The following is a 559,749-nucleotide window of genomic DNA, read 5'->3' as shown; positions in this document are numbered from 1 at the left end:
CTTCCTTATTTTCTTCAGGACCCTGTTCAAATGCTGCTTCTGCAGAGAGGCCTTCTCTGGCCACACCATACACAATAACTACCTCTGTCACTCTCAGGTCCATTCCCATGCTTGTTCTTTCTTCAGAGAACTTGTGACTATCTGACATGATGAATGATATGGGTGTATAATAGACACTCAATAAATGATTCTTGGGGGAATGAATGAATGAATGAATGAAATCAGACCAGTAACATTGTAGCCCAGCACAATAGGGACACTTTAGAGAAACAGCCTTCCTTATATACATTTATTGCTAAAAATTGAAAATAAAAAGCTAAAAGAATTCTGACAAATCTAGCCTCATATCCAAGGGGAGTAGAGTTTTGAAACAGAGAAGAGAGATAGGAGGGCATGTTCAGGAGATGTAGTTCACAAGTGAAAAGGAATATTAACAAAATAAAGAATAAGAGGAACAGAAGCAAAAATCCAAGAAAATGATGGCAGACAACTTGTTTGAGCAAAGGATTGAAAACTGTAAGGATTCTCTAACACCAGGTGAATTAGTGAAATTATTAGTGAAATTATAATTATTAGTGAAATTATTTTTAAGATGTATTTATTTCTTTTAGAGAGAGAGAAACAGTGGACACAAACAGGAGGAAAGGCAGAGAGGGAGGGAGAGAGAGAGAGAGAGAGAGGCAGGGAAGCAAACTCCCCACTGAGCTTGGAGCTCGATGTGAGGCTCCGTCTCACGCCCCTGAGATCATGATCTGAGCCTAAACCAAGAGTTGGAAGCTTAACTGACTGAGCCCCCCAGGTGCCCTGAAAATGAGTCTTAAAAACTAGTATCATTTGAGGACTCGCTTGAGGGAGGGTGCTGATCACTGGGCTCAGTGCTTGCATGACATCATCCCATTAAATACCCACAGCCACAGGTGGGGTGGTATCACATTCATTTCACAGATGAGTGGATGGAGGCCTAGACAGGTGCGCAACCCAAGGTGACCCTGACAGCAGCGAGTCAGGAATCAAGCCTCCACACTCTGGCTGTCCTGTGTCCCTGCCTCTCAGAGAACCCGAAGTGCTTGGTACAGACTGTGGGTAGCACCCCACAAGCCCCCCCAGGCACTTCAAGAGTGCCTACAATGTTAACAACCAGTAAAATTTGCCCTCTTCCCTCAGAAAGCTCTGACTGCTTTGCATGAATGGACTTTGCAAAAGTGGGGACGTCTTTCACTGAGCCATCGTCCCTCCCCTCCCGTGCTCATTGCCATGCTTGATAGGCAAGGTCACAGGGTAGAGTTGGTGCTAGAGTGAAGCACAGTGCAGTGGCTAAGCTCTGCCTCTGTGGCCGGGCAGCCTGGGCTTAAATCTTGATTCTTCCACTCATGTGCTGTGTGACTTTTTGCAGGTTAAGTGACTCCTCTGTGCCTCTACTTCCTTATCAGAAAAATATTAATAGCCACCTCACAGGGTGTGTATGAGGATTAATTAAGTTGAGACACACAAAATTCTTAGCACACAGGTACACAGGAAACAGCGAGATTTCATTAGCTCTCAGGCCCTGATTGAGCTCTCGCCACGGTGTCTTGCACCCTCCTCGCCACCTCCCAGACCCCTGCCACAAGGCACTGCCAACAGGCAGATGCTGCTCCGTGGACGAGATTCTATCCCCCATTTAACTGGTTTGCAGCCAAGCCCACTGGCCATCCTCCATAGTGGACCACGGCAAACGCTATGCAGCCTGGTTCTCTCTCTTTGGGCCTTCTGCACCGTCTCTCCCCCTTCACACCATTTAGTCAATGCCATTAATCAAAATCCTATAGCAGAAAACGCATGCATAAGTCCGACACATTTATTGCTATGGCAACAATTCAGGCACTTGTCCCAGTGTCAAGCTATATCAGTGGAGATAAATTCTATTGTTTTCACAGTGACAGTTTTCTCTGTGTTGGACTTAATCCATGGAAAAATATAGCCTTTCTCCTTATTTAAGAGAGTGAGAGAGAGCTCGAAAGAAAGAGAAAGTGACCTCTGGGTTTCTTACCCCATGCATTCAGAACTGAAACTAAATTTTTTCCTTTCTTTTAAATGAAGGAAGACATTCTACGATTTGCAGCAAAGTCCTACTGATCAATCCATCAGTGGAATCCTGATAAACCAAGAGTATTCTCTTTAGGAACTGGACATCTGGAGGGGGGGCCAAAAGCATCCAGAAAATTTGCAAAAAGCCTTCTCTGCCAGTGCCTTCACTGTCTCAGCCAGCACCAGGGCCTGGCTCTTCGATGCACTGGGTGAACTCAGCCTGATGCCTCTGCAAATAGTGTTGGTAAACAGAAACGGGCTTGATCATAACGAACATTTCCCCCTGATGGGTAGCATCTCTCACCCAGAGAAGCGTCCTTTTCTGTGTCCTGGAGATGAGTTAAGAGTCCTCACTCCCATCTTCCCTAGCATCTGCATCTGGAGCCCCATGGCACAGCTGCATTAAAACCTGGCTTCTCTATTATGTGCATTTGGAGGTAGCCTGCACTTTGGGAGGAAGTCAGTTTGCCTGGTATAAATTCCTCTGGCTCCTCTTCCATGCTGTGTCACTTTCCCATCTCTCCTGCTAGCATTTATCAATCCTCAAAGGTCAAATTCAGTTTGAGTCTAGAGGCCTGTCTAAGTGTTGGTGTGTGCCCAGCGCTCTGCTAGGTGTCAAGTGAAATGTACAAGAAGAAACACTGCCTTCATATTGCTGATAGTTTAGCTGGAAACAGTAACCTCTCTTCCTTCCTTCCTTCTTTCCTTCCTTCCTTCCTTCCTTCCTTCCTTCCTTCCTTCCTTCCTTCCTCCCTCCTTCCCTTCCTTCCTCCCTCCTTTCTCTGCTATCAACTATTAAAGTGACCACTGTGTGCCAGGGGCTTTCCACACAATACCTGTATATTAGCTTCCTGTGGCTGCTGTAGCAAATTAGCACACACTACTGAACGTGAAGCCATGCAGGTTTATTTTCTTAGAGTTCTGGAGATCAGAAATCTGAAATGGATCTCACTGGGCTAAAAGCAAGGTATCAGCAAATGCTGCATTCCTTCTGGATGCTCTAGGGAACACTTTATCTCCTTGCCTTTTCCAGTTTCTGGTGGCCACCCTCATTCCTAGCTCATGACCTCTTCCTCCATCCCCAAAGCCAGTGATGCGGGGCTGAGCTCTTCTCGGAGCACCAACTCTGGTTCAATCCTGCTTCTCTGTTCCGTTATTAATGACCCTGGTGATTACAATGGGGCCACTCAGGTAACCCAGGATCATCTCCCTCTTTTAAGATCAACTGATCAACATCCTGAACTCCACCTGCAGCTTTGATTCCCCTTTGTGGCACAATATAAGATATTTACAGGTTCTGGGGATTAGGATGTGGACATCCTGGCAGGGATGCATCATTCTGCTTACCACAACCTGTAAATGTTGAGACTTCTTTGTAAGGTAGGTGTTATTATCCTCATTTTACATGGGAGAAAGCTCTGGGTCAAAGAATTGAGGAGACTTGCCTAGAGCCACACAACTAAAGTAATAGTGCAACTGGAGCTGGAACATGGGATTCTGAAGACTCCTCCATTCCTTCTGACCTGGACCACATTACTTCCCTGATTTGTTCATTCAATAAATAGCATTTGTTGACCACCTACTATGTGCATCTCTGTGAGACATCATTTTGGGGGCAGGGTTAAAAAACAAGGGAAGAAAAATAAGGCAATGCCCTAATGAAAAGACAAGGTGGTGAATAATTAGGTTAATTATTAGGTTAATTAATAATTGTACTGTCCCTGAGAAGGACAGACTCAGTAATCAGGAAGGCTTCCAGGAGGTAGTGGTGCCAAGGCTGCATCAAAAGGAAGTGCAGGAAACTTGCTCCATTCTTTCCAGATTGTTGTGTGTATAAGTACGTTGGGATGTGGTAAGTGCACCCAATTCTTGCCCTCACTGCCTTGCGAAGCCCATCCCAAGGCAGGAGGTATCAATTCTTTCCAAACCTGGCATTCAATGTTGCCATTTCAATTGTCATGGAGGCCTTAGCAGATTTTCACCAAGGTCATTATCCTTGAGTTTAAGAGTAGAATTTGAGGCTGTGTTTCCTTGATCCTGGGTGTTTACGGCCGTGGTGATAGAGGCAGGTCTGTTATTTAGCTGAAAACCTATATTTCACAAACAGAGGACAAAACAGAAGCCTCCTTTACTTTTCCCTTTCTTCCTTCCTCTCTTTCCATCTCCCCTTTCTCCCCCTTCCCTTCCCTTTTCTCTCCTGGCTTATTTTTCAAAAGGGAGACCAGAAGAGGGAGCACATGATAAGTATTCTATGTCCTCAGGACCCTCCCAGGAGCCTCCACCATGTGAATGAAGCCTGGGGTTCTCAGCTGGACATTCCCATTGTTGGTTTTTTTTTTAAGATTTTATTTATTCACGAGAGACAGAGAGAGACAGGCAGAGACATGGGCAGAAGGAGAAGCAGTCTCCCTGCGGGAAGCCTGATGCGGGACTTGATCCTAGGACCCGGGGATCACAACCTGAGCTGAAGGCAGATGCTCAACCACTGAACTACCCAGGGGCCCTGGGCATTCCCATTGTGATCACAACCTCAGGTCTGGTGGGGCCAATGGCATCTTCGTCCTGATAGCGTAGAGCAAGAGGCAAGACTGCATTGTCCTCTCTGTTGGTTCTGGCATGAGAGGAATCACTGGAGGGTAAAGACCCTACACTCCTGGGCCCTTGTCCTGGAAATGAACACCAAATCGCAAAGAGGATTTGGTTCAGTGTGTAGGTGCCAGGAGAAGAGGGTGATGGGCTATAGGAAGGGGACTGGGTATCTTTGCAATGGCATTTTCCAAACCTTGGGAAACCTTCTGTGAATTATGGAAGAGAGGGGACATTTATACTTTGAGTTTTCAGCATTGTGAGGAACGCCAAAGGAAGGCCTAGAGAACCCTTGAGAAGAAACCCAGGAGATAGAGGTCTAGAATGAGAGATGGAAGAAGAGAAAGAAATAAGAAATGGCAGGCAGTAAGAGTGGGCTAGGGCACCTGAGCCACTGAGAAAGGAGGGAAGAGTCTGCAGAAATGACAGACTTTCCAGATAGGAAAGGCCTAGAAGAAGCAAGCTGGCAGGAAGAAGGACTTGATGCTCTTCCAGAAGTACTTACAGAATAAATAGAATAAATTGCCATCAGTTACTGTCTCCAACAATGCAGAGCAGTAGAGATGATAGGGGCATCATGGCATCCCTTGGCTCCAACACTGGGTACCCTAGATTGGAGAGAAAGCCAAAAAGTGATCACTGAAGGTCCCGCAGTTTGAGTTGATAGACAGTAAGGCTAAGGCCATACCGCAACCAGACCAACTTCAGAGAAACCGCTGTATTTAATGGCTCATGGGATGAGACTCCTCATGTGTAGTTCAAGGGTCTATTTAAGTATAGCAAGGAAAAAAGAAGAATTTGAAGCTGGTAGATTTTTGCTGTCCCCTTAGTATCAAGCAACAGCCCTACAAGGGACACTTGGGGGGCACAGTTGGGCAAGCATCCAACTCTTGGTTTTGGCTCAGGTCATGATCTCATGGGTCATGGGATAGAGCCCCACATTAGGCTCAGCACCTAGTGGGAATCTGCTTGGAGATTCTCTCCCTCTACCCCTCCCCCCACTCACATGCTTTCTCTCTCTCTCTCTCTCAAATAAATAAATCTTTAAAAAATAAAATAAAATGGTGAATTAAAAAAAAAGTCTTTGCTGTAAGCTGGTTTCCCAGATTTCAGTTGATTGTGCACCACCTTCATGGTTTGGGCCAAATCCTTGCACTATGCACAATGGGCATATTTCTTCACTATCTTTATCACCTCCCTGTTTTGTTGGCTTATTTATTTTTAATTGACCCTTTAAAGCTCATTTTATTTAAAAGGGAAATGTATGTCACCAGTGTAACTGAAATTATGAGTAGAAAGAAGCTAAACAGAAAATAAATCCACTGGATACAAAAATAAGGTGATTCCATGATCCGTAATTATTATTTTTGCTTAACGTCCTGTGGCTGAGATCTAGTCTCTGTTGAGAGGGAACCTATGGTGTTGTGGAGAGTTATTTAAGACAAAGCCTCTCCAAATGGACATTTTCTCCAAGGGATAATTAAAAAGATGGAAAGCAAACTGATGCAAAAGCAACGTTCTCACCACAGGATTCAGTGTTGTGTATCTATGTGGGACACTTAAAGTAGCATCCCAAATGTGAGTAGTAAGTGTCCAGTACTGGGGAAGATGCTGTTGAAAGTGTTGTCTTAGCATAGTTCCTTATAGAACCACCCAAGGCAAAGCTCATGTGCTAGAGCTTTATTAGATTGTACAATACCGGGGCACCTGGGTGGCTCAATCTGTTAGGCATCCAATTCTTGGTTTCTGCTCAGGTCATGATCTCAGGGTGGTGAGACTGAGTTCTGCATCAGGCTCCATGCTCAACAAGAAGTCTGTGTGGGATCCTTTCCCTCTGCCCCTCCTCCCATTTTCAGTCTCTCTCTCTCGCTCTAATAAATAAATAAATAAATAAATAAATAAATAAATAAATCTTTAGAGTGTACAATACCAATGCATTAAGAGTGAAGGCAAAGAGATATGGAGCAGAGATGGAGGAAAAGCAAATACAAGTGAGCACATTGCTGAGTTGGCCACAGACTCACAAGAAACACATCCAATCTCTTGGTCATGTCTCCAAGACATCCCTGGGAAAACTGTGGAATCACTATAATCGGGAACTGACTTTTGGAAGAAGGAGAGGTGAAGAATTTATGTGCAGACTTCTGGCTTCCTTTTTCTCTCAGTGGATGGAGTTTTCCTCACGAAGTGTTCACTCATCAACACTTCTGATTTGGGTTGCACCTTTGGAATCTATGGGTCCAATCTGGTTAGACCCAGGCTTGGAGCACAATGGGGTCATGCTGAAATGCAGCCCTATTTCCGGGAGAGGCTGAGATAACCAACTGTGTTATGAGATAAGGTGATGGTGGTGGTGGCTGAGACAGCTCCATTTCCTCTCCTCTACGGTGACAGGCTGAGGTAAGCAATGCAGGAGACCCCAACTCATGTTGAAGTTCGTGGATCTGAGCAGATCCTTGACATCTATTTCCTCTTTCATAGAATAAGAAGCTATAACATGTGATGTTGGGGGTCTCAGCTCATGACAAGGTTCTGTGGATCAGATTGGCAGGAAGGGCCAGGCAAATCCAATGAGGTGCCTGTTCCTACACAAGTGTCCATGAAGGTCTCCGTGCTGTCATTCAGTTATATGAAAACTTATGGCAAAATGAAGTGAGTAGAAACATAATTAGGGTTATGGGGTACATTATGATTTGGGAGAGGACAGTACATTTGCATTCCATAATTTACTATACTGGAAGGGACTGGCAAAATCTTGTCCTCTAACCTCTTCATTTTATGGGGGAGAAAGGTAACGTTAGTAAAATGTCAGAATAAGAAAACCTTGACCTTCCTTCCCCCTTACAAATAGAAGTCAACAACAATTTGCAGATAAATTCCTTTTATCAGAAATCTATTGAGGGGCTCCTGAACTCTGGATGAACACCAAACTATCCCCATAATTCCTCCTCCAGCACTGTGCTATAGAATTGGGAGGAAATCCCCTAGCTCCCAGTTTCTCCCAGGGGGAGGAACAGAGTTGGAAAGAACCACCAATGACCAAACTTCTTTCCTTTTCATCACGGACTCCCTGATCAGCTGGCTTTAGTCTTACTTGTCCAGAAAGCTGGTGGAATCCAGTGTACTCCAGATGCCTAGGGGCAGCTAAGAACAAAGAAAGCAGATTAGGCCAGCACACAGGTTAGAGACGCCTCCACAATCTCTGGCCAGGTGATTGGTGCGGGTCTTCTGTATGAGGCCAGTCCATGAAGACTGGGTAAGGTGGTGGTTTTTTGTCTATTGCACAGATATCAACAGAGAGAATAAAGGAAAGCAAAGAAACAGGGAAATGTGTTCCCAAGCAAAAGAACAAGAAAAATCCTCAGAAATAAACCCTAAGGAAGTGAAGTTTATCTGATGGAGTATTCAAAATAGCCATCGTAATGATGCTTACCAAGGTCAGGAGACCACTTTGCGTAGGCAAAGCAAAAATTTCAGTTAAGAGGTAGAAAATATAGAAAGTACCAAAAAGAAATCAGAGAGCTGAAAAATATAATAACTAACCTGAAATAGTCACTAGAGGGATTCCACAATAAATGTGAAAATCTGTGCCAACGTCTCCTCCAACCCTAAATCCAGTGTACAAGGCACTGTAGCACACTGTCTCCACAGGATGAATGACCTTTTCTATCTCACCATGAAATGACATAGCATTAATCAGAATTACATCTCCAGCTTATTACTTTGCTTAATAGTGTATTTAATATGAATTTAATGCTAAAGACCCATGATATGGAAGCAAGAAATTAAGGTAGCAAACCTGTGTTTACTATGTTCCTAGCCTACATTCTAGCCAATATGCTGCATTGGTTTAAGTTATATTATATTATATTATATTATATTATATTATATTATATCATATCATATTATATCATACTGCATTATATCCACATACACACACACTTTTTAAATTGTCAAAATGCTCCTGGTCATAATCCAGTCACTTTCACTTACCTGGTGACATTGGAAAAAACACTCTTTAGGCAACCTGGCATTTTATTGATAAAAAAAAATCATTTGATTATTTTAGTAGAGGTAGAAAAAGTATTTGGCAGAATTTAACACCACTTCATGATAAATACTTTCAATAAATTAGGTGTAGAAAGAATGTACTTCAACAGAATAAAAGATATATAGGACAATCACACAGTTAACCTCATACTCAATGATGAAGAGCTGGTATCTTTCCTCTGAGATCAGGAGCAAGACGAGGATGCCTATTCTCAGCACTCCTGTTCAACTTAGTGCTGGAAGTCCTAGTCAGAGCAATTAGACAAGAAAAAGAAATAAAAGGCATACAAATCAGAATGGAAAAAGTAAAATTGTCTCTGCAGATGACATAATCCTATATATACAAAAACCCTAAAAATTCTACACAGAAACTGTTAAACAAATTCAGTAAAGTTGCAGGATATAAAATCAGCATACAAAAAACAAGTTGCATTTCTATATATTAACCATGAGCTATCCAAAAAAGAAATTAAGAAAACAATATCCCTTACAAAAGCACAAAAAAGAACAAAATATTTAGGAATAAATTTAACCAAGAAGGTAAAAGACCTATACACTGAAATCTATGACATTAATGAATGAACTGAAGAAGACACAAATAAATGGAAAGGTGTTTCATCTGTATGGATTGTAAGAATTTAATATTGTCAAAATGTCCATAATGCCAAAGTAATCTGCAGGTTCAATGCAATTTCTATCAAAATTCCAATGGCATTTTTCACAGAAATTGAAAAAATAATCTTAAAATTCATATAGAACCCTAAAGACTCCACAGGGGCATAGCAATCTTAAGAAAGATGAACAAAGCTAGAGGCATCACACCTCCTGATTTCAGATTATATTATAAAGCTGTAGCAATCAAAACAGCATGGTACTGACATAAGATAGACATGAGACCAATGGAGAGAATAGAGAGCCAAGAAATACACCCATGCATTTACAGTCAACTAATCTTTGACAAGGGCACCAAGAATACAAAATGAGGAAAAGATAGTCTATTTAATAGTGTTGGGAACACTGTCTATCAACATGTAAAAGATTGAACTTGGACCCATACACTATACACAAAAATCAATTCAAAATGGATTAAAGCCTTAAATGGAAGACCTGAAACTATAAAACTCCTAGTAGAAAGCTTTGTGGGGAAAGCTCCCTTCTTTTTTAAGATTTTATTTATTCATAAGAGACACACAGAGAGAGGCAGAGACATAGGCAGAGGAAGAAGCAGGCTCCCTGCAGGGACCCCCACGTGGGACTGGATCTCAGGACCTCGGGATCATGCCCCCAGCCAAAGGTAGATGCTCAACTCCTGAGCCACCCAGGCGTCCTGGGGGGAAAGCTCCTTAATATTGGTCTGGGCAATGGTTCTTTTGGATATGACATCAAAAGCACAGGCAACAAAAGCAAAAATAAACAAGTGAGGTTGTTGTATCAAACTAAAAACAGTTCTTCACAGCAAAGAAAAAGCAACAAAATGAAAAGACAACCTATAGAAAGGGAGAAAATATTTGCAAACCATATATCTGATAAGGGGTTAATAACCAGAATGTATAAGGAATTCACACAACTTGACAGCAAAAAATAACAAATAGGATTTAAAAATGGGCAGAGGACTTGCACATTTCTCCAAATGATCAACAGATCAATCAAAAAGTGTCCCATGTCACTACTTATCAGGAAAATGAAAATTAAAACCACAACGAGGTATCATCTCACACCTATTAGAATGGGTACTACTGAAAAAAAAAAAAAAAGAAAGTGTTGGTGAGGAAATGAAGAAAGTGGGTACAAAAACTGTGGTGGGTACAAAAACTGGCACAGCCATTTTGGAAAACAGTATGAAAATTCTGTTTAAAAAGTTTAAAAATGGACCTACCATTTGACCCAGCAATCCCACTCCTGGGATTGAAACCAAGTTCTGAAAGAGATACCTGCACTCCCCTGTTCCCTGAAACATTATTCACAATAACCAAGAGTTGGAAAGAATCTAAATGTCTATCACAACAGATGAACGAATAAAAGAATTATGGTATTTACACACAATGAAATGTTATTCAGCCTTATAAAGAAAATCCTGTCATTTGTGACACTATGCATGGGACTGGAGGACATTATGCTAAGTGAAATACGCCAGATATAAGACGAGAAATACTGTATAATCTGACATATATGGGGAATCTAAGAACAGTTGAACCAAGAACAGAGAGTAGAGTGGTCATTGCCATGGCTGGAGAAGGACAAAACAGAGAGGTGATGGGCAAAGGACACGAGGTTTCAGATATACAAGATAAGTCTGGAGATTTAACACACAGCATAGTGCCTACAGTTCGGAATACTGTGCTGTATATCGGAAGTTGCTAAGAGAGTAGATCGTAGGTTGTGTTCTTACCAATATAATAATAATAATAGTAATAATAATAATAATAATAATAATAATAATAATAAAAGATGGGAGGAAACTTTGGGAGGTGATAGATTTGTTTATGATGTTGATGGTAGGGATATTTTCATGGGTATATACATGTGCCCAAACTCACTCAATTGCATACATTACATATGTACAGCTCTTTAAATGTCAATCATACATCAAAAAAGTAACTTAAAATGGAAAAAAAACAATTAGGAACAACAAAAGCAAACTATTATGTAAGGGAGAAATAAATGTTTATTTTGCTAAGCCAATAAATATAATTAGGGATATTATCTATGGTAACAGCTGGCATTACCTAAATTAATATCACTTCTGAGCAGCTTGATGATTTCTTTTTGGGAAATTGCTTCTCCTGTTGTGTGCCACCTGGATGGCATGGCAAGTCAGGTGCCCATTTCCCAGTGTGGAAGCAGAAGCATCTACCTTTCCTCCCTCCTCCTCAGTATGGCCAGGGAGCAAAGACATGACTTTAGCTCAGCTAATCAGATGCTTCTTCCTGGGAAAGAGTGAAGTAAAGGGAAGGTATTTTCATGGTTGGAGGTGGTGGCAGTGTTCTGGCCACACTTGTCCACAAGAAACTTCCTGTAAGTCTGATTTTCCTGCCCTCCAGAGTTACTCTGGTTCCTGCCCCTGTTTATTCAAACTCAAGGCTCTCAACAATTCTGGGAGCTCCTGGTACCATTCCAATACATTTCCTCTTCTTGAGCTAGTTGGAATCAGTTTCTGTTGCCTACAGTCAAGGAACACTAACTGATATCATCCCCCCCAAAAGAACGAACATTGAAAATAAAATTTAAAAGAGCCTCAACAGAGACTTCGAAGATGGGTTTGGGTGAGCAATACCAAAAACAAACATAGATCCCCTAAAATATAAATATGCTTTACCTAGATGTCTCTGAATTTTGAAGGTGTGTATGGGGTGGGGGGAGGAAAGAATGAACAGCATGGTTTTCCATAAACTGCAATAAATATATAAAAACACGATAGTCAAGATGGAGGGACTGTGATTGATTTATTACATTATGACTCCTTAAAAGTGTTCCATTGCCTTCTTAAAAACCATCCAGTCATTTAAAAAATCTTTGTGGATACAATTTCCAACATTGTTATAAGGGATTCTTACAGGTCTTCATTTTTAATGACACTTCTAAACAGGACCCACAATGCGATTCTGTTTGGGAGGATGGTTGGAGGCCAGTGACTAAAAGAGCCCAGACTTCCATGGTGGCCCTGTGCAAAGACCGAGGCTGAAGCTAATTTGTAGAGAGTAATTGAGGAATTTTGGTTTTGCAGTGTATTGCTCACAATCCTTCTAAAGGGGGGCTAGAATACCAAATAGGGCTCTAAAATGTGTTTTCCCTTTTAAAAATGAAAGACAAGGAAAAACAACTGAAGTGTCAGATTGTCCTTAAACATCCAACAGGAAGAAATTGTACTTATATGCAATTCAAATTGGAAGGGAAAGATTGTGCCTCAGGCCAACTGAAGGGAAAATGCTGGTTTTCTAATTTGTAGCAAATGGAGATGAGCTCTCAGCTGGGTTGGCCAGGGTCCCCAAGAGACCTGGTGGCAGGGAAAAGATATGGGGGTGTGATAGGACTGCATTTTGGCCAGTGCTGCTCCTTTCTGCCCACCACCCACCGTAGGGATGACTGTAAGAAATTCAAGCTCCCTCCCCTACCAGGGTGGGAGAAATACCCATCGTGTTCTAGAAATAAGTATATAATGGAAGTGCTTACTCCTCAATTCAATTCCACATTTACTGAGTGCTTCATTGGTCCCTGGTACCATGCCAGACATTGTTGAGACATAGAGGTGAATAAGGCATAATATTTCCTAATGAGTCAGGACCACAGGGAAATAGGGACAAGCAGGTAATAGAAGTACTAGAAGGAGGGGCGTAGATATCTACTGTTTGTGCCTGCCCAGCATCCCCTGTTCTTGGGACAAGTACCTTAGTTTTCTTTAGGCAAATGTCCCTTCCGTTCAGATGAGCCTGACCTCTGCCCTACTCCACTCATGTCTGGCCTCCAGGGAAGGGCACATGGCCTCCAGGGAAGGGCACATGAGCTTTCTACTCCCCTGGCCCCAGAGGTCAATGCAGCCATGGACACTTGACCCAAGCCAGGCCGACGAAACTCAACTCTGGGATTTTGGTGGCTGGAAGTTTTGAGAAAAAGGTGCTGAGTTTTTACTGGGGCTCTGAGCCAACAGATGCAAGCCTAGCGCTGCTGGGAAGCATGTTGCTACTCCATGAAAAGTGACCATGTGAGAACAAAGACAGGGGGTGCAGAGTTCAGAGTTGGGCAGAGACAGTGACCTAATGACATAGGCGAACAAGACATTTAAAAAGAACCGCCTGAAACTGAAAAGGCTCCTGGTTGTTCCTAGTTCAAGTAGCATCCTGTGGAAAGGAGTAAATCGGACCTCCAGGGACAGGCATGGCTACAGAGCAGGTGGTATATGAACTGGTTGAAGGGTCATCTATCAAATGCCATGTGCCTTTCAGGTCCTTGATTCTCTTCTGGGCCAAGTGGCCACAGGGGTTCCTGAGAAGTGCTTTGCCTTGGTTTGTGTCGCATGACCCTATGTGCTGGTCACTTGCCCCATTTGCTCTTAGATCACTTAGCCGCCCTGCCCTGCCCTTTACATCTCTCATAATTTGATGCCTCCAAATTGCGGAATCCAAGCTTCCTTTACAACAGGCTTCTGGCGAGAGTCTAATGGGAAGAAGCCCCAATGGGAGACTGACCGGAGTGAGAGAAGGGAGAAAGCTAAAGCCTTTATGCTTTATAGAAAGTCTTTATACTCCTCTCTCTCTTGGACTTTGCCTTCAACAGTAGCTAAAGCCCCAGCTCCCACCGATATTGCACCGTGGCTCTGCCCCTAGGAACACCTCATCCTCTCTTGGTCCCTCCAGCTCTATGAGAGGAAGCAACTTCCCGCCATTGCTAACTCTGGGTGGCTTCACCATCCCTTAAGTCTTGGGTATTAAAGACAAGCACCAAACACAGATAATCAAAAAGACTGAAAGGAAATTTCTTCCGGTGTTGGAAGTTGGTGGTGATGTTTGAAAGGAAGGGCTGTAACCTTGCAACACATGAAGTCACTTCTGCTGCTGCCTGAATATCAGTTTGTGGCTCTGGGGGAGTGGTTTGAGTCAGGACAGGGTTTCTTGCAGAGAACAGAAGCCCAATTAAACTAGCTGAAATTAAAAAGACTTTATTTTCAGAAAGCAGAGTCAATCTTGTTACCACCCCTCTCACCTGAAGTTTCTCTGCTCTGCCTGCAAGCAGCCATCCCAACTGCTCTGAACTCCTATCCTTCATATCCAAATGGTCTGTAGGTCCAATGTCACCTACTAAAGACCCAATAATTCAAACCTAAACTTGGGAAAAGAAAATCCTATTGGCCCAGCTTGCTGAAGCATCTAGCTCTGACTCAGCTAGCCATACAGCTCCAGTGGGATGTGACCCCTGTGGGTAGACACCCTGAAAATACTGAGCCCAAGCCTTGGAGGGACTCTCAAGTGGCCTGGAAGCCACTGTGGAAATTAGGAAATCAGCTCTGTCCAGAGTACTTTGTAAAGCTACTAGCAATATGGAGAGAGCCCGAGGCACTGTAGTTGCTGTGGGACTCAGAATTATGATGACTGAAGCTTCGGGTCCCTGCCTAAGGTTGCTTGTGTGCTCTAATCAGTTGTTGATGGAGTTAGGGTTTCACATCTGGTTGCTCACTTCTGGGTAAACATACCAAGAGGAATGCAAATGCTCTCTTTTGCAACTACTGAAAGCTTATTTTTAAATGCATTTTTTTGGTCTGTTTTATTTCTCTCTACATCAGGTTGTTCTTATATTCTCACTTTCTTAAATTCCCAGGAGCAAAAAGTAATAATGACTTACTTACACTGTGTCCTGTTTTGACTTGTCAGACTGTTCAGTGCCAGGCTCAGCCTGGGATGCTTGGGGGGAGGTAATTAGAGTGATTTTAGCTAACCTTCCCGCTCCCTGTTATTAATGATAGCAAAGATGTTTAAACAGCTAAAATGACAACCCCTTCCTCCTAACCCCTAAATTCCTGTTTATGTTTGCCTAAAAGTCACACCACTTTGTCCTTTTCAAAGTGGTTGGCAACATATCATTATATCTTTATCTCTCCCCAGCGATTAGTTGGGAAATTGATCCCCAGCCTGCAACCATTCTAAAAACCTGGATCAGAGAGACCCCTAATGGGTTTCATTTTATATACCAACTCTGATCAGTGGTGGGGGCCACCCAGAGAGATGCATTGAGAAAGATTCTAAGGTCACAGCCGGGTTGAAGAAGAGTGCTAGGATCAATTGGTGATGTCTGCAATTGGCCCAGAAAGAGAACATGACATCACTTGTGCCCTTTTGCCCTCTCAGACCAAGGCATGTCAGCATAAGTCTAGATACAACTCCTTGGAATACATGAACCACATTGAATTTAAAAGATCCCATTAGGTCCTCACAACACCTCAATAAAGTTGGGAGGGGCTGAAATCATTATTACAACCCTTTGATTGACGGGAGGAGGCTGGGTCACTGAGGATCCCCTAAAAGAAAAGCCAAGTAAGTAGAATTCGTGTGCACTTCTCCTTCTCGTTTCTCCTGAGAAAGACATCCACAGGGGTAAGGGACAAGGCCCAGTGCTGAGCATCCCATAATAATTTGTCATTCTTCTCTGTTCTATGGTGATCTCCTGAATCGATTAGTCATTTAGATAATTGAGCCAGGAAACAATAGTTATGGAAGGCATGCCAGTTGCCCTGCCCCTCTTCCACACATGGTGGTCTCTGCCGCAGCCTGCCTCACACTTCTGCTTTCAATGTAGCTGGGAAATATTCTCTGAGCCACCTTCTCATATAAGTTGGAGGCATGGACAACAGCCTCATTCCTTTTATCTCCACAGTAACTTGCCTGGGGCTGTGCATGCAGTGGTGTTTAATAAGTGCCTACTTGAAAGTCAGCAGCATCACCTCTGGGGCTATTCCAAGGAAAATAGCAACATAGGACAATCCCTGGAGGCCCCATATTCATTCCTGGGATCTTCTTACCAATGGGGAGAGCATGGAATCAACTCCTCCTCATTTATCCCAGCATTATTTATTGTTCATTTGTTTCTGAACCTTCCCTCCCAGAGATGTTGATTATTTAAAATCATCACAGAGAGAGGAGGGCTTACACGCATTGGTTCTCACCCCAATTTGGGTCACACAAATCTGATAAAAACTGGATTCTCTCCTTTCAAGATGTGTTTCTGCTGTGGATGACAGGTATCCAGTAGAATTAACATACCCAAAAAAAGGCGATTTATTGACCCAAATATCCAAATTCAGAAGGGGCATGAGTGAAGAGACCCAAAGGATAACCAAATCATGGAGTGCTGTCGGTATGCTTTTGTGTTCTCTCTCTGCCTGTCACCTTCGCTTCTGCTTCTGACCGATAAGTCTTGTTCCTTCTTACTGCTGATGGGCTTTTGCCACGTGATGGACACCATGGCTGAATCTTCTTACCATCACCCAGAGAGGGAAGTGAGCTCTTTCTCTCCAGATCAGGTGGGAAACTCCCAGGGAAGGACTCTGATTGGCCCAGCCAGTGTCAGGTGCCCACCTCTTAAGTATGATCAGGATGGTGATGATTGCCCAAGCCTCTTTGCTGGCTCTGTCATTCAAGGGGGGGAAATGACTTTTCCAAGAATTTCTGCAAGCCAGGCAGCCACCCCAAATCTACCTAAAACAGATCCTCTCCTCCAAAAAGGCACATGCTCACATATATGCAATTTTTCACAAAAAATTTCAGGGAGTTGATAGACCCCCCCCCCAAGTTAATCCTCCAAGCCCCTATGTTAGACCTGTTTGCTTGCACGCATGCGCACACACACAAACACGCACACTTTGTATTGCTAGTGGAATAATTTTAAATGGCTGATAATTTGCTAAGGCAGAAGCCCCCCAAGGAGCCCTTCAAGTCCCATCTGGCTTCACTCCCCTAATCTGCTCCCTTTTCAGCCTACCCTGGATATTCGTGCCACTTCCTGTCTTCCCTTTCTCCTTCCTATCACCGTCTGCCCCAACCCCTGCTAGGACGATGGGAAGCCATTTCTCTTCTGGAAAGAACTAGATGGTACCCACCAACCTGGAGCATCACCAGGAAGTTAAAACAAAGGCACAGAATTGCAAATTATAGAGGTGGGAAGACGGAGTTTTGTCCTCAGAAAAGAGGGTGTGGATTCTTAAAAAAAAAAAAAAGTAGAGGAATGTTTTTCAACATTTCATAAATAGTCATTTGAAAACTGCCCTAGAGCAAATTGGAAGTCAGTACAATGCCCAGACGTTCACTTGTTAGACCAGGAAGAATGTGCACACACACTGTGTTCTTTACACACCCATATTTACACACACTCTACATAAAGAATGACCGTCTCCCTCTCCGCCCTTCCACTGCCTGCAATGGTAACATTTACTGGAGATTTTATTACAAAAGCCACAAAATGAAATTCTAATCAATAATAGTTTGCAGGATGGTGGGGGGAAAGAAAGGAATTGAATACATTCATAGGTAAAAGATGTTATTATCTCAGTTCAGTGACTATGAAAGAGAAATAGATGAAAAAATCTGGGTTTTATATTAAAAACCGGCACAGCTGTAGAGTTACATAATAAAGTATTGCCTGTATCCATGGAAATGGAGAGTAATTGATGTACCACAAGTTATTTTTATAAACCCAAACAAAAAAATTCAATCAGAAATGTCTTTCCCCGTTTTGGGGGCATTGTATATTTTGTATCTGTACATAATGCACACATTTAGAGTGTGAATGCACTCATTATTGATCAGCCGTGTTGAATAGGACATGCTGCTTTTCCTGAATATTCAAGATTAGAATCCTGTGGCCCAGCTCTCCTTCTTGAAAGACTTCCTCTGCATAAATTGTGCAGTGCTTTAAAATTCAGGCAGTTCCAGCTCAGATGAATAGAGGAGCCCCTCTCTGGGTTTTGGAGGTGTTGAAGGGGCCAAGTTTCCAAGATGGGAACTCTGCATAATGCATCCACTGGACTTGCCCCAAAATACCTACTGTCCCCTCTCCCACTCCCCCAATACACACACAGTGCTAAGCACAGAGCAGGTCCTCCACCTAAGGAAGTCAGGATGCACAACACAGGGCAATTTTCCCAATTTGCTTGCCAAAGCACCTGTTAAAATACAAATTCCAGGATTTCCCCCCCCCCCCCCCCCACAACCTCCTGTACTGGATTTTCTAGGGACAGAGATCTAGAAATCCACAAAAGCAATGTACTTCCCCAGGGTAATTCTGGTCATTAGGCAAATAGGAGAATCACAGAGGCAGGGCTAGCTTCATAAACATGTGAACCTGTGCAGCCCAACAGGTCCTTGCTCTCAGGAGCTTTTTACTCTTTGCTTAATGCTCTGCTCTCTTCCTCTGAAAATTCTTAATAAGTTTTTAATGAGAGGTGCCGGATTTCCAACTTGCACTGGGTGCTACAAATTAAGTGGCTGGTCCCACATAAATGTAGTGGTTCAAAGCATCAATTTAGCATATAGACTTGGGTAAAAATTCCAACTCTAGCACTTAACTGGTTAGGAGATCTGTAGCAAGTTATTTAAACTATGTGAGCTTCTGTATATTCATCTTTAAGATGGGAATGATATAAAAAAAAAAGATGGGAATGATAGGGACGCCTGGGTTGCTCAGCCATTGAGCTTCTGCCTTCGGCTCAGGTCGCGACCCTGGGGTCCTGGGATCAAGTCCCCTGCAGGGAGCCCGCTTCTCCCTCTACCTGTGTCTCTGACTCTCTCTCTCTCTCTCTGTGTCTCTCATGAATAAATAAAATAAAATAAAATAAAATAAAATAAAATAAATCTTAAAAAAAAGAAAGATGGGAATGAAAACGATACAGATCTGATGGGCTGTAAAATGACACAGTGTTTGTTTCGTTGCTCACTGCCAGAAGAGAAGCAAAGCCTCCACCAATGGATACCATTAACATTAGTTGAGCTTTGAATTGTTGAGTTGAGTTGAGTTGAGTGAAATAAGGACGTGAAAGAGAGAGGGAGCATTGTAGCTGGTTGCTGGAGCAGGTACTAATTAAGGTCTAGCCTTCTTGATGTTGAATCAGTGTCCAAACTGCCTTACATAAAGCAGCCCCACTGTGGATCAAGCTTAGATACTACCACAACAGGGCTGAACTCTAACTGTATCAGCTTCATATGAGGATATACTCAATGTCTGGCTGAGGAAAAATAGCCCCACCAGAATGAAACCTACTCCACCACCACTTCTAGATTCACTAACCACAGCTGGGGCTGGATATGATGTGACGGTGACAGGGAGTGGACTGCTGGAGTCCTGTGAGTGGTTTTCCATCATATGTCTCTGATCTGTCCACTTCTTTTCATCTCCACAGCCACCCCCTCTTCTATACCATGATCATCTCTCACCAGGACTGTTACATTAGACTGGCTTTCTGCTACCATTTTGTAAAATTTTAAAAGCAGTATTATGTATATGTGATTCACATACCGTGAAACTCACCAGTGGAAGTTTTAATTTAATAGTTTTTAGTATATTCATGATGTTGTGCAACCACCACCCTATCTATTCCAGAACATTTTCATCACCCCAAAAAGAAACACCATACCTATCAGCAATCCCCATTCCAACCTTCCTGTGGCCCCTGGCAACTATGAATCTACTTTCCGCCTGTATGGATTTGTCTATACTAGACATTTCATACAAAGGGAATCATACAATGTAGGGTTTTTTGTGTCTGGTTTCTTTCACTTGCATAGTACTTTCAAGGGTTATTCATACTGTAGAATGTATCTGTGCTTCATTCTTGTTTTATTGCAAATAATGTTTCACTGTATGAATATACCACCTTTTGTTTATCCATTCATCAGTTGATGAACATTTGGGTTGTTTCTACTTTGGGGATATTTTGCAGTTCTTTGTTTTTTAAAGATTTTATTTATTTATATTAGAGAGAGAGAGAGAGAGAATCTCAAGCAGAGTCCAAGCTGAGCATGGACCCAGATGTGGGACTTGATTTCACCACCCTGAGATTGTGACCTGAGCTGAAACCAAGAATCAGATGCTGAGCTGACTGAGCCACCCAGGCGCCCCATCTGCTTTGGATCTATTTTGAATAAGGCTGCTATGTGTACTTATGTTCAAACTTTTTGTATGGACATGTATTTTCATTTCTTTTGGTTAAATACTTAGGAATAGAATTACTGGGTCATATGATAACACTTTTTTTTTTTTAACTTTTTGAAGGCCTGCCAAACTGTTTTTGCATTGTAGCTGTACCATTTTATAATTCCTCCAGCAAGGGATGAAGGTTCTAATTTGTCTACATCCTTACCAATACTTGTTATTGTCTGACTTTTAAGGTTTAGCCATCCTAGTGTGTTTGGAGTGGTATCTCATGGTTTTGATTTACACTTCCCTAATGATGTTGAACATCTTTTCATGGACTCAGTGGTCATTTCTATATCTTCTTTCAGAAAATGTACATTCACAGCTTTTGCTCATTTTTTGAAATTGGACAAAGACTATTAGTGCTTGAAGAACTATGTACTAAAGACTTTTCTTTCCCTCATTGAATGATTTTGGCATCCTCATCAAAGATCAATTGGTCATAATATAAGGATTTATTTTGGGGTTCTAAGTTTCATTCTATTGATCTGTGTTCATCCATATGTTAATACTATCTTGATTACTGTAGCTTTAGAATAAGTTTCGAAATCAGTAAGTGTGAGTCCTCTGATTTTCTTCCCTTTCAAAATTGTTTTGGCTATCCTGGGTCTTTTATGTTTCCGTATAAATTTTAGGATCAGCATGTCAATTCCCCGCCCCCCCCCCAAAAAAAGTAGCTAGAATATTGATAGAGATTGCATTAAATCTGTAGATCTCTTTGGAGAGTGTTGTCATCTTAACCATATTAAGCCTTTCCCTCCATGAACATGGTATATCTTTCCATTTATTTAGATCTTTCAATAATGTTTTATGGCTTCCAATGTAAAGCTCGTATTTCCTTTGTTTAATTTATTCTTATGTATCTCATTCTTTTGGTGCTATAGCAAATTGAATTGTTTTCTTTATTTCATTTTTACATTCTTCTTTGCTAGTTCCTGATTTGTCTATCTCAATCCTGTGTTCTGAAACTTATCTGAACTTCTTATTAATTCTAATAGTTTTTTTTTTCTGGTTTCTTTAGAGTTTTTATATACAAGATCATGTCATCTGCAAATAAGGATAGCTTTACTCCTTTCTCTCTAGTGTGGATGCTTTTTATTCATTTTTCTTGCCTAATTGTCTGACTAGAGTCAGTATAATGCTGCATATAAGTGGTAAAACAGACATCTTTGTCCTGTTTCTGATCTTAGATCAAAAGCATTCAGTTTTACACCAAGTATGATGTTAGATGTGGGTTTTTAGTAGATGCCCTTATCAGACTGAGGAAATTCCTTCTATTTCTAGTTTGTTGAGTGTTTTTCTAATGAAAAGGCTACTGCCATTTCCCCCCCAAACTCTACCCATTCTCCCAAAGGCATTTGGAAGAATCTTTCAACTATAAGCCTTTCCATGTTACTTCTCTATTTGAAAATATTCAGAAACTCCCAAGAGTCATTAGGATAAAGTTTAAATTCCTACAAGATAATCCATGATTCAGGACCTCTATTGTTTTAACCTCTCTCTCTCTCCTTCCTTGTGCTCTGGCCACATTCACCTTCTCATTTCACTGCCTTTGTGCCCACTCTTCTCTCTGTCTGAGACTTCTACCCATTGCCCTTTATACCTGGTAAATTCCTACTCATCTCTTTATTTTCATTAGTTATTTGTGAAGACTTTCCAGGTCCTGAGACCCAGTCAGATATCACAGTGCTGTGTTCTCATATCTCCTTTGCTTTTATAGTCCTTACCGCATCGTGTGATTATTTGACTGATGCTAGTCTTTTCACAGAACATATACGGCTTCAGGGCCAAGACTGTGTCTGTCTTACTAACCACTTTATCCCCAGTCGCTGAAGTAATACCTGGCACAAGGAAAGAATACTTTCAGGAAATATTTAATGAACAAGCTCAACCAAACCAGCGCATCTAATCTATATGGAGGTAAAATAGGGGGTGATAATCTCCTGACACAACTCTTAGTTATAAAGACCCTTAATGCAAAAAAAAAAAAAAAAAAAAAAAAAAAAAGACCCTTAATGCTTCATTCTTTTTTTTCCCACCATGTCCTAGTCTAGAATGCTTCAGAAGAAAAGACCTATTTTATATGCTAAAGTTGCAGGGAAAAGTCTCTTTGGAGATGATTTTTAAGCTGAGTCGATGCTATAAATCCTTCTCATTCTCCATGAAGCCTCCCTGATTACTGCCAGTCATAGATAATCTCTTCCTTCTTTTCATAATATCTACAGTTTTTTATCTATATTCCTTTTAAGAGCATTCATGATTTTCATTGTTATCATTACACATATGTTAGTCCTGTTTCCCCTACCACTTGAAGTTAAAAAACTATAGATGATTTAATCTTGGTATCCTCCCATCTCCTTAGTCCTTAGCAATGTGTTCAGTGTACAAAAGAGTGACAATGACCAGGAAGTACATAATTTAAAGACTGAAGAAAAAAGTACAGTTTTTTTCAATCTAGTTTTATTCTCCAGTATATGTTTTTGGGTACTTTTAACATAAAAATTGTTACTGCATTTCAATTATTAATAAAAATCAAAATTTTGGTGAGCCTATTAGCCAAAACTTCTAACTATCTAAAGTGTGGCCATGGTAAATCTTTTACAGTAGTCAGATGGGTCTATATGCCATCCTCATCTGCCAACTTCACTTTAAACATTTCCTTATTGCTTGCTTAAGTATTTGCATCCACCCAGAGTGCCTGCCTGCCTCTCTACCTGTCCTTTGAGGACCACTTTAAATCCTATCTCGTCCTTGAAGACATTCATGATCATCCTTCCACTTCCTTAACACATGCTTCTTTTAACTTCATCATTAGCCCCTTTCCCTGCATGTTTCATGGCTCTTCAAGCCATCTACAAGCTCCTTGAGATCATGGGCTTTGCTGAAGTCTCTTTCCATGGTCTCAGCACATCCACGCCCATGGCTATTGGAAGTGGGAATATAACAATCTCTACAACCACAGTTTGATTCCAGGATTATGCCATTGCCCAGACTTCCCTCCTAGAATACATAGGTCCAGCTTCCTCTGATCCCCTCCAGACTTCCTCTTGCATTGGCTTTCCTTAGTGCATATTTTCCTTCACTCTTTACCTTGTCTCCTGTTCTTGTTCAAGCTCTATCTAGGTGGCTTACTCTGGACTGACTTAATCCCTTCCTATGGCTATCAGCCTAACACATCACAGTAACAAGACAGAATGCCCATGCCCAGATTCTCTCATATATTATCCTCTCCTCCTGTTGGAAGAGGAATAATAGACAGCATGAATTAGCTCTTGGTCATGTTAAGATACTTCTATCCCTGGCAAAATGCGTGGTGCCCCAAATTGGTATCAGAATATTAATTCTAATGTGCTAAGTGTCAGAGTCTTAATTTAAAGCAGGAAGGGGGGAACCCTGGGTGGCCGCAGCAGTTTAGTGCCTGCCTTTGGCCCAGGGCGTGATCCTGGAGACCCGGGATCAAATCCCACGTCGGGCTCCCAGTGCATGGAGCCTGCTTCTCCCTCTGCCTGTGTCTCTGCCTCTCTCTCTCTCCTCTCTCTCTGTGTGTGACTATCATAAATAAATAAAAATTAAAAAAAAAATAAAGCAGGAAGGGAGTGTGAAAAGAGTGCAATACCCAATAAAGTTGGAAATGTGTTCTCTTGTAGACATAGCCTATATGACAAGGGTCTATTTATGCTTGGAAAATTGGGGAAATGTTCTACTCTGGGATCTTCACGTATATTGTAAAATAATTCTATTAATGAGAGATGGAGTCCAGAGTGAGTTTTAGACAACAAAGGAAAAAATCCCAACTCAATTGGTCATAAAGCATTAGTTTAGGATGTGTTTTTGTTATTTCCCCAAAATAGAGGTTCCCAAATTCTAGATGAGGGAACATTTCCTGGATGCTGGATTATATGCATAAAATCAGCACTCACTCCAACAACAACAACAACAACAACAAGAAACAGCCCTGATTTGTTGTGTTTGTCTACTTCCATGGAGTAAATATTTCCGCCGTGGCCAATTTCAAGCTACCAGGGATATTACAACTGGCTTGCAAATTTCCTGCAGCTTGTCTAACTCTACAAGTTAGCTCCAGCACCCCATGAGGCAAGTCATTATACCTGCTACTGTGAGATACAAAGCCCCTCTCCTGACTTCAGTGAGCCTATAACCTAGTGGAGATACAAACATACCCACTTTGATCACTTGCTTTAGTTTTTTTTTTTTTTTCCAAAAGCAATCTGTATCAGCCATGATATTTATTGTTATTTGGAGCCCATCAAGGTAACTACAATGAGTTTCCCAAAGGTTTAATTATCAAAGATTTATAGGCTGCCAATTTCTAATAATGCAGCTATAATATCATCTGCTCTACAGTTCTACCTTATTACATTTTCAAGAGCCACCGTCTGAGTTCTTGAGTAATTTTTTTCAGCATTAAGGCATTTGTGACTAGACACAACTAGTCTTTCAAGATATTTAAAGATCATTAGCAGAAAAAAGTCTCCATTCCAACAGAAATTCTTTTTGATGGAACAAGATAAAATTCCTCCATTCGCTCTCAGATTTTGTATTATTTATGAATAAATCACAAATCACGGGGAGAGGGCAGCAAATGGAGATGAAAGCACATTGCAGGAACACATGTTGATGTCATGTACAGCACGTACTGAAAATACTTCCCTGCTCCTTAGTGGGACATGGGAAATGATCTCTGTGATAATACAGTTTGCTCAAAAGTGGAACTAGCAAAAAACCCGCAGAGATTTGCATCTCTGGTAATGGGTGAAGTCTTGAAAGTTTGGATTTTTTTTTTTTTTTTGCAAGCAGATTGTAAGAGAAAAGCAAGAGAAAAAGTAAGAATGGGTAGACACTTCCCTTAATAAGTTTCATTAAGAGGGGTCCCTTCTCTGATGACGCCCTGTATGGACTCAAGGGCCTAAACAAGTAAAGTGAGAGAATATCATGTTCTGCGCGATTCATTCTGAATTTGGCCACTTCAATTTTCTTTTCTTTTTTAGATTTTTTTTTTTTTTTACATTTTTCTACTTTCAAGTTGTGCTCATCTTTCCTACTGTGGCCACCATATTTGCTCTCTTTCTGTATCATTGTCAGCCTCCTTCCCACTGGGGCTGGATTCTCCAGGGAGTCTAGAAGCCTGGGACATTTGCTCTTAGGCAGCCTTCCTTTAGATGATGATCAGCAGACATTTATTGACTTTTGTTCCCTCGCACTTCCACGACTTCTGACTCCCTCTGAAAATTCCCCCAGCACTCTTTAGTATCTGCCTGGGAAAGTAGACAAGTCTATGGGACTTTGTTATTAGGTATATGTGCTTGGATTCAAGTCCTTTCTCCATTTCCTGCATCCCACTTACTAAGTAGCCTGGGACAATTTCTTCAGCCTTTCGTAGAAGTTTTCACATCTATAAAATGGGTACAGAGTTAGACTTAATAAATGTCGTTTTTAGTTATCCATTCAATGCGCTCAGGAAGATTTATGTAATCTCCCTAGCTAGAGAGAATCTATCTCTCTTCTTGTCTTCCCATGGACTCAGTTAGGTTATGTGCTTCCTTGTCCTTACTAAATCAGAGCCTACTTGAGGTTGCCTCCATCCATCATATTCATATTCATTCATCACTGTCACCTTTGAGTGCCTGAATGTGTCTGGCAGAGTGACTTGCAGGCTGGAACCTCCTTAAGGATGGAGAGCATGGCTGTCTTTGCTCAGTGCTTCTGTGCTTCAGCATAAGGCTAATAAAAGCTCCGCATGCAAGAGATATTTGTTAGAGGAAGAATGGGCACATAAGTAATAGCTTAATACATATGTTTTATGAGAGATGGTGCATAAATCAATGGTAGGTAGCTACAAGTTCTTGAAAGTTCATGTTCACTATTGTTGACTGGAGTTCACTATGAACATACCCAGTAAATGATTAGCGAATGAATTATCTGATGAGCCAATGGATCTGGTGACATTGAATCTCCTACTGCCCCATGCATGGAAAGCAACTTGCAGCCTAAAAATACAACTGGGTAGTTTGAGTAACATTTTGCTATTAGAATCAATGGAACAAATATCACAAAACCAAGTGAGTTTTCCCCAAATCCGTGATTCTCAACCAGGGCATTTTTGCCCTCCATGGGACATCTGGCAACATCTGGAGACATTTTTGGTTGTCATAACTCGGGGACTACCACTGGGATCTATAGTTTAGAGAGACTGCTAAATGGCCTATAGGATGCACAGAACAGTCCCCATGACAGAGAATTATCTTCCCTCAAATGTCAACAGAGCAGGTTTCACTCATATAGGGAATATAAGAAATAGTGAAAGGGATTATAAGGAAAAGGAGGGAAAATGAGTGGGAAAAATTAGAGAAGGAAACAAACCATGAGAGACTCCTAACTCTGGGAAATGAACAAAGAGTTGCGGAAGAGGAGGTGGGCGGGGGGATGTGGTACCTGGGTGACGGGCACTGAGGGGGGTACTTGATGGGATGAGCACTGGGTGTTATACTATATGTTGGCAAATTGAACTTCAATAAAACAAAAAAACAAACAAAAAAAGATTAAGAAACCTTGCTGTAAATGATCAGCTAGGGGGAGTTTTTTTTTCCATAGCAACACATTTTTTTTGAGATTTTATTTATTTATTCATGAGAGACACAGAGAGAGGCAGAGACATAGGCAGAGGGAGAAGCAGGCTCCCTGCAGGGAGCCCAATGTGGGACTCGATCCCAGGACCCTGGGATCATGCCCTGAGCCCAAGGCAGCTGCTCAACTACTGAGCCATGCAGATGCCACTCCATAGCAACATATTAAAATGTGGGTCAGAATTATTGAGATGCTCTACATAATGCCTGCCTCCTTCACAGATTCATAGAAAGTCAGGATCTAAAGGAACCCAGGAGATCATTAAGTTCAAACTCCTCACTTTATATCAGGGACCCTGCAAGTCCAGAAAGGGAAGTGAATGCTCAAGGTTGTGTAGTTGATAAGTGGGCCAAGCCAAGTGAAGAAGCCAAGCCCCAATGCCCAGGCTTTTCCTGCTCCCTTCTCAGTATGTCAGCAATTGAACTTCCTTTCAGCTCCTACCTGCAGATTCAGCTCCAGCCCAGACCCAGCTGCCCATCTTACTCCTGTTTTCCCCAACTTCCATCATCGACACCCTACCTAGAGGACTTTTGCCAGATCCATGAACCACCAGTACTATTATTTATGTAATAATTACACTTAAATGGACATTGACTTTCTCCTTAAATAAAAGTTTAATAAGGAAATCTTTCATCGGCACTATAAGTAAAGGCTGGTTGGATTTGCTGTAATGAAAAGGGACCTAAAACTTGGCACAATGCAAACAAAAATGTTCAGTGTTCACTTGATACTGTTGCATCTTTAAGTCTCCAAGCTTCAGCCTCTTTGTTAAAAAGGGAGATTCGCAAGTGTAGGAGGTGTTAAGGACATATTGGCACCAAACTGAGACTTTCTCCTTAATGTAATAAGAGGCATTAAAAAAGAATTGAAAAGGGAATGCATTTCTCACTGTGTGCTTCAATATTATTTATTACCATGCCCATGTGCCACGGAAAATCATCTTGTATTCTCCCAGTGGTATATTTATTTTTGGAAAGACTGGATTAAGAGGAATAAAAGAGACCCCGATCACTTCCACCTTCTTTGATATGAGTTCCTTCTTTAGCCTCCCAGACTGAAGGAATGCAGGCATCCTGGATTCTTGTGTGTTCCCATGCCAAACACAATTAAGTAGGGAAAGAAAGAGAAATTGAATGAGGAAGTGTTCATGCTTTGCAAGCTCGGACAGGATACATTTAGGTGGTCAGAGGGTATAATAGAATTCTAAGATGATCCCCAGTGACCTGCACCTTTGTATCATCCCCTCCCCTTTGAGTGTGGGTTGAACCTATGAATATGATTATACCACACCTGGGATTGTTACATTGCATTTCAATAGGGAGATTACCCTGGGTGGGCCTGACTTAATCATGTGAGTGCATTAAAAACCAGTTTTCTTCAGCTGATATCAGAGAGATGGACCCCAGCTGGCTTGAAAGAAAGCAAACATCCAAGTCGTGAAGTGCCAGTGGGAGCCACCTGGCAAGAAACTACGGGCAGGCTTGAAGCTGAGAGCAGTTCCCAATTGACAGCTAACAGGAAAACGGGAGCTTAGTTCTATTATCTGCAAGGAAATGGATTCAGCCAACAACCAACTGGCATACTAGCGGACCCTGATCCCAGACTTCTAGACCTAGAAACTGTGAGATAATCACTTTCTGTTGTTTTGAGTTCCTAAGTTTGTAAGACGTTGTTACATAGCAACAGAAAGCCACTATAAAGGGAGACAGAGACGAGTATGTTAGATTGGCTGGCACCAGGGAACTTATATTCTAGTCCTGAAGATACACATGGAGGCAACTTAAAAATTAATCAGGGTATTTAAGCTTGTGTCTGAGAAAGGCACAAACAATGTAAAGAAAAAGAAATGTGGTTAAGAAAAATCAGAGAAGGCTTCATGGGGGAGGTGACATTTGCACTGGCCTTAAAGTTCAAAGAGAATTTTGGCCAACAGAGGTGGACCCAGGGCAAGCACCTACTGGATTGACCAGGTTCCTGCTCAGCCTTGAGCACACCGGAGCCATGTAGAGTATCAGCCCTGGGTTTAGTTATGTAGTTTCAGTCCTGGCTCTACCACTTACCTACTTTGAGCAAGAGAATTAATCTCTCTGCTCCTCAATGTCCTCATTGAAGAAGGGGTAATGATTACAGTGTCTACCTATAGTTGACAAAAATCCCATAGCCAGAAAATGGCAGAGCCTTCGCTGCTTGCGTGTGCTACCTCCACAGCTGGACCCACCTACGTGGACGCGAAGCTTCTGACATTGAACTCCTTCCCGGAGACTGCCTCCAACATTTATAGGGCCCAGGGCAGGACTACAAATAGAAGCCCACGTACCATATGTCTGGATATTTACAAGTTACAAAATTGAGTGCAAGGCTGTTAAATAAAATAAATTCTATCAATTCTATCCTCATACTTCGGCAAATACACTTTCATAATGACAAAATAGAAGAAAACCCAAAGGTCTTAAAAAGGTTGGCTCAGGCTACCTTGTCTCCACTTGGGACACCTCTAACGGCCATCCCAGTGTCAGAGTTCTGACTGTATAAAGGACCAGCTTCTCCCTTTGCCCAATCCTACCTTCCCACTTCCTAACCGAGATGTCTCCTGAGAACATTCTCCCAGGAGCCTTCTGCAGAAAGGTCCATTTCTGCAGGGGACCCAGTCTAGGACAGCTGATCTCTCATACTCCATCATTTGGGGATGTAGGATCTTTCACTTGTAGGAGAGAAAATCTTTTTTCTTTTTTTTTTTAGGATTTATTTATTTATTTTAAAAATAGAGTACATGAGTGGGGTGAGGAGTATAGGGGGAGGGAGAGAGAATCTTGAGCAGACCCCCCACTGAGCAAGGAGCCCAACGTAGGGCTCGATCCCACTACCCATGAGATCATGACCTGAGCTGAAATCAAGAGTGGATGCTTTAGCCAATTGAGCCATCCAGGTGCCATCTTCAGAGAAATTCTAATCTGTACCTTTAACTCCTCCATCAACTTCCCTAGTGCATATTTGTCCACACCTGATGGTTCAAAGCCAGGAGCCGTGGTTATGGAAGGAAATGTTGTTGCTGTTACCTCTTTATTAAAGTGAAGCGGTGCGTCCTCCTTTGGCAGTGTGCCCCGTGAACGCTCCCCCTTGGGAGGACCAGCTCTGTGTGCCGATCACATTCGGCATTTGAAAAAACATTTAATTATGTGCAAAGAGAGAGTCCATGTGTCATTCATGGGCCAGGTTTGTTTGGGACTTTATTATCATACATATCACTGTAGCCTATTATTCCTGGACAGATTGGACAAGTTTCAAGGTTAATAAAAATGTTCTGGCAAATTGTTATTTTGAAAGTGATTGAAGGAAATGTCCCACTTGGAGCATATGTTTGACCTTTTGGGGGAGAAAAAGGAAGAAAATGCTCATGGAAGCCTAATGCAGCTTGATTCTTTTGACAGCTCTAAATTGTTTGGCGCGTGTTGAGGTGCTCTAAGCACCCCAGAGACTGGCATTTCCTTCCCAAGTCTCTTCCATCCACTTGGACGCGTCACTTTAGGTAATAATGATAATAATCATAAAGTAATAAGTTGCATTTTTCCGTCAGGCCCAGCACTACATGCTCCATGGGTAGTATCCCGTTCAGTGTTCACAACCCTGGCAAGTCAAGACTCTTTCCACCTCTTGTGTGCCAAAGAGGGAGATGAAATAATTTACCCAAGGTCATGATGGAAGTGGTGATACCTGGCTAGAAACCCAGGTCTGTCCATCTCCAAACAACCCAAATACTGCTTGTCTTTCAGCCACAGCTCAAAGATGCCACTGGCACTGGCTGAACCCGGCCTGCCCACTACTCTTTCCTGGCCACCTGCCAGGCCCTGCATCTCTGTGCCTGAGGGCTGGCTCTCCCGTTTTATTGAGGTATCACTGACAAATAAAAATTATATGTACTCGAGGTATACAATGTGATGATTTGATACTCATATTTGTTGTGAAGTGATTACCACAATTGAGCTAGTTAACACATCATCATCTCACATAGTGGACTATGTATGTGCTTGCATGTGTGTGCTGAGAACACTTAGGATCTATCCCCTTAGCAACTTTCAAGTATTCAATACAGTATTCTTAACTATAGCCATCCTGCCATACATTAGATCCTCAGAACTTATTCATCTTATAACTGAAAGTTTGTACCCTTTGGCCAACATCTTCCCATTTCCTTCTTCCCTGAGATCCTGGTAACCACCATTCTACTTATCTGCTTCTGTGAGTTTGACAGCTTTAGATTCAACCTATAAGTAAGATCATTCCGTATTTGTCTCTCTGGGTCTGGAGTATTTCAATTAGCATCAGGTCCTCCAGGTCCAACCAGATCTGCAGAAGGCTGCATTCCCTTTGCAGAGCAGGCTAGAAGTGCTAGGGAATTAGGACCCCAGGAGGAGCTGTCAACTGACAATTCTTGAGTATTGGTGTATAAATGTCCTGGCTCCCTCACCCCTTGCAAGGAGGGGATAATTCTGAGGCCATGTGTTCCTTCTGGGGCTGAGCTCCAGCCACCCACTGTGGGAGATAACCTAACAAAGCACCTTTTATTGGCTGTGTTCCTTTTCCTGTATCATGTCTCTACTACCCCATTGATGTCCTTGGCACCTCCCAAATAAATTACTTGCATTTAAATCTTTGACTTTTTAAAAAAGATTTACTTATTTATTTGAAAGAGAGAAAAAGAGAGAGAGAGAGAAGGAGAGTGTGCAAGAAAGGGGAGGGGCAGAGGGAGAGAATGTCCAGTAGACTCCCTGATGAGCACAGAAGCCGACACAGGGCTCAATCTCATGAACCTGAGATCATGACCTGAGCCAAAACCAAGACTTGGACGTTCAACTGACTGAGCCACCCAGATGCCTCTCTTTGGGCTCTTTTGGAGTCACATTGGAAAAATATGAACAGAGACAGGGATTCTATAAAAGTATCCCTGGTTTTGGAAATCTGTGTCCTGTACAGATTGAGGAAGGACAGGTATTGGGCTGACCCGTGCTGCTCCCCTGATGATAACATTGACTTTTGAAAATTCTACCCCCAGTTACTTTGGTCCTAACACGAGTGACTGAGGTTAACATTCAACCACCCTCATGTTGGCAGGAAAATGCTATTCCAGGTAAACTCTTCCCCAAGGAAATTTATAACTAGAAGTTATAAGTTTAAGACTTCCAGAGATGCTCAAGGACACAAGCAGACAGCTCAAGTTAGTGTGCTGGACAGTCCATGGCACTCATATCCACAGATTCTGCCCTTGTGCTCCCTAGGTTTACATCCTAGCTCCACTACTTAAAGGCAATGTGACCTTGGGCAAACATCTTAATCTTCCTGGGACTTAATAGACTCAGTAGTCAAAGCATAATAATGTACTATCTACCTCATGAAGTTGTTGTGAAAATAATTTAATTCATATGAAGAGTTTAGATAGTGCTTAGAACATAGTAAGTGCTAGATAAGTATTACCTATTATTATTATTATTATTATTATTAGCACATCACAAGAGAGATGTGAGATTAGCATCCAACAAATGTGAGGTGTTGTTTTTCAAAGTTTCCCTAACTCTCCTCTTATAGGACCCACAGTTCCATGTGTAAAACCACAAGGCAAATCAGCAATCTCAAGTCATCAAGATGTATGATGATAGGTCTGTGCCCCTCCCTGCCATGCACTTGTGCACATTTGTCCATGCAGTACATTATAGCGATATTCCAGATCTGCCCCCAAAATAAGCTAAAGGAGTCAGTCACGTTTCTAAAATAACTTTTATTTTTCAGGTGAAGACCCTATATTGTCTCACAAGCCAGGCCCACCATGATAGGGGCTTCCCCTCCTCTACCCAAACTTAATCCCACCCACTTTCCACTTATAGGATGCTATGCACCCCAGTACCTCAATAACAGAGCCCTCTGTCCAGCCCTACCTCGGTGCAGTTGCTTTTACCATTTCTCATTTGAAGGCCTACATTTTCTGTAAACTCTACTCAAGGGTCCTTTAGAATTTCCCTTTCTGCAAAAGCTCATTTATTCTACTTGACCCACCTCCTCCATGATTACTTAGCTCCTCATTATCCTCTTCCTTCCTAGCTCCTCTATACACATTGGGCAATTCATTATATTTTGTCTTGTGAAAAGGAGCATGTTCTGGGTGTGTGGTCAAAAGGCCTAGGTATAAATCTCTTGTACCTTAACCAAGATACATAACCTCTCTGAGTCTTGGTTTCTGTACGCATTATCATCATTCCTTCGTCATTCAGTCAACAGACGTTTTTGACCAGCTGCTATGGGCCAGCCATTGTGCCAGGCCCTGGAGATGTGACATAAGTGAGACCACATGGTTTCCACCTTCATGGAGCATGGAGTGAAGCAGGGGAGACAGGCCCTAAACAAATAATCACACAATTCAATAGCTAATTAATCAACTATAATTGTGGTAAGTGCCAGAGCAGGCGCTATGGATAGACAGCATACCGACATCCCCTTTGCACCTGCAGATCATCTGCAACTTTGAATGACAGCTGACAGCTCTTCCCCTGGCACTGATGTCTCTATGCCTGAGAGCTTCCTCTGGGGCAGAGGACACACCCGGGAGCAATTTGCAATGAGAAAAGGGAGTCAGTGAATAGTACTCCATCTTCCTTGCCCCTTGAGAAGACAATTCTGAGACATGTTCTAGAGCGGGGTCAGCAAGCTTTTCCTCAAAGAGCTAGATAGTAAACATTTTAGGCTTTGTGGGCCATGTGGTCTCTGTCACAACTACTCTACTGCAGATAGTACATAACAAAGGAGCATGGCCATATTCCAATACAACTTTACAAAAATAGGCAAGTGGTCCTCAAGCCGTAGTTTGCCTACAACCAATCTAGACTCTCAAAGAGTCCCCAGGGGAATTGGGTCCAGTTACCCGTAGCTGTATTTACCCACTAATACACTAATGGTCTCATTTCCCTTCCCAGCCTCCCAATGCCCCTCCCTTACCACATGCACTGAGGTCACCTCCCAAATCCCAGTCCTGGTTCTGCTTTGGAAGAAACCCACATTGAAAGCAAGGGTTATGAAGGAGAAGTGTAAGAAGTTATGAGACCATGTAACAGGAAACTCATCCGGCCTCATTGTGTCAGAGAGAATATTCCAGGCAGAGGGAACAGCATGTGCAAAGCCCTGAACAAGAAGGAATCACGGCTGCTTGGAAGCCCTTGAACAATACTAGTTGTTGATGGAGTACGTAGGAGGAGGTTGGAATAACAGAATCAGGGGGAACAATGGCCAGAAAGAGAGAGAGAGAGACGAAGCTGTATCCTACAGGACCACCTAGGCTCTGCTGAGGCCTCAGGCTTAGATCCCTGGGCTGTGGGAGCTGCTGAAGGGGACTAGGAGCGCAGCAGCATGGTGAGCTATGCATGTACAGGCCGGGCTCAAAGGGGCCATGAACAGCTCCACTCCCTGTCACCCTGGCCCATGTTAGTGACCTTCCCCCGCTGCTCCACTCACCCCCATTCACTTAGAATTCTAGGCAGAAAATCACAAATATCACCCTTGAACAGGACTCATAAACAGTTAAGTACCCTCTATCAACAGGGAATAGAGGGGAAAATACCCAATAAAAATACATAATAAAACAACTACAGAGCAAACAGAGCTTCTGCGCTCAGGCCCTGCCAGGTTATTACTGAGACTAGAAGGATTTTGCAGTAATATTATTTGATTTTACTGGCTCCCTGCCAATTATTTCAAAATGCCCTTTATTCCTTCCTACTTTGTATCTTCGTCTCGAAGAACGGATGCTCTAAATCTTCAGTGGGGAATCCTGGAAAAATAGACCTCTTCCTCCTTCAACCCGTCACAGGGGCAAGAAAGAAGGAAATGTCACCGAGTTTTCTGTGTGTTTGTACTTCTTCCAGAAACCCCTTTCTTCCAGGGGCATAGGCACTTCTGAACCTAGCAGCCCCTTTAAGAGGTAACTCTGTATTGCTCGTGGGCAGAGAAAACTGTCTATCCTCCTCTATAAGATTCCATGCCGATATTTGCAACTTGAGGGTGGGTAAGTACACAGAGATCTAAGGAAGTTTCTAGAAGCCTCTTGGCACACTGGCTAGGTTAGGGGACTATTTTCCAGGAGAGTTTCAAGTGGCAGCCACTTGGTCCCCATGGATAGACAATCTGTAATAGCACCCAGGCCTTCCAGCATAGATTTCAGAATGTTTCTGCACTTCTCCAAGACTGAATTCACTCCGCCCCAAGCCATAGCCATGCTTTACATGCATGTGCGAGGCATCCCCCCAGTCTCTCAGCCTCTCCTTACATGTCACCCCAGCATGCAAACAGATGTCTGTTTGTGCACATGTGAATTGGGCTCCTCTTGGGTTCTGAGGAATTTGTACTGCTCTTAGAAATAACATCAGCACTGACATATTTGTAGATCCAAAGAGAAAGTCAGTTCAAATATCTCCACCAGAGGTAGTGCTTGGATGTTGGACAGATCTTTCATTTTTTTTCTTTTATTTCTTCCACTAGAATTCTTTTGACAATGGTGAACTTTGTTAGGGAACCATAAATCCCCAAAGGGTAGGAGCACCTTTTTGGCTGATGTTTTCAATTTCTCTTGGTTTCACCTGACAAAAAATCGAGCTAAGACTTTCTTAAGCAAAATGGAAATGAGAGGGATTTCTGGGTGGCTCAGTGGTTGAACGTCTGCCTTGGACTCAGGTCGTGATCCTGGAGTCCTGGGATTGAGTCCCACATTGGGCTCCCCGCAGGGAGCCTGCTTCTCCTGTGCCTGTGCCTCTCTCTGTGTATCTCTCATGAATAAATAAATAATATCTTTTAAATAAGCATTTTTTAAAATTTATTTATTCAAAGAGAGAGAGAGAGACTGAGAGGCAGAGACACAGGCAGAGGGAGAAGCGGGCTCCATGCAGGGAGACTGACGCAGGACTCGATCCTGGGTCTCCAGGATCAGACCCCGGGCTGCAGGCGGTGCTAAACCGCTGCGCCACGGGGGGTGCCCAAATAATATCTTTTAAAAAGCAAAAACAACTGAAATGAGGTGAGCCCAACAGAAAAGACCAGGGCTACAGGTGCCACATGGTTCCGTCTTTTCTTCTCCTTTTTTAAAAATAAAAAATACATTGTTTATTTTCTCTCTTGTTAATTATCAGGTGTAATCAATATTAGTCATTACACATTATTTTTAAATCATTAGAGGATTTAAGGAAACAATTGTTCTATATACAGGAAGAAGTTACTAAAATGTATCACCAACTAGCTGTGACTTTAAAATACTTTTTGACACCTGGGTGGCTCAGCGGTTGAGTGTCTGCCTTCAGCCCAGGGCATGATCCTGGAGTCCCAGGATCGAATCCCACATCAGGATCCCCACGGGGAGCCTGCTTCTCCCTCTGCCTGTGTCTCTGCCTCTCTCTCTGTGTCTCTCATAAATAAATAAAATATTTTTTAAAAATTTGAAATAAAAAAAACTTTTTGATTCCTAATAGTAAATGCATTTCATTGCAACCCAGTTATTCTTGCCTATTCCCCCCCCCCTCTCTGTAATGCTCTGACTCATTGAATTTATTTTTACAACTCACTAGTGGGTTATGACTCAAGATTTGGAAAACATCATATTAGGATATTCTGCTCAATTTTCTACTGAACTGCCTGAGTAGCTAGAAGGGACCTGAGGAGTGGGGACCCAGTTTCTCTCTCTTTCAACTGAGTCTTGGCTATGTTGGCTTCATCCTCTGGTTCCACAAAAGACCAAAATGGCAACAGTTGCTCTAGACTATATGTCCTTTCTGCTTTAATGCTAGAAACCCATGGCTCTCCTAGCGTTCCCAGTAAAAATCTCATTGTGTTTCTTGGCTTTGATTAAAAGAAGTACCATTCCTCAACCAATTACTGTGGCCAGAAGAATCCTATTTGTGGACTGACCTGATGATATGCTGCATCCATAACCAACTATGGAGCTCTATCCAAGCACAAGAGCTGAAAGTTGGGGAGAATCAGGATATTCTTATAGAGGAAGGATAATGGGGAATAGATCTGCAAAAATAATAGATGTCCTCTACAGGGCTAGTCCTAACCACCTAAGGTGAAGCTAGCAATTAACCTGTGATTGGCAAGTGGGGGTCACTGTCCCAAGTGTGATCCCTCCTGACTTAACTTTAATAAAGGCCTGAAGATTTCCTTTCACAATAGAAGATAAAGCTTAAGGTACAAATTCCTCTAGGAAAGATTGAGTCAATTCAGACTAAAGTGTAAAGGACTGATGCAAAACAGCTTTTGACTGGGGTAGAAAGGAAAAGCTGCCATAGGAGGATTCAGGCAATGGAGTGAAAGAGAGGCATAGATAAGAGAGGTACAAAGAAGAAAAAAAATATCTAACTCCATCATAATTTAGCCTAAGGTTATCCCTACTCTAGTGTAAACCATCATATCTGAAGCCCAAAAGGAGCTTCCATATTGTGCAAATAAAGCTCTTCTTGCTACTAGAAGTAGAAGGAGGAAATTAAAAATATATTCTCAGAAGAATTACAATTTTCATGGGAAATAGAATATATGATACAAAATCAGGACCACCATTTATGATGGTGAGGTTGCACTGTGAATGGCATCCCCTGGAACTGTGCCTGGGACAGCCAGTAAAATCTATACTCTGGTCCGGTAAGATGGGTGAAAGCAAGTCATCAGCAAATCTAAATAAACTCAGGGAAGTGTTCTCCAATTTGTGTTCCATGGAATACTAACTCTTCAGAATTTTAATAGATATTGTTTAGCAAAAAGTTAATGGTTAAGGAGTTTGAGAAAGGCTAGGTTCAAAAGCCGGGACCTCTCAGAGCTGTTAGTACACTAACATGGGTAGTAAATCTCTAAGATGGACATATAGAATATGAGACTACCCAAATATATTTGATGATAGCTATGTGCACAATCTTGTGCAGTGCAAAAATGAGTAGGAAGCATCTTCACTCTTTCAAGGATTAGTTACATTCATTCAAAAAATCATTATTGAACACCTACTCTATGACAGGAGTTATATCAAGTGCTAGAGATACACCCGTTAAGAAAGACATTGTAAAATTTCATGCCTCATTGTAAAATTTCATGTAAAATTTCATTGTAAAATTTCATGCCTTTCAAATGAAAGGAAAGACATTAAACAGATAATCACACAATTAAAAAAATATGTGATGTCCCTATAAACCAATTTAAATATGCATTAACTTGAATTGACATATATATGTATTAACACATATGTATAATATACATATACTATATTCATATATATGCATATAAACCATATATATACATATATATGCACTATATATGTATATATCTATATATAGATAAATAGATTGATTTGAGCATTGATTTGAGCTCATGCATTTGTATGTATTACTATATATGTATATAACTATATACACATATATTACTATATATATACTACGTGTGTGTCTATATATTTATGTATACAGATATATATATATATACATAGACACAGCTATTTTTTAAAGAAACTAAATCCAATACATCTGATTCATTAGAACATTCTAAAACTGGCACTGACTACAAAGATGATCTGGTCTAACTAACCTCTTCATTTTTGACTCATTCATTTATCTAAAAATATTTATTGAGTACCTATTATGTGCTAGGATACAGTCCCTGCCCTTGGGAGCTTATAGTCTAGTTGGAGAGACAAACACTGACCAAATAATCATACAAATTAATATGCATGAAGTTCGTCTTTTCAACAAAAACTTATTGAGGTAAAGACCAAGGTTCTTAAGCATATAAACCAAAAAGATTGTAGTTCAGCTTTCCAAATGCTTAGGGCAGAGAAAATTGTCCAGTTAACAATTTACATATAAAAATAATGAGAACTGAAATGGATATTCATGCAAAGTAAAATGGGAGCAAATAGAAAAAGGATTCACCTGGGTGGCTATTAAGGGAAGGCTTTGTAGAGGAGGAAGTATATGAACTGTGCCTTAAGAGATGACAAAACAAAGCCCCAAAGATTTGAAATAACTATGAAGCCACGTGACTTAATCGTGGCAGATGCAGAAGAAAAACACCAGGACTCCAGAGCTTACAAAAGCTATGGGAGGGCCAGCAGCTAGAGCTGACTTTTCTGGGGTTCTTGAGGAGAGTTTTGGACCTAAATAGAGTGAAAAGCATTAAGAGAGTGAGTGTGAGCCAGTTCCCCCTCCCGTGGCAGCCGTCTAAATCTGTGTGCATCTGGTAAGCCCCGCACAGAGCTGAGCAGCTCTAAAGCTCATTGGTCTTAGCCAAAGAACAATCTGGCTTCTGAGGTGTGTTTGCTAGCAATTCAGATTACACCTTCCACTTGAAGAGAGAAGCTGGGACAGATGCCAAACCCACTGCAAGCCACTCTGGTCCTTAAAATGGCACTTACAGAGGCTGTAGAAAATGTAAACTGGATCAATCACTCAAGATACAAGAGCAATCCATAACCGTAAAATTCTCATTCGCTCAATTCTATCAACAGTAACAAAGGGACAGATCTTTGCCAGCTCTGTCACTGACCAATTAAAAGTATTAAGTGTAATAAAGATATAGATAGAAGTAGATATAAAGATATAGATATACAGACATGATATATATACATATTTACCCAAATCATGAATATACAGCTCAATAAATTATCACAAACTAAATGCCCCTGTGTAACCAGCACCCACATTAAGGGGTGTCTGGGTGCCTTAGTTGATTAAGCATCTGACTCTTGGTTCTGGCTCAGGTCATGGTCTCAGAGTCATGGAATCGAGCCCCACCAGGGCTTTGCACTCAGTGTGGAGCCTGTTTGAGATTCTTACCCCTCCCCCCGCTCTGCTCTTCCCCCTGCTTATTCTCTCTCTCTCTCTCTCTCTCTCTCTTTCTCTCACTCTCTCTCTCTCAAATAAATAAGCCTTAAAAAAAATCCAAACCAACACTATGTTAAAAAAAAATAGACCTTTATCAACATCACAGAAGCCCTTATGCTTCTTTCTAGTTACTCCCCCAAGGGTAACCACTGTACTACAATGGCATAGATTAGTTTTGCTTGCTTTGTATTTTTGGAAACAGATCATGCAGTTTTCACTTTTGTGTGATGCCCTTTTTAACCATCATGCATGTGAGCTTTATTTATACTGTTGCATATGGCTATATAGTATTCAAGTATTCATACTCAATATACAGTATTCCATTGAGTGGCCATACCACCGTTTATATACCTAAGCTGCCACTGATGGGCATTCGAGTAGTTTCCAATTTATGACTATTACAAATTATGCTTCTGTACCTATCTTTGCTGATTACGTGTATGAGTTTCTCTTGAATCCACACCCAGGTGGATATAAGCGAGTTTTACCTTAGTGGATATTGCTAAAGGCTTTTACAAAGTCTATACCCTCACTCACAGTGTTTCAGTTTCTCCATGTCTTTACAAGTTCTTGGTGTTTTTTTGTCTTTTCCATTTTCACTATTCTCGCTGGCATGTAAGTGGCATTGTATAGTAGTTTTAATCCACATATACTAGATGCTCTAGTGAAATGTACTACTTTCTCATAAGCTTTTTGGTAATTTGACACCCTCCTTTGTGAATTATCTGTTCAAGTGTTTTGCTCATTTTTCTATTAGATTATTTCTTTCTCTTCCATATTGATTTGTAGGAGCTTTAGGTCTATTTTTGAATATACAAAATGTTTTGCCTTTTCACATTATTGAGTGTTTTGGGGGATGGAAGTTCTCAGTCTTAATGTACTCCAGTTTATCAATTGCTTTTCCTTTATGAATAGCAATTTTTGTATCTTGTTTAAAAAAATCTTTGTCTACTCCAAGGTCGTAGATATTTTTATTGTGTTGATTCGCAGACCTTAGTCCACCATGTATGTAGAATTAATTATTTTGTATGGTGTGAGGTAAAGGTCAAAATACATTTTTTCCCACATAGATATTCAATTGCACCTGACAGTGTTAAGACTGAGGTAAGACCAGCAGATTTTTTTTTTTAAGAAGCCAGCATGGGATGTAAAGAGAAAACCTGGTTAATTTGAAATATACCATTAGGGCAGCAAATATATGTCTTTAGTAATGTCTATAGTAACATCACCCTTTTTGAATAGGAGAGGAAACCAAGAGGGGCAGGGGAGAAATAGCACAAGCAAAGGTGATGGAGAAAAAAAGGAAAGAGTAGCTAGCACTCATCATAAATTGCTATAAAACAGGATAAAATATATAAGACAACTATTTTCAAATATTAGGCAAAATGTAGCATAGGAATGTGAGAAAGAAGAAATATATATGATGTGAGCCCCTTGTTTACTATACTCTCTGTATGGGGACAGTTTCCTGACCATGACACAGGAAGGTGAAGCCCAAACAGAACAGGATGTTCCTACTAAGCTGAGGAGGTAGAGTCTAGACTTTAAGACCAATGAAGCAGCTGGAACTTGCAGGATGGGCTGCTGGGGAGGAAGCTGCTTCACAGAGAAAACATCTCCAGAAGTTTGTATGAAGACACTCCGTGTGTGCTTGTTAAAACCTGAACAGGGTAATACTCGACAAGATAGAGCAGGAAAGGGATCCCTGGGTGGCGCAGCGGTTTGGTGCCTGCCTTTGGCTCAGGGCGCGATCCTGGAGACCCGGGATCGAATCCCACATCTGGCTCCTGGTGCATGGAGCCTGCTTCTCCCTCTATGTCTCTGCCTCTCTCTCTCTCTCTCTGTGTGACTATCGTAAATAAATTTTAAAAAAATTAAAAAAAAAAAAGATAGAGCAGGAAACAATTACCATGTCACTGAGACATACTCAGGTGGAATAGACATACTCAAGGTCACACCAAACTTGCCAGGAAAAAAACTCAACATTCTTTAAAGGAAGATATCATAACTCAGATTCCTTGAAATATACTACCCACCATGTACAGGATACCATAAAAGTTTATTAGACATATGAAGAAACAGGAAAATGTGACCCATGATCAAAATGAAATCCATCAATAGAAACAGGCACTGAGATGACCCAGATGTTGGAATAATAGTCAAGGACTTTAAAGCAGTTATAAATAAATTCAAAGACTTAAATGAAAGATGGTCTTACTTAGTAAAGAGTAAACTTCAAGGGAAAACAGAAGGTATGAAAAGAACTAAATGGAAATTCTATGACTGAAAAGTACAATATTTGAAATGGATCCAGAGAAATTAAAAGCCGGAATGATCATTCAAAAAAATACTTGAAATAGAAAACTCACTGGATGAGCTGGACAATAGAAAAGGAAGAAAAATGGTTGCTGACCTTTAAAACAAGGCAATCACAATTATCCCATAAGAATGTTACATATTTTTAAAGTTGAAAAAATTGGAGAGCCTCAGTGACCTGAGTGATAGTAATGAGGCACATGTTGCAATACTAGAAAGACAAGAGAGACTGAGAAGATATTTATATATATACTATTCAGCCATATTACTATGGGATATTTTTCATCTATAAAAAGAATGAAATCTTGCCATTTGCAGCAACAAAGATGGAGCTAAGGAAAAGTTTTGTTCTATTTTGTTTTTTAAATAATGATGTTGATGAATGGTGTTGGGAAAACTGGACAGTCACATGCAAAAGAATGAAATCGGACCACTTTCTTACACCATATACAAAAATAAATCCAAAATGGATTTGAGACCTAAATGTGAATGACCTGAAACTAAAAAATCCTAGAAGATCATACAGGTAGTAACTTCTCAGCCATAGCAACATTTTTCTTGATGAGTCTCCTGAGGCAAGGGAAACAAAAGCAAAAATTAACTATTGAGACAACATCAACATAAAATGCTTCTGCACAGCAAAGGAAACAATCAACAAAAATGTAAATGAGAACCTAGGGAATGGGAGAAGATTTTTACAAATGACATATCCAATGACAGGTTAGTATCCAAAATATATAAAGAACTTATACACTCAACACTCCAAAACCAAATAATCCAATTAAAAATGGGCAGAAGACATGAACAGACATTTCTCCAAAGAAGACATCTAGATAGTCAACAGACACATAAAAAGATGCTCAAGATCACTTATTATCAGGGAAATACAAATCAAAACCATGATGAGATATTACCTTACTCCTTTCAGAATGGCTAAAATCAGCAACACAAGAAAAAACAGGTGTTGGTGAGGATGTGGAGAAAAAGGAGCACTCATTCACGACTACTAGGCATGTGAACCGGTGTAGCCACTGTGGAAAACAGTATGGAGGTTCATCAAAAAGTTAAAAATAGAACCACCCTATGATTCAATAATCATACTACTCAGCATTTATCAAGGAATACAAGAACACTATTTCGAAGGGATACACGTACCCCTATGTTTATTGCAGCATTATTTATAATAGCCAAGATATGGAAGCAGCCCAAGTGTCCACAGGTAGATGGATGGGTAAAGAAGATATGGTATGTATATATGTACAGAGGAATATTAACCTTAAAAAAGAATGAAATCTTGCTACTTGTAGCAACATGAATGGATCCAGAGAGTATAATGCTAAGTGAAATAAGCCAGAGAAAGACATACCACATAATTTCATTCATCTGTAGAATTTGGGAAATGAAACAAATGGACAAAGGGAAAAAAGAAAGAGAAAAAAAATCAAGAAACAGACTCTTAACTACAGAGAACAAACTGACAGTTACCAGAGGGGAGGTGGGAGAGGAAATGGGGCAAATAGGGGATTAAGGAGGGCACTTGTAGTGATGAGAGCCAGGTGATGTATAGAACTGTTGGATCACTACACTGTACACCTGAAACTAATATAACATTGTATGTTAACTAACTGGAATTCAAATAAAAACTAAAAAATATATAAAGGTGTAAATTTTTCCATATTTAATGAAAAACAGATCTAAGAAGTTCGACAAAACCTACAAAGGACAAATTCAGAGAAGTTGCAACTAGGCACATCATTCTTAAGCTCCTGAAAATGAAAAATGAAAATTCCAAACAGCTGGAGAAAACCAACACCTTACACGGAAAGAAATAAATAATGATACCAACATTAGCCAACTTCCTATAAAAAAAACACAAGTAAGAGATAATAAGATAACATCTTTTCAGTTGTGAAGAAAATGCTGTCAAATCAGAATTTCATATCCAGCAAAATACAGCTTTTAAAAATTGGGGGAAAATAAAAGCACTGTTGGATAAGCAAAAGTTGAGACAGTTTGTCAGCAACTGTCTGTGCTACAATACCTAAAGGAAATTCTTCAGGCTAGTGGACTTGATCCACATAGAAACTCAGATCTATTCATAGAAATGAAGAGCACCAAAAATGTTGAATATGAGGGTAAATATTAAAGATTACATTTCTCTTTCCTTCTCTTAATTTTCCTAGAAATTAAGAGAGGGAGGAGGGAAGAAACAGGAGAGTATGAAGTAAAACCGTATACAACCAGGGAACCTAGAATCAAATCTCAGCTCTGCCATTTACAAACCTTATGATTGTGGATCAGTCATTTAACATCGCCTTCCTACATTACTGGGTTAACTCTTCCCTCTGTATAGCTGTTAAGAAATTGGGGAGAATGTCCACAGAGTGCCTAGCACAGTAGCAAGAACATAGCTGTGAATGTTAGGTAGTACATAAGAAGACTCAAAACTTGAAGTTCAGTGTATTGATCAAGTCTCTTAATCTATGATAATCTACTCTGTTTTCTTAAAACCAAGACAACCGTGGTCTTATATTGTGAGGTTGTTGCAGGAATGGAGGTAACGAACATTAAGGCATTTAGCAAAATGATTGACATACAAAAATGATCAATAAATGTTATTTTAAAAATGGAAGTCAGACTGTCTTGCCCTAGCCAAGGATAGCTTAAGTTTTAAACTTTTCTCTTTTGTTTTTATTTCTCTTTCTTCCTAAAGTAAAAAAAAAAAAAAAAAAAAAAAAAATTGTAAATGCTCATTGTACTCATGTTGGTTTGGTCAACTTAGGTCTATATATTCAAAGATAATAAATATCAGAACCATCAATTATTGCAGAGCCCAGTGCTACATACATCATTTAAAAAAATCTCCAGAAAATGTGTGCCTCAGATACAAACGGATTTTAAAATACGTATGAACTTTTGTTAATGACTAAAGCAGCAAGCAGTGCATTCTACACTATTTCCCAAACTTGTCTTTTCCTTACTACCTTCATAAATACTGTCATTGTTTGCTCAATATCTTTAAATGACTCACTATTTTTCTACTTAAATTAATTTCAAAAGGCAATTTGGGCTGCTACTAAATATGGAACACTAGTATCTCTGACCATAAATAGAAAGTATATGTTGAAATAGAATTAAAACAAAACAATGTTGTTACAATCTAGTTAAAACTATTACTTTCCAGGGGCTCTGAGCCTGGGCTTTATCTTTATTGAAGGTGAGAAAGAGAAAGCTTGGGAGAGAAATTGATTAGCAAATGTTACAGAGGTGTTAAAAACATACAAACTCCCCAGACTTCTTTGTTGAAATCACAAGGAATGAGACAATTTAAAAGAGAATAACTTTCTCAGTGGGCAATTCAGTTTTATTAGTGATCTGTTCCTAGGCTTTTATGCTCTCGTGTATAAAAAAAAAAATGAGATAATAATAGCACCTACTTCACAGATTTACAATAAATGATAAGGAAACAATACATGGAAGCCTCTTAGCACAGTGCCAGACACACACGACACTCAAGAAATATCTGTGATAACTTAAAATAGTACATATACACTCATTACCCACATACTTCTCGTCCATGGGGAGAACACTGATGGGCTTCTTGTTAGTCATCTTTTCCATTTGCACGTTGAAATTGGAGCGGGGGGGGGGGGGCAGACTGTGGAAGGGGAAGTCACCGTGGTCTAGAATTTTAACTTGTTAATTGGCTTTTAATTTTTTTTTTTAAATTTCTGAACTAAATATAGAAAGAATATATGTTACTAAAAGACATTAAGACTAGCATTCCCTGCCACATGGGTTTCTGCATTCATTATTCTGTGCTATTTCTACTTTTTCAGCCTCTCTCTCTCTCTCTCTCTCACACACACACACACACACACAAACACACATGCAACCCATCATCATAATGAGCACTTAATCACTTAATTAATATCTGTATATTGTGGAACTCTTCTTGAAGACAAGCTCCAGACCTACTTCATTTTCAAGACTTTGTAAAAGGGAAAATATGACAATGTGACACTGGTTATTTCTCCAGTTTAATAATAAAACCTTTGATTCTGTTGAAAATTTCCAGTAGCAAATTAAAGAAAACTTTTTTAGCAAAATTTGAATCTAGGAAAACTTCGAATGATGGGACCATAAACTTCTAGAAATAATGATGCATTTTCTCCTGGTAGAAGAATCTAAAACCCTCTACATTTAAATACTACAGCTTTTTCTTCCACTGACATGAGCTGTTAATTAATTGCACTTTTTGCTATCAAAAACAATAAAGAACAAATAACATAAAAGGAGAATGTTGTCAAATCATCACCATACATCAGGCATAACTTTTTTTTTTTACTTTCATCAGATCTTTTCAATCCATCAGATATATTAATATTTATGGAGTCTTTATAGAAGAAATCTGTTAGAATTAATAAATAATAGAGCTAATGTCTTTTTAAAAAGTAAATCAAGGATCCCATCATAAAGTTGCTCATAATTTACCACAGCAATATAAAATCAGAAGAGCCATAAGCAGACAGGATTGTATTCCATTACTCAGAATATCTAACACCAAAATGCTTTTGTTGTTTTTTGAAAAATGAAATAAAATGTTTTGACAACTCCAACTTGTAAGACTTTTTTCTTCAACCTGTGTGGAGTCATAAGTGATTATACATACATAGCAGCAATTCATGCTAAGAGATTTTCTTTCCCCCTGATCTGAGCCCAAGACATTATATTATATTTGCTAATGCATTATTCAGGATTATAGTCTCTATATGCCAAACTGAGACTTATTTTCTTATTTTGTGCTAGTTTATCAGTTTTTAGCATTAAGATTATGCAAACTTCTTGATTATGCAAACTTCTATTTCTATAACTAACACATTGATAAAATATTCCCTGACTTTATCATAGTAATACAAATACTTGTATTCCTTAAAAATTCTTGGAAAAGGGAGGGGAAATACATGCCTTAAAAAATTCTTTTCAGGGGATCCCTGAGTGGCTCAGTGGTTCGACGCCTGCTTTCAGCCCAGGCCGTGATCCTAGAGTCCCGGGATCGAGTCCCCCGTCGGGCTCCCGGCGTGGAGCCTGCTTCTCCCTCTTCCTGTGTCTCCGCCTCTCTCTCTATCATGAATAAGTAAATAAAATCTTTTAAAAATTCTTTTCACCATCAAAAGATAAAGGAAGTAAAAACATTAAAAGTTGTTGATGCAAATATCTTTTCTATAGTAGAGCAGTGATTCAAAGTAAAAAAAAAATAATAATAATAATAAAAGCATTTCAGTACATACAAGTAGATCTGAGTCCTGGTTAACTTTTATTTTTCCTCTCATTAAATTCAAATATAACTTCTCTTTATCTAAATTATTGAAGTCTTGTTTGGTTGATAGTTTCCTGGGAATAAAAGTGTTAGCTTTCTGTTCAAAATGCAATATTTTCAATCTCTATCCTAATAACTGAGTTGGACCAATTGCAGAGCTGAATGGATTGAATCCACTGAAAAAGATTGCACTTTGATCCAAATATTCATTTAGTAAACACATGCTCCCCTATAAATTGCTAAGATAGGAATAGTAATTCCAAAACTAGCCAGTGCCTATGTTGCCTTTGTTTTCCTTTTTGTTTTGGATATTAGTTTATCGTAAGTAACTTGCCAAATTACTTCACAAATGTATTGGATAATTTTTACCAACTTGAGCAAAATATACACTTTGCAGAGTTTTATTGTTTCAAATTTTTACTAGTATGAAGTATTTGAAATGAATTTGTTGTAGACAGAATCTGTTGGATGGTGGTTTTTAATCTACTCTTCTAATCTCTGCTTTTTAATTGGTGTATTTAGATCATTTATATTTAAGGCAATTACTGATATGTTAGGATTTAAAGAAGCTTCAAAAATGTTCATGAATGTCATTTCAAGATATTAATGTGAGATGAAAGTTAGGAGAAATGGCCTTCTGATGAATCAGATAACAATTTCAGGTTGAATGATAAATTACATTGTACTTTTCACCAATAGAATAGTCTTCACCCAGCCTTTGGCTTATATTGTGAGATACTTTAAGAACATGCTGAACAAACACATTAGTTCCTTTATTATAGAGAAGTTTTTAAAGTGTATCTTCCACTATATTCAGTGTCCTTTCTAAAAATAGCAAATCAAAATTTTATTTTAGTCCTCACAAGAAAGTTTTATTTCTCCTGAAGAATAAGAATAGACTTTTCTATGGACACATTGATTTTAGAAATAGTAATATTTCACTTTTTGCTTTGGCTTCTAGGAAGCTCAACACCAATTTTTTCACCTTAAAATTATAGCCTTATAAGTGATTTGTCACCCCCAACCTTTTTGTTATTGTGGTTTTATATTTAACTTCATATGCTATAAACACCATGAGATAGGGTCATGTTGCTTTAAGCAATCAATAATCTTTTACACATATTCATGTATGTGTCTTTTCAAGAACCCTTTGTTCCCTCTGTACTTCTTTCCTTTCAACTGGGAATAGTTCCCTTAGCCGGAGGAACTTGTTTATCCCTTCACCTGCTGAACATTTCTAGGTTTTGCTGCTATGAAAATTTATGATCTCTACTGGGGCATATGTTTCTTCTCTCTTGGAGCTGAGAGTGGAATTGCTAGGTCTTTTGGTAAGTGTATATATTTAACTCTACACAAAAGTATCAAAGTGTTTTCTAGAGTCGCACTGTTTTACATCCCCAACAGCAATGTATGACAGGTGTATGAATGTGTCTGTTTCTATTGGCTATTTATTCTCTTGATTATGGGTTGCAGTTTCCTGCTCCTTCTCCTGTGTCACATTTTTATCTATGCTAGACAGTTACGTAAAAGAAATGAAAGACTGTAATTTGATATTAAGCTTCTAGTGTCAGAGAAAAATTAGTTGAAGGTCTTTTCACCTTGATTGAGTCAGGAATTTTGATGAGTGGTGGCTGGGTTGTAACTAAGCTACTTTTAGTCTACTTCTGATTTCAATTGTCTTGGGAGTAGGAGACTTCTGTGGTCATTGCTGTCTCCTTTCTTTAACAGAATTATTACTTCTAAGAACAGAGATGAGGTGATTTCACTTTCCTTTTCCAGTCCAATCTTTGGGTTCTCTTGCTGTGCCAATACTCAACAAAAGTCCTGCAGAGGAAAACTGATGGATAGAAAAACCAAATCCTTGACCCAGCTCACTTTTGATAACTGTATTATGATAATATGACTTACTCATTTTAATTTTCCCCAGTTTTTACACTCTAGTCTACCTATATTTCAAGGCCCTGATTTTTTTCTATTTTATTTTATTTTATTTCTTATATTCTTTTAAGTTGCTTTAAATGGCTGCCAACTGAGACAGATAGGGCCTAGCTATATAAATAATGTTAGTCTGAGTTTACTGCATGAATTGTATAATATCACCATATTTTTAAAAATGCTATTTAAGGGCTTCAATTTCCTCTAAAACAAACCACAATAGGTCTTTTTGATTTTTTAAATCATACTTGGTTTTTCAAGATCTTCCCTATAGTCTCAAGGGGGCTACAAGAACCAACATACAATTTATTAGTAGAACCTACAGTGGATGGGCAATTGTTGGCTACTGAATTGAATTCATTTTTCTAACCAGTCTCTTTAATGAGAAAAATGAAGGAAATAAAATGGGACATTTAAAAACTAATAGAAATCTTGAATATAATAAGTACTGACAAAGGCAATTAAGGAACACTTTTAAAATTTTTAATAGAAATAAATGAGAGTGTTCAAATGACAGGCACCCAAAGGAAAGAAGGAAATTTGTTAAATTTAACTGTTGCATTACTCCTAATTATTTTCCCTAAATCGAAGAGAATATTGTATAACTTTTTAAAAAGTACTATAAATAATGATCTCTGAGTTTATCAACAAATAAATATGAACTAACATTGCTTCCTGTGTGTTCCTAATTAAACATCCTTTTACCATCAGACAGTCCTATATTGCATTCAGAATCACATGACCATGTTTTATTACATGGAGAAATGGGGAAAAGTCAGATTTGAAAATTCTTTTTTAAAAATATTTATTTATTTACTTTAGAGAGAGAAAGAGAATGAGAGAGAGAGAGAGAGAGCAGGGGGAGGGGCAGAGGGAGAAAGAGTATTAAGCAGATTCCAAGCTGAGCATGGAGTCCAACACAGGGCTCAACTCGGGGCTTGTCACAGGGTTCGACACAGAGATCAATCTCACAACCCTTAGATCAGGATCCAAGCTGCTATCAAGAGTTGTATTCTTAACTGATCCCACCACTCAGACACCCCTGAAAGTTCTTTTCAACTGGTTAAGGAGGTTTTGTAAAGGGAGAAGGAAGCCTAATTGAAATTGCACAACCCACACCTCTTGGACACCTCTTTCCAACCACCATTTTATGCTTCTATACACCATATGGAAACGTAGTCTATGTAGAGACCTACACAGCCTAATACTTATAAAATTTTCAAAGATCACACACTAAGGGGGAAGAAAACTATTCTAAAATGCAGTCAGATTCATTTAAGGGCAAAGAGAGTTTGCCATGTATTTCCAGCTATATGCACGGGTTTTCTATACTGGCCTATTAAAAATCTCCCGGATTTCTATCTCAGGGTAGGGAAAAGGAGGGAGAATATATAGGGCAGTGATCCTCAAAAACATCTTCATGAGGGTCTTCATGTTCACTGATCTTTTGGCCTGCTTGAGGCTCAAATACAGTAACAGTAATCTCTTCCTTTTGACAATCATTGTTTCACCAGTCATCTGCCTATATTGGTAGGGAGTTCAGTACCTCTTCTAAAGGCTTCTGTTTAGTTGTCCATGAAGCCAGAGGTTTATATGGACAAGCATCAATATTCTTGCCACCTGGAAACAGTGTCATTCTGGAACACCAGTCCTGTGCAATCACATATGCCTCTTGCAGCCAGATTGTGCAGGATACACATGTGAGCAAAACACCAAGACCTAGGTGATCTTGCCTCATGGTGAGTCTGTGCTGGCTTAGGGATCTCATGTTGGATTACCCTAGCCTAGCAGGCAGGTTCTAGTAATGTTACAGATCAAAAAGAGTTGTGTCTATGAGGTTTTCTAGAGTATAACTCTTTTCCCAGGAAGCTCAGTGGCCCCTATGCCAAACCTGTCTCTTTCCCCGCTATGAGTTCTCTGGCACAGGCAGTTTCTGACAGGCCAAAAGAAATCCTGCAGTAGATGGTAGATAGTAGATAGGAGATAATCCTTACCTTATCCTTACATAAATGCAGCAAGCCTTCAAGAAGAGCTTTTCCATCCACCCCAGATAGGGTAATGACTGAAAGTTATAATTACAAAGAGAATCCCAACTGCTCATTCCTAATAGGGATGGCTGCTCTTAGAAAAAAATAAGAGAGAGAGAGAAAGTGAGAGAGAGAAGAAATTTGTCTTTGGTGTTCTCATTCCTCCCAGTGGATATATTGGGGATATATTGTATATCCATCCCAACAAGGCTTCATTTCTATCGGGTTCTATTTTGGTCCTCTTCCCTCCTCAGTCTACACAGTCCTGCTCAGTTCCCCATGGTCTCCTGCCATTCAGTACTGGTCAATGTGTGTGTCTGGATAACTCCGCATCCTGACTCTCTGGCCAAGATCACCATCCTCAGACTCAGAGGTGCACACCTAACCCTTCCAGATACTTCCATGGAGATATCTCACAGACATCTGAAACTCACCACAAATGAACACCGCCAATGCTCTTTATCAATCCATGCACCATGGTTCACCCACTGCTGGGTTGAATAGCAGTGGGTCATTGTTGATGCCTATCTGTTCCTCACTCCACATCAGTTCTAGTTCTTAAATATCTTTCAGGCCCCCTCCTCATGGTCGGTTCCCTGCCATACACTTCCTTGGGTCACCATCATTTCCTGTTTGGATTACTCCAACAGCCTTTTAGCCCATTTACCGAATTACCTGCTCTGCTCTCTGGAACTGGTTTTCCACCTTGTGGCCAACATAACTCTTCCCAGAGGACATCTGACCTCCCACCCTGCAGGAATCTCTATGATACCTACAGCTTGTTCTTAATTCCCCTCAGGATAATGTTAAAATGTTTTGACAAGTGTCCTGCAAACACACATTTTGATTTGGCCCCTGCCACAGTGCCCTACTCCTCTTTTCCTTCCTCTTCCTCTCTTCCTCTCCCCTCCCCACCTTCACCCTTCTCCTTCCACTGTAGGATCTTTCTAATCAACCTACAATCCTCTTGCTTTCACCTCCAAGCCTTTGCACATGTTGTGCCACCTGTCAAAGCGCTATTCCTCATTCTCCTGCCTAACAACCTCTTACACGTGATTCAAGGCTCATCTTCAATGTCCTGGCTGGTGAGGCTTTCTTTACCCTCTTAAATTAGGTGAGGTGCCCCTCTTAGAGGCAGGTTCTCTCCCCTGATCAAAATGCTTGCTATCTTTTATTAATTAGGTCAACAAGTATTTGTTAGGGACCTACTACAGACTGAGCACTAGAGAGATACAAAGCTCATTGTAGAGATTTTATTTATTTATTTGTTTGTTTGTTTTTCATTGTAGATATTTTGGAAACCATAACAAAACTAAAATTTTATTTTCTTTCCACCATCACCATGCACCAGCAATTCCAACTGTGTCAGTGATAAATACTGAAAATATTTTTTTTAAGTAACAGCTTTATTGAGATATAATTCACATACCATACAATTTACCTACTTAAGTGCACAATTCAATAGTTTTTAGTATATTCATGGATTTATGTGACTATTGCTACAATAAATTTTGGAACATTTTCATCATTCTCCAAAGAAACCCTGTACTCTTTAGCTATGGCCCTTCTAGTCCTCCCTACCCAAGGCAACTACTAATCTGTTTTCCTTCTGTATGGAGTTGCCAATTCTGGACATCTCACATAAGTGGAACCCAGAATATACAGCCTTTGTGTCTAGTTTCTTTTTCTTAGCAAAATGTTTCCAAAGTTCATCCATAGTATAGCATTAATGAGGACTATATTACTTTTTCAAATAAAAATTTTACATATTGAAGGTATACAAGGTGATGATTTGATATGAAGATTTGATACCTAGTGGGTTGATTACTATAGTCAAGCTAATGAACATATCATCTCACATAGTTACCACTTTCTTTTTTTTTTTTCCATATGAAGGTTGTGCTTTCTTCTTTTATTTTTTTTTTTTTTTGCTTTTTTTAAATTTATTTTTTATTGGTGTTCAATTTACCTACATACAGAATAACCCTCAGTGCCCGTCACCCATTCACTCCCACCCCCGCCCTCCTCCCTTTCTACCACCCCTAGTTCGTTTCCCAGAGTTAGCAGTCTTTACGTTCTGTCTCCCTTTCTGATATTTCCCACACATTTCTTTCCAAGATCTATAAAGAACTTATTAAACTCAACACCAAAGAAACAAACAATCCAACCATGAAATGGGCAAAAGACATGAAGAGAAATCTCACAGAGGAAGACCTAGACATGGCCAACATGCACATGAGAAAATGCTCTGCATCACTTGCCATCAGGGAAATACAAATCAAAACCACAATGAGATACCACCTCACCCCAGTGAGAATGGGGAAAATTAACAAGGCAGGAAACAACAAATGTTGGAGAGGATGTGGAGAAAGGGGAACCCTCTTGCACTGTTGGTGGGAATGTGAACTGGTGTAGCCACTCTGGAAAACTGTGTGGAGGTTCCTCAAAGAGTTAAAAATAGACCTGCCCTACGACCCAGCAGTTACCACTTTCTTGTCTGGTGAAAGTGCCTGAAATCTACTTCCTTAACAGATCTCCAGTATTTAGTACAGTATTATTAACTATAGTCATCAAGGGTACATTAGATTTATAGATTTATTTATCCTACATAACTTTGTGGTCTTTGACAAATATATTTCCCCACTTCCCTCCTTCCTACCTCACCAGCCCCTGGTAACCACCATGCTACTCTGTGCTTCTATGAGTTCAACATTTTTAGATCCCACATATAAATGAGATCATGTAGTTTTTGACTTTTTGTGCCTGGCTTATTTCACTTAGCATAATGTCCCCCAGATTCATCCATGTTGTCAGAAATGGCAGATTTCCCTTCTTTTTAAAGACGAATAATAATCCATTGTGTGTATATATCACCTTTTCTTTATCCATTCACCCACTAGTGGACATTTGTGTTGTTTCAACCTCTTGGTCATTGTGAATTATGCTACACTAGAACATGAAACTGAAGATAACTTCTTCAATATCCTGTTTTTATTTCCTTTGGACATATACTCAGAAGTGGGAATGTTGGATCATATGGTAGTTCTATTTTTAATTTTTTAGTGAACCTCTATACTGTTTTTCATAGCAGCCACATTAATTTACATTCCCACCTACACTGTACCTAGGTCCCTTTTCCACATTCTCACCAATACTTACTATCTTTTGTCTTTTTTATAATAGCCATTTTAACAGGTATGAAGTGATATCTCATTGTGGTTTGATTTGAATTTCCCTGATGATGAGTGATGTTGAGCACCTTTTCATATACCTGCTGGCCATTCATTGTGTCTTTTTTTGAGAAATGTCTGTTCAGGTCCTTTGCCTATTTTTAATCAGGTTCTTTGTTTTCTCACTGTTGAGTTGTTTGAGTCCCTTATATATTTTGGATGTGAACACCTTTTCAGACATATGATTTACAGCCATTTTCTCCCGTTTCATAGGTTGCCTCTTCACTCTGTTGATTGTTGCCTTGCTGTGCACAAGTTCTTTAGTTTGATATAATTCCATTTGCCCATTTTTGCTTTTGTTGCCTGTGCTTTGGGGGTCATATCCAAAAACTAATTGCCAAGACCTATGTCAAGAAGATTTTTCCCTTCTGTTTTCTTCTAGTAGTTTTATGGTTTCAGGTCTTATGTTTAAGTCTTTAATATTTTTTGAGATTATCTTTGTATAGAGAGTGATGAAAGGGTCCAGTTTTATTCTTCTGCATGTGGATTATCAGTTTTCCAAATGCCATTTATTGAAAACATTATCCTTTCTCCCTTGTGTGTCCTTTGCTAAATGTGTGGGTTTATTTCTGGGCTCTCTTTCTGTTCCATTGGTTTATAAGTCTATTTTCAGGCAGTACCATGCTCTTTTGATTACTATAGCTTTGAGGCATATTTCAAAAGCAAGTAGCATGATGCTTCTAGCTTTATTCTTTTTGTTCAACATTGCCTCAACTACTTGGGGTCTCGTAATTCCACATGAATTTTAAGACTATAAAAGACCTATGTCTGTGAAAAATGCCTTTGTATTTTTTTTCTTTTTCTTTTCTTTATTTTTTTCTTAGAAAGAGAGAGGGCTGGGGGCAGGAAGAGCAGAGGGCAGAAGGAGAGGGAAAGAAAGAATCCCAAGCAGGCTCCACATCCAGCACAAAGCCAAACACGGGGTCTCAATCCTATGACCCTGGCCACTAACCAAGCCAAAAATCAAGAGCCCAATACACAACTGACTAAGTTACATAGGCACCTCACCTTTGTATTCTTGATAGAGATTGCACTGAGTCTGTAGATAGCTCTGGGTAATATAGAATTTTAACAATATTAATTATTTCAATCCACGAACATGGGGTATCATTCTACTTATTTTCCTCATCTCCAGCTTTGTTCATCAATGTTTCATGGCAAAAAAAAAAAAAAAAATCTTTTCTTGGTCTAAATTCTAAATAATTGGGCACCCCCGGTGGCGCAGCGGTTTAGCGCCGCCTGCAGCCTGGGGTCTAATCCTGGAGACCCAGGATCAAGTCCCACGTTAGGCTCCCTGCATGGAGCCCGCTTCTCCCTCTGCCTGTGTCTCTGCCTCTCAGTCTCTCTCTCTCTCTCTCTGAATAAATAAATTTAAAAAAATACCTATTTAAAAAAATAAAAATAAATAAATTCTAAATAATTGTTGCACTATCATTGAGTTAACAATATATATATAAGCTTCAAATTAGCATATTTTTATTCCTTATTCCTTCATAAATATTATATTCTAAACACGAGGTAATTCAGACTACTCCTGCTTATTCAGGGGCCCCCCACTGCATCAGAACTCAGCTACAGGGTATGTCTCAAGAGAATAATTCTGTGAAGTTTCAGAATTGCTCAAGCTTGCTTCCGACATAGCATGTGTCTCTAACCCCTAGAGTATGACACATTCCTACATTTATAGGGTAGATTCATACTAAACAATGATATAATGAGGGATATAAAAATGAGGAATTTGAGTGACTCCAGTTCTGTTGTTCCTTGTGACAAATAGAAACTTTTATTTGTGAGTAACATAGTGAAACAGTACAAACAGCTAGGTATAATTTTTTTGTTTGGTGAAAGCAAAGTTTAATTCACATATGATATATTTACCAAAATTGGAATAATATCTCTGAAATTGAAATTTATTCTTTTAAACTTGCTTTTTCTTTGTTTTAAAGCTAAAGGACAAATAAAGCAATAATGATTGTAGCAATCTCATTAATTATTATGTAGTTATTATTGAAGATAATTTTGCTGTATAGAAAAGAGAGATATTTAAAAATGATCTCCTTTTTTTTTTTTTTAAAGATACTAGGTGTGCCACTAAATATGAGACCTATGCTTACCATAAATTAGAAACTATTGGCTACTTGCTATCTACCTGACACTGGGTACTTTGCATTCCTTTTTTTTTTAATATATTTATTTATTTATTAATTCATGAGAGACACAGAGAGAGGCAGAGACATAGGCAGAGGGAGAAGCAGGCTCGCTGCAAAGAGCCTGATGAGGTATTGCACCCAAGACCCTGGGATGACAACCTGATCCAAAGGCAGACATTCAACCTTGAACTATCCAGGCACCCCACTTTGCATTCCTTAAATGACATACTTCACATAATAACTTCACAAATGAAAAACTCTATTATTGCTATAATTGCCATTTTTAGGTAAAGTAACTGAGTCATGGAGGGCTCCTGGGTGGCTTAGTCGGTTAAGCGTCTGGCTTCAGCTTAGGTCATGATCTCGGGGTCCTGGGATCCAGCCCCATGCAAGACTCCCTTCTCAGCAGGGAGTCAGCCTCTCCCTTTCTCCCTGTCCCTCCTCCTCCACCCCTCGCTAGTGCTCTCACAAGCTCTCTCTCTATCAAATAAATCCATAAAATCTCAAAAAAAAAAAAAAAAGAAACTGAGTCATGAAGATGCTGTATAAGAGGTAAAGGTGGGATGAGAACCTAGGTGGTCTCACTCGAGAAGCATCCTATGAACCACAACACCGCACTGCCTCTCATTATTTCACCCATAAATAATCATCACAAGCCACCCTTTAGTGAGCTCCAGTGATGTGCCAAGGGCTTTACATACATTATCTCATTTAATCCTTTAATTTTTTTTTCCTTACAGAGACAGCATGAGCAGAGGGCAGATGGGCAAAGAGAGAGAGAGAGAGAGAATCCCAAGCCGGCTTCACGCCCAGCATGGAGCCTGACGCAGGGCTCAAGCTCACAGCCCTGACATTGTGACCTGAGCCAAATTCAAGAGTCAACCGCTTGACTGACTAGCCACCCAGGTGCCCCTAACCCATTAATCTTTATAACAACCTTATGGAGTAGTGATTATTTTCATATTAGAGACTTAGGAAACTGAGATTCAGAGAAGTGCAGTAACTTACCTAAGATCTAAGAGGTATGCCCGGGAGAAAGGGAATTCTGATTCTGCTCTGCCTGGCTCCAGAACCCCTCCTCTTTCCATTGTTCCTTCCATTTGTTGTAGTAAGAAAAGGACCACAGACCTCGACAATGCTAGAAAGGGCTTCCAGATCAACAGCTGCAATCTCTGTGGGAAGGGGCAGTGTTTGCCTATTAAGTATGAGTCTATTGTTCCTTCCTCCATAGCCATAAGAGAAGGAAAAAGAAGACACATCTTGTGTGTAGAAGTGCCCTACAGGATCAGGGCCTTGACACTCTCAGGAAACATACGAAAGGTCAGAGAAGCCCAGGAGTTAGTGCAGCAGGGGGAAACTGAGACACACACATTGAGCTTCAAAGTGTAACAGCTAGAGAGAAGAGTATTCAGGATTCATCAGAGAATAAGCCCTGTCCTAGCAAGGTAAGCAATGCCCAGCCACACTAACACAAAGGAACAGTGCCAAAGGAGCAGAAGAACTGCAGCTCTGTGGTTTAGGCATGGCTGAAGCAGGCCACCATGAACAGGTCTCCATATCTCTCCTTTCATCTCTTGGCTTTTGTCTTGGGCAGAGCCTCCTATAATGACTGCAAGAATGGTCTCCTGAAATTCCTGGCTGCCACCTGCATAACCCCAGCAGAAAGAAAACTTCTTTCCTGGTAATGACAGCAAAATTCCCAAGCCTACCATTTCCTGTCCAAGCTTTGGTCACATGCCCATCCTGAAAAAGAGAAAGGGACATGACAACTCTCAAAAGTCAAGTCTGAATTATGTACCTCCCCTTAGTACCACTGTGCAGTGTCAGCCCACCTGAACCACATGAATTAAGTGGGGAAAAAAATATTCTATTGTTTCCAGAAGAAAAGAAAATCAAAGTGTGCAGACAAAATATGAAACCAAAAACACATGCTCACCTGGACGGTCATTTTAACTGCCAAATGTAACGATTCTCTCTCAATCCTTTTCTGACTTGTTCTTCTGGTTACAGGTCACCCTGTTGAACATATTATACTAGATCTTTGGTCACAGCTTGATCTTGGGATCATACCATTAGAAATCAAGACAAGTGTGTGTCCAGTGGCTACTCTTGCATCAGTCACCCTTCTAGGCCACACTGATTTTACCACTCCAAAGGCCTCAGCTCCTCCTTCCATATCTCATGATGGAAGTCATTCATGTGGTGATAGAAATTTCCCATGAGCATTACAACTGAGTTAGCCATAGCTATAATGCCACTCCTTTTTTCTTACAAAAGTATACAGAAATGCAAGCCACAGAGAGCAACCTCATTAAAAGAATAGTACTAATTCTTTTCTTGCTTACTTTTTTAAGGCATTTAAAAATTTCATTTCAGACTTATTGGTCATTTTTGAAGGTATCTTCCAAAAACAATTACGACAAATAGGGATGTCCAGGGAACCAAGGCATATCCAGGTAACTTTAGTCATTTTGTTATCCCACCTACGGTCTTTATCTGTACCATTCACTTGATCATGGATTCATATTCTGTCTTGCATTTTTTATTTGTGTTTGTCTTATGTAACTAACCCAAGGGTTTTTTTTATTTATTTATGATAGTCACACACAGATAGAGAGAGAGAGAGGCAGATACATAGGCAGAGGGAGAAGCAGGCTCCATGCACCGGGAGCCCGACGTGGGATTAGATCCCGGGTCTCCAGGATCATGCCCTGGGCCAAAGGCAGGCGCTAAACCGCTGCGCCACCCAGGGATCCCCTAACCCAAGGGTTTTAAATACAAATTCCTACCTGAGCAGGGCAAGAACAGCTGGTGAGGGCTTTGATAAACTGGATACTATACTTCTCAATAAAAGGATGTAGCCACTACTCAGGATCAGCTGGTTGTTGCCATGAAGCAATATGGGACGTGTGTTTCTGAGTCACTGATATTTTTCAAGAGTCTGCCCTCTTAGCTTTCAAGTGAAACATTTCAATCTCTACATTCTGACAACAACATCAACATTTAGTTTTTAGGTTATACATTTACTTATTAGTGTAAGACAACATCTACCAAACCAATGACATCTACCATCTTGCAACTTTGGGTCTCTGTACCTTGCCCCTCACTACAAGGATACACTTCTGGAAAGGTAGAAGAACTAAGTCTTTTTCCTGCAAAGCTTCCAGCACTTTTCACAGGATGGAGCCCATGGCCAGCAGTCAATAAAAAAGAGAAATAAAGTAAGGCTTACTGACAAATGTTAGACACACACAAACGCTGTAACAGCAATTGTACAGAGCATTGCATCAATTTGGATTTGTCTTCAAGGATGTCAAACGACCTCACCAGGACTTTCCTTCAAATAAAGTTTGTGATTCTGGAGAAGTCGCCTCTCCAAGCCTGATGAGTTAATTTAAATCAGAGTCACTATAACAGTCCCTGCAAAGCAGGGTCCTGCGGTCTGCAGGATGTAGCAGGACTGTAGGCTCTGATTAAAAACACCACCCTCCAAAAGCTGCTCATGGCACCCACCACATTTTTCTTCCAGCCTTCTCTCATTTTCTATAGAGCTCCTAATCTGTACACAGTACATACCAATGAGATTTACATATGATTTTAGTAAATCTCTAAAGCTATTCTGCTACTGAGTTTTATGTGTCAAAAGCACGTTTAAGGAGATAAGAGTCCTCAGCCAAGCACAGATAAGGAAGCCCAGCATGGCCTTAGTTTCTGAGTCTATATCTGGAAAGGGCTGGTGATGATTTGTTTAGGTGGCAAAGGTTTTAAATGCCCATTGATCAAGCATTATTTGAGAATCGCTTAAACGGAAATGGTACATAAAATCAATATTTAATTGACTAATTTCCTTTACGTGTCAGTGACTGGCAGGCCCCTAGATGGATATAAACTGAAGCCTCACGCCAAACTTACGCCAGTTGGCTGCTCCGAATCCACCTCCAGCCCGTGGATTAAAGTCAGCACAACTCCTAAGAGTGTTGGAGGGTGGCTGGGAGAGTGACAATTAGATCCTTGGCTGAGGGAAAGTCATCTACTTCCTCCTCCCTGTTCCCATCCACTGCTCGTTGATCCTCTCAAGAAGAGGGTGAGTGGGGATGCCTCCGACTGGGCACCTTGCAGGTGATGCCAAGCTCTGCAGGCTCCACCCACTGGGGGAGGGGGCGGGGCTGAAGACAACCGTACCGGCGGGAAAATGTTACTAAGAAGTCCACGGATGAGGAAGGAGAAAAGAAAGTCAGATGTCCCAAGGAGAGGGTGAAGGGGTTCATTCTTAGGAAATGACGGGAACAGGGACATGATCTCTTCCCTGGACTTACTCTTTTTCTTTTCTTTTCTTTTCTTTTCTTTTCTTTTCTTTTCTTTTCTTTCTTTTCTTTTTTCTTTCTTTCTTTCTTTTTATATTCTTTTATTGGAGTTCCATTATATTCTCCTCTGCGCTGTATTTGCTGTATCATTTGATTATCGATCAGACATGAGAATGCCTGAATTTTTTTTTTTACCACTGAGAAGTTATTTCAGAGGTGATAAATGATGACGATGGACTTGCTGAGTTGGAAGGGTCTTTGGGTGTCATTATCTTATCCCAGTTTACACACCTGGAATCTGAAGCCCAGAGGGAATAAGTTAACTGCGGAAATCCAAGGGGGGAGCATTAGCAGAGGCCAGATTAGAACCCAGGCATTGCAAGCTTGCCTTATTTGCTGTGGTGCCAACATTACTCAGGACTGTGCTCTACAAGTTAGTCTTTCTATCATTTCAACAATAAAAGCTTAGAGGTAACAGGGACAGACAGTGGCCAAGGAAGGTTCATCAGGAGATCTTTAAGGTCTTACAAATCAAAACTAAATTATGAAAGAAAAGGCAATGTAAATCAACCCCACATCTTAAATATGAACTTTTAACAGCTCCCTGCTTGTTCAATTTCATCCCTCTAATGCTGACAAAATTTTGCTAAGTATGGGTACCCAACAGACCAAGATTAATGAATAGACCAGGATTACTTATAATTGACCTATTCATTGTTCCTATGCAGATGGTTCTACTAAGTATGTGAAAACAATTTGTTCTCTTAAATAGGTTATATATTCCCTACCCTCGATCTTGTTTACTCTATTAATTTGCTTAGCAAACCCTTTTTTCCATATCTAGTACAAAGGTAAACTTCAGCTCAGCCAGAGGGTCTGAATTATTCATACATTCTAAATTAGCAGGGTCCAGATTAATGAGGTTTTACTCTACTTTTTATCCTCAACTACCTTCCCTTGGGGCATAGAGTCATTGCTATCCTCTCTTTCCTTCCCTATTATCATAAGCTATATCCCCCAAGTGATACTCCTTTAAAGGGGCACCTGGTTACAGTCTCTCTAGAGCGGCTCCAAAGGCACAGCACGAGAAAGACAAGCACAAGCAGTCCTGTGCTGCAAATCTCCTATTGCCCCATCCTTGGTGCAAATTCTTTGTAGACAGTAGCTATCGAAAGCTAACAACTAGCTTAACTCCCCTTTCTCCCACATCTAATATTTTTCAAAGGACTTGGGTACCATGAGGCCATTAGCTGAGAGGATGGAAACAGAGAAAGCCTTGCGGGACTTTTCCAGTGGACCCCTCAGTGATCATGTACTTACTTGTGAGAATTAGAACTCCAGCTCCACCAGACAGGACAAGAGGGCTGGCTGGTTTATGATCATACCCTGCTCTTTGGGGTTAGATAGGTATGCACATTTTAAACATTATTTCCAGGATTATTTCCAGGCACAATTCCTGAACAACAAATAGCCTCCATCCCCCAAAAAAATTACTGCAGGAAAGGTCTCTCTCTCTCTCTCTCTCTCTCTCTCTCTCCCTCTCTCTTTCTCTCTCCCTCTCTCTCCTCCCCTCTGCCAATGTCATCTTTATGATGTGAAAATAACTATTTTGAGATTGGTGCAATCTGTGAAAACTAAAAGCAAAGAAATTATGTGTGTTTATCCAAGGTAAGTATGGAAGCACTAGGAACATAAGAACATGGACACTGTCGAGGATTAGCCGAAAGCCACTCGCAGTATGCACGCTCATTTCCTCTTTTACTGTTTAATTCCCCCATGATGCCATCTGATCAGTTCGCGAATGTCCCCTGTGTCTTTGCCTTAACAATCGAGCCTGGTAGGCCATTCCACACATTTGTGATTCTCCGCATGAAAAAAATGCTTCCTGACATCTGTTCTGAATTTGTTTCTCTTTAATTTCCATTTATGCTTCCCTTATCCTAACATCTGTGTCATTCTGAAAACAGTAACTCAGACTGACGTTATCTGTGCCATTTACAATTTTATATTCCCCAGCTAGAAGTTCCTCTTAACCATGTAGTGGATGTGGAATTCTGGTTGATGTTCAATCCAGTGAGTGGGGCTCAGCTGTGATTTCAGATGGCTCAGGAGATGTGTCAGCCCCCAATCCTTTCTCGATATCTGTTTTGAAAGAGAAGCCGGGGGGGTCAGACCTGGATAAACACAGTCTTTCAGCTGGAAACCTTTCCGCAAGGCCTCTCCCCTGGCCCTTTAATGCAGAAGTGGACTTTGCTCTTAGTATCCTAAGGCTTACCTGCCCTCTCTTCTAAGTCACTTTCCAGCATGATCCAGAGCCTAGGGCATTGTGTACACTCAAGAAATGTTTGTTGGATGAATGCATGAACCAAATAAGGTAGGTAGGAGGGAGGGATGAATGGACGGGAGGTTGGTTGTTTCTTAGAAAACAAGAGGACAAGATCTAAAGCTCAAAGCCAATTCTAAAATAATCATGTCCTTCTGAAATACATCTGCTTCTTAGAGCTGTTATTTGGATGGTCAAAATTTCCCCCCCTACCCTGCAGTCCCCACTGCTCAGGTAAATCTCTCTCCAGTGGGCTTGACAAGTCCATTCTGTGCCCAAGTCATTTACATAAATAATCAAGGCTGCAGACGGCTGTTTTCTGGACACTGCCACTGTATTCTGGCTCACAGAATTCCCACATAACCATTCCCCCATGTCATCTCTTTCTCTAAGCTTAAAGCATGCACCTGAAACATATCCTGAGACCTGAGTGCTCCCCGCAAAGAGTTAAATGTCCCTTAGTTTTAGAAAACAATGCAGTCATTCAAGAAATTTTTATCTGTTGCACAACTCCCATGTACCAGGCACTGTGCTACATGATCAGAATACAATGAGAAAAAGCAGACATGGTCTCCACCCTGATGGAACTTAAAGTTCAGTGGGAGAGGCAAAACAACTAAAAAAACAAAAACAAAACACAGATAAGCAAGCAAATCAAATTAGACTCCAACTGGACTTGCACCCAATGTTATGAAGAAGAAGGAGCCATGAGAGAGAATGAGGGAACAGCTGTTTTTAGATTAAATGATGGAGGAGCATCCCAAAGTATAATATCACAATACATATGGAACAAAAGTAGCCAAGTCATCATGAGCAATGAGTTGGCCAAATGCAGATGTTCATAGGAGCCCCGTGTCAGCGGAAGAGGGACAGAGGCCAAGAGAGGTTGGCATCCTCTAACATGGCAGGAGAGATGAAGACACCTGGAGTTGTGTTAATGGGAGTGGAGAAGTAAAGTCTTCAATTGTTCTCAAATTTGAAACAATTGGCAAAATACTGCCAAGGAAAGACGAGTTTGGTAAAAGCTGGAGATGTCAGGGAAGGCTTTGTGAAAGAGAAGCCAGGCCAAACCCTAAGAAGGTAAAAATCGCCCTGCCTCTCTTCTGGTCCAGGACACCACCATCTATCCCTTCAATGACAGCTCCAGCCTGCACTGTTTTCCCTGATGAAGCTAGAATGACGATCCTCAAGTGTCAATCTGACCCTGTCACCTCACGTTCAAACCCTTCCATGGTCCCCACTGTCTTCAAGATGAAAGCTGAACTTTTTGTGTGGGGTTCACAGGGACCCTCATCATCTGGCCCCTGTACACCTACCTGGTCGCATTGCTTAGAAGCTTCCACAACTCCCTCTACCCCCTCAATTTACATTCTAGTTGCACCAATTTCCTTCAATACCATGAGTATGTGATGTGCTATTTGTAGAAACTCTTTCTTCTCCCCGGATCTCTCCTTAGTCATCCCCTTGATGACCTGCTGCTCACCCTGCAGAGGCAAGTGATGAAATTGCCACTCTGGGAAGTTGTCTCTGAGCCTCTCCCACATCTGAGTGGTGGAGGTTGGCGGGAGTGAGGGTGTGTGGGGTGTGTTTACCTTATGCTCTCACAGCCACAGTCCATAGTGGGATATCATGACCCTGTCCCACTATATTATAACTGTTTGTTTAATTGCCTCCCCACCACATCATAAGTTCTGTGAAGGCAGAGCCCATATCAGTCTTGCTCTTCACCAATTCCCAAGAATCAACACAGTTCCTTCTGGAAACAACTAATGAGCGAGCTCTGATTAAATTGTTGAAACTGTATTGCTGTACTGAAAGGATCGTTGGCCAACAATGGATCTAGATCTTCCCCGGAAAGAAGATGATGTTGACATTCCATTGACCGATTCTAAGCCTCCTCATTGAAATCCTCTCCATTCAGAGATGAATCAGCCTCTGAAACATAAATCTGGCTCAAACTAGAGAGCCCCAATGCTAGGGAGCCCAGAGTTCTGTCTGTTAGCATCCAAGAAGAAATTACAGGAAGGCAGGGGAATAGAGGAAGAGGGAAGAGGTGTTTCAGCACTTCCCCAAATGACACCAGCCTTGACATCAGAAGGTCCAAGAAAAGCACAGCTGCCTTTCCCCTCCTCCCCCCAAGTTATGATGAACTCCTTGCGTCAGGATTCCATTTCCCCCTTTTGGAATTATTTATGTGTCACTGGGCTTAAATAAAGAATCCACTCTTTGGAGGAAAACATTTTATGTCCCCCCCTCCCCATTTTTTTTTAAACATTTGATATACTGATCCTGTTTTAAACTAAGCTCCAGTCTGTGAGTAATTGGTAAGTTTTCTTTCCTGGTTATATCATACTAAAGCTTATTCAGATGTGATAACGTTTTTGCTGCTGTATCTTGGCAACATGATTTATTCTGCAAATGCTCAGTGTTACCGTCTCACAAAGCTGTACCATCTGGGTTGAATTAATAGGCTACCCAGAGAAATAAATGAGAATGGTCTCCCATAATTAACATGTAGGTAAAGTATATTTAACAGATTATTATAATTAATATGTCAGTTACTGATTTCATGCTAAATAGAATTGTGAACACAAGATATTAAGATTAGTTACCCTCTCTGTGTGTGCCTCGCAAAAAAATGCGATGGGGAAAGAAACAAGGGCACGGAGTTCAGTATCAATAACCATTGACCTTAACATTAACAGCATCAGATACCAAAACTCTGAGCAAACAGTGACAATGTCAGGCATTATAAGCTGGAAGCAGCAAATTACTGGTTTCATAAATTCAGAGTTTATACCAGAGATGTCCAGAATATCCCAGATGTGACCTGCAAAAGCACAAGAATGTGCTTTATTTATACACAGCTGAAGGCGGCTATCTAGAAGAAGGGGGGTGTGGGGGGTCGGGGAGGGAAGACAAAGAAAGAAACCAGATTTGCTCCTAATGCCAGTCTGCATTCCCTGCTGCTCACTACTGTATGCAAAATGCCAGTTTGAGAGAGAAATCCCACAAAGGAGGCCTAGAGGCAGTCGGAACTCAGGGGATATAGGCATCTGTGCTGGATCCTCAAGGGGGAGCGGAGAAGGTTTGAGCAGACTGGCTTGGATGGCAATGGCAATGGACGGGTCCCTAGGAACAAGGCAGCGGGGGGCCGGGGGAGAAGCTTGAGGATGACTCATTGTCCCTTAACGCATCTTTCACGACAAATTCCTCTATGAAGATTATTAAGTTCCATTTCCTTCAAAGCTTCCGGAAAAAGGAGAGATTCATCTTGGCAGGGATTCTCAAGGGGATGCTGAACTGCTCACTCAGCCAGCCACCAAAGCTACTCTTCATGCAGGTTCAGCAGGTCTTCCCCCATGGCTGTGTATGCGCTTCACACCACAATGATGCAACAGTACATTGGTTGGGTGTGTGTTTGTGTATGCGCACGTGTAACTGAAGCAGGACTGTGAATTTATTTCCTTCAGCCTGGCTTGGCCTAGTCATTGAAAGGAGGGTTGTTGTTTTATTTTTTTCCCCAGACAGTCAGGCTGTCCCTCCCTCCTCACCGGGACCCAGGGATCCATAAGAAACTCATCGAGAATTTCCTTACTTTCTCATTGACCTTGAGATTCAAGGCTTGGATTAAAATTATAATTCTGATTTCAATTGGCATGTCCAAGTTGTGCCTTCATTGACCCCTAAGGAGAGAGCACATTTTTAGGGAAGTTTCTCATGGGAGGGGGGATGTGCCACTGCTCCCAACACCCCCCAGCAGGGAACAGTGCAGAGCATCCCACTCGCAGAGCGTCTGCTTCCAGGGCTCCCTAATTGATGAACAAATGGATTCATGAATCCTCCAAGCTGAGCCTTCCTTAGGGAGTCCCTGAGGATGGAGTTGAGCACGTTTCCAAAATAACCAGGCTATCAGAGCAATGACAGAGAGAGCTACACGAAATACACCTCCCAAGAATGTATGTCTTTAGGCTTTAGGAGCAGAATGAAAAGAAGTGTTTCTGTTGCCCTTTTTTTCTCAACAGTACAAAGGAAGGAGCAAGCATTATCGTAACTGGAGGGGTACAGGGAAGAAAAGGACAGAAAGAGGAACCACCAAGCTAGCTCCAGGGAAAACAGGTTCGGAAGATGCAAATCAAAACTACAGTGAGTTATCACCTCAGCCTGTTAGAATGGCCATTATAAGAAAGACAAGATAACAAATGCATGGATGTGGAGAAATGGGAGACCTGGTACACTGTTGGTGGGATTATAAACTGGCACAGTCACCCGGGCAAACAGGATGCAGGAGCCTCAGAAAGTTACAAATAGAACTAGCCTACGAGCCAGCAGTTCCACTTCTGAGAATATAGCCAAAGGAAATGAAAACACCAACTCAAAAAAGATATCTGCACCCCATGTTCACAGCAGTGTTATTTACGAGAGTCAAAACATGGAAATAACCTAAGTGTCCACTGACAGTGAATGGATAAAGAAGTTGTGCTATCTATAATGGAATATTATTCAGCCATTAAAAAAAAGAAACCTTACTGTTTGTGACAACATGGTCGGAGCTTGAAGGCATTATGCTAAGTGAAATCAGTCAAAGACAAAGACAAATACCATATGATCTCACTTACATGGGAAATCTTAAGCAAACAAACAAAAACCTCACAGAAAAAGAGATCAAACTTGTGGTTACCAGAGTCTGAGGGGTAACTGGAGGAAGGTGGTCACAAGGTATGAACCTCCATAAGATAAAATACTGGGGAATCAGTTCAACATGATGACTAGAGCTAACACTGCTGAATCGTATGTAGGAAGTTTCTGAAGCATAAATCCTAAGAGTACTCATCACAAGTAAAAACATTTTATTTATTCTTTTTTCTTTATTTTCTTTGTATTGTATCTATACGAGCAGACGGACCCCAGCTGAACCCATTATGATCATTTTGCAATAAATGTAGATCAAACCATGATGCTGGATGCCTTAAACTTACAGAGTGATGTATGACAATTATTTCTCAAGATAACCAGGGGAAAAACAGGGATCTATTTGAACTATCCAAGAAAGGTCCAGAGCATGCAAGAATAGGAAATGCTCATGACCTTCAGAGAAAATTCTAACCTAAAAGGAGAAACTCAACTCTAGGGAACAAACTGAGGGTTCCTGGAGGTGAGGAGTATGGGGGGGTAGGGTAACAGGGTGAAGGGCGTTAAGGAGGGCACTTGAAATAATGAGCACTGGGTGTTATATGCAACTGAGGAATCACTAAATACTGCCTCTGAAACTAATACTACAGTATATGTTAATTAAATTCAAATAAAAAATTTAAAAATACAAAGGACCTCTCCTCTCCAGCTCTCTCTGGGACTTTACTGTGCCTTTCTTTGCCTTTTTCTTTCTCTTTGCTTCCTTCTCTCTTTCTCCCCTCCTCTGTTCCATTTGCACATGGGCTGACACATGCTTCCACCTTTTAAATTCTTCCCAAATAAACCATCTTCCCCTACCCCCAAAGAAGGCTGATTTTAGTTCCAATGCTATAATTGCAACTCCCCAGGAGAGAATCTGATCAGCTGAGCTTGAGTCAGGGTTCAATCCTTGTCCATCAGTGGTGCTGGTACCCTCAGTAAAGTGGCTCAAGTGGTCTTCTCAGCAGGGTGGAGGAAACAACCCTAGGTGAGGGAGGGAGCAGGGATGAAGGCAAAGTGATTAACACCGCTCAAGATAATTTTTTATCTTATCAATACCCTGTTGACCTACCAGTGTGGAAAATTTTTTTTTCAAGGGGAGTTTGTCTTCCCTCCACCTTGGGTTGATTTGTTCACTTTTTTGAGAAACACTTTCTCAAACTCACTTTTCATTCATGATACTTCTGAGACAGAAATCCAAAATTGCAAGCAGAGAGTATACCTCTCTACTGTTCGAGTTACCATGACTAGGGGGCCATCTGCATTTTTGGTGATTTATTGTATCCCTGACTCCTGTCACTGTGCTTGGCTCACAGCAGACACTAAAAAAATATTTGTTAACAAAATGAACCAGGTAATGAGATTTTGTCAAAGGCTGTAAACCTCCAGCAACAGTGTGTAGAGTAGCCATTCTTGGGGATCTTTTTCTCACTCTTAGCGAACAGTGGCGCCACAATGTTTCAGATTTTGGCCATGGGCATCACTGAGGATACCAGCAGTCACTACCTCACTGGGCAGACACTTCCAGGCTCCAGCTGAGTCTGCAGGTGGGCAGCATGTGTTCAGAGGTATGGTGTGCACAGCTTGGGAAGCCAGCTCCAAATTTGCCACAATACACATAAGCCCTGGGCAGCTCAGGGGGGAGATAGGACTCAGATTAGCTCTTGAATGTAAAGGAGGCTCCAGGGGGAGCATGCCAACCAGAGCAACTAAGAGGGCACCCAGTCCCCATGCCCAAATGATCCTTAAGCACAGGCAAAAGAGCTAAACTTAGCCAGCTCTAGGATATTTCACTGGAATCTCTTTAATAATGCCAAAAATGGTCTCTCATGCATTTATGTTAAATTACAGAAGCAGGTTTTGACCCTGCTACTCTATTTCTAAGGATCTGTTTTATAGAACTATCCAGTCATGTGAGCAAAGCTATATTGACAAGGGTATTCACTGCAGCAGAGTTTAAGATAATAATTTTTTTTAAATGGGGGTGGTGGGTGGGCGAAACAGGTGAAGGGATTAAGGGGTATGCACTTCCAGTTATAAAATAAATAAGTCATGAAGAGTACAGCATAGGGAATAGAGTCAATATAAGGAAGGAAGGAAGGAAGGAAGGAAGGACGGAAGGAAGAAAGAAAGAAAGAAAAAAAGAAAGAAAGAAAGAAAGAAAGAAAGAAAGAAAGAAAGAAAGAAAGAAAGAAAGGAAAGAAGAAAGAAAAGAAAGAAAGAAAGAAAGAAAGAAAGAAAGAAAGAAAGAAAGAAAGAAAAGAAAGAAAGAAAAGGAAGCAACTGAAATGTCCATTAGTCAACGAGTGATGAAGTAATATATATGTCCATATCTGTGGATTAAATGTGGTGCATCCATGACACCATAGTTGATCTCTATGTACCTCTGACATAAAAAGGTGCCAGGATAAATGATTCTATTTTTGTTTAAAAAGAAACTCTACACATGTGTTGTGGGATGACTAAATCCACAGAAGAGAACTGAGAAAATACACACCCAGCTTTAAAACTGGTCACCTCTGGGATCACTCCAGGGGAATGTTCATGCTGTACCTACTCACTGCTGTCCATTTCTGTGCTGAGGTTCTTTTTTTTTTTAATTTTTAGTTATTTATCATGAGAGACAGAGAGAGAGAGGCAGAGACACAGGCAGAGGGAAAAGCAGGCTCCATGCAGGGAGCCTGACGCAGGACTCCATCCCGGGACTCCAGGATCACGCCCTGGGCCAAAGGCAGGTGATAAACCACTGAGCCACCCAGGGATCCCCTGTGCTGAGGCTCTTAAAGCATGTTTTGCTTTTGCGATTTTCCAAAATATTCTTAAATAAGCAAACTGGGGAAAAAGATACGCAAATGCACCAACTATATTCCCCCCTAGAGAGAACCAGTCTCCGACGTGAAGTAACTTACAAGTCATTTGTCGAAGGTGGGATTGGAATCGATGTTACTCCCCTATTACCTCCATGAAGCAATGGTTTTAAACTGTGTCGTGGTACATTTAAGTTAGATGTAAAGATTCAAACCATTATAGACTGGTATGCATTGTGACTCATTAGTAGAGTAATTTATTTTTTTTTATTTTTTTTTTTAGTAGAGTAATTTATAAAGTCAATGAGGTGATTTAGAATGTGGCCTCTAGACTGAGGTTTGGATTTTGCTCACTTAAAGCTTTGTGACCTTGAGCAAGCTACCTAACTTTTTCTTACATTTCTGATTACTCATTCATAAAATTAAGATAGCAATAGCACATACCCTATAGCTCACTGTAAAAATATAAATACTCTATGTTAAGTACAGTGTCCTCAAATATCTTAGCCAGTAAATACGTATCATTCATAAGAGATCTTATAAAATATAAAAGATAAGTCATCTGCCTAGGTTCCTGAGGTGTGATCCAGAATCCCCGGCGGGGTGGAGGTGGGGGTTGGGGTTGGGAAGGGCTATAACTGAGTTTCTGTGAATCTGTGAACCACCCAAAATTACACAGAAAACTTTGTGGGATAGAGGATCTCACCAGGGAGAAGGTGCCCAATCTTATCACATCCTTAAAGATATCCCTGAAGGCTAAGGGTCCCTGGCTAAAGGCTACTTCTTCCAAATAACGTCCCAGCAATATAACCCAGTCCCCAAGAGCAGTCCTCTGCACCAGCCTACACCTGCAGCTTCTCAGGACCACCCTTCACCCCTGCTGGGGGCCTTATGGCCACCCTCTTTCACTGAAGCTGAGTCTGCCCTGGGCTCCCAAACCAGCCAATCTCACTACATTAGAATAATCTAGTCTAATAACAGGTTGATAAATCCATAAATATATTTTACCACTGAATTGACCAGTTTGGCTTAATCAGCTGAACTACTAATTAATCAGAACTATTTCAGTTTCAAGTGACAGAAATCCAACTCACACTTGATGAGAAAGAATAGAACTTGTTCACACAGACAAGTCCAGGAGTGCATCTGATTTCAGACAAGAATGTATCCAGGTGCTCAAACAATATCATCAGGAATCCTTCTCCATCTCTTATCCCTGCTTTGTTCTGGATCGGCTCCAACCTCAGGTGATCAGATGGCAAAGATGAAATCCAGCAGCTCCGAGCCAGTAACCCCAGCCAAAAAGAGAGCTCCTCTTTCTCAGGAGCTCCAGCCAAGCTTCCAGGTCTACACCCACTGGCCCACCTGGTGAACCAATTGCCCAGGGCCAAGGAGACGTACAGCTCTGATTGGTTAGCCCAGGCCCTGCCTCTGGAGCTGGGAGATGGAATCATCCACACAGAATCACATGGATTAAGAGCAGGTGAAGGATGGTTTCCAGAGAAAATTGGTGTGTTGTTACCAAAAGAAAGAGAAATGGGTTTCAGATTGGACAACTGTTTGCTAACCTGTTATTAGCCATCTCTAAGACCCAGTCTGTGTGTTGGTGTATCCAGAGCACAGCAGCCAAGGCTTTTCTGAGGGAGCCAGCCTAGCCCGGTCCTGATGCAGCAGCACCCCACCATGGGTGCAGGCAAAAGATTTCCCAAACCAGGGATGGCTGCTGTCTTCTCCAACAGATAAGCCACGCAGACACAGCTTCTGCTACTTACCTCCACTCAGTATCTCTCCACTGAGGTTTTCAAAGCTCCTATTAGCCTGTCAGAAGGAAAGGATTAACATGTATTTTGATTTCTGTTGAAAACACGTTGTTTCAGAAATAAAGTTGGCATGGCAGGCATCTTGGTTGATTTAATCTCTGACACAGAAGCTTATTTATAGCATCACAGCCTTCTGAATGTTTAAAAACTCGAGCATTATAAGCCTGCTGTGCTTTTCCTGTGAAGTATGGAACAGCACTGAATGAATAATGCCACCTGAGCCAGCAGCCAGGCACGCTCCAGAATCAAACATAGCTTTCATCTGCTCCTGGTGTGTGTGAACTCCCTTCTGCTGACACTGGGTCCCTCCTGTGGGATGTGTCCCAGGCCACCAGCCCACGGCCTGGGAATGGAAGCCCTGAAGGGAACAGGCTGGTCCCTGACCCGTTTTTCCAGTCTGCTTCTCCCTCTCTTCTGAATCCTCTCTGGGATGGCTGGACACATCTCTGAATTGGATGAGCCTCTCTGGGCTGCATCTGCCCCCAAGAAAACCCTTCCTACTGGCAGTCCGATTCCACCAGATGTGTGTCAAGAATATTTTTTGAGAGAGACACCTGGGTGATTCACTGGTTGAGTCTGCACAGGGTGTGATTCCGGGGTCCTGGGACTGAGTTCCACATTGGGGGCCCTGTGAAGAACCTGCTTCTCCCTCTGCCTATGTCTCTGCCTCTCTCTGTGTGTTTCTCATGAAAAAATAAAATCTTTTTTAAAAAGACTTTTTTGAGAAATGGTATTTAAACAACTAACTCCACTGTCTTCATTTTCTAGGTCAAATGGAGTCTCACCAGAGCATCCCCCCCCCCCACCACCACCACAACTAAATCTCACTAAAAATAGATATTGATGGCAGACATGGGTTAATTTAGGCATTTACTCCTGTCTTCCTGTCACAGGAAAAGTTGATTATACTCAAGTTAAAAGGTAGGTTGTTTGGTGCATATTTAAAACAGCCAGGCAGTGGCATCCTTTTGGGCAGAGGATCCCCAATAGCTACGACAAGCATAAACATTTTATATTAGCTTACAGGCAAGCACTAACAGCCTCGATGCTATGATCTATAAAGGGTGTACTTTTACTGGTCAAGGATCAAAGAGGGTTTTTGTTTTTTGGGGTTGTTTTGTTTTTTTTGTTTTGTTTTGTTTTGTTTTTGTTTTTTTGGGATCTCATTGGTCAGAGGTTATAGTTGACATTTAGACAAATAAAAAACAAACAAACAAACAACAACAACAACAAAAAACCAGACTACATAGGTTCTAGTTCAAGCTAACCCCACCTCTTTCTGGAATCTGGATATAAAAATAAGTATTCCATACCAGGACCTTTATGTAAGACAGAGAATACAAAACAGCTAGAAAATCTCCATTCTTAATCACAAGCTGATTACAGAAAGTTCTCATCAGGGAAAAAAAGTTCTTACAGCCAGGCCAGGAACGTGCTGGGAGAGGCACATGACAACCCTGGTGAATTACTAACATTGAGGATTTACTACAGTGGCCACACTTCTGAGACCCAAATCATGGCAAGTGCACTGAAAAGCATAAAAGTTCTTATGAGGTAAATATGGAAAGGAAGACCATCACAGAAAATTCACCTCTATGCTGAGAGGACACAGAATATCATCTTGGCTTTGCGTTTAGATTATAAATGCATCAGTTCTGTGACCATGAGCTAGTTTTGACTCTTTCCCAGTCAACCTCCATTTCCACATCTGTAATGTGTAATCTGTAATGGCAGTAATCATATTACCTTCTTCCTAAGGTTGTCATGAGATACTGAATGGGAAATAAGGTTTCTCTGTGTCATGGAAACCCTTCAGATTTAAGACAACATGGGGTGCCTGGGTGGCTCAGTCAGTCAAGTGGCTGACTCTTGATTTTGGTTCAGGTCATGATCTCAGGATCCTGGGATTGAGTGCTGGTTGGGCTCCATGCTCAGTGGGGAGTCTGCTGGAGGATTCTCTCTCTCTTCCTCTGCCCCTCCCTCCACTTGCACTCAATCTCATTCTCACTCTCTTTCAAATAAATAAATCAATCCTAAAAAAAAAAAAAAAGATTTAAGACAATAAAATAAATGTCAAATCGCCCCTGTGGAACATGCTTAAAAAATTATAAAATGGATTTTTTTAACTCTTGGCTCAGGCTTGATAACCCTGAGGAAAGGCAAGAAGTATGATTGAAAAGGCCAGTACTGAGGTTCTAGAAAAATCTCTGGTGTACACTGTCAGTGTTTAGCATCAAAAGCCATGGTACCAGCAATTTACATGGGGAAGAACAACCAACAGAAAAACAAGCAAGGGGTAGCTTTGGAGGGTGTTGCCAGCGTAGCTGCCATTGGGGTCATCTGTGGAGATGGACAGTATGGTCCCAGTAAGACACAGCAAAGAAGGAAATGGCTAATACACGGGGCTGCCCAAGAGATCCAGTCCTTGGATCTCAGAGGATTCGTCCTAGATAGCTGTTTAGGAGGAATGTGATGGGGCTGGATATCCCACAAGGCAGATACAATTAGAGCTAAAGTGCTGTTGTTTGAAATATAACTTTTTACTCCATGCTAGCATGGCCTAAGGACTGCAGATGCCAATGGATGTGCAAATGCTTGATCTGTAGAAAACGCTCTATGATGAAAGGAAGCAGGTATTTCATTATTTTGGTTTGCCAGCTGGTTATTGAGGTAACCAGCTGGCAAAATCTATGAAGGCAGTGCTGGTAACCCACAACAGGACCCAAAGCCTGAAATGGGGAGAATGGAAATGGATCCCCTTGATGGAACCGATATCGCCTGGACACAGCAAGTCCCTCTCAGTGGTGATCTGAGGGCCAGAGATGAAACCTGGAGAAAAATGCAGCTATTAAGATGGGAAGTTGCCAGAGTTTTCCATGGGAGGAATGAAAAGAATGGAGAAGCCTATAAGACTTCAGCTAGAGTTTAGCTTTTTCACAGACCCTCTCAATGTAAATATAAGTGGAAAGAAATTTCTCCAGGGGAAGAAAAAGCTGCATCTAGGCTCCTCAAAAGCAAGAGAGAACTTGGGAGAAAAAAGCAAGTCAACCAAGAACTGAAGAAGGCAAGAGGGGTTGAGGACAATTGAGATCCTGATTCCTGAGGGAGGGGGAATATGATAATCACAAGGACTTGGGCTTTTCCATGGTAGCCTCCCTGCAAGAAGCCCACATAGACCTTCATGGCAACCGTGTTGCTGAGGAACTTAGATGGTGTCTCTCCCAGCCACTCAATATTGGAAGCTCTAGATCCAAAAGGAAGCAGACGATTCTGTTGCAGTTGCTAAGAGTCCAGCAGTTTGGGACTAGGGGAAAGAGGGAGGTGGGAAAAAAAAAAAAACCTAGCATGCATACAAGCCTACCAGGCAAACATGAGTGTTCAGTCAGAGTAGCATGTCCTTGTCTCCTGGGTGCTGGGCCATAGGTTTATAGGATGGCTCACTGGGACAATGAAGGCTGGTGAGCTCCTGATTAATTCATGGCATTGGGGGTGATTCGTAGTCACTGTTTCTTTCCTCAGAATGAGAGACAATGGAACATGCCATGCAGTGTGTGTGTGTGTGTGTGTGTGTGTGTGTGTGTGCGCGCGCGTGCACGTGCATGCACGTGCATGCATGAATGCTCCCACCCCTACCTGTGTGCAGGTAGGTAGGTGGGCACAGGAGCTCGTGAGGCTATGGTTTACAGGAGAGAGCCCACCATTGGTTATTTTAAAAACCCCTGGCTTTTGATGCTTGTTAAACAGAATATCAGGGCTGGAGAGGCCCTGACAAATTACCAGGCTGATATTACCTGGACTTCAGTGTTTGGGGCATATCTGTCTACATTTTCGTAGCTTTTATTAACCTTTCTAAAACTTAATTAAATGTTTTTTTTTATAGGGAAACTCATATCACTATCATAGATAGAAAGCTAGGTTCGTTTACCAAAAGAAGGCAACTAACAACAGGTGAATGGTTCTGTGCTGCCGTGTACCCTCAGAAACAGGCACATTAAGCCCTCCTGTCTACAGCGTTGGTGGCTTAGCAAATGAAGAGTCTCCAGCAGCATCTGGATGCTCAATAAATGTTAGTTGCCATCCAAGGATATTCATTCTATATTTAATTAATTTTATTGGGCTGCCTTGCCCTGTCAGGTGCAAACTCTGGTCTAGATGATTTAGTTTATACTCAAGTTCAGTGGATGGCGGTATGGTTGGTAATGTTTTGATCATATTTCGATAGCGCTCTTGGCATTTGCTTGGCAAATGGAAGGCAAGAAGATACAGTGCTGGGTAAGAAGATAATTCATAGAAAAGTTTTCCACAGTGTGATCCACTTAGCTTCCACATGACCCACACTCACAAGGGGCTCCACCTATGAATATATGGGAAAGGGGGATGGTGGGGGGGGGGCAGAGAAGAAACAAAGCTTCTCAGGCTCCCCAGACTTCTGTGACCAAGGTCACTGGGGGGTGACATGGGACTGACAGTAGTGGTGAAAGTTTTCTGAGCCTGAGCTTGAAGTCAGAGTGACCCAAAGTTTCAAATCTTGGCTGTGCCAGGTACTTGCTGTGTGACATTTTGGGTGATAAAGTATCTCTCAGAGCTTCAGCTTCTCCACACATAAGAATAGGGCCAGTGAAGGACCTTCCTTGTAGACTTGCCATGATAATTAAAGAAAGTGCTCATGAGAATCGTGTAGCACAGTGCCTGCAACATAAAGCACCAGTCGATTACTGTTCCTTATTATCGGGGCATGCCACGATCTTTACTCAAGCTCAGGTGGATGGAGGTAGTGTCAGCCCCTGAAGGTTGGTCTCAATTGCAGACACTTCAACTCCTCCCTCTCTTCCTGCCCCCCTCTCCACCATCCTCCTGAATTTACCCATGGACTCTGGCTTCCAGGTTTTCATGCGGAGATCACTCTGCTGGTTATTTTTAGACTTGGAACATTCCATAATCCCTGAAAGAGGACACGGGGTTTTGGTTGTTGAGCCAGTCCTGGACTGCAAGTCAAAGATTCTAACACCGTCTTGGCTCCTTTGTGTACTGAATGCCTGTGCTTAAGTAAATGCTTTTTTCTCTCTGACCTTCAGCTTTCCTCCTCTGTAAAATGGAGGTCATGGCCATCCCTTGGGAAGCAGTGATGTGTGCGGCAGTCCAGCAGAACAAAGGCTTTGGAGTCACACAGACCTCATTCCAGCCTTTGCTGGAAAACTCTCTGATGATCTCAGCAGAGGTACTTCCCTTCTCCACTCCATGGAGGTACTGGTAACTCTCTCCCAGGTTGTGGTGGAGACTGAGCTAGTGAACATTTCTTGAGCACATTTCATGTGCCACATGCTCTTCCAAGAGCTTGACAAGTTTAAAGGCCTTTACAGATGAGAAAACCGAGGCATAGAGAGGCTGAGTGACTTGCCCAAGATCACCCAGCGAGGTTTCAACCCCCCTCCCCCACCTGGATCCAGCGCACTTAAACTTCTGCTGCCTCTCGTGACACCAGCCAAATGCTCAGCACCATGCTCAGCACATAATAAGCGCTCCATAAACATTAGCTGTTATTACCACTTTACAAGATTTCTGTGAAGATAAATGGGAGATGTACCTTAAAATACTCAGGAAATTGTAGATAAAATACAAACAGAAGTCAGGAACAAAGCGGATGACCGAACAAAAATTGACTGGGTTTTCCTGCGTTTTGATTTACTACCCTGTTGATTTCACCAACTCCAATTCAAAACCAGAAACAAAAACGTGCATGGTATTTTCTTTCCTTGCTAATGCATCAGTGGAGACATTTTTAAAAGCACACATCTCAGAATTGGCCAAGGAACCTTTTCCTTGTGATTTCTGCTAATAAAAGTCTGCCTGTCGCTTATTCTAAAAAATGCAAATGGTATTATGATACCAAGGAAGCCTGAAATTACACTTCTCCAGCCCCCTCTCCTACATCAGGGGTCAGGTGACCAAATCCAGCTGTCATCTGTTTTTGTAAATAAAGTTTTACTGAAACACAGCCATGTGTATTCATTTACATACTGTCTATAGCAGAGGCAAACAGTTCTGACAGAGACTATATAGCCCTCAAGGCCTAAAACATACACTCTCTAACCTTTTACCAAAAAGGCTTGCTGGCCTCTGATCTAAATCATGCATTTTAAGTAGAGTTCTTCAACAGTCAGAAGATTTGTTCACTCTATAGTGAAAGACGTGAGGCTGTGGAAAAATTACAAATTTGTGAGTCAGGTGAAGCAACAGAAAAGACTCGTGACCTCTCTTAAGTGCTCACCTTATGCCTGGCAGTAGCTAAGTGTCTAAAGAGCATAACCTCAGTCAACCTTCATAGTAAGCCCGTACAGTTGGATCATTTCCATTTTACAGATTCAGAAACTGAGGCCCAAAGAGATCAAGTAACTGTATTAAGGCTGCACAACTGGAAAATGGGGGAGCCAGAACTTATGCTTAGATTCAAAGCTCTGGCTACTAACCCTTCCACCTGCTGCCCCCAGATCTCAGAGTCAGCTTTGTTCCTTCCCAGCCAAGCAGGGAGAGTAATTTGAGTCCTTGCTCTGGTTCAGGGTAATTTCAGGAGCAAATGAGTCCTAATGGATGTCATTGCCAACTCCAAAGCATCCCCTACTCTCATTTGCTCTTCCCTTTTCCCCACTTTTCTTTTCTTGCCAAAGAATCAGGGCAAGCCTGTCCCCCTCTTCCCCCTCCTCCCAACAGAGCCATTGGTGGTGTATGCTGAGCAGGGATGGATTAAAGCAATGGAACAGATAGGAAATCAATATGGAGAAGGGCAAAGTATCCCCCCCCCCAAGTTTGCACTTCAAAGTCACTTTGGCCAATTGTCAAAATGTCAAGTGTGGGTTTTCTCTCCTTTTTTCTCTCTATCCCCTTCTCAGCTTCCTTGCATTTCATGGTGTGTGCTGTTTTTGTTGGCCCCAGCTCCTAAGGAGGGAGAAATCCACCGGTTTCATTAGCTTTTTGAAAAACGAGGTGGGACCGAGTTGGCAAGGTGACAAGGTCACCAAGAGTCATTCATCATTTTCGATGAGGCATAATAAACTCCTTGAAGCTGGACTCGAATTTAATTGTCTTCTACTTAATTGAGGAGAAGGAAGCCAGTTCTAAGGTACTAACTGAAGGTAGTTTTTTTTTTATTGAAACGTAGACAGTTCTTATTTGTATCCTGTAGGCGACAGAGAAACCAGCTTCTGGTCAGGCTGTCTCTCTTGCACTCAACACAATCTCTATTTCGTGTCTAGAGAAGCCTGGATTTTCCTCCCCAAACTGATTCATCCCCTTTCAGTAAATGGCACTGCCATCCACACTCCACCAAAAATAAAGGAGTCAACCTTGATTCCCTCATCAGAGAGCCCATCAGCAAATAACATTGGCTTCACCAAAGCTGACTATTTCTCACCATCCCTGGTGAGAACCTCCCTGATTCATGCCACCAGCAATGCTCACCTGAGTATCTACCAAGCTTTCTCCATGTTTTCCCTGTTTCCACTGTTACCCTCCAACATTCTCAGTTCACCCAGCAGCCTGAGTGTGGAAAATCTAAATCAGATGATACCACTTGAATTAGTTATCTATTGCTGCGGCACAAATTACTCCGAAATTTAGCAGCTTAAGATAAAAAATAAACATTAATTATCTCACACAGTTTCAGAGGATCAGGAATTTAAGAAGAGCTTAGCTAAGCCATTCTGATTCAGAGTCTCTTGTGAGGGTGCAGTCAATATGGTGGGCTGGGCTGCTGTCATCCGAAGGCCAGACCGAAGCAGGAGGACCCACTTCCGAGGAGGCTCCCCCACAGGGCTGTTGGGGGGTCTCAGGTTCTCACTACCTGGACCTCTCCTAAAGCTGCTTGAATATCCTCATGGCTTGGCAGCTGGCTTCCTCCAGAGTGAGTGAAGTTAGACAGAGCAAGGCCATAGCCTGAATGTCTTTTACAGCCTCACCTCAGAAGTTACATCTGCTATTTTCACATAGCCTGTTATGCACCAGTCTGATTCAGTGTGAAAGGTATGAATAAATACCAGGGAGCAAGGATCACTGGGAGTCACCTTGGACACTGAATATCAGATGACTTCCTTCCTTAACACCCTCCAATAGGTTCCTACTGGAATTAGAATAAAATCCCAGCTTGTTATCTTGGTTTACCAAGCCCCACACAACCTGGTCTCCACTTACCTCCCCCTTACCCACTTGACCCCTGCTACTGTGGATGTCTTTTTTTACTTCAATCATATTCCTGCCTCAGGGCCTTTTCACTTGCAATTTCCTGTGCCTGGGATATTCTTCATCCAGATTTTCACATGACTGGTTCTCTGTCATTCAGATCTAAAGGCAAATGTCATCTCCTGAGAAGCCTGTCCCACCCTATCCAATCTAGAGTTGCCTTCCCTGTACCCATGCCCTTATTGAGGATTCAAGAAGAAAACCTACTTGTCAAATTTGGCTTAAAGATTCTCCTGGTCTGATCATTTCATTGGAATGTACTCTTCCAAGTGGAGCTCAGATGCTTGCATGTCTTCCTTCACCAGACTCTCCAATGAGTAGATAGTTCACCAAAGGTGAACAACCCCTGGGAGCCAAGTGGATAGCTATAAGCAGGTTCTTTCTCCCAATCCACATGAATCTAATCCTTTCAAACTCTTCGTGTGTGTATGTGCTTACACCTGTGCACTTACAGTGCACATTGGTACTGCAGGTGCCATGCAAAGCACTTCATGACTTCACAAACTGTATCTCACGTAATCCTCACAACACACATGTTAAAGTCTTATCTCTGCTTCACAAAGGAAGAAACTGAGCCTTGCCTGAGACTCTATATCAAATAAATGGCAGGAGCCAGAATCCAAATCCTGCTTTAACTACAAAGTCTATAGTCTTAACATTCCATTATATTACCAATCTCAATGTTTACAGAGGCACTGTATGCAGTAATAGTAATGTGCTGCATTTCTCTAAAGAATTTTACATGAATACCACCCCAACTCACAACAGTGTTGACCCAATGTTTGTTTGTTTTTTTTTTTTTTACTTTACATTTTTTCAAATTTATGTCAGTATGCAAGTGATATGCATTCAGTGGAAACTGTAGTTTGCATTTTGAATTTTGGTATTTGCCCAGCACCATCCTCTCCTGAGATGCTGGGCAGCTACAGTGAGAACCCACTCTCGATCACCCATGGGATCACAATGGTCAACAACTGATATAACTGCAACTATTTTGTACCCAAACAACCATTCTGTCTTTCACTTTGGGTATAGTAGTCAATAAATTACATGATATATTCAACACTTTATTACAAAATAGGCTTTGGGTGAAATGATTTTGCCCAACTGCAGGCTGATGTAAGTGTTCTGAGCATGTCTAAGGCAGGCCAGGCTGAGCTTATGATGTTCGGTTGGTTAGGTGTATTACATACATTTTTGATTTATGGTATTTTCAAACTCTGATGGGTTTATCAGGATGTAATCCCATCATTGTTGAGGAAAACCTGTATATGGGTTTGTTTTTTTTTTTTACCTTAACAAACACTATTTATCAAACATCTGCTATGCAGCCAGCACTCTGCTAGTTACTATGGGGATCCTGAAAAGCCTGACAACTCCAGCCCTCAACAGGCTTGCAGTTATTGGCTTGAGCCATTTATCTAATATTTAGAAGAGTAACAACATTACTGAGATGGGTAGAGCAGGGTGAGGGGGGTCATTTAAGATCAGAAGGAAAATAGAGCTTGAGTCAAGCCTTGAAGAACAAGCAGGATATAAACAGCAAAGGGAGAAGGGTAGGTACTGTAGGCAAAAGGATGTGCTCTTGTGAAATGAGGAGACAGAAAAAGTCAGAAAACAGTGAGATGAAAAAAAAAAAGAAAAGAAAAAAAAAGAAAACAGTGAGATGGCCAGTTTGAGAGACCCTGAGGCTGCTTGCATGAATGTAACTGGTGTAAAAACAAAATCTAACATAGAAAGAGAAGAGTATGTAAGGATAATTAAGTGACCAACTGGGCAGGTGTCAATAAGTATTTGTTGAGTAGAGGAATGAGACATGATAAGAACTAGTCCTTTCCCAAGAAAATGCCATTGGATAATTAGCCTTCCATCCTATGTGCCTGCTCTTAAGTAACCCAAATATATACTTGAGGAAACTGAATAGCCATGTGTTTTCTATCAATTATGTATTTTGGGTCAGATGGACAAGGTATCCATGTTCTTTCAAATTTTCCTGTTCTAGCACAGTCCAGGAGAACAGACTCCTGCATGCTCAAGATGATGAACAGAGTCCAACAGAGCTGGTTTCTAAACTGGGCTTAGCCACTTCCTGGTTGAATGATATGATCAAGGTAAATAGCTTTTCTTTTCTTTTCTTTTTCTTTCTTTTTTCCTTTCTCTCTCTCTTTTTTTTTTCTTTTTTGTAAATAGCTTTTCTAAGCTCACCTGTGAAATATGGGTAAGAGTACCATATTTACAGGGCTATTGTGGGGATTAGCTTAGATAACATCCATATTTTAGATATTAGCTTTCTCTCCCTAACCCTGACCTTTTATTCTATAAGGCAGGTAGTGGTGACCTTATAAACAGGCATTGTGGTGGATATCAATTATTTTGGCTGCCCAGAAACACAACACCCCTCCTTTCCTGGCTCTGCTCCATGCCCCTGTTCTAATCATGTGACAGATCTCAACTTCCTGTCCACAATTGTTATGGGAGGAACTTATCCTCAACCAAATTGGGGCCATGACAGGGTCCAACCTCTTGGTTACAACCATTATGCCAGAGACAAGTACCTGATACAAACCAGGCCAATGAGAACTCTTTCCTGGAATTTTTTAACCTGGGACCAGGAAGAATGGCTGTTTCAATTTCGGTCCTCTGATATCCCGTATCCTAAACAGGAGGTAGTTCTGCTGTAATAGAAAGTATGAATATCATATGAATATTCATATGTAGAGTAGAGATAAGATGGAGATAAGATGGATAAGATGGAGAGGTAAGATGGAACACTTTTGTTCCCAGGTCCTCCTGTGCCAGGCATCCAACCGCCCCTACCTTCCTAGACTCCCCTTTTGGCCTCGACAAATCTGAGTTGGGTTTCTGCCACTTGCAAGCCAAAGAACCCTATGCCGGGGCAAAGAAGGAAATGGAGTTTGTCATGTCTGAAGGGCAACAAAAAAAAGACAAATTGCACCAGAATAAGAGGCTTATTTTACAGGATGGTGGATCAGAACTGAATTAAGAGGAGTGTTAATGCCACACAAGGAGTCACCAAGGCTTTTGAGCATGGAAGCAGGTTGGCGAAAGCAATCACTGAGGTTGAATAAATGTGGAATGAGACATCCACGATGAATAACAACAGGTAGAGGCTGGAGGCAGGGAGACCGGATGGGAGGCTGCTGGAAACAGGGCAGCGTAGGTGCAGGACGGTCACCAGCTTCACCTTGTTGGCACACGAGCCCTGAAAGCTGCCTCCACCTTTGCAATTTTACTTGACAATGGCCTCATTAGGGAAAAGCTCTATCGACAGTCACATCAATAACTAGATGTGTAATTAACTTAGATTCCCACCCCTCCCCCAGGGGGTGGCAGTGGGGCGGGCTGAGAATATAAGAGCTCCCTATCATAGTCAGGGCTTTTATGGATGTGTCTTCCTCCAGCGGTGCCACACTGACAGCATGGCTAAATGTGGCTTAATTTGACAATCCCAACAGTCCATTGTTAACGACATGCCATTGTTGTAATTTGCATTTGGTAAATGCAATTTTTTGGCTGTTTGCTCTCCCCTAGCTTTCTCTTCTGGGTTCCCGGCCCACCGTGTTCCTTGGGGAGGGCAGCACTGCAAATACCATCTCTGCTATTGGGACACAACAGTTAAATAATGTGAAATTGCACTGATGCCAGTGAAATAAAAGTGAGTTTTACAAAACCGAGTTCCTTCCCTGAACATAATAACAGTAAATTTCTAGGGTCCTATAGTGTAATATCCATTAGATTTATTATGTTGCAATTCCCAGTCCCACTAGTTCTGCCTGAGGGTGAGTATATTACATTTCATCACAGTTTCATTTTCTCCTACAGATGAGAAATGGGAATGCGATTGCAGTTATGTAGCATGCATGTGTTAAATCTGATCTCTAATAAAATCAAACACATCACAACTCAAAGCACTTTAGCACAGTGTCGGCAAAATGAAACACCATCTGTCATCATGTAGAGATTGCCTTATTATAACACAAAATCAAACTACTCAGTGTGAACATTGTTACTTAATAAATGGGTAAATGAAAACTGATAATTATGATCTTATTTATTTTAAATGATTACTTAAAGCCACCAAAAGTGCAACATAATTTGTCAATTAGACGCTCTGGACCCCATAACGGCATGTAAAGCAAACACCCCTCCGTAAAAATGGTAAATAGACTTGAAGAGAAACAAAAGAGAAGGATTGAAAGGAACTTTCAAGAACTGCGAGAAGTGGAGACGAGGAAGGGAGCTCAAGGCGGGAGAAACCGTGGCCAGTCCTGATGGGGTGATTACAGTTGCCACGCCAGACTCGCCCAGGATTTTCCCTTGGAAAAAAAATATATGACACTTTCCAGGGTGCTGGAAGACATGGTGACAGACCGGTGGCCCTGCCTTGGTTCCCACAAGGCCCACGTAAAGTCATGATGTCGTTTCCAGCCCCTGGGGACAGTAGGTTTTCACTTGGTTTTCATCTTTCATTTGAACAGAGAGCACTTTTAGCCTATGGTTAATCATTTCTGAAAAACAGATATTAAAGTAGGTAGGAAATACACAATTTGGGAGAGAAGAGTGTAAAAGCTGAAGGAAATTAAGGGGACTGGCTATTGTGAATCTGCCATAGCATGAAGGAGGGTTTTGCTCTTCTCTGGAAAAGAGAAAATGGAAACATCTAAATGACTTGTGATTGTAGATACATGGTGATGTCTCTTCCTAATGCTTTTACCTATAATCCTGATTATCTGCCCTGATGAAATCGCAACCATTCCTGGGATCTTATGAGATGTGACAAGAGTCTGCAAGCCCAAGAAGATACAGAACCCCCTGCTATTCTTGTGGTGAGCAGTTTGATGTAAGTGTACTACACAGGGATTAACAATTCTGGACTCTTCCTTTGGCATGACAATCCAGTTTTTTCAAAGAATCTTGCAAATATTACAAATTTTCTTAGTGCCCGAAAAGTTGTTTGAAGAGTGTACAGATTGCCCTAGGTTTCCTAGACATTCCCCAACCCCCATTCCCCACCCTCCCCATCCCCCCACCCCCCACCCCCGCAAAACCTGGAAATGATATCTTACATGTCATGGAAATAAACTGAGGCTAAGAAAAATAGAGTCTACTGCTCTTTCACCGTGCTCCCCCACCCCCACCCACACCCACAGCATTTTAAAGGGTGGTTTTACGGACAGTCTGTCTTACTCTCCTTTGCAAAAGATCTAGTTTCCTAATTTCAAGAAAATTTTGTTACAAGGTGGTTTTATCTCTAATATTCAATTAGGTAAATATATTTGGAGCTCTTGCTGTATTTGAATCAACAGGTGATTTAAATAAATAAGCAGTTTGCATCCACATGTAATTTGCAACGCAGTTAGAGAAAACCTGTAACAATGATTAGAATTTGTGGTAAGTGAAGGTAAAGTTACATTCAAAGAAAAACAATGTTTGTAGCAGTCTAAAGGTAGGAAGTTGGCATCTGGGATGGACTTTGAAGGATTCAAGAGGTAAAGAGGGTGAGGCAGAAGGAGAAGTATGGTAGGTAGATGGTAGCCAGATGGCCTTGGGTTATAACAGAGTATTTGTCTGCTCTTTGTTTCAGGTTCCTGGCGTAGAGCTCCAGACTTGAGCTGACATAGTCACCGGAAAGACCACTCACATGAACAGAGGTTTAGAACTTTGAGCCAACCTAAAACTTTGGACATCCAAGGAGTAGAGGGAGCTGGAGATTGAGTTCAATGACATGGTCAGTGATTTAATCAAGTATGACTACAAAAAAAAAAAGCCAATAAAAACTCTGGCCACAGAAGTTCAATGGAGTTTCATGGTTGGTGAACACAGGGATGTGCTTGAAGGGTGACATACCCTTGATGACACAGGGTGAAGGCATGGAAGTTCATCCTTCATCCTGTGTGTCTTCTTCCTAATAAGGCTATAATTGGAAGTATTGCTTTTCTGAGTTCTGTGAGTCATCTTAGTGAATTACTCAACCTAAGGAGATTGTAGAAAACCCTGAGTCAGTCAGTCAAAAGGGTGGGTGGCCTGGGGCGTCACCTGTATCTAGCATCTGAAGTACAATCAGTTTTACAGAAGATTTTGCCCCTAATTTATGGAAAATATTCCTGGTGGTTTTGGCCTATTCAGGTGATCCCTTACAAGAAGCGAGGCTCTAAGTAGCAAAAGAGTTGGAAGCACCAGAGGGATTCAGCAGGAGGGATATTCTCCATTCCTGACTTTGAAGATGAAGCAGGTCATGTGGCAAGGAATATGGCAGCCTCTAGAACAGCACCAGCTGACAGTTAGCAAAGATATGGGGATCTCTGTCCTACGATTTCAAGAAACTAAATTCTCTCACAACCATGTGGAATTGGAAGAGGACCTAGAGCTCAAGATGAGAGCCTGGTGGACACCTTGATTGCAGGTTTGTCAAACTCTGAGCTGAGACCCAAAGTGTGCCACACTCAGACTCTAACTACAGATGCATGAACTAATAAGTAAGTTTTGCTTTACGTCACTGTTTATGGTACTGTGTCACACAGCAACAAAAACTAAAAGAGGTCCTTGTGATGAAAATGTCATGAACCTCATTGTTTTTCTGTATGACCCTGTTGTTTTATCTGCTCAGCTTCTCTGATTATCTGGGAGTGGCCCCATTACCACCTGCCACCCAGTCCTCATGGCTATCATGGAAGCAACCATTTTGGAAATGTGGCTTGCCTGTCGGACACAGCTGATTGGTCCAGGAGGGAGACCTACGTTGGCCAGTTAGACAACGCTTCTCTAGAAATTCAGACTTGAGACCCAATGGGAGAAACTCCTTCAGTGAGAGAAAAGAATGAAGTCAACACAGAAAGAAGCAAGGACAAGAAATGTTGTGGCCATATTTGAGTCTCTGATTCTAGTTGATTGTTAGGTCCAGATACAGCTCATCTTTAGGTTCTAAGAGACACTCAAGTGTCTTTTACAATAAATTCTTTCTTGTTTAAGCCAAATCAAGTTGGGTTTTTACTATTATAATGAAAACGGTCTTACCTAACACAATGGTATTAGTAAAAATTCACCATTTTCTGATTCCTACTAGGCCATGCCTAAATTCTGCTTGTTCTAAGATGTCTCTCCTCCCAGAGTGTTTTCATGAATACTCCACAGATAGGGTGCCGGGTTCCACAGATATGAATCTAAACAAGACCTTTATTTTTGTCTTTTGGATGTTGTTTCCACAGGATGCTAAAATCATTGATTTATTTGATCAATTCAGGAAACCTGTTGATTACATTTACATTTTTAAAATAAGGATCTAGCCGAAGTTGGTTCATTGAGCTGGCCTTGCAGATAAGCTTCAAACACATTGTTAAAACAAAGATTTGCCTGAGTTACCAAAAATGAAGGCACTTCAGAGTTTCTAAGGGCTGCACTTCCTCTATGTTTCCCTCATTAGCCCAAAACATCCAACTCAGTCACTTCTCCCAGACTCCCTTCAGTAAGTAGGGGTGGTAGCCAGCATTTCCCTTCTTTCATCTGTGATCATGTCTGTGATGAAAGCCCAGGAGAAGTTTGAGACAACCGTAGAGTCAGAGAAAACACTGGGTATTCGAGGAAACTTGGCATTTCAGACCTTCTTCCCATTTTCACATGAGAATCAAATAGAAGTGCAACAATCATGAAAGGATGAGCATAGTAGCACTTTCCCTGTTCCAACATATCAAAATACAAAACTCACATTATCTCTCTTTTTCTCCAACTGTTCAACAAAATCATACAACTCAAATACCAGTGGACAGCTTTGGGTCAGGTGTCCATCCCAAGTCATTGTACAGGAGGAGGGCTGAACTGAGGTGGGTGAGGTTCTTCCCTCTCCCAAATCAGAGCTGTTACTGAATGTAGGAATAACATCTAGGCTGCCAAAAACGACAGGTGTCCGGCACCAACGTAGTGCCTAGTCCCAGGCTCCATGGCACCTCTTCCCCACACATGCAGCCATTTGACCTCTATTTGCAAGCTCCACAGCCCACAGTCCTGCCTCTGAGCATAGGGGATTTAAGAAAGCATCACTCCATCAACATGAAATTCTGCTTCAAGTCATTCTTGCTGGTCTTCCAGCTCTTACCCCACTTCACATCCCAGGATCCTGCTCTTGTTACCTAGGTCTCCTTGTCTTGGCCACCTGCCTTGGAGACCTCTGTTCACTCAACACATGCAATGATCTTCTCTTGCTTTTGCTAATTTTTTCTGAGAGACTGGCTTGGAACCCCAGTCCTTTGTTGGGCCATGTGTGGACAGACTTCAAGATGTCAACATGGATGTCATCATATGACATATTCATAAACTCTCTACTGTCATGTTTCACTTGCCAATTCTTCCATCTCTTGTTATTTCCTGCTGAATCTTCAAAGTCTGTCCCTCTCCTCTATTGGCTAAGCTCTGGTTGCTGGGCATAATATCTTTCAATTATTCTGATTTTTTTTTAAAAGCCTATCTGTAGGGGGTATTTTTATATTTGCCACCAACAGCAAACTCCCTCTTCTACAATACCCAGTATTCCCCTTGGGAAACTATCCCGTGTCAATCCTTTGGCTTGTTTGCCCTCAGATCCACTCCTCACCTTTCCCTTGCTCTAGCCTGTATTTTAGGAAAGCTGCTCCCTACGAGCTGCATTTCCCAGGCCCCAGTGTCTACTGGTTTCCAGGTGGATTAAGCTAATGAGAGGCAGTGACTGGAGTGGGGGGGCAGGAAGGAGGAGGGCAGGAGAGTTCTCTCCCTTCCTTTCTGCCTTGGGTGATATCACCAGCAGTTGGGGTGAGGGAAGGGGCGGTGAATCTTCTCCACGGCTTCAGTTCCTGCCAGACAGGCTTCACTGTGGCTCCTGCTTCCACCAGGTGGACCTAACCCCAGAGTTCCGAGACACTGCTTCTTCCTCCTTCTGTCCCTCTAGCCAAATTGCAGCAGCAACATCCTGTTGTTAATCTCAGGAACGCTTCACCATGCCCACTTGGCTATGCCACTCTGCCATCACATGTGTAACCAATCTCCTGCATTAAATTACCTCTGCTTTAAATATTGAAAGTGGTTTGCAGCTTTACTAGTTGGGCCCTAGCTGATATTGCCCTCTCCCCCATTCTCCATCCACCAGCTTCCAGTTAGGCTGGCTCCACCCCCAGCTGCAAAGGTAGGCGTGTGACTTAGACCTGGCCAATCAGAATGTCTCATCCTCATGGCCATGGTGATTGGTTCAGATATTTGCATAAAACACAATCATAGCCGGTAATAAATACTGTCAGGAATTATCCTGGGACTATCCAGAAAGAGACATTCTCTTTTTTTCTTGTGGATTCCCATGCAGCCAGATGCCCTATCAGGAATCTTGCCACTTCATGGAGAGAGCCCTACCTGAGAAAAAAGTCAACATGGAGGACACCTGAGTGGCTCAGTGGGTTGAGTGTCTGCCTTTGGCTCAAGTCATGATCCCAGAGTTCTGGTATCCAGCCTTGCATTGGGTTCCCTGCTCGGTGGGGAATTTGCCTTTCTCTCCCTCCCTCTCTCTCTCTCTCTCTCTCTCTGCTCTCTTCCTCTCCCCATGCTTCTGCTCTTTTTCTGTCAAATAAATAAATACATAAATACATAAGTAAGTTCTTTAAAAAAAAAAGAGCCAACATGGATGATGCCAATATCAGTATTGAGACAGAGGTAGTAAAACTGTGTCTTGATAATACCTGGAGTCTGATATCTTGAGCCCCTGGAGTGTGAAGATAAAAGAAACTGTCAAATGGAGCAGGGGATAGAGGGAGCTATATCAATATCAGTTTATCCATATGTAGCTCTCTGCCTATTTGTATATGTGTGTGTATGTGTGTGTTTTAAGTAGCTAAAAAGACCAGTCAAGGCTAGATACAGGGGTTCAAATGATATTATCAGAACAAAGTCTTTTTCTTGGCTTCCCACCATCACCAATCGGTTTGGCTGAATTATGTGCCTAATTCTAACCCACTGTGACTAAAGGTATATAAAACTTCATTGCCCTGTCCTGGCCGTGGGTCTACCCCCAGGAGCATGGGAAAGAAAGGGGTCAACCCCACTCAAACCACATAGAAAGAATTTGGGGAAAAGTGGTCCCCTGAAAGTGTTTCCAGTGCCCTCACTTCCACAGGAGCAGGAGGCAATAGCAGTCTCTGACCCGAATCCAGGATTTTCCTTTTGTAGACAAGAAAACTGAAGACCAGACGAAATGATGTGCCCCAGGACATACAGCTCCAAACTGCTTTCCTAGGTCTAGTGCCATGACAACTGGAGACCTCCTTACCCTCCTTCCATGACAATTCCCCTGAAATACCCTCTATGATCTTCAGGCAACATCCAGAACATTCCCAAACTTCCCCAGTCCATGCTGTCCTTGGGATCTCCATAGTTTATCCCATTGCCTTGAGGCCTAAAGAAATACATAACAGTTCCATTTATTTAGTAGTTAGACTTAATCAACTAAATAATTATTTATATTCTATTGACTTAGTAACCACTTGAAAAAAATAGTACTACCAATAATTATTATTTCATTCTTTCACATCCAGAGCTAATTCTTAAAGGAAGCCAGATTCCCATTGGACACTGCACAATTTCGCAAACTTTGGAAGCAGATTAGACACCACTACCCTCATTTCTTCTTCCACACTAATGTTCACAAACTTCTTGCTTTTGATCTTAGTGACTGTCAAAAACACACATACACAAAAAGCTTCACAAAGATATCACGGAAAGAAATGTAGCACCATTTACTATGGACTACCTGGAGTAATTTATAGATGCCCACATTGGTTTCCTTCAAAAATGTTTAAGATCCCATAGTCCCACCATAAATTGGCTTCAGTGCTCTGATACACCTTGACAGTGTGGGAGCCACAGCCTTAAGATAGGGGTCCATGGCCTACCCCCAGCGTAGCACTCAGCAACCTTTGGCAGCAGAAGAGAGCCATGGAGAATTAGGGTCCTGCTAGCAATTGGCCAGATTTGGGGAAATCACATACCATCTGAGCAAAGACATGCTCCCTGAGACTCAAGCTGATCATAGAAAAATAGCAAAGCCGCCCCCAATTCTAAGGGATCAGGGTAACCACCTTTGGCTTCCTTTTAAAGACAGTGGGACCAGACATCACTGCCCTCAAATACCATGTGTGACACGATTTATTGCATCTCACATGTTTGCTTGTCCTTTATTTAGTTTTCCATTTCATTTTGCATCTCTTGCCTGTAATCTCATCATAAAGCACTTGCATTATAAATGTCTTCAGAAACTAAAGCAAATCTCCTTAAAAATTATCTTTTTCTCCCCATATGAAAGTGGATTCATTTATTTTCCTTTTACTATGGCCACTGACCTGGACGCATAGAGACCTGTGCTCTAAATGTGCCTCTGCCATCCCCTTGCTGTGTGATGCTGGCACAGAGGCACACCCAGATCTCATTTTTTTTTTCTTACTTGTTAAAAAATAAAGTGAGGAGTAGACTTTGACATTTTACTAACCAGCAAAATTTATAGTGTTTTGGAGATTGATTGACCCCATGGCCAAGGTTTAATTTTGCCAAAGGTAAACCAAGAGCAACTGCCATCTACCATTGCCATTATTTTATAACATGAAAGTCATTCACTACCAAAAAAAGGAAGAAAGAAAATATCCCCAAATAATCTCCGTGTTCAGATTGTTTCCTCTGTTTTGTTAGAAGAGCTCATTTTTGTCTTTTCCATTTTGCTTCAGACTAGTGAAAATGTTGTCACAGATCAGCCCAATTTACAAAGGAGCATTCACATCCCTGCAGGGTTTCTAGCTGCCCCCTGACTTTGCAGATATTCACTACAATGACTTACCTTTCTGAGCCTCACTATCCCCATCTGACAAATGGGCGCAGTGAGACCCGCTCTATTTACTTCTTAGTGTTGTGAGGAATGTGAAATGAAAAAGTCAATGCAATCGTGCTTTAAAAAGAAAAAAAAAAAAAATACATTGGAGACATCCTCTCCAGCACCATCTTTTGGAAACCTGTATGTTCCACCCAGAATTAAGGCTGAAATTAGAGACCTCCAACTTTCCCTCTAACTCTCCAGCCTTGGCTGGCTTAATTTAGACCCTAAACATTAGTTTAACAAAGTGCTTTCATGTTTATTATATTGGATTAGCAAATTATAAACTATCATATGAGGCTTTCAAGAACACCCAGACAAATGGCCTGCACCCAGGGAACAGTCATATAGTCACCATATGGGTTTCATTTATTAAAGCTTTGGACCTTGAGCTTGGGGAGAGCCAACCTCTTTACAGAGGGACTCCTGAGGATTGGTTGCTAGGAAGCTACAAAAGCTAGTGTTTTTAATGAGATTTAAAGTATCATAAATTATATATTATTTTCTGCACTTAGGACATTCATAGCTCTTTGGTTTATTTTGTATTTCATTTTGCATTGGTGACATATAATCCCTTTACATAGAAAATGCCTTGCATAAGAATTCCCTCAGAAATCAGAGCAAAATTACATTTCAAAATTATTTTTTTCTCCCTAAAATAAAAGTTCACATTTCTTTGTCTCCTTCTGCGTGTCCAAGGCAGGCAATTGCTAAGAATTTATTTTCTCCAGTTAGAAAAAAAAAAAATTAATCCCAGCCTTTACCAATAATAATTACTCAAGTGAATACTGTGAGTTGAGTCTGGAGCTGCTGTTAATAAGAATTCTCATAATTCCATTTTCTGATGAGAGTTAATGTGTGTTCTGCGGGTTTAATTCCACAGATAATTACGAAGGCAGTATTTAAAAAGCCTGTTTAGTCGGTACTCTTCCTCAACTGCTTCAGTTTTCAACATTAAATAAAGAGGCAGCCATTCCACAAAAGAAATTAAAAACTATTTGGTTTAACTGCCCATCTTTAAGGAGGCGAGGCATTATGCAAATAGGGCGGCCAGAATTGGCTCGCCAGGCCAATCTGCATAATAAAAGGCAGCCCCCGGCCGGTCGCCCAGAGCCAGGGGCTGTTTCTACTGACAGTGGCCACCGATAAGACAAATTAAGACAGAGGTTTTCGATTAAGAAATTGTTTTGATCAGGGATGCTTTGTGAAATGAGATTTTTAAGATCTTTGGAAAACAATGGTCCCTGGGAAGCTTCTGTTTTCCCTTTCACTCCCCCTTTGTAACTTTTCTTCTTCTCCATCATCAGCTTCTCTCACTGGAGGCTCCAAATAGTGATCTGGAGACTTTCTCCGGGCTGCTTTCAGGAACATCTCTGTGATTTAATTGAACAGGCTCCATTTTTCACTTGTAACAAAAATCAAGGGCTCTAACAAGGTGCAATTAATCAATTGCAGGCAAAGTTTTAGGACGTTTGTAGGTTGAGACCCGTGGGAAATCTGTGAAACACAAACAGTGTGGCCAGACAACTGCAACTGGACCCAGGACTACGGGAGCCCAGGCCTTCTCCAAGCGTTGAAGGTCATCTTTGTCGCTGCACACTAGCCGGCTTGCACACTGCTCCTGATAGCCTTCCCAGAGAGCAGGGCGTTTGACAGAGCGAGCTCTCTGGGCTTCAGGTTTCTGATCTCCCCTTTTGATTGCTTGATGTCTGGATTCAGTTTACCCCTCACTTGGCTTGCAGCTGACCAATCAGAGGCCTGGGCGTCGCCTAGCATCCAGGTCCCACTTTCCTTCTGCTCTGCTCTGTACCAGAATGCCTTTTCCAGCCAGTTGCCTGCTGCTTCAATGTGCTGCATTCAAGTGCGACTGTTCATAGACTTGTCGACTTAGATACTATGTCCTTTAACTGTAATTTCAAGAGAACCGTGAGAGAATGGAAGGATGACATGGAAGGCTGGAACAAGTGGATGGAAAAATGGGAAAAATTAGAACTTGTTGGTCAATTCAAAAGACCACTGGAAATAGAAAAAAAAAAAAAAGTCTGGAAAGATATACACACACCAGCATGATTATGGTGGCTGTGAGTGAGTTTTGATGGTTGATTTATATTTTTTCTTCCTTTTTTTTAAGTTGTTTCTTGCTTTTTCTATATTTTCTACAGTGATCATAACAATTACAAATATTTTGATGTTTTCTTTCTTTTTTTTTTAAAGCATATAACTCATTTCCATTGTGAATATGGCTGAGTGGGGCCATCCAGGTCTGCCAGGGTGTGTGACCTTAGACGAATGTCACTTTCCTGGATTTCAGTATCCTTCTACTTTGTCAATGAAGAAGTTGATTCTGAGGTCTCTTCCGGGGCTCATATGTTGAGTCATCTAATAAATATGTTTCATCCTAAGGATAAAATAAGAATAAGGAAGCATAAGGATAAGGAATCAAAATAAATCCTATTCCTACAACTCAGCAATACTAAACCTGGAGATCTTCCAAAATGTTCTTGTGTAAGAATTGTTTGGAAAGAAACATTCCACTAAGGGGGAAAATGGTTGGGAACCTGTGATCTATTTTAATGCCTTAGATAAGAAATCAGTGGCTCAAGGACAAGCTGGAAGGACGCAGAGCTAGGATTAGAACTTTGGTGCCTTAGATCTATCTAGAGCTCCTTCTTACCAAATGATGTGCTATCTTTAATTTGTGATGTTTCCCTATTTGACCCTTGAATAGGGTGACGGTTCATTGCAATTTGCCTGGAATCATCTGGGTTCATGGCTGTGGTCCCAGTATAATTATTAATAGTGTCTCTTTTGCTCTCAAAAATGTCTTAAATTATAACTTTTATGGTCATGTCGCAGCCTTTAGCCCGGCCTTTGCCCCTCGCTCAGCCTGATACTTCACCTGTGACACGGCTTGACCTGGGCTTCCTCTCTGCCATCTGTCTTCATCAGAGAGAGGGACTGACCCTAATAGCTCAGAGTCCATATTCATTCAGGGGTCAACTTATGGTCTGGATGACAAAAGCGGTCCCAGGAGACATAAGCTGGTGTTTGGCCTCCCACTTCGGGAAACAAACTCCAACAAATCATGAAACACTGTGCAAAGAAAGGCCAGTCCTGCTTAAAAGGAGCCCACCAGGCCTTCATGGGGGACAGCTTCTCTCTACCTGAAAGGAAGGATATAGTATACGAAATGGCACAGATCCCCATAGGCAGTCTTCCCCAACCGGCCTCTTTTATTCATTGATCTGACAATCATTATGTCAGCTTCCATGTTAGTTCTTGAGGAGGCATAGAGATTCCCAAGGCATGGTCTGTGTTCCCAAGAAGTTCACAGTCTAGCTGGAAGGTAGAGAGTGGGAAAGAAGGTTTTAGCTGTCACTGGCCTACTTTATCCTTTTTCATCTCCTCCAAACAATGTGCCGTCTAGTAGGCGTTCATAAAGATCTGTTGAATGCATGCACGAGTGAATTAATGAGTTAATTAATATCATCTTATTCTCTAGTTGCATCATGTGTCTATTTCTCGTCTCCTGAGAGAGAGAACCATATCATGAGAGCATGGTAGACCTGGAGAGACAGTTAACCTGTTGCAGGTGAGAGCAGAATTCCTGGGCTTGAATCTTGGCTCTGTCTCTTGTTAGTTGTACAGTTTGGGGCAATTTACTCTACCTCCCTCTGCCCCTGTTTCTTATTCTGAAAATAAGGATAATAATAGTAGCTGAGGGGATTGGATTATAGTGAGCTAATGCATGGTGATGGTGCCAAAGGACAGTGTTGCATTGGTGGATGGTTAACAGTTGGTCCTCCGTGAGTGAGGGGGAGTCCTGATTTGTACCATTTGCTGATGTCAGCGGTATGAATGCTCTCACCACCAGTATGACCTCACTGAATGCAGGGATGGGAAAGAAATGTGTCCCATTGGCTCTGAAAGCCAGCACTCCCTTGATTTGTGTCTAATGAGATAGCGTATGTGTAAACTTTATACACGTAAGTTTGCTCTACTAATCCTTTTTCTGTTTGGTCTCCATTGTGTTTAATGGTCAGTTTTGTTTTCTTTTTTTAAAAAAAAGACTTTATCAGGCAACCTGGGTGGCTTAGTGGTTTAGCACCTGCCTTCAGCCCAGGGGTGTGATCCTAGAGACCCGGTATCAAGTGCCACATCGGGCTCCCTGCATGGAGCCGCTTCTCTCTCTGCCTGTATCTCTGCTTCTCTCTCTCTCTGTGCGTCTCTCATGAATAAATAAATAAATTATTTTTTTAAAAAAAGACTTTATCTATTTATTTATGAGAGACGCACAGAGAGAGGCAGAGACACAGGCAGAGGGAGAAGCAGGCTCCCTGCAGGAAGCTCGATGTGGGACTCGATCCCAGGACCCCGGGATCACGCCCTGAGCGGAAGGCAGACGCTCAATCATTGAGTCACCCCCGTGCCCCAGCAATTAGCAAAGACATGGAAGCAACATTCTGAATAATTATACCCACAAGCCAATTACACTCCCCAAGTCTGACTGAGCACCAAGGAATGAGGAACGTCTCTTTCCCAGCATGGTCTGCTGGGAAGCTTCTTATGTAGACAAAGCTTCTTTAGAATGATGCCATGATAATAACAGACACCATTTTAAAGAACTCAGTAGGGATCCCTGGGTGGCGCAGCGGTTTGGCGCCTGCCTTTGGCCCAGGGCGCGATCCTGGAGACCCGGGATCGAATCTCACGTCGGGCTCCCGGTGCATGGAGCCTGCTTCTCCCTCTGCCTGTGTCTCTGCCTCTCTTCTCTCTCTCTGTGTGTAACTATCATAAATAGATAAATTAAAGAACTCACTATAATCCAAGAACTGTATCAGGTGGTTTAAATCCATCATCACTCCATTTTATCCTTCCAACTTTGTGAGATTGGAAGTGTAACTCCCAATTTACAGATAAGGAAACTGAGGATCAGAGAGATAAATAGCATGCTTTTCTTCCACCACTATGAAGTGACAATGCTAGGATTCCACCTGGGTCTGTGTGATGCCAAAGCTCACACCCTCCCCCACTACGCTCAACTGTCATGACTCCTTTGAAATTCTATTTCAATTTTTCTATTGGTGCAAGTAGGCAACACATGAGAGTGCAAAGGGAAGAGGCTCTAGAGCCAAACAGAGTTCAAATACTACTCTGCTCTTTGTTAGCTGTGTGACCACGGACAAGTTACCTAACTTCTCTGTGCCTCAGTTTCTTCTTCTATAAAATGGGGATGATTACAGCATCTACTTTAAAGGGCTGTTATGAGGTTAAATGAGCTACTATGTATGAAAGACCTTTAACAATGTCTGGCCCACAGTCAGTTCTAGGGATGTGTTTATTAAATGAAAAGAAATAAAGTTCTTTTAGATGAGATGAGAGATTCCTGGAATTTCAAGACAGAAAGAGTGTGATATCACCTCTTAGATATAGTAGCCAAGTTGCTTAGAGAAGATTTAGGCCAATGAGACCGAACAACATTGGGACCAAATATGGACAGACACCAGCTCTATCATTGTCCTTGAGCATGTGCCCTGTGCACACTGATTTTTCCGGTTAAACAGCCTGAATAGAAACCACAATCATGGGTGCCTGGGTGGCTAAGCGGCTGAGCATCTGCCTTTGGCTCAGGTCATGATCCTGGGGTCCTGGGATCAAGTCCTGCATCAGAGCAGGGAGCCTGCTTCTCTCTCTCTCTCTCTCTCTCTCTCTCTCTCTCTCATAAATAAATAAAATCTTTTAAGAAATAAAAAAAAAAGAAACCATAATCATCATAGGTAAAGCACAGCTTCCATTTTCTAAGCAGATTCTCCGAAGGTAGCTATTAGTGCCCCTCAGAGGACACATGATGGAAAGAAAACAGAGGTTTTTATATGGTGAGAAACTCAGGACTCCAGTAGCCTTCCCTCAACAATGAGGGCTTGAATCTAACACTCACCTAACTCCACACATGGCTTTCCTTCACGACCCTCCAAATAATAAACACTCTTGTTGAAAGACAGAAGTTTTTGAAACATCCAATAAGGATATAGACTCAGGTGAGAGTGCTTTATCTGCCAAATGAATAGCTCACCAAAGGTACCTGGAGGGTTTTCATGGGTTCTTCTTTCCTTTCCAAAAGCACTGAGTTAAAGGCAGTGGCAGCATTATCAGGCTGGGTGACCCAAACATGCCCCCATAAGACAATTAGTTTTGACAGCACCCTTCAAACCCTTACCCGCATGTATACCCGTTTAGCCCCTCACCCCCAGCGTTGTACTTCACACGTTCTCCAATAAACTATAATTTTAGGGATTATTTCTTCTCTATAGCAACTTATAATGGGATCTACCAATTTATAATATCAGGGTTTGGAAGAACATGAAAAGTGACACCACCCAGATACAATCAGCAAAACTGGGAAATTCTATAGAGTAAATGACCTGATTTCTAAAACGAATAAAGAAGGTGGTGGTGTGGGTCATTGTTACAGACTCAAAGAGACTTCAAAGCCATATCAACCAAATACAATGTGCGGCCTTGGTTTTGGATCCTACTTTGAGGAAACGAATTACAGAGACTCATGTTGATACCATTTGAACACTGATTAAATATTTGATAATGTTAAGGAATTCATGTTAACATTTTTAGGTATGTTAAAGATATATATGTCTTAAAACAGTTCTTATGTCTTAGAAATACATACTGGAGTCTTTATGGATGAAATAATGGGATATCTGGTATTTGCTCTGAAACACTCCAGGCAGGGCTGAGGAGCGAGGGTGGGACAATCAGTATTGATAAAACCAAACTGGCCCTATGTTTATAGTTTTTTGATGATGCATACATGACACTTTGTGATACTAGTCTCTCTACCTTGTATATGTCTGAAGATTTCCATAACAAAAAGTTTAAGTTTCTGAATTAGAAACATAGGAATCCTTTCTGATTCCTCTCCTGCATTCTCACCTCTTCCCTGCCCCAATCAGCCACAAGGCTGGGCTCTTCTACATACTACAAACTGTCCCCTCCTCTCCACCCAACAACTGCCTTTGTCAAACCTACACCTTTCCTGCATTAGTGCAACGAATTAGTGTAATTCCTCCTAACTGTCCCTAGTTTCAAAGCCCCTAAGCCATCATCCTCCCTCCTACCAGAGTCTTCTTGCTAAAATACAGACCTGATTAAAGTACTCCCGTCTGCAATCCTTCAATGGCTCACCTTCACCCACGAGGTAGTGTCCAACCATGATCCACAAGGCTACTCTTGATGTCCCGCCTGCTACCTCAGCCTCTACTTCTCATCTTGCCTGCAAATGTGGTAGGTTCCAGTGATACCAGGCTACTTGTTATTCGTTTGACAATAATTTACTGTGCCTCTATTATAAGATGAGCACTGTGCTAAGCATGGGAAAGACAGTGGCAATCACAACAGCATCCCTGCCGCGTGGAACTTCCATTCCAGTAGGGAAGCCGAACGATACATCAACAAACAGGAGACGGTGATAAACAGTAGATGCATTTACCTGTCATGCCCTGAATTTGCTGTGCTCTTAATCTTCTATGTCTTTGCATGTGCAGTTGCTTTGATTTGGAATGCCTTCCCACAACCAGCTCCCTTCCATCTGCTCAATGCCCACTCATCTATTCACACTTTACGATTCAGCCTAAGCATTGCTCCCTCTGGGAAACTTTCCCTACCTCCCCAGCTTGGCTTTCTAGGCCAGAGTTGGTGTTTACTAAACGCTTATGGAAAAAATAAATGAAAGAATGGATCAATAGTTGGATTTCCACCTTCCTTAAACTGGTTTTCTTGGGTTTTTGAGTCCTGGGTGTTAAGAGGTTATATCTGAGTATGATTCTACAGCCCAAAGCACTTGATATTTGGTTCACTTTGTTAACCAAAGTAATTGAAAATGGATTTACCTAAAGCAAAATTTCCCTACGTATTTCCAGTGAATCGTGTGATGTGCAAGAGAAGGTTCTACTATGAAATACATGGAATCCAACAAAAGTTAGACTGGGTTAGGTTTTTTTTTTTTTTTCTTTTTTTCTTAACTCCAGGATTTCTCAGGACCTTTAACATGCTAATTTGCATTGTGACCCTCCAGAATGAGACTTTATGCAATTTTCCAAAACAGAATTGATCAACAGACCCTTTTGTTGTAAGGGCATCTCAGCAGACTACTGTCCCAAAGAGCATCTTTCAGGAAACACTGATTTGCCTGACATCCAGCCCCCAAGTTAGCCTTTCCTTTGTTTGTTTTGTTTTGTTTTGTTTTGTTTTAATTTTAAAAACATTTTAAGTAATCTCTACCCCCAGTATGGGGCTGAAACTCACGGCCCTGAGATCCAGAGTCGCATGCCCTGCTGGCTGACGGTAGCAGCCAGGCATCCCACGACTTACTTATCTTAAGATATGGTGATAGCTGGGTTCTGACACTGTGGCTGTGCAACAGCAGGAAAGTGCTGACGCTCTCTGTTCCCTTGCCTCCTTGTCTGTTAAGCCACAGTGGTAACACATGTTGTGACTGACTCACCACAATGAAGGGTACCGTACACAGGTAGGACATAGAGATTTTATTGCTGTCGTGTGTTTCATCGCTATTGCCAGCTTTCCACCTTTCTGTCTTTGTTTCTCAATCTATACAGTAAAGGTAGCAATGCTTTAGTAATTGAGACAATGACATATCAATCAATGCTTGTTAAAACAGACATACAAAAAGGAAAACCTCTAAGGACAAAAATCAGTAGTTGCTAAGGCTGCTTCTGGATACGTGAGAAATGAAATAAGAGTAGACAATATGCCATTTGGGAGAAGAGAGTTTCTTTTAACACAGTGGTTTACATTGTTTTCAAAAACACAAAGAATGTAATAAAATACATGTGAATGTGTGAGTTTACACATATATACGAATCGCCATCTTCTGCTATTGTATGAGAAAATAAAATTGACAAGGGTTCTTTCCAGCCTAGTTTTGGTAGCTTCAATGATGACTAATCTTGGAGATTAAATCCGATCTCAGGATTATTGATATTAATTCTTTCTTTGGCTTGACAGCTGTAGGATGGAAATGTCATAGGAAACATACTGAAATTGACTGAGCCCAATTAAGCAGGCAGGACCTGAGCGGACACATAAAAAATACATCAATCACAGCTTACAATTTTATTTTTAAGTCAGAACATTTGTAACCAAGAGAGTAAATTTAGAATGCTATATTAATAACAGTATTATTTTACCTGATGATTTATGTGATGATTTCAGCTTTATTCCATTGTTTTAGACCTGATCTGTCAACAAAGAGTAAAAATTGTCTTAAGCTCTTTTAAAGCACAGTTTGACCAAGAAATGTTCAGGCGTGGAGGAGGCTTTACCATCTTCAGGATTTTAACCCTGCTTTTAGTTAAAGCTTTTAGTTAAACAAGGACAAATCTAATCTGGCAATTTGCAAATAGGCTCATTTCTACACCCGTTCATTAATGTGCTGATTAGAATCATAATGTAGAGTTGGGGGCATCTTAAAGTCAACTCATTTATGGAAATGCTCATAAATTTAGCACATCATTGTTCAAATAGAAACACTCCATGATTATAGAACGTAGAAAAGAGTCGATTTTAAGCAATCGAGGATGAAAGAGCATTGCAAAGTTATCTAGACAGAAGTGATGAAACCTAAAATCAGAACTGAAAGATATCCAGTATCAGTAAACGGTAGAATTGGCAGATTCCAGTAAGACCGATCCCTATCCGAGTGCAGAAAGCAGGGGCAAAGAATGAAATGCAAGGTTATGACAAGAAGAAGGAAGTCGTCAGGCAGAAATAAGGTTGGCCATGAGCTGATTATTGTTGAAACGAAGTGATCGACATAAGGGGTTTTGTACCTTTATATTTGTGTGAAACTTTTCATGATACCAATGTAAAAAATATATATTTGAATCCTAGCAAGAAATATACTGATTTTAAGTGCACAAAAAGAAAACCAAAGGCAAATCAAGAACTGTGAAAGGAATATATTGAATATAAAGAGGAAAGGAAGGCAGAGAACTTTCCAGAGAAAGTAATAAAGGTAGGATGAGGAGTATTTAGGAGAAAACCAAACTCACTACCACCACCGCTGCCACCACAACCACAACAAAATGGCAATTATGTGAGGTAAAGGATGTGTTAACTAACCTCATGGTGGGAAACATTTTGCCATCTTTACGTGCACCGAATCATCACATGGTACACCTTCGACTTAGTGTTATGTGTCAATTAAATCTCAGTAAAGCTGAGAGGGGGAAAAAAGAAAAGAAAATTGGGAGCAGAATGATTGCAGATGCGTTTTGATAGATAACACATTTTTCAATTTCAAAAAAAGAAAAACCCAATTACTATTAGAGAAGACTAGATATCTGAAAGAGTACTAAGAAAAATGCCCAGACAGAAGAGGACGTTGCTGGGACAAAAACTATACAAAGTGCTTAAATAAAAATTTTCACAAGAACAATTAAAATAAGAAAAAGAAATAAAAATGTTTACTAAATACTGAAATAAAAGAGAAGGAATATAAATTCCCATATGTGAAGGCTGGGGGTGCAGGGGACTTGTGGAGGCAAAAAGAAGGGATATTTCAGAAAGTTCCAAGAATTTCTTTCCTCTCTAGGGCAACATGCACACCACCCTTCGGCCAGCTGCCCTTGCCCCTTATGTGGCCCGTGTCTCTGATACATCCCTCAGTGTGTTTCTAAATGGTCCTAGGCTAGGGCAGGGGAAGGAAGACACGCACTTCCAGGTTCTACCTTACAAGGGAGAAGGTGACAGGTATGTAGTTGTGTTGTTGAGAGCCTTAGAGATCTTTGGCCATTGATCTTTTTTTCTGAGTTTTCAGCATATTCCTTGTACCTGGGCATCTAGGCATTATTTTCCAATAAATATTTGTTGGATGAATAAAGGAATGAATGGGTAGGGTAGATGTATGAGAATGAATGAATGAACCATAGTGCTTCCCCTGCATGACACCACCTCCATGAGACATCTGAGTCTCATGAGCTGTCAGCCAGCATCAGTTCTATTTTATCATGGAATGAATGCATCAGGGACCTGGTGGCTTCAGTGTCCCCCTCAATGCCTCCCTGTCCCATGACCTTCCTGTCTAATCAGTCCCCAGTGTCGATGCCACTTCCTAAATATCTCTCCCAAGTACTCCCTCTTCCATTGTCTAGTTGGATCCTGATCATCTCTCATCTAGTCTCTCAATGGTTTTCTACCTAGTCCTTTCTTCAACCTTTCCTTGCTCCAGTTTGTCCTCTATAGCTACAGGTCCATTATGCCTCTTCCATTTTTTAAAATGTCCATGCTCCCCATAACTGATAGGATAAAATCAAAGGTCTTCAGCATAGCAAAGGCTTTCCACAGACTGAGCCTGGTTTCATTTCCCTGGACTCCCTCCACTCACCCACCCGTTCTCTCTTCCCTTTGCTTCCATTTTATACAGCTGTATTTGTGAGGGATCATGCTGGTCCTATGCATACTTTCTTTTTTCTTTTTTTTTAAAGAAAATTCTACATCCAACATGAGGCTCGAGCTCACAACCCTGAGATCAAGTATCACATGCTCTACCAACTGGGCTAGCTTTTTTTTTTTAATTCCAGAAATGCTTTTCTCTCTTTTTCTCCAGCTAGAATACTATAGATACTTCTGAACCCTCTCCAATCATTCTTTTCTCTGTTCCTATTGCGTTTAGGTCATGGGCTCTTATATCACCTATCTGATTACCCTAGAAATATTGGTTGACTTATCTTTTTTACCCACTAAGCAATGAACTCCTAAATGATAAAAAATATCGATGCTCATACTGGTCACAATCTCCCATGCCCAGCAGACACCTGACATATAGCAAGTGTCCAATACATGTTTGTCATATTAACATAATTTACATTTGGGAATGAGGTTAAAGACTGAGAAGGGAGTGACCCGAGAGAGTCAAAAAAGCACTATGAAAAGTCTTTAAGTTTCTGGAAAAGAGCATAAGGGAAAGTACTGAGCACATAAAGTCCCTGAATTAGCAAATGTTGGGAATGTAGGCCCATTCAGGCCAATTATCACTCCACCATTGGGAAAAATGAGAGCTGTTATCTGAGTTCTCTCTCTTTGCAATGTCATTTTACCCCAAAATAATTTTTTTCCTTCATCTGGCCAAGAGGAAAAAGTGGATCCAGGAGGAAGATCACACCATGGATTTGCGACCTACATCAGATAGGGAAAAGGAAGGAAGAAAGGAAACGGAAAATGAACGAAGGAAGAAAGAAGACAAAAAAGATCTAAAAAGGTAAATGCGATAACTTAGTTGCATCATTAGTTTTATTTACCAAGTTTGGGGGACCCAGTATTTTTCATGGCCTGCTAATAATAAACATCAGCCTGGAGCATAGATACAAAATTGCAATGACGTGATCTGATTTCTTCCTGTTTCTTTCTTGGCTAAAATGTCTTTGATCCCCCTCCCCCATTAATTGCACATTGGTTCTTCTAACATGTAGAATATCTTCTAAATTACGCGTTGGTGTGAGCGATAACGTAGTGTGTGAGATGAATGAAACACTCAGCTCCTCAAAGCTCCCCAAATTCTTTCTTTCAAAACTGATCCACTATTTTCTTAGCTTGAATAGTCTTTTCATACCAACCTCAGTGACTACCAAAACAGTTTAATGTTATTAGAATATCATCAAGTTTCATTATGTTTAATAAGAGATGGTGACAAGAGATAATTTTAAATACATTTTCACCAAAATTAAAATCACAAGTTGTAAAATTAATCCTAGAAGTGTCAGTTATAATGTGATGTAATTTCAATCTCTTTAAACTTATTCTCGTTAACTGCTCTGGTATAGAGCTCTAGCAATAAAATTATAAATACGGTGAAGAAGCTAGTAGATCTCAAATCCCCATCTTCGTTCTCAATAATGAAAATTGTGGTTTGCTTCATCAATTTATTTGCCACTTTAAATGGATTACTTAAAGGAAATTGATTGGCATGATCAAATATCTCATTGTCTATTCATCACTCAGTGTATATTTACCAAGTATTTATATGTAGAACATTACTGATGGGCCCAGTGTGAACTAAGAAAGGCAAAAAAACACCACATGCTCACTTTCCCGCCATTCTCTGTGATTAACTCAGAGAATAGCCTAGAACGATATAAAATTAACTATGATTTATATTTATATATTTATATCATCTGTCATGTCAAAAAGAGTATTTGAGTTTTCTTTTAAAAAAATATACCTGAAACACAAGAGTATGAAACAAACAGAAGGATAAACTAGGATGAAAGGAAAATGAAGGAGAGCCAATGGTTAGATGAATATTCCATTGAAAGAGGTAGACTGTGAATGAGGCAGAGCACTCCCTGAGGACCACTGCAGAGAATACACACACACACACACACACACACACACACACTGATTGCTTAGAGAAAACTTGAGTTTTCCAGATTTAAATAAAACTCAAGTCGTGCTTTCATGGAGCATGCAAGGAGATGCTGTAATGTTTACTTAACATCATCATCTCTGTATCTGATGACACGTGACTTTCACATAACTTAGCTGATGGCAAAAGGGCAGCAAGAGACCAAAGCAGAAGGGCTAAACTTGGTGCCTTCTAATCCCCATCTCTTCCCATTATCCAGTTGGGGTTGCCAAGGAGTCCAGTCAGAATCATGGCCCACATGAGAAGACACCATGCTGTATGTACAATGTATCAAAAAACAAAGGAGACCCTTGAACAGAATTCTAAAGGAGGAGGAAGAGGGAGAATTGGCTTAGAGAGAGCAAACTACTGGGGCACGGATCAGATCTGATCCTCAGCTGTATTTTAATAGACTAAAGTTGCTAGTATTTAAAAATTCAGATTTCCCATTTCTCTGAAAAATATTGGAAGAGTATTGGCACAGAGCCCACAGTCCTGCATTATAAAAATTGACTGAAACTGAGCAGCAGTCTCCTCTTTAGACAAAATGAACACTCTCCAGTTTGTCCCAAACCCCACCCAGTCTCCTTCATTCATATAGTGTACCTTCCGTAACCCCATGGATATTCAGGGAATAAGTGAAGAAAAGGCATCTGGGCTAAAAAAAAAAAAAAAAAAAAGTAACCACATGTACAAAGGTATGAGACAGCATGGTACTCTGGGGAAACTGGGGTGAAAAGTATGTAGGATGGTGAGGAAGCCAGGGAGGCCAACAAGAGCCAGATTCCATTCAAGACAGTATTTATTAATTTGTCACACTTGTTCTTTTGTTCATGTGGTTCATTGACTCCACTTGCTGAGAGAAGCTCTTAGGGTCTAATATTACTCTAGTTATAGATTTTTTTTAAAGATTTTATTTATTTGTTAGAGAGAGAGAGAGCATATGAATAGGGGAAGGGACAGAGAAATAAGGAGAAGCATACTCCCTGCTGAGCAGGGAGCCCAATATGGGGCTCAATCCCAGGGCCCTGAGATCATGACCTGAGTTGAAGACAGACACTGAACTGACTGAGCCACCCAGGTGCCCCTGATCATAGATCTTTAATGGAGAGGCTTGGCCAGGTATTTAACATACTCTCCTATGAGAAGTTCCCTAGGAATATTAGCATTCAAAAATTTACTCTCGATCTCATCTCTGCAACAGAGTGAATTCCCCACTTTAATGTGTCAATCATAAATAATCCTCAGGAGTCAGTGTCCTTTGGACATTTCCTGGGTGTCTAGAAACCCATACTATGGCAAATCTTCCCCACTCTTCTCTGTAGACCTAATGCTCATTGCAAAGACTGCCTCCTACATGAAGCTACCTTTTATCTACCTGGAGGTGAGTCCTCACTCCTTTGAATTCCTTTGTGGCTCTGTGCTTGATATCTTTGTATTAGCAAGCTTTGGCCCAGAGATTAAATCTAGCCCACCATCCATTTTGTATGGCCATGAGCTAAGAATGACTTCTACATTTTTCAACTTAGTTGGGAAAAAATCAAAATCAAAATAATATTTCATGGCCTCTGAAAATGGGATAAAATTCAAATATCAACATCAACAAGCAAAGATTTATTGGAACAGAGCCACACCCATTCACTTACTTAGGCCTGTGGTTGCTTTTACCCTACAGCAATAGTTGAAGAGTTGCAACAAAGACCATATAGCCTACAAAGCCTAAGATATTTACTATCTCATCCTTCACAGAAAGTTTGCCAACTCTTGAATTAGGCTGTAAGCTTCCTAAGGTCCATTCATTTATTCAACAAATATTTCCTGAGGGCCTTCTGGGCCAGGCATTACTTTGGCTTCTGGGGAAACATGGTGGATGAAGTCGTACAATGGCAGATTCTGAATTCCAGTAAAGCTACAGTAAATCCTGGGTGAGAGGGAAGACAGTTTTCTTTTAGTTCAAGGATTTACAAAACTCTCATGACCCGTGGCTTCTCCCACTGAACAAAGGCATCTGGCCCCATTGTTATCAACCCAAAAAGAAGGGAGAAGCTGGATCCTGAAAAGTGACCAGCTTGTTATAGAAATGTAGCCAATCAGCAAAATCTAAAGGCTCTGAAATATGTTGAGTCAAACTTTTTTTCTTCAGAGAAAATACGAAAAAAGAAAATGAAGTCCTCAGAAACAGAATATTATTTAGCAAGCGATGGAAAGTGTTCTCACTGCACTAATGAGTCATTAAGTGAGGCGTTTGGGAACTGGGGAGGCGCTATAATTAGGTTATCTGTATTTTTAACACAAGAAAAATAATCCAAAGCGGCATTAACCAATGCAGCTGTATTGGAAGGGGGACAGCTCTCTGCAAGTCTCCAAACAGAGGGGAATCATTTTTAACAACTCAGAGCTCAGCTGAGCAGTTAATTTAACAAAATGCTTAAGAACAAACCCCCAGCCATTGGTAGCCATCCTTAACTGTCTCCTAGCTAGAAAGCAACACCCCATTCCAAAACACCAGGCCTGTACAGATATCAGTTTAGATGGAGTGGAAACAGCAAATCTGATCATAACAAAAGGGGAACAGAAATGACGTGAGTGACGGGTTAGGGATTTCACATAATTAAATTGTCAAAGGCCACAAAAGGAATGTGAAAATCAAGGGATATCACCACCATGGGGGAAGAGAGAGGGGATTTAGTTATAAATACATTTCTGAGGAAGATGAAGAAAAGATAGATGTCCAGATTGCTCATTTTTGGCCTAATGAATAAATCATCTTGCCCCCCCAACCCCCAATGCACCTGCTGCTTTGAAAAGTCCTTCCACACCAACCCAACAGTAAATGCCTCACAATGGCTCCAACGAGGCTGGAGTCCCGCCAATGAAAATTACCACTCTTCAACCAAGATAAACATCATATTACTTCATTACCCTTTTAAAACATATGCAAATTAAACCCATTATTCTTTTTTCACCCAGAAATGAAGTTCGTTTGGCTGGAATTCAGCGATTCCTTTTGTTGCAGTTGACCATGAATGGATGAACTTCATGTAGATGGTGCCCACTCCCCATCTTTGAATCAAACATTAATACCATTTGACAGTAATAAATAACACTTATCACAATAGGGATGGAATAATGATTTTCCCACTCAGCTGGCTCATCAGAGCCTATCAGCTGACAACTGCATAAATGAGATTAGCATAACAGCTGCCTATGACAAATGTATCTAAATCCTTCTAATGCCAGCTAGTGCTTTGATCTTCCTATCAAGTCGATGCCAAAACCCAAATCCATTTCTGCAAAATACATCTTGTTTATTATAGATACATATGTATGTCCCAGAACAGTCTGCAATCCCAAGACATCCTTAATTAAAAGAATTTGGAATATTGATTGAAAATTGTCACCTCTGGCTTTGTACTTCCTTCCATGACTTTGCTGAATATTTTAAGAAATGTATTTTCAAAATGGAGTTTATGCTTTGCCTTCCTATACTTCTTGAGTCACTCACCGGAATGTAATGAGGTACCATTCTGATGTTTTCAAATGAAAATAATTACCGTGGTTTCATTTTGATTATTGCCTTTCAGAGGTATCAGGTTCATAAAAATTTAAATCAACTCCAAGTAACATAAGCCACGGTCCTTTACTTCCTATTATACAATCACAGTGAAACACAGACTTGTTCTTTGTTAGGGAATGCAAATGGGGAATGAGATCAAACCTGAACCATAATGTCTTCATTTATCCTCCTCCACAATCCACACTGCTGATGAGGGTAATATGAGGAGCAGTAAATACACATTTTTTGTGTCCAGGTCCCTGCAAGACTCCATTTGTTTCTCTTTCTGAACTTGAAGTGGGAGTAAGACAGAAAATCCAGTGTCCAGGGAATAACACATTAGATATTAGGGAGATTAGAATGTAAGGAGTTAGAGATTTCCTTAAGAAAAACGAGTCAGTTTGGAAAGCCAGGCAAACACATGCATCAAAAGTGGGTCTTGTTATTCTGTCTTGGTGGTGCTAAAGGCAACAGTAGTGGTAGCTAGTTTACTTTCCCGCTCCTCTGTGTGGAGCACTGTAATCATACCCCATATCATAACCCTCCTCCAAACAATTATATTAGTTAGTTGGTCAATAGTAATTCATTCATTCATACCAGAAATATTTATCAGGGGCTTGCCATGTACTATTATAGGCATATCACAGAATTCAGGTAAACAAGGTCCTTGTACTCATAGGATTTACATTCTAGGGGACAGGTTAAAAAGCTATTGAAAAACCAAAAACCAAAAAAAAGTTATTGAAAAATAACTGTAGAGCAGTAAAGAGGGCCAGGACACTTTACAGATCACACATTAAAGAATACATGAATGGATTCCAACGTTTGCATAAATATGGACAGTCACAAAAAAAAAAAAAACAGACACCAGTGTTTTAAGCAAATACAACTGATAGAAACTACATTTTAATTCTGACTTCTGAGTAATTTTTGGAGTGAAGTTGAGATTTCTCTACAATTAACTGATCAGCAGAATATAGAGAACTTGATAGGAAAGAGCATGGGTCCTCATGAGTTTAGAAGACAAAAGTGTATTGACCAGCCACAATGTGCTAAAAATGCAAACATGTACAGGACCAAGTCTCTGCTCTCTGTGGCATACCATCTTGATGGCTGGAATTATGAGCCCAATCATGATGTGAGAAAAGCAGAAGCCTCTCAGGCTGGGAGGAAGCAAGCAAGGCCTCCATGAAGAAGTGGCCCTAAACTCAGATTAAAGGGTTTGGCTGGTATAATGTTCACAGGAGGATCAGTGTGATAAAAGTCAACATCAGATAATAACAACAAAAGTCAGGCACATCGGAGCAAGAGTTTCAGCAAGATCCAATCAAGAAGGCCTTGACCATTAACACCAGATACTGTCGAGCTGTCATAAAGTTATTTGTAGTTGGCTGGACACATGTTCTTTACATGACCTCTTAGTAAACCATCTTTGTTTCACTGTATAAAGTGGGTAAAACCATGAGTGAAGGACTTCTCCAAGAATTATGAGGGCATGACTTCATATCCTGCCCAGGGAAAGTAGATAACAAAAGTAAACCATTTAACTAGAAGGTGTTGAAATGAAATCTAGTTCTTTGTTCCGCTGCACAAAAGCTAGACATCTGAGAGATACTTATTAGTCAATTGGTATTTATATCAATGGTTCCATTGGAAAGAGCTCTGAAAATCTATATGTACTACTAGGAAAATCTATATGGATTATCTGTTGCTGGAATAAATATTATGTATCACACAACAAAATTCTGCTGTTTTTCAAATATATGTAGAAGGTGCTACGACTAATAAGATATAGGAGATTTTTAAAGCATTGCTGAATTAGTCATAGTTCTATTATTGTGTATTTTCTCCATCCCCAGACACAAAAGTACTACTTTCATAAAATTAACATTAAAAATAGGGGTTGTCGGGCAGCCCTGGTGGCTCCGCAGTTTGGCACCGCCTTCAGTCCAGGGTGTGATTCTGGAGACCCAGGATCGAGTCCCACATCGGGCTCCCTGCATGGAGCCTGCTTCTCCCTCAGCCTGTGTCTCTGCCTCTATCTCTCTTTCTGTGTCTCTCGTGAATAAATAAATAAAATCTTTTTTAAAAATAGGGGTTGTCATATTGTAAGAAATTACAAATTTTGGGTCTATATGATGAAAATGCCATATGGAAAAATGACCAGTTCCATGTTATTGGTCTTAACTAGCTAATGGTATGGAACAACCAAGCAACTTACTCACTTGACTTCAGTGAATTCCTTCATCAGTGTGACCCCAGAGACTTCTATTTGATTCATATCAACATTCCATATACCCAAAGTTGAAAATAAAATAGTAGTAGTAATACTATTTTAGAGTAGTGTTATTAAAAAGCTCATATGTTTCCATTTCAGCCTTGATTGAAAACTCCAACCATGTTTTTGGTTTGTTTATCTGCAGTCTAAGCACTTGCTATGTGCCTGGCACTTTGATGGTCCTATGGAAGATACAGTGACTTTTAAATCATGTTTCCTGACTTCAAGGAACTTGCAGTATAATTGAGGAGAAAAGATTTACACCTAAGTATGAGGCAGGAAGAGTGGAGTGCCACAAGAAATACGGGCCTGCAGAATGGGAAAATTGTCCCAAATATTGGTATCATGAAAGTCTGCTGGAGAACACAGTTGAGTCTGGGAGATTGGGCTGGCTACACAAGGCTTCTGGAATGCTACGTGTGCCAGATTGGCTAAAATTTCTGGAGAGTAAAGGGCAAATAGGGACCCAAATTTTAAGACCAGTTGATGAGGTCAGTGGGCTTTGGGAGCTTTGATCTACTTTTATTTTTAATAAAATGATAGTCCGGCTTTTTTAAAAAAAGTCCACATAGCAAGAAGTTTGGAGATGGGCAGTCAAGGACTGGTACAGCCACCCCACAATGCTGTCAATTTCTTCATTTTTAATCCTAACATCGTTTTAAAAAATTGTGTAAAAATACCAAACCATATAACATAAGCCATGTTAATATACAGTTCAAGAGTGTTAACTATACTTACAGACTGTTGTGCAACCCATTTCCAGAACTTTTCCATCTTGCAATACCAAAACTTGTATTATACCTAATGGAGAGTAGCTCCCTCCTTTCCTGATAACCACATTTCTACTCTCTGCTTCCAGGAATTTGACTATGTTAGACCCTCATATAAGTGAGACCATGCAATATTTGTCTTTTTGTGTCTGGTTTATTTCACTTAGCATCGTGTCTTCAAGGCTCATCCATGTTATAGCAGGTGTCAGGACTTCCTTCCTACTTAAGGTTGAAGAATATTCCATTGTCACCTACACCTACTTTCTTTACTGATGGACATTTGGGTGGCTTCCCTCCTTAGTTATTGTGAATAATGCTGCTATTAACATGGGTGTGCCATCATTCAGTTTTGAAGTAGGGAAAGTGATAATCACATAGGCACACAGCCATTAAGATTCGAGAATTTTTACTTTGCTCAAGCTTTCATTGCCTGTTAAATAATAATAAGTGAACAGAAGTCATTAAAATGTACAGCTGGCTCTTGCCCAGATGCATTTGACTGGAAATACTCCAGAGAAGAGCCTGTCTCACCAACCTTCCTCCTGCTTCTTTCCCAGAACTTTCCTGACTGTACCTACTGATCTCAAGGTCCAGGTTGGCTGGATTCACATGACTTCAACGCTCCCTTCTTCAAGGGTGAGACTCAGAGCTTACCTGTTTGTTCGTTTATTTGTTTTGTTTTCTCCAACCAGTACTGGCATTGTCCATTATTTAATTTGGAAATATGAGGAAACATGATTTATACCTGGTATCTCCAGTAACAGACCTTTGAGATATTTGGCAAATATAAATGTTGAATTAACAGGACCGTCCCTACTTTATAATGAACTTCAAAGGGAAAAAAAAAAAAAAACTTTTAAAATCATCAACCTTTGCTTTTGGGAGGTGGTTAAGAAAAATAAACTCAGAATTAAGCTTCCAATATTCACAATTTCCTCCATTGCTTTCTTCAGGATTTTGCTCAAATAGTACCTGCTTAGCAATGCATTCCTGACCAAACCCTTTAAAATTGCACCTCTCCGACTTCCTGGCACTCCTCTTTCCCTTCCCTGATTTATTTTGCTTTGTAGTCCTTATCACCTTCTAATCTCCCTAATTATACTTATTTATTTTCTTCTGTCTCGCCACTCTAGAATGTTCAACGAGGTCGAGCATTGTGTTTCCTTTTTCTCTCAGTCAATCTCTGTTCTATTCTGCATCTCCACTGCCTGGCACATGGTCAGTACTCGGTAGAGAGTTGTCAAATGAATGAAGGAAAGAATACATGGATGATAAGTGAAGATAACTGTGGTAATCATCTTTCCTACAACAGCCCCTTTCTTCATAGAACTATCCCTTCTCCACAGGTTTAAGCCTGGCTACCATGTCTGGAGGACTCGAATAGTCCCCCACGATATGGTAACCACTGTGTGGACGAGAAGACACGACCCTAACTATACTTATCAAATTGCCCCTCCCAGAATTTATAATTGGAACTGAAGGACACTGATCTGAGGCTGTACATGTGGCTGCAATTGAAGTGGCACAATGTGAGGCCACAGGGTAGACACCTGAAGAGAGAAGAAGCAAGGAGCACCCAGCCTCTGCAAGGGGGTGAGAGGGTAACAGAGAGCAAGGCAGAGATGCGAGACCACATGACCCCATAGGGAAGCCAAAAGAATTAGCCTCGAGTCTGGACAGTTCTCTCAATTCTAATCCCCACCCTCTGTGCATTCTGTCCCTACCCCTGAATACTTCTAGTAAATTCTCTTTCTTGCTTAAGCCAGCTGGGGGTGGGTTTCTACTCCTCACAGCTAAAACAGCCTTCACGGGGATAGTGACATAAAACATCTCTCAGTGCATATGATAAATGTGTTTGCATTCATCAAAGTGATATTTCAGTGGGTCTGTGGTCAAATAAGTGTTCTCACCCCTTTTGCACTTTGTCACTTCATTTGGAATCACTTGGAGCTGGGTTCACTCTGCAGTGTGAATTCGGGGCTTTTTGTGTGTGGCTTTTTCATATGATAATGTCGAGTATATTTTCAGCCCAGCCCTCAATCAAATGGGCATCATCTTAAGGAGATATAATTATAGCAGCTATTTTGCTGGCTCTTAACTAAAGACAAAGCAAACAGTGTGCTAAGAAATTACACTCGGGATGACACCCAGGACAACGCAGGCAAGAGGGTCAGCCAGTAGAGAAGCACTGTACAACCCATCTGTAGCATTTTATCCTCAGAGGGACACACACACACACACACACACACACACACACACACATTGAGAGCTCACAAGGACTGTTGTATAATATTTTTTTTCTTGTGTAGACAGATTGCAGTTGCTTTAATAGGTTGTGGTATTACCAATGCCGGCATATCCAACAAATCCAAATATAATAAGAAAAAAGAGCTTCAATTACCAGTGAATCATATTCAATAATAGCCATTTAAATCCACTGAAAACAAACTTAGGTAAAAACAATAGCTTGGGTTTTTTTTTTTATTTTGTTTGGGTTTTTTTGTTTGGTTTTTAATTCAATGTTAACCACTCAAATTCACACTGAAACTTAGATCTTCAGGCGAAGATTCAGTACTTTGGTAACTTTGACCCCCCCCCCTTTTATTAAATATGTAGTTTAAAATCGCACAAATGTACAACATGTTAAAACCATGATTAATCACGGTAACATATTCTCTCTTAAAGCCATGATCAGCAAGTGAAACAATTAGAGAATAGCGGTTTACAGTCCACTTATTTATCCGTCTCTGATTGATAAGAGAGCAATGGGACTTGGTCCATCCTACAACTGACCAAACTGCATTGCAGTTTGAATTTTACCGTTGTAAAATAATTATGTTTTGAACTACAATAGATGTGTTTGAAAAGCGGGGCTAAAGAGAAAATAATTTCAAGAAATACTTGAAATTTTGCTGATATAAAGCTTTCTAATTCTTCTCCTCCTCTTCCTGCTCCCCCTCATCTTCCTCCTTCTCTCCTCCTCCTTCTTTTCTCCTTCTTCTTCTTCTTCATTTCAAGCACAACCAAAGATTCACTCACACAATTGGGTTTGTGGGTAAACACAACCGACTGGTTCTCATGGAAAAGCCGCTTTTCCCACTCTTCAGCTAATAATATTTCCCTTTTGTTCCACCTCATTACTCTCAGCTTTTCTCCACTGTTCTAAGTAAGCTAAGTAATTTCTCGCCCTCTTCACTGTCTGCACCTTTACAAATATTTGCAAATGGTTATCATGCCCTATCCTGCTACTTATCACAAAGTAAAAATCTTCAGTGTCTTTGATAATAACTGGACCAGTGTCTTAACCATTTTTCTCCCCTGCAATTTCAACTGTCTCGCATGTAATGATAATTATCTCACGCAGTCCTCTGCAGCACAATGTTGAATGCAAAATTCAATTCATATTGCTTTTTCTTAGCAAATGTGGTCTTGGATGACACTGCTCTAAGAGGTTATCGGAGACAAAGAGCCACCACTGAGTCCTAAACAGTTGGAGTCATGAGATCTCTCTCACCAGGATCCCTGGGTGGCTCAGTGTTCAGCGTCTGCCTTTGGCTCAAGTCATGATCCTGAAGTCCGGGGACTGAGTCTCACATCGGGGTCCCTAGGGGAAACCAGCTTCTCCCTCTGCCTATGTCTCTGCCTCTGTCTCTGTGTCTCTTCTCTCATGAATAAATAAATAAAGTCTTTAAAAAAAAAAAAAGAAGAGATCTCTCTCACTGCTGTCTTATCTCTACCGCTATGTGATTTGGGCAAGTCACTGCTTTTATGGATCTCACTTTCTTTTCCTATACAGTAAAGGTTCAAATAGATTGTCAGGTGTCTTCTAAATCCTTCATTTGAAGGCTCACCTGCATTTCAAGGTATCCTTTTTCAAACCTAAATCTGATCAAGTCACTCCCTTAACAGCATTTGGTTGCTTCCTATCAGACTTAGAATGAATTCAGACTTCTTTACAAAGTGTGCAAAGCATGTCATGGTCTAGCACCTGCTACATCTCCAACCTCAACTTGTACCAGGTGTGCATTGATCTTTGGCTGGCTTCCCCCAAATGAGACCCTGAAATAAGGGTATGAGTCCAAATAGCTTATTTGGGAGTAGGTAGGTGAGGGAATGGGGAAGGAAGGCAGTCAAGGGAAGAAAGCCAATAAAAGGTATGTTATCAAGCAATGTATCATAATGGAAGGGGGGATGTCAATCCCCCTGAGGGCTCCTTACAGGGAGGGAGAGTACAAAATATGGCACCTGGTAATTCTTCCAAGGGGCAGGAGGCTTGAACTTCATCTACTGGGTCCCAGTTGCCAGAGGTTGAGAACAAGTCCTAGGACATCAACTCCCTGGTCCCTCTAACCCATTAATGTGTAGACCCAGCATGCCCAGAGAAGCCAGAAGGACTGGGGATATGGGTAGTATGCTAACAAATATGATGCTCTACTCTTTCCTAAAACCCAGACTTGCAGGCCTTATTCAAATTCCTTGGACTTGCCCTGTCTCCTCTTTTAGGGCCTCTACACAGACTACCCTCTCTGACTCAGACACTGCAAGTTTCCCTCCTTCTCTATGTGAGCAGAACTTTCTCAGGCAAGTCACCCCTGATCACCCTAATGAAGTTCCCCTCCCTTCTTTATTTTGTTAACACACCATATTTGTTTCTTCCATAGCATCCTTCATATTGTGGAATTATGTCATTATTTTAGCTTATTTTACAACTGTATGCTCCACTAGAATATGCGTTGTCCTCAGGTAGGGACTCTCTCTACTTTGTCACAGAGCCAACATCTAACTCAGTACTTGATAAATGGCTGGTACTAACTAAATTATAAATTTTTGAAAGCCCATAGTTGTTTGCAAAAACTATCCATTTATACTCAACAACCAAAAATGTTTTGGTGAGCTAGAGAGAACTGTTTTGATGCATCATTCTCTTGCACTTCACAAAGCGTGGATTTCAAGGACCTCCTGATGGAGACCATACCACAAAGTCCCACATGCACTTTGGCTTTAGTAACTTACATACACACAGCAGTAGATACGAACAGGGATTCCGCATACTAAAGCAGCCAGAAGACAAAATTCCAGTCTCAGCCTCCTAGGCTCCCATGCTCCAGGCAATAATTGTGACATCCTGAGCCTCTGGTGTATTTGCTCTCTGTTTTGGAGTTTTTCATTTTTTTAATTAAAAAAATAATAATGAGGAAATTGGATTATCCCTTAAGTCTCCCCTTAAGCCTCAATATTCTCTCTGTCTGTTAATGAGAAACATAAATATGGCCCTTGCATATTATAGATATTCAACAAATAGTTGGGTTTTTTTTTTTAATGCTTAGAATATGGATAGCTGAACCACAAGTACACTGATGTGAAATTCTCCTAACTGAATCTGTTTCCTTATTTGCAAAAAGCAGCAGTCTTATATAAGTGTTAGGAACGGCAAATACTTGCTGTATCATAGTTACCTAATGCTGTGCTCCTGATAGACATTACTAATCGATTGCCACACTCTTTACCAATGATCCAAAATGTGGCCCTGGAAACCTGACAAATATTATCTTAACCAAGAGATCAAAGTTAACATTGCGAGTGATAAGTCACGTTAAAAGCAGGATAGCATGATATGATGGGATGAGAAAGCACTCCACCTCTGTAGTGTTCTTCCCCGAAACCCATAACCCCAGCGGCAAAACCATTAAGACAAATCCAAATCTGGGGCACCTGGGTGGCTCAATTGGTAACATTTCTGCCTTCTGCTCAGGTCAGGATCTCAAGGTCCTGGGATTGAGCCCTGTATCAGGCTCGCTGCTCAGTGAGGAGCCTACTTCTCCCTCTCCTTCAACTAATCCCCCTGGTTGTGCTCTTTCTCTGTCAAATAAAGAAATGAAATCTTGGGATCCCTGGGTGGCGCAGCGGTTTGGCGCCTGCCTTTGGCCCAGGGCGTGATCCTGGAGACCCGGGATCGAATCCCACGTCGGGCTCCCGGTGCATGGAGCCTGCTTCTCCCTCTGCCTGTGTCTCTGGCTCTCTCTCTTTCTCTCTGTATGACTATCATAAATAAATAAAACATTTAAAAAAAAAAAAAAAGAAATGAAATCTTAAAAAAAAAGACAAATCCAAATCGAGAGACATTCTACAAAATACCTGGCCAGTACTCCTTCAAACTGTCAAGGTCATGATAAATAGGGAAATAGTGAGGAACTCTCACAGACCAAAGGAGACTAGGCGACATGACAACTAAGTGTAATGTGGGGTCTTGAAATTGATCCTAGATCAAAAAGGAGGGAGGCATTACTGAAAAAAACAAAAACAAATAAAATGTGAGTAAAGGCTGGAGTTCAATTAATAACAATGTGCCAATGTTAACTTCTTAACATTAACATTTTGTATTTTGACAAATACAAAAAGGGGATAGAAGATACAAAGAGTAGGTAAAAACAGTAGATTTATAGGAACTCTCTGTATTGTCTTGGTGACTTTTCTGTGAATCTAAAATTATTCCAAAGTAAAAAGCTTATTTTTGAAAACTCAGCAAGCCGGGTCCCCTCACTACCAATATATTTACCCTTCCGAGCTTCAATTTTCTCATCAGAATATCTTTAATCTTTTCGATATGTTAATGCAGATGCAGAAGATTGGAATTAAAAACTGAAATATTTGCAGTTAGAACACCTTCCTTGGGGTGTATAGTAGGACACAAATGATCCCACCAAGACCAGTGTTACTTTTCCCCCCATATTCAGACATGTTGAATTGCTATGCAGATGTAGACTTTCCTATAATGCATTTTTACATTTTTAATTAATATTTCAAAATATCTTTTACTTATACCTAAATTTAATTGCTAAGTCTGGGATCTGGGCACAGCAAGAATTTGTTGAACACTTTTTTTTTTTTTTTAAAGATTTTACTTATTTGAGAGAGAGTGAGAAAGCAAGTGAACACAGGCACACAAGTTCAGGATGGGGGTACAGGGAGAGGAAGAAGCAGATTCCCCCACTGAGTAGGGAGCCCGATGACACAGGGCTTGATCCCAGGACCCCAGGATCATGATCTGAGCCAAAGGCAGACACTTAACTGACTGAACCACCCAGGAACCCCTTATTGAATGCTTTTATGCTAAGGAACCACTGCCCCTAACACTAACAATCAATTAAATTGCTACAAACCTTCTCATAATACCCTCCAGATGACATCAGGACTTTAGCTAGTCTTTGTTCAATTCATACAGCTTTTCCCTTGAAGATACATACCAAGTGCAGGATTCATGATTTCTATGTACTTATGGATCCCATAATTCATTGTCTAGGGCTGCTTTTGAAAACTTGGAGACTATAGCCTTCACTTTTCAAATTGTGTAGCTAGCAGATTTCATTTACAGTATATTGCAACAAGTCCCTGGGAGTTTCCACCGAAAGCCATAAATCAGAATCAGTTAAGAAAAATGTTCAAGAGAATTTCCCATTTCTGCAGATAGACAAGGTTGAGAAATATCAGAGGTAGAGTTATATAGTGTGAAATGACACTTTCTAAAGGGCTCTTTTGAGCAATTTATTAAGAATTTGTCAAAGACATGCCAAGTGCTCATCAGTGAATTAGGCATGTATTATAATGCTTATTGTAGCATTTAAAGATCATGATACTTATCACTTAGATTGTACTTAACACGCTCAAAACATTTTCAGTTCTAATTAAATATTCTCCCACGTGTATCTGTGTAGAGAAATAACCATTTATAGGAGGAAGAAATACCCAGACTCACAAATAAAAAATCCATCAGAGAAGGCTTGGGAACTTGAGTACAGTATTAAATATGTAGGCAAATGTATAACATCTTGAGTTTCAGCCAGAAATCTAAGTTGGTTCCCCAAACAACCATTTGGAGTTCAGTCTTCTCATCAAAATGAGTCTTCATGCTTTCTTTTTTTTTTCTTTCCTGAAGTTTTAGCTGCCCTAGACAGAGCCTTTTGAGGTTTAGGCTAATTATATGGAGCCAAACAGGGAAACCAAGTGATTCCATTTTTCCCAAATGTAGGGTTTGTCTTTTCAGAAACCAAGCTCCATGAATATGGGTTAAACATATTCCAGCTTCATGACTCCCTTTTCTTCATTTTTTTTCAAGATTTATAAAGGACAATACTATTATTTCCTAATAGGTTCTAAATTTCAATAAGGGAACACTCAAAATGAAAGTCTTTACAGGTAATAATTTTGCTATTTTGAAAATACAGGGCAAGGATTTTTGCTAAGAGAAGTTTGAGACTCAAAATTCAAATTTGGCTACTCAATGAAAAGCTTTAAGTTAATGTTCAAATCATGAGCCCCAGCGGTAAGCAAAATGGCAGCATTTATCAAAAAACAAACAAACAAACAAACAAAAAACATTCTTTGGTCCAGGGATGGGATTTCTAGGAATCCACCCCAAGGTCATCCCGTATATGAAGTATATGTACAAATGTATTTATTGAAGTATTGTTCATAATAGGACAAAATAGGAACTCTCCAGAATGCCCCTTGATAGCAAAATGTATAGTTTATTCATCTGCTACAATACAACTCTGGAGAAGTGTAAGTTAGAACTAGTGTCACATCAACTGGCTATGTTCATATCCTTCTCTTCCATTGAGATCCAGCTACCCCAACTTTAACCAGAAGGGGAAAGAAACAAGAGTTAGAGTTTTTCAAAAGCTAAATTACTTAGGTTGCAGTAGAGTGTTTTTGTTGAACATAAGAGCAACAGAGACAGATGATCTGAGTTCTAATCCTAGCTCTTCCCTGTATGTAAACTTGGTCTATTTATAGATAACCATGACCTTTGGTTTCAATATCTATGAAATGTGAACAATATTAACAGTACCCTCCCTGTAGATGTCTTCTGAGAAGTAAATGATATAACACATGTACTGTAGCACAATGCCTGTCACACAGGAAATACTCACTAAATAACACCTACAATGATAATATTTTGCTAGAAGGGCTCTTGAGCCCCACTACCTAAAGTGTAGTTTGCTGAGCAGCAGCAGTACCTGGAAGCTTGTTGGAATGCAGAATCTCAGGCCCCTCTCCAGATATTCTCAACAAGAATCTGCATTTTTAGCATGACCCCAGATGATTCATATGCATCATACAGTCTGAGATTAGTAAGTAAGTCTGGAACAGGGCCTGAGATTCTACATTTCTAACAAGCTGTTTGAGGAGCGTGTTAAGTTTGAGAAGTACAGCTACCTCATTTTATAAGTGAAGGAACTGAGTTTGTTTGTTTTAGTTTATTTATTCATGATAGAGAGAGAGAGAGAGGCAGAGACACAGACAGAGGGGGAAGCAGGCTCCACGCAGGGAACCTGATGTGGGACGCGATCCCGGGACTCCAGGATCATGCCCTGGGCCAAAGGCAGGTGCTAAACCGCTGAGCCACCCAGGGATCCCCGAGGAACTAAGTTCTATTAACTGACTAGTTCAAGTCACATAGCAGTCAACAGTAAATCTGGGACTCAGGCCTAGCCTTCCTTACGCCAAACCTTACATTCTGAGCAAGGATTCTGAATTGCAAATGATCAAACCACTCCTGTTCTCTGGGAGTATTGTGGATGGTTTGAAATCGACCCACTATCCAATTTTGAGAACCTGTATGCATGTCAAGGTAAGTGAGACCTAAATGGTTGTTATAATGAATGCAACGTTATAATTCACGCAGAGTCACTGTTGTACCTAGCAAATTCATAATTAGAGGTAATTTTGCACCTGCTGTCACGAGAAGATGGCATTTCCTTTAATTTAGCTTGATGCCTTGATTATACTGTGGGAGCGGCAGGAGACAAGGCAATCTCTCACTCAACTCCTGGAGAAAACACACAGCCTTTGGTTTGTGGTTATGATTAATAAAGCCATTTAGCATCCTTGGAATCATCAGCTGCTGTTTCTTGTTGTACTGATGCAGAATCTTCCATAAGGCAGGAGTGCTTGTCACCATCCAAACTGTTGCAGAGACTGGGAGAGGATACCAGGTTCTTTGTAGGGTGAACCATCCCACGAATCCTAATCAAACTAACTTGGTCATGGAAACATGACCACTGAAGTGGCTATGAATTGCAGGCCACTGTGTCAGTGTTGTAAGAAACATAATCTTATCTTCCTATAACTGAATTTTTCTCGTTCAAGACCTTGTGTCAGGAGTTTGAGGAGTCCCTCTTTTTTCGTGGGCTGCTTTGGATTTGGGGCACTTATCTAGAGCCAAGTCGTTAAGGGTGCAATCGTTAATTGTAATGGTCAGCTTCACTGGGTTAAGGGATTCACAGCTAGCTGGTAAAAGATTATTTGGCGTGTGTCCATGAGGAAGTTTCTGGAAGAGATTAGCATTTGAATTGATGAACTGAATAAAGCAGATGGCCCATCGTCCAGTCGTTGAGGGCCCAGATAGAACAAAAAGGCTGAGCAAGGGCAGATTTGCTCTCTCTGTCTGCTTGAGTTAAGATATCCATCTACTCAAGCCCTTGGACATCAGTGCTCCTGATTCTCAGGCTTTCAGACTTAGATCAGGATTTACACCATCAGCTGCCACCTTCCCCATTCTCATGCCTTTGGACTCAGACTGAATTATACCACCAGCTTTCCTGGTCTCCAGCTTGCAGATGGCGGATTATAGGACTTCTCAGCCTCCATGACTGCATGAGCCAATTCCTATAAGCCTCCATGCATGTATATGTATATGAAGTATATGTATATGTATATCAATATCTATATCTATATTTATATATATCTGTTTCTATATAATTATTCTATTGTTTCTCTGAAAAACACTGGATAATCCAAGAGGAAAAAAGCAACATCTAGATGTGCTGACATCACTTGAGAGGTCTCTATCTGGTACTGATCATTATTAGTCTCCTGTGGTCACTGCTATGTCCAGTTGCAAGATTCACCCAGTCTCTTGGTGGCTCTTGGACATCCAGACTTCTTTCTGCCACTCTGTGCCAGCTGGAAGAGGAGAGGGTAGGTGAAGCTCCCCCTCTAGAGCCAACACAAAGCCACCACATCTGCTCCCTTGTCATGTTGGGAGAGTATGGAGAACTATGGAATCTTGCCAGCTCAAGATTCAAATCCAGCTGTAGCTAAGGCCAAGTCATGCCTTAACCACAATATTACTGAGCCCCTCATTTTTCCCTGTAGCATTGCTTACAGCAGGAGGAATACTGGGGTCCCAGCTGTCTATTCAATACATGAAGCCCATTGGGCATTCTAGGGAAGAAGGAGGACAGTTAGGTTTGGCAGCCAAGAAAAGATACCAGTATTATCTGGGACAAGTCCGTTAACCTGTCTGACTGCCCCTCTTCTGTCCTGACATTCTTCTCAGGGACTGAGAGATAGTCCACCATGGGTAGGCACCATCTTCATTGTTCTAATTCCTTGATGATGAAAAATTAGGTCATTGGCACTTGTTTTCTATTTTACATAAAGTTGGAGTGGACATTCTTTATCAGATCTCTGCTCAGTCTTTGGTTTGATCACCAGGGTTTGGGACTGAGTATGAAGTGTCACAACTAAAACCAGTTAGAATCATTTGGAGATGGACATCATTCCACATTCATACAACCCATTCCCTCTCAACTGTCTTTTTTGAAGGAGTATCCCATAGTGGTAAACTTCAGAGCTGGAAGACTCAGGTCCACATCACAATTCTTCTACTTTCTTGACCTCTCATAGTCTCAATGTCCTCAGTGCCCACAAATTTAATTTACAAAAGTAAAATAATGCCTTCTTCACTGGGTATTGCAAAGCCTAAATGAAATATGGTAAGTAAAATACATATGAAGTGTATAACACTGTGCTTCTCTACTGGCAAACACTCAAAAAATGGTTTATTATAATTATTATTTTGACTTGGATGGAGGAAAAAAGGAGATGAGCAGGAAACCATTTAGGAAGAATTGATCCTGCATGAACACACTCATCAGTGGGTGCTGTGTACCTGCTCAAAAGTAGCCACCGAGTAAGATCTATGGCCCGTGTAGAAGAGTGGATGAAATCTCACCTCCCTAGTGCAATCCTCAATTCATGCCAACATCTCCTCACCTCCAGGAAAAAGTGAGTCCATCTGGGATGACTCCGGAAGACTCTGCAATGCCCCCAAAGACAAATTACTACTCAGGTGTGTTAAATTCATGATAACCTGCTACTGTAGGCACATAAATTCAATGTGAATTCTCAGTGAAATGCAATGAGCTATACGGTATTTGAATAGATGGAAGATTTTACTATACATGGAAAAATTTGTGATGACTTGAAGCTAAACTACCTTTCAAAAGAGTATATATTGTTTTGAGTTTGGGGTTTGCTTTTTAAGCTCAAATAGTAATGAAGGATGCAAAATTATGGGAAACATAATTATAGGGTGGAATTATTTGGGGTAGGTTTTTGTTAGTTTCGTGGGTTTTTTTTTTTTCTTAAGATTTTCTTACTTTTATTCTATTTGCCTCTCATGAGATTCAAACTACAATTGAGACTGGTATTAAAAGACAATCATTACCCCAAGCCCAGAGGATGGAAGACTCAGCATGTTGCATATGAGCCACTTGATTTCAAGTGGTGTTAAGAGGGTTTTTAATTACTCAGCTTTGGACTCAGGTATCACCTTCTCTGACAAAACAGCAAGAGAGAAACCGCTTTCTCAGTGGATTAGATAACTTTCCCCTCCACCAGCCCCATGACCAGGAGCCATTGTGCCACACAGGAGTAGCTATTTTAAACCAGCTCGTTAGAGAGGGCAGGAAGAGGTGCTATTTAGAGTTTCTTAAGGCCTGTGGGGAGAAAGAAGGGGAAAGTAGACAACTCTCAACATTTCTCCCACCAAAATCTGCCGCTTTCAAGGATGCTACTCAAACTCTGTAGAACAAAAGGAACAATACCTCAGAGCAGGAGCTTTGCAGTTGATTAAAAAGACCTGAATGCCAATCCCAGCATGGGCACCTACAAGTTTAGACAAGTTACTCAGAGATTTTCGACTCATTTTCCTCACCTGTGAATATTATAATTATTAATAACATCTGTCCCATAGCATTGTTGTGAGAATTACAATTTTTTTTAAGTATGTAAGATCTTGGCACAGGGCCTGGTTTCCAGTAGATGTTCATAGGTAGTGACTAAGTGTTACGACAATGGTCCTCTTGTCCTCGAGCTACCAAACCAATGTCATATAACAACTTCATTCTTGTCGTATTTTAAATCATCCTTTAATGGAACATGCCTTCCTCCTATTCAATGTCACCATTGACATCTCTGAGAAAGACCCCACAGTCATGCAATCCCTGATCACTCTGCTTTTCAGCTCTACCACGTCTTCCCTACCTCAAACCCCAGTGCAGACGTCCCTCCTCACTCTTGTCCGTCTTTCAAGTACCTATAACTGGAACACAAAAGGTGGCAGCAAGTTTGAAGGGTGAAAAGTCAAAGAAGTGATATATCCCAGAAATCTTGAAAGAGGCAAGTTCAAGGTAGGTCCAAGGGTTTAGGCTCTATTTCATAGGACAGAAAAGGGTAATAATGACCAAAGTGAGAGGGTCAACTTCATGGGCATGCTACCTCTACCGTCACACAGAATCCCACACTTAGAAGGATCCCAAGCTTGGTTTAATGTTGTGTTGTCGCCATCTTGAAGTTCTTAATTTTTTTTAACAAAAGACCCCATGTTTTTATTTTGCACTGGATCCGGCAAATTATATAGCTGGTTCTGCAAAGAGGAAAGAGAATGCAGAGATGAAGGCTGAACTAGTACTGGTTCCATTACATTCTAGAAATATGACCTTGCATGAACTCATCTTTTGTTCTATACATATTTTATTGATTGCCTCCTATCTCAGTGTTCTTTGTTTATAAAATGGGCATGATGATTATATCTATGTCAGGAGTTGTTTTAAGAATGAAAAATGTGCCTTCGGGCACTTAGCATTATGTTGGCACATAGTAAGACCCAAATAAGTACCAATTATTATATTAACGAGAAAATAAGTCTGGAGACTGGGGTAGAAAAACAGAGCATTCAGGAGACTCTGAGAATGAAAGTGTCTCCATTTTAAATCAGCGTATATACTTTGAAGCACTTGATGGTTACAAAACAAAATAAAGAAGGATATGATAGACACAAATAAAAGGAATGAATGAAAGCTTTCTTCCTGAGGATCACAGGTGCTTTGGGTGAGAGCCAGAGGAATCACTCACATCATGATCCTACAAGTTAGAAAGTAGTAAAATTGTGAGCAAGGTACCAGAAGGTTTAAGGATGATTGGACAAGGAGGAGCAGCTAAGAACTCTTGAGGTTTGAGCAGGAAAGAATTGCTTGGACTTTGAAAGTAGAAAAGGTACAGAGGGCAGCTCTGTGGTGGAAACAGTTTGTACTAAGCCCCAGAAATGGCAGGATGAAAATGGCACTAAGGAAATGGGAAGTGGGCTACATACATCTCCCACAAGATGTTAGCATGCTAGAGAAATGGTGTTTTCTTTCTTTCCTTTTTTTTTTTTAAGATTTATTTGTTTGTTTTAGAGGGAGAGAAAGTGAGAATGGCAAAGGGCAGGAGCAGAGGGAGAGAGAGAAACTCAAGCAGACTGTCGAGCACAGTGCCAGAAGTGGGGCTTAATCTCATGACCCTGAGATCACAACCTGAGTCGAAACCAAGGGACCCTTAACTGACTGCACCACCCAGCCACCCCTTTCTTTATTTTCCTTGCATCAACTTAAATGTGACTCCAAGACCCCAACCCAGCAGGCCAGTAGGAAAGTCAATCTCAGTCATTTTGGGGGCTCTTCTTTCAGTCACCCCAGAGTGTTCCAAAGCCTGAGAGGTTTATACAGAATTTCTGGCTGTGGTCTCTGATCTACACTGGTTTCTGCTGATTACCCCACTCCATCACGCTCACCAAGATGCCTGTTTTGGGGTGAGGTCCACAAGATGCGTGACTCACAGTGCGGGGAGAAGCCCATGACTCCAAGAAAAGCTAAGTTCATCTTTTCATGCTTCAAGTGGCCACTGATGTTCGGTCAATCCTGATTTCAACTTAAGGTAGATATTGAGGAGGTTTCATGGTATTCCTGAAGCTAACTAGCTGCCTGGGAGGCCATTCTGTTCCAGTTTCACTACTTACCAGATATGTTCCTTTGATAAGTTACTTTGTATCTCTGAGCCTCAGGTTTTTCATATGAAAAATGGGAATATTAATTATATGAGCTTCTTAGGGTTGCTGTTAAGATTACATGAGATAATACTTGCAAAGAACAAATTGCCTGGTTTATATGGTTATTGCCTGGTGTATGTAAGTGGAAACATCTATCATTATGACCATCTGTACCCTGCACTCAGGATAAATACACACTGTATAATAAAATTCTCTTAAAAGAGAGGACATCCTCTTAACTATGATAAAACTTTCTGAACTTAAATGACCTAGATTCAAATCTCAGTTCATCCACCAGCTAGCTCTGTGATCTTGGGCAACCTACCCATTTATCCTCCCTGGACCTTGTTTTCCTTATCTGTAAATTGAGGTTCATATCAGTACCTACCTAAAAGTTTTGGTCACCAATTCCAATGTGTAGAGGGAGTTTCCCTGCCACCACTACCACCAAGTAATTCTCTGACACCAGCTGGGTGGCCTATAATTAATCTCTACTCTCACACTATCTACCTGGAGATGGCATCAGATTCTGCAGGTCAAGGGCTCAGTCCTCCAACACCACACTCCACTCCGGACACCAACCCCAAGGCCAGATTGGCTTCCCACAAAATGACTATAAAGCAGATCCCCTCCTTGGGTTCAATTAATTTGCTAGAGCCACTAACAGAACTCAGGAAACTCACCTACTCCCTGGATTACTGATTTATCACAAAGGATATTAAAGGACATGGATCAATAGGCAGATGAAGAGATACATAGGGCAAGGTCCCAAATGAAGAAGCTTCTTTGATTCTGGAGCTTGGGGCACAGGTCCCTGGCACAAGGAAGCATTTTGTTTCTTAAACCTGGAAGTTCTCTGAACCTTGTCTTTGGGGTTTTTATGGAGGCTTCATTGTATAGACATGATTGATTAAATCATTAGCTACTGATGATGGAACTTAATGTTCAGCCCCTCTACCCTCTCTCGACTGGGGGTGGAGTGAGGTGCTGAAAGTTCCAACACTCTGATCATATGATTGGCCCTACAAGCTATCATCCTTCATTCTTAGGTGTGATCCAAAAGTCACCTTATTAACATAACAAAAGACACATTCACCCCTGTCACTCAGGAAATTCCAAGGGTTTTAGGAGTTCTGTACCAGAAACAGAACGAAGACCATATATATATTTATAATATATATATTACATATATATTATATATAATATATATTTATATAAATATATAAATATTTATAAATATAAATATATATAAATATATATTTACAATATATATTATAAATCACAATAGTGCACTATCTCATAGGACTGTCAAAAGAACCAAATAAATTCTTTCATGCAAAGCACTTAGAATAGCATTCAATAAAGGCTGGCTATTTTTGCTTTGTTTAATTGTTCCAAATATGTGTACATTCATTAAATTCTCAGAACCACTCCTGTGAGGAGAGTAAAACATGATTTACTGGTGATGTTTAGAAAACTGTCCTTCCTATCAGAGCTTATCTTTCTTCTTCCAAACTTGCATCAAGTCAAAAGTCAAAGTCCCCCTCAGTGGTCACCCACCCAGAGGAAGTAACTATAAACAGTTAATGTGTATCCTTCTAGATGTTGAATAAATGTAAATACATATAAGTGGAATCTTCTTTTCTAAATTTAACAACAGATTGTATTGGTTGTATCAATACTATTGGATCTATCTTGTCCTTTTCACTGGCTCATTATATTCAATGGCACCTATGTACCATACCCTGTTGAACTAGTTCTCTACCCATGGAAACATAGATAGTTCCCAAATATCTGGGATCCTGCATTTCTCATCATTTAAAATATATTCACACTAATCTATCTGATTATTTGGAATAAATTCTTAAATATGGAATAACTAGATCAAAGAATATGAATATTTAAAGTTTGGGTACCTATTGCTTGAATGCCCACCCCCAAAAAGTGATTTTTATTGTATTTTATCTATTTTATTTCCCTTTCTGCTAGCTCTGACCACATTTTACCTTGGGTTATATCTCGCTTCCATCTATATTAGTTTGCTAGGATAAAAGTAACAAAGTACTAAAGACTGAGTTCCTCAAATAACAGAAATTTATTTTCTCATGGTTTTGAAGGCTAGAAGTTTAAGACCAAGGTATCAGTAGGTTAGTCCCTTCTGTGAACTGTCTTCTTGGCTTAGAGATGTCTGTTTTCCATCTGTATCTTCATCTGGTCTTCCTTCTATGTCTATCTATGTCCTCTTTCCTCTTCTTATAAGAATTCAAGTCATACTGGATTAGGACTCACCCTAATTTCCCCATTTTAGCTTAATTACCTCTTCAAAGATACTTTCTTCCAAAAGAGCCACATTGTAAGATACTGGGGGTTAGGACTTCAACGTATAAATTGGGGGAGTTGGCGGGACACAACTCAGACCATAACATTTTCTGTAATCTAATGCTTGCTTTTTAAATTTCTTGAATATCTTAGTAAAAAAGAAGAGTAAGAAGATGGGAAAGAGGAAGAAGAATATGAAAGGAAAGAGGAAGAGGATCAAGAGAAGGAGAAGAGGAGGAAGCTGAGGAGGAAAAAGAAAGGGAGGGAGAGGAGAAGTATTTAGTAATTTCCTGTTAATCAAATGGTGTGTTTGCCCAAGACCATAGTTGTCACCCATGGTCCACAGTTCTGTCCACAGAACAAGGTAGGCATTAGTCCAAAGTCCTCAGGTGGAATACCAACTTTTCTAGTCAATAGCTCTGTGACATCAAGCCAGTTACCCAACCTCTCTGAGCCTGTTTTATCATCTAGAGTAATAACAACATTCACTCACCCCACAGAATTGCTAAAGAGTTCAAATGAAAGATCCATGTGAATGTGCTTTGTAGAGAGCAAAGCATAGGGTAAACACTAGTGGCAGTTGGCACTCTGCCACGTCACCTCTGCTTCTCTCACTACCACTCTCATGCATCTCCACCTGCCTTTGCCTCTTCAGAGTTTACTTTCCCCAAGAAGAGGCTTGCTTCCTGTGCAAACAGTCTCCAAAGGCAATTAGGGCTCACCCTCCCTCCCCAGGGTTTGTGAAACTTTATGTGTTCCAGGCTTCTAGGAACATTAACCATGAGTTGGTGACAGTGTCCCAAAGGGGACCAATTGGCTTTGGGATAGCAGAGGATGACTTCATTGGGAAGGCCATTAATCATAATTATGAAAGAATAAAATGGCTGTCAATTTGCCCATGCCTAATAACACCTAGTTAATAAGAGGGTCTTTTTCTTTCTCACAGTGGAAATGGATGGCAGAGGATACTGTTTCTGGGAGAACATTACACGTCTTGGATGGCTGAAATGCCGTGGCCAGTGGAAGTCACTCGACTTTTGGCTAGATGCCTCAGCAGCACTCTCTGAGCCATGCAATAACCTCTCTGAAATGCACTGCTGCTCCTGTCTTATTGCTTAATTAATCCACTTCTAATTGATGTGGCTATGCATTACCGTGGCTGCTTCCCTACTGTGAAAGCCCATAAAAACAGATTTGGCTTTTTTAAACAGGACTCTCAAAACAATGTCAAGAACATGAACTTCTCAATGACATCATACTTGCTCAAGAAATCTAAGTCTTGTGACTTTGGCCAAATAGGATCCTGACATCTAATAAAAATGTCCAGGTCCACTGAAGGCAGTATTATATTTCAAAGGATTTATATTACAGGGAGGTGGGGGAGAGGGAAAATGGAGGGGGACAAGAACTAATTGGAGAATAGGGGTCTGATGCTGCCCCTCCCAGTGGATGCCTCTCTTATTCCTTCCCCCAATCCTATCATGATAACACCAAAGCTTCTATCAGGGATCTAAGTAGTAGGCTATGTGAACCGTTGTCCTGAAATATAGATCATCTGTATCAGTCAATTCTAGATATTTCTGAGAAGTTCCAAAAATACACTAAGAGTTCAAATCCCAGCTCCATCCCTCTCTGGCTGGATGTCCTTGGACAAGTTACCTAACATCCCTGACCCAATTCTTTGGGACATTAAAAAAAAATCACATATAAACCATGTTAGACTGGGGTTGGGAACAAAGTCTTTCCAAATTACATGTATTTAAAATCACCTTTAGAAAATCCTTTAAACCACTGCTATCTCCATAAATCTCTACACAGCAATCCTCAGGCACATTCAACTTTGAGAGCTCCAAAAAGAAAGCCTAGATTATGGGCTGGCAAATTATGGCCCTGGGCCAAACCCAGCCCATCATCTGTTCTTATAAAGTTTTATTGGAGGGGCGCGTGGGTGGTTCAGTCGGTTGAGCATCCAACTGTTGGTCTCAGCTCAGGTCATAAGCTCAAGGTCATGGGATTGAGCCCCACATCAGGCTCATGCTCAGTGGGGAATATGCTTGAAATTCTCTCTCTCTCTTTGACCCCCCCCCTTGTGTGTGTGTGTGTGTGTGTGTGCGCGCATTAGTGCTCTCTCTCAAAAATAAATAAGTAAATCTTTAAAAAAAAAGTTTTATTGGAACACAGACACATTCATTCATTCATATATTGTCTGTGACTGCTTTCACACTGAACCAGCAGAACTGACTGGTTGACATACAGGTCAGATGGGCCCCAAAGCATAAAATACTTATTATCCAGCCTTTCACAGAAGTTTGCTGAGTCTTGGTCTAGGTATAGATGTGTGTCCATTCCACGCCCTCTGCCTTCAAAATAACTGACCAAATCCCTCTCAGTCCATAGAGAGAGGTGGAGAAATCCAAAGCACACCACTTGCTTTTAGGGTAGTCTCCATTTTTCGGTGATAGTAAATCTCTACAGTTCTCAATTTGGGTTAATGGAATTGTTCAAAGGAGTCTTGGTGTAGGAGTTAGGTTCTAAACATCACCTGTAACAGCACTTGGAATTTGAGTTCTCTGAACATAGCACCTCTCCTTTCCTGAAAGAAAGTAAAAGTGCGGGTGAGGGATGTCAGCATAGAAGCAAGGCCTTTGGGGAGAGTTTGGTGGGGGGCGGGTAGGCTGTGTTTCTGGGAGCTGTCTGGGTGAGAGACTGAAGAATTCTCTGTGAATCAAGACTTCTCATCTACTGGCTTCACAGGAGCCTCTGACAAGCTGGCTCTGTTCTCAGTAGAACAGGGTGGTTCCCAATTTCATCCCACCGCTTTGCCTGTCTTCTAGACAGAGAGCCTCCTCAGAGCCCAAGCAATCCTAGAGACTTCACAGGCGATATTAATCATGCTGATTAGGCATGACCTCCCCTTTTGTAAACTCGTGTTGATGGCCTCAAACCAATCAGTACCTGTCGCAATGTTTATGGTCGCTAAATGAGGGTGGAAGACAGCATGAGGAGAGAGTGCTTTATGTGGGAATTAGGCCCTCTAGGCCAAGCCTGCTGGGGGTAGCTAATGCTACTCACAGAAAGTGGTTTCCAGAAATTTCCTCATTGCTGTAGCTTCTTTTTGGCTTCCCTCCCCCAACCCACAAGCTTTATTGAGGTATGACTAACAGATAAAAACTATATATATTTAAGTTGAACAACATGATTTTTTTTTAAGTAGGCTGCATGCCCAGTGTGGAGCCCAACGTGGGGTTTGAATTCACAGCCCTGAAATCAAGACCTGAGCTGAGACCAAGATTCAGACGCTTAACTGACTGAACCACCCAGGGACTCCAACATGATTTTTTTTTTTAATGCAGACAATGTGATTTCATATACATATACATTGTGAAATGATTAACACAATCAGTTTATTAACACATCCATCCCCTCATAGTTATCTTTTTAGCTGTGTGTTATAAGAACACTTAAGATCTAATCTCTTAGCAAACTTCCAGTATACAATATTAACTATCGTCACCATGCTGTATATTAGATTCCCAGAAATTATTCACCTTGCTCTCTTTGTGGCCTTCATTCATAAGGTTGGCCCTGTTGGTGAAAGGAAAATCACACTTTATTTATGTAGCTGCTTTTTCTGCAGGCATTGTCTCCCCAGAAAGGTGCTAGAGACTAGAGGCAAGAAACCTGCCATCTTGATTCAAACTGCCAGGAAATGAATCCCGTGTACCTCTTGATAGCCAGTGACCTTGTAGGAGTGGGAACTGCTTTATCCCTTAGTTAAATCATCTGCAAATGGGAAACAGTAGTCAAGGCCAACTTCATAGACCTGTGACAGCTGCAGTTGCACAGACCCCACACTCAGCAGGGGCTTGCACTTGGTTCAGGACTCTATTATCCCCATCTTGAAATTCTTAGTAATTTTTGAACAAAGATCCTCACATTTTCATTTTGCACCCAGCCCTACAGATGTAGTTGTCCCAAAGAGGGTGCTGCCCTCGTAAGGATAACTGTGACAGATGAATGCATGGAAAGTTCTTGGTTCAGTATCTGGCATGCAGTAGGCACTCCTTAAATAAACTATTCTCAGTGGTGTTTACTTGATCACACAACAGCCTTATGAGGCAAACCGAACTCATAGTATCATTTAGCCAACTGTGTAAGTGTACTTTACAAATGAAAGCATTAAGGCTCAGAGAGCAGAGATATCTTCTCAAGATCATCTGACTCAGCATAAGTCAATAAATTTTTATTCATTCATTCACTCATTCATTCATCAGAAAATGTTTGCTAGGATCCAGCTATGTGCCCATGGGCTTGGGGAGGCTGGTGAACAAGACAAGCCAGTATCTGCCCTCATGCAGCACTATCTAGTTCTTCAAAACCACGAGCTAGTCCCAGAGAGAATCAAGTTCTGAAAAATCCAGGGCCACTACCCTCAGCTCAGTAAACTTTCCAGTCATAGCTAAGGTCAAAACATCCTATAAATAGCTTTAGTCACATCCCAAGGCCTTTGGGGAATTTCTCAGTCCTGCTCTTAGAAACATGTCCACTGCCTCATGTTTGGCCCTCATGTTAGCCTCCAGTATCATCCGTCATTCTTAGGCTTTTCTTCTGGAAGGACATCCCAGGTGATGGTCTGTTGCTTAATTTTAGGTTCTTTGCCCCTGGGGAGGAAGCCTATCCACAAACCCTGCTCTACCCACCCCAGTGCTCTGGGCCCTCACTCACCGGAAAGGGGGATGAAACAAGGGTCACCTTGTCAGCTGCTTGTCACTCTTGGCAAAGCCATAGCAAGAACTGGGGTCTCATCCACAAACCCACCTGGCCCCATGATAAATTGGTCCCTTTCATACACCCCCTCCAGTCATTCCCAGCACCCATCATCGCTCAGTGATTCAATTTGTCCATGCCAAAAACTCACAACCCTACTTCTGCCTCACATGCCCCCATTACAGGGCCTTTGTATCTATGGATGTAAGATGGGGGTTACACAGTGTTTCCCCAAACGCCAAATCATTCAGGCTACTTTCCATGCCCATGTACACCTATTTACAACGAACGTACTTAATTGTTTTCTTTAAGTTGCCTTCCTAAAAGTTCAGTAAGTTTATCTAACATGAATGTTGTATTTTTACCACTAGTCAATAGGCCCTCTTGCCTTAAACGGAAAGTGACTGCACAAATAAAAATATAAAATAAAAAAGGACACTGGATTAGACTGTGTGGATACCACCCACAATCAACTTTGGCACCACCAGGACCCACACAGGAAAATTTGGGGTTAAACTTATTCCCAGCACTGCATTAACAGCTGACAATACCTGAGTGTCCTACCTATTTGTAGATATTTGTATATTTATAGGGGAACTCTTGGAAACATCATGCTTAACCCATAGAAATAACATGGGGGTTCTAGGCTACTAGTAACAGAAGGAGGATATTTTTGCATAGTGTAGGGCTTTCTGATAAGGCTGAAATCTTCATGCATAGGCATGAAGTCACCTTACTCATCTATGAGGAATGCAGGCTCTGGACACTGAAGAGTGGGGTCTGGATTCCCTAGAGAGTGGAGGAAGAAAGGTGACCTGTTTTCAAACAAGCTCCCTTTGCTTCCCAAGTGAAACCAGATAAGGAGCTCTGCCAGGTTCTCTGGTGTTTAGAAATACCTGATGGAAGTGTGAGTTAGGAACAAATAATCCAACAGGTATCTACTGAATAGGTACTCAAGCGTTTATCTGCTCATTGTCAGGGCTGGCTGGCAGCAAAATGGAGTAGACTGTCCTGTATGTTAGCCAAGTCTTTCTTTTCTATCTTGGATTCACCCTGAGGGCTCATGATTCACCTCCACTTCCACTCTCTCACAATGCACCAGTTGAATTTGACCACCTTGATCCATTTCCCATGGGACCTGCCCAGGTAACCCAGCTAGAACATTAATGCCCACAATGAGCACTGTAACTCTACAACCTTCATTACTGCCTTGGCATACAAAGCTTTCTCACTTTTTGCCTGAGATTAATCACTTCCCTGGATAATTGACAGTGGGAACATCCATTTCCTTCAGAGAAGAACATTCTTTCCACCCACTGGGTGTCATCTTGTCACCCAGGTCTCAAAGACCGCCACAAAAGAGCCAGCCATTAGTTCACTTCACAAGGTCTGGGCTGTCCGGTCTTATTCATGACTAATTTGTTATGCTATGTAGACCCTTCCAGAGACTATATAGATGACTGTTGTTAAAATGAGATGAGCTTGAGGATAGAAGATATGAGAATGATCTCTGGACAAAGATAGAAGCTGGGGGGAAAAGTAGAAGGACCTGGTATGAACCAAATTACTTTTCTTTTAGTATTCAAACTACAGTGAACCCAAACCCCCATATGCTCAGGGTATCTAAAGTCCAACCTTTCCCTGGGTTTTTTTCCCAGTAAATATTATGAGAGATCCTCAAGTCTGCTTATCTAATCAGAGAATCAGCTCCCTTGATGTCACCCATTGCCACCTTCCTACAGAGAGTGACTTTCGAGTGTAACCCTGAAAGCATGACAACCTCATCTGCTCTTGGTTGCCCAGGAGCACTTCTCCCTACCATGGCCAAAGTAGCCCTACAGCTAGAACCCAAACAGCTCAAGAAATCCAAGGAATTCCCTGGAACTTGCCTATAATCTCCAGTGCCCTGCTTGTACCCCAACCATGGATTGGGAACAGGATCTGCTGACTGGATCAGGCTTCTATAGTTGGTCAAGTATGAGAAAGGGTGGTCACACTCAAAGAAGTCCTTTGGGAAAATTGCCCCAAACTGCAGCTTTGTGTGAAATAAGAGATGAGCTACCTGTTAGACAAAGGCTAGGACATTTTTACAATATTCCCAGACATTTTGCAAATGAAGGCTGTTCCTCCTTCCCCCACCAAAACAAAACAAAACAACACAACAGTGTGAGTAAGCAGTGGCTTGTGCCTTTTACTGGGTCAAAGCAAGCTCAGGCTTTAGACCTTTTCTTCTGCTAATGCAACATCACCTGAGGACTGGACCCGCTGGGATTAAGCAGCTTGATTTGGACCACCTGGTCTACCAAAATGTGTGCCTCCCATTACTACAGTGGCTATAGGGTTGATATACTGGAATTTGTAAACCGACATAGCCTCTGTCTTCCCTGAGGTCTTATTTCATGGAGACGGAAGTCACTTCAAATAGAGCAGCCAGGGAACAAAAGCTCCCCAGCCCCCAACATCTAGCCCAGACAAATGAGACGTAGATAAAACAAGACTCTTAAAGAGTAATTCTGAATGCCTTGAATTCTTTAAAAAAAAAAAAAAAAGAAAGAAAGAAAGAAAGAAAGAAAGAAAGAAAGAAAGAAAGAAAGAAAGAAAAAGAAAGAAAAGAAAAACAACAACAACAAAAAATAACCCTCCAAATAAGATTCTCCTAGGAAAGGATAGAAAAATACAACTGAAATGAAGCCTCTTGGAAATGAAAATGAAATGGCACATTTGACAAGGGTCAGCTGGCCAGGCTCCTGTGATGACAGCGTTCTGGGAGTATTAATATGTACCAAGAACTGTAAATGGTTGCAAAAATGTACATGGATTCCTTGACATAATGTACTAGCTCACACCATCTGCCACTTTCAGCCGTCATGGGCTGCATGCTTGAAATCCTTTTTAATCACTTTCACTTAACAAGAAGTTGAGCTCAAAGCTAATTGTTGAAAATCTGCCACTAGAGCGGTTCCTTGGGGTTGTTGCTCTGGTGACATTTAAGGAGATCTAAGATGGGCAGAAGTCTACCAAAGAATGCTAAGAATTTTGCAACTTCATATGCTAGTCCACACCAGGTTCTAAATTGAGCTTCTTTTATACTAATGTCGGGCATACACTGCAGGCAACCCAGTGGAATCTCTACATACAACATGCAGTTTCCACAAAGTCAGCTGAATGTGCTCAGGGAGAAAAAAAAATTTTTATTAGAATATGGTCCCTACGCATAAGCCAACTATTCTTTCTTTCTTAAGAAACTCAAGATCTATTCAACTCAAGAAACCATGAGTCCAACACTTCAAGAAGAATATGGCAATTCTGGACTTATTAGGGTCTGATACTGTATGCCCCAAATCAGATTTGCTATATGTCCGAGTGAGTTTAAAATATTTTTTAATGATGGGGTGCCTGAGTGGCTCAGTTGGTTAAGTATCTGCCTTCAGCTCAGGTCATGATCCCGAGGTCCTTGGATCAAGTCTTGCATCAGGCTTCCCGCTCAATGGGGAATTGTCTATCTCTATCTCTCTATCTCTCTCAAATAAACAAATAAAATCTTAAAAAAAAAAAAAAAAACAACTACTTGAGGCACGTGGGTGGCTCAGTGGTTTTGTGTCTGCCTTCAGCTCAGGGTCCTGGGATCAAGTCCCACATTGAGTTTCCTGCAGGGACCCTGCTTCTCCCTCTGCCTATATCTCTGCCTCTGTCTCTCTCTCTCTCTCTCTCTCTCTCTCATGAATAAATAAAATCTTTTAAAAAATTAAAACTATTTAAAATATATTTCTCTATGAAATTTTTTATTATACACACTTTTTGCCTTCTACCTTTAGAACCCAGCCTGAGTCTTAAGAGATAAGCTTTCTTTTGACATTTTCCTCAAGTCCACAGAAAGCCAGCCTCTCTGTGGAGACTAGTGGGATTGTGTGTAAGGAAAGTCAGAATAATCACAGCTAGTGGGTGTAGTGATCTGTAAGGTACTCTCCAATTTACAGTGAGTTTGTTTTGCTTTCCCAGGGAATCATCCTCTTGGCAACATTTTGCCAAAAAGTCAGCTTTAAGACCCAAATAACCAGGCTTTCTAAGAGGGAGATAAAGACCTTCTCCCATCCTTAAAAAAGAGCACAAGAGACCAAATCCAAGATCAGAGCTATATAAACCCTGTGAACCCTGGAAAGACACAAGCTGGAAACACACACAGGCACCTGAATAAGGGGAGTTATGTAGTGAGGCTTGTACATATAAGCCACAGGCATTTGTCCCTTCTGCGCTGAAATGGTCCTTGAAGTCTCGTTGGCCAAATGGACTGATCTGAAAATACCAGATCCCATTATCTATTATCTCCTATATTTGTTGCCCATAGAATGAGGTTGTTTCCCACCATTCCTCAAATACATCTCATGACAATCTGATGTCTCAACTCACTTGGACCATAGGATGCCCAGATATTTGGTGAAACATTATTTTGAGTGTGTCTATAAGAATGTTTTAGGGTGAGGTTAGCATTTGAATTGGTAGACGGGATAAAGCAGATTGCCTTCCCTCATGCAGATGGGCCTCACCCCATCAGTTGAAGGCCTGAAGAGAGCAAAAGACTTGGAAAAGGGGGACTTTCTCCTGTCTGAGAGCTTGAGCTGGGACATGTCTTTTCCTGTCCTTAGACTCGAACTGAAATATTGGCTCTTCTTGGGTCTCAAGCCTGCTGGCTTTTAGATCAGAATTTACACCATCGGAATTCCTGATTCTTGGGCTTTTAGACTCAAACTGGAACTCTTTCTCTGGACCTCCTGGGTCTCCAGCTTGCTGGCTGTAGATTTTTGGGACTTCTAAGCCTCCATAATCAAGTGAGCCAATTTCTCTGGAAAACCCCAACTAAGACACACTTCTGGAGCTAAAACAATCTTTGCAGTTTGTGCATCGAACTAGGTCTCAAACTGACTACATACATCAGAATAGGCTGGAATATGCTCTAGTAGCAAGCAGTTCCAAAAGCTCTAGGACTTAGAGCCACAGTGGTCAATACATACAATACATACCCAACCTAGATCAGTAGAGGAGCTCATGTCATTTGTCACTGTAGTCATTCAGGGATGTAGGCAGATGGAACAGCCACTCCTACTTCCTCCACATCTTGCTGGCCACTGTGCCAGGGCAAAAGGAAGCTCTGAACAGTCTTGCACCAGGAATGAGACATTCCACCCTAGAAAAGACAAACATTATTTTCACTTACACCTCATTGACCTGGGCTGGTACACAGCTCCATCCAACCATTAGAGGAACAGGAAGTATAATCTTATCATGTGCCTGCAAGACAGGGAGTTGGAAATATTTAGTAAGGACTGCTCTATCCATCTAAGACATGGCTCTCACTTCTGCTATCTTCTCTAAGTGTCTTAAAAATCACAAAGCAATCTATTTGACCAGGTCCTGTGAATTCATTGCTAGAAGAGCAAACAAACAAACAAACAAACAAAAAACACCTCGGATAGAGTTTTTATCAAAATAATCAGGTCAACAAACAAATAAGCAAGCAAATGTAAAACCCTGGGGGTCATGGCCTGGAATATTTCTTGGATGCTTTAGTCTTACTGTGTGGTCATAGAAAAGCATTAGTGCCCAAAATAAAGCGTTGTTCCTTCCAGTTATCTTTTTGTCCTCCATCCCACTTTGTGGGCAATCACCTTTCCAGAATTCTTGCCTTACAGTCTCTACTCTTGATTTGAATTCTTTTCCATTTCCCCAAACTTCTCTATCTTCCTTCTATTCCAGGAATTGATTTTTTTAATTCAGGTGGGACATAACATTTAACTCAAGAGCATTATTACATAGATCATAGAGCAAGGAAATGGGGAATTTAGCCTTAAAAATTAGTGAGAATAATTCCTTTAAGATACGACACCATTTCAAGGAGCATTTGAGTGCAGCTGGGTCACACAAGAAAACCATTCCTTCAGAAGTTGCAAGGAAAAAACAGGGTTTCCTACAGCATCAAATACACGTTTGCTATTGACTCTTCCCCTATGGATAGTATTTTCCCATAAAGTCATATTCTTATTTATTCATAAAGACGAGGGCAGAAATCAAAAGATAAATAGTATCTTTGGCCTTAACCACCCACCTCTTGATAAGAACAAATTGCATTTGAATTTCTCTTTCAGCTCTTTGATATTTGACATATATTTAAAGTAAATATCGGCCATATAGGATATCTGCATAATATTGGAGAGGGTTATAGTCATGCAAATAATACTGCTAGATTAGGGACCGGGAGATAAAAGCAGTGTTAACTCTAAGTCTTAATTTGAAAGGCTAAATCTGTCACCTGTCACTCTAATTACACTAGTCCTCTGTCCTCCACAGGTTTCCTGATTACACATACATGTGTTGTGGCTTTCAATGGAAGGGACAAAGCATTTTAGAGAAGCAACAAAAGTGTTCTTGTCAATTATAGCGGCTATTAATCCTAATTGTGCTTTAGAATTCTCACAACAACAGCGTTACAGACCCCAATTAATATACTACAGTTCATAGAGACACGATGGGACCTGAGGTGTTACTGACACTAGCCTAATAACTAGTCTGGTTGTGGTGTGAACTGGCTCGGAGTTAGAATTTTAAGTACCACACAGAAAAGAAATTAGCATTCTTCAATCTCCTGTTGTAATGAGGGTGTAAGGAGCTGGCCGACACTGCAGAACTGTGGTTGGAGGTACATAAAGCCCCTGAAAGGGGAGTCTTGCTTTCCAAACCTTTTGAAAAATGGAAGGATCTTACCAGTGTTGTCAATCTGGATGAACTTGTGCAGTTGGGTTGAAGAGTGCGGGGCGCTTCAACTGGGAATGTTCACCTCTGTGATCAAACACTAAACAGACAGTTACAAGGAATTCCAAAGGCCAGCTTCTACTCATCTAGAAGATAAGACTTCTAGAGGACAGACTTCTAGAAAAGAGGAAGAGAAGTATCTCTCCTTTTGTTTATAGTATTAAGAGCTTGCCTTGCGGTGTGGGTGGGAGTTGTACCTGTAAATAGGTGCTTATTCATATTTGTGAAAGACACACACACACACCTGTTCTCAACCACTCTCTACAGAGTAATGGCCTAACTTTAAAGGATTTTTGTCTCCATTCCATTGGTAGAGTTCCTCTTTTCACACATCTCAGAGGGCCAAGACACTGTTCCAGATGGTAAAATAAATTCCCTTCATTTAACTTGAATAGGTATCAAGATTTTTGTGCAATAGATTTGGACACAGAGGTGACTGAGTTAGGGGATTTTGTTTATCTGCATATCTTATTTCCAGATCCCTGCTCTTATTTGGCTTAAGTCCTCTATACATATCTCCCTGAACAGACATTACAATTAGGGACTTGTCATAGACATCCATGAATGCACGGATCACACTCTCAACAGGTAAGGTATCACTAATTTCTTCTCTTGGGCAGTGATAAAGCAGAGTCAGGAGGTGGAGCTTAACACAGTTACTGCTCTCAGTGGCATGGACCACTCATTTTACCGCTCTATGCCCCTGCTTCTTCACCTGCCAAAAGTGGGTACTAATTAAAGCCCCCAGGTCTTCCTAGGGATGTGATAGAGAAGAAAGGATATGAAGGCCTTTAGAAGGGGGCAAAAGTCTTATACAAAAATTGAATGCTATTAATCACCTAGAGAAGTGGTTTAAAACAAACAGTGATGGGGCACCTTGGGTGGCTCAGTTGGTTGAGTGTCCTACACTTAGTTTTGGTCATGATCTCAGGGTCATGAGATCAAACCCCTGCCTCAGGCTCCATGCTCAGTGGGGAGTCTGTTTGAGATCCTCTCTCTCCATCTACCCCTCCGTGCCTCTGCTTGCTCTCTCTCTCTTTCTCTATCTCCCTAAAGTAAATAAATAACTATTTTTAAAAAACAATGGAGGAAGGAAGAGGAGAGAGACAGGGAAAGAAAATATAAGCATATTCATCAATAGAATCACCCTCAAGGGAGCTCTTGGAAAAGGTTGCCTATTCTATGGGATGTTGGTGGGTTGTTAGTGTCTTAAAAACATTCCAGCAATCCTATCTTCAGGTCTTAAGGTACAGAGGCCTACTCTGGCCCTCCCCAACCTGTGCTCCTCTGGACAAGGAGTCCACAGGTCCAAGGGGACATATCTACACAGAACCCACATTGCTCCTTCTAGCCCACACCTGCATACCCAGATAGCTTCCAAGCTCCTAGGGGAAGAAACTTGGCTGTGGATGCACAACTGGAGTGTTCACACATGTATCAAGGACTTCTTGTAGCCTGGTAAACAACCATGGGCAGGTTTGGAAGACAGAAGAGACTATGAGCTGGAAGCCAAGTTCTTCCAATACAGAAGTTCAAGGTGGCCAAGAATTCTGAATCCAAACCTGGATTTACAGGTAATTAGTAAGGTATATTTGTCAAGACAGAAGGATATAGTATATATCACATAACATTTTGTTAGCTTAATTTATAACTTTCAATGTTTAGATGTTGGTATATAGGCTTCCATTTACACTCTTTCAAGGCCCTGAAAATATTAGGATTGGGCCCAGATTCCAGGGTCAGTTAAGTTTGTGAAACACTGGGATAAATAGTTAAACAGACTCTTTTTTTTTTAAGTGCAGGGTATCTCAGAGCCTTAAATATGCATCATGCATTATTCATATCCTGGAAGGGATTATACCATATTTCCTTCATTCCAAAATGCACTTTTTTTCCCACATTTTAACATTTCTGAAATCAAAATGCATCTTACAGTTGTAGTCAGCCAGAAAACAGCTGTGCCCGAACATATGCATTAAAATTTGCAGAATGGCTGTCAGTGGCTTGGAAGAAAATCCCAGAAACAATAGTAGAGCATGTTTTTAAGAAATGTTGCAGCATCCAAACTCTTGTGACAGAGAAGAAGATACTTTGGGGAAAAAAATGCACAAACTTCAATGACTTGGAGTCAAACAAATGATTAGAAGGGTCCAGTTCAACATGAAGGAAGCCTAAGTAACTTAATTTGTTTCAATGTTCTTCTTTAATACCCAAGAGTGATTATGATAAAATACATATATCTACATAAATATTATAGAACTCTTTCAATAAGTAGAAAATAAAAATTCTAAGTTCTATGAAAAAGTTATTTCATGGTTTAGTTGGTGGCAGTTTTTCTTTCTTGGTTGAGCATAAAGTAATGATATGTCTTTATTTAATGGCATTTTAGATTCTATGGAATACAACAGTATGTAAAGTTTCCCAGATGCCTCTGAATGGGGAGGCCCTTTTTCCCTAAATCATCACATGAGATTCACGTTTTCTGAAGTGTGCTTTGAAACAGTTGCCTTAACTCAGGGAATACTGAACAGTAGGGGTTGGCAGGGGCTTCAGAAGACCCAAATCTCTCATTTTCAAGACATAAAAAGCTAGGTACTGAAGGAAAAGTGACTTGCCCAAGATTACACAGCAGATAATCATATTATTATTATATTATAATAGTTATAATATTATAAGAGTTATAATAATATATGATATATTATATATATATAATATAATGTCTATACCTGCCAATATTAACCGGCAGGTATAGACAAGAGCCAGCTATCCTGACTCCTGATATACAATTTTGATCCCTAGATGAATTGATTCCTCCTGGTTTTTAAAAATCAAACTAGTTGTTTCAACCACAATTAGTAAGTCAATATTCTGTCTTTTTTCTGTCTTGGCAAATTCAAAATTGGTTTCTCATTTGCCTGTCAATAATCAACAACAACAACAACAACAAAAACTAAAAAGATTGACAAAGAAAGAAAATTCATGTAGAGGTCCATAAGCCGGCAGACTCAAGAAGCTCAATGATCCAGAAGCAGAATGCACTTAAAGAGAACTGCACCGAAATCGTATCATGGAATTGCTGAAAACCAATGATTAAAAAAAAAAAATCCCAAAAGCAGCCAGAGAAAAGAAATATAGGTAGGTTAAAAATAAAAGAATAGGAAAAATACATCATACAAATGCTAATTAAGTGGAAGCTGAAGTGACTTTACTAATATTAGACAAAGTAGACTTCAGAGCAAGGATGTTACCCAGAATCTTTTAATGACATTACTGACATTACAGTATTATAGTATCTAATGCCTAAATATGAAAGGTAACTCATCAAGAAGATCTAACAATCCTAAACAGATATGCCTAATAACAGAGCTTCAAAATATTTGAAGCAAAACCCAACAGACTAAAAAGAATAACAGACAAACCCGCAGTTATGGTTGAAGATGTCAACAATCCCCTCTCAGTAATCAGTGGAGGAAGTAGGGAGAAAATCTGTGAGAGTACATCCAAATGCACAGCAATGCATGTAAATAACTCTTTGGAGAAGCACAGTTTGAATCTGGGCTTTGCCAATGGAAAGTAATGGCATGAACTCATGAGGTGCTGCTCAGTCTAGAGTCCTGTCAAGGGAAATCGGTGTCACATGCTTCTATGATGATGAGATTTAAACAATTCATGAGTCTTTGATCATGAGCTCTCTACCTCTGCCCAAAGCATTAAGAAGCTAAGAGGAACCTGTATGGGGGGCTTGTCCTTCAATGACTGAAATATATATGGCCTCTTTTGGGGGGACAACAACCCTAATAGGACACAGAGGGCATAAACATTCATACTCACTTTTCTGTCATTTATCTCTAGAGAATGCTATATACATGCTAGATAAATCCCCATGTGGTAGATGGATACATTCATGGTTCCATGAATCATGCCTCCTTCTATCTATGCCCATATGTAGGTCATCCCAGTTGGACTGTTGTCTTGGTCATGTGACTTTCTTTGGCCAATAGGATGGTCAGCAAACATGTCCTGGGCAGAGGCTCAAAACATACTTGTGGATTAGAGTTCTCTCTCTCTCTTTCTCTTTCTCTCTCTCTCTCTCTCTGCTTTTAGAATCAGCCACCATATAAAGAAGCCTAGGCTAGCATTGTGAAGACATGTGATCCCATAGACAGCCAAGCACCAATACCCAGAAATGTGAGTTAGGCCATCATAGATACCCAGCTCCAGACAAGCAACCAGAAGTGACCCCAGATGAAACGGGCTAAACAACAAAGCCCAAATTTCTGACCCACAGAATTGTGTGTAATAAAAGTGGTGGTTTTAAGTTTTGGGGTGGTTTATTAGGCAGCAATCAATAACTTGTTATACCCAAAGCACTGGTCAGCTCTGCATCAAGAAAGGCAGGAGTAGTAACCACTCCTCTGGTTACTCAAAGGAGAAACAGAAAATGTCTCATTATATTGCCTGGGACTTTGGGCTTAACCTCTCCTGACGCAGTCCCTCTCTCAGCCCAACAAATCAATGCGAATAAAACACATGTGCTGGAAATCCCCTGATGCCCTTCTAGGCAGAACTTTTTGGTTAGGAAAAGAAAAAGAAACTTAATTTGAAGCTTTAATAACCTCCCAATTAGGTTGTTTCTGCTAGCATTAATATTTAATCATGACATTACTGTGACTATTTTAGAATTGAACTGAAATTAAGTATAAATGTTTGATCATAAATAATTTCATTATTAAAGATAATCTCTGTTATATATGTTTCTGTGCCTATCTTTTATTAAGTTTACTTTTCATGTTGACATTTTTAAGGGCGTAATTGTATGTTTTCGTTCTTAGTAATATTGTTACCATATATTAATTATGGCATCATGCCAGGAACACTAGTAATGAAATAAGTTGTTTTTTCTACTTCAAGAGCCAGCAATAGGCTCTCTCTCCTACACAACTAACAAATAGATGGTCAGCTTTGAGCTCTACACTGGTTCCCTGAATTATTCTTTCTCTCTATTTGTGCATAAGCACCATTGCTCTTGATTTATGGAAAAACTCAATGCAAATGAGAGCAGGAGGGATGGTTATCTTTGTCCTTTTTGTCAGGGGTTTCTTGGAAGCCACAGATACCACCAAAGGAGGGTGTGTGTGGCAGGATGAATAACAGACTCCCAAAGATGTCCACATCCTAATCTCTAGAACCCTTGACTATGTCATTGTACCTGGCAAAAGAGACTTTGTGGATGTGATTAAGGACCTAGAGATGGAGAGATAATCCTGGATGATCTAGGTGGGCTCTATGTAATTGCAAATGTCCTTAAAAGTGGAAGAGAGGCACAGGAGAAAGTCAGGAAAGTAGATATGACAATAGAAGCATCTGTTGAAAAAATCTGTGAGAAGGACTCAACCCCCTACTGTGGATCTTGGAGGTGGAAGAAGGGGACACACATCAACAAATGGGGGCAGCTTCTAGAAGTTGGAAAATGGAAGGAAATGGATTCTTCCCTAGAACCTCCGAAAATGAATGCAGCCCTGATTTTGGCCTAGTGAGACCCAGATCGGGCTTTAGAACTATACGATAACAGATGTGGGTTTGGTTAAGTTTTGTATTTTTGTTTTTGTTTTGCTTTATTTATTTATGTATGTATGCAGCACTAATGTTTATTAAGCTGTGCCTTAGCACAGGTGCTGGGGCTTGCCCATGGAGCTCTTGATGTATAAGCTCAGCCGTTCTGCCAATTCTTGAGCTATGACCCCAGGAAATTAACAGCTAAGTGGATGTTGTACACGAGCTCATCATCTGTCATCTTTACGTGGCCAATGGCCAAGGCCAGAAACAGCACCTTCTTCATCCGGCATTTGATCATGGACTTCACTTCATCCACTTTGGCCACCATGCTCTCATTGTGGGTCAGCAAGGGAGGGAACTTGTCAGCTTTAATCAGGCTTGGGCTCAGAATTCATAGGATTTGCTAGATCAGAGATTCTGAAGCCAAAAAGACATCATTCTTCTTGGCCAGCTTCTTGACTAATTTTTTTATTCTTGTTGAGTTTCTTCAGTGCCTCAACATCCATAGCGGGGATAGCCACAGCCTTGGCCTCATCACAGAGCTGCTGGTCCTCCAAAACACATATGCAGAACTTGGGGCAGGGAGTGGTCTTAAGCCTGACGGTGCCTGGGAAGCATTTATCCTTCTGAGAATCCGAATTCTCCAAGCCAATCTGCAGCTTCACTGTCTCCAAAAACTGTGGCCACTTACTCTGGTGCCCTTGCAGGACTTCCTGCACCACCTCATACAGAGTGTCACGGGAGATTTTGCTGTTCATGGTGCTGCATGTCACAATAACTGGAAAAGAGCTAGATGCGTGTGGTTTTAAGCCACCAAGTTTGTGGCAATCTGTTACAGCAGCCACAGGAAACAGGTATAGGTTGCATTCCTTGGGAATGCATCAGTTGGATCTAGGCAGTCTCACGTATGGGCTGTAGCAGGAGACAAGTTGTAAGCTGGCATTTTCTAGTCAATAAAGTAAGGGCAAGAGTGGTTACTTCATAAAGTTATTGGGATAATTAAATAAGGCAATTTGCATAAACCGTTTAGCAGAGTGTCTAGCTCATTTTAAACACTTGGTAAAGGTCAATTATTGTTGCCGTTATTAAAACCTGCTGTGGCCAACTATTACTGTTCACACTTAGTGGTACCCTACCCTGGTAGAGGATCCCACTACCTACCCATTGACAAGTGACCTGCAGAGCCTTCCTGGAGGTGCTGCGTGTTCCCTGCCTCATTGTTAGGCTTGGCCCTGGGACTTTTTTTTGGCCAATGGACTACAAGCAGACTCCAGCCAAGCCACTTCCAAGGGGAAGCTTTTGGAGCAGGTGCGTAGTTTGGCTCAGCCTCTTGTTCTTTTCTCTTTGTGCCAAGAAAGACACTTCCCAGGTAAGGCCTGCTCCTTCCACCTGAGTCCTGGCTGAGTAGACACATGGCACAGAGTGACAGCACATATAAAGTGAGATATAAACGTTTATTGTCATAAGTCATTGAGATTTGGGGGTTGTTTGTTTTCATAGTAAAGTTGACAAACACACCTCTCATAGATACTGTTTAGAGAGTCTGTCAGCCTACACACACAGGCACACACCTGCCTCCAGACTACCTACACTTGGCCTACAATCACTCTGACACTCATTTAGTATTCTATCATACTAATGCTAGGAACCAAAGGGGTCTTAACCATAGTTAATCCAACCACAAATGGACACTTGGCCCCATGTGGGCAATTATAGGCTTTTGCCAAGAAATTTGGAATTGTGACCTGGAGGCAGCTAGAGAGCTTTGTCTAGGTCTATAGATAACAGGGAAGATTTGGAAAGAGGGGAAAATCCTAGAAACTGTGTCCTGATCCTCCTGGACCTTGCAGTTGGAGAAGCAGAGAAGGCATATTTGCAGGGACAGAAGAGTAGAGATGAAAGAGTAGAAGACATGGCAGCCTGAGTCCCTAGCGGTTTTTAACTCCCTGAACATGTCTACCCTGAGGCCCATGGGTTCCATGGGATAAGCCAGTATCCTTTCAATAAGTCCCCCCTCCTACTTAAGTAATCTCAAGTTGGTTTCTTTAACCTTGAACCAAAGGTACCTTGGCCAAGTTGAAGTTCTAGGTAGAGGTCTTACTATTAGGAGGTATCAAGGAAAAACTTCTATCCAGGAGAATCCCAAAAGCCCTGAGGAATCAGTCTGCATGTAACAGAGGACACTCCTCTTCTCTGTCTGACTGAGCTCCATCTGTGCAGAGCTCATAACTCCCCACTTGCTGTAAAACTGAACTCTTCTGGGCACATTAGTCAGAGAAGTAGAAGAATATGATTTCAGTATAATTAGTTCACTGTGAACCATATATGTTAGAGTCCTATTCTGCTCTAGACACCATGATAGCAGAAAAACAAACAAACAAAAAAAGATAGCCCCATCCTGCCATTTGTGAGCATATAGCTTTGCAGAGGATGAGAGGGTAGGAAAGAAGCTCAAAGGAAAGGTTCCAGGTGGGAGGTTGGGCCCCATTTCTTCCACTAGCTATCTGTGTGGCTTCAGGAACCATCCACCACTCTGGCCTTCAACCGCCCATCGACAAGATGAGGGGCTAGATTAAGTGATTTTTACAGGTTTTTTCCATGACACCTGGCCTATTGCCACCATAGCTAAGTTCTGATAAGCAAAAAGTAGCCATTGCCTTTGGACTAGCAATAATTTCCACATACATATAGTGTGAGGCTGGCTTCATCGGAACCATGTGGGTAACTGCCAGAAAATGCAGATTTCTGGAGCCTCAACTCCAGAGTTCTGATTTGGTGGAGCTGGGCATCACCTTGGCTAGTGCTGATTTTAACAAATGGCCCAATCTAGGAACCACTACCCCAGGCTATTGCAGATTCTACAGAAATGTCTTGGCCTTCCCACCTGTGCCCTTATAGGCAATCAGCAGCATGATAAATTGATAAACTGTACATTAGTTGGTAATACTTACATAGAAATTCTTTCCCAGCCTGGCACCGTATTATATCCTTTATATCTAGTATTAATTCCTAACAACCCTGGGAGGTATTTCACTCTCTCCAGAAAGATTTGATTCTCTCCTCCACACAGCTACAGACTTTGATCTGGCCTTCCCTGTAGGAAAGTGATTCGAATAAATAAATAATTAAAATCAAATAAAACACATGAGGAAGAGAAATCCTCATCATTTAAAACTAGCTGCTCTGTGAGCCACTCTTATCCCCATACTCCTAAGGACCTTATGTCATTATCTACCATGCCTCCAGTAAACAGTGAGGAAAAAATGACAAAGAAATGGCTAGTACTTCCAAGAGTAAGGTGGATCTAATGCAATGGAGATTTAGTCGGGAGCTTCTTCTGTCACTGATCCAGGTGTCAGGAGAAATCTGTGCATCAGATAAGGTAAAAGAAGTGACCCAGTTGGATGACCTTGAAATTTTATGATCAGATGTGATATCAGATATTTACACTCTGGTGTAATAGGTAATAATCTATGAATACAAAGGAAGTGAGAGAAGGTGTGAGGCCATAAGCCACTGAGGATTTTACTGGATCTGGGGAGGGTTCTATTTCAAGGAGAAATGATAGCAAGTGACAATAGTTTTAAAAAGGCATTCAATTATCTCTATATTTAAGTTTGAAGCTAGGTGTTCCTGCGTTGGTTCAGCATTGCATCCAGGATCCATATTGTTTTCTATCTTCCATTCTTTTATTCCATCATCATCTACATGTAGATACTCAGCCTCCAGCTTATTACCTCATGATTACAAGATAGCTGCCTTAACCCTGGATATTATATCATAACACCATAGCATCCAAAGCAAGAAGAGAGAGAGAACAAGCCCCTTCTTTATACATCTCTCTCTGTCATCATGCAGGAAAACCCCTCCCAGAAATAGTCCCCTTAAGCCTCTTTGGTTAGAAATGGGGTCACTTAGCCATTTATAAGGGTCAAATTGTGCTTCCCCAAAATTTATGTGTTGAAGCCGTAACTCCCAGTACCTCAGAGTGTGACCTTATTTGAAGACATAGTGTTTACAGAGGTAAGCAAGTTAAAGTGAAGTCTTTAAGGGGGTCTTAGCCACCTGTGTCCTTATAAGCCACCTGTGTCCTTGGACACAGAGGGAAGATGATGTGAAGACACAGGGAGAAGGAAGACGGCCATCTGTAAGTTGAGAGAAGTCTGGAACAAATCCTTCCCTCACAGCCCTCAGAAGGAATCAATCCTGCTGACACATTGATCTTGGATTTCCAGCCTCCAAACTGAGATAATAAATTCCCGTGGTTTAGGCCACCCAGGTTTTTGTACTTTGTTACAGCAGCCGTAGCTAACGAATACAGCCACCTGTACCTAACTTCAAGAGATGCCACAAAAGTGAGCGGATAATCAGCCTCTGTTGTGTGAGGCAGACCTATGAGCATACACTATGGAGAGGAGAATGTCTGTTGGCTAGGCAGCCAGTGATGGCAAGGCCATCTTTAAAAAAAAAAAAAAAAGATTTTATTCATTCATGGGAGACAGACAGAGACGGAGACACAGGTAGAAGGAGAAGCAGGCTCCCTGTAGGGAGACCGATATGGGATTCGATCCCAGGACCGTGGATCACCCCCTGAGCCAAAGGCAGACGCTCAACCACTGCGCTACCCAAGCGTCCCACAAGGCCATTTTCGTTTGCAAGTCACAGAAATAGATTCTGACTTTGTCAGAAGGGAAGCCTTAGAATATGAAGAAGGGGTTAGGATTGGGGAATTGGTGAGAAGGATAGAGAACCAAGCTCAGGAAAATACAAAAAGCAGGGCAGACTGAGGATCTGGATAGCAGGAATGACATAATCTTCTCGTAGCTTCCCCATTCCAACGAATGCGCTTCTAATACATTTTCTGCCATTGAAATCCCAACAATTCTGAGCCCCAGGAGAGCAGGGACCTAGCTTTTGTCCTAGGAAGAAGAGAGAGGGCTAACCTGATTTAGGTGTAACAAAGCAAGCTCATACTTGGCTGGAGACAGATAATTCCCCAAAAGGAAATTATGGAATTACTTCTTAAAGAAAATTAGGAATAAAAGATGGGAGGGGAAAGAAATCAATTTCCACTATACCAGTGGAAGAAGTCCACTGTACCAGTGGGTACAGAAATTGGAGACAAACAGGGCTTCTTTACTATCATGGCCAGTTGTCCCATACCCTGGGGAGGGGTCCTCAGGACCAAGCTCTATGTTATTATGCTTAAGCTGCCCACACTTTCCATTAAAAAACCCTCAAACCCTAAGCCTGGTCATTAATTACCTAGTATCCATTCTGGATTCTTTCTCCAGTCTCTTCTTCTAGGTCCTCCCTATCCATTTGTAAGCCCTCAAAGGACCACGTTAGGAAGCAAACACAAAGGAAAATGGTTTAAATTTGCTAGGATCACCTATTTTCTTCCAATGCAGTACCTTTGTCCATGCAAATAACAAAGACAAGAAAAAAATCACTGAGTCTGTATCAAGGAAGCACCTAAACATTTAGCAGATTAGATCAAGTTGGCAAACAGCCTGTCACTCTGGTCGAGGGAGGAGAGAATCTGCCGAATTAGATGTTTGAGTGAATTGACAAGCTGTCTCGGTCAAAATAAGTCTTTTTTATTAAATGTTGAGAGATCATAGTATATCAAAAAGAAAATCTACGAAAGCCACTTTTCATCTATGTACACAGTAAAATCAAGGTGGCATATTGGAAATCTCTAAATAACACTTTGTCTACATAAAAGGGTGTAATTCTTTGGGTCAGAATAAATTAGGACAGAAAGCCTCCTATTTGACTGGAGAAGGACTGAGAGGCTAAGTTGCCTGGAGACCCTGTGTCATCTCTATCAATATGATTTCTTACCACCTCTACCATTTCTCAATGTGTGCATAGTGCCAGCCCCATATACTGAGTGATCAACATGCTGTTTTCTCTTTATTATCTTATTTAATCCGACCAACAATTCTATAAGGTGAAGACTACTATCTTCGTTGCAGGAAGAGGAAAACTGTGGTTTATGTTGTGTAAGTAGTTTCACTAACTTTACACAGATATTACATTTCAGAGAGGAAACTCAAACTTCCGTCTGACTTCAAAGCTGTTGGTTCAAACCAGGTGGCTGCCTTCTAAGAGTATTCAGTAATTTCTTCCTAGTCACACTGCTGGCATCTTTCTCTCTTGGGTTAACTCAAGAATTCTAGAACATTCTTTTTCAATTCTTCATGGTCAAAGAGTACCTCTTTTCACCAGAATAAATGCAAATAAATGCCCCCTATAATCCTATAAATGCAAAAATGCCCCCTCAATGGCCTTGGCTGCAAAATTCCTTAGTCCAACGTGCCCTTGCCTTTCATTGAGGCTCAAGGCAATGGAGTCCCATTGGGTGAACCCTGCCCTTTTCAGCACTCTGTTTTCCATATGCAATGTGGGTTTACCCCTTCTGCTGTACAGTCTGATCTTGGAGAACTCTCACAATTGTATGTACACAATAGTTATATACTGACTTCTTTTATTTAACTCAGGCCCCAGGGGGCTACTTCTTCGAGCACAATGGTAAGATTTTCATTGCATTGTCATTGACTTTTGCCTTATATTTATGACCACGTCTTCAATTTCTCCTTTAATTTAGAGAGCAAGAGCTGCTTAAAAGTCACCAAGGCTGGCTACTCAGCAGACTGTCTCCTGCCACTTCTTGCTGGCTTCTTCTCTTTTGTTCATCCCAATTTCAATTTCTCTTTTGTGCTATGTGACCAAAGCCCATAGGGAATCACAGAACATGAAGAAATGGTTTCTAGTTGACCCTTTTCTTCAAGGACAATAGCTCAAGGAGTGTGTAGAACCCTTTACAGCATGTGAACTTCTTTAAATTCTTTGCCTTTAAGGGGTCCAACGGAAATTAGTAAGAAGAGCAACCTTCCCATGATCCATTTTAGTAAGGCACGAAATTTTTTTGAACAACTGTTTCAACAGCCTAAATCAATTCTTTTAAATTCTAGCGTCCTATTTTCCCTCACTTATCTCTTAGATAAGCATTATATATAATTGAGCTGAGCTCCAAGATCAGACCCAGAAGTAAAATAAAGTCATAGGAGAAATGGAAACTTGAGTTCCTTCTTAAAAAAAAAAAAAAAAAAAAAAGGAAGAAATCTTCATAAGAGTGTCCAAACTTCTAGTCTTTGATCTCACTCATCTCTACTCTTAGAACTTAAAAGAATATTTTGTATTTTCTATAATTCTTTTTTCCCCAAAATTTATATTCACTTTCCAGGACAAAGGACTGTGGTGATATAAAACATACCCAAGGAATCATCTGTGCTGAAAGCTATCCCATGTGGCCCAACTGCAGCATTACTCTTAGGTTCGTATCAAGTTAGCAAAGGTTGAGAGTTTAACCTCTAGAAAGAGATCCATTAAATCAAATTTCTTGATTCTAAACAGCATTTCTTCTCCCTCTCTCCCAAAAAGCTTTTTATTAAATAGATGATACATGTTAGAATCCATGGCAATTTAAAAATTAAACAAATAATCCTCCTGACTCTCAGTCCAGGAAACTTCTATTAATCTATTATGTAATATTTAATATATTTTACAGGTACTATTTTGGATGTAAATCATGAGGTATATAATAAAATGAAAACTTGTGAGCTCATTATCCAGTGTATGCCAACCACTCTTGTCGTGTCTCCTTGTGGCCTTCTTCCCTATCCAAGCTCACTGCCATTTCTAAAGGCAAGATTTTTCATAGTTGTTTTTTTTTTTCCTGTTTGGTTTTTACGTGTGTGTCTTCCTAAACATATTGCTTAATTTTGCTAGTCTTTGAACTTTATAAAAATACTATATGATGTCTCCAATGACCTGCCTTTTCAATAAATTTTATAAGATTCATAGTTGATCTACATACCTGTGACTCATTTATTGTCTTTGCTGTATAATATTCCATTTTGAAACAACACCCTAATTGATTTACCCATTCTCATGTGATGAATATTTGGACTGTTTCCAATTTAGATTGCTCTCAAACATTCTTTTACACATCTCCTGGTAAAAACGTCCAAGGATATTTCTCAGACACATACCAAGGAGTGAAATGCTAAATCATAGAACATGCAAATGTTCAATTCTATAAAACAGTCCCAAATTATTTTCCAAAGTGGTCATAACAGTTTATACTCCCACCATTCCTTACTGCCACTTTTGTTTCAATCTTATATAAAAAAACAAGAACAGGACCAAGAGGATGAAATAGAAGATGAAACAGTATTTGATATAAGCTGAGTACAAAAGTAGATTGCACACGGTGTGCCACCCACACCAGGCTAGCCAGACTAGAATCTTCTTCCTGGATGAGTCTAATCATTCTGACCCAGCCCAGCCCACAGCCACAGGTGACCCATAAAAATCCATCATGACTGCCTGTTCCTCAGAACCTTTCCTTGTTTTGCCTCACACCTGCTTTCTTGGCAGAGCCTAGCAGTATCTGTCCTAGGTCTTGTTCCTCAATATAATAAGTCTACAAGGATTTCTTGAACACCTATCAGATGCCAGACTTTGGAGGTGTAGAAGGGATATGGCAGATAAGGTGGTGGCGTTTATATTCCTCTGGAGAAAAACAGACAAGTAAACAAAAGATGACTCAAGATTGTGACCATTGTCATTTGTCCTATTTGTTCCTTTAATAGCAAATGAAGAACTTGGGAATAGCATTCCAGTCAGAGAGCAAGTGGAAAAGCACTCAAGGAGGAAACGAAGGCTGTACCCAAGGGTCAGAAAAGAAGCCATGTAGCCAAAACCTTCCCAAAAGGCAGAATGGTAAAGAGGAGACTGCAGAAGTTGTCAAAGCCAGACCATGCAGGGGGTTTTGCAGGCCAAGATGGTGATAAGTAGCATGGGGTCTGCTGGAGAAAAGCATATAGATCCAAGATAGATCCACTCATAAGACAGAGAGAGAGAGAAAGAGAGAGAGATGGAGGGAGGTGGTATAGGGGAAAAACGGAGAGTGACATCTTGTTTTTTGGCTTCATCAACTCATATATTTCTTTCCTATTATCACCCTTTGGATAATTAGCTAATGTTTATGGTCCACGTGGTTTAGATTTTGCATTTTCCTGGGACACTGCTTCCAGGGTGGCTAATGAGGAACAAAAAAACAACAAAAACATGGTTTCTTCATCTTTCTACCTCCCCACCTCCAAGTCTGGATCATCTCTCAGCTGTTTCCAAATGAAGCCATAGCATCAAGGGGAAAGCCCCAACATGGGGATTGTGGCCCCAAATTTGCCACTTCTTAACAATGTGACCTATGGACAAGTTGCTTAACCTGAGCCTTCATTTTTCTAGATGTAAAATGGGGTGGAAGAAGGGAGAGACTTTGAGTACCCAATGCACATCAGGCACTGTACATACTTCATCTCTTTCCATCCCGAGAGTAATGACACTTTATGGATGACGAAGCAGAGGCTGAGAGATGTTCAAAGTACCCTTCCCAGGCTATGATGCTAGTATTCTAAACAAGGTTATCTAAGACTCTACAGAACACTATCTCAGTGGCATCATGAGCATGAAGTAAGAGAATATATGTGAAAATGTTGGGCAGCCCGCGTGGCTCAGCAGTTTAGTGCCACCTTCAGCCCAGGGTGTGATCCTGGAGACCCAGGATCGAGTCCCACGTTGGGCTCCCTGCATGGAGCCTGATTCTCCCTCTGTCTTTGTCTGTGCCTCTCTCTGTGTGTGTCCCTCATGAATAAATAAGTAAAATCTTAAAAAAAAAATGAAGGGTCATTAACTCTATTAAAAAAAAGAAAATGTTCATTAAGCTACAGTGTTCAATGCAAATGTAATTTATAATTACTATTTTTAAAAAACTCATTTCAAATTGCTCTCCTGCATACTTTCTGCCCAGTGATGTAGTTGCCCCTTTCCAGAAGCTTCATGCACTTTAACTAAGGCCTTTGCTCATATAATTCCTTTGGCCTAAATACTCTTCCCTATCTTACGTATTACCTATCAGCCAATCTTTTATTTCATTTTCAAAAAGACTTGCTCAGTAATTACTTCCTCTCAAACTTTTTCTTACCCTTATCTTGCAAACAAAATTTATTACCACTTCTTTTAGATTCTAACGGCGAGCAACACATACAAAATACATACACACTGTTAGCTATTGGCACAACAATATATTTAATGTCCAACCTAAAACTCTGCAACTTCAAACAGCAATTATTTTTCTTGCTCACAAATTAGGTAGTTGGCTGGGAGCTGACCTGGGAGGGGTTTAGCAGCACACTGCATGTTGAATCCAGATCTGCTCCATGTAAGCACTGCCTGGAGTGGTTCCACAGAAGTAAGCTCTCTAGTGGAAAGAGCTGTAGAGTCAATGGCAAAGAATGTAGACTCGGGGATAGGGGAAGATTTGAGGTCAATGACTCAATCTGTCACGCATACCTATTAAAATGTGCATAGAGCCATTGACTTGGTCATTTCTTACTGAGCACTTACAATGTCCACCAGGCACTCCTCTAAGCTCTGCAGATATAGTAGGAAGCAAAATCAGAGAAGATCCCTATCTGTACAGAGCTAAAATTTTGATGGAAGAACAGAGACAAATAGACAAGAAAGACCATTTCAAATTGTGCTCAGGACTCTAAAGAGAATAAAACCTAGACATAAGATAGGGTAATGTCAGCAACAGTGACAACAAGGGGAGTGGTCACCTTTGGTGGAGTGGTTGGGAATGGCCTTTCTGAAGAAATAACTTTTGAACTGAGATGAATAATGAAGCAGAGCTGGTCCTACAAATTACATGAAGATCAGGCTAAGAGTGTTTCAGCTGAAAGGATGTTAATTGTGTCTGAGGAAGAGCCAAATGCCAGTCTCATGTCAAAATCACCTAGAAGACTTGTTAAAACAGATTTCTGGGTCTCACCCTCAGAGTTTCTTGTTTGATTGATCTGCCATGAGCCCAAGAATTGCATCTCTAATATGCCCTCAATGATCCTAATAGTGCAAGGACTACACTTTTGAAACTAGTGTACCTGTGTGATCAAGGAAGCATGGCATAGGATGAGGCCTTTTAGGTCATGATAAAGAGTTTGAATGTTATGATATGTGCAGTGGGAAGTCAGTGGAGGACATTAGCAGTGGAGTTCAGTGACCTGATTCAAGTTTAAAAGAGCACTCTGGCTTCTATATGGAGAGAGGGTCACAAGGGAACGAGAGTAGAAGAAGGAAGTTGAGATACTTGATACAGTCAACCATCGGCTCCCCAAGCAAGGTTCCTATTTGAGATGATGGGACATATGGTGCTGCCACCAACAGAATGACCAATCATAGTGGAGAGAAGGTTTGGAAGGGAGGGAGGCTAATTTTGAAATCAGTTTGAGGCCCCTTTGGGACATCCAAGACCTCCATGTTGCACAACTTCAGGGGTGCCATGCACACTGGGTATGGATCACAGGCCTGTAGCACAGAAGCATAACATGGCAATTGGAACAACACCTGCTGAAACTGTGTGACATGTCAGTCCTGGAGTATTCTCCCTCCTCTGAGCTCACATTCTAGTGACAGGAGGCAGACAATAAGCAAGCAAGATAATTTCAAATGGCGTTCCATGAAATAAAGAAAGTAAACTCCCAACTCTATTGATCAAGACCACTCATGTTGCCATTGACTCCTCCCCAACTACATGGCTGAGGCATCCTGGTGCTGGATTCCTAGAAGTTGCTTGGTTAAAGAACACATAGAATGGTAATTTGCAATAATAGTAGCTAAGGTGCCAAGCACAATAAGCTCTTTTCAGGTATTAGTTCAAGCAATAATCTTATTGGATGTGTATAATGATTATCCTCATTTTACAAGTGGGAGAATTAAGGCACAGAGTGGTTTAGTAACTTGCCACAGGATACACAGCTTGGAAGAGACAAAGCTGGGATTCAAGACTACAGAGGCTCTCTTACCTGGAGAGCGGGCTCTCTTACCTACTTGGTTATACTGGTTCTCAGTTAGTTGCTGACAGACTCTGTCTGGAGGGGTCTACATCACCATTATCCCTGGGCCAGGTTCCAATATTACCAAAGAGAAAAATCCAGCCTTGCCAAGGCCTATCTCCTTTGCCAATAAGTAGCTAGAACTGTCAGTGTCTGCAACATTAAGAAAACTCCACGCCTGAATCTATGTGCCAGACCTTTTACACAGAGAAAATATGGACATTTTCTTTTAATAATGCTACAGAGAAATAATGAAATGGTACCATTACAAAAACATAATTAGGTCTTCAAAAAAAAGATCTCCACTGGAGTCCTATAAAAAGACCACAGGTGTTCGTCATTACTTTTTATTTAGCAGACAGTTTTAGCCATTGTTTGTTTTCCCCCCCATTTATTAAGTTCTGGTATTTTAAGATGATTTGTGTATAATAATAACAATAATTTCCTGTTTGCCTGTCAGTTGTGAGCCGCTTTAATTACAGATATTCATTTTCACAAGTTAACTTGGTAAACATGCTCATTTGTTATGTTGCCTGTTCATTAAATCAGTTAGCACAGCTAGTAACTATGTTAAGTATCTTGCTGTCGGTTTCAGCAATGGATCTTCATCAGTTTCCAATACTATTTCTCATAGAGACAGACACAGACTTCCTGAGAGTCCCTTCCCCTTTGTTTGTATATGTTAAGTCTTCCATCTCTACAAGGCCAAGTGCGTTAGGCCCAATGGAGGCATACAGTCTAGATTTTGTGTATCACAGTTAAATTGTTAGAGTGCAGTACTGGGTAACCAGAGGCAAGATATGGGATAAAGGAAGAGGGATTTCCTGATGAGGGAGGATTTGAGTACACATGTTTGGAGCATACCTGACCCAATCCTCCCTTTAGATGCCCTCATCACCCCCACCAACTAGTCCTATAGACAAGGAGGGTCTATGGGACCACAGTTGTATCAAATGACCCTGAGATCACCAGTTGTTTCATTCAAGTATTTGAAGGAGAGATGTCAAGTTGGAGATATAAAATTCAGATAGAATCAGGGCTGAGTCTCTAAGGCCATAACAGCTCCAAACCATACACAAGCTTGCTGTTAGGAAAGGTATAAAGAGAACAATGAAGCAGACACTCCTCAACAATGAGAGAGCATGCAACCAGAAAGGAAAAAGCAGACAGAGAGAAGGTTACCTGAAGACCTAGTAGTTCCCAAGAACCACAATTACTTGTTTCTTTAAGACTTCTGTGCTTCTTTACAATAAAGCCGTTACTTGGCCAATTTACCGGGTGTCTGTTACTTACAACCAAATACCCTCTGATCGATACATTCTTCATCATAATGACTGGAATGATGGTGATTCCACAGAGGTCTCATATCTGGTAAATTCCAATTTTTCTAGGAAAGAGCTATGGACCCAGTACCTAGGTCATTGGCCACCTGTTGATTGGATGTTTCATTCAAAATTTTCCTTTAAGCAAGTGGGAACTACTAATATGCTGACAAGCCAAAGCAAGATGAAGGGGAAATAAAAGGTCATAAGCTACTCCCAGTAACTGAATCACGTAGCTCAAGAGGAAGTAGTTCATCTGGGGCATGAGTTAGGATGGAAGAACTATTGTCAAGGTGCTCAAGAGTAAATATTCAAAACAGAATAAAAGGTCCATGAGTTGCTCATGGTCAACTCTTTTTAATTACTCTCCTTTGTTCCTTTTGTGGCCTTGCTGAGCTTTCCAAAGAAAGAAAGGTCCATTGGTTGTAGTTGGATGAGCAATGATGAGAAATTGAATGAGAAAAAGGTTTGATGTAAGTATGAGGCAACTAGGGAAGATGATATTTAGTCATGCTGAATTTAAAGTGGGTCATCTATGTGGAAGCATCAGACCCTGAGGGGCAACATTAATCACCATAGGGCATAAGCCACCACATCTAATAAACCCAAACCAATCTGGTAAGGATTCTTCAAAAGTTCCCCAAATTAGTCCCATACTAATTTTTTCCATGATATATGACATCGCTCTACATTTCTTTCCCTGGTCGGTAATTTCAATGCCCCCTTGCTTGGCTTTCCTATTGACCATCTCATGCTCATCTTTTGGTTTTTCTCACAGGTCTCAGTTATCCCTGGATTATTATTATTATTATTATTATTATTCTTTTTTTTTTTTTGGATTCTTCTTTTTTTGAGAGAGAAATCCCTGGATCAATGCTAGAAATACACACTAGAATTGAGGAGAGATCTAAGAGTCTCATGCTCTACTCCAGAGGCAAAAACCAACCACCACCCAAACCACAGAGTCATGGAGATGTAGGGTAGATAAAGAAAGAATTTTTGCCACAAGACTTCCAGAGGAGGTGGATGATGGTAAGACCTCAAGTGTATATGAAGAGTTATAGTCTTAGAGGAGAAAGGCACTTGAAAGGGAGGAGAAATTTTCAACAAAAGCAGAGGAGTCATAAAGGATTTCCCTTTAGAGATCTTCATTCTCCCTGTAAAGTAGAAGTATGCTGGGAGTACAGGGCTCAGAGATAAAATTACAGGTATGAATTGAGTGGTAAATATTTGGAGAAGGCAATGCCTGTGTACTTATGAGACTTGCTTTCATGAGCAAATAGTCATTTGTGTCCTAGAGCTCTGTGGGTTTTTCCTAACATGCATCCTTTCTCCCTCATCTGATAATAGTATCTGGTTTTGATTTGGAACCCTCAATGGATAACAGTCTTATTGGGACTGTCAATCAAAGTGACTCACCTTCCCCCCCCCCCCCCACATTAAGGCATGGGCAGATGACCTAAGCTAGACCAATCAGAGGTCCTCTCTAGACTCTGAATCATGAGTTCAGTAATGCAACACCTGAACACTCTTGGGGATGACTCATTCTGATAGTAGCTTCCAGAAGGGACTTCCTATTCATTTCTGCTCTCTAAAGGCAAGAAGCAACTGTAAGGCCAGCCTTTCCAGAAGTCTGGCTCTTCAAATCTTCCTTTATTTTTGTGAATCACCCCACATCCTTCCAAGATATTCCTTTTTTGCTTAGATTTGGTCAGAACCAAGTTCTGTTGCTTATAACCTAAAAACCCCAGCCAAGGCAGAAGTAGGATTGCCAGTGTTGAATAAAAAGTAAGACACAGCAGAAAAAAAATGAGAATTCCAAAACCAGGTTTCTATTCCCAGCATTGCCACTGCCACTAAGACACTGGGCAAGTTGGAACAAGTCCCCTGAGCTTACCCAGCTTCATGTATCACATCTGCAGCAGAGGTTGAACCAGAGCCTATGTAGAAATAGTTTTTCCTGCATCTCAAGTAAACAGGCCTTAGTCCTTATTCCCTGTCATCCACTAGTACTGGTTTCAGCCATTGGGCTGAAAAGACTTTGAGCAAATGAAAGAACAGAAACATCTCATTTCATCCCAATAGCCTTCATCAAAAGAATTCCAAATCCCATATGATAAGCCAATTTCGTTAAGCAATATAAATTGAATCTGATTGTATTATTTTTTTCATTCTTTCATTTAGCACCTGCTAAGTACTTCTTGCACAGATTTTATATTCTTCAAGGGCTAAAAAGGAAGTCAAAACATGGTCTTTCAAGAAGCTTGAAATTTGATTGAGAAGGTAATTCTAAAATCCCTAGAGAATATGTCTAAGAGGGCTATAATCACATACCTAGCACCGAGCAGGTGTCACCTATAAAGTAAGGGCTTAATAAATATTTGTTGATTGAATAAGGGATAACACACATGTCCATACTGTTATATAGACTAAAGCCTTAAAAATTCAAAATGATAAAAAGGAGATGAATATTTATTTTGCAACTATTATGAATTTCTAATATGTAGAAGATTAACATAGGTTTCAATTCTGCAGATGTTGCTCCAATGAATCAATCACTGGATGATTGAGTTTCGAACAAGAATATTCCTAACTTAAGAAAAAAGACAGAATCATATGTGTTTAAAAATAATTCTTTTCTTTGTAATAAAGAAGATCATGTCAACGCTAACTGAGGATAAACCTGAACTTGACACATTAGAACGTAACTCCACCTGAAAACTTCGCTCTGCCCCTTAGATGCCAGTGTGATAGAAGTTGACATGCAGCAGCATTAAGCAAATGAAATTGTTAAAGCCTCAAGCCCCTCCCCAGGCCTGTCAACACTTAGAGGTCTGAGTAACACAGGGGACTCTTGTTTCAAGAGGCCAAGTTCACCCTGAAGATTACAATCCATTAGGGAGTAACGAGAGCCTTCTGGCACGGCCAAGTGGAAGAGACTTGGGAAAATCTGAGCAGTGAATGCAGTAAAATTAAAATGCGATGGGGGTGACCTGCCGTGGCAGAAAGCATAACCTTCTTGGTGTCTTTAGCAGCGTTAATGGATCTACTTATGGCCCAGATGGTGGTTTTCAGAAAAGTCATTTTTTCTCTAACAAATTCATGACTAAACTAAAAAGACCACTATCAACTTCATTATGCTTTCCAATTGACTTGCTTTAAGGGTTATTCTTTTATTATAGCTCTTAAGCTCCCATTTCTTTTTTAAAGTACTTCTTTTAATACCAATTTTCACAGCACTAAGAAATTTAACACTCTTCAGTGGTTATATTATTGGCAAGTAACTGTTGCAGGCTAGAGAAAAGCATGAAAGATAGTGCTGTTGGACTGGTCATTTGTTATCTCCTCTACCACTAGTTAGGTACCCACATCCTAGGGGGTGATGACCAGATTGCCACTGAGGGGAGCAGTAAGGAGAGAAAGCGGGTGCCATACCTCCCCGGGAAAAACAGTCTTCCTCTCTACAACATGAAGGTTATGGCACACAATGTATTCCACGTTCCACTTTTCAAACATGATTCTACTACAAACCTTTCTAATCAAAATGTACCTATGCAGCTTTTTAAAGTGACCGGCAGATCTAATTTGGAGTTGATGGTGGAGTTGTATACCATGGGATCAGCCAAAGTTCTGTGTGATGAGCCAAGCAAACAACTTTATGATTTTTTTTCCAAAGTGAGATGGGTTTGGAGGGAGACCAGCTTTCACAGGAATGAAGGTGTTTATCGTAATATTATTTGCAAGAGTAAAAATTGGAAGGAATTTCCCAGCAATGGGGAAATAATTAAATATATTTGCTCACTCTTAAGAGGGGGATGGGGAAGGAAATACACAAATACAAATAAGGAAAATCATTACAATGCTAAGAGAAATCCGAGATATAAAATAAGCTAGACACAAGAGCATGCAACTATATAAAATATCTGAAATATAGGAAAAGCACCTGTAGAAATACATTACAATGCCACCAGTAGTTGTTCTCTGGTGGTGAAATTGCTTAGGTGTGCTCACATACTTTCTTTTTTCTATTTTCCAGTCTTATTTACAAATGCATCTATTTAAATTCATAAAATGAGGAAATTTTAATCTTGTACCTCATTGAAGCCTCCCTTCCTTATGGATATTGTGCTTTGTATAACATTATGTTGAAAAATCATATTTAGCATCAACACTGGCCAAAGTAAGGGTCACGTGCTCCAACCCTTCCACTTCACAGGTAGACAAACAGATCCTGAAGTTCTTTACCTGAGACCAAGAAAGACACTTCTTCCTTGGGCTCCCTCACCTCTCAACCAGATTATTCCTTTCAAGGCAAATCCTCACTTGTGAAAGAAATCTGCAAAACTCTCAAAGGAAGAAAATTAAAATCTAGACTTTGCTTCATCAGACATAATCAATTTTTTCACTATATCTTGCCATTTGTTTCCCAGAGAATCTCAAACTCAGTGGCTAGATTAGCCTTAAGGAGATGAAGTTTCCTAATTCTTCATTTATAAGAGAACTAACATGGCCTCCAAAGCCCTTTTATTTTGAGGCCCACTCCTGAGTATAGGAGCTGTGTGATGGTGTGTGAGCACTTGTATCCCAGTCTGGCTGAGAAAACTCTGGAATCTGCCTTTGCCACATCTCATTGTGACGTGGCCTGTGTGTGGTATAGATGTTGCAGGCATATGTTAAAACACAGAATGGCCTGTCGTATCTGGAAAACAGGGCCTCCAGTAAAACACTCTAAATTCTGTGCTTGCTGCAACTCATCCTATCCTGTGGGGGGAATAACATATTGGGATAGCTGAGGAAAATTGAAATGCTGTTCCATGAAAGGTTGAATTTTTTTGAGAAAGTTTTCTTCCTTTTTCCTCAGAGACATTTCCCCTTTGGAAATAGAGAGCAATTATTTTTTATTCAACTTGTCTTTAATTTTTATCTCATATGAAGAAAGAACAGTGATCACTCACAAAGAGGTTTTAATGACAGTAAAATGGTTTCATGATTGATCATTTCGTGTCGTACATTCCCCCTGGAGCGCCTGCAGATCGCCAGCATGGGAGAGCCTCTTCAGTGCAAGCCAGGGGCAGGCCTCAAGGGCTTGGCATATGGGGGGTATTCCTTGAACAAAAAACACAGGGGGAAAAAGGACCACAATTAGAGAGGCACCTTTAGAAATGGGGAGAAATACTCAGAATGTGAAATATTTGAGCACTTTTGAATGTGCTTTAAACTTTTAAGCTCTCCTATCATTTCTCATATCCTGATTTTTAATGAGGAACACTGCAGATAGAAAGATACAAAAGAGAAAAAAAACCTGAATGAACAATCAGGAGAGTCCTTAAAAATCAGAGACATCTGAAAGAAGTTACAGATATTTATAATTCAACCTTTTAGTTAACACAATGTTGAACTACAAGAAGAAAGCTGTTCTTTGTCTCAGCGTGCAAAGTTTCTCACTAAGTAGGATGAATGCAATATTTATTTCATTTCAATTTCAATTTCCCAGTACAGTTTTCCCTGCAGCGGCATCTGAGATAGAATGGAACATCATGTACACACTCTTGGAAGGTTTTACCTTTCTTCCATGGACTTCCAAGTTGCCATGGGGGTTGATCAAAATTCATACTCCAAACCTCCCAGTAGAATGCCCATCAAGGTACACAAAAGGCCTAGAGTGTCCATAACATTGGAAACCAAAGATTGGGGGACAGGAAGACCAAAGACCCAAAGACAGAGGGAATTGACTTGTGCTGTATCATTTAGTGTTACTGATTCAGAAATACATACATACTTTCTGAGTCAAAAGAGATTGATTCTTTGGCTCCAAAGAAGCTATGAAAGATGATTTCTCCTTCACTACCTATAGCCCAACTGCATAAGTCCAAGGGTTGAACAGATAGAAAAGCAATCACCCATTTTTTCCACCCAACTCCTAAACTAGAGCTTAAAACTTGTCTTTGTCATCTTCCCTCTCCCCATCCATCCAGAGACATGGAAAACCAACATATAGCATGGCATGACAGATGTCTTCACCAGAATAGAATAGAAACAGGTATGAAGAACAAAAAGGGCTGGAAGCCATGGAAGGTGTTAGGGAGAGAGTAATTTTCGCTTCATACACTACTCAAAATATTGAAAATGATCTGTGGCTCTTGAAATTTTTTAATCAAACTGCAACACAATTTTTTTAAACAGACAAAAATAGTATGTAGGCCAATATATAAAAATTCATGTAACATACATGCAAGTGCACAATGCACACACATGCACACGCACACACACACCCCACACACACACCTGTCTTCCTACCAAATCTTTATCACAATAAAGGTAAGGGCAGAGTCTCGATATGGAAACACGGGATATGATATTGGATTCTGGGGAAATACAAAAGCTGAAAGAAACCACAAAAGCATCGATCAGAACTCACTGCTTAGAGATGATTTGAAACATTCATCTCATCTGAACTGATAAAAATTAAATCCTGGACAGTGTTGGGGGATTTCAGTGCTTCACATTAAATAATTGTTTAGTAACTCACTGGCTACCTCACCAAGTGTTTCCCAAAAGTGACAAACTGGTCTTAACAGTCAGCTTTCCATTTGGCTCCATTTCCTCATCTTAAGACAGGAATGTGATGATGGCATTTCTTGAAAGACTACAATAAAGAGAAGACATTAAAATAGCTCAGATGGTCTGCCTGGAACATTCTCTAAGGCTAAGGGGAAGTCATATGGATTTACTGTACAGCCGAAGTGGCTAATTTGAGAGGGGCTGGGGATGGGTTCTATTCAATGAATCCTTCCACTTGTACAGTATTAACATTTTTCTACATGACCCCAACAAACCCTCAGGCTTGGAAAAAGAAGTCCTTCCTCAGATATTATTTCACAGGTAAATATCTAAAAGAAGTCAAGCTAGTGTCTATTCCTAGATACTGCAGAGTTTCAAATGCCTGATATTTCTGACTTCGTGCTTTTCAAACCTAAGAGTATAGAAGTTCCTGGGAGGAGCATTGCCTTGATAGAAGAGTGCTGTTTAAGAAACTCAAGTCACTTTACTCTCTGGGAAACTTTTACATAAGAACTAACTTAATAAAACATATTCGAGAAGAGCCACTGTTACAAGTATTACACAGGAAGATATGTTTTTCAGGACTAAGCTGTTGCTAGAATTTCAAAGATAGAAAGTAGGTGTTTGACTGAGATCTTCTGTCTTCCCACTGTCCACGAATTTCCTTAAAGTCCTAATTCTGAAGGAAAGATTCATCAAAATACATTCAACCAAGATTTACCAAGCCCCTAACTAAGAATTCAAGAGAATGAATTTTACGGTTTCCGGGGACACATGTGGAATCCTGCTTCATAAGGTTCCAAAAGGCAGCTCAAATGAAAAGAATCTCAATGTGGTCTTGGAGAATCTAATAATCATAATAATAACCTTAAGTATTGAGTGCTGGAAGTAACATCAGGGAGTTGTGAGATCCAATGTTTGTTCTCTCTCTCTCTCTCTCTCTCCAAGCTTCTCTACCCTCAGAGGCATCTGACACAGTGAATCATACCCACTGTGGTGGAAAACTTTTCTGGGCTCTGAAGGCACCACCTCTGGTTAATTTGCCTCCAATCTTAATGGCTACTCTTTTCCATTCTTCCTCAAGGTCTCATGGGTGCCTTGTGGACTTTAAGCTCTGAGGCTTTCTGTTCTACACCCATAAACTCTCCATAGGTGATTCTCTACCTGCCCCCAGTCCCATGGCTTTAAATACTCTCTCCATGTAGAGGTCGTCTCACCTGAGCTACAGATGTGGGTCCATCTGCCCATTTGGTATTGTGGCAGGTGCTGCTCGCATCCCTGTCATGACCCTGTGCTAGCTGCCAGCACCTGCATCTCTTGACCTCAGGGCTCTCTCCAATGGCTGGGGGCCTCTCCATCTGCACACACAGTGGGGGAGGGGGGGGGCGGGGCGGAGGTGCCAGGAAACTCTCCATCAGGAACAGCCTTCAGCCAATGGGATTAAGAAACCCAGCTTCGTCACCACTTGGGTGGAATAACATTGAGGTACAAGGTTCTACACTGACCCCCAGAGTTCTCCAAGGGGACTTGCCACGCTGGTAACTTGCTTGATCATGTGTCCCCGATTGGCTGCCTTCTTCTCCTACCTCACTTCTCCTCCTCTTGCACTAGTGTTTCCTGGGATCACCTCCAGGATAATCCAATGGTGCCCCAATCCTTAGCTCAGAGCTGCTTCTGGGGAAACTCAAACTAGTATCACATCTCTACACATTTATATATGCAACTCTCCCAGTGTAACTCCTCTCTCCACATTTTGCTCATCTCAGAAAACGTCACCACCATTTACCCTGTTTCTCAAACAAAAAATCAGGCACTATCCTTGCTCCTCCCCTTTCTATTCCACTTTCACCTCCAGCCCTATCTTTCCATCTACCTCTGAAATACACTCCCTGTTCTTTCTGTTTCCTTCTCTAGTCTTACCACCCATCACCTATGGTAATACCTATGGTAACAGCCTTCTCTCTGGCCTCCCCGCTTCTACTCCTCACCCGTGTTCTATCCTCCACAAAGCATCCACAGTGGTCTTATAAAACCTTAGGTCAGATCCAGCCACTCCCTTGCTTAAGATGTTATGATGGTGTCTGATCTCAAGATGGTTTGAATAGTAAGATGGTTTTCCCATCATCCAGACCCTTCACATCCAGACCCTGCCATAATTCACTGCTTTCCACTCCCTTGCTCAGTACACACCCGGGCTCCTTGCCCTCTTCCAGAGATGCCAAGCTCATGTGTAACTGAGGATCTTGGGTCAGCATTCCTTCTGCCCACAGATATTTCCAGGACAGACCCTTTGTCATTCAGACCTCCATGCCAATGTCCTCTTTTCAGAGAGACATTCCTGGAGCATCAGTTTCAGAAGTCATACCCAGTAGTCTCCACTGCCTGAAATCCTTCTTTCTTTACTTGCTTTTGTCTGCCTTCCAACATTCAGAACATAAGCTTTGTCTGCCAGGGCACCAGTGACCTTGACCTCTGGAACAGTGCCAGGCACAAAGCAGATGCTCAAAAATACTTCCTGATTGAGCGCACACTACATGCAAAGCACCATGCTAGGTGCTTTGCAGCATTGCTTTCGACTTTTTCCACTCTGACCTTCAATTTTCCATCTATAAAGTAGTTTGCTGAAGATCACTCAGCTAATTAGTGGGGATAGCAGCTACTCAGGGATGCCGAAGAGCAAGGAATGAGGACTTGTGGCTAATTGTTTCAGTTGAAACTGCTAAAGTCATGAACAGCTGCCACATCCAGAAACTCAAATAATTAGGTCACACGTTTGGCCTAAATTTCCTATCTTCCTCTATTCACCTTCAAAGCTACAAAATTCGTGGATAGCAGGACCTTGGTTTATAAAAAGGTGTCTCACACAGAACTGTGAATGGAAGCATTCTCATTTAAATCCTGAAAATGCAAACATATTGTCCTTATGCTACAGAGACAGACTTAATCAGAGATTTTGAAAAATGAGATTTCATTGATATGGAAGATACCAAATTACAGTGGGGTGTTATAACAGTGGTTTTATCAGAAGTCACACTTCAGAACCTCTTTGTGGATGAGATTATTTTTAGCATCCTTTTGATAGGTTAGGCTTGCTGGATGTTCAAGGCCCAGTAGGAGGTATATATATATATATATATATATATATATATATTTATAAAATTCTATATTACTTTTAGCATGTTTTACTATGAAAAAGTGCACATTTATCAAACCCTCAAAGGACTTTCAGAATTGAGAATTCCAGGTACAGTCCACCTAAAGCCATCATATTGTTTCCTCTTTAATAAGGGAATTACTTGAACTCAAAAAATTGTTTGGATATCTAATCATAGTTTGGTTACAGAAGATTCAATTTTGATTATGGATGTACTTCTTGGCCAGATCAACGCTCTGTGGGAATGTTCGGGGATGAGAAAGATTATCTCAAAAGAAGCAACATCAAAACTCGGAGGGGGGGAAGAAGCCTTTTAACAAATTCGTAGCACTTTTAACAAATTTGTAGCACTAATTTGTGTGGATCTTACCCAGCACGTATTCTATTAATAAGAGTTAGAGGAGGAAAAAAATGAGAAAGGAGACTATGTCCCTATAACTATCAGGCATATTAGAGCTAAAAACTGGGACCAGAACCAGATATCTGAACACTGTGGGCATTCCCTAGGTAACTGTGTCTTTTGACCATTGTAATCCAACCCTTCAGTAGAATGATAGGAATCCATGGAAAAACACCACTCACCTCTCATCCTTTGTCTATTCTGGAAGATCCTGGTGGAAGCCAACCTCCGTTGGCCAAGCAGCAACCTCAATGACACATATGTTGACTTCCTTCCTTCTTTGTTGCCCTACCCCAACCTTCCTTGGAGAACATGTTCCCAGAGCTTTATCTCAGTCTTCCACACTAACCTAATTTAGGCATCATACACTGCGGTTTACCTACAAGACTTAAAATGATCACCTCTCCTATTTTATATAATACTTAGCTCCTTCCAATTTCCAAAGGAATACTACAAACTCATCTCATTTGGATCTCTCCAAAATTTTCAGGGTTGTTAATGAGAAGTTATTTTTCTCAGTTAGGAATTTGAGGAAGTTGAAATTCGGAGGCAGAAAGATTACAGGGGTTATAAAATGGTATGTTTGGACAGCATCACCAACTGGGGCTAACAGCAAGTTCTCAGCCCCACCCAGTGCACTTGGATTTTCCTCAGATTGACTGCAACACCATTCCCCTTCTTGTTCGCCCAGCACCCTCCTCCTATTTGTCCTGCAAGACAGCCTCATCAACTCCAGCCTCATCAGCTCCAGGAAGCCTGCCCTGGAGTTGCTTTTTTAGGGAAGATACCAAGTCTTACCACTTTTAGTATCCTGGTACTACCACAACCTCAGTGCCTTGTTCCTAATCACTATTATACATCTATTCCTTATTGAACATTCAATGAATCAAGGAATTAACGACTCACTCTGTCAGGGCATTTTCATCCTGCTCTGAGGAACTGCTTACCTGCCAGCCACCTGCCCCCCAAGGGTCTGTGAGCCCCTTGAGAAACCATGTTAGTCATTTCAAAGCTCCGTGCCTGGAACAGTGTCACTTACAAGTTGGTACTTGATAGCATTTTCTAAACGAATGAGTGAATGAATGAATGGATGGATGAATGGGCAGACTTCATTTTCCTTGGAATAATATGGCACTAGGCAGCGGATAACCTGGTTAGAGTCATCTCAAAGAAAATTCTAGAATGAGGTTACAGGTGAATCAAATCCACAGAAAAACAAAAATCCAGCCCAAGTTTTTACTGGGCAATTAGTGGTTATCTTACTCCAATAATTGGAATCTAACAAGTACACCAGAATTGCTGATAACAATGGTTGCCTACTAGTTGTTGCCACATGATGATGGGTTTTTCGCAGAAAGTATATAATCATAGACAGGCTTCATAGCATTTGTGTGCCTTGGGTCTCCCATCAATAATAAAAATAATATAACAATAGCTTCATCTATCACTCACTGACTTTGTGCCAGAGCTGCCACATTGCATTATAGTCTATGTGACCGGCACCCCCACCCCTGCCCAGAGAGTTGTAGGGTTCACAATCTGCATGGCTGTACTTGGCAGCCTGCGACACTGTGCTAAGCACTCCATGTGTATTATCTCATTTAACCCCCCACAAAGACTCAGAAAAATATAGAATTACTGATTCCATCTCTCAAAGAAACAGGTCTACAAGAGTTAAGTTATTTGCCCAATATCACACAGCCATGAGTTATGAAACCAGGATTTGCGCCTATGGAGTCTGGCTCTGAGACTCCCAGTATTAACTTCATGCAATACTTTGCACTATTATTGCAAAGTTATTTTTTTAAAACACTCATAGATAGGAAGAAATGCTTTTGCAAAGGGTAAAGCCAGGATATTTTCAAAATCATTTTTTATCCTTACTATTCCTTGATGGTCAACCCCTAATGGTCAAAACCTGAGAGGGTTTATAAATAACCTGGGAAATTTTCAAAGCTGTCTGTATAAATTCATATTTTATGATGTGAACACAAACTATATCTGAGGGAAAAATAGAATAAATCCCAGTCATTATTGATGTTCCTTATCAATAATGATAAATATAGAATGATTCAGAGCAAAGGGGAGAAAGAGCTAGAATCTGTTGAATGGTGAGTCATAGAATTTCCTTCCTTTAAAAAGGTCCCAGAGAATGTATTGGAAAAAATCCTTCAAAAACATCAACTCAGCAGCAGCAGCCTGACTGCTGAGAGTGATGTAGTCTCAGGGTCCCAAGCTGGAAACAACCAATTTCCCCCTAAGTTTAGCAATAGTGGTCCAAGATATTCTTTTTTTTCCTAGGAGAACACTGTTTTCAGCCATCAGCATGAATTGTGAGTACATAAAGTACATCTTATCATTCCACATAGATTGCTTTAAAAAGGACGGTTATGTAGATTTTAAATGTTCTCATAAGCCCCACAGAGACTCTGTTCAAAGATCCATGTAGAAAGTTGGTTTTGTTAGCTAGTCTCAAGTTTAAAGAGCAAAATATAAAAAAAATATAGCCGCATTATTTTAAAATTTTTGAAGATCCTTCATACATCTTCCATAGTGGCTGGACCAATTTATAATCCCAGCAACTGTGCAGAAGAGTTGCCTTTTCTCCACATCCCCACAAGTATTTGTCATCTCTTAGCTTTCTGATGACAACCATTCTAATGGGCATGTGGCTTTCATTTGCATTTCCCTAATGACTAGTGGTGTTGAGCATCTTTTCCTATACCCGGTGGCCTTTGGTGTATCTTCTTTGGAGAAATGTCTATTCGGTTCCTTTGACCATTTTTTAAAATTGGGTTATTTGTTTTACTGCTATTGAGTTGTAGGAGTTATTTGTAGATTTTGGATATTAGCCCACTATCAGGTTTGGAACTACCATATGATCCAGCAATTCTACCTTTGGGACTGTATCCAAGGAAAATGAAAACAATAACTCAAAAAGATATCTGCACTTCCATCCATGTTCATAGCAGAGCCAAGACATGGAAATAACCTAAGAGCCCATCGATGAATGAATTAATAAAAAGTTGTGATATATATAATATATGTATATATTATATATATATGTATCTTCCATATATATGATGGAATATTATTCAGCCATGATGAATGAAGATATCCTACCAATTGTGACCACATGAATGAAACTTACAGGCATTATGCTAAGTGAAATAAGTCAGAGAAGATAAATACTGTATGATCTCACTTCTATGTGAAATCTAAAATAAAACAAGCAAATAAAAAACTCAGGAAAAGAGGTCAGACTCATAGTAACCAGAGGCAGAAGGTGGGAAGAAGAGAGAGTGGAGGAAGGTGGTCACAAGTACAAATTTCCAGATATACAATAAATAAGTACTAATGATATAAGGTACAGCATGATGACCGTAGCTAACACCGATGTATGATACACAGGAAAGTTGTTAAGGGCGCTGATCCTAAGAGATCTCATTACAAAGAAAAAATCATTTTCCTTTTTTTTTTCCTTTTCTTTCCATTGTATCTATGTGAGAAGATGGATGTGAGCTGAACCTACTGTGTTCATCATTGCCCAGTGTGTGTACATCAAGCTATCATGCTGCATGCCTTCAGCCTATACAATGCTGTATGTCAATGATTTCTCAATAAAACTGGAGGTGGAGGGGGGAACTATGGTAGCACCTCAAGAGCCACAGATTTCGGAAAATGGAGAATAATATAAGAGTTTTTCAGATCACTGATACTTGCCACTTCAAGTACCAAAATTCCTTTTTTATTTTCATCTATTTGAGGTAGCTCTCTCAAATATGTTCTCTAATTCTCTGTCTTTGTAATCAAAATATACAGAACATGGTGTAATCATTCCTGGAGGATGTTGGGTCTTCACTGTGAACCTTGGTTATCACATCTGAAATCACATCATCAATCATGTTATTATGCTCACAGACTCCTTTCACCCACATGGAAGGGCCCTGGATGGATGTACTTTCTATAAGGTTCTGTCTGCCTTGAAGATATCGTTTTATCCTTGTTTCTGTTCAAAAGCTATTTCTTCCTGCTATCCTCCTTCTGTCCTGCTACTTGTAATCTGCTGCTATATTTTAGACTGGAGGGTGTGTGGGGCCAGGGGCGACTACAGCCCATGGGCCAAATCCTAAGCACTTGTTTTGTAAATAAAGTTTTGCTGGAAGACAGCCATGCTCATTCCTTTCTGCATGGTCTATGGCTGCTTTCAGTCTACAACAGGCCAAATTAAGTAGTTGTGATTTGAGACCACATAGCCTGTAAAGCCTAAAATATTTATGATCTGCTCTTTGGAAAAAAAGAAGAAAAAAAAAAAAAAGCTTGCCAGTCCTTGTTTTAGATTCATGGATAAATCAGTGTGTTCGGAAAAATCTCACCCTCTCCTTCTCGATAAAATGCCGTGCCTGCCAACAACTGTGTTCTTAGCAGCTGAAAGATCGTTTTCACTTACAACCATGTTTCCAGATGTGCCCTGGGTAGTTGAGGAGGCGAAATACCTGATCTTCAAATACAGTAGCAGTTCCTAGACTTTTAAAAGTTATAAAACTTTTATGTTTATGTATATATGCCATTATGTAGGATGGTTGTTTACAATGTCCTAAAAACAGCATTTGTATATAGTAGAGCTCTATCTATAGGCTTCGATCTGGGTATATAAACATCACTGCCATTCAGGGTTCTGATTCCTTCAGGGAACTAGACCTTCAAAGCATATCTGGGCTCATGGACTTAAATATCAATGGAGAAATGATGTGGGAAGAAAGAATCAGGAAGTCACCCAATTAAAAACATAAAATTATAAGGAACAACAACTAAATAAAACTTCTCCCAGAGATTTAGAAGACAAATCAACCAGAGACATTGTTTAAAAACCAACGTGGTATCATAACCCAGAGCAGCTTTCCAGCCAGAGGAACTCTAGCATATGGCATTTCACACACAAAAGGTAATTAAGAACTGCCTCGGAAAAGAGCATTTGTAGCCACCTCATCAGTGACCTAGCAGGCTGGTTTGTATCAGTTACTATTCATTACTGTCAGGAAGAACAAAACAGGGTATGATTAATGCAGTCCAGTGCAATGAATTGCAACAGAGGATGACACCTCAAAAAAAAAAAAAAAAATGAAGTTCGGGGGAAAAAAAATACCATCATTTCCTAAGGCTGGGGATTCTATTTGCATTTTGTACCAAGAGTATTATTATAATTAGTGTTATTACTAACAAAGTAATGAGCACTTAAACATTGCCTAATACTAGTCTACGTGTTATGTGTGCATTAGCTTGTTGCGCCCTCGAGAAATTCAATGAAATGAACATCAACATTATCCCTAATCTACAGGTAAAGAGATAGCCTTCAAGGGGTCAAGTAAATTGCTCAGTTAGAAGGTACTAGAGCCAGAATACACAGCCAAACCGAGCAACTCCTGAGGCCATACTCTGAATTCTGTCTGGTTCTATGCTTTCCCATCATCCATTTTGCTTAGGTTTCAAATTTTGCAGCTAGACATTCAGTCCACACCAACACAGTCTATATCAGTGCTCTCCAATAGAAATATAGTGCAAACCATATATTGTGACTTTGGTGGGGTTTTTTTTAAGATTTATTTATTTATTTGAGAGAGGGGGAAAGGTGAGGGGCAGAGGGAGAAGAAGAGAGAGAACGTCAAGCAGACTCCCTGCTGAAGCATGGAGCCCAACTCCGGGCTCCATCCCATGACCCATAAGATCATGACTTGAGCCAAAATCAAGAGCCAGATGCTTAACTGACTGAGCCACCCAGGTGCCCTGTGATTTTGCATTTTCTATGTAGCTCCATCCAGAAAAGAGAAGATAGGTGAAATTAATTTTAATAATATAGTTTTACTTAAGCCGCTATATCCATATTATGGGTTCGGCACATACCTAATATGAAAATATTACAGAGATACCTTATATTCTTTTGTCATGCCACATCTTCTAAATCAGATGAGTATTTTACTCTTAGAGCTCATCTCAATTCAGACAGTAAGATTTCATCAAAACATACATGATCTATATTTAGTATCATAAATTTTAAAGTTGGAAAAAGCAGTTTCATATACCCATGTTATTTCAAACATGCTTAAGAGAGTTCCAATACTTAAAATGAGTATTAAAATTTTTCTTAAATTAATTAAAATTAAATAAATTGTGATTTCATTTCCTTAGCTGCTGTAATCACATTTCGGTGTTGAATAGCCATGTGTGGCTAGTGACTACTGTGGATTGACAACACAAGTCTCTAGCCTACCTTTCACATCCTGGGTATTGGAGTAATTTGAGCAAGTGATAAATAGCACTGGCTATTTAGGCAAAAGGAAAAAAAGGAGACCATGCCCCAAGTCTGATTTTGAATGTTCAAAATTGTATAGTCTTGGGCAGGACATTTAACTTCTCTAGACCCCTGGTACTCCCTGGGTAAAAATCGCTCTTCTATTTCTCTCCTACAGTTTTTGCTAGAGTTAAGTAAGATGGTATCTTTGAAAGGAGTCAAGCCTTCAAATGCTGTGTCAGTGTAAGATCCTATGATCATGCTATCTACCTTTCATGATTAGCTCTGAGGGTGCATGAATGTCAGCCCAAGCCAGATCAGCATAAATGGTCGGTAGGGTTAGGAAAAAGCCAGAAGAGCAATCATCACAGTATTGCAAGTTGGATTCACATATGATGATCTCTGTATTTTTATCTCCATAAGGTTAGGAGTTAATCACAAAGTAGCGACTCAATAAACATTTGTTGAGCTCATGAATAAATAATGGAATGCATGAATAGATAGTTAAACCAATCTGCCTGGTTTAAATATCAGGTTTATCTTAATTTGGTTGCCTAGCAATCTAAATGTGTGTCTAAAATACTTACATTTTTCCTGCCAGATACATAATGTCTATTTCACAGATGGCTCCCCATGGATGGTCCTTTACAATATGGTAGTTCATAAACATCTCCAGAGGTACCATGATTGGAGGTGGCCCCAGTCTGATCACCTGAAACATGAGAGCGTTGCTTCCTTCCTAGAGCAGAAGCTGGCAAAGTATGTTCCTACTAGACTAACAGGTGTTAACCAAAAAACCATGGACAAGTAAGTGTTAGAAAAGCAAAGCTAGTCAAATTGCTTAACTTCAGAAATCGTGAGAGATTTTAATGTGCTAAAATGCATTGAGAATCACCAAGTGGAAGAAGATAGTCCACAGAATTTAGCAAATTCATTTGACCACAGAAACACTTTTTTCTTCAAAGCAATCTTATGGGACTATGAACCTGAGAAATGCACACTGGAAAATATTGTTATAGAGAAAGATGAATGCATCAAAATGGGAGGGAATGCTGTAATCTTATCAACACAAACCGGTTGTGCCAAAAAAGAGAAACTCAGGAGGTCTACTCTTGTCGGGAGTGGATCTCTGGTTTCAAGCACAGCTGAGTTCTGGAGCAGAAACACAGTGATTAAGATTCAGTTCCTTTCATGTCTGCACATCTCCAACCACCATGTGGGCACTCCCAAGCTTCACAGGGTGGCACTAGCTGCTCTAGAGCCACATCCTTCTTCCAGGTTCAAGACCAGGGAAATGAGTGCCTTCTCTCACTTCCATAAGCAAAAACCCCAAGATGTCTCTGGTTGAGCCCAATTAGCTTGGTTTATGTGTGCCCACTTCCCCACCCCCAACCCAATCATTGTGGCCGGAGGACCAAAATTCTCTGAGTGGCAAGGCCGAGTCAAGCATCCTACCATTGAGATTCAGCATAGAATGAATATTTCCCAAAGCACAGGGGGAATTTGGGAGTACTTTTACTAGAAGGGAAAAATGAATGTTGGGAGGCTGAACTGACAAGTCCCCAGTACAAGGATTAATTCTCTTAGATTTCTAAGATGTAAGTAGCTTTCTGACTGGTTGGGGTAATGTCCCCTCACATTAACAGTTTGATTAAAAAATCCTCATGTAACACAGAATCTGAGGAAGAGGCAAAGTCTTCAGAACTTGATACTTGCAATTTGTTGCTCTTTGTCATTTCTGTGACTAGAGTCTTATCAAAAAGGATAGCAGCGGGATCCCTGGGTGGCGCAGCGGTTTGGCGCCTGCCTTTGGCCCAGGGCATGATCCTGGAGACCCGGGATCGAATCCCACATCAGGCTCCCAGTGCATGGAGCCTGCTTCTCCCTCTGCCTGTGTCTCTGCCTCTCTCTCTCTCTCTGTGACTATCATAAATAAATTAAAAAAAAATTAAAAAAAAATTTAAAAAAAGGATAGCAGCATGCCATCGACCTCATATTTTTCTTCTAAATGTTAGGCCTTATTTCCCAAAACAAAAGAATAATCAGTCTCAGAAAGCCAAATATATACCCATTTCCTTCTTGACAAATCCCAAGCCTAAGGGTCCCAGTCCTGTAATCTACCATGAAGAGTGTCTGATTTCACCACAGTGATTTCCCGGTCATTTACTATTATACATTTTAGCACTGCGTTGTGAAAACTATTCAGAATAACAGGTAATCGTATTCTCTCTCTCTTTTTTTTTTTTAAGATTTATTTATTTAAGAGAGAGAGATAACAGGGGGAAGGGCAGAGGTAGAGGGAGAGAGAGAATCTCCATCAAAGTCCCCGACACAGGGCTCAATCTTACAAGTCTAAGACCATGATCTGAGCCAAAATAAAGAGCTGACTGCTCAACCAACTGAGCCACCAGGTGCCCCAGGTTATCCTGTTCTTAACCTGCATAAAAGATAAACCTCCATCTGCCATAATAGGAAGCCTCTGAATCAGTGCTTTCAGAGTGGCCACCAGCCACATGCAGCTGTGAAGTACTTGAAATGTGGCCAGGAGGATTGAGAAATGCTCTAGGTGTAAGACACACAAGAGATTTCAAAGACTGAGTACAGAGAACGTAAAAATGTCTCATTAATAATTTGGAAATTGATTACATGTTGAAATGATATTATTTGGGATACATTGGGTTAAACAAAAGATACTATTAAAATATGTCAAATATATCAATTTCACCTGTTTCTTTTTACTTTTTAAAAATATGGCTACTAGAAAAGTTAAATTACATACATAGGCTTCATTTTATTTCTATTGGCTAGCACTGATCTAGGTCACCTCTATGCATGGCAAATAAATAATAGTATGAGTACTTTACAGATATGGTGGCAAATACCAGAAGAAATGGTTGAAACAGTCACATATGAGTGCCTCTAGAAGCAAGGATGACAATTTTTTTGTTAAGCCTTTTCGGTACAATCTATATTATCTTTAACTATGTTCATTCATCACTAATTTTTTAAAATTTAGGAGACAGCAAAGTAATAATTAATCATTCGAGGGAGACTTCATTGAGATGTTTTAGAGATGGAGTTATTTCCAATTGCTGCGGCGGCTGCTGCTGCTGCTGCTGCTTCTTTTTTTTTTTTCAATTTAGTGTCTGTGCTTCTTATCCAGGAGGATGCTTCAGAACTACCTGTGGAGTTTAGTAAAAATGTTTAAGCCCCAGAACCAGCCTAGATGTGTTAAGCATGTTATTTTTTCCCCAAAGACTCATAGAGATTCTGTCTCTCACATCTAGCTAAGAATTTCAGGTCATAGGATTTCTGGTGTAGAACTCTGGGACCTCATGGCAAGTGTTATAAGAACCAAACGATTTATTGAGAAAAATCTTGGACCAACTATAGATATCCTATAGGTATCCAATAGGTAAGACATTCACTTTCCCTTGGAACAGGTGCCATCTTTTTTTTTTAAGATTTTATTTATTTATTCGTGAGAGACACAGAGAGAGAAGCAGAGACATAGGCACATAGGCAGAGGGAGAAGCAGGCTCCATGTAGGGAGCCCAATTCAGGACTCGATCCTGGGACGCCAGGGTCACAACCTGAGCCAAAGGCAGATGCTCAAGCACTGAGCCACCCAGGTGTCCCCAGGCACCATCTTAATATCAGGCATATCCATATTAACTACTGAGCTCTGCCCATGAGAACATGTGACTATCATACATTTTATGGCATAGTACTTGCTGTTTCCACAGAACAACTACAAAGCAAGTCTTTGTCAGGTTGTTACCTCAAATGTACCATCACTCAGCATGTATCTAAGTCCCAGTTCAGGGAAATATTTATGGAAGATTGCCTGAGGGATACAGAATCTGGCCCTTTCTCTAAACCAGTGCTTCTCAGAATATAGTCCAGAGGCCATCTGCATTGGAAGTAGCTGGGGTTCCCATACAAAATACAGATTCTCTCCTTCCAGGCCACAGGCAGGGATGCATTTTCCTGTCACCTTTAGAAATTTAACATGACCAGGTGACTTGCTTTGACAATGAAATGGGCTCTGGAAGTAACATGCCTGTCTCCATTTGCTTTAGAAGCAAATATGCAGTTTGTCCCAATATATTATCTGCCTTGGCAATCATGGAAGCACAAAGATGGAGTCTCCCTTAGCCTGGATCCCTGGTGCACAAGCCATAGAGCAGAGACACCCCTATCCCGAGGCCCCCACTAGCTGGCCCACAACAGTTATGCAGGATGAGCAAGAAATACATCCTTGTTGTTTTAAGCCCCCAAGATATTGGAGCTGTTTGTTTCTGCAACATAACCTGGCTTATCCTCATATATAATGGAAGCAGGAAGGCCTGACAACTTTGACTTTCAACAAACTGTTGGGTGAATCTTATGCATGGTGAAATTTAAGAACTACGGCATGGGTGTGCATGGGTGTGCTCGGCTTAGACGAGGGCAAGAGAGAACTGCCTATCTAGGATACATGTTTGGCTTCCTTAGAAATGCTTTTGCTGCTTGATGCTGTGCCATTGGCCTTCAGAAGGGTACAAGTATAAGGAAAACCCCAACTAATTGATTGCATTTCTTAAGGAAGTTATCAAAGACCTTTGTCCCTCAGTGATTGGATCCTCTTGCTGAGGATCCAGAGGAGAAATTCTCTCTGGTGTCATTACCAAGTACAGTTTGGCTTCTCCTGAGTCATTAATGTGTCGCTAATCTAATGGCTACTGGGAAGTATGGCATTAATCCTACAAGGAACCTCCAAGCCAAATGCGTGGCCCTTGCCAGCCCTCATAGCATTCACTTGTGGGTCAATCTCATGCCCTTGTTTATTCTTTGGAACTGATCTCCCCCTTCCCCTACCCCCTTCCCACCAATTTTTCTGACTCACTTTTATTTTATTTTGAATTATGTATTTTTGCAAGCTGCCTTAATTCTTTTCAGGAGAAAGGTAGCACGTGAATAGAAATATATGACATGCAAGTGTGTATGCATAAATAACAGGCCCTTGTTTCCAGAGCTACAATAATGAACCTCAACTTGCTTTTTAATGATGCAAGGAAAAGAGGAAAGGAAAAATAAGGAAGAGAATGAGAGGGGGTTGGGAGGGATATAATGCCATGAATACTCCACAGTATTCGAATTCTGGCTCCTAGTTAATAGGCAGCAGAGTAAGGCAACTTTATCTTCAAGATAAATGTTATAAATTGCGTGTAATGAAATAAGATCTTATTTTCCCACCTTTTGGTTTCTTATTTTTAAGATATACAGTCCTGTGTCAACCAAAATATCTAGACTTATAGCACACAATTCTATTCAGCTTGTAGAACAAATTCACTGGCACAGTCGATTTTTATTTTAATTATTTGTATAGAGTGGGAAAGAATGGCCTGATTTATTACTGAGTTGGACTCCAATGGCAATATTATTATAGTTGCAACAGATGAATAAACCAATATATTTCTTAAAGCCATAAAACAACCAGCTACATGTCAGAGAAAATTGTTCTCCAAAACAACTGCAAAAAAATAAAATAAAATAAAAAAATCAAGGGGAAAGTGGCCTTCTTAGCCTCCCAAAGCCATTCCAAAGAAAACAGGACTCCCACAGACCAAGGAAAACTCATTTCAACAAACTTACTTTCCATCTACCCACTGAAATTAAAAGTTCACTGATATAATTTATAATATTGTCTCTGGCACTGATGTGTTTATTCCATTCGAATGTGCTTTAAAAAAAAAAATCAGTAGCCACAGAAGATCATTGTTCTCCCATAACCCAAAGTTTGACATGCTGATACAGCCTTCGGCAGCAAGCTGCAGGATTAAGTTGATCAAAACTCTGTGCTATGATGGCATTTTAATGCCTGATCAGAACAGAACTGTTCTTTGCAATTTGCTTTGAAGGGGGAATGAGGAGGGAGGGGGCAGAAATGGGAAGAGGGTTTTTACATCCCATCTTCACTTATCTACAGCAAGCATGCCATCCTTGCATGGGCTGAGGACAATGAGAAGCAACTGCAGAGGGTGAGTTGAAGTCAAGTCCGGCTCCGGAATGCATCCCCTGCAAGCCTCTGCTGGATTAGGTGAACTCAGCCTGTGCTTATTGTCAGGCCATGGGGTAACCAGGATTCCTCGATTTTTTGTTGTCCACTGAGATGCTGATGTTAATTCTCTGGTGTGTTTTTCCACTTGTATCTATTTCAAGGAATGCCACACAACTCAAAAACATGTAGAACCATCCTGCATGTGTTTCCAGAAATGTGTAGTGGTTAAGATCTTAGATTCTAGAATCAGAAAAATTTGAATGGACAACTGGTTCCACTTGTATCTTGCAGTGTGTCCCTACACAGGTACCCTGAGTTCTTTGAGCCATGGCTTTCCTCATGTGCTAAGTAGGGACATTCAAACCTACCTCATACCATCACCATCGTTGAGGGGATCAAATACAATGTACTTTGCACAGTGCCTGGTTCACGCTGACACAGCAGAAGCTCCTGGGGGTTATTTCCTATAAATACAAAAGTTTTTAACTGTCACCTGCCATTGCTAATCCAATGGCCAGTTCCAAATGGTCTCATCAGGTCTGGATCTTGGTTATAAGAGAATTCTCTGCAGATACCCATAGTTTCTTAGAATCCTATTTGGAAGTATGTCTTTAAAAGTGAGCACAACCATGTATCTTAATTCAGAGACAATAGAACACTCTGAAAAGAAACATGGAATGTAAATGCTCTAGGCCTAGAAATACAAGTGTGCCCCAAGGACTCCCAGAGCTAGCAAAACATCAAGGCTTTTTCTCTTCTGGGCAGCCAATCTTAACATTTACTTTTTAAAACAACTACCACCATTAGTAACATTTATAAGGCACTTACTGTGTGCCAGGCACCGTACTAAAGCTTTTCTGTGAGGCAGCTCACCTAACCATCAGAACAATCCCATTCAGCCGTTACTAGGTGCGTCCCCTTTCTACAGATGAAGAAACTGGCTCAGAGAAGTCACACAACCTGCCTGAACTAGGAGGTGACAGCAAGAATTGAAAGCTAAGTCAGCCTAATTCCATGGCCCAAAGTTTTAAGCAGTCGTTAGGGAAAACCTAAGATGGGGGTCCCCACATTCTGTTCCTTGCCGCTCGTAACACTGGTGGGGAGTTAATGCAGCACCTCTCACTACTCAGGGTGGCATAATTCCACTTTTAAGGAGCCCATTCCAAAAGCACTATCATTATGAGAAGGAATGACTCCAAGGGTGGGGACTTCTGGCTTTGGAGAAACACATGGTCTTCTCTATCACCAAGAATTCAACACACATGGTTCAGGCACTGCAGTGACAGACCGTTATTAAAAAGCTGGTCTCTGCTCTCCAGGAGTTCCCATTTCAAAACAAACACACAAATGAAAAAGTCCCCCATTTACAAATGCCCCCTGACGTCGAGGGAAACGTAGCACCAGGATCCAAGTGAAGAAGACCCTTTTTTTTCCTGAATGCTAATCCTCCCTTGGCATGAGTAATTAATTTTCTACCTAGAAAACCTCTATTCTATCCAGATTGAAGACCCCATCTCTAGCTCAAACTAGACAAGAGCGAAAGGATAAACAAAAGATCAAAAAATATATGATTTAAACCTCTCTCCACTGTGAAAGAACATTCATGTTTATTTATTCCTTATTCAAAAAAAAAACAGGATTTCATTTCTAACTCTAAAAGAATTCATAGTTTCTGTAGGCCATTGTTCTGATTTGGAGCAATTCATCACAGAGCGATAACATGCTGATGATGTGTTACACTAATACATCCTTACATTGGTAATGCTCTAATAATCTGGCAGGCTCCTAAATCACCAGAGAGCTGTCACTCCCGTGATGTGTTACTCAGAGATACGGCTCTGATCGGAGAAAGGCATCCAGGAACTCAACAATGGAAGAGTTATATTTTTTGACTTCAGAATTTCTTGACTATAAATAATAACCTCTTTCATAAAGAATAGAAAACTCAGCCTGAAATCAAGAGAAGCAACAAAATTTCTTATATTTTTTAAATAAGCCAGAGATACAAAGATAAGCATACCTATTAGTGGCAGCCTTGGCTGTGTGGCAGAGGAGGTCACTGATAAGAAAATGATTCCTGAAGTATCAATGGGGTTGCTCAATTCGTTTCTGAAAGGTAATAAGTTAGGTGCTTACGGACCCATCTATCACGGAGGTGGATTTCATCAATGCCCTAAAATAAACAGCGTTAAAACCTGAGTCGAGAGAAAAATGACAGAGTGGGGAGAGAGGTACCCTTCTTCAACACCGTTGGTTGGAGAGTAAATTGATATAACCTTTCAGAGGGCAATTTGGCGATATTTATCAGAATTTAAAGCATGCATACTTTGGCCCCAGCAATTTCATTTCTAAAAAGTCTATCCTGCAGACATTCACACACCCACAGAAGAATATTTATGCATAAGAACATGTCCTGCAGCAACTGTTGAAATTGGGGGAAAAGAAAAAAACAAACAACCTAAATATGCATCAATAGCAGAGTGCTTACATGCATCAGTGTGTATTCGCTCTATGAAGTTTATGTGCCCATTAAAAAGTATGATGTGGATCAATGGCTTTGGAAGTGCTGCAAGGAACTGCAGAGCTGTGCTTGTCAATTTTCTGTGTGCTCCAGAATCGCTTGGGGAGCTAAGGAAATACACGGAGGCTCCAGGCTTACTAAGCTAGAATAGGGCCTGGACCTCTGTATTTTCATCAAGTCTTCTAGGTAAGACATCAAAGAATCAGGATCCCCACCCTAGCCTCATCTAGAGAAGCTTCACTCTGTGCCTGCATGTGTGCACACGTGTGTGTGTGTGTGTGTGTGTGTTTGTGTTTCTTTACTTAGGACTTTACAAAATACTTTTTTAATGGGGTTGCACTGCCTTAAACTACTTTGAGAACAATTGGCACTGAAAGGTAGCTAACATGATTGAGTTCTTATACTGTGCTTTATGGTCATTCTCATTTAGTTCTTGTAGCAATGCAATGAAGGGGGTCATTATTATTCTTAACTTGGAAAATTAATAAATAGCGCAAAGAAGGTAAGCAAATTCCTCAAGATCAACAGAATCTAGTGATTCTGGAGTTGTGATGTGAACCTAGGCAGCATGAATTTTGGGCCTGAACACTCTGCTTTCTGACTCCAATGTGTGTGTAAACCCATGTATCTGTTGACTTGGAAACAGGTCCACAATACATCAGGCTTTCAAAAGCAGGTTAATAAACAGCATGTGCAACTAAATACTATTTTATTATATATTCATAGAAAGGAACGGATGTCTTATACTCATGTATTAGGGGGAAAAACCGAAGCTATATCCAAAATGAGGAAAATGAGAAGGATGGATAAGCCGGCGAGAGAGTATGTCCTAAAGATTCTTAATTTGGTATAGTCTATTGTCCCAGGCATTATTACTCGAGGTATTACTACCTCAAGGTCTACATGGGAGGGTTGCCCTTTGGGAGCCTCTATGTGCCAAAGCCATTTGTGAATGACCAGCTTACATTTTCAAGACTGAGATGTGTTGAGTGCTAAGGTACCATTAAGGAGGGGATACCATGTAAGCTCCATGCAGTCAAGGATGCCACTGTCTGGCTTCTTCCGTGTCCTCAGAACCTACCCAATGGTGGGCACATAATACATGAACCATAGATAGCTATTGAAATGAATAAGTGAGCACTGTAAATATAGAATGGGTTTTTTGAAGAATATAGGGTGGGCTGTTTAGGTTTGGTTTGTTTTTGGTTTTTTTCATGCTAAGACTTTTTGGAGCAGTTTTAGATTCACAGCAAAATTTGGAATAAGGTACAGATACTTCCCATATGCCTTCCACCCCCACATAGGCAGAGCCTCCCCAATTCACAACATATCCACCAGGCCACTCTTCTTGTTGTGCATTCAAGGTTTGGACAAATGTATAATGACATGTAGCCACTATCATAGCATCATATAAGTAATTTCACTGCCCTAAAGAATCCTCTATATTCAGATTATTCATCCCTCCCTACTTCCTAGCCCCTGGCAACCACTGATCTTTCTCCTTTTTCCACAGTTTATACTATCTCCATATCTTTTCTAGGATGTCACATAGTTGGAATCATACAGTAGATGTCCTTTTCGGATTAGCTTCTTTCACTTAACATGCATTTAACTTTCCTCCGTATCTCTTCATGATTTGATAGCTTATTGCTTTTTAGCACTGAAAAATACTCCATTATCTGGATGTACCATACACAGTTCATCCATTCACCTACTGAAAGACATCTTGGTTGCTTCCAAGTTTTGGCAATTATGAATAATGCTGTTATAAACACCCGTGTGTAGGTTTTCATGTGAACTTAAGTTTTTAACTCCTTTGGGTACATACCAAGAAGCATCATTGCTAGACTGTATGTTAAGAGTATCTTAAATTTTGAAAAAGAACACCAAACTGTCTTCCAAAGTGACTGCACCATTTTGCATTCTCAGCAGCAATGAATGAGGGTTCCTGTTTCTCCACATGCCCAATAGCACTTGGTGTTGAGGATGTTCTGGATTTTGACCATTTTGATAGGTGCGTAGTGGTATCTCATTATTGTTTTAATTTGCATTTCCCTGATGACATACAATGTGAAGCATCTTTTCATTTACTCATTTGCCATCTGTCTATCTTCTTTGGTGAGGTGTCTTTCAGGGTCTTCTGCCCATTTTTTAGTTGAGTTCTTTGTTTTCTTCTTGTTGAGTTTTAAGAGTTCTCTGTGCATTTTGGATAACAGTCCTTTATCAGATGTGTCTTTTGCAAATATTTTTTCCCAGTCTGTGGCTTGTCTTTTTATTCATTTGACAGTATCTTTTGCACAGCAGTTGGCAAAATTTTTCAATCACAGCTTCAACATAGGCATGATTAAAGTGTCCTTGTCTTTGTTTAAATCATCTAATCTCGATAAATCAACCTAATGGTTATTTTTAGAATCTACAGGTAAAATGAAATAGAACTCACTCCAGAACCACGGGAGAGGTAACAGAAGAGGTGGCAAATGGTTCTCCTATCTTCATGGAGCTTACAGATTCTCACTGGAATGAAGAGACACACATTTAAAAAGAATCAGAAATCATACACAAGTTTGTAAATCCCATGTTAGCATACATGGTGTAGACTGAATTAAAGGAAGAGGAAAAAGTTCAGCAGAGTCTGAAGTGGCAAAACAAAACAAAACCCCAAACAAACGAACAAAAAAGCACAGGGTTTTAATTGCTCTTTAAAAATAATTTGCATTGGCTAAGAACATAAGCAGAATTTCCATCTAGAATATCTGGATCTGTGGCTCTCAACCACAGAGTTGTCACATACTATTGAACCATCAGCCTGGCACAGGGGCATGGCCAAATTTTGCTCAATGTGACATTTTCTTTGAATGGGTGCACAATTGAAAATACATCCCGTTGCAGCTGTATCTGCCTGATGGACAGTTTAGTTGAACAGACAGGAAGACATAAAACATGGTCCAACCTGCTGTGAACAGGATTAAAGTGTGAGGTCAAATGGGCAAGGGCTTTTGATTATTTAAGAGAGTGCAGTCAAGGCAGTAAACAATCTACTCTACTCAAGTAGCGGACTGGTGCGAAAGGGTGACCACTAACTGCTTTGTAAACACTGGGAGACATTGTTCCGCTGTGGTAACGATTGCATTGTAATTATTCCTAATTTGTTTAAATGTTGTTTCTAGTCTCCTAAACACTCTGAGAGGTCTGCCAAAATTCTGATATTCAAAAGTGTGCCATGAATCCACAAAGTCTGGGAACCACTGATTTCCATCCTCCCTCGCTACCATGTTTTGCCTCGTATGATAGTTTTGCCCTTAGGACACAGTATTTTAATAATACTAAGCAAAAGCACTTTGGAATTTTGTGGTTACCTGCAACTATTTAAGATGAGAAGATATTTTTTAAAAGTAACTTTTTATTTTGAAATAATTTAAAATTCCACATGAGGTCACAAAAATAGGAGAGTGTTCCCATGTACCCTTCACCCAGTTTCCCCCAATGATTATATTTTATAAATAACCATAGTATGCTGTCAGAACCAGAAAACTGGGGGCCCCTGGGTGGGTCAGTGGCTGAGTGTCTGCGTTCAGCTCAGATCATGATCCCGGGGTCCTGGGATCGAGTTCCATATCAGGCTCCCTGTTGGAGAGCCTGTGTCTCCCTCTGGCTGTGTTTCTGCCTCTCTCTGTGTGTCTCTCATGAATAAATAAATCTTTATTTTAAAAAAAAGAAGTCCCCAGGGGCATGTGGCTAGGCTTACTGACATGTGCTATAAGCACAAAATCTGCACCAAATTTCAAAGATTTATTACCAAAACATATATATATTATATATATATATAATAATCAGAAAGTATCTCAATAATTTTTATATTGTGTTCATGTTGAAATGAAAATATTTTGGACATGTTGAGTTCAATGAAACATATTTCTTTAATTAACTTAATTTCTCCTTTTCTTTTTAAATGTCTACTGGGAAATTTAAAATGATACACTGTGGCTCACATTATATTTATTGGACAGTGCTGTGCTAGGGGGTCAGGAATCACTTCCCAGGGAAAACATTCTTTAAACCAAAATGTGTGGGATAAGAATAAGTTATCGGCAAACAGAGGGAAGGACCGACATTTGGGAAGGCTCAGGGTGGAGAATGGAGAGGCAAACAAGAGCCCAAAATGCAGTGTCTTCCAGGTTAGGTTGAGAGGGTAGGTTTCAGTGAAACCTTTAATCTGAGGGCAAGATAACCATTGAAGGATTTTACCCAGGGGAGTGACATGATGGATTTTCAGCAAATAGGATCCCTTTGGTCAATCAGGAGCAAGAGTGGAGTAGGGAAGACAAGTTAGGGGTTGTTGAAGTATTTCTGGGCTGAATATTTTCCCTCCACCCTTCCTCAATTCCTCACTTCCACCCTGATGCAAACCGTTCAAGCAGGTTGGGCATCAAGGTGGGCTCAGAGCATACTTGTTAAGTTTATTTTTAAAAAAATCTTGTCTCTGTAGCTCAATTTCCAAGCTTAAGTAATTAGAGTTAAGGTCATTCCTGGATGTACTGGATGAAATTCAAAGCTAATTACAGATTCTGTTTTCCTTGGCCCTGTGTATATCAAAGTGAAGTAATCTCAGAAGGACAATTAAATCAATTTTTGTTGCAGTCCAATTTTTCAATCCTCCATTTACCTCAGAGATCAGAACAGAAGCATTGAGTGTACTTTCCAATCCTGTCCATCGGTTCCAGCCACTGGCCAGTTGAGTGATAAGTGAGGGATCTGCTGTCAGCCAATCAGATAGACCAGACGGGGACATGGAGGCGGGGAAAGAACCGGAGCAATACAACTCTGTCAATGTCCCAACATTGGCCATTGTTAGTGACATCTTTGGGGGCTGATTTTAACCACCAAGTCCTCAAGTATATTTTTCTCTAGGTTGACTTTGTTGCTGTTGTTTATTCTTATTGTTTTCTTATCCCTGTTGTTTGGACTCATGTTTTATTCCTCTCTTTTTCATTAGTTTCTGTCTTGAGATCATCTTGGGAACATTTTGTAGATGGAAACTGAGGTTTGGAATTAGGTATATTATTTGTCTACTGGGATCCTATGGAATGAAAAAGGAAAACAGCTTGTCTTTTAAAAAGTAATTAGGGCAGGCCGGGTGGCTCAGCGGTTTAGCCCCGCCTTCAGCCCAGGGCCTGATCCTGGAGACCTGGGATCGAGTCCCATGTCAGGAGCCTGCTTCTCCTTCTGCCTGTGTCTCTGCCTCTCTCTGTGTGTCTCTCATAAATAAATAAAATCTTTTTTAATAAAAAATAATAAAAAAGTAATTAGGGACGCCTGGATGGCTCAGTCCTTTAAGCAACCTACTCTTGATTTTGGCTCAGGCCATGATCTCAGGGTCGTGAAATTGAGCTGAGCTTGAGCTCCATGTTGGGGATGGAGCCTGCTTAAGATTCTCTCCCTCTGCCCCTCCCCTGGCACTCCACACACTGTGCTTACTCTTTAAAAAAAAAAAAAAGGCAATTCACCTAGAAAGATAATGCAAATAGTATATTCAATAGTATAGACAACACAACTAGCAAAGAAGAAGGTAAATCAAAGAGCACAAATCAGCAGTCACCCAGCCACATCAAGCTTGCAGATAGTTTGGTTTAACCCCAGTGACAACTATAAAATATTTTCATTAGCTGCCAGTATTTAAAAATTAGGAACTTGGGCACTTGGGTGGCTCAGTGGTTGAGCATCTGCCTTTGGCTCAGGTCGTGATGCAGGGGTCCTGGGATCGAGTCCCACATTGGGCTCCTCACTGCCTATGTCTCTCATGAATAAATAATTTTTAAAAAAAAATAGAATAAAAATTAGGAACTTTTACTTCAAAATCTACATTTCAAAATCTACATCTCTTGAAAATAAGAAGTGTTTGCCACACTGGACCTCATAGCAGGGGTGACTTGCTAACAGTTGTCCCTGTAGCTCCAGTTCCCCATAGTCTCCACCCTGCCCTGCTGCTTTACATCCAGCCTCCCTCACTCATTTGTGTTATCTGTAGGCCCCAGGAGATAGTTGAGTTAGCAACCTTACCATGAATGCAGAGAAAAAAGCACGAAGGATATGCCCCATACTTTAAGAGTGATTGCTCTATGAAGAGTCATAGATTTGGAAGACACTGTCTGCTTTCCCATTCACATCCATATTTTTGAGTTTTGAGGTTTTAGAACAAGAACATATTCATATTTTATTAACATAACATTATAAAATGATGTTTATTAAGAAATTGTAATTACAGGTGTGCCTGGGTGGCACAGTTGGTTAGGGATCTGACTCTTGGTTTTGGCTCAGGGCACGATCTCAGGTCTTAGGATCAAGCCCAGGATCAGGCTCCATGTTGGTTGTGGAGTCTGCTTGGGATTGTCTCTCTCCTTCTCCCTTTACTCCTCTCACTCATGCTCTCTCTCTCTCTTTTCAAAGATTTTATTTATTTATTCATGAGACACACAAAGAAAGGCAGAGACACAGGCAGAGGGAGAAGCAGACTCCCCATGGGGGAGGCCCCGATGCAGAACTCGATCCCAGGGCCCTGGGATCATGCCCTGAGCCAAAGGCAGATGCTCAACCATTGAACCACCCAGATGCCCCAATAAATAAAATATTTTTTAAAAAGAAATTATAATTTAAAAAATAAAATAAAATAGAGTATCCTAAAAAAAAAGAAATTATAATTACAAATACATTATGCTGCAATCTTAACTCTGTCCATTACTTGGCGTTTAGCATAACAGATGCTGCATGGGAATAGTCAACATATTTTCTGTGAATAGGTTCCCTGAAAAGTATAATGGCCAAGTGGCCAAATTAGAAGGTCAAACAAGACTAGAATATATGAAACCTTGGACAGAATAGATCATATTGAAAGAAAAAAAATCAGCCTTACACCAGTCAATTAAACAAAAGTCTAATTACTCTATTAGTCTATTAGCAAAAGTAGTTTTGCTTTTACTAATACAAAAAATAAGCTGGACTGGGATTCATATCTATTTAAGATGGGACCATGTGGGCTAGTTGTGCTCTTTCCCACCCCATAGAGAGGCATGAAAACATATGACTATCAACTGAGCAGACCCCAAAAAACCTCATTCTTCTCAATCCTCCCCATGCTGTAGTAGAAGAGTATGTTCAAAATTAATTAATACTATTTAAGCTGATCGACCAGCCACCACTGATGGTGCTTATTTGTTTGCTCTCCTTTGCTTATTCGCTACAAGATAACTTTGCCCCACATGTCATAAAAGAATTCTGTAATCAAATTTCATTTTTAATTGTCTGTAAAAACCTGAAATAAGAGACTCACTGGCATGTTTCAAAATTCTACAGAAAGCAGTGACAGTAAATGCAACAGTCATCTGAAATACAGAAAATAAAAAGAAATCATACTTCCTCTCACTCACTGATTTGTAAAAGAGGTAATGTATAAATTATAATTTTTGAATCAATGAGGAACTGCAATCATTTACCCATACTTTTAATTTGTGGCTATGTAGACAAGCCAGCTTTACTTAAAAGATTTTTAAAAGCATTCCCTTCATCTTAAAAGAAGTTTGGATGAGATGAATCTGTTAGTCCTCCCAGCTCCGGGATCCTATGTTTTATGACAGTAAATTCACTCAAACAGCTGTTGTTTTTTAAATAACTAATTAGCACTACCATAGCTGGCTACTAAAGTTAATTGGGGAAAAAAAACAGCAATGAATTATTTCAATGCATGTGATGATTTTTTATAATGTATTATCTATAAATTTTGATGCAGTTGTTTTATTATAAAAATAACGACAATATTCATTAAGTGTTAAGTGTTTTTATTTGCCAGACACTTGGGTGGTGGTCTCAATCTTGACATCAATCTTTATTTAGGTAGATGCTATAACTTCCCCCATTTTATATGCCAGAATACTAAGGCTCAAAGTGTTGAATGATGTTCCCAAGGTTACAAAGATAAGAAATGATGGAGCTGGGATTCGAATCCAGATTGATCTTATGCCAAAACTTTTGCTCTTATTCATTACACCATGTAGTCTCCAGACTCCAGGATAAGGTTTTTTATTGAGACGAACCAATTTGAATCTGTCCCTTTGATTGATCAGTTCACTGGCAGACCAACTGGTCTCTATAACAAGACTCCAATCGAGTAATAGGAGCCAATTTTTCCCATCATTGTGCGTTTTGAATATTTTAATATGTATTTCTATTTCCCTGTAGTTATAATATAATGCTCATGTAAAAGGAATCAAAGATCTATAATTATTTTCAAATCTCAAACACAATCCATACTTTTAAGAGGAGGCTTATAAATATGCGTCTGAGGCCTCCCACTCACTCCCCATACATTGCTTTATTACTCAACTGTTTGCATGGTTCCTTTGACAGAGTATGTCACTTTCATACCTAATAGCTAAATAGGATTGATATGATACCAAACAAATGCCTTTCTGTTCGGGAGAATTTATACTTGAGAAAACATGTTTCCCCTAGGAAGCTCCATTTATCCATCAGAATGAATCATGGGGATGGGTTACAAGGCAGCCCCCAAAGAGACAATTTGCTCTTCTGCTTTGATTGGTTGAACTTTTGGCTCTGAAAATATACCTACAAATGAAGCATGTAGATTATCTTCCCAAAGTCTTCTTCATTTTGTTCATTTCAGTGGCAGAAGAGTAAGGCAGTGTTTAGACCCAAAGTATTTTCCAAATGGAACATGCAAGTTGGATTTTAAACATTTACCAAGAAGGCATACTTTGAGTCCAGTCATATTATTTTAAACAGAAACACTGTTTGGCCAGAAATTACTTCGGGACAGAGCTGATTCCAACATTCACTGTGGCTACAAAAAGGATTCTATTTTGGCCAGCAAATACTTCCAAAAAAACATTTCTAGCCATCCATGGGAAAGGAGTGAGTGCCCCCTGGTGAAAATGTGGGAAACGTTTCCATATGTTATTTTTGGCTGGCAAGAAGGTGCAGATGTCTTCACAATAAAAATATACTTGCTATGAGTGCTCGTCTCCTTGAGAAGAGTTGGCACCATTTGGCGCGCTGGATCTACAGTGTGGCAAAGACGCGTAAAGGGGGGAGGAAAACCAAAACAATCACCAAGACACAGTTAAGAGGGCGAGCACTGATGTTATATAAGCAGGGATCATGGGTGACTCTTTGTTTTATTTTTTATACCTCTGTTGGATTGTCTCTTTCTGCGCCCTCCAAACCCATTCTCCACCCTTCTTCACCTTGCTTGATTGTAGGAGGTGGACTTTTAGGGACCATGTGAACACCTTTCCTTGCCCTCTGGCTTCTAATTGGATTCAATCAAGGGAAGGCACCAGCAGGGAATCTGAGGGTAGGAGGAGTAACATTGGAGTATTTATTTCCAGGACTTGCTCCTTTCCAGTACAGGTTGGAAGGTGATTATATCTCTCAATCTATAATCATAGATGTGTTGGACAGCTGTCTCCTCTACCTATAGCTCTCTAGGTCTAGTGAATTCTCCCATCCAAAGCCCCTTCAAAACTCCTTTCTGTTACCGGCCTAGGAGCTTCAACATTCTTTGTTGAGGTTCCTTAATCCTGCCCACACTTTTGTAAGAAGTTCATGCAGCAAACACACCCTCTGAGCCTCTGCAAGCGTGCCACCTCTCCCACATGTATTCTAACTCATGCAGTACTTTCAAAGATAAGCATCTATCCCTGTACAACTCTAAGTTGAGTAGTCCAAACTTCAATTCCACCAGCAGTGATCACTTGGACTGTAGTTCAAGCAGAGGAATGACAACATGGGACCCTGTGTTCAGGGTCTCACTTCACTGTCCTGTGCCCCTGGAAGGTAGTCAGCCCTCTGCCACCCTTGTAACTCAAGCCACTGGCTTCAATGGCACCTACATTCTGAACAGGAGAACGAAAGGCTCTGTTTCCATTCAGCCTTCACCTGTCTACTCAGAAGGGAAGGAGACCAAGTTGTTCCATCAGGAGGAAAGTAAAAGATTAAGAAAACAGCAGACTGGTTCTGTGGGTCTAGAGTTGGCAGGACTGGGCTCTCCGCAGACTGCAAGAACAGAAGGGCAGCCTGCTGGGTCAGCTTCCAGGGCATCCCGCCCAGAGGTCTGCTCTTGGCAAGACAGTGCTGAAGTAGTGAGACCTTGCCAGTTACACCTGTCCTCCAAACATCCGGACTCCCCTCATGAATCTTTTATGAAACTGTCACCCAAGATTTCGCCTACATACTTTTTGAGGCCATGAATGGCTATGATGAGGGAGCAGCATGGATTTAGTCAACTCAACTCCCAGATCTGCTCCGATCTTAACCACGAGGTGAGCAGCAAATTCTACTTAAGTCTTCCAGGACTGATCTTCCTCGACTGTCAAATGGACATGATGATACTTATAACTTGATATACTTATCAGGTGGTCTTAAGGGTAAATGACATCATGTACATGAGGGCCACAATCCCATACACAGAGTTGACACTCAATGACTGTGGTTTTATGTCTTTCCTTTAACTTTTGGAGGTATCGTAGGGTTCCACTGCTCCCCCGAAATTCAGTAATGAGATCAGCATGAAGAAAACTGCTGAGATCTCACACGGAGATTGAATTGTTCTGCATCAAGGAAGTTCCTCCTTGCTTCCTTTCACATCTGCTCAGGGTTGATACACTAGGGGTAATAAAATTAATGATAAGAGCTAATTATTGAAGACTCATTACACAACCAGCACTGTGCTAAGACTTCTTAAAATTTCATGTTTATCAAAGATATAAAGGCACACATTGGAAGAGCCAAGAGTTGTACAAGTTTATGCAAAACTCAACAACTCCCTATTTTTTGCCCCACTTGTCTTCCCCAGAGGCCACCATTTTCAACTCTCTGAAGACATTATCTAGGGATTTACCTTCACATCTCTAAACAACATACTCAGGATCACATCTTTATTTTTCAGTTTTTGACATTACCTATTTCCCTTCTCCTCTGGATGATGACAGCTGAGCCTTTATTCACTCCCCCCCATACCACACACTTCCCAGTACAACTTCCATTCCCCCAACTTCCCAATAGAACTATTTTGTAATTTTGCTAGATCAATATGCACTGTTGACATTACGACTATGCAAAGGCTGTTCACAGCTGAGTCATGAGCAAACTAATAATTATGTTTCTTTCCTGTACAAATTTTAGTTTCCCTACAGATAACTGTCTTGTTTCCTTATTTGTTTTTTTTTTCTGTGAACTTACCACTAATTCAACTCCAAACTCTCTGTCTTTTGTCTAAATCTCTTTTCAAAATATTTAGATGATTGATATTCTATCAATTTGCATTCTTGCAGGAATCTTTCGTGGCAGTCCTCTGATATGTTCCCACCAGAATTGGTTTCCCTCTAGGCCTGGTGCACAGCTATTATCCTGGGATCCCCCTTCCACATCCTCCTGTGCACTCCCTTTGCCTCTCTTGTGTGTTGGACTTCCACCTCTTTCCTGAATCCCATGTCTTCCTCCTTACTGGTTTATTCCCTCCTTTGCAGGGAGCACACCTTCCAGCAGCTTCCTGAGAAAGGAAATGTGGGAGATAAAATTGTTTAAACATTGCTTACCAAAAAACATCTGTATTCCACTCTCATACTTGGTTAGTAGATTGGCTATGTGTAAAATTCCAAGTAGGAACAAAGTTTCTTCAAATTCTAAAGGCATTTTTCCATTGTCTTCCAACATCCAGTATGACTGCTAAGAAGCTTGAAACCATTCTGATTCTTGATGTGTTCTCTCTCTCTCTCTCTCTTTCTCTGTCTCTCTCTCTCTCTTTCTCCCCTGGTGTTCTAAGACAGGCAGGTCTGGTGTAGGTCTATTTCCAAACCACTGTGCTGATAACTCAGTGGCTCTTATCTGAGAATTCACTCTTGACTTCTAAGAAATGTTCTTCAATTAAACAAACCCTCAATGTTCTCTTCCTGGAACCCCATTGTTCATATATATTTCCTGGACTGGTTCTGTAAATTTTTTTTACTCTCTATCATCTTTTCACTCTACCTTCCAGGAGATTTTCTTGGATTTTCCTCAGCATCATCTTCAAGCTCTCCTATTGATTTTCTCTTTCTGCTCTCATTTTTAATTATCAAGGGTTCCATTTTGTTTTCTAAATGCTCCTTTTTTAAAGCATCCTGTTCTTCATTTATGTATACAGTAATAAAAGGATGCTTTTCTTGGTTTCTTTTCCCTACATGGTTTCCATTTTTTTAACCAGATGGTTTTGTTAGTGTTGTTGCTCACTTTTATTGCTATCTTTCAATGTTTAAGTTTTCTCTTGTGTCTGGTAGTCCAGTTTTCTGCTGTATTAAAGAGTGAGGGGAGAAAAAACAGATTAGCTCTCAGCAAGACTAAGGTGATCTGGCTGGACTGCTTCCTTGCAAAACATCCACAAACCATGTCCATTTCCTTCAAAAGACTCCTTTCATCTCCTAGAAAGGAAAAAGGCCTGAATGTCATTTATGGAAGCTGAGGTAAGAGAGTATTGAGGGTCTTAGCAACCAGAATACATTCATTCACTTAAACCCTGTTTTTTTCAGTAGGGTAACCCCATCTTCAGGTATGACAGACCCACCAATCCAGAGACCTTCTGCTTTAACCTCTCCAAAAAATAAACTTCAGGTCTTTTATTGAAATGAAAGAGGGACAGTGTTCTGGCTGGATGCCACTGGGAAGGGGATTTGAGGCTTGAACAGTTCTTATACAGGCTTTCAATCAATCTTTCTGGATTCTGATCCTCTGCCTCACCCCATCTTATGTTCCTGATCTCAAGCCTTCGGGTCTATGGTTTGAATCAAGTTAATTTTTAGCTTTCCACATTACAAGGTTGTGATTCTGTTTTTTCAGGCATGCTAAGTCATGGTAAGTGACTTACCACATTCTATTTCTCCATTAATGGCTTCCAAACATTTCTTGCCACTGTCTCCCCTCACATTCATTCATTCAAAACAAAACACTTTTTATATTATTTTAGTGGTATTAAGAAGAAAATGAAAATAGGTAAGTAAAATGTATGAATTCCAAATACCATCTTTACTCAGATGTCCCATTAAGCACTTTGCATATATTATTCACTTACTCCTCACAACCCTGTTTTAAGTAAGACACAATCATCATCCCCACTTAAAAGATATGCAAACCAAAGCTCAGATTAATTTACCCAAAGACACGGAACTGATAGGAGACATAACTGGGACTTAAAATCAGGTCTGTGTGACTCCAGATGTGCAACACACAGAAATAATGTAGACTTGAGATGCCTGGGTGGCTCAGTCCATTAAGTGTCTGCCTTCAACTCAGGTCATGATCCTATGGTCCTGGAATTGATCCCTACATTGGGCTCCTTGCTCAGCTGGGAGTCTGCTTCTCCCTCTACCTCTACCTCTGCCCCTACATCCTGCTTGTGCTCTCTCTCTCTCCCTCAAATAAACGAATAAAATCTTTAAGGAGAAAAAAGAAAGGAGATAGAAAGAAAAAGAAGGAAAGAGAAAGAAAGAAAGAAAGAAAGAAAGAAAGAAAGAAAGAAAGAAAGAAAGAAAGAAAGAAAGAAAAAAGTAGACTTAAGGAAAAAAATATATGGTTGTGACTCTTGACCTGAAAATCTAGTTTCCTCTGGTCAGCACATTATATGAGGACTTGACTGGATTGATTTAAAATGCATTGTACAAGTATTTATAGTATGATGTCTTGGACTTAGTTAAACAACTATTTGAAAGTTTGGATTATAATTGGCATCTTATTAGATTGTAATATTATGGCTAACATTCTACATAAAATGCTACAGAGGAAAGAAGACTGAAATTTGAGCTCTTTCAGTGAGCATTTTGATCAAAGGCAATAATTTCATCAGAAGTACTTCAGCTAGTAAAATAAGGCAGATCTAATATTCAAACTTTTTATAATTTGGGTATGTAAAATTAAATTTTCTCTAACAGTCCCTGACATCTTTGTTTTTCCTCAAGTGTTTGAGAAACTGAGAGAAGATTCTCTTCCAAAAAAAAAAAAAAAAAAAGACTCTCTTTCTTCTAAGATGAAGGATCTACTTTGCGTAACAGCCTGGCCTCTCTCTGCCCCTCTGTCACCAGCCCCAGAGGACGGAAAGGTGGGAAAAGAAGAGGTAGTTAATCCCTAGTTCCCACTCTTCCTATCTCCTTTGTGTATGCTGGCCACCTACTGGAAACATCTTTCTTCATTGCTCTAGCGGCTAGGACTGCCTGTGACTAAAGTGTACATGTGTGAATCAGTCAGGGTTCCACCAGACAGATATTTATTGCAAGGAATTGGCTTATGCAGTTGTGGGAGCTAACTAGAAGAGTCCAGCATTCATAGGGCAGGCTGGTCACCCTGGGAACTCTCAGGCAGGAGCTGATGCTGCAGTCCACAGGCTTCATAGCTTCTTCTTCAGGGAAACTTCAGTTCTGTTCTTAAGTCCTTTCAATTGATCAGATCAGACCCACCCAGATTACCTAGGTTAAACTCCTTTTTATAAAGTCCACTGATTGTAAATGTTGATCACATCTGCAAAACACCTTCACAGCAACACCTAGATTAGTGTTTGACTGAATAACTGTGTACTACAGTCTACCTGGGCAGATACTAAAACTGACCATCACTGTGTTATAAACTCACTGTTCACACAGACGTAAGTCACGTTCTCAAATACCAGCTTTCCTTGGCATATAGTAGTCATTCAAGAAGTATTTATTTGAATAAATGGATGAGTGATGTTCTCCAACTGCTTATCCTTCTCAATGTGTTTGGAATTCAGGATGCAAGAAAAGACAGAGTCCATTGTAATTCCTCAAACTCAGCTTGGCTTTTCCCCACTTCCAAAGCTGAATCCAGTGAGTTCAAGGACTGATGGATGCCTAGAGAGGTGGTCAACAAGTAGAGAAGTATCCTATGTGACAAAGAAGCATCCCAAGTGGGGCTTCTTGCAGCACAAAGAAATGTGAGAATAAAAGAAGCTTCTACCCCATGAAGTCCTTGAACAAAGTCAGCAAGTTGCCCTTGGAGAAAGGAACCTGAGAGCAATCAAATGTTGTTCATGCTCCCAAATAGGTTGCAGAAATAGCTCATGAAGATAAAAGCGGGAAATGCTGGGCTTCTAGAAGTGAAAGGCAACACAGCAGCCTGGATCAATGACTCAGGCTAGATGGGACCATCTCAGCAGAAGCCAATACTTGAGCTTTGAGGGTCCACGACTCAATATCCTTCTCTACAAGAGCTGTAACATGAGTAGGGGCCCAACAAACCAGACAGCTCCACGAGAAATGTTTAGGGAGAGGCAGAACCAACCCTGGATTGATGGAAATTCTGTGCCATCAGCCCCCACCACCACCACCAACCTTCCTTCTCAGAATAGAAGTTCAAGAAGCAGAAAAGTTTGATTATGAAAAAAAAAAAAACAACCTTACATTTCCCATGCATCAGAGTTGAGGACTAATATTCATGCCTGGCTACACACAAAGACTGGTGGTATGAACCACAAGTACTTTAGTCTGAAAGCCCTTTTCCTTCCTGCCTGCCTGCTTTCCGATTGATTGATTGATTGATTGATTGATTGAAAGATAGAGACTTTGGAATGTTTCACAGATTACACCTAAGCTGAAAGAGTGGCCCAAGGTATCTAGAATCTTCCCAGGGACTGAAGAGACAAAAATGCTTATTATTAGAAGGGGAAAAAAATTGTGAGTGGTTGTGTCTTTTAACACTACAGAGTGTTACAGAGAAACATGTGGGTCCTTTGCTTTAACCAGAAGAGGATGGAAGGTTTCAGGGAGGTTTTTAAATTTTTAGCTGCATCCAAAATACATTTTGAAAATGAAGTTTAAATTTGCATATGAGAGTAGCCGACAATTTAGATGTTCTTTCACATTGACTCGATTAGAAAAGAAGCTTTATAAAATAAAATGTGCTCCTACAACACCAAGTATTGGCAAAGAGGTAAAGAAAACTCAACTCCCATGCAAGCTGGTGGGAATAGAAATTGGGCAACTTAAAAAAAGTTTTTGAAGACATCTACCAACCTATGACTCAGCAACAAGAGAAATGTATAACATAGTCACCAGATGTTGTGATCAATTTTGGAGCATGGCCACAATATTCAGCAGCTTCTCCTAAAGGTGGTGTCTATGTCCCAACCTCTTGAATTCGGAATGGCCATGCAGTAGACATGACGGTATGCCAGTTCCATAGCTCCAAACTCAAAACGTCATGCAGCTGTTCCTTTCACCCTCTTGGGACATCACTCTGAGATTGTCACTTGAAAAAGCTGGCCCAGCCTGCTCAAGGTGGAGAATCATATGAAGGAGATGCAAGATGCCTCAGCTGGTAGCCAACAACAGCTGCCACATGAGAGGGAAGCTGTCTTGAACCTTCTAGTGCAACTGAATACAGTAGCAGGGTGAGCCCAGAACGAACCTGCAGAGGAACTGCCAAGCCAACCCACAAAATCATATGAAATAACACATCATTGTTGGTTTGTTGTTGTGGCTTTGTACATAGCAACACATAGTAACTAGAATGGTAATAGCAGCCTGTTCTAGAATGTTTATATCATCCCTCTTCATAATAGTCCAAAACTGGAAAGTACTCAAATGGCCATCACCAATGAATAGGTAAATAATTTACAGTAGACTTACACAATAGAATATTATTCAGTAAAGACAATGAACAATCTACAAGGACACATAAGAATTTGGATGCATCTCCTAGAGTTGAATGAAAAAGGACAGAAACAAAGGGAACATACACTGATGCTTTTCTATAAAGTACAAAAATAGGTCCAAGTATTCAATGCTGTTAGAAACCAGAATAGTGGCTTCTTTTGGGTGACCAGAAGGAAACACAAATGGAAGTTTAGGGTGCAAGAAATGTTCAGTTTTTCAATGTGGGTAGCAGAGGCATGGGCATGTTCAATCTATAAAAGCTCAACAAACTGTATGGTCAAAGGGCATACACCTCCAGTTATAAGATGAATAAGGTTTGAGATCTAATACTCAGTATGATGACTATGGTTAATAATACTGTATTACATACTTGAAAGTTGCTTAGAAAATAAATCTTAAATGTGTTTTTTTTTTAAAGATTTTATTTATTTATTCATGGGAAACAGAAAGAGAGAGAGAGGCAGAGACACAGGGAGAGGGAGAAGCGGGCTCCATTCAGGGAGCCTGACATGGGACTTGATCTGGGGTCTCCAGGGTCACGCCCTGGGCTGAAGGCAGAGCTAAACTGCTGAGCCACCCGGGCTGCCCTGAAAATAAATCTTAAATGTTATTACAACAGAAAATAAATGTGTAATTATATGAGGTAAAAGACCTGTTAACTAACCTTATAATGGCAATCAATTTGTAATATCCATGTGTATCAAAGGATCACCCTCACCTTAGATTTACACATTATAAATAATAGTGAAAGGGAATATAAGGGAAGGGGGAAGAAATGTGTGGGAAATATCAGAAAGGGAGACAGAACGTAAAGACTGCTAACTCTGGGAAACGAACTAGGGGTGTTGGAAGGGGAGGAGGGCGGGGGGTGGGAGTGAATGGGTGACGGGCACTGGGGGTTATTCTGTATGTTAGTAAATTGAACACCAATAAAAAAAAATGTCAAAAAAAAAAATAAAATAAATGTAGCCTATTTGAAACAAAACACTAAAAAAAAAAGATTTACACATTATATATCTATTATATCTCAATAAAGCTGGAAAAATAAAATTAAATAAGTTCAACAGGTTATAGACATGTCTCAGGTACACTTCTCCATTCACATGTAATACTTTAATATAAGATTTAAAATGCATATTTTATGGAGTGTCTGTCTACAATATTGGAGTGGTTGAAAGTGGGACCCACCTTTTGTGTCAATGCATGGTTATACAGGAATTCAGATTCTTCAAAAATGAAATCACCAGGTGAAGCTTCAAATTGTTACATTGAGTTCTGCTATCTCTCAGTTCTATTTACTGTTGTCTTAAAATTCAGATAATATAGTTCCTAAGGAAATATAAAGTCAAACCAATAGTAAAAATTGGGGTCTCTCTAATCTTAAATGTCCTCCATGAAATCTTTGATAAAGAATCAAAATACTGTTCATGCAATAGCCATTCACTAGGTATCCAACTACATCTTGAGTTTTCTGCCAGTCCATGGGGGGATACAGTGGGGGAGACAACCAGACTTTGGCTACTCTCAGGGAAATTACATTCTTATGGCATCAACTTCAACCTAACCAGGAGCAGGGAAATCATTACTTCACAAGGAAGCCTAGTCTAGTCCCAGTAACTTTGTTAGAAATGGCTTCCTTTGGGCCCCTGGGTGGCTCAGTCCGTTAAGCGCTGGACTCTTGGTTTCAGCTCAGGTCATGATCTCAGAATCAAGGGATCAAGCCTGGCATGGGACTAGACTTGATCCACCTGAGGGTGGCCTCAGCAGGGAGTCTGCTTGAGATTCTTTCCCCTTCTATCTGCCCCTCCCCCTCTGCTCTTTCTCTGCTCGTGCTCTCTCTCTCAAATAAATAAATTCTTAAATAAACAAAATGGCCTCCTTACTTAAGCCGAAATCTCTCTCCCTGTGACTTTCAGTTCAATCTCTGAATTAGCAGAACAAACTCCTGTGTCTCCTGAATCTCCTTTTCTCTGGATGAAACAGTTTTTGTCTCTTTCCTGGTATCTTATTTGATACTATTTCCAGTACCCCCACTTCCTGGCCACCCTTGTGGGACAAGCTCCAAATGGGCCAGATCTTTATTTAAAATGTTAGACTCCGAATCAGACACAGTAGTCCAGGTAAGACTTGATCCAGAGCAGGCTTTCTTGACTGCAGCACTATTGACATGTCAGGTAGGATAATTCTTTGTTGTGGGTCTGTCCTGCACACAATAGAATGTATAGCAGCATCCCTGGCTTCTAGTTGTGAAAATTTACATCTCTAGACATTGCCAGATGTTCCCTAGGGTGAGCGAAATCTCCCCTATTTGAAAACCACTGACCTAGAACAGCATGATTCCCCTCCCAGGCTGGATATTCTATGCCTACCCTTCTGCCACCAAGTTGCCAATCTTGCCTGGACTTCCTAGGCATTAGCTACAAGTTGCTCTTGCTTGCTCTTAACTACATTGCCCCGAATAAATACATACGTAAAGTAAACTAAAATAAACTAAAATGGCAATTGCCCAAAGAAAAGCAAAGATTGCATTGCGCCCCTACCAAACAGAAACTCTCTCTCTCTCTCTCTCTCAGCTCTTATAAAGTTGATAGCTTTATCTTGCATCCATGTCTCTTTCAGAAGAGAAGTGTGAGAATAGAATTAGAGAGACAAACTTGAGTCTCTGTGACCGGATCAAAAAGAACCAGGGTCCAGAAACAAAGCAGGTGTAAGTTTAATTCCCCACCGGCCGCATCCCCCACGCCATTCTGGTGGGGCAGGAAGAAGAGAAAGTTTATAGGAAGGAGAGAGGCCTGGAAGAATACAAGTCAATATCAAAAATCTGGTCTTTGTCCTCTGCTTAATAAACAGATCTCATTCTTAACTGAATGAAGAACAAGCCGGTGTGTAAAAAGCAGACACTGAGAAGGAAGGCAGGCAGTGTCGTTTTACCAAAAAGTATCGTAATCAGGCTGAATTTAACTCGGAGGGTGGACTCTTGAAATGGGCAATAGACTGGATCTCAGTCATTTGGGAAGCTATAGAAATTTAATTTTGTTACTATTGTTAGCTTGACACTTCTCTCTTGGTACATACCAGAATTCTCTTTATATCACGAGCTCACTTCCGGAATAGGGTGTTGTCAGCACTTAGCACAAGAAGGTAAACCAAGTGATCTTTCCTTTGTCTTCCTGCCTCGAGTGAATGGACTCCCAGCTTTCCTACATATTTGGGGGGAAGTAGGAGACACATTATTTTGTTGTGGGTACGCATAACTAGAGGAATTCCTTAAAGCTTGGGGTGGGAAGTGGGCAGTGAAAGGCCGGTGGTTGCTTCTTTTGTTTGGTTTTTATTGTGCATGACTAAATGTATTAGACATGTTGGATCAGAGAATATGCATCTGTGAATCACAGCGCTGTGGAATTTGTATGTGTTTTGCCTACTAATATCACTTGCCCTTTCCAGCCACAAAAGGCCTCCCTACTAACATGATATCTGAATTACTTTAATAAAATTAGAGACAGGGCATGCTATAGGAGTCTTCTGTAAGAAACGAGAGATCCTTCCCAAAATGTTTCTGTGCAATGATTTTCTGTGATGTGTATTTTCTTCAAACGCAAAATAGGAAAAGATGGGGAAGTAGGAACCGTGGCACAGGAATGGGGGGGGGGGGGATGAGCATAATAGGTTTTAGAAACGACTCTGTATAGCCTACAACAAACTGCAAGTAAAAGTACATTTTTGAATTTAATCTTTTCAACAAAAATGCATTGAACCTCTACTATGTGAAAGGGGGTTGGCTTGGCTAGGTCATGCTCCATACGGTCTCTGGAAAGCTATTGATTCAAAGGACAGACCATTTTTTAAATACTATTTGGGTTGGTTTTTATTCTTCTGTGGATGGAACTGTAATAAAGTATTGCCCTGGGCTACTGCTAGACCCAAGGGGAGAAATCTGAACGTCGCATGGTCTTTCATCAGCTTTATTGTCATTCCTTGGGAGAAGAAAAATGAGATTCCCTTAATCGCAGAAGTATGGCAAATTTCTTTCTTCAAATCTCAAAATGTTTTCAGTGAAGATTTTCCATTGCGAGAGATTATTATTTAGGGGGAAATCCTTGAAAATGTCTTTGCTCCATGTTTGAAAAATCCCTCTCCAAGAGGATTACTTCTAGCTTTATGGCTGTGTCGCAGAGCCAGGTGATTTGTGTTTAAAACAAAGGTAAATGCGGGTACTGGAAGGAGCCCCAGAGAGGGAGGAGTCCACTTGTGTCCTGACCGTCCTTTTACCCTGTGACCCTGAGCAAGTCATTTTCTTTCTCTATGCCTTGGTTTGCCCATTTGCAAAAGAAGGGCTTTGGGCTAGATTATCTTTAAGGCCCCAACAGCTCAAAAAAAAAAAAAAAAAAAAAAGGCCCCAATAGCTCAAAGAAATCTTAAGATTAAATTTGTTCCTGCCTGCCAGCCAGATAGCATTCTGAGCAAACATATTTGCTCCATTGGATGGCTGTGTTTCCCCATACACATAATCGAAGAGATTTTATACCTGAAGTTACAATTTCATCACTTACCTACCCCATATCATTTAAGGTCTCCTCATTCTGCTTTGAAGTTCAAAGAAAGAGAAGACTCCGTATAATGAGAATGGCCCCTTTGAAATGCTTCCTTCGCAGCTGCAAGCTCTGTGGATCCTGCACTGTACGAAGGCTATTGTAATGCAGATGTGTTCCAAAGTGCGTCTGTAGCGAGAACATTTCCATGGGTCTTTACTATATTTCTTCTATTATTCATAGAACACAATGTAAATGAAGCCATAAATTTTACCCCCCACACTAGATGGAGAAAGAAGATAATGGAAATTGTGAATTATGAATGAATCACTGTTATTGTAATTCCTTAAGGATTCTGATGGAGATGATTAAATTCAGGCAAAGACACAGATTCTAAACTTTTATGCCTGAGTCCTCAGTAATGCCGTCTGGAAGTTCACAAGGAATGGAATAGAGATGGTCTTGGTTTCATATTTATCTGCCAAATTATCTCCCAGAGAATCTACCTAGGCCTGGACAGATCACCCTATGAAAGATGAAGAATTCATTTGGGGGTGAGGGTGCGGGGAACATTGCAAAATACATGTGTCTTCCAACCATTCAGACAATAGTGCTTAGGATCCTAAATACAAAGCGGTGGAAGCCTTCAACACCGAATTCTGGGAATTTATTCTTCCTTTTGGAAAACTGCAGGGAGGAAAGGCAAAGTAATTAGGAGCCTCTATCCTTCTGAAAAAGATGATCTGACTTCTAATAAAGTCAAGGACACAGATATCTTTTTTCTTCTTCTAGATTTGTTTTGATAACCAGAATTCTGGTCAACAATTCTTCTCTCAGCCACGGTATGCAGTTCTCCTGAACCATGACAGTGGTCCATGAGCTTCAGAAGCCATTCTGGCTTTGACAATGATGGGAAGTGATTAGAAGTACTTCACTGATGTGAGACAAAGCCTCTGGAAAATTTCAACATTAATCCACTTTAGTCTTGTGCCAGGCTTTTAGAAGGCTAGAGCCACCAAAATGAGATTTGAGATGATATTGAGCAGTTCAAGTGTCATTCCGGAAAGAGCTCTCTTTTGCAGAACCTTAAGGTGAACGGTTGACATTTTTATATTACCATATATGCACGAATAGGTACAAAAGTAGGTATGTGCGGACTTCTTTTCAGCAGCTGCTCTCTGCTCTCAAACACAAAATAATGTAAAATTTAAAATGTATGTGATTCTGTGGGGTGTAAAAAGTACCAGTGGAGATTCCCTGTTTAAGGTGCTAATATTCACCAAAATTATTAGATGCAGGATGAGCGAGAAGTTTTTGGACAGCCAAAATCCCTTCCCTGATCCTCAATATCCTTAGGTGCAGAATGAAGAATTTGGATAAGGTGGTCTCCGAGGTAATTTGCAGCTATACGTCGCTCGGTTCTTGAATAGAAAGCAAAATGAGATGCAAATGTTCTTACTTTGGGGGGCCTTGGTTATGAGATATTGTAGAAGCTAGGACCCCCTCCGCTGTCCCGGGACTCAAGGGGTGTCCTCTAGAATGGGAGTTATCTACCTAGAGCCATGTTTAAGGGTAAACAAGGGCACAGCAGCAACTAGCCAAGAAGAATCTTTGCTGGTTGCCAAAGGTAAGGATCACTATGGGCTAAGGATGCTAATTCCCACAGCAAGTGGGTGCTGTGATCCACCGTGCTGGCTTGAATAGGAGCTCACATAGAGACCAGGCAATGCGTAAGAGAAGCTCCTGTCCGATCCGTGTAGATGTTTCAAGTCTGCTGCCTGCAGCCCAGGCCCCATCCATATCTCTTCTTTGTGGACTCTCCTGACAACTTCCGGTACCAATCAGCTTTCAGTCAGGGAAACAGAATTTAGGCCGCACTGAGGTCACACAAGGTAGAGAACCATTTGCAAAGGTGTCAGAAAGGCTGACAGGGCCATCAGGAGACACTGAGGCAACCTGAAGAGTTGGGGAAACAAAGGGACAAAGGGAGGAGGTAGTGTTCACTGAGCCTAGATGATCCCCATATGCTGGAACTGGAGAGGGGATACAGGGGCTGTCAGAGATGCCACCGGAAGCAGAGACAAAAGAGGGAGAAACACCCTGACACCTCCCTCCTCTCACCACGGACACAAGGTCTGGGCCAGGCCTCCATAGAGGAACCTACCCAGGAGCCACATGTAGGAGGGAGCCTGGGAGTGGAGTCTATAGGGTGTCAATCCCGAGATGCAAAGCAGAGTAGTGGGAGGGTGAAAACGGGGTCTCAGAGCCAACGGGCAATGGCCCACACACCTTGGACTCTTGTTTTGCATTAGACACCAAAAGTTTTCCTCTAAGGCAATTCAAACCCTTCCTGTTCCTCTGAGGCCTCAGACTTTTGAAACTCAAATCCAAGAAGACACATTGTTCTTCTGAATTTCTGCTAAGTCCATGAAGATGGAGAATCTGTTTGGCTGAGTGGAGGTGCACCAAGAGCCAGAGAGACAAGCAAGAAACCACAAACACATGGCTAAAACTTTAAAAATGTTACACCATCCTGTGTGTTTTCTCCACGGCCACTGTCACTCTTCTAAGCCCCCGGCCTGACACCTGTCACAACAGCCTCCTGAGTGTCCCAGCACTGCCTCCCAGGATTAAAATGTATTTTTTTATTTTTTTAAATTAATTAATTTATTTATTTATGATAGTCACAGAGAGAGAGAGAGAGAGAGAGAGGCAGAGACACAGGCAGAGGGAGAAGCAGGCTCCATGCACTGGGAGCCGACGTGGGACTCGATCCCCGGTCTCCAGGATCGCTCCCTGGGCCAAAGGCAGGCGCTAAACTGCTGCGCCACCCAGGGATCCCTAAAATGTATTTTTTACATGTTGAAAAAGTCCCAACAACTTTACTCACACAATGGTCATATTTAATGAATGTCAAAGTGGACATATCAGTTATTTCTCATCCAACAGATTATATTCTCCACCTGATACTGTTGGCATCCCAGACACAGCCCACATTAATTCTTGACCTATTCCAATTCCTATTCCAATTCCTATTCCTATTCCAATTCCAGATAATATGAGGAAACAAATGTCCATGACTCATCCCTCAAACAACTCGGATAGAAGTTTTTGGTCGTCTTCATTTCTTACGGTGTTGGATCATGCATCCACTCTGCCCCCCACTTCTTTTATGACATGATTCACCCTTGTAATTACCCATTCAAAGTCTGTCTTTCCCTGCAATAATATACACTGTCACTTTGTAGGGACTGTGTTGGTGCGATTCACCAAGACATCCCTAGTCCCACAGTGTCTGGCACCTAGCAGGCATTTCATGAATAGCTGTGGAATGAAAGGTTGAATGAATGAATACAGCCAACTCCTAGGACCACCTTTAAGCATGCTAGAGAGATATTTTCCTCTTTGGAAAGACAGACCTTCTCATAGACAAAGAAGGAAGTGCGGAATTGCAAAAGATTCCACGGATCTGAAAATTACCTGCCTGCTGGCCTGATATGGTTACCAAAGTCTCTGGACATATTCATTTCTAAGGGTTCCCATACAGAGTCCCCAAGTAACTCTCATCAAGTAGTTCTTACCTAAGTGGCATATTTAGGCCATATCAGAGAAGCAAGTAGTTGACAAGGATGAACTGAACATTCTGAGGTTACAGGAGCAGAGGGGATTTGGGCTTGGGAATACCTACTTCAATTAAAATAATTCTTTTCAAGTACAATTTGCAAAATGTAATTTTTATGTCTGACTTGCCTCAAAAATCTTTCACCTTTTTATGACATTTCCATAATTACTTTTTGAGAGGAAAGTTTTCTTTTCCAAAAATGATGGCTAGATTTCTGAAAAATCAATGACTCCTACCACAGTGCCATAGTCATTAAACAAAGATAAAGTAATAAAAATAAAGTTCTGGCATGGACTATGACACGAGTAAAACTCTGAAACCAACACGCTAAGTGAAGTAAGCCAGACAAAAAGACACATATTGCAGGAGTTGGGTTCCATGAGGTACCCTACAATTGGCAAATTTATAGAGAGCCCAAAAGAAGTACATAAGTTATGAGGAGCTGAATGAAGACTTATGATCTAATAGATCCAGACTTTCTGTTTGGAATGATAAAAAAGTTCCAGAAACAGTTGCATCATGTTGTGAATATACCAAACGCCACTGCATTTTACCCTCAAATGTGGTTCACATGGTTAGAACATACACCCTCATGCGCACGCACAGCCACGACCCAACTGGATTAATCCCAGAAGTACAAGAATGGCTCCATATTAGAAAATCCATAAATGTAACTCACTTTAATAGACGAAGAAAGATAAAACATTTTTTAAGTCCTGCTACTGTCACTGAACTCAGAGTTATTTCCTATGCTAATGATTCCCAGTCAAGTCTGCTTGAAATTTTTAACCCAGCCATAAAGTGAAGTGTCAACAGGACACCATTATAAAAAACGGCACCAGATGAGGGTCATTTGTAGAGTCTTCTATTCTTCTATTTTACATTTTTCTTCCGTTTGTCCGGACAAATCAATTCAGTAAACATATGAACTGCCTTTTCAAATGTGATTTATGGGGCTATTTAAGTACTCATCACTAGAGGCTCTATTTCTTCCCCAGCACCTCCTCACTATTCCCCCAAGACTTCAAATTGCAAATGTTTCAGACATGTAAACTTTCTAACGTACAACTGATTTCAATTTTTTTCCCATTGTACATGGTGTGGAGTTCCCCCACTCACCTGTAAAGAGACTCCAATAGATCAGTTCTCTTCAGCTCTGAAAGAGAAGAAGTGGAAAAGCAATAAAATCACAACCTATAAGAGTCTGCAGAGGGATATTCACCAAATTCTGGAGGGCCAAGGTCAACGGAACTCTTGCTTTTAAGTGTCAAAGAGGTAGATAAAGAACGCACAGGAATAAAATAGCTCACTCAACATGCAGTGGTATAATGAATTTACAAACATTGTTCAGATTCTATGTGTAAATACTGCCAAGGCTTCAGGTAAATTCATAAATGACATCTTCATTCTGGATTCTTCTATAGATACTCAAAAATTATTACATATATATCATTTAAATTTAAGTGACTTAGAATGATTGGTATTTTGAGAGACGAGGCATTTGTGTGACATTCACCCCCTTCTAAAGAACTGCAAAATTTAAGGAAGGCTAGATTAATTCATGGATCACACAGCAATAATGGACACCAACAGAAAGAAGTCCGTGGGTCACTTCAATTATCAACTGGGAAAATCTACAAATCTGACCACGGTGCATCCAGATCTTGGTGGCCTTGCCAAAGAAAGAATCCTGTCCTGCCCTTATGTTCACTGTGCCCTACTCCCACTGGCCTCCTCTCTGATTCTGATAGGCCTGACTCCTTCCTACCTGGGGGCCTTTGCACATGCTATTCCTTCCACCCAGAATGATCTCCCTGGAGAAGACTCCATGTTGGTATGAGCTATCTTTTCTGTCTGCTTCAGTGGCTCTTCTTCTGGGTGATTTTATTGCCTGCAGACTACTAGGTCCCTCTGTTACATACCCTCTAAGCACACTTGTACCTGCTTTCAAGTAACCTCATCACATGTGGAATTAGTAGCTTCGGTAATTAGGTCACATCTGTCCCCACCACTAGACTCTAAGCTCCAGGAGGGCAGAAATGATTGTGTATTTATCAGGATAGGCTACATATTCCTCAGGGCCTGTGCAAAATGAAACTGTGGGACTTTTCATTTGAACGTTGTTAAGATTTCAAAACAGCAACAATAGAACCTTGAGTCAAGTATGGAGCCCTCCTAAACGTGTGGCCTTGGGGATTCCATGAGTCACATGGGATGATAAACCTCTGACCTTTATCATTCACACCTGTATCCCCAGCTCCTCGCACAGGGCTTGGTACACAGTAGGTGGCCCCATCAATACGTGTTTATTTATGAGTAGACATAGTGCAGGGGTTCTCTGGCATCCTTTTCTCCCTTTGCCCACCCATCTTCTATCACTTCAAGCCAAGAAACATGGCTCCTGCTATGGTCACACCTTGGCAACCAGCTTTGCACAGTTTCCTTTAAAGGTTAGAAACGTCTCCAGCAGCCTCATCCAGGGCCCCTACGATTGAGATTTCTCAGAAGTTACAGCTGAGAAATGTATTTTTATGTTTTCTTAAAGGAGACTCCAGTGCATCCTTCAGTGAACTGTTCTTGAAAAGAAGGGAAAAATCAATGCTTTCAGATAGCATTACCTTGCCCTGAATAATCCTGAAGCTGCCCATGACTTACTGTAGAGAGTATAATTGAAGTGAGGATAAACTGCACACCATTTCAAAGTCTACTAAATTGAAACCGTTCTTTTTGTTGACACATGCTTGGGAAGCTGTAGATAATGTGATTTAAAATAAATACACTGGCCCAGTATACTTATATAATTGAAATAAATATGGAATAACCCATAGAGTCCACAGGCAGTTGGGTAAATTAACCCCTTGCACACCAGGTGACAAGGCTTTGGCTCAAGGAGAACATAGCACAGAGTAAATTTGGGGGAGAAAAGGACACACACCCCAAAATGAAATGGACACTTCCAAATGTTGGGTTTTCAGAGACTCAGTCTGAGATGGATGGGAAAAAATTATGTCAGGTGATAAATCCTTTCTTGATTCTTCCACCATGCAATGCTGTTGAGTCAATATTAAGGGCTTCTGGTGCCCCAGGGTAATAGCTACAGTGAATTTTTTAGAAAGAGAGAGAGGTGGAGGGCAAAGGATCAGTTTTCCTTCCTCTGATGGTTCCCCAGGAACAATAAAGAGAACAACACCAAGGGGCACATTAAAATGTTTTCATCAGAGCCCTTCTGAGCAATCTTTGAATAGGCAACCTCTCAATCAGGAAGCATTAGAAGACCCAGAAGTGAGGGTGTCTATAATTTAGGTTTTCATCAGAGGAACAGAGCCACCATGAGTGACAGGCCAGGTCTGTTCTAGGGTTTAGGTCATTGGTGATCACAAGAACTGGTTAGCAATCTGTGAAGGTCTGTTGGCCTATGTCTGGTCCCGAAGTCAGCAGTCTCAGCAGTCTCTCATTGAGAGACTTGATATGAGGAGGACACAGCCAGAATGGAGCCAGAAGAACATTCTGCAACCTCGAGGAGGAACTAGAATGGGTATCCGGCTCTCATAGGAACTCGCACTGGCCTCTCGCTATCTCCATGCCTACCACACCATTGGTACACATGACCTGCTGGGGATCCACATGTGAGCCTGACCCAGATTCAGAGAAGCTGAGGGAAGGGCCAGTGGAGGAAAGAAGCCATGGGCCCTGCTGCCAGTGCACCCAACATCCAGCGTGAGTGCAATAGCACCTGACCTTACACCAACCTCCATCAAAATAAGGTGGTCTCTTCACTCCATCTTCCAAATCTCACACAGGCATCTCTCATGGCCAAGCTAAATCCAGGACCATGCAAGGAAAGCAATCCTGGAAAATGTAGCTGCAGCTTAGCCAAATGTGATACAAATCCCCAGGGAACAATAATGAGCAGAACACCGAAAGCATGTTTCATCAAAACTCTTTTGGCTAATCTTTGTGTAACTTTTTAGTTAGCATGTACCCTAATATCCAAGAGTGTGATTGGAATTAGGCAAGCCCTAGATTTGGGTAGAACTGAGGTGTGCACATAGCAATAGTCTTAACTGAGGACCATTCCGCCCCCCAAGGGGGTGGCATTTAACAATTCTGAAAACATTTTTGGATGTCATAAATAGAAGTGTGCTACAGGTATCTAGGAGGTAGAGTCCAGAGATGCCACTAAACATCCCACAATGCTCAGGACAGCCACTCACAACCAAGAAATATGCAGAACGAAATGTCAATAGTGATGAGCCTGAGAAGCCCAGACACAGAGGATTACTAATTAAAAGTAAGGTGATCTCATTGTGAAAAGAAATGAGGTAGATCAGTATGTATTAGTATGGTTATTGATAGCTGAGAAAAATTCAAAAGGCACACCAAATAGCACATCTGGTATAACCCCTTTTTGGTAATGGGCAATATTTACAATGCTATCTTACTTGAGTGTTCCAAAAACAAGCCCTGAAACAGGGATTCAAGTTCAAGTTGCTTACAGGAGATGATCTCAGGAAGCACAGGTAGCGGCTTGGGAAGTGACAGAGGTGAGTGAAGGCAGCCAATATAGGATGTATTATTATTGAGTGGGTTACCCCCCAGGGGGGGAAACAAAGCTCACTCCTGTTGGAGACTTGGAAAGGCAGAGTAGGACACACAGGTCAGAGTTATTCCACCTGAATGGTGAGAAAGCTGGGGTATTTATCCAACCAATTTCTAACAGCTATTGGTTGAGGACTGCTCCAGGGATGGGGAGGAGTGGGAGAGGGAGGCATAAATGCTCTAGTACTTCAGTGTGCCACATGGGCTTCAGTGACCAATGAAAGTCTAAACTCAGAGAGAGTCCTCAGGCAAAGAAATGTGAATGCTAACAGCTGGGAATCAGGTGGGCATGAACTGATGTGGAAAGACAAGGGGACAAAGCCAGCATCTGCTGTGATTATAAAACAAAAGTGTCTTAAGAACCAATGTCTTTATTATAGGGACACCTGGGTGGATTAGTTGGTTAAGTGTCCAACTCCTGATTTCAGCTCAGGTCATGATCTCAGGGCCGTGAGATCAAGCTCTGAATTGGGCTCTGTGCTGCTTGAGATTCTTTTTCCCCACCTCTCTGCTGCTCCTCCCCCTGCTCGCTCTCTCTCTCTCTCTCTCTCTCTCCCTAAAACAAACAAATAAATAAAATCTTTTTTTAAAAAACGTATTTTTTGTTAGTTGCAACTATTAACTTTTAGGATGTGTGACATGAAGTAATACCAATTCATCAAAATACTGATTCATTCATCTTCTGATTGCCTCATCAGAATGAGACCCCAGTCCTCATTGAGCTCCTCTTCTGGTTGTGTGCATGGGCATGGGGCCAAAGAGGGCAGCAGGGGAAAGACCATAATAAAGCCAATAGTGGTAAGTAAAAGAAATTAAACAGAGTTAAGTGGTAGAAAGTGAACACAGATGGAGGAGGTGCCTTGAGCTGGGACAGGAAAGATGGTCACATTTGAGCTGTGACCTGGATGATGAAAAGCCTGCTGTATTCTTTCGGGAGACAGAGTTCCCAGCAGAAGGAACAGTAAACTCAAAGACTCTGAGCCAGGAAACCAACTTGGCTCCTTGGCGGTGTGGCTGTACGTGAAATATGCAGTTGGAGGGGCACTTGAGGGGCTCGGTCTTTAAGCATCTGACTCTTGATTTCAGCTCAGGTCATGATCTCAGGGTCATTGGATGGAGCCCGGCATCAGATTCCATAGGGAGTCTGCTTAAGATTCTCTCTCGCCCTCTCCTTCTGCCCCTCCCCACCCTACTCTCTCTCTCTCTAATTAATTAATTAATTAATTAATTAATTTAAAAATATTTTTTTATAAAAGATGCAGCTGGAGAAGTAGGTGGGAGCCAAATGTCACAGAACCTCACTGCATGGTTCTTTATCCCATAAGGATCCCATTGAGTTTGCTCCCATTGTTACAGGCTAACATAGGGTTTTAAACAAGAGACTGATTCAAGTGAATGTACGTTTTTAGTTGTTTTCAATTGCTTTAAGACTTATTGATTTATTTATTTTAGTGGGGGGGAAGGGTAGAGAGAGAAGGGTAGCAGACTCCCCACTAAGGAAGTTGTCCAACATGGGTCCTTGTTTCCTACTGGGAGATCATGACTTGAGCCAAAACCAAGAGTTGGTGGCTCAACTGACTGAGCCACCCAGGCAGCCCTGAAATGAATGTGCGTTTTTTAAAAACCATTCCTAGTGACAATGTAGACAATAGGTGCACAATAGGGCACAAGAAGGGAAGCAAAGAGACTCTTACAGATGGAAAACTGATGACAAAGGAGAGGGAAAGAATTTGCTCAAAGTCCAGCAGCAAGAAAGCAGCAACTCTGAACCAGCCCGCTTCCCTCGTCTTGGAGAAGAGCCTCCTGCTCTAGCTGGAGAGAGGATACCACCAGGAGCCCTCATCCGTGGCAAATAACCAGCCCCTCCCCAGTGCCACATAGCCTCTAGGCTGCCAACAAACATTCATTGTTGGATTTTAAAATGTTTTGCTAAATGCGTCAAAAATAAAAGACTCATTTTATTCAAAGTAGCATTTACAGTCACTTTACAGCTGGTGGCTGCTAATTGTCATCTGTTAGGTTGGGCATCAGAATGTGGCATCAGAAAGTCTGTCCATCTGTCCTGGGCTCTACCAGCCTTCCTTATGCTTCCCATCCACAACCTGCCTTCTCACCATTCTCTCCAGAGCCAACCCCCATGTCTCTTGGCGCTTACACCAACCCTCTCTGAGAGGGGAAAACAAATTCTTATTCATGAGGCTCTATTGGCTGGAGAAGCGGAAACAGCCACATGAATTCAAAATAAGAGTCTCAAGATGTGGGCCCGAGTATCAGTCAGTTGCTCACTGGCTGTGACAGTCACACACCTCCAGTCTTCTTTGTGTAGAGGTTTTTAGAAAGAAATAATTACATGAATAAAGAAAGAGATAGATACACAAACTCCCTCCCTGAGCTTCATCTTCACTTTACTTTAGTCAAATTCTCATTTTAGTACAGTGTGAATACAAAATATGCACAGGGAAAGATCAAGACAGATATACATCAAGGTGTCAACAGTTTCTATCACTGAGTTATAAGATCTTTTTAAAATTCTCTTGGTTTATCTGTGTTTGGTAATGTTTCTATAGGAAACAAGTATCATTTTTGCAAGAAGAAATGAAAACAAAGCTTTATTTTGTAATGAAGATAGTAAGTGCCCTCTTGTCTACTCAAAGGGCTGGAGGAAGAAGAAAATGAATCACATCCATGAACACACTTCATGAACAGGAAAGCCCGGATGCATGTAAAAAATGATGGACGTCTTTGTTAATCAGCATGAACACGTGAGCTGACACGTGGAACTTCATCAAATACATTGTTCGTTTCTTCTCCCCTCTTCTTTTTCCTTTCTTTCTCCCTGTTCTTCCTCCCTTTCTCTGTGCCAATGACTTGGCCAAAGAAAACAGAGTTTCCAAAGGTCTTTCTTGGCCCACCTGGGATTCAGAGCTGAAGAACCTCCAGGCAAAGAGGGCTCCCAGTTAAAATCTCAAATCAGAAAGGATGACAAAACATGAGAGACTCCTAACTCTGGGAAACGAACAAGAGGTAGTGGAAGGGGAGATGGGCGGGGGATGTGGTGACTGGGTGATGGGCACTGAGGGGGGCACTTGACAGGATGACACACTATATGTTGGCAAATCGAACTCCAATTCAAGAATATTTTTTAAAAATATCTCAAACAGTAGTCAATGTCTTTGGAGTTTCTCTGCCTCCTCTGCTTTTGCCCTTCATCTCTGAGAATCCAGCATCAGGATATTCATGAACACACCTAGGATCTACTCCAGTTTCTTTTTTAAAGAAGATTTTTATTTATTTACTCATGAGACACACAGAGAGAAAGAGGCAGAGACACACAGAGAAAGAGAAGGCAGGTTGTGGATGGGAAGCATATAGGCAGAGGGAGAAGCGGGCTCCATGTAGGGAGCCCAATGTAGGACTCAATCCCAGGACCCTGAGATCATGCCCTGGGCCAAAGGCAGATGCTCAACCACTGAGCCACCCAGGTGTCCCTACTCTAGTTTCTTAAAACAAAGAAAGTTTCATCCTGCATATGTAATAACACTGCCTTCTCATATCCCTTTTTCATTCAAGGACTCATTTGGTATTTTTAAGGGTCTTCTCTATGCCAAACACTACTGTGGGAGCTAGGCATCCCAAAATGGCAGGGCAGGTGTGTTTCCTGTCCTCATGGGGCTGACATTCTGGTAGGACAGGACAATATTAATCAGTCACAGGATTACTTAAGCTCATTAAATGGTAGAAAAAAACAGGTGATGACAATGACAGAATTAAAAACAAAAAATATAACATAAAATAAGGTCAAGCTAAGACAACTGTCTCCCTAGCAGTATAAATGGGACAGTCATATCTCAGGTAAGCTTGAAGCTGAAAGATGCATGGATTCATTGTAAAATGAATTCCTAATTTGTTTAGCCAAAAACACAGAAAATTAACAGATTGGAGAATGGCCGTATAGACTGTGACTGGCTTCCTTTGGCCTCCAGAGACCCCAGAGGGGCTTCAGCTTTCAGTGCCGCCGCCCATAAGGCTAAGTCCAGCCAGAACCAAGAAGCTCAATTTCTTCTCCTCCACATGGGATCTCAAGGAAAAATGTGCATAAAGTATCAATGCACTTGATAGAAAATATTTACAGACATCTCAGGCCTCCCTCAAGGCTTCTTGAGCCAAACTCAGCCTTGGCAGAGCCACACTCCAATTCAGTAAAAAGAAATTTTTTAAAGCAAACCGGTGCCTGCCTACATGTCCATGAACAATATTCCCAGTCCAGTATCCCTGAAACCCCATCACCCTGCAAAGTTAACTTCACGTATCCTAGCAGATGCTATCAGTACCCTACTCGTAAACCCTTGGTGCTCATCATTCTCGTATCTGCCAGTGGTTTCTACTGCAACCACCTGTGACCGTGCCCAAGGGCTTCCTCTGGCTGCAGGAGAAAAGAGCAGGACAGGGAGCAACTCTGTCAGTGGGGAATGGGAGTGGAGGGGTCAGTACTCCAGGTGCTTCCTTGGGTAGATAATGCAGAGGTGGGTGCCACACCATCTTCCAGAGGTTCCCAGTGGAAGTGAGCAGTAACCTGCTCATTCCTGTCCCTATATAGGCTGTTTTCCCTCTTCTCATTTCCACATTTCTCTTCTGGTATCTCCTGGAATCACTTCCCAAAGAATCCCCACTCTAAGACGGCTATTTTTTTTTTCAAGACTCCCATATTGGATCTCAATGGAAAGTCCAACAATATGTGATGCATAAAACATATTTAAAGGAAAATTCCTCAAAAGGATTGGAAGTAAAAAATGAACGAGACATTCCAGGTAAGAACAAACAAAATCTGACCCTATGGGAGTGAAGCCACAAATAAAACTTCAACAAAGTCTCAACAGTGGAAACATCTCAGAGGGGAAGGTGGGAAGAGAGAGTTAGTATTTCATGGGGACCCAGTTGCCAGTGGGGAAGATGAAAACATTCCAGAGGTGGATGGTGGTGCTGGTTGCACAACAGTGTGAATGTGTGCAATGCCACAGAACTGTACACTTAAAATCGTTAAAATGGTAAGAGTAATGTTTTGTATATTTCACCACGGGGGGGGGGGGTATTGCGGGGGAACACCTCTGATAGCATATACTGTAACTACAAAGAAATAAAGCCAAATTAAGACAAATGCACTAAATAATAAATAGACTGCAGCTGAAAAAGTATTAAACCTCATCTTAAATAATTTCAGGATCAAAGAAGAAATCCAAATTAAAATTTTAGACTATCTGCAGTGACAAGACATCAGAACCTACAGAGTAAAACAAAAGCAATGTTCAGGGGGAGAAAAATGAAAGCTGAAAGTATGTATATTATTAAACAAAAGGAAATAAAAATAAGTTAGAAAGACTTCCAAAAGTTTTACTAAAAATAGTAAAATAAGCCTAAGGAAAACAAAGATAAAGAGCAAGTCCCTATAAAGCAGAAATTAGTGATTTAAAAACATAAAGTTATGACTAGCGAATAAAGCCAAGAGCTGGCTCTTCAGGGGATAAAAATAGTAAAATGTATATACCACTAACTAATCTAATAAAGAAACGAGAAAGCAGAATAGGCACAAAATATCAAGGGTTGAGGAGGAAAGAATAAAAGAGCTCATTCAAAGAATCATAAAGAAGACTTCAATCTCATGTGAAGTTGAAGACTGTGATAAATAGGTAATTTCCTAGGAAAATATCATCGCAGCTGACTCAGGAAGAGGTAATAGACCAAATACACTGATTTCGTATAGACTTACTCATTTATCATTATCCTTTTACATCACAAGTATAAACACATACAGCTACACTCACTCCTTTATTTCTTTTTTTTTTTAGATACAATAATGTTAGAAGTAATTTAGAAAGGAATCAAAGAACTAGCCACCCAAAATGTACAAGACCCACATGGTTTCACAAGGGGAAATTACCAAAACCTCACAGAACAGACAACTTCCAGGGCTACCTCAAAACTCTTCAGTCTTCAAAGATCGTTTCCAACCTTATTTTCCAATACCAGTGAAACTTTGATACCAAAATAGGACAAAGAGAGCATAATAAAAAAAAAAAAAACAGAGTAAATCTCCCTTATGAATAGTAATGCAAAAATCCTGAATAAAATATCAGCACTTAGGACCTGGCAGCCCACTAAAAGAATAATATACCAAGATTTAAAATGCAAAGGTAGTCCAACGTTAGGACTCACTAGTCACATGTCAACAAAGAAAAATGATACAATCATCTTCAAAGATACTGGTAAAGGTATTGGATAAAAACATTCAGTCTTGGTTGAAAACCTAAACCCCTTATTAAAATATAAGGAGATAGATATATTTTAACATGATATTTAAAATATATATATAAAGAAAAAGTCATCATCATGTATAATAGTGAATTACCAAATCATTCCCACTAAAGTCTGGAATGAAATAAGATACTCACTATTTAGTATTGTTCTGGATGCTTAGCAAGCCAGTTAAAATTGGCTAGGGGAAGGCAAAATAAGGATTATTTGTACATTATGGGATTTTATACACTACCTAGGAAACTCAAGAGGATGGACAAAAATCTATCAGGAAAAAAAAATAACTGAGACAAGTATTTAAATTTTATATACAGATAACAATAGCTCTCTATATATACAGATATCCCAATGAGAACCCATAATGGAAGGAAAAGTTTCATTTATAAATAGAAATTTTAAAAGATAAAATATCCAGGAATATACTTTTAAATGTGCAGTATCCAGGGCACCCCTGGGTAGCTCAGTGGTTGAGCATCTCCCCTTGGCTCGGGTCATGATCCCGGGGTCCTGGGATTGAGTCCCACATCAGGCTCCCTGCAGGGAGCCTGCTTCTCCCTCCGCCTGTGTCTCTGCGCCTCTCTCTGTGTCTCTCATGAATAAATAAAATCTTAAAAAATAAAATAAAATAAAATGTGCAGAATCCTTATAAGAAGAAAACTTGAAGGTGCTACTGAGGTATACGAAACAAAACTCAAATGAATGGAAAGACAACCCTGTTCTTGGAAGGAAGGCTGGATATTGTAAAGATGTCCCTTCACCCTAAATCAAACCATATGTTTTATATAATCTCAATACTATATCAATAGAGTATTTCTTGAATGAGTACTGCTCATTTTCTAGGGAACTAGAAAAGCTGCAGTAATTAAGATAATTCAGTGCAGGGCAGCCCCGGTGGCTCAGTGGTTTAGCGCCGCCTGCAGCCCGGGGTGTGATCCTGGAGACCTGGGATCGAGTCCCACATCGGGTTCCCTGCGTGGAGCCTGCTTCTCCCTCTGCCTGTGTCTCTGCCTCTCTCTCTCTCTCTCTCTCTGAATAAATAAATAAAATCTTTTAAAAAATAAAATAAAATAATTCAGTGCAGGTGTATAAAACCTGCAGAATAGAACAGTGAGTCTAGAAATAAATCTAACTACCTATGGAAATATATTTATTATGTGACAAAGGTGGCATTTTAATCAATAGAGAAAAAATAGAACCTTTTCAATAAAAGGTATAAGGTAGCAAAACTAGCAAAATAAAATAAAATAGTTAAAAACAAAATAAAATAAAAGGTATAAGGACAACTAGCTAGCCATCTGGGGGAAGAAAAAAAAGCCAGATTCCCTAATTTGCTTCTTACCTCAAAATAAATACTAAATAGATCAAATATTTAAACATGAAAAATAAAGTAAAAACAGTAGGAGAAACACAATATCACTTTTTTTGAATTTTGGAATAGAAAAGGCCATTTGAAATCATCATGATATAAAACCCAAAGCCACAAAGAAAAATTTTACTTTTTTTGTAAATTTGTAATTTGATTCCCTGAAAAAGTAATGTCTGCACAATAAAATAGTCACCCTAAACAAAGTAAACAAACAAACAAAACTGGGGAAAAAATTATTTGTGACACATATGGCAAAGAGCCAGTTTTGTCTAAGAAGTTTTTTTACAAGTTAATGAGAAAAGTTCAACAGCCCAATAAATAATGGGCATGAAATATGCAGTGTGGTTCACAAGATCAGAAAAAATACCTTTTAAAAATATACTGAATATGACTCATAATTATGGAAATGTAAATTAGACTTTTTAAAAATATGCCATTTTTTTTAACTTATTGGATTGGCAAAAACCAAAATCTCCTATAGATAGATATGGCAAAAAAAAAATACCATTCTTTAAAACTATCAGCAACATGTATTGATTAGTACAAACTCCATGCAATCTCCAAAAAATTCCCATGTAATATAATCTTGTCCTGGCAGTCGTCATTCTAGAAACATATTCAAGAATTTATTCTAACAGTGTATTCATATATGTGCTCAAAGATACATGTACAAAGATGTCCATTGAAGCATTCTTTCTAATAGCAAAAACTGCAATCTAAATATCTCTCACTATGGAAATGGTTAAAAAAAGTAAAGTAAAAAAAAAAAAAGTAAAGTGTAGGTAGCTTTTACAAAGAATAAGATATTTCCTGGTGTGCTAATATAAAACTATTGCCAACATATGCTGAGTTTAAAGGAAAAAAAGCAAAGTCCAGAAGAGTGTATATTGTACATTCCATCTGTTCATAAAATGGCTATATCAATGCAGCATATCTCCAGAAGGCATCACAAGCAACTAGCAAGGATGATGGATTCTGGGAAGGGGAGCTTAGACCTGACCAGGTCAAGTATGAAGGGAGACCTATTTTTCATTGCACATTTTCTTATGCTGTGTGAATATTTTACTGCATGCCCATATGACTTGGAAAAACTAAACACTTCAAGAAAATAAATAACAAAAAGTAAATCTCCTTGAACAATTCAAAAAAGAAATTAAGGAGATAGTTCCATTTCTGACTACACCAAAATCAAAACAAAACAACAACAAAAAAAAACCCTTAGAAATAAATTTAACCAAAGAGGTAAAAGATTTGTACACTGAAAACAACAAAACATTATTGAGCGAAATGAAAGAAGATACAAATAAATGGAAAGACCTCTGTACTTATGGATTTGAAAACTTAAGATGTTGGTACTACCCAATACAATCTACAGATTCAGTACAATCACTATCAAAATCCCAAACACATTTTCTGCAGAAAGAAAACTGCATCCTAAAATTCATATAGAATTTGGAGACCCCAAATAGCTAAAACAATCTTGAAAAAAGAAGAACAAAGTTGGAGGCCTCAAAGCTCCTGATTTCAAAACTTATTACAAAGCTACAGTAATCAAAACAATATCATATTGGCATAAATACTGACTTATGGACCAATGAGAAAGAATAGAAAACCCAGAAACAAACTCTCATATATATGGACAAATGACTTCTGATAAGGATGCCAAGACTATTAAATGGGAAAAGAGTCTTTTCAACAGATTGTGTTAAGAAAGCTGGATGTCCACATGCAAAAAATTGAAGCTGGACCCTTACCTTACACCTTATACAAAAATTCCCTAAAATGAACCAAAGACCTAAGTGTAAGAGCTGAAAATTGTAAAACTCTTAGAAGAAAACAGAGGAAAAGCTCACGATGTTCAATTTGGCAAGGCTTTCCTGGATATGACATCAAAACACAGGAAATAAAAGGAAAAATAGACAAATTGGACTAGAACAAAATTAAGATTCCTGTGGATCTAAGGACATACTCAACAGAGTGAGAAGGCAACCTACAGAATGTGGGAAAATATTTGCAAGTCATATATTTGATATGGGGCTAATATTTAGAATATATAGTGAACTCCTACAACTCAACAACAAAAAAAGCAAATAACTCAATCTTAAATGGACTGACTGGGTGGCTCAGTCAGTTGAATGTTGGCCTTAGACTCAAGTTATGATCTCAGGGTCCTGGGATCAAGCCCCACATCAGGCTGTCTCTGCTCAGCGAGAAGTCTGCCTCTCCCTCTCCTTCTGTGTTTTATCTCCTTCTTTTGATCTCTCTCAAATAAAAAAATAAAATCTTTTTAAAAAAGACTTACCCTAAAAAATAAATATTAAAAAAAATGAACAAAGGACTTGAATGGACATTTCTGCAAAGATGATGCACAAATGGCCAGCAAATATCTGGAAAGATCCTAAATATCACTAAATATTGGAAAGCAGTATGGTGGTTCCTCAAAAATAGAATTATTATATGACCCAGAATTTCTACTTCTGGGTATATATCCAGAAGAATTGAAAGTGGAAGCTCATATCTGCACATGCATGCTCATAGCAGCACCATTCACAATAACCAAGAGGTGAAAGCAAACCAACTGCACATCAACAAACGAAGAGACAAACAAAATATGGTGTATGCATATTCAATGGAATACTATTCTACCTTTTTTTTTACCTGGCCCCCACCCACTTCCACCCTGATAACCATCAGTTTGTTCTCTAGAGTTAGGAGTCTGCTTCTTGGTTTGTCTCCCTCTCTCTCTTTTTTCCCTTTTGCTCAGGTGTCTTGTTTCTTAAATTCCATATATGAGTGAAATCGTGTGATATTTGTCTTTCTCTGATTTCACTTAGTATTATACTCTCTAGTTCTATCCCTGTCATTGCCAATGGCAAGATTTCATTCTTTTTTATGGCTGAGTAATATTCCATTGCATATGTGGTATGTGGTATAAGATATATATATATATATATATATATATATATATATATATATACCACATCTTCTTTATCCATTTGTCAGTCAATGGACACTTGGGTTGTTTCCATAATTTGGCTATTAATGATGATGTTGCTATAAATCAATCTTTAAAAAGAAGGAAATTCTGACACATGTTATAACATGGGTAAGCCTTGAGGACATGATGCTAAGTGAAAGAAACCAGTCACAAAAGGATAAACACTTAAAGAAGGCACTTAGGCACAAATGTATAGGAACAGAATGGAGAACAGTGGTTGCCAGGAGCCGGGGAAAGGGGAAAATTAGAATTGTTTTATAAGTAGAGTTGCAGTTTGACAAGACAAAAAAGTTCTGGAGAGCCATCACACAGCATGTGAATATACTTAACACTAGCAAATGTACACTCAAAAGTGGTTAAGATGGTGAATTGTATGCATGCACTTTGTACCATAGTAAAAAAACGTTTTAAAAAGTTGATCTTGGGCAGGGGATGCCTAGGTGGTTCAGTTGGTTGAGCATCTGACTCTTGGTTTCAGTTCAGGTCATGCTCTTAGGGTCATAGGATCAAGCCTGGAGCCAGGCTCCCCAATCAGCGAGGAGTCTGCTTGAGATTCTCTCTCTCCCTCTTCCTCTGTCCTTTCCCTCAACTCACACGTGCTCTCTCTCGCTCTCTGTCTCTCTCTCTCTCTCTCAAATAAATAAATAAATCTTTTTTTTAAGTTGATCTTGGGGTACCTGGCTGGTTCAGTCAGTGGACTATGTGGCTGTTTATCTTGAGGCTGTCGGTTCAAGCCCCATCTTGGGTGCAGAGATTACTTAAAAATAAAATATTTTAAAAATAAAAAATAAGTTAGTCTCTAGACCCAAGGGTTTTCCAAGTAATTCTCTCTGTTTCTAGGTCCAGTGAGATATCGTCTTTGTCATCATCACCAGCATCATCATTTCTGCATACTAAGTATACATTGCCTTATTTAATCTGCAAAATTGCCCCATGAGGTTGTTGTTTGGATGTTATTTTACAGGAAACTGAAATTCAAGCGAGTTAAGTAACTTGTGCAAGATCAGTATGTTGCAGAGTTTAGACCTGAATCCTAGTCTGTCTTAATCCTAACCTTCATACATTCAACTAACTACGCCTCCTGTTTGACCACACCTCTTTGTCCTGCCTCCCAGGAACTGGGATGTGGAGGTGGACAGGGAGGCAGGAAAGCAGCCAGGAACTATCCAGTTGTTTTTGGGTTTGGGGGGCTTGCACTCTTGTGGCCCTATTGCACCTTAACCCTGCCCAGCCATGGGAGGTTTCAGGTGAATTAGATCAGACACATGTGGCAGCCCTAGAGAAGTAGACGAGGGTTTTATTGTATTAGTCATTTTTCCTGTCATCTTGAATTAGTGTCATATTAGCTTAATGCAATACTAACATGATACAGAAATGTTAGCATATTACAGACTACTCAGTGTGTCAAGTAAGAACTTTATCATATTACTCTGCCACTGATATTTCAAAGAAGGGGAGAAACGTGGCCATGAATTGGAGCTAGTTCACGCCAAATCCAAGTAAAACCCTCCAAGTGGGCCTTGAATAGGAGAAAGTAGTAAGAGAGTGTGTTAGGATGTCTGATTCCAGAACCTTCAATCCCATAGATATTAAAGAAGACTAATAATTAATGTAACAGGAATAAATCCCTGGTGAATTAGGCAACTTCAACTTCATATCCGTTTCCCCTGATTGACAAACACCAGACTTGAAGGGAAGTGATGTGTAAGGGACTCTCTACTTGGAACCAGAAGAGTCAGATCTTTGCTTCTCACAAGAGGTCAGACCACCCCACCCCACCCCCCACATGGCTAACACTTTGCTGCCAGGTGAATGGTCAAACTTCTGGTCTTAGGATAAATAAACCCTTAGGCGGTCCACCATTGATTCTCACGAAGTGATTAAATCTGAATTGTACCTCAAATTGTGTATGCAGCTGGATTTTTCTTTTCTTGGAAAAGGTCTGCAGATTCTTTCTTTATCATTATATTATTTTTTAAAGATATTATTTATTTGTTCATGAGAGACACAGAGAGAGAGAGGCAGAGACACAGGCAGAGGGAGAAGCAAGCTCCCCATGGGGAGACCGATACAGAACTCAATCCTGGAACCCGGGAATCATGCCCTGAGCCGAAGGCAGATGCTCAACCACTGAGCCACCCAGGTGTCCCAAGTCTGCAGATTCTTAAAAGTGAGCCTCAAGCCGGTAGGCACCTCTACACTAAAAGAAGATCAAGAAACATCAAGGTGGAGGGAGACAAGGAAGAGCTGGAAAACCCAGGATTCAACTCTGTCCTCGACTGGCTACATGACATGAAGTCACATCTGCCACAGTTACTTCCTCCAGGCAATGGGGATAATCATATCTGTGTTACGTACTCCACAAGGTTTGAGTGAGGATTATTAAGATGATGTATTTGAAGGAGTTTCAAAAAGGAGAAATTCCTTTTTTAAAAAAGTAAGCTATTCATACTTCCTTTAAAAATTATCATCAGCTTAGGGGTGCCTGGGTGGCTCAGCGGTTGAGCATCTGCCATTGGCTCAGGTCATGATCCCGGGGTCCTGGGATTGAGTCCCACCTCAGGCTCCTCAAAGGAAGCCTGCTTCTCCCTCTGCCTGTGTCTCTGCCTCTCTTTGTGTGTCTCTCATGAATAAATAAATAAATCTTTTTAAAAAATTAATAAAATCTTTTTTAAAAAACTATCATCGGCTTTCAATGGGAAGAAATTCACAGAGACTGGCACACATCACCATGATCACAACTCCTATATCTGCCCCTACTTGGTCCTGACAACAGCACCAACTATATTTCTATAAGCACTTTCTTACTTTTCTCACGGGAACAAGTCTTGGGGTTCCTCCACCTGTGGAGACTTAGAGACTTCATTGAATTAGCTCCTCATGGAATCATCTAAGATCCAAAAAGACAAAAACAAAAACAAAAAAACAGTAACTTTGGCCAAGAGAGATCAAGCCAGTTTCTTATAGTGAGTCCAAGGCTCCATGTCCAAACCAGGGGAAGGATGTTGAACACAAGGTAGTAAGGCTCTGCTATAAATGTTCCTCTTAATTAAAAATCTATTAGCAAATTTCCTGATAGGCCGATGGTATTTACAAATATAAACTAATAGCTATTTATTAGAATGTTTATTCTAAGGTCTTAAAATGAGTTTTTCCTTGTAGTGTGATAATTGTTCAGATGGCTTCCTGCTGATTTAATTACTTCAATTAACAAGGATTCTCTGAGACTCATTTCCCCTAGCTTTGGATTTTCTCTGTTGTTATCACCGGGGCCTCATTTTTTGTAGCTTAAGGGCCAAGCTCATATTTATGCCACCTACCGCCAAACACCAACGTCAAAGAAGTGCAGTGGCAAGAGGGAGGACGAATAACCAGGCCTGTGCCAGCGTGCCCAGGGCCCTCCTTCACACGCAAATAGGATGTTACTGCTCACACAGCAGGAAGCAGAGTCTTTTGGTTCAGAAACCAGGGCTAGTTGTGTCTGCCCACATTTTCACTTCTTGCCACCTTGCCACCAATGACATACTTTAAAGGGGTAGATATGAAGCCTGGTGGAGAGATAGATGGCCCAGTGAAAGAGCACCAGGCTCTGTGCCTGATGACTTGGATGTGGTGCCTTTAAAAAGATGTCCACTGATTCTTTAACACACCTCCCTCCAGAGCGTGGGCTGGGCTAAGTGACTCTTCCAACACGTAAAATATGGCAAAAGTGACCGTAGGTGATGAGATCATAGAAGACCTCAAGCTTTCCCTTTGCTCTCTCTTAGATCACTTGTTCTGGGTGGAGCTAGTTTCAATGTTATAGGCAACTCTATAGAGAGGTCCGCGTCACCAGGAACTGAGGTCCCTGGCCTCCTACCAGCAGACACGTGAGTGAGCCACCTTGAAGTGAATCCTCCAGCTTCAAACGAGCTCTCAGATGGCAGCCTGGCCAACAGCTCAACTGCCACCCTATGGGAAACCTATGCTACCTGTCCTTTGATTCATCAGCAAACATTTACCGAGCTCCAGCTAAGTGCCAGGCACTGTTCTAGGTTCTAGGTAGGCACCAGTGATGAGTCAGAGAGAGAAAGCACCTGCTTTCATGACAGCTGCATTCCCACGGAGTAAACCAGTGAAGGGATAAAACAACCAGGGTTGCTTCAGAGGGTGATAAGCTTTGCAAAAGAAATGAAACAGGGTAATAGGGTCAAAAATGCCTAGTAGGACTGGTTGGTGTACCTGGGGAGGCCAGCAGAAGCCTCTCTCAGGAGTAGCATCTGAAATGAGGTTTGAAGAAATAAAAGGCTCAGAAAAGAATGTTCTGGATAGAGGAAACAGCAAGGGCAAAATTGTTGAGCCTGGATGGCTCAGTCGGTTAAGCATCCCTCTGCTTTCAGTTCAGGTCATGGTCCTGAGGTCCGGGGATGGAGCCCCATGTGGGGCTCCCTGTTCAGCGGGGAGTCTGCTTCTCCCTCTCCCTCTGCCTGCAGCTCCCCCTTCTTGGGTGCTCTCCTCCGCACATGCTGTTTCTCTCTCTCTCTCTCTCTCTCTCTCTCTCTCATATAGATAAATAAAATCTTTTTTAAAAACTGCTGAAGGAGGAAAGAGTTTGGGAGCTTGGGAATCAGAATGTCAGTGCACTGTGGGGAACATGGAGAAGGGGTTCAGAGAGATACTGGGAGACACCGGAGTGTGTAGGGTCTTAGAACCCAGTGGAAGGAGTGGTTGTGCTTCCAAGGGAAGTGGGCAGCCAATGGAAGGTTGGAAGTTGGGGAGTGATAGTCGGATGTGCAGCTTTAGAAGATCCTCTGGCTGCTGTGTAGAAGGGCATCATGGAAGGGGCGAGACTGGAAGCCCTGAGACCTGTTAACCCCAAGAGGTCAAAGGCCACATCTGGCCTGGGGTGAAGGCAGAAAAGATGAAGAGAAGACACAGGTTCGAACAAAGTTTAAATGCTGAATGGATATGAATGCTGAGAGATGGGACTTTGGGGGTGACAGACAACAAGGAATCAAAGATGGCTCTGATTTGGGATTTGAGCAACCGAGAGGAGAGAGGAGCTGGTGACTGACATATTGACAGTTCAAGTGGAAACAGGTCTGAGTCCCACCTCTGTGACTTGGGCCTAGGCGGGTCACCCTCCATGGTCAGTGAGAACACGCTTTCGGGTGAAACCTTCCTGTGGACCCAGGAAGGGTCCCATAGTGCTTTATAAATCGTGAAAAGTGCTTTAACATACATTAGGTATTTGAAATCCACATCTCTATGAGGTAATCCAGATGACTGTTTGTATCTCCATTCTGTAGGATGAGGAAAATTGATGGCCAGAGAAGTTACCGTGGTTTGCAGAACACCACCAACAAGAAAGAAGCCATACAGGGCTTATTAAAGGGGGAGCAGGTGGCATCTTGGACAATTCTTTGTGCTGAACTGCTTCCTGTGTGTTCAGCATCCTTGGCTCCTGCCCACTAGATCCCAGAGGGGACCCCCCCTTGCCCACATCCACCCACCCAATCATTTTGACAACCAGATGCATTTCCAAACTCTCCTCAGGGGGGCAGCACCTCGCACACATCAGGTTAATTGATGATTATCGTTAACTGTTAATCCCCTCCCCTCTACACGCGTGTGACCACACACACCCCTTCCAAAAAACAAACAAAGACCCTTATCCAGCTCTACCCTCCCTGAATTAAGTTGTTCGTGGGGCTCTCCCTCTCTGCCACACACTTTGGGTACAGAAAATGCACAGATGGCTCAAATTTGTGCCTCACCTGGATGACTTCTCGGCCAGGTAAGAAGCTCATACCTCCTGCTGCAGCACCTAGAGAAAAAAAAAGAATTAGTAAGGTTTCCCAGGCCCGATCTCATGCAAAATCTCCAATATGAAAACATGAATTTCTTCCTGCTGGTGATAAACAAATATCAGGAGTCTGAATATACAAACACACTATACAGAAGAGGATTCTGGAACCTCGGGCAAAATATTATAATATTTTCATGGGCTGCCCAAATTCCAAGCATTAGATTTGATGAACAGCTTTATTGAATTTTGTGGATAAATATTTAAAGCCTTCGAGGGCTTGTGTAAATCACACCTAGGCAGACGCACTTGCTCACAGCGCCACCTGCTGGCAGCCGCTGGTGTGGCGCAGGGAAGGGGACGGGGAGCGAGGATTCCACCGAAAATTCAAGCGGGTCCGGGCACGCCGGCCACCCGCGCTGGCCCCGCGACCCAGCCCCTGTGCAGACCAACCCTGAGACACCGCTTCCCGAGCCTCAAGGCATCGAAGAGCAAAAATTATCAAAAGCCACATGAGATGAAGGAAGCCAAGGGAAAGAGGGTATGAAAGAAATGCAAGAATTTCCTGGGTTTAGAGGAATTTTGGAAACATAGTGCCCTCCAGAGGTCATACAACCCTTCCCCCTGCTCCAGGCACAAAAGTACCTGGAACCGGCAGGAGAGGCGGGGAGAGTTCACAGCCCCCACCCAGGGTACAGTCTCCCAGGGTCCTTTGTTCCCTTGGTTCCCTGACACTTCTCACATAAAGGATTATTGCACGGATCTTTACAAATCACGTCCTGGCAGCGTACGGAGGGGCGTGGGAAGTGTTCGTGCAGATTGTATGGGGGAAATTGGCAAAATAGAATGGATGTGTATTTATTTGCACGTGTGTGTGAGCGGAAAGGATATGCACCAAAACATTAGCAATGGTTATCTCTAATGGTGAGAATGGGGTGATTTTTTTTTTTTATTTTCTTCCCTGTGGTCTTCTGTATTTTCCAAATTTTCTCTCATGAACACGTATTTTTGTTGTTGTTGTTGTTGTTGTTGTTGTTGTTGTTAAGAGAAGAAATCTTAAGAAAAATAACATGACCCCAAGAATGAATTCCTCCTTTCCTCCCTCCAGCTGTCTTGCAAGTTCATTTCCTCTGGTTTTACCCTCACAGTAGGTAGATGAAGGTGATTATTAATGATGATGATAAGAATTCGCAGTTGAGCATTTACTACTTAAGGCAGTGCTTGGAAAGCACCTCGCTCAGCATCTGGCAAGTAGGAAAAGCTGAGTTAACGTGAGCTAGTATTATTATTATTAATATTAATATTGTCATTGTTAGCCTCCTAGGCAGGTTCTTTTGGTTGTAAGAAAGAAATTCATTCCATCTAGCTCAACTGAGGAATATTCTCAGAAGTATTTCATGGAATGCAAAGGTAAGAACCAAAGCACAGCTGGGCCCCATGGGAACTGAAAATGGGAAGCCAGGAAGAATCAAGACTCCTCTTCCTCTCTTTACTTCAGCCTCTCTCTATTCTATGCCCTACTCTCTTACCAACCCGTGTTTCTTTGCGCAGAGCTTGTAATATCCACTCCCAAACTATTCCTAGCCCCCCAACCTCCCGCCTCTGTGCGCAATTAGCTAACCTGCTCAGTTTCGATCTCATTTCAGATTCCTGAGTGGAGAATTGCATTGACCCAAATTCATCATGTTTCCACACTACACCACCCAAATCACTTACCACTGGCCAGCCAGTGGATGAATTACCCTTGGATCAGGTACCCGCCATTAGTAAAATTGGCACGGTAAGAGGAATTGGGTCACAAGGTACAAATATGCCACTGCCGGCATCTGTCTGGGGCTAGAGGTAAAAATATGCACAGAGAAAGCAGTGATTGACATTTCTAGAACAGCATCCACTTGTTTCCATTTGTTTTTGCAAGGTTTCCTTCCTGTCTGTCCTCATAGGCTGATTTCTGTGTTTGATGCTTGAATAGTAATGGAAAAGACTTGTCACAGGTTGGATTTCCCAAGTGGATTCTGAGATGGGGGTATGGTATGAGGGGCTCGTTAGGAAGTATTCTTGGGGTCAGGACCAGATAAAAGAAAGGAAGGAAACAAGTTTGGTACAGAGAGAGGTCAAACTGTGATGAGATCTCAAAAGAAGTTTTGGCAACCCTGTAGGGCGTCCTAAAGATGTGCATGCCCTACAAAACTCTCCTTACTTGGGGCAAGAGAGACTTTTCACCTCCAACTTTGAACAGTCACACTTCCAGACAAGTTGACTCATGAGAAATGCTGTTGATATGGCAGGCTCTTAGTTCTTCATAGATTTTTCTCTCACCCTCTACCCTGTCTTGTCAGGATAAGGCCTCTAACGTGCTAGCCACTTCTTGCAAATCTAGTCAGATTATCATGATTTTATCAATATAGTGGAGCAGTGTGATATTCTGTGCCATGTGCAGACAACCCAGATCAACTCAAAGTGCATTATGATAGAAGGGCGAGAGTTAACATAGTCCTGGGATAAAACTGTAAATGCATACTGTTGACCATTCCATATGAAGAGCAGGCTGTTTCTAATCTTCTGATAGGGAATGAAAAGGGCACATTTTGCCAGATCAATGACCATATACTATGCGCCTGTGTGTATTAGCCATATCTTTTCCGTATTCCGATGCTCTGACATCTGAGCCCCTGCTGAGCCTGGAGGAACTGTCCCCCCCAAGGCTAGTCAATTTCTAGAGGCAGTACATGGCCCGCCCACTAGCACACTTTTCAGATGCAAACCAACCAATCCAGTTAGCCATACCTTCAACCACCTCTTTTTCTGGGCCCTCACACTCTGGTCTTCTTTCATCCCAACCCAGTCACCCAGGCTAGGTATCAGACAGCTAAGGACAGCCCCTGTGCCCCAGAGCCCACTAAAATCACTCAAACCCTATCCTAAACCTACTTACCCTGCCTCACCCATTCCTTCATAAAGAAACCACAGTGAAGGCAGTTGCCCCCCTATTCCCTCTGTCTCCTGACTGACACTGGGACCCCCCATTCTGGGGTTTGACATGCCTGCTTCTCTTGGGAACTCTGACTAACAAAGTATCTTTCCAATGATAATCATCTCCTGATCTGTTGATCTTACTGAACCCAAATTTTCTATTCCTACCCTATAATTTAGAATATTGTGGCTTTGTTAATCTGCTCTAGAAAAGAGACTACATCTGACATAATGGCTGCTCAATAGGGAGGTACTACTTGGTGGAGGATAAAGGAGTCCACTATCCTATTCCAGAATCTACCTGATATTTGCAGAGGCCAGGCTAATGAATTGAATGGGGATATGATGAGGACCACTGCCTCTGAACTCTTTAGGTCTTTCGACCAGCATTACTCTGTCATCCCCTTTGGATGAGATCTTGTCTTTAATTGATTATCTTTGCCAAGGCTGAAGTGGGAGGCAGAGCCTTCTACTTGCCCTTCCTTACTATGATAACCCCTACTCTGTAGACCAAGTTCTGTGCAATTAAACCAACTATCAAGTATGTCTATCCCATTAATACCGTTCAAAACCTGGGACAGGACAACTGGCAGAGTCCACAGACCTTGTAGATTGTGAACTGGACTATAGTCAAGGACCTCAAATCTGTCTCTAATTAGACTCCTGCTCTAATAGAGGGTCATGACAATGCTTTGGCCTCTCGGGGTCAATGCCAGTTGGGATCCTGTGTCCAACAGTCCTTGAAATTTGGGGGCATTAGCCTCTTCCCAGTGTATAGTTACTCAAGCAAATGGCTATATGTGCATTTGGGGAAAGCCTGAAAGAATCATTAACATGTCTATTTACATCACAAGGCTCTTCCTTGCGGAGGACTGGCCTCTCACTGGGTTTGGTCTTCCAAAACTGGCCCAGATCTGGCAAAAATGAGCAATGTGTTGTGTCTTTTTATTAGAAGTGATTGCTTTCCTGATCATCCACCCTTGGTCTCTTTTGATTGTACACGTTTAGTAGCACTCTTATTGGCTGCTCACCTTTCGCCCTTGGAGATATCTTTTTCCTTTAAGCATCTTCCTAATGCTCTACAGGAAGGGTCTTCCTGGTTGCTTCTCTGACCTTTCAATTCATTACATAATTCCGTCCACCTGATGCTCAATGTCACCATCTGGCCTCCATTTCCCCAGAATGCTAGCTTCCCTGTCATGGTATACCCTAGAGTTAGCCTTGGGCTGCCAAGGAGCCCCATTAACCTTCCAAGGGCTACTGCTGTTCTGCTCACCACACATTCCAGTTCTGCTCACCACACATCCCTTATTTCCTTACTAAATGTATCTCCTCCAAGTCTTTCCCTGGCACACAAGCACCTGGTGGGTTTTCTGGCCTTATTCTGAGCCTTTCAATACATTTCCATCACCTTCCGTGAAAATTCTGGCATTTCCACCTCATTTATCACGGGCCAGTTCTTTATCCATGCCTCTAAAAACATCCTAGCAGCAGGTCCACATCATCTCCTGGGTCACCGCCTCATTCCCTGTTGGCTTCTCAACAATTCCATCATCTGTGTAACTACTTTCTGCATTAAATTCTCTCATTTGAAATACTTAGAGGTGTTTCTTTTTTTTCCTGGTGAGACCTAAATGATTCTCCATTCAACATCTCCAGATTAAAACTCCCTTAGGGAAGGAACCATCTGTTCTCCATCTTTGAGGCATCTAACTAAGCACCTGATATTTAATCAGTTCTCAGTAGAAGTTTGATTAATTTACTGGACAATATTTACATAGAGGATAATTTCTCCAGCTACAAATGTCTGCCATGTGTGTAGTGAAAGGTAAGCTTCTGAACATATTGTGAAGCTTCAGCCTTTGAAAAAAAATTAGAAATATTCCTGCCTTCCATTGAAAAGAAAGTTTTAAATTCTTTTTTTTTTTTAAGATTTCATTTATTTATTTGGGGGTGGGGAGCAGAGGAAGAGGAATGAGCATACTCCCAGCTGAGCATAGAGCCTGATCCCATGACCCTGAGATCATGACCTGAGCAGAAATCAAGAGTCAGACACTTAACCAACTGAGCCACCCAGGCACAAACCCTCCTTCTATTATAGCTGCATTTATATGTCATTTTTGGTCACTAGCATTTCTTCAGAAAGCAAAAACTCCTGAAAATCAATTTCCCAAATCACCCCACAATAACGGCACAGTTTCCCCTTCTCATAGGCCCTGATCACTCTTGCATGTTTCCCTTTCTGCCATGAAGTCTTGAGCTAACAGAAAACTTTAGCCATTCCCTAATCTAATCACTTTATTTTGCAACCTAAAAAGCAAAAAGAGCTGAGGAAGATCAATGGCAAGTAGTGGTAATAGTAGAGAAAAGCAGGAGAGGAGAAGAGGGAGGAAGAAGAGAAAGAAGAGGAATGGGAGGAAGGGAGGGGAGGAGGAGGAGAAGAAGAAGAAGAAGAAGAAGAAGAAGAAGAAGAAGAAGAAGAAGAAGAAGAAGAAGAAGAAGAAGAAGAAAGAAGAAGAAGAAGAAGAAGAAGAAGAAGAAGAAGAAGAAGAAGGAAGAAGAAGAAGAAGAAGAAAAGGAAGAAGAAGAAGAAGAAAAGGAAGAAGAAGAAGAAGAAGAAGAAGAAGAAGAAGAAGAAGAAGAAGAAGAAGAAGAAGAAGAAGAAAAGAATAAGGAGAAGAAGAAAAGATATGACCCCTACTCTAATGAAGCTTCTGGATTAGAGATTTTTTGATCTATTGAAGTATTTCAGAAAGTAAACCTTATAAAAAGTGACTCTGAAACATAGAAAAGAAGGGTCCATCTCATTCAAAAATTAGCAAACTATGGCCTATGGACCAAATCCAGCTTGCAGCCAGCTTTGCATAGCCCACAAGTTAAGAAGATTTCTACATTTTTAAAGAGTTGTAACAGAGGGGCACTGAGGTGGCTCGGTTGGTGGAGCATCGAACTCTTGATTTCAGCTCAGCTCATGATCTCAGGGTTGTGAGATTGACACCCACACTGGGCTCCATGCTGGGTATTGAACCTCCTTAAAATTATCTCTCTCGCTCTCCCCCTCCCCCTGCCTCTCAAATAGATTAAATAAATCTTAAAAAAAAAAAAAAAAAGAGGGTTGGAACAGAAAGAGAGAGGTGTGATACAGACCCAAAGTGGCCCAAAAAGGATAAAATATTTACTCTTTTGTCCTCTAAAGAAAAAGCTTGGGATCCCTGGGTGGCGCAGCGGTTTGGCGCCTGCCTTTGGCCCAGGGCGCGATCCTGGAGACCCGGGATCGAATCCCACGTCGGGCTCCCGGTGCATGGAGCCTGCTTCTCCCTCTGCCTGTGTGCACCTCTGCCTCTCTCTCTCTCTCTGTGTGACTATCATAAATAAATAAAAATTTAAAAAAAAAAAAAAAAAAAAAAAGAAAAAGCTTGCTGAACCTTAGCCTAACTTCAAAGAAGCAATGAGTATTTGTTGAATTTGCCTTCCCAGCATGCATTTCCCTCTCCCATTTTCAGATATGTCTTCTGGATGGGACTGGCCTTACCCCCATTTCCAGCATGGAGCCTGAATCCGTACTTGAAGAAATATCCCTTGTCTATGGTAATGGTTCAGGAATGGGTATGGGGCTCCATTCCAGCCAATAACAGGCTCCACAGACTCTTGGAATCTGTTGAGAGAAAGAAGCTACCTTGCTCTCCCTTCCTCGGGATTTGAAGCTGTCAGGATGTAAGCCTGAAGCCACTGGGGTTGGTGATATGGAGACAGCCAATCTGAAGAAGGAAAGCAAACTATTAGTCCTGCTAACTTTGTGTTGTTTTTGTTTGTTTGTTTGTTTGTTTTTGCTTATTAGGTTTATGTCACTTGGAACCTAAACAGTCTTCACAATGTGTGGAAGTAATCGTGATAAATAATATCTATTGCCTCCATCGATCAAATGATTTGTAATTCAGGAAACTGCTAAATGAGTCATAGACCAATGGAACTACAAGTTCCGGGGAGTCTTTTTTTTATATTTACCTTTATACACTGTCCCCAGCACAGCTCCAAAGCCTGCTGACTGCTCAGGAACTGCATCATTAGAGTCCTTTAGAACTCATCAACCAGGGGCACCTGGGTTGCTCAGAGTTGATTAAGCAGTTGAATCTTGATCTCAGCTCAGGTCATGATCTCACAGTCCTGGGATCAAAGCCCTTGTCCAGCCCCGGGCTCAGCAGGAAGTATGCTTGACACTCTCTCTCTCCCTCCGCCCCTTCCCACCACTCGCGCTCTCTAAATAAATAAATAAGCCTTAAATTAAAAAAAAAAAAAAAAAATTCATCAACCAAACCCTGGTTCCAAAGAACTTCACCTGGTTCCTTAGAGCTTAAGTAACATTTGCAAAGTGCTATGATCTGGGAACAATTGTGAAGATTTGATTCAATCCTCCAAGCACCCTTTTAGCCCTAATTCCTCAACTGGAAATTCATCCTGTTATTTGGGGTTTTTACTACCAGGAATCTTTCCTTATTCACCAGATTTTTGCCTTTCTTAGTTTCATGCAATTTCAGAAAGTTTAAGCCGGAAAAGATGTTTGCAGCCACTCACTCCTGGGTTTCCCAAAGTGTGGTACACATAACAGTAATGGGTGTCAAATTAATCTCAGAGGTTGCACTAAATGCCAGATAATGGCATTAAATATTTCTCAAACAAAAAAAAAATAAAAATAAAAATAAAAATAAATAAAAATAAAAAAAATAAAATAAATAAATAAATATTTCTCAAGCACATTGTATAAAGTTATATTTCCTCCTTAGTTTTCATTCCCTCTTCTGATCATAAAGAAAAGAAATGCTGTAGGCTGGTGCTACTACTATATCTTTAATGGCTTTTTTTGTTTTCTCTTCCTTAGTGACTTTCTAGATTTTTCTACAAAGACCCAACCTCAGACTCAGCCTTCAGCTGGCCACAGGTTCCAGCTGGAAATTCAGAGCATTGGTTTGTTTTCATGGAATTGCTTTTACATTTCCCTTGTATTTACCTGGAAAATATACTGTTTTTGCATTTATCGTCAGGATATAAGGCTTCCTGTTTAAATAAAATATTTGTTTTAAATGGAGTATTTGAAGAATTTATTAAGTACACTGCCTAGGTGTTCTACAAATAGGGCAAAGGTTGTCATATAAATAATCTGGGCTTTGGAATCACTGATGTAATGCAACCCTCCCTTTAAGTTAAATTACTCATGCTCCTTGGTATCACTCTTGTCATATAGACTCTCATCTTGTTAAATTTTATTTCTGGATATCTTGCCCTTTTTTTTCCAAAGATCTAACTTATTTATTTGAGAGGGAGTGCACACATGCACACATGCAAGGGAGTAAGGGAAAGAGCAGAAGGGGAATAGAGGGAGCATGAAAGAATCTTCAGCAGACTCCGTACTGAGCTTGGGGCTCAATGCAAGGCCAGTGCGGAGCTCAACCTGAGCTGAAACCACAGTCAGATGCTCAAGACTGAGGCACCCAGGCACCCCCTGGGTATCTTGCCTCTTAATGCAAACCCTTCTGTTCCCTTTCACCCGATGAAGACAAGCACTGTATGATGTTTTTAGTAAATGTGCTCAGATTTGTTTGTGGCTCTGAAAAATAAATGGCATGGTTTTGTATAGCAAATTTGTTTTGCTAGATTCAATTCTGGTTTTTACTTTTTTCACTCAGTGCTGTTTTTATGATTTTTTACTTTCATTTCCTCTAACTGCTGCATGATATTCAACAGTATGCATCTACCATGTTTTTTTAATCTAGACCCGTGTTGATGGACATCCATGGTGTTTCCACTTCCTTCCCACCTCTCAACAACACTATTATGAGCATCCTCATACGTGTCTCCTGGCACACTCATATACCAGTATTTCTAAGGCTTTTACCCAATTGTGGGATTGCTGGATTGTACAATGCTTAATTTTACTAAATACTGTGGTTTGTGCTTAAGAACAGCTGAATATGTTTAAATATTCACAAGTAGAACATATAATTTGCCAAATCTCCACAGCCTTGCCAATATTTGGTATTATCCAAATACATGCCTTAATGTTTACAAATTTAATGAGTGTAAAGTGATATCTCCTTCTTGTCTTAATCTGCGTTTCTCTGATTTCAAATGAAGTCGAGTATCAGTTCACACACTTTCCCATCTGGAAATTGCCTGTTCATAATCTTTTCCTTTTCTTCTTTTGTGTTCTCCATTATTTTCTTGTTCATTAAAAAGAGCTCCTTGTATATTCTAGATATCGACGTTGCAAATATGGTCTCTAAAACCTAAAACATAATAATGTGTAGCTTCCAAACTAATAGGAGATGAAATAATAAACTATCAATCCAAAAGGATATAAGAAAGGAGATAGAAATAAACGTAAAATGTGTAGAACAAATAGAAGTCATATAGTAAGACTATAGATTTAAACTCAAATATATCAGTAATATAGAGGGACCAATCATTCCAATTAAAAGACAAATTATTTCAGCCAGATATTTTTAAATTACAAGTTGTTTACAAGAAGATATCTAAAACATAAGGATAAAAAAATTATAAATAAAATGGCAGAAAAAAAATATCTGCATAAGCATTACATGTTTAAAAGCTGGTATAACTAGAGGCACCTGGATGGGTCAGTCAATTCATCATCTGTCTTCAGCTCAGGTCATGATCCCAAGGTCCTGGGATTGAGCCCCGCATAGGGCTCCCTGTGCAGCAAGGAGCCTGCTTCTCTCTCTCCCTCTACCTACTGCTTCCCCTGCTTGTACTCTGTCTCCATCAAATAAATAAATAAAATCTTTTAAAATAATAATAATAAATAAAAACTGGTATAACTGTGTTAATATCAGACAAAGCAGACTTTAAGCAAAAGCCTTATCCTAATGATGAAACTTTCAGTTTAGGGACTCCTGGGTGGCTCAGCTGTTGATCACCTGCCTTCGGCCCAGGGCTTAATCCTGGAGTCCCGGATCAAGTCCCACTTCGGGCTCCCTGCATGGAGCCTACTTCTCCCTCTGCCTAGTTCTCTGCCTCTCTCTGTGTGTCTCTAATGAATAAATAAATTTTAAAAAAAATTTTTAAAGAAACTTTCAGTTCATCCTGGAGATAGAGTAACAAGAGACATGTGTACCTAATAACATAGCCTCAAAATATATAGAACAAAAATTGACAATATACAAAAGAGACAAAAGCACAATCATAGTGGAAGATTTCAGTAATAGCTTACAGAACAAACAAAATCAGTAAAGATCTAGAATATTTGAATAATACAATTACAACATTGTTTTAATGGACAGCTATAGAATACCATAACTAGTGACTACAGAAAACACATATTCTTTCCAAGAACATATGTAATATTTAGAAATATTTCTGGTCCATAAAACAAGTCTCAAAAAATTTCTAATGATTTAAACCATCAGAGTATGTTTTCTGACCCTACAGTAATGCAAAAAATCAATTACAAAACAAAAGCTAAAAGAATTCATAAGTTTGAATATTTAAAATACACTTCTAAGTAATCCATAGATCAAAAAACTATGGCAATTCACATATATTTTAACCAAATGATAATAAAACTAATAGATAATAAACTATGTGTAGACATAAATACTTACCAGCAGTAGATAAACTCATATTTTAAGAAAAATTCATAGCTTCTTTAGAAAAATAAAGACAATCAAAGAGTTAAACATATATGTTAATAAGATTGAAAAAGAAATAAAAAAGGACGTATAAAGAAATATAGGAAGAGATCAAAAAACAAACATCAATAAATAAAACCAAGAAAGGCACAAGTTTGTTTTTGGAGAAACTACCAAAATTAATAAACCTACGATAAGACTCCAAGAAAAGTAGACAGGAGGCACAAATAATCAAAGTCAGAAATGAGGCATTGCCACAGATTCTTTAAACATTTAAAAAATCATAAGAAGTTTTTACAAACAACTTTATGCAGGTTGAAACAAATTTAGTTGAATGAACAAATTCAAAAAAATTAAGAAGATATGGAAATAGAAAAATTGAAATAATCCTAAAACATTCATTTACAAAAAATGGAGGCTTCAACTCAGATTATAGAGAAAAGGCAAACTGGTGGTCTCTGGGCCAGCTCATTACGGACATTTTTTACAGTCCTTATACTGTTTTAAATGTTTTTGTGAACTCTGAATGCCTTTATTTTTTTTTAAGATTTTATTTATTTATTCATGAGAGACACAGGCAGAGAGAGAGGCAGGCTCCATGCAGGGAGCCCAACGTGGGACACGTCTCCAGGACCACCCCTTGGGCTGAAGGCGGCGCTAAACCTCTGAGCCACCCGGGCTGCCCTGAATGCCTTTAGACTAGGCATATGATCTTCAGTTCACTACAGGTCTTACCTGGTGGTTCACTTAGGGGCCCCAGAAGGTATTTTTTGCAACCCTTGAAATCACTCAAACCCATTATGATCATTCTAGTTTCAAACAGGTGCATAAAAAGAGGTCTACCTAATGCTGATTTTCCTAAACTTATCAAATTTAGACTATTTTACAAGTTCCTCCAAGTGAATTTTCTTCTTTTGAAGCCAGATATCATTGCTATGTGTAATGGGACACATTTACACGTCCATAGACCCCTTTCAGTTGGTGACTTAACCATAGTTTATCCAAACTGCAATGGTAAGAGAAAATACACCTCAAGACTCATTTTACTTCTGACACCAGTTGCAAGTTTGAGGGATTACCAAAATGAGTCTTTCTGGCATGGCCAGCCCCCACCCTAAGACTATCAGGTGCAGCTAGACCCATGCTAAAACCCAGTGTGGTCAGACCCTGCCTTAAACAAAGACACTCCAATCATGTACCACAAAGATTACCTCCCAGAAGCTGAGGGCAAAACCAAATATCTCTTTGGGCAAGGCCAAATTCTTTACTACACAGGACTGATGATGTGGGAAACAAAGGCAGAAGAGAAATTATTAAATTTCCTTACTACCTACAGCCTACTAACAAGCCCTTGAAACAGGCAGAGGGACATTCCTCTAGGGACTCAGCTGCCTCTATGTTAATACTTTGCTAAGGGCAAAAGGCAATCCTAGCCTGACCATCCCCCACTACCACCCTCCCCTACCCCTCCCTGGGATCCTGTAAGTCTACTTTAACATATAAAAATTCCTTTAGAAATTCCCTTTACCTCTAAACCACCCCCACCCCCCACCCCCAAGATATGTGTTGGCAATCATCCCCCAAGCATAAGACCCATCGACATATATCTGAAGGGTCTCATGACTCAGGTTTTATTAGATGGTAATAAATGACCTTCTCCCAGCAATAGCTGGCCCCCTCAAGGTCCTGGAAACCCTGCTTCCTAAATTCCTTAGAGTATGTCCCTAACCCTCTCCCAACTTGAAAGTATATAATGAGCCATTCCCCATGACCTCGGTGCAGCTCTCTCTACCCACGAGTCCTGTCCCCGTGCTAGAGTAAGTCTACCCTTTTGCATCAAAGACATCTCAAGAATTTTTTCTTGGCTGTTGGCTTCCAACCCTTACGTCTTTCCTACGTCACTGACATATAAATGATAGTTCTTAATTCACACTCTCTGGAGTCCAACCTATCAACCCATTTACATAGGGACAGGAACAAATGCAAATGGACCCGTTTTGAGAAAGGGGCTATAAAAAACAGAGTAACCGAAATGCAAAGTAACATCTTACTATATTCTTTCCATAGGAGATATTGTCTCATACTTCTTAATGTTATATCCCTGAGTAACTCACTTGAGATCCCAGCTGGTTTTCTAAGGCAATTTCAGCAAAATAAAAAGGTTAAAGCCACTGAAAGCTCACCCTGCCTCTTCCTATTAGGTACAGTTTTTGTATCTCTTTTCTTTCTTGGCAATCTATGTGGAAAACTAAAGAGATCTTTACCCCAGAATAAGCAGCTCTGTACCTTTGTTTTGTGGCTGACACCTTTCAGAAGAAAAAAAATAATTTAACATGTCTCTTCTATTTGAGTTCCTTGACAACCGGACTACCCAACCACAAAGAGATCGTGGCTGTCATAGAAACAAGCCTTGGGATTTTTCATAATACTAGTCACATAATATCCCTCAATAAAGTGGTCACTCACCTTTTAAATATCTAACTTATAAAAATCTTCATTTGTCAGTGATTATATATTCTTCAGAAACATTATTATAAAATTCTTTGAACAGCAAGCTCTCCTTGTGCATTCAAAATCTGATTTACATATGAGTTTTCGGGAGCATAGCATAGTATATAGTGAGATCTACCTTGTTTATTTGCTTAGCATTATACCATTTTTTTCCATAAATGGTATAATGGTAACATTTAGCCCAGGCTGCACTGGAATTATTACAGATTGTGAATTAATGGCATCTCTGTTTGGCATAGTATCTCATGCACACTGAGTGCTAAATAAATATTTGTTGTATTGAATTGAATTTGTGCACGTTTTATTATACATCCATGTTAAAGCTCTCAGAACTTGAGATAAGAGCCTAATGGGGCTGTGAGTGTAAAATGAGTTCAATTGTTTAATATCTAAGAATCTACATGAAAGAATACCAAATCCTCTGCCATGTGGTTTCTTGAGCAAAAGCACATTTGATCAGCACTGATAAGACAATAGAACGAATCATAGAGCCTGTGTCACTTTTTTTCCGAATCCACAGTAACATATATATTCATCTTGTCAGCTTGCTATATAAATAGATGAGGTAAAACAACATGGCATTTGTTGTACTTCAATTACTTTCTTGTATAATGTCAAGAAGTAAAAGCTAACAAACCATAACTTTTCTTGACATTTCCTCCCTCAAGTGACCAATGATGGATTTGCCTTAAAAAAGCATTCATCATTTTAAAAAAGGGTAGAGACAGTAGATTTCTTTGTGGGTTTTTTTTTTTTTTTTCATTTTTTTAAGCTAGTGGGTAAATTGAAAAGCCCAGCTCTCCTGCAGATGGGAACCAAACCTGGTTGATAAGATTACATGTTTCTAATCCTGGGGGATGTTTGAAGTCATCCAAGGAGAGAAAGCATTTGCTGTCATAAATGGTCTGGAGATGGAGCTGAATTCCCAGACAGGCCAAGAGGCCACTCTCACCATTACACCCCCTCTTTCCCCCACCTCCAACCCACATTTCCATTAAACTGTATATACTTTGTCAAGCAAACCTTTTTATGGGGCTGAAGCTGACTGCCCAGCATGATTGTTAGGACCACTGGCATTTGAATTTGAGGGACATAGTTGCAAATACCATCTCTTCCATTTACCAGCTCTGTAAATTTGCTCAAATTATTTAATTTCCCTAGACCTACTATCTTGCCTGTAAAATAAAGCCAATAATATCTAATTTCACAGAGTTATGGCAAAGGATAAAATTAAATAACATGCTAAAAATGCTCACTGCAGGGACTGCTCAAAAAATATATATATATTACCAAACTCATCGTAAGCTCCATGACGACCAGAACCATGTCAGGCTTATTCACCATTTATATCCTCAGGAACTAGCACAAAATTTGACCCTTAGGTGTTAAATATTTGTTGAATAAATTAATATATGGATGCTATGATGATGATTTTTATCATTAGTATCCCCTTTGGATGCCAGGAATCAGTGTATCAAGAAAATAATTACAGATAGCAGGTGTTGAGCATTATTAAGTCTAGGCATCCTATGATTTCATATGTGTTAAATCACTTGGGCATCACATCAATCCTAGGAGATGGGCTCTACTATTATCATAATTTTATAAACAAAGAAATTGAGGCACAGAGAGGTTAAATAATTTGTCCAAGATTACACAGCCAGTAAGCAGTGGAACAGGGATTCAAGCCCAGCAGCAAATCATTAAATGACACTTTACCAGGAAGAAGGGTCATTCAAATAATAATGATAATAGCTACTATTTACTGAACATGTATGAGGTGATAGTCATCATTTTTATTTAGCATTCACAATGACCTTTGGAGTCATAAGTACTATCATTTTCCAGGTGAGGACTGGGACACAGATTGGGTAAACAAACTACCCAAGTGTACGTAGCAAGAAAGCAAAGCTAGGATTCAAACCCAGATCTGTCTGATTGCAAAACCATGTGTTATGATCCTCACGTTTAAGAACGTGATAGAATACTTTGAGGATGGACCTTGAAACCCCTTGTCAGATTTTCTATTATGCTAGATGTAGGAAAGATTAGCACCTGTTCACTGATGTGTTTTTTTCTTCTTTCTGGGCACACGACAAGATGTTATTTTCCAACCTTGCTGGTAATTGAGTGTTATCATAAGCCTGATTTCTAGCCAATGAACATGAGGGGAAATGATGTGTTTTACTTCCAGGCCTGCCCTGTAGAAACCTCCACATTTGCTTCTCCATGCTCCTACCCTTTCTCTGCTAGATACAGAAGAGAATGACCAGACTCTGGTACAGGGGTCAGCGAACTATGCTCTAGAGCCAAATCCAATTTACCACCTTTTTTTTTTTTCCTAAATAATGTTTTATTGGAACCAGTCACCCCATTAATTTATTTATTGTCTATGGCTGCTTTCATGGTACAATGGCAGCATTGAATAATTGTGACAGAGACTGTATAGAATACAGACCCTAAAATGTTTACTATCTGGTTCTTGGCAAAAACAAACAAACAAATGAATGAACAACAACAACAAAAAAAACCCTAACCCCTATTCTAAGGAATAGCACAGCCACAAGATGGAAGGAGCCTGTGTTCCTAAGTGAGTTGGTCATAGGAAGCCACCATGAACACCAATTCCAGCCAATTAATTACTGGGAAAGAAATAAGCTTCGGTAATGAGCCATTTCATTGCTGGACCTATTTGTTATAGCAGCTATCCCATCATAAGTTCTTCAGAGGACACTTTAGTTAGGGAAAATAATAACATCCTTCTACATCCAGAAAGAATAACCTCCCTACGCTTCTCAGAATCATCCACACATTCTCGCTGCTTCTCCGTATCATTTAAGCCTCTCATTCAGCCACCACACTTAGAAATGGAAGCAGCTTCCCCTTTGTGAGAATGTAGCAGACAAGCATCTCCATTACCCCCGGGGAGACCTGCCAATGTCAGGGTTCCACCTGGTGTCCCGGCTTATTGGCAATTTTTTTGTTTTTTGTTTTGTTTTGTTTTTTTAATTTGGGGTTTCAGCATTCCAAAGAGAAACAGAATCACAGCACTTATGCAATAATCCCCTCTATGTTGAGAAATAGGATTCTAGCAAGCATGGAAAAAATATATATTTTTATTAGGATGGCCAAAACTAGAATGTAATAAAACACAGACCTTTCAGAAGAGGAGGGGAGAAAACTTTCACTTAAGGGAAGGAAAGCCAAGAGCAGATTACTTACTGCTACAAAATCCAATATTGAAAAGTACTTGTTTCCCTTTTCCTGTGCCACATTTTTAATGTCTCCATGAGCTCAGTGAGCTATGACTATCAATCACACAAAACTACTGACATTATGAAACTGCTTTTAAGATATACAGAGTTTTCAAAGCCAAAGTTGTCTGAAGAATAAAAATTTTCAGAGCATGTATATTTTCAAAATTATCTATTTAATACACCAAGCTGAGTAATGGCCAGCTGTCCTCACTCTATAACTGCATAACAGAATGTATGAATATTGTTTTATGGAGAACATTAAATACAGGAAATACAAATTTTTCACGACGATTCCCAGTTCTGCTACGGTCAACCTTTCCCATCTGTGGGCAGAAGAGGTCACATCAATGCCTGAGTGCTGAGAATGGGCAGATCAGAATTATATTAATTTGGAAGTACACATAGTCCTCTAAATTCTACTTTTTTAACAAAAATTGTATATATTTAAGGTATACAATGTGATTTTGATATATGTATATGTTGTGAAATTATTACCACAATCAAGCTAACACATCTATCAGTCATCATTTTGTGTGTGTGTGTGTGTGTGCAGTCAGAACACTTAAGATTCAAATTCCAAGTATATAACATAGATCACTAACTATAATCACCATGCTTTACATTAGGTCTCCAGAATTTTGTCTCTCAGGAAATTCTGATATTTTTCAAACACATATGGATATGAGTCATGGAGCCTAGTCTATGAGTGTCGACTGGAACTGATGAAAATTTGCATCTTCTTCTAAATGGCCAAGAAAGACCACCTAGAGGAAATAGAATCTAATCAGTAAGCATTACTTTCAGCATCAGTCATTCTTTCATTCAACAAATTCTGAGTTACAGTTACATGCCAAACATCATCCTAGACACTGGAGACATGATAGCTAACTAAGAGTAAGTTCCTTTCCTTTCTTCATGGGGATCACATTCCAGAGGGGGATTATAAGGAATAAATAAGTGTATTATGGATATTGAAATAGAGTTATATAATACATAGCACAGTCTCTGATGACAATACAAAACAAGTAAAATTCAATAAAAGAAAGGAAACCATAGAAACTTTGCTTTGGAAATGTTTCTAAAAAATGAATTCATAGGTCCAAGTAAGAAATTACAGTGGAAATTAGAAAACATTTAAAATTTAGTAACAATAAGGAACATTATCAAACAGGACCTGTGGAGTGTGTTAAAAGCAAATACATATATATTGGGAAAGAAATCTAAAATTTAATGAACTAAGTATTCAGCACCCCCACAAAGTGAAATTATGGAAAAGGAGCCAGAAATATACATACAGCAATAACTAAATATTAACAGTATGTTATAGACATTAAACCAATGCACTTGAAAATTTAGGTGAAATGGACAAACTGCCAGAAACATATAGCTTGCCAAAAATAATTCAAGAAGAAAAAAAATAAATAAAGCTGCAAATGAGTAAGTTAAAATACCTACAAAAAAGAAAAATGTTAGATGATTTGCAGGTGAGTGTTACTCAAACTTTTGGAGCACATCATCCCTCTCATACAAACTTTTAGGGAGTAGAACAATAGTAGAACAATAGCAGTAATAGCTAAAACTAAAAGATTTCTTGCTATGTTATGGCCACTGCTCTAATGTTTTGTTTATTTTCACTGTTTTAACCCTCAAAATGTCCCTAAGATCTCAATATTTCTGTTTCTCATATTAGGAAACTGAAACAGAAAGATTAAATCTCATTGTCATAAGTCACTTGAATGGAAAAGGAAAGAAAGGAGTAAGCATTATCCTTTCATTACATTTCATGAGATTAATACAACTTTGATATGAAAATGAGACAAGAGCAGTGCAAGAAAATTATACATCAATTCACTCATAAAGATACAAAAATCTTAGAGATCAACAAACCAAATCCAAAAATGCATAAAATACTTAATATGATAACCAAGTAGGGTTTATTCCAGGAATGCAGGGTTGGTTTAACATTAGAAAATCTACTCCCATAATTCATCACATTTACAGACAAAAATATATGATAATCTCAAAAGAACTTTTTAACAAACTGAATAGAAAGAGAACTTCCTTAAGTTGTAAAAGGTATCTGTCAAAAACCTACAGTAAACATGGAATCTAAAGCTAAAGCATTATACACATATGGTCTCTTTAAAGGAAAAAAAGAGGGCTCTGGGTGGCTCAGTCAGTAAAGTGTCTGCTTTTAATCCAGGTCATGATCCTGGGGTCCTGGAATTGTGCCCCATGTCAGAGTCCCTGCTTCTCCCTTTCCTTCTGCCCCTCCCCCACTCATGCTCTCTCTGTCTCTGTCTCTCTCTCCCTTACTCTATCTCAAATAAATAAAATCTTTAAAAATATAAAAATAAAGAAAAAATCAAATGATGCCTGTTACTTCCTTATACTTAGTATTATACTGAAGGTCCTAACATGGATTAATATATCCCTTTCCATACATACTCAGATTATTCTTGGGGACAAAGAATCATTTTTATTTACTATAGCATGGCAACATCTGTTGAAAAAAGTTAGATTTTACTATTCTCATGAAGATCCAGTATGGAGATGGAGATGTAGGAAGGGGAAAATCTAAATACCACATGCAAATTATCTATATCTTTGTCTGAACTATATCTATATCTTTGTCTGAACTATCTATATCTATATCTTTGTCTGAACTTCATGGATGAGGAAACATAGGCTAAGGTCACATAACAACTTTTATTTTTTTCCTGCTTGGTGCATCTCTTTCAAGAAATGAAAATGTAGAGACACCTGGGTGGTTCAGTGGTTGAGTGTCTACCTTGGCTCAGTCATGATCCTGGGGTCCTGGGATTGAGTCCCACATTAGGCTCCCCATAAGGAGCCTGTTTCTCCCTCTGCTTATGTCTCTGCTTCTCTCTCTGTGTCTCTCATGAATAAATAAATAAAATCTTTTTTAAAAAGAGAAATACTATATATAATATGTATATTATATACAACTATATAATATGTATATTATATATTATATATTATATAATAATCTAATATTATATATATATATATATATATATATATATATATATATATACCTGTATGTAGAAAGAGAATGAGAAGACAAGCCACAGACTGGGAGAAAATACTTGTAAAGACATCTGATAAAGGATTTTATCCAAAATTTACAAAGAAGTCTTAAAACTCAACATTAAGAAAACAAACAACTTGATTAAAAATTGGGCAAAAGAGAGGATTAATAGTATACTTATTGTGATGAACACTGAGTAAAGTATAGAACTGTTGAGTCACTATATTGTACACTTGAAGCTAATATTACACTGTACATTAATTATACTAGAATTTTAAAAATGAATTAATTAGAAAAAATTGGGCAAAAGATAGGAGCAGAACCTCACCAAAGAGCATATATACATGGCAAATAAGCACATGAAAATATGTTTTACATTGAATGTTATTAAGTAACTGCAAATCAAAACTATGTGATATACCTACATACCTATGAGAATGGTCAAAATCTGGAACACTGACAGTTCTAAATGCTGTTGAAGATGAGGAGCAACAGGAATACAAAGTATTAGAGCCTCTTTGGAATATAATTTGGCAGCTTCTTAAAAACTAAATATACTCTTACTTAACTTATCCAGCAATGCCCTTTCTTGGTATTCATCCAAAGGAGTTGAAAACATGTCCACACAAAAGCCTGTAAATGAATATTTATAGCAGCTTTATTCATAATTGCCAAAACTTGGAAACAACCAAGATATCTTTCAGTATATTAGTGGATAACTGTGGTACATCTAGGCTATGGCTAAAAAGAAATTAGCTATTAAGTCATAAAAAATATGAAGGACCCTTAAATGCATATTGTTAAGAGAAAGAAGCCAATCTGAAAATGCCACACACTCTGATTCCAAATATGAGACATTCTAGAAAAGGTAAAACTATGAAAACAGTAAGAAAATCAGTGATTCCAGCGGTTAAGGAGTGGGAGGGATGAATAGTGGAGTATAGAGAATTTTTAGGGCAAGGAAGTCATTCTGTATGATACCATAATGATAAATACTTATCATTATACTTTTTTCAAAACTCATAAAACATGCAACCCCAGGAATCCTAACATAAACTATGGACTTTGGATGATGTGAATGCATGTTCATTTACTATAACAAATGTACCACGCTGGTAGGGCATGTTGATAGTGGAAGGAGTCATGTGGCAAGGAGTACGGAGTTATATGGGAACTCTGTACTTTCTGCTCAATTTTGCTATGAATCTAAAAGTGCTCTAGAAAATATAGCCCATTTATATAAATTCTTATTTAAATAAAATTAATCCATTCAAATAAAGTTATTTAGGTGTATGTATATATAACAAAAATTATATGAGTAACAAATATATATAATTAAGAGACAAGAAACTAATTATTCACAGGCAATACAACTATCTATGTAGAAAAACCAACAAAATACATAAATTATTAGAACTATTAAGAAAATCAGACAAGGATACAATATTCAATAATAAATAACACTCTTAATATACAACACAAAAAATTCATACAACCAGTAAGTGATTAGTGTCAAGTATATATATATTGATGCCTATAAATCAATAAGAAGACAACCGAAGAGAAAACAGCCAAAGTATATGAATGGGCAACTCAGTGAGAAAGAAACCTAAATGGCCAAATCTCCCTAGTAATTAGGCAAATAAAAGCTAAAACTAAAATGAGATACCATCTTCACACCCATCAGCTGTAATATCAAATATTGGAAAGGATATAGAAAACCAGAAAAACTCATGGGGATTGGAGGGGGAGGAGAAAAATTGATAGACTTTGGAAAGTAATACATGGTAAAGTCAAGGTCAGAAATTTGACTTCCAGAATTTATTCTCAAGAAGTTTGTACAGATGCCAGTTTCATACAAGGACATCCTTCATAGTATTGATCATAATTGCTGCCAGATTCATCCATCGTCTGTGCACCAGCATGTCAAATGGTCACCCAGGCAATCTTTGCCTTCCAAACAAGAATGTTTGCATTTCAATTACTCCAATTATCAGAAATTTTCTTTATATCTATAGAAGGATTAAATCTGCCTATAAGTGATGTCCAAATACTTTATGCTTTCTCCCTTCAGGCTTATTCTTTGAAGTTATGTAATGCAAGCAACCATTCAATGTCTGGATGTTAATAGATGTTAAATGAGTGAAGTGGTGCTCATTTGCATATTAATAGAGGCTGCTATCCTTGTCTCTGGGTTTCAACCACTGACCATACATTAGAATATACCTTGAGAGGTTATTTTTTCCAAAAAATAGCACTGATACTCAGATACACTACAGAGATTATGACCCAGTTGGTCAAGCTAGGATGCCCTGAGGCTGGAATATTTGTATTTTCAGAACCCTTTCAGGTGATTTTAATGCCTACCAGGGTTAAGAACCACTTCCCTGGATTGGAGGGCCATAGAAGCAGATGCAGTACAGCACAATAATTAGAAACAGAACCTAGGAGGACCTGGGCAAACACAAAGACATGAAATGTTATGTTTTTTTCCTGAGCAATAGGCAGACTTGGGATCTGGCTCAGCACAAAGTCTTCATAGCTACATGTTACCAAACATAAACTTAACACTTTTCAACGAACATGTTTAACAAGAAAATACTATGGAACAATATTCAACCTGCGACATAAAAAAAAATCCCCTGAAAGATTTCACAATCACCAGTTGCAGATATTAAAACAATGAAAGGTTATTGCCTCACAAAGATCAGTTTTGGTGCTTTCGATTCTACTGGATTTGGAAAAATCTGTAACCCTCAGGATGATTTGGATTAAGATCTGAGAAACTTAATTTATAAAAGACTTGAAATCTTACTTGGAAAAACCACAATTGTGCTTTTAGGAAGTTGTACTACTTGGGAAAAGCCCTTCTTCTTGTTCTAAAGGTATGTCAAGGTTTTTACATTAAAATGATGATGTGGATGTGTGTTTATTAAAGTAGAAAGACCTTTATGGTTCCTTAAGTGAAAAAGAAAATACAATAAAATTACATGTATACTATGATCTCATTTTTAACATTTTTTGATCCATATATTTGCTATTCATCAAAATTTCTACTCTACTTACCTCTCTGTGGTGAATATTGAGAGAAATTATTTTTGTTTTATTTTTTCCTGCAATAACCCAGCATGTATTATTTACATGTTAAAAGATAATTTTTGAAAACAAGTTAAATCATAACACTCATACAGATAAAAATGAACCAAGTAAAGAGTTTATTTTATTCACAATGGGGGAACCAGGCAGATGCAATAACTGGTCAAAGTAAAGTTAAAAAACAAAACAAAATAAACCCACAAACTTATATGGACTAAAGAAATGTCGAAAAAAAATGAGGATATGCTGACAGAATTGGTTTTTCTACAAAGGCAAAGGAAATCAATTAAACCTACTGGATAGGACAGTACTGGAATTTGTATGTCTATCATTACTTAAAACTTACAGGATTTTTAAAAAGCTCAAAGATAAGGAAAGGGTAAACAGAATGACAAAATGTTTGTATGTGTACAATGAGTTGTTTTAAAGGAAACTCATAAAAACAAGGGCTTCTGGACTGCCTTGAATCCAACTTTCCAATTTCACCACCTCTACTCAGCAAGTTACTTAATTTCTCTTTACTGTTGCCTCGGTTTCCTGATCTGTAAATTGGATAGTAATTCCTGTCACTCAGCCTTACTGTGAAGATTCAATATAAAGAGATTACTGACCTGGCACACTGTGAGCACTTAACACACTAGTTATATAATTCACTGACGTACACTCACACTTAATAGGTGCTCAATAAAAATTGACTGGATTAATGAAGGAATAAAAATATAGACTCCAATAATAAAATTTATTTCTGGCAAAATGGTAGGCTCATGGCAGGCAGAATTTGAGGATCTACCAACAGCTCCCTATTTCACCTACGTATTCTGACATTGAAGCCTTTAATTAAGAACTTCCATGTCCATTCTGCAGGTAAGGTCTTCATGTTCATTTTGGGGAATCATGAACAAAACAAAGTCCTATGTAGGTCACTATTTATCTCTGCTCCTGAAAACCCAAATATTCATTACACCCTAAATTCTTCTCAGATGGAGAAGATATGAATATATCATATTCATTAAAATCATCTATCTGAAAGGGGACAAATTCTAAAGTGACTTTCAAAGAGAAGTGTATCCCTCATCTAATTTCTCCTAGGTTTCATCCCCCCAAAAAGATACTAGTCAGATAAAATAGCTGAAAAATATATGCAAAACCAAAACAAAATATTTGCTAAACATGAAGGGAACATGGACATTAGCAATATGGCATACTAGGAATTTCCAAGCCTTTGTTCCTCCATGGAAACGCCAGATAAACAACTACAGATGGAGCAAAATCACTTTACATGAGCTCTAAAAATGAGTCAAAGATGTACAGCAACCCAGCAAGCACACAATCAAGAAAAAGCCCCACCCACCCAAAATGGTAGGAAATTTTATGGAATTTTACTTGTCCTTACTGTACTGCCTTCCAGCATGGTACAGTACAGTTGTAGGGAAGCAGCCAGTTTCTCATTCTCTTCCTTGGACAAGAAAAAGCAGAATGGAAGTCACTTGCAATGTTCTGGACTGTTTCTAGGCTGCCCAGGGTCAGGTATCTACCTCTTCTGACTCAGAGGCCATACAAGGATTGGCAGCATAGTTTGGACCTTGGCTGCAAGCTTTGAAGGTAGGCACTGCAGTGCCTGTATGAAGGAGACTACAGACTATAGACAGCTGGAGGGAAGAGATTATGGGAAGAGGAGTACATTAGAACATCCAAAGCCCTGAGCAAAAGCTAGAGTGAGACTCAGAGAAATTAAAGCACTTAAAAACAGCCAGGGGAGCTTAGGAAAGTATGATGGCAGAAAGGCACACACACGGCCCAAACAATGTCATGCTTAGAAAAGACCCGAGACTTTGAGCCTACAGCCTGGAATGATCTTAAGTATCAAAAACCCACTGATTAATAAATATTCTATGCCAATATGCCAATCCTGGGAGGGGTAAAATTTTTTTCAAGTGTCCAATTTTCAATAAAAGATCACAATGCATACAAAGAAGTAGGGAATGTGGCCTATTTAAAGGAACAAAATTAGTCACCAGAAACAGTCTCTGAAAAAAACACACACATGAAATTCGTTAAAGACCTTATTTTTTTTTAATATTTCATTTAATTATTTGAGAGAGAGAGAGAGAGAACACAAGCAGGGGGAGTGGCAGAGGGAGAAGGAGAGGTAGGCTTCCTGCTAAGCAGGGAGCCCAATGTGAAGTTTGATCCCAGGACCCCAGGATCATGACCTAAAGGCAGATGTTTAACCAACTAAGCCACCCAGGTGCCCCTAGATAAGGACTTTAAAATAATTATCTCAAGTATTGTCAAAAAGCTAAAGAAAAGCATGGATAAAGAACTACAGGAACTCAAGAAAACAATATACAAACAAATGAAAATACAAAGAGATAAAAATTATTTTTAAAAAACAGCCAAACAGAAATTCGGGAACTGAAAAACGCAATACCTGAATTGAAAAATTTACCAGAGGTGTTCAACAATAGACACAAACAGGAAGAAGAAAGAATCAGTGAACTTGAAGGCAGGTCATTTGAGGCTATAATAATTAAGAGGTAAAAATCTAAAAAATAAAAAATAAAAAAGGAAGTAGAGCCTAGTGGATTTATGGGACATCATTAACAGAATCAATATACCTTGTTATGAGATCCCAAAAAATAGAAGAGAGAGGAAAGGGGCAGAGAGATCATTTGAAGAATAATAATGACTGAAAATATCCCAAATTTGAATAGAACTTGGATATACAAATACAAGAAGCTCAACAACTTCCAAGGACATTAAAACCAAAGAAACACACATCAAGATATATTATAATCAGAGGATTGAAAAACATATTCTTGAAAGCAGCAAGGGAAAAGCAGCTCATCATACACAAAGGATGCCCGATAAGACCACCAGTGGATTTCTCAGGAGAAACTCTGCAGCCAGAAGGCAGTGGGATAATACATTTAAAGGACTGAAAGAAAAGGGGAAAAAAAAAAAAAACCTGTCAAGTGAAAAGTCTATATTCAGCAAAACTGTCCTTCAAAATTAAGGGATAATTTAAGACACTCTCAAGGAAGCAAGAGCTTAGAAAGTTCATTACCACTAGATCTTCCCTACAAGAAATACTAAAGGGTGTCTTTTACTTTGAAATGAAAGGATACTAAATAACTAAAAATTATATTAAAATACAAAGTTATGTAGTAAAGGTTAATACATGGACAAACATAAAAGATAGTATTATTGTAATCTTTGTTTGTAACTCCACTTTTTCTTTCCTACAGGATTTAAAAGACAAATACACAAAAACATCTATGAATCTACATTAACAGGTGGACTATATATAAACATATAATTTACAACATCAATAACATAAAAAGGGAGGAGCAGAGCAGTAAAGGAATAGTTTTTGTATGTGCTTGAAGTTAAATTGGTATTAATTTAAAACAGGTTATCATAATGTTAGAATGTTATATGCAACCCCCATGGTAATCACAAACAAAATATCTATAAAATATACACAAAAGGAAATAAGAAGAGAATCAAAATGTGTCACTATAAAAAAATTAACTAAACAGAAAGAAAGACAGTAATGGAGAGAAAGGGGCACAAAAAACTATAAGACAAATAACAAATAACAAAATGGCAAAAGCTAGTGCTTCCCCTTCAGTAATTTTTTTAAAGGTTTTATTTATTCATTCACAAGAGACAGAGAGAGAGAGGAAGAGACACAGGCAGAGGGAGAAGCAGGCTCCATGCAGGGAGCCTGAGGTGGGACTGGATCCCAGGTCTCCAGGATCACACCTGGGCTAAAGGCAGCGCTAAACCACTGAGCCCCCCGGGCCGTCCCCCTTCAGTAATTATTTTAAACCATATGGACTAGACTTCCCAATCAAAAGACATAGACTGGCAGAATGGAAAGAAAAGAACCAAATTTATCTACATGCTATCTATAAAAGACACATTTTATTTTTTTTTTTTAAAGATTTTATTTATTTATTCATGATAGTCACAGAGAGAGAGAGAGGCAGAGACACAGGCAGAGGGAGAAGCAGGCTCCATGCACCGGGAGCCCGATGTGGGATTCGATCCCGGGTCTCCAGGATCGCGCCCCGGGCCAAAGGCAGGCGCCAAACCGCTGCGCCACCCAGGGATCCCTAAAAGACACATTTTAGATCTAAGAACAGAGATAGGTTGAAAGACAAAGGATGTAGAAAGATATTCTATGCAAATATCAATCCAAAGAGAATGGGGGGGTGTACTTATATGAGACAAAATAGAGCATTGTTACAAGAGCAAAGAAGGGCATTCTACAATAATAAAAGAGCCAATCACCAAAAATATACAGCAATTATAAACATATGCAACAAACAATACAGCTCTAAAATATATGAAGAAAACATTGACAACATTGAAGGGAAAAAAAGAAAGCTCTAATATAAAAATAGAAGACTTCAATATCCCATTTCCAATAGTAAAGAGAACAACTAGATAGAAGATCAATAAGAAATATAGGACTTGAATAATACTGCTGATCAAGTGTCCTAATAGACCAATCACTCCAGCCCACAACAGCAGAACATACATTTTTCTCAAGTTTACATGGAATGCTCTTCAGGCTATATCATGTATTAGGTGACAAAATAAATCTCAATACATTTTTTTAAGTTTTTTTTTTTAATCTTAGTGAGAGAAAGAGTCTATGAGCAGAGGGAGGAGCAGAAGGAGAGAGAGAGATTCTCAAGCAGATTCCCCACTGAGCACGGAGCCCAATGCAAGGCTTGATCTCATGACCCTGAGATTATGACCTGAGCCAAAATGAAGAGTCAGACGCAACCAACTGAGCCACACAGGCATCCCTACTACATTTTAAAAGATTGAAAGTATACAAAGTATATTCTTTGGTCACAATGGAAAGAAATTAGAAATTAATAGCAGAAGAAAAACGAAAAATCACAAATATGTGCAATTAAACAACACACTCTTAAACAACCAGTAGGTCAGAGAATAAATAACTAGGGAAATTAGGAAATACTTACAGATGAATGAAAATAAAAACACAACATAGCAAAACTTACAAGATACAGCTGAAGCAGTAGTAAAAGGATAAGTTATAGCTGTAAACATATTAAAAAGAAATATCTCAGATCAACAACTTAATGTTATACCTTAAGGAAAGCAAGAAAAAAATCAAACACAAAGCTAGCAAAAGAAAAGAAATAACAAAGATTTGAGCAGAGAGAAACAAAATAGAGAATTAAAAAATAAAACAAACAGAAAAATCAGTGAAATCAAGAATTGGTTTTTTGAAAAGATAAGTGAAATTGACAAACCTTTAGCTACATTAACTAAAAAAAAGAGAGAAGACTCAACTAAAACCAGAAATGAAAGAGGGGCACTTGGGTGGCTCAGTGTTTGAGCATCTGTCTTTGGCTCAGGTCATGATCCTGGGGTCCAAGGATCAAGTCCCACATTAGGCTCCTCACAGGGAGCCTGCTTCTCCTCTGCCTATGTCTCTGCCTTTCTCTCTGTGTCTCTCATTACTAAATAAATAAAATCTTTAAAAAAAAAAAAAAGAAATGAAAGAGAAAATATACCACACATTTTAGAGAAATAAAAAGTATTATAAGAGAATATTATGAATAACTATATTGTTGATAATGGATACAGAATGGATAATTCATATGAAATGGGCAAATTTCTAGAAACATGATGTCTACCAAGACTGAATCATGAGGTAATAGAAAATCTGAATAGATCCCTAACTAATAGAGAAATTGAATCAGTAATCAAAAACCTTCCAAAAAATAAAATCCCAGTCTTCGTTAGTAAATTCTACCAAATATGTAAAGAATAATTAACAATAATCCTGCTCAAACTCTTCCAAAAGTTTAAGAGGAGAGAACACTTCCTAACTCATTCTTTGAGACCAGAATTACTCAGATACTAAAGCCAAAGACTCTACAAGAAAGCCACAAAACAATACTATGCATAATAAAAGTACTCACTAAAGACTACCAAATCAAATTCAACAGCATTTAAAAAGGATAATACACCATAACCAAATGAATATATTCCTGGAATGCAAGGATGTTTCAATATTCAAAAATCGATCATTATAATATATGACCTTAACAGAATGAAAGAGAAAAAAAAATCTGCTCAATTGATGCAGAAAAAGCATCTGACAAAATTCAACATATTTTCATGATAAAACATCTAACAAAGATTAGAAGGAAATTACCTCACATAATAAAGACCACATATAAAAACCCACAGCCAGCATCATTCTAAATAATAAGACTAAAAGCTTCATTTCTAAGATAGTAATAGGACAATTATACCTCCTCTACCACTTCCATTTAACATAGTACTAAAAGCCCCATCCAGAGCAACTAGGCAAGAAAAACAAATATAAGGCATCCAAGTTGGAACAGAGGACAATTGTTCTTAGACAACATGATCTTAATTGTGGAAAACTCTGAAGATTCCACACCAATAACAACAAAAATCTATTAGAACTAAAAAATAAATCAGCAGAGTTTCAGGCTATAAAATCAACACACAAAAACAAGATGCTATTCTATACACTAAAAATGAGCAATCATAAAATAAAATTGAGGTGCCTGGGTAACTTAGTCAGTTAAGCATATGCCTTTGGCTCAGGTCATGATCTCAGGGTCCTGGGATGGAGCCCTGTGTAGGGCTCCCTGCTCAGCAGGGAATCTATTCCCTCTCCATCTGACCTTCCCCCTGTTTGTTCTCTCTCTCTCTGTATCTCTCTCTCTCTCTCTCTCAAATAAATAAATAAATAAAATCTTTTTTAAAAAAAGAAAATTAATTTAAAAGTTTTCTTTTACAATAGCAACAAAAATAAAATAAAATACTTAGAAATTAATTTAACCAAAAAGGCAAATGGGTTGGACACCGAAAACAAAATTTTGCTGAAAGAAATTAAGGAAGACATGGAGAAATTTGAAGATATGAAGGTACCCCATGTTCATGGGTCAGAAGACTTAAATAATATCATTTAGATGTCAATACTATATAACACAATCTACAGACTCAATACAATCTCTATCAAAACCCAACAATATATTTTTGCAGAAAGAGAAAATGTCATCTTAAAATTCATATGGATTCTTAATAGCCCAAAGAGTCTTGGGAAAAAAATAAAGCAAAGTAGGAAGTCAATTCTTGATTTTAAAACTTACTATAAAACCCAGGTACTTGAAACAGTAAGGTACTGACATTATGACAGACTTATAGGGATACCTGGGTGGCTCAGCGATTGAGCATCTGCCTTTGGCTCAAGGCGTGATCCCGGAGTTGTGGAATTGAGTCCCATGTCGGGCTCCCTGCACAGAGCCTACTTCTCCCTCTGCCTGTGTCTCTACCTCTCTCTCCCTCTGTCTCACATAAATAAATAAATAAATAAATAAATAGATAATCTTTAAAAAAAAAAAAAAAAAGACTTATAGACCACTGAGAAAGAGAAAGCCAAAAATAACTCTCATATATACAGTCAAGTAACTTTTGCAAGGGTGCCCAGACTATTCAATGGGAAAGAATAGTCTTTTTAACAAATTTTGTTGGAAACAATGGGCATCCACATATTGGGAACAAAGGTGGACCCTTACCTTACACCACACAAAAAAATAACTCAAAATGTATGAACACCTAAATTTAGAAACTAAAATAATAAAACTCTTAGAAGAAAACAGGAGAAAAGCTTTGTAACATTGGCTTTGGCACAGATTTCTTGGATTTGACACCAAGAGCACAGGCAACAAAAGAAAGAACACATAAATGGGACTTCAGGGCACTCGAGTGGCTCAGTCACTTAAGCATCTGCCTTCAGCTCAGGTCATGATCCCAGGGTCCTGGAATTGAGCCCTGCATTGGGCTTCCTGCTCAGGGAGGGGCCTGCTTCTCCCTCTCCTGATCCCCCTGCTTGTACTCTCTCTCTCTCCCTCTCTCTCTCTCTCTGTCAGAGAAATAAAATCTTAAAAAAAAAAAAGGTAAGGTGGACTTCATCCATATTAAACACTTTTTATACACTATCAACAAAGGAAAAAAGAAAGCCACAGGATGGGAGAAAATATTCACAAATCATATATCTGATGAGAGATTGATATCCAGAACATACAAGAACTCCCACAGTTCAACAATAAAAATTCAATCTAAAAATTAATCTAGGGATGCCTGGGTGGCTCAGTGGTTGAGCTTCTGCCTTTGGCTCAGGTTGTGATCCTGGAGTCCTGGGATCAAGTCCCGCCTCAGGCTCCCTGCAAGGAGTCTGCTTCTCCCTCTGCCTATGTCTCTCTCTCTGTCTCTCAGGAATAAATAAATAAATTTTTTTAAAAAGTGAATCTGGAGTTGAATAGATATTTCTCCAAAGAGATATATGAATGGCCAATAAACATACGAAAAGATGCTCAATATCATTAGTCATTAGGGAAATGCAAGTCAAAACCATGGGATACCACCTCACACCCATTAGGAGACTGATATTAAACAATAACAAAATAAAAAATAAGAAAATGACAAGTGTTGGCAAGGATGTAGGAAATTGGAAACCTTGCACATTGTGGGTAGGAATGTAAAATGGTACAGCTGCTTTGGAAAACAATACAGTGATTGTTGTGTATTGCTTTTGGAAAGCAATACAGTGATTGCTCAAAAAATTAAGCATAGAAATTAATTACCACATGATCCAGTAATTCCGCTTCTGGATATACATCCAAAAGAAGTAAAAGCAGGGACTGGAGCAGACCTCTGGACACCCATGTTCATCGCAGCATCATTCACAAAAGCCAAAAGGTGGAAGCCACCCAAATGTCCATCGGTGAATGAGTAGATCAACACAATGTGGTATATATGTTCCATGGAAAGTTATTCGGCCTTTATTTAAAAGGAAGGAAATTCTGATCTACAGATACAACACGGATAAACCTGGAAGACATTGTAAGGTAAGTTAATCACAAAAGGACAAATATTTTCATTCCTCCTATATGATTTCCGTAAAGTAGTCAACTTCATAGGGACAGATACGGCATGGTGGCTGTCAGGGGCTGAGGGGAGAGGGGAAAGGGGAACGAGGAGTTAGTGTTTCATGGGGACAGAGTTCCATTTGGGGAAAATGAAAAAGTTCCGGAGATGGATCGTGATAATGGTATAATGGTTGCACAGCAATGTAAATGTACTTAGTGCCACAGACGTGTACACTTATGATGGTTAAAATTATAAATTTCATGGTATATACTTTACCACAATAAAAAGAATATTTAGAGAATAAATTCTGAAAACATTTCCAGCAGTTCACCCAGAAGATTACTTTCCTAATCACAGTGGCTATTCCCATCTTTTTCTCACTGCATATCCTATTGAGAGTTATACTATTATTTTCTGTTTCCTTTGCATTATACATGAGTATTTCTTAAACAGGGTGTATGGATCCCTGAAGAGGACTGTGGGTATATTCTCAGCCCTTAAATATCGCTACTATACTTCAAGTTATGTTGTTTGTAAGCATGTTACATCTCCATCACCAGGATAACCACGTTTGACCCCCTATTCCCACACTATTTGTGTGCCTACCTTGACATTTGGTCATTATGATAATAGTGATCTATCCAAGAGAGGGTAAAGGCAGACCTCATTCTTAAAAGATACTGTCAGCATGAGGGCAAATGGTGAAAAAAAAACACCTGCCCACAGCAGTGTGAGCCAATTTCATTCCATGTGTGATGATGTATTTTCTGTAAACTGTGTTCTCTACCACCTTCAATTCATGTGGCTAATTACATGTCTTTTAATTTGTCATTTTTTTTGATAGACCTGCAAACTTACTTTGATTTTTCAGTGAACAAAAGTCATTAACTGAAGGAGTTTATAAACATTTCCTATTTATACTTGTTTATACTTAGGCAGGTAACATAGTAAAACCACTTTCAGTGTGAAAATGTTTTAAATGAAGAGAAAGGACATACAATGGTTTTCTAACTTGCCTGGAAATCGGTAGGCAGTTAGCGATTCGAGTACAGTATTTATAATTGCATTATTAGATTTGAAACTCCTTTAAGTTTGAAGAGTCTGGATTTAACTGACAAGGAAACATGCGAGGAGGAATGGAAATGGATTGTAAATGTCAGCATCATGTTTGATCATAGCAAGGTGACCTTAAAATGCCATCTTATCCACTTTAATTTAACAAGGCTGATTTCCTAAAATATCAAATATTTGATATAACCAAGAATATATATTGAACTACTGGAACAAATAGCTAGAAGATATTTTAGTTGTCCCACTTGAAAAAGCAAGATGTAGGCAAACCCTTCTCCACGTGGATCGTGGCAGGGGAGGGGGCAGTCCTCCTGAAGTGGAAAGTTTTCTCTTTACTCTTCATTGCAAGCAGAGAGAGCCCACCTTGCCCAGACATGAAGAGTGTTCTCCTTTATAGGACTGAATGAAGGGCCCCTGTTCCCCCAAATGCCAACCATTGGCATGTCATGCCTTTATATAGATGTCACAGCTCCTTTTTAAAAGTGCTATTTCCCACGGAAGAACTGACACATTAAATCCCTAAAATCTTAATGAACAAGTATTAATCAAACTGAGGGTTGCTGGAGGGGAAAGGGGCAGTGGAATGAGGCCTCTAGGTGAGGGGCATTAAGGAGAGTACGTGATGTAATGAGCACTGGGCGTTAGATACAACTGATGAATCACCAAATTCTACACCTGAAACTAATACTACCCTGTATGCTACCTAAATTGAATTTAAATAATTTAAAAAAAAACTGCTTTCTTGCCTGAAATGATAGCTGGACATGCTAAAAATAAATAAAAATTTTAAATGATCATTATTTGACAGCAAATTCCTTACCAGATCACTAGGGGCTGTATGCACTCTTTAATTGTCTAAAGAAGGTTTCGTTTGCCCATTTTACAAATGAGGAAACTGAAGTAGAAAATTCAAGTCACTTGCCCAAGAGTCAGGATTTGAACCCACGGCCAGCTCCATTGTCTTTCCTCTACACCAGCTGTGGGTTCACACAACATTAAATCCAGTCAAATTGGCTACTAAGCACTGAGGATAAACGTCTCCTATCATCATCTTGCTGAGAACAAATCTCAGTTGGGACACCAATCCCAATCAGTTGACCCCATCCCCCAAATTTTGTCTGTAGTGGGGTTTGGTCATTGAGGAGAAATATCCCATCAGGATGGCTCCCCTGGAAACTTTTTGTATTTTGCAAAAAGCCTCGGACATCAACATCCCTGAGGACTGAGGAGACAGGGGGGAATCACACAGTAGGGCGAGCTCATCAAAGTCGGGGCCAAGGATGTGGGGAGGCCTGGGAAGCATATGGTCCCTCGGTGTTGTCCCTCAGTGGGCTGAAGTGCTTTATACACCTGCTCTGGCCTGTCGTTGGGTATGGGCTGCCCTGGGAAAGGCAAGGTGGCTCTCTGCAGCTGAAGGAGCTGACAGATGCCATCTGCTACCACCCCTCTGAGGAGCTGGGGAAGCAAGTCTTCTGAAAGGGGGTCCCTGGGCAGTAAATATCAGTATTCACCACATACCACACATGGCTCTGTTCCCTTCCACTCCTTCAGTTTTGTTCAAGAAACTGCTCCTCCAGGATTCCAATGGGCCTCCCTGGGGGAAGCACGGAGATGAAGGTTGATGGGATAAAATCCAGAACATCCCACTTCCCCCCACGCTGGCCTTGGCGGCACACTGATACTCATCTCTCCTTCCTCCACTATCCATTCTAGATTGTGCTCACCCTCGGCTAACACCTGCTAACACCCACCTGGTGGCAGGATGCAGACCATCAAGGCCGAGGGGTCTGCACTCCTGCTCACTATGCCTTCTTGGGCCAGGATTATTGCCCTTGACCTCTTAACATCACAGCTGAGCGAGACAGTAGCAAGAGGCATCCAAGTGGATCACCTGGGTGCCACACTTATTCCTTCCTGCCTAGTGTGAAAAAAAAGCAACCCTATCTCCTCCTGATATCGAAGTCAATTGCTCCCCCCACCCCAAATGGTGACTCCTTTCCTTGCTTCATACTCTCTAGAACACAAGGAGCCTTAAAGTGCTCGGGTAGCAGCTACAGCTTACAGTTCAGTGGGACTCCTGCTGTATTATTTTTTGCTGCCATCACTGATAGGGCCTGCCAGGTTGTATGGTCACATGGCTGACGGCACCACAGCCTGGACTTGGCTGCAGAGCATTCCCTGTTTTGGGCACCACTCAGAGCTGGCAGCCTTTTGTGACACCTGTTATATGGGCCACAGTAAGATTCCCAGGTGTGGAATAAGCTTCCTCCAGATTTAAAGGGGTCTGCTAGGCACTAGGCTTCCTCCTTTATGAGAGGATGCAAAAATTTGTCTTTGTACTTTGGTGGGACTTCCTGGCATTCTCCTTATTCGTGAATTCCTAGAAACTTTACTGATATGGCAGGCACTTAAGTCTTCATAGGTTTTATCTCTTATGCTCTGGAACACATCTTCTAGTAATCTAGCCCATTCTTGCTCATCCAGCCTGATTAGCATAATATCATCAATATAGTGGATCAATGTGATATTCTGTAGGATGTCCAAATGGTCAAGATCTTTTCAGACTATATTAAGACAGAGGACAGGAGAGTTTAAATAGCCCTGGAGCAAAACTAGATGTGTATGTTGTTGCCTGTTGGTTATGGATGCAAAGTGTTTCAGAAACAGAACACATTCATTCAATTAATGGCTGCAAACTATATATCTGAAACCGTAATATTTGGCTTTATCAAAGATACACCTCTGACATGGTGACTGCAACTGGGACTATTACTTAGTTATTTTCATGAAAGTCTACTGTTATCCCCTGGAATGCATCTTGTTTCTACAGGGGCCAGACTGGTGAATTGAATGGAATGATAGAATCACAAATCTTTAGATACCTTAGGGTGACACTTCCACTGTCCCCTTATCCTGAGATGTCGTATTGTTGTTTATTTGCCATCTTGACTAGGGATGGAAAGGGGAGCAGGTTTCACTTGGCCTTTCCCATGTACCCCACAGGTTGAGGACTCAACTACCATGGATGATAGTCCCAGTTATACATCCAAGAACAGAAAAATAATCACTGGATGTATCTGCAGATGCAGGGGATTTCATTTACCAGGTCCTCACATACCTCCACTCTAAAAGGAGGGCCAAGATAATGCTATAGATCTCTGAGTAACAGAGTCAACTGAGATCCTAGGTCCAACATTAATCAAAATGTTTGAGTGTTCCCTTTTCCCAATGTGCAGTCACCCTAACTAGTGGCTATAGTTCCTTTTGAAGTAAAACTCGGAGCATCATTACTATAAATATTTGCCATAGTGTTGAAGTGTCCTTCTTCTTGAAGACCTGACATAGTCTTCAGTCAGTGAATTCTGAGTTGAAAAACTGGCTCAGGGAGAACCTGGGTGGCTCAGTGGTTGAGCATCTGCCTTTGACTCGGGTCATGCATCCCGGGGTCCTGGGATCAAGTCTCGCATTGGGCTCCCTGCAGGGAGTCTGCTTCTCCCTCTGCCTATGTCTCTGCCTCCCTCTATGTGTCTCTCATGAATAAATAAAGCTTAAAAAAAAAACGGCTCAGATCTGGAAACAAGGCAAGAAATCTTTTTTTTTTTTTTTAATTGAAGTCATTACCTTCTTCTGGTCATCCATCTATGATTTCTTCTGATGGTACAAGCTGAATGGTACTTGTGTTGGTTGCATATCTATTCTGTCTCTAGGGATGCCATGTTTTATTAACCATCTCCCTAACTCCCATACTTCATTCTCTGCCAGCACTCCAAACCTGCTACTCACCCTGGCAATTGCATCCACTTGGCACATGGAAATAGTCATCTAACTCCATTGTTTTTATAGTTTTGATTTCCCCCATACTTTCCAAACACCTGATGCATGGCACTAGGTAGTACATTTCTTTGCTATCCTTCCTAATTCATCACTAGTAAAAGTTTTAACAGTAGGACCTACCACCTTGTGCCACAGGCTACCTGGGCTCCACTGACCAGTGACAAAGTCCTCACTGCCAGTCAGAAGGCAAGTGACCCAACTCCTAGACCCCATCTTACTGCCTACTTTCTCAGGCTTCTCCCAGGACCAACTGGCACAGGTTGGGTTCTCTGGAAGCAGACACAGAAATGGAGTTTGACATGCGGAGTGTTCATTAGAAAGGAACCATCTGGAAGGGAGGGGGAGGAAGCAAAGGGAGAGGTTGAATCATAATACAAGCTCACTGAAGCCCGGCCAATATACAGCACACATGACTAGTTAGAAATGTCCCATTGTGGGCCAAAGTGGCCAAACCTTTATATCCTGCCATGATCAGTCATCAAATGTTGGCCACCTCAAAAACGTCATGCCAATGGATGAAGAGGTTTTCTGCAGTGGAGGCAAATCCTGAAGAATCTGAGAACAGAAAGCTGTTCACAGACTGCATTCCTAGCAAAAAGTTCTTCCTTCAAGAGAGATCTGCCTGCGTACCTCCATATGCATCACAAATATTATGCAACAACAAAGGACCATAGCACAGTTAAACCTAATACTGAATGAAAGAAACTAGACCCAAATGAGTACATACTGTAGGACCCCATTTGTATAAAGTTCAGAACATAGTAAAAACTGGTTGATATGATAGAATCAGAAAAGCTTTTTCTTTTAGAGGAGCATATTGACTAGAGAGGGGTATGAGTAAGCCTTCTGGGGTGCTAGTCCTATTCTATTACTTGTCTGGTGCTGGTTATATGGGTGAATTTACTTGATAAAAATTCATCAAGCTCCATATACATGATTTGTACATTTTTAAATATCTATGTTACATTTAAATAAAGTGTGTTTATCAAGAAATAAAGTAAATGTTAAAAATTTCTTTCAGGGCACAAAAATATGTGGTAATATTGAAATCATGAAGGATTTCAATGCCAAAGAAGAAAAGTTTATTATTTTTTAATATTTTAGGGGAAAAAATGCATTAGTGGTATGTAGATATTGTTAAATTCTTTTTTTTTTGTAAAGATTTTATTTATTCATTCATAAAAGAAACAGAAAGAGAGGCAGAATCATTGGCAGAGGGAGAAGCAGACTCCCTGTGAGGAGCCAGATGCAGGACTTGATCCCAGGACCCCGGAAACACACCCTACACCAAAAGCAGAAGCTCAACCATTGAGCCACCCAGGCATCCCAGATGTTGAAAATTTTTTGATGGTGGTCCTTAAATATCTAAAGTTAGGCATACTCTAGGCCTAATATAATACTGCTTTTCTAGAATTTTACCCTTAATGGTGTAAATGGTTCCAAAATACAGCAATGCTCTATTCCTTTTGTAAAAGCATTCAGGTTAGCAGCTATGTGTCTGTGTAACTCCTAATTCTGTTTGTCACTTTACACTGGACATCATGCAATCTTAGATCCTCTCTTTTGTAGAGGAAATAGAAACCAAAATATCAGGACTGGCATATCAATCTATCCAATTTTTGCTTCCTTTTATCGTCCTGATTTTTGAAAAACCATGACAGCAAAGAAATCTCTTCCTTTATTCTTGTATCTTTTCATTTTTCTACCCACTTCTGAATGCCTTGATGGAGAAATGCAAAAGAGGAGGGGGAAAACACACTTTAAACATGCAGTGTTATTTTTACCACCACTGAGGAAAAGAGTATTCAGAGGACTCCAACAGCAAATATAGAGACCCATGGGAAGTACATTTTGGCTGAAATTCTTAAATAAGACACACAAACACCTATATTCCAACTTATTGATCAACTTTTTTCAGCTGAGGTAATTTCATCTCTTGTCTCTGCCCTATGAACCCAGCTCATGGCTCAGGGCCTGGACCTCAAGTAGCATCTTCCTTGTGAAGCTTCTCTTACCTGCTCTAATCCTGAATTTTTTTCTCCCATTCGCCACCATCTTCAGTTTCTCCACAGAATTTATAGTTTATGTAAGAATAGTTATATAATAATAATAATAACAATCTCTGTAATAGATATTTGCCATTTGGAGGCAGCTCAGTGTCCTTTCCCTCTTTTTCAAAGCTCTGCAATTTCCTTGGAGGGTAGATCTCTCTGCTGTTGGGTACAGTCTTCATGGGAGTGTAATTCTTGATGAGTGCTTAAGCAAAAAGTTCCAGCTCCTTCCTTCCTCATCCCAGGATGGTGCGGATGAGTGGGCAGGGCAGACACATGACCTAAGCTCAGCCCTGCCCATCATTCACACCTGGGAACTTGGAATCTTGAGAGCATCAGGAAGGATGGAAAAGGTAGAGAGAGGTCATTTGCCACTGTACCCAAGGTACCTTAATCATTCTGCTCCTGCTGTAAGCTTTGTATTAGTTTCCGAAGGCAGCAGATTAGTTTCCTAGGATAACAGATTACACAAACTAGATGGCTTAAAACCACAGAAGTTTATTCCCTCAGAGTTCTGGAGGCCAGAAACACTAAAATGAGTATTGCTGGGCCAAAATCAAGAGCTATGCTAGCCCCAGGGGCTGTAGGGGAGAATCTGTTTCTTGCTTCCTCCAATTCCTGGTGACAACTAGCACTCCTTGGCTTTTGGCCATCATCACCCTAGTCTTCAAGGCCAGCATCTTCAAATCTCTGTCTGCCACATTTTCACATCATCTTCTCCCCTGTGTGTATAAAATCTCACTCTACATCTCTCTCATGAGGACACTGTGCCTCGGAGCACCTGGATGGGGCAGTGGGTTAACCATCCGACTCTTGGTTTCATCTCAGGTCAAGACCTCAGGGTCCTGAGATCAAGCCCCATCTTGGGCTCTATGCTCAGCAGTGAAGCCTGCTTGAGATTCTCTCTGCCTTTCCCTCTGCCCCTCCCCCTCCTTCTCTCCCTCTAAAATAAATAAATAAATCATTAAAAAAAAGAACACTGTGCCTATATTAAGGGCCCACACAGATAATCCAGGATCATCTACCTATCTCAAAGTTCCCCAATTGAATTACATCTTCGAAGTCTTTGCCACATTAAGTAACATTTGCAGATTCCAGGTACCCAATAGCTTTGGGGGCCATTATCCAGCCTACAACAGCCTTTGACAAGAATTTCTGAGATGTCTGTGAATTGATCTGACACAGCCCTCAGTATTCAAGACAGAAGGATTTATTCATTCTTATTTCCTTTAAATCATCTATTAAGTAAGTAACAATGACAAGACAAAATGGTGAAAAGAAAGAAACTTGCATGTTATCACCTGGCAGCATTCATCAGACTGGAGGAGCCCAAAGCTTACCCACTCACAGTCTCTTTCCTTAAAGTAAATATTTCCCAAATTCTAGCATTCACACAGCACTTCTAAAAGTTGGCTTGGGGCGATGCCTGGGTGGCTCAGTCAGTTAAACATCTTACTCTTGGTTTCAGCTCAGGTCATGATCTCAAGGTCCTGGGATTGAGCCCAGCTCCATGCTCAGGGTGGAGTCTGCTTGGGATTCTCTCTTTCCCTCTCCCTCTTTCCCTCCCCCTGCTGATATGCTCACTCACTCTCCCTCTAAAATAAATAAATAAAAATATTTAGAAAAATATAAAATAAAATAACATTTGGCCACATGGAATATCACCCATATCCTGTGTGGCTCCTACGTTATTATTTATGTAATATTTTTCATTGAAAGCACTTTCTTTTTAGCTTTAAAGAAACACTGTTTAAAAGAAATGTTTGTTTTTCCATCAAAAAGAAAAAATAAATAAATAAATAAATAAATAAAATAAAAAGAAAAAATAAACCACCTATCCTAAAAACACAATACAAACTCAATTTCAGGTACTGTTGCCTGCAAAGACTCTGAGTCTGAGACTCACTGTCTCTGTTTTAGGAAGATTTTGTAGAAATTCTCTGTTAAAGATTAACATCAATTTGAAACTTTCTTTTTTTAGTGTAATCAGAAGGATTGAAAGAGTACTAAAAAGGAATGGCTCTCCCTCCAACCAGTTCAATGTTATAAAACTCCCTCTCTGTATGCTACCTAAAATTATAATTTACTCATCACGTAAAATAGTTATACAGGAGGTGCCTGGGTGGTTCAGTCAGTTGAGCATCCAACCCTTGGTTTTGACTCAGGTCATGATCTCAGGTCATCGTGAAATCAAACCCCACGTCAGGCTCCATGCTCAGTGGAGTCTGCTTGGGATTCTCTCTCCCTCTGCCCCTCCCCACCCTCTCTTAAATAAGTAAATCCTTAAAAAAAAAAAATAGTCACACAGACGACTAGGTTTCCCTGCCCCTAGCAAGAAGGAGTTTCCAAAAATCTACCCATCTCACCTCCCTTGATGGAGGAGATCTATCCTCTTTGACTGTAGACACAGATATTGCAGAGAAGGGTTATTCATTGCCTACTTAACCACTCTGAACCTCAGTTTCTTCATCTCCAAAGGACAGTAATAACAGTGCCTTCCACAGGTTTGTTGAGGTGATTAAATCAGTTAAAATCTTTAAAATGTATACATATTTAGATTAATAGCTGTACATAGCAGATATTATGTAAGAGTCTGCTATAATAAGAATAGCTGTTACTATTACTTTCCCATCGATTATGTATATAGTTCTTTATTGCCAGCATTGGTTTTTTGCCTTTTGCTAAGCTTTGTGGGGACTAGGAAAGGAATAAGCCATAGTCTTTGCCTTCAATGAACTTATACTTTCACCAGAGAGGTGGGTAAGAGCACACAGAACAGTAAGAATAAATATTTCTGTAGCAATTTTTTTCTGAGAACCTGCCCTAGTAACTAAAAATCACACTAAGGACAGATAAACCCTGGCTGGTTGCTCTTATTTCCGTTTGCCCCTGAGAATCCACTCTCTGCCCCTCTGTCCCTGCCCTGTGCCCCCAGGGAGCTGACACCTGGGGTTGGCCTCACCCCAATCCCTTGCTCTCTGGCTTCCAGTGAGACACAGCCAAGAGGAAACACCAATGTGAGGTCAGAGAGTGAGAGGAGAGAGAGGCCAGGGGACTTCTTCCCCACATGCCCTGCTCTACCTGCATTCCTGGCCAGAGTTCCCTCCCCACTATGGCTCCCATACCCCCTGCCTCTGGCCACCTGCTTACCCTTTCTTCTTCAGGCTCCCCACTGCTGCTGGTCCCTAGAGGTCTCAGTGTCCTCCATTGGTCCTTTAACTCTGCACACGCCTCTGTAAATAGTCCCTTCACTGAATTCTTTCCACTTAAATCCTTTGGAGGGAATTGTTTCCCGGCAGGGCCGTGACTGATCCAAGAGCCACAAGACAGCAGTGATCTAATTATATAATTCCTCTAACACCTCTAAAAGCTATGTTAAGGAACATTAAGAACTTGATGTAGAAAATAATAGGATGATCCAGACTTTCCTTATCCATCAAATTATCTTGTAGCAATCACAGGGATGGCTAACACGTTTTGAAGATTCACTATGTGACAGACATTTTGCTAAGCCCTCTTCCTGCTTTATCTTCTTTACCCTCCCCAAACCCAAGGAGTTTAGTAACCTTCATTTTAAAATAAATAAAACAAAGAGATGAGGAAGGTTTAAGTAACTGCCCCAGTGGGGGGAAGGGGGAGCCAGAACATAATCCCAGTTCTGCTTGTACAGGGCTATTCTCATCCCCTTAGACTCCCTTTCTCACCAGGCTACGCAGCCTGCCTTCTCCTAGAAGAGACGTGGTGCCACTGGGCAGGAGATGTCATGGATCTCCAACAACTAAGAGGAAGACACGCCTGCACTGCCCTTTCTGTGAAATACTTGTGTGCCTGAATTATTTTCTTTGTCTATTGTCCAAACAAATGACTTATCTTCTACAATTCCTCAGATTTGCTCTCTCTCTGAGCTATTTGAGAAGATTTGGGTTAAAACATAGGGGGAGGGGAAGAAAATGCACATATATTTCTCCAAGTTCAGGAAATCACTGAAAATCACATCATTTGACTCCATTTGCTGATCTGATTACCCAATTACTTGCTAGGTAGCTTTACACTCTGCACCCATGGATGTAGCCATCTTTCTAGGCAGGGCTCTCTCTCCCTCTCTGTCTCCCCCTCCACCTCCCACCCCAAGCTTTATTTCCATCTACCTACTTCTCTCCTAAACAGCAATCTTTCTACCTATTTTTTCAATTATTACAACAAAAGCTCTCAAGTTAAAGAAAACAATACTGCTTTCTTCCCAAAGCCAGCCTTTCCCTGACACAAAGTAACAGTGATACTAAACATTGCTAGCAATTGTTATGAAAATGCATTTCTCTGTATCCCGTTGTCATGGCAGCTAAAGATCAAGACATGCCCGCTACGTACAGCAATTTATACTGATTTGAAAGACTGTTTGGGGGGAAACATTAAAATGTATAATCGAATGCATTTGAAACCATAGCCCAACAAAGTACAATATCAGTTATTCAAATAACATTTCTAAAGCAAAGTACATCATTTATTCCAATCAATGTTGTGTTCATTATTTATGCTCGCGGAGTCACTTTAATTTCCAACACACTGGCAATTTTATTATTTTTCTCGGCGTTCAGAATCTTCACATTACCTTTGCTCAGGCACTGGCCAGCCTAACACCGACAGCAGATCCAAGTCCCATCATGAGACCCAGAACTACTACAGCATTTTTTTTCTATTACTTCTTTGTTTGCTGGGCGGGGGGCATCCCTTAGGTGAATTTCTCCCTTGGACTGCAACTGCTTGAAATGTCACAGTGTGACTAACTCTCTCCTTCATCCAGATTGTCATTTTACCGCAAGATACTGTACCATATATATCATGTGTTCACTTCTCTATGGGGGTGGGGAGAAAAGTCCACGAATAAGAAGGGTGGAGGGTGGGGGGGGTGCCAAAGAGAGAATATAAAGGATTTAGATGCAAATAATTGAGTACAAAATGCCACTTTTATTAACAATTTGGATGGTGGTTCTCATCCCTAATCCTTTTCATTGGTTATCCCTCAAAATCTCCCAGGGAGACCGCTGGCATCTGGCAGGAGGGAAGTGGAGGCATGCGGGGATTAAGAGACGGTGATGGCAAAACAGATCAGTAGCAGAGCTAGGATGAGAACCCAGAATTCTGACATTCCTGAGCCATTGTTCAGCCTGTGGCCTGCTGGACATGGGCCTAAGGAATTTTATTGAGATTACCTAAAGCTTAACTGACTGCCACTCTTCCAAGGATAATTAGTTACACTGCTTTTCCCACAGCTGACAATGCACACTAATATTTTGGCCTTGACTTTATGAAACTGATTTTTATCAGTTTCTCATCTATCAGCATGGTCCCTGATTTCATCCTTTTGATTCCTGCCCCTTGAAGACTGGTTTCTGCCTGCCAAAAGCAGCTAGTCGCCTCCCCTAAGGTCAAACTTTCCTTCCTAAATTATGCACCTGGGTCAAATGTATACATCTACACTTGTCATGGGAGAAGGGATTCATGTAAAGTCACCAGTTCATTGCATTTCCCCTCTCATCCTTACCCTAAATTGACAGATTCTGACAAACCTGGCCAGGTCATTGCAAAAAGGCGCAGAAAAAAGTTGTCATTTATAGTGCCTGACCATGCATCAGGCACTATTTGAAGGGTTTACACATAATAGCTTTACAATAACACACCGAACTAGGTTATTATTATTAGCCTTATATCTACAATGAGGAAACAAAAACACGCTCAGGTTAAGCAGTTTGCCCCAGGTAACACAGTTAGTAAGCAGAAGAGCCAAGAAGTGAATACGGTTGCTTGGGTCCGGATTGCTCTGCTACTATGCTAAACTGTCCATCCGACACAAAGTTGCTAAGAGTTTAAGGCTCTGGAATCCAACAAACCAAGGTTTCTATTCCAGCTACCTGCACAATCTTGGATAAATTACCCCACTAGGCTCCAGGTTGATATATTGTAATAGCCACTGCTGGATTTTGCTAAATGAAGTCATTAGCACTGTGCCCGGCACATAGAGAGCCCTCCAAAAACATGAGCTGCCCATTCTAAGGAAGGAACAAGCTCAGACCAAAGAGGCCAAGAGTTCTGGCCCATGGTAGGGTAGACCAAGGCACATGGGGAAAAGAATGCATTCCCTATACACAGCCCAGCCCCTTCTACTAAAGAATGAGCAAGACAGAGGGAGAGAAATGAGAGCAGAGGGATGCCATGACTTGGGAACAGGAGAAGCTTTTTCAAGTGAGAGGAGGCTGGCTGTGCTTTGGATGAATTAAGATAAAGAAGAGAGCCAACCCAAGACATGCTCTAGGGAAGAAAGATACTCTAACAAGGAACTAGTTTGAGGCAATGCCTTCCCAGGGTGATTAAATTAAACACTCCCTTCAGTCCAACAACTAGTGTAACTGATTTTTTCTGTTTACCAAGTCCTTAATTGGCTGAATTATGCAACTCCTTGGTGCAATATGATCACTTTACTTTTCTGTCTTTTTCTATTCAAAGCCAGAAGGTTTTAAATTTCTCTTCCAGGAAAGAAGCATTCTCTCATAGGAAGCCATAGAACCAGAATAAAATCTTTGCAGCCAATAACTGGGCAATCTCGTCAAAGGCTTGAAGACTAGAAGGCTAAGGCCTGCATCCGAGTCCAGGCTCTGGCACTTGCTGCGTGGCCTTGGGCACCTCATGTCTCTTCTTTCTATGTCTGGTTTCTTGTTTGTAAAATGAAAAGCCTTTTATCTGCTTTAAGATTCTATGATTTGAGGGAACTCATTTTTGAGAAAGATATTCTTTGATCAGTAGATACTATCCATAGCATGATTTATTATTGGGGGAGGGAGGATATTTTCATGGTTAGCAGTTTTATATGATAATCACCAGTCCCTAGGGACTTGGAATAATTTCACCATCAAAATTTTCCATTATAGTGGCATTATAGCTCTGTTTCAACAAGCTTGCTCAAGTAACTTTTCTATTGCAAATTCACATGATAATAGCATTATAAATGGCATCTCCAAAGACTTCAATTAAAATTGATTTGTCATTGTAATCTTAGCTAATAATGGTATGGTAATGGCATTATAATGAGGAGATCAAAGACTTACACTGAAATTATTTTGGCATTGTTATCCTATATTCTAAATGGCTTTGAATAGTCTGCTCTATACATAGATTTGAAACTGTTGTGTCATAAGGATATTGTAAGCTAAGAGCATAGACAATGGAATCATCCACTCCTTTCCCCCAAAGCCCAGCTTGGAATTTCTTCTTTCTTTTCATTTCCCATAAAGGTCAAGTTCAAACAGAGTTTCATTTGTAATTTCCCCTACCTAGTCTTACAAGGAAAAAGCAAGAGATTGAGAGGATGCTGGTGAGTGCCTAGAAATACTGCTCTCAGATGAGACTGGAGCCAGCCCAGCCACTCCCCTTTGGGAAACTCAGGGCCTGAGTGTTCCTCTGCATTCAGCTGAGGCTGGGACATGCTGACCTGAAAGATAGAAACCAGACCTGAGGGGTGCCTGGATGACTCAGTTGTTCAAGCATCCAAGTCATGATTTCAGCTCAGGTCATGATCTTGGAGTCCCGGGAATCAAGCCCCACACTGGGCTCTTCACTTGGTGCAGAGTCTGCTTGTCCCTCTCCCTTCACCCTTCTTGCTCTCTCTATACAATAAATAAGTAAATAAATAAAATTTTTAAAAGAAAGAAAGACAGCAAGCAAGCAGACCTAAGCCAGAGGGTCTAGTGGAGACGGAATTCTCACCCCTTCACAGGTGGTCATGCTATGAAATTGGAATTCTGCAGCTTCTGACATTTAGAGCCTCCTGTCTTTCATCCCTTGTGGCTTCACAGTTGTCACCCTTGTGGGCTTTGTGTGGACTTGAATCCTTGGCTCTCAGCTTTCCAGCTATAAGAACAGCTTTGTGTGGTTGTTTTGTGTTAATTCACTTTGACCAGGGACATAAATTAAATCTAATGAAATACAGACTCAATTCATATTGACTTCAAGGTTCTAATATTCTAGTTTAGAGACTATTATTATTACATTAGTTGACTTTCAAACTAACAATTATATAGTTATTACATGATAGAAACCATCTTAAACATGCTAAATATTTTTTTATTTTTCTTACTCATAGTAGTCACATTGCAAACAGTGAATCAGTGCATACAGAGCCACTGCTCCTAGGAGAAATAAGGGGTTAGGTTCCTATGAGCCTCTAGCCACATTTTTGTCAACTAATCAATACAAAAAAAAAAACCCGTTTTCTCTGTGTTTATGTTTAAAGACATCTTATTTCATATATATGGTTGACTCATTCACATGGAAATCATAGCCAATGACACTGCCATGCATGCCTGAATGAAGCTTATCTAAGCCATATATTTTCTCCATAAGGCCCATTGCAGCCCTTTTATGCTTAGGGATACAACACAGCACTTCAGCTCTATGCTTGATGGCCATTTTAAACAATGAAATCTCAGTGAAAAGAGCAAGCATGTTAAAAATGCGGCACTGAATTGGCAAGGATCCACTATGTCATAGTTTACTTAATCTCTACATCAACCCCATCAGTTAGGTACTATTATCATCTTCACATCATGGATTAGGAAACTGAGGCACAAGGTAAGAAGCAATTTGGTTAATGTTCAGCTTCAATTCAAATTACTTGTCTTGGTTTTCTTTTTTAAATGAAATAAATAGTATGCTTAGTATTTAGGTTTCTTTCTTTTTAGGAGATCAATTCTGAAAAGAAGTATGGTCCTAGTTTTTGGATGAAAAGAAGTATCTGTGGACCTCCAGTGTTTTGAGCCTTTCAGTCAGGCCATGTTCAGAGGCTAGCTTGTGAAAAATGAAGCAGGCACTATTGGTGCTAACCCAAATCCATTCCTGGCCCCCTTCATCCTGGCTGTCAGACTGCCAACCATCTGTGTAGCTCTGCATTGAAGACAGGACCCCCCTACTATGCCAGGAGATAAATCTCTATTGATATAAGCCAATCAGAACAATTCCATTTACTTGATCAAACTGCTTTAGGCAAGGGCATGTATTGTCATTCTAGCCAATGAGAAGTGAAGGAAATATGCTGCAAGCTCCAGGGAAAAGGCTCTTTTAAGAGATGTCTGAGAAGCAGTTCCTTCTCCTGCCTCTAGTTGTCAGAGTGTAAGAACGTGATAGTTGGAACCACTGCAGCCATCTTGTGACCCTGAGGAAACAAACTGGAATGGCAAAGTTGAAAGCTGCTGCTTAGGCACAAAATCAAACACTCCTAAAACCGTCCTCCCTCTTGCCCTTTTGCCACTTGAAATAATAAGTCCCTCGTTGTTTAAGCTGCTTTTAATAAGTAGAAATGGAAAGTATCCTAACAGATACAGGAGTTTTGCTTGGGAACCCATTATAATGGAGAACTAGAAGACATTAAGTGCAGAAATTATACAGACAGACACACATAGTGGTTGAACCCTATTTAAGAAGCAAAACGTATTGGTTGCTAAGGGATGCTGAGAAGACATAAATGACCAGGGAAATTTCCCCTTCTCAGAGACAGCTTATAATCTAGTTAGTTGAGAAAACCAAACACAGACAGCTCAAGAATTCTTGTGCAAAGAAACAGTAAATTCCATTTAATTCTGCCAGCATTAATTCTGAAATACAAGTAGTAGGGGTCTTTTGATGAATTAGACATACTCCCTGTCTTCTTCAATCCAGTAGAGAAAATTCGACTGATGGGTGATTATAATTCAAAGAATATTGTGGAAAGATGCTTCGGAAGAAAGGTAAATGAGAGATTAATTTCCTTTGGCAGTCCCAGGAAAGCCTGATGTCTCTCCTGCTTAAAATTCTTCAGTGGTTTCCAGTGGCACTTCATTTATTCAACAAATATTTATCAAGCAATTACTTTGGGCCAGTACTATTCTAGGTCCTGGGACCCAGCCGTGAGCAAAACAAGGTCCCTACTGTCTAATGACCTTACATTCTAATTAAAGGGAGAACAATACAATGTACAAGTGAGTAAATATATTCTGTGTCAGAGGTGCTGTTACCAAGAAAAATAGAGTACAGAGTGTAGGAGTGCTGGGGTTTTAAGGTGCTATTTTATATAGGATAGTGAGATGCTGGCATCTGAGTAGAAAGCTAAAGGAAGTTAGAGAGTGAGCTCTGTGTGGATATCTGGGAAAAGTATTAGAAGCGGAAAGAACAGCAGATGAAAAGGCCCTGAGGCAGAGAATGATGCCTGCTATACTTGAAGAACAAGAAGCAGGTTAATGTGCCTGAAACCGAATGAATGATGGAAAAACTGTGAAATGTGAGATCAGAGAGGTAGTCAAGGGCAGAGCCAGATTTACTATGCAGTTAATAAAGCTCCAACAACATGCTCAGAAAGTCATAGATTTTGGTATAATCTGGAAAAGTAAGATATTTTCAGCATAGTCGTTAGGGCTGCTGTCTCCTTCCACTCTGATTTCTCAGTCACATTTCCCACAGCCTGGGTCTTTAGAGAGGCTGCAGATATTTGAGGGAGCTGGCTAAGAGGAAATTATCTTAGGGATCCATCTAGTGTGGAGTCAGTGAGATGTATTTACGTGGATCACAGTGACTTCCATGACTAGCTGCCCCTGAATAAGAGTGGCTTCCAGGAATAATCCTCACCCAAAGATGCAGAGCCAGAGGTCCACTGGGAAAATGGATATGTCCCACAAAGCCTAGATCTGTAACTCTGTGAGTAGTGGGAAGCAACAAGGCATTAAATATACAGAATGGGAAGCTAGTCTTTAGAAAATCCTCACAATGTGTAAACTCGTAAGCTGAAGTTTCAGTCCTCACTGACACGTAATCACAGTGGAAGTGTTCTCCCTTAAGGAATATATTCAAGGGGTGCCTGGGTGGCTCAGTGGTTGAGCATCTGCCTTTGGGTCAGGTGTGATCCCGGGGTCCTGGGATCGAGTCCTGCATCAGGCTCTCTGCATGGAGCCTGCTTCTCCCTCTGCCTGTGTCTCTGCTTCTCTCTCTGTGTCTCTCATGAATAAATAAATAAAATCTTCTTTTAAAAAAGGAATATATTCAAGAATGTAGAAACTACAGTAATTAATGTACCTTTGTTGACAGAATCTCAAGAAACAAAGTTTAACAGACAAGGGCACAGATCCAAAGCAATACTATAACCAGCAAGCCTATCCCTGTGTAAAGTCACCCACCATCAATTATAAAAAGCAAATTTGAAACAATCATCCTAGAGGAAAAATTGAATTATCTTTCTATTCTTTCTAACAAACATGATATTATTGTATCTCTGTTGAATGGAGAGGCAAAATGTATGCAGACAAAGAATTTAGGGGAAAATATATGACAGAGGTGGTTCAATCAGTTCATTAATACAAATATTATTTTGCTACATTTTGTGATGTTTGGAGCATATGTCAGCTTTAAGATTTTATTTATTTAGAGAGAGACAGAGAATGAGCAGGGGGAGGGGTGCAGTGAGAGTGAGAATCTCAAGCTGACTCCCTGCTGAGTGGGAAGCTTGACACCCGACTCGGGGCTCTATCTCACCACCCTGAGATCACGACCTGAGCCAAAATCAAGAATTGGATGCTCAACCGACTCTTCCACGTAGGCACCCCTGTGTCAGCTTTTTGACTTGTAATTTGTGGTGAGTTTTTTTCTCATCCTAAAAATACATTCACTTTCGAAAGCTATTTTGTATTCCTTATCTTAAAGAGAGTCCCAAAATTGCATCAGAAAGACTGCTGAGACATGGTGCAGCAGACTCTCTGCTAACATTTACAGAGGTCATTCCAGAGAATTCAGTAGTAATTCCTAGATTTGGGGATTCATGGACCAGTAATATTTCTAAAACATTTTTGGGGACCAATATTTTAATTCCAATTTTAAAAATAAAAAGCCATATAAATAAGCATTTAAAACAGACATACAGGGACACCTGGGTGGCTCAGCAGTTGGGTGTCTGCCTTCAGCTCAGGGCATGATCCCAGGATCCTAGGATCAAGTCCCACATCGGGCTCCCTGCAGGAAGCCTGCTTCTCGAGACCTCTGCCTGTGTCTCTGCCTCTCTCTCTCTCTCTCCCTGTGTTTTTCATGAATACATAAATAAAATCTTAAAATAATAATAAAATAAATACAATAAAATAAAATAAAACAGTCATACATATTGTGGTTATTTAAAAAAAACTTCTTATACAGAAACCTATTTTAATTTTTATGGATAAAATTATATAACATGTGCACTTTGTTTTAAACTTATGCAACAGAGTATAGGGGAGTGAATGGCCTTAGGTAAAACAAGATTGGTCATTAGGCGTCGGTATTTGTTGAAGTTGGGTTCTGGGTACATGAAGGTTCATCAAACAAGTCTAAATTTGTAAATGCCAGTAATTTTCATAAAAAAGGCGTAAAAATTAAGCAGCTCTAACTTACAATTCCATAAAAGAAAGGATATATGAGCACTCCAGAAGTTGTGATCCCATAAAGTACCATCTTGTATATTTAATAAACTTAATCTTACAGGAGCACCTACCTGGGTGGCTCAGCCTGTTAGGTGTCAGACTCTTGATTTCAGCTCAGGTCATAATCTTGGGTTCATGAGATCAAGCCCCACATTGGACTCCACACTCAGTGTGGAGTCTGCTCGAGATTCTCTCCCTCTCTCTCTCTCTCTCTCTCTGCCCCTCCCCCTACTCTAAATAAACAAATAAATAAAATCTTTTTTTAAATAAATAAATTTAATCTTCTAAAAACTCATTATATTGTGTTTATTATTCTTATTGTTTTGCTGTCCATCAGTGAAATTTATTTCACTGGTTATATTCACGTGGCTATTAAGCATCTGTTCAGGTACCACCTATGTGGGAGTGAGGTCAGGTTGACAGCTTACTTGAAAATGATTTTTAAAAAGTTCTTTGAATTGTGTTTTCCAATTTTTTATAAGTTTATGGTGTGTCTGTGTGTGTATGTGTGTGTGTGTGTATAAGAGAACTGGAATTATATCTGGGGTTTTGCCCATAGCACATGTACATTGCTACATATGTCACATAGCCTGACTGAGCCTTCAGTTTCCCTACCTGAAATATGAGTACAATAATATGTACTTCAATGCATGTGATTACACCATTGATAGTAAAAACATGAATAGACACAACCTCTGTAGAGGACAGTTTTGCAGTATCTTCTCAAATTTTACATGCCCTTACCTTATGGCCCTTATGGCCTAGAAATCCTCCTTCTAGGAATTATCCTACAACAACATGAAATGACATGTGTAGAAGACAGTCGTTATGATATTGCTTTTAATTACAAACCCTGGAAACAATCCAAGGTTCATGAATAGGAGACGAATTAAAGTACCTCCATATAATGCAGCTGGGAGAAAGAACTAAGAAGTTATGTATGAGAAAACATTCAACATAAGTTGGTCAGTGAGACAATGAGAACCCACCTCACAGCTGTCAGAATGGCTAAAATTAACAACTCAAGAAAAACAGGTGTTGGTGAGGATGCAGAGAAAGGGGAACCTTCATACACTGTTGGTGGGAATTCAAGCTGGTGCAGCCACTCTGGAAAACAGTATGGAGGTTCCTCAAAAAGTTAAAAATAGAGCTGCCCTAAGCAATTACACTACTATGTATTTATCCAAAGAATACAAAAAAAGTGATTGAAAGGGGCATCTGCATCCCAATGTTTATAGCAGTAATATCCACAATAGCCAAACTATGGAAAGAGCCCCAATGCCCATGAATGGATAAAGAAGATGTGATATATATACATATGTATATTAAAATATTACTCAGCCATCAAAAGGAATGAAATCTTACCATTTGCAATGGCATGGATGGAACTAGCGGGTTTTATGTTAAGCAAACTAAGTCAGAGAAAGAAAAATATATGATTTCACTCATATGTCGAATTTAAGAAACAAAATAGATGAACATAGGGAAACGGAAGGAAAAATAAGAAGAAACAGAGAGGAAGACAAACCATGAGAGACTGTTTTTTTTTTTAAATAAAGATTCTTTTTTATTTATTCATGAGAGACAGAGAGAGAGACAGAGAGAGGCAGAGACACAGGCAGAGGGAGAAGCAGGCTCCATGCAGGGAGCCCGACATGGGACTCGATCCCGGGATTCCAGGATCGTGCCCTGGACTAAAGGCGGTGCTAAACCGCTGAGCCACCCAGGCTGCCCACCATGAGAGACTCTTAACTCTAGAAAACACACTGAAGGTTGCTGGAGGAGAGGTGGGGTAACTGGGTGATGAGCATTCAGGAGAGCACTTGATGGAATGAGCAGCGTGTGTTAAATGCTACTGATGAATCTTTCAATTCTATTTCTGAAACTAATACACTATATGCTAATTACATTGAATTTAAATTTAAAATTTTTTAAATTGTTCAGTGAGAAACACAAAATACAGGACATGTATATAATTTTCTACCTTTGAGTTAAAAGAAAGAAGGGAAAATAGGAATATATATTCATATTTGTTTAAAGAAAATCCTAAGGACTCACAATCAGGTGTTAAAATGTGTTATTTTGGGGGAGGATTTTTTTTGAAGTGGGAACTGGGAACATGGTGACCAAGGGCAAGATATTTTGCTTATAATTATATATGTTTTTATTTTACATTGTATGAATGTATTCAAAACATAAGCTTTGAAAAAGACAATGTGTGTAGTGAGAACATCCATGGCACACAGTACAAAAATAATGGAAGTGATTATGGTTCTTATTACTACTATCATCATGATTCTAGCATTATTCTCTAGATCTGCACTGTCCAATAGAGGAGTCACTGGACGCTCGTGGCTATTAAGCATCTGAAATATGGCTGATCCAAATGGAGATGTGCTGTCAGTGTGAAATACACACCAGATTTCAAAGACTTAATGAGAAGAAAAGACTGCAACATAATCACATTAAGAACTTTTATATTGATTACACACTGAAATAAAAATATTTTTGGTAGATTGTATTGAATAAGATATACTATTTTAATGAATTCCACCTATTTCTTTTTCTTCTTTTTTTTTTAATGTGCCTATTAGAAAATTTAAAATTGCCCATGTGGCTCACATTTATATCTTGCACTATTATTTCTATCAGATAATGCTGCTGCTCTATGGCATCAAGAACTGGGCTCACACAGTGAAGAGGCTTCATACATGTTTGTTAAGGGAATGAGTGAATAAATATCCTATGACAATCTCATAATATATGATAAGAACACGGAGGAGAGTTAGCCTGTTCAAATGGCCTCTTTAGGTTGAAAAGCATTAAAGCAGAACAAAACTCCCCTCCTCATCAGGGCCACTGACTGCTGTCATCGTGGGTACACATGTGTAACTTTAATTTAACAAATTAAAATGTTCTCTCAATTATAATCAGCAATTTCCTAGCACAAAAAGGATGTGTTAGCTTCTTGGACTGGATGGTTTGGAGTTTTTCAAGCACAGCTGCCTGTAGAAAATGCTCCCCTTCCTCTAGAGGTCTGTGAAAGCAGAAAGCACTTGCAAAGTCCTATCCAGAAAAATATTTTATTCTTTAGTTCAGGAAATGAATGCATCTCATAAGCCTCACAGATGCCACACACATCGCTACATCGGATGTGGAGCAAATAAAGGAGGAAAAACATTGGCTTTGGGGTTGGACAAAGCCGATTTCAGATTTGGGCTCTGTGTTAGTTCCCTAGGACTCTGCAGCAAAGTACTATAAATTGAGTGGCTTAACAGAAATTTACCGTCTCATAGTCGAGGCTGGAAGTCCAAAATCAAGGTGTCAGCACAGTTGGTCCTTCCAAGGGCTGTGAGGGAAGGAGGGAGGGATTTGTTCCAGGTCTCCCTCCTGGGCACAGAGATAGCCTCTCCCTTATCTCTTTACCTTGTCTTTCCTATGTGCACACACCTGCCCCCCAAATCCCCCTTTTATAAGGTTTGAATTAGGGACCATGCTAATGTTTCCATTTTAATCTGATTACCTCTGTAAAGGCCATATCTCCAAATAAGGTCACACTTTGAGGTACCTGTGGTTAGGACTTCACCATAGGAATTTGGGGGTGGGGAGTTACGATTCAACACACAACAGGCTCTACCCGTACTTGCTGGGTGACCTTCACTAAACTTCCTGGAAGCTTGGTTTCGTCACCTGTGGAATGGAGATAATAATAGGTACCTGGCACACTTGCACTGGAATGGAAGATTATACGCGTAAAATCAGTTAGCCAAGCTGGTAATCCTGGGACTGCTGGGAGTCATCTTTGCCACCAATTAGGAACATCCTGTTTGAAAATAAAGCCAACACCAAGAACACCAGGGATGGATAGAGAGAGAGAGAGAGAAAGAGAGAGAGCCTGAGGATATAAAGCATCTGAGTCCAGCCATGTCTGGCATCAGTAAGTCCACGGAGTTTTCGAATATGTGAACAAATACATTTCCTTTTTGGCTTGAAAAAAATTCAACAAATTTTAAGAAATAAAAGAAAAACATTTCACCAGCACCTATGATGTAATCAGTCAGCCTTTATAAAATGATGTGTATTTCTCATGTTCTACATAAGAGTAGGAACATCGTCGTTGAGCCCCACACAGAGTCACTTGTAATGATTAGATGTTGCCCCTAAACTTTTAGGCAAAAGTTCATCCTCTCTGGCAGCTCCACAAAAATACCAATGTTATTTATATGTTTCAGGCACCCTCATGAGGATCCAAAACATTTGCCTACAAAAGCAGATATTTGCCTCTATTCTGTGTCTTTTCTCTTTCTCGAACCATCCTTTCAGGCATTCAGGAACATGCCCCCTATCCTCTTATTCCTCATCAAAATATCTATATTCTTATCTCCCATGGATCCTAACGAACAAATTACTGTTAACAACCTAAAATTTTCACCCAGGTGTAACTGACCAATGGATCTTCCAGAAATATTTGCACTTTCACAGGGAACAATACCCTGACTCTCTGAGGGTGGAGCTCCACAAAGAATGGAGAAAGAACCTCTGGCACATCAAGGCCTTTCTGATTTCAAAAGAGGAAGGAAACAAAATTGAGCAGGATCATGCTCTGTTTGTGTGCTTCGCACCAGGCTCCTTCATAAACAATCCCCATTTCAACTTGTACACACACATTATAAATTAAGAACCTACAAAGCTGCTATCATGCCCATTTTACAGGTGCAGGCACAGCTCAGACCACATAGTAGAAGAGCCCGGATGTGCAGTGGGATTTTTCAACCTATGCAGAGCATCGCACCTCACTAACCACCCCTGCCCTGCCTCCCTCATAGAGCCCTTCAGTCCTGAGCATCCAGACCATTCTGAAAACCCTCTGGAAAATAAATATGAGGCTTTCTACAAATGCAAGACACCCACATTAGGCCACAGATCAATCTCTCAGATTGTGATATGGTACTCCTACTGGAATCGGTGACCTCTACAGTCACTCACAGGCCTGGAACTTTCTATAGCCATTTATCCTGGAGCTCCACCATGTTGCCAAGATCCAGTTTTTCCTTCTTTCAGTTCTGTCTTCCTCAGTTCAACTACTTCTTAAAACCGGCTTCCCTTGAGGGCCTCACAGGCTGCTAGCCCACTTCACAGCCAAAGAAAAGGAAGAGTCCTCCCCCTCCCCCCAGGATCCCCTGAAATGGTCCAGAGGTTCATTCTGGTTGGTCAGCCTTAAATGATGCTCACCACCGCTCAACCAATCACTGTGGCCAGAAGGATGAGGTGCAGCAATTGTCTCTGTAGATCATGTGCTATGCTCATGGAGCCTGAGAAGGAATCGTTGACCCCAAAACGAGAGTGATTCCCAAAACAAATTAAAAGCTACTGGAAAAGAGGAAGGAAAAAAAATGCTAGGAAAGTACTCAAAAGATGTCTACTGTGAAGCGTTTTTACCTTTTCTGATCCCACAATGCCTGATTTGGCAACTGGTTTGGAGCTTCCAGCACACCCTGATCCAGCCCCTCATTAGATGGATTGCACCAGATTTTCTCATCCACATCTCTGCTCGCTGAGCACATCAGTCCTCCACTTACTCACTTTATGATTCAAATTAGTAAGACCCTTTCAATAGCTTAAATCTCTCTGCAGAACAAGCTAGTCTGTTATCTGGAAATATATGGTCACATGAACTTATTCAAAACACAACATTTTCTCATTATAATGAGACATGATTATTAATGGCAGAGTGCCCATCAGAAATGAAACTAATCCTTCATTTTGTTCAAAATAAATGTGCTCTAAAAAGTACAGAGATGGTAAAATTAATTTGAGAGTAATCAATTCCTGCATTTTAAATGAACATAATTATGTAATCATTAAATTATTTAATGGGCTTCATTAGGCTTATTTCTGGCTTGGGTGTCACATTTTTGTAACCCAATTAGCTCAAGTGCTAAAATTAATTTTTTATTACTGGTAAGAGTACTAATCCAAGTCAGGATGAACATAACTGGGGTCTGGCCAGCTCTACCTGGGGGTTAAGTTGGGTCATCCTTCCCAGATTCGCTGTATCAGTACAAATACAGCCAATCAAGGTGGAAGAAGTAAGTAGCCCAGGCTGGTCTGTGGCAAATGTCTGATCTGCTTCCAACCAGATAGAACACTGTCAGATTCAACTGGGTGTTCCTTAGAAAGTCTTGCAGAAGAGATGTCTCCCAGAGGAATCTGACATGGTAGCCTCATGTCAATGCTGTACTATCACCAGGAGTGGGGCCAGGCATCAGCTAGAACAAGAGAAACTAGGGCAACTCACAGACCTAGAGTAGGTTACGTGACACAAAACAATTTATGAGACCTCTCTGAGCCTCACTTTCTTCATTGGTAAACAGGGATGATGAAGAAGTAATAGTTACTCAGAGTTGATTATGAGGATTAGTGATAATGTGTACAAAGTGTCTGCCATATAGTATTCACTCAATATGTGGTTCTCATTCCTGTTATCACAATCAGACATCCACTTGGGGTCCCTGGGTGGCTCAGTCAGTTAAGCCTGAGTCTTGATTTATGCTGAGGTCATGATCTCAGGGTGGTGAGATCAAGCCCCCATCAAGCTTTGAACTGGGCATGAGCCTGCTTAAGATTCTCCCCCTCCCTCTGCCCCTTCCCCCAGTTCACACGATCATAAAAAAAAAAAAAAAAAAAAAACAATCAGACATCCACAGATTTAGTCTTCAGGGATGCCAAGGTTAAGACACAGACTTAACTTTTTCAATCTGAATGCTAATGATGAACTATATTAATAACAAGGGATTCTTTTTTTTTTTAATTTATTTATTTATGATAGTCACAGAGAAAGAGAGAGGCAGAGACACAGGCAGAGGGAGAAGCAGGCTCCATGCACCGGGAGCCCGACGTGGGATTCGATTCCGGGTCTCCAGGATCGCGCCCTGGGCCAAAGGCAGGCGCCAAACCGCTGCGCCACCCAGGGATCCCAATAACAAGGGATTCTGAGTGGCAGCGTTGCAAAAGAAAAGATTCTCCACAAAAGAAAAAAATATGTATATATTCTTTTAAGAAGACATTAAAGAATGAAGGTGTGCATAATTCCTAGGAAAGAGAGAGGCAGTATGGCTGGGGATTAAGAGGCGGGTCTGGAGGCAGACTGGCTGGGTTCAAGTGAAACAACTTTTTCTTTTACTTCCTAGCTATGGGACTTTAGTCAAAACACTTAACCTTTTGAAATCGGGTTCCTCATCTCAAATCGAGGGTAATAAGAGAATTATGTTGTTGTGAGGGTTAACTTATACAATGTGTAGAAAGGCATTGTGTGTTATCTATTACCAGTGTTATTCATTAGTAATAGTAGTTGTATAGAAATACAGGACACCGTCAAATATGTTTTCCAGACTTTGGGAAAACAAATATTCTAAAATCAGATTAAAAAGACAGATTTGCTCCATTAAGCTCGAAAAACAAATTTTATCCATTCATTGAACAAACATTTATTGGTACTCACTCTATGTCAGACGCTGAATTTAATTGCATAACAGGAGAGATACTGTGAAATTTTTCAAGCTTTATTACTCTTAATCTGGCCCTTTCATACCTCCCAAGTCAGAACATTTTCCCTAACATCTTCTCAGGAGGAGGTGATAGGAAAAGGTCGTGGGTAAACCATTCGGAAAGCTACCTTCCCTGTTCATACATCAGACTAGCCCTGAGGTCACAGTTAGAAATGCAAATGAGGAGCTCAGTGTCACAGCCAGCATGGCCTTTCAGTAACTTGACATAGCCACACCAGGGACCGAGTGCCTCTGTGTTCCAGAACAGGTTCTCTTTGTTTGTCTTACCATATTACATCCATTATGGATGTCTAACATTGAAGGGATCCATCAAAATTTAAATTACACACAAAAGCCTAAAAAGCTGTAGTCAACCTTTTTTTTATGTCTCTCCCTCCCCTCTCACTTGCTCTCCCTCCCTCACTCTCTCTCTCTCTTTCTATGTTTCCCTCTTTTTCTTTTCCTTTCTTTTTAAGTTTTAAAAACCAGAATTGCTCCCAGAGCGCAGATGAGTTTCTCTAAATCAAATCAGATGCAGATCTTCGACAGCTGGCTGGCCATCATGTTCGAGAGAAAAGAGACAGCTGATAGACATTGCCTAACATGGGCTAACCCTGCACTGACTTCCCTGTGAGCTCTGATTTAGCAGAAGAAAGGCTGAAGCTCTGTCCCATTGACTTGGGTTGCCAACAGTCACACCTGCCAACATTAATTAAATAAACACCCAGTGGCAAGGCAAGCACTGAGCAGTTCATATGATCAGTTCTGGGGTGTGATGAAACCCCAGCTTTCTGACCATTCAGGTCTCCAAGCTTTCCCTGTATGAAAAGTTTGTTCAAAGCAAATTAGGGCAGATTTCTGCAATCACTGGTTAGAATCATGTCATCAGAAATCCTCCTACACCAATGGCTAGATACAGAACTGATTAAGGATCCAGTTCAGGTATCATCCCTACAGGTATAGCTACAAGCCTTGCTAGGTTCAAGCGAGGAACCTAGCTACTTGCGAGGTCCAAACTACATATTTTAGCCTAAGCTGTATATATGGAGCTCATTTCAAACATTCATCAAACTAATTAATGCTCACTAGATTTGCCAATAAAAGTCCATTTTTTTGACCAGTGTGCTAATTAGCAAACCTGTTGCTGGCAATCTTGAAGGGATAGAAGAAGGACATGTAGTGACCACCTCTGGGGTCTGATTCCATGGGACGGAATGGTAGCTGTCCACCCTAGACTGTGCACTCTGAGATTGGGTTACCTGACCACCAGGCAAGTTAACTGGCATGTGCCTACTACCATATTTATTATGATAAAGTATTTTATATATTTTTAATATTTGTGTTTTTGAGAGAGAGAGAAGAAAGGGGGGCAGAGGGAGACAATATCAAGCAAACTCCACACTAAGCTTGGTGCACAGTGGAGGGGGCTCGATCTCATGACCCACAAGATCATGATCTGAGCTGAAACCAAGAGTCGGTTGCTTAACCAACTGAGCCACCCAGGCATCCCAATACTAAAGTATTTGCAAAGAAATTTGGCAGACATTGTAACATGCTGGAGAAAGAATGCCTGTTTTTAGTGACTTTGCACAAGCCAGATAGAGAGGAGAAGCCTCAGAATAACTCTATCCCTGGAATCGGAGGTCACCAAGTTCTGAAGGATAAGGGGAAAAAATGTCCCTGTAGCCTCCCAATGGATCCAAGAACCAATGCAAATTTGGAAAGAGACACATAAGCCTCTTTCCTGGGTGGATATGACATCTTTCAATGTCCTGCCACAGGATTTGGGGAAGTGCACTAGTTTCGTGGATAAGCTTCCCCGGGCCTTTCTCAATGGATTTATAATCTAAATCCCTGAATTAACAAATGAAAAATCACTGGGCTGGATTCTAGACATTGGTGCCTTCAGGACAGATCCCACCCGGCAGCCCCCAGGTGTTTTTACTAACCTGATTGGAGTCCACAGCAACTCACAACCACTATGTGTTAGAGAAAGAGGCAGCTGGAAGATGGGTCACATCAGGACTAGAAGACTATTTTTTCTCTTTCTCCATTTTTATATATCAACACGCTGGCTTATTTTCGCCCTGTTCTTATTTCTGTGTCTTATTCTTCAGAAAAAAAAAAAAAAGTTCTCTATTGGAGATGTTGGAATATTCCATTAATTTGAAAGCTATGTAGGTTGTCACATTTTAAAGTAAGAGAGTCTAATAAATTCATATGGCACTAAAACTCTGATTAACATTTCACCCAACAGTTAGCAAATTTTAATAGATTTAGCAAGATCAAGATTCCAACAGAGCTGATGAAGGGAGTTTAAAATAGTGAAAGATACTTTGGAAATAGTTATCAAGAGCCTTAGGGGGGAGAAAAGTTTATTCCCATTTGATTCACTGCATTCATACCTTTGAAGTGATCTTAAGAAATGTTTAGAAATGTAAGTAAAGATTTGTTAGAAACATAAGTAAAGATTTAAAGATATGCTCCTTAAAACCATATTAACCATCATGGGAAGTTAGAAACATTTCAAATGTCCAGTAGTAGGGAAACCAGTAAAGAAATTATGACACATCTATCTTAGAGACTCTTGTGTAGTCATTAAAATCATGACTTTTAAAACAATTAAAACAAAATGCTCATGAGATAATATATGAAAAAGTCAACATAAAACTACAAACATCACACGATCCCTATTTTGTTTTAATATTTGTGAACACAATGTGCACATGATTTTTAAATATCAGAAGAAAACACCTCAACATATTAGTAACTAAGCTAGAATTAATGATGATGTCATCTCTGTTTTCTTCTTATAGTGCTCTGTTTTCTAAATTTTCTGCCACAACCACACTGTGCATTTTACATACGTGTAAAATACATATGTGTGTGTGTGTGTGTTCTCTTGTGCTTAAATGCTCATCTCCTTTGACAAAACAATTCTAGGTCTAAGCACACATCATAGAAAAAAGAGATACAGACAGAGCTTTATGCTTCCCAAGGTCACACACTGCATTGCGATGAACCACAGGTTATTGTGCTGTGAATATATCGTACAGACACTTTTATTTACAGGGGATTCTGGTTAAATATAAAGGCAGGTGATAGAGAATAAGTGATTCCTTCAGAAGGCTGCTGAATTTGCTAGAAAGTACAAAAATCACACACCTGGGAAGTGATTGAGGTCCTTGAGATCATCTACTCCGGTGGTTTCACAAATTTTTAAATCATAGAATCCTTCTTTTAAATAAAATCCTGGGAGAAATCTGCAATACATAAAACTGACATCAGAGCAGCTACTCTGTTTGAAGTGAGGGAAACAGATGTAGAACTCCACTCATTTGACATCTGCTCTGAGGAAGTACCAGCCTCTGTGGAAAACCTTTTGAAAGCCATTTGGGACAAGATAATCTAGTGATCTGCTAACTTTTACTTGTTTGGTTTATATTTTTTCCAAGCAGGTCTTGGTCTGATTGGCCATAACAGAAAACCCTAATGGGTAGCTTATAAGCAATCGAAATTTATTTCTCACATTCTAGAGGCTGTGAAGTCTAACACCAAGGTGCCTCCAGATTCCATGTCTGGTGAAGACCCACTTCCTGAATCATAGATGGTTGTCTCTTTGCTGTGTCTTCACATAGCAGAAGGGGCAAGAGAGCTCTATCCAGTCTCTTTTATAAGGGTGCTAATTCCATTCGTGAGGGCTCCACCCTCATAACCTAATCACCTCCCAAAGGCCCCACTTCCTAGCACCATCACATTGGGGATTAGGTTTAAGCATATGAGTTTGGGGGGAAACCATTCAGTCTATAACAATAGACCCTTTTGCTTCAGGAGTTGTTGTTGGAAAGTCCAAAACTCAACTTATCCACAAGATACTTCTCTTCCTGGATCTTGCGTAAAGCTTTGATAAGATTATACCAAGTGTAGGAGCACTTGGATGGCTCAGTGGTTGAACATCTGCCTTTGGCTCAGGTAGTGATCACCTGGTCCTGGGATTGAGTCCCACGTCAGGCTCTCTGCAGGGAGCCTGCTTCTCCCTCTGCCTATGTCCCTGCCTCTCTCTGTGTGTCTTTCATAAATAAATAAATAAATAAATAAATAAATAAATAAATAAATAAATAAATAAAATCTTAAAAAAAAAAAAAGAGTATAAAAAGTGTAGCAGGAGGGAAATACAAAAGAAGAGATTCCCCAGGTTGGGCACAGGATGGAAGTCAGTGAGTCGGGTCTCAGACCCTGTTTCCTTAGGTGGTCAAGCCTCAAGTCACACCCAGGATGACTGGTGACTGGGCCACTAAAGTTTTCTGACTGCAAGTATGGCATCTAAAAAGAACCATATAGGCTGGGAAAATGGGCATCCCAGAGATGGCATTGGAGAATCAATGGTGTGGACACTGGAGCAGCCTGCCTGATGGGAGTGCATTCTGAGATGCCACAGATTTGAACACAAGAAACAAGGAAAGCTCCAACAAGCAGAGTGAATTTGCCACCAAGAAGCAAGGTGGGGGCTCAGCAGCAACAGAATCAGGATGATTTAATCATATCCATTAAAAGAAAATCAAGGAAGTGATTTTTTTTTGTTCATATGAAGTTGGGCACTGTCTAACAAGTTATGATGATTAATTTTATGTGCCAAATTGATGGGGCCATGGAGTGCCCAGATTAAACGTTATTTCTGTGCCGGTTTCTGAATGAGATTAACCTTTGAGTCAGTCATCTCAGTCAAGTAGATTGCCCTCCCCTGTGTGGGTGGCTATCATTCCAACCTACTGAGGGCCTGAATAGAACAAAAAGCAGAGGAAAGGAGGACCCCATTCCCTTCCTCCCTACATGTTCAAGCTGGGACATCAATCTTCTCCTCCTCTTGGACTGAATTTATACATTATATTGGCTCCCCAGTTCTCAACCTCCATAATCTCATCAGTCAATTCCTCATAACAAATGTATATAGTTTGTTTTATATATCTTTCCTATTGGTTCTGTTTCTCAGGAAAACCCTGACTAATATACAAGTCTGATCCCTTGTGCTGCAGACATGGGTGGATTCTTTCCCCAGGTCACATGTAGAGCAAGTTGGTGTAGTGTCGGGCCTGGAACCCAGCTTCCCTGATGCCCCACACCAGATCAAGGACATTTATGAACAGGACGAGCATTTTATTTATTTTTTTTTGCATTTTATTTTTTTAAGATTTATTTATTTATTTGAGAGAGAACACAAGGGTACATGAGTGGGGGGAGAGGGAGAGAATTTCAAGCAGACTCTCCACTGAGCATGGAGCCTGACACAGGGCTTGATCTCATGACCCTGAGATCATGACCTGAGCTGAAATTAAGAGTTGGGACACTCAATTGACTAAGCCACCCAGGTGCCCCCAGGACCAGCATTTTAAAAAGAAAGAAAGAGAGGGGAAAAAAAAAAAAACATGGTTGGCATAGTAACAGACCCTCTCGTGTCCATGTCCTAATCCTATAACCTACGAATATGCTATCTTATAACACTAAAAGGACTTTGCAAATATGAAGAAGTCAAGGATCGTGAGATGGACTGATTATCCCGGATTATGCAAGTTGCCTGATGCAATCATGAGGGACCCTTATATGGGAGAGAGAGAGAGAGAGAGAGAGAGACAGGAGAGTCAGAGAAGATGTGACAAGGGAAGCAGAAGTCAGAGTGACATGCAGGGCACCTCAAGCCAAGGAATAGAAGTTAGTTTCTAGAAAAGATGAGGAAACAAATTATCTCCTAGAGAATCAGGAAAGAACACAACCGTACCAACACCTTTTTAGTCCACTGAGACTTCTTTTTTTCTAAGATTTATTTATTTATTAAAGATGGGTGAGGGGAGAGGCGCAGAGGGAGAGAGGCAGAGGGAGAGAGAAAATCTCCAGCAGACTCCATGCTGGGCATGGAACCTAATACGGGACTCAATCTCACAACTCTGAGATCATGACCAGAGCTGAAGGCAGAGTCTTAACCGACTGCACCCCCAGATGCCCCTAGTCTACTGAGATCTCTGACCTACAGAATGGTAACATAATAAATTTGTGTTGTTTTAAAATGGTATGTTTGTGATCATTTCTTAGTGGCAACAGGAAACCAATATGTAAAGGAAGAAAGGAGGGGAAGAACTATGGGAAGGGAGGATAGTGAGGAAAGGGAAAAGCCTATCATGTCTCCCCAGGGCTCTCCAAGGCTATGATCACTTGAGCCTGGCATCCAGCCTGTGCTCAGCTCATTATAGGCATTAGGTTCCTTGAATCAAATATTAGCAAATACATACACACATGACTTGCCAGGTATGGTCTTAAAGGCTCTGTTTACATTAATAGATTCAGTCCTCACAACACTAGAAAGAAGATACTATTATTATACCCACTTTACAGGGGAGGAGACTAAGGCACTGAGATTCTGAGGAGCTTGCCCAAGGTTACACAGCTAATAGGTGCAAAGCCAGGTTCAAACACAAGTAATTGGGCTCTAGTTTTTTGTTTTTTTAAGATTTATTTATTTATTCCAGAGAGAATAAATAGCAGGGTGGGGGAGGAGCAGAGGAAGAGGGAGAGAAGAGTCCCAAGCAGACTCCCTGCTGAGTCCAGAGCCCAACACGGGACTTGATCTCACAACCCTGAAATCAGGAGCAGAGCTGAAACCAAGAGTCGGACACTCAACTGACTATGCCACCCAGGTGTCCCTGGTTCTAGTTTGTATACTTTCTTACTACTGCCTGTGCCTCTGAAGGGAGGAAAGGAGGGGGAAAGGAAGGTAAGAAGAGAGGAAAAATAAGGCTTTCTTTCCTCCAGGGGTTTTCAGTGTCTATCTGGTTTCAAAGGCAGTCTCCATACTGGAGCCACTCCATCCAACAGGTCATGGAGCATGGAGCATGGGGTCACTCAACTCCAGGGGTTCTATCAGCATGCCTGCTGGTATTTATTGCCCCCATCCAGCTGCCTGGGAGGGACTGAGGAGACCCTGGCACCCAGCTCTAACAAGCATGTGGAAATGGATGGGTCACATATAAGCCAATTACAGCTGGCAGCCAGGTTTGGGGAAATCACTTTCCCTGGAACCAATTGGGAGCCCGTTTTGGAGATAAAAGGGACAGCACATTAGTCTCTGTGGTCAGAAGCAGCTTTCATGCATTTCACGGAGCAAAAGGAACCTGAAACATTTTGAAATGAGAAAATGGGGTACGGCCAAATTGCTCAGTCAAGGCATTTAAAGGGTCTTTAGCGTGACATTCCATACAGGACCTAGTATCTTGTTCAAGCATGCAGGTAGAAACTAACATCTGTCCATCTAGAATGTGTGCATATTACTTTCCTTACATGCCTCACATATGTCATTTAATGTTGTTGTCATTAAGACATTCCATCACGTATCCATAGAAATGAGGAGTAGGGAAGCCCTAAATAATTGAAATTCCCAGGTAAACTGAAATCTCATTATTTGCAATTAAACTTTCTTTCCCATCTGAGGTTTTGTTTGTTGTTGGTTTTTCTTTTTCATCAGCATCAATTTCAGAAAGTTAAATACTAGCACTTCAATAAAAGCCTATGTTTCAGAATCATAGACTCGGAGAATTGCATACTTGAAAGGAGTTAGAAATCATTAAATCTAACCTAGAGGGAGAGTCAGACTGAAATGTTTAGGGGAAGCTTCAGGGCAAATCTGGAACAGGATGAGCATTTTTAGCTTAGAGCTGATTTTTTTGTCTGAGAACATTATATGGCCTATAATAAGTGACCAGTCAGCTTCTGCTTGAATGCAGCCAGTAATGGGGAACTCATTACTCAAAATGACTCAATCTAATCCTGTACATCTCTAATCTAAAGAAGAAAAAAAATCCTTTCTTGTATCAACCACTTTGAATATCTCCAATGAGGTCATGACTTCCTAAGGACCAAATGACTTTCAGAAATTGTCTCCAAGATGTGCCTTTAGTGTCTCCCCAGACTCAAGGTCAAAAGTGTAGTCACCAAAATACACACACACACACACACACACACACACTCTCTCTCTCTCTCTCTCTCTCTCTATCATCTATCATCTATCTATCTCTATCTCTCTATCTCTCTCTCTCTCTCTTTTACTGGCCTGACATCTCTGCAAATAACCAGTCCAATTATAACATTAAAGGAAGACAAAGAAGATCAAGATGTAAAGAAAGGGAAAGTTGAAGGAGGAGAAGAGAGTGGAAGAAGGACAAAGAAGAAGGGAAGAGGAAAAAGAGAAGGAGGAATAGAAGAAAGAAAAGGAGATGGGATGGTGTGCAGTTTCACAAGACCATGTGGGCACTAAGCTGCTCCGCTCTATTAAAGGGGAAAGTCAGATCTGGAGGTATTATCATTGTCCATAGACATTCAATAGAACACTATACAGTCTTTTATAAAAAATCATGTTTTACAGGGCGCCTGAGTGGCTCAGTAGGTTGGGTGTTCAACTCTTAATTTCAGTTCAGGTCATGATCTCAGGGTCATAAGATCAAGCCCCATGTTGGACTCCATGCTAGAACCTGCTTAGGACTCTCTCTCTCCCTCTCCCCCTTCTCTCTCTCTCTCTCTCTCTCTCTCTCTTTCTGCCTTTCTTTTAAAAAACCATGTTTTTGGGACACCTGGGTGGCTCAGCAGTTGAACACCTGCTTTTGCCTCAGAGTGTGATCCTGCTGTCCCGGGATCGAGTCCCACATCAGGCTCCCTGCATGGAGCCTGCTTCTTTTTCTGCCTGTGTCTCTGTCTCTCTCTGTGTGTGTCTCATGAATAAATAAATAAGATCTTTTTAAAAATCATGTTTTACAAAAACCAGTAGAAGAATAAATATTGGAAAAATTCATAATAATATATTCCAAATACAAGGTTTCAAGGCATGTAGAGCATAACTTTGTTTTTTAGAGCTCTTTGTTATTTCTTCCTATCTATACACAAAGTAGCTATTATTATCAATAAACATAGATTTATCCATATATGCAGTAGTTCTCTCTGGGTAATGGGGTAATGGTAATGGGGTAATGACACAATGATCTGAATATATACATACATACATGATATTTTTAGCATTGCTTTCTTTGTTTTTAAAATTAAGATTACTTTTATAATAACTTTTTAAATATTAATTTAAAAAATTAAACACGGGGTGCCTGGGTGGCTAATTTGGTAGAACATGTGATGCTTAATCTTACATTATGAGTTCAAGCCCCACATTGGGCCTAGAGCTTACTTAAACAATTTTTTTTTATTTTTTAAAAGATTTTATTTATTTATTTGAGACAGAGAGAGTGAGCATGAACAAGAGGGGAGAGACAGAGGGAGAGGGAGAAGCAGACTCCCTGCTGAGCAGGGAGCCCTATATGGGACTCAATCCCAGACCCCTGGGATCATGAGCTGAGCCAAAGGCAGACACTTAACCAACTGAGCCACTCAGGCACGCCAACAAATTTTAAAAATAATAAAAATTAATCCCATCCTGAGAGAGAGAAACATTCTGTACTTCTGCTCTATATGCTAAGTTATTTTTGATATGGGAAAAGGGGATCCAGCTATTTGGGGTCCCATCTAGAATTGAAGAATTTCAGTGGTGTAAGGTGATTCTGTGATGGTTTCATTGAATCCTTTCAGAAGCATTGCAAAATTGAGTTCCAGGAATATAAAGGACCTGCCCAAACTCACACAGCTATAGTAACTGGCAAGTCTCTTGTGAAACCAAGGTTGCAACCACACAAAGCCAAAATACTTCTCTTCTTCAAGCATTGTGTGAAAAATTCAATTCGTGAGGCACAGAAAAGGGACCACAGGGGTATCCCTTCCAGCTAGAAATGATGCCTAAACATCTATGAATCTGTATGACCCATTTTAACCAGGTCCAAACTGTGGCACTAGCCTTTAAAGCACTTAGACCACTGGCCAGGATCATGGCATGTAGCCCTAACAGATGAAGACAGGCAGTCTGGCTATGGCTAACATCTAAACACCACTTACAGTGTCCACGCTGTTAGATTGTTCAGCACTCCCTTAGTGATGTAAGGAATTTTTTTTGTAGACAAATAGCAGGGCTAGCTTCAAATACCCTTCAGAAACCATCCTGAAGCTTCCCCCTTGAGTACCAAGGGAGAGACCTTCAAAGATAGGGGCATGATACTTAACATGCTAACTCCCCCTAAAAAGCTGCAAGTCAAATCTACAGCAGGTCTGTATGCAAGGTGAAACTGATCTGTTTCAAAACTTGCTTTCTAATCAAAAGCAACGATAAAACCATAGTCACACCATGGCAGGACTGGACTGGATCTTGAAAAACATCCAACCCATCTCTTGCTTTACAGATGAAGAAATTGAGATCCTTCACTTCTTAGAGTCCACATCACCTCCATTGAAAGACCAGTGTCTGCTCTCTTAATAGACTGTAAACTTACAGAAGAAGGGGGACCATGTCTTTCTTGTTTGGTGTGATGGATCCATGGATGGATTCCCAAGATTACAAAGCACATTAATGTCAGAGCTGAGGCTAGCATCCAAACCTTCTAATTTTCAGCCCCGTTGTTCCCAATATTTTATAGTCAAACCTCATTATGTTGAGGACCAATGTTGTTCATATTGGTCAACATTGACCAATCTACCACCTCAGAACACTTGACTTAAAAGGACTGTTAGCTACATCCAAAAATGAAATCTACCCGTGAAGGATAGTTTCCACTTGTTGGATTTTCAAAAGAAATATACATTTATTCATTCATTCAAAAGATACTTTCTGAACACCTAATATGTGCCAGATCTTATGCCAGGCAGTTGCCACATTTTGTTAGGGAATTAGGATTATATACAATGTTATCTTCATTTCATTATTTTCTGAACATTCTATAATGTAATATTTTATTTATGAATCAAAAAAATATTCAAAAAACAATCGAAAATAAATAACATTCTATGTGTTCAGCAAATTTTTTTAACTTTCAGAATAATAACAATATCTTGGGAGTGTCCTGCCAAGTAACTATTGGAGGACAACGTTCATATTGATCTGTAAGTACTGATTCAAGTGTGGAAAATGGGTATCCTGATCCTAGACACATCTGTAATATTCCACCAGCAAAACCTATTTCTTGACATGGGACCAGTCTTTCCTAATTCCATAGAAAGTTCCTCTGTCTGGGCAGCCTTGGATGGCTCAGCGGTTTAGCACTGCCTTCAGCTCAGGTCGTAATCTTGGAGTCCCAGGATCAAGTTCCATGTCAGGCTCCCTGCTTCTCCCTCTGCCTGTGTCTCTGCCTCTCTCTCTCTCTCTCTCTCTCTCTCATGAATAAATAAATAATCTTTAAAAAAATTGCCTCTGTCAGAAGATGCCCAACTGAGGCCAGCTACAGGAGTGCTAGCAGGAACTCAAGAGTGAGCAACTGTTGCCACTGACTCCATGCAATGGGCAGAGTTGTTCTTGCTTGAAGATCTCCTGACATAAAAGATGAGCATTTTTCCCCCAAAGGCTTGAGAACTGAAAGGATAGAGGAAGGAAGAAGGAAAGAGGAAGGAAGGAAGGAAGGAAGGAAGGAAGGAAGGAAGGAAGGAAGGAAGGAAGGAAGGAAGGAAGGAAGGAAAGGAGAGAGGAAGGAAGGGAAGGAAAGAGGGAGGGAGGGAAGGAAGGGAAGGAGGGAGGGAGGGAGGAAGGGAGGGAAGGAAGGGAAGGAGGGAGGGAGGAGGGGAGGGAGGGAGGGAAGGGAAAGGGAAGGAAGAAGTGATTTTCAAAACAATCAAAGGTAATTGAAGAGTGCCAGAGAGGTCTTCTGAACCTTTGGAACTCTCCTGATCACCTGAAACTAATCTCTCCTTGTAAGTCCCCTTCTTAACACCTGACTTTCCACTTTTATAGGCTTATTGCTTTAGATAAGGGATTAGCAAACTACAGCCCACAAGCCAGAGTTAGCCTGTATCCTGCTTTGTAAATAAAGTTTTATTGGAACACAGCCACACCATTTCTTTATCGTCTATGTCAGGTTTCATATTATAATAGCAGAATTGAATCCTTGCAACAGAGACCTGGTGGCCTGCAAAGTGGAAAACACTACCTGGCCCTTTACAGAAAAAGTTTGCTAAACCTCACTTTAGATCTTTCTTTTTTAAAATATCATTGGTATGCAACACTTTATTAGTCAGTTATACTTCAGCATAAATTAGTTTATCCCAACGGCGCTTTGCTGTTTTGATAGGGGAAAGGAAGAGAGAAGTTGAGGATGCTAGCTGTGTTGGAGAGAATGTCTGAAGGTAGAAAATGAGCACAGAAAGGAAAAAATGGGAGTGTGGTAAATAGATTCCATCTATTTTGCAGTCCTGCTTGCTCTGAGATTAAAATGGAGATGAGTCTAAGAACTAAGGACTGTCAAGGTTTGAATAGTGAGAATGTCAGACTTTAGAATCAAACCCAAATGGCCCTCTTTTTCAATTAAAAGAAAACTCAATATTCTGATTTTTCTTTCACATAACAGGTCTGTCTGCTTTCAGACATGTCACTTTACTTCCATTTCTCTGTGTCCAGAGTGTTAAAGAAATTGTTTTAGATTCCACCCATCCCAAGTTACACACTTCTGATTTTTTTTTTTTTCTCAACTGACCTCATTTAGCAGGGTGGAAGGCAGCTTTTCCTAGTCTATTAAGACTTCAATAAAATCATCCATTTCTAGTTAACTGGAATAGTATTCACATTTAGACCTGCATATTAATTGGCTGATAACGAGATGATAAAGCTGCTTTTCTCTGCAGGTGTACCAATCAATTTCAATGAAACTGAAAAAATGAGTTCTTTTCTTGTTGCATCTGAAATTAAAAAGTGATTTATATTTTCTAATAAAGTGCTTTTCATTGATCTCCTTCTGAAAATGTATGGTTTCATTTGCACCCTTTTAAATTATAATAGTTTCCGTTTGTAAAAGAATGATTTTCCAATATCATTCCTGCTTTCAATTGATGATTAACTTTAATATAGATTTGAAGGAGAAAGTGGGGGGTAGGTTATTAAGAACCTCCATCCCCTCTCCCCAAAATAACCCTGCTATTTTTAATGACCTTAATATCCTCGGACTACAGAATTCTTTTCCTAAATACAGTGCTGTCAGTGGAAGTTATGTTTTTCCCCCAAGAAATTCATTTTTCTATTTCACAACTTTCCTTTTGTCATAGAATTTTATGCCTGTGTCAACTGTTTTCCATTTCTGTTATGTCAGCCTGGCTTCAGGGCAAATGTGGAAAGAAGAGGTTTTTGGTTTGTTGGTTTTGGGGTTGTTGTTTTTTTTTTTTTTTTTTTTTTTTAATTTCTTCCCCGTCACTGACAACAAATTCTGACTTAGAGGTGCTCATGGAATCCTGTTGTTATCAGCTGAGTTCTGGCAGATGTGAAAACTGGCAGAGCAATTATATTTCACTTTAATTTAGTATTATGATCTTCTGAGCCATAATAATTAAGCAGCCATGAAAGGAAGCTATATTCTGAACATGTGATGGAAAATTGCAGAGTCCAGGGCTGGACACTGTTGAGAAAGCAGGGTCATCTCATTTATCACCCAACCAGAGGCACCTGAATTCATATTCAGGCTGGAGATTCTTTGCAAACAGGTGTGGAGTGAAGTCAAGAGACCATATGGGTATTAGATCTAATTTAAAACAGATACCGAAGGTTTTGTCCATTTATCCACATAGGAGACAAATGTTAGCTGATGAATGGATTAATGGATGGATGGATGAATTTATGAAAGGAAGATTATCTTTGCAGCTCTCACGCACTGATCACCTTTGTGATATGATTTTAGTGCCCCTTACGCAAAAATATTTCCCTCTTTCCAAGTCTCACAGTACCTGTTCAGGTAAACAATTCCCCATTAGTCCCAGATGTTTGTGTTTAGATTAACTATTACTCTCTTCTAATTTCTTTTTTTAAATATTCTTTGGGGCATCTGGCTGGCTCAGTCTGAAGAGTGTGACTCTTAATCTTGGGGTCGTGAGTTTGAGCTCCATGTTGGAGGTAGATTACATAAATATATAAAACCTTTTTAAAAATGTTCCTTGAAAGGACAAGACTTGGATGGCTAATACTGCAGCATGGATTTGGTCATCACCTGCCTTCCCATGTACCAGGAAACTGGACTTCCCATGTACCAGGAAACTGGACTACCTAATGACAATGGGCATGACACCAAGGGCAGGAACATGGCAAAAGGTTAGAAAAAGTGGTGCAGGGGTAGGTGGTGATGAAGAAATCCTCTCAGCTTGCAGAGGACTCTGTTTCTAGTTACACTCCCCCGTAGACACTCCAGGTGCTTCCCTGGTCTCCAGCCATCCTTTATCTTTCAAAGAATTGTCCACCAATTTCTCAGATCCTTGACAATCAAGATCAGATAGGATTTATGACTTCTGTTCCCAATAGGAATTTTTTTAAATATGAAAAAAATATATAAACAAAAATAAAATATAATTATAAAATATGTTATAATTTATACAAATCACATATACACATATAATTATTTATGGTACATAATCATATAAAACAATATCATTATGCAGTAGTAAATAATATATTATATATAAATAAAAAGAGGGACACCTGGGTAGCTCAGTCAGTTAAGTGTCTGCCCTACCGCTCAGGTCATGATCCCAGGGTCCTGGAATCCAGCCCCACATCAGCCTCCCTGCTCAGTGAGGAGTCTGCTTCTGCCTCTCCCTCTGTGCTCTCTCTCTCTCTCTCAAGTAAATAAATAAAATCATTTTTAAAAAGTTATAAGAGCCTGGGTGGCTCAGCAGTTTAGTACTGCCTTCACGCTAAAGTTTGAGCTCCACGCCAGGGCATGGTCCTGGAGACCTGGGATGGAGTCCCACGTCGGGCTCCCTGAATGGGGCCTGTTTCTCCCTCTGCCTGTGTCTCTGCCCCTCTCTCTCTCTCTCTCTGTATCTTTCATGAATGAATGAATAAAATCTTAAATAAATAAATAAATAAATAAATAAATAGTTATAAGAAGACATAAAAAGGAGAGGAAGAAGTTTCATTGAGCACTTTCTGTATGCCATGTGCATTCTGTGCATTATCTGCCTCAGTCCTCAACATAATGCCACTCCTGTGTCCATCAGGCGAGATGAGCTGTTCCCCCAGGGCTGCACAGCAAGTAAAGGATTTGAACCCAGAAATACATGACTCCCTGATGTTTATGCTCCAAATTCCTTTTCCACCTACTTCAGGCTGCTATTAAAAATAAACACTTTAGGGAAGTTCTAATAGGGCAAATAACTCATATTTCTTCCACAGATGAATTGCAAGGATAAAAGGAAGGAGGAGAGGTGCCTGGGTGCCTCAGTCAGTTGAGTGGCTGCCTGGTGATTTTAGCTCAGGTCGTGATGTTAGTATTGTGGGATGGAGCCCTGTATCTGGCTCCACACTCAGCAGGGAGTCTGCTTGTCCATTTCCCTCCACACCCCTCCCCTCTCAAATACATAAATAAAATCTTTTTAAAAAAAGAAAGGTGGAAGAATCTGTAAATTAAAAGGGAACTAAAGAGATCTATCAACCAAATGCAATATGGGTTTTTCTTAGGTTCCTACTCAAACCACTCATTTAAAGAGAACAGAAAGTGGGGGGTACCTGGGTGACTCAGTTAAGCACCTGACTGTTGATCTCAGCTCAGGTCATGATCTCAGGGTTGTGAGATAGAGCCTCATGTCTGGCTCCTTGCTGGGTGTGGAGCCTACTTAAGATCCTCTTTCTTTCTCCCTCTTCCCCTCTCCTCCCAAAAAAAAAAAAAAAAAGAAAAGAAAAGAAAAGAATGGAAGGAAGATGAGAGAGAGAGAGAGAGGACTTTATGGGTATTTGGTGGTATGGATATTTGATAATATGAAAGCATTCTTGTTAATATGTTCTGGTTGATAGTAATATCCTGCTTATTTTCTTAAACAAAAGAGTCATATTTCAGTAGTATTTGCAGTCAAAATGACGTGTTATCTGATATCAGCTTCCAAGTCAGCCAGCGGGAAGGGAGAAGATAGATAAACAAGGTCGGCCTGTGTTCATTATTGCTGAAGCAGGGTGTTGAGTACCAAGAGTTTCATTTTACTAATCTTTCAATTTATGTATGTTTGAAATTTTCTATAATATAAAGATTGTAAAAAAATAAATAAAATGAAAAAATGAAAGGGAAAATTACACTTTTTTAAAAATGGATTGATGCACAACTCTATGAATATAATAAAAAGCATTGAATGCAATACTTTAAAAGACTGAACTTTACAAGATGTGAATTACAGCTCAGGAAAGTTTTTTTAAATCATGTAAGTAAAGAGACTAATATGAGGTACAGCCAATCACATCACTTTCCCAAATTTTCTTTTTTTAAAAGATTTTATTCATTTATTCATTGAGAGACACAGAGAGGCAGAGATACAGGCAGAGGGAGAAGCAGGCTCCTTCCAGGGAGCCCGACATAGGACTTGATCCCAAGACCCCAAGATCACATCCTGAGCCAAAGGCAGATGCTCAGCCACTGAACCACCCACGCATCCCATTTTCCCAAATTTTCATCTAATATCTCTTAGTACACAATTCTTAATAAGCAAACAGCACTATACTTGGAAAAAGAAAAAGAGAACAACTCTGCCCTATTCTGGCCCATCTCGTGAGTTCCGGACTGTTATTGAAATGTTTCGGCACACATCCACCACGATGTCTTCGGGAACTTCAAATAAATTCCCAAACCATAAAAACAAATGAAATTGCTAAAAGCACATACATTTCTCATTCCTCTTTGAAAGGGGAGGAGCTGGTGGAGATTTGATGTGCCATCCCTAAGAGGCTGGGGAAAAAGCTGATATAGGAAGGTGCCATTGTTGAGTGTGTGTGTGTGCCCAGACCTTGGAGGAACTGCTAACATGCCCAGCATGCTCAGGGAAGGGATCAGTTTCTGTCTGATCCAGCATTCTTTGGAATTCCCACCTCCTGCCTGTGCACAGCAATAACCTCCTACCTGGTTTCATTTCCTAGTGGCCAGCCTACTCACATCCCCCTCCATCACACCCTGCACTAATTAGAGCTCTATTAGAGGATCCTTATGCTCTTAAGATAAAAACCAACAGTGTAACCATAGCCTAAAATGTCCAGCATTGTGTGGTCTCTCTTTCTCCAGTGTCATTCCATACCCATGTCTATCTCTCTCCAAGCTCCAGGAACACTGACTGACCTTCTTCAGTCAATAGTCAAAAGTCTTGCCACCACAGGGCCTTTGCAAATGCTGATCCCTCAGCATGGCTAACACCTACCCACCCCTGAGATAATTGAGATCTCAACACCACAAAGCTTTTCTCAGAATAAGCTTCTCTGGTGTCCTGCAGTCAAACTCCCCCATTATTGGTTCCAACACATTTGTCACAGTTGGAATACCACATTTATTTGACTATTTGACTAGTGTCCTGACAAGGATGTAAGCCTCATGAAGAGTGAAATTATATCTCCTTTTGCTCACCACTCCACAAAGTCTGGTATGGTAAGCACAGAATGTTCATCAAATAAAAAAAAAAAAGGAATTCATGAAAAAGGAATGAATGAAGGGATGGATCAATGAAATCTCCAAATACTGACCTCTATGATCACTTTTTGTTAAGAACTTACACAGTCTTCATGAGAATATGTCCTCTTGCAAATTGGATAGTTTTCCCCAAAGATGCCAAAAAAAGAAAGAAATTCCACCTCTAAAACAACCCACTAAAAAGAACTCATCAGTGGCCTTCTCTCTGTGGCACAAATCCATTTCATGGAAAGAATTTTTAGTACTTTAATGGTGCCTTTTCTGCCCTATAGCATATGACAATACAGAGCAATTAGCTCTACAACTATAATATGAAAAGGTTCAAATGCATTGAAATTGGAATTGATTCCTATTTAATCTATGTTTTCATGGGCAATACTTAGGCTTTTCTGAGCCAGCTCATTTAGAAAGGACATGTTCGTAAGGCTTTGGGGATGTTGAAACTCCTCTTCTCCAGGAGAAGAAGGGCCAGAACTCACCTTCATTCTAGCTTGATTTTCCCTAGAGTTATTGTTCCCTCTACAGGTATGCCCTAAATTTGGATCTTGACTCACCTGGGTTGTAAATGTCTGTTCCCAACTGTGATAATCCCTTCCATCTTACCCATGACTTTCATCCTGACCAAGATTATTGGCCTTAGGGAATCTGTCTTTGTATACTCCAGGGCAGGGGCCCCAACACAATTGGGTACTTTCATACAGGTTAATGTCTGCCAGGAGTGATGACCAGGGAGTAGTTGAGTGGGTAGGAGTCATGGCCTCATCTCTTTGGCCATCCCAGATAATAAAGATACTGTCTATCTTTGGTGAAGTGCAGATGTGCAATGGAATCACTTATGGAGCATTTCAAACCTGCCCAAGTCTCAAACCAGACTTGCAGGTGAGGACTGGATATCAGTGCACTCTTAAAGTACCCCAGGGGTGCCTGGATGGCTCAGTCAGTTAGACGTTTGACTCTGGGTTTCAGCTCAGGTAATGATCTCAGGGTCCTGAGATCAAGCCCCAAGTCAGGCTCCATGCTCAGCGCAGAGTCTGCTTGAGATTCTCTCTTCCCTTCTTCCTCTGCCTCTCCCCCCATTCATGTTCTCTGTCTCTCTCTAAAATAAATAAATCAAAAATCTTTTAAAAAATAATAAAGGACCCCAGTGGTTCTGATGTACAGCATACAGCTAACGTTCAGAGCCACTGATCTATTAGTCTGCATCCGGTAAAGTTCTCTCACCTTAATCCTAAAGGGTTAGCCACAGAAAGTAATGATCACCTTCATTGTACAGATATGAAAACTGTGGCTCAGAGAGGTTAAGTGACTTGCCCAAGAACACACAATTTGCAAGTGGCCTAATTTAGATTCAAAAGGTTTTAGCCTCAAAGTCCTCTAGTCTAGAATGAACTGATAGTATATACTCAATAACCAATAAGAATGATGATTAAAGACAATATAGCCTGAGACTGTTTAGCTGTGTTAGTAATAGGTTGGTAGTGATTTTAACTCATTTTCAAGTATTTTGGAGAATAATCCATTTCTTGTCACCCTTCTGAGGAAAAAGGCCACAGGTGTTCCTTCCAAAAAGTTGTGGTTCATAGTTCATGACCTTGCTGCCCTGTCCACACCTCTGATTGTAGCACACAAGGCCACTTACAACAAGATGGATGGTGATGAATACTTGCTCACTACCTAATTACTATTAATCAGCAGCTCAAAACAGACTTTGGCATAGGGCATGTAAGGGCAAAGAGGTGGGAAAAGGCAGCAGAAGGGAAGAGGTAGTTGCTGGAAGACAAAAATAGAGGAAGAGCCCTTGAGAAAGCAGCAGAGACAGAAGCCCCAGCTCCAACAGTATCACAAGATAAAGGACTAGCAGGTGAGACCAGATAGCCAGGTCATTATTGCTGCTGTTCCATCCTGAAATCATTCCAGTTGTCTGAGCCCCTGTTGGAGTGACTGCTAAGACAAATTTTTTGTCTCCTTCACATTTCTGAGTTTTTCTAAGATTACCCATACATACTGTCCTCCTTGTACCTGCAAGTACTGACCAGCACAGTTAGGGAACAGCAATAGTAAGGCATGCTCCCTAAGTACTTCACAGGAAGCTGCTTTAGGCTCTGGCCTCCGGAGGGATGTCTGGATGGCAGGGAGCTTCCCAGAATCCTTTTCATCTCTGAGAAACTGTCGGGCATCCACTGTTCTCCTGGACCACTGCCTGGCGGCTCCACTCTCCGTTCCTTTGCCTGTACTGCCCTCTAGTGTTCACTTCCTACAGCTATCTTTGGGCAACTCTTCTCAGCTGCTGAGTTTAGGAATTCAAAACCTGAAAAGAAACTTCTAACAGGACTATCACTTTGTGAAAATTTGCTGAACGCTATGACACGTTCGCTTTTCCACATGCCCTCAATGCAAAGTATTTTAAAAGTCTATCCATTCACCCATCTATGAAATATTTATTGAGTGCTACCTTAGGATAGGCCTCTTTTTAGATAATAGAAAATACATTTAGGACATCCAAGTGGATATGAGCCCATTCTGGCCCTCATGGAGACCTAGATGGGGACATTGACAATAGACCTCATAAGTGAATGGAAAATGACAACCATGACAGGGTTGCAAAGGACAGGTTCGTGGAGAATAGACTCAGCAAGGGTGTCAGAGAAATGAAATATGAGGGAGGGGATCCCTGGGTGGCTCAGTGGTTTGGCGCCTGCCTTCGGCCTGGGGCGTGGTCCTGGAGTCCCAGGACTGAGTCCTGTCGGGCTCCCTGCGTGGAGCCTGCTTCTCCCTCTACCTGTGTCTCTGCCTCTCTCTCTCTTTCTTTCTCCCTCTCTCTGTGTCTCTCATGAATAAATAAATAAAATCAGAGAGAAAGAAAGAAGAAAGAAGAAAGAAAGAAAGGAAAGAAAGAAAGAAAGAAAGAAAGAAAGAAAGAAAGAAAGAAAGAAAGAAAGAAAGAAAGAAAAGGGAAGGGCAGAGTTACAATGTCCAGAAGGCTGGAGGAGAAGCAAATGCAAGATCTCAAGAGGGAATGGGAGACAGATAAAGAAGCAAAAGCAGTTCTGTGTTGCCAGAATGTAAAAGGTAGGGATGTAACCATGAGGAGAGAACAGGCTGGAGGGGTAACTGAGGGACAGTCTTTATATGGCCTTCAATAAGAATTTTAATATTTATTAGAACTATCAAAGAGAGTTTATGTGTTTTGTTCATTTTGTGTTGTTGGCATCCATTGTGCGGGGGTGATCAGATGTGTGCTTTGAAAAGATCCCACTGACTGTGGGATGAAGCTGGGCTGCAGCTGGGTACAGCTTCATTGGAGACTAGTTCAAAGATTATTAATATAATCCAGGTGAAAGAGAATGGCAACCCAGTCCAGGTGATTTTGGCAGAAGTAGAGGAAAGGAGATGGAGTCAAGACAGTAACTGGGCTTGGCAGTGAATTCACATCAGGAGGATGATGAAGGGTGGGATGCATCAAGAATGAATTCAGATCCTAGTTTGAGTAACAAGGATGGATAGTGGTGCTATTTCCTATGAGAAGGAACACTGGGCAGAGAAACAGATTTAGGGGAGCAGGTAAGAGATGAGAGGAGCATGAGTTTTGTTTGGGCAAATTGACTAATGTGTCTTTAGGACATTCAAGTGGATATGTTAGCCCATTCATTTATTCAATAAGTAATCAAAACAAGCCATAGTGAGTGCTTAATATGTTTTAGGCACTTTTATAAGCTTTTTCCTTTATAAAGTTTACATTGAGCTCATCCCCTCGCCTCAGCATAGAATCCTGCCCACCTGTCCCAGTGAAAGTGTTAGCAGTATGCCATCTCAAAATATGCCACGCTGGCATAAGAATTATGTCGAGCTGAATGCACATGCATGGCAAAGAAGCTTATACAGGACAAGCTTTCTGCCCTGCCCTTGTCTAGTTGGAAGCAGAACATAAATTCCCCTGTGAAGGTGTCCCCCTTCCCACTTCTAGTAACAAGAGGGAGAGAACAACCTTCCTACCACAGACAAGATGGTGCTGAGAGAGTCTACACAAACAAATCTTACTAACTCAGATCAACCATTAGATTCCCCATACTTACCTTCCCACAATTTACCAACCATAGAAGTTGAGTCCTTTTCTTTTGTCTTGTTGCTTCTCTACAAAATCAGTTATCCTTTGTTAAAATGCTATATGACCCCAAATTCTAACCACGCCTTTGAGTTACTCATCACTGCCGCTTCTCCCTTGCCCTCTGCCCCCTCTCTCTACTATTGCTTTCTCTCTCAAGTAAATAAATAAAATCTTTTTTTAAAAAATAGCAAGGCAAAATCAACATACATAATAAAGAGCAAGGAAGAAGATGGGGAGGGAGGAGAAGCAGGCAAGCCACAGGTTGGGAGTATGGGAAAGAGTTTTGAGGGAATTTGGTAAGAAGTTCAAGGTTAACTCTGGATGTGGGAGAATTGAGTAGGAGAAAGGAAGAAACTTGGGGGTTACTGTGAGTTTTGACATAGACCTTTTAAAAGTTCTTCAATAGAGACTGTAACAATTGAAATTCTTTTATAATTAATTAAATAATATGTATAATTAAATAAAATGTTTAAAATAATAATTAATTTTTTAAAATACTTGTTTATTTGAGCAAAAATCAGTTCAACTGGGGCAGCACCAAACCAGAAGTGATGAGGAGCACTCCTCTGACAAGAGCCAGGGGAAAGACAGAAAAGGTCAGGGTGGTGGCACCTGTTGGTTCAAGTCCCTTAAGCATCCACTCTTCATTTCCAATCAAGTTTATTTTTTAATATTTTATTTACTTATTCATGAGAGACACAGAGAGAGAGGCAGAGACACAGGCAGAGGGAGAAGCAGGCTCCTTGCAGGGAGCCCGATGTGGGACTTGATCCCAGGACCCTGGGACCCTGGGACCACCACCTGAGCCAAAGGCAGACAGACGCTCAACCACTGAGCCACCCAGGTGCCCTTCCAATTAGGTCTTGATCTCAAGGTCAAGAGTTCAAGCTCTGCCCTAGGGATTAAAAAAAGGTGGGGCAGCAAAGAAAGGACAGGAGCTGATTGGCTATAGCTTAAAAATTAGTTGGCTGCTTGTGATTGGTGGTCCTTAGTGATTCAATTCATAACCTTGAGATCGTTTCAGGCTTAGATTTTGGTGTGCTTGTATCAGCTGCCGCAGCATTAGAGCCCCCTCAGTCTAATGCCCTCCTTGTTTAATTAATTTGACAAGCTAGAAGCCAAACCTCCCCCAAAATTCCCCTCCCCAGAGGCAAAACTAATCCTTTCTCACCACCACATCCAAACACACATTGTCACAGAACCATCCTAGATCTCATTTATTCTCCTAAAAGCTCACTCATGTTTCTAAAGTCATCTCCATTCTCATCAGTGCCCTTTCTGTTTCCAGCCTCCCAAGAAGTCATTTGTTCTCCAGAAAGTGCTTCTCTGCCCTGCCATATCCCCTCTTATATAAGCAGCAAATTCTAACAGCCTCCTTGAGTCATAATTTTCTATGAACTCTCCCATACCCAAGTGAATAAAAACCTGGCTTTTTTTTTTTTTTAAGATTTTATTTTTTTAAGCCATCTCTATAGCTGACATGGGGCTCAAACCCACAACCTAAGATCAAGAGTCACATCTCCAGTGACTGAGCCAGCCAGGGACCTGAAAAACCTGTCTTGTGAGAGGGTTCAGGGCATATTACCATAAAATATGGCACCTTAGCATATTGAATATTGTAAGCTGAAAGAGTCTGAGAAAACAGCAGAAGCAGAGACGTCTCTCTGATCTTCCCTTCCCCTTCCCTCCTGAAGCAGAGAGAGATTCATAAAACCATCACATGAGAGGTGCCCTCCAGATACTTTAAGGAGAGGAGCATCCTTATCTCCTAGATGAAGAAGCACCTTGCTTATTTGTAATACATAGGAAAATGATGGATGTTTGCATATTAAGCTTGTCTCCTGCAGCCTTACTGTAATTGTTTATTAGTTTGAGGGGTTTGAGGTTTTTTGTTTTTTGGTTTTTGGTTTTTGGGGTTTTTTTTAGTTTTTTGGTTGATTCTTTTGTTTTGTTTTGTTTTTTTTGAGAGAGAGAAAGAGGAAGGAGGGGCAGAGAGAGGGGGAGAGAGAGCCCAGTGCAGAGCCCAGTGTAGAACTGGATCTCACCACCCTGAGATCATGACCTGAGCTGAAATCAAGAGTCAGATGCTTAACTGCCTGAGCCATCCAGGCTCCCCTGGTTGATTCTTTCAGGTTTTTCTGCATGGTCATCTCTGTGAACAGTCAGTTTAATTTTTCCCTTTTCAGTCTGTATATCTTTATTTCCTTCTCTTATCTTATTTTTTATCATATTTCATTAGCAAGGACTTTCCACTACAATGTTGAAAAGGAGTAGTAAAAGGAGATATCTTTACCTTATACCTTACCTTAGTGGGAAAACTTCAAGATTCTCACAAGATTAACTACGATGCTAACTGTGCGGTTTGTACATATTCTATATCAAGATGAGGGCATTACTCTGTATTCCTAGTTCAGTGAGAGTTTTTGTTTTTGTTTTAATCATAACTGGGCACTGGATTTTATCAAATCCTTCTGCATCTAATAATATGAGCATGTGATTTTTCCATTTTAGCTTATTGATATAATGGATTACATTAATTGGTTTTTGAACATTGAACCATCCTTGCATAACTGGGATAAATATCACTTTGTCATGATGTATAGTGTATCAGATTAGAGTTGCTAGTATTGTTTGAGGATTTTTGCCCATGCTCATGAGATGTATTCATCTCAGTTTTCTTGTAATGTCTTGGTCTTGTTTTGGTATTAGAGTAATGCTGGCCTTGTAGAGTAACTTGGGAAGTATTCTCTCTGCTTCTATCCTCTGAAAGAAATTGTAGAGAATTAGTATAATTTCTTCCCAGTATAATTTCTATCAAACATTTAGTTTGATAGAATCAAGCAGTGAACCCATTGGGCCTGGTGCTTTCTGTTTTGGAAGATTATGAATTATTGATTCAATTTTTAATAGATCATCTGTTTAGGTAATCATCCATTTCTGATAATGAAATAGGTAAAATAATAGGTCATCTGTTCTGATCACCTGTGTCTTCCTGTGTGAGTTTTGGCAGATTGTGTCTTTTAAGGAATTGGTCCATTTCACCTAGATCATCAAATTTGTAGGAATAGAGTTTTTCATAGAATTCTTTTATTATCTTTTTAATGTCCGTGGGATCTGTAGTGATGTCCCCTATCATTTCTAATTATTAGTCATTTGTGTCCTTTCTCTTTTTTTTGTTGTTGATTAGCCTGGGTAGAGGTTTATTGATTTTACTGACCTTTTCAAAGACTAGCTTTTGGTTTTATATATTTTTCTCTATTGATTTCTTGTTTTCAATTTCTTTCAAGTCTAACTTTTATTATTCTCTTCTGCTTACTATAGATTTAATTTGATATTCCTTTTTCTATTTTCTTTTTTTTTAAGATTTATTTATTTATTTATTTATTTATTTATTTATTCAGAGAGAGAGAGAGAGGCAGAGACAGGCAGAGGAAGAAGCAGGCTCCATGCAGGAAGCCTGACATGGGACTCGATCCCAGGTCTCCAGGATCACACCACAGGCTGCAGGTGGCGCTAAACTGCTGCGCCACTGGGGCTGCCCCCTTTTTCTATTTTCTTAAGGTAGAAAATTAGATTACTGATTTTAGATCTTTCTTCTTTTCCAATACATGCTTTTATTGTTATAAATTATCCTTTAAGTGCTGCTTTTGCTGCAACTCACAAATTGTGTAAGTTGTGTTTTCATTTTCATTTTGTTCAAAATATTTTTTAAATTACTTTTCAGAATTCTTCTTTGACCCATGTTTTATTTAGGATTGTGCTATTTACTCTTTATGTATTTTGGGATGTTCCAGTTACCTTTCTGTTATTGATTTCTAGTATAATTCCATTATGGTCTGAAAGTAGCCATTTCATGATTTCTATTCTTTTAAATTTATTAAGATGTGTCTTATGGCTCAGAATGTGAGCTCTCTCAGTGAATGTTGAGAAGAATATGTATTCTGTGTTCAATGAAGAAGAATACATATTCTGCTGTTCTTGGATGAAGTAGTCTATAGATGTCCATTATATTTAGTTGATTAAGATGCTGTTGAGTGCAACTGTGTCCTTAGTGATTTTCTGCCTGTTGGATCTGTCCATTTCTGATAGAAGGGTATGGATATTTCCAACGAGGATAATGGATTTCATCTATTTCTCCTCACAGTTCTATCAGTTTTTACCTCCTGCAGTGTGATACTCTGTTGTTAGGCACATACACATTAAGGATGATTATATCTTTTTGGAGAACTGATGCCTTTATTATTATGTAATGCCCTTCTTTATCCCTCATAACTCCCTGGTTTGAGGTCTGCTCTGTCTTAAGTCATTATACTGCTCTTGCATTCCCTTGGTTAGTGTTAGAATATTTTTCTTCATTTGTTTACTTTTAATCTATGTGTATCTTTATATTTAAAATGGGCTGTCTGGGGCACCTGGGTGTCTCAGTTGGTTATGCATCTGCCTTCAGCTCAGGTCATGATCCAAGATTGAGCCCCGCGTCAGGTTCCCTGCTCAGTGGGGAGTCTGCTTCTCCCTCTCCTTCCCCCTACTCATGCTCTCTCTCTTTCTCTCTCAAATAAATATTTTTAAAAATTAAAACAAAATGGATTTCTTATAGACAACAGTTAGGTCTTGTTTTATGATCCACTGTGCCTATCTTTATCTTTTAATTGGTGCATTTAGACTAATGACATTCAGGTGATATTAATACAGCTGGATGAAAAAAAAATAATACAGCTGGATGAATATCTACTATATTTGCTTCTGTTTTCTCTTGCTCTTTGTACTTGTTCTTGTCTTCTACTCTTTTTCTGCCTTCTGTGTTTTTTATTGAGCAATTTATATGATTTTATTTTCTCTCCTCTCTTAGTACTTCAGTTATACTTCTTTTTATTATTTTTCCTTTGTTGACTAGCATTTACAATATACATTTACAACTAATTGAAGTCCACTTTCAAATATCAGGCTGGTCTGAATGTAGTGAGTTATCTCAATTGACTGTTCTGTCAGTTACAGATTGCAGTCCTTGTTCTACTTTTTCCCTGCTTCTCATTACTGCACTTGACTAGTCTTTAAAACACACACACAGACACACGCACTGTACCACTTCATAAGTTGTGTATCTTATAACAAAATAATCCTAATTTTTATCTCTCATCCTTTGTACCATTGCTGTCATTCATTTTGTTTATATAAAATAAGCACATATATAAGCATATATATATATATATACACAAACACAATACATACATAAGCATACATAATTGAATACATTACTACTACTATTATTATTTTTAACAAATTATCCAATGTTAGATCAACTAAGAAAAAAAAATAAAAGTTTTTATTTTACCTTTACTTAATCTTTCAATGCTCTTCTTTTCTTTGTGTAGATTCAAGTATCTGATCTATATCACTTCCTTTCTCTCTAAAAGAATCTATTTTAATATTTCTTGCAGCCTAGTTCTACTGACAACAAATTACCTCAATTTTAGTTTCTCTGAAAAAGTCTTTATTTTTCTGTTACTTCTGAAGGATAATTTCACAGGGTACAGAATCTTTGGTTGATCTCTTTTTTTCTCTCAACACATTAAATATTCATTCCATGCTCTTCTTGTTTGCACAGTTTCTGGGGAGAACACAGATGTAATTCTTATCTTTGTTCCTCTATAAGTCAAATTTTCTCCCTTTCTTTCAGGATTTTTTCTTTATCTTTGATTTTCTGTAGTTTGAAAATTATATGCTCAGGTGTAGTTTTTGGTGAATTTTTTTTTTTTTTTTTTTTTTTTTTTTTGCATTTGTGTTACTTGATGTTCTCTGAGATTCTTGGATCTGTGGTTTTGTGTCTGACGTTTATTTGGAGAAATTCTCAGCTATTATTGTTTCAAATATTTCTTCTCTTCCTTTTTTCTACTGGTATTTCCATTATGTGTATGTTACACTTTTTATAGTTGTCCCATAGTCCTTGCAAATTTGTTCTGGGGTTTTTTTTCAGTATTTTTTCTCTTTGCTTTTAAGTTTTTAAGATCTATTGCTAATATCCTCAAGCTCAGAGATGATTTCTTCCAGCCATATTCCATGTAGTAATAAGCCCATCCAAGGCATTTTTCATTTATGTTGTGGTGGGTTTTCTTTTTCTTTTTTTTTTTTTAATCTCCAGCATTTCTTTTTGGTTCTTTCTTAGTATTTCCATACCTCTGCTTACATGGTCTATCTGTTCTTGTATGCTATCTATTTTATACACCAGAGCTCTTAACACATTCATCATAGTTGTTTTAAATTCCCAGACTGATAATTCCAACATCCCCACCATGTCTGGTTCTGATGCTTGCTTAGTCTCTTCAAATTTTGTGGTTTTTTTTTTTCTTTTAGTATGCTTTATTTTCTTGATAGCCAGACATGATGTACTGAGTAAAAGCCATTGTTGTAAATAGGTTTTTATAGGTAGTAATGTTTCAGTAAGGTGTGAGGAGAAGGGAAGCATTTTATAGTCCTATGATTATGTCTTGGTTTTAGTATGTGTGCTGCCTAGTGCAAGCAGCAGGTCTCAGTCTTTTAATGACCCTGTGCCATTGAACTGTGACCTTCACAAGTTTTTCTCAGTTTTTTTCCTTCCCCTTTGAGTGGGAAAGGATGGCTATAGTGGGCTGGAGTTTATCCCTTCACCCAAGTGGAGGGCTAGAACTGACTGGCATTGGGTATTTCCCTTCCCTAGGCCAGTTAGGATCTGATAATACCTCAGCAGGTTAAGCTCTGGTTAACCAGTTTCCCATGAGGACAGACCTTGTTGTGGAGGCTGAGAAAAATCAAGGCCATTCCACCTCAAGTTTAGCATTAGCACAAGTACAGCCATCTTAGGCCCCTGTGAATAAGAGCTGAACTTTATAGGAAAAACTGCAGAATGTCCTCAATGTCCTCGCAGGGAATCCCATATCAGAAGGACAACAGAGCTCAGAATTGCCCTCAGCAAGAATCCCATATCAGAAAGACAACAGAGCCCACCCCTGTGGTAGAAAATCCCATATTAGAATGAGAACAGAGCTCAATGCCCTTGAAAGCCCCATATCAAAATGTAAACAGAACTTGAGAAATTCTTCCATCCCTTCTGAAAATCCCCTAGACCAGCCTATAAAAAACCCAGCGGTAACCCACTTCGGGGTCCAAGTCCCTGCTCCGCTGTGTCGGGTATACTTGGACCTAAAGCTTGCTAATAAACTTGTGCGCTTGCATCGGTGTCGGCTCCTCAGTGGTTTCTCAGATTCGCAATCTTGGGCACAACACTTGTCAACAGAGTATTCTGACATATTTCAAAATGATTCCTTTCCCCTCCCCATACAGGAAGCCTGAGGGGCTTTTTCTCTGATATTTACTGTGAGAACCTAGTTGAGTTCTTAGAGGTAAAATTCATGAAAGTGGGAAGACACCACCCCCCCCCCCAAACTGGCTTCCTCTAGAGTTTTTAACTCTCAGGCCTGTCCACATTGAGCTTCCAACAATTCATTAATTACAAGTTCAGGTTTTCCTTCCCCTGCACTTGTTCCTCGAAGGCAGCTTCTATCCACAAGTCTCTCTTCAAGATAAACTGTGACTCCTGCATAAACCAGTCTGTCTCTCCAATCTTTGCAGTTGCAGCTTGCCCTGTGTCTTCTCATCATGGATCTAAAGAGCTGTTGATTTTTCAGTCTATTTAGTTTTGCACTTGTTGTTAAGATAGAGTGGCAACTTCCAAGTTCCATGCAGAACTGGAAACTGGAAGTTATTCCTTTTAATGAGAAAAAAATTTAAGTTCATGTAATAATAGAGAATCTCAGCATTTTCATCAGCATAATGAGGGTGTTTTCTCATGTTTTGGGGGGTGCAGTTGGAGGTTAAGAAGAGAAGGGGACATGGAGACTTTCCAAAAAAGATTTAGAAGAAGAAAAGATGTGTCAGGAAGTTGTTTGACATTATTAACTAACCTTTTTTTCAAAGTCTGAGTTTTGATGTTCAGTTGATTTGCTAACCAGTCCCTGGGCACAGTCATATTTGCCCTTTATTGTTTCAAAAGGTGGAAGGAATAGGACAACACAGGCGACCTCTCTGGGAGGAAGCAACTATCCATAGAGCCCAGAAAGGGCCCAGTGGAATTACTCTTTTATGGAAAGAGTCTGTCTCAATTATCCTAATTATTAGCCCCATGACCAACCACAACCCACACACATCAGAAAAGGCCTGATTTAAGTCTCCCTATCATCTCATCGATAATGCTCTTGAGGTGAGTTGAATGCATGAATATGACACATTCTCATCACAATCAGTGGCAACGACAGCCATGGTGTGGAGGGTGACAAAAATTCTCTTTGACCTAACTAATCAGACTTCTCCAAGCCCTCAAGCCCTGACTGTGAGTCCTATCATTGGCCATTTAGTCCAATTTTAGCAAGAATCTTGCTGGGTCAGTTTAGCAAAAAAATCCCCCACTCCTGATATCTGATCAAATTACCCTAACTTATCACCCTTGTCTGCCTTCAGCCAGAATCTTATTGATTCAGTCAAGCAAGAATCCCCCAGCCTTGATGTTTCCTCTTATTTCCATCCACTAACCCTTACCTTGCTCTTTGGCAACAAATTTCCACTTGTCCTTAGTGTAGTCAGAGTTGAACCTGATCTTTCTCTCCCCCTACAAAACCTCATTGTAGTAGTCCCCTGAGTAAGTCTGCCTTACCATATTTAACAAACATCACAGATAATTTTTTCTTTAACGAGAGAATAGGAATGAGTCTTCTCCAAATCAAGAGAATGAGCATGCATACCTTGAAGACGCCTCAAGTGTGATTCAGAAACCCACCTCTAAAGGGGCAGGCTCTTTCTACTCTCCTCCAATCCCAACAATCCATCCCTCCTCCTGGAATTCACTGACATCACTCTCTTTCTAGAGTCTTCTACTCTGAGAAAGCCAGTGATAGCATAGCAGTTTTATTAGTTTGCTAGGGCTGCCATAACAAAGTGCCATAAACTGGATGGCTTGAAACAGCAGAAATTCATTCTCAGTTCTGGATGCTGCAAGACCAAATTAAGGTGATAGCAGGACTATCTTCCCCCCAGAAGGCTCTAGGAAAGAATCCTTCCCTGTTTCTTCCAATTTCTGGTGGCCCCAGGTGTTCCTTGACTTGTGATTTGTTGGCTCCAACTTCTACCTTTATCTTTGTATGGTCTCGCCCATAATGTGTGAATTTTACCTGCCTTATGGAGCTATTAGGAGGAGCAAATTAAATAATTTTTGTAAAATCTTTGCGCACAGCGCCTGGAATTTGGTAAGGGCTCTATACAGGACAGCCATTGATTGTCACCTTCCATTGGTCTGATCTTTCATCCCTCTCTGGTTTCTTTGTGTTTTTTCCAGCCCACCACCATTTACATATTGTTTTTTCCAGAGACCTTCCCTTGACACGTGTTCTTCTGCTGTGGATAGCTCTTCCCCTCAGGGTATATGAGTGAGAGGAGAGGGTGCTAATCTACTCCCCTCAGGCTTTAACTGAAAGTATTCTGATGACTTTGTTGGGAGGAAAACTTTACCTCTCCCAACTTGGATCCAGTGTTGGGGGCCTGAAAATTTAAGTGAAAAAATACAGATTAACAGAAGAAAACACAAGATTTATCTTCACATGTGCAATGCAGGAGAGCTGCCAGTAATGGAAAACTCATGGAGCTACCCAAAAGAAAGGTGTATGTATACCAATTTTTTTAAAGATTTTATTTATTTATTCATGAGACACACACAGAGAGAGAGAGAGAGAGAGAGAGAGAGAGAGAGAGAGGCAGAGACACGGGCAGAGGGAGAAGCAGGCTCCATGCAGGGAGCCTGATGTGGGACTCGATACTAGGACCCCAGGATCACGTCCTGGGCTGAAGGCAGGCGCTCAACCACTGAGCCACCCAGGGATCCCCTGTATACCATTTTTTTAAAAAGGTCTTTTTAGGTCTTCAGTGGGAGAATATGGAAGTGTCTATTGGGTTCTTTGATGCCAGTGGGAATGGGAAATCTACCTTCTTGGCAAATGAATTTTTAGGAAACCCCCTAGGAGAGGAGTTAATAGCAGCTGTATTTTCAGAAGGCTATGCTTTAGGTGATAATGGAAGTTCAAATAAGAACTTAGTAGTAGAGCTTAGTCAGTGAAGCATGTGACTCTTGATCTTGGGGTCATGGGTTTGAGCTCCACATTGAGTGTACAGATTACTTAAAAAATAAAAAATAAAAAAGATTTCTCTCTGCATCAAATGTGTTCAAACATTTTTACTTTAAAAAATTTAAGATTTATTTATTTGAGAGAAAGAGTGGGGAGAGGAGCAGAGGAGACGATTTTCAAGCAGACTCTTTGATGAGCTTGGAGCCTTACACAGGGCTTGATCTCACCACCCCTGAGATCTTGACCTGAGCTGAAAGAGTCATACACTTAACAGACTGAGTCACCCAGGTGCCTCTCAAATGTTTTCACTTTTAAACAATCTTATACCAACTCTGGAGGTCCAAGAGGGTTCCCACAACTCCCAAATAAATTCTTATCTGCTAGCCAACCTGCCAGTTTTTAGCTTTGTCCTTGAGAGCTAAAAGACCTGGGTAAATTATTTAATTCCCTGGGCTTTAATCTGTAAAGTGAAAATAGGGTGGTTGTGAGGATTAGAAGAGACCTACAAATAAAGCATTTGGAACAATTCCCAGACATAGTATGAGTGACATAAATGTTTGCTGTTTTTTTAATTGAGGTATACTTGACATGTAACATTCTATTAGTTTCAGGTGTACAACATAATGATTTGATATGCGTGTATATCATGAAATGATCACCATGTTAAGTTAAATTAAATCAGTCATCAAGTTATTATTTTCATTGTATGAGCATATCAAACTCAACCGTTCCAACACTCAACTCCTCACCCTCCCTCTAGACCTATCCCTCTGCCCAGAGTCCCTTTCTCATATTGTGGCACCATCATCAGCCCGCCACCTGAGTAGAAACCTTGACTCCTCTCTCTCCTTAACCCCAATGAAAAATCAATCACCAAAACTGGTTGATTTTACCTCTTAACTATTTCTTGAATCTGTCCTCTTCACTCTATCCCATTTGTGTCAGAATATTGTTTAGCAAACATTCACTCCTCCACCCTCCATGCAAAAGGATACTTCCTTAGACTCAGTCTCATGTGCTCCTGCTACTTGTCATGTGAACACTCCTCATGTAGGCTGATCACCTGAGCCACAGTAACCCACAGACATGTAATCAAAAGAAGAGAAAGTTTATGCTGTGTGCCACTGAGATTTTGTGGCTGGTTGCAACATTGCAATAAATACTAACAGCTATCTAATATGTCTTTATTATTTTGGGCATTTGTCTTCTAATTTGTATTCTTGCCTCCAGCCTTATCCCTCTCACCTCTTTCTAACAGCTACCAAGTTACTCCACCTAAAATACACATCTGAGTTGATGTGATATACCCAGAACTCTTTGAAAATGATAGAAACCCAATTCAAACCACTCTCAGTAAGAAAAAAAAAAGTGAGAATATATTGGCTTGTGTTAATCATCCAGGGATAGTATTAGCTTCTAGCATGGCTGGATCCAGTTGTCCAAACAAGTTCATCAGGAATAGGTCTCCACTTCTCTCAATCCCAATCTCTTCTATGGTTTCATTCTCAAGGCCTTCCCTAGTAGGGAATGCCACTAAGAGATTCCAGACTTAAATCCTACAATTTTACTAACTCCAAAAGAAAATGGACACTTCTTCACTAATTGCTTCAACAAAAGTCTGGACTGGTTTGGGCCGGATGATCTTCCTTGAACAAACCAGGTACAAGCAGCACTTAGCCTGGAGCCTGAGAATGGGATCATATAAACTGTGAGTGGAAAGAAAAGTGTCCTCCAAGGGGAGAAGATGGGCTTTGTTACCAGAAGGTAGGATCCAAGCAGTCAAAAGCAGTCAATGTTCTAGCACTATTCTTCTTCGGTGGACTCTTCATCAGCATTGGGATGATCTCTCAGCCTCTTGATATAAAATACAAGGCCCTGCAAGACCTGATCCTTTTACTTGTCATGCTTCTCCTCCCTGTTATTATGTGGCATGCCCTTCAGGCTCCTACAACACTACACATCATGCCCCACGCAGCTTCCTATCTTGGGTCATACATTCCCCTTCTCTTGAAACACTCATCTTCTTTCTCTAGCTAATTCCTCCTTACTTGTGAAGCCTCAACTCAGGCCTCACCTGGGCTGGAAGGATTTCTCTGGACCACCCTGTTCCAGGCTATGCTCCTAGAAAGATGCACATCAACTTTTTATTAGTGCTAAGAAGTTTGACATAGGGTAGCTACCCAGTAACTGCTGAATTAATGAATGAATAAAGAAAGAAATGAATGAATAACAGAGAAAAGTAGAAATTCAACTAAGTATTTGTTTGAATGGGGAAATGTATTGCCTCATATAAATGAAAAATCCAAGAAAGAGCTGAATAGAGTGAGTGAGTGAGTGAGTGAGTGAAGTGGGATGGATGGATGGATGGATGGATGGATAAAGGGAAGGACAAGTGGAAGAATATGTAGATAGGTAAGTTGATTAGTAAACAAAGCCCTCCTCTTCTAGTAGTTTGGGAAATGGGCCAGAGCAATGGCTTTCAAGTGATGGGCGGAGTCTGTGCAGACCTGTTTTTTAAAAGGTTCAAGTTATGTTTAAGTGGACATAATTCTGACCACTTCACCAGGCATTTGAGCCTCAGAGGGAGACAGATAAGTGGTACCAGGTCCCCATGGAATAAATGGAATATCTTCAAAAAGAAACTGGGTACTTTTTCCCATTATCAGATGAACTTCCTGGCAAAATGCAGATGCCTGTCACAGCTGATAGTGGATAAAAGAATCTTATTTTTAAAAGCCCTCGGAGATCTTGAATTTACTCAAATGAGCATTTTTGCACCATCCCTGAAGGAAACAGAACAAACCACCCTACTGTCTGAATGTTTAAGGCCCTGGAGCCTCCTTCCTTCATTTGATTTGATAAGCAGAATCTGAGTCCCGCCTCTCAGTAGCAGGTGAGATGAGCACCACCCAGCCTCAAAGCATCACCAGCAGCTGAGAACATTCTCCAGGAGTCCTGAGGGTGCATTGTAAGCAGCTTCTTCCCAGGCAAACCCTGTTTTGCAGGATGAATTTCCATTAGGAGGGAGAAAAACAGAATTGTCTTTTTAAAAAATTTGAAAGCAGTTACCCGAGTCTGGCCTATCCCCAGTAAGCTGTAGAAAGAGGCCCCAAACTTCCTGATCCCCAGCTGCAAGCCCAGGCCTGTTTCCTGGCACACTGAAAGTTTACCAACCCCTGGGACAGAGCAGGGCCTTGGGCCAGCTGACGAGGCCCCGTCTCTCCTACACTGTCTTTGGAAAATGTCAGGCTCTGCTGAGGCAAAAGGAACCGTTTTCAGGCTGAAGTGCATTTTCAGGCTGAATGTCTTTGCTTCTCTTCCTTCCTTCTCTTTAGCCTGGTTGCCTTGTCATCCCCAAAGAATCTCGTTCAGTTTCTGAGGTTTCTATGGCTAAAAAGAAGGGTCATTTGCAATAGCTCGGGCTCACACTTGTTCCCTCTCTCTCTCTCTCTGTCCCCCTCGATCCCTCCTCACCCTTCCATCCATCTCCTCCTCTCCATCAGTCCCTCAAGGCACCCAAAATGTGCAGTGCACCGACACCTAGAGGACCAGTTGCCTACTTCTTCATAGGTGGGTACACCCAAATGAGGAAAGAGAAGTGGCCCCTGCTAGGTGCAGGCCGTGATGGGACTTGCATCTCCATGTATTCACAGGGTAGACCTCCACTTCCAACAGGACTCGGCAGTGATGAACAGCATAAATTCGGGAGCCACGCTGCGGGGCCTCGGCTCTGGGCTCTGCCCTGTCCTAGATGGCCAAGCTCAGGCAAGCGACTTAACCTCTTGGTGCCTCAGTTGCCTCATCTATAAAATGGGAGCGGCCGTGCCGGTTACCATAAAGCACCCCTGTAAACTCGTCAGCGTGGTGCCTGGCACAAAGAGAAGACTCTAGAGCTTCTTTTCTCACTTCTGTTCCACAGAGTTACACCCACCCCTTCTGGCTGGCCCTCTCTTCTCACATCCGCAGGCCTGTCTTTCACATGTGTCTGTCATCATTTATTTGCAAACATGTCCATTTGATTTCCAATTAAAACGCTTTCGAATTAAAAACAAAACACACGCAGGATTGGTGGTGGGGGAGCGGGTGAGGAAGAAAGGCTGACAGGCATGTTAGTAAACAGCGAAATATTTCTGAGGGCTGGATTCAGATAGCTCAGATGCTATAGAGTCCAAATTGACAGACTTTTGATATGAGGAGACACAGGGGTGTCAGCAGAGGGGCATTTGTCTGGGGGCTTAAAAACCAGGAACATGCGCCCTCGTCCTTCACACCAGTGCTCCAGGCTCCACTTCCAGGATGACCAGGCCTGCTGCCTCCTATTCACTCTCTTCACAGCCCGATCCTGATTGTTCCCATAATTCACAGACAATTCTCCCAGTTAAATATTAAATTATTCATCACCAACCGTGTGGAGCCAGCCAAACAAAAACGACCCTGCTGGGGATGTTGGCTCTTGGGCCAGCTCTTGAAGAGAAAGGAGAGAAAGAGAGCAAACCGACCCCCCACACAGCCCCGTGGACATTTAGGAGAGTTCGGAAGGTGAGGCAGCTGGGGGTCCCCGGACAGTCACAGCTCAGTAGCACATGGCTACAGAACATTCTGGCTTGCCCGTCTGCAGAAGCTGTGGACAAGTCCCACGACACATGAAGACTTCTTTTGTCCTCTCCATAGAGAGCCAGGGAGAATAGGATTCCTCATAGCTCCAAAGAGCAAAGCCTGAGGAGGGAACCTGCTGAAGGCAGAGATTTCTCTCTCCTCCTTGTATTCGGAGCTTCTCAGGACTGGGTTTGTCTCAGGTTTCATAGGCCAAAGACAGTTCCAAGAATGAAGAGAGGGTCCGGACCGACTCGAGAGGAAAACACCTCAGCTCTTGAGTGCAGGGCCCCCATCCTTCGATGAGATGTCCTTGCCATCTGCTGCCTCAGCGCCAGCCTCCAGATTTGGCTCTTCTCCCTCGGGCTGTTCTCCAGGTTTGTGGGATTCCCCCACCACCTTGGTGCTCTTGCTTGTGTGGCATCCCATCTCACTTTGGGAGCAGAGGGCCCAGAGTTCTGGGCTGTTCTGAGGAGGGTCTGTGCTGCAGCTACTCTTACAGTGCCAGATTTAAATAACCCTTCCTCAGAGCACTGTTGAAAGAGAACTGGTTGGGTTTCTATGGTCACAGGGAGACGCCAAGTCTAATCTGCATAATAAAACGCTGACCCTCATCCATGAGGGGGGCAGGGTCCCGAAGGCTGTCCTTCCTGACAACCCAGCAGCTGGTTCAGTGCACCAGGTCCCATTCATCTCACCAGAATTCCCTTCATTTAACCTTTAACTTCTTTACAGATTATAACTCCTCACCTAGTTACCTGTAAACAGTAGCCTGTCTCTCCATACACAAAGTTACTATGCAACTAGCTATGGCCTCATTCCCTGTCCCAGAGTCACATTCAGTTCCAGAACTCACAGACCTCCCACTTGGAGACCATCCCCTACCTTAGAATGCTCACTCCACCCATAGTTGAAGAATAGAGAGTCCTAAGACCGTGGACTCCAGGGGATACCCAAACATGTAATGAAAAGAACTAGCAAGTATAGCGTGCTACTCTGTGCCAAGCAAAGTTTACATTCATTATCTTCTTTAGTCCCTACAACAACTCTCTGAGGCCGATTATGTTATTTAAACATCATTTAGCAGATGGTGCCACTGAGACACAGAGATGGTGAGTAATTTATGGAAGACAGTCACTAACAGCCAGAACGGGATTTGAATCCAGGTCATCTGGGATTCCAGTCCCTCCATCACTATGCTAATTATATCTATTTGAAAGAGCCCATCAGACCATCTTCACACACTGTCCTAGAGGTCATCCGTTTGGTAAGCTTGTCATTGCTCTTTTAATCTAGGACACACAGGTAAAGGTTTTTGGAGTTGTGAGTGAATGATCTCAAATGTAAATGCCTCTTGAGTGAAGCCCACACAGTATAGAAAGGTATGGAACTGAAGTTAGCCACTCCAGCACTCTATAGTACTCTTGGTTTATTTTCTGACCACATATCTTTGCTTTTCCTAAATCTAAAAGGAGCCCGATTAGTGGTACCTTTTGATATGAGGAGACACAGGCCATGATGGGACTGTGGGGCTCAGTTGGTTAAGCATCTGACTCTTGATTTTGGCTCAGATCATGATCTCAGGGTCCCAGGATGGAGCCCCATGTTGGGCTCCCTGCTCAGTGGGTAGTCCACTTGAGAATCCTCTCTCCCTCTCCCTCTGCCCCTTCCACCATGCTGTCTCTCTCAAATAAATAATCAAATCTTGGATACAATAAAACAAAAGGAGCCTGATAATCCTGACCCAGCTCCTAGGAAGCTGGAAAGAGGATCAAGCAGGTCTGTGAAGTGGCTTTTCAGAGAAGTACAAAATTTATTCTTTCCCAGGTATGTGCAGAGCACTCAAAAGTGACATCAGTCCCGGTGCACTTACGGAGGGCGGATGCATGAGAGCCTCAGACACATTACAGAGTCTTCTTGTGGACTCCTTATGATCCAATTTTCCTGTGGGGAAGTATTATTAATTCCACTTTAGAGTTGAAATAATTAAGTCCAGAGTGGTTAGGTCAGTTGCCTTAAGGTCATGCACCTGCTTAGCAGCCAGTTCAGGATGCTGCCTCCAAAGCCTGTGATGACCCCACTCCCTGCTCCCTCCCACCCTTTGCCCCCCAGTGCCTCTGGCTAATACCATTCATCCTCTTGGACCTGGGCATTCAGTGATCTGCTTAAATGTGGTAAAACTGCCCATAAATCACCTTTCTTTGAATGAGCTTCTTGCCAACTGGGCTGGCAGAGAGACAATTAGAAGACATTATGGTGTTGCTGATTTATCTCTCCATGTAAAAGCCAAAGTACAAAAGTACTTTGGGGGTGTCAGGATGGAAGATGGAGCTTCCATTTGCCTTCCAAGTAAGAGGCCCTAATTAAGGCAAATCCTCATTTAGATACTGGGATCCTAGAGCAACAATCCTCTTGTGAAGCCTCCAAATTAATCATGCTTAACCCAGCTCAGCACAAAAGACAGGCTCCAAGAGCGCCCAGGAGCCAGGTATAACCCTCAGGTTGCACTTGGGTTTGTCTAGAGCTGTGGTCAGCAGGACCACATGAGGGCTTTTTGCTAAATAACTTAGTGAGAAGCCTTGCCCTGCCTGTGACCTCCTACACCCTGGACAGGTTACATAATTTGTGGAGGCTCAGTGCAAAGTTAAAATGTGGATCCCTTGTTCAAAAATTATTAAGGTGTACCTGGGTGGCTCAGTCAGTTGAGCATCTGCCTCCAGCTCAGATCATGATCCCAGGGTCCCAGGTGTTGGGTTCTTTGCCCAGCGGGGAAACTGCTTCTCCCTCTGTCCCTCCTCCTCCCCGCTACTTGTACTCTCTCCCCGCTCCTCTCTCTCTTAAATAAATAAATAAATAAAATATTTTTTAAAAAAGTGTTAAACATTTCAAGATGATGACAGCAGAAATTTAAATGATGCACGGGGCTCCTGAGGCCAGCCCTGCACATACTTACCCTCTTCCTCAACATTCTCAGAAATGGGTTCACCTCTAATGAGGACTGTAATGTGCCAATCACTAACTGGTTCTGCCTAGGGGAGGAGGGATCACCCTAGGGATAGAACGAGGCTAAAAGAAAGATAAGAACAGAGAAATGGGGTATGGATGACTCCAAAGATGGATGAGACCTCAGTAGGGTACTTCCAAAATATTTCCAGCTTCAAATTGCTTCCTTAGCTTTTACAACCTACAAAACATAGCACATAAAAAAAAAAATCAACACCAATAAAAACTCCCAACAGTACCATATGTTGACAAGGTTGCAGAGTGACTGGAACTCTCATATGAGGCTGGAAGAATGCAAAATGGTACAGCCACTCGAGAAATCAGCTTGGCAGTTTCTTGCAAAATTAAACATACACTTAGCATAGACTATTTCGTTGTATTAATCTGCTCAAGCTGCCACAACAGAAGACCACAAACTGGGTGGTTTAAACAATAGACATCTTCTCACAGCTGCAGAGGCTCAGTCCATGATCAAGGTGTTGGCAAATGTGGCTTCTGGTGTGAGGAGTCTTCCCGGCTTTCAGATGGCCACCCTCCTGATGTATCCTCATGTGTATGGCCTCTCCTCTGTGTTCACAAAGAAAGCCCTGGAGTCCCTTTCTCTTTTTATAAGAACACTAGTTCATCAAGATTTGGGCTCCACCCTTAGGACCTCATTTCACCCTAATGACTTCCATAAAAGCACTATCTCCAAGGCAGTTGCATTGAGGGTTGGGGCTTCACTATATGAATGGAGGGGTATGGGATACGCATTCAGTCCATAACAGTATCTAAGGGAAATGAAGACCTGTGTTCACACAATATCTTATACCTGGATAGTGAGACCAGTTCTATTAGTAATCAAAAACTAGAAACAACCCAATGATAATGTGAATGGATAAATAAACTGGTACATTCGTACACTGGAGTACTACTCAATAATAAACAGGAATGAACTATTGCTGCATGTAAGAGTTCCAGTAAACGGCAAAGATATTATGTTGAGTGAGAGAAGCAAGTCTCAAAAGGTTCCCTACTGTTTGATTCCTTTATACCGCATTTTGAAAAAGACAAAGATGTAGGGATGGTTTGGGGGAGTTTTGAGGGTGGTAAAACTATTCTGTATTCTTTTTTTCCTTTCTTTTATTATTGTTATTTTTAAGTAGGCTCCATACCCAGCATGGAGCCCAACGTGAGGTTTGAACTCATGACCCTGAGATCAAGACCTGAGCTGAGATCCAGAGTTGGATGCCCAACTGACTGAACTACCCCAGGTTCCCTGGAGCCGTTCTGTATTCTAGTTGTGGTGGGAGTTACACAAATCTGTACATGGATTAAAATTCATACATTCATACGGCAAAATTTTAAGGAGTCAAATTTACCGAACGCTAAGTGAGGAAGATTTCAAAAAAAAAATTTAAAGATCATTCAAACAAAAAAATAAATAAAAACACTCTGCCAGGAATCTTGGGGCTTATTTGCCATCTGGCCCTAGTTCTCAAGATCATTTAAATCCTTTTCTCCTGCTTCTCACTCAACTCACTCACTCAAGCAAACAAACAAATACACCTGCCCCTAATTTATCTCAACAGCTGTTTATTGAGCTCTATGTTACAAAGTTCCATTTTGGGTGTTGCACAGTTTGTAGAACCAGAGGCAGAGAGAGCTGAATACAGAGTGTCACCTTACAGCTGTGACTATAGATCAGGAGAGTGGCCAGCCTAAGGCACCCCACAGAAAGAGAGCTGCAGGGTGCACCCCCAAGCACCCCCAAGCCACTCTTTGTCCTCCCTCTGGTCTCTGTCAGGGCTCTCACTGACCAAGCTCGCCTTGAAGCCAGTGGGCATAGAAGCCTTCTTGTAGTCTTGTAGAACTAGGTCACCCTCCCAGAACTAACAACAAGGTGGAGAACAATGGAGACTGGATGTGGAAAGGCAAACATACAACCCAGCACAACCCATGTGGATCCTGCTCTATAGGGCATTGAATCTGTCAGGGGAGGCAATATCTTCACAGGGAATTAAACTATGCAAGGAAAAGGCTACACTGGAAAGAGGGAGTAAGGGAGGGCTTCTTTGAGCTAGACCTAGAAGGATAAACAGAATATTAGCTGGTAGAGGAGGGAAAGGACATCGTGGACAAAAGGAAGAAATGCAAATCCCTCCCCAGGAGTTCAGTTTAATTCACATTTACCTATGGAAAGGCAGCCAACTGTTAGAAGCCCGGGTTTCAGCCTGAAAGGAACCTGGGATTGAATGCTAACTCTACTAACGTGCTCCTGCTGTGCGGACTTCAGCTAGTTGTTTAACATCTCTGACTCTTAGTTTCCTGGACTTTGGGAAATCAATGAGACAGTATATATATTTTCTGCCATTGTACCTCATAACACCTGGCAGGGTTTGCAGGTACAATTCATGACCAGAAAGTAACCAGGCTTACTCCTGCCAATCATAGACACATTGTGACCCCCAAAGTCAAACTGTCTTTCAGTCCACATGACCAGCCTGCCAAGACCACATGTCCCTGGTCTCTTTAGTATTCCTGCCTCTTTCCTCTCTACCCTTCCTGTGCCAGGGTCTTGGTGCCACCCTGTCCATGCCCCTGCTGCCCCCATGTGTGGGTCCTTTCCTTTTGGATTCTCACCCTCTTTAAATTTTTATTTATTCGTGAGAGACACAGAGGCAGATGCATAGGCAGAGGGAGAAGCAGGCTCCTTGCATGGAGTCTGATGTAGGACTCGATCCCAGGACTCCGGAATCATGCACTGAGCCAAAGGCAGAAGCTCAACCACTGAGCCACCCAGGTGCCCAGATTCTCACCCTCTTTAAAGGAACATCACTCTGGAAGATAAATATGCCCTTTCCTACTGAAAATGGGTTGTATCTCATAACATAACTATGAAATTGTTAAGAAAAATAAAATAAAACAAAATTCTATCTGAAGGAAAACATGGACAGAACAAAAGAACAAGAGGGATAAAAACAAGAATGTGTTGTCTATTCTGCCCCATATCTAAAACATAGTGTCTGGTACATAGTAGGTGCTCCACAAATGGTGGTGAGGTGCTCACAGGCACATATTCTGCAGTTGGGCAATCCAAACTGAAGTCCTGACCACACCATTGGCTTACTCTTCCCCCAAGGGCAAATTACATCATGAGTCTCAGTTTCTTCATCTATAAAATGGGAAACGTAGTAGTGCCTACTTCACAGGATTATTGTGAAGTTTCAAATCAATAGTTGATCGGAAATTCTTAGCACCTAAGCCATTGTCAACAATAATACTTGTGATTATTATACACATGACTTCTACCTATCCAAACACTGTGCTGTCCCTCACGGAGACCCCCCCCCCCCACCATGAAGAGCCCACCAAGAAAACGGACCTGTTGATAATTGCAGTTTCTGAAACACAGTGCCGAGTGGAATGAGTAAAACGGCAGGAGAACTCAGAGGGAAAGTCCTTAGGAAAACCTTTAACCCCATCAGGTGATGCCTGACGTCAGAATTCTAGGACTTTGCCCAGGCATGCTCTGGGGCACAGTGGGGTGAGGGGGAGGGAGCTCTTGCAAGGACTGGGGCAAGAATGATCTGGAAATGACTCAGAGACACTTTAAAGTGAGAGAATGGGAAATGTCCTTGTCAGCACTTCTCTGACCGATTCACCTTCACCAGAGAACACCAGCCGGCCGTGTATAAGCTGGGGACCAGGCCATATCAGTCACACACACACACACACACACACACACACACACACACACACACCAAACACATACACTGCCCCTTGCCCTTCCAGGCAGTGCCCACGGGTGATACGTCCCCCTCCTCTTCCTCTGCCTTCGATGGTCACTGGGGCCAGAGCCTACCAGTACCAAGAGGCCAAATATGAGGCCGGCACTCACACAGGTTGGGGGTTGGCATAGACCTCACTTTCACAAAGTGTCTCTCATCTTTCCACTGGTGATATTATCCCCAGATGTCATCGCACAGATAAATGGCCAGGATAAGAAGGCATTTCACATACCGCCTTGCAAAACCTGTGTCCATCACCAGGCCACTCGGCCTTCAGTACCCTACACATTCATTTTTTTGCATTGTAAATCCTGTACTGATCCTGTGAGGAGCTCAATTCCATCGCACCGCATTTTTGTGGATGCTAAAAGTGTTAATTTGTTACATTAAATCTGAATTCAGTGAGGGCAGAGATATTGGGGGTGTTTTGCCCTTTGTCATATCCCTTGTTTTTAGGAAAGTGTCTGGGGCATAGTAGGTGCTCAGTTAACATTTGCAGAGGGAAGAAAGAAGTGAAATGTAAACCCTTTAAATAGTCCACCATCTTTGTAACCCTGTTTTGGCATGTCTTCATAAAAAAATAATAAATACCAAGGACACTTGGGTGGCTCAGCATCTGCCTTCAGCTCAGGACATGATCCCAGGGTCCTGGGATAGAGGTCCACATCCGGCTCCCTGTGGGGAGTCTGCTTCTCCCTCTAACTATGTGTCTGCCTCTCTCTCTGTGTCTCTCATGAATAAATAGAGAAAATCTTTAAAATTAATAATAATAATAATAATAATAATAATAATAAATACCAGAAGCCTCAGGAAAGGGAGGTGGCTTAGGGTCCCCATTGCTCTCAAAAAGCCTGATAGTGGGACTCCTCTGGACATTGCTTAATTATCAGCTAACAGGTCCCCAGCCTAGGGCAGATCTACTCTCCCTTCCCAGCTCCCCAGTGACTAAGGGGTGGCTACGGGCATTGAGTGTCAGGGAGTCAGGAGAGGTACCAAGAAAGCCCCAACCCCCCCCCCCCCAAAAAAAAAGTCATTGCAGCCGGCAGAGAAAGATGACCCGGTTTGCCAAGTCCCAAGGGACCTGTGTCTCCCAACTCTGCACAGGCTCTGCCGCAGACTGGGAGTCTAATCACCGTCAGCCCGAGAGCCTGGAGGGCACCAGGCAGGAGGGCAAGGGGGTGGGGGCTGGGGCAGGGAGAAGAGGAAAGAGTCGGTGGGAGGGGAAGGGCCGGTCCCCGGCGTGTCCGGGGCTCCCACATTATTTCAAAAGGAGGCTGTGCCAACCTGGGCTGTACTGGAAGCTGGGGCCGCAAAGGAGGATCCCGAGCGCAGCCGGGGACATCCCAGGACGGCTCCCCCGCGCGGAGCCCGGGCCTGGCGGGCCCTCGCGGCCCCGAGAGGAAGTTCAGCGGGTCGGGGTCCCCGCGCCCCCGGGGCAGGGAGGGGGCGGGGCGGCGGGGCCGGGGCGGGGCGCGCGACGCGGGGGCAGCCGCCCACGTGGGCAGGTGGTCCGCGCTCCCGCCCCGCCCCGCCCCCGCCCGCGGCCCCGCCCACCGCCCGCGCTCCCGCCCCGCCCCCGCCCGCGGCCCCGCACCGCCTCCGCGCGCCGCTGGGTGGCGCCTGCGCTCCAGCGGCGCCTCTCGGGCGCGGAGGGGGGGGCCCGCAGCGGGGCCGGCGGCGGGCGGGCCTGAGCCCCAGGATTCCGGGGACTGGAGCGCAGCGCCGGCGGCCAAGGTAGGACCCCCGAGCCTCGGGCGTTTCCCCCGGGCCCCCGCGGCCGGGGCGGGCAGCGCGGCGGGGAGGACCCGACACGTCGGAGCGGCCGCACGTGCCTTGCCTGAAGGGACCCGGCGGGAGCGCAGCTCGCCGGCCCGCGGGTCGCCCCAGCCCGAGCCTCTGCAAAGCCCGCCCGAGGCCCCGCTCGGCGAGTCCTCAAAGGAGAGAGTTCCCGGTGCCCGGAGCCACGGTAGCTTTGCAGCTGAGCGCGGATCCGATCCAGAGCACCGTCCTCAAACTTGGCTGCACGTTGGGATCTCTTGGGGAGCATGAAAGAACGCTGGTGCCCCCCGTCCCACCGCCACCCTCCCCACCCCGGGGACGAGTGTAAGCGGTCTGGGTTGCAGCCTGAGCATCTGGTCCTTTACAAGCTTCCCAGGAGATTGCAACTAGCAGCTAAGTTTGAGGTCCCTTGATGTAAGGTTGGAGAAAACCCCGAGGACGTGTGTCACAGCGCCGCCGAATGCGGATTCTTCTCCCCCCCCCCACCTCCCCCTCCTCCTCCTCCTCTTCCTCCTCCTCCCTCCTGCTTTTGAAGCAGGAAGTATCTCCGCCTTTAAGCTGTCAAACCCAAGATAACAAACCAACACCTCCCCTCCAATAGGGCTGGTTCTGAAAGGGTTAAACTCAGCAGCGGGCAGGGGATGGAAAAAAGAGGCTGATGTGGAATGTGAGAGAAGACTCTTGAGCTGCCCTCCTCACTTTGCTAAATGCAGCTGAGGAGGCAGAGTAAGCTCCCCTATAACTAGTAAAAATGATCCCGTGTATTCTCATCAAACAGCAGAGTGGTTACCAGCATGGGCTTGGAGTCCCCAGAGCCCCCTCAAGAGCTCACGATATCACTTCTGGTCTCAGTTTCCCCATCTGCAAAATGGGCACGATGGTATAAACCTCCTAGAGTTATTGTGGGAATTATTAACAATTAAGGTCATGTTTCCTGCAGGTACACCTGCACCAGGTGCTGTGCTCAATGCTTTCTGTGCATTGTCACATTTGACTCCTCATTATGGCCCACAGGATAGTACCATAATGACCCCATCTGATGTTTGAAAAACTGGGCCTCAGAAAGGCCAAGGGGCTTGCTCAGGGCTATATGATTAAGAAGAGGCCGATCCCAGGCAATCTGACTCTAGGACCCATGTGCAAAAGCAATCTGCTGTTTCCCTCATGTTGAGAATGGAGAGAAAACACTTAGCACAAGGCAGGTCATGGCGCATTTTCCATAAACAATGGCTGTCATTACTGCCAACAAGGCACTTTCACTGAATTGACTCATTTGTTCATTCATGGCATATTCATTATTAAGAGCCTACTGTGTGCCACACAGTTTCCCAGATGTAGACATAAAATGGTGAGTAAGACAGAGGTTAGCCAGCTCTTGGTGAATTCACACTCTGGTGAATGAGAGAAATGAGAACAAATACAGCGGATCCTCATTTTTGGCGGATTCTGCAGTCCTGACTTCTACTCTGTACAATTTATTTGTGACCCTAAAATCAATATAGACAGCGCTTTCGTGGTCATGCATGGACATGGGCAGAGTGCCCAAAAATTGGAGCTGACAAACATGCACATTCCCAGCTGAGGTCAACACAAGGCAACACTCTGCTTTCTGGTGTTAGCTCTCATATTGTAAATGGGTGTCCTTTTTGTGATCTATTTCGTGCGATGTTTTCTGCATTTTTGTGCTTTTTTTTTTTTTTTTGATGATTTTCAACTTCTCTGTTGAAAATCGCCCCGAAGCATCGTGCTCAAGTGCTGACTAGTGCTCCCAAGCATAAGAAGGTTGTGATGTGCCTTACAGAGAAAATATGTATAAGATAAGCTTTGTTCAGGCATGAATTGTAATGGTTTTGGCTGTGAGTTCAATAGGAATGAATCAACAATATATATTAAATTAGGTGTCTTTAAACAGAAACACACATAAAACAAGGTTAGGTATTGATCTGTTGATGAAAATGTGACGAGTCTCCCAGAAACCTAACTTTAGGTTTTTTTCCCTAGGTGCAATGGTTTGGTATTTGCTAATTCCATATTCACGGCAACTTCTTGGAATATAGCTGCTGCAAAAAATGAGAATCAACTGTAATTAGACATTACCACATGTACAATGAAAGAATCAAGGTGGAGAGGCATACAGAAGGGGCCTGCCTTAGATTGGGTGTCAGAAAGGTTAGAAGCAGAACAGGCACCCAGTGTGATAAGGAAAGAGTGTTTCAAGCAGAGAAAGTAATATATGCAAAGGCCAGGAGGTCGCCAAGAGTTTGGCAAGATCAGGAAACTCAAGGAGAGCCAGTGTGCAGGGAACGTGGTGGGCAAAGAGAGCAGAAGTGCAATAATAACAATAATAACAGAGTCTGGGGCCAGGTGGTAGTGTGTTTTGTGGGCAGCTCTCATTTCATCCGATTAGCACAGTAATCCTGGCAGGCTTGGAGAGGATGGTTTCCACCTCCTGCGGAAGATGAAATTGATGCCTTATGTAGTTAAACATACTGTGCAAAAGTACGCCACTGATAAGCAGTACCGACCTCTAGTACCTCCCTCTTAATCTGATGCTGAACAGACGTTTGAGTATTGATCAGAAATCTTAGGTCACTAATCCTGAGCTAGAGATTTGGTTTGGTCTGGGGAGGAATCAGTAACTACATGGCTACAGAAGCCATCAAGCATGGATGAAACAACTTGGGACAGTGTGCAGAATGTGGAGAAGAAAAGTCCTCATGCGTATTAAAAATAAAAATATTCCTGGTATAAAACCATTAATGCCTCAGTGAAAGACTCCCAGTTGCTTGTAGGGGCAGGGGGAGTAGTGAGGGAGGGCCCAAAGATGTAGAAAAAGGAAATGTGAAGGTCTGATCCAAACTATCCCTGAGGGACACCTGGGTGGCTCCGTGGTTGAGCATCTGCCTTTGGCTCAGATCGTGATCCCGGGGTCCTGGGATCGAGTCCCGCATTGGGTTCCCTGCATGGAGCCTGCTTCTCCCTCTGCCTGTGTCTGTGCCTCTCTGTGTCTCTCATGAATAAATAAATAAAATCTTAAAAAAAAAAAAAACCTACCCCTGAAATACTAGGTCTGGCACTGGGTCTCCCCATCCATGGGACAGCAAGGTCTCAATCTGCCTCTTGTCCCTGCAGGACAATGATCTTAAGTAGGGGTCAGCAAACTTTTTTCTGTAAAGGGCCATATAGGAAATATTTTGAGCTTTGTGGATCATACAGTTTCAGTTGGCATCTACTCACCTCTGTGGTTGTAGAGTAAAAGCAGCTTTAGAAGATATGGAAATGAGTTGTGTTCCAATAAAACTTTATTTACGGACACTGAAATTTGGATTTCGTATGATTTTAATGGGTCACAAAATCTTCTTTTGATTTTTTAAAACTATTTATAAATGTGGGGTGCCTGAGTGTCTCAGTCCATTAGGAGTCAGCCTTCGGCTCAGGTCATGATCCTGGGTCCTGGGATAGAGCCCCACGTCGGGTTCTTTGCTCAGCAGGGAGCTTACTTCTCCCTTGCCATCTGACTGCCTTTCTGCCTGCTTGTGTGCTCTCTCTCTCTCTCTCTCTTCTCTCATTCTCTGTCAAAAAAATAAATAAAATCTTTAAAAATAATTTAATTTAATTTAATTTAATTTAATTTAATTTAAAATTGTTTTGTAGGGATGCCTGGGTGGCTCCACGGTTGAGCATCTGCCTTTGGCTCAGGGTGTGATCCCGGAGTGCCGGGATCGAGTCCCACATCGGGCTCCCTACAGGGAGCCTGCTTCTCCCTCTGCCTATGTCCCTGCCTCTGTCTCTCTGTGTCTCTCATGAATAAATAAATAAAATCTTCAAAAAAAACTGCTTTAAGAACAAGTTTTTGTAAATGTATAAGCCATTCTTCGCTCGGGCAGTGGGTCAGTGGGCTATAGTTTGCCAACTCTTTATCTAGAATCATGGGACCTCAGTGACATAAGAATACTAAATGTCCATCTAGTTAAATCTTTACCTGACCAATGAATCCCCATCAACTATTCTCTGCTATTTCTTGAGTTCCCATCAATAACATGGAACTTACTCACTGGGCACCTCATTCCATTGCTAGAAGTTTGAACTATGTCATAGTTGGGGTTTCCCCAAAAACAGATCATGAGACAATGTGGGTGCCAGGACATTATTGGGGAAGTGATCCCAGAAAGTGCAGTGAGAGTGAGGTGGACCTGGGGAAGGGAAGGAAAACCAAAGAAGGATGTGTTGATAAGTGAGTTAGCACCCCGAGCAACGGATCAGTCTCACTGGGGAATACTTGGAGAGATTGTGTGTCTCATAAAGAGGCAAGGAAGCTGGGGTGTTTCCCTCCCTCCTCAAGGCCTCCCCACTTCCGCGCACTCTATCTGTGCGCAGAAAATACATTCAGGTGGGAAGAAGAGGTGGCAGGTCCAACTGTCCACAGGTGGCCTCCAGGGAGTGGTCACCGGCATGGGTGGGCTACAAAGTGTTTCTGCTTTGGGTTTTTTTTAAGTGTGCATTGCCTATCACTGGGGACGTAGTGAGATGATTTAGTGTGGAATGGAGTCATGGAGCTAAAGAACCTGAAGTCTCAGACTAGGATAGGTATTCCCTTTGTAAACTGCCTCTCTGATCCTGCCCTGCTGCTGGGGCTCCCCAGTCCAGGAGCTGCTGGCCACACCGGCCTTGTACTTTGTTGAACTTGCCAGCCTCTCTTCTGACTACAGTCAACAGAAGAAGTCTTAGTTAGTGAAGGAGTAGACTGGCCCGTCTCGGTTTTTCATGGAAAAGACAGCAGCCGTCAAATTCAGGACATTGAACAGGCAAGCATGGTCAGCGTAAATTTAGAATGTTGGTTTGTGTATTTCTGCAGTTTCCACCTATACATGGCAAGTGTTTCTGGCTCTGCATTTACAGTAGCAATATGAAGTTTTCTTTAAAATACATTTAAGGAGTGCCTGGGTGGCTCAGTCAGTGAGGCATATGCCTCCTGCTCAGGTCATGATCCCAGAGTCCTAGGATTAAGCCCCACATCCTTGGGGCAGACACCCTGCTTCTCCCTCGCCCTCTGCCCCTCCCCCACTCATGCTCAAGCTCACGCTCTCTATCTCTCTCTCAAATAAATAAATAAAATCTGTGGGACGCCTGGGTGGCTCAGCGGTTGAATGTCTGCCTTTCACTCAGGGTGTGATCTCAGGGTCCTGGGATCAAGTCTCACATCGGGCTCCCTGGAGGGAGCCTGCTTCTCCCTCTGCCTGTGTCTCTGCCTCTCTCTGTGTGTCTCTCATGAATAAATAAATAAATCTTTAAAAAAAAAAGTAAAATCTGTAAAAAATAAAGTAAAATACACTTACATAATGTATCTACTTAAAGAAAAATATGAAAAATAGCATAGGTAGTATGAGAATATGATAAAAATGATAGTGGCACTTATTGAGCACTTACTATGTGCTGGATGTTATTCTAAGCCCCTATATGCATAATTTAATTACTCCTCACCACAGTTGCAAGAGTTAAGCATAGGTACTATTATTAGCTGAGAAAACAGGCATAGGGGAGTGAAGAAACTTGCCCAAAGTTATATAGCCGGTAAGTGACAACTGGAAAGTAAATCCAGGTTGTCCTGCTCCACAGTTTATGTTCTTTTTCTTTTTCTTTAAAGATTTTATTTATTTATTTGAGAGAGAGAGAGAGAGAGAGCAGGAGCAGGGGGAATGGCAGAGAAAGAGGGAGAAGCAGACTTCCCACTGAGCAGCGAGGAGCTGGACTGGATCCCAGGACCCTGAGATCATGACCTGAGCTGAAGGCAGACGCTTCACCGACTAAGCCACCCAGGTGCCCTACAGTTTGTGTTCTTAATTTCAGGATGACACTGCTTCTCACAAATTTGACAAAAGAAAAAAAAATGAAGCTATTATTTAACTTACTGATGGTAGAGGAAGCCTACTGTAAGAGGTTCCTCTTTCTCATCCAGCTGAAATCTGTCTCCCTAAATCTGCTGCCCTTTGGTTGTCATACTTTCTTCTGGAGCCTCAGAGAACAAATCTGTCCTGTTTCTGTTCCTACAGTCCCTTCAGATATTTGATGACAGGGAACCTGCTGGCCCTCCCGGATCTTCCCAGTTCTAGATTAAACATTGCCAGTTCCTTCTGCTTATATGCTATCCTGTGTTCTTGGCATCTTCACCCAAGCACAGGGCCTCTTTCTTCCTTATTCTTTTGTATCACACAGAAGCTTTTATAGCCAATTCTGGGCTCAAAGTGGATGGCTGTAGTTGGGGTGATTGAGGAGGCAGAGAGCAGCTAACCAGTGATGCCCAGAGGGAGACTGTCACTCAGAGAGAGTCCCCTCACCCCCAAGCTAGCATCACAAGGGACTGGATGCTGGTCATGCTCATTCTTTGCAGGCTAGAGATGGAGCTTCCCTGGTGCATATGGAGCTAATCAGGCTGAAAGGACAGACTAGCCAAATTTACAGGAGCCTGGTAAGGAAGCCAGACCACAAATATATTAAATCACAATGGGACAAGCACTTCGAGGCAGCCTGAAAACTTGATGTCAGCCTGGGGAAGCCCACGTGGGAAGCCATGTTCCAGGTAGAAGTTTGGTATTCATGGGACCAGACAAGGTGTGCAAGGTGAATGATTTTAATAGCCAGGACAGCCTAAGATCCTTGTATCCTCTGAGGGATACAAGAGTCCACAGTGGCAGTTCTGCTGACCTAGGTCCACATCCCTGTTCTCATGGTAGACACGACTCAAATCAGTGACCAAACCTTTGCCTCCCTGGACCAACCTTAAGATCCTTATCAAGAGGGTATTCCAGGATAAGATCCTCATCAAGAGGGCATCCCTGGCCAGCCTCTGAGCTGTCCGTAATGCTCAAGAGTTTCCAGAAATCCCACTGCTCTGGACAATGGGAAATAAGACTCTCAGAGACTTCTCTTTCGTACAATTTTTGCTGAGCTCCTCACACTTCACCATCTCTGTCTAGCCAATATTCCTGCATCTTATGTTAATACAATTGACCTTTTTTTTTTTTTTTTAAACTCCTTCTTATTGTCAGGTCTTGATTTGATTTCCAGGCCCTGCTCTTCCTGCTTTGTCCAGAGAGGCACATCCTGTCCTGTCTTAAGAACTTCTGCAGATCAGTAATTACAGTTATTGTATGTGTGGATTCTGCTGATATACTCTCCCCAGATTTGGGGGTGACTTGCTGTGTACCTTCCAGTAATAACTTCTTGCAACTGAGAAAAAGCGGTTTTCTGGGATGCTGAGCTCCATTACAGAATTGACAGGATCCCAGTTACTACTGTTATCACTCGTCCGTGCCTGGGGTCTGGGGTGAGAAGGGTCCTGGAAAGGAAGCATAGGGCAGTCAATGATCAAAAGATCATTGAGTTTGCTGTTATGAGCATTGATTATACTTCTCTGAGTGTTGAGAGACTATTATTTTGAAGCAAATCAACTTTTTGCCAGCTTTTAAAAATGTACGTTTTTCTCAAAATACATATGGAGAATCTGTGGCACCTGGGGACATCTTCCAGAGGGAAAGTGGGCCCTGCCCTCAGGGGCTGCCAGGCTGCTCAGTCTGAGAGGGGAGACCCAGTTCTCATACTAGGAAGGCTGCCAGTCTGATGAGAGAGGTGCCATTCCCTAGCCTCAGGGAGTCCAATGGAAGAGAGGCTTACCATATCCTTGGTGTGAACTATTTCCCCACCCCTGAAGACATCACTGGTATCTGAGGCTTGTCTTCAGTCCATTAACAGGCAGGGAGGGAGTGGGCCTGCTTCATTTACCACTCAGATACACTTGTGCAGAGGCATAGCAGAGGGGCTTCTGAGGGTTAACTTGGGGATTTATTTTTAATAGACCTTTTTTTTTTTTTTTTTTTTTTTTTTAGGCCAGTAGAGATTTACAGAGAAATCAATGATAGTATAGAGAGTTCCCATATACCCCACACCCAGATTCCCCTATTATTTTTTTTAAAGATTCTATTTATTTATTTATTTGAGAGAGAGGAGAGAGAGAGAGAGAGAGAGAGAGAGAGAAAGAGAAATCATACGGGGAGGGGCAAAGGGAGAGGGAGAAGCAGGCTCCCCTGCTGAGCAGGGAGCCTGACTGAGGTGGGGCATGATCCCAGGACCTGAGATCAGGATCTGAGTCAAAGGCTGATGTTTAATCCACTGAACCACCCAGGGACCTCCAGCTCCCCTTATTGTTAAGATTAACAAATGTACAGTGGTACATTTGTTACAATCAATGAACCAATATTAATACATTCTTAGTAACTAAAGTAACTTAGTAACTCCATAGTTTATTGAGATTATTCTTAGTGTTTACCTAATGTCCTTTCTCAATTCTAAGACATCCGCTAGTATCTGGTATTACATTTCTTTGTCACATCATCTTAGGTTCCTACTGGCTACAACATTGTCTCAGATTTTCCTTGTTTTTGATGACTTTCACAGGTTTGAGGGGTACTGGTCAGGTATATAGTAGAATATCCCTCTCATGAAATCTGTCTGATATTTTTCTCAGGATTAGAATGGGGGTATGGGTTTTGGAGAGGAAGGCCCCACAGTGGTAAAATGCCATTTTTGTCATGTCCAGGCAAGCACCCCTCACGTCAGTACCACCTACCACTGTTGATCCTGAGCTCAATCACCTGACTGAGGTGGCATTTGTCAGGTGTCTCCACTGCCAAGTTTCTCTCTTTCCCCCCTCTCCATACGGTTCCATACTGTTCTCTGCAGTCATAACGTGCAGCTCATCCTTGAGGGACTGGGGGGTTCTCTTCTCCCTTCTTCAGAGCAGTGTATCTACATCATTTATTTGGAATTCTTATGCACAGGCGATTTGGCTCTTCTCTCCCATTTATTCATTTCTCATTTTATTTATAAAAGTGTGGACTCAGGGGTTTTATTTTATTTTTTATTTTATTTTTATTTTTTCAAGATTTTATTATTTTATTTGAGAGAGAGAGAGAATGAGAGAGAGAGACTGAGAACAAGCAAGGCAAGCAGCAGAGGGAGAAGGAGAATCGGGCTCCCCACTGAGCAGAGAGCCCAACACAGGGCTTGATCCCAGGACCCTGAGATCATGATCTGAGCCAAAGGCAGATGCTTAACCAGCTGAGCCACCTGGGTGCCTGGGTTTTATTTTATACTCTTCATAATAATTATACTTTGTAATCCAATACTTCCTAGTCTTGTTGCTCAGATTCTTCTGTCTTTGGCCACTGAGAATGGAATTTGTGTTTTTAAACTAGCTCCTGTGGCATTCTTTCTGCGTATTAGAGTTTGAGACCCACGTAGGTCTGGGTTCACAGCCCGAGCTCCACTACTTACTGGCCTTGCGTGTGGTCTTGGCAAGGCGCTGCACCACTGGGACCTCCGTTTTCTCTGCTGAAACTGGAGCTAATGTTGTTACCTACCACTTAGGGTTATTGAGTGAGATGTACAGAGGAAGTCCTCTGTACACAGACATTGTCATTATTGTTAGTTTGGCATTCAAATTCCTTCTGGATCTCCTCCAAGAGGTTACAAACCAAGGCCAGCTAGGCCTTTCCAATACTTACCTTCCAATATGACAGGCTTGTGCGGCACATGTTCCTGTACCTTCTCCCCCGGTCACCTCCTCTTCCTGGCCAACCCACATTCTCTCCCAGCCCCTGTCTCTCAGTCACCCCACACTCCAGCCAAACAGACAACCCATCTAAAGTGTCCTCTGCCAGTTCACACAGACACATATCCTCATTCCTTCAAAGTCCCCTGAAACACCACTTCCTCTGTGATACCACCTGACAGCCAAACAAGAAGTCCCCTCTCTTCCTGCCAACTGCCAGAGTGCCTGCTGTGCCCACTCTTGCCTTACAGCCTTTATCACTTTAGACCCTGCACCGGAGCAAGGGGACTGTCCTTCCTTAACAGTCCTCATCTCTATTCAATCTTGCCATCCCACCTGCACACAAGGGGCTCCCCACGCCAGCTGGTGGTCTTGTTTGCCTGTGGTAAGTTTTGACAAGACAATGGGAGTAGGGGAAAGGACATATCCTGGGTGCGGACTGTGTTTAACTGGACAGGCAGCCGGTGAGGGCTGAACTCAGAGGTCGAGAGTCTGACCCTGGGTCACATATGTAGATGTGTATATAAACACGCTCATCATATCATAGCAAGGAAGGGGGGTTAATATATATGTTAATTATGGGAAAATATACATGACATAACAGAGTGGTGACTCAGGGGGACCAGCCGCCAGCAGCTGGGCACCCTCCGAACCTTGGAACTGGAACCCCATGCAGGAAAGCTGGATTCTTCCGCCTTACACATCAACACCGGGCCACCTGCTGGCTGGCCGAGAGTGACCTTCCAAATTCCTGAGCTTCAGCACTACGGGCTCTTAAATAAAACCCTTTTGGCGTGAAAAAAAAAAAAAGACCATTTTAGCCATTTTAAAATGTACAGTCCAGTGACATTAAATATGTTAACATGGCTGTATAACCAATATTCACCACCACTCATTTCTAGAACTTTTTCATCTTCCTAAACTCATGAAACATGGGTTTCACTGTTTGATTAATTTTTTAAAAATATTTTATTTATATTCATGAGAGACATAGAGACAGAGAGAGGCAGAGACATAGGCAGAGGAAGAAGCAGGCTCCATGCAGGGAGCCCGATGTGCAACTGGATCCCAAGACCCCAGGACTACACCCTGAGCTGAAGGCAGATGTTTAACCACTGAGCCACCCAGGCATCCCACTGTTTGATTAATTTTAATCTCCTCCCTGTTGCCTCATTCCTCCAGCCTCAGACAACCATCTTTCTACTTTCTGTCTCTACAATTTTGACTACTCTTAAGTTCCCTGAACACATGATATTGTGCAACATTTGTCCTCTTGTGATAGGCTTCTTTCACTTTGTATGATGTAGCGGGTGTCAGAATGTCCTTTTTAAAACAGAATAGTATTTTATTGTATGCATACATGGCGTTTGGTTTCATCCACTCATCTGTCCATGGACACTTGGGTTGCTTCCAAATTTTGACCATTATGAATAATACTGCCATGAACATGAAGGTACAAATATCCCTGCTCTCAGTTCTTTTGGGTGTGTATCCAAAGTGAAATTGCTGGATCATAGGGTAATGCTATTATTTTATTTTGGGGAGAATTGCCATACCATTTCCATAGTGTCTGTACCATTTTACATTCCCACCAGCAATGCACAAAGGTTTCTATTTCTCCACGTCCTTGTCAACATTTGTTATTTTCTGGGGTTTCTTTTTTATAACAGCCATTCCAATAGGATCTCACTGTGGTTTTAATTTGCATTTTCCTGATGACTAGTGATTTTGAGCATCTTTTCTTGTACTTTTTGGCTATTTATATATCTTCTTTGGAGAAAGGTCTATTAAGTCCTTTGCTCATTTTTGAATCAGGTTGAATTTTGTGTTTTTGCTTTTGCTTGTTTGCTGTTGAGTTACAGACATTCTTTATATATTCTGGATATTCGTCCCTTATCAGATATACGATTTGCAAGTGTTTTCTCCCATCCTGTCTTTTCACTCTGTTGATGGTGTCCTTTGATACAGAAAAGTTTTTAATTTTGATGAAGTTTAATTTGTCTATTTTTTCTTTTGTTGTCTGTGCTTTTGGTGTTACTCCAAGAAATTGTTGTCAAATCCAATGTCACGATGGGTTTCATCTATGTTTTCTCATAGGAGTTTATAGTTTCAGATTTTATGTTTAGGTCTTTGATCCATTTTAAGTAATTTTTGTAATTTTAAGTATCCAGTTTCATTCTTTTGTATGTAGATATCTAGTTCTCCCAACACCATTTGTTGAAAAGACTGTTCTTTCCTCATTGAATATTTTTGATCCCCTGTTGAAGATCATTCAACCATATTGTGAGAGTTGATTTCTAGGCTCTGTATTCTATTCTGTTGGTCTAAATGTCTGTTTGTATACCAGTAGCACACTGTTTTCATTACTATACCTTAGTCATAAAATCAAAAAGTATGAGTGCTCCTGCTTTGTTCTTCTTTCTCCAAATCATTTTGGCTATTTGGGGTTTCTCAAGATTCCATATATTTTAGTATGGATTTTTCTATTTCTAAAAAGAAATTGGCATTTTAATAGAAATTACATAGAATCTATAGATCAGGGATCCCTGGGTGGCGCAGCGGTTTGGCGCCTGCCTTTGGCCCAGGGCGCGATCCTGGAGACTTGGGATCGAATCCCACATCAGGCTCCCTGCATGGAGCCTGCTTTTCCCTCTGCCTGTGTCTCTGCCTCTCTCTCTCTCTGTGACTATCATGAATAAATAAGTAAAATCTTAAAAAAAAAAAATCTATAGATCGCTTTGAGTAGTATTAACATCCTAGTGTTAAGCTTCCATATCTATGAACATGGGATGTCTTTCCATTTATTTGTATCTTCTTTAATATCTCTCAGCAACATTTTGCAGTTTTCTATGTACAAGTCTTTCACTTCCTTGGTTAAATTTATTCCCGAGCATTTTATTCTTTGATGCTTGCTTCTACTTTTTGAGGGTCTTGATATATTGAAAAACGAAGAAATACAAAACAAGATGCTAGAATGGTGGTCAACTTAAACTATATAATCCTCTTCATGTTTCTCAGGGGCAACATATATAGACAGTAGTAGAATTATATAGTGTCAAAGTGTAACTTTGAGTACTTTCATCAGTGTGAGATTCCCCCTGTCCACTCAACTCCACCATGATGGGAGGAAATGGGCTGGACGGTTCCTCTTCCTGGGATAGGATTGGGAATAGCATTATACTTCTCCAGGTGGGTCCTGCTGAGGGATCCAGCAAAGGCCCAAAGTCACCATAAGCCTAATCAAAGCATCTCCCCTGCATGTGTTGCTGAGAATATTCAAACCCCTTTGAAGCCTCATTCCAGAAGACGTCCAAGCCCCTAAGTCATGCAGGCTTTCTGCCTGGAACAGAAACAGTCACCCAGAAATGCAGATGAAATAGAACAACCAGCTTGCCCACCCCCACAGCCTTACCAACCCCGCGGGGATTTTGTTAGCTGTGTTTCTGGCCCACATCAGTTTCAGTTTGAGGAGTTTTGTGAGGACAAAAGGTGAAGGAGCACAGAGTGTGAGGGCTAGGCCCTGCTCAAGCATTTCCTTACCCCCTGGAAGTCTTTGAAATAGCAAGCCTCTTCTCCTCTGTCATTCAACTGTCTTAGGGCTTTCTTGACCTCAGAGTCTCCGGTAAAACTCTGTTCTTTCTCAGGCAGTGATTTATTTTGCTTCTTGGTTTTGTTTTGTTTTTGTTTTTGTGCCTTTGGGGATGCACAAGCAACACACACACACACACACACACACACGCACCATTCTCTGTCACTCCACATGCCTTCAGAACTCTTAGGCTGCAGGGTCTGGAGACAGTCTCTGCCTCCTCTCTCCTCCTCCTCCTTCTCCTCCTCCTCCTCCTCCTCCTCCTCCTCCTCCTCTTCCTCCTCCTCTCTGCTAAAGTCTGTTGTTGTCTTATCCCCAGCCGGAAGCCCCTCTGTCACAGGGCCAGGTTCCTGGCCACTTGTTCTACTCCAGCTGCTGCTCCTGCAGGCTCTAGCCAACTCCTATTTCCATAGCAACTGAAACTCATTTTTCCATCCCTGCAGTTCCACTTTGGAAAGGAAACCCATAACAGTCTTTTAAAAGAAAAAAAAATTGAGCTACATCTGGCATAATCAACTTGGACTCTACAGAATTTCTAGCTCCCCCAACTCCCTGGTCCCCTAAAGACCCTCCCTTACTTCCCTCCATCAGCCTCCACCCCTCTGGCTCCCCAGGGCTCCTGAATCAAAAGCAAGTCCAAGGAGAAGTCTGTGTAGGTCCTTTCTTTAAATTAATGCAAGATGACTTTGTGCATTGACAACACAAAAAGAGGAGGTTAGAGGCTATATTCCAAAGCATCAGGTGATATTAACCTGCATCACCAGGGATGCCTGTTTATTTACCTTCCTCTTGGCTGGAGGGGGTCAGAGATTGCCTGAATATGTCATGTCATCTCTAAAGATGAAATTCCTACTCTCCAACTCTCAGGCAGCATGTCTCCAGATTGTTTGAGCAAGATTTAATGCCTATACTCACAGTGTGGTGGTTTGGCACACATTACACATACAGGAACCTAGGAATATGGTGTGAAGGGGGTTTTTCCTCTCTCCTATCCCCAAAAAGACTTCCCTTATTGACCTGGTCCATCTTTGATGCCTAAAATTCCACCACTGGCGTGCATACCATTGGGCTTACACTCTGTTTTCTATTAAAAATGTAAAGTGCATGTTAAGTTGTTGTCAGCTCAGATACTTCCACCCCCAGCACTATACCTTGCACATAGTAAGTGCTTAATTAACATTCACTGGATTGAATTAATGTTTTAGCATACAGTGATTCAATAGACAACTTTCTAATCTGACATCTGGTCAGAAGCACTTCTGGAATTGAACTCTGGATAGGCACATTTTGGCAAGAAGGGATTTTTTTTTTTTTTTAATCGGTTTTCCCACAGCACCCTACCATCCACTACCATCGGGATGGATAACTGAGAGTCACATGCAAAGTGCATAGGAATCAGTTTCTAGAATAGCCTTTCATTCTTAAGGTTGCTCAGAAAACAACGTGTGCTGGGAAAATAAGGAATATCATTAAACACCTCCAAGGGAGAGACGCTGTTTGTCTAAATATGGGTCTTTATCTCTAAAACATGCTACCCCCACTGGCTCCTGCTGCCCATGTGAGTTGGGCTTTTTGAGTCACTGGTGATGTGTTTTCGAACACAGCGTGGGGGAAGAGCCCCCATGGGCTGTTGAGCTCTGGCTATGAAAAATACAAGCTGCGTTTGACTGAATGACAAAAAGAAATCTGTTGAGCCAGGAAGCGTAGTAAATACCGTGACTCTCTGCAAATGTGCACAGCCCAAACAGCTTTTTCCAGTCTGGAAAAATGAAGAGATTTGTCTGTGTAAAACCAGCCAACTCTCTGCCCCTCCTCCCTTTCCACTGCTCCACCCCCACCTCCTGGCAAGGCCTCCCACCCTGCCCCAGACATTCAGTCATCCGCTTTCATCCTTTGTGACTTGCTTTGCCCCAGGAAATAACATTGCCCAGGCTCTGGAGAGATACACCAGCCTCTCCCAAGCATCTTTGAGAGATGTCTGTCTGGTTGGGTTTTGCCAGTCATTTCTGACCTTGGCCAGATGCGGCTCACAGCAGAACTGTCCAGGAGGCAATAGGTCTGGTGTCTCCTCTTCCTGTGCTTTATATTCCCTCTCCCAATTCCCCCTTGCTTTTCCTTTGAAAGAACCTTTATGCCATCCCAACTTCCAGGAGACGGTGTTTAGAGGGAACACTTGCAAAAAGTGAGGGTTTAAAAGCACTCTCTTTAGGCTAGTACAGAGGGTGGAGGTGGAATGGGAAAATTTTCAGTGACTCCAAGACAACCAAAACCAGGACAACCATTTGTGGGTATGGTTTCTATATGGGAGGGACTTCCAGAGAAAATCTGGGCTGCATCTTGCCTTGAAGATACATTTGCATGGCAACTATGCTGTGTTTTCTTTGATGGTATATTTGCAGGTGGAGTGCAGGGATGGGGAGAAGGCAGGTGGGGCTGATGCTGAGAAAGACTGTGGGGCTGTAAACACTCACCCACGGGTGCACTGCCCCGGAGACCACATATCCAACCTGCAGTTCAGTGTATTGGATAGGGCACTGGGATTGGAATCAGAGCAATGGATTTGAACCTTGGCTTCTATGAGTAGGGAGTATCTGTCATTCATTTCCATATCCACAGCACCTAGCACAAGCCTGACAACAGCAGGTGCCCTGTTAATGTTTGTGGCGTCAGTGAGTGAATGAATGAGCCAATAACCTTGGATACTTTTCCACTGTGAGCCTCAGTTTCTTGCTCTCTAATTAAAAAATAATATAAAAAATCTAACAATTACTCTACCTAGCCTAATAGGTGAGGGTGGGGGGGGGGGGAGAGAGAGAGAGAGAGAACAAAAGTTGAACATTTTTTATTCTCTGTAAAGTGGAATTCCGAAGTCAGTTTGGCCTCAGGTTCTATGCCTTACCTTTAGTGTATAGGTCCTTTATCAGGAGGAAGGGCTGTACTCTAGAGGTTCCCCCCAAACACTTCTCCATCCTATCATCTGAGTACCTTGAGGACAGGAGGGCATTTTGGGTGCTTTTAGCAAAGCAGTTTAAATCTGACAACAATGACTTTTAAGGTTCTCAAGTCTTGGTTTATAGCCACTGCTACAGCAGTCCTATACTGGTCTCAGAATTTCCATGAAACCGTCCCCAGGAATGGCCCATGCCTGAGCTCAAACAGCAGATTTGCACCAGCAGGTGCTGGGGGAAAATCTGCCCCTGGATCTTTGTCCATGCTGGTTCCTTTGCCTGCAGCACCCGCCTTCCCTTGCCCTGGTCCAGCACCAACTGGACCTTCACATCCCAGCTTAGATCTCATTTCTTCCAGAATGCATTCCCTGACTTGTCCCCTCTGTCATTCAAGCTTAGCCTCTTCCGAAATGCCCTCTCCAGGTTCACTTTAGCTGTCCAAGTGCTTGCCCACTGAAGCACAATCTCCCTTTCACCTGTCTGCCTCCCTCTTAACCGGTGGGCCCCCTGAGGACTGGGACCAGGTCTCTCTTGTTCATTGTGGTAATCTCAGTGCCAAACCCCAGAAAGGTGCTCTGTAGATGCATGTTAATGAAATGAATAGCCACAGTGTGTTGGAGGAGATGGGAGACAGAGACCCGAGTCATGCAGATTTTCCTAGGAGGGTATTCCCCTGCCGCATAGAAACACTTCTTCCTACCAAAATGGCTTGCATACAAACTAAGTATGTGAATCTGTACACACCCAGAGAGATGCATGCACACACCCTGCTGCAGGCAGTCACTTGTGCAGAGCACTTTCCCTTGCTCTGAAATGTCTCTTTGCTGTCCTGTCCCACCCCTCTTCCTCACTCCCTGTGTATAAGGAATTGCAGGAATAAAAGAATTTAAGTGGCCAAGTAAAGGTAATGCCAGGGAAAGAGATTTGATTATCATGCCTTGACCTATCATCTTTCCTCATCTCTCTCTCCCTCTCTCTTCCTCTCTCCCTTGCATTATAGATTACACCCCACTGTAAAGCAATTCTACTTATCTCTCTTGTTATAATTCAGGAAGACTAAACTTAAAAAAAAAAAAAAAAAAAAGCTGAGTACATGGTTCCCCTAGCTCTTTGGAATCCTGCCAAATAAATGTATCTTTAGGCAAATAGCTTTCAACTCTGTGCCTCAGTTTCCCTCTTATCTCTCCCCGGAGATGAGGACAAGAAGCTATCCTTCAAACACAGTATGTTTCTTGGGGAAAAAGAGCTCCTGAAGTCCCCAGAGTCACTGGTCATGATTTTGTCAAGTACGAGAGAAAGGAAGGGGTTATTTGATTCTTCAACAGGCAGGTGAATTATAAGTTGTTTTAAAAGTTGACTCAGATTTGGTCAGAGGTGGAGGTAGTGGCATGCCTTACCCAAAGAGAGAGGTCTGGACTGCCACATGACCTGGCCTTGGAGAGGAGGAGAATGTCTGAAGCAGGTGGGAGGGTTGCTGGGAGGGACCCAGCTGGCCACAGATGCAGCGTGATAAAATGACAGAAGCCTGAAAGTGTCTCGTGAGCCCTGGGAACAGCAAGCAGCCCTACATCCTACGTGTGCCAGCCAAGGCCCTTGGCCATGTGGCTTCATCTGACCTCCTCTGGCCTCTTCCCAATGCTGTCTGCTATGCAGCAGATGTAGAGGATCTGCTTCCTAGGTCAGGATGGCAAGCGGAGTGTTGAGGTGAATTCCGACGGCTAAACATTTATTTGGCCGAAACTGTCAGCCTTCACAAAATTTTTCATTTAAATCCATTGTCAAGCTGGGAGACTTCATGTCAAATCCCAATCTCCATGTCCTTGAGAAACTGGAAGATCTGGCAACCCAGGGCTCACCTTCTTGAACAGCAATAACCAGCTAGAGGTGAGTAGCTGCAGCCCTTTCCAGGGAGGACTTGCTGTCTCCAGTCCCCACTGCCACTACCCACTGCTCCTCCCGGCTGAGCAGGGTCAGCTGCCTTTATCACCTTATCCCACAGGCTGTTTATGTTACCTGATGGGCAGCCGAAGGCACTTGATGGTGTGTGACCTCTGCCTGGGTGAGGACCTTGTATCCCCTAGGCCCTTGCTGATGCATGGAACTGGCTGTCCTTCCTGGGCCCGGTTGATGCTGATATGCATGCTTTCAGGGCTGAGGGTTGGGCTTTTTCTGCCCAGAAGGGGTAAGGTGCCATTATTGTGAGGAAATACAAGGCCATGGGCTAAGGAGCAGGCCAGGACCTGTTCCTCCCTTCCCAGATAACACACTCCCACTTCAGCAGTAACCTTCTGGGAATTGTGCCTGCTTGTGACTTTTCTTGTCTCTATTCTATCAGTGACTTTCAAAAAGGACATTTCAGCCAGCTAAAGGGAGCAGATGGCACTGTATCAGGCCTCCTGCAGGCTGACTATTGGGGGGGAATCAGGGTTTTCCTGTGATTAGTTCTTGTACCTGGTAAGCTTTGATCTCTCAGGCTGTTGAGGTGTGTTCTCCCAAGGAAAGAATCAGGCCATGCTTAACCTTGATCACCGAAATCACTGTTCTCCTTGCCCTTCTTTTATAAACAAGGAAATTGGAACAGAGCTAAGAGAGGCTTTTTTCATACACTTTAGGAAAGAATGAGCAATGGAAAAAGGAAATTGAGAGCTTTGGGGAGTTTATAGGAGAGGAGCATTTGAGTTTGAAATCGGAGCTGGGAATCCATATGTTTGGAGGAAAGAAAAGAAAAGAACAGCCACACGCACCGAGCTTCAAGGGGAAGTGCGGAAACAGTTATGGGAAAGGGGGCAGGGAAGCCCACGTGGGTCTCCTTTTATCAACCCCAGATGCTCAGGCAACAGTCCTCAGGATGCCCGTGAAAGGGTCCAGAGCCTGCTGTGTTAGACTCGGTGCTTTCTTAACTGCCAAGGAGCACGTGAATTCAGTGGCAGGGAGCTTTCTCCTGCGTGCTCCACGACTCCCTGAGGCCCCATGGGGGTCTGAACGACACCCATGGTACAGAGCCCAGGCTACCTCTAGAGTTGGAAGTGGACAGCACTGGTTCACTGGGCACCCATCCCCGCCTGTCCACCCCCATCAAGCAGGGGCCGCCCAGCCTGCCTCTGTTGACCCATGCCCCCGACTAACCTGGGTCCAGCTTGCTATTCCACCTGCACAAATGACTTAGCCTCTCCAGCCTCAGTCTTACCATCTTTAAATGGGGGCGGGGGGCATCGTTGGTGAGGTGCCTAATGAGATATGTGTAAAGGGTTCTAGAAAGAGTAAAGCACAAAACGTTTTGTCGGCTATTCATTATACTTTAAGAAATTACTGTGGAAATTTCAAATATATGTGCAGGTAGACAAGATAAACCCTCCTACACCCATAACCTAGCTTCAGGAATGATTGACTCATGGCCAATCTTAATTCTTCTATATCATCCACTTTCCCTATCCCCGTGTTATGCTGAAGCAAATATAGGAGGGAACTGGGAGGTATTTTATTATTTCATCTCATTATCAGATGTGTATCGCTGACTTGATCCTTCAACAGTTGAAACTTACCCACTCCTGAGATGTCCCTTTCTGCACCTTTTCCCCCTTTCAGCGTGCCACATCTACCATCCCCACCAGGCACCAAAACCTCTCAAAGCCATTATTCCTACAAAAGTCATGACTGATCCTCATCACAGCTCAGATTGTAAACTCTGGGAGGCCTGGGATGTATTTGCATTTTCCCAGACTGTAGTATCTTCAGAAGAAAGGGTGGAACTCTAAAAGGGGGACACTGAAGCATCAGTAATCGAACACCTCCTCTTATTGGTACTTTTCTTTCCAGGAGGAAGGAGTACATGGGGCAGAGAACACCAGTGGAATTATGGTGTTCAGCCATTGGCTGCAGGAGAATCGGGGCTCTCCTCTCCCAGCAGAAGCCCTGTTGCTACTGAAGTATATGATGCAGCAGTGAGACTCATTCCTTCTCAAATCCTGATGGAGTAGATAGAGTGCAGGTTCCAGAGACCAGGAGAGCTGGTTTAAATTCAAGATTAAATTAGATAATGCTGTATCCATTAGGACTGTCTTGGTAACAAGGGACAGAAAATCCAACCCAAGGTGCCTTTGGGAAAAAAAAAAAGGAATATGGGGGCTTACCTTAAATCAAAATGTCCAGGAGATGGTACTAGGGATGTGCATCCAACTTCCAACCTGTGTGTGGTGTGTGTGTTTATGGTTGGGGGAGGGGGAGGTAGTCCCACCACCAAGGAATTCTCCAAGACACCAGCATCCTACAATTCAACTCAATTCTAACATTATCTCACATGGAGGTAGTGTCAGATGCGTCAGATTGAAGGCTCAATCTTATAAGACTGCCCCCTACCCCTACACTTCAGAGGCCACTCACAAGTCCAGGTAGTCACCTGTGCTTCTGACCGATCAGCTATAAATTGGAGGTCCCCACAACCCCCTCCTTGGGCTTGATTAATTTGTTACAGCAGCTCTCAAAACTCAGAGAAAACAAATTGTTCACTTACTAGATTACAGGTTTATTATAAAAGGTTATAACTGAGGAATAGCCAGATAGAAGTGACCCCATAGAGCAAGATACTAGAAAGGGCACAGAGCTTTCATGCTCTCTCCAAACACATCAGATTTCCATGTGTTCACCACTATGGAAGCTTTCCAAACCCAGTTATTTTGGGTTTTTATGAAGGCTTCATTACATATGCACAATTGATTAAATTGTCCGTTGTTGATTGATTCAACCTTCAGCCTCCAGCCCTGTAACTTCCCTGCAGGTCAGGGGATTGGAATTGAAAATTTTAACCTTCCAATCACAAGATTGGTTCTGTTGGCAACTAGCCTCCTTTCTTAGATGCTTTCCAAAAATCACTCATTAACAGAACAGAAGACACTAACCACCACCACCCCCATCATTACAGGAAATTCTAAAGGTTTTTAGGAGTTGTAAACCAGAAGCTATGGTGGTCAAGCACCAAATATATACTTCTTACTATAAATCATAACATCACAGGTGGACATGGCTTGGTATTTGGGATTCAACTGTCAAAATCGGGACTTGGTTTCACTCTACCTCTTGGCTCCAGATTTGTTTCAACTTTAGTTTGGGGTTAATGTGGTAACAAGACAGCAGCATTCTTCCAGGATCTCCATGGAGAATCTCCTTCCCAAAAGTTCTAGCAGAAGTCTCATTGACCTTGATTGGGTCACATGACCATCCCTGCAAGTAATCACTGTGGTCTAGGAGAGTGAGAAGCTCTCATTTGTTTAGGCAGTGTCCTGGATCTACCGGGACTGAGAGGGTGGGAGGAGGCGTGGTCCCTTGAAGGGAACTTGCAGAGGGGGCTGGGCATGGTTACCCAAGTGGAGGTCCATCAGTACTGGTGAAAAAACTGAAGATGCTCGCTCCTAATGCTTAGCGAGTCTTTGAGTACATTATGGAAGCTCTTAAAATAATAATTCCCTTCTATTTCATGGAGCCTTTTTAAAATCCCTTTTCATATAACTTCTACATATTTGATCTCATAACGATCCCATGAGACTGACAGGAGTGCAAGTAGTATCTTCCCATATTACAGATGTGGAAGTCAAAGCACAGAGCAGGTAAAGACTGCCCACAGGGTGCCTAGGGTGGCTCAGTAGCTTAAACATCTGCCTTTGGCTCAGGTCACAATCCAGGGGTCCTGAGATCTAGCTTCTGTCAGGCTCCCTGCTTGGCAGTGAGCCTGCTTTTCTCTCTCCTTCTGCTCCCCGCCCCCACTGCTTGTGTCTGTGTGTGTGTGTGTGTGTGTGTGTGTGTGTATGCACAAACATTCTCTCTCACTCTGGTCTCTCTCTGAAATGAAATCCTTTAAAAGTAGATAAATGAAAATTTAAAAAAAAATTTTAAAGACTGCCCACAGTCACAAAGCAAGGTAGTATGAACTTGCCCTAGAGTACCACGGAAACATAAAGGCCTCGGAATTGCCTGGCAGATCCACTGGAACTGGAAACTGGGATATATAGGGCCTGACATGGGGTTTATTTATATCAGCTACTAGGATTCGTTCTGAGTTAGCCAGCTAGACTGGTAGCAGTCTGGGTGGCCAAGTACCCATTGTCGATGCCCTCACAGGTGGCAAGGGAAAGAGCTGGTTCATAGGCTGAGACACTGCCACCCCAGGGAAACCCTCTTGTGACTGACTCCCTTTAACTGTGGACTTGGTTTCCCTTGTCCCAGAAAAAAACCCAAAAAACAAAAAAAAAACCACGCCAGTCCAAAAAAAAGTGTGGGGCTGGAGAGGCAGTGCTAGTTGCAGGGCTGACTCCTCCTAAGGGAAATTGGTCCTGGAGCCAAGAGTGTCCTTTGCCAAGATGTAGAGAGGGAGCAGAATCCCCTGGTCCCCTGGTCGATGGGAGTGGTTTGGCTGGAGCTCTCAGGATCCTCCTAAGTGTTGTTGGGATCTCCAAAGAGCCTTCCAAAAAACAGCACCCCTCTTCCACACCAGGTTCTGAACAGATTGAATAAAAAGACAAAGGAGTGGCAGGGAGCCAGAGTACCACCTCGATTGTCACTAGAGCTAGCATGGAGGCTGTAGCTTAGTGTAAGAACAAAATCGCCTTCCTAAGGGAGCCCAGAAGAAGGATGGAGCAGAGCAGATCATCGTAGTCAGCCTTCCAATCAGACAAGCCATCCCATTGCCGTGGGTAGTGAAAGTAAAGACCAAGAGCAAGTTTTAGGGAAAATCCCTCCTCACAGAAACCGGAAGCCAGGAAGACATGTGACCCTAGCAAGTTATTAATCTGTCTGGGCATTATTTTCTTCTTGGGTAATGTGGGCACCATAACAGAATGTCCCTCACGAGGCGGCAGGGGGGTTCCCAGGGACAAATGCGTCTGGCAGCCCTGGCATGTAGTAAGCACTCCGTGAAAGCTGGCTGCTTCTGTGTGCCGCCCAGGTTCGTGGCAGGTGGCCTCGTGGCTTTCTTCTCCAGCACGAAGCCCAAGCCCCCCCACCCATGTCCCACCGTGCTTGTGTTCTCTCTCCCCAGCTATAAAAATTCATGCTCATGTAGGTGTGCAGTGGCTTTTCGGTTCTTGGCCCCTTCCCAGGCTGTGTTCTCCCACTGGGGGGGGGGGGGGCAGGGGGGTAGGAAGAAGGCAGACATCCTTTCACGGTGGTGAGTGCTGCTGCCACCTCTCCATGCCCTGTTCCAGCAGATCCTGGCTCAAAGTTCAAAGCCAAGGTGGCTTTGTTGAGTAATTCAGTGACATGGCCTGCCCACCCGCCATCCGCGGGTAAGTCTCACTCCCACACACCCATCTGCTGAGCATCTGCTGCCCTGTGTTTTGTGGTGTGGAGGCTGGGAACAGGCACGCCGCCCCAGCTGACCGCGTGGAGGCTGAGCTTCCTTCCTCCACCCCCCCCCCCCACCCTGCTGCCCTTGGGCTCAGTCTCTCTCTCTCACACACACACACACACACACACACACAGTCCTGAACAGTGAGGTTTCAGATCCGCTCCCAGGCTGGTTGGCGCTGACTGCATCTGGATTCACACCAACCTCTTCCTCCTGGGGGTTCACAGTGTTCTTGGAAGGAAGCCTGGGAAGGGAAAGGCCTTCCCCAGCATTCCCCATGCCGCGGCTGGCTGACAGCACGGCCGGAGCTGCCAAGAGCAGTGGAGTCAGACAGACCTGAGTTCAAATCCCTGGGTGACCTTGGGCAAGCTGCTCTCTGCTTCAGTTTCCTCATCCATAAAAAATGTGATAGTAACAGGATCGGTCTCATAGGATAATGGCCAGGATTCAGCAAGAGGCTAACCGTGGAGCACTCGCTCCACATCTGGCACACGGGACAGGCTTGAGAGGTGGTAGCCCTTGACCATCAGCGGGGTACCCCCTGGCTCCCTGGGGGGGGGTACTCATGGAGACAAAGTGAGTGCCATCTCCTTGGGCGCACCCTACCTCCCACATTAGACCCCTACCCCAGTTATCCGATGGGACCAAACTGATTTGCTCTTATGTACAATGTCTCAGTTGTCCAGTAACTCCCATGCCTGGTGTGGTGCCTGGCACTTCAAAAGCACTAAATGTTTGCAGTAAATAAGTGCAAAGTAAAGGGCGAGGGAGTGGCAGGCAGCATCTGTTCCAGGACTGTTTTCTGAACTCTAGGCTGTTCTTTCTGTCCCTATCTCCTCCCTGCCCTACCCCCCCCACCCCCCCACTCCTCCGCTCCCTCCTTCTGACCTTCCTCTTCAGACCTCTCTCTCTTTTTTTCTCGGAAGGAAATAGCTTCCTTCTTTCCTTTTCTTGTAATATCCAAGCTGCTAGAGCATCCCTTGAGAGCCCTTCACCCAGCCGAGAGCTGCGATTCCTCTTTCAAATTGAGTCTGTCCCCTGACTCATTCATTAAAATGCATAGGGCATGTGACCAAACTGCATAATGAGTCTCTCATGAGGAAGGCTCAGAGGCAAGAGGCAGGGAGATGCTGCCAACTGCAAGGCAAACGCTACCCCCTCCAGCCCCCAGCTGTGGATCAGGCTCATTGGCCGTCATGCCCTGGGAAGGCTGGGGGCTGCCGTTCATCTCAAGTAAATCAGCCAAGTCCTGGAGAGCTGCAGCTTGGCAGTCTTGGAAGCTGTGTTGCTTTGGAGAGTCCAACCCGTGACCTTTGCTCAACCTTCCCCCACTCCCGCAGCTTGAGTTTTTCATTTATTCAAATGTATTTCTTTTTTTTTTCCAAATGTATTTCTTAACTACCCAGGTAACATGTGAATACATTTTTATCATAAAAAATTCAAACATAAAAGTGAGCCCCTTTAACAACTCCCAGTATCATTGTCCAGCTCCAAGACACCTCCTGGTCATAAAGCTGTTTACCTTCCGGGGTTTGGGCTGCTCCATCACAACCACCCCATGAAGGCAATATGGGGGCCCAGACAGCCTTTGGCCCTCCTGAGGTCCTAAGCCAGTTCTCTACAAAGCAGTCAACATGCATCTTGGACTCCATCTCAGCTCCCTTCCTGGCAAGTCCCCTGTCTGCCACATAGCCACCACTCGCCCCATCAAATCCCATCCCTACAGAAGACCCTGCATTCTGAACTAAGGAAGCCAAACCAGATGATTCCCTGATTAGAAATTTAGGTTGAACTGCTTTCCAGAGGCACCTGCGCTTTAGTGTTGGAGTCCTGAAAAGTGAAAGAAGTGTCAAAATCCAGTGATCATCACGGTGGCTCCTCAGGTACTAAGGCCTCCTGAGCTCTACCTTTGGATGGTGAGCCTCACTGAACCCACCAATTCATTTCACTTGGGTTAATGACCTATTCCACAGTGGCCTGGGGAAAATCACTAACTTGCCTGAATCACATTAACCCACCTGCAGAATGGGAGTAACACTCATGCCTCCTTCATTGGGTTGTGAAGTTCAATGCAATTAGCTACATAAAGGTAACAGCATTTTGCCTGGCACATGGTCAGAGATGCAATTAATGTTAGCAGTTGTCATACTCATCAGGATTTTTACTCTGATCTGTAATACTCTCATTCATTCATTCAAGAAGCATTTTTATGGAGCACCTACTATGTGCCAGGCACTGTTCTTGATTCTGAGAGGATAGCAGTGAATGAGTCAGACATGGCTGCTGCCCTCCATGGGCTCATATTCTAGCACAGATGCATCGCACCTTTTTTTTTTTTTTAAGATTTTATTTATATATTCACGTGAGACACACACACACACAGAGAGAGAGAGAGAGAGAGAAAGGCAGAGACATAGGCAGAGGGAGAAGCAGGCTCCATGCAGGGAGCCTGACGTGGGACTCGATCCCGGGTCTCCAGGACCACGCCCTGGACTGAACGCGGTGCCAAACCGGTGAGCCACCAGGGCTGCCTGCATCGCACCTTTTGATGAATGTTTGATGATGTTTGATAAGTGCTTTGTCTCCTATTGTGTCATGTGGTCCTCACTAATGTCTTTAAGTGAGGCAAAGGCAATATGAGTGTCCCCATTGTACAAATATAAAACTAAGGCTCAGAGTATTAAGCTAATAAGACTGCTAGAAACTGGCCAGTTACAACCTGATCTGGGGACTTTCTGATTCCAGTTTCTGTGCTCTCATGCCATAGGCACTGATCATTATTCTGGGGTGCAGGAGGAGGGGGGCATGAAAGCAGTTCCCAGAGTTCTGAAAGCCTGACCCCACCAGCAGGAGCACAGAAAAGAGGTAGAACTACCCTCTGTGTGCCTGTGAGAGTCCTGGTTAGTTCTGTCCCTGAAGCGAATCAATCAACAGGGACTGACCCAATATTCCTCTGCCTGGTGCCAGTCTCAGAGACCCGAAGGAGATCTTTTTCAATGAAAAAGCACTGTGGGGGCACCTGGGTGGCTCAATCAGTTAAGCATCTGACTCTTGGTTTTGGCTCGGGTCATGATCTCAGGATCGTGGGATCAAATCCCATGTCAGGCTCTGCTCAGAGCATACTTGAGATTCTCTCTCTCCCCCACTCTCTCCCTGCTCATGTGATAGAAAGAAGGAAGGAAGGAAGGAAGGAAGGAAGGAAGGAAGGAAGGAAGGAAGGAAGGAAGGAAGGAAAGAAAGAATCTTTTTAAAAAAAAAAAAAAAAGGAAAGGAAAAGCACTTGCTCCAGCCTGTAGTCTGTGGCCATGACAGCTGGCAGCTCAGAGGTCTGAGAACACTTCCCCCTGGGGTCCTCACACAACAGGAGAGAGGATGGCTGGGACTGTGGGCTCAGTGACCAAACTGCATCATCTTGGGGTGGCACCTGGAATTCAGAGCTGTAAGAGGGTTCTCTATCCATACCCAGCATCCCTCCCAGTCAAGGCTGGGCAGAGCAGAACTGGTGCCATCTGAGAACACCACACACAGGAACCATGTCTGTATTGGGGAAAGTTGCAGGGATAGGTCTGGCAAAGATCCCTGGAAGAGGGCACTGAGGGCCAGCCATTGCATAGCAAGACCCATGACCTGAATAGGGCTCAACCAGGGCATTTCCCTGACCCCATCACAGTGACAGCTCACGCCTACCCTCTGACTGCAGGTGGTAGTACTGAACCCACACAGCATTATGTGACTGACAAAGGGGTCTCCACCTCCAAGATCATCTCTGCCCAATCCTCATGGAAACACACACAGCCCTGCCCTTCTTTAGAATCTTTTACTTGCTTTCTCTCTTGACATGCCTATACCCTCCTGAGGTATCTCTGTACCTATCCCAAGGATAGATTTGTTTTCTTTCTTTTTTTTTTTTAAGATTTTATTTATTTATTCATGAGAGACACAGAGAGAGAGAGAGAGAGAGAGAGAGAGAGAGGCAGAGACACAGGCAGAGGGAGAAGCAGGCACCATGCAGGGATCCCAACGCAGGACTCGACCCCAGGACTCCAGGATCATGCCCTGGGCCAAAGGCAGGCGTTAAACTGCTGAGCCACCCAGGGATCCCCTCTGTTTTCTTTCTTATTAAATCTAAGCACACAGGATTATTCATGATCGTTGGTAAATGACATTCTTTCATCTTCACTTAGACCTTGCACAAGATTATTTATTATTTATGTTTACTTATTTGATTATAATATGGTGGACACCTGTGAACCCACTGCCCAATTCTTCCTGTGTGTTCCTGCCCTTTGCATCACTTTGTCTCCCTTACCCCATCCTGAATCTTTTTTATTAAACATTTATTTATTGATGGAGGGAGGGGAGGAGAGAGAGAATCCCAAGCAGGCTCTGTACTGAGTCCACACTCAGCTTGACTCCATCCCAGGACCCTGAGATCACGACTTGAGCCAAAACCAAGAGTCGAATGCTTAACCGACTGAGCCACCCAGGTGCACCGCGCCCCCATCCTGAATCTTGAGTTTACCGTTCCTTTGCTTTTCTAATAAATAATTTTAGTGTATTTTTCTAAAAGGTATATCGTTTAGACTTCAGTTTTCACCTTACACAAGAGAATATTCTGCTGTATGTAGTCTTCTAGAATATATTTTTTCTCATAATATTATATTGCTAATTTTCATCCATACTGTATTGTAGAGCTATGGTCCACTTGTTTTCATATTATAATCATCTCTATTATGTTCTAAATGTATTTATTTATTCGTCTGTCACTGGACATTCGAGTTGTTACCAGCTTTTCACTACTTTAAACATTCATGCACATGTCTCCTAGAGAACAATGTGAATGTAGCAATTTACAGTCCTACCACCAACAAATTTATAGAGATCCTATTGATCCATACATATTCTTTCCAACACTTGGCATTATCAGACTTTGTAATTGTTTCCAACTGAAAGGTTATTAAATGGTTTCTCACTGTGGTCTGTTCATTTTTATTGGCTATCCCAGTATGGTTACAATGATCAGTGGTGAGGTGGGGATCACCCCACAAGGAAGCCATGAGGATATAATGAAGCACAGTAGGCTTGCAAAGCCTCTCCCAATTGGGATCATGTCATTGTCTTGTTCAACTCTGGGCTCCCAATAGCCCACGCAGGGCCTGGTACCTCATCATTATCATTATCATCATCAAAACAACAATAAAAATAATAGATAACATTTACTGAGTGCTTACTAAGTGCCAGGTGCTATGCTACCAAATACCTTTCTTTACTTTTATTATCTCATTTAATTGTTCCAGAAACCCTGCAGGCAGATTCTATATTACTCCCATATGAAAGATGAGGGACTAATATTAAATATCTTCCCCAGAATCACACAAGTAGTAAATGATGGAGCCAGAATCTGAACCTTGGCATTTGATACCTGAGCCCTTACCTGTTCTATTAGAGGTATCCAATCAATACCTGAGCGGTGCCTTTACCTATCTATAACGAGAGGCAGGGTCAGATGCTGTAGCACTTTTTATCGCCTATCAAATATATTTAAAATGTACCCAAGTTTTGCTTATAAACAAAGCTTAAAGATTTTTATAATTTTACTCTAGTCAAAGATAACTCATTTAATTTCTGATTGGCTAAAATTTCTTGGCAATCATTACACAGACAGAAAACTCTCACTGTCTGAGAGATCTAATGTACAAATTGTTCTCAAATGCCATGAGATGTTATAAATTCCTCTTTTACCGACAATTCCCCTAAAATTATTGTTCTATTTTTTCCCTATCGATCACACTTATTATCTTGAACCTACCATATCCTTTACTTATCAATGTGTCGTACTATTGATGCACAGGGCCGGAATAGTTGTCTACTTAGTTCGGTCTATATCTTTCATTGGTTTAGTACGTATGTATCCCTAGTACCTAAGATTGTGCCTGGCACAAAGAAATAGCCAACAAATATTTGCTGATTGAATTGAATAAAGTATGCTTCCGGGAATGAATGAATGAATGAATGAGTGAATGAGAGAGTGAATGAGTAAGTGGGTAAATGAGTGAGTGAATAAGTGAATAAATGAATGAGCAAGTGAATGAATTAATGAATGCGTGAATGAACCAATGTCTACTAAATTGAACAGTTAATGAAGATCGACTATATTATTTTGTTTTGTGGTTTTATTTTCCATTTTGAAGCCAATTATTTCTTCAGGTGTCTGTCAGGTTTCAAACATTTCTGTCAGCTGGGAGGCCTGAGATTTGGTGCCCGTATGCCTAAAGAATAGAACAGTCCTGAAGATTCAAAACAATGTTTCAATGCCTTTTCCTTTATCTCTTAAAAACCAACATCAACAATGAGCAGCCCGCCTCAAATGAAACTGTTTGGCAATGAGGCAGGAGGCTCTTAAAAACAAGGCAAAACAAAAAATTCCTGGCAGCTTGTATCTGGCGATTTTTCTAGCAACGTACATTGGTGTCCAGGTCCAGTGCACCTCATTAGGTACGCAGGGCATCTGACAGATGTGTAACAGGCCCAAACCCCTGGCTGTTGTTCCTCTTTCCAAACTGGGGTGCACTAGATAAATGCAGGAATCAGGAACCATCCCTCCTCGTCAAGCGTCTGTGGCTCAGTTCCCAGAGCCGGGCCAAACGGGTAATTATAGCTTCCCTCTGTGGTGTGCAGGGCAGGAGGCTGATTTAGTAAAGGAAGCCTGCTGTCTGTCTCCAGCCTGGCTCTGACTCATGGAACCAGGGAGTCCCAGAAGCGCTACCCACAGAGGGTGGTGAGCAGCTGGGGGGTGGGAGGTGAGGGTGGCCAGCGAGCAAGGCTGAAAGCCCCGAGAATGAGGAAACTCCCCGCTTGGCCTGGAAGAACCTGCAGCTGGAGCCAGAGGAAGTGAGGCTCAGACAGAGCAGCTGCTGTTCTAGCAACTGCATGGCCACGGCTGCAGCCTTGAAAGGGGGCCCCTGCCATGTGGGGATGCAAAATCAAATGGGTTAGTAATTCTCATATTCAAAAGTAATTGGGGGGAAAACCCGAATTGCCTCTACGAAGGATGGCTGCCTTTGTGTGATATGCCAGTGGCTTTGGTTTCTTTCAGGGAGGCTGGGTCCATGGATTCTGGAGTGATGAGCACTCTGCTCGTTCGATTTCCCCCCTTTGGCAGGAGAGGCAGCTAATTAGGTCTTTAGGAGCCACAGAGGCAGACTGACCTGGGAGTGGCTTCAGCTACAGGCAGGGTAACAGGCCACTCTGGCAGGGATTTAGATGCCACCTTAGATAGGTCACCAGAGGTCATTTACCCTTCCTTCTGTCTCCAGCAGCTTCTTCCTCCTCCCCGGACAGGCAGCCAGACCTGACAGTCAGCCAGACAGAGACAACTTGACCTCCTCCTGCAGGCCCTGCGGGCCAGGAGATTCCGGCTCCTATCCCTCCCTTTCCCGCTGAGTCACCCACCTCCCAGTCAGGTGATCCTCCCCTGAGCCCTTCTGAGAGCACCTTGACCTATATTGCAAGCTCTCCATTACAGCAGATCCTAATTGTCCCGAGAGAAGGCCTGCCAGGCCAGCGGGCAGGATGCCCGAGTGTCGCTGGGGGCAGCCCCAGGCTCCAGACAAGACACCCTGGCCAGTGGGAGGGGGCCACTCCTACTCCCAGAACACGAACAACACCAGACAGGCCTGAAAGTGGAAAGCTGGGAGGCTGGAGGCTGTGTGTGCAGGGCGGGGGCGGATGGGGCGGTGAGAGTTAGCTGGGAAAGCTGACAGCCACTGGGAGACACGCTTCCTCCCCTCCTGCTCTGGGCTCCGTGGCTCTGGGCCAGGCCCTGAGTGAGCAGGCTGCTGGCTACCAGCGGTGAGGGGCAGATGCAATCCCCCTCTGGGGCTGGGTGACGTTGCTGCCCACGGGCAGGGGAGAGGTGAGAAACCATGCAAATCATGGGATAAGCCTCAATGACTCATCCAGATCGTCCCAGCCCAGAAAAATGGAGAAAACGTTCCCCCCAGCAGGGAACAAGTTCTTGTCCCCAAATTATCCACAAATGGCCTCTATGGATTTTGTCTATGGGTTCTTTGTGCTGTGGTTGCCTGGGCAGTCTTTGTGTCCTCTGGATGTGGGGGTAATGGGCGGAGTGGGATGGGGTGGGGGAGAGCTGTAGGAAGGGAATTAAAAGGGAAGCGTTCAGAATCAAACATTAAGCCTCATCCTTGGGCGTCAAGCCTGTACAAAGCGGTATTAACTGAAGATTCCAGTTCCTGTTGAATTAGAACGTGAAGTCATTCTTCAAAGCCTGACTTTCCCAGTTAGTAGCTCTGTGACCTTGGCAAGTCACCCTAAGGCCTCAGTTCCCAATCTGTCTTATGGGTGTTTAAATAAGACTGTGTTAGATCTGATAGCATGAGCACTGCATCAGGTGATGTGTGTAAAAATATCATACCAATTATATAGAGCTATGCACAGCTACGTAATAGTCTTTTCTCTAGATTGTGAAGCTCCTCCCCACTCTCCTCTGAGAGGTTTTTTTCTTTTTTAAGATTTTATTTATTCATGAGAGAGAGGCAGAGACAGAGGCAGAGGGAGAAGCAGGATCTATGCAGGAAACCCGATGTAGGACTCAATCCTGGGACTCTGGGACCACGCCCTGAACCAAAGGCAGACACTCAACAGCTGAGCCACCCAGGCATCCCAGAGAGGATTATTTTATTTGTTGGATGTCCCAAACGTAGAAGAGCCTACCTCTGTGTATGTTTCAAAATGTAAATAGGAAACCATAGTCCCTGGTTCTAGGAGGGTCTGCCAAGGCTAACAGCCCCACATAGCATGTTTGCACATCACCCAAAGATTAGTTGTTCATCACTTTATTCTCTTAGATCAAGAAAAGCTATGCATTTATCATAACTTAGATTAAGAAAAACCTGCAGAGTAAAGCAAAGTCCTGTGTTTTTTTAAGATTATTAATTTATTTATTTGACAGAGAGAGAACACAAGTAGGGGGAGGGGCAGAGGGAGAGGTAGGCTCCCCGCTGAGCAGGGACCCTCCTCCCAACCAAAGCAGGACTCCATCCCAGGATCCCAGGATCAAGATCTGAGTCGAAGGCAGACGCTTCACTGACTGAGCCCCCCAGGCACCCCAAAGTCCTGTTTTTAAATCAGAATGTAAACATACGAAGTTATTGCCTGGTGCACAGTGGAGGCTAGATGTCAGAATGGGTGCCCGTGAGCTGGCTGGAAGGGAAGAGGGGTTGAAGGAGGGATGGAGTAGAGGGAGGGAGAAAGTTCAGCATCTCTAGGAGCACAGTTGGATTTACCAGGAAGTTAATTATGCTTGAACTTCAGGACACTTCACTTACATGTCTCCCTTTCAAGGCCTGGTACCTCATTTTGAAATCATGGATTCCCTTCCTAAAGAGAGCCCCTGGGGTTGTATATTCTTCAGGCCCTAGCAAACCTGGATCTGTCCCTCTATAGTAGTTCTCTGAAAGACCTAACCCTTGTTCACGTTAAGGATACATAAGCACAAAAGAAATGCAAGTGGCCTAGGGGAGGTGATGCCTTCATAGCATCTCCACCGTGAACTCCACATCTGCCATTTGCAGGAAGATCCACATGTAGCGGGGCAAGAACAGCACCATAAGGAATGGGATGAAGAAAGAGGGTGGAGGTCAGGAATGTGCAGAATTATGGGACCAATTCCAACTTCCAGAATCCCCTCTGGTACTTCCAGGGCTCTCCAGTTTGCAGGCTTGAGTCTGGTTGCACAGCATGGGGTGGTAGAGAAATGATTTGCAATCTGGAATTCTCTCAGCTAGTCCTGACTAGTCTTCTGGAGTCCTCGTCACTAACTAGCTGTAGTGGCCCTGGAGTTACTTAACCTCCTTGGGCCTACCATTTCTGGTAATGGTAGGTGATTGCAGAGCACCTCGCTGAAACAGCCTTGTCCACCACTGTATTCCCATGAGCACAGTGTCTAATAATTATGGTTTTACATTCATCACACAAATTTACTTAGTGCTTCTAGATGAGAAAACTGCAGTAAGAGCTGTTACAGACCTTTACCCCAGGTCACCCAGCTATTAGGTAGTAGAGCTGTGAATCAAACTCACACAGTCTGGCCCCAGAGTCCCCATTTCCCTATCACTCTGCCCTATACACTCAGTAAGTAACAAAGTCAATGGACTTTACTTTTTAGAACAGTTTCAGATTCACAGAAGAATTGAGCAGATCTCACAGAGAGTTTGATGAATGAAGTAAATGGAGAGTCCCTTGACTGAGACCATGGTTCATTACCCAGGGCACATGGGAGGGGAGCTCATGCTTGTGAGCTCTCTGCATGCCCAGTATTTCAGATGAGTTGCTCCATTTAATTCTCATAGCTGCCTCATTAAGGAGGTAACAGTCACCCTATCTTGCAATGAAAAAACTAAGGCTCAGAGAGGCTCAGGGGCTTGCCCTAGGTCACACAGCAGATGAAGGGTTAGGACCAGAACATTCTGATATGTCTGACCCTAAAGATCACATTTGCCCCTCTGAAAACCTCATAACAATCAGCAAAAAAATATTGCCTCATGTTTATTAACCTAACACTCCTCTCTAGCCAATCATTTAAAAAATACTTTGTAAGCCTTTTTGTCTTTTGGTCCTCACTACTGCCCAGGAAAGTAGGTGAGGCAGTGGTCATGATTCCGTTTTATAAAGGAAGCTATTCAGACTTCAACAATTAAGGTCATGAAGGAAACACAAATATGTTGACTCTTAGGCCATGTTCTGCTCTTCTCACTAATCCTTCCCTCCATCATATACTTCATTGTACATCAACTCTTACTTAAGCCTACACAGAGGAAATACCTTCCTTGTCAGATAAGAGTCCTCAAGGGGCTACCCCTCTTCCCAGGGGTCTTCCAAGAGAATTCTTCCAAAATCTAAGCTTTGACTGCACATAAGTCCTTTCCTACATCTTTGGCATTTTACCTGCTCTGTTGCCAAAGATTGGAGGTGAAGGGTTGACTGTGATATTTTCTGCTTTTCCCCTATATTTAACCAACACAAGGAGGAGTTGGCCATTTTCAGCTAAAGAAGGTTGTGTCTCATTCTTATGGCACACTCAGAAATTGCATTGTGGGGCACCGGGGTGGCTCAGTGGTTGAGTGTCTGCCTTCAGCTCAAGGCATGATCCTGGGGTCCTGGGATCGAGTCCTGCATCAGGCTCCAAGCAGGGAGCCTGCTTCTCCCTCTGCTTATGTCCCTGCCTCTCTCTCTGTGTTTCTGATGAATAAATAAATAAAATCTTAAAAAAAAAAAAAAAAAAAGGAAGAAAGAAAGAAAGAAACTGCATTGCCAACAATGAAAACCCACTTCATCATGGCAGGAAAGAGAGAATTTCCATTCTGCCCTCCACGCTCAGGCCAATGTAAGTATACCTCTGAAGCAAGCAAATTATCTTTGACACTTCCACTTTCTTGACAGCCTCTAGCTGGAGTCACTCAACTTATGACCCTAGAGCAGAGGATCATGGTGGGTTTTTTTGTTTGGGGGGTGTTTTTGTTGTTTGTTGGAGGGTTTTTTTGGTAGTCATTCTTAGTTTGAAAAAATTTCAAACTTGTAGAAATGGTACAGGAATGTTACAATGAGGTCTCTTTTCTGTAACCTTTAGGTTAAGAGGAGTTTAATTAATTTTTAAAAATCTCATTAATGCAATTTTATTTCTCTTAAAATACTAATTTTATTTATTTTGAGCAGGAATTACATTTGTTCAAAATTCACAAGGATATACAGTGAGGAGTGTTCCCCCAATCCTTGTCTCCCATTGTCCAGCGCCCTTTTCTAAAAGAAATCAGTGATTTAGTGTAGTTGTAGGGTGCCTGGCTGGCTCAGACATTAGAGCATGCAAATCTTGATCTCAGGGCTGTGAGTTCAAGCCCTATATTGGGTGTGGAGCCTACTTAAATTTTTTTTTTTCATTTAAAGAAAATATAGTTGTATGTATGCATTCTTATTTTGCCCCCCTATACACACCTTGGTTTTCTCATTTGAAATAATTCTAATTCAGATCATAAAGAGTGTTTTCATTTTTAAAAAATGATGTTATTGTGTTCCATTGTATGGGCATTCCCTCAGTCTGGTTAACTAGGTCTCCAAGATAGCCAATGAGGTTGTTTTGAACTTTTATCATTGTTGCCAGTACTACAGTGAATGACCTTATGAGTCTGTTATTCTTTAGGATAGTTTGCAACTTTTAGTAAAGACCAGAGCTGAGATTCTACTATGAGGTTATGTTGGAAATGTCATCAGTTCAGGTACCTAGAAGGTAGGTCATTTCTCATCTCTAGGCCATATTCCCTTGATCTGAGGGTTGGTAACCTAATCTGACACGCTCTGGGCCTTAAAATTTTCACTGGTGATACCAAGGGTGATAATTACTTTTCTCAATAGGCTATTTTCTTGCTCTGAAATGGTCTGTTTCTCACTGTTCTTCTGAGCCCACTTCTGCTCAGCACGTTGGGCCTGTTAGTTCAGTACAGATAGCACATACACTCTGCCACCAGGAATCTTAACTGGTCTGGGATCTATCAGTCAATTTGTGTGCCAGGTTAAAACACTTGAACCAAAAGTTTGGATTTCATAATGTTTATATTTGGGAAATAAATCAAGGTCCCCCAAGTGTGCTGTTTGAGGAATTCAAAGAAGCATAGTAAAAAGGTATAAATACCAACAAAAACTCCACAATAAATAGCTCTTTCCCAAAGGACAGCTGGAAGGCAGTGCTGCAGAGTTAAGTAGCCAGGAACATCCTCTGCTTCGTTTTCAAAGTAGGTCTTAATACATGTATTTACTAGGACACATTTCAGATAAAGAACTGAACTCCATTATTATTCACTCAGAGGAAAGGAAGAAAAGTTCTAGTTAAAGATGCAACTGCCACACTACACACACACACCCCTTACCTATGTTGTGGTTATACTGTACCATTTTGAAAAACAAAACAAAACAAAAAACTCATTCAGTGTTCTGCTTCCCAGATAAGCTACCCTACATCTAGTCTAGATTTTTTTAAAAGAAGAATGTAGGGGCACTTGGGTGGTGGCTTAGTTGTTGGGCATCTGCCCTCAGCTTGGGTCATGATCCTGGGGTCCTGGGATGCAGCCCCACCACCATCAGGCTCCACGCTCCATGGGGGAGCCTACTTCTCCCTCTGCCTCTGCTGTTCCTGTCACTTGTGCTCTCTGGTTCTCTCTGTGTGTCAGATAAATAAATTAAACCTTAAAAATATATATATATATTTTTTAAGATTTTATTTATTCATTCATGAGAGACTGAGAGAGAGAGGCAGAGACACAGGCAGAGGGAGAAGCAGGCTCCTCTCAGGGAGCCCGACATGGGACTCAATCCCAAGACCCCAGGATCATGCCCTGAGCTGAAGGCAGACGCCTAACCGCTGAACCACCCAGGCATCCCGAAAAATGTATTTCATCTCTGAAAATATGTAGGAAAGGAAATGTATATGTTCATTCCAAAATATGTGTACATAAAGGAAAGACAGCACCAAAACTTTTGAGGTCCCTTCCAGCTTTTAAATATTCATCCACTCTCATCATCAAGAAGTGCTACTTTGTGTCTGTTAATTGTTGAAGTAAATGTCATCCTGGGCCTTGGGCCTGACAAGCCCATTTATTTAACAAGCCTTTAAGTGAGCATCTGCTATGGACCAGATACTGCCAGCACTGAAGATGTAAGGGACAGACAGAAATCCTTACCCCATGGAGCTTATGTTCTAGTGAAAGTAAAGGAAAAATATAAGTAAGACAGAGTGAGTGTATCATCTTTTGCTAAGTGATATGGAAAAGAATGAAGCAGAAGAGACACCAGGGAGGATGGGATGGAGGGAGGAGGGTCACAATTTTAATTTAAGGTGGTTAGGGAAAGCCTCACTGAGAAAGGGCTATTTGAACAAAGTCCTGGAGGAGGAGAAGGATACAAGGGTGGCCTTTTGGGTCAAGTAAATAAACCCCAAGGCACTAATTTGAGAATGAGGCCTTTTAAATCTCTAAATGTTCTTTCCACCTACTAATCTCCATCCCTAGAATTCTATTACTGGCCATACACATTTTTAGGTTGAAATGCTAAAGTAAAAATATATAGCTATCAACTATGGAAAGCTTTGTATGAATTCGTTTATCTGACCCTTTTGTAAATACTAAGGAGGGAGGAGAGCAAGGTGATTGGACAAGAGAAGGTGTGTGCGGAGGTAACAGATCTGGGCAAATGCAGGGAGCAAGGCAGACTCTGCTGGGAGAACCTGGCTTGCCACTGCTGGAGAACGGGGCCTGAACCACTCTTCTCCTACCATGGCCGTGTGGTCCAGTCTTGGGAATGGTCCTGGGGCCCCTCAGCTAGCTCCTTCTCACCAAGGTGTCATGGGATGCAAGGACAGGCTGATGTGTGGTCTAATAATGCACCTCCTGAGGGGCTTGGAACATTTGGAGTTGTGATGTAACTAGGGATACACAGGAAAGCGGTTCTTGGACTTGTAACTCTATTAGTGTATGGTTAATTTAACAGCCCTCAGAAAATAAATGAGTCAGGAAACTGTGAACGTTTCCTCTTTAATCAGTGCAGGAAAGCAGTATTCTTTATGATGACATCCACCTCATCTTTTGAAATTAGATCATCCCCTATATCTGTATCCTAGGTTTACCTTGTTCCTAGAAGTTCAGTTCTCAAAAATGCTTTGATAGACATAAGCTCTGGACCATGGATCACATACTCCGATACCTACAGGGAACAGACACCAGTGGCCAAAGCAGGTAGGGACCAGTGGGGATTACAACAAATGGGAGAGTGCCGGCCTCTCTCTACTCAGCTCCTGGGGATGTTACTGAGTTTGAGAGCTCAGTGTTGCTAGAATGTCTCATTCTCAATAGAAGGTGGAAATCCAAAGCTTTAGACAAGACCTTCTGATTTAAATATTGGCAACTAATTCAAGGTAGTGAGATGTACCGTGCAGACCAATTTATTGATCTCTAATGTAAACGGATAATTTTGGTACATCACGGAACATGATAGGAAAGGGGGCAAAGGAGGGACATCTCATCAACCTGACAGTTTGAGAAGGTCAATTTTTTAGAGAGTTGACCTTTGCCAAGCTGACCCCTTTATCAAGGGTTCTCCCTCATCTGTTTAACCAATGGGTTATTTTGGAAAAAACTAATAACATCTGAGTAGCCCTCATGGAGGGGGAGAAAATTCTGAGCTAAGAAGCCACAGTCCTGCTGTTGATTCTCACAAACTCACTGTGCAACATTGGGTAGGTCTCAACCTCTCAGGGTTTCATTTCTTTGTCTGCAGAATGAGGGGCTGGATTTAAGGGTTTTCAGAATGTGTCCCTCCAAACCTAGGAAGACTTCAGAGATGCCTTTGAGGGGTGGGGAAGGGTGGAAGGATCCCAGGGCTGGCAGAAAGACAGCTCAGCCTTTGTTCTATTTTCTCTTTGGGGCTTCTGCTTTTCTGTTTTACATCTGGAGCTTCTGCCAAAAAAAAAAAAAAAAAAAAAAAATTTAAACTTCTTGAAGAGCTTTCCCACTTTCAAAAAAAGTTTCAAAATCACTGAATTAGTTTATCAGCTCTAGTATAAAGAGTTACTAGTTGAGGTTTGCAAACCATGAAGCCTGCTGCTAATTTGAAGGGTAGGTCTTTCATCCATTTGCCTACCACTGCTTGTCTGGTTACATTTGCTGCTTCTGGCTCCAACCTGAGGCATAAATCAAATCAACAAGTAGCCAACAAATATTAGGGGGGAGATTCTGACACATTACCCAGTTCAGTGGCTTGTTGGGGGGGATTTTCTTTCTTTGTTTTGGTGAAGAGATGTGTTCTTTTTGTGCTATTATCTTGATCATATACAATATAGTCATATTTGCTTCTAAAATACTTTTCCAGGTTCACATGGGTTGATAAATTTATCAACATTCCACAAGTTTGAATATCACTCAACTTACTTTTAAAAATTAGTTATAATTTATTGGTAACCTAATAGGTGCTGCCTTTGTGTATACCACCACTAAGCTTCAGACTATTAACCCTGCAAAGGTGATATTTTTGTGTCTGTTTTACTGACAAACAAGGAAACTGTGGCTAGGTGAGGTTAAAGACTTTCCTGGATCACACAGGTTTTCAATCCATACCTGTCCCAGCAAATTCTCAGGCAGATAATCTCTCTAAGGTTGTTTCTAGCCTTGAGAAGTTAAGAGAGAAGAGCTCTGGGTACTTTAAGCTGTTCTAGGATCAACTGCAAAACTGGTTGTCAATTTTCAACTCCCCAGTGCCTCTCATCCACTGAAAATCTTGAGTGGAAGCTTGTTGAATGTTTCTGGACTTGGCTAAGCTGAGTTCCTCCTGCTGCAAAGGAAATGGCTTTCCCTGTTTGTTGATCTACCTACGGTTCTGGTCTAATGGATTCAGTTTTCCTAGTAGTGGGTATATGCCAAGAGTGTGGCACAAGGCAAGCATTGATTGTGGATGATTAGTTTTTTGAGTTCTTTTGTTGTTGTTAAGCACTTTGCTGGGCACATAGTGTATCCAAATCAGTGTTTTTAACTACTGTAACCACTGGAATTTATTTTTTCTTAAAGGCTCACCTGCAAGACAGAAGACAGTAATTTTCGTTTGCACGCTATAGCATTTTCAGAGAATGTTTGTGAAAAAGCAACAATGTTAGACAGCAAAGGAGTTATGATTCTCGATTCTCATTTCCCAGGCATGAAAAACTGCTGATCCTTCATTCACTTGGTAAGTGGGAGAGCCTAGACCGTAATTCAGATATTTCTGCTTCGAATCCTGTGTCCTTTCCATTTTATTATACTCATTTGGCTTTTAAAACTGGAGGGGAAACTAATTGAGTTTTCAGCATCAACCTAGTTTTTGTTAACATCTCTGACGGTGATTTTGCAAAATAAAGAAAAAAGCTAGTTAATTAATTGCATGGCTTGAGAAAAACAACAGAAACTATTGTTTTTCCATTAAAAAAAAAAAAAGTAGAGGTCCCAATTATAAGTAAGGTCTTAAAGTTTAGAGTTTGCCATTATGAAAAATACGGGCAAGTGTTTCTAAGCCTACTACTACCTGGCCTCTGTCTCCACCAGAGAAGAGAGCAGAATTTGGATACTTCCCTCTTTGGGGAGCATTGGTTGTTGTTTGCTTTGTAGCCCCAATACTTGATTGATTGATTGATTGCCTCTGACTTCTACAGCTATGTGAAGGGGTTTGTGTATGGCTTTCTTTTATGAAGTAAGTAGGAAGTGTGCTGGAACTTGCTCCCTTTGCTTTGAGGCTTTCAGAGCAGATACTAACAGATGAACCTAGGTTATTTGGATGCCTTTTCTCTTTTCTTAGAGGCTCATTTGTCAAACGGTTTGTGCCTAATTCTGCCCCTCTGTGATAACGAGGCAGGTATTTAGAAGCCACAAGAATAGTCAGAAGAACACTTTGGGTTGCCCTAGACAGAGGTGACACAAGCAGGACTCACCCAGAGGATAAGAATTTGGTATTCAGGTGATCATTCAGTTCCATGTCACTTAGAGCAGTACTTTGCTACCTTGACTACACAAGCAATTATACAAAGAGCTTTTCAAATACACTAATGCCTGAGACTCATCACCTGTCGGTCAGGAAGAGCTCTCAGCAAAGGTAATTTTTAAGTTTCCCAAGTGATTTTTTTTTTAAGATTGTATTTTTTTTATTTGAGAGAGAGAGAGAGCACAAGTGGGGGTGGGGTGCAGAGGGAGAGGGAGAAGCAGACTGCCTACTGAGCACAATGCAGGGCTCCATCCCAGGGCCTTGAGATTATGACCTGAGCTGAAATTAAGAGTCAGACACTCAACCAACTGAGCCACCCAGGCACCCCTCCCAGGTGATTCTAATGTGCAGTAAGGTTTGAGAATCTCTGAAAGAGGCTCCTAGTATTTTGTTCAAAATCAGGTGGGATAGTCCCAAGTAATAGCAGTTTATTCTGCAAGAACATTACAGGTATGTTGGATGGACAGTTCGTTCATTATAAAATACACATTTATTGAGCACCTGTGTTCTCAGTGCTTAGAATACTTCCAGGAACAAGACAGCCTGTCTCTGCCAACAGATGCTTTCTTTCTAGTGGGTGGAGACAAATAATAAACACACAAACAGTGATAAGTATTAGGAAGAAAGCAAACTGTGAGTAGGGTCAGGGAAGGACTGCCTGAGAAGCCATTTTTTGCAAGACTTAAGGGAGCCAATGATAAGGCAGAGGGAATGGAAGGTGAAAAGGTTCCAAGACAAGGAGAGTGGTGTGTTTGAAGAACAGAAAAGACTGCAGTCACTTTCGTTTATCTAGAAAGAGGAGTGGCAGATAGTGAGCAAGTGCCAGCCTGACATTTCTTATAGTTCACACAAATCACTCAGTATGTTCTTGCCAAATAGGACACACTCTGCCAAGGAAACACAAAGAGAAGTATCCTCCAGGAGCCAGGGCACTGTGTACTGGACAAAGAAGACTCCGAGGTATTAGCCAAAAACTGCTGACTATGAGAAAAAACTCAGCAGTCCTACATGACACTGAGATAAGCTATGAAAAGGAAAAAATTCAATTATACATTTGATATCCAGAGGATTTGGCCTAATTCTTTAGTCTTTTATCTTGTTGCTAACCATCACTTGAATGCAGCCTATCAGTGTGGCAGAACTGGCCTGATTTTAGGACACATTCAGTTCTCTGACACAATATTTTTGAGGTCTCTACCAAACCAAACTTTCTGGAAGGAAGAATGTTTGTCAAATATGTGTAAGGTTGGAGAAGTCAACTCTGTGCCTGTATGAGACCTACATAATTCTATGAATTTCTCGTGTGAAGAAACACAGACCCAGGGATGCCTGGGTAGCTCAGCGGTTGAGGGTCTGCCTTCGGCTCAGGGCGTGATCCCGGAGTCGCGGGATTAAGTCCCACATTGGGCTCCTTGTATGGAGCCTGCTTCTCCCTCTGCCTGTGTCTCTGCCTCTCTTTCTCTCTGTCATGAATAAATAAATGAAATCTTAAAAAAAAAAAAAAAAAAAAAAAAAAAAAACTGACCCAACTCCCTTCCGTATTTTCACACAAGATTTCTACTTAAATTGGGCAAGCTCACTAACTTCTTAACACCTAATGACAACCAGAGAAAAGAGCTACACTAATTTATTTTAAATCTTACTTTTTTTTTTTTTTTCTTAGTAATCTCTACACCCATTGTGGGGCTTAAAAGTCAGGACCCCTGAGCCAGCCAGGTGCCCCAACACTTATTTTTAGCAAAACTTTCTGAGGTCTCTCTGCTATTAAATTTAAATTGTTTTTTCAATCATATAACCTGGAATTAATTTTCCTGGTTGGCATGTTATTACTCATCCTCTATAAAACAAACCATGGGGTTAAATGCAAAGGAAAACAACTATAATTAATATATCTCCTCAACCAAAATGTCTAAGAATTCCAATAATTTCTAAATGCTTTTGCAAAAGAGCTCATAATGATGCCTTGATAAAATAGGAGTGCATTAAAAGATGATCTTAATAAGAAAGATAACCCTTCTTAAATTCATATGAGGCAAGAAAAACTTACCCATTTATATTTTTAAATGACTGTGGTAATTATTAAGGGATTTCTTTTATTTCTAACAATATGAGTTTTATAAGCTCTTCCCATGTCATAAGTAGGGAGCGTGAAACTCAGCCAATGGGATCATGAAAAGATGGTCACTGGATCATAGTCATGGCTAGTATGAATGAAGAAAAACAAGTCAGGAAAATATTCAGAGGAAACCTAGTACAGTTTTCTCTTTTTTGAAGCTTAGATGGATTTAAGACAAGACAAGATGGATCTAAATTGCATCATGAGGGCTTTCTTCTTGAAATAAGATGCCCCTAATGGGGGATCCCTGGGTGGCTCAGCAGTTTAGCGCCTGCCTTTGGCCTAGGGCACGATCCTGGAGTCCCGGGAGGAGTTCCGCTCTGCGCGTAGGGCTCCCAGCATGGAGCCTGCTTCTCCCTCTGCCTGTGTCTCTGCCTCTCTCTCTGTCTATCATGAATAAATGGGTGAAATCTTAAAAAAAAAAAGAAAAAAAAAAAGATGCCCCTAATGCCTATAAAACAAGTCAGTTGATAAGATATATTCATGTTTATGGTTTCCATCAATTCTTTGGTTATGTTGTAGAGATCACATATGGCTTTCTAAGCACAATGATTATAGTACCTGTAAATGAAGGTTAAGTATTACCAAAGTTAATAAAAAATAGTTAATTAGTGGGTATTTACATCACAAAATAATTGGCCATGAGGCCAGAGGACCCTGTCTGCCTTGTTCATTGTTTTCCCAGCACCTAGCACTGGACCTGCCACTTCACGGATACTCTTCTAATATTTGTTGAATGAACTCATTTTTCAAGTAGCAGCTGCATTGCACGCCTTGATCTCTCCAAACTTAATTTAGAAGTAACTTCTCCTAAAGGAGTGCTTGCCTTACCCAAAGAGAAGCAGATGCACAAAAAGAGGGAATGCTCAAGGATGAGCAAGGATGCCTTATCAAGGAAAACAGCAAAAACTCTTTTTTTCCTGAAGACCTTTTAAGATTAGGACAAGCAGTTGTGTGTAAAAGCAGGACGGTGGAAGATTTGAACTGTCAAGCAGGATCGTGCTTTGAAGTATATTCCTGGCTAAAGCAGGAGATAAACTAGATCAAACTTAGAGGCTCTAAGATCTGTCCCTGATTAAATAGGCCTAAGAGTAGAGTCTGAAGAATGGCTGCCTGGCACAACACAGCCTTTGAATATTGTTATTAGCAGCAGCCTCCAGATTTGAAAACAGTGCTATACACATGCTTTCAAATGATCTTTGAGGTGCTTTAAGTTACAGCTGAAAGCTTACCTAGCCTTCTTTTCTGTTTCCTTGAACAAGGACCTGAAAAAGAAGGTTAAAGAGCTTTCTAGTGATGTCCTTCACTCCTGTCCTAAAAAGAACCTCTGTTCTTCACTGAGTTAAGGAGATTTCACAACTCCCAGAGGATAATGTGAAGTTTTTGCTCACTGCTGAACCAACTAAAGTTCCTTTCAAATTATTTTCCTGGACTGGAATAGTGTCTGAGCTCTTCAAGCTATATTCATTATTGCAGAAAGATGGAAATTATGTTATATTATATAATATAATGGGGCATAAAACATTTAAATAAGAATTTAAATTTAAATTGACATAAAATGTGTAAAAGGTTAAAAAAGCATATCTTAGCGTTCACAAGTACTTATCATTGGTCTGTGAAAGAACATTTTCTTTAGTGCCTCAACCTGTAAGTGAACATCAATAAAGATGAATGTATAAAATATACACACAGTTTTTCATATATACACACAGTTTTTCATATATATTGTATGACATATTTATTATTAATAATTTATTATTTATGTGGGGATAGTAATCCCTTCCATAATTGATACTGCACCCAGCCTTGTACACATATATGGTGTAGGTATTAAAATGCATGTAAATTAAGTAAATTATACCAAAGTCACAAAACTGGCAAGTGCAACTTGAGAAGTAACAGTGCTACAATCAGCAATCTTCAGACTTAAAAACATTATTTGCTGCTTAACTAATTTGAAAAATTAATTAATATATGTCTGCGCCATTTGTCCCAACATGTGTTCATATGTGTGTGTAAATAAATATATATATACACAGAGCCCATATATATGGATTTAATGTATATAATGCTATAACAAAGTTGGAAGTTGCTGGCTGGGCATCACTTTTTAAAATAGCTTTATTGAGGTAGTATTCACTTATCATAGACTTCACACTTCAGTGGTATTTGGTATATCCATGGACTTGTACAACCATTATCACAAACTAATTTCAGAACATTTTCATCCCCCCCAAAGTACTGTTACCAACCACTCTCCATTCTTCACCCCTTCCCCCTCGACAACCACTAATCTACTTTCTGTCTCTGTAGAGCTTATTCTGGACAGTTTACATAAATGGAGTCATTCAACATGTGGTCTTTTGCATTTGGCTTTGATCACCCTACATGTTTTCAAGTTTCAGCCATGTTGTACCCTGTATCAGGACCTAATATTTCTTTACAGTTAAATAATATTCCAGTGTGTGGATAAACCATTTTTGAATATCCATCAGTTGATAGACATTTGGTGTGTTTCCATTTGGGGGCTGTGATGAATAACGCTGATATGAAGATTTCCGTGCAAGTTTTTGTGTGAACATGTTTTCATTTGGGGGGAAGGTGTTGATGGAAAACTTTTCAAGGAATTGTTTTCCAAAATGGCTGCACCATTTCACATTTCTACCAGTAATGTATGAGGGTTCCAACTTCTCCACATTCTCATCAACACTTGTTATTGCCTGCCTTTCTTTTTAGAGCCATCCTAATGGATGTAAAGTAGTATCTCATTGTGGTTTTGAGTTGCATTTCTCTAATAACTAATAATGTTATGCATCTTGTGCATATTGGCTATTTGTATATCTTCACTGGAGAAATGTCTATTCAAAGTACACTTAAAATACTTTATTTTTACATTGGGTTATTTATCTTTTTATTGTTGAGTTGCAAGAAGTCTTCATACATTCTGGATTCTGGACCCTTATCAGATGTATGATTTGCAAATATTTTCTCATTCCGTGGGTGTCTTTGCACTTTCTTAATAGTGTCTTTTGAATCCTAAAAGTTTTTCTATGTTGATGTTCAGTTTATCTATTTTTTGGTTGCTTTAATTTTAATGAAGCCCAATTTATCTATATTTCCTTTTGTTGCTTGCGCTGTGGTGTCATGTACTGTGTACAAAACCATTGCTAACCCAAGGTCCAGAAGATTTACTCCTATGTTTTCTTCCTAGAGTTTTATTTTTACCTCTAGGTCCATGATCTCTCTCTCTCTTTTTTTAAAAGATTTTCTTAAAAAAAAAAAAAAAAAAGATTTTCTTTCTCCTTTCTTTCTTTCTTTCTTTCTTTCTTTCTTTCTTTCTTTCTTTCTTTCTTTCTTTCTTTCTTTCCTTCCTTCCTTCCTTCCTTCCTTCCTTCCTTCCTTCCTTCCTTCCTTCCTTTCTTTTTCTTTCTTTCTTTCTTTCTTTCTTTCTTTCTTTCTTTCTTTCTTTCTTTCTTTCTTTCTTTCTTTCTTTCTTCTTTTTTCTTTCCTTCTTTCTTTATCCATGAGAGACAGAGAGAGAGAGAGAGAGAGAGTCAGAGACACAGGCAGACCCTGGGATCATGCCCTGAGCCGAAGGCAGATGCTCAACCACTGAGCCACCCAGGGGCCCTATTTATTTCTTTGGGAGACAGAGTGAGAGAGCACAAACAGAGGAAGGAGCAGAGGGAGAGGGAGAAGCAGACTTCTTGCTGAGCGGAGAGCTGGATGCAGGGCTCTATCCCAGGATCCTAGGATCACGAATTGAGTTGAATGCAGACACCTAGCCAACTGAGTCACCTAGGTGCCATTGATCCATGATCCTTTTTGATTTCTTTTTTTCTGTATGGTATAAGGTAGGGATCCAGCTTCATTCTCTAGCATTTGTATATTCATTTGTCTTTCTCAACTTACATGTCTTAGCACTCTTGTTGAAAATAAATTGACCATAATGTAAAAGTTTATTTCTGGACTCTCAGTTCTATTCCATTGATCTATATGTCTATCCTTATGCCAGTTCCTCAGTGTAGCATTGTACATTAGTGTAGCATTGTACGTTACTGTAGCATTGTAGTAAGTTTTGAAATCAGGAAGCATGAGTCCTTCAACTCTTTTTTTTTTTTTGATGGATTTAAAAAATTTTTTCTTTATTTTTTGTTTTTCAAGTAACCTCTGTCCCCAGTGTCAGAGACACTGAGCTCACAACCCTGAGATCAAGAGCCACATGCTCTATGGACTGAGCCAGCTAGGTGCCCCAAAGGATTTTTCTTTTAATCCAGTGCAGGTAGCATACAGTTATATTCATTTCAGTCTTTTTTTTCAAGGATGTTTTGACTATTCTGTGGGCCTTCTTTTTGCAGGTCCCACTGAGATAGTGTCTAATGCTGAGCTTTGCAGGTCTAGGCCTTTAAAAAAATTATTGAGGTAAAAAAATGAAAAAAAATTATTGAGGTATGATTGACATATAGCATATTGGTTTCAGGTAATGATAATGATTACCTGAAACATTACATAATGATTTGATATTTGTATATATTGGGAAATGATCACCATAGTAAATCTAATTAACATCCATCACCATACATAATTACAAACCTTTTTCTTCTTGGGGTGAGAACTTTTAAGATTTATTCTTTTACCAATTTTCAAATATGCAATACAGTATTATTAACTGTAGTCACCAGGCTGCACATTACATTCCTATGGCTTATTCTGTAACTGGAAGTTTGTACCTTTTTAAAAAAAAGATTTATTTATTTGAGAGAGAGAGAGCACATGAATGGGAGAGCCTGAGTCAGCCCCTGTGAGGAGTGCAGACCCTGATTTGGGGCTCAATCTCAAGACCCTGAGATCATGACCTGAGCCGAAACCAAGAGTCAACTGACTGCTCAACTGACTGCACCACCCAGACACCATGGAATTTTGTATCTTTTGAACCCCTTCACCCATTTTTCCCATCCACTACCCCCTCCTCTGGCAGCCATGAGTCTGTTTTCTATATGTATGAGTTTGGTTGGGCTTTTTTTTAATTTTAATTTCTATTTTTAAAATTTTTTTTGGCTTTTTGGTTTTTTTTTAGATTTCACACATAAGTGAGATCATGTAGTCTTTGTCTTTCTCTGTCTGACTTACTTCACTTAGCTTAATACCCTCAAGATCCATCCATGTTGTTGAAATGGTAAGATTTCATTCCTTTTTATGGTTGAATAATATCCCATTGTGTATACATACCACATTGCCTTTATCTGTTTCTCCATTAATAGACACTTAGGTAAGGGCACTTGGGTGGCTCAGTTGGAAGAGCATTGGACTCTTGATCTCGGGATCTTGAGTTCAAGTACCACATTAAGGGTAGAGATTACTTAATAAATAAACTTAAAAAAATAGATACTTGGGTTGTTTCCATGTCTTGGCTATTGTAAATAATGCTATAGTGAATAGAGGGCTGGGGGGTGCAGATATCTTTTCAAGGTAGGGGTTTTGTTTTCTTCAGATAAAAACCCAGAAGAGGAATTGCTGGCTCATTTGGTAGTTCTATTTTTAATTTTTGAGGCACCTCCATACTGTTTTCTATAGTGGCAGCACCAATTTACATTTCCATTGACAGTGCACAAGGGTTCCCTTTTCTCTGTATCCTCTCAACACTTATTTCTTGTACGTTTGGTAATAGCCATTCTAACAGGTCTGAAGTGAGTTTTAGGATATCGAGTATATCAATTGTCCCCAAATGTGAACAGGTGCCAGAGCATTGGTTCATATTCCTCCAACTTGCCAGAAAATGTCATTTGATGTATGCATTTTGGGATATTTCTTTCTTGGTGTCCCGAACCAGAATGCCTATCCCCCCCTTCTCAGATGCCAAATTAATAACCAAGAGGTTGCTTACTAAACATGGAATCAGAAACTATGGCTGAAGGGAGGGATATAGTATAATGGTTAAGAGGTATAAGCTTTAGGACCAGACAGCTCAAAGTTTGAATCCTACCTCTTCTACTCAGTAATTGTGTAATCAATGCAAGATTTTGGTTTTATTCATCCATACAGTAGGAAAAAAATCATCCCTTCCTTATAGAGTGGTTGTGAAGGTAAAGTGAAATAATAAGTGTAAACCCTTAACACTGCCTAGGACTAATTAAATTTCAGTAAATGGTACCTATTGGACTTGAGTGGTTTTCCTGCAGAGTAAGAAGAACTGCTCTTGGTCATGGTGCAAGCTTTCTGGGGACTTGAATCATTGCATCTGCAAATAGAGGACTTTTTTTGGTTTGAAAGGCACTGGGAAGAACCAGAGCCATTTTTACTCTAGAGTGGAATAGAGGGATCTGGAGAGCATTGCTACCACCGGCCTCTGGATATTCCATTGCCTGATAGAAATGGTAGGCCAGTGTTGCTAGATTTTGAGGTTGTTGATGACAATTGATTTTTGTTCATGTAAATTGCAGCGGGTAGGGTCACCTGTCTGACTCAGTCAGAAGAGAATGTGACCTATTGATCTCAGGGACATGAGTTTGAGCCCTCCATGGGGTATAGCTATTGCTTAAGCAAAACTTTAAAAAATAAATTGCAGAGGATAGTATTTACTGATCTGGCTTCTTAATTCTGGGATTTAGAGCTATTCTTTGCAATAACTTTTTCAGGATCCATATACTCAGAAACCTCAGTTACCAAGTTACCAAGAATACCACTAAGAATAAGAAATAAGTTGAACAAAATAGATGTCACAAAAACGCACTTGTTAACCCATGAGAGAATCTCACAGAAAATCTTTACTTAAAACCAGAGTCTAAACTAATAAAAGTTTATCAGTGTTTGTTTATAGTAGGATAGAAGGAGGAAGGGAGGGAGGGAGGGAGGAAGGGAGAAAAGAAGGAAGGAGGTTGCTAGATTAAAAAAATAGAGAAATTATCAGTCCAGGAGTGAGGAACGAGACATAGAAACAGGCAGAGGTAAGTTTAAAATAATAACAGCTTGTCTAGAGGCCATTTTTCATAAGGACAAACAGATCTACATATTTCTGAGGGCATTCATTGATCATAATAGAATACAATAATGCTGATACTGATAATGATGCTCTTTAATCCCCAAGTGTAAGTAATGTTCAAAGATTCCAGGAAACCTGAGTTTTCTTGGGGGAGAAAATTCTGTAAACAAAAACAAACAAACAAACAAAAAACAAGTAGCTGAAGTTTTAGACAAGATATGGAATATCCTATTCTCTTTTTTGATGCCAGATAAATGAGATGTTACTGGCCTTAAATTTGATTCAACAGGTTGGATTTGCAAATGAAAGCAGTATTCAACTAGGAAGTAATGTAGGGAGCTCAGGGGTGAACTGTGTCTGTGCCTTCTTATCTTAGTGTGTGGTTGTTATTAAGCATCCTTGAGGGGAATCAAAGCTGTAATTGTAAGGTCTCTCTCAGCAGGGTTCCCTCCCAGGCCCTTCAGCATCTGAGCTAAATAGACTTGTGTCGATCCAAGCTGGAGGGCCTGCTCCGGTACAGAGAGAGTGAAATGGCCCGGTGGGGGGGGGGGGGGGGCCTAGCACTCTGCGTCCCGTAGCCATTCCCTTCCGCTCAGGCATAAACAACCCCGGGGACACTGCTCTGTGCTCCTTTGTGGAGTCTAAATTCCAGACACTTCCGTCCCCTGTAAGGTGAGTGCTAAATATCACCCACAGTGGATCTGAACCCGTGAACAGTCTCCAACAAACACACATAAGGCAGACTCCAGTCCCAGCATCCCCTGATTTGGTCTATCTCTCATGCCAACAATGGATTTTAAAGCTTTAATTAGACACTAAAAGCCAGCCCAGGGCCTGAAAGAGACCCACAGAATTTTAGAGCTGGAAGGCTTTTTTTTTTTTTTTTTTTTTTTTTTTTAAGAAAATGTGTCCAGCCTCTTCATTTTACAGAAGGGAAAACCGAGGCCCTGGGACGTGTTACGACTTCACGGAGGTCACACAGTTAATTAGTGACAGAGCGAAAGGGGAGCCGGCTGTCCCCACAGGTGCTGTCCCCACAGGTGCGTCGGCCGGTGGTTGTCTACTAGGCCACCTACTCCTACCCCAGTGCCCCCCACCCCCGCCCCCCGCCCTTCTCGTTCCTTCCTCCTCTCCCCGCACAGCCGTGCAAGTCAGAACGCGGGCCTGAACCTCGCGGAGACTAGGTGTCCTCAGCCCCGCGCCTTCCCGCTAGCAGGTGCTCGGCACCTGGGCGGAATCGCTGCATCATCGCGGCGCCCGTCTCCTCGCTCCCGGTTCACGGCACAGGCGCGTGCGGCGGCGGGGTCAGGGCGGAAGAAGACACGGCCCCGGACCCACGCTCAGGACACCTGGCCCCGGGCGGGCGGGCGGGCGGACCCGGTGCCCAGCGCGTGAGTGACCTCGGCGCCGACCCCGCCGCCGGGCCGCTCGCGGCCGGGGCGCGCCTGCCGGGCCTGACGTGGCGGCGGGGCCGCGGGGAGGGGAGAGGCCGTCGCGAGGGCGCGGCCTGACGTGGCGGCCGCGGCGGCGCGGCGAGGGGAGCCGGGGCACTGCACTGCCCCGCGCTCCGGCCAGAGGGCGCCCGGCCCCAACACTTCCCCGCCCCGGGGCCGCCCGGGCTCCCGGAGTAACCGCACCGGCGATTGGGCCGGCGGCGCGGCGGGGCCATGTTGGAGCGCGGCGGCGACCCCGCCTCTCGCCGCCCCCCGCCCCCCGCCCCCCGCCCCGGGTCGAGCCGGGCCGCGGGGGGAAGCGGCGCGGCGAGGGGGGGAGCCTCCCTCCTGGGTCGCCCGACGCGGCGGGAGCGGCGGCGGGAGCGGCGGCGGGAGCGGCCGCGGTCACGGCCGCCCCCCCCCCCCCAGCCCCGGCCAATCAGCGGCGCGGGCACAAATATGCAAATGGCGCGCCGGAGCTGCCGGAGTGCCGCTCGCAGGGGCTGGTGGGGTCGCGCTGGGGGAGTGCACTGGGCCAATCAGGCGGGTGCGTGGCGGCGCGGGGGAGGCGGTGCCCCTTCACTCCTCCCTCCGCTCCCTCCCGGCCCCGCGCTGACAGGGGGGCCTGGCCGCGCCGCCGGTAAGTGCCGCCGCCGCCGCCGCCGCCGCCCGCCGTTGCCACCCGCCGCCCCGGGCGTGGGGAGGAAGCCCGGGGGCACCGCAGGGCAGCGGCCGCTGCTCAACTGGTGGGGAGAGGCGGGGGCGGGTTCTGTCAGCCGGGTGGTCGCCTGAGGCCGCCCCCGCCCGGCCAGCCGCGCGTGTCAGTCTCGGTCGAGGCGGGGGGCGGCGGGGGCGCCTCAGTCATGGCGAAGCCCGAGAGCCAGCGAGCGGCGGTGAGTACGTGCCGCCAACGCCGCCGCCCACGCCGCCGCCCGGCCGGGGCGGGGGTGGGGGTCGTGGTCGGGGCCGGCCGGGCCGGGGCCGCCGCCGCCGCAGCCGCCGCCGCCGCCGCCGGAGGTGAGGGGCCCGCGCCCGGAGACGGCGGGGCGCGCGGGGAGGCCGGGGAGGGGGCGCTGCCCGCACGTGCGGCCCAGCCCGCCCGCGGCCCGCCCCGCGCCTGTCATGGCTGCGGGCTGCTGCCCCCGCCCCCCGGCCCGCAGACCCCGGGGTCGGGACCCGGCCGCCGCGCCTGTTGCGTCGGGCGGAGGTGAGGGCAGGGTGGGCAGGGCCCGCTTCCCCGCCGGGCGCGAGGTCGGGGCCTCGGGTCAGCCCGCTCCCCTCCATCCTGCAGCCTCTTCCCCCGCCCGCCGGCTCTCGCCTCCGTGACTCATGACAGGGCGTCCCGCGCGGGCGCTGGTGCCCCCGAGCCCGGACGCCCCGCGCCCTCCCGGGCCTGGCCTGCCGGCCGCGGCCGCGCTCCTGCCCTGGGAGGCGGCGCCGAGGGGCGGCCCCGGGGGCCTCTCCGCGCCTGCGGCGGGGTCGGGACCCGCGGCCGCCCGGCTCTCTCGGGCGCCGGCTGTGGGACGTGGTGGGTGGTTCCAGGGCTGCCTTCGCGGACATCCATCCCAAAGCCAAGCGCGACCCGGAAAGCCTGGGTGTCTCGCTGGCCTGTCGTCGCAGTCGCCAGCTCAGAGTGGTTTCTGTCTGTTCCTTTTTTGGTTCTGTTTTCCCTTTTTTTTTTTTTTTTTTTTTTTTAAGAAATAAAACTTTTTAGAACAAAGTAGACGAAACATCTCTCCAGTCGTGATACTAACAGTGTTGTTACACAGTTACTTTCCTGGGAGTCTGGGATTGGACATTATGATGACTTTTCTCCATTATGTGAAATACTCCTAACTATACCTCAGGATTGCCCCGTATTTGAATAAAGTTTATTTTCATTAATAAAAGCACTATCACAGTTTAGTTTCTCAGTTTTGCATGCTACTTTTCACCATTTCTTTTTCTCTGATTTCAAACTCCAGTTCTACTTAACCAACTAGGATCTTGAACAGAAAAAAAAAAAAAAAGGGCTTACCTTGTGTAATGTTGCTCTGCCTGAACTGTGCACAACTGTACAGGTACTTTGTAAAAGAACGGCCAGGTCTGCAAACACTTAAATGTACAGAAGGTGAACTTACCCGGTCAGGGGCGGGGATTCCACATTGCGGAGGGAGGGTGTGTGTGTGTGCGTGTGCCCAATCACAAGTGTGTGTGGATTTTGGGTTTTGGGGGGAGGGGGTTTCAGTGCAAAAGAATGAACATAGTGTGTCTTCATTTCTGTTAGATTTACAGAACTTGAAATTAAGTAGGAGTTTTTGCTAATAGCACAGAGCCCTCCATAGGATAGAAACCGGATAAATATTTGCTCTAAGCAAGTTAAACATGTATTCTGTATCTTTCAAGATTTTGTCTCTGCTTCTATTGCTTAGACATTTCATATTAAGTAGGTATAGTGTCCTACAAGGTATTAATAGGTCTCAGTTCTGGGTGAGTTTCCTATAGACTACAGGTCATATAATATAGACATGAAATGCTCTGGGGGAAGAAAAAGTAGTTGCCTCCCATATTTGATTGAGGTATCTTTGTCATCCTGGACAGTTTCAGGGGAGTGGGTGTTGTAGAGTTAGAAAACAAAAACCTTGTGATTGATTAACTAGGAGAAGATGATGTCCTAAGGACATAGGAAATAGCAATCAGAAGAAAAAAATTGTGCTGGTGTAACTAGTAAAGCCTTCTTGACTTGAAAGGAGTTCTGATTGGAGAGAATCAGGACTTTGTCACTTTACTAGCTATATAGTAGTCAAGTCTCTTAACCTCTGTGAACCTAAGTTTTCTTGAATTTTACAATTCTCTGATTATGAACGCCCCATTGGATCTGTCCTCTGAGATACAAAAATTATGCCTGGGTTTAAGTGTAAGAAAAGGCAGAGGTTTTGAAACAAATTGTGGTATAGTTGGCCTTACCTGAAAAGAACATTTTTAAAAGAATAAGCTCAAGTAGGCAGGTATGAATAAAGAAAGCAGTGTTGTTTAAAAGGAAAAAAAAAAAAAACAAACTCATGACAAGATGAGATTAATAAAATCCTAGAATTTTCAACTTGGAAGTATCTTTACAAACTTTTAATTCCAAATCCCTTTTCTAATGTAACTGAATGCCTTCTCTAAGACATTAAGCTGGACCTTGGCATAGAACTGAAGGAGAGAATGTATAAATTTAAAAGGTACCAACTGAAAAAGCATTGCAGACTTTAAGATCTATTGAAGTTTCAATAGTAAAATAAAAACCTTGGCACATGTGAACATATTAGTTACGCTGAAGAGTTAGATGTGTTGGGGATCCCTGAGTGGCTCAGCGGTTTAGCTCCTGCCTTTGGCCCAGGGTGTGATCCTGGGGTCCCGGGATCGAATCTCACATTGGGCTTCCTGCGTGGAGCCTGCTTCTCTCTCTCTCTCTCTCTCTCTCTCTCTCTCTCTCTCATGAATAAATAAAATCTTTAAAGAAAAAAAAAAAAGAGATGTGTTAATCATTCATGTAAATGTAGTGGAAGAAAAAGTCAACTAAATACTTTGATAGAGAAGACAAAATTCTGGAGAGGTCAAAGTATAAAGGAAAAATAAATATGACTGAAATAATCTACTGGGGAAATTCCATCATATATTAGTATAGTGAGTACAGAACATTGGTAAGAATATGGAAACTTATGGCATTTGGTTAGAGTGAAATAAATTATGAAACTAATGTCATAAATGTTTGAAAAACTTTGAATGCCAAAAATTGGAATCAGAAGAGATTTATGGACACTGAAAAGATAGAACCATTTTATGGTTTTATTGTAACCTTTTAAATGTTTTGTAGCTGTTGTGGTCTTAAGATGATAATCCTCTTAACCATACAGATTTCTTACATAATAGAAGACTTAGCTTTTTTTTCACTTATTTACTTTGTGAATGTAAGTTGCCACATTCCAGTTTTATAACTGTCTTCTAACACTGTGTTTCTGTTTACTTGTTTGGCCTTCACTCCCATCCATTCTACCCCTGAATTTTACCAGTCTATGAATATTGAGGTCAAATTCCACTTTGCAAGTAAGATAGTCTCTTGTCATTGTAGCCCTTAGGGATTTCTCCTTCCCATGAGACTATAGTGTTATTATTTGTCTCACTTATTTGACATATCATGTACAACTTCCTGACCTTCCCTCTACTGTATTGCTTTTAATTTTGCAGGAACACCTTCTGCCCCTCCCTTTTAGAAACAGTTGGAAAGCTGATCACGCGATGAGGGAAACTCAAAGAAGTGGAAGCCACTTTTTTTTTTTTTTTTAAGATTTTATTTATTTATTTGACACAGAGAGAGCACAACTAGATAGAGTGGCAGGCAGAGGGAGCGGGAGAAGCAGGCTCTCTGCTGAGCAAAGAACCTGATGCAGGATTCAATCCCAGGACTCCAGGATCATGACCTGAGCTTAAGGCAGATGCCTAACCAACTGAGCCACCCAGGTGTCCCATGGAAGCCACTTTGAGCTATAATTCATTCTCTGAACTCCAGGTCACTCACATCCATTCATCCATTAAACCAATTAACTTATTGTTTCCTTTATTAGTCAATTTCTTATATAATATAAATTTATTAAGTGATTCCTACCTTTGTAGAATTTATAGTTTATTAGTAGAGACAGGTAATAGGCAAGTAAATAACAAATGTAAAATTGCAACTTGTGATGAATTCAATAAAGGAAGAGAACAGACTGTTGTGAAAGAAAAATGGGGAGGATTGTAGACTGCATGGTCAGAGAAGGCCTCAGGTGACGATATTTAAGTACAGACAAAGAATAAGAAGCTAGATAGTTTCTTGGAAGAGAGAAGGATATGTATGAAGGCAAGAAAGAGCTTAATATGTTGGAAGAAATGAAAGAAGTTCAGTGTGGCAGGAGTATAATAATAGAGGAAACTCATGCAAGTAAAAGATAGCCAGAGAGCAGATCATACAGGGCCTTGCAGGGTGTGTTGAAGATCTGGGTTTTACTAACGATGATGCAGTCAATCACTGATGATTTTGAAGTAGAGGAGTACTATGCTTTCCATTTTAAGAATGACACTGGTTGAGAATGGATGGAGGAAGGCAAGGATGAAAGCAAAGACTACTACAGTTGTTGAGGTAAGATGATGGTGGCTGGCACTAGGGTAGCAGTATAATCTCATGGGAGTGGCAGGGGCATTGACAACTTCATGACGGATTGGATGTTAAAGGAAAGATGTCAGGGTGAACTCCAGGTTCCCGGCTTGAAGACCTAGAAAAGTGATGGTAAGATTTACTGAGATGAACATGAGGGGAAGAATAGGTTTGGCAAGAAATTAAGTTTTGAATACCATTTCCAGACAAGAGCACGGCAAGGGGATGTCCTACCTTTATCTGAATGAATGAGAGATGCCTCAGTCGGAATAGGTTTAACTATATATGTGACGCCATATTACGACATACTCATAATGTATGTTTTGAGAAGAGGCAGCTTCATATTTGTGTTAGAAGGATTAGTAACTGAAATGATCTTTTTAACAATACAGTTCAGTTTTTGAAAGTTTATTTGTGAAAATTTCCTTGATATAGATAATATTAGATAAAGTTTGAGGAAAAAAATCTGTATTAGATGGGTTCCGATATTTGGGTCATGGTGCAGAATTCAAAAGTCTTATAATCTTTTGTGTTTTCAAAAAATGGCACTCTTCTAAGTTATTAGCTTGTAGGCAGCCTGATATTTATCATTTTTAATGAGGCTTCTGGTGCTTATGAGTAAAAATTATAAGTGCAGGCCATTAAGGAGCTATTTATTATTCATCAAATAACTGTAGATATTGTTTCTGTTTAATTTGTCATTATTAACTAAGCAAATAGTAACTTTTTTTTATTGTACTTTAAAACTTTTTAACCAGTAATTTTAAATGTTATTGCTACAAAGAAACACAAAGAAGTTTCAAATCTGAAGGGAAAAAAAAAGAAAAATTATTTTTCTTGTTCAGTAGTCATTTCAGTTTAGTTTACCTGACTAAGCAGCTGCAGTGTAAAGTATATTAAATTTTATTCTATTGGAAATCAATGGCTGTGCTTCTGAAAGATAACTGCTAATATATTTTATTCTTTCATAAGAAGAAGGAAAAAATAGGATAATGGTTAGGCTTCATATATTTTGTATAAAGTTTGTTTTATCTTAAGGTTTTGTGGTTTATTACACATTACTGAGTAAATTCAAAGTTATCTTTTTTAACTAGAATTCATATAAATGTATTTATATTTTTGGCAGGTATTTTACTTTTACACTGTTTATCTTTAAAACAGCAATTCATTAAAAATATTCATTAAATTTTTTTCTTCAATTAAGGAACTGAACAGCTTTACCTAGCATAAATCTAGAAATTCAAGATTATAGATTTGGTACATTTATTTAGTCTATCTTATAGATGAAGAAACAGAACTACAGAGAAATGGAGTTGCCTGAGCTTTCTAGTATTAGGGACTATTTTATTTTGGAGGTTGCTTAACTCACTGAATTCACTATATATCCAAATAACAAGAATACACTTAGTTCTGATTTGGTAAACATGTATCTAGATCAGTATACAGAGTTTTCTTAAGTCCTTTCAGAAACCATTCTATATTTGCTTACCAGTATTATTTTGAGTGGCATGTACTGTAAATGGTAACTTACAAATATTTACTTTTTTATGATTCATCTTGTTTCAATTAGGTTTTTAGTTTTTTTGATAAGTTATGACATTCAGAAAAGTATATATCATACGTTTATAACTCTGTAATTTATTACAAAGTAAACGTATCTCTGTAACCACTACCTAGGCTAAGGAATAGAAGCTCCTCCCGTACTCCCTTGCAATCATCACTCCCTTTCAGCCTCCCAGAGATAACTACTATGCTGACTTCTAAAACTATAGAGTAGTTTTGGCTGGGTTTTGAGCTTTATGTAAATTAATTCATATACTATGTGTTCTTTTGTGTAATATTATATCTGAGACTAATCTGTGTTTTTCCATATAGAAATAGTTCATTCATTCTCATTGCTGTTGATTCTAATGTAGGATGAACATGTTTTCAGTTTGGAACTGTTATGAATGATACTGATAAGAGCATTTCTGTATGTGGCTTTTGGTGAGCACAGATGTACACACATTTCTGTGGCATATATTTTTCTAGAAGTGGAAAAACTGGTCATGGATATGTGTATATTCAACTTTACCAATAATGCCAGATCATTTTCCAGATTTGTTGTTCCAGTTTATATTTAACAGTGTATGAGAATGCCGATTGCTTTATACTCAATTATGTAGTTTGATAAAACACCACTATACAGTATTTGAAAAATCTTGTGCTCTTTTTAAAAAGTCTCCAAAGATGACTTTTTGGTGATGGATAGCTATTTCTACCTAAAAGAGACATAAACGAGGACCTATGTTGTGCCTATTAGATTACAGTATATTCAAACAAAGCATAGCTTTTTGTTTTCAAAGTTATAACCAAATAAGATACTGTCTTTTCTCAATTCTTAAAAATGTTTGGTTTGAAATACAGTGACTAGTACAGCATTATAGGGGCTATGGTTTAGAAAGAACAAAAAAATAACATGTATCTGTAACTTAAAGAAATTTTGAAGGAGATAGGAAAAAACCTTCAGTCAAAGTGAATTTCATAACTATTAGGTGCACGGTACTTTAAAATAAGACCCTGGGGAAGGAGGAGGGGAAGTATTATAAGGATCTATATTATTCCTGAAATGAATAGTGTTATGTCAGAAATGACCAAAGCTCCCAGGGCTACTGTGATAGGGTTTTGCATCATTATGTATATAGATAGGGACCCAGGCTATTGCTTTCTCGGTATGCTTTTGGTCAAAGACTTCAAGGAAGGCAATGAGATGCTCTGTGGTCTCATTAAAGTATTGGGGAATTGAATTTTATATCTTTATTTTATATAGTAGTAAGAAGAAATGTTTTTAATAATTTATGGTATTCCAAGAAAAAATGGAATTGAGTTTCTAAAGGATTTGAATGTTGAAACCACATCTTAGAAGACATGTTGAGGAAGAAGTGTCAACATTTGACTGAATTTGAAATGCTAAGTAAATGGATTTGATAGAAATGAAGTTACTGCATAGAATCTTATGCCTATTAAATTACTTTAAATGAATCAGAAAGGTAAGGAAAGCTATAAAAAAGAAAATCAGGATAGTGTAGTATCCTAGAAGCAGAGAGAATCCCCAGAAAGCAGAGGGGTTACTTGAACTGAGTTCAGGAAACATGTAAACAGCTTTTGTTATAGGCCAGGCAGGGTAGTAGTTGGTACCACAGATGAATAAGTCATGGGCCTTGTTCTTGAAGCATCCAGTGCCTAAATAGTATATGATAGATGAGATGCATGGATGATTGGAAGCATCATATAGAAGATGGCATTTTTGAGTTTAGCTTCTGTCACTTTTTGTTAGTGGTGGCAAGTGTTTCTTAGTGGTCAAAGACAAGGATTGAGAGAACACTTGGATTTGTCCAAGAGCTCATTATTCACCCTTGAAAGTATAGTTGCAGTAATTTTAACAAGAGGTTAACAGGCAAGTGGGTCTTTGTGTCAGTATTTGTCATTGAATGAAAGGATAGATATAAGATGATTTTGTGTGTACATTTTTGTTAAGGTAGGAGAAACACTGCCTAAAGTTAGAAAGGAAGCAGGTTATTTTAAGGGATGATTAAAGATCCTAGACAGAGATGGAATGTATGTGGGTGTAAGCTAGATGAAATGGCATAAAGAGGTGAAAGTTTTATCTTTGGAATAAAGTTATGCTTCCTCTTCTGAGAAGAGCCAGAAGAAAACAGATAGAAGCAAAGAGAGATACCTGCTTCTGAAAAGATGACTGGTGAGTTTCAATTGGGAAACCTTGGAAGAGTAAGAGGCAGAATTTTCCTTGGGTGAAATTAGGGAGGTTAGGGTTGAAGGCTTGAGGAAATAGCCTAGAAGCATAGGGAAATGTATTTAAACACTTTCTAAGCAAAAGCAAGGACCACATTGAAGGTACAGGTTGTTATTAACCTTGTGACAATACTGTGCCAGGGTGCCAGGCATATAACAAATATTATAAATAGGCAGAAATGTTCATTGAATTGGATTGAGGTCTAGAGGTCACATTACATTGGTGGTGTTAATAGAATATGGTGGGTTGAGTGAATTGAAAATGGTCACAAGCATCCCTGAGTGGCTCAGTGGTTGAGTGTCTGCCTTCAGCTCAGGGTGTGATCCCAGGGTCCCAGGATCAAGTCCTGCATCAGGCTCCCCACAGGGAGCCTGCTTCTCCCTCTGCCTGTGTCTTTGCCTCTCTGTGTGTCTCTCATGAATAAATAAAATCTTAAAAAAAAAAAAAAAAAAGGAAATGGTCACAAGGGTATTGAAGCATTAAAGATTATTAGCAGAAGAATCTGAGGCAGTCTGGAGAAGCTTAAAAGTCATAAGAGAATTTGAATGACTTGGGAAATCAGGAGTGAGATGACAGGTATGAGAGGAAAAGCTACATTTTATTAAATGCTTTCTATATTTTAGGAACTTTGAATGTATTTCTAAACCATGTATATTTCTAAACTGTGCAACAGCCCTGTGAGTTAGGTGGTAATAGTTGATGTGTGTCTCAATTTTTAGTGTATTTTACACTTTGGAAAATTGTGCATTTAAATCAATTTCCTTTTTAAAATACTAATTGAAATTTATTTGGTTTTATAATATGTATTTATACGTAACTTGGCTAGGGGTATGATTGATGTTCAGGACTACTTCAATGAGACAACTTGCCCTGACTCATTAGCAGGTAGGAAACTTACAATCTATTTTCAGTATCAGCCCCAAATTAGTCTCAATCATCTTTTACCAAGAGTAGAGATGAGATTATGTTTCAGAAATTTCTCTGTGAGATTTACACTAAATTAAGTGTGAATGCCAGCAAACTAAGTAATTGAATTTAGTAAATCACTATCTGCAGAGGGAGATGTTAATATAAACATTAAATAACTGTATTTATTACTGATTTTCAGGTCTTTCAAAAGCAAGGAATCCTTTTTTTTTTTTTTTTTAAGTAATCTCTGCACCCAGTGTGGTGCTCAAATTTATAACCCTGAGATCAAGACTTGCATGCTCTATCAACTGAGCCAGCTAAGCACTCCAGAATCCTTTGTTTTTTGAAACTCCTACTCAAAAGCTTAATCTGTAAGATATATAAAGGCTGAATATTTAGGGTGAAATCTTTTGTTGGTGAGGAAATGGAGGAAGGTGAGATCTGAAGCCCTCTCTTCCTTTCAGTGGCTAAAGATTACCCAGTACTCCAAAGAGTATAGATTGAAGACTGCTTTCATGGTGTTTTATGTGGTTTATTTTACAGTAGTTCTATGAGATCAATACCGTTACATTCCCCTTCTCAATTTTTTGTGTGTGGTAAAAAATATATAACATAAGATACACTATTTTAACTATTTTTAAGTGGACAGTTCAATGGGAGCTTCTTAAAGTCATAAAAATGACATATTATTGCTTAAAATAATGAATCTCTGCTTTTGGAGTGATTATTAAGGATTGAGGAGTTTTGTTTTATGTTATGACACTGTTGAATTTTGAAAACATTTGAGCATTTCCTATGTGCCAGGAATTGTACTAGTAGATGCTAGGGGTACAGAGATGAGTAAGAACCAACCTCTGCACTCATCTTTAGTAGGGAAGACAGATTTAGTAAATAAGATCTACTAAGTAGACATTCTAGGTGTACTACTAGACCAAGAATGATAATATGGTGTGTAATGTGTGAGACGCAAAATATGAGTGCCTACCAGTTTGAGGAGAGTGTATGTCTACATGTACTTGTAGGCTTCCTAGAGATGGTAGGACTTGAGTTTAATCTCAAAGACATTACTTTATCAAATGGAGGAAGGTGGGAGGTGAAGGGCAGTGTTATAGGCATAGAAAACTTATACATAGTAATGGAGATGTGAGAATGTTTGAATTCAGGCAATATTTCAGCATGGTTGAGCACAGATTACCTATGGGAGAATAGAAGCAAAAAGAGGTGGATGTCTTTAGGAAGGGAATAAAATGACCAAGTATATATGTTGGGAGGGCAAAGACAAATTTAGGCATGTGATGATACCATTGATTTGTATAAACATTTTCTGAATGAGTTGGAAACTAAGTACAATTAGATATAACAGGCTTGGGTCTTTGTAATTTTTGAGCAAGTTAACATAAAATTCTGATCTACATTCCCACTTCTGTGGGCCATTGAGAGTGAAATACATATTTATCAAGCATTTACTATGTTTTGGGACTTTGGATATATTCTTCTGAACTCTGCAGTAGTTGCCAAGTAGATGATTATCTGAGGAAAGCGGACTGAGAGGTTCCAAGAACTGCTCAGGGTTACACAGTTTAGAGAGATGGTAGAAACCTGGGGTTCTTCAGTTACGCAGTTACTCATTTATATTTGCCAGGTATTTTTCTAATTGACAAGTGAATCTTTTATTATTAAACAGTTGAAGTTATATATTGTAGTGAGATTAATCCAAAACATATGATACATAGAGCAGAGTTAAGGATGGGACTTAATAGAATAGTATAGAGATTGGAATATATGACATTAAAGTCTTTTATCAATGTGGGCTTCTGTAATGATTTTGTGTATTAATAGAATGATCTAGGAACTTAATTATTAGTTTGCTGTTGGAAATAATTTAGAAGGATGTCCAACTGGACAGCTATTTCAGATTGGTTTATATTTCTCTTGGGTTCTAATTTTTGGTAGTATTCATGTTGTTATATGTTAAGGTCATATTAGCCTGAAAAATTTTAAAAATGAGGATATTCCTACAACCTAATATAATGACTACCTTTGATATACTTTTAAAAGGAATTTTAGGTATAGAACACTATGATTGGGACATCTGGGTGGCTCAGTGGTTGAGCGTCTGCCTTTGGCTCAGGTCATGATCCCAGGGTCCTAGGATCAAATCCCACATTAAGCTCCCTCCTGGCTGGGAGTCTGCTTCTCCCTCTGTCCATGTCTCTGCCTCTCTGTGTCTCTCAAGAATAAATAAATAAAATCTTTAAAAAAAACAAACAAACAACAACACTATAATCAATGTCTTCAGGAAGAGAAAAAAATCGTGGTCTTTTTTTAAATTAAAAAGTATTTTAAAAATTTAATTTTGGCTAAGTTTTTATTTTAGGTGGGACCCACTATTTTATGTCTTCCTTGCATTTATTCCTTAATGAGAATTGTAAGCTTCTTTTTCCTGATGGAGCTTATATCTCTAGTTTTGTTGAGATAGGTGTATTTTTTTTCATTCCTTTCTTGGAAGTCTATAGAGTTTTTAAACATTTATGAACATGTGAATGGAAAATAAACCATAGTATAAAATGTTGAGTTAGAAGGTAGCTTTAGGAGCATCTCATCCAAACCTATCATTGATGAGGAAACTGAAGGGCAGAGAGCTAAATATGTCACACATTCAGTTAGAGATTACAATTTTGGTCTCCGAATAAGGAAAAACAAATAATATCAATAGGTTTTAGTTGATAGTTTGGGGTAATGAATTTTCTCTTTTGGATCCTTTTAGCCTATTTTGAAAGTGTCTGCTTAGGTTTATAAGTAACTATTAAGTAAATTAAGCAGAGACACAGTTGATGTCCTTATTAAAGAATTGCTTTCAGAGTACTTTGGCTAGAAGTTTTCCAAATAAAGACTGAAAATTGGGTCACAGTTTGTGATTTGCTATCCAACATTTTTTACTCCCATTAAAAAAAAAAGAAAGAAAAAGTCTAAATATACTACTAAAGGGTAGATTCTATAGCATATCATGCTTCTTGTTCAAAAAGAACTTGAGAAATATTGAGGGAAAAACAATAAAAAACAGACCATAATATACATACAGTGGAATATTATTCAGCCCTTAAAAAATGGACAATTCTAACACATACTACAGCATGGATGGGTCTTGAGGAAATTATGCTCAGTGAAATAACCCAATCACAAACAAATACTATATGATTCTACTTATATCAGATATCTAGGAAAAAAAAAAGATATCTAGAATAGTCAAATGCATAGAAAGAGAAGATAGAATGTTGGTTGCCAGAGGTAGCAGGTGGGGAAGATTGAGTGTTTAATGGACACATGGTTTCAAATTTGCAAGATAAAAAAGAGTGGTTGCACAATGAATATACTTAGATAGAAGTATTGAATTGTACACTTACACATAGTTATGGTGTTTGTTTTATTATCTATGTTTTATCACAATTAAAAATAAAAAAATGTTTTTTACATCGGCCATAAATAAACTCAATGTCCAGATAACCAATGTTGTCATTTTATTTATTTTTTAAAAGATTGTTTATTCATGAGCAACACAGAAGCAGAGACATAGAGGGAGAAGCAGGCTTCTCGCAGGAGTCCCAATGTGATACTTGATACCCTGACCCAGGATCACGCCTGAGCCAAAGGCAGACCCTGAACCACTGAGCTACCCAGGCATCCCCCAATGTTGCCATTTTTAAAAAGTTTCATGTAAGATTTTTTTAAATGATAAAACAATTTCTGCCTTATATATATAGCATTCCCTCCTCCCAACCCAAAAAGAAAAACTTATTTGTCCATTCCATGAGTATTTATTGACTACTTACTATATTTTAGATACTGTTTGTTTAAGAAGTACCAGGGGTACATCAAATAAAAATTTTTTACTTAGAACTTATATTTTATGGGAAGCATAAGCTTTAACATGATAAATGTGTAAAATATATGGAATGTTAGCTAATATGAAGGTAGAAAAATAAAACAGGGAAGGGGAATATTCAGTGTTGGACAGGAAATGATGACATTTTAGAGAGAGTGGTCAGGAATGGCCTCACTGAGAAAGTTACTTTTGAAAAAAAAGTGAATGAAATGAGGGAAGAGTGTACATAGCAAGTACAAAGGTCTTAGGGAAGGTATGTATCTCGCTCTTTTAAAAATGAAAATTAAAAAAAATGAAAATTAAAAAAATAAAAATGAAAATTATTGTTAAATCTGATTTTTAAAAAAATGTGTTAAGTGTGCAATTTAGTGGCATTTATTCCACTCACAATATTGTGCAACCATCTATCTTCCATTTTTTTCCCACTCCCCCAACAGAAACCACTTATTAAGAAATAAGTCCTTATTTCCTTCTCCACAGCTTCTGGTAGTGTCTAATCTTTTTATCTCTATAAATTTGCCTATTCTAGTTATTTCATATAAGTGAAATCATATAATATTTTCCCTTTTGTGTCTACTTATTATATTTACCGTAATGTTTTCGAGGTTCATTCATGATGTAGCATGTATCAGAACTTTATCCCCTTTTCACAGTTGGATAACATTACATTTTAGGTATCTACCAGATTTTGCTCATTCATCTATTGATGGATGCTTGAATTGTTTTTGAACTTTTGGCTATCGTGGATAATGCTACTATGATGGACATCTGTGTATAGGTATTCAAGTCCCTGTTTTTAATTCTTTTGGGTGTATAGTATATGTCTAGGAGAACAATTGCTAGGTTATTTGGTAATTCTTTGTTTAGCTTTTTGAGGAACCACCACACTTTTCCATAGAGGCTGTGCCATTTTATATTATTAACAGCAATGTATGAGGTTTCCAATTATTCCACATCCATTCATTTTTCATTTTCATTTTTTGAAATAATATTTCTAGTAGTTGTGAAGTGATATCTCATTGTGATTTTGGTTTGCATTCTCTTAATGACTGATGTTAAGTATTTCTGTTTGTTGGCCATTTCTGTATCGTCTTTGGATAAGTGTGTATTAAAGTTCTTTGTCCATTTTTAAGTTGGGTTGTTTATCTTTATAGTGAGTTCATAGGAGTTCTTTATAAATTCTAGATATTAAACTTTTATCAGATATATGATTTGCACATATTTTGTTCCATTCTTTGGGTTGTCTTTTTATTCTCTTAATAGTATTCTTTGGTGCACAAGTTTTTAATTTTTATGAAGCCTGATTTATCTGGGTTTTTTTTTTTTTTCCCTTTTTTTAACCTATGTTTTTGGTGTTATATTTAAGAAACCATTGCCAGTCCAAAGTCATGAAGATTTGCCCTTATGTTTTCTTCTAATAGTGTTATGATTTACTCTTAAATTTAGATCTTTTGATTTATTTCAGTTGATTTTTTTTTTTTTTATGGTATCAGGTAAGAGTTCAAACTTGATTCTTTTGCAGGTGGCTATCTGATTTTTCCAACATCAGTTGTAGAAGAGACTTTTTTCCCTATTGAGCGTTCTTAGCACCCTTGTCAAAAATCAGTTGACCATGGGAGGGTTTATTTCTGGGCGTTCCCTACCAGCCCATTGGTCTTTATGTCTATACTTATGCCAATAGCACATTGTTTTGATTACTGTAGTTTTGCAGTGAGTTTTGAAAGTGGGAAGTGTGGGTCTTCCAACTTCGTTGTTTTTCAAGATTGTTTTGGTTATGCTAGGTCCCTTGGAATTCCATATGAATTTTAGGATGAGTTTTTCTACACATGCAAAAAAATCATTGGGATTTTTATAGGAATTGCATTGAACGCGTAGATTGCTTTAGGCAGTATTGTCATCTTAATAATATTAAATCTTTCCATGTATATACACACGATGTCTCTCCATTTATTTAGATCCACTTTAATTCCTTTCAGCAGTGTTTTGTCTTCAAAATAATGTACAACTTTCAGTGTACACATCTTACATGTCCTTCAATTTCTTATTTTTTTAATGCTATTGTAAATCAAATTGTTTTCTTTTTTCCTTTCTGGAATGTTAATTGTTGTCATACAGAAATACAACTGATTTTTCTGCGTAGATTTGTATCCTACAATTTTGCTAAATTTATCAGCTCTAACAGTTTGTGTGTGGTGTGTGTTACTTAGTTTTCTACATATTAAGATCATGTTATCTGTGAACAGAGATAATTGTACTGCTTCCTTTCTAATTTAGATGCCTTTTATTTTCTTTTCTTGCCTATTTTTTCTGGCTAGATCTTTCAGTACTATTGGATAGGAGTGGTAAAATTTGACATCCTTGTCTCCTCCTGATCTTGGGATGAAAGCTTTCATTCTCTTATGTTGACTTTGATGTTAACTATAAGTTGTTCATACATGGCCTTTGTCATGTTGAGGAAATTCCTTTCTGTGCCTGTTTTATTAAGTGTTTTTATTAAGTAAGGGTGTTGGAAGGGTGTTAGATTTTGTCAAATGCTTTTTTTGCATCAATTGATGTGATGTGCTTTTACCTTTAATCTATTAATGCAGTGTATTACGTCGATTGGTTTTTGTATGTTAATTACCTTTACACACCTAGAATAAGTCCCACTTGTTCATATAATATACTGTATATGAATGTCTATGTATAATATGCTGCTGGATTTGGTCTGCTAGTATTTTGTTGACAATTTCTGCATCTACATTCATAAAAGATATTAGTCTTTAGTGTCTTGTTCTGCTTTTTGGTTTTGGGTTTTTTTTCCCTTGACATTACAAGGGAAATGGCTTCATTATCAGGGTAATGTTGGCTTCACAAAATGAGTTCGAGAGTACTTCTAACTTTTCACTTTTGTGGAAGAATTTGAGAAGAATTGGTATGAATTCTTTAAATATATGATAGAATTCACCGTTTAAGCCATCTGGTCCTGGGCTTTTCTTTATTGGGAGGTTTTTGATTACAGATTCAATCTTATTTGGTTTAGGTCTATTTAGGTTTTCTACTTCTTTTCTGATCAATTTTGGTAGTTTATATGACATAAAATTTGTCCATGTCGTCTAGGTTTATCCAATTTGTTGGTGCAGTTCATATTATTCTTAAAAGGACTTATGATTCTTAGATAAAAAGGACTCATAAAGTCTATATTGTAAAGTAAAAGTCTGTATTAATATCTTCTTTTGATTCTGTTTTTAGTAATTTGGATCTTCTGTCTTTTCTTAGCCAGTCTAGCTAAAAGCTTGTCAATTTTGTTGATATTTTCAGAGAACTAATGTTAAATTTAATTGATTTTTCTCTATTGCTTTTTTCTTCTTCATTTCATTTATCTCTACTCTAAGGTTTATTATTTATTTCTGCTTCCTTTGAATTTAATTTGCTCATTTCCTTAAGGTGTATCCTTAGGTTATAATTTGAGATTTTTTTTAATGTAGTTGTTTACAAGTATGAGTTTCTCTTAGAGCATTGTTTTTGCTGCATCTCATAAGTTTTGCTATGTTGTATGTTCAGTTGTATTCATCTGAGGGAATTCTCTAGTATCTCTTTATGTTTTAGAGAAGACTTTTCTCATTTCAATAAGCTGGAAATATTTTGCCTATAACTTTGAAAAGAGAAGGTATAGGGAGACCTAAGTCTTCAAGAATTTGAAAGTTGCCATTATTAGGTTTATTTTAAATAATCTCAACATAGATGCCTAGTAAGGCAGGAGGAAAATGGAATATTTATTTATTTATTTATGAGAGACACAGAGAGTGAGGAAGAGACATAGACAGAAGGAGAGGCAGGCTCCTCGCAGGGAGCCCAATGTGGAACTCGATCCAGGCATCCCGGAAAATTGAACTTTTAAAGAACTTTTTAACAGGTATTCAAGTATAGTTTGGATACCTTTACTGGTGTTGTTCTAGAAGTTCATAGACTTTTTTTAAACAAAGAAATGGTGAATTCAAATTTGCCAGCTTTTGGTTTTGCCAAGTAAAGATATTCTTTAAAATGATAGATATCGGGATCCCTGGGTGGCTCAGCGGTTAGCACCTGCCTTCAGCCCAAGGCATGATCCTGGAGACCCGGGTTTGAGTCCCACATCAGGCTCCCTGCATGGAGCCTGCTAAAAAAAAAAATAAATAAATAAATAAAATAAAATAAAATAAAATAAAATAAAATAAAATAAAATAAAATGATAGATATCTCCTATCATTATCATTTTATTCTTTTAAAAACATTTCTGGGTACAACTTAAGTGTTTTAGTCACTGTCATTGAGAGTTGCTATTTGCTATCTAAAAATAACTTCAAATGTTAATAGCCACCAGTGATAATAATTTTACCACAGTAAAAATGTTAGTCAAGTATTACACCAGAGAAGAAATTTTAAACAGTGCAATAGCTCCCTATTGCCTCTAGGATAAAGTCCAGATTTCTAACCTGGCTAATTCAAAGCCTTGAATATCTGACCTCTGCTTGCCTGGACATCTCTGTCTGATTGGTAGTATGCTCTGGCCACACTATACTATTGAGTGGTTCCCGAAATGCTGTGTCCTTCCTTACCTCTGGCCATTTCTTGTAGTGTTCTTACTCTTGTCAGTTTTAGGAATACTGCAAGACAGTAAGGGGATTGTAAAAGACCTATTTCTTCTCCTAATAGGAGTTACTGCTTCTTTTATTTAGTACTTTATAATTCCCCTTGAGGCAGACAGGACTGTAGTTAATAGTTTATGTTGTTATTTTTTGGTTTTGTTTTTTTTTTACAGATGAAAACAAACAGTATGTGGTTTTTCCCAAAGTCCTACAGCTAGAGGCAGAAGAGCCAGGACTCAGGTCTATTTTTTGTTTTGTTTTGTTTTTATTTAAGTATTATATTCTTTCTAATCCCTAAGCAGTCATTCATTGATTTAGCAAAAATTTATTGTACATCTGCTATGCTAGGCAACATACTAAGGATACAAAGATGACAAAGGTGTTCCTTTTTTCCAAGGCTATACAGTCGAGAGAAAAAAATCTAATACATTAGTATATTGAAGTGTTATTTGTAGTATGCACAGGTTATGACACAGTTGAGTCAGAAGAGGCCTTCTATAGAAATTGAATCTGAAACTGAATTTTCTCCAAGTATAAATTTGAAATAGTTATGAGTAGCTCATAATAAAGTAAAAATTAATGTAGCACAAATTTAATACTGTACAGAAATGCTGAAGAGATGTCTAATAGAAAACTGAATAATTTGGTAGAGCTCAATGCTGTAACTCAATGTGTGGAACTTAACCGAGAAGACTAATTCATTTAGTAGAAAAATATTGAGGGATTTATTTGGAGAATATAGAGATGTCTTAGACATTCAGGATGTCAACTTACCACTGAAGAAGGTGTGTGTGTATGTATATATGTATATATATCCTGTTTGGGAACATGCTCAGTAATTTTATTTTTACTCTGAAGGCCTAGTTCAAATGTTACCGCATCTCTATGCCTTTACTCATCTTTCCCAGAAATAATTAATTACAATCTAATCTGTGCTACCATAACATAGTGCCATGTATGCATCTCTGCTAAGGCATATGCCACTATTTTTTGTGTTTTCTTCCCCTCTGGATTAGGACCTTTGGGAAGGCAGGGATTCTTCTGTCCTATTGACAGAAGGTATAGGACAGACAGTATAGTACTCATGTCATCTGCATCCAATAAATGTAGAAATGAAGATCAAGAAGTAATTTTATTTTGATTCTAAACACTCATCTCGGCCTTAGAAGAATTCTTTCCCCCAGATATTATTTTACTGTGCTCAATTGATAAAGTCCCTACAGCAGTGCTCCAGCTTACATTTTTCCCTTTATTTTCTACTTTTCTCCCTTTGTATACCCACTGCAACAGTTGTCCTGTTCCCTAAAACTTCCTCTCTTGCTGCTCCAACCTTATTCCTGAAGTCTTTGGCCTTCCCTTCTAATCCTTTTAGAAGACTCCCTCAAAGGTGAACTGTTGGAAGAAGCTTTTCCTAAGTAACTTGCCAAGTATGTTCTTTTAACTTTACAAGTTATCTTGCAGATGAACTTGTACCTCTATTAGGCCATAATTATCGTATTTTATTCAATATGTAATGTGCTTTTCTGGTACATTATTCCCTGCCTCCATTTAGATTCTTAACTTCTTGAGGGTAGAAACTTTTGTAGTTTCCACAAAGTTGCTTTGGGATGTAGTGGACAGTCCATAAGTATTTGCCTAATTAAATAGCAAGTTTAAATTAGATTGACGTGCTATTTTCGTAAAGTTAGAAAATGGTACCTTTATAGAATGAATTACAGCAATAGATCTTTAAGTGGAACTTAAGGAGCATTGTGTCAGTTGTAGAATAAACTGTTCAAATCAAAAAACAAGGTTTCATGAGATTTTATGGGCATTTTTTTCATTGTTTGCCTTTAGTCTCTATTTTTATAACTAAGTTGACTACTTACAAATACCTTGTCACAAATGGAATGTGTCTCTTCTTAACATAGTATTGGTGTCTATATTCATTTTCTTAACCATGAGGTGTTCCTTTTTTGTACTGACTTTAGCAAAGCACAAGTAGCATGTACTGATTATGTTCTAGTTACATGTCTAAATTCTCTTTCAGAGATCAATTATAACTCATCATCTAAGGGCCTGGAAGTTCTTTATCAATAAATGTTTATTGAGTGAAAAAATAGCAAAACTGTTTTTTTGTTGTTTGTTTTTAGATTGTATTTATTCATGTGAGACACAGGCAGAGAGAGAAGCAGGCTCCATGCAGGGAGCCTGATGTGGGACTTGATCCCGGGACTCCAGGATCGCGCCCTGGGCTGAAGGCAGGTGCTCAACCACTAAGCCACCCAGGCGTCCCACAAAACTGTTTTCTTAATTAAAATTTCTTTACCTCTCTCATATTTTAGGTAAGCCTCGGGTTACATAAATGTAGAAAACACTCCACTTGAGCACCATTTGCCATCATGGACAAAAATTCGAGGACAATACCACTTCTTTCCTGTATGGACTATTATTACTGCTCCGATGCATCGTATATTTCTTTCCAGGGCAATCTCCTAAAGATTCTTTAACTGTTTTTTAGGAATAAAAGGAGTGCATAGGCATGTAGCAAATCTTTATAAATTCAGAATGTTTTCTATTTGTGTTTAAGTTCACTGTTAATCACAATAAATAGAAATATATGGATTAATGTCTTATCTTTCCAATAATTTACTTTCAACATTCAGTTGGGCAGTAGATTTTTATAGTTGTGGGTTCTGAACTCTTAATACATTCTAATTATTCAAGAAATTACTTTAATCATTCTAAGATGTATATTTTTTTCCCCACTTTTAATATCTCTGTAACTGGTGGGGTGCCTGAGTGGCTCAGTCAATTAAGTGTCTGGCTTTTGATATCAGCTCAGGTTGTGATCTTCGGGTCGAGATTGAGCCCTATGTGAGTCTCTGCAGTCTGGAGTCGGCTTGAGATTCCCTCTCTCTCTCTCTCTCTCTCCATTTGCTCTCACTCTCTCCCAAATAAATAATCTTAAAAAAATCTCTGAAATTGGCATGTGTCTCAGTATCTGTCACGTGGGGATCATGGAGCAAGTTGTCTGTGCGTACACACATGTAGTCATAGTTATTTATATATATATATATACATTTTTAAAGACTTTATTTATTTATTCATAGAGACACACAGAGAGAGAGAGAGGCAGAGACACAGGCAGAGGGAGAAGCAGGCACCATGCAGAGAGCCTGACAGGGTCTCCAGGGTCATGCCCCGGGCTGCAGGCAGCGCCAAACCGCTGCGCCACCAGGGCTGCCCTATAGTTATTTATATTATCATCACTTCGGATGGGCTGTGTACATTAGTACTACACATGTTTGTTATTTAAAATATCTTTTTTCTTATTAAGTAGGCTTCATACCCAGCAAAGAACCCAACACAAGCTCAAACTCACAACTGTGAGATCACCCTGAGCCAAAATCAGGAGTTGGGCACTCAACGACCTGAGCCACCCAGGTGCCCCTAAAATATCTTTAAATAAATACACTTTTCAAGTATTTAACCAAAAAGCTGTTGATTATGCAGAGGCACAGAAACAGGGTCACAAAGCATAAATTTAATATTAGTGAAGCAAAAATTTTTGTGGAAGAAATGACAGCAATTCACATTTACTTACAGAGCAACAATCAAGTATTTTTGGATCAAGCAGAGTACCTCAAGGGGGAAGAAATTGCCAAATCCTTTGGAATAAGATTAAGTCTAAACACCTTTGAAATGGTATAATGCCAGTCTGGCAATATTTTTTTTCATGTTGTATCAACTAATGTGCCTCATATTTGATGACATACTGGACTTGGTAACTTTCATTATATTTCTTTTTTTGTGTTCCTCTTGACAATCATACAACCATATAGAAACATAAAATATTACTTTCCTGATTAATAACTTAGGTGTACATAAATATTCCCTAGTCTGGAATCTGAAGCAGAAATTAAGATACGTTCCAGAGGAGTGATTTAACCTACCTTCTGTTTTGCTAAGGGCTTTGTTCAATTCAGACTACATAGCCCTTCATCTGCTCTGTCTCACAATTATAAGATCTGGAAAAATAATCTTTTTGTATTTTACTTCTAAAGTCATGTTTGTTAAAGGATTTAGGTACATACTAATGTAATTGATAATAAGTCAGTTTCCAGTTAAAATTAATATGGACTTTGGTAGTTTTTCTCAGAATTTTTCAGAAATATTTCTACATTAAAACAGTGAGCATTTGGGTGCCTGGGTGGCTCAGTGGTTGAGTGTCTTCTTTTGGCTCAGGTTGTGATTCCAGGGTCCTGGGATCTAGTCCCACATAAGGATCCCTATAGGGAGCCTGCTTCTCCCTCTGCCTCTCTCTGTTTCTCATGAATAAATAAATAAAATCTTAAATAATTAAAAAAAAACCAGCATTTTATTAAGGAAATTTTTATTTCCTGATACCGACCTCTCAAAAAAGAAATTCTGAAAAAGTTTCTTAGGCCTTTGCTAATTTTTAAATAAACTAATATGTAGAGGAACAGGAACCTCCATTTGTGATTCTCTATGCAAGACGATAGGACAGAGCCATAAATTACCTGTTAAAAATGTTTGTAATAATACAGGCCTAGAACAAAATGAGCCAACCATTTCATATTAACAAGTAACCTATTAGATCCTTTCCACACATAAATAGCATGTATGTGTGTGTATACATATATTCACATAAATATATCTCTTTCTTTAAACACTATAAGACTAATTCATTGCTTAGCTCAAACTACTGTTTATTTTTGCCTCAGCTTGATTATCACCATACATTTATTTATTCTGTTTAGTAAATAAGCAATATATATATTCCAAATGATTTAATGAGGCTGGGGAGAGACTAGGGACAGAGTAATGTATATAACCATTAACAGGAAGGTCCTTGCTTTTGCTGCATAAATATCAAAATCAGTTGGCTTTAGGAAGGCTGATCCAAAAAAAAAAAAAAAGGAAGGCTGATCTTCCATAGAGATGAGCACCACAACCATGGTAGCAATATGTGGGAACATACCCAACATATCACCTGTCTGCATTGTCTGTCACCTGACCAGATGGCTAACTCATCTCATTTGGCCTGGTTTAATATGACTTCATACAATAATAATAATAATGTCGTCGTCGTCTTCTTCTGATTTTATGTATTTATTTATTTAAGAGAGAAAGAGTGAATGGGAGGAAGAGGGAGAGAGAATCTGAAGCAGACACCACACTGAGCGCAGAGCCCAACACAGCTTTATCCCCCAACCACGAGATTGAGACCAAACTCTTTTGGTTTGAGTTGAAACCAAAAATCGGACATCCAACTGACTGAGCTGCCCAGACACCCATACAATTGTTCTTCTTGATGTATTTCCACATGTTCTATATAAAAAATAAGATTTATCTGCTTAAGAGGTCTACAGCAAAATATCACAACACACTTCTTAATCTGAGAAGGTCTGGTAGCAGCTATCTAAACATGCCAGAGCTGCTGGGCTGTGATGGTCATTTCATGGTATAGGTGAGAGTCTGACATACCATTCTCAAGTTTGCATTCTGTCATCAAAATACATGAGCTTTGGTGGTGCCTGGGTGGCTCAGTCAGTAGAGCGTCCAACACATGATCTCAGCTCAGGTCTTTTTTTTTTTCAGCTCAGGTCTTGATCTCATGGTTGTGAGTTCAAGCCTTGCATAGGGGTCCATGCTAGGTGTAGAGCCTACTTTAAAAAAAAAAAAGAAAAAAAATATATATATGTCTAAATATATATATATGTGTAAGTATATATATATTTACATCAAAGTGAAGTAATATACCTTATTACTTTTAAATGCATACAGTCATGTCCCATGCACCAGAATTTTTTTCCTTGTAGGGAATATCAATGAGCTTTTTGCAATTTTTTAATCATTCTACCAAAAAATACTGTACACTGAGATTGTATATTTTTTAAATCATATATAAACTTTGGAGAACTTTAATAAATACTCATCATTAAACTTTAATTGTTTTTTTTATTTTCCTAGGATTCTGACACTTCATGACATGTCATTATCTAGAGCAATAATGAACATTGACCTGTTTCGGATTAGTTGATGACCTTTGGAAATGATCCAATAATATCCACTACAGAGAAGCCGAATATACTTCATTCGGAGTAAGCAGCGCAGATTGTCACTGGATTTTTCAAGATGACAGATCCAATGATGGACTTTTTTGATGATGCCAATCTTTTTGGTGAGACCTTAGAAGGTTTGTCAGATGACGCATTTGTACAGCCAGGACCTGTTTCACTAGTTGATGAATTGAACTTGGGTGCAGAATTTGAACCTTTGCACATAGATTCACTGAACCATGTTCAGGGTACTCCAACACATCAGAAGATAACTGATTATGAGCAGTTAAATCAGTTTGATTCAATGAAATTTCACCAAGTCAATCAGCCTTTCGGTAGCCCAGCTGAACATGTGTTATCTCCACACTCTCAGTTTAATTGTTCCCCGATTCACCCCCAAAACCAGCCCAATGGTTTGTTTCCAGATGTAGCAGATGGCAGTCCAATGTGGGGCCATCAGACAGCTACCAGCATTTCCAATCAAAATGGGTCTCCTTTTCACCAACAAGGACATTCTCACTCTATGCATCAAAACAAAAGCTTTGTGGTACACCATGACTTTGCCTTATTTCAGGCCAGTGAACAACAAACACAGTGCACTTCACTACGCTCACAACAAAACAGAAATAATCTTAACCCAGGGCAGAATTCTCTCAGCCAGTCTAAAAATTTTATGGATGTTAATGTTTCTGGTCCACACAGAGTCAGTGTTAACCACCCATCACAAATCACTAATGCATCTACATCACAACAGTCTCTTTCAATGCAGCAATTTTCCCAAACTTCAAATCCTTCAGTTCACTTCCTCAAGTGTAGCAACCATCAAGAAGGGAATTTTAATGGACCTTCTCCAAATATGACTTCTTGTTCTGTCAGTAATTCACAGCAGTTTTCTTCACATTATTCCTTTTCCAGTAATCATGTCTCACCAAACAATCTTCTGCAGGCCTCTGCAGTGCTTGCACCTAATCATACAAATCAGACTTTATCTGATTTTACCGGAAGTAACTCCTTTTCACCTCATAGAGGAATCAAGCAAGAATCCACTCAGCATTTGCTAAATACCAATACATCGTTGAATTCAAATAATTTCCAAATGTTGCATTCATCACATCCTCAGGGTAATTATAGCAATTCAAAATTATCTCCTGTGCACATGAACTTCCCAGATCCTGTTGACTCAGGAACTCAAATGGGCCATTTCAATGATCACGTAGAAACTAATGGCTTTTCATCTTTAGAAGAGAATTTACTTCATCAAGTGGAATCTCAAACTGAGCCATTCACAGGACTTGACCCAGAAGACCTCCTTCAGGAGGGTCTCCTTCCCCAATTTGATGAGGCAGCATTTGGACAAGATCATTCAAGTCATGTTTTAGATCATGACCTTGAACGGCAGTTGACTTCACATCTTGTAACTCGGCCTTCGGATATGGCTCAAACTCAGCTGCATGGTCAGGCTCGGAGTTGGCACTCCTCCCTTTCCAATCATCAGCATTTACATGACAGAAATCGCCTTTATTTACAGCGACAGGTATGTAGCTCTTTTATTTTGGTGATTTGGGGTAGGATGGGCTTTTACTCATTGAGTTAATTTTATGTGAGACACATCTCAGACTTCTCCAAACTCAGGCATATTTTGACATTGGTTTCTATTGCTTTAACAATTTTATATTTGAAAGTGATTTACTGATGTGCTCAAAGCAATACATTAACTTCTATATGTAGAAAATTATAAAGTTTTAAGACCTTTTTTGTAACTTTCAATTATAATTGCTTTTAACAGAATGATTTATTATCAAAAATGAAAACTTAACCACAATTAAAAGGTCAACAATAGACTGAAAACATTTTATCACAAATATAATGGACTTCATGTTAATATTCCTACAAAAAGCTCATATAAATTGATAAGCAAACTTTTAGGACTTTACTTGATAACTAGTTAAAGCATGGGATCTAGAATTCACAGAAGGGTAAATTGAGTTAATAAACAACATTCAGAATAATATGTAACTAATAATTCAGTTTGCAACATGATTTTATTTTTATGTATTAGAAAAAATTGTTAATGCTTAATGCTGGCAAATTTATGGTGAAGTGAGAATTTATATAGCTTTGTTATTTGTTTTTTTTTTTTTTTTTTTAATTTTTATTTATTTATGATAGTCACAGAGAGAGAGAGAGAGAGAGAGAGAGGCAGAGACACAAGCAGAGGGAGAAGCAGGCTCCATGCACCGGGAGCCCAATGTGGGACTCGATCCTGGGTCTCCAGGATCACGCCCTGGGCCAAAGGCAGGCACCAAACCGCTGCGCCACCCAGGGATCCCAGCTTTGTTATTTGATTCAAATATTTTAAAATATAGTTTGGTAGTGAATTTGAATGTAAAAATACTGTATTACAATACCCCAAGCATAGCAAAAGTAATATTAACCCAGAGATATTTATCTTACACTATACAGGACAACTGGAAGCAGCGAATTTTATCATAACATATTAGTTGGAATATTAACAGGCATTAAAAAGTTTGAAGACTGGGCAGCCCGGGTTCTCATCGGTTTAGCACCGCCTTTGGCCCAGGGCGTGATCCTGGAGACCCAGGATCCAGTCCTACGTCAGGCTCTCTGCATGGAGCCTGCTTTTCCCTCTGACTGTGTCTCTGCCTCTCTCTCTCTCTCTCTCTTTCTATCTGCCTCTTATGAATAAATAAAATCTTTTTAAAAAAAAATGTTTGAAGACTAACACTGACAATATGTTAGTGACGGGGGAAAAGCATAATTCAAAATTAAGATCACAGTAAAGCGCTTAAGAGTACAGGCTCAGGTACCAAACTACCTGGTTTAGAATCTTGGCTACTGTTACTTATTAGCTCTGTGACTTTTAACCAGTTAGATAATTTCATTGTGTCTCGTTTGCTTCATCTTTTAAATGTGGAATCATAACAGGATCTACTTAATAAGGTTTTGATAAGGATTAAAAGGGTTATAATATGTGAAAGTACTTAGAACTGTGCTTAGCATATAGTAAGCAATTAATGTTATTATAGTTACACTTTTTTTCATAGTAGTATGAAAATATGCATATGGAAAAAAATACTGAAAGGAGATAGGTTGTTTTAGGGTCTTGCCATTATACTTTCCTTTGTTTTCTGTAGTTATTGTCACATTACTGTGTTGTTTCTATAATAAAAATGTATTTAATGTAACATACTACCATTTGTCTGAAATCTTGTTATATTAAGGATTCCTAAAATGCTTCAGTACCTTGGTTACCTGTGAGATCTGATGGACAATGTAATATATCACAGTACTTGAAATTAAACATTTAGGGACCATTTATTCATTTCAATGCCTTGAAATGTTTGAAGAAGATAAAAATCTTTATCTTTGTCTTTAGCTTGATTTTACTTCTGTTTCAAATGGTATTTTCAGTACATTTTTTGAAATGTCTAGATAGATTTTAAGATACTTAAAAGGCACTCTTAAATCCTCCCTCCTATTTTTGTGGCCTGAGTAGAATATTATGATTTTGCTCCCTCTACTGGAAGAGGATCAAGCATCTTCTTTAGAAAGACCCTGGGAAAAACCTCTACTGCTTGAACCTGGGGTCAACTATCCGCGTAATATGTAGATTTCTGACTAATTGGACTAGTCATTTTGTCTAGCATATACTTGAAGGTATGAAGCCCAAAATTTATTTACTTTTTACTTTTCTAGGGCCTTTTCATCATTTAATTTTTTTTTAATTCCTGTTTTCCTAAACATGTTCTACAGATTTAGAATGAATAAAGGGTAATTATAAATAACTGAAGTAGTTCCAATGCTAGCATGTAGGTGGTATTATCTGAGAGAAATTTTTTCAGACCCATCCTAAGCAACCTTTCATAAATCATCTTTCTCAACTGATAAATTCATAAGGCTTTGTTTAAATGTACTTACCTTTTTGGATCCCTGGGTGGCGCAGCGGTTTGGCGCCTGCCTTTGGCCCAGGGCGTGATCCTGGAGACCCGGGATCGAATCCCACATCGGGCTCCCGGTGCATGGAGCCTGCTTCTCCCTCTGCCTGTGTCTCTGCCTCTCTCTCTCTCTGTGTGACTATCATGAATAAATAAATAAAAAAATAAAATAAAGATTTAAAAAATAAAAAAATAAAAAAAAAATAAATGTACTTACCTTTTTGTTTCAACATTTGCTTTGTATTGCTAACTTCTTGTTTATATTAGATGTTCAAAAGTAAGTAAAGGACAATTGGTTTGGGATACTTTTTTGACTTATTAAGAAGCTGTTTTTAAGTTTCCTGTTATTCTTAGTGCCAAGAATGGTATTTGAGGAGTTGTTGATTGTGAGGGTGAAGAAGAGAGATGGATTTGGTAGAGAAGGTAGAGGATTACTACAATTGAGTTTTATGAATTGTATATAGATTTTATATGTACTGAACTATAGGTCACATGTTGTAAATATGTGAAAAATCAAATGATTTAATGTATGTAATGTTTCACAAATTTTGGCAGAGCTTACAAATTCTTTAATTTTTGGCATGTTCTGAATGGTTATGGTTATTACATAGCAAAAATGTATTGATAAGGAGCTCTTCTACATTATTATGGTCCTTCCTCAGATTCTATAGAAATAGATTTTTTTCTTTTAGGTTTTTTTAAACTGTCTTAATTGAAGTAATTTCATTTCAGACTAAATTAGCATTGCTAAATATGTATAGACGTTTAGAGATTAAAAAATAAAGGGGCGCACAAATCTTGGTTTATCAAAATCAAACAATGAGACACAATTTGTTATAGCGAAAACAAGATATTCTTTAAACTAATGTGTGAAAATTCATGATGGCACTCTATTCAGAATTCTAGAAAGCTTCAGTGAGAATGTTGGATATGTAAAGGATACTTCTAAGCCTTGCTTTTTCTTATTTCCCAGCTGAGGTGGGGTGGTCATGGATATAATTTCAAATGTCTTGATGTAAGTACTCTTAAATCTGTGTCAGTCATTAAAAACAGTGAATATTGCTGATAACATTTCTTCTATAATTGACTCTAGAATTTTACCACTAAAAAAGGGAAAAGAAAAAAGGTAAACTAGCAAGTGTTCCTAAGTATAAGTGCTCACAAAACATAGTACAGAAAATACTAGACTTATTTTCATGTGTAATTTTTAGAGCAAAGGAATTTTGAGAAAATAATTCTATAAACTTTTCATTGCTACCTTATGACAAACATTTCTGCTATTTTGTAGCACAAAATCTTTCATTTTTGTCTTATTAGTGAAGTAGACATAACATAGAACATTATGTGATCTCTCAAAGTTTATACATTTAATGTAAAATTTAGTGGTAGAGAAAAATATGTGGGATAGCTAAAATAGCAATCAAAACAGAAAATAGAACTTTAAGATATACATAATTACACATAATTCCTTGTGGGCTTTGTACTCTGATGAATTTATTACTTTCTTTAGTATCTTGAATTTTTATTTCATTTTCTTCCTGAATATAGGGGATCTTAACATTACTGATAGGCTTTTAAAGAAAGAGAAAGACAGGTTTGAACAGTCTATGTAAGACAGTTTTTTTTTTTATAAAAGATTATTTTCTGATAAAAAAATACATAGTTATTAAAAAATTGGCCCACGTAGAAAACAAATGGAAAATAAGTTGTAATGTCACTACCAGTGATACCACTGTTGATGTTTTGCTGTATGAGTTTCCAGTGAGATCTGTTGTCTGTCTCATCCCTGTCCTCCAGTGACATATTTTTGCATTTTTAAGAAAATCAGAATAATAGTTCATGCTTTTTGGCAAATGGCTTTTTTAACCTTCCAATTAATGTGTTGCAGACATTTTTCATGTCATTAACTGTTTTGCTGAAAATGATTTTGAATGACTGAGTAGTTTACCATTGTAAGGTTGCTAAAGTACCATGTAAAAAATAAAGTTATTATGGAGATCTGGAAAAGTCTGAATCAAGTTTAATTAAAATGTCTTTATATTTTTCTTACATATTTTACCATAATTCAATTTAATGTAGATGCACAGCAATAGAAAAAATTATAATGACTAATACAGAGTACACTTACTTTGTACTAAGCACTATACTAAATATTTAACATATTATTAACACCTTCATCCCTCACAACATTCCTTTTATTTGGTTATAGTTATTTCCTTGAATTTCCATGGGAGGAAACTGAGGTACAGAGGAGTTAAGTAATATATCCCAAGTCACACAGCCAGAGTGAAAATAAACCAGTGGCCAGACTAGATTTAAACAAGTTTGATTCCATTATATATGGTCTTAACCACTTTCACTTTCCTTCAAAGTAAGTTAATAAATATGTTGTATTATATAGTAATAGTGTACTAAACAATTCTTCCGTACTCACTCCTACCCCTTTCAAAAAGTCTACCCTACTGGTGAGGCAAAAAACTGCTTTAGAATCTTTAGGTGGAAAAGAACATGCATCTCATGTTTTCTGGTTATGTTGGCAAATAGTTTATCCATTACCAGAGGGAAAAACAATCCCAAAGCAAAGAGAAGTAAATCAAAATAGCTATTGCTTCCAAAAGTATGGAGTCTCTTTTTTTTTTTAAATAAAATTGCATATAAGATGATAACAACAAATGCCGTAAAGGTAAACCTGATCATTATCTTCAAATGTTTGAAGAACTTCAGAGATCAGAAATAGGCCTACTAAGTGAAAGTCACAGAAAAGCAGATTATCATGTGGTATTAAGAAGTTTGAAATAAATCCCTTCCAATGAAAGCAGGTAATTAGAATGACTCAGATGGGTCACAGAAAGAATTCCTGTAATGGGTGTAAAATGGACTAAGTTGGTAGGTTGTTTTCAACTCTTAAGACTCCGTGGTTGTAATTTTGGGTTTCATTGCAAGACACATCATTCCTATTGCCTAGTTAGCTCCTCAGTGGTTATTACAAATGATAAAGAAAGGTAAAGAAATATGACAAATTCTCTGCTATCCAGCAATGTCAGGAATTTATTATAGATAAGTAAATTTTCCAGATAGTTGAAATGTAGTCTATTAAGCATGAAATTCTTTAATTTATATGGCTCTCCCTCTGGCCCCCAGAGGGCGATGGTGATAGGGGTTGAATGCTTGATTAGGAAAATATCAGGAGAAATAAAGAGTTTTATAGGGAGGTCTTGGTATGTTCAAATGTGTAATAGTTATTCTTACACCTAAGAATCAACACTTACATAAAAATCTGTCAGAACACATTAGATATATAAAAATTATCTTAAGCAGAAACATAGCTAATTCTGTGTATAAGCAGAGTTCTTTTAAAAAAAAGAGAAGGGGGGCAGCCCAGGTGGCTCAGTTGTTTAGCGCTGCCTTCGGCCCGGGTCTGATCCTGGAAACCTTGGATCAAGTCTCACGCTGGGCTCCCTGGATGGAGCCTGCTTCTCCCTCTGCCTGTGTCTCTGCCTCTCTCTCTTTCTCTCTCTCTCTCTCTCTGTGTGTGTGTCTCTCATGAATAAATAAATAAAATCTTAAAAAAAAAAAAGAAGCGGTACCTGGGCGGCTCAGTTGTTTAAGCATAGGACTCTTGATTTTGGCTCAGGTCATGATATCAGGGTTGTGGAATCAAGCCCCTCTTGGCATTCAGCATGGAATCTCCTTGAGAGTCCCTCTCCCTCAGCCCCTCCCCAACTCGGTCATGCACGGGTGTGCTCCTGTAAGTAAGTAAGTAAGTAAGTAAGTAAATAAATAATTTTAAAGAGAGAGAGGAAAATCTATGTAAAACTAAAGCAAAATAAATAAAATCTTTAAAGACAGGAAAATCTATGTAAAAAAAAAAAAAGAAAAAGATTCGCTGTATGTTGCTCATACTCCTTGAACTCAGAGGGTCCCAAGTTCATTGCTGGGCTTTTTTTTCCTCCCAGTGGCAACTTTTCCAAAGTTAAAAAAGCAACAGATATATGAACAGTTAAAAAACTTGTCATTCCACTTATGCTCTAGACAAAAAGAAGAGAAAAAGCTAAAGAATTTTTAGATTGTCTCTTTGAAAGAATTTTTAGATTGTCTCTTTGAACTAATCTTATACCATCCCTCTATCAGAGTTTACTTAAATCTTTATGCATTTGGCATGGTATTGCTTATAAGAAGTTTCAGATTCTTAGTTGTCTAAGCCAAAAACACAAAATAGAAATTCTGTACAGGAATTTCCCGTTTAGTTCGTTTTTTTTCCCCCCGCTCCGTTAAAGTGGACTAGTTTTTGGTTTTGATATTTCTGTCATGTCCTTGGGATTAAAATATTCTATTTGAATGGGGAAATTTGTGTAATATTAGCTAGTTCTAAAATACAATCTTAATTATTGAGCTATGTACTATGTATTAGAGAAGAGTTGAGCTCTGCCCCAGCCTGCCAAGAATCAGAGTAACAGAAACTCCAGTCCTTTAACAGTAGCTTTAAGGCTGTTGACCTCTACCACGCATACTTAAGGGTGAGAGGTGAACAGGAAGTGAATTCCAGGGGTGGGGAAGAAGCAGCAGTTGGTGAGAAATTTGTGGATTAGTGCAGTATGTGAAGAGCATGAGATCCAAGCCAAACTTCAAAGTAGGTCTAACAAAATTTTGTTGTATTTAATTTTATTGCTGCGATTCATTCCCAGCTACCTTAGGGACTACTCAGTCATTTACTTATTAATGTCTGAAATTGAGAACAATGTGTTAGGGCTCCTGAGCCATCAGACTTTATACCTATTATGATAACATGAATACACAGTTGTTTTGGAGTACTTCAGTATGGGTGATCAGATTTCTTCATTTGGGTATTTGGGCTGAGATTATTTTAAACTAAGGGAATATTTTAGCACAATGCGTCATGGGTAATGCATGAAAAGAGTAAGTGCATAGTTGGGAAACTTGGATTGCAGTTTCATTTAAATAAAATCTGGTAATTTGCTATGCTTGACTATGCAAATAATATGTTGCACATTTATTATGCGAGGAGTACTTTGCAAATTATGAAAGGACAATCTTTAAAGCAAGTTTTTTTTTTCTATATGAATGTATTTCTATACTTGAAAGCAGTCCAGGTTTTCATTGACCATTTCATGAAATCATAGGATTTTAGAGTTGGAGACGATTTTACCCTAGAATAGGGTAAAAAGCAAAAACAGTATTAGAGAAGTCATAACTTGCTAACTAGTTAGCAGATTCCCTTTGTAGTTTAAAGTCTACAATGTTTTAAGAGTGATCAAAAATGAGAGTGATACCACAGTATGGTCACTTACGTTAACTGTATTGTGTTATAAAGTACAATTATAAGTGGTTGTCTACAAATTGAGAAATATGTTGTTTTGAGGTTTTTTTGTTTCTTTGTTTGGTGTCTGTAGCTTTTAATGTGCCATAAGTTTTTACGTATATCTTTAGTCTTAAAAAAATGCACCCTTATTGTTATTTGCCAAATGTAGGTATAAATTGTATATCCTAAGTTTTACATAACATCTGTGTTTTGGAAGTGTTGCATTTTTTATTTTTATTTGTTCAGAATTCACTATATGTTCCTAGGTGTAAAAGATTATGCTGGCCGTGAAGTTGCAAAAATGAACAATATGACCCTTTACCTTTGAAAAGCTCACATTGAAAATTAAGTCATACTTTCCTATTGATCTATATTATAATTTCAGAGCTGTTTTCTTTTAATTTCTGATTCAGTTTCAATGAACAGGTTTCCAGCACTTTCCCTTAGCCCTCTAGCTAAGTGACTTGGAATGAGTGATTTACAAATAAAAAATTAATTTCCTTGACCTACCCTGTTTAAAGGTGTTGTAGTTTCTAGGTTAGCTCCTTGTTACATGATGTTTTAGCAATCTGTCATTATTTGATTCTTCATATACATATAATAATATATGTGCATATAATATAGAACTGTCTGAGGTCCAATTGCTTTATAAATGGCAGATCTAAGAAAGCAGACCTTTTTCTTTTGAGCTAATATATTTATTACAAACTATTGCTTAACCCTTACAAAATTGTGTGATGTATTCAACTTTGAGCACTATTTTTTTGGTCAAAAAGACATTACTAGTTATTGACAGATATACTTAGAAGATGATATTGCTAGATAATAAATTTCCTAGTACTTTTTTCCCTAAATACCTCAAATGAAAGTAAGAAGTATTTTTTTTTATTCATGAGAGACACAGAGAAAGAGGCAGAGACACAGGCAGAGGGAGAAGCAGACTTCCCTGCAGGGAGCCCGATGTGGGACCCCCAGCATCACTCAGTGAGCCAAAAGGCAGACACTCAACCACTGAGCTACCCAGGTGTCCCGTAATTTTTAAAAAATTCATATGGTTAAACATTAAGAGCATGATTAGAGAAAGAGATAGTAAAATTTTCAAGGTATTTCAAAAAGTGTCTTTGTTAACATTATTTGAGTCTTTTAGGAATAATGGGAGGTGTATACAAATCAGTATTATTACCTAGAATTTGCAGATCAAGTATTTGAAGTGTTGGGAGGGAAAACGACTTGTCTAAAATCAGACCACTACTAAATTGCTTAGCAGAAACAACACATGTTCCTTGAGCACATGCTATTTATATATCAGGTGCTATGCTAAGTTACTAAAAGTACAAACAGAAGGAGAGTTCTAAGGGTAGGCCTATACTTTTGTTATTTTACAAGAAAAAAAGAAGCTCCAAATTAGCTTCAGTGATATTAGAAATGTCAATATTATGAATTTCTCCAAACTATTTATTTTGAAAGTATCATTTATTTTTTCTAACTTTTTATTTTGTAAAGGTAATTTAAACTTACAGAAAAGTAAAAGAATAATACAATGAACATCCATATTCCTATTTACATAGATTCACTAATTGTTCATTTTTACCAAATTTGCTTTCTTGTTTTATTTTTATTTTTAATAAAAGGTACTTTTACGAAGTGGTATTATTTAGCATCACCAGTAACGGCATATTATGACACTTTACCCCCAAATACTTTAACATGGCTCTTCTCAGAACAGGCATAGTCTCCTATAAGAATGCAAGCCTTTTATCACAATCAAGAAATTAACAGGTAGTAATAGTAAATACCATGCTAATCCAATGTAGTCCTATATAAATACTACACAGTCCAAATTCAAATTTCTTAAATTATCCCATAATATTCTTTAGAGATGTATTGTTGTTTCAAAATCCAGGATCCAATTAAGAGCCAGGCAGTGCATTTAGTTTTTCTGTCTCCTTAAATCTTTAACCTAATACAGATTTTCTGGGCCTTTTTGTTCTTTCCTGAACAAAATTGACATTTTTTAAAAGTCCAAGCCAATACCCTGTATTTGTCTAATTGTTTCTTCATAATATAACATACATTTTTTTTTCCCTTTTGGTAAGAATGCTGCATAGATGATTTTGTGTACTTCTTTCTATTGAATTACGTTGGGGGCATGATGTTAGTTTGTCCCATTATTGGTGATGCTAAGTATTATCACTTAGTAAAAGTACCTTTCCCCTTTGTAATTAGTAAGTGGAAATTTTCTATCAAGGGTTGGACCCTTAGATTTAGGAAAACACTAAATATGTTATAAGCCACTGCCCTGCTTATTCTTTTTGAATATTCGGCCAGTGAGAATGCTTTCAGGCCAACTCCATGCCCTTTTAACATGTCCTCATCAGTCTCTAATTCCTTGTCTTCTTTCTGGTGCAAGATGTTTTTAATTTCCCTCAGGCCTGGAATCAGCCATTTCTTTAAAGAACTCATTTGCTTTGTTTATCCTATGTAATGCCATGACCTCTCAGAGTACTGTTGTGTAATTTCTTAGCCATGTTTTGTGTTTCGGAAGCTTGTGATCATATGAACAAATTCCGGAAATCTTTTATTCAGTTTCATAAGTACTTTGTCAACCTCTGTGATTTTTGCATGGTGCTGTGCTGTGTGAAGTAAGAAATGATCCTTGCTTGGCATTTGATTTAAGTTAAATATATATTGAAGAGAGGGATTTAAGTTTCTCAAAAAGTTGAATACAAACTTTTGAGAACATGCTGCGTGCTAAGCACTGAGGTAGTTGTAATTTTAAGACAGTTTTGTCTATAAGACATTCATTTATTGATGAATCCAACAAGTATATTTTTAATACCTGACACATACAAGACAGTATGGTAGAGGCATTCTGCTTTTTTTTTTTTTTGTAACTCACAAGGGATATAAGACCCTTATAATAAATAGGCATGAGCCTCCCAAATCATATATTGTCAATAGTATATGCCTAGATATGATATATAAATAATAAAAAATGGTGGTGGATACAAAAATACTAGTTTATATAGCTTTGTAGGATATTTTAGTGTGTTTCTTCTTTGGGAATTTGTAATAGTTCAGATCTGATAATGAATATTATTTCTGGCATTTACTGACTACCTAGTATGTGAAGAGAGAGAAACATTTGACAGCTACAAAAGTAAAACATGTTCATTGAAAGTACTTAGAAAAAATTTAGAAAGTACAAGCAATAAAAGACACCCCCCATCACACCAACTAGAAATAATCTATTTTTATATTTGAGTGATCTATACTTTCAGTCTTTTATTTTTTGAAGTTGAGATCCTGACCCACAGTATATGTTTTTAGTCTTATGTTGTATCTATTTACATATTTGTTTTCTGTATCAAATTTTTGGCTGTTAAACTGACATATAATGAACTGAACATATTTAAAGTGTACAGTTTGCTAAATTTTGACATACATATACCAGTGAAACCATCATCACAATCAAAATAATGAACATACTCATCACCCTAAAACGTTTCCTGTTGCCCTTGTCTTCCATTTTCCATCCCTTTGCCCCACCAGAGATAACCACTGATCTCATTTCTGTCACTGTAGATTAGTTTGCATTTTCTAGAATGTTATACACATGGAATAATAAAGCATGCTCTCTCTTTTATCTGGTTTCTTTTACTCAGCATAATTGCTTTGAGATTCATCCAGTAGATGCAGGTATAGTAGTTTGTTCCTTTTTATTGCTAGATAGTATTCCATTATAAGGCTATACCGCAATTTGTTTATCCATTTGCTTATTGGGAGATAATTGTTTCTAGTTTGAGATTGTTGTGAATAGAGGTGTTACGAACATTTATGTACCATTTTTATGAGGGCTACCCTTTTTTTTTTTTTTTTAGGACTAAGAGCATTTTATTTCAACTACTGCAAGATTCACATCTTTCATGTTTTAAGACCTCTGAAACTGGGATACATCTTTCAATTGATGGCATTTTATAATCTCTGTTAGGGAGGTGGCAGTTGTGAAGTGATTGGAGTCGCCTGTATGTGCACTCAAAGTGTCAGAGTGTCAGCAGCATGGAAGGAAATCCCAGAGACAGGAGCAGAGAGCACTCTTTTAGAGTGGTAGAAACCAATTGTTCCAAGTGCTGGCAATATTTCTAGAGCCAGAATCAAAGAAAATTATCTCTATATATTTACAGAACCATGTTCAGGAGACTCAGCAGAGGCTTTTCATGATATTACAGGTTATTTTAGGACTTCTCATCACTAGCACTTCTCATGGCATGGAGGATAATTTTATGTGGCAGAACTTGGATATTGATGACTCTAACTGGAAAAGTGATGAAGAATTAGGACTTTGAATTTGGAAGCAGTTTTTAGGAATACCTTCACCGATTTATTTCACTTATATTTTCCTTCGTGTGTATGCACAAAGATGTGGCTTACGAATTAAAAAAAAATCTATGTCTGATTAAACCAAAACTCTGCCTTTCATTTTGGATTTTTTGTTCTGTTTTGGGATAGTTTTTATTAGAATATATTCACCACCCTTTCTTCTGTTGTGTAATCCCCATCCAATGTATTTCTTAAATCTTGTTTTCATTCATTATAATGTCTTACGCGTCTCTACTTAACATGCTCAATCTTTCCTCTAACTTACTGAATATTTGGAGTATAATTATAACAGTTGTGCTACTATCCTTGTCTACTACATCTATCATTGTTGTCATTTCTGAGTCTACTTTTGATGATTGATTTTTCTCTTCAGTATGGTTTGTGTTTTCTGCTGCTTTGCATGCCTGATAATTTTTGAAAGGATGCCAGACATTTTGAATTTGACCTTGTTAAGTGATGGAAACTTCTACATTTCTATAAATACTCTTGAGTTTTGTTCTGGGATACAGTTACTTTGAAATTGGTTTATGTGTATAAGATTTGTTTTTAGGCTTTGTTATGTTGGACTAGAGCAATCTTTAGGGTTAATTTTACCCCACTACTGACACAATAGCCTTGTGAGTTCTCTGTCCAATGCCTTGTGAAATACATGATTTTCCACTCAGGCTGATGGGAAGATGAGCTATTCTTGGTTCCAGTGAGATGTCAGCTGCTTTCAAGTAGTTTGTTCTGGGCTTTGGGTAGTTTCTCCACAAACTAGTAGTACTGATCAGTACTTACCTAAAGCCTTTGAGAGGAGACTTCTGAAGCTCTCCAGAGGTGTTCCCATGAGGCTCTCTTGTCTCCAGAACTTACCCCTGCAAACAGGCTGGGTTGGCTTTCCTGGACTTCCAGCTCTATCTCCTCAACTGAAGGAGGCTGTAAAATTGTATGTGGCTTCCTCCTTCCCTGTCCCTCAGCTCGGAAACCCTCTCCTTGAAGTAAGCTGGGATAGGAGGCAGTCTTAGCTTATTTGTTTTCCTTCTCTCAGGGATCAGTGTCTTGGGTTAATTGATGTCCTGGGTCTAAAAACTGTTGTGTTACATATTTTGCCTGGTTTTTCAGTTGTTTCAAGTATGAAGGTAAATCCAGTTCCTGTTACTCCATCTTGGCCTTAATTGGAAGACTTACACTGCCATTTTAATGACTTCGTAATTATTTATAATGCAGAAGAAGTACCATAATTTATTTAACTAGTTTATTATTCTTGGATAATATAATAAACACCTTTGTAGACAAATTGTTGTGTATACCCGTGATTAGACAGATTCCTAGAAAATTAAGGTAAGTACACAGACTTTCCTTTTAAGGCTTGTATAATTGTGAATAATAATAATAAACATACTAATAACCAATAAACACTGAGCAGTTATACTCACATTCAGGGCTTTACATATATTTTCTCATTTAATTGAAACAATTCTGTGAGGTAGATCTTATCATTTACTCTTTTTATAGATGGGAGCTAGAAGCATGGAATGGTTAAATAGCTTGTTCAGGGACATACAGCTAGTAAATGGCAAAGCAAGGTTTCAAATAGAGCAGTAGGATTCTGGAGCCCACAGTGTCCTCTGTTGCCTTAGAGTTAGGAAATAGTAAAGCTGGAAGTGACCTGTAGTTATGTAGCAGTTTCTTATTGTTGCTGTAACAAATTATCACAAATTTGGTGTCTTCAAGCAACATTAATTTATTATATTATATTCCTGGAAATCAGAGGTCTAAAATGGATCTCACCGGGCTAAAATCAAGGTGTTGGCAGGGCTGCATTCCTTCCTAGAAACTGTACAAGAGAATCCATTTTCTTGCCTTTGCCAGTGTATGGAGGCTGCCCACATTTCTGTGGCTTATGGCCCCCTTCCAGCAACGGCTGGTCAAGCTGTTCTCTCATTGTATGACTGTCTTCTGTCTCTGTCTTCCACTTATAAGGACCCTTGTGATCATGGTGGGTCTTTGGACTATCTAGGATAATCTCCTCTGTTTCATCTGCAATCTGAATTCCCTTTTGCACTATAATAACATATTCACATATTTGGGGATTAGGAGGCTGATATCTTTAAGGGTCATTTTTCTGCCTTCCACAAGTCATGAGGCCAATTTAGAAGATATAACTTTAAAGAATGCATCGATGCAGGGTATTATGCTGAGTGAAATAAGTCAATCAGAGAAAGACAGTTATCATATGGTTTCACTCATATGTGGAATATAAAAAATAGTGAAAGGGACCATAAGGGAAGGGTGAAAAATTAGAGAGGAAGACAAACCAGGAGAGACTCCTAATTCTGGGAAACAAACAAAGGGTTGCAGAAGGGGAGTGGGTGGGATGATAGGCATTAAGGAGAGACACATTATATGTGCACTGGGTGTTATACTATATGTTGGCAAATTGAATTAAAAATGAATCAACAAGGGCCTATTTTATGACTTTATTACCTTGTCTTACAAAAAGTCTGTTTGAGTAACTTACCCTTCAGTCTTTTCTGCTTCTTGTAGCTAGGAATTATCTAGGGAATCTAGATTGCAATGATTTATAATTGACTATCCAAAACATAAAATTTCAGATTTCCTAATAATGCATACTTAACTGATTTAATAAGTTCAACAAATTTTTAAGAAAAAAATTTTTTTACTCATTCAGCAATTACTTAGTAAGCTCCTGTCCTCTCCCAGGCATTTCAGTGGGTACGTTTTATATGTCACCACATTTTATCTTCACAATGATCTTATGATATTAATAGTGGCATCTTAATTTATAAACGAGGAAACTGGACTCAAGGTAGCATAGTTCATAAATCACAGACCTAAAACTTGAACAAAGATCGACTAAAAGTAGGTATTGAGAAAAGATAAAGAAGTTATGATTTTGTAACATATAATCTGCTATTTTTACTTGTTTTAATCATTTACATTAATATTGATTACAAATGATTTTACACAATTTCAGGTTAAGTCATTAGGTAACTATAGTACTACATGAATTGGTACTATTTTTTCCCCTAGATAATCTGATTTCCAAAGTGTTGCTGGATTTTATTTCTAACAGTGCTATTGTTGATTCTGTTGCTTTATATCATGTGCTTTTAGCACTTTCTTCAAGTTATTCGTGTAGTTGTATCTTACTGAATTGAGGTATAATACTTGAAAGTTGAAATGAGCTATTTATGAAAGAGAGATATAAAATTTTATCTTTGTTCTTAGTATTAGTCACTTGTTTCTCAGTTCGGTGTAGGACACCAAATCTTTTGGAAGAGGGTTTTCAGGTGGAAGTTTTTTGATAAAGTGGAAAAGGCAGTGCATTTAGAGTCTGGAGGACTGGGTTCAAGTCCTGATCCTGTCATACTATCATAGGAGTCTTAGGCAAATTACCTTCCTTAATAGTTTTCTCATCTGTAATATGTGGATATACATTTTTGGAATTTCTGGTTAATATGACAATGAATTTGAAAATGGTTTTATAAATTTTTTTTTTTTGGTTTTATAAATTATTAAGTCAGCTTGTTTAATGATTCCTTTTTTTAAGGACTTTTTTTTTTTTAACTTGAGAACTAGAAGTAGTTTTAATCATGAATCAATTTGTTTAAAGTTTACATTTGTAGAAACTGAGGCCCAAATGTAAAGTTTACTTAGCTTTCTAGTGGTATAGTCTAAAAATGATTCCCTGATCCTATTTCCTTTTTATTGTTTTTTTCTTATATAACCATTTCTTTTGTATGTAGACTTGTCACCTAATATTTGTGGGTCTCAAAGAAAGGACAAATGGAAGCTCTTATTATTGTATGTCAGAATATTTAAAAGTTGTAAATAAAGCCAACAAACTGTTAAATATGTTCTTTCCTTCTTCCTTGACAAACAGAAGCACTGGTTTGAATTAGAATTCTTGAACTCTCTGGGGTTCCACATCCAGAATACAACAGAAGTGGACCATTCTACTTCCCTTCCAGCCCTGGTTTTATCCTGCACTTTAAAGGGCCTCGTGAACACACACATGGACTTCTCAGCCTCCACTACAAGCTCCACCTCCCTTGCCACATCTCTTTGTTCTAAGCAACACATACTGGCAATATATATTCCTTGCCCTACAAAGAATTCCTTGAGAGAATAAACCTAGGGAATAGACCCATATGGGTTCCGCAGGTAGGTATGAGACTGTATTAGGTAGAGAATTCCTGCATTCCTGGAGCATGTTTTGGAGGAGAGAAGGGATAATATATCTTTTTGGCCCTGAGGAGGGGTGTAGCAAAGAAACCAGACCTTCTAAATTGTGCAGCCCAAGGAAGAGGACCCTTCTTGCCTGATCTAAAGGGAAGTGTTTTTCTTCAAGAGTTTTCTTCAGGTGTTTTCTTCAAGTGGCATAGATTTGTTCTGTTAGTTGGTGAGAGCTGGTAAATTAGTGAGGGATGTGGATAGCTTGTCTATGACCAGGAGAATTATTTTCTCTCTGTGGAAATCATTATCTAAACATTGGGCTCTGTATCAATTCAAATATTGTCAATTTATGAAATACTTTTAAGAGTTTATGGATGACCATACAGTTTTAAAATTTTCCTAAAAACAAAACTGACTATGTTCTTGGGATTCCAGACTTTAAAGTGAAATTGTCCTGAGAAAACATGTATTTCCTCCAGTCAGTGAGTTGTTAGTATGGCAGCAAGTCAGGAAAGCTATTTTCTCTGTTTTTGTTTTTGTTTTTAATGAAAAATATTCAGTATCGAAAAAGAAAGAAGTATTCAGTATCCAGAAAAGTAAATAAGTGAAGTAAATAAATGAAAGAATAGTAAATAAATGCATTTCACTTGAATAAAATTGTTAATGCTTTGCCATGTTTGTTTTATTTTCATTTATAGATGAGAATGTAGATTTTGTTGGTTTTGGCTGTATGATTTGAAAGTAAATTGTAGTCATGAGACTTCTAAATACGTCATCACCCGTCTCCTGAGAATGAGATTCTTCTATACAACCAGTATCACAGCTATGTTAATTAATAATTTTACATGTCATCTGAATCTAATTTATATTCAAGTTTCCCCACTTGTTAGGACAAGCTACTTCATTTTTTATCATTTTCACTTAAAATATGCCAATGAAATGTTTTAATCCTCTAGTTTTGATCATGACATAAGAACTTAAAATATGCCCAGTCTTATTTTGTCATTTAAAAAAAAATTACTAAGTAAGCCTGGCAGACAGATTTTTATGTATTTTCTCATTGTTAGGATATCCTTTGAGGAGTAGTAGTCTATAAATGACTGAGTTTCTCTCTGACATTCTTGACATCTGCTCCTTACCTTTATTTTTATTTATTTATATATTTTTTAAAATTTTTTTAAAATTTATTTATGATAGTCATACAGAGAGAGAGAGAGAGAAAGGCAGAGACATAGACAGAGGGAGAAGCAGGCTCCATGCACCGGGAGCCTGACGTGGGATTCGATCCCGGGTCTCCAGGATAGCGCCCTGGGCCAAAGGCAGGCGCCAAACCTCTGCGCCACCCAGGGATCCCCCTTACCTTTATTTTAATGTACTTTCTAAATTTATTTTATCTTTCAGGGAAAATGTTGGCTAAGACTGGGATAAATTAATGGGATTTGCATAATTTGAGGAAGACAAGTGAGTTGCCAAGGATCTCTTAGATTTATTTTACCTTTAGGGGAGAGAAGAATGAGAGAGATATATATCTGAAAACTGTTAGTGATATATCAAGGAGAAATACAGATGACAGTCTTTTTAGTGGGAGAAAGCATCTAGACTTGTCAAAATCTACATAAGGGATACAATTGGTTTTCAGCACTGTGGATTTCTGAAGTGCATAGCAGCAGCATCCTAATATTTATTAATGATACGGTTATTGAAATGGATATCTTTAATGAGTATGAAAACCACAATCTCTTGAATTTCTCATATTAGAATTTTAATTTTTGGCTTATCCTATTTTTGCTTATCCTATTTTTAGGATAAATAAATTGTACTTGTAAATTTTTTTAGGAATAGTAATTACTGTCGTGTAATAACTCATACTTAAGCAAAAATTGGAATGATTATATGACAGTTATAGGAATAAGCAGAGTGATATAAAGACTAGAAAAGATTACAACTAAAAGAATATATATCTTTTGCTCAATTATTGTATAAACCAATTTTTTTTTTACATTGTTCAGATACACTTTTGAGTATTAAATTGCCGTAATGGAGGAGGCAAGATGAAATGCTTCTTTAAAAATTTTTCCTGGGGGCAGCCTAGGTGGCTCAGCGGTTTAGCGCTGCCTTCAGCCCCGGGCCTGATCCTGGAGACCTGGGATCAAGTCCCGCGTCAGGATCCCTGCATGGGGCCTGCTTCTCCCTCTGCCTGTGTCTCTGCCTCTCTCTCTCTCTCTCTCTCTCTCTCTCATTAATAAATAAATAAAATAATTATTTATTTATTTTTTTTCCTGGGGGCACCTGAGTGGCCCAGGTCATTAAGCATCAGACTGTTGATTTCTGCTCAGGTCATGATCTTAGGGTCATGAGACCAAACCCCACATTAAACTTTGCTCTCCACACAGTCTGCTTGTCCCTCTCCTTCTGCTCCTCCCCTCGCTCATGCGTGTACATTTGCTCGCTCTCTCTTTTTCTGTCTCAAATAAACAAAATCCTTTAAAAAAATAAAATTTTTCCTATATGTAAAACAAGCTTAGTGTTTCAGCATGGTATTGGATGAGTTAACATCTAAAGCACTATTTAATTCCTTTAGTTGATAGTAATAATCCTGGAAAAGTTTTTGAGAAGTGTTATCTCTAATTAAAAATGGTAAAACAAATATTTTACTAGGCATGATTAATTAACCACATACATTCTCATTATAATTTGTTACTTTAATTATATCAGGGTATTTGCTATTGTGAAACATTTGATGGATTTTTTGTTTTTAATTGTTGATTTTATTCCTAGTTGGTTAGTCTGATTTATTGTAACTTCAGAGGATAATATTTTGGAGATATTTTCATGGAAACTGATGTTGTTTTGGAAGAGTATTGATATGCTCTGTACATTTGGGTTTAATGTAATTTGTGTTGTCATTTCCATAATATATTTTAGTTAAAGTTCCTTATATTCTAGATGAGCCAGATGTTTTTTACATTTCTGATTTTTAGAAAAGCCCTTCATTAATGTCTTCAATACTTGTATGTACATAGAAATCAGTCTTTAATACTTATTGTATGTACATAAGAATTTGAGCTAGGAAGAAAAAATCTGGCCTAATTAGATGAAAAAAAAAGAGTTTATATTTTATAATTATTTATAAGGATATTTCATACATTTATGTCCTTAATTCTATGAATAAAGCATTAAGTATATAAAAAGACCTATTTTTCATTAAAATTTATTACATGGAATTGTAAATCCCCAGTAAGATTAAGCATTTTAAATTAATACAGTGTATATAGGAGAATGTGTTTATTAGCTAACTTTGTTTTATGAACACAAGTCCTTTCAACAGTTACATTCAACAACCATCCACCTACTACATAATACTTTTTTTAAAGCTATTGGGATCAGGGGCACCTGGGTGGCTTAGTGGTTGAGCAACTGCCTTTGGCTTAGGCTGTGATCATGGGGTCCTGGGATTGAGTCCCATATTAGGCTCCCCCACAGGGAGCCTGCTTCCCCCTCTGCCTGTGTCTCTGCCTCTCTCTGTGTGTCTCTCATGAATAAATAAATAAAACCTTAAAAAAAAAAAGCTACTGGGATCAAAATGATGTGCCACTTAAAAATATCCATTTCTAGACTAAGCCTTGAATCAGCATTAACCTATATTTTTGTACTTTTTAAGAAAACTTAGCTGTACAAAAAAACAAAAATATAGAAGTATTATACAGATACCCAAAAATCTACCACCTAGGTTTAACAAATATACTTGTTTGAAACCTGTTTGTTTTTTAAGAATAAAACACAATGGGTAACTATTAAAATCCCCCGTCCCATTCCTCTTTTCAGAGCAAGCCACTATTCACACTTCATGTCTTTTCAATATGTGTTTCTGTAACTTCATTACAGAGGTATATATATCCATAAACATCTGGGGAAAGAAGGGAATGGGCAAAAGAGGAATAGTTATATAACTTTATTTAAAAGACATTTAAACTAAGGCAAATATTAATATCTATTTAATTTCATTTCATGGGTGTTTGTTTTCTCTATGTTAGAAATGTTATATAATTCAACATTAACAATAAAACAAAATAGTGACTTTGGAATTAGCTTTGAGTTTAAAACTTGTTTCTTGGGATCCTGGGTGGCGCAGCAGTTTAGCGCCTGCCTTTGGCCCAGGGCGCGATCCTGGAGATCCGGGATCGAATCCCACGTCAGGCTCCCGGTGCATGGAGCCTGCTTCTCCCTCTGCCTATGTCTCTGCCTCTCTCTCTCTCTCTCTCTCTCTCTCTGTGTGTGTGTGTGTGAGAGACTATCATAAATAAATAAAAATTAAAGAAATATATAAAAAATAAAAAATAAATAAAACTTGTTTCTTCTGCTACTTACCTGCCATGTAACCTTGGGCAAGTTTGTTCATCTTGCCAGACTTCATTATCTTCATCTATAAAATGTGAATAATATTGGTACCAACCATGTAAGATTGTTCTCAATATTAAAATAAGCTAATCCATGCAGTGCTTGTTGTGATACTTAATGGTTTTTTGTGTGCCTATTTTCTAAACTCTTTACAAATTATTCTGTTTAATCTTATATTTATCAATCACTAAAACATGAACAGAACTAAAAGTGTGTGTGTGTATATAATTTGTAGTTAAAGATTATTTTTAAAGGAAGGGAAAATATATTTTAATGAATGAGTGATACTTATAGAAGTGAGAGATGATTTGGGAAGTTAGCTGGGTGCCATGTGTAAGACCTTAAATGCTGGGCTAAGTGAAGACTTAGGGTAGAGAAGAACCTACTATTAAGTAGCATTAACCTGCTATTGAAATGGAACAGAGCAAAGGCAGTAAGACTGCTTTAGGTGAAGAAGTCTACATTCCACTGAAAAATGTAACACTAGATTTCAGAAGATACTTACTTTGCAAGTATCTACTACAAAGTGATGGTTTGAAGGTATGATACATAATATGGTAACTGTATAGAGTGAGAAGACAGAGTTCTGGCCAGAATCCTGGGGAACCTGCACTTGTGGGGTAGGAGGAAAAAAGAAGAAACCAAGAAGTAAAGAAAGAATAATTAGATCTAAGACCTTGTAGTGTTTTGGAAGCAATAGAAAAAAGTGATGAGCAACAATGTCAAAAATTAAGATGCTGAAGTGGTAAGAAAAGATACCATCAGTAGACCACTCTTGAGATACCAGATATGAAAGGAAAAAGAAAAAAAGTGTTTTCTTGAAGGTTGAAAAGATGAGAAAAGTAGAAATGAGTATTTTAAATGTTAATATATACTAAACTTCTAGGGATATGATATACAGCTACTAAGTTAACATTGAAAGCTTCTGATTTCTGTTTTGCGAAACAGAAAATATATAATGCTATATTTATGCAGAATAAATTAATCTTGGTGTTTTGTGCAGTCTTGCTTCATTTTACCATATACTTGAGTAAGTTGCAACTTTTAATTTGAGATAAAGGTTATGTAGAAAGGCCCTGTATGTGAAACAGTTTCTTTTAATTACCAGGGAACTTGCTTGGTATTTAAGTGATTAAAAGAATACATTAGAAAAAAGAAACATGGTTATTTAAATGACCATAACAATACTTTATAGGAGAAACCATGTAAATTCTGTGTAACTTTGCAATCCTCAACAAAGCAGTAAGAATAAAGTTATTTTATTCCCAAAGAATTCATTGTTGTAATTAAATCTCAATTAAATTGAGATGTAATTGATGTATTGTACAATCTATCCATTTAAGGTATAGAAATCAATAATTTGAGATGTAATTCATGTATTGTACAATATATCCATTTAAGTTATAGAAATAATTAATTTTTAGTATATTCACAGAATTATGGGTCTGTTACCATCATCGGTTTTAGAACATTTTCTGTACCCCCAGAACAAACCCCATATCCATTAACAGTTACTTTCTAGTTCCCTCACTACTTCAAGCCCTAGCCAACCACAAATCTACTTTATGTCTATGGATTTGCCTATTCTGGACATTTGAAATAAATGGGATCATACGACATATGGTCCTTTGTGACAGGCTTCTTTGATTTAGCATAATGTTTTCAAAGTTCATCTGTGTTGTAGTATGCATTGGTACTTCTTTTGTTGTTGTTGCCAAATATTCAGTTGTATGGCTAGGCTGTACCACATTTTGTTTATCCTTTCCTTAGTGACGGATATTTGGGTGGTTTCCACTTTTTGGCTGTTATGAATAATGCTACTACAAACATTCATACAAGTTTCCATTTCTGTTGGGTATATGTCTAGGAATAGAATTACTGGATCATAGCATAATTCTGTGTTTAACCTTTTTGAGTAACTTTCAGACTATTTTCCAGTGCAACTAACTAACTACACCATTTTACATTCCCACCAGCAGTATATGAGGGTTCTAATTTCTCCATACTTGCCAACTCTTCTCTTTCTTGGTATAGCCACCCTAGTGGTTGTGAAGTGGTACTTCAATGTGGCTTTGATTTGCATTTCCTAGATTGTTAAAGATGACTATCTTTTCATAGGCTTATTGGTTATTTATATTTCTTCTTTTTGGAGAAATGCCTATTCAATCTTTTGCTCATTTTTGAATTGGGTTGTTTGTCATATTGTTATTAGTTGTAGGAATTCTTTATATAATGTAGATCTAAGCCTGTCAGATACGATTAGCAAATATTTACTTAGGTTTTTTTAAAATATAAAAGATCATGTCTTCCATGTATAGTGTGGCTTCTTGCTTTCCAATCTGTATGCTTTTTCTTTATTTTTATTTCCTAATTGCCCAATAATGAATACAAATGGCAAGAGTAGGCATCCTTCTCTTGTTCCTGATCTTAGGGAATGTATTCAGTCTTTTACCATTAAGTATGATACTAGCTATGAATTTTTTGTAGATGTCTGTTATTAGGTGTGTATGTTCCCTTCTACTCCTAGTGTTTTTATCATTAGGAGTTGTTGATTTTCAACATCAAATGCTTTTTCTACATTACTTAGGATGATCACGTGGTTTTTATTATTTATGCCATGGATATATTTTGTGTTACTTGATTTTCAGATACCTTGTATTCCTGGATGAATTCCATTTGCTCATGACGTATATGTTTATATATATTTGCTATTATTTTGTTGAGGATGTTTGTGTCTATATTGATAAGAGATAATGGTCTATAGTTTGAATTCATTATTCATCGGGCTCCTTGCATGGAGCCTGCTTCTCCCTCTGCCTATGTCTTTGCCTCTCTCTCTCTCTCTCTCTCTCATGAATAAATAAATAAAATATTTTTTAAAAAGAAATTATAAGACCCATCAGTAGTTTATAGAGAGAAGTCTAATTAGGCAGTTGTATGGGATTAAGGAGGTCTCGTCACATATGTCATAGGCTCTTGAAAGCAAAAGAGTGACCATCCAGAAATCTAAGAGATCTAAGAGACAGATCTATTTAGAGGCACTATTTAGAGACAGATAATAGTCATAGGGTGGGGCTTCAACGACAGCTACAGGGGTTAGGAGAAAGGGATATTAAGATACTAACCTAGGGATGCCTGGGTGGCTCAGTGGTTTAGCACCTGCCTTTGGCCCAGGGCATGATCCTGGAGTCCTGGGATCTAGTCTCACATAGGGCTCTCTGCATGGAGCCTGCTTCTCTCTCTGCCTATTCCTCTGCCTCTCTGTGTGTGTGTCTCTCATGAATAAATAAATAAAATCTTAAAAAAAAAAAAAGACAACCTAGATCTCGAGGTCTAGTGGTATTAGCTTCTTAATATGGGAATTGAAGCCTAAAGAACATAAATCATTTTTATGTGGGTTTATTGAGATATAATTTACATCCAGTAGAATTCATCTTTATTAGTGTACAGTTCTATGAGTTTTGACTACACTGCAATCAAAATAGAAAATCTCGTAATCCCCCAAAAACTTTCTCTCATGCATCTTTGTAATCAGTCTTTCCCCCAAGCCCAGACCTTGGTAACCAAAAATTAATTTTCTTTCTTTGTAGTGTTGCTCTTTTGAGAGTGTTGTATAAATGGGATGAGGTGGCATGTTGTCTCTTTAGTCTGGCTTCTTCCACTTAGCATAATATATTCTTGGTCCCATGTTACCAGTAGTGTGTTCTTCCAGGACCCTGAGTAGCATTTCATCATATTGATGTGCCAAAGATTGCAAATGCATTTACCAGTTAAAGGATGTTCAGGGTGTTTTCAAATTTTGGCAATTATCAATAAAGCCTCAAAAACATTTGTGTACAGGTTTTTGTGTTACTAAATGTTTTCATTTCTCTTGGGCAAATATATCACAGTGAGATTGCTGGGATCATATATGAAAAGATCTTCTATTTACCTTTATAAAAAGCAACCAGTTTTCCAAAATGGCAGTACTATTTTGCATTCCTTTCAGCAGTGTGTAAGAGTTTTAGTTGCTCTTTTTTTTTTAATTTATTTTTTATTGGTGTTCAATTTACTAACATACAGAATAACCCCCAGTGCCCGTCACCCATTCACTCCCACCCCCCGCCCTCCTCCCCTTCTACCACCCCTAGTTCGTTTCCCAGAGTTAGCAGTCTTTACGTTCTGTCTCCCTTTCTGATATTTCCCACACATTTCTTCTCCCTTCCCTTATATTCCCTTTCACTATTATTTATATTCCCCAAATGAATGAGAACATATAATGTTTGTCCTTCTCCGACTGACTTACTTCACTCAGCATAATACCCTCCAGTTCCATCCACGTTGAAGCAAATGGTGGGTATTTGTCATTTCTAATAGCTGAGTAATATTCCATTGTATACATAAACCACATCTTCTTTATCCACTCATCTTTCGTTGGACACCGAGGCTCCTTCCACAGTTTGGCTATCGTGGCCATTGCTGCTAGAAACATCGGGGTGCAGGTGTCCCGGCGTTTCATTGCATTTGTATCTTTGGGGTAAATCCCCAACAGTGCAATTGCTGGGTCGTAGGGCTTAGTTGCTCTTTATTGTCTTCACCACTTAGTACTGTTAGGTTGGTTTGTTTTTTTAATTGTTTAACCATTGAAACAGGTGTGTAATGCTATCTCATTTATATAAGGACCATTAATCTTGATCACAGTAATTAAGGTTAACATTTACTGACTGCTTTTTATACGTCAAATACTGTTCTAAGATTCTTTATTTGGATTGTCTCATTTAAATTCACAGCAGTTCTGTTAGGTTAGGTGCTATGGTTATCCTTATACAGATGATAGAACTGTATCAAACACTGGCCAGGTTTTAGAAATGCAAATTGGGGATCCCTGGGTGGTGCAGCGGTTTATGCCTTTGGCCCAGGGCGTGATCCTGGAGACCCGGGATCGAATCCCACGTCGGGCTCCCGGTGCATGGAGCCTGCTTCTCCCTCTGCCTGTGTCTCCGCCTCTCTCTCTCTGACTATCATAAATAATAAATAAAAATTAAAAAAAAAAGAAATGCAAATTGAATATGACCTTGATTTGTAAGTAATTACATTATAGTAAAGCAAATATAGCAGCAAAATTACATATTGTAAAAAACTGAGTTTTACATAGATGTTTGCTAGGCTACCTTTTGGAGAAAGGACACACTTGACAAGTATAACATGTCTTTTTTAAAACTCAAAGTTCAGTATTGCTGGGATATAAAGTAAAATAAGTGTTTGAAAATTGAACATATAACTGGCGAGAAAGAGATGATGCTCATGTTATTCAAAAGCATAACCTACAGTGAGTACAGGCTTCAATGTTCTCTTTTAGTTTTCTGTCCACTTTTGTGGATTTTAAAAGAGCTTCCTTTGCTCCAGCTCCACCCTCCTCATCATTAATACCATTGGTCACAGTAACTCTCAAACCTCTTTCAGCATTTTGTGGATTTCTTCTCCTATTAGAAGAAATAAGTAATATTAAATCTTAAGCTCTCATTTTTTATAAATTAAACTTTTTAAGATAATTGCACATTTGCATGCAGTTGTAAAAAAAAAAAAATACAGAGAAATCCAGTGGATCCTTTGCCCAGTTTCTTGTTACATGGATGTTTTGCTGTGTACAGATTTTTTTTAGACTATTGCATAGGAATATTTAGTGAAGCAGTTTTCTCAGTTCAGATTTCCTATAGATGAGCTTCTGGTAGAATGGAATCATTACTAATCATAGTTTTCATTCTTTCATGATTCTTACAAAAACTGTGAAAAGTTTTTTAAGTGGAGCTCACATTTGAAGATACTTTTCAGATCAAGATCTCTTTACTTTCTCATCAAACTTTTTTTCATTGAATAGTTTTACTCGAGTAATCGCACTGCAAAATTAACACAATTCCAAAAACTGTCTTCACTTCTGATACCAACTGCAAATTCTAGGGGTTCCCAAAGCCACCCTTAGTTTTAATAATATGTTAGCAATAACAGAACTCACTGAAAGCCATTATACTTGTGGCTATGGTTTATGATGGGGTAGGTTACAGGTTAAAATTAGCCACAGAAAAAGACACATGGAGAAGTCTTGGAAGCTCTGTGCTACCACACAAAACTTTCCCCATGGAGTCAGGTCCCGGCATTGATGTGTGATATTGGCATAGAGTATTTTCTACCAGAGAAGCTCACCTGAACTTAATTGTCAGTTTTTATTGGAGGTCCATCAAATAGACATGACTGATTGCACATGGTTGATCTCAGCCTTCAGTTGGACTAATAGATGATTCAAAGTCTCTCACCTTAAATCATGTGATTGGTCTTTTTGGTGTGATCAGCCCCATCATATGATCTAAGATGGGCAGCTCCTGACCTTAAAGATATTCCTATCAGGTCTGACATAAGTTATCCCCCAGAAGCTAAGGGTGGAGGCCAAACCTCTCTTTGGGTAAGACCAAATCTTTACTATGCTTACTGTTAGAAAAATAAGTTTTTTTGAACTTTATTCAACCCTTATTCATTCATTCATCAAATGTTTTTTATTGTGTAATATATAGTATGCTGGTCTCCAGGAATACATGGACACGGTCCCTGCTCTATATAGAGCTTACTTCTAGTGTAAGTTTAGGATTTTGTTTCTTTGATTCTGTTAGCCAACACTTCCAAAATACAATAGACCAAAATAGCCTGGGTTGAACTCTATGAAATGAAATTGAAACATTCATTAACCTCTCATAACAGTGTTTTTCAAACTTTTTGAACTGGGACCAAGTATAGAGGTATCTGTTTATGAAATGTTTGTGGTATGTATATTTGTAAGGGTGTGTGTCCGTTAAGATATAACCAATGTTTTACAAAGCACTGATCTACATATAAAGAATGTTGGGACACCTGGGTGGCTCAGTGGTTGAGCATCTGTCTTTGGCCTGGAGCGTGATCCCGGGGTCCCACAGGGAGCCTGCTTCTCCCTCTGCCTGTGTCTCTGCCTCTCTCTGTGTGTCTCTCATGAATGAATGAATGAATGAATAAATAAATAAATCTTTAAAAAAAACGTTAATGACTATTCACTGAATTAATGACTCAAAATAAGATTTCAACTCAGTTCAAAAATACTCTCTTAAACAATGAGACCATCAAGAATAATGATGGCATATTTTTAAAGATTTTATTTATTTATTTGAGAGAAAGTTAACAAGAGCGAGAGGGAGCATGAGCAGGGGGAGGGGTAGAGGAAGAGGAAGAAGCAGACTCCCCCCTTGAGCAAGAAGCCCAATGAGGGACTCAGTCCCAGGACCCAAGAGTCATGACTTGAGCCAAAGGCAGACACTTAACCATCTGAGCCACCCAGGTGCCCTAATGATGGCCTGTTACTAGAAGGAGTCAGCTTAAAAATGTAGGACCTGAGATCTGAGGAGAAATTAAGGGGCAAGAGTACCCATTTCCATGGGATAGGCTCTAGATGAACAAACAGCCTGGAAAGTATAGTATGGCTAGTGGAAATGTTATTCAGTAGGGAAACTTAGGAAGACAAAATCAATATATTGTTTATTTTGCTTTGTAGCTAATTTCTTATCCCTGCTTAAGATGATTTCTGATTCATCTTTCCTCTGATCTTTGCTTGGCTAGTCTTTCTTTTCATTCAGATTTCAGTATAAATGGTCTCCTCAGTTAGATCTTCCCTGAATCCACTCTAAAATGATCACCCTACCACTTCTAATCATATCATCCTATTTTCATTCTCCGCATAGCTTTTACCTTTACCTGATGTTTTTCCTATTTTCTTCACTCTCTCAACTCTTAACCTACATTACAGCAGCAACTTCATCATCTTGTTTATTCTTTTATTCCCAGCACATATAACAATGTCTGGCAGGTAGTATGCACTGAAATAATATGTCTTGTATGAGTGATCTAGCTTATATTCCTCTTAAGCCCAAAACAGAATACATTTCTCTTGGTGAAACTAGATTATACTGTTAGTTATCTTGTTCATTATACCATATTTCTGTTTGTGCAGTCTAAGATTGAATTTGCTTTTTCAGCAAGCTCATGACACGATACATTCATTTAGTTTAGAGTGAGCTAAAAGTCCCTGGTATTTTTCACATGAGCTGCTAAGGCATGTACCATTTATTTTTTACTTAAGTAGTTGTTTTGTGTATGTGTGCAAGCATGCCCATTTATAGATTCAGCCTCATAGGACTTTTTTTTTTAAATCAGCATTTTTAGGTATGCTCTGAGAGGGAGGCTAATTAAGAACTAATGATAGGGTGGGTGAAGAGAGATTAGGCTGAAATGAAAGGCCAGTAGGAACCAGGAGATTGACCAGTTGGTACCAGTTCACAAATTTAAACTGAAAATGTTCTTTTGGAGAGGTTTAAGTGCAAGCTGAGGAAGTAAAATCTATTGGATAAACTTTGGAAGGGCTCACTTGACAGGATTAGATTTGCTTCTTCCTTTTCTTAAAAGAAATGTACCCTGACTCCACCAGGTTCAGACTTAACATCAGGATAACACCCTATCTGAATTATGTTCTTGTCTTCTTTCCCCACCTTCCCTACCCTTCCTTTCCCATCCATCCCCCTTTCACACATGGTGCCCTCAATATCCCAGCTGTTCTTGTTCAAAATAGTCGGTGGAACATTTTTAATTGCCCTTAGTCATTTATCAAACCTTAAGTCATTGTGGACTTCACAACACACTTCTTACAGGTCAGTGCTTCTCATGTTGTTACTAATTCTGTCTTCTGTGCTCTGCTCCTTAAAATCTGGATGGCAGTGACCAGTACTTTTAGAGACACTTTCTCCCCTCCTTAGAATCACTTCTACTTATAGTGTTGGAATTTTGTTTCGGAGTCCTGACTTGAGATATGACATTTCCTACCTTACTGATCTATCTATCTGTCATTTTGTAGTTTCAGGTCACATGATGATACTTTTTTTTCCCCTATAACTTTAAAAGTTCTCCCTTTATAAAGTCTGTGACACACAACTGCTATGCCTAGACTGTCATAGACCCCAAAAGGGCATTTTAGCATTCCTATACCATGTTCTCCTCACTTCTGCTTCCACAAATAATTTTCTTTTTCTTGTGGTTAGAATTACACCCAAAGATACAGTTTCTCTCATTACTTACTTTGCATTCTGTAAGGTGAAATTTTAATATGGCAAAATTACATATACTTTATGATTTTAAAAATGCTTTTGACTTTTTATATATTGCTACTTTTTAGCATCTAGTAAAATTATATTTCTTTTGCCTACAAATGTAGATCAGGTTTAAATGCCTTATTTTGTCCTTATTGTAAATGTATTTATATTAACTTCCCCTTCATGTCATTTGTTTGTTAATAATCTCTTTGAGTATTCTAGTAGTTTTTTAGAAGTTATCTTAGGATTCTGAAATTAAAACTAGTTTTTTGTAATACAGGATATACAAAAACTAAATGTCTTTCAACATAACTCTCAATTTCCTCTTTAAAAGATTTGAAAGAAGTGTTTTCCTTTGTATTTAGTTTATAAATACATACAGAAACAATGCCCCCCAAATTGAGATTGTTATGGTTAGTGTTATCAAGCCACTTATGCAACTGCTCAGTTAATTTGCTTACACTGTTGCCCTTCTACTTTATTAGGACCTGTTGAGGCTGTAAGTATACTTCACCTTTGGATTTTATCAGAGTGCCACTGCCACACTCTACTCTCTCTCAGTCTGGGGAAAAAAACCAATGATGGCGACTTGATAAACTGCTTTGGAAATTGGAAAGGTTACTGATTTGTTATAGAGTATCATAAATTTAGTGCTTTATGAACTTTATTTTTTTAACTTATTTATTTATTTATGAGAGACAGAGAGAGAGGGAGAGAGAGAGAGGCAGAGACACAGGAGGAGGGAGAAGCAGGCTCCATGCCAGGAATCTGACGTGGGACTCGATCCCGGGACTCCAGGATCAGGCCCTGGGCCAAAGGCAGGCACTAAACCGCTGAGCCACCCAGGGATCCCCTGCTTTATGAACTTTAGATCAATAGTCACCTATGTGGGAATGGTAGGCAATGGCAATGCTTAGCAAAATGATTTTTAAGAATTGAGCTCTACTGTTGTTTCAGTGTCATAGACATATACTTGTCCCATCTGTGCCTGACCTCTTTCATCTGCAGTTAGAAATAAGTTTTGATTTTATTTTTAACCACATAGGAATATCATGAAATAAGAAAATATACTCAAGATTATGTAAAATTTGGGCTGTAAAATGGTTTGTGAATTAACATATTCCGAAGTCTTTTTAAGACACTTTTTTTGAGGGCTTCTGTGTGGCTCATGTTGGAAGAGCGTGTGGCTCTTGATCTCAGGGTCCTGAGTTCAAGCCCCATGTTGGTTATAGAGATTTAAATAAATAAACTTAAAAAAAAAACTTAAAAAAAAATTTTCCCCTTAAAAATCATTTTAGAAAAGGTGGTATGAGGAAATTAATATTATTTATCAAAGTAATACTTATCTATAATATTTTAATTTTTTTAATGTGATATTTTGAATTGTCTGGCAATGGCCATACATATTTAAATGGCCAAAGGTGGGATAATTTGAACAACACATAAATAATCATAGTACCAGATTATAACCATATAATTAAATAAATATCCATGAGTCTCTACTATATATAGTATATGCTATATATAAATAATTGAGTGAATGAATAGAGACAGCTTTAATTTACAGGAGAATTCCAATTGAAAATGTGGGAAGAATGATAGAAATAGAACATTTACATTAGGCAAATACCACAATAATTGTTACAGGCAAGAACCATCAATGTATGCTAAAATTACTGGGCAAATGTATATGAGAAACGTGGTATTTGCTTAGTCTCATAAAATACTAATTATAAAAGGAGAGATTTATAGTAGAGAATCATGGTAGATACCAGTTTAATCAAGCAATCAAAGTCAACTAGTAAGTAATAAGGTATACTGACATCATATACCCCTGATATGGATGATGCACTGAGATGAGCACAGTGTCACATCACAGCAACAACAATAATACCTAACATCTCTGAGTATGTGTCTGCCAGACACCACACTGCACATTATCTGTTAGGCCTCACTGTAGACCTCGTGTTACAAGGTACTGTTATATTTCCATTTTACAGATGAGGAACCTGAGGCCCAAGTAAATGATGAAAGTGGGACTAGAACCGGGTCTGACTGACTCTAGAGCTTAGTCCCTAAATCACAGCATTGTGCTGAGCATAGCTTTGTAGTAGCATGGCTAATTTGTAGACTGAAAAATGCAGTATATTTAATGTTGTCAAGTAAGTAGTAAACTTTGTGAGGTTTTGTGGTTTGATGTTTTTAAAATATACTTTCAATTTATCTGGAAGCAAAAGATGAACTTTTAAACAATATAACATTAAAATACACACTAACATAAATGGTTAAATAATACTTGTTTTCATATCATGTATGGCCTTTTTATAAATAAAAGTTTTCAAAAACAAAATAAATTTTTGTCAAATATTCAGGTATTTTTATTGAAACCACTTAGCAACCCTAAATCTAAAAATTGGATCAAGTTCTCTATATGTAATCATTTATTGATTCTCTCATTCTTTCAACATAAAGTCCAGATATTTTAGCACAACTTACAACACTTCTGATATTCTAACCCATTACCTTTCAGTCCTTATTACTTATCATTCTTCTATATGTACCTATTTTCTTGTTAACACCAACCTACTTGTTACTTCCAGAATATAACTTTTTAAATTTTATTATATAAGATTTTAAGTACACCAAAGTAGGGTATGCATCACCCAGCTATAATAGCCATCTGTTATAGGCACTGTTTCATCTGTATGATCCTCTAATTATTATTCCCACCTCCTCCATGGATTTTTAAGAATTTACTTATTTATTTATTTATTTATTTATTTGAGAGAAAGAGAGCGAGCAAGTAGAGAGAGGGGCAGAAGGAAAGGAGAGAGAGAATCAATCTCAAGCAGACCCCTGCTCAGCATGGAGCCCCGAGGTGGGGCTTGATCCCATGATCCTGAAATCATGACCTGATCTGAAATTAACAGTTGGACACAACGAACTGAGCCACCCAGGTGCCCCCTCCATGGATTATTTTGAAGCACGTCTCAATTGTATCATTTCATCTATAAATATTTCAACTTACATATCTAAAAAGACAAAAATGTTTGTCTTTAAAATACCACTGCAAGATTAATTTTTATACCTAAAATATAATTCCTTCATAATAAAATATATGGTCAAAGTTAAAATTTCTTTTTTTTTTATTTATTTTTTATTGGTGTTCAACTTACTAACATAAAGTTAAAATTTCATAGTAGTTTTTTTTTTAGTAGTTTAATAAATTTATTTTTACAATTGATTTTTTCCAGGTCTCTGAAAACAAGGACCACTCATTACATTTGGTTGATATGTATTTTAAGTGTCTCTTTTTTTTTTCTCTTTTATTGTTTAGTCTTAAATCTCTTTGTTTTGTTCCTTTGTTGAAGAGACTGAGTCATTTGTCTGTAGAGTTTTCCACATTCTGGACTTGCTGATTACAGCCCCATGATGTCCTCTAATATATTCTCCTCTCTCTGTATTTCCTGTAAGTCAAATAAAACAAATTTGTATTTAGAAAAACATGGCTTTGTGAAGATGTACTATCTGCCTGAATTGCTATGTGGGTGATTAAAATAGACAATACTTTTAGTAGTATTACCTTATCAATGTAAAATTCAAGATTTATGACACTAAAAAAAAGAAAGGAATGTCATAGTTAGCCAAAAGTAGAGACCTACGTACTATACTACAAGTCGCAAGATGAGAGTAGGCCTTTAAGTTTGTGAACATGGCACTTCACAGATGTGAAGAAAGCAAAGTAAAATAATTACTTTGCTTCCATCAAAAACTCTGAAAATAGAGCTAAAGGTAAAATTTAGAAAAAGACTTTGACAGATTATAGTTTGCTCTTGGGTCAATTTCCCCCCCTTCTTTTCTCTTTAAAAGCAGGTCTTTATTGGTAGCTTGTGGAAAAAATGCAATAAAGAGAAAACAAAAAAAAAAACAAAAACAAAAATAAAGAGAAAACAAAAGAAGTCACCACATTGTTTGACACCTATTACTAAAATTTACTATAAATTTATTGTTTTTAGAAGGTTGGTTTTATATGAATATTTAAGTAAATAATATAAATCTTAAAAAGGTTAAAAACTAGCACACCAACTTACCATAAACAATTTAAGAGAACTAAAATGCCTTTTAAGCTATATTTATAATACTAAATTACTATATTTACTTTCCTATATTTACTGCAGAATTTTTAACTCTCTCCTCTTGGCTTCCACAACACTGCTCTTTTGCTGATACTGTACCATTCTTGTAGTTTCTTTTTGTTTTCCTTCATTAGCTCCTCTTCATTTGCTAGTTCCTTGAACTTGGTGTTTTAGGGCTTCCCTCTTGGTTCTCTTCTGTTACTTCTACATTGTCTCTCTAGGCAGTAACACTCATTTTTGCTCAAGGCTTGCAGTCCCTGTTCTGTTTCATATTGTCTTCCCCTGGAGTCTCTGTCCACCTCGACACCTAGGCTCGAAGCCTGACAGTCCTCTACTGAGAAGGGTTGGAAGACTTTTAGCTATCATGCAGTTTCATCTATGTCGTTGAAAATTTCTTGTTCTGTATTTTATTCTTACTAAGGAATTGTGTCTGGTTTATTATTTGAGGCCTTCTATTCTTTCATAATACTTAAAAAATACATGAAATGGGGTGCCTGGGTAGCTCGATTAAGTATCTGCCTTCAGCTCAGATGATGATCTCAGGGTCCTGGGATAGAGCCCTGCGTTGTCAGGCTCCCTGCTCAACGGGGAGTCTGCTTCTCTCTCTCCCTCTGCCCCTCTCCCCTGCTCATGCCCACAGGCCATATTATCATTCTCCCCTTCTTTTTGGAAATTTGTAATTTCCATTCCTATCCACCACTAGTAATTCAACAATATAAGTTATTTGTATGCAGCTAAAATAGTTCAAATTGACAAATTCCCACTATGGGTTGGTGAGTACATAGCAAAATCATTCCACCAAGAGAGGAGAGATCTGACTTATCTCTCAGATTTTAACACTTCTAATTTCTTTTCTTTTCTTCTTTCTTTTTTTTTGTATTTTATTTTGCTGTTTCTGAATTTCTTTTTTTAATTTTACTTAAATTTAATTTGCCAGCATATAGTATAACACCCAGTGGACACCTTTAATTTCTTGAACAAATCTCTTCTTTCTCTCATGCTGATCTGGACCCACTAAATATATATCATGAGTTGCCATTACATCATGACCTGTGGTTTGAAAAATACTCATACCACAAATCCTTGATTTTCCCATGTATGGGTATATGACATAGTAGATCTTCCATCTATTCCTTTCAGTTGCTATCAACATAATATATCATAAAATCATCTCTATGTTTTGCTATGACTTCTTTGTCTTATAAAAATTTAGATATGATATTAACATATATGCCTTCTCTTTGTTTTGTTTTTTTTTTTTTTGTCATTTACCGTATAGGTTTTTGGAGAACAAGACCTTTGTCTTTGTATTTGATTTTTAAACAGCTTGTGTTTAAAAAAACATTTTGGAATTATGACAAACTTACAGAAAAATCACAAGTGAAGTACAAAGAAATTCTTTCACTTTGTAAAGAATTGGAAAGTAGATTGCAGACTTGATGTATCATCACCACCAAAGCCTTTAATATATATTTCCTACAGATAAGGGAGATATTTTTCTCTATCACTATAGTGTAACCATAACAAGTGGGAAGTTGATAGAACAGGAGCTGTGGGATGAGGAGGAAAATAGAACAAAATACAATTAAGTAGACTTGACAGTTTGATGAGTGCTTACGTAAAGGAGAGAGGAAAAACTGTAGCATTGAGAAAAGCATATCAACTACCCTTTTGTATGTGTGTATGTGTGAATTGGGAAATGTCCTACATTAAAAATGTTTAGTTACTTAACACCGTGATACTGATGCTCTGTGGGAATATAATTTTAAAATACTGTCTTTTAATAGCAGAAGAAATATTTGACTAGGATTTCTCCATTGTTGTCTACTCTTAAAATTTATCATTAAATAATTAGAATTTTGAGTCAAGTAATAAAATTTTGAACAGCTTTAATGGGAGAAGGTGAGATATTTTGGAAATCATCCTAGGTTCTGAGGATAGTGTCAGTGAGTTAAGGTTATAGAAAGAAAACAGCAAGAAAACTGGCGTCTTCTTTTTTTTTTTTTTAAACTGGCATCTTCTATTTCAGCCCTGACTTCTCTAAGGATCCAGTCTAAATTTTCAGTTACTGGAGCTTTTAAACTTATCACACACACATACACATCCTTTCTTGACTAGATATTCTATTTATTTTACCTTCTCCTGTGCCAGTGCTTGGTCTAGAAACCAAGCATTGACTCTTCTGCTCTTCACCTACCCATATCTAATTGATTTCTACATCTTGGAAAGGGCACAGGAGAAAACTCATTTCATACTAGCTTTATATTACTAGTGTCTCTGAAATTTTGAGAAAGTAATTTGGATTCTTTTGTATTCAGATTAATCTGTGTACATTATGATATTTGAACCACATATTAGGAGCATGGTTTTTATAACGAGGTGCTTTGCTTCATCAGTCAGTCGCTGTGTGATCTGGGGTGAGTTACTTCTTCATGCCTCTGTATCCTCAGCTATAACTACATACCTCACGGGGTTATTTTGAAGATTAAGTTGTTATATAGTATGAGGAGTAGTGCCTGGAACACAGTAAGGATTAAATACGTGTCAGCTGTATTATTGTTATCATTATGATTTTTTTGCTTGCTCTCAGGTTGTTCTAGCATTTTATAATACATTTTATAAGAGGGTATCTACCATTTGCTACTCTTCTCTCCGTTGTTGCTATTACCCTATTTCCATTCTGAATTAAATTAGCTATTATGTGAGAAATGCTTAGAGTAGTAAGCGCTCAGTAAGTGTTAGCCCTTACTATTGGTTATTGTGATTTTTATGTAGATGATGCCTCAGGGCAGTCAGATCCTTTCCTTTCCATTAGTGGTTCTCCAAATTTTAACTTTTCCTGCTGTCCACATTGGTCTTTCCTCTACACTGGGCATATAATGTTGTTCCATTTTGAGACCTTTGGTGCTTAAAAGGAAAGAAACAAAAAACAAAGAAACGTCAAATAACTTGCCAGGAGCAATTGAAAAAATGGTATTAATGAAAGAAGCAAATTTGAATTTTGTAGCTATTTAGGTATGTAAGGGCACTGCTTATTAAAATAATCTCATTTTTTATAGAAAGAAAAGTTGTATAGATGAAATTCAGGAGGACTTGTTATTTATTTTTAGCAAGCGACTGAAACTAAAATTTTATCTGAAAACTCCACAGTTCAGTTAAAATAGAATCTGAAGGGTAAAGGTCAGGAAGGTTTTATGAGTTTTTTGTTAGGAAAATAAATTAACATATTTCTCCTGGTTTAAATAAAGAAAAAATGTAAGTGTCGTTACTTATTCTCTGTGGGCATACAGGCAGCTCTCCGGTGTTCTTTTTGAAATCTTAAACTTCTCTTTAGAATTTAAATGAAAATAGTTTCATTCCTCTGTCTTAAAAACAACATTGTTAGCTTTTTGTTAGAAGAATCAGAAGGGAACTTATCTAATTTCTCAAAGAGAAGTCACTTGTTCTATGTTCATTTGCATGACCTGCTCTTTAACCCTTTCCTCCTCATCAGCTATTTTCCTACTTCCAGTATTTTGTGGTATCCTGGAGAAAAGTATTTTTCTCCAGTAAAAATTGCGTCGCATTTTGTTTGTTAATATTGATAGCTCCATAGAGCCATTTCTCTACAATTTTAGTTTTCAGATGAGCTCTTAAAATCAGGTTTTATGTGTATTTTTTAAAACGACTGCAGGAAGTGGCAGAGTGAGAGTTAATGTGTTACATGGAGGGAAGAACAGTCCATCGGGGGTTAAATTGCAGAGTCTAATGGAATAATAACTGGTAGCACCATCTGCTGGCCTACTTCCGCAGAAGGAGTCAGTATTTTTAACGACATCTCTAATATTCATGCTGATGCATTTTGATGCTTTGTGCATTCATTTCTTTCTGTGCTTTGTTGGAATCTGGCTATCTGCTTACAGCTATTGAGGAAACTCAGCTTTTTAGGAGGGGTTTACAGCCTTTTTCGTATCTAAATAGGATGAACAGTGGCTATAAACTTGCCAAGGCAGAAATGTGTTGATAAATCACAATGTGTGTTTGTGGAGGGTTGTGCATCTCTTGGTTGCAGCTTGCTAAATAGGCCATTTAGGAATCTTCTTTCAATGCTTTTTTCTTGAGCACTGCCTGGGGTGGTGAAAAAGCAGAGGGCAAGCCTTTGTCTGACGCCAAAAATGTCTTCAGTGAAGAGGCCAAGAGGAAGGGTAAGTGAAAGCCTGAATGAGTGGGAGGAGGAGGGGTTCTTTGGGCTAAAAGGCTAATGGGATTGAATAACCTTCCTTATTACTGGCTGCTGCTGCGGGAGTCGTACTGCATCGCCATCTTGAGCTTGTTGCTGTTTTCTCGAGTCTTGGTTATTTGTTATAGCCTGTAGGCCTTAAGGTGGCATTTTAGTGAGCATTCTAAACCCTCCTTCCTTTCCCAGTGCTGCAGCACTGCTATGAAACCTTTGATGAGGCAGGTATAGAAAAGATATCCAGTGAAGCACACTGGAATCAGCATGAAAATGTGTGTGGAAATTCCTGGTGGTTTTTTCCTTTGCTATAGTCAGAGGCATGTTTACGGGTAAGAACATAACAAAACTGTGATCTAAGTATATGTGGATGAATGCGTGTTTGAAGAGGATATTCTTTTTTAAATGCTGTTGATCTGCTTCCTGTGATATTGCTAAAATATTAATAATTTTAACGTAAAACTGTAAAACTTGGAGGTTTTTTTTTCAGAATTGCTTGAGCGAAATAATTATGATACAGAAAGAAAAAAAATCCACATTTAACTCTTTCACGGAAAAACTAAAACTTTCTCTAATTTTAAGTATGAGAATGTCTGTTTACTAACTAGCTATGTTGCTGCATAGATTGCACATTAAAAAATGATTTAAATGATTTCAGGTTCTAGTTCTAATTTCTTGTAAATCAGAGAAGCTTTACATTTCTAAAAATTATAATAAACTAAGGAGTAGTCATTCTATATTAAAATTGCTATTTTAGATTTATTAATAATTTTCAGAGTTCTGGAGTGAAGAGGAAAGAAAAGACTTTTATTTCAAATGTCCAGAGTATTTATAGGACAGAATTTGAATCAACTAACTAATCAAGAACGCTGTGAATCTACCTTATCCTTCTTTAACCTTCATTTTTAAAAACAGTAGTTGAGCTTCTCCTTTTACACCTACACTAATTTCTAGATCAGCAAACTGTTACAATTTTAAATTTGTTTGTAGTACTCACATATTGGCTCACGTATTTTACTTTATCTTTAAACGTAATTTTAAATGTTCGTGTATTTATGTTAATTGTTTTAGGTGTGCTTTGATACGTTGTATAAAAAGTCTTCTGATCTCTCTAGCCCCCATCTTCCAAGAAGAGTGATGGTTCTGGGACATATACTAAGTTGCAGAATACCCAGGTGAGGATCATGTCTGAAAAGAAGCAGAGGAAAAAGGTGGAATCAGAAAGCAAGCAAGAAAAGGCTAATCGGATAATATCAGAGGCCATAGCAAAAGCAAAGGAACGTGGGGAGCGCAATATTCCGAGAGTAATGAGTCCCGAAAACTTTCCTAGTGCTTCAGTTGAAGGAAAAGAGGAAAAGAAAGGTAGACGGATGAAATCCAAGCCAAAGGACAAAGAGAGCAAAAAAACAAAAACTTGTTCTAAGTTAAAAGAGAAGACAAAAATTGGGTAAGTTGGTTAAGAATTTAATTCCCTTTGAATTTTTTTGCCAAAGTACGATCTGTCTCATCTTTCACTTTTGATGTGTGTGTAATGTATTTACTCCCTCTTTGAAGTTTTGTAAGATATACTATGTGTACCTTATTTCCTTTTCTGGAATGAATTGAGGAATATTCCAAGATTTACTACATTTTACTATTCTGTGATCATAGCTTTTTGCACATTAATATTAGTAAAAGGAATTTAAGATAGAATATTTCATGGATAAAACAGAAAAAGGAAAACAAACAAAACCAAGCCCATTTCTGTACCAGTTCCAAATTCACTTTCTTTATATAAAGTGCATTAAAATCTTGTTTAAGATTTCTTTACTGTGTTTTAGTTTTACTTCATAGAGCATCTTATACTTTGGAAATGTGAACTACAATCTTTTCTCATAAACCCACAACTTTGGACTAAATGGAATGACAAGAAAACTAACCATTTAAATCAACCGTGAGCAGCTCTCGGCTCTTACTGGTCTCTCTCACTGTCTTTCTGATTTACTTTATGTAATAAAGAGGCCAGGTGAGGATTAATGCTCCAAGAGAATTATAAAGCCAAGGAATTGCTCTAGAAGGGTACATTAATCCTTGGTGTTTTTGACTACTCAACTGACACATTTTCAAAAAATAAAACATAATGTTAATATTTGTATTATATTTAAATTTTTGCATTCCAGGGTAAAAATAACCTAAGACCAACAGTTTAGAATTGTTTTTGCAGGAATATTTGGTCACTTTTGAAGGTTTTATTGAAATTTTAGATAAAGTGTTTAATCTGTCTTTTTTTTCCAAAGTACACAGTAAAGAATTTCTATATTTTGAAAATCTCCATTTGCTTAAGAAATAATTGATGCATTATACAGATATTTAGAACTAATACAAATTGGTAAAAACAAATTATCAATCAGCATTTTAAATGTAGTCACCAAACTGAAGTATAGTGTCATATCCTGACTCCTTTCAATCCAAATCATTAAATAACATGGGCTCTCTTGCCATGATAGAGCAGTGATTAATGTTTGTGATTTTGCATTTTATTTGTAGACAGCTAAAATGAAATTTGTAAGTTAAATTCTGCTCCTTTTATATTTAAAGGTTTTTTACATGAAAGTACCTTATTTTTCCAGTATTTTATCTAGTTTTAATTAGGAAAATTAATTAGGAAATCCCATATTTAATCCTTTAATGTATTAAGGTATAGTATAATTAAAGTTTTTCCAGTTTTAACTTAAACAGATACAGGCAAAGTGATGTACTATTTGGAAACGCATTAAAAAAAAATAATGCACAAACCAAGAGAAACTGGTAGAAAAACTTCAAAAGTTACAATAAGTTTAAATTTGGAAGGAAATAGATGGAGACAAAAGATACCAGAAGTGAATCTGGTTCAAGAAAAACAGTGTACGTAAGGGGAAATTAGAAATAATTGTAATAGGAAAAAGTGGATTTATGAAAATGAATATAAGGAGAAGTAGTATAATACACTAGAATGTCTGACTTATTGTGATATTTATATTAGAAAGATTATTAATAAATGATTTTAATATTGCTCAGCATTGATCAATTTAGTACTTGTTTTTAGAGTGTTCTTGAGAAAACAGGTAGGTGAGAATTGTATTGGAAAGAAATACATGGCAAGACACTGAGCAGTTGCTAGAGAAAAACTCTGAGAGGATAAGAGCATTCTTTTGATAGAGGAATTTATGAGTGGCAACCAAGTTAAAGTAAAATGAAGTAAAACAGAAGCATGCCCTGTTTATTGCTATTAAGCTGTTGGAGTAAAACAATAACTTCTTGATCATCTTTATCAAACAAAGACAAAGATTGTCATGTTGGAGGAAAAAATGTAGTTGGAAGTGAAATTCACATACAACCTAGAGTTCCTATACAAGTCAATTGAAATATTACTGTACTTTCCACTAAGCCACTACATGTAAATTTTGAATTTACCAAGTTTTTAATTTCTTTGTGAAGTCACTTAAATACTTTAGTTGCATAATTTTAATTAATAGCTTTTTATGATATATTAAACATTTTCTTATGAAAGTTTTATTTTTCTGCTAGTTTGAGAAAAATTGGGCTATTGCTACTACCAAATGTCAGAAACCAGGTAAAGTTTAAGGGAATGGATGCTAGAGCTTAACCACCAGCAGTGTGAAATAGAAATTTTAAGAGTAGCTAAATTTGTAAACAGTTATGGTTGATGTATAGTCAGAGTTGGTGCTCATTTCACTGACATGTGTGATTTGAGAGAGTCTAGAAAGAAGAAAACCAGTACTGCTTCTACTTGGTGGTGTGCTTGAAACCTTATCATTCCTGTTACTTTTGTAGATTAATTTTTTTTTTAAGTACAAGAAAAGAAGGACCCTTTCCAGAGCACTTAGGTACAGTCTCACTGCATCCTCACACCTCTGTGAATTAGGTTGGCACACAGTGTGCCAATTTGGTTAAGTTCTTTGGCTGTGGAGCCAGGAACATTTGTTCAGATCCCAGTTTTGTTACCTATAAGCAGCATGACCCTGACAAGCACTTAACATCTCCAAGCTTTAGTTTCCTCCTGTGTAAAAAGAGGATAATGATAGTACTTGCCTCGTGGTGTTACTTTGGGGGTGAAATGATTTAATAGTGCTTAAAGCATATGGAGCAGTACCTGGAGTTTCGTAAATATTAGTCATTATTTTTTGAAAACATAAGCCACGCCCCTTTCTCCAAGCCGAAACTTTCATCCATCTGCCTAGGTTCTTTTTCAATTAAGGCTCAGTTCCCAAATAAGACCAGTTAAAAAACTTAATCAGATAGTGCACATTTCGGTAGCACATCTATTTAAAAAAAAAAAAAAAAAGAAAAGAAAAGAAAAAAAAGAAACACAAGAACAGTTGCTAATTGTTAAGAGAGGTCGTAAGTTAGCTTATTAATGGCTTTTTTCATATGAGTATGCTTCTATTTATCAGGTAGCTAGGGTAGCATTTAGGAGAGGTAAATTTTGTTTGAAACATGCCTGAAGCTTGGAAGGGTTGCCCATGGTTATGTGGAAGGGGGTGAGTTGAAATGGAAATGACAAGGATAAAATAGTGAGGTAGGACAGGAAACAGCCTTTTTGTACTTTAATGTTGGTCATGATCTTAGCAGTCAGGTTCTAACAAGCTGCCTTCCAACTAGAATAGCAGATAATTCTTTAGTAATAATAGGTGCATAATAGATGCTCCATGAATGGAATGGAATCAATTTTATGGAATGAATGAGTGGAAGATAAAATATTAAATGTTACCAAATGGTTGAATTTTATTTGTTAAATCAAAAACAGAAATGGCAAGCTAATCCTGCACTGAAACCACAGGGACATAACTAATGATTTAGTAATAGAGAGTTAGATTCTAAAATAAATTCATACTAAGACTTCGAGTACAGTTTTCTTATGGTTTTATGTATGATTTGAAATTATATAATAGAATGTCACATGGTTCGATTGGAGCATTTTAAAATTTATGGTTTATAGCTTTAACACCTAAATTATGGTTCCATGTTGTCAATTAGAATTTACCTGTGTGGGACACTTGGGTGGCTCAGCAGTTGAGCGTCTGCCTTTGGCCCAGGGCATGATCCTGGAGTCCTGGGATCAAGTCCCACATCGGGCTACTTGCATGGAGCTTGCTTCTCTCTCTGCATATGTCTCTGCCTCTCTCTCTTTGTGTCTTTCATGGATAAATAAAATCTTTAAAAAAATAGAATTTACTTGTGTGTGTTACAGGCTATTCAATTGGCATTGATAGAATGATTTTGATACTTAAAAAAATTTTAAGATTTTATTTATTTATTTGAGAGAAAGAGAGAGAGAACTAGAGCAGGAGGGGTAGGGTAGAGGGAGAAGCAGACTCCCCAGTGGGTCGGGAGCCCGATACAGAACTCCATCCCAGGATTATGACCTGAGCTTAAGGCAGACGCTTAATGCAAACGCTTAACCAACTGAGCCACCCAAGCATCCTGATACTTAAAAATGTTTTGTGGCTCTATAAACTTAATCAGTAATAGTCCTTCAGAATTAAACTTACTGTTTCTTTTTTTGTATTATTCATAATTTCTCTTTATACTGGATATCAGGTGGCTAACAATAACTTCTCTCATTAAAGTAGAAATAAAGGATTTATTTCTAAATAAGGAAATATTTATCAAATTCAAGTAGAATTTAAGGATGTCATATAAACTTAATATAAAAGGATGTCATATTATAAAGGAAAACAATGAAACATAATTAAATTTTGAAATTATATTGTGCCCTTTTTCCTATAGTTTGTTTGAAACCCCAAAAAGTGGGAAGGAAAATAACATTTATTGATTGCTTCACATCATATATATATACATATATATGATGTATGTGTTTTTCAAACCAAACTAACATGTACATTTGCCCATGTGCATGTCCATAGCGATACTTTCACATCTAAATACTAAAATATATAAGGAAAGAATGAATTAACAAAATCTGAGGGAAAATATAATGAATCATTAGAAATTGAGAATTATCAATTTATACTCCATGTTATTAATAAAATGACAAATGAGGCCCTGATTGCATGTATTAAAATAGAAGAATTAAATATCTGTTTAGATAAAATATAAATATATTAATTGTTTCTTGGCATATGGCAAAAAACACTTTGAAAGATGTATAAATTTATTATGTATTTTTAAGTGTTAATCATATGCCATTAATAGTCTATAGAGGTTCTATAATTTTTAAATGCCAAACAGGTAAAATGTCTTACTGATTTCTTTTTTTTTTTTTTTTTTTTTTTTGTCTTACTGATTTCACTCCGTCGATCTAAACTTAAACTCAGTGAAAATCTTTCTGCATTCATCTGCAAAAAGAATTAATATAGCATACATTATTTTTTATGAATTTAATGAAGATGTGCAGTTCCATTTTTAAGAAGTATTCCTTTACATTAAATGTATTAGTAAGATCTGTCATTAGCAAATAATGTGTTGTATGTATTTTATTGAATCTAAGATATCATTGATTATGAGGCACACCATTATTTTATGTGTCAGTAAGAAAGGAAAAAAATATATTGCCAGTTAAAACTATGGCATATGTGTGATCATTAAGTGAATCTTGATTTCATAGATGTTAATATGTGGGGAAAAAATATATCTTAGAATCACTGAAGTAAAGTTTTTGATTTAGTGCTCCTACTCTGTCAATATTTTTCAACATAAACACTTTTTTTTAAAAAAAGTACTTTTTAGGGGATCCCTGGGTGGCTCAGCGGTTTAGCGCCTGCCTTTGGCCCAGGGCGTGATCCTGGAGTCCCGGGATCAAGTCCCACATCGGGCTCCCCGCATGGAGCCTGCCTCTCCCTCTACCTGTGTCTCTGCCTCTCTCTCTCTCTCTGTCTGTCTGTCTCTCATGAATAAATAAATAAAATCTTTAAAAAAAAAAAGTACTTTTTAAAAATATGAAACTGCTGATAAATATATTGACTACAATTAATATTTAGCTAATACTTGTATCTTTAGTAACTCTATGAAACAACTCCGTGAATTCAACTTTTTGAAAAACTCATATCTGTCCTTAAACAGGAAGTAATTTATAGTCCAAGTTACCAAGAGCATACAAGACAATGTTACTTTCACAAACTGAAGGATTAACTGAAATAAAGAACCCTTGTAAAACTTGTTTTTCTCAGAGGAGTTTAAGCTGGAGTCTTGAGTTGACCCTTAAGTTGGAGAAATTTCACCAGATTAAAAGTATTTCTTTAAAAAAAAAGTTTATATTTTCTTTTTTTTTTTTTTTAAGATTTTAATTATTTATTCATGAGAGACACAGAGAGAGAGAGAGGCAGAGACACAGGCAGAGGGAGAAGCAGGCTCTATGCATCCCAACGCGGGACTCGATCCTGGGTATCCAGGATCACACCCTGGGCCAAAGGCAGGCGCTAAACTGCTGGGCCACCCAGGGATCCCAAGTTTATATTTTCTGACTTTAAAAATAGCCACAGTGTCTTTCACTTGGCTTATGAAGAAAAACATTATAATGTGAAATAGTATTTTTGCTTGTTTCCTTCACTTATGATGAATTGGATGCATTAATTACACAAATGGACTAATTGGGGAAGATTCATTGTTTGTCCAATTATTGCAATGAGAGAATCAACAGGGGGCAATTATAGATTGACACTGTGTAGAATGCAGCTTGTTACCCAGCCTCTACTAATAAACATGTGGGCAGGATTCAGATGAGTGCATAAATTACATCTGAAAATCAAATATAGATGTCAAGTATAAACACTGATGTTTTCTAGTGCAAATGAATTAACATTTCAAATTTATACTTAGTTTGAAATTGCCCTTTGCTGTCTGAAACAAGCTGTGTTTTGATATTTAGTTCTTTTACTTGCTGAATGTATCTGTTGCTACAATTTGCTAACATTGATAACAGATCTTTAATGTTTTAAAAAAAAACTTGCAAAAAGCCTTTATTATTAATATATTCTGTATTTGGCTCTTTGGTGATATTTCTAAGAATAGCAAACTGTCAGCTTATTTGAAGAATATCTATAATGAAATTTTACTTTCATTTATAATATTTTATTTTAGAATTCATATAGTCGACTCTGTGATCCATGATGAAGGAATGGAATGCTCTTTGGTAATTGGGTATTTCACTTAACTGATTTCATTTTATTTTTCCTACTTTTGGATCACCTGATTTCCCTCAGTAATATTTATGGCAAACATTTGTCATTATACTGGCAGTAGAGATTTCTGGTTGTTCAATAATCAGATAAACTTTAACCTTAATAATTTACTAAAAAGATAATAATAGTTTCATATTTCTCTGTATCCATTAAACTGTGTATATTTATTAGGTATCTCTTGACTGGTTGAAGTATAGTTTCAAAATACTTTTTGAAAATTTTATTAAAATCAGCAAGATGTTAGAAATAGTACAGTAGGAATAAAGAGCCCTTTATTGTCTTTTACTTAACCTGTGATTCAGGCATTTTATTTATTTCACCTTTTGGAGCTAAAGCTTCCCTATTAGTATAGTGAGACCAGTACCTTATCTGTCTCAGAGGGTTTTCTCAGGATTGAAGGAGAACAAAAAAGTACTTTGGTGTTTTAAGTGCTCTGTAAATATGAAATAATTTTATTATTTTATTTATTTTATTTTATTGAAGGAGAACCAAAAAGTACTTTGGTGTTTTAAGTGCTCTATAAATATGAAATAATTTTGTTATCCTGAATATTCGTTCTTAAGAGAACTCTGAACCATAGTTCCCAAATCTGGTAGAACATCAGAATTTCTTAGGGAAATTTTTAGAAGTCTGATTGAAGTCCCACTTACTAGAGCAGAATCCTGGGGTTGGGCCCTACAAATCTGTAATTCTTTTTTTTTTTTTTTAATTTAATTTATTTATTCATGAGAGACACAGACAGAGAAGCAGAGACATAGGCAGAGAGAGAAACAGGCTCCATGCAGGGACCCCGATGTGGGACTTGATCCCGGGACTCCAGTATCATGCTTTGGGCGGAAGGCAGGCGCTTAACTGCTAAGCCACCCGGGCATCCCAAATCTGTAATTCTTTTTAACTTTTTACTTTGAACTAATCTCAGACTTGCAAAAATAGGTCAGAGTTCCTTTAGGCTCTTTACCCAGCTTCCTCAAATGTTAACATCTTATGTAACCAAAGCAGGATTATCAAATCCAGGAAAAAGCACTTATACAATTCTATCAACTTAGAGACCTCATGCAAATTTTGTTTCCATTTCATTGTGTTGTCATTTCTCCTTCCACTCCTCCAATTTGGGATGATTCCTCAGTCTTTGTCTTTTATAAATGTTTTCAGTTTTGAAGCATACTGGCCAGTGATTTTGTAGAATGTCTCTCAGTTTGGGTTTGTCTTATATTTTCTGATTAAGAATCTTTATTTTTAACAGACAGCCTTCTAATGAAGCCTATGTCTCACATATTTAGGAATTACTCATCAACACCAACCTAATCTTTGTTCCCCTTTGTAGTATCACCTATATACCATTTTAGAACTTTACAATAAACCAATATGACTTCATTGTTTCCAAGAATCAGTATTCTGTGTAAGTAACCCTAGTTTTTAAATCTTAAAACATGTCTGTATTTTACTCAGAAATATGTCAGTCAAGCATGACTTAATGTTTTGGAATCACCTTTTTCCTACCATGGAAATGTACTGTGTTTGAACAGAAAGGACATGTGTAAACATTTTGAACTTTTAAAGGTTTAGTAAGAAACTACTATATCTGAAATATCTCTTATAAAGTTAGGATTTAAAAAAGATTTTTGCATAGGTTAAGAGTGGTTAATGAGTTTGTGAAATCAGATGATATTCCAGTCCTACAGAACAACATTGGAAGAAAATGCAGAGTATATGGAAAACACAGTTTAAAAGATCTTTTTTTGTTTTGAAGAACATTTTCAAATAATTCATATAATGAAGGTTTATCCTAAGGTATTACAGGAAATGTTTTTACTAGACTTACCTCCCTCCACTAAAAAGGATAGGAAAAAAAATAAAAATAAAAAATAAAAAAAAAATAAAAAGGGTAGGTATCTAAGATTGATAGGGCAGCACTTACGAATATTTCTTTTCTAGAGATTTAGGCAATATTTATCTCTAAAAATATTTGAGCAAAAGGAGGAGTGTATCAAATATATATTTCTCCTACCTAATTTTGCTTAGTGTTATCCCTGATCTTGCTACTGACAATCAGCTGCACAATTGCCTTAGGCTGTATTGTGTAATCACAAGGAACATCATGCTTACCCTTAGGAGGAGGTTTTTATTGGAAGAGGAGACTTCTGGGAACTTATAATGCCTTGTTTCTTGATTTAGAAGAAGCTGGTTACACATTTATGTTCATTTGAGAAATTCACAAAGCTATTCTCTTTTGATGTGTAGACTTTTCTGACTTGTATAGTATTTTCATATTAATAGGCTTAAGTTTAGGGAAAGTGAGGGGTTGCATTTGGGAACAACCTAAGAGCCTCAGTTCAAGCTCTGGAGTGAGGTATTCTGAATTTTTATCTCTAGTCTTGCTATTATTGTGACTTTGAGCAAGGCATACACTTCCCTAAGCCTCCGTTTCCTCTTCCTATAAAATGCTGGTATTTGCCTCTCAGAACTATATGAACTTCAAATGAGAGAATGCCTGTGAAAGTCAGCAGAGACTGCCTCCATAAACACTGGGTAAATGGAGCTTTGAAAATGAAAAGGAGTTCCAAGAGTTGAGATAATAGTGGGTTGAGGACTGAAAATGAAGCGGTCTGGATAGACAGCTTTTTTAGGAACTGCGGATGAGGAGGAGGAAGGACAAGATCATGAGGTATCTAATAGTAGATATGACCTCAAGGGAGAGTTTTATTTTAGCAGGGGAACCAGAGTAAGGAAAAGGGACCAAAAGAAGGAATAAATGACCAATGAAAGTGGTGAGAGGGAATGAAGTATAAACATGGTTGCTTCCTTAATGTTGTTTCTGAGTATCTTTTTGTACCTTCTCTAATATCCTGGTTCCAACATAAGCTGTTCTTTTATTTGCTTTCTTCACATACTCTGAAGAGTGCAGGTGAGTATATTACCAAGTAAAAATTATCTGTCTCCTGTTTAAGGGGGTAATCGTGCCATGCAAGAATGATCTGGGAGTAGCTCTTTCTAGAAGTTTCTTGCCTCACATCTAACCATCCAGGCAGTGACCATGTCTCTTGATTCTGCCTCCATAATAAAACCTTCGCCTTTCTTCACCTCTTTATCCACACAGCCATGCCCTGTGTTGCATCCTTCATGTCTCACTTGGGTTGTCATTTGCCAGATGGCTGGTTTCCATGCCTTGCATTTCTCCTCTAGTTGCATTGCTCTCTTGTTTGAAATTCTCCCTCCCCGCAATTTTATTGAAATGTAATTGACATACAACATTGTATTCGTTTAAGGTATACAACATAATAATCTGACATATGCACCTATGGCAAAGCTACTGCCACAAAAGTATAGTTAATATCCATCACCTTACTAGTTACAAATTTTGTTAGTGATGAGAACTTTTAAGATTCATTCTCTTAGCAACTTTCAAATATACAATGCAGTATTGTTAACTGATCATCATGCTGTATATCACATCCCTAGAACTTATTTGTATAAAATTCTCATATCTTCCAATTGTTTTTTTTTTTTTCATTTATTCCGAATATCTCTGAGCCATTTGTTGTCAGTGATGAACAAGACAGATTCTGTTTCAATTCCTGCCTTGTGGAGTTTAAAAGGATCTTCTGTGATCCTCACCTTATCTAGAAGACCATCTCTCCTTCCTTCTCCTCTAGTAGTTTGTGTATCTCTGACATGCTCTTGTCACTGCACATCTCTCTCATTCTTCTATAATATCCCTCCAACCTGGAATGTACCCCACCCTATTCTTTCACTACCAGTTGAACACCTTGTATCATTCATTTCCTATCTCAGACTTTACCTTTTCTGAAAAGGTATTCCTTTACAATAGACATAAGCACTTCAGTACTCTTCAGTAGACATAAGCACTTTTGTGTTCACATTACATCCGGTACTAACTTCCACTTTTGCGTTTGAACTGTGTTTTCATATTTTAAAAATGATACTTCAATGCTAGGGACTGTGTCCACTTTATCTTCGAATCCTAGAACCAAGGAGTGCCTGGCATATAATAATTAGAAGTTAGTTCAGAAATTACCGTGTCAGGACTTTGCTAAGAACTCATTTGCATTATCCCACTTAATTCTCAACAACAGTAGAGGTAGCTATTATAGTATCCCTATTTTCCAGGTCAGGAAACTAAGGCTAAAAGAAAAGAGATCAAGTAATCTGCCAGGTGTCTTACCGATAGGCAAATGGTAGAATCAGGTTTAAAATCTTTGATGCTGTGATTTTGAAGTATGTGCTCTTAACCTCCAAGTTCTCCGATGTTAATACATAATTGTTGGGACGCCTGGGTGGCTCAGTGGTTAAGCGTCTGCCTTTGACTCAGGGTGTGATCCTGGAGTCCCGGGATTGAGTCCCACATCGGGCTCCCTGCATGGAGCCTGCTTCTCCCTCTACCTATGTCGCTGCCCCCCCCCCCCGTATCTCTCATGAATAAATAAATAAAATCTTTTTTAAAAATAAATAAAAATAAATAATGGTTGAAGAAAATTCTTCTATCTTTATGATACATCATACTTGAAAATATTTTGGGAAATTTTCTCTGTTTGGAATATAGATATCTAAAATAGAATTTCCCTGATTAGCAGTTAGCATGGTTTGTGATTAGTATGGTGCTCCAAAAAATCATGCCCTCTCATCTGTTGACTCAAAATAAGGAAATGTGGAAGCTCTGTACTTTCCACCTCTGATCAGGAAAAAATAAACAATACCACATTTTCATTTTAAACGTTTGTATTTGATGTGTGTGTATAAACATTAATTAACACACATATACACATATATATGAGAGAGACAGGCAAACTGTGGAAATATAGAAAAATACTTTTTTAACTCTTTAGGAACATATAGTACAGCCAAGATAAGCCTTAACGTAAATGAAATAATTAACAATTGTTAAAGTATTTCAAGTAAGGGAGAAATTAGGGTAAAAAGTAGTAGAGGATTCTAGGGAATAGGTGGGATATAAGGACATTAACTAGAATTTGAATTTAGTAAGAGGTAGAAAGGGAAAAATTCTCATTCCAAATCTACAAAATAATAAATGAATTATTTTAATTACTATATACAGTTATATCACCTGACATTTTTCCCATGAAAAATAATTTTGAACCTGAGAAACAAGCTATAGAACTTGACTGCCTTTCTATGCTTAAAACTATGTTAGCTGTAACATTGGTTTGTGTTTGTTCCATTAAAATGTAGTTCTTGTCTTGAAAATGTCATTATGGAGTTCATGATAATTATCCTCTTTGGTTGAACATTCACGTAATATGAAATGGAAAAAAGTTTATCATGGCCATCTTAGTATGACCACAAATGGAGAAAAGGCAGAGAGTTCATAGTGTTTACTCTTTTCCTCTTGAAACAGCAAACTCATTATTACATTGGGTAAGAAACAAAAAAGAAAGAATGAATCTTCAGATGAGATATCTGATACAGAGCAGATGCCACAGCATGCATGCAAAGAGGAAGACTCTCAAGTGAGTATCACGTTTTTTTCTGAGAAATGAAGAACTGATAGGATTATTTAGATAGCCTAAAACTGCTTTATGGTTATTCATATTGTAGTTTAGTAGTAAAATTACATTTTATTATATGGTAGGACTTGAAGACAGCATTATGACAATATGCTCCTGGTAGTATTACCATAGAATGTTGGATCTGGGAGGAAACTTACATATTCTTTCTAAACCCCTCATTTTTCATATAATGAAGCCAAATCCCAGAGAGGTTAAATAACAGTCCAAAGTCCCTGATGGCTTTTAGCATGGAGAAATATCTAGTGATATTATCCTGTACTTAAAGAGTGCTTTTGAATGAACTTAATGATGGAGATACTAATTTTTAGAATCACATACAATGATAGAGCAAATGGATTGAATCATTCCTAGAGATAATTCCTTTGGTCTGCTTCTGTCAAAGAAAAGATAACCAATTATATTAAAAATCCCGTAATGTAGACAAGAATACTATGCATTTTGCCTTTTTTTATAAGTGGATATTCAAAATAACTGTGTGAAGTTAAAAAATATATATATATACATATATAGTAAAGGTCATAATTCAGGCCACCCTCTCCTCTTTAATAATTAAAGTACAACTCTAGGCCGTATGGGTGGTGGCAGTTGTTGAATTATGGGGCCAGAAAGCCCCTGAATGGCCTTTCTTCTTCCTTATGCAGCTTATCCAATGGGAGAGTAGTGGCTCAAGGCTCCTGGGCTGCTGCAAGAGTTGAGGTAAGGGCAGTGACTGAGCTCCTAATATTATATGGCCTGGCTTTTCTTCACATGTTACTCTTCACTCAGGCAAACTTGCAGTTACCTTATTCACCATGAGAAAATTCAATTTAATTTTTACTAGCATAAGGCTGGCCATTTTTCCATTATGTAATTACCAAACAATGAAATGGTAGAATAGATTAACATGCACATTTCTTCCACACCTTTCATTGTAGTATTAGGTTGCTCTACTAGGTATGTTGCTTTAACAAAAATATACACAGAGAAGGAAAGAAGTATTTTCTAATAAGCAATTCTAAATCTATATTATTGATATATTTAAACATATCATATAAATGATGGAAAGGTCTGTATAGCTTTCAACCACGAGGGACTGTCAAGATTTGAAGGCTGAAAAATTTGTCTCAAGTTTGGAGTCAGGTGGAAATCTAAAAATCTGAATGTGATATTTATTTTTTTACCTTTAATCTTAATATAGCGTACTTCAGCAGTCTGACTGCATTTGTAGACTTAATTTTTTTTAAAACCCCTGCAGTACATTATATTAAGATTATTGTAGGAAACAAGTAACATGTTATCATAATGAAATATTAGTCACTTAAGAGCGTATTTCTGACTGCTTATGTGAAGTGTTGTGGGCTGATCCATTGAAGCCTCTAAGACAGAAGAAAAAAGCTGGAAAAAAGAAATTGAAAGAATTTGTCACTATTTTAAATCGTGCTTTGAATACATTAAGAGAAAGAAAGCCAGAAAAAAACACATTAGCCAAAATGTGTACACCAAATTAGTTTTTATATTTTTAAAGTGGTAGTGATACTACATGACAGAGAAAGATAATTTGATGAGAGTGGCACTTCATTTGGCTTTGCTTCATGTGTAACTGGGTACTTTAGTAGAATATAATTTATTCCACTGTAGTGATTCCAGCTATGATCTTATAACTCAGACTTTTTAATTAATCTTTTAGACTGATAAAGTTTTCATGAGGGTGCAGTTTACAAATTTATTGCTCATTTTATCTGTGAAGAATCAACTGAATTTACACTTTTAAGAGTTCAAAGGATTCTTTCAGGCCACTCATTTACAATTTACTAAAGACCCAAGTGAGGCATTTCAAAGAACTACTAGATGCCTAAATGACCAGAAAGTGCTGGAAACATCAGAGTCTTCTAAAAGTATATTGAATTATTCTTAAACGTCATTATTGAGATTTGTGCCCAATAAGACATAACATTGGTAATACATGTTGTTGTTAGAATACTGAATGTTACTGTTTGTGTATTAAACTATTCTTGAATATTCCGAGCCATATGATGCTCATTGTAGAAATCTAAATATTCCTTTAGCCTTATGTTAGAGGTCCATAGAGTTTTTCCCTCAAGTAATAATAAGAATTACTTTTTTTTTTTTTTTTTTCAAAACAAGATGAGGAAAATTTGGGCTTCTAAAAGTCCTTTCATTATAACTTTTATAAGCCACCTTCCTGAGTCCCATGTTAAAAGAAATGTTATTTTGAGTTTTGAAAATGTAAATATCTTCATGGCCACAGATGGTAAGACTCATCCTAAATGAGCCAGGAAGTTATCTACTGTATTTGGCTAAGCTAACTCACCATATTAGTGCCTTTCTTTCTCTCAGTATTCCACAACTCAAAAGAAAGAGGCAGAAGCAAGTTAAAGGCCACTGCACCTTTTTGGATGCAGATAACATTTTCTCTCCATCTGCTGTACTGATTGAACCATCTTTGCCATGGCTATGGAAGTAGGAAAGGCCTATGAAATTGACATTGGCAGAAACCAAAAGGAGAAGACATGGGTTATTTTGCAGGTTACATTATGGGGGAATGTCACAGGAGTTACTAAATATGTAAAACAAAATGGCACAGAAAAAGGAAGAAGGGGGTAGATTTACCGATTATTAAGCAATAGAAAAGTTGGCTGAGATGCCTCCACCCTTGAGATTTTAGGGAGGTGGAAAAAAGCAAACCTAAGTCCTTTGAAGTCTTCAAGCCAACGTGAGATTTTGATTTTATAGTAGGGAGCAGCAAATATTAGATCTTTAGGGAGGTAAGTAAAGCCATCTGTATTTGATACCTGATTTAAAAACACTTAGATTATTTTAAGATTATGATATTACATGTAATACTTTTCAAAAGGCTTACCTCTGGTTTTGATAGTGATGTTCTTTATTTTTAAGGAAAGCTAGTAAAGTTAGTAAAACACTGGTTCCTCTTTCATACACATTTAATTATTTGGTAGATTTACTTGATTGTTTTATGTATCTCTTTTAAAACATTTTATACTCTTTATTCTGTTTTAAACATAAGTTCATGGGTTTTATGGTAAATATTGTTTAATTTATTCCTCTAGTTATATGTCCCCAGTTAATTATTTAACCAGTATTCATCTGATGCACTTTTTAGGTTTGGCGCAAAAACCATGAAAGTATTAACAGTTTAAAACACCTGTTGCCCAAAGTGTGAAAAAGCTAAATAAAACATGTTTTTACTCTTCTTAATAATAGTTTCTAAAGAGAAGTAACCAAGCAATAAATGTATTACTAATAAAACAAGTTTTGCCCAAGGTGTGGAATAGTTCAAGAAAACAAATCTTTTTATTCTTAACAATTTATAAAGAAAAGTAATAAAGATATTACTAATCTTTGTTATTTGAAACTTTAGGAAGTAAAACAAGATTCTAAGCCTGTGGCAAAGGGCAAATTGTAATCTTCCTTTAGTTAAAAGGAAAAATGAGAAAAGATGAATGTTGAATACAACTTCAGAAATTTAATGTACAAAAAAAAGAAATTTAATGTACAAAATTACATGAATTACTAAAAGTAATTATTTAAATAATCTTTTCTTAAAATCTGTCATATAAACATCATCCTTATGGTTCATTACAGAAAAGAAGATCAAATCGTCAAATTAAAAGAAAAAAATACGCAGAAGATGCAGAAGGGAAACAATCTGAAGAAGAGGTTCAAGGTTCTGTGAAAATAAAAAAAAATTCAGCTCCTTTACCTGGTGAACAGCCTTTACAATTATTTGTGGTAAGACAGATTTGGGATTATGACTACAAATCATTTGAAACCAACATACATTTTTTGAAATCTGTTCCTAAAACCTACTCCAGCTTTCCCTCCTAGAATCCCTGTTGCAGTTAATAGAACCGTTAATTATTCAGATCAGAAACCTAGGAATTTATCCTCTCTGTTTTCTTCTTTTGCTTCTTCCTCCAGTTTATCCCCACATTTTTCACCCCCTAACTATATATTTCTGAAACTCCTCCACATTCCAGCCTTTCTGCAGAATATATCTAAATTACAGGTCTGGTCATAGTACTTAAAGAAAAAAAAAAGATTTTACTTATTTATTCATGAGAGACACACACAGAGAGAGAGAGAGAGAGAGAGAGAGAGGCAGAGACACAGGCAGAAGGAGAGGCAGGCTCCATGCAGGGAGCCCAACGTGGAACTCCATCCCGGGTTCCAGGATCAGGCCCTGGGCTGAAGGCAGCGCTAAACCACTGAGCCATCCGGGCTGCCCCATAGTACTTTTCTACTGCAAACTCCTCTAACAGCTTCCCAAGTCCTACAAAACATAATGATGCATTTTTAGCACATCATATATATGTATGGATTTTTTTTTTACCTTATCTCCTGCCACTTCTTTACAAGCACTGAATGCTCTGACCTTATGAACATAGGTGCACTCTGCCTTTGCATATACATTTTTCTCTTTTTGTAATTCTTTTAATCTTCCTTATCTGGATTGTGAACCAACCCCTCATCTGCCAGCTGAGCTATCTGACACCTTAGGCAAGTACTTATGTTCTCTGTGCCTGAGCTTCCTAATCTGTACAGTGGAGATAACAATGGGTACCTACCTCATAGGATTAAATTAGTTAATGTATGTAAAGTGCTGATAATAATGCTGAGCCCATTAAGAAGCATAATATGTTTACCATGATGAGGCAAATGATGACTAGGACAATAATGTCAATGATTTGTTTTTCCATTTTTGTATTTCCATTTTGTATTCCTCCCACAGTGCCTGGCACATGTGTTAAATAAATGTTTCTTGAATTTTAATGTGTTCATAAACATACAAAGTGGCAACTAAAGGAATTTTTAGAATGTGATGTCGTATTTTCTTTCCTCCCTCCCATAGGAGAATCCAAGTGAAGAAGATGCTGCAATTGTAGACAAAATACTATCTTCTAGAATTGTAAAAAAGGAAGTAAGTAATCACACATGACATTTTATGCATAATATTCCATGGCCTGATTATCAGTCATAAGTATTGATTTTATGTTCTTAGGTATCACCTGGAGTGATGATTGATACAGAAGAATTTTTTGTAAAATACAAGAATTAGTAAGTATCTGAGTTAGAAAAACAATAGAAAATGCTGATTCATATTTAAATTAATATAAATATTGATATCAATAATATTTATTAATTATAAATAATAATAAATTATTTAATAATTATTATAAATAGTTTTATTGTTATAAATTAATTAAATATGAATGTTTATGTTTATGTTTATAAAATATAACTTAATATAAATATATTAAGTTAAATTATCTTTTTAAATTTTACCTGAATGTTAAAATGTTTTATTAGTTCAAAACTTCATACGGTAAAATGTAAGCAAATATTTTTCAGAAAATGTTCATTATTAACATCAAAATACAGAAGTCTTTATAAAATATTCTTTTACAAATTATAGACAGTTATATTTATATTGTCGAACTTTCAGATGTTCTTCAACTTTTTCCTTACCTAAGTAAAAGCAAATGTTTAAAATAAAATTACATGGGTTTCAAAAGAGGTTAGCTTTCTTTCTGATCATGATGAAATGGTTACAGTGAGGAAATAAATGATAAATCGTATCTTGTTACCCTTACACCTTTGTTTACCATTCTGTTTCTCTGTGGCAAATTGCTCGTCCTTATATGATAGTCTTCTTAGGATAGAGTGATCACAGTGGCTTTAGAAAATGTACACAATCTATTGACGTAAAATGAAATGATGAGCTACCTCTTCATAAAGTTGAATATTTTGTATTGGATGCTGCGATTGAAAATAAATCTAAGGAACCCCAAAATCATGTTTTTCTGTGTTATTCTAATACACTGCTTTTATAAAAATTTTAGCTCCTATCTTCACTGTGAGTGGGCCACAGAGCAGCAGCTGTTGAAAGATAAAAGGATCCAGCAGAAAATCAAACGATTCAAATTGAGACAAGCCCAAAGAGCACATTTTTTGGCAGACGTAAGAATAAAGAAATAAATGAAACTGTGATATGTTGAACTCTGAACACATGTAGTTATTTATCAAAAATTCAAGTATTATTCATTTTAATTTTTAGGCTTCTGAGTTAGATATTTGCATACAAATGCCATCTATGTAGAATAATTTTCTCTTCCCAAGTTAGCTTGGAAACTAGCTGAAACAGGAACACAGATGATTCAGATTGGTAGATAACTCTTGTATTTTTAAATTAGCATGTATTTCAATACTTAGAGTTGAATATGAGTGGATTAATATCTCAGAGAATTTTATTTTATTTAAAGATTTTATTTATTTATTTATTTATTCATGAGAGACACAGAGAGAGAAAGAGAGGCAGCGACACACACAGGCAGAGGGAGAAGCAGGCCCCATGCGGGAAGCCTGATGCAGGACTCAATCCCGGGACTCCGGGATCACGCCCTGAGCCAAAGGCAGACGCTCAACCAGCGAGCCACCCAGGCGTCCCTCTCAGAGAATTTTATCAGCAAATTTATTCAAGTAATGGAAATGGTAATATAGCAAGTCAATGGAAACTTAAGATCTTTCACTACATAAAATACATAGCCTATTTTCTCTGCCAGGTTTATGTATGTGTGAATAAACCATCATAGGAATAATTCATTTTAAAGGCTTCACCAATTAGTTGATGTCCTTTTCTGCTCTAAATCTTTGATTTTTTTCAATAGGCTTGTTTTAGAACGGTTTGAGATTCATCTAAATTTTTTTAACTTTTTAATTTGAAGATTTTGTAGAGTTTTTATTTTGAAAAATCTAGGTTGCAAAAATAGTACAATGAATTCTTACATATATACATATGTATATATATCCACACACACACATATATAAATAATTGACACACAGTATTACATTAGTTTCAGGGATACAACATAGTGATTCCACTAGTCTGTATGTTATCCTGTGCTCACCACAAGTGTCACTCCCATCTGTCATTAGACAGCTCTATTATAATACCATTGATTATATTCCCTTTGCTCTACATTTTATTTTCCTACATGTATTTTAATAAGATGCCCTAAATGTTAATATTTAACAGTTGGCCTGATGATTCACATTTTCCCTCTGCCTGTGTCCTCCTCTCTCTCTGCCTCCCTCCAAAGCACATAGGTTTTTCTCTTTAAACCATTTGAAAGTAAGTTGCAAATACTTCAGTATTGAATTTTTTAAGTTTTTTTTTTTTAATTTTTACTTATTTATGATAGTCACAGAGAGAGAGAGAGGCAGAGACATAGGCAGAGGGAGAAGCAGGCTCCATGCACCGGGAGCCCGACGTGGGATTCGATCCCGGATCTCCAGGATCGCGCCCTGGGCCAAAAGCAGGTGCTAAACCGCTGCACCACCCAGGGATCCCAGTATTGAATTTTTTAAATTCTGCTACATACTAATAGTATAATTAATATTGATGTAGTACTAGCTCATCTATAGACCGACCTTATTCATATTTCACTAATTGTTCCACTATTTTTATAGCCAAAAAAAGGTGGTTTTGTGCTTATTGTGGTCCAGAATCCAATTTAGCATCAGATGTTGAATTTAGTCATCATGTTTCTGTTAATTGGTCTTTCTTTGGTTTTCATTACTTGGACATTTTTTTAAGAGTATAGGTTGTTTATTTTGTAGAATGTCCCTAATTTTGGGGTTGTCTCATATTGCCTGAGGATTCAAGTCATGCATTTTTTTGAGTTATGTATTTTTTAAGAGAACATTACTGTATTATACATCCAAAACTAATATAACACTGAACGTTTACACTGGAATTAAAATTTAAAAATAAAAGACCACCACAGAAATGATACTGTACCCTTCTCACTGAATCCTCAGGAGGAGTATGAACTCATTTGCCCTGTTACTGGTGGTGTTCACTTTAACCACTAGATTATGGTGGTATCTGGGAGATTTTTTTTCACCATGAAATTACTGTTACTTTTTTGTAATTATAGAATCTCCTTCAAAAATTTGATGATTTCAATGACCTACTCAGTTTATGGATGCTGGGAGGTCAAAAACTTTTCACATCCTCACTCCAATACAGAGGTTCCTAATGAGCTGAAGATTTTAGAGTACTTAACTAATAATCTTTTAATTTTTCACAAAGACTGATTTTTCTCACTTGACTCAGGTACAACATAGATTGGAGCTATGCAGATTGTCTTAAAGTACCTCATTACCATTCTGATGATGGGCAGTGTTCTTTGTTATCAAGAGATCCTGAGATGATACTCTCGTTCAGGAAGGATTTGAGACAGTAAAGAGAACTAAAAACAGAACCATGGAGCACTACAGTACTTAGAGGTTAAGCAGAGGAGGAGAGGCAGCAGAGATAGCCGAGAAGGGCTATTGAAAGTAAGGCATTCAGGAATGAATAGGAAGCAGCCAGGCAGACAAGAGAAGGAACAATAGTCTATTCAGAAGAGAGAAGAAGGAGTATAGAAACATGGAGGTGTGCCATAACACGGAGTTTGAAAAGCCTGTGTTTTTATACTTTGGAAGCATGAAATCTGGGGGACAGCTGTGCCAAGCAATAGGAGATGAGGCTGGAGGAAAAAGGTAGGATCCTGCTTATTCCACAAAAACCAATGTGGGCCTGATCCCCAAACAAGGGAGGGTCAATGAAGGAATTGAAGCAAGGGGGCAATAGGTAAGATTTATATATGAGAAACATCACTCTAGGGTCAATGTGAAAAGGGATTAAAGGGAAGCAAGAAAGATAGTTGAGTACTATCAGGAGGTTTTCAAGGTCCAAGTAAGTGATGAAGCAGTGAGAAGGATGAAGGAAGAACCAGTTGGAGTTGGAGTTGAGGGCAGAATCTGTAAGAATTGATGACTTATTAGATGTGGGAGATTAAAAAAGACACAAAAAGATAGAATCTGAGCTGACTTCTCTATTTCTGACTAGTGTAACTGGAAGTAAGGTGTGGAAGGGGTACTCTGTTATCATTAACCCAGTAGAAAAACCACAGGAAAGAAGGTAGAAGAGTGAGTGCCGTTCAAGGTAGCTCAAATAGAGTTTGAATTCATTGAAGTAACTGGGTTCTGAGCACAGGAATCAGCAAATAAAGAATGTTTGATGCAACTGAGAGATGAGCCTGCAGGTTGGGTGACTGGTCTCCAACACATAGACCTGAGTGAGAAGAGTGGCACAAGACAGGTATAGAGGCTCTTCTAGGAAAATGTTAGAAGGTATCTTCTAGAGTAAGTCACTTGTGTGAGGTACCTTATTTCTTGATGGTACTCGGAGGGTTTTATTATACGTAATGTGGTAATTCATAATACAGGCAAATATCTTAGATATCTTTTGGAAATTAAAACAGAAGAGTCCCATTTATTGAAAATTTAATTGAAATCAAACTTCAGTTTGTTCTAGAAAATAACTAGTAAATTTGCATTGATTTTGCTTTTATCTTTTTACTTCTTTGTCAGTTATCCATTAAGTTACTTTTTAATTGTAGATGGAAGAGGAACCATTTAACCCAGACTACGTTGAAGTAGACAGAGTGTTAGAAGTCTCTTTTTGTGAAGATAAAGACACTGGTGAGGTAAATATTTAGGAAAAAAAAATTTAAGTAGGAAAAACCTAAAACTTTCCAAATGTTAAAATGTACTGCTTTTTAAAAATTAATGACTTAAAAACACTGAAAAAAAAGTTTCATTAGTTTTTATTAATGAAGGTTAGGCTTATTTAAGCTGTCTCTACTCTTTTTCAAAATGGTAAAGTGAAAAAAAAATTTTTTTTTACAGCCTGTTATTTACTACTTAGTAAAGTGGTGCTCATTACCATATGAAGATAGTACATGGGAACTAAAGGAAGACGTAGATCTTGCAAAAATAGAAGAGTTTGAACACTTACAAGCTTCAAGGCCTGATACAAGACATTTGGTAAGAACTGTGTCTTAGACAACTTCATAAAATCTTAGCACTTCTTTTATTCAACAGGTTTAATGTAATCTTTACATTTTTAATTTCACTTTTGGTGTACAATGAATACTGTATTTTAAAAATTGCTACATAGTATCTTATGTATGTTAATTTAACTATTCCTCCATTAGTGAATATTCCATTTTTTTGCTGTCATAAACAATGCTGCATTGAACATTGAGCCCATGTACAAGTGTCTGTAAGACAAGTCAGAAGTGTAATGCCTTGGTCAGAGCATATGTGCATTTATAATTTTGCTGAGTATTTCCTTCAAATTTCCCTCCAGACAAGTTGCAAATGCTTCCACCTCATCTCTGAATTTAAGAGTTTCTGATGACGATTTCTCCCAGACCGTTTATAAAAATATCAAGAATATCAGTTTCAGCTTGAGGTGGAAGTTTTTTATTATTATTATTATTTTAAAGCTTTAATTTATTTATTCATGAGATACACAGAGAGAAAGAGGCAGAGACATAGACAGAGGGAGAAGCAGACTCCTCTCAGGGAGCCCGATGCAGGACTTGATTCCCAGACCAGGATCACGCCCTGAGCCGAAGGCAGATGCTCAACTGCTGAGCTACCCAGGTGTCCCTTGAAGTGGAGTTATTAATTCTCTATTTCTACAATAAGGAAAAATCCTTATTATACCCACCTTTTCCTTCTTTTCTATAAACCAGTTAATTCTCCATAACTAAATCATTCATCTCCTTCCATAGGAGCATTATTTTAAAAGAACCTTTTATATGGAATATTGTTAAAAGCCTACATAAAATAAATATGTTCTTTTTTTTTTTAATTGATTACATGCATATCTCTTCCCTGTTCAAAAAATAAGAAATCTAAGTAGGTTATTGACTTTTCTAGTACGGAAACTATAGAATTCTAGGCAGCTAAGGCAAGTTGTGATATTGCTGAAAATTATATAATTTTTACTTATATTTCCTAAAATTGTTTACTTTAAATCCTAAAACATAGAATTATTGTCACGTGAATACAATTTTGGGGGGCCAATGAAAAGAAATTCACCATGAAGAGACCTGTTATGATTTTATTTAATATTTGCCGTGTTCTCTTTCAAATGTAATTTAGTCACAGAAATTTCTTATTTCACTAAAGAGAAAATATTTATACATGAAAAGGCAGGAACAGATCACTTTTTGATTAGCATAAGGGTGAGGAAGAGCTGCCATGAAAAATGTGGAGATGTGATGGAAGAGAAGGAAATGAACTAATAATGTTCATGGAATAGATCATATTTTGATAATAATTTTTTTCTGTTCTTATTTTCTGTTCTTCTTAAGTAATGTCCCAGAAATATCCATATGTCTGTTACCAAGAGAACAGCAGCTTACCTCCATTCCTTTGACTTCTCAATGCCTTTCCTTGTTCTGGAAAACAAAAGTGTTAACTAATTAAGGGAGGAATGAGTCAAGGGAGATCGTGGAAGGGAAAGGTTTTCTTTTTGGAGTGGGGACTATGTCTCATTGATAATCTGATCTCTGGCCTCATCCTGTAAGCTATTTCTCTCCATCATTGATTCTCAGTTGGAAGTACGTATCAGAATCATCTTGAGAACTTTTCAAAAATTCAAGATGCTTGATTCCTTGTTTGTGGCTTCTGAATTAGAATATTTGAGAGCAGCCCCGGGCCTATTTGTTTTTAAAAAGATGATTTTGATGCACATGTCTGAGAAAAACCACTGCCTTAGACAGGTAGATATGGTGTAGTCCTTGGTAAAGGGAAATCATCCCATGGAATTAATCCCCTTAATTACTATAAAGTGGACTTGACAATAGTGCTAACCTATCATAGTTAAATACTGTGGGAGGTAAGTGATTTTTTGCCAGTCTATTATGATTAAATAAAATAACATATAAAACATGTATTTTTAGAGGTTCTGGAAATGAAATTTCTTTCTGACTCTAATGAAATATTAAATAATGATCAGATTGCTGAAAAGAAAATTGTGGAGAATATGACTTAATGTGGAAAATATTTTAAGCAATAATTAAATAATTATTATATGTTAATTATTTTTAAGTTCATTGCATACCACTGAAGAAATATTTTCTGTATTCACCCTAATTATATTAAGTAACAGTAAAGCTCTAATAACCAGTTGTTTTCTGTATACTGATGGCCTAATTCAGTTTTTCATTCAGAATTACCATACACTGACCCTGACCATCCTGGTAATTTTTAGAGGTGTAATTTTGTTGATTAGTACCAATATAAGATCATTTAAAAGTAAGAGATCATAAGAAACCTTGTGCTTGTTTCTCAGAAACGTATTTATCCTCCTGAGACCCAGACCCTACTAATTTGGGGCTGGAATAATGTTATCCTTCCACCTATTCAGCAATCTTAAGAAAGTTTGTGTCTTAGCTATCCAGAATAATTCATAACAGAGCTTTTTATCACTGAGAAAGAAAAAATATATTTGGATAAGTATGACTAAACTATATATGTAAATGAATTTTTTTTTTGCATACAGTGTTATGCTTCTAGATTTCTTTTGAAAGAAATACTTTGTACCATGAATATCAAAGGTGGTATAGAGATGTACGATAGATTTAAAATGTATGAGAGAAAATTCGATACACCTCATCCTTTTTAGTCGGCTGCCTCTGCACTAGCCCTGGGGTGTAGCCAGGTGAGTCCACGTGAACACTTTAAGAATAGTTTCTCAGTTCACCATATATAGCCTTGTGGGTTTCGTGGACGCAAGCCCTGCTGGGTTTCAAAGATAGATGTTTTGGGGGCTCATCTCTCAGGTTCGGATCATAAAGCTGGGGTGCCATATGTGGGGTTTAAACCATTTGCTTCTCTGTCACCATCTTGAACCAGACCCAACTGCATCATATTTTTTAAAGATAAATTTATTGAGTTTGAAGCAACATACAATAAATTATGTGTATTTGAAGTGTACAGTTGGATAAGTTTTGACATCTGAAACCATCAGTATAATCAAGATAACGAACTATCCTTCAATCCCATATTCTCATTTCCCTTTGTAATCCCCCCTCCCAAATCTTTCTTCCTCTACCCCCAAGCCCCCCTGTAGGTAACTACTAATCTTTCTTATGTCACTATCCATTATTTTAAATTCTCTGTAGTTTTATATAGACAGTATAATGTTTTTTGTATAGCTTCTTTCATGCAGTATTCAAGATTCATGTCATTCATTACATGCATCAGTAGTTCATTCCTTTCTAATGCTGAGTAGTATTCTGTTGTAATGTATATCCCACAGTTTGTTTATCCATTCACCTATTGATGAATACTTATATTGGCTATTAGAAATAAAGTTATTAGGAATATTTGTGTGCAAGTCATTATCTAGGTATGTGCTTTCATTTCTCTTCAGCAAATATCGATGAGTAAAGTGGCTGGGTCATATGTTAGGTATATGTTTAATTTTTTAAGAAACTGCCAAGTTTTTTCCCTTTGGTTGTACCATATTACATTCCCTACAGCATTGTATAAGAGTTTTAGTAGTTTCACATCCTTGTCAACACTCGGAACAGTGTTTTTAATCTTAGCAATTCTAATGTGTATATAATAGTATGACATTGTGGTTTTCATTTATATTTCCTAATGAATAATGATGTTGAGAATCTTTTCATGTGTTTATTTGCCATTAGTGTATCTTTAATAAAGTGCCTATTCAAATATTTTGCATATTTTTTATTGGCTTAATACTTTCTTATTATTGGGCTCTAAGAATTATGTATATATTCTAGATCCAAGTCCTTTATCAGATATATGATTTGCAAAAGTTTTCTCCAAGTCTCTGGCTTGTCTTTTCACTGTCTTAACAATGTCTGTAAAAGAGCAGAAGTTCCTAATTTTGATAAAGTCTAGTTTATCTGTCTTTTCCTTATGGAAAAGCTACTTTTGGTGCTTTTGGTGCTTTTGGTGCTATAGCTAGGAGATCTTTGCCAGGAGTTTTTTAGTTTTAGGTAACATTTAGGTCTATGATGAATTTTGAGTAATTTTTGTATATAGTGCATGTATGAATCAAAGTTCATTTTTTGTTTATGGGTGTCCAATTGTTGTAGCACTAGTTTTTGGATAAAAAGAAAAAACTGTCATTACTCCACTGAATTGCCTTTCCTACTTTGTGAAAAATCAATTGAGTTAATACATGTGGGTGTATTTTCGAACCCTCTATTCTGTTCCACTAGTCTGTTATCTTTACACCAATTCTACCCAGTCTTGATTCTGTAACTTTTACAAGTCTTGAAATCAGTATAAGTCCTCCAACTTTATTCTTTTTCAAGTTGTTTTGGATATTTCTGGTCTTTTGCATTTCCATATGGTTTTAGAATCAGCATATCAATTTCTACAAAAACATACTAGGATTTTGGTTATGTTGAATCTGCTGTTCAATTAGGAAGAATTAATAACAATGTTCAGTGTTTGAGTCCACGAAATTCCACTTGTTTAGGTCTTCTTTAATTTCTCTCAGCAGTGTTTTGTGGTTTTAAATACACCAGTCTTACACAACTTTTGAGAGATATATTCCTAAATAGGTCATATTTTAGATGCTATTATTGATGAAAGAGAAAATGGTATTATCTTTAAATTTGTTTCTACAATATAGAATACAGCTTTCTGTATATTGATCTTGTATCATACAACCTTGCTAAAATCATTTCTTAGTTTATCTTTGCTATAGATTCCATAGATTTTCTACATACAAAAATGAAGTCTTTTTTTTTTTAAAGATTTTATTTATTTATTCATGATAGACACACACACACACACACACATACACAGAGGGAGAGGGGGGCAGAGACACAGGCAGAGGGAGAAGCAGGCCCATGCCAAGAGCCCGATGCAGAACTCGATCCCGGGACTCCAGGATCACGCCCTGGGCCAAAGACAGGTGCTAAACCACTGAGCTACCCAGGGATCCCCCCAAAATGAAGTCTTCTGTGAATTAAGATGGTTTTACTTTTTCCGTGCCAATCTTAAAGCCTTTTATTCCTTTTTTGTTTTTGCTTTATTATACTTCTTAGAAACTGCAGTATAATGTTGAATAGAAGCAGTGACAATAAACATGCTTGCCTTTTCCCAATTTTAAGAAGAAAGCTTTTAGTTTTGAACCATTAAGTATGATGTTAAGCTTTGGCTCTTTTCATAGATGTACCTTACTTACCAGGTTGAAGAAGTTCCCTTCTATTCAAAATTTAATGAGAATTTTTATTAGGAATAGGTGTTAGAGTTTTTAAATCCCTTTTCTGCATCTATTGAGATTGTCATATTTTTGTTTTTTAGTCTGTTGATCAACATTGATTAATTTTCAAATTTAAACACCTTCCATTCCTGGAAAAAATCTACTTGGTCATGAGGATTATCCTTTCATATATTGGATTCCATTTGCTAAAATTTTGTTATAAATCTTTGCATCTGTATTCATTAGGGATATTGGTGTGTAGAAGGGTTTTTGGTAATATCTTTGATTTTAGTACCTGAGCTTTGTGGCATTAGTGGAATGTATGCTGCCTTCTTCAATTTTCTGGAAGAGTTTGTGCAGAACTAATTTGGCCTTTAGATGTTTGTAACATTTCATCATAATACTATATAATGTTAGCTCCTTTAATTATTTTAAAAGCATGCTTTTATCATGTATGAGTTTTATGAAAGATTAAAAAATCTGAAATGCATCATTCTTTGTTTTTCCACAAAGGATCGTCCTCCTGCTAATATTTGGAAAAAAATTGATCAATCCAGGGACTATAAAAATGGCAATCAACTCAGGGAATATCAACTGGAAGGACTCAACTGGCTCTTATTCAATTGGTACAATAGGTATGTAGTATATCTTAATAGAAAAAAAATTTACTGTGTTGCTTTTTTTATGTGTGTCAAAATATATTAAGTAAAATAGGTACTGATCTGCTATATTATTACTGTCATGGGGTCTTTGTTATTGAAAGTGAGGTTACCTCAGAAGGATGTGCAAAGTATAATTTAGGATTTTGACTTTAATTGCTTCCTTTAAAGATGTACGCCAATCAGAATAGAAGAAAATTGATAAGATAATTAGTAATAAACACTGAAATGTCTTTTTTAACATTGTAAAACATCTGTTATGTTACAGAATATTTTTCAACTTACCAACTTACACTATCTGCCAGTAATTGAATCTAGTTAGAGTGAGCAATAATATCAGTAAGAATTAGGTAGGTCTGTTAAGTCTTCAGAGAAGCAGATTATTAGCAGTTGATGAGGAATAGAAATCAAAATATAAGAACCTAGTAATGAATTTACCTCTTCTATTAATTATTTATTTTCCAAGTTGTTCAAAATGCTGAGTGGAACATTATCTTACTTTTTTCAGTGAAAAGATAATTGCAAAAGAAGTATAAAATGGAAGTAAAAATGATTGAGAAAGCATAGTGGCATATACAAGAGAGCAAGCCAAGATTGTTATTAGTAATAATAGAACAGTTTGATGATACTTTTTATTCACAGTCATTCTTCTATATTTTTACTTCTCACATGATTCTTCTCTGAGTTATTAGACTCGGTGATGGTGAGTCCTGAGACTCAGTCACGTGAGGGTAGGGGAACATGTTAACCCTTCCCAGCGCTCTTCCCCCTAGTTTATATTTTCTAAATGTTAACCATCATTTTTCCCAAGAGACCCTTCCAGGTAAAAAAGTTAACTGTTTTGCTTAAATCCTCTCATCATTGCCCTTCCCCATTTCCTACATGGCTTGTTTTAAACTTACAGCACTTTCCTTGGGCTCTCTATCACAGCCCTACCCTTTGACTCCACGTGACTGCTCCATAGAGAACCCTAGGGCCAATGGATGAGCTTGTTCAAGTTCTTGTCTGCCTGACAGACGTATCTCCATTCTTAGCCTTTCTTAGGAATCCTCATGTACCAGAGGTTAAAGGTGCCTCCCCATTACCAAGATTAACATGCCACCTCTGTTCTTGACACACACCTCCTCCAGGCTTCTCAGAGCCTCACTTCCATCAGCTGTCATCCTGCGCTCTTACATCTTCAAGCTCTCTCAAGACTAGTACTGTCCCTTCACTCTCTGATCAGTTTAACCTACCATAAAAACATAAGAAAGAAAAGGATAAACCTCCTCTTCTTGGCTCTGTTTTTCCTTCTAGTGACCTTGAGCCCTCTGTCATTTCTAGGAATAACAGCCTACAGGAGGAGCTCTTCCGTTTCCTCATCAACTAGCTTTAAACCTGTTGCCTGTATTTGATTCTGTATCTTTAAAATGGTTTATTTCACAATCCATGGGGTATTTTTTCAGCCCTAATTTGCTGTTTCCCTGCTGCTGTAGGTAGTCACTGACTGTAAACTTTCCCCCATTCTCACTGCCAGCAGCTTCCACAGTGGGACTGTCTCCAGACCCTGTGACTCTCGGGTCTGCTGGTTTTCCTTCCTCTACCTGCCTTTTGGTATTGCTTTTCCTTCTAACATTTCTCTGTTGCTCTCTCCTCCTAGGACAGGTTTGTTCTTCATAAGCTCTACTCCACACCCCCTCTGCCTTTATCAATAACATCCTAATAGTCTCATCTCTTAATCTCTAAGGCCTTGAAATCCAAGGCCATATTTTTCTTTGCCTCTTGCTACTTTAAAGTCTATTTCACCAATTCTTTCAACACAAAATTCAAAATTAACCTTATCATTTCCTGTTTCCTCTGTACCAAACTTGTTCTTCCTCCATATTTTGTGTTTCACCTAAGAATAACACAATACAGGGGTGCCTGGCTGGCTCATCAGTAAGAGCACGCAGCTCTTGATGTTAGGGTCATGAGTTCAAGCCCCATGTTGGGTGTGGAGCCTACTTTAAAAAAAAAAATGATTCATTTAAGTCAACCAGATTGAAATCTGACTTTCATCCAACACCCCATATATCTGGTAAGCCACTGAGTTTAAAGCATTCTAAGTCATAATTAACTTTGGAAACCATTCTCTCCTCTTAGTCCTCCTCCCTTAGTCCAAGTGCCCGCCATTGTTTTCTGCATTCTTGCAGTACTTTCCTGGTTAGTGTCCCAGCTTCTAGGCACCTCACCTTCTAATAGCCATGGTGGAGCCAAAGTAAACCTCAAAACACAAACCCAATTGCATCAGGTTTCTTTAACATTTTCAGTGATTCCTGTTGCATAACAGAATGATGTCTAACCTCTTTATTTCTGATCTCTTCGTATCTTAGTAATACTCCCTCCTTTCACCCTCATCTCCAAACTATGTTTGTAGTCTCCATGTTGAGTTCCTTATACCTCCACTCCTTTGCTGAGCTCTCTGGCAAAATTCTACCTATTATTGAACTCCTCTTTGGAAAATGATCTCATCCCCTCATCTCTTTTTGCCACAAATGGACACTTACTCCTCTGAGCTTCAGCAATAAACTTAACCCTGAGGATTTTCAACTGGCCATGTATTATAATCATCTGTGGAACTTAAAAAAAAAAACTTATAGCTGCTTTTATCCTACTCCATACACATTGAATCATAATGTGTAGGGGAGAACCCTGTGTGTCTGTGTTTCTTTCAGGCTTTTAGATTCTTCTAGAGCCCAGCCAAAGTTGATACCAGTGCTTTATTTGCACTTCTGTGATAGCACACTGCATGACTATTTATTTATTTATTTACATGTCTGCTTTTCTAATAGATACAAGCCCATGGAAGGCAGAGAATATGCCCTATTTCTTTTGTATCCCATCTTCCCATACTCTCCCTGAGATATAGAAGGTATTTAATAAGTGCTTCCTGAATAAATATGTTTAGTTTGCCTTACTTATGCTGTTTCATTCTTTAACAAAATCATGCCTCTAATGGGTGATATCTTATTTTGGAGCTACAAAAATCTATAGTTTTCCCTATGCAGGATTATAATAAAATTATAATTTCCTATTTTTACAAAATAGCATGCTTAGTGTACACTTTGGCAACTTTTTATGTTTTTATAAATGCAAGTATCTTAACTTGATATTTGGTTATTTTTGTATATTTATCTTTAAAAACATTGTAGTGTACAGAAAAATCCAATGTATACATGGATGATATATTTGTTTATTTCAGACGAAACTGCATTTTAGCAGATGAAATGGGTCTTGGCAAAACCATTCAATCAATTACATTCCTCTACGAAATCCTTCTGACTGGTATAAGAGGACCTTTCCTGATTATTGCTCCACTTTCTACCATTGCAAACTGGGAGAGAGAATTTCGTACATGGACTGATATTAATGTTGTGGTTTATCATGGGAGCCTGATTAGCAGACAAATGATACAGCAATATGAGATGTACTTCAGGGACTCACAGGTGTGTTACTGATGATTTTGTTTGTTGTTTGAAAAAGCCAATTATTATGTTTTAATTATTTTCAAATTTGAGATGGATTTTATTTTCCTATGTACATCTTGGTTCGATCTCTTTTTTCATTGTATTTATTTTACAATAAACTTTAGTAGCTGAAGAAAACAATGACAAGGAATTAGGGTGATGTTCCGGTTCACTATAAAGTATGCTGATCTATACAAAGATACTAATTTGATTGTATCCCTAATTTTTCAACTAGAATAATTTTACTCATTGCTTTTAAATATACATTAAATTTATTTTTAGAAAAATATGTCTCTTTGATCATCCTCCATTATTTTCTCTCCATTTCTAAAATTCAAATCTTCACCCCTGGTGAGTACTGTGGGTTTAAATGCTTACTGAGATGAAACCATAGGTTCTTTTCCATGTTCAAAGGACTTTGATTTTAGACATATTTTAAGTTTGGTTTATTTGTTTTGTATGCAGAGTCAGGCATACCTCTCTATCATTTTCCCTTTTGAATTGGTTATTCCAGTGCTCTGGTGATTTGGTGGTTTTCTTCTCCTCTATATCCTAAAGGCACTTTTTCCATTTTACTTTGGCCTCTTTAGGAGGAAATTTAGTTGGAGATTTATTATTTTTCATCTAAATACACACATCATAAAATTAAGAGTTAGCATTATAATAATGAATTTTCTAGCAGAAAGTTAAGAAAGCAATTAAGGACCAATTAGAGTTTTGAGTGGTACAGGACTCTTTAAGAATTTTATTAAGAAATAGTATCAGTAAAAACATAGTTCACACAAACATATATGTTTTAATTAGAATAGGTTTTTTGGCTAACATTCTACCTCAGTAGCACCTTAATAATTTATTTTTCTTTCACTAGTTCTTTTGTTTTATAAGGATCATTATAATGTATGGCTAGGTCATGTGATATGATACAGGTTGAAGTAAGGTAATGTGCCTAGCCTTCTACTGCTTTTCTTCCCAGTAGCAACTGATTGTCTATCTATTTGAAGCTGAAAATGAATTAATTAAGTTAGTTCCTTCAGCCTCATTGTCTCTCTTACTTTTATGATTGAAACAGTTACATTCTTATGAAATTAAGCATCTATATAACGCTTTAGTTATTCCTCAATTTTATTGAAACTGTCACCTTTGTATTTTCAAGCCTTTGACATCTCAGATTATAGTTTGATTCCCTTCCATAGTGTTTTATTCTTCTCAATCATACATTTGTAGATTTTAAGAGCTGTATGGTATCATAAAAATGATTATGACTGACTTAGTTTAATCTCGTTTTTATACAGACAGTATAATTAAAATATTAGGAGTTTAAGAGATGTTTAAAAGTTTTAATATATGTCCCATATGAGTTTGGTATAAACATGATAGCCAAGAAGCTAAAAGATTCTTGATGTGTTATGAACTGAATAGTATATATTAAATATTATATATTGTGGTAAATGTTATACATTCTAGAAGGATATTATCTGACAGGCTTAAAATTTAAAAAGATAAATCTCTACATAGATCTGTGCTTAGATACACATTTAACTTTTTGAGTTAATTCTTTTGGGTGTATTTTAATATAAATGAATTGAATATTTGACTTCTGCTTTTTCAAGTTATTAAATAGCCCGACATCATAATAGTAGTAAAATATGCTAAGATTTTCTGAATCACCCTGAAAAAAGTAACAGATAATAACACAAACAGTCACAATCATTTATTAGTATTTGCCATGTGCCAGGCAGTCCACCAGACATTTTAGAATTAGTATTTCCCTGAATCTTTGTAATGCCTGCCTTGTAAGTAGGTAATAATATTAGCCCCATTTGCAAATGAGGAAACTGAGGTATAAAGAAGTTATGCAGTTTCCTCCAAAATCCCAACAAAACTGGGATTAATAAACCCAGGTAATTAGAATCAAAAGCCCTTGTTCATAAACATTGTGATATCACTTTACCTGAATGCCTTCTGCCTGAGGTTGTTAGAGCTATATAAATGCCCTAGACTTATACTTTACGCCTTTCTAAATAATATCTATTGGATCTGTTTTTCAACTTAGTAGCCATGCATATAATTATTATGGATTAATCTAATTAAGTTAGTAGGTATTGGGCACCTGGGTGGCTCAGTGGTTGAGCGTCTGTCTTTGACTGAAGTCATGATCCCAGAGTCCTGGGATCAAGTCTCACATCAGGCTCCCTGCAGGGAGCCTGCTTCTCCCTCTGCCTGTGTCTCTGCCCCTCTTCTCTGTGTCTCTCATGTGTAAATAAATAAAATCCTTTTTTTAAAAAAGTAGGAATTAAACTCTAAATCAGAATACACAATCTTTCTTAACCCTTAATTTCTCCTAATCCCTGATAGTTTATAGTTTTCAGTCCCATTTAACATTTTCTTAGTTTAGATTCCAGGATTTGTACTGTCCTATTCTTTCTGAAGCCCCCTTTACTGTTTCCTTTGTACCTTCTCTATCTAAACTTGGAGGTGACCCAGGGCTCAATCTTCAGACTCTTTTATATCCATACTCTTTCTGTCAGAGGTTTCATTCAGTCACACAACTTAAGTACCATCTATACTGCTAGAAACTCCCCAGATCTTATCACCAACTCTAACTTCTTTCCTGAATTCCAAAGAGCTCTCCAAATGCCTATTCATCTATTCCACTTGGATATCTAAGTAGTTTTCTCAAACATAACGTGTCCAAAATCCTGAATTTTCTTGTTGTAAGTAGCAACACCACATTCTAATTGTTCAAGCTAAAAGATTTTACACGTAAACTTGAGTCTTCTTTTTATCCCACTCTATGCCTATCCATTAGCAAATCCTGTTGGCTCAACCTTCAAAATACATTCAGAACTGAATACTTCTCATGACTTCCAATGTTAATCTCTTGCTTGGATTACTATGACAGACCCATATTGGTCATCTCTATGATCTGTCCTTGGCCTCTTTCAGACTATTTTTCTATGGCCACCAAAGGGACTCTTAAAATACATGTCACTTCTTGTCTCAAAACCCTCCAGTAGCCTCTTGCTTAGAGAAAGAGCCAAATCCTTAGCAAACTTTCCAGTCCCAGGACAGCTTCATCTCCTCCACTCAATGAGTTTCAGCTTCTCTGGCATTCTTACTATGTGAAGACTGCCGTAGATACTCCCACCTTAGGGCCTTCACACTTGCTGCTTCTTCCAAGATTGCTTTCTACTGTAGAGCTGTAGGTATCACATGGCTTTCTCCCTCATCTTCAGAACTTTGCTCTAATGTCACTTCTCAGTAATAGCCTCCTATGCAATCCATAAAATTGCAGTGGTCACCTCCGACCCCATATACCTTTCTTATTTTATTCCACAGCCCTTATCACTTTGTAACTTTTAAAAATATTTTCTTAATGGCTATGTCCTACATTTGAATCATTGGGCTGTAAGTTCCACTTGGATAATTATTTTTGTCTGTTTTGTTTACTGCTGTATCTCCAGCATCTAGAACAGGGTCTGGCACACAGACACTCAATAAATATTTGCTGAATAATTGACTCAGGTGGCTAATTTTGATATTAACTATTTATTTGCCGTTGTATGTGTCAACTCATGGATATAAGTAATAAGCATTAAAGCTGAAATTTCACTGTCCAGATTTTATAATGGCCATTTCTTTCTTGATCTAAAATTGTTACTACAACTCTTAAAAACTATAAAATATTTTATCAATGAATACTGATTTGAATATAATTATAAATTAAATAATTGTGTTGGCATAATTTTTTGCATTATTCTTGAAAACACTGCAATTTAATCATTTTAATGCTAAACTTCCTCATTATTTAAAGGGCAGGTATGCATATATAAAAATTTCAGTGGAAAATGTTTTGTAGCAGATATCGTTAGATATATTTTTATGCTATTTGATAGGAATTAAAAATTGTGATGAAGACATTCTAGCAAATTATTGTATTTGATAATAAATTTCTAGGGACGTATCATTCGAGGAGCTTACAGATTCCAAGCCATCATCACCACTTTTGAAATGATTCTGGGTGGCTGCGGAGAGCTTAATGCAATTGAATGGCGATGTGTGATTATTGATGAAGCACATAGGTTAAAAAATAAAAATTGCAAACTTCTAGAAGGTCTGAAACTCATGAATCTGGTAAGTAACTTATTATTTGACTTAATGCAGTGTCTTAGTTACTTAGTGATAGGTCAGATAGAGACAGAACTAATGCTAACCTCACTTTTTAAATTTTAGAGTATAGATCAGATTCTTATCTGTGGCAATTGAGGGTTTTTTGTTTTTTATTTTGTTTTAATTACTAAGGAAAAAAATTCCCCATGCTCAGCATAGGTTGGTTATAATTCATGGATTTTTAAAAGTCATCTTCTTACTAGTGTGTTTGCTTATTTCAAATCAGAGTCTTTTAACATTTTCATTTAATTGAGATCACATAATTAGTATATAAACACTTGAACAAGTAACTCCAATATGCAGAGCTACATACCATAAAACTGAAGCATTCCTTTTTACTATCAATACCCACCTCAGTTCTACTCCCCACTCCAGTATTTATAGATTGTTATGCATCTTTCTAGACTAAACTTTTGCCAGTATACACATATATATGCATATATAGTGATACATGTAGAAATATTTAGCTTAGGAATTTAGAGATGTTGTTAAATTTTATTTTATTTTATTTTTTTTTTTGTTGTTGTTAAATTTTAAATGATAATTTGTACTGTCATTAAAAATATTTATTTCCTATTACTACTATGTTTAATTTGTAATGCTGTTCTAGTGTAGAAGCATATTCCAGTTAGCTCTTCATATTGTTATATTGCCTTAATGATTTGAGAATTGTTCTTGCGTGAAAAGTCAGGTGATTTTAACTGCTCTCTCTCCTGCCTCAGAGAGGCCTTGGCTCACAGCCTCTTGGGGGGCTAGGAGCAGTCCTCCCAGTCTGGAGACCCCTTGGGGTCCTGTGGGAAGTGTTTAAAATAAACACAGGTGGATTAAAGGGTAAAAAAAAAAAAAGTCAGGTGATAATTAGCCAAATTATAAAGAATGAGAACCATTTTATATACAAATTACCATACCAAAAATGGTGGAGTACAAAAGAAACAAATACCTTCTTTGTTCTTGAAAGGTCTGTTTCTTTGAGAAAAATCCAAAATAGGCTTCCTAATTATTTAGAACTTTTCTTTTAAAAGCTTGAGTAGGTAAAAATAACATACAAAGTGTAGTATTACAATAATGATAGAGTTTTTAAAAAGTAATTTGAGAAAGTAAATTAATGAAGATTCATGAGTAGAGATGTTTTTTGAGATGTCTCTTGAAAATTATAGTTAGAAAAGTACTTTTGAAACACTAAACATTTAATAACCTATGTCAGCTTTCATGTAATTCTCAGACTGTGGTGTTTGACATGAATTATTCTTGCTTTATGTAGGAACACAAGGTGCTTCTGACTGGCACACCTCTCCAAAATACAGTTGAAGAACTATTCAGTCTTCTTCATTTCCTAGAACCTTTAAGGTTTCCTTCTGAATCAACATTTATGCAAGAATTTGGGGACCTGAAAACAGAGGAACAGGTATCCTCACTGGTCTTTGTAAAGAAGTGCATCAAACCTCTTATCTCTGTGATTGTGTGTGTGTATTTGTAACTGAATGTGCATACATGTTACATATCTTTTCATTATTTTTTGTGCAGGTGCAGAAACTTCAGGCTATCTTGAAGCCGATGATGTTGAGACGATTGAAAGAAGATGTGGAAAAGAAGCTGGCACCAAAGGAAGAAACCATCATTGAAGTGGAACTTACTAACATTCAGAAGAAATACTACCGGGCTATTTTGGAGAAGAACTTTTCATTTTTGTCCAAAGGAGCAGGGCAGACTAATGTCCCTAACTTGGTCAATACTATGATGGAGCTCAGGAAGTGCTGTAATCATCCATATCTTATCAAAGGTAGCTAAAAAGGATGGCAAACAAAAACTTAACTTCTTTAAACAAGTACTCATGAACTTTAAAAAACAAAAGCAAATAAACACTACAGCTATAGTGGCTGTTACAAGAAAAGGCAGTGATGTTCCATCTCTTCACTCTGGTATTCTCGGGGGGTTATGAGTGTTTTCAGAATCAGGGTGCTCCATGATCACATGCCAAGTTCCAGAAGCAGGACTTGCATTCAGTCTAATGTGGACTGGAATTCCTCCTCCAGGTGAATCCTCCTCCTGTGCAAAGACAACAAAGCCTACTTTTGGGGCTCTGGATTTTTTTTTTTTCCTGGGCTCTTCCAGTCCAGGTCTCGGATTACTCTGTTTTTGTGCTGTGATAATGTTACTTTTTAAGGTCTTGTTAGGTTCTTGACTAGCATTGCCTCTGTGTATCTTTTCACCAATTCCTAGGAATATACTCCCATCTTTATCCAGGACATGTGGTTTCTTAGCCCTGTAAGTAACTCTCTTGCCATCCCATTATTCTTTAATGATCAGATGAATGGAGGGAAGGCAGAGAGCCTTTAATGCTGGTTAGACTCTCTGGAGGAAGTATGTATCACAAGACCTATAACTTGACTTCCCTTTTAATTGTTCTGTTTCCTTGTTTTGATGGCTGGCCGGATACCCATAGACACATCCAGATTAATTATGATCACCATTCAGTTATGATCACTGTTGTATTGGTCTTTAAATAATAAATGTTTGTTTAAAAATATGTGTTTACTCATGTAGGTTAGGACCACATTTTCATTAATTCTTTCCCTAATAGCATTCATTAAACATTTAACAAACATAAATTTATATAAGGCATTATGCCAGAGGTCTAGAGAGATAAAAAGATGCTTTAAGACATTGTCCACATCCTCAGTGGAATTATAGTCTGATGTTGATGGGTGTCTAGCCACAAACATAAATAATTCCAATAAAAACAGTATACCTGTCATCAGAAAAATTTAATGTGTTACAGAAGCGCAGAGGAGCACTAATTTTGATTTTTTTTTTTTTTTTAAAGCAGCTGGGGGTTGCCTGCATCTGTGCATTGATGCTATCTTCTTATGTTTCTTTGACAGGTGCTGAAGAGAAAATACTTGGAGAATTTAGAGATACATATAATCCAGCTGCTTCTGATTTTCATCTTCAAGCAATGATCCAGTCTGCTGGCAAATTGGTCCTTATAGATAAATTGCTTCCCAAAATGAAAGCCGGAGGTCATAAAGTGCTCATATTCTCTCAGATGGTACGCTGCCTTGACATCCTGGAGGACTATCTCATTCATAAAAGGTAAGGCTTATGATTCATCTACTGAATTATACTGTGAATTACACTAACTTTATGCTATTAAGGATTTTGCATCACTGAACTGTAACATTTGTTGACTTACATCTTTATCTAGATAAGACTCCACTTAAATCTGAGTAAAAATAGCTTAGGATTATGTGTCAGGTGTTCTTCTAACCTACATATGTTGCAAATAGTAGACAGAGCTAAGGAGACTAAGAAAAGCTTGTAAATTGGCAAGTATTTATTGACCTAGGAATTGATTTATTAGTATCCATTTTACTTGATCTGTAAATCTTGCAATAATGACAGTTTAAGTGGACTTATAGCCACCTTCAAAAAAAAAAAAAAAAAAAAAGGTTACCTTTTCAGATCTTTCATTATCATAATTAGAACCTGAGCTTGCCGCGCTTTGATTCTTACCATATACCATTTGATATTTATTCATGCTTTTAATCTTTTCATTTGTTTAATGTGGGGTTTGATTTTGTTTTGGTGCATGACAATAAATCTTCAATATTGTCTGATCAGTATTTAGATAAATAAGATATTTATCATAGGTTATTTTCTCAGAACATTAGTTGTCCAGTCAGATGCCAACATACTACTCTAAAAGGGAATCTAAAGATGTAGCTGTAGATTTTAGTTCAATGGATTTTGACTCTTATAATAGATAACTAAAGGTCTATACTAATTTAGATTTTTCAGAAATTGTGTAGTTCATTTTTATTTTTTATTTCTAGTTCTGTTTTTAGTGTCAGTATTCCACTCCTTTAGTCTAATTCCAAAATGTATATTATTCTCAACTTTATATCATAGAAGTAAAAAAGAAGATAAAACTGCAATATTCTTACATTTCCTTGATCTGATACAAAGAACTTTATAAAACAAAGACGAATTTCATGGAAAACCCCAGATTTCTTTAATGTCAGGTTATTAGAAGTCACACCCCATTTCACAGGTACTGCAGACAAGAGTGAGCTCCTGCAGAGTTTCTAATAAATTATATGTGTAAAGGAGTGTCTTGAGCCAGGAGAGGTATGGCAAATGTCATGTGTATTCCTCTTCTAATTCCTAAATTTTTATAAATTTTAATTTTATTAATGTCTATCAGTTTCTGAATTTTATGTAAATGAGGAAAGAAATTAAAAGTTAATTACTTAAGAGTAATGACTTTAAAGAATTAGGATTCTAAAGCATGTTTTGGAATGTTCTAGAAAACTTTGGATTTTTAAGTAATTATTAATGTTTCAATTTCAAATATTGTTAATATCTTGCAAATTTATTAAATGAGGTTAAAAGCCTTATTGCTATTTTCAGATCCTTTCAATAAACAGACTTGTTTAAAAAGTTGAAAAAAAAAAAGGATTAGCATTCTAGTTTTCCCTTGATAGATACATAATTTAAACTCAAGTATCTTAAAAGAAAAACATGATTGAGACAGGGACATTGTTAATCTCTTGAAGTTTTATAAAAGTCTTTGCTTTAAAAAAAAAAAAAAGGGGGATCCCTGGGTGGCGCAGTGGTTTAGCGCCTGCCTTTGGCCCAGGGCGCGATCCTGGAGACCCGGGATCGAATCCCACGTCGGGCTCCCGGTGCTTGGAGCCTGCTTCTCCCTCTGCCTATGTCTCTGCCTCTCTCTCTCCCTCTCTGTGTGTGTGACTATCATAAATAAATAAAAATTTACAAAAAGAAATTTAAAAAAACAAAACAAAACAAAAAACAACAACAAAAAAGTCATTATATACCATTATAATGAGATCAGCAAGGCAGTTTTTGTGTTTTTTTTAATTCCAACTACTGAACAATAGTCATTATGATGATACTGTATCTATACATCAAGAATTCTGTATCTTTGTACTACTTTGTATTTCCTCCCTAACCACCACCACCATGAAGAATTGTAAAACCACACAAACTAGTTGGGATGATACTGCTTCTTAATTTTATAATAAACATAATGTTGCAAGGAAACTGACTTTACATTTGATAGAATGTGTCTTTATTTTCATTATATTCATCTAACTAAATTTATGACATTTCATTTGATAGATATTTATATGAGCGAATCGATGGAAGAGTCAGAGGGAATCTTCGACAGGCTGCTATAGACCGATTTAGTAAACCTGATTCAGATCGATTTGTTTTCCTTCTATGTACCCGAGCTGGTGGGTTGGGCATCAACCTAACTGCTGCAGATACATGTATAATTTTTGATTCTGATTGGAATCCTCAGAATGACCTGCAGGTAAATACATTCCTTGGCTAAAAGAATTAAATTTCCTTTTTCACTCCTAGAATTATTTTTTATATTCCACCTCTTTTATTCTTATCTGAATAAACTAACATATATGTTTCCCTAAGAAATATCTGTGCCTAATAAAATAGTTTAAATTATCTTAATTTAATGACAATAAAATATATTTAAATTATATATCTTCTGAATAGGTTTATCTACTTGAGTACAGTATCTGTTTGAAGTATATTATGTAAATTTGAGAGAACCTAACTTTTAAGAATGACTTCTTTGTGTGGGGCACCACGGTGGCTCAGTCAGTTGAGTATCTGACTCAGTTTCAGCTCAGGCCCTGATCTCAGAGTGGTGAAATTGAGCCCCGAGTTGGGCTCCACACTCAACATGGCACCTACTTGAGTTTCTCTCTGCCTCTGCCCTTCCTCCCCCAGGTACACTCTCTTTCTCTCTCTCAAATAAATAATTTTTTTTAAAAAAAAGAATGACTTCTTTATAATAAAAATTTTAGAATCTTTCTAAAAAATAAATATTTCTCCTAATTTCATCTTTTCAATCATATAGTATGCATGGAATTAAGAACTAATAGACTATGCCTTTTTATGAAATACTGTAAAAAATTTATATATACATCTAAGTTAAGACAGCACTTGGACCTCTAGAAACAGGAATATTAATATTTGTAGAGTGATCAAATAGCATCAAAGTTTGTAGAAGATAAACATTTGGGAAAGATATAAGAACATAAAGATTAAAAGAAATTCTTTTATTGTTCATGATAGTCTATTGCAATTAATGTTATTACTATAAGTAGTTATAATACCAAATATAGAAAATTGTTACTGAGAATATACCTGACAATAAAAATTAACCTCTCATTTGTACATAAATGTATACTATATGTAAGCTATTTCAAAATCTTAAAGATCCAAAATTAATAGATTAAACCAGGGACAAACTCCTTCTGTAGAAGGCCAGTTAGTAAATATTTTAGGCTTTTGTGAATCACACAAGGTCTCTGCCACACAAGCTTTGTTGTTTGTTTTCATGGTCCCTTAAAAGAGTAAAAGCCATTCTTAGTTGGTAGGTCAGATATGGTCCACAGGATATAGTTTTCTAATCTCTAGGATAAACCCAAATTATAATTACTTGCCTTTTGGATGCATATTTATACTCACACTGTCTGCAGCATATGTGATGTTTTAAAAGTTAATCTAAAATAAAATCACATTTTAGAGCCCGAGGAGGAACCAGAAAAACTGTAAGGTATTCCCCAACTTCTCCCTCTCACTTGGTTTTTCCTACTTACTGCTAATGTAGATCTAGTCCTCATAGACTAATGAAAAATTTGGCCTCTTATACTTTCCCTAGATCTGGAGCAAGGTTGTTCACTCCCAATTCTGAGTTGTAAAGAGCACAGAGGTGATATAGAATAAAGATGTCAGCAAAGTATAGCATCAGTGCCACCTATAAATTTTAAAACCATAATTTATGATGTAGTCTTCTGAAGATAATGGGAAGGTAATTAATACTTTGGGAGAAAGACCACTGATTCTGTGGAACCTTTAGAGTCTAAATGTTTCACATAAATTTTAAGTTTTGTAGAACCCCAAAATAAAATCTGAAGCTCTTGGGGCACTTGGTGGCTCAGTTCATTAAGTGTCTGACTCTTGATTTCAGCTCAAGTCACAACCTCAGGATTGTGGGATCGATTCTCGCTAGGTGTGGGACCTATGTAATATTCTCCCTCTCCTTCTGCCCCCATCCCCCACTTTCTCTCTCTCCCCCTCTCCAAAAAAAAAAAAAAAATGAAGCTCTTATGTAATCTCTGAGGTCTCTACTTCCAACTTGTATGCATATTAATTAATTAGTTCTTTCCATGTTTAAGTACAATTATGTCTCCAGAGATACCTTTAAGTTTTTATCCCCCTTCAAATTACTCGGCTTAACTAAAATGTATTGAAAAGTTTGCTGATAATATAGCAGAATAAAACTTGAGAAATTCGTGGTTAGGTTTTAAGTTTAGAGGTTGAGTTGCCACCAGCTAAAAACAATCTGTTCATAGAGTTTATATTCCTGTCTAAAATCTTGATGGGATGCCTGGGTGGCTGAGCAGTTTAGCGCCTGCCTTTGGCTCAGGATGTGGTCCCAGGGTCCTGAGATCTGGTATCACGTTGGGCTCCCTGTGTGGAATCTGCTTCTCCCTCTGCCTGTGTCTCTGCCTCTCTCTCTCTTTGTGTCTCCCATGAATAAATAAATAAAATCTTTTAAAAAATAAATTAATAAAATCTTGATGATGCCCTCTTTAAAAAACAATAATTCTCCATGGATTTATATTCTCTGATAACATAAGCTTAAATTTTAACTTACTGCTGATTATGGAATCATTTCTCATTTTAATAAGCACTACCTCCATTTCTGGAAAAAGGTTAGAGTTAATTCAGTAGCAAGAGTTTCTAAAAATTCTTCCATACTTCTATATTCCATCGCAATACTCTTTTGTTAAATGCCTTTTGTGTAATCCCTTTTGTGCTACTTTGTAAAATAAATTGAATCTGTAACTTCATTTTTTATAGGCCCAAGCTCGTTGCCACAGAATCGGTCAGAATAAAGCAGTTAAAGTCTACCGACTAGTAACTCGTAACTCATATGAGAGAGAGATGTTTGACCGAGCCAGTCTGAAGCTGGGTCTAGATAAGGCTGTGTTACAGAGCATGAGCGGAAGAGAAAGTAATGTTGGTGGTGTATGTATATTTTCCTTTCATTTGAAATTTTTGTGTTCTTACTTGCATTTAATTTTAACTTCAGGTAATGTATCATTTAATTTTGATCCATACCACTAAATAGATACTTTTATGTAAAGAGGCATTCAGAATAGACTTATATTTAGTTAGTTAATGCTTGTGAATCCTGTTCTGTTTATATTGCTCCAGTGCTTGTGAATTCTTTTTCTGTTTTTTGGGGTTTTTTGTTTGTTTGTTTGGGTTTTTTTGCTTGTGAATTCTAAGAATGTTTTCAAGGCAGAAATTCTTGGCTCTGCTTTAAGGGTTAGTATTAATGGCACAGCAAAGCAATTTGTGAATTCTTCCGCATTATTTCTATAAACAATTTTTCAAATATTTTGTGTGTGTCAAACTACTACCTTTGGCTTTGTTTTGTTTTAAATGATATTTTTTGGCTTTTTTTTCCCCCCTCAATATTGTTGCCTTATATTTTATGCTTGTAACAAATATAGAACCCTAATACTGAAAAAAACCTTGAGAGGTTACCTGCCCCATAACCTTTGTTGTAACTTAAGCCTTTATTAGAGGCACATGGCAAATCTTATTTTAAAGATAGTAAGAAGGAAGTCAACAACTTCAATGTGTTCTTTTAGAGGATTCTGTTTTCTGTATATCTTGAACCCCAAATGCAGTTTAAACATGACTCTGTACTTTGAAATTTCTTAGGGATACTGTTTCATTTTAGGAACTTCAAAATAACTGTTACCAAATTATTTTCTCTTTAGATTCAACAGCTTTCTAAAAAGGAAATAGAAGATCTGCTTCGAAGAGGTGCTTATGGTGCCATTATGGAGGAAGAAGATGAAGGCTCTAAATTCTGTGAGGAGGATATTGATCAGATTTTACTACGTCGGACAAAAACTATTACAATTGAGTCAGAAGGACGCGGGTCAACATTTGCCAAGGTAACAGTGAGTGTGATATTTGATAAATACACCAGTAATGTTTACAACTAAAAAAAAAAAAAAAAAAAAAAAAAACCTCTTTAACTCTATTAATTATTTGCAGAGTATCTACTTAACATTTAAAGTGAACTATCTTTAAAGAGGTAGTATATTATTTTCCTTCATTTTTTTTCTGGCCTCTCATATCAAATTTCATATGTACCCTTCTGATCCTAGAAATGAAGTGTAATAACCAGAAATAGTTCTATGCATTAATCTGAGTAGAACATCTAGAATCAGATTTAGTAATTAAAGAACATATATGCCAAAGTCAGAGCAAGGTGTGAATAATAGTGTAGGAGGTTAAATCATCTTACATTAACTGACAATAATTTGAAGTAATTTAAAGAAAAGATTTCTAATTGCATCTTAAATACTTAAATCTAATTTGGGGAGGGTAAAATGAAATTTGTGTCTTGAAAGGAAGTGTTAATACCTATCTACCTTATTTTGGGGAAACATTTCAAAAGTTTAATAACTGCCTTTACATTTATGCCCCCCTCCTTTTTTTACAGAGATATGATAAACCTATATCTTGTATTCATCTGAAGAGTTTATTATTGCAATATTCTGTGTCATTTGCACTGATTCATACAGGTTTTCTCTTCTCCTCTTCACTTCCTTTCTGTATTTCCCCCCTCCATACTCACCCCAGAGGCCTTTTTTTTATCTTTATGGAGAACTCTGTGTTAGAGCAGGTAGCATAGACACTGCACCCAAAGCAGTATCAATCAGTCTTCCAATGAAAATTTTTGTTTTGCATTCATTCAGCAAACTAATGAAATCAGTGTCAGGTACTTTGCTAGATGTTGGGAATACTAAAATGAAAGGATTCTAGTTGCTGAAAAAAGCAAAGAAAGAAATAATTAATTTTACATGAAATAGAAGAGGCAGAGAATCAGGAAAGCCTTTGTGGAGAAAATCACATCTGAGCTGAGTCTTGAAGGCAGTGTGGATTTCATTGTGTTAGTCACAGAAATGAATCGTGTGTTGCTAAACTACAAGGAAGATTTTAAGGAATACGGCATAGGCATGTATAGATGCACAGGATGAACTAAATGGAGATGAAAAGGGATTAGGGAGGTCAGACCTAAATTGTGAAGGGCTCAAAAAAATTCCATTTGGAGGAATTTGAACTTGATCCTGAGGCAGTTAAAAAGCTTTTAAATCCCTTCAAGCAGAAAATGGACATAATGAATGCAGTTTAGAAATCTAACTCTAGCAGCAGTGTAGAGAATGAGTTTGAAAGGAGAAAAACTGGAGGCAGGGATACCGGATAAGAGGCTTATATAGGATATGATGATGGATGAACTACAGTAGTGGAGCACCACTTAAATCAACAGGAGATGATGACTAGTTAAAAGTGTATGGAAGGGGAGTCAGAAAGGACTTGAAGATTTCTGGCTCAAGTAGGGAGGAGGGTCATGGAATCATTAAGTAAAGTAGAGAATGCAAGAGAAGGAAGTTTGTGGAGAAAACAAAATACTGGGGCTGTGTATTTGTGGTGCTTACAGGGCATCCAACCAGGGATGTCCAAAAGAGTTGCCTAGGATACAGACAGAGATTTGAGAGTTCCCAGAGAATAAATCAGAAGAAAGTAGTATTTTGGAAACAAAAGGAATACTGCAGAAGTATAAGGCTGAGAACTACAGCTGGTCGCAATTGGGTAGATACACACTGGCTCTAACTTCTTTCCTAAGATATCTTGTTTACTTGGGATTCCTTGGCTCTACCCAAGTTGTCAATACACTGTGTACAGAGATTATAGAAATCACTTTTGTTGGTTATGCTATGCCTAGAGATACTCTCTTTAAAGTTTTGTTTTTTTTTTAATTAATGTAGACATGTATAAAGCGTTTAATGACTGCAGGTGTTTCCAAGGCCTCCTCATTTATGGTATTAATGAGAATCATTATAGAAAGCCAGACTACCAGAGTTTGAATTCTGACTAATCAACTGAATGACCTTGGACAATTAATCTTTAAGAGTCTTTCTTGTCTTTAAAGAGGAAAGTGTCATAATCTTGTGTGGCTTTTTTTCTACTTTATAATAAACTGTTATATGAGTATTATTTTATTCAAGTATACTCTTATCAGAGCCAGCTGTGCTATAGGAATATGAAATACTTAAGCATTAAAATTTCTATTTGAAACCCTCAGACCATCGAGTAACTTGTATTTGAAAAGAGGGCTGACTAAAGAGGTACTTCAGTAGATGAGGAAGTCCAGAGAGTTTGCCTATAGTCATCTTGGAAAGTGTTCATTTCCACAGTGGTATGCAAATGCCCCTATATAGTGGACATTTAGCATATTAAAATATGGCACCACTGTATGGTAGCACTGAAGGTGCAAAGTTGATAGTATTTTATACTTTTTCCTGGAATTTCCAAAGACTTCCTCTATGCTTAATTGTTTTAAGTAGTTTGGATAAATGAATTAATTCCAGTCTGTTTCTTTGCATTATCAAATAGTTTTTTTTTTAATAAAAAGCTATTTATGGAGCAGAGTGCATAATAAGATTATTTATTTAGACTTAGTACGTGTCCATCAAATAAAACTCATTAATAGTAGCTTCATTTATAAGTGGTTCTTATCACCTAAATCTTGTTTTGAAATATTTTCATAAGGGCAATCAGGTGAATCCGAGAAATAGAAAATTTTCTCATCCAATTTCTTTATTTTCTTGTAGAGAACAAGGCTTTGAATTGCTTAATTCACGAAAACAAAGCAGTCTGTATCAAGCTTTGGTGGATTGCTTATTTGTAAGGGCCCTTCTGTGGCACCCACTATCTTTCTGCCTTTTTTTGATGTAAGAAGATGGATTTCTGCATTTAAAAAGTCTTCCCTTGTAAACAATAAAGGGATTTTAATGATTGAGGGGAAACATTGAGAGAAAAATATTTTTAGAGTAATTAGGATATTAAGATTTAACCTTTGAAAGTAATCAGTAAACCCAAACCTGATGATTTCTTCTACAGTAGGCATTTTATTTCTATAGACATTCATTTGTTATCACCCTTGAGAATTTTAGAAGTAATTTTGAAAATAGGTTATATGTGTTTTAACAATAGCATGTAGAATTATTTAGAAATATGTTTTTATTTTATTTGAAAAATAAATGTATCATTTTCTTAAAATGAATATAACAAAAGCTATTTAATAGTAAAGTATAATTTCTTTAAGGTAAATTATAATTATCAGCAATTATCCGGTAGCAGAATAAAAGCAATTATCCACTGCAACATAGAATTTTTTTAAGATTAGCAACTGTAAGCTACTATGTTTCAAAGATCTAATTGTTTCCCTTTAACGGATTTTCATATTAAATGTCCATGTAAAGCAGATGTTCATTTGCCAGATGTGTTAAATCTCAAGAAGCGTGTATCAATGAAACTGTAGTACAAAATAAAACCCTATGAACTTCAGTGAATTTTCCAATGTTCAAGTTTATATTAATGAAGATTTGAAACTTTGGATGTCATATGTCTTCAGTTATGAGAATTTCTTTTCTGAATTAACCAAAGTCTCCTCATGGTTTAGGAATTACTTGAGCAAAGTTAAATGTCTGTTCCTTTACTCATTCATAACACTTTGATTGTTATCAGATACTTTTATACAGATGATAATGGATACTACTTTTCATTTTATCAAGCTAGTTAGCCTATGCTCTTTAAGTTGGATATGAGTTTTTATAATCATTGCTTTATCATTAAGAGGTGTCTCACTGTATTATTTCCTGTTGCCACTGTAACAAATCACCAGAATACAAATTTATTATCTTATTGTTCTGGATGTCAGAAGTCTAAAATGAGTCTTACAGTGCTAAAAGTCAAGGTGTATGTAAGGCTGGTTTCTTCTGCAGGGTCCAGGGGAGAATCTGTTTATTACTTCTCCCAGTTTTCAAGTGCCTTCATTTCATGGCTTGCGACCATATTCCAATCTCTGCTTCTGTTGTCACATAGCCTTTTCCTCTTATTTCCTCTTAGAAGGACAGTTGTGATTATATTTAGGGCCCACCTGTATAATATAAGCTTATCTCCCCACTTCAAAAATTATTAACTTTGTCATGTCTGCCAAGTCCTTTTTGCCATTAACATTCACAAGGATCCAGGAAATGGGACTTAAATATCTTTGGGAACTTTTATTCAACCTATCACATTAATCCTTTCAACAAGTTAAAAATTACTATTTAAAAAAATTCCTATTTTCAGTAGTTTCATAATTATAGTTTAGAACAAGCAAAAAAAATTTAAATTCATTTCATTAAAACATGTGTTTTCATCACTTGTTTCATAAAAATGCCTGTAAAATGCACATTTTAAACATTTATAATATTTCAACACTTGTTATACACAAGCATCTTAATCCAGCCTCAAAAGAATGTTTGGTGGAATGAATGTACTTATTACTTGGTAAGCAGTGTCATGAACAGAGTCTTAATGTTCAGCAAGAGGCATTTAGGATTTTAATTTTGTTTCTCCTCATTTGTTAGACACAATACCAAGATTCAAACTACAAATGTTAGACTGTGGTATAATGAAACCTGTGCATTTGTCACCCAACTTCAACAATTATCAACTCATGCCAACCTTGCTTCATCATTACCTGCTCCATCTTTCCTATTATTTTAAAGGAAATCCTAGGTATTATACATACAGACATATAGATATTGTACATATGAAACTTCCTTTAAGACAACCACAATACTTATTATTACATTTAAAAATAAAATTATCAGGGTGCCTGGGTGATGCAGTCAGTTAAGTTGTCCCACTCTTGATTTCAGCTTACATCATATTCTCAAAGTCATGAGATCCAGCCCTGTATTGGTGTGGATCCAGTCTGCTTGAGATTCTCTCTCTCCCTCTCCATTTACCCTTCCCCATAGTCACACACACGCAAGCTCTCTCTCTAAAATAGATAAATCTTTTAAAAATTAAAAAATGAAAATAAAATTACCAATAATTCCTTCATATCATCAATTTTCCAGTGTTCAAACTTTCAGGCTTCCAAACTTCTTGAATGTCATAAATGGTTTGTTTGCTTATAGCTGTTTTATTACTCCTTTAATGTGTAATTTTCTGCATTTTAAAATTCCATCAAGATGGGTTTTTTGACGAAGATTTTTATCATTTGATTATATCCCAGATAATTAGGCATTATCTTAAAGCCATTTTCCAATTATATTCTCCTTTGAAAATTATGTGACTATATTCTCCCCTTGAATTCTTGTAAGTGTTCCCATGCATTTTTCAGGCTCTTTCCTTTTTTTAAAGTACCATGTATCCTCACTGCTTATTTCATTTTTATAAAGCACTTTGATGACTTTCTTTGAAGTAGCATTTCTGTTTTCAGGAACTTAGGTTGCAAATAATGGTTATTAGTTTGTAAGTTCCAGTGTTGAGCTATAATATCTAAAGTTCCAACTAAAAGATTGTGTAATTTCTACAATATTTAAGAAAGTAAATCTGTTATATTTTCTTTTTTTCCTCTATAATCTCTTAAATTTTTACATTGACTATGTAGTATTTTTGTTGTAAGGAAAAGCATTTTTAATGTAAAGTGATTTTTTTCTCATATCCTGTACTGCATTTTTTAAGAGACATATCTATCTAAAAATGTGATAGAAATAAAGTAGCAATATACCAGAAAATTAACTATATAGGGCAAGCAGGCTTAAAATTCTTGTTCTGACCTAACCTAATTTCTTAATATGCATGTAGTGTTTCTATAAAGTATGTCACTGTCCTGTGCAGTTCTTGACCAAAGAGTTGATCCTTACTTACCAAAAGCTTGAGTTAAACAACAGTAATGGCTTCTTTAATCTTTTCCTAAAACTCCAGCCTGTGTTGGCAATGAGCCTTTTGCCTTGAGCAGATGCTGTGCTGTGTTTCAGGCTGTCACATTTAGAACGTCCTTTGAATGTATGTATGTATGCTGAATTAAAATTCCATCCCCAGTAAATATGACAAGATAATGTTGTAAATATACCATGATAGGTTTTCCACTAAGCTTCAAAACCATTTTGAAAAACTGCCATATTATGTATTTCAGGCGAGTTTTGTGGCATCTGGAAATCGGACAGATATTTCCTTAGATGATCCCAACTTCTGGCAAAAATGGGCTAAAAAGGCAGAAATAGATATAGATGCCATCAATGGCAGAGTAAGTATTTCTTTCCCTTTAAAAAAATTACCTGTTGGGATACTTTGGTAATATTATTATCATATTTTAAGGTATTCAACTGCATATTTACTGAAATAAATTCATCTGCATAAATAAATTGATGTGGGGTGTTAGAATGATCACCTATTGAGTCAGACGCTACTTCAATTTAATACCTCGGATATCTGCCATGGTAGGTGGTAATACAGCAAAAGTTTAAATTTGGATATTTATATTCTTAAGATTACAATATGTTTTTCAATTTTTAAAATGTCTTCAAATCCTTAGTTACTTTTATTTTGCTCTTTAACTTTGTTTTCTTGGAGTCTTTTCCCTTTAATGATGATCTAGTCAGATATAAAAGAAGAAAGACTGTCAAGAAAGTGACAATTTTATTTATTTATTTATTTATTTATATCATAAAATTTCCTTTTTTAATTTTTTTTTAGGTTTTATTTATTTATTCATGAGAGACACAGAGGCAGAGACACAGGCAGAAGGAGAAGCAGGCTCCATGCAGGGAGCCCAATGTGGGACTTGATCCCAGGACCCCAGGATCATGCCTGGGCCAAAGGGAGGTGCTCAACCACTGAGCTACCCAGGCATCCCAAGAAAGTGGGAATTTGTTGGGTTTTTTTTTATTATTGGAGTTCAATTTGCCATCATATAGCATAACAAACACCCAGTGCTCATCCCGCCAAGTGCCCCCCTCAGTGCCTGTCACACAGTCACCCCCACCTCCGCCCACCTCCCTTTCCACCACTCCTTGTTCATTTCCCAGAGTTAGGAGTCTCTCATGTTCTGTCTCCCTTTCTGATATTTCCCACTCATTTTTTCTCCTTTTGAAAGTGGGAATTTTAAACTTTCTTTTATAACTTCCCTTAGAGTTAAGAAAGGGTGCAGAAGCTAAAATAGAGTTTGTAGAACCAATAATAACTATTTACTTAAAAAAAACCTCTGTGATTATTTTTATTAGGAATCAATGTTTGTACAACATCCATTATCAAGATAATAGCTAAATGATAAAAGGAATTTTATATTAAGCATTGATGCATGGGACCTATTTTAACAGCCTTTTAAAATGTAAAAATTTACAGTAAGAAATAACATCACTGCCATATATAATCATTACTATTTAATATATTTCAGAAATATAAGTAATTCTGTATGAAACAACTAGTTTGAAAAGATATTTATAAAACATCATTGTATGTGGCATGTGTATATGTCTAAAAAAGCAGTGGAATCTTGAAGCCATTATTAAAATTAATAAATTAGTTTAATGAATTAACTGGCTAAAAGATAAATATGCCAGTTAGCCTTCCTAGATATCAGTACTAACAGAAGTAGAAAAATATAATGGAAGAAAACCTCTATTCACAGTAGGAAAAAAAAGATATAAAACATTTAGGGGTATACCTACTGGCAAATGTATATGATTTCAGTAAAGTAAATTATGAAATTTAATTGGAAGATTTGTCAGTTGGAAATTGAAAACTACGTATTTTAAACACTTTAAGAATTTATGAACATAGAAATGCAACCCAAATAAAAATGTTAGCAACTTTTTCATATAATCAGGCAATATCTAAAGTTCCTCTGGAAAAATGAATTATCAAGAATGTTAGGGCAGCCCGGTGGCTCAGTGGTTTAGTGCTGCCTTCAGCCCAGGGCGTGATCCTGGAGACCCGGGATTGAGTCTCACGTCAAGCTACCTGTATGGAGCCTGCTTCTCCCTCTGCCTATGTCTCTGCCGCTCCTCTCCTCTCTCTCTCTCTCTTTCTCTCTGTCTCTCTCTCATGAATAAATAAATAAAAATCTATAAAAAAATTACAAGAATGTTAAATGTAATTTTAGGAACCTGTCTTAAGCAATAATCATACATGTACAGTGATAACGTAGTACAGTGATGCTCATTGCCACGTTTTTGTTTTAGAAAAAACTTCTAAACTAATTCAATCTCTTATGATAGAGGACTAATACATCCATTTCTGTCTAATGCATTAGGTAAAAATAATCATGTGTATCTTTATGTACTACTGACCTAGAAAGAGCTCCAAAAGACTTCAACTTAAAAAGGAAGATATAAAACAATGCTTATATTAATATTTGTTTGTGATTTTTCAAAAGGATATATTGGGGATCCACAAATATGCATTTGTGTGCTAGTCCAGCTAGAGCCCATTAGGAGTTGAGCACCATTTTCACAATAAGCTAATATGCAGAAGACAGATCAACCACTGCTTTTATACAGCTTTATGAATCCTGGTGGGTGAGACAGAAGTAAACAAATATGTAAGACAATTGCAGAGAGTGAAGAAAATAGGATAGTCAGATGATAGAGAAGCCGGGAGATATGGAGACAGCATTAAATTAGGTGGTCAGAGGAGGTCACTCTGATGGGACAGCTGTGCTGAGATTGAGTGAGTAGAAAGAGCCAGCAAAGTAAAGACACGAGGAAAATCCTTCAAGGTACAGAGGATGGCAGTGAGCCATTGGTGAAATAAGCTCCATGTATTCCAGAAATAGAAGCGACATTATGGCAGAATGTGGGTAGTTAATGAGGAGGTGATAAGCAAGGTCAAAGACCGTAGGTATGGGTCATATCATAGGGCCTTGAAGATTACCCTGACAAGTTAAGCACATTATATATAAACTTACATAAGCACGCACTCATTTAATTGTACTTGTAAATTACATTTTCTTATTTATAATTCAAAAAAAAATTTAGAGGTTTTCCAAAAATGAAGTACAGAGAAAACAGACTAGTGTTAAAACATATTAAAATATTATAAAGGAACCATAATTCAAACAACATGATACTGAGAAAAACATATAAAGAGCAAAGAATAAAAGAGCAGAAATTGGGATCCCTGGGTGGCGCAGCGGTTTAGCTTTTAGCCCAGGGCGCGATCCTGGAGACCCGGGATCAAATCCCACGTCGGGCTCCCGGTGCATGGAGTCTGCTTCTCCCTCTGCCTATGTCTCTGCCTCTCTCTCTCTCTCTCTCTCTGTGACTATCATAAATAAATAAAAATTTTTAAAAAAGCAGAAATTAAGAAAGAATAGTTTTAATAAAGAAATAGTATTAGAGAAAAAGGAATTATATAATAATCATGATTAGGACTGAGAGCAGTGAGAAGACCTTATAATGATATACTCCACACCAAGTAAATTCCAGTTTGTGATGAATTTTTAAAAATTTTTTGAAAGCATGAAAAAAATTAAAAAACTAGATTTCTATTTTATCAAATACTTGGTAGGAAAATATTCTAAATAGAAAGAAATCACAAAGGAAATGATTGGCATACTTAAATATATGAGATTAAGAAGTATGTAATGGAAAATAGAAGGGCAACCAGACTGGTGACATTTATATATGAAAGTTAATACCTTTATTATATGAAAGCTAACATTAAGTGTTCAGAAACACATCAAAATCAGGGGCACCTGGGTGGCTCGGTTGAGCATCCACTTCTTGATTTCAGCTCAGGTCATGATCTTAGAGTCCTGGGATCGAGTCCTACATTAGCCTCCCCACTCAGCATATAGTCTGCTTGAGATTTTCAGTTTCCCCCACCCCTCTTCTTGTTCTCTCTCTCTCTCAAATAAATAAGTAAATCCTTTTTAAAAATTTTGGGGAAAGAAAGGAAACATCAAAATCTCAAAAGATCATGGGCAAAAAATGTTTGAAATTTTACTCAGAAAATACAGTTAAGGGTTTTTTTGTTGTTTAAAGAAACTGAGGCAGGGTAAAGGGTTAACTCTAACTGAAGAAGCCTGATTTAACAAATACAGAAGGAATAAGGGAGAAATCCCTTGATTTGAGGTATTATTGACCTACCACAGTTATAACTGTAGCAGACAAGATCCATTGATGAATTCTAAATTAGTGGATGAGATTGAAGAAGAAACAGATTTTTTTACATGTTCTCAAAGTATATCTTCCTAACTTAGAAGTTTTTCATTAAAGATAAAAAGCAGGTCAACTTAAAAGTTGTTTTGAGGAGTTGCCTGAGTGGCTCAGTCAGTTAAGCGTCTGCCTTCAGCTCAGGTCATAATCTCGGGGTGCTGGGATTAAGGACTGCTTTGGGTTCCCTGCTCAGCGGGGAGTCTGCTTCTTCTCCCTCTGCCCCTCTTGAGAGCTTGTGCTCGCTCTCTCTTTCAAATAAAATCTTTAAAAAAAAATAAAAGTTGTTTTGAATGAATTAAATTGAATGAACATCATGAGGTTCATACACCTATTACCTTGCTTTTTGTATATAAGTCTTTTAGAAAAGCCTAAAACATGTTTCTAGATCTATAAAATGCTTATATCCTTTGACCAGTATTTTCATTCCTGGATATTTTCCCTTTTTGGATTTATCTTTAGGATAAACTTCGATTACAAAGATTTATTTGAGCATTATTTATTCTTTAAAAAAAATTTAAAACAACCTAAACTATGAATTAGGTAAAGAGAAAATTAAAATGCATAAATGTAGTTTAATAATATATTTTATGGTTATTATAGAAGCATAAAACAATAACTTTCATATTAATAATAAAGCTAGATACCAAATTCTTTTCATTTTTTTTTTTTTTTTTATCTACGATAGTCACACAGAGAGAGAGAGCAGAGACACAGGCAGAGGGAGAAGCAGGCTCCATGCAGGGAGCCTGACATGGGACTTAATACCGGGACTCCAGGATCATGTCCTGGGCTGAAGGCAGGTGCCAAACTGCTGAGCCACCCAGGGATCCCCTGTAATAAGGATTTTAAAGAAATATAAAAACTTTTCAGTTGATTTGATAGGTTGATGAAATTGTAATTTCATCAGATTGTAATCTGTTTTCTGGCTTTTTATAATTATCTTTGTACCATTTGAAAGGTGAAAATGTAAAAATGCTGTTGTAAGCAAAATAGGGAAAGGGCCTTCGAGTAATCGCTGTTAAATTTTACAGAACAGCTTGGTTATTGACACTCCAAGAATTAGGAAGCAAACAAGACCCTTTAGTGCCACAAAAGATGAATTGGCTGAATTATCTGAAGCCGAAAGTGAAGGAGATGAAAAGCCCAAACTCCGGAGACCCTGTGACCGTTCCAATGGCTATGGAAGAACTGAATGCTTTAGAGTAGAGAAAAATCTTCTAGTTTATGGGTAAAATACTATTTTTAATGTTTCTTGTTAGTAGTCTGCTACATAAAGCTACAGAAAATATACACTAAATTCTACTTTATTCTTTTTATCTTGTTAGAATCAACAAAATCTGTTTTGAATGCCCTAAATTTATTATGTTTAATGTATATTTATTAGCAAAATAGTGAAGTATTCTTAAATTGTAAATTATAAACATGTCACTGAAGTCAAATTCCTTGTTCTGAGATTTGCATATTCAATAATATAAAATGGATAATCTTGTTATCCATTGCTGAATAATATACACTCGAAATCACTCTACCATAGTTCTGCATTTTACTCATGGGGCAGGCTGGGTTGGGGGGGTATCTTTATTAGGTAAATCCTATTAATGACCAGATATGTTTTTTGCAGTTTTCAAGCCTTTTGTCCACAAGTTCTGTTTTACTCTAGAACTTGACTCAATATTAATGTAAATATACCTTTTTAACCAGATGGGGCCGATGGAGAGAAATTCTGTCCCATGGCCGTTTTAAAAGACAGCTGAATGAACATGATGTAGAAATAATTTGCCGAGCCCTCTTAGCATACTGCCTTGTTCACTACCGAGGAGATGAGAAAATTAAAGGCTTCATATGGGATCTTATCACTCCAACTGAAGATGGGCAAACACGAGAGCTACAAAATCATCTAGGTAAGAAGATTCTTGCTTTTCTTAATATTTATTTTTAGTTATATAGATAGTACATACCACAGTATCTTGTTAAGTATTGAAGCATTACAGATAACATTAAAGAACCCTTAAAGTTCACTCGCAATTCAAGTTCTGACTTAGCAAATACCAACTTATTGATTCGGTTGGGTTGGGTTGTTAGATATGTATCAGTTTGCAGGTTGTTGCCTCAGAACTTCCCATCTGTGTTCATGTAGATCTGTCTCATTTTTAAAACTCCTTTTTAGTAGTTCATAGTAGGAGTAGTCCTTAGTTTATTTAGCATCTGCTTTAATGATTGGCACTTAGGACATTTCTAGTTTTTTGGGGTTTTTTGTGTTTTTTTTGTTTGTTTTTTTTCTCATTAAACTTTTGTTTTAATGGGTCTCAAAATTCTGTGACAGATTTTTGGTCGTTTCCATTAAAAAGTACTGATTTTAAAAACTAATAACTTAAAACTGCCACACACGCACAAAAAAAAAAAAAAAAACAAATGGTCCACAAAACATTCTCCTTTCCTTCTGAAGGTTTTACGATGCATTGTTATCATTAACCAGTCTTTTACTATTAAACTTAAATGGCCAATTGACACAAACAGTTCTGAGACCGTTCTTCCACCACTGATTAAGACTGGGGTGGCAGGTATTGGGGATAATATTCATTTAGCCTTCTGAGCTTTCTGGGCAGACTTGGTGACTTTGCCAGCTCCAGCTGCCTTCTTGTCCACTGCTTTGATGACACCCACAGCAACCGTCTGTCTCATGTCACGAACAGCGAAACGGCCCAGAGGAGGATAGTCAGAGAAGCTCTCAACACACATAGGTTTGCCAGGAACCATATCAACAATGGCAGCATCCCCAGATTTCAAGAACTTGGGACCATCTTCCAGCTTCTTTCCAGAACGACGATCTATCTTTTCCTTCAGCTCAGCAAACTTGCAGGCAATGTGAGCTGTGTGACAATCCAGCACAGGTGCATATCCAGCACTGATTTGGCCTGGATGGTTCAGGATAATCACCTGAGCTGTGAAGCCAGCTGCTTCCATTGGTGGGTCATTTTTGCTGTCACCAGCCACGTTGCCACGACGAACATCTTTGACAGATACGTTCTTGACATTGAAGCCCACATTGTCCCCAGGAAGAGCCTCACTCAAAGCTTCATGGTGCATTTCAACAGACTTTACTTCAGTTGTAACATTGACTGGAGCAAAGGTGACCACCATACCAGGCTTAAGAACACCAGTCTCCACTCGACCCACTGGGACAGTACCAATACCACCAATTTTGTAGACGTCTTGGAGAGGCAGACGCAAGGGCTTATCAGTTGGATGAGTTGGTGGCAGAATGCAATCCAGGGCTTCAAGCAGTGTGGTTCCGCTGGCATTCCCATCTTTACGGGTGACTTTCCATCCCTTGAACCAAGGCATGTTAGCACTTGGCTCCAGCATGTTGTCACCATTCCAACCAGAAATTGGCACAAATGCTACTGTGTCGGGGTTGTAGCCAATTTTCTTAATGTAGGTGCTGACTTCTTTAACAATTTCCTCGTATCTCTTCTGGCTGTAGGGTGGTTCAGTGGAATCCATTTTGTTAACACCAACAATTAGTTGTTTTACACCCAGTGTGTAAGAGAAGGGCATGCTCACGGGTCTGCCCATTCTTGGAGATACCTGCTTCAAATTCACCAACACCAGCAGCAACAATCAGGACAGCACAGTCAGCCTGAGATGTGCCTGTAATCATGTTTTTGATAAAGTCTCTGTGTCCTGGGGCATCAATGATGGTCACGTAATACTTGCTGGTCTCGAATTTCCACAGGGAGATATCAATGGTGATACCACGTTCACGTTCAGCTTTCAGTTTATCCAAGACCCAGGCATACTTGAAGGAGCCTTTTCCCATCTCAGCAGCCTCCTTCTCAAATTTTTCGATAGTTCTTTTGTCGATCCCACCACATTTGTAGATCAGAGGGCCAGTAGTGGTAGACTTGCCCGAATCTACGTGTCCAATGACGACGATGTTGATGTGAGTCTTCTCCTTTCCCATTTTGGTTTAGGTTTAGCGGTGGTTTTCACGACACCTGTGTTCTGGCGGCAAACCCGTTGCGAAAAAGCGACATTTCTAGTTTTTAGGCAATTGAGAAAGAAAAGTTTTAGTGACTGTCCTGCATTTTTCCTTCTACATGTGACTAAATCTTTCACTAAAATAAGTACCAAGAAATGTAATTGTTGAGGTATAGCATCTATACATCCTTAGCACCTAAAATGTAGTGTATGGATTAATAGTATAATTATCTCCTGGAAGCTTCTTAGAAATACAAAATCTTAGGTGTCAGACTTACTGAATCAGAATCAAACTTAAAATGTTTTCATAAATACTTTAATTTGCCACCAGATATGGCTATACTAATTTGCCATTCTGCCAGGGGTATATATAAGTACCTTTTTTTCCACATCCTTTCTAATAGAACATCTTTTCTGCATAAAGTAATTGTTTCATAGCATAAAGTAATTGAATTTTCTGTAAAGATAAAAAAATATTACTATGCCTTAAAACTTGCATTACAGTTTTGTTCTATTTAATCAACAAATACCTGCTACAGTACCATGTGCTTCTTGTGCAAGGTACTGAGAAGAGAAGAAGAAACAGGATCCCTGAGCTCATGAACTTTCTATTCTGGCCAGGTAGACAGACATAATAAGAAAGTAGATACTTACAGAATGTGATAAGTACTGTGAAGTAATAAAGTGCTTAGATGGAGAAGAACAGAAAGCACCTATTTTGGATTAGGGTGGTCACTGGAGGCTGTCTTAATAGAGGGGCAGTGAAATTAGTATGAAGAGTGGACCTCTGGTAAAGAAGGAAGACTAACACAAATGTAATTTCACTCTTCCTTGAAACCCCACTTACATGTCAGTAAAGAGAAAGAAAATAAGGCATTATGCTTGATAAATTCTACAGATAGAAGTCTTAGTTTCTTCAATAAACAAATAGGGGGTGGATAGACAGGCTATCTATAAACCAGAGGTTCTGAACCAGACATGATTTTGTGCCCAGTCCTGCCACCATTCAGGGTTGTCACTGCTTTGAGCATGTCACTAGCATCTAGTAGGTAAAGGTCAACAGGGCACAGACAGCCCACCACAGTGAAGAACTATGCAGCTCAAAATATCAATAGTGCTGAGATTGAAAACCCTCAATCTCAAAGATTTGTAAGTCCTCAACCAGTTGTAGTGTGGGGGCCCGATTGGGTTCCTGGCCAAAGCAAACAACCCAGGGGATTTTTTTATTATCTTTATTAGATAATAGCAAATTTGAATATCAAATATTAAGGAAGTATTATTGCATTTCTTGGAGCTGATAATGGTATTTAAGAGGAGACTTTTTCCATATCACTGAAAGATACTCAGGTATTTATTAATAAAATGACTGAGGTCTTAGACAAAATAATATGAAAGGTTGAGGAGGGAACAGGGTAGGTATCGATGAAAAAAAATTGGCCATGAGCTGATAATTATTAAAGTTGGATGATGGGACATAGTGATCCATCATATTATTCCATCTATTTTTGAATATGCTTAATTCCATAATTAAAAAATAAATAGGCATAAACCCTCAAAAGAAGAGAGAGAGTGAGAGAGGAAATAGCAACACAATTTTGGAAGAAAATAGATGAGTGCCTACTAACTCAGCCAACAAGAGAAAGCTAAATTCTCAGATCAGCAGTAGGAAGAGGCAACAACCAACCCATGTGCTTCACAGATTATCCAAAAGTTTCAATTTGTGACACATCAGGAACCTCTGAAAGGCATGAAGGACAGAGATTTTGACTAGAAGTTGTTTAAAGAGAGTTTTTTTAAAGATTTTTAAGATTTTATTTATTTTATTTATTTATTCATGAGAGACATGAGAGACACAGAGAGAGAGAGGCAGAGGGAGAAGCAGACTCCATGAGGGAGCCTGATGTTGATCCCAGGATTCCAGGATCACACCCTGGGCTGAAGGCAGATGCCCAACCACTGAGCCATCCAGGGATTCCCTTAAAGAGAGTTCAGATTGCCAAACACCCTCTTCAACCCTATGTAGCCAAAATGAAGAATGATTGAAAGTTTATTCTCTAGTGGCAGCTGGGTGGCTCAGTCCACTAAGTGTCTCACTCTTGGTTTTGGCTCAGCTCGCCATCTCAGGGTCATGAGATCGAGCCCCACATCAGGCTCCGTGCTGGGTGTGGAGCCTGCTTAAGAGTGAAGAGGATTGGACTATAGGATGATATGAGTAATAACATAGAACAGAGTACAATTTAAGGTGGAAGGCATTAATAAGTATCAAAAAGAGACTACACAATAATAAAAATGACCCATAACTAAATAAAGATATAACAAGGGGTGCTGGCCTGCCCCTCCCCTCCAAAAAAGAAAAAATAAGTATAAACTTTATACATAAACAAAACAGTCTCAAAATAATAAATGCAAAATTGTCAAAATTTTAAGAAAAAATGGGCAAGTCCACATTAAGCTTCTATTTATCATTGTGGTGAAATTCCTAGCTGGTAGAATACAGCAAGGAAAAGATATAGGAGATAAGAATTGAAAGTAATCAAAAGTATATTTTTAGTAATTGTTAAAAATTATAAGTGAAACAACTCTACATCATTGAAGATTAATAGGTAAGCAGTGGTATATATGCAATAATAGTCATACAATAGATTTTTATACCACAGTTGATATAAATTATATTCTCCTGAGTCAGCAAGTATAAATCTCAAAAAAAAAAAAAAATACCAAAGCAATCAATAAATTGCAGAATTGCATTTGTAATATAACATCTGAAAACTTAAATACTAAATATTTCTCCAACCTGTGAGTACAAACAAGCATAGAATGACAAGACAAATTCAGAGTACTGTTTATCTCTGGGAAGGAAGAAGTAAATTGGACTTCAGTATGCATACTTATTTCCTTTAATGAAAAACCGACCAAATATGGAATATGTAAAGATTAAGAGTAGGAATACCTTGTTGTATTTTTTAAATCTTTCAGGAGTGCCTGGGTGACTCAGTCAGTTAACTGTCCAACTCTTGATTTCAGCTCAGGTCATGATCTCATGGGTTGTGAGATTGATCCCCTCATTGGGCTCCATGCTCAGTTCTCTCCTTGAGGGTTCTCTCCCTGTGCCCCTCTCTCCACTTGCACTCGTTCTCTTTCTCTCTCAAATAAATAAATCTTAAGAAAGAAAAGAAAGAAACAAAGAAAGATAGATTTCAGAGGCATCTGGCTGGCTCAGTCAGTGGAGCGCATGACTGTTGATCTTGGAGTTTTTTTTTTTTTTTTTTTAATAAATTTTTATTTATTTATGATAGTCACACACAGAGAGAGAGAGAGAGAGAGAGAGAGAGGCAGAGACACAGGCAGAGGGAGGAGCAGGCTCCATGCACCGGGAGCCCGACGTGGGATTCGATCCCGGGTCTCCAGGATTGTGCCCTGGGCCAAAGGCAGGCGCTAAACCGCTGCGCCACCCAGGGATCCCGATCTTGGAGTTTTAAGTTCAGGCTCCACATTGAGTGTAGAAATTACTTAAAACCTTACAGAAAAAAAAAATATTTCACAAAAGTGTCAAATAAAACAAATTTAGCTCTCTTAAACAAGAACCCACAAAGACTATACCTAATCCAGTTTTGAAAATCAAGAAGGCAAAACTTAACTATTTTATAACTAGGGAAGCTAAAAGTAAAGCCTAGCAGGTTGGAGCTTTTGGTTTTTACATTTGGGGGAAAAAATAATGAGTTTTGGAACAAAAAGTAAGAGTGATCAATTTCAGATACAGAATTGGTGGGTACTTGGGGAATTGTTAATATGCATATACAATCATCACGTTGACTTACCTTGCCTTTGGGTCAGTATTGTTAACCATTAATATTTTAAAGATCTCAGTATAGCCTGCACAGACTTCTAAAGTCTCCAGAAATTTCTTGCATTGAAAAGGTGTTTCAAATTCCAAAACTTTACACAATTTATCCCTGATTTCATGTGTCCTTCTCTTTTAACAGGCCTATCAGCCCCTGTGCCCAGAGGTCGAAAAGGGAAGAAAGTAAAAACTCAAACAAGCTCATTTGATATACAGAAAGCAGAATGGCTTCGAAAATACAATCCTGAACAGCTACTTCAAGATGAAGGATACAAAAAACATATAAAACACCACTGTAATAAGTAGGTAGTAGGGTATTTTTAACACAACTCGTTAAAAGTTTATATTTCTGAATTTATTAAAAATCTTTAAGCATGCTGATTTTGAGTACAGAGACAGTGTGGTCTAGGACCAATCCTAATCTTAATCTTACAGGGTATCCTTCAGCAAATCATGGTACCTCTTGTGTCACTGTTTTCATCAACAGAGAGAGAAATAAAACTGGCCTCCAAATGATCTCATTATATCTTACTTGGATATTAAATTATGATGATTGTGAAGATTTTGGAGAAACCTATTTTACTATATATGGTAGTAATGAGACTTATTTAATCAGAGTAATTATTATTTAATTATAAAAATTCTGTATACAAATTCTTTTCCAATTTTAACCTCATGGATGAATTTTCTTTAATGATTAATATCTTTGTGTCTTTTGATTTCTTTTCCCTCATTTTTAGGGTTTTGCTTCGTGTGAGAATGCTGTATTATCTAAAGCAAGAAGTCATTGGAAATGAGTGTCAGAAAGTATTTGATGGAGTTGATGCAAGGTAAATTAAATAACCTGTTTATATTCTCAGTTATATAATGAGGCAAAAGTTATAGGACCAGAAAATTGTACATTAAGTGGTTCCTTATTCAGTGAAGTTCACAAAATTCCACCACATGTAGAGAATTCACCCTTGCCAATTTTTGCCTTTCCTCCATTAGTCTCAATCTTTGGCTCTGTCACTAAAAGCTATAATAATCATAACAGCAGTTAGGAGTAAGCTTCCTGCTGCCAGATCTAAAACTTAACCTTTCTATGCTCATTCTTTTCTTCCCTCTTATTCCAGTGGAAGAGGTTGTATGGCGACTGACTTTTATATCCACATATGATCCATCCGATGCCCTGGTCTCTCAGTTCCTTATTCTGCTTCTCCTTTCTTCTTGAAATGCTGTTTTTATTTTTACCTTTTTTTCTTTTCTGAGATGCTGTCTTCTGTAGGCATTCATGCAACTGTACCCACTTGTTGTCCTTTTTCCTCAGTGGTCTTTTCCTCTTCGTGTACCTTTGTGAGCTCTTATATTGGATTAGCCAGGAGCTCTGCCCTCAGCTCTCTTTCTTGTCTACACTCTCCTTAGGTAAGCTCCTGCAGTCTCAGCATACCAAGTCTCAAGAAACAGATGACTCTCAAACTTGCATGTTTCATCCCAGAGCTCTAACCTTAGAGAGCTGCCTCCCAGCATTTGCACTTGAAAGTCTAGTTGACATCTTTAAACTATCCCTGGCTCTCCAAATCTTGTTTTTTTTTTTTAAGATTTTATTTTATTTATTCATGGGAGACACACACACAGAGAGAGAGAGAGAGAGAGAGAGAGAGAGAGGCAGAGACAAAGGCAGAGGGAGAAGCAGGCTCCATGAAGGGAGCTTGATGTGGGACTCGATCCGGGATCTCCAGGATTATGCCCTGTGAAGACGGCACTAAACGGCTGAGCCACCCAGGCTGCCCCAAATCTTCTGCCTCCGACCCTTTCCTCCCACATTTCCACACACAGGCCTTTTCCATTCTGCTAAATGTACCACCCAGTTGCTTGGTGGCCATTCTTAATTCCTCTCTTCCTCTTATACCTCTCAGGAAGATCTGTGAGCTCGACAAATTACAGCATATGTCCAAATCTGAACACTTATCACCACATCCTCTGCTAAATCTCTAGCACAAAGTACCACTACGCCACGTTTAGACATTTGCAATGGCCTCCTAATTAGATCTGTCTCTCTACAGACTGACCTTCACACAGTAGCCAGAGTGATCTTTCTGAAGCAAAAATCAGGCCACGGTGTTCCTCTCCTTCAAACTTTCCTGGTGCTTCTCATTTCTCTTAGAATAAAGTCCACAGTTCCTATGGCTCTACATCACTCATGACCTCTTCCTTTGTTCTTTCCCTCACTCATGATGCTGCAGCCACACTGGGTTTTTGTTTCTCCAGCATATCAGGCTTACTCTGCTCTCTGCCTCCTGGTACACTCTTGCACCTCATCTTCCACAGAACTGTCTCTTCAAATTTTTCAGGTCTAGACTCAAGTTTTACCGCCTCCCACAGGCCTTCCCTGGCCTCTGTAGCTAAAGCAGCCTACCAGTTACTTACTACTGCTTAACCTTATTTTATCTCATTCATGATGCCTATTACTATTAAAGGTATGTTTATTTGTACACCTTTCTCTTTCTCTTTCCATTACAGTTTAAGCTGCTTAAAGGTTAAATATGCTGTTTTATTGATCTTTATTTTCACAACCCAAAAAATATTTGTTGACTAGGTGACTCCACTTTTCTCTTCGCCTAACAGGATCTAATCCATTTGTGATTTCCCAGGAACTATGTTCTGCAAATTTTCCCTACATTTTCTGCTTTCATTAACCTCCCCCTCTCTGGATTCTCATTTGAATTTTCACATCTTCACATCTCCCTCAGACACTGACACACACAGACAAACACAAACAACACTTTCGTACCTAGCATCTCATCTCACTATTTTATGTTTATTCTCCTTGATTTCACAGCCAGACTTCTGCGTTTGTATCTCCTTTTTCTCCTCTCCGATTTCTGATGTACTCCCCACCCCCCACAGTTCAGCCTTTACCCCTCATTCCACCACCACCTCCAAGAAATCCCCCCCAGCATGCTTGCTGCTAAACCCATGGATATATCAAAATGTTTATCTTACTTTACCTTTTTCTTTTAAGATTTATTTATTTGAGAGGGAGAGAGTGGGGAGGAGGGGTAGAGGGAGAGAATCTTCAAGCAGAGTCCCGCTGAGTGCAGAGCCTGACATGGGGCTCGGTCCAACGACCCAAGCTGAAGCCAACAGTCAGACGTTCAACCAACTAGGCCACCCAGGTGCCCCTGTCCTACTTTACCTTTATTGACTGCTCCCTTCTTCAAATGCTTTTGTAATAGCATTCACCTGCAGATGTTCTTTTTTAGCTTTCTGCTCGCTGCTTTGCTAGCTCCTCTTCAGGCTATCTCTGAAATGTCTTCTCAGGGATGCTTTCTTCTTGTCACCTCCTTTTCCTGAATGCTGTCATCTTTTCTGTGGCATCAGTTCTTATTTCTATACTCTACTTGCACACCTATCTCCAGCTCACATATTTCCTCTGAATTTCAGATCCACATCTCTCACGTGTGCCATGATTACTAATGCCTCCAGGCCTTTGCAGTCTTTCAGAACATTTCCTCTCCCATTTTCCTCCATTCTCCCCCGCTCACTGCTCAGCTCAGCTCAGCCTTTCCTGGCCTCTTAAGTCTGGGTCAGGCATATATCCAAGTGCTCCATCACAGAGCTCACCATGCAGGGGTGCAGGTACCTCTTCACAAGGGCAGGGAGTGACTGCCTTATTATTGCTATTATTAGCACATAAGGAATGCTGTTTGAATGAATGATCTAGCCTGGAGAAGTTAAAGGTGGCTTTATGCAAGAGGAAGCACATGAACTGAGTCTTCAGAAACAGAAATCAACAACGGGAGCACATGCAGCATATTATATTCCTTTCCCTAGCAGTTAACAAACATTTAACATGCATTTGGCCCTTAAACTGGAACGCTGGGTAGGTATATGCTCTTTACAAGCAGGAAATCTTTCCAGCTCTGGTGATTATCACAGTGTTTTGGGCTTAAAATGCCACCTGATGGTTGGTGAGGGGAATTACCTGACCCTCTTATTTTCTTTTCCTCTTACCTTCATCTTTTGGTTCTTATGCTTTCGTTAGTCCTGGTCAGGAAATCAATCAAAAATAAATATCTTCATTAACTGTATTTTCCCTCATCATTTCTTCAGTTTTCATTGTATCACAGGAAAATCATTCTTTTTCTATTTTCCTACATTAAGCTAGAAAACTATATGATTGCAACCCTTCTGTTTTTAAGAAAAATTAGAGGTAATTAGATATTCAGTTAAGTGCAGAAAACTTTCTTTAAGAATCTAGAGAAATGTCTCCATCCTTTTCTCCATATTCCTTGGGTTAAAAACTGTTTGCTGGCAAAACACTTAGGAAAAATAAAAAGTAATTTTCTATATATTTATCATGTTTTATTTACTTTTAAGACTTGTAAAAGTCTTTTGTTTCCATTACCATTGTCCTTTATTTCCACTATATTAGTATTTTCCACTGTATTAGTAAATATCAGGTTCTTGTGGACTAGCTCAGGAACATATTGACTATCAGTTTATTACTATATGATAAGTTCTTTTGAGTTCCCAGACAGTGAGCTTACAAATGAACTTTTGCTACACAACTTAATTGTAAGTAGAAAACTTCAAATTTTTTCAGAACAATAGGCTTTTGTTTATTAACTTATGAAATTTTGATGCTAAGACAAGGAGATGAAATTCTGCTTAATTTTATGTTTTGTTATATCTCTGATTCCTTGAAAACTGATAATTCACAAATATCAAATAGGGAAACTCTCAACTAGAAAATTTGATTTCAAGGTAATTTATCCTATCCAGTCTCCAATATTTATTTATTGGGGCACCTGGGTGACTCAGCCAGTTAATCGTCTGCCTTCAGCTCGGGTCATGATCTCAGGGTCCTGGGATCAAGCCCCGCGTCGGCTCTCCCTCTTCCTCTCCCCCTCCCCCTGCTTGTGCTCTCTTTTTCTCTCAAATAAATAGATAAACTCTTTTTTTTAAATTTTTTTATCTGAGGGAGATGCAGTGTAGAGGGAGGAGTAAAGCGGACTCCCCATTGAGCTCAGAGCCTCACGTGAAACTTGATCTCACCACCTGAGATCCTGACCTGAGCCAAAATTAAGTCCGATGCTTAACTAATCAAGCCACCCCAATGCCCCTCTACCTTCTTTGTTGAGTAAAATATAAGAATGATACGTGTGCGTTTAAAAATTAATGATATTTGTTCGATAATTATTGTCAGATGTTAGTGATCTGCTAGGCTGAGGGAGACAGTGGCTTGAATCATTATGTAAAGAAGTAAATGTTTCAGTCCTTCCATGCGTGGCATGTTTTCATTTTTAGCAGTGATGTATGTGTTACTTATAAAAAGTTTCTGGGAAAATAATAATTTCAAATGATAAGCAAAGGAAGTTATGTTTGCAGAATTGTTGAGTGCTCTTTAGTAGTTGTTTCATACTCATGAAAACAGCCAAATTACCAAAGCATCATGGATTTATTATAGTTTTCTTACTTTATCATATTGTCATTTTTAGGCATGATATTTATATACAGCATAAAAATAGCACTCTGAGAAAAAATAGCACTCTGAGTATTTTAGTCAAATTATGAATCAAAAACTTGCCATGTTCTTTCACTTGTAAGCAATGCTTAATTTTTCAGTGGCATATTCTTACCAATAGCAGTCTAGAAAATATATAACTTGTTTTGCAGCCTAAAGCAGTTAATTTGCCCTTCCAGAGCCTCAGGCTCCTCATACACAAAATGAAATAGTTGAGCCAGCTTATTTTTGTCAATTTGTTTGCTGACAAAAGATTCTACTTTCCCATAAAATGCTTTGTTTATATCTGAAGGAAATCAGTAGAAAGAATGATTCTTTAAGAGTAAATAAAGTAAACCTTAAAAAAAGATTCAGTAAACCTATTGAAAAATGTCTTTTGTTGAGTTTAAGGATATTAATTCATTTTTTGGTAATTTTGTTGATGCTGTACAATTTTGTAATTTTAATTGGTGATAATCGTGGAAAATTTTTTTAAAAATCAATGAAATAAAATCTTAACCTCTTTTTCTTAAAAACCATAATGCTGGGACGCCTGGTTGGCTCAGCAGTTTGGCTCCTGCCTTCAGCCCAGGGTGTGATCCTGGAGTTCCAGGATCAAGTGCCACATCAGGCTCCCTGCATGGAGCCTGCTTCTCCCTCTGCCTGTGTTTCTGCCTCTTTCTCTCTGTGTCTCTCATGAATAAATAAATAAAATCTTAAAAAAAAAAAGTAATGCTTTTTACAAGCTAGGTAAAGTCTGCCTCCTCTTTGACTTGTTTGTAATTATTCATAGTGCCATATCGTGATTTTTTTTTTAAGTGACATTGATGTTTGGGTCCCAGAACCAGACCACTCAGAAGTTCCTGCTGAATGGTGGGATTTTGATGCTGATAAGTCACTTCTTATTGGAGTTTTTAAACATGGTAAGTGAGAAGTAAAGTAGGTAGTCCTCTTCTGTGTATAATGTGATTCAACTAGTTCTCAGTTTAACGATTCCCAACTATAGCTTCATTCCGGTAACACTGATGCTATTATACATATCATGGAGAGCACACAACACCAAATTATGTGTCCATCACTACACTTCTTCATGAAAAGGCTGGCATACATGACCTGCCCCCTCCTGGACAGAGGTCTTACTAACTTCCCCTCAGGAAGAGTTTCTTGTGTAAAGTTTGTTGTATGATCAGTTTTTCTCTTTTTCATTTTAACTGATAAATTTAATATAAATTTTTAAATATACCTATGCCAAATCATGTAATATTTATGATAATTTCCAGAAAATCTGCTTTACCCTGTAGTTTTTAATATATGGTTCCTTTAGTCCAGGAACATCATCCACTATAAATATGAGGAATGCTTATATTCATACACCTTTTTTCTTTTTATCCTTTTCACTTTCTAATTGGTGATCTCCCCCCCTGCCCCACCCAGGTTATGAAAAATATAACACTATCCGAGCAGACCCAGCATTATGCTTCTTGGAAAGAGTGGGAAAACCTGATGAGAAAGCAGTTGCTGCTGAACAGAGGGCAAATGATTATATGGATGGGTATGTGCACTTCAGAGACGTGATTTTTTTCATATAGCTCTATCAGCAGCATATTCTGTTGGTGATGTTTATCTTTAAATAATGTAGTAGTAAGACAATTGGAGTTTACAATCTAAAAGAGTTAACAAAACTCTAATAAATCAGAATTTATCCAGTGGTGTGATCAAAGAAGAGACTCCACCTGCCCTATACCCATTCTTGTGGTGAGTCCTTCATTTTTCCATTCTTATCAGTCATGGCCATTAAAGCCATACAATTCTAAGAGCATAGAGAGAAGAAACTAAGAATATTACAATTGAAGAGAAATAGGATGTTTGTTCGTTTTATCTGTTATAAGCTCTTTACTATCTTCGTTTTCTTACCAAAAGATAAAAGTAAGGGACTGTTGTTGAGGTTAATATTGCACATTTAAAAGTGAACTTGGTAGTAAGACTCAATTAGAAGTAGATTTCTTCTGACTTGCCACATAACTACCTTCATGCTGTGGCTTGGCTGGCTCCTCAGGCTAACGAACAGAGATTTCAGTACAAAATCACATTAAAACGTCCTTCCCACAAGACTCTCATTTGTCCTGTCAAGAGAAAGTTTAAGTCCAGCATGATAATTGTAGTATCTGTTGGTATTTTAACAGGGATGTGGAAGATCCAGAATACAAACCTGCCCCAGCTATCTTTAAAGATGATATAGAGGTATGCTTTGGATCCTATTTTAAAATCCTCAATTCTTATTCCATGATTTCTTTTGTTTGCTTTTTCTTTTGTGTGTTTTTTCCTTCATATGTTTTCCTATACATAATTCTCTTCTTCAGAAGATTAGCTAAGTTAGTGAACCACTTGGGTTGACAGATACCACAAGTAGTCCTTCAGAATATGCCCGATCTCCCTTCTAGACAAGCTGGAGGCTGGGGTGGACATATGGATGAAATGGAGCTTTCCCACATGCTGCACTACTAGGATCTAAGAAGCACAGTGTCAGGGGAAAAACCAGAAGTAGATACTCGAAGTACACAGCAACAGATAGAAACTATACCTACATAAAGGGTTTAAAATAGAGGGTAGGGCCTAGAGGAATTCTGAGCTGTTCTAAGTGTTCTGTTTATAGAAAGTCAAAAGGAAGAAGCAGAGTTGGGTGAAAATACAGAAGATAGTCTGTGGAGTAGAGAAAGGATGTGGAAAGGGATGAGAGATTCTGTTATACTTATCAAGGTGTGGAGAGGACTAGATGGTACTGTAACTGGCTAGGGATGAGAGATTCTGTTATACTTATCAAGGTGTGGAGAGGACTAGATGGTACTGTAACTGGCTAAGGGGCTTGGATATTGATGCCTGTGTGAGGACTAGAGAGGGTCCAGGCCTGTGTGTGGCAGTGAGAACAGAGACTCTGCATAGAATGAGAACCCTCAGAGAACAGTACTGCCTGACAAACACACAGGGAAACAGCAAGGAAATTTATCTCCATGAGGGTGCTGGCTAGGGAAAAAAATTGTTTGCTTTGAGAATTCATAGCCAGAGGCCTGCTTTCTCTTGAGCGTACTGGTTTTTTTATATCCTCTGCATGATCCAAGAACTCTTGAGCCAAAAAAATGTAATATGGAAAGGTCCCAGGCTAGTAATACCCCTGAGGTACCTAGTAGAAACAAAAAGAAAAAGGGTTGTAGAAGAATCAGCTTCAGTGTAGACTGTACTTGAGTCCTGAAGATAAAAGCCCTCCATAAAATGAAGACAAAAATCCAAAAATTTAAAATCTATGAGGAACAATTCACCATGAGTGAATGTTAGCAAATACAACAAAGAACAAGATTAGACCTCTAAGAACTTCTGATGGAGGTCTATTAAAATAGAAAATAAGTAATTTTTTAAACTGTCAAAGACATTAAAGAAAAGACCCAAGAACAAAAAAGAAAGATACATGATTTTAAAAGACAAGGGACATATGAAAAAAGAATTTTTTATAACTTTAGAAGTGGAAAATACAGACATTGAAAGTTAAAATTCAACAAATAGGTTAAACACTGTGCCGAGGAGGCAAATTAAACACAGATCTTGAGAAAAGAAATGATTTAGAAAACAGATTTGAGGAAAGGATCCATAATGTAGCACAATGGCTCAGTTTAGCCCAATCAGGAGAAAGAAACCAACCACATAGTCATTTGAGTAAAGTTTAATGTAAAGAATTATTGACTATAATAGGGAGATTTAAGTAGAGAGGACTAGCTACTACTCCAGGGCTGACACAGAGCCGCCAAGGAAGAGCCCCGTCCCAGGCAGGGCTGGATCCTCCTCTCTTTTGAGAGGACATTAGCCACACCTCATTGGATGGCAGAACAGTTGCTGGGATGCCCCACTCGCACAACTTGCTAGAAATCCACCTGCCAAGGGAGCTTTTCCTAGGGAAGCGTCTCACTGGAGGCACTCTGCTATGAAACCACCACCTGAGGCCAAGGCTGCTAGGGGAAGCTGCTGGCCAACAGACCCTTAAAGAAACTGCTTGAACTGTAGAAGTGGGCCTTGGGGAAGCTGCATGTGCTGTGAGAGGTGAGCCAGGGAGGAGTTCCCCCAAACCAGAGAAGTAAAACCCTTTTCCTCCTACAGTGTCTTTCTGGTTGCCATTACTGAGAAAGCTTAACATCAAACTGGCTGGCAAAAAAAAAAAATTTAAAGAGCCCAGATCCATTTTCTTAGAACCAATAAAAGGTGTGAGAGGCAATGAATTTAGGGCTAAGACACATTAAATCAATATGAAAAACTCTTTAGAGACAAAGAGGATAACATAATGATGTCTGGCATATGTCTAATAGGTATTCCAGAGGGCAGAAGGGAGACCTGTTTTAAGAGATACCCACTGAGAATTTTTCAGATTCAGTGAAAGATATGTATTCTGAGAATCAAGAAATAAAGTGAATCTTGGCAAAATAAACAAATTAAATCCACTCAAAAAAACATCCCTGTGAAATGGCAGATGTTAAAAGCAACCAGAGTAAAAAGACCCACTTACAAAGGAATGATGATAATTCTAACTTCAGGCTTTTCTAAAATAACAATAGGAAATAATAGCCATTGGAATAAAACTACTAAAGTTGTGAATATGTTTACAGTAGTGTTGGATTATCTGACTGGAGATTCTCTGTTGACAGATAAAAACTAGATATACAGCACAAGCAAACTGTTCAAGGCTGAAAGAGAAGAGTTTTGCAGGTTATCTAATTAAATATGAGAAAGAATAAATTATGAAAGTTATTATATATATAAAAAAACCTATTAGTGATGAAACCTAGGGCATATTTGCAGTTAGGGTGAAGGAAAAGCACTGGCCTAAGTGTAATCATGGGAGAGGAAAATTTTAGTGGAAAGTAACTGGTCTAAAGTGTATAAGGCAACAGAGAAATGTAAAAGCGTGGGAATTGAGAACAAGATATTAAGATTTTTATTTTTACTAAATTTATCATTAATTCTATTGCAAAAAGTTGTCTATTACTATATTAAGAGGTTTGATTCTCTTTTCTTCTTTAATGTATCTTGATCCAATCACCCTGTGACAAATTTAAATTTTCTTTTAAAAGGATGATGTTTCTTCACCAGGAGATCTTGTTATAGCAGATGGAGGTAAATTGCATTTCTCTTTATACTTAGTAGTGGAAATTCACATTCTCATGATACCATGAAATCAGTAAACTATCACGCTTCTATGTTGTTTTAGATGCATATGAAATTTTTATTGACGACTATCATAATCATTATATAGGACATACTAGTTGACTGGGATTTTAACAATATTTTTAGTTGCAAATCTTTATGCCGTGACTCACTGCTTTTATGGAATCAAAGCTTTCATGATTTTATGGCTTGATAATTAAACTTATGTATGAGATTTCATCATCAAAGAACTGATTCAGTAATGCATTCAATAGCTTATCAATTCCACATGCATATTAGGAACCATCCTTTCTCACACCCCTTTTCTGCAAAGCCTTTCTTTGCAAGGTCTTGCTTCTCCTTCCTTCTGATTATCAAGATAAAAACATGCTGTCACCAGAGTACAATCACTCCCAGCTGACACCCAAGGAGAATAGGGCCTTCTCCTTTCATAGTTTGACTAGGAAGGAAAGAGTAGTATTTGTTTAGCATGAATGATTGCCGCTTAATTATGGTATATGTAATTATAAGATTATACCCTGGAAATAGAAAGCTAGATCCTGCACTTTATTAGGTGAATAAAATCTTTAAAGTGACAGCATTGTCGTAGAGAATTTTTTATAATATATGTTCCTCACTAATGACCTTTAAATTGTTTTGATTCTCACATAAATTGAGATAGATTTAATACAGAAGAAGTCTTTAATTGTAAGAGTTTACAGTATTCAACTTCTCAGGGATTTCAGTTTGACTTTTAATTCATTTAAGTTTAAGGCATTTGAATATTTGCCAGCCAGTAAAACATATTAGACCTAGAAATGCAAGAGTTGTATTTTCTGTGCAAGTGATGTTCGGTAGATACTATTGTGGTTCTTTATCCACTGTGACCTACTTACTTTGAGCTTTTTTTAAGTTTTTTAAGTTTGTTGTGACGTTTTTAGAGCTGTAGTTAAAAGAAAACTTTTTTATAATGAGATATTTGGCTTTGTGGGTTTTTTCCCACATAATCAGATTGAAAGAAAAAAAGTTTTAAGTAAGGAAATTTGCATTTTTTAAATGAGCTTTCATTTTAATATCTATTTAGTTTTGGAGGGCAGGGTTTTCTGTTTTTAGTTGCTTTCATTATTATTATTATTATTATTGACATGAGTTTCTTTAAATATAGATGGTCAACTGATGGAGGGTGATAAAATTTATTGGCCAACTCAGTCAGCTTTAACTACACGTTTGAGGCGTCTCATCACTGCATATCAGCGTACTAATAAAAACAGACAAATCCAGCAGATACAGCCTACTTTCTCAGTGCCTGCCAGTGTAATGCAGCCTCTTTATGAAGAAGCCACTCTCAATCCTAAAATGGCAGCCAAGATAGAAAGGCAGCAGAGGTAAGAAAATAGCCCTAAATTTTTAATATTAGTATAATTGTATAAATGTAGTTATTCATTCAGAAGGTTGTTAGAGTGTGAGTATCTCACTTTATGAAAAACGTAAGTAGAGAAGCTGCTCAAAGCAATGTTTTATGCATGCACACACGTACATAGATATATACTCATACACATATACACACAAATATGGTCAAAGATTATTGCATTTTGTAGTTCCTAGCCATGCTTCATATTTAATCATTATTTTGTCATGCTTATGAAGTGAGTTAAAAAAACTGAAGTTGCAATGCAAACTCAGGAATTAAATTATTAATAAAGCAAACTTTTAAATTACATGAAATAAAATCCATTCTACCTTATTCTTACATTATGACATCTATGAAATAGAAGAATGTATGGAAGACAAGTCTGTTTATGCTTTATATAGAGGATGAACCCTTGGAACTACTGATATCAAAGGGGAAGAAAATGGGAGACCTTTTTGCAAGAGAACTTGTTAAGACAGGCATGCTTCTCTCTTCCCAAAAGCTTTAACTTCTTAAAAAAGAGTATGTTGAAAAGAATAGCAGTATTTTTCAATAAGCTGGCCTTGTGGGGCTCCTGGGTGGCTCATTTGGTAAGTGGCTGCCTTTGACTCAGGACATAATCTCAGGTTCCTGGGATGGAGCCCTGCATTGGATTCCCCGCTCAGTGAGAAGTCTGCTTCTCCCTCTGTTCTCCCTCCAGCTCGTACTTGCTCTCTCTCATCCTCTCTCAAATAAATAAATCTTAAAAAAAACAACAACAACAACAAAAAAGCTGGCCTCGTTGTTAAGCCTGGGTCCTTGGATGTTCTCTAGAAAATATATCAGTTTTCTTTTGTATTTGCAGCACAAATAATTCATTGTAACCAGAATTTAATCAGTCTGAAATTTAAGATTTTTCAATGTCCTAGACATAATCTTCTTCAAATACTACTACCTCTGTAAATACACTGTTTCAGTTATCTATGATTGCATAATAACGCCCACACACACCCCAAAACGTGATGACTTAAACATGAGCTTTTTTATTTCTCATAATTCTATGGGTTGACCAGATGGTTCTTCTCTCCATGGTATTGGCAGAAGTGCTGAGATGGCTGGAAGGGAGAGTGGCCTCACCCACATGGCTGGCAGTTGGCACTGGGTTGCCAATTGGAAGCTTGAATGAGGGAACATTTCCAGTAGCAAAGGCAGAAGAAGCTGCAATTTCTTAAGGCTCAGCCTCAGGGTTACAAAGTTTCATTTCTGCTACCTTCTGTGGGTCAGAGAAGTCACAGGGTCAACCACGATTAAAGGGAGAGGAAAGAGATTGCTCTTCTCCCTGGGAAGAGTGGCAGAGAATTCATGGCCATCTTTAACCTCCCACATGCACTTTTCCCGTTGGTTGGTCAGATCTGGATTCATCTTCCTAAAAGTCCAAATTTATCATGATAGTTAATGGCTCCTTATTTACTACAGGTATAAAGTTTAAATTCTTAAACCTCAGTTCAAGAGTCTGCAGTTTTTGGTATCCACATGCATTTCTAATTCTATCCAATATTGGTCCCTCAGCCATAATGTCCTATGTATTCTTGACTCAATATCTTGCTTATATTGTTCCTATCACCTGGAACACCCTTCTTCCTACTCTTTAATACTGATTGGTTTCCTAGGCTATTTTTACTTTATTATCACATTAATCTTACTGTAGCTCTGTGATGAAAATGGCCTGTTGATGTTTTTCAAAGGTCTCATATATTCTTTCTCATTCACACAATTCCATAACTTAACCAGGAAAAAGTGTCCCTAAATTAGGCTGTGTTTGTAGATCTGTGATGCATAAGAATATTATTACCCTCTTTAAGTATCTTTAGGAGCTCTCTACTGAATAGAAACTATTTTTAGCCAGGTATATAAATTATTTCATAATCTGACCCTAACCCTATCTCCTTCTATCCCCAATATGAGCCATATCCTTGTTGATCTGGATCTGGAATGCTCATCATACCCCCAAAATATAGATTACTTCCTACTTTGCTTATACTGTGCCCTCCTCCTATAATTCCCAGGCCGATCTTAGCCTTAGTCCATCTTAAATGCCACTTCTGTGATGCTTTCTTGATCACTCAGGTCTGAAGTGGTCCTCCCATCTTCTGTGCTCTCCAAAAATTCTTGGTTTCTATAATGCATACAACTAACATGCTACCTTATACTAGAAATATGTTTGAAATCTTTTATCTTTTCCCTAAAGGTAGGGTCATCATGTTTTACATATCTGCTACATATTTTCTCACATAGCAGATATGCAAAAAACTATTATTGTCTGAAGGAAAAGAAGTGTGATTGGATAGATGAGTCAACTAGCATTTTTTAAAGACTATTTATTTGAGAGAGAGAGAGAGAGTGCCCAAGTGGGAGAAGGGGCAGAGGGAGAGAATATCTAAGTAGAGTCCTGCTGAGTATAGAGCCCAATGCAAGTTTTAGGTACTTGAAATGTTTTAAATTTTATTATAGGCATTATATTCAGCATTAGTAAATATTCATTTTAACATCTGAAACTAATGATGTATCCTATGGCGGCTAATCGAATTTAAATTTTAAAAAAAGAAAAATATTTAGTGACCAATGTGACTTCTTTTTTAATCTGATTCAAAATAGATGGACAAGAAGAGAAGAAGCTGACTTTTACAGAGTTGTGTCTACATTTGGAGTGGTATTTGACCCTGATAGAGGCCAATTTGATTGGACAAAATTTAGAGCTATGGCTAGGCTGCATAAGAAGACTGATGATAGCTTGGAGAAGTATTTGTATGCATTCATGTCTATGTGTCGGAGGGTTTGTCGTCTTCCTTCCAAAGAAGGTAGGTATAAAATTTCTGTCTTTCCTAGTTTTGGTCGAAAGAGCAAAAAGCACTAACATTCAGAAATTTCCAGTTTGTTTATTTCAATACTAATTCAACACATCAATAATTTCTCAGAATTGCAAATAAACTATGCTAAAAAAAAAAAAAAAAAAAAAGCTATGCTCAAAGGTCTCCCTATTTGTTAATCCTGCTATTAAAATAAGATCTAGGGATCCCTGGGTGGCTCAGCAGTTTAGCACCTGCCTTTGGCTCAGGGCGTGATCCTGGAGTCCCGGGACCTATTCCCACATCAGGCTCCCGGCATGGAGCCTGCTTCTCCCTCCTCCTGTGTCTCTGACTTTCTCTCTCTCTCTCTCTCTCTCTCTCTCATAAATAAATAAATAAATCTTTAAAAAAATAAAATAAAATAAGATCTAAAACAAATAGTTACACTTTGAGTTTTGAGGAATGGCCAGTGCTTACTCAGTATTAGGCTGATGATCAGGGGGAGGTAGAAGATAAATGGTAGCTTGTGATAAATAGAACTAATCTGTATTTTTAGTTCATCTTAAAGGAACTGTGTTAGAGGGCTTATTTACATGAATAATTTTGCAAAGAATGAGGCCTCCATTCAAAAGACATTTTAAAGAATTTTAGTAGGAAAAAAAAATCACCTAGAGCCTTAAAAAAAGAATAATCAGAGGTGCTAATGCTCAGCCAAAGCCCTGGTCTGGGGTGAATTTATTTCATTATCTTTGAAGCCCAGAGAAGTAGCTCATCCTGCCAGCAGCCCCTCTCAGTAGTGCTATTACAAGCCACTGTCTCTGTTGTTTGTTGAATATGATTTCCGACAGCTAAACCAGTGGCTTCCTACTCCTATTTCATACTAAAAAATATAAATGGTTAATAAAAGGACATAAATGTGAGTTTGTTTGCTTGCTTTTTATGTCCTAACAGATCTGTTGTCAGTCTGCTGAATAGAGAAGCCCATCACTTGATTACCCAAATACCAGATGATTCAAAGTAGATTTTAGTCTACTTAAACAGCTTTTGCAGGGGCACCTGGGTGGTTCAGTGGTTGAGCATCTGCCTTTGGCTCAGGTCCTGATCCCAGGGTCCTGGGGTGGAGTCCTGTACCAGGCCCCCTCCCCGGGGAACCTGCTTCTTTCTCCCTTTGCCTATGTCTCTGCCTCTCTTTCTCTGTGTCTCTCATGAATAAATAAATAAAATCTCTTGTAAAAAAGCACCTTTTGTAAGACTATCAATGGTTTAAAAACACAGATAAAGCAAAATATTGTGTCTTCTGTTATTTATGGTTACCAAGAGGCCCTTATTTATTTATTTTCTTAATTCCTACCAGCAGAGTATAAAATGTAGTGAATCAATGAACCGCTTCTGACTCTAGTTTTAAAACAAAAAGGAAAGGGTTAATTACTAAGTATTGATTGAAAAGGTAGTGTTTTCTCATTGGAAATGGGAGTGAGGGGATCCCTGGGTGGCGCAGCGGTTTGGCGCCTGCCTTTGGCCCAGGGCGCGATCCTGGAGACCCAGGATCAAATCCCACATCGGGCTCCCGGTGCATGGAGCCTGCTTCTCCCTCTGCCTATGTCTCTGCCTCTCTCTCTCTCTCTCTCTCTCTCTCTCTGTGACTATCATAAATAAATAAAAAATAAAAATTTGGAAATGGGAGTGAGGTTTTACTTAGATCAGTTTTCCAAACTTCCTCGGTTCATAGAGCCCTTACTGTCTCTAATTTTTCACAGCACCTGAGGCTAAAAGTTCTGTTTAATGAATTGATCCAAACAACTTAGTAAGTATTTATGTCCAACAGTCTGGTTTGAAATTACTAGATCAAATCAATTGTTTGAGACAAATCAACATTTTGATCAAACAGATCAATTGAAAATATAATGTAAATTGAAAAAAAGAAAAAATACTACCCTTCTTTCTTAAATGGTTACACTTACTTACTAATGCGATGTGTACACCTGTCAGGCACGCTACAACTCTCAAACACTGGAGGTAGAATGGATACTCCCTCTCTGTTTCCCATTCCATACTAATGTTTGTATGGTCCTTGATGTCTTTTTTTTTTTTTTTTAAAGATTTTTTTTATTTATCCATGAGAGACACAGAGAGACAGAGGCAGAGACACAGACAGAAGGAGAAGCAGGCTCCATGCAGGGAGCCTGACGTGGGACTTGATACTGGGTCTCCAGGATCACACCCTGGGCTGAAGGCAGTGCTAAACCATTGAGCCACCTGGGCTGCCCTTCTTTTTTTTTTTTTAACTTTTTATTTTGAACTACTTTTAGACTTTCAGAAAAGTTGCAAAAAACTATAGAAGTTTCCATGTATATCTCACTTTGCCCTCCCCCATGTGAAATCTTACATGACTAATTATAGTATTATCAGACTTGGAAACTAACATTAGTACAGGGCCATTATAAACTGAATACCTAGTCAGATCTTAACAGTTTGTCCACTGATGTCCTTTTTAGTTGTAGGATCCCACATTGTATTTCGTTAGTCTTTCCCCTTAGCTTCCTATAGTCTGTAAGAGACTCTCAGTTTTTCTTGTCTTTTATGACCCTGATACCTTACAAAAATATTGATCTGTTATTTTACCACAAATCCCTCAATTTGGATTTGTCTTATGTTTTCATATGATTGCATTGAGGTTATGCATTTTGTCAAGAGTACTGCAGAAATGGTGTGTCTTTCTTGGAACGTACCATGAGTTCAGGATGTCAGTTATGTCCAACACTGATGATACTGCCCTTGATTGTTTGGCTATGGTAGTCTATGCTGTTTCCCCAGTATAAAATTGCTGTCTTTTCCCTGCAGTTAACAGATATCTTTAGGAGATACTTTGAGATCACACAAATCTTGTTTCTCCTCAAACTTTTACCCATTGATTTCAGTATCCATGAGTAGGTCCTTGTGTGTAATAGTTTTTACTGTGGAATTCTGCTGCAAGCAGACTGTTGCTTTGCTTTCAACTGCTGATCAATTATTCATATCAGAATGTACTCATAAGTACTTATTTAATTCTGTAGGTTATAACCCAATACTGTCATTATTTTGATGCTCAAATTATACGAGCTCTTTTAAGTGGCTCCTGCATTATTTCAACAAATGCTTATCTTTTTTTTTTTTAATACTTCTAAACTGCCAGGATAGCAAAATCTAATGTTGAAACTGAATTAGCTCAAGCCATTACCTCACATAGCATTTGAAGTTTCTTTATTTCCCTCAAATTTAAAGAAAGCCTTTGGTGTTCCTTTGAGTTCATTGCAATGCACTGAGTTACCCTGGTGCAGCTAGGGTTTGTTTATAGAGTATGATTTAACAGTTTTAATTTTTACTTATGATTCCAGTAAGTGTTCTTCTCTTTGATTAAAGCATAGAAGCTTTGTGCAGTGGCAGTATTGTAGCCAATGAGGTTTATCTGAGGCACAATTATTGCTAATTGATTAAGGCACAGATTAGTAAAGACATAGCTCATAGGGAATTTCTTAAATTCTTCTTTATATTCACATACTTCAAAGTTATCCTTTACTTATTTTCAGAAGATCCAGTGTTATGTGTATGGATTTTGGTACTTCTTTTTAAAATTTTTATTTTTTCTCATTTATAAATTTTAAAAAGAATTTCTGGAGATTACACACTGATACTGAGTAGATGTACATTTTAGAAGTTGCATTATTTGTTTTAAATCTGTAACAAAGTGTTTTTTAGGTTAACGTTTTTATTCTTGTTTTAATGTAGAATTGGTGGATCCAAATATTTTTATCCAACCAATCACAGAAGAACGTGCTTCTAGGACTTTGTATCGGATTGAACTTCTAAGGAAAGTACGAGAACAGGCCCTCCGACATCCACAATTGTTTGAACGCTTGAAGCTTTGCCATCCAAACCCAGACTTACCAGTCTGGTGGGAATGTGGCCCTCATGACAGGGACTTGCTCATTGGAGCTGCTAAACATGGGGTGAGCCGAACAGACTATCACATTCTTCGTGATCCTGAACTCTCCTTTATGGCAGCTCAAAGGAACTACAGTCAAAGTAAGATGGCTCATTCAAGGACTTCTACCCCACTTTTACAGCAATATCAAGTAGCACTTTCTGCTTCTCCTCTTACCTCTCTACCTAGGCTCCTAGATGCTAAAGGTATTATTCTAGAGGATATGAAAGTTAAAAGTGAAAATCTTAAAGAGGAGCCTCAGTCTTCTGAAGAAGAATCTATGTCTTCTGAGGAAACCAGGACACTAATAAAGTCTGAGCCTGTAAGTCCAAAGAACGGTGTTCTACCGCAGGCCACTGGAGACCAGAAATCTGGTGGAAAAGGTGAAACAGACAGACGCATGGTTGCAGCCAGAACAGAACCCCTAACTCCAAACCCAGCTTCTAAGAAACAGCGAGTCCACAAAAGAGGATCCGAATCTAGTTCTGAGTCTGACTCTGATTCTGAGAGATCATCCTGTTCTTCCAGATCATCTTCTTCCTCGTCTTCCTCCTCTTCTTGTTCCCACTCTCGATCAGGCTCTAGTTCTTCTTCTTCATCCTCTTGTTCTTCAGCATCGTCTTCATCCTCATCCTCATCCTCTTCCTCATCATCCTCCTCTTCATCTTCATCAGAAGAAAGTGACAGTGAAGAAGAAGAAGTCCAAAAGCGAGGTATATGCATAAAGTGCTTTTCTGTTTTATGACATTTCAAGTGAGAATGAAAAGAATTTGGTTCAGATAACTGAAGCATGTTGAAAATGGTTAACTTAAATTTTATACGTACAGATTTGCATAGGAAGCACTAGTGAAAAGGGAACTAGAATTACTGGTGCACATACCTCTATTCAATATTCAAGGTACTGCAAAATGGGTTAGTCAAGCAGAAATTAGGCATTTTACACAATAATTTTAGTTCCTTGTGATCACCATCAATTTAATGTTGCATTTCTTCTGAACAAGTTGATCAGTAAACAAATCAGGATCGTATTCTATAACAGCCATACTTAGCAGCTATCTACTCAGAGCAATAGAGGATAGGTATGACAGCTTGCCAGCAGAGTGGTGTTACATGGCTCTCTCCTGCAGGTGTACTCACCACAGCCCATAGTTCAAGTGCAAGGAAATGAGTTGACATTGAGTGGGCACAGGAGCCAGAGTCTCTTGTAACAACTCTATGGACACAAGTTTCAGGGTTGCCACAAGGACGTGGCCAATTATAGGAATCCCCTCCTTGGAGAATTTTAGTATGCCTGTCAAGTATTTATGGTCCTCCCAGTCCAAATATAGTTGATCAGTCAGGAGTTTATCTGTTTCCAGGGAAGCAGACCTACACAATTAACTGAGGGTCACATTTTCATGCAGGCAAGGGATGTTTTGTAAACCTCTTCCCTTAAACTTCTTAGTGCTGCTCATTTTGCTCTTATGGTAATTTTTTAAACCATGAATACTTTATTGTATCCTAGGTGAGTTTTTCCTTTTTTTTTTTTTTTTACCATTTGTTTCACTTCTAAATTTTTCCTTTTTAAATATATCTAAATAATTAAGATTTGAAAAGTATATATAAACTTGTTTTATGCAGTCTTTTTGAAACAGTTATAATTGTTCTCAGCAGAAGGTACCCCTCACGTGAAAGCCTATGATGAAGAAAGTGTCGCATCACTGAGCACTACCCAGGATGAGACACAGGATAGTTTCCAGATGAACAATGGGACGCCAGAGTCTGCTTACATCTTACAAGGGGGATACATGCTAGCAGCTTCATATTGGCCAAAGGTAAATGGATAGTGTCCTGTGGAACAGATCTTTTTTTGAGTAGTTTTGATTCTTTAATGGTAGATATTCTTCTCATATGGAAAAATAAGTCACTGTAAAACGTAGGTGGCATTTTGGTGTTAGCATGAAAAGTATCAACTACTATCAAGTAAATAGGTCTACTGGAATGTGTATGTTTCTCAACATAACCTTAGAATGTTTGGAATAAGAGATAATGCTTACATTCATAAACAAGTTAATATTCAAGTATTTGTTTATGAAGTAGGTGCTTTGAGCTGAGTCTCCTTAAAGAAATTTACCATAGCCAATGGTGACTTAGAAAAAAAGTTCACTCAGGTACATGTGCTTTCAGTGGCAAAAGTTCAGGTTGGATTCATATAATTCTTCTATCAGTATGTGGCTAGACTAGTGTAAGAATACTTAACCTTTAGGAGAATTCTACTCAAAGCACATGGGTGGTGCAGTTGCTTCAGCATCCAACTCTTCATTTCCCCTCAGGTCATGATCTCAGGGTCATGAGATTGAGCCCCACCTGGGCTCTGTACTCAGCATGGAGTCTGCTTAAGATTCTTTCCCCCTCTCGACCTCCTTCCCCCATTGAGTGCACATGCTCGCTGTTGCTCTCTAAAATCTTTTAAAAACTTTTTTTTTTAAGATTTTATTTTACTTATGAGAGACACAGAGAGAAACAGAGAGAGAGAGGCAGAGACACAGGCAGAGGGAGAAGCAGGCTCCATGCAGGGAGCCCAACGTGGGACTCGATCCCAAGTCTGCAGGATCATGCCCTGGGCTGAAGGTGATGCTAAACCGCTGAGCCACTTGGGCTGCCCTAAAAAACCTTTTTAACAAAAGGAGAACTCTACTCTTACCTAGTTCTCAGTTGTTTGAATTTTTACGAGGAACCTGTATTAACTGTGTAATTATAAAAATAAAAATAACAGAAGTCTATCGTATAATATTTTTGAACTCCAATGTAAATTCGTACTTGAATTCTTACAGAATTATGATATGGGTATGTGACTGTGTATATATACCAAATGTATGTATGTTGTACTGGGATTATATCCATCAAGGCCCTGAGCCATTTCATCTCCAAAGGTCTGTGGTCTGATTGTTGAAATCACACTTTGATGTGGCATGCTCTTCCAGGACCGCGTGATGATCAATCGGCTGGACAGTATTTGTCAAACAGTGCTGAAAGGGAAGTGGCCTTCAGCTAGAAGAAGTTATGATGCCAACACAGTAGCTTCTTTCTATACCACAAAACTGCTGGACAGTCCTGGTGCAGCTACAGAATATAGCGAACCTGGTGTACCCACTCCCCCAGGTGCCGGTGGTAAAGAAGAACATGATCAGTCAACACAGATGTCAAAGGTGAAGAAGCATGTACGAGAAAAGGAGTTTACAGTGAAAATCAAAGACGTATGTTTATTTTTATTGCCCTAGGACCCGATTGCGATTACGTGTGCAGCATGCTTTTTCTGCAAGTGGCTGCCTGCTCTCACTCTTACTTCCTTCACATACTTGTTTTCTGGTATTTGGATTGTTTTCTTTTTGAAATCCAGGTTATTAAACTTGAATATTCTACTAGAAGGATCGTCATTAAATATGTTTCTCTACCTGTACTTCTGAAAATAGTCCTTCTGCCGATCAAGAATGCTTTTCTTAAGCAGTCTGACAAACTCTAATTGTTTTGATTCTTTTATGTAATATTTAAGTGGTATGTTGGTGTACTTTCTCTTTTAAACATTTAGCATGCCCTGTTATCAGTAATATTTCATTTCTCAGTATGATTTTTGAAGCTAAATTGATTACTCCATGTCTAATACATGGGTAACGTTCTCTGAAATGTCATCTGAATAATGTACTTAGAAATGTATGTCCGAAGCTGATAGTACTAGTCATATGAAAAACTGTTTTGCTCAGAAAAGTGTATATAGTACCTGGATTTTTTTCTTTTAAGATGGAAGACTTAATATTCATTATAGAAATGAGTTGATTTTTTTCTTCTTTAGTTGATTTCTGAATAAGAAGAGAACTTGATTAATGTTTCAGGGTTTTTAATTCATTTTTTTCTAAGTAAAAAATTTCTCCTAATAGCTGAAATGAGTTTTTTTTTTTAATTGTTTCTTTCTTGATAATGGTGTTTGTTAACAGGAAGGTGGTTTGAAGTTGACATTTCAGAAGCAGGGGCTTGCTCAGAAAAGACCATTCGACAGTGAAGATGGTGCTCTGGGGCAGCAGCAGTACCTCGCTCGGCTTCGTGAGCTACAGAGTGCATCAGAGACCAGCCTCGCCAATTTTCCCAAATCCATGCCAGTATCAGGTGACTGTGATGATGATAATTCCCTTAGCATGAAATACTTCTGCTGTCATTTCCAAATTCTCTTTTATTTATTCTTCTATTAAAAATTCATTTGTCCTCTAATGTTGAGGTCTCTTTTATGTCTATAAATATATAATTTTAGGTCTTAATAAAAACCTACTGGGACTTTTAATCTGATGTTTTAAAGCAGGGTGCAGTCTTGTTTTGGGGTCCTAAATATTTGGGTAGAAATAATCTGTCAAGTAGTTTTATACGGGTAAAAGTTCCAACAGCATTTTAATATGAAAGCAGATTGTGAATGTGAAGGCAAACACCGAAATCACATATTAATGGTGATTAGTGGAGGAAGTTAAAATGAGAAGTTCTGGAAAGATTTTAGAGACAGTGTTGTCCAGTGATCTACAGGATACGAGATTGTCATGACTAACCCTGAAAGATAACCCTTCAGTCTCATGGAATATTTGCAGGAAAAAAGATTGTTCCTACCTTAAACAGCCCTTTATATTACTGGGCAGCTCTGATTATCACAAAATTCCTTCTTATTTGGAAGCAAATTTTGCCTGCAGCTGGTTTTCCTTAATGATTGAAATTCTGTCTTTAAAGGTATCACAGAATCAAGCTATTCCTGTCTATATGATAATCTTAACATTCTGAAATCCGTGATCATATCTTCTCCTCTTGTGACTGTGTCTTTTCTGACCTTTTGATAATTTGAATCAACAGTATTTACTAAACACCAAATTGGAGCTATGTGTTGGGTGCTCTATAGGCACTGAGGAAACCATACGAAGTTTGTTTTGTTTTGTTGATCTTGGGCTAATGTGCTTTAATTTGTCTGTGTCCCTTTTAAAGTGTAGGACCAAAAATTGAGAATTTTACTTATGGCCAGCTGAATCTTTAAAAGTACAAGTTGTCAATTAAAGCAGATTAAAGACTTGAATTTCTATTATACCTTCCATTTACATAAGGCTACAGACTCTGTTTCCATATTCTAGTACCCCCAGTTGCCATGCAGTACTTGGAAACATTTCACAAATTCTGTTGTGCTTGTGCACAGTGTATGGAATTCCTATGATTTGGGAAAATAATGCTTTATTATAAGTGTTAAATTGATAACTATTCCCAATTGCTACTATCATGACTTTTTAATTATAAATTACAATTAAATTATAAATTAGTATCATCAGCATTACTTGGTCTCTTACAGATTCATTAACCATTTGTTGTAATTCTCTAGTTCCTGGACTTTCAGACATGTGTAGATTGCAGTTCAAAATAAGTCAGCCATGCTTCTGTTACTGAAGTATAACTTCCCCAAACTGTGCTTTTCATATATTTAGGGAGCTCTTTTTTTAATAAGAAAATGGGAACAGATGGGGAAGATAAGCTATGAACTTTTTTGAGTAACCTACTTGGAGTTTAGAAATACCACTGCTTGAGGCATCTGTCCCGAAGTTAGTTAAGCATCTGTCTTCAGCTCAGGTCATGATCTTAGGATCCTGGGATCAAACCTCGTGTAGGGCTCCCTGCTCAGTGGGGCGTCTGTTTCTCCCTCTCCCTCTGCCCCTCCCCACTGTGCACACACACGTGCACATGTTTTCTCTCTCTCTTTATCTCCCTCTCTCTCAAATAAATAAATCTTTATAAAAAAAAAAAAGAGGGGAGAGAGTAACTGGGTGATGGGCATTAAGAAGGGCACATGATATAATGAGCACTGGGTGTTCTATGCAACGAATCACTGAACTCTACTACTGAAGCTAATAATACAGTATATGTTAATGTAAATAAAATTTTAAAAATACCACTGCTTATACTCTGATAACTTGTTTTTTTTAAGATTTTATTTACTTATTCATAAGAGACACAGGCAGAGGGAGAAGCAGGCTCCATGCAGGGAGCCTGATGTGGGACTCGATCCTGGGATTCCAGGATCTCACTCCCTGGGCTGAAGGCAGCAGCTCAACCACTGAGCCACCCAGGAATCCCTGTACTCTGATAACTTTACTATAAAATGGAATTGACATTTCTATCATCTGAATGTTTTATTTCTGTTGCAGCTGAAGGATGTACAGCCTTTACCTTTAACTCTTAGATAAATAATATTATCTTTAATAGTATGAGCAGTAATTGTAACACAATCTGCAGCAATACAAAATATTTAAAAGCTTCAAGCATTAAAACTAGATAGAGTTATTATCTAAGCATCAGTGCTCATCCATCTTAATAACTGCAAAAGTGAGGGGATCCCTGAGTGGCTCAGCGGTTTAGCACCTGCCTTCGGCCCAGGGCATGGTCCTGGAGTCCCGGGATTGAGTCCCACGTCGGGCTCCCTGCATGGAGCCTGCTTCTCCCTGCTTCTCTGCCTATTTCTCTGCCTCTCTTTCTGTGTCTCTCATGGATAAATAAAATCTTTAAAAAAAATAAATAACTGCAAAAGTGAAATCTAGATTTTTCTTCCAACATGGATCTTAGGAAATCTGTTAACAATTTTTTGCCTTACGTTTCTTATTTGTGAGACAAAGAGTTGGGGTCGGAGAGTAGCATTGTTGGGTAGATTAAATAATATATGCATTGTTGGGTAGCATTGTTGGGTAGCATTGTTGGGTAGATTAAATAATATATGCAGACTGACTACTATGAAGCCTGGCACTTAATTAGATGCTAAACCTATGTTAAGATCTAAACTTCACAGGTTTTAGAATTAGATACTAAACAAATTAGTAGAATTCTTAATATCCAGAAGCCTAAGCTCTTTTTACATCTATGTGGGTACCCTCTGAATTTTATCTGAAAGTTTCAAGTAAAGATACAAGTTGAAATGTAATTTAATTAATGGAAGGAATAGTAATATAGCATAAATTACAGTAGGACAAAACTAAAGAGCTCATTAGAGAAACTATCTAGAATAGTGAGCAGAGGATGATAGAGTTGCCAAACAACCTGGGATTGAATTCTCTCATTTACCAGCTGTGACATTGGGCCAGTAACTTAATGTTTCTGATCTCATTTATAAAATAGGCTTAATAATACCTCTGTGTTTTGTGGCTTTGTTTTTGTGAATTTAAGAAAACATTTTTTAAACCTAGTTCAGTGTATGGTACCCAGTAGGCATTCAGCAAAAAGAAGCTATTTTTAATATTGTTATAATTACATCTAAGATGAAGACAATACAAACTTTTTAGAGTAGATTAGGTTAAATTTTCCATTTTGGTTTTTAGCTAAAATCAGTAATGTTTCTAAAAATCACTCAGAAATAAGTCTGAGAATATGGTTATGAATGGTCAGATAGGGTATGTTAATAAACGTACACTTTGTATACAATTATATATACAATTTTTTTTACAGTTTTTAAATTACGTTTATTTAGCATATGTACACATAAAAGAAATCGCCCTCTGATCCCACCCAGCAGAAAATATGCACAAACCCAAGGTATATGTGGAGGGAAGGGGCCCCAGCCCCAAGTTAGTGGTTGGGATGGTGCAATCCTGGGGGTTCCAAGCCCCAGTCAGGAGAGGGCTGGCCCAAAGTAGTGGGCAGTCCCCCTGCTGCCAGCCCTAAAATAAGCGTGCACCATAGCCAAAGGTCTGTTTAAGGCCCTCATAGTAGTACCGCTGCCAACCCTGACCTCTCTTCCTCAGGGGCAGGGATTCCTCTGCCTTCATGCACAGCTCAGTCTCTCCATTCTTGTCAAGGAAGGTCAAGGTGATGGTAGCAAAGTGTCCTTCTGGCCAAGATTTGTATAAAAATTGTATACAATTGTACACATTTGTGTACATTTGTATAAAATTGTGTTTCCTGAGATAATTATATTAAATACTTTCTTATATAACATTGGAATAGCAATAAAGGGAAAGTAAAAAAGAAATGAAAGACACTGTCTGCCTTTCAGTTGCTTGGTAGACAAAGACCTACATGTTAAAATATTAGTCATTAAAAAAAAACAAGATAATATGTTTTGCTACACAATGCAGTATAGTTAAAAAATACTGGAGAAGGGGAAAGTCTCTACTGTCTAGAAACTTAGGCAAAGTCCTGGAAGAGGTAGAAGTGAATAGGATCTATAAGAGGAAGACCAAATAATGGCCTTTCTGGAAAGTGACCTTCATGGCAGAGAAGGATGGGCAGCAGGGAATAGTATGGACCAGAGACGCGATACTATGGTTTTGTGATAAGACTGACCTAGCTACTGTGTGAGCTCCTACTGGAGAGAGATTTGTATGAAATCAGAGCCTGCTTAGAAAAGGTGAATGAATCTAGATTATAGGCAACATGAAAACTGAGCTGGGACAGGGATTGAGGGTTATGTAGGAAAGGGGGCTGATGTAAGGTATTTCATTCATATTAGAATGAATAAGAAACCATGAGAACTTATAAAATAGAATGATACTTTTAAAAATGATACTTTGGGAAAGTTGGTTTATTATAGCTAAAATATATGATAGTGAAAATATTTTCAAATCATATTTATAATATTTTGTTAATCTCCTTACAATAAAATTCATTTTGTAGATAATGAAAGGGTTTTTTAAATAAAGTTATATCATATTCCTATTGTGCTTTTATATGCAAACACGGTTTTTAATCATTGTAAGTAGCTATTCCTTACCATATGAATTAAGGTGCCATTTTGAAACTGAGGTGTGGTGAATGTAAATGGCTTCCATTAGGTTACATGACCAGCCAAAGGGCAGCTCCTTATTCAGGGATACACAGGACTTGCTCTAAAAATTCTCTTTGATTGAAAAAGCATTTCTCACTATAAGCTGTGAACTATTTTAAATATCTCATCCTTAATATTTTCTTTTTTTTTAAGATTTATTTATTTTAGAGAGTGGTTGGGAGGAGCAGAGGGAGAGGGAGAGATTGTCTTAAGCAGACTCTACACTGAGCACAGAGTCCAACATGGGGCCCAGTCTCATGACCCTAATATTCACCCTAGCTGAAACCAAGAATCAGATCTTATCCAGCTGTGCCACCCAGGCACCCAGTATTTTCTTCTAATAAGAGAGTTGTAGATTTTGTACTTTTTGAGGACAAGAACTGCATTTAACTCATCTTTGAACCATCATAGTACCTCATACCTATGTACAAGCTATTTGATAAATGTTTACTTATTGGGAAAATTGGCTGAATGCATGGAACTATTAGATTCATACCTCTTACATTTTTATTGAGAGTCTACTGAAATGAGGAATGATAAAGGTCAGTTTAATTTGGCAACTAAAAAGTTAGTGATGAAAAAAAAAAGTGATGATCTTAAAATAGTTTTAAAAGGCTGGCATGGGAAATGGGAACAGACTATGGGACATTGAGAAATGAGTTGTTCATGAAAAATAGGAGTATATCAAAGACCAACCCTTTAAAAGTTTTGAAAGTTATAAAAAGGCTGAAAGAGGTTTATTTTTTGTTGACATGGGCCATGTTTTTAAGTTGAGGAGAAGACTCTAATGCAAAATAAGATATTTTGGCACAAGAAAGTGAAGATACTTGAAAATAATAATCTTTCAGAAAAGGTAGAAATTAGGGGCACCTGGGTGGCTCAGTTGGTTAAGGATCTGCCTTCATTCAGGTCATGATCCCGGGGTCCTGAGATTGAGTCCTATGTCAGGCTCCCTGCTCAGCAGGGAGTCGGCTTCTCCCTCACCCTCTACCCTCCCCCCACTCATGTTCACTTGCTCAGTCTCTCTTTCTCTCAAATAAATAAGATCTTTTTTTGAAAAGGTAGGAATCAATAGGTTCAAAGAAAGAGGGATTTGTCTTGTATATGAGAAAGACATGTTTCTTCCTCTAAAATGGAAAGATAGGTGTGTGAATATCAGAGTAAAAAATTTGAAGAGACAAATCAAAAAGTGGCTTTATAGTTCTCCAAGTTCTTAAATGAGGAATAGGAGTGGTTTTAGCGCAAAAATTACTTGATGTAGGATATGTAAAATAAGAACTAACACTTTCATATATTTAGAAAAATTTCTGCTTTTGATTTGCTTAAGATTTAGATTTTGATCACTATTTTGCATTTTTTTAATATGATTAGGTACTTCCATTCAGTCAACTCTTGGTGCCAATGGAGTTAGATTAGACAACCAGCCCATAGTCAAAAAAAGGCGGGGAAGGAGGAAGAATGTCGAAGGTGTTGACATCCTCTTTTTTAACAGAAATAAACCACCTAATCATGTAAGTAAAAACTACTGATCCTTGAGTCCAAAATTCAATTCTAGTAAATATATATGTAGCTGCTTTGTGAGTATCTTATAGAATAAAAATATTAATTCTGAAATTAGATATTTTTGGATTGTATCTCAGAGGAATCCAACACTGCCCAAGATTTATGAAACTTTTAAATTTGAAAAATTTAGCAAAATTTTATTTTTTTTTCAGAATTTTAAACAACTTACTTTTTTCCTCTTCAAAAAAACTTGCTTTTATTGGACCAAAAATCAAATGATAAAGCATTGAAAATAGTATTTTCATTTGGTGTTTTTCTACAGGTTACTTTAGGCTTAAACACCTCACAGATTTCTACAGGGATAAATCCAGCATTGTCCTATACTCAACCTCAAGGAATTCCTGATACAGAAAGTCCAGTTCCAGTTATTAACCTCAAAGATGGGACAAGACTTGCAGGCGATGATGCGCCAAAGAGAAAGGATTTGGAAAAATGGCTTAAGGAGCATCCAGGTTATGTGGAAGATTTGGGAGCTTTTATTCCTGTAGGTGATGGCTTATAAATCTTGATATATTTTATTTTTGTGGTTTATCAAATCTGCAATGATGAAGCATACATTTTTACCCACTTATGTAAATATGTGTTCTGCCCAAGAGTAAGGAAAATGAGCAGAAAAAAATATGATCATTTTCCCCATGATACAACACAGTGCCATTTCCATTTTTCCATTCTGCATTTAATAATAAAAATTGCCTCCAATATACAGAGTACTGTGTTAGATCCAGTGAGGGTTGTAAAGGTATAAGATTTCCAGTCCTTTTCCTCAGGGAGTTTACTTTAAAATACTAATGATCGGGATCCCTGGGTGGCGCAGCGGTTTAGCGCCTGCCTTTGGCCCAGGGCGCGATCCTGGAGACCCAGGATCGAATCCCACGTCAGGCTCCCGGTGCATGGAGCCTGCTTCTCCATCTGCCTGTGTCTCTGCCTCTCTCTCTCTCTCACTGTGTGCCTATCATAAATAAAAAAAATAATAATAATAATTAAAAAAAATAAAATAAAATACTAATGATCATATTAAACAAGAAGAGTTTTTTTAAAAAAAGATAGCACTATAAGGCATGTTCATAAAACAGCAGCCAGTCTGATATTGCAGGATATGTGAGAGATTGAGTGGGGTAAAATAGTAACTGGATAGAAAAGTGAATTTAGGTCCAGGCTCTGATGCGATGGGTCTGCCATGCTGAAGAGTGAGCATTCGTCTCTTGAATGTTCTCATTGGTCAGAAATAGCTACAAACATCAAGCCCTGCTTTGTTAAGTTGTAGAGGTAAGCGGCATGGTTTGATGGAAAGAGTTTCATTGCCAGATACTACCACTTGCTGGTTGCATGATCTTGAGGAAGGTAACCCCTCCACACCTTGATTCCCATTTGTAAAATAATAATATCTTTTAATATTGTGAAGATTACTTGAGGGGAGATAAGCAAGACTATTAGTGAGATGAAGAGAAAAGCCCCAACTAGCACAAACATAGATTGTATCAGCACAGAAAAAAATCTGATATTTACGATGAAATCTATCAGGAAAAAAAATAAGGAACTGTATGATTTAGAGGAGGCTGCTCCAGCATTATTGGCAACTCCTTCAAACATTAGGAACACAGTGGTCTGTGAGAGCATTTAAGGAAGGACCTCATTTCAGGAACCAGAATGCATGCAGAATGATAGTGTTTTGATCATATGATGGCCTTGAATATTTGTTTAAATATATAAGGAAAAGATTTATGTAATCCTTTTTAAAGTCATATTTAATATTTTATTATACTGTTGACCCTTGAATACCACAGGTTTGAATTGTGTAAGTTCACTTAGACTTTGATATTTACAGTACTATACTGAGAATGTATCTTCTCTTCATTATGCTTTTCTTAGTAACATTTTCTTTGCTTGAGCCTACTTTGTTGTAAGAATACAGGATATAATATAAATATAGCATACTACATATTTGTTAATCAACTGTTTATATTATCAGTAAGGCTTCTGGTCAACAGGCTATTACCAGTAAGTTTTAGGGTAATCGAATTAAATGTGGATTTTCGACTGTGTAGGGGCAGTACTCCTAATCCCCATGTTGTTCAAGAATCAACTATATTAAATATTAAAATATTTAAAGCTTAAATATTTTTAAATTATATATTTTATATTATATATTTAAAGCTTAAATATTTTTAAAGTGTAACTAAAGGGTAAATTCTTTATTAGATATATATTGAAGGTAAAATATATGTATCTTCAATATATTATATGTAATTTATATATGTATCTTTAGTATTATAGAATTAAATTATTGGATCAGCTCTTTTATACTGTTTGCACAAGTAAGGATTTTAAAGCAATTTCTTTGGTTATATATTTTAGAGAGTGCAGCTCCATGAAGGGAGGCCCAAACAAAAAAGGCATCGTTGCAGAAATCCTAACAAACTCGATGTTAATAGTCTTACTGGAGAAGAACGTGTTCAACTGATTAACAGAAGAAATGCCAGAAAGGTATATATATATTTATTGTTAATCCTTTATATTTAGGAGAACTTAAGAACACTACTTCATTATGGAATATTTCCTAACAGACATGGAAATGGGTTAAGACTAGCAGCTTTGTGGGAAAAGACATGGACTATAATTTCATGCAATCTAATTTCAGTTCCCACATCTTTGGCTAAGCTGTGGAATAAAATAAACAAGTCACTTTACACACCTGTGCCTAATCAGTGTGGCACTACAAAAGGACACTACCTTCAAAGCAGTGGTTCTCAATAGGGGGCAGTTTGGTCTTCCAGGGACATTTGGCAGTGTTTGGAGACATTTTTGGTAGCTACAACTTGGGAGGTGAGGAGATAGGTATTGGGGAGATGGCAAGCAAGGAGAAGACTGCTGTTGACATCTAACAGGCAGAGGTTAGGATGCTGCTAAACATTCTACAGGATATGGTAGAAGACCCATCCAGAATGTCCATGGGGCAAAGGTTGAGAAACTGATGAAAGAGGTACTATTCTCATCAAGCCATTGGAGATTTACATTTTTATCACTGTAATTTCCTATTAGATGGCCATAAAGTATCTTGTTCCTTTAAATCAGCATATTACATAATTTTCTGACAGGTGAAAATGAACTGTCTTAAACAAAGGTCCCTAAACAGAATAAGGGCACTGTAATATTTCTCTTTCTGCTTTTTTGACTGATGAATGCTAAGAGTCAGTTTTTGCAAATTCTATTTCTAAACCAAATGTTCAACATTTTGTTTCCCCAAATTATTTTTGTTTATGGATTAATAGATGTCTCCTTCACCTCAAAAGTAAACGATAGAACACCTGTGGCACTTTTGTAGGCTTATAGAGCTGATGTTTTTATTATGTTTTTTTATGTGGATAAGCATGTAACAAAATAAAAAAGATGGCCTCAGAATAAGAACAGAAGATTTCTCATTGAGTTTCTTCACTCAGAAATTAAATTACCTTTACAATTGTTTTAAAATTGTTATGTGCACCAATTCATTAAAATTAATACTAATTTGTCCCCAGTTTTATGGAGAGAGCTTATTCAGCTTTTGTTAATGCTTTAAAATGATGTCATAGGGAGATTAGGGAAAAAAACAAGATGATGTTTTAGTAGCATTTTACCTAATTTTGTGCTTACATAGATGATTACAAATATTTGCACTTCTTCATATAACAAAAGTTAGCATTAGCAGATATGAATAAATTAGTCTTAGCCAATTTTAAGGAAATGAAACAGTTTTTTATCTTTACCTGTTAGGTATTAAACACTCCTAATTTTATCTTTAACTGTGGTAACCGGACAAGGGGCCTGTTCATTTCCCTTAATTTGTAGTTATCTATTGTTCTGAGTCTCTAGCATATAGGCTTAAGGATTGAAAAGAATCTACCTGCTGAATCCCCCATAAACCACCCACAGGGCCTCCGTTTAAATTGGAACTTAATGAAAGGGATAACAAAAAGGAGAAGGCAACAGAAACCACAGAGACTAAGACTATAGAAAATACTAAAAAAGAATACTTGTAGGTATTATAAATGACCATATTAAAATCCTGTCTATATCCTATCAAGAAATAGTATATACTCAGAGAGGTCTGGAAAGAGGAATTACAAAGTACCTTTAAACTCTAAAGGAACATTGAATTGGTAGATCCGAATCATTTAAGTTTTAAAATATTTTAATTTCCTACTGATTAGTATATGTAGTTTTTAAATCTTTTCATAATGTGATTAGTTGGTTATATCACTGTTCACATTCCAAAGATGTTTATATTTTTATACTTCAGGGTTTTAATTTATATAATAGATAAGAACATGAGTTTGTGAGACCAGAGTTTGAAAGCTGCCCCTAACGCCTACTAGCTGGCATAGGTGACTTATATAAGTTCTCTGAGGCTTAATTCCTTCATTTGAAAAACAGAAATAATACTATCTCAAGGATATAGTGAGAACTAAAATAAATTTACATACTTAAAGTCCTTAGCATGATACTTGGCATATAATCAGAAGAAGAATTTATTATTTGTTATGTGCCAGATGCTATCCTAAGGCACTTAAATTGTTTCATTTTATCCTCATAAAACCCTGTGAGGGAAGTGTTATTCTAATCGCCATTTTACAGATCAGAAAACTGAGGTTCAGAGAGATTTCCTGGTTTATCCCAGTTCACATAGCTGGTAAGTTTGACTCCAGAGGGTATATGCCCTTAACTAGGATATATTGCTTATCTAGAAGAGCAAGTGAATGGTAGTTATTCATTTTACTATTCCAGTCACTTTACTTAAAGCATTTAAAATTTACATTACCATGTATCTATATAGGATATTAGCAGCACTTTTGGCTTATGGTAGTCCTTTTTAATATAGTAGAGATTGTCAAAGATGATTTAAGAAACACCTGTGTTTTAAGGAAATAAACTCTGTATAGCCCAGAATAAAAGCAAGAAATATCTTCATATTTAATAGTGTTTTTAAGTGTCTAACAATCTTTTTTATTTGCAGGTTGGAGGTGCATTTGCTCCTCCTTTGAAAGATTTATGTAGATTCCTGAAAGAAAATTCAGAATATGGAGTAGCTCCTGAATGGGGAGATGTTGTTAAGCAGTCCGTGAGTATTTCGTAAATACTAACTCACACATCATCTTAAAAATTAGATGCCATTTAGTCAGACTGAGAAAGACAAATACCATATGATTCCACCCATAAGTGGAGTCTAAAAACAAAAACAAAACAAAAAGCAGACTCAGATCTATAAATGCAGAGAACAAACTGATGGTTGCCAGAGTGGTGGTAGGTGGGGAGATGGGCAAAATGGATGAAGGGGAAATGGAGGTACGGGCTTCCAGTTATGGATGAATAAATCACGGGAATAAAAGGCCCAGCATAAGGAATACAGTCAGTGATACTGAACAACAATGTACTGGGACAGATGGCAGCCACACTGTGGTGAGCGCAGCATAATGTCTAAACCTGTCAAATCACCAAGTTGTACACCTGAAATTTAATATAATGTTATGTGTCAACTGTACTCAAAAAGGAAAATTAGCTGCCATTTAATTATATCAGAGATGAAATTTTAAGAATTAACAGAATAATGTGTAAACATGTGCCAGTGTTGAGTTCACAGTTTTTATTTTGCAGTACACATTGCAAATTACTCAGATGCTTGTTGAATTAGATTGCAGAATCAATATGTACTGATCTGTTTCTATTTTAATCTCTAAAATAACTATTTGACCAAGGCCATAAAGAATAACCAAAGATGTGGGGAAAGAAATATATAAGGATATTCATCAATCATAGTATAGTAGTAAAAAATTGGGAATATATGAATAGCCCATTCATATATTGGAAAGCTGTGCCACTGCCGGTGCCATAGCTTAGCTGATTAAAGTGCCTGTCTAGTTAACTGAAAAACTGTGCCACTGTGCATAAATTATATCAGAAGAACATCTAATGACAAGGGAGAAAAAGGTCACAATATGTTAAACGGGGTAGTAATTAAGCTCTTGGAAAAGCAAAGCCTAACTATGTGGTAAATGCTAAATAAAGAACAGCTATTATTTCTATAAGTGTCCAAATGAAGAGAGCAGGCTATAAACTATGTTCATTGTGATTCTATTTATTTTAGAAATGAAAAGTGGGAAGAATTATAGAATCTGTATATATGCACAAGGGAAAAATGAAATATACTTCCTAAAATGTTAGCAATGGTTTCTCTGAGTGGTGAAATTATGGATGATTTTTTTTCTTTGTATTTTTTTCATTGTCTTGTTTTCTGCAGTGAGCCCTAGTGCTTTTTTTTTTTTTTTTTTAATTTTTATTTATTTATGATAGTCACACAGAGAGAGAGAGAGGCAGAGACACAGGCAGAGGCTGAAGCAGGCTCCATGCACCGGGAGCCCGATGTGGGATTTGATCCCGGGTCTCCAGGATCGCGCCCTGGGCCAAAGGCAGGCGCCAAACCGCTGCACCACCCAGGGATCCCCCTAGTGCTTTTTAAAAGAAAACAAATAAGTTGATCAGTTCAAAACGAGATTTAAAAATCGTACCATGTAAAATAAATAAGTAAAATAAAAATATATTTTAAAAATTTAGAAATAAAAATAGCACCATGAAAGGAGCACCTAGGTGGCTCAGTTGATTAAGTGTCTACTTTTGGCTCAGGTCATGATCTCAGGGTCCTGGGATCAAGCCCCATGTGGGGTTCTGTGCTCAGTAGGGAGCCTGCTTCTCCCTCTCCCTCTGCCATTCCCCCTGCATGCTCCCTCTCTTGCAAATAAATAAAAACTTTTTTTAAAAGTAAAAAAATAAGAATAGTATCATGAAGGTCTTTGAAACTGCTGTCTAGGTGGGGTCTGGCTGGCTCAGTTGGTAGACTATGCAGCTCTTAACCTCAGGGTTGTGAGTTCAAGCCCCACCCTGGGCATGGAGCCTATTTTAAAAAATAAAAAAAGAGAGGCATTGAAACTGCTGTCTAGAACTGCACTGTCACAAATAGTAGCCACTCCACGTATGTAGCTGTTGAGCACTTAAAATGTGGCTGCCTGAATTAAGGCATATACATATTATATAATAAGTATAAAACACTGGTTCAGGATTTTTTTTAATATGGTTAACATACCATGTGACACTAGTTTCAGGTGTACAATATAGTGATTTGACAAGTTTATATATTATGTTCACCACAAGTGTAGCTACCACCTGTCACCATACAGCACTACTACACCATCACTGACTATCTTCCTTATGCTGTGCTTTTTATTCCTGTGACTTGGGGAACCTGGGCAGCTCAGTCAGTTAAGCGTCAGACTCTTGATTTTGGGTCAGGTCATGATTCCAGGGTCATGAGGCCAAGTCCCACTTTCGGCTCTGCGCTGGGTGAAGAGTATACTTAGGATTCTCCCTCTCCCTCGGCCCTTCACTGCCCGCCCCCCATAACTGGAGCCTGTGTCTCCCACTCTCTTTCACTCATTTTGCTCATCCCCCCACCCTGGTTTAGGATTTTGAAGACAAAATTTGGAAAAAATAGAAAATATATTTATTTTCATAGATTACATATTGAAATGGTAATGTTTTGGTTAAATAATAAAAAAATTGTGTTAAATAGACTATATTACTAAAATTAATATCACCTGTTTCTATTTTACTTTTTTTTTTTTTTAAAGATTTTATGTATTTATTCATGAGAGACACAGAGATAGAAGTGGAGACATAGGCAGGGGGAGAGGCAGGCTCTTCTAGGAGCATGATGTAGGACTCGATCCCAGGACTCCAGGATCATGCCCTGAGCTGAAGGCAGACACTCAATCATGGAGCCACCCAGGCATCCTATTTTACCTTTTCTTCATGCAGCTACTAGAAAATTTTAAATTATGTATATAATTTGCATTATATTTCTGTTGGACAGTGCTGATCTAAAGGTTCTAAATTCCCATCACTTCTAGGAGTTCTGAGCACAGAAAGTCGTGGGAGAATCATTTGAATGTTTTCAGCATGGCTTTATCTCCCTTATTCCCATTATTCCCAAAGTGACAAAGATTCACATGAAGAATATCATTGTAATCTTAACCTTTTACTTTGTCTATTATTGTTCTTCTAGCTTGGAAGATGGGCACTTCTGTAGTCTTTTAGAGTAATTAGTGATGTGAAACATGTAAGGGTGTGGAAGTAACCCTCATGAAAAAATGCCTTTGGACCTTCTGTTTGCTAGAACTCTTCTACAAATGTATGCCTCACAGTATGGAAGAAAGCTAGAGACCTCTTTCTGCTCTCTTACCCTACGAAAAAATGAGAAGTGGAAGAACTATTTCAAACCACTACTTATAATATGAAACTGGCTATTTTTTCCATAATTGGTTATGTTCTATCAATACAGACTAAAGTTCATGAATAATTACCGATCTTATTGGGATAGCTATTAATTTTATTCTAATATAGCTATTGTTGCTGATTTTTTTTTTCAGGGATTTCTTCCAGAAAGTATGTATGAGCGTATTCTCACTGGTCCTGTTGTGAGAGAGGAAGTCAGCAGGCGAGGGCGACGGCCTAAAAGTGGAATTGCCAAGGCCACAGCGGCAGCGGCGGCAGCAGCAACTGCCACCAGCGCGTCAGGCAATCCTTTGTTAGCCAACGGATTACTTCCAGGTGTGGATCTCACAACCCTTCAGGCCTTACAACAAAACCTACAAAACTTGCAGTCCCTGCAAGTAACCGCAGGGCTGATGGGAATGCCTGCTGGCCTTTCTTCTGGAGGAGAAGCTAAAAACATGGCCGCCATGTTTCCCATGCTGCTGTCAGGAATGACTGGCTTACCAAATCTGCTGGGCATGGGAGGACTCCTGACAAAGCCTACCGAATCTGGAACAGAAGAGAAAAAGGGAAATGACTCGAAGGAGCTAGAAGGAAAAAAAGAAAGGACAGAGAGTCAAAATTCAGAGAATGGGGGAGAAAACTCTGTGTCAAGTTCTCCTTCCACATCCTCTACTGCTGCATTAAATACAGCTGCAGCTGCCAACCCATTAGCTCTTAACCCACTACTGCTATCTAATATACTCTATCCAGGGATGCTGCTCACTCCAGGCCTTAATCTCCATATGCCAACTTTGTCCCAGTCCAATACTTTTGACGTACAGAAAAACAAAAACAATGACTTAGGCTCGTCTAAGTCCCTAGAAGTAAAGGAGGAAGATTCCAGAGTTAGAGATCAGGAAGACAAAGGGGGAACTGAACCAAGTCCTCTCAATGAGAACAGCACAGATGAGGGTTCAGAGAAAGCCGATGCTTCATCTGGATCTGACAGTACGTCGTCGTCATCCGAGGATTCAGATTCTAGTAACGAAGACTGACTCCCAGACTGCACTTAAATTATGAACTGATTTTGGATTTTTTTTCTTTAATTATGAATTGTAAATACCCCAGTGTTGAGTGCATCAATAACTTACTGACCGAACATTTCAGTTATTTGTTTAGAAGTGCAAACTGCTTTCAGAGACGTTTTGCATGTAATATTTCTTAAGATCCATAACTTTCTGAACTCGTATGTACTATCAAATACATAAAGGTGTAAAATTACAACAAAAAGGCATTATAATTTTGTTGGGGGTTAATTTTATGAAAATTATGCTCAATAAGAGTTGTATATTTAATATATTTGCAGTGAACACAGAATACTTTATGCATATTACTGATTTAATTTGAATATAGTTTTACAGCCTCCTTGACACCTATAATTTACAGATCAAAACTCAGCAATAATTTGGGCAGCTAATGAATGTCATGAAAGCTGTAGAATCTACATCACCATCCATTGCTTTAATTACATGAAAATGCTCTAGTGTTGTGATGCACTGCTGACGTTTCCAATTCAGGTACAAGTGTGTTTTAAAGAAGAAATAAGTTTCCCAATCAGCCAATTTAACTGGCTACCTGTTACCTCAGCTGAGTTAGTTTAGGAAGTTTACATTCGTTTCTAATTCTATACTTGTTTTCAGGGGTTTTTTAAACACATCCTATATATCATGTTAATCTGGCAAGAAATAGGACTTGCTTTTTGCTGAGCTTAACTCTGATATCAGTAAAATTAAGTCATAAAAGAATCTTGTGTCATGTGACTTTGGCACCCTCTAGACATACTTAGTTTTACTTATTCAAAGTTTGGCCTCCTATAAGAAATCATTATGTCTCCAATGAGTAATGTCTGTTTCCAGGGTTCAGAAAAGGCAAACTCATGATATACCACTGAGAAGAACCTTCCACACAGCATACTTCATGTAAAAGAAACCGTTTGTTTGCTTTATTTGTGTAGATTTCTATTTGTGTTTTATGTCATGGAAATATTCCAAGATTAACAGATCCTAGTGATAAAGTAATATGCAGAATAGTCTAAATTCATTTCTTTTTTGAGTTTCTAGGTATAAGCAGACTAAATGTTGCCCAGAATCAGTGTTGGGTTGTCAGTTTATATTAAATATACTGAGTTGGCCCATTTTGAATATGCACTTTGAATAATCTCAAAAAATATATACAAGCTATACCCGTAAACCACAAAAATGGAGCCCAAGGCTTCTGATCAATTTCTTAGAACCCTTTCTCATGTAAAATTTGTCCGATATTTGATTTGTGATACAGTTTCTCCTGCTAAAGCTGCTATTAATTCCGACAAGATGTAGAGATCCGCAATCACTTTCATGTACATTTAAAACAATTAGGACTGAATTGGACATAAAATATCATTTACACCCTAAGGAGAGAAAGATGTTAGCATTTTTCTGGTACTTGAATAAGTCAGTGATAAAGTTTGCGAGGGAGTAAATTTAGGGGGGAAAAGTACCCCACTTCTCTCCCACAGGAAAAAAAAAAATAACTTTCAGTGCGTTTTGATAGCACTCTGTTTTGTCATAAATCCATCAAATTCTATTGGACTTTTCCAGTTCTTTACCAGTAAATTATGTTTCTGTATGTAGGATAACTAATCCCTTATTATAGAGACAGTGTTACATGTATTTACAAAATCATGTAAGTTCCATCGAGATTGTATTGACTTTTTTGTATTTTTCCCAAAATAGTACTTTGAATTGATAGTTCTTTATGCAATGTCTTAGCAATAGTCACTATAATGCCCATCCAGGAGAAGTGGGTAGTAATTCTTCATCATGAAAATGATATATTACATATTTAGTATCTTCCCTTTGCAGTATTGCACTTTTGTTTAACTAGAATACACCTATGAGATAGCCAAAGTTTTTCAAACACAGTTAACTTAGTTTGCAGGTGGGGTATTTCAACACCATCCATATTTCCCTCTCTCCCTCTAGTTCTACCCACATAATCTTTATTCCTTTCTTTCCCCCAATTAAAAAAAAAAGGGAAAAAAAAGCCCTAGATCTTGTCACTAAAAATCTAATTTATATCAAATTTATGAGATAAAGTATTTTCCTAAGTATGATCAAATGAATTTGGTTAACATCTTAGTGATTCTCTTTCTATGTAATAAGGCAATTGCAGTTGTCAAAGCATTAAGGCTAATACTAACTTTAAACTTTCTCTTGGGTTTCAAGACACTTCTATTTAGTATTGATTGGGGAAAAGTCCAGCTGTCAGCTTAAAAAAATGCAAATATGGTTGTGTAAAGTTAAGGGTTATAAGGAAAAAAAAAATCAGTAGAATTACATAATACTAAAGTTGCAGTTGAAAGGATATCCAAGTATGTGTTGGTAGTTACTAAAAGAATTATAGCTGTTATTGCCTTGTATTTATAGCCCTTGTTTCAGGTTTCATGATTCAAGTCTTAGTCCAATTTTTCTTTTGGACATTTGCAATATTTACCAGTTGTGTTTTGTGTAGTCTGAATTTGCTTTCTGTAGTTGAGCAAACGTCTTAAAAAGTCATTTGTAATTTATTAAATTACTTTCTATGATGTTCTATAGAGCAAATGGAAGTTTAATTATTTTTTATTAAACATATTCTTTGACTACCCATGATGTCAGCCTCTGTACATGACAATACTCCTTTTTCTAACTGACTTTTGTCTGTAATTTATCTTAATTCATTTGTGAAAGCAACCATAGTCCTAAATCTCTAAAAGGAAAGTATACCTCGGAAGAATTTTTAAAAGACAGAAGTTGGCCATAACTATATCCACAATATCATTATTTCCTTAAGTTTTCTTCTCCTGACCTTTAAAATTGTCCAGAAAGATGTACATAACCTCATAAAGGAGTATGTTTTGGATATGTGATTATTTCTCCCCTTGGTCTCAAGAGTCTTTCCTAATTCATCACTATTGTTTTCAGTGTTTTTGTAAACATGAAAGAAATTTAGTATTACCCTAATTAGAAAGGTAGAACAGTAGAGTCTCATCATGCACTCATTTAACTTAGAACCCATTCAACTATACTTTCATGCTTAGGAAAACTTTGTTTTTGTACAATATAGCATGTAAACACAAGCCAACTACTTTGTCTAGTGCTCACCCAGAGGAACAGTAATCTATCTGTACCAGTGCTAGAGGAAGAACTGGCTATGTTAGATGTTTTTGAAAGAAGATACACTATGTACAAAACAATGTATTCTGTAGTTTGTGAGCTATAGGAGAGAGAGTGATTTTTTGACTACAGGTAAATGTTCATCTTCTGCAACAAATTTAGAACTTAGTCTCTCCATAAATACAACTCCAGCACATAAGCTATTTATTTTAAAATGCAGAAAAGCACAAAGAAAAAATACTGAAATCATCATAAACCCACACTGAGATAAATACTGTTCATACAGACATCCAGTGTGTTATCTATATGTGTGTTATCTACATGTAGTGGGTTGAATCGTGTCGTACAAAAATTTATTCAACCCAAAACCTCAGTATGTGACCTTATTCGGAAATAGGGTCCTAGCGTGTGTAATTAGTTATGATGCCATTATACTAGTCGGGGTGGGCCCCAAGTCCAATGACTGGTTCCTGATAACAAGAGAGGACAAAGGGAAGAAAGTCAAGGGCCAGGCAGCAGAGATTGGAGTAATACAGATGCAAGCCAAGGAACACCCCAGGATTGTCAGCAATGCCAGAAGCTAGGAGAGCAGCAGATTCTCCTTCAGAGCCTCCAGAAGGAAGCAAGCTGGCCAACACCTTGATTTTGGACTTCTGGCCTGAATTGTGGGAGAATAAATTTCTGTTGTTCTCAGCCACTCTGTTTGTGATAATTTGTTATGGTAGCTCTAGGAAACTTAGACAATACATCTTCATGTAAAATATTATTTGGGACATAATATTTACTGTTCTGCCCTTAATATACTGACCTATGTCATAAGTACCCTGCGTTGTGATGCTTAATACATAGTATTGTCTCATGTCTACGTAAGATGTAACTTATCTATGTACTTAAAAATGGACATTTGAGTTTCTATATGCATCTTTTGCATTAATCCCTATGACTTCCTTAATCCCTAGAAGTGAAATTACTTCCTCTGTTTTTAAGGATTTTGATTTGTGTTGCCAAGTTTACAACGATGCCATTAGTAGCAATTTATACTACCACAGCAGCATACATTTTGTGCATGCTCACCCCAAAATCTTACCAATACTGTGTATTGTCTTTTGAAGTAATCTTTGCCAAATTAATAGGCAAAAGTACCATCTTGATGAATTTTTAAATTATTCTTCCTTTTTCTTACTGAAAAATAAGACATACATATTCTAGAAAATTGGGGGATGGGGCATTGAGGAGGAGGAATTGCGGAAGCACAAAATAAACCACCACCACCACCACCACCCCCCCCCCCGCCATGATGTTGAATGCTCAGAGATAACTGTTAACCTTTGGGTCATTTTTCTTTGCATATACATATTATATATTATTAAGAATGGAGTTATACTGTACATACCACTTTGTAACCTCTTTCATTTATTATATATCATGATAATTTTTTCCATGTCATTAAAGAATCTTTCACAGCATTTTTAAGGACTTTCTCATTCCACTATACAGATGCAAAATTATTTAGTGCCCAATTATTGAGCATTTAGATATTTTTCAGTCTGAGGCTATTTAAGCAATGATATGTTTGTAGTTAGATCTTTTCATACACTTATGATTTTTTTTCATTAAAATAAATACCTAGGCATGAAATAGGTATGTTTGAATTTTAAGACCAGTTGGATTGTATTGTTTTCTACCCCAACAGCAGAGCATTAAACTACTTCCTTTTCCGTGTCTCTTTAGCAACCCTGGGCATGAAAATATTTTTTAATCTTTGTCAATTTGATATACAAAGAAATAGATTCTTATTTTAGTTTACATTTCTATATTAGCAATATAAAGTCTTTCGTATCTCTTCATAAGGCCATTTGTATTCTGTGTATTAACTGTTCATGTTCTCTGTGCAATATCTGTTAAATAAGTGGTAAATATTTTTCTCAATTTGCCTGTGAGTTTTGTTTTTGTTTTTTAATGTGCAAGTTTTACATTTTTATGTGGTCATTTTGATATTCCATTTTTTCACATTTAAGTTTCTGACATTTTTCCACAGAAAAATCTTTTCACCCCCAAATTCTATATATGTTTACTTTTTTTAATATTTAGTGCCTTTGTTGACTTAGAATTTATTTTGTAAATTTTTTTACAAAAAAATTACGTATAGTATAAGAATCATAATTTGAATTTTTAAAAAAAAATTATGCAGTATCCCAACATTATTTAGTATATGATGTCTCCACTGATTTGACATGCCTTCATTGATCATAATTAAATAATTCATGTATGTATATGTGAATTATTTAGATATATGAATTATTAATTAGGTCACATCTATCTTAAATATGCATGATGTATCTATGATATATCATGCAAACAGTAAACATAAGAAAACTGGAGTATCTATACTAATAAAAGATCAACTTTGAAACGAATGTTGCTAGAAATTAATGAGAACATTTTATAATGTTATAAGGGTCATTCCATCAGGAAAATATAAGACTTATACAGGCACCTAACAACAGAACCACAAAATACATGCAGCAAAAACTAACAAAATTGAAAGGAAAATATACATGATAATGCTTGGAGACATAAGTATCTCACTTTCAATAATGGATAGAACAAGTAGGCAAATGGTCAATAACAAAACAGAAGTTTAGACAACACTATAAACCAACTAGACCTAAGAAGCATGTTAGACACACCACCAGGATTTTTTTTTTTAATTATTTTAAGGCACACAAGACAATTCTCCAGCATAGACTATGAATCAAGTCTCAAATTTTGAAAGATTTAATAATACCAAGTATGCTCTCCAGCCACAATGGAATGGAATTTGAAATCAGTCACAAAGCATGGATATTCACAAATATGTGGAAATTAAATAACACACTCATAAATAACCAATGAGTCTTAGAAATCTCAATCTCAAAGGAAATTAGAAAATATTTTCAGATGAAGGAAAGCAAATACAACATACCAAATCATATGAGATGTAGCCAAGGTGGTGCATAAAAGGAAATTTCTAAGTGTGTTTACACTTATATTAAGAAAAAAATCTCAGATCAACATAACTTTCTTCTTTAAGAAACTAGGAAA

General features: G+C 39.4%; 2 protein-coding genes, 3 long non-coding RNA genes and 2 pseudogenes across 16 annotated transcripts; 2 read left to right on the top strand and 5 right to left on the bottom strand.

The window, feature by feature from the left end:
• Nucleotides 1-147,459: 147,459 nt before the first annotated feature.
• Nucleotides 147,460-150,629, bottom strand: LOC140633019 (large ribosomal subunit protein uL1 pseudogene; annotated as a pseudogene).
• Nucleotides 150,630-165,775: 15,146 nt separating this feature from the next.
• LOC140633018 (uncharacterized) lies at nucleotides 165,776-168,177 on the bottom strand. The gene is made up of 3 exons (XR_012030649.1): nucleotides 167,943-168,177; nucleotides 167,400-167,509; nucleotides 165,776-165,969 (listed from the first exon to the last, which is right to left on the bottom strand). It is a non-coding gene; the product is annotated as an uncharacterized lncRNA (long non-coding RNA).
• Nucleotides 168,178-179,995: 11,818 nt separating this feature from the next.
• LOC140633020 (uncharacterized) lies at nucleotides 179,996-188,347 on the bottom strand. The gene is made up of 4 exons (XR_012030650.1): nucleotides 188,272-188,347; nucleotides 185,331-185,419; nucleotides 183,679-183,774; nucleotides 179,996-180,449 (listed from the first exon to the last, which is right to left on the bottom strand). It is a non-coding gene; the product is annotated as an uncharacterized lncRNA (long non-coding RNA).
• Nucleotides 188,348-194,982: 6,635 nt separating this feature from the next.
• LOC140633907 (uncharacterized) lies at nucleotides 194,983-202,383 on the bottom strand. 2 transcript variants are annotated; one of them, XR_012031495.1, is made up of 3 exons: nucleotides 201,935-202,383; nucleotides 197,438-198,298; nucleotides 194,983-196,505 (listed from the first exon to the last, which is right to left on the bottom strand). It is a non-coding gene; the product is annotated as an uncharacterized lncRNA (long non-coding RNA). The 2 variants fall into 2 exon arrangements; XR_012031496.1 differs by having other exon boundaries at nucleotides 197,438-198,169.
• A 124,274-nt stretch (nucleotides 202,384-326,657) lies between these two features.
• Nucleotides 326,658-327,143, bottom strand: CHD9NB (CHD9 neighbor). The gene has a single exon (XM_072827078.1). The coding sequence runs from the start codon at nucleotides 327,003-327,005 to the stop codon at nucleotides 326,847-326,849; it is 159 nt and encodes a 52-aa protein (XP_072683179.1). The 5' UTR covers nucleotides 327,006-327,143; the 3' UTR covers nucleotides 326,658-326,846.
• Nucleotides 327,144-335,000: 7,857 nt separating this feature from the next.
• Nucleotides 335,001-556,161, top strand: CHD9 (chromodomain helicase DNA binding protein 9). Of its 11 annotated transcripts, none has more exons than XM_072827068.1 (39): nucleotides 335,001-335,083; nucleotides 411,025-412,647; nucleotides 451,951-452,282; nucleotides 464,390-464,501; nucleotides 468,165-468,311; nucleotides 469,432-469,500; nucleotides 469,582-469,637; nucleotides 470,423-470,540; nucleotides 474,029-474,115; nucleotides 474,318-474,455; nucleotides 480,190-480,311; nucleotides 483,556-483,799; nucleotides 487,778-487,954; nucleotides 489,252-489,395; nucleotides 489,515-489,770; nucleotides 490,873-491,083; nucleotides 493,133-493,328; nucleotides 495,908-496,075; nucleotides 496,840-497,019; nucleotides 503,112-503,222; nucleotides 508,167-508,363; nucleotides 508,837-509,036; nucleotides 515,100-515,259; nucleotides 515,698-515,787; nucleotides 521,265-521,368; nucleotides 521,880-521,997; nucleotides 522,629-522,686; nucleotides 525,557-525,599; nucleotides 526,795-527,014; nucleotides 529,675-529,877; nucleotides 533,631-534,539; nucleotides 535,477-535,640; nucleotides 536,790-537,062; nucleotides 537,798-537,966; nucleotides 544,001-544,140; nucleotides 544,455-544,676; nucleotides 546,548-546,676; nucleotides 549,183-549,287; nucleotides 552,646-556,161. In XM_072827068.1, exons 2-39 carry the CDS (start codon nucleotides 411,190-411,192, stop codon nucleotides 553,525-553,527), a joined length of 8,712 nt encoding a protein of 2,903 aa, XP_072683169.1. In that variant the 5' UTR covers nucleotides 335,001-335,083; nucleotides 411,025-411,189; the 3' UTR covers nucleotides 553,528-556,161. The 11 variants fall into 11 exon arrangements, with proteins under 11 accessions (XP_072683169.1, XP_072683171.1, XP_072683174.1 ...); XM_072827070.1 differs by lacking the exon at nucleotides 335,001-335,083 and adding an exon at nucleotides 352,770-353,156; XM_072827073.1 differs by lacking the exon at nucleotides 335,001-335,083 and adding an exon at nucleotides 387,194-387,341 and having other exon boundaries at nucleotides 535,480-535,640; nucleotides 536,790-537,014.
• LOC140634565 (U4 spliceosomal RNA) lies at nucleotides 533,271-533,402 on the top strand (annotated as a pseudogene).
• Nucleotides 556,162-559,749: the final 3,588 nt, after the last annotated feature.

The sequence above is a fragment of the Canis lupus genome, chromosome 5 (genome assembly GCF_048164855.1).
Source record: "Canis lupus baileyi chromosome 5, mCanLup2.hap1, whole genome shotgun sequence".
NCBI lineage: Eukaryota > Metazoa > Chordata > Mammalia > Carnivora > Canidae > Canis > Canis lupus.
This window is presented reverse-complemented; position numbering and strand designations above follow the sequence as displayed.

Coding starts and splice junctions, on each gene's coding strand:
- CHD9NB (XM_072827078.1), bottom strand. CDS start 327,005: ATGGGATGCCACACAAGCAAGAGCACCAAGGTGGTGGGGGAATCCCAC.
- CHD9 (XM_072827068.1), top strand. CDS start 411,190: ATGACAGATCCAATGATGGACTTTTTTGATGATGCCAATCTTTTTGGT. Junction 470,541..474,028: donor GAGCACATTTTTTGGCAGAC/GTAAGAATAAAG, acceptor TTTTAATTGTAG/ATGGAAGAGGAACCATTTAA. Junction 549,288..552,645: donor GAGATGTTGTTAAGCAGTCC/GTGAGTATTTCG, acceptor TTTTTTTTTCAG/GGATTTCTTCCAGAAAGTAT.